A 576,716-nucleotide genomic window follows, 5' to 3' on the forward strand; every position below is an offset into this window, starting at 1 on the left:
GAGAAGATGCAAAACTTATTAAAATAAAAGTCCAAAATATATGCACCCTGCCTTATTTTCCAAAGATTTTTACGCCCCTCGGGCCTTATGTTTTACACCCCTGGTTTAAGAGTTTAGCGTTTCAGTTAAAATACACAGAAAGATCATTTGGACATGTAAGAAGTATGACGAGAGGGGAGGAAAAAAAGAAGCACTTTCACATCTTCCTGACAAACTTGGGTCAGGAAGAACAAAATATCAGCACTGTTGGTTCCAGCAGGTGGAAAGAGGCAGAAAATTAGCTGTCACACAAAGTGCTTCTCTCCCAGTGAAAGGTCACCAGCATGGCTTTATTCTGCAAAAGGACATTTCCTGTGTTTCATACCACAGTGAAATTGCAGAAGAAAGTCTATAGAACACTTGCACGAGAAAAAGCTTCACCAAGAAGCACTTAAGATTTAATTGACAGCAATAAAAAATATTTTACAGTTAACATTTTCATTCAGGTTCTGGGAGAGACTCAATTACTCAGCATCAATGACAGGACTGCCTCATTATGGCCAATATTAAAATTGCATCCAACCCCACTTAATGTGACAGTTATAATCTAGAATTTTAATACACATCATTTTGAGCTTTTATTGCGCTTTTTTCCTTCTTGGGTGATTATCTATCCATCCATATTTTTACTCATAACTTCTTTTCCTCATTTGTTAGAACTGTACTCACCACTTTATAAGCCAGCTAAAATTCAAGCCCTCCTAAGGGTCCCTTTGATTTATCAAAACGCTCAGGATTCAGGCTAGTTCATCTACTCTTGGTTCTGTGTGATCCCAAGCACAGAAGCCACACCCACCCGGTGTTCAAAACAGCCGTTTCAGAAGAAAGCTGGGTTTAAGGGTGTGTGAGGACTGAACCGTGAATCAACTAAAGCTATTCTAGCAGAGTCAAAATCAATTACTTAGTTCCTAAAAATGATGTGAAGAATTTGCTACCAGTTTGCCAGGGTTCAGGGTTTGATATAAAACTGAGAAAAACACAGATTAATCCTGCTGAGCCAAACTCAGGGTGACTTTGATGGCTGATAACAGAGGAAGCACGGATATAGAAAAACTTATTTTCACATACTTTTATTTCCACGGTTCTCCTAGCATTTTTTAACATTATTATTTTATTTTTTTACATAAGAACAGACTGTTATACACAGATATTGAAGCAGGGCAAAGGGGGTGAGGGAAAGAGACAAAAACCATACAAAATGGTGTCTACTCAAGCACAACAAAATCTATGTGTATAAAATTGTGTGGGTTGCTCCACTGTGGTGCACCAACCACTACCTCAATTATTTATCTTTTTTTAAATAGATTAATAAAAATACAATCTTTTAAATGGACCTTTAAGGTGGACTGCAAAATTAAAGATCTAGAGCCATGATGACTGGATCAATAAAGTAGGACAGTGTGGGTCAACGGAGCCACGCAGGAAGGGAGAAGTTGTGGCCAGGTTAAAGGTCCCTCCCCCACGCCAAAACAACAGCCTCTTTTTTTTTTTCTCTTAAAAATGGCACACAGCATCTAGCGCTGGCTACTTTTCACCATACACTTGTACACTCAACATGATCAACAACGGTACACACTGGGGGCGGAAAAAGAAGAAAACAGGTGTTTGTTGTGTATTTTCCGTTCACACGCCTGCCTTCGGAAATGTTTGCTCTCCGTGCTGTAGTGCTTCTTGTTAGACATGTTTTAGTGGAGAGAGCAAAGGAAAGGGAAACAGATGAAAGTTTGTTATCTGTGTGTGTTTGAGAGGTGAAGGGGGTGTAGAGAGCAGCGTTTGTGTGACAGTGGTCGTGATGGCTCCATGCTGAAACATGGGAGCTCGATCCGTTTTAACACATACAGATTTGTCTGCAGAACAAAATGTGGATCTGCAGCCTGGGGAAAAAAAGAAGAAAACAAATGAAAACAAAAACAAAACAAAAAACACTGGCTTCAACCACGGTGTCTGCTGAACTTCACCTGCAGCACCCCAGACGTCTGCTGAGGACACCGCGGCTCATAAATACTCAATCTACGGATACCTAGCTAGAACATTTTCACTCTTGCATAACACAGAGACCACATACACGCATAAAACCACCTATGTGTATCTCAGTTGATGACTTCACAGTCCACTATGACGTGCTGGTTGGCCACCCATCACCATTAGGTGGCGCTTCACCAGACTGATCATCAATCCTCCAGTTTTGAAGCAGCACAGGGAGGTAACTGGAGGGCGATGGGGGGGAGAAACGGGGATACAGGATAGCCCTGCTGGAGTCACGGAGCTCGGGAATGTCGTGTGCCTTCTATTTTCTTTTTTTGTTTGTTTTTAAAAAATAGTGTATCGTTTTCAAATCACGGATCCGTTGAATAACCTGGCTGAGGTTGAGCAGGGCTTCCCCCCCCCCCCTTTTCTTTATTTTTTCCTTTTTGAAATATTTATTGAGGAACCGTCATGGCCACCCTTTGCTCAAGTCAGGGAGGTCAGTTACCAACAGCCCCCCCACCAGCAGCACTGGTCTGCTCTGAGGACCCCGGCTGTCTGCCTGCCTAATGGCCTTCCTGCCTGGCGGCGGGTTAAGCGGTTATCTTGGACTTGAAGGATGGAGCCATGCACAGAGTGGCCTGTGGGATATGTGGAGAGAGCCTGAAGCTAGGGGTGCCTGGGACCCTGTCATCTGTTGGCTGGGAAGTAATTGGGGTCCAGGTAGTTGTAACCTGTGCTCTGCGGCAGGCAGTAGTCCCGGTCCAGGAAGGTTTCTGCCTGGTACACTGGCTCCAGGTGGTGGTTAGGCTTGTGGGTCTCAGTCTTGAACAAGCTGGAAGATAAGGAAATGATACTGTAAGAACCACATATAAGCAATTTTCCAGCAAGTACATTTACTTTGACATATTGGGTCTCACACTGGAAAATTTTCACTGAGGGCTGTTTCCCCATAGATTTATATAGAACTGGAAGCCTTTTTATAACTACACTGCCACTGTGGCAGTAGCTATTTAAAGAAATGCACGTTTAAGGCACTTCAGTACTGTCTTTCTTTTTTAGACCCACGAACTACAGCCATCTTGCGTTCCATCTACCATCTATGGTAACTACACGCCATCAGACAGGTAAATCACGTGTTGTACTGTGAGATTAACTTGTAGTGTACAAAAAGAAAAACATGCAAAGTCAATGATGACTGCAGGAACCTAAAAATGTTCTGTGGAAAACCTTAAAAAATGAAACAAAAATGGGGTTCAGTTTAAACTAGCTTTTAGTGGGGGGATGAATGTTATTTAGTGAATGGCATACCACAAACAAATGCAAAACATCCTGTGTTTTCATTTCCACCATGTTAAATGTGTTAAAATGTCAGCAATATTTTCATCATGGTGCAAAGCGACCAGCACTGTGTATGACTGTTTGGTAATAAAGGAAGTAGAGCTGACCAGTCGGAGCAGTTGGAGCAGAAGTCAACAGAGTTGTCAGGCGGACAGTCCTGACAGTGCCACCGCACACCCAGGATGGGCTCCATACCACAGACGTCACACTGCACAAAACAAACACAAACATATTCATCGTCCACAGAACACACTCCCACAAAAGTATGAACATATTAACACCTTCTCTACACTACAAACTTGTTTCTGAAGGCCTTGGAGTAATTAAAAGAATTATTATTCAACAATGCCATTAAAATGTGCACATTTCTTAAGTTCATTTTAAAGCTTTAGGCAGAACTACTTCCAATATTTCACAGCCTCCAGTAGTTCTATTGGGACCTGTTAAAATATAGTTGTTACAGTTTATTTATCGTCTTATGATAACACATTAAAAAATAAATATTTCCTCTGCCGCCAACTTGAATTTATTTCCCCCTCAGGGTGCGACTTAAATGCATAACATTTTGAGGGAACATGTATATGCAGATTCCTGATCTTAATGTCATCACGGCGCAGTCTTTACCTTATAGCCTATGTGCCGGATCTCAGTCTTATCCTCCTGGATCTCCTGGAGCTTCTGTTTTTTCAGACGTTTCAGCTGTAAAAGCTCTTTGTATTCTGGCAAACTTCTCAGCTCCACAGGTACACTCTCTTCATCCTGTTCAGACAAACAGGATGTTGTTTGACAGTCATCAGGAAAACCACGTACATAATATTTCCTCAACAACTCCAAGGATCTAATCTAGATGCTTTTTACCCTGCAGACTTATTTACAGCCCGCAGCGATCAGTCTAATTTTAGCTGGACACAAGCAACGTATCAATAAGAGAGTACATACTGTCTTTCAGCCTAAAGAACAAGAGTGAAAAACATGGTGTCCTTTACAAAGACACAGCTACCTCCAGCTATTTGTATGAAGAAAAGAATAAAGCAAACAAAATGCAGCGTTTTATTTTACAACAAAAGCATCACACTTCTATGTTTTGACAAGGAACAGCTTTGTGAGTCCAGTTAGGCTGCCGACGCACTTTCCCTCAGCAGACTTTCAATCTTCCTGCAAATGCGACCAAAATAAAAGACAAGCTGGTGAAGCGAGAAATTACTGTGACCCACGCTGGCAACACCTTTTTGACTTTACTCCATACCGGCGGTGTCAGAGGTTTCGTTAATGCGCTGATGGAGACGGTAGCCTGTGTACTCAGCAGGCTGCAGCGACCTGGTTTCACTAAAAGGTTACTGCCATCAAAGGCAAGAGAAAGAAATGTCAGCTCCTGGATAATGGCGAGCACCAGGAGTCGCGCAGTTCAAACAGAACGAAAGGAAAGTCTGGTCAGGTCCCCTGCTCTGATTTAGGCATTTTTAAACAGAACAAGCAGCCGTGATTAGAGTAAAAATCAAGAGTTAAATGCTTCCCTTCACCCAAATGTGCTAAAGTGGAGCTAAAAAGAACAGTCTCTAAAAAAGCATACGCACGAGAGCAGAAGAGGAACACAGGTGCAGTAATTTTATTTAAAACCGCTTTAAATGAACTATTCAGGTATAGAAACAAATTCCCAAAAGCCCGTAACACATGCTTTTAGCAGTCTTTATCCTACAGGTCACTGCTTACATGAGAAGGAAGAGGGTAAGACTGTAAACAGACAGAAAAGAGGAGGAGTCATGAGGTTCATTATGCAGTAAAGTGACAAATAAAATGGGAAGAATCAGTGAAAACATGATGTCACAAGAAAGAAAGAAAGACAATACACCTTTGAAAGAAGAAAACACACTGAAAGACAAAAGACTGACCGAATCATCAGCCGAAGGGTCCTGCACACTGTTGTAATATGCTGAGCGTTCATCGTCTTCATCCATGTAGACTGGAGGCTCGTAGGAGGTCAGGAAGGTGGACGGCCGGTACAGGTGTTTGTTAAGGTGATGCTGCCGCTTGCTGGATGCCTGGAGAATAAATAGGGTTCGTTAGAAGAGCGTAAACAAGGCAAATATAACAAGCAGTTAACAAATTAAGTATGTTTGTTGTCTCTAAACTACAGGGTTGTGCAATATGAATGAAATTAGCATTATACTATTATAAAACGCACCCCTGGTGGTTATAGTCTTGGTGTGGTAGTTCATTCAAAACCAGATATAATCAAATGTAATCATAATGTCCAATTTAAATGGAAAACAACAGCTGTAACACAAGACAAAGAAAAGCTTTACTAAATGGCAAAAAAAAAATGAAGACAATCTTAGTTGATACTGTCAGCACATCTACAGTGATATCAGCATACGGTGGCTGAAAAGTACAGAGGGACTGCAGCACAGAAGAGATGTTTGAGGCAAACACGAAATGGATGACATTGCATTATTTGTCCACTTGAGAGCAATAAAAAGCTTCGTTTTCAACATCACGTTTTATCACCCTGTTCATATCTTTGCCAGCAGGCACAGAGTTTAATCCAGTCTCCAGCGAGCGCCACACAAACTCCCATTCTTATCATTAAAATACCATTTAACTGAAAGCTGATATGACAACAATGAATTAGTTACCCAGCATAAACTTTAATATTCAAAGGCAAAACCATTACTTTCAATGAGATTACTTATTCAGTATGGCTATGAGAGGGGGGGTGTAGTAATTGAGTTACCTTTTTAGTGTACATGCACAGGTTGGGTGTTCTTCCAGGCACAGGGATACCAGCTTTTGTCAGTTTGATGAAGTACTTTTGAACCCTACTGGCAACCTGGAAGGTTTTAAAAGGGAGATGGTTCTGTTAATCATTTCCAACTGAGGAGCAGCTGCTTGAAGCATAGGAGCTCTCTCTCTCTCTCTCTCACACACACACACACACACACACACACACACACACACACACACACACACACTCACTCTCCAGGTACTTGTAGGGGGTGCAGTTAACATACAAGTCAGCCTGCCTTTTACCACTGACAAGCGTACACTTTTTCGATTTAACAGTTTGTTTTTTGCAATTTCAAAGTCACAACAGGACAATAAAAATAAAAGGAAAGATGCTTTTTTGAGCTTCTATGAGATCAAATCTTTTGGTGCATACATCTACAAATATTCTAAACTAAGCTGCTATAAAATGTAACTTAATTGAAGTTGATCCTCATTTTCTTCGTCACCTGTTTTGCTGTTCGATTGCCCAACTCATCAGCAATCTTCTGCCATCTTCTGGATTCGACTTCCTCAGGTGGGAATTTAACAAGAAGCTGCTCCAGTTTTCTCTATCAAAACACACAAAACATCAGGTTAAAATTATTGCTTCATTCTTTAATGTTTTTAATAAATCTAACAGGTGTTGACAAAAATCATGTTTTGTTTATTTGGTGGGGCGTTTTTCATTAGAGGGGATAAATGAAAAATACATAGAACTGATCACCTAATCATGGTAAATCTAAATTAAATCTATTCAATTCTATTTTATTTACATAGTGCCAAATCACAACAGCAGACACCTGAGGGTGCTTTATATTTTATGATGAAGTCCTACAATAATACAGAGAAAGCCCCAACAATCAAATAATCCCCTTTGAGCAAGCACTTGGCGACATAAAGTGCATAAATTAAGACGTATTAATAGCGCTGTACCAGTTTTAAACAGGTCTTAAGTATTTATTTTCTGAATTATGTTTGATTTCTATTTTACTTGCAAACATCCAGTTTTATGACGATCAACCTATAACAATCTAAACCACTCTTATGACAAATTGTTGCAGCGTGCTACAGAACATATGAGCTCTTACACTCTTGCTACCTACCTGTTCTTCCACAGTCCACAGCTGGTTAAATGTGTCGGGTTTATTTGGATGACAAATCCTCCCCCTGATCATCTGTCAAAGCACAAAAGTGGCAGCCATGTTAGAAGACTGACACAAGACAAAAAATAATGGGCACACCACCATTTGAAGAGCTCTTTACATATGAACTGCCTGGCACGCTGAGTCAGTCAGTTTGACAGAGAAAGCCTGGCTGTCAGATGTGACTTGAGATGTGTCATTGGGAGGATGCAGAAAAACACCAACTCTTTTGAGTGACAAACAAAATCCTGTTAGGATTCAGAGAGTGTAGTCTGAGAAAATGCTAATGTGTCTGCACAAAATAAACAGGGAGAGCAACAGAAATAATCAAGGAGTTGTTTTCTTAGTGCTAAGTGCTTTGCCACGTCTAATCCCAGCAATCAATTAAAAGTGAAACCTTGCTGCCGATACCATGTGGGAAAACACAAACACGCACACACAAAACAGAGGCTAAGAATAAGACTTAATCAGAGGAGTGGGGGAGAGGTGTGCTCCTCATGTTTCCATAGATACCATCCTTTGTGCTCACATGCGCTGCATGTTTAACTCTGCCAAGAAGTAAGAATATGAGGTTGGAGGAGGTGTAAAATAACGTGACGATTTGTAGGGTGACCTGCAGGAGATCAGTGACTCACCAGCTCCGGCTCTTAGAAACTGATGTCACAGAACCTGCACTAATGATATACTGGGAGATAACTGCAGCTGTGATGGCAGCACCTTGTGAGTGTTGTGCAGAATCTTTTAGTAAGGACACTGAGGTGTACCTGCGTTTGCCTGCCGTTCTCGGGCGCGTCACTTGTGGGTAGAGGGGAGTACATTGTGGAGGATTCACCTTCCTTCTTGGGCTCAACGGGACTTTTTGGTCGAAGAGGCAAACCTGGATAGGGAGAACAGATGTTTCCTTTGACAACAAGAAAGGAAAAAAAATGCACATACACTTGATAATCAATCTATTAACAGCTCAAGTCATTCACACGTGCCTTTGTCAAAGATCAACTTTAGCCGCCTGGTTTTCCGTTTCTTGTCGCAGAATTCTCTTTCAAAATCCCCGAGGCCTGAGGTGTACTGCTCCCAGGCAATGTCAGGAAGCTGGACAACATGCTGAGGACACGGCAAGCCTAGATTCACCTGAGGATCGCACAAATCAAGGGCCAAAGTCAAGTTGAATCTTTAGCCTAGTTTTACTAAAGCACATCACAACAGGAGAGGAAAAGACATCCACTATAGTCCCCCCCCCCCCAAAAAAAAAAAAACTCTACTGGGAATGCTTTATACACTTGAATCTGCTACTTTTCTGCTGTGCACTTCCAGGCTTTGTGCACAGCACTTAGCTGCACCAAAGGCATTGTTACCCGTTTTTGCAGCTGTTCCACAAAGCTGATGGGATCGGCAAGCGCCTCTCTCTGATGACGCGCCAATGTTTCAAGGTCCAGGATGGCCTGCGTGCGCTGAGCCTCGAGAACTCCAATAGTCTGCAGCAGTCTCTGATAACTGACACAGTGGGGAGCAAGGTTAGGCAAGAGTAGAAGGAAGACACTGCTTACATTATTTAACCTGACACTTGCAATGCTGCAGTGCATCAAACTTTTAGACCACACACCATGCATAATTCAACAATGTTGCTGAGAACCTAAACAGTTGCACAAAACATGACCCATTTTCAAAAAGTTCCAACCTATTCTGCAAAGAAAATATAAACGGTATTACTGACTCCATCTATGTGATTATCACCACAGTGGCTGGAGACTATGCATCTTCTTAAACCAGATGCTATAGTAAAAGCCTAACAAGTGTAGAGTTACTGATCTAATGAAGCCCATTAGGGACTCTAACTGCACATCTCTCAGATTTCAGACCAGATATCAAAACCTGTGCATGACAAACATTTGGGTTTTGAAGCACTTCAGGAGCCTTGAGTGACCTTTCCTCTCACACTCTCTGGGGCAATGGGAGAACTGCAAACTGAGCTGTCAATGACTAATTGTGCTAGTGACTCAGAGTCCTTACGGTGCGAGCAGAGCCCCAGGAATTGACAGCATCCTACACAGCTATAAAGTAATGCAGGTGCTCAGTGGAGCAGAGTGGATCAATCTCTACTAACACAACATGAATGAAAATCAATGCACAGGACACAATTTCTACGACAGAAGTCAGCTTTGTTTAAAGTTGTGTTGGGCTTCTTGGCTTGTACAGCATCCACTTGATCTATGCATCGATGAAAATTCAGTCTGTCTATGCATTAGTGGCATCAAAACTACTTTCTGTGATACTAAGCGACTGTGATTCAATGTATTAAAAAAAAGGAAAAAAAAATCTGCAAAAGAAAGCAGTGAGAAGATCCATTTTGAGGGAGACTTGGCTCTTCTTCTCACCACTCTGGACACTTGGAGAGTGTCCAGAGACAAGTCTGGTGTTCCATTGCCACCTACTGGGCCCGAGGTCCACTGACAAACATCACTGCCAAAGAAAAGCTGGCCTGTACAATATTAGTGCAATGTTAATGTCTGATAATTGAGAACAGGGATCTACTTAATATGTTTAGGACAGAGACATTCGTCAAAATCCACAAAACTGGTGCAAATATAAGATGTATGAATCAAATTTGTGCCAATTCTCCACGTTCAGCAACTCCAAAGTGCCTCGTCATGCCTTCCTAAAAATGACTCCTGGCTGCATTGATCGGAGGCTTTGAAATTCTCCTTACTCAGCACAACCAAACCTTGGCATGGCACCGAAACTTGATCAAATTATCAGGCAACACAAGAGCAGTGAAATCTTATTCTAAGCCACTATCCGAATATGAAACATTTACGGATATTAAGTGTTCAAAGACAAAAGAACCCCAGCAGATTATGTCTCAAAGTCCTCCTCTACCCCTCCTCCTGTGAAGATGTACAGCAAATCAGACGACCTGCCACAGCGCAGTTAGCAGAGCCTGACTGAGCGCGGCATGGGACATGTCCACCAACATAAACATCTCATCTTTCAGGACAAATAACAAAAAAAAAAAAAGAAAACCACAAACAAAGATCAACACTGAGAAATCCTTTCTCTAAGAAACAGCTCAACGTACCGAGAGAAGAGATGACAAGAAGCAATCAGCATAGTAATTTTACAATCTCCTCGGGCTTTGGAAGAGTGACAAGTGGCAGTTAATTCACACAATAACAGTCCCAGATTGAAGGTGGAAATTAACTGCTGAAACATGGGAAACCTAAACAATAAGGCGGGAGCTATAGTTAGACGTTCCCGCAATTACTGGTGGACATATTTAAGCATTCTGTCTGCGAGTTGGCGGTGTAAAAACCCACGAGCTTCAACAGTAATTCAGCTTGTAAGCTTGAAAGCAGACTTGTAATCTGCTTTCCAAAAAGACTGTTCAATGTTTTCTTTTCATTATATTTACAATGTATTGTTTGTTTGTTTTAAACTCTCCATTCTAACGTGTGATGCAACCAGGATCTTCACACAGACTTCTGTGGGTGTATTCATCTTTATTGCACTATAGTACAATTTCTGAGCTGTTTGTCACTGACTATGTTTGGCCCTTTTGCACTCAGAGGCTCCTCTTTGGTGTTTCCATACATTACTGCAGTACAAGATCTACTTTTGAAGGCTTATCTATACAATGTTTATATGTATTTTGTACATATCTTGTGTAAGAGTGATAAAAACCTCAAGCCAGAAATAGGTGAGATACACTGCCCTGCTATATTCTTATATATTTCATACAGACTTGAACAAGCTCCCCTATAGTTGAACAGGGCCTACATTGTGAATACTGCTGAGAATCGGGACTAGGGCTGGGCCATATCATACAGTTCATGGTAATACCGGTATAATGTTGGGCAACAATAAGGAAATGAAATATCGCAATAGAATACGAGTAAAACATGCATGCGCAGTGCCTTTGTTTTCAGACGCACATGGCGGAAAAACCATGGCGGCGACGCAGAATGAGAAGGGCGAAAGCGGATCGTTAAATGAAACGGATGAACCAGAATTGGTTTGTAAAAATGCTGCAACTTCACTGGTGTGGAACTGGTTCAGCTTTCGTCCGTCAGATACACAACAAAGCACTATTTTTGGTAGAGCATGCTAGCGGGCCGTCGTTATTACCGTGTTTTTTGGAAAATATGGCACACTTAAAATCAATCCTTTGATTTTTCTGAAAATCGACAGTGCCCCTTATAATCCCATGTGCTTTATGTATGAATTCTGTTTGTGTTTACTGACCTTGAAACGATTTTATGTACACGGCGCTCGAAAATCTGTCAAATGTTTCAGTACGACTTTGCTAAGCTACGAACCTGCACCGCTTGATGGATTGTCGGAGCACTACGGCTGTCGTAGGGAGGAGCCTCGCGGAGTGATACGTACTGTGCTTCAACATAATATTACCGTATTGTGTGTGTATAACCTCTTTTTAAGTTTTGTGGATATTATACATGGTTATGCTGAGGACATGTCGGCCAGTTTCCACTGGAAATGCCTTTTGGTTAAACTGTCAGCCAGGAATTTGCATTTGCACTGTTACGTTTTTATATAACTTTAATGCACATAAAAAACAGCTGCTTGTTTAAGTGAAAATACATTATTAGTGCAAAAAACCCCATCAAAGTTGTGGAGTTGTAAAGTATTTTGTCTAGTGTCAATTATATCGCCAGTTATATCGTTATCGCAAATTTTCAAATGTATATTGTGATAAATATTTTTGGTCATATCGCCCTGCTCTAATCGGGACCATTTTTATTCGTTTAGCCTTTTTACCTAACTGTTCTTTATTTATTTTTTTGTTTGTTTGTTTTTTGATGACTACAAAGCATATTTGTAATTTAAGATATATAGTAACCACCCTGCTCTTTTTCTGACTGTTAATTATAGGGTATAGGGTTCAGTTACATGTTCTGACTGGATCCTTTTCCTATGTGATAACACAAGTACAAGTTACCCTAGCCAGGCAAAGGTTAATTATTCATCCTTGAAGGAGAAACGAAGGGTTATTGAAATCATTAACAGAAAAGGAAGAAAAATATTGCTCTACTTGTCAAATCTTTGCCTTTTTTAAAAAAAAAACTAAATAGTGAAATTTTTACCTATTCAGACCTCAAATGTAACAAGCCAGGGGGTTAGAGGTTTTCAATAAGGAAAGGTCATAGGGTCACTTCACTTTAAAGAGTCAAAATCCAAAAACAGTTTTCATATTATTTGTATATAAACTTTAAAATGCTGAAGCATTAAAAACATTAGAATAATCTTGGAAAAGAAAAACCCTCAGTACTTCAAATGCATCGCTGGTTGATCAAAAATATATTGATAAACATTTGCAAGAGCTACATCAACAACAGATTAAGAGAGCACAATCCACAGGGGAGCTCCCACATACTCTTTGTTGTGTTTAAGAGCCAAGTGGTCCGACTCGAAGTAATACACGTCTGGCTCCTCTTCCTCCTCCTCCTCCTCCTCCTCCTCCACAGCCTGGCTTTGTGTCAACTCCTTGCTGTGTTCGGCCTCTTTCCCCTCTATAAATCCACCATCCTCACCACCTGCCCTGTCCCCAGGATCCCCAGACACCGGCTCCTCATTGGAGTGGCCAATAGAGTCTGAGGGAGCTGGCTCTTCCATCATAGGGCAGTCCTCCTCCTCCAGCCCAACCACCACCTCCCCCTCTTCCCTCAAGGGACCATTGTCTCTGGGAGGAGAGCTGGGCTTGGAGGAGCAAGCTTTTCCACTGGACACAGCCCTTCTGGGTGAAGTCCGCCGAGTGTATCTGTGTTCATAGAGCTCTGTGAAAGAGGTGGATGTGCTGGAAATAGAAGGGTTGCACTCTGGCTCTGTGGGGGAAGGGGGTGTTGTTAGTGGGGATGTGGTTTCTCCTGAGTTGCTGTTGTTGTTGTGGATTGGACTACTGTTCATATTAGTGGTGGAGAAGGAGGTGGAGGCAACAGATTCCTGCACTGGTGTCAGCAGCCGTCCATTTGTGTCGCTCTCGCTATCCATCACCTGCTCCTCATGAGCCAGACAGAACGAGTCACCTACTACGTCAACCTCCATCTCCTCCACTTCCTGCTCCTTGGCCACTATCAACTCAGGGACAGAATCATCCAGAACACCCTCAGATATTGGTGCAGATGAGGATGGCAATTCTCCTGAGCCAGAAACCTCCATATGCCCAGGGACAGAGTTTCTACAAGGCACAGCGGGATCAGGGGATGAGGGAGTCCCTGTCTGACTGCCGTTGAGCAGGGATGAGAAATTAGTATCAGGGGTAGGATTTGAACTAGACTTTTCACCAAGCGTGTTTGATTCCTCTGTGTTATTTTCTCGGAGTCCATTAGAAGCTTTGTGGGCATTTGGGAACTGAGAGGCCCCATCACACTCCACATGACCATCCTCTGCATCGTCCCCTGTGAGCCCACCTTCCTGTTTACTGAGGATAGGTGAGGCAGGAACTGTGTTAGCAAAGTTCTGGCTGGGTAATTCCTCACAACTGTTGTCCTTGCTAAGCTCTGGGACTGAGTCAGGACTTTCGGGTTTCACAAGCTCAGGGTCCTTCTCCTGTCCCTGAGACTCTCCAGAGCGAGAGCATCGCTTGGCCCTTTTAATTTGAGGAGAGGCATCCCGCGCCCCGTTCCCTCCATCACAGTTCTCTGACTTTTCAGGGCTAATGTCTTTTTCTAAACATGACTGGCCTCGCTTCCTGGAACTGGTCCATTGATCGGCCTCTACCAGAGAAGCATCAGAGTGAGTTACATTTCCCTGCAACAAGGCCTGTTGTTGGCCATCCTGCGAATAAGTGTCCGGTGTCTCATCATGCTTTGTCTCCTGTTTAGCATCCTGCTTTGACTCCTGCTTAATGTCTTGGTTTGACTCCTGTTTTGTCTCGTTTTTTGATTCCGGCTTGACGTCCTGTTTGGTGACCTGCTTCGACTCTGGCTTGACGTCCTGTTTGGCGACCTGCTTTGACTCCGGCTTGGTATCCTGTCTGGGAACCTGCTTCGACTCCGGCTTGACATCCTGTGTGACGTCCTGCTTCGACTCCGGCTTGGTGTCCTGTTTATTGTCCTGCTTCGACTCCAGCTTGACGTCCTGTGTGACGTCCTGCTTCGACTCCGGCTTTGTGTCCTGTTTGTTGTCCTGCTTCGACTCCGGCTTGGTGTCCTGTTTGTTGTCCTGCTTCGACTCCTGCTTGGCGTCATGCTTCGATTCCAGCTTGGTGTCCTGCTTGTTGTCCTGCTTCGACTCCTGCTTGGCGTCATGCTTCGACTCCGGCTTGGTGTCCTGCTTGTTGTCCTGCTTCGACTCCTGCTTGGCGTCATGCTTCGATTCCAGCTTGGTGTCCTGCTTGTTGTCCTGCTTCGACTCCTGCTTGGCGTCATGCTTCGATTCCTGCTTGGTGTCCTGCTTGTTGTCCTGCTTCTTCTTGGGCGAACGGGCCCTTGGCAGTGGAGACACTGAGGTCTCCTCTGGCTGGGCGATGCTGCGGTTCCTGAGGGTTCGACCACAAAAGTTCTCATCCAATCCATTGAGCCCCACTGATGACCTTGTGACGCGCGAGGAACGGGATGCGGCCATACTATGGCGAGTGCCTACAGTCTCCTCATCTTGGTGCTCTCTCCTCTGCAGCCAAATGCGGGCACCTGCAAGATACACATGGAGAAACTTGCACTTAAATGTCAATCTAACAACTGAAAGCTATAAACATATGCAGCTCACTGTTGCATTAACATCACAGTTTTCAGTTTGACTGGTTTCACTGGACTTGCATGCTAAAAATGAATGCATGAACAGTACCCTGTAGTGTTTCAAACAGAAGCATGTACCAGAAGGCCTTTGTTAAATACCACTCGGGTCATTGCTCACACCAGAGGGGTATTGATTTATTCTGTCATTGTAGCTAAGCAACACCTTCTGTCCATAGGCAAATCTAGATGTCTTATACCAGGTCAGTACACAGGGAATAAATTCAAAAAAGGGGGGGAGATCTTACACTCGCACAAGGAAACAATCATGTCAGATGTTCCTTTGTGCCTAAATGATCAATCAGTCTGTACACACGCCTCAAATGGCACAGCTTTGAGGCTCATTTGTATGTGACTACAGCTCAGCAAGCATTTTAAGATATGAAAAGACCACAAGCACAGAAACAAGGCGTTTAAAAAAAAAAAAATCCATCACACAGATTGTGTATGTCTGTTACAGCAAGGGAATATGTATTTCCTCCTTGCAGGCATTTCTGTTTTTTGTCACAAGTAAAATAAATGTAGTTTAAAGGTTGACTGATTTCTGACACTATAATTCTCACATCCAATTCAACAGAGATAACACTGCAGACACTGTTTTGTCATCATACACTGCAGGCCATTTATCTCTTCATAACAGGTGTGCCAACAGGCTGCTATCCTTCCAAAACTTATCACAACATACAAAAATTAAAATTCTCTGGGAACAAAAATTCTACATATAAACCATCATCTGCATATAAATGGAAAGCCATTTTGTGCCTTTTAAAAATAGAGTAAAGGGGGGATGAGATATAGGGAGAAAAGCAGAGGTCAAAGTATTAATCCCTGTGGTACCCCACATGAAACTAAAGCTGAGGATGATCTGAAATCCAAAGGACTTGCACAAAACGTTCTCTCAACCAGGTAAGACCTAAACCACTGAAAAGCAGTACCACGAATACATAGTTCATAGTACCGTCAGTAGCTAGTTATTACACATGTAATATTACACATCAGGCAAAGTGTCTTCCTAAAGTCTACCCATATTTTTTTCTCCATATACAAGAAAAAGTCTCAAATCATCTTAATATTTCTCTTCACCTCTCTCTGATGTGATCCATTTGTGTGGGTGATGGCTGACCCGCACTATATTGAAAATACAATAGCAACTCATCTGCAACTAAATGGTAAATGAGCTGGTTCTTATACAGTGCTTTTCTACTCTACTTGAGCACTCAAAGCGCTTATACACCCAATTACGCACATTTGTACAAGCACTTTTTCTACGTAAAAGTGGGTTTTTTTAATCTAACATTCAGCCCCTGATTATCTGGTGACTGCAATGAAAAAAAAATCTGTTTGCTGTCGGATTGCAAGTAGCTGCGGCAACCAACTGGTCACCCAGAGACTGAACCTCAACCTCTAGGCAATCCCTTATGGCTGCAAGTCGATTACAAAGGTAACCTATCTCCAAACAAATTGTCGTCTGACTCTCACTGACTGGAATCACTCTCAAACAGACTAAAGTGCAGACACGGAAAACTGGAGACCCGACAGCCAAGTATTCATTCCTGTAATCCTTCTTCCAAGTTCACCACCTGGTGCACATGGATAGTTTGTGCATTATAATGTAAATTACCAAATTTCACATGGACCCTAGCAGACTGTCATACAGTTCATGAATACAGACAGATTCCCAACACATTGCAATCAGCCTGAGTCAGTCTGCACTGATGGGCAAAACTTAACTGTTTGTAGTCTGATAGTATCCCTATATAAAAGCAAGACTGCCAATCACCGATATCATTTTGTAGTTAAATTGCCATCACACAGCAACTATGTCACAATTTGTAGAGGTATTTATTAACGTGTTTTAAATCTATGAGATTCTGAATGATTTTTAATGTGAATTTCTCTGTATATAGATGGCAACGGATTTGCCATTTTCACCAATTTATCACAGTGAACTGTTGTATTGTCTCAAACAGATTTCATGTAAATGCTAACTTGACCCAATTGATTCGCAAATTTATAGCAGACTTGTTGCTCTTTTATCATCATTTTGATTGAGTAAAGTTGCTTCGAAGACTGCAATCAACTGTGAGTGGTTGCAGACGTCATCATCATCTTTGAAGCAATTCCACGGCAGCAAGATCAGAAGTTCATTGCACACAGCTGCAATAATTTTAGTCATGCTGCAGTCTCCAACCACTGTTTTTTCACAGGTGATTGCAACATGAGGGAAAAGGAGAAACTAGTGCCACTATTAGGGAGTTAGGAAAATAATGGTTTAGTCGAGCCTGATGTTATATTAAACATAAAGAATGATTCCCAGCCTCTTCCTCAGGCAGGCCATCGTTTTAATTTAACACTGATATCAGCAGAGACCCAAAGCATCGCTATTAAATCAGTAATACAAAAAACTGGATCACTGCATCTCTAATAAATTCACACATATAGACAGCTAGTTCTTGTTTCTCTCAGCATTTTTTTTATGAAGCATATTGCATAAAGATCATGGAAACAAATTAATACAATTTCTCTCTCATATATCTAACAAAAGTCATGGAAGCATTGAAAAAAAACAACAACGAAGGAGCTTTCAAATTGTAATTACAAAAACAGTTTACACTAGATTATGTTGTCTTACAAAGTTATTAAAACAAAATAAGTCAATTAACTCCACAATCAACAACTTCAAAAAAACCCCAAACCAAATACATAAATACCTTACTCTAAGTACAAAGTATTAATAATCAAGTTATAATTGCCCACAGAAAAATGCAGCTAATGAAAGGGAGATTGTAAAGTTCCTGCTCCAGTTAGGAGACTTGCTGCTGACACATCCTCTGCATCATGGTCCAACTAATAAATCTAACCACAAGGACAATAAAAACAACATGTTAGAGGTCATATTAAAGTGACATTCAGCAAGGTATGATCTCACTGGATGTCCTTTTATAGATGATGGGAAACAGTAGTAGCCATATATCTTGGGGACAAATCGCATCAATTAGCGCCATGGACGAGGTGCTCATTTACATTAATTCCCAGTACATCAAACTGTGAGCCGACCTCCGTCAAAACTGATTTAAAAGCTCCTTGTCTCCCATACTCGGACAGTCCCTCCCTTTTCCCACACTGTGCTAACACAGCACCATCAAAGCCACAGAGGCTACTCCGGCTACAAATACATTTTGATAATACTCCTTCAGGGAGCTAACAATAGTCACCTGAAATGAACACTACCACATGCACATATTACTCACACTCTGCTAAAGAGCCCAGCTGAGAAAACTAATGTGATTTGTCCATGCATAAAATAAAAGAGAAAGAAAAGCAGAAAACGGGGAGCAGGAGGAGCAGGTTTTTTTCAGACAGAGCGCTCACCCTTTGACTCAACACGACAAAACTAATTAAGCCGGCTCATCTGACCTGCTCCCAAAAACTAGGAAAGCTAATCACTACATCAAAAATAATTAGTGCTACAGCTGGGCTGAATAACTTTATAAAACATTTGATCACACTTCCACCTTCCTAATAATTAACACGTTCCTGGCTTAACTCACAGGGCCTATCTTAATAGTTAATATTAAGTTCAATGTTGCATTCAGGTACCAGATTCCACAGTTATTAAATTAAAGTCGTCATTACATTGTAAATCTGACTAGCCTGCCCAACATCAGGTTCAAACTACAGTCAGACATGCCTAGCAGAAGTGCAATGACTGGAATGTTATAAAATCAGGTGACTTGCGTATTTTCCCATCCCGGCTGTTACCGAGTGGGTACAGACGAAGGCGTTCTAGAGTAACAAACATTAAACATCCTCAATGACATGACTCTCCTTGGCTGTGGAGCCTGTAGTTAGCAGGCGTTAAACTACTCGCCACAACAGTGATTTCCTAAAGTATAAACACTGTGCAAGTTAAAGTGTGTTTATTTTATTTAAAAGGGACATTAACATGAGCAAATGAGACACATTTAGACGGCTTGTTTCATTTTCATCTGCAGTACCCAGCAGGCTAACTGCATTTAGAGAGAGCAAACAAAAACAAACAGAAAAGAGCAAGAATTATTTGAATGTTAAAAGATGTTACCATATAACATATTAAACGAACGTTAAAGATCATTTACAAAACAGCACAGACAGAAAACAACACAAACATGACTACTGAACCAGAGGCGGTGTCACCGTTACAATGACACCACTTCCTATTATGACAGCATTTTTGATTATCCAGGAAACAGTGATTTATAAAAAGTATGTTAGTCAGTTCTGTGGGTATAGTATTCCAGGTATGTGCTGCTCCATAAGAGAAAACAGTCTGCCCAGAAACACTTTCTCAAAAAATACAAAAACAGTTTAGATCAGTAATTGCAAAAACTAGCAAATATAAATAGATTTATAGGAGACAGAAATTCACAGATTGTTTATGTTGCAGGGTTCAACATAACCAATGGCTCTATGGCCCAGGGCCAGTAAATATATCTGATTAGTCAGCTGCTGGTCCATTTGAGTGTTTCCATCACAGCAAAATGGATGAAGCAAACATTTGATTGTCCATCTTTTTTTTTCTTAATGTCAGTATTTTCCCCTTGTAGTCTAAAACAGTGGCTTTCAAACATTTTATGACCAAGTCACACCAAAAGGCAAGCCTTCATACCATCTGTACTATCTTCCAGTTGTCTTTTAAGTTGTATACTGTCAGATGACAGCATTCTGGATACCACATTTTCAGCATCTGCAACTACAAGACACCTACGATTTAGATCATTCCTTTTTTGTGCGAAAAGAACCATGCATCACAATATAGTTGACACAAAATCCCAAGGCACACCTGGATTTGTCTCAAGGCAAACTAATTGGGAGTAGGGCTGGGCCATATTATACCGTTCACGGTAATACCGGTATAATGTTGGGCAACAATAAGGAAATGAAATATCGCGATAGAATATGGGTAAAACATGCATGCGCAGTGCCTTTGTTTTCATACGCACATGGCGGAAAAACCATGGCGGCGACGCAGAATGAGAAGGGCGAAAGCGGATCGTTGAATAAAAACGGATGAACCAGAACTGGTTTGAAAAATGCTGCAACTTCACTGGTGTGGAACTGGTTCAGCTTTCGTCCGTCAGATACACAACAAAGCACTATTTTTGGTAGAGCATGCTAGCGGGCCGTCGTTATTACCGTGTTTTTTGGAAAATATGGCACACTTAAATTCAATCCTTTGATTTTCTGAAAATCGGCAGTGCCTCTTATAATCCTGTGTGCCTTATGTTTGAATTCTGGTTGTGTTTACTGACCTCCAAACGATTTTATGTACACGGCGCTCGAAAATTTGTAAAATGTTTTAGTACGACTTTGCTAAGCTGTGAAGCCACACCGCTTGATGGATTGTCGGAGCATTACGGCTATCGTAGGCAGGAGCCTCGCGGAGTGATACGTGCTGTACTTCAACATAATATTACCGTATTGTGTGTTTATAACCTTCTTAAGTTTTGTGGATGTTATACACGGTTGTGCTGAGGATATGTCGGCCAGTTTCCACTGGAAATGCCTTTTGGTTAAACTGTCAGCCAGGAATTTGCATTTGCACTGTTACATTTTTATATAACTTTGATGCACATAAAAAAAACAGCTGCTTGTTTAAGTGAAAATACATTGATGATTTTATTTGCACTAATAAAATTGCGGAGTTGTAAAGTATTTTGTCTCGTGACAATTATATCGTCGGTTATATCGTTATCGCAAATGTTCAAATGTATATCGTGATAAATATTTTTGGTCATATTGCCCTGCTGTAATTGGGATTCACTGATATAAAAGTGTAATACTAAAGGAAGCATATGAAGCTATTAAAAGAATGCAGAGCTTGTTAGTGCCACAGGAAAACACTGAAGGCGGCTATGACTGTGAAGCAGTCGTGAAGCTGAACCTTCACACATTTGCAACTGAAAATAGAATTGTGCACAAGCTAAAATACATTTCAAGGTTAAAATTATATAAGGTTCATTCCAACAAGTGCTTCTTTTTTCGGTAAAAAGGTTGATGAAAACAGTCATTATAACACAGGTGTAAATTATGGTGGAGCTGCAGCTTCTACACACACCCCAAGAAGCAAATGGGCAGTGTTTGCTTCCGTGGTGGAGCCTATACCTCCTAACATTTGTTTTAAAGGTTTTGTTAGCACCTACCCAAAACAGAAATCTATAAATTCTGCAATATTTTATAAATTAAGCTACTCAGCCATATATAAAAATATTAAAGCTTAAAATGTCTGTCGTTCCCCAGGGTACATCACTGTGTTAACTTTTGCTGCAGACCAAACCTGCTTGGAAGCAGTTTTTGATGGAGATTACAAATGAGCGTGTGTAAAATTGCCACATACTGACAAATAAATCCTACAGAAAATAGGATCACCACTCCTGGAAGAAACCTGAGACCGCAGGGTAAAGATAGTCTGAGGGTCTTAAGTTTTTCAAGAGCCCTGATAAGAATCAATAAGAAATATAAGTTACCAGAATCAACTTTAGTCATGCTTTTTTCCCCATTGCGACAACTGTTAAATGATTCTATTGTTCTATAAGTCTTAATTATATAATCCTTATATAGAACACCAACTTGTACTTATTAACCTTAAAATAAAATCTGAGAAGGATGAGCCTACTTTGAATTTATGTTATTTATTTTGTACTTGCTCTTAAACAATTAAACACCACAGAGGCTGCAGCTGTAAAAATAAGGCTATAACTTTCCTGCTTTCCTTAACTTTCCTTTCCTGCATGTCTAACATAAGAATTTAATGGAATATGCAGTAATCTGTCAGAATCTCATGTGTTAATGACATAGCCACAATGCTGATGTGTCTATTAACTTACACGGTTACCATTTTTCCAATTTTCCTTCCATGCTTCAATTAGGCTAGACTTTATTAATACAAAAATCAGTGGCTGTGCTGACAGCAGACCTGTCTGTGTTTGCGGCTGGTCAGACGCTGCTGCCGCCACCGTACCTTTCTAGGGAAAGGAAACTCTTTTATAGGATGCTTCGAGCTTTTATACCCACCTTTTTATACCCACTTGAAAAAAAGATTTTTTTTTTGGTGATAAACCAATCTGTGACTAAACTGCTCATAAGTCATGCCAGCATTACAGCCATTATATCAGATTAAGAGCCACAAGAAGACACTGTTTTGGTTAATTTGCATTTTCTCTCTCTAGTATATGAGAGAGTAGACTCAGCCAAGGATACATGGTTGGGATTCATGTTTGCTTCCTATATAAACATTTGACTGTGATGTATTCTTCTCCATGAAATAAGATGTATTAATCTCCTGATCTTTCTAGAAACACACCAGCCATTAAACCCACAGCTGCCAATTTACCACAGTAAGGTGTGACAGTGTTATTTACAGTACTAACACCATATTGCAATGTACAGTCACCGATCTTGACACGCCGAGATCAATTTGTACTCACAGATATCCAGAGCATAAGCAAAGATTTTGAGTGTGAAAGACATTGTATGTAATTAGAGGACCCATGTGTTACTGTACTCTCAAATCAACCCACTTCCTGCCCCTCTCTAAAACGCTTGTTTGGTTGTAGAGTTATGTTAACACGTGGTGTTTTTGCCTGCACTGTCTTGACAGATGTCTCATTTGCCATCACATAAAGAAGCACTGCTTTCACTAAGATAGCAAGCCTGTAAACTCCCAAAGCTGTGCACTAATAATAAACACGCAACTCACGAGCAAACTCAACTGTTAGCAAACCAGCTAATCTAAACGTGGGTAACAGAGTTTGGTATGATGCATGTGTTTTCCGATAAATAAACGAGCTCTGTGCCATTTTACCGTCCTGCTGGGCTCATCGTCTCCGCTGCCGACCTGAAGTTCAGCACTTCCACTGGGCCTACTGGCAACCAAACATCCGCGAAGTGGTGCTGGTGCACATTCCGATGAGAATCGCTCAAATCCCTACATCTCAGCTAAATCAACTGCCGCGAGCTCCAAGCCCACGAAGTTGGGAGGCACGAGGATGCTGTTTAAACTGACGACGAGACTGGACGGGGGCGCAGCAACAGCAGCAGCACGTGCCAGCCGGCTGAGTTGAAGACTAGTTTTTGCAGCAAAAAAAAGTTCACGATTAAAACTCACGACCACACGTCTGGACAGAAACAACCCAGTTATTTCACAGGGAGATTGCGAATTAGCTAAACGTTAGCATGCTCCAACTTCCAAGCAGACCTCAGTTGACCTAGCATGCCGTTTAGCGGGCTAACCATACAAAACTAACTTACCGTTAGCTCTCGGGGGTTAATTTAAAAAAATATATATATATATTAACACTTGAGACACCAAGCCGCAGGCTGTGGCACCAGCAAAATTAAATTATAAATTATTATACACGCTCCCTGTGACACTCAACGGACAAGTGTGCTGCAGTCTAACGGAACATTTTCCCCTCTTTCTGTTGTGCTCGACTAGTTAGCCAAGTTGGCTAACGTTACCTGTGCTAGTTCTCCCGTTAAGAGAAGAATCGTGGCGATTCCTGATGAAGCCCCTCTATTACTGACACCTAGCACATGCTAGCTAGCGCGACATCGGACAGGGGCGTTAAAGCCACAAATAAGACAGCACGTAGATGGAAGAAATCGCCGCTAACACGTTTTCGCCGAGGTTTATATGTCCAGCACTGAGAAGTAGCATGATTAGCAACCAAGCACTTGGTAACCAGCTAGCAGCCGAGGCTAGCCGCAGCAACCTGGCATTAGCTCGGCGAGCTAGCTGATTGTTCCGCGCATAACTTTGCCGATGTATTTGTGTACTGCCAGCAATGGCGGTCACACACATTTTGAGTGGGCTAATAAATTCAGGTTCTGTCGTTTGCTCCACCACAAGCAACGAACTGGAGGCACACTTCTAAACAGCTTTTGTAGCTTAAGAATTACACATACCTCACTTCCGTAAATTTGCTGCACGCTCGGCCGCAGCCATGTTTTCAATCCAGTCAACTAGTCGGGGTGTGTGAGCAGCAAGCGCTCTCTCGTCAAAATGCAACACTATCCTGTACATTTTTAGTGTGCCTCTCACTCTGCAACATTTCCTAATTTATGGCTTATTGACACTTTAAGGAGAAACAACATGCAGTTTAAGAGTGACACAATTAAAGAGTGGGCACAGCATTCAACATGTTTTCATCAAGTTTTAATAGTGTCAGCCAGCAAAAATCTGAATAGATCTTACTCATATGCAAAAACTTAGAGTACAGCATTTTGTTGACTCCCTAATCAGCCAACACATTTAAGCAACACTATGCCCATACACAAAAATAATGCCTTTAATTAATCAGATTGCTCATTATGTTGCTGATTACATTACTACAATGTGCTTTCTGCAGCTGTACAGTTTTAGTGAAGACAGATCTGGATTTGCGTGCACATATCATGAGCAGCTTTGCATTTACATGCACTTACATGTGATGTTCCACTAGGATTTTAATGTTTGGAGCATGCATTCTTAAAAAGTCTGCCTGCCACGTTTCCACAAAAAGAAAAAAAAAAAAGATAATAATAATCTATTGACATCATGTTAAATCACTCCCTTCTGTTATAAATAACCAAGTGCTGAGTCTTGACCAACATACTATTAGTACTGGTACATTCAAATACAAACCAGACATCTGTGTGAGCATGCCAATTTGTACTTCTACAGAACAGTGCAAAACACAAAATTCATTCCTGAGACTAGTCAGCAATTAGTCCCTTCATAGCCCAAGTGTCACATTTTGCTTTCCTTGTCATTTAGTGAATAATACAACAGGAAATAAAAAATATGTGGTATATCTACAGCAAGATGCATTGTGATTCATCAGTATCGGCAACACAAGACACATGGACATAGAACATGTGCTCATTTGGTCAAAGAAGAAAAAAAACAAAACAATATGGCATTCAGTGGAATTTCTTTTAGCTGCACATATTTTAAATGCTTGGTTCTGAAAACCTGAAACATGAGTACTACAGTGCTAATAGAAATTTAAGAGCTTTTTATACAGATTTGTACAACATGACGACCCTTTTCAGTTAATTCCCTCTGTCAAAGGCTGTCACGCAGGAGTAAAGATGAGGTCCTTTGCTTGGATGCTTTTGAAACAAAAAAGTCAAGTGCAAAATAAAAGGCTTTCCGTTTCTTAAACGTTTTCGATGTTGTTGTGGTGTATTGTCAAGTTCTCAATTAAACGGAGCGAGTCTCCACCTCGATCTTCTCCTCTGATTGCGACGACTCTACTTCCTGGTGGCTGATGTTCGGTCGAACCGTCAGCAGCGGACCACCGCCGTAGATGGAGTGGAGGAAGTTCCACGTTTCCTCAGAGATCTGTCCTGAATCTGCTCCTGTAGGGTCGGTGCAATCACAAATGTATACATCGTAAACGTCAGCAACAGGAAAAACAGCTCTACAGTCCACAGCATCTCTGCAAGACTTGTTTGATGCTTTTTAAAAACCCATATTAAAATATTCAGACATACATTTCCTACTAAAACAGAAGAAACAGAATTACAACTTAAAAACGTTGCTTGTACCTTGTTTGAGTGTTAAATGGCCGTTCTTGTTTACTGTTATCTTTGAATTGTCGATAGGTCCCGGTGGGTCTGGAAAAAGACGAAGAAAAGAAAATTAGTTGTGAAATTACATACATCAGTAACAGAGTTATATTCTCATATCCTAACTGTATCAAAGAGCAATGATGTTAAAATGTCAAATGCTTTTGTCACACTACAAAAAAGCAATATCTGCTCCCCATTCGCTACAGAGAGAAGACAAATATTAGAGGAGCAGAAGTCAAGACAAAGAAAAAAAAAAAGACATTTGCAGGCGTGCCAGATGCAAGCTGTTATAAATAGATGTGACAATACAAAGTAGGGGAAGCAAAGAGAAAAAAAAAATATGAGGACAAGTGGAACACCAATGAAATGCATTTTGACGCCTCATTTTGCTGGAGCAGGATAGAAACCCGACTCGGGGGACTAAAGCGAATTCTTTGAAGAAAAAAATCAAAAGAAGGAACGGGGACTCCACAGTTTCTTTTGAAAATGAGCTGTTTGTAAAAACCTGAGAATTTGGATTTTCTATAGGAAAAAAAAAAGAAAAAAAATCTATTAGCCTTTTTTTTCCCCCCATATCGACATATATATGTCGATGAAAACATATAGACTCGCAGTTTGTTCCAGAAACTCTGTCTCTCCATAGTAAATCGCATGGAAAACATTTAACCTTTTTAATCAGACATTTAAACAGGACTAGGGGGGTGGAGTAGGGTGGGGGAATGGAAAGGCAAGACCTCTGTCCAATTACCATTGTCTTTTCCTTTGACAAAGCCCTCCCACTCACGAAACCACTGCATGCTGATGCAGTATATGACCACTGGAGACTCCTCCTCCTGGAACGCCTTGTTCAGCTACAGAGGGAGCAGAAGGAGCCAGAGAAAGGGAGAGAGGAAGTGGGGGTGGAGTGAGAGGTAGAGACAAGAGGGAGGACGCAAAGGGGTGGGGAGGGGAAAGAGGAGGGGTAAGTGGGATGGGATAGGGGACAAAAAAAGGAAAAAAGTAAGGATGAAAGGATTGAGAGGAAATGGAAAACCAAATCAATTCTCTCTGCTAGTTACTCCAATTAGAAGACAGTCTTAAAACCACACTGCACCAGTTTCATCTCTCTTGGAAAAAGAACAAAAAAATGACACATTTCTTGTTCTTCCTTTTTAGCTCTGTCTTACACTTACACGCACGCACGCACGCACGCACACACACACACACCTATTCTGAGCAGGCAATAACAGCTGCATCTGTCCCAATGCATTAATGATAAGGCTTTCATCTGGCTTGCACCTCTCATCTCCTGCTGGGGTGAACAGCATCAACACATGCAGCCTATCAACTGGTTAAATAGACTGAAGAAAAAGGGGCCTATACACACCTATGAGTCCTGGCTGCACTGACACACCGTGCATTAAAACACACACATACACAAACCAGTTTTGAAACTATCTAAATAAAGCCGCTGCTTGGACGGCTTTTCAGGGGAGGTGAGGAGTGGGTGGGTGCTTACCCTGACAAACATGTCCAGCTCTTGCTTACGCCTTTTCTCCAGTTTTTCTATCTCAGTCTGGCACGTGTGGCAGACATACAGGTGGTTGACAGCCGGTCCCCCTCCGTACCTGCGGGAAACAGTACATACAAACTCACACGTTACTTCAGCCAAAGGAATCGCTGGATCTGAAGATGCTTAAAGCCTCCAGCCAGTCTGAAAGCAGCCGTGTCGACTTCGTGTACCTGCTGTAAAGGTGATCCCACACGTTCTGCGGCAGCATCACTACCAGGTCATCGATGAATGTCGCTTTGTTGGGCGGCACACCTGATGAAACGCAGTGAAACAGCAGTCAGACGCTTGCAGTGTAACATTTTATTTTACATGAAATGCAACAGCTCGCATGGTTACAGATCAGTGCTGAGCTTAAACAGGGCAAGAAGCTCAACTCTGCACAATTCTGTCAAATTCACTGCTCAAACTGTGCTACCAATATCATTAAATATTCTTCAGTTTCTCCTTTTTTCAGACCCCCAGAGCTTGTTATTAAAACTCCTTCCCAAACTGCATGTCTAAACTCCCCGCAGGGTGCGAGACTATGAAAAAGATAATTTTTTAGATCTCCACAGAAAGTTGTTTATTTTGCTCCAATTTTTGGCTTTTTCTTGAAAAACACTTCAGATGTATTTATTACAGCCTGTGAAAACCCACTGTTTAATGTCAATTATAGCTCCAGATGGAACTTTGATTTATTGTATAAATTAGGGACTAAAAGAGTTTTTGAGCTTAAGATACTAAAAGTCAGGATACGGTGGCAACTCATTCCTAAATTTCCAGATTTTTAAATCACCTCTCTCTTTTGATCCAAATATTAAACACCAAATAGGTTGAATAAGCCCGTAAGCTTTATTATTTATTACACTTACAGGTTATAGGGTCTCATTTCCTTCTCCAAGCTAGGTTACACAAATAATTTATACAGCAAAGCTGACCTGGGTTAATTAAATGTTTGTTGACTTTTAGCAAGTCTTTTTAAAACAGCAAGATCAAGAAGGAAGTGGGAGTAGGACAAAATAACAACCCTTCCATGTTGCTGCATTAAAGCTCTTTGAATTCATTTGTCAGCTTAAGTTCATCTTGACATGTGAGAAAGATATGAGCAGCAGTTTCCCCTAGACTGAAAATCTACACTGCTGCTCCCCCAACCCTCTTGAATATTTCATTGGGCCTTGTCTTATTGATTTATAATAGGCAAAATTTAATTAAGAACCTCTAATCTTAATAGGCAAACAACAAGGCTTGCAGTAGGACCCTGCAGATACTGAAGAATGTGGGGGGGAAAAAAGTGAACGTGCAAAAAAGCACTGAAATTTTGATGCAACGTGAAAGCCGAGATAAGATAATGAACCAAATAATGAAAAGTGACGTGTGAACCCTAAATAAATCTAAAATGATCTTAATTACTCAGTGTACCAGGTAATTAAAGTCTTTAAATTCGCTTCTTTAATCTAAGATACTTTGACTAAAATGAACAATTCAAAGAAAAATTAGTGTTTTTTTTATGTCTGCACCAGCACCATTTTACAGCTGTTTATTTCAAAAAGTCCTCCTGGGAAAACATGCAGCCAGAGCTTCTTGATGGAGTCTTAGTGTGTTTTTCATGGCACACTTGAACAGGAAAGTGAAAATAAGCTGTGATGTTTTCGGCTTTGCACACAAAATAAAACAACTGGCTGCACTGCCACAAAGCAATCATGGTTTCACTGCACTGATATTATCTCTGCTTATGTACCTGACTAGCCAGTTATTATGTGCTTAGGTGCTGGTGACTACCAAGCAGGAGGGAGAAAGCTGTAAGTGCTTATTTACAGTGTGTAAACACATTCTCTGTTCTGCACAAATTATTTTCAGTTACGTCACTTCCATTCGCATGAACCCTTTTAGGACTTTTTTCCCCCCTTTCTCTGCTAAAAACAGAATGAAGGATCATCTTCACAGAGAGAAGAAACCCCTCCCCCTCTTCTGAAGTTGGAAATGCCGTTGTCAGAATCAGAAATCCAGAGTGAGAACAAAAGCCAAAGCTGTGTCAAAGTCAAAGCAAAACGTTTTGCACAAAGCATTTAGACACAGGGCGAGGAAAAGGACAATCTGACCTCCGAGTGGCTTCAGCAGGAAAACTGACATTTTCATACGCACCTCCATGCAAACACAGGAAGTCATCATTGGAAATGGGCCCTGGCTCGGCAAATGTCTTGAACTTGTTAAGCCACTGGCGGGAGACGTAGAACTGCAGAAGGCTGGGCTCCATCATGTTGAATAAGCCCGACACCCTCCTACGTTCTTTCACTGCATCCTCATTGCTCTTTCTGGGACAGAAACAGATCAAATATTAATCAGTATTTTAGATGAATAAGCAAAAGTACGATCCAATTTTTAATAGCTGAGCAGCGTAGTGAATTTTAAAATGCTACAGAGATAAATGAGAGCTTGTTTTTACATTTGTTCAGGTAGGAGTTATAGAAGTACAGTGTGCCAGGCTTACTTATAAAAGAGCACGTAAGCTTCAGCATTCTGGACACAGGCTTCAGACACCTCAGTCACACTTTGGTCGTCAAATTCATACCACAGATTGTTCACATCATTCCTGCAATAGGCTATGTAGTGGCCATCTGGGAGAAGACAGGGGGATGTGTTAGAGCAGCATTCACAAATCTATCAAGTAAGTGTGAATTTTATTTCCAGGGGAATGAATGCAGGACACTCGTATGTGCCAAATGGTGGCAGCTGCCCTGGTCTCATGCAGAAAAGGGAGTGACTGCGCCCACTCACTGCTGGCAGTGCCATGATGACAGATGACTGACAGCAGGTCGTAGCTGGTGGTCTGGGCGGAGCTGTCTTTGGCCAAGAAAGGCTGCAAGTCCAGACCCTCGAGGGGGAATGACACATGGGTGCTTATCTTGGTGGAGAACATCAGTTCGTGTCTGAAGCGCTTCAAGTGAATACACAGGATCTGAAGCAGGAGAATGAAAACATTTCTCATTTCAGAAGCTTGGCATTTGAAGACATATTGGATAAATATTTGGATTTCTTCATCATATAAATATCTAGAAATGTCAGTTTACCTCTGGCAAACTTTGCATTTTACAAAATTTGACTCCATTTCGTAATCTATGAGGGGGGAGGAAAAAAAAGATCAATGAGAGGAGCAGTCATTGCAGGTGCAGTCCATTTAGATCTCATTTTAGTTAATGTGCAATAAATTACTCACTTCTTGCATTTTTCACAACTGTACATGTTATCTCCTAAGGGAAAAAATTAAAAACACAAAACAATTATTGAGACATCATTCTTGATGTTTGTACTGGCACAACATGTTTTTCCACCCACCCGCTTACCCTTTAGCTCATCTCTGGCAAAGAAAGCTGCAAGGCAGTCTTGTAGTGTAACCACTGGACCCCAGAACCAACTAACAGGAGAAACAAACACAGAAGGAGGTGAATTTTAGACAAAAACAGAAAGCAGCTACTGAGTGGTGCCTGATGTAAAAAACAAATAAATAAAAAATACAGCATATGGGTTATAGACACACCTCTTGATGTACTCCATGACAAATGCTATCCACCCCTGTGGTGCATAAGCTTCCCCGCAGGAGCCAGCTTTTACCAGGGAGGTTTGGTGGGTGGATGAGTGGAGCTTGGCCAGGTCTTCCTTCCCTGGAATGGGCAACGAGATATCCTGGAAGTTCTCCAGGGTCACAGACACCTGATGGCCACAGAAGGTAGAAGTGTAATGGGGTTGTTGTTTTTTTTGCTTTTTCATTTGTTTGTGTTTTTTTTTTTTTTTAATAAGGATTTGTCAGGAGCTGTCACTTTGCAGAATTATCCTTAAGGCGAAAATGTCACTGTGATCACAGATCATCTTTCCTCCCATCATCAGAATGGCATTTTTTCTACCTACTCCTCTGTTGCGGCTCAACATCTCAGCATTTTCATTAACATTTCAATCGGATCTAACAACAAAAAGACAACCAAAAGCACTAACCCGATCACAGGTGAGGCACTGTACTGAGCTGACAATGGTCCCGTCGAACACGTCTGAGATAATGCTGCGATATTTCTTCTGGCGCTTGTTCTTTGGCGGGGAGAATGTGGTCACTGCTGTGAGAAAGCAGACAGAGGCAGAGAAATTTGAGAATACAATACAGCATGGCTCACACAAGAGTCAGCAAGGATAGTTTTGGGATACTGTTACCTTGCTAACCTCTTTATATTTACAGTTCTTATTCTGGGTACGACTCCCTCTCATAATGGAGATGAACTCGCTGGCACTAAACAAAGTTTAATACCTTTCTTGTGTGCCGGGTTCAGACTGGGCCAGCCAGAGGCTGCTTTGGGTGGACTGCTGGACATTTTGGGAATGTGCCCCTCCATGGGGACTGGACTTTGTGGTCTTGTAGTGTTTGGCATTTGGATATCTGGAAAGCAATCTGCAAGAAAAAAAAAAGACCAAGGTTTAGAGACTCTTAAGGTCATAAATTTAGCCGTGAATATCAAAAAGTCATCCCGTGAAATATGAGCCACTATTTCTCATGTGTTTACCTGACGCTCTGCCTTGAACCTTGATGGCTCCCTGGCTGCTGATAATAGGCGTGGTCTCTGTAGTGGTATCAACATCTTTGTCGATGTCCACTCCAGTGCTTCCACCCGTAATGCCATTAGTCCCGGAGCGATACAGGTCATTAATCATGTTCTTCTCCTTCTGCCACTCCCTATTGGCCTGAATCTCATCTTGCTCGGGAATCAGCATCTCTGCTTCGTTGGTGTCATCTATCAACGCATTCCCACCCTGCACTTCATTTTCGGCCCTCTCGCTGCTACCGCAGGACTCACATGACTGGAAGTCATTGTCTGACTGGCTATGGTTGTCCTCCTCGGGACTGTCGTCCATTGTGATGCTGTGAGACTGGTCGCAGGGCTCAGGTAGCTGCTCCTTCAGCTCTTCATGAAGCTGATCCATTAAGCAGCGCAGAAACTCCTGGGAATCCTACAGTGCAGTTAAACACAAAATATTAGCAGGGCAAGATATTTATTCTACTATCTTGGTCACCATAGCATGTGGAAATCAGAGCTCCTTATAACTCACCATTTATTCCTCCAATATATTACTGAGTTTGACAGGCAAAGTGAAGCACATCTTCTTCCAAATTACATAAAACAACCACTTCACCTCCGTGTTTATCCCAATTTTGATCACAACATCTGAAACCAAATGCTCATGAACGTGTAATCAAAGTTAATGAACCTCAGACATCCAATCTCCCTCTTCAAGCCAAATGAACTCTCCTCTCACAGGAGCTGGGGAATGTTAACTTCATTCAGAGCGATGTTTAATCCAAGTCTGTGCAGCCCAGCGTGGCGTGACAAATGAATACTCTTCAGCTAAAACCTCTGAACAAACAGTGGCCAGCCAAGAGGAAACAGGCCTCTTTTATCAATTCACCATTCAGGCTTATAAATCCCTTATTTACAGACACCAGCCAAAGACACAAAGTGCCTCAATTTAACTTCTCTGAAAAAACCTTTATGTCCATAATGCACAAAACTTTGCTTTCAAGTGCCAAATGGAATCAAATCAAGCAATTTACCTTTAGACCAGGTGTGTGTGTGTGTGTGTGTGTGTGTGTGTGTGTGTGTGTATGTTAGTGACTGAAAAGGCAGAGGATTCGGTTTAGCGGAGTGAGTGCTTTGAGCTGGAAAAAAAAATGTAATTTCTGTAAAGGAATAAGAATAGAGTGATACGGAGGGAAATAAGAGAGACTATAAGATCTGGGGCATCTTAATAATCTGGGGTCAGACTGATAATAACCCCAGCTCAGCACAAAAAAAACAAAATTATCAAAAAGAAAAAGATCAATAACAGGCCTATTACATTATTATAAAAGCATATGATCTTTCATCATATTTCAGACAGATATTATTATTTCGTACAACACAGTCGTCAAAGGTTTGCATCATATCACCTGCCGACTTTATGACAAATGAAAGACTCAAATACGCTGTTTGGCTCTAGAAAAAGGCTCAAAGTGTGACAAGTGTCCCCATGTTTTTGTTTTGTTTTTTGCATTAATGAAAACATTGCACATTCATTTCATCATCTGGGATGACCCACCTGCTGAGCGTATCCTCTAAACATGGGGTTTATGGCTTTGATCCCCTGGAACAAGTTGGTTGGGACCACATAGGAAGGTCTGCAATGTGAGAAAACACAGCCTGATTTAAAGATGTAATTTTTTTTGCACGGGTCACATGTAATGTTGAGTGTGAAATTAGAAACAGCAAAACTGCTCTCATGTGAAAGACTGTATATTAAAGATGGACACAATCAGCATGATTTTATCCACTGTTTTGCAAAGTATTTAAAGTTTGAAATTTTTTTGCTGTCACCATCTCAGCTTTGACAACAACAGAGGGCTGGATCCAACTGAATGGCTTCGTGTTGGGCCTATGAGTAATTTTGCAGAATATGACTGTGTGTTGTAGCAGTGTACTGCCACCAGGGGGGCAGTGTAAAAATAGATAAAAGAAACATTGCTGCTCAAAGTCATATTAAGCAAAGAACTTCTTTGTAGTGAAGTGAAACTGAGTGTAAAAACAACAAAATGTCTATCACAGCCAACACACTAATTTTGTTCCATCATTTTACTGCGTTTCCTGTTTAAGTGAATTTTTCAACCAGTCAGCAATCATCATCAACATCAGGCTGCATGCCATCATACCAAAATCCAGAAAGAACTGAGCCTAAAGTTGAGAGACACTGCGTGCTGATATGACAGTGGCTTGTCAATCACAAGCTAGGTCTGTCTAAAAGTGCTCCAAGCCTTTTTTGTCCATTTTGACTTAAATGAGGAGAATAATTGACAATACACATATCATATTGTCCCACACGCCATCAGACTGTTTAACTCCTCCCTGGAGGGGAGAGGGAGGGGAAACAGGAGGACAAAGGAGGGGGGAACAACTAAGCTGTAGTGCCTCTTCACCTCACTGTGCAATACCTTTTGTGCAATACTTTTGTAAATAGTCAACGGTGCAATAGACCTCAATACTTGAAATGTGCAATTCACTTGTATTTTTATTCCTATTTATCCCCTTCGTATATTTTATTTATATTGTCTCTGTATTATATATATATATATATATATATATATATATATATATATATATATATATATATATATAATATTCTGTAACTCTGTAACTTCTGTCGGTGCTGTGCTTTTTTGGAAATCGAATTTCCCAGAGGAACCCACCCGAGGGATTAATAAAGTTCTATCTAATCTAATATAATCTAATCATTTTGTATTCATTAAAACTCTAAATTTGTAAGAGACCATGAATTAATGGATCAATTGGGAAGTAAGGTCATTTTTCCACACATTTTTCTTAGTGCTGTAGTGAGATTAACGCTGACAGCACAAATTCTTTTATAATCACACACAGAAATTGCCCCTGCTGGCCACTGGAAATAATCCAGGACTTCCAGGTCTGAAAAGTGACCTGCATCCATCTTTTATATACATTATTTGCGTCATTTTCTAAACATCTTACTATTCGACTGGGGTGGTAATGAAAGCGACCCTGAATTCCAACTGTGGCATGGAGGCATGTTAATATTCATTCTTCAGTCATGTAAATAACCAAATACCTGTTCTTGTGCCACAGATCTGACACCAGCTTCTGGTAGCTTTTGCAGAGAGCGGGCTTCTTGTCCGTCCTCACCAGGCCACCACATTCTACAAAAAACTGTGTCAGGGGTGGGCTGCAGAAGGAGGGGGACAAAAAAAAGAAAGGATGAATATATCACATGCAGGAATAAACGAGCCTTTACCAAATACTGTCCTTCAGCAAAACAGTTTGTCATTGGTTGTCATTACTGAAGAGTGGAGTGAAGTGTGTAATTTGAAAAAACAGAATGTAACAATCAACTTTGACACAGGAAGAAAAACAGAGCAAAGAACAATACTGCATTATTATAATATGTAGCATTTGTAAAAAGCTTTTTTGATACCTTAGTATTATCATACTACTCAAGGTTAAATGTGTGTTTTCAATTAGACTCTAAGATTAAAAAATATTATAAAGAACAGAGATCCAGAGAGGTTTCATTCTGGCACATCTACATAATGTTGCCTTCACTTTATTTTTTTATTCATTTCATTTAAATTCATACTTGAGTCATTGAGTGATATCACAAATTCCCAGAGGTTTTGTCTCATGCGAGAAACCGCCTCACACAGCTGAGAGTTGAAGGACATCAGACTGGCTGAAAAGAGAAACAGCTGAGGGGATTTTACTTGACGAATACAGAATGGACGGGAATTTGCACGAAAGAGACAAACTACAGGATGAATAAGGCATGGAGTGTTCCCTTCCCTTGGCAAGAGAAAAGTCCTTAGACTTGCATAATGACCCGAAAGTAACTGAGGAACGCTACGCTCACACAAACAGACATCAAAGCGAAGTTTCAGGAAAAGGTCCCTCCTTCTGCAGCTGCGTGAGTCAGTTCTTCCTATTTTTGGAATGTGATTTAGATTGCAAATTTTGACCCACATCTTTTCCCATTTTTACTTACATCCAGACACAGCATCATCCATTTAATTTAAACATTTACTGGCCCGTGGGTAGATGGTATTAGAAAGAAAGAAGGGCTTTGCTTTGTTGTTCCATGAAAAATAAAAGCAATAAGACAGCCTCGAGGTTTGTTGCAGAGCTCTAAGTTAAGTGACCACCGCAAATAAGCCAAACATGAGCAGTGAATCACACAGATTGGCACTTCAATAAACAATAAAAGATGAGTCAGACTGGAAGAAAAACAATAAAAGAAAGAGGTAAAGAAAGAAAGAAAGAAATGGTGGGAAAGGAGCAAGAAACACATGAGGAGAAGCAACAGAAGACTTGTGGGGGGGTAGAAGAGTTGGTGTTCATCTGTAAGAGAAGACCCTACAGGGAACTCCAAAAGGCCATTTCTGTCATCTCAAATGGTGCACTGCAGCAATTTTCACTCACTCAAATGAGCACAGCCGCGGTTGTTTCTCACAGTCAATAAGAGGCAGTCAGATGGTGTATAAAACAGCAAATGGCTATTGAATAGGCGCGTTAACAGTGTGAGAAATGAGAGGAAAGTTAGACGAAGAAAAAGCTGTCTGCACAGGAACAGTGGGATAGACAGGTAGACGCAGGGACAGAAGGTGGATAAACAGCAGTCTCACCAGTTGGACAGGGCCTGGAGGGCAGCGTTCATGTAGCAGGTGTTGCCTATATTCTTCAGTCCTGTCAGGCCTGACGGAGACAGAGCACACCGGGGAAATTAAAGTAAGCCTTTCATCAACTCCTCGTAAATTTTAATGGCAGACAGAAAGTGTCTACAGTTTCACAAGACCCGTTTCATTTCTGAGATTAATACTTTACAGCAGGGGCAGGAAAAAGTGCCTGCCTAGTGTATTTTAGACACAGCTGCTGTGGCCTGTGGTCTCCACCCCATTACACAGCTCATATTAATGGATTTTATCGCTCCTACTACAATTCAAAGTCTTATTTCTGTTTGGGGTATAATAATAATGGTCTAAGTTCTAGAACTTCATTTGCCATAATGTTTTGGGGAATGCAAGTGAGAACCTATGTTTCTATTTATTCAGAGTCCAGCCTTCATGAGTTTTGTTGCACAGCCACTGCACAAACCACATTAAACAAGGTCCCAGCATGCACTTGTCTCTTTCACCTTGTGAAACCACGGCCACAGGTGATAAAATGTAGAACAGGGATGTGCTTCATTACTCAAATGTTGCACCTATAACAGCTGATTTCTGGAGTATATACACAACAACAACACTTTTGATAAACCCACCAAAAGAACGGATTTCCACTGTTACACACCAACATTCAACATGGAAGCTTCTGGGATGACAATCCCTCCCATCCACAGGGCACAAGGCAGTCAGTGAATGGTTTAATCAGTATGAAAATTATGTCTGATGGACAGTCACCAGAACTTGACCTAATTAAACACCTCAGGAATATGTGGGTCCAGTGCCTTCATCAAAACACCAAATGAGGGAACATGCTGTGCTGAATTGTGTCCATTCCTGCTGTAGCGGTCCAGAGATGCGTTTTCCTTTTATAAATATGTCGCCCACATATACGACCAGCCTGTTCTGCAGTGCACATTAGTTTTCAAAGCGTATTCACCATGCTTCCTAATCATATGATCTGCATGTGTGACAAAAATATCTGTGAAGCAGTGCCAGTGCCTGAGCTGCACCACATGAGGCGCAACATAACATATGTCATTTGGTGGAGCCTGTGTGCAAACATTACTTCCACAGTGACTTTGGTGGGACAGAGCTGACAGGAACCCACTGAGCTGCACTGCCGCTCATAGTCCTGCTTAGCAGCATTGTGCAGTTTACCACAGTTTTTGGCACTGCACGTCATCCTAATTTACCCTCATCTGCAGATTCATAGCTGCAAGTAAATCATTGTTAGTTGATTTTGTTTGTGTTTTAAATATATGTTTCAGATGACTAAGAGGGGGGGGGGGGGGGCTAGGCAACACATTAGCTGGCTTTTCTCAGCTCTAGTTATTTGAAGACTGTTTGGTGCATCAGAGCCGTTAAAAACACTCATCTTATTGCAAAAATTTACTTCTCTGTTTAATTACATTCATAACATTCGCTTTGAACTAAACCACCTGCTGATTACCGAGCTCTTGCATTTGAGGTGTTCATCTTTAATTTCGTCAAACTTGGATTAAAGAGGCGATAAAACACAATTCAATTTTTGTCACCCCACTGACTTCAAAAGTATTTGATTTTAATAATTAAAAAGGTGTCTAAGGCAGCAGAGCTTCGACTTTTAATTAGAAGATTTGAATATAAAAATGCTTCACTTACGGCCTTTAAGCCGTTTTCACTAATGAACACAGGACACTGTCCGCAGCTGAACTCTCTCTGCAGAAAACAGGCAGAGATGCCGTCTGACTGTTTTTCAGACACATGAAAACAGTCAAACGGCACAAATGACTTCTGCTCGCTCACTGTGCAGTTGCCTGCTTCCTTCAACTGAACATTGCACAGACTTCATACTGGGGAGCTGGAACGTTGACGCATGTTCAGTGTTTGATCTGAGCGTGCGGGACATGTACCTCTCATATCTACCTTTGTTGGTTAATATTGTGAGAAACTGATTGCAAGTTTGCCAGTTTGTTGAACTTATACTTCACATTTTTGCAAAGGTCTTGACTGATTTTATTTGATTATTGTGCCACACATAAAAGCAACAATGTCAGCTCAAACAGGCTACTGGACATCTTTAACCTTTACCTAGCAGAGTGTATTCATTTTTTTGATTTGAAATATATTTGTTACCATTAATTTGTCATCTCTAATAACCTCTTTATAGTTTTTAAAGGACTTGGCCCATTGGTGCAACAAGGACAATGGGTAGTTCATGTTATGTAAATGGGCAAAAGTATTGAACGACACTTGCTAGTCTTTGCATTCAGGTGTTTTTGGTCTGATTGTCACAGATGAATAAAAATCAAGCCCCTAGCCATGCCATGTGGTTAATGCCAAAGCTATCATTAATAAATTAGCCAGGAGTAAATCAAATAAACAAGTCTGATCTCTTGGCAAAGTATGCCACAAGAAAAAAACAAAAAACAAAAACAGTATAGTTGTTTGTTTCAGTGGACACGAGTTGTGCCGTTTTTTTGTTTTCTTGGTTTTTTAAACTAACGTTTTTTTCAATAGGAAGAATATTTTGTCTCTACAGCAGGTACAGTATGCCCATGCTTTTGTTCAGGCTTCTGCAAGGATGTATCACTAAGGCAACCAAGAAAACAGAGCTTTGAAACAAGTGTCAGCCTCTGTAATTTACCTCAAACCTTTTTCTGCCTTTTTTAGTGTGGAAATCTAAACACAACGCTTTTATATCCAGACTAGTAATTTTAATGGCTAAACTTGATAATGGTAATTAATAACATATTTTAAATTAGTACCATATCCAAAATAATAACAATCTGTTATGTGGATGACTTGAACATGGATCTCTGGACCAGATTATCCTAACTACCATAAAAGTCCAGCCGTCAAATGTGGACTTTTCTTTGGGCTTTCAAAAGAGGAAAAATGTCCATTTTGTGTACACAGTCAGAAATCAGGACATGTCAGCTGAAGCAAATTTAAAAATGGTCTTCATCGACCCGAAAACCAGGGTCAACAAACACAAATCAATAGATTACAGCACATGAATATTTCATGAACTGCTGTATGACTGTGTTAAAACAAAATCTGCTTAAACTGCTGCTTAAGCTGCAGTAAACACCACCTCTCGTGGCAGATGTTATGTTTTTTGGCCGTCTGCCACAATAAATGGATGTGTTTAATATAAAATCTAAACTAGCTGTGTTGATTTGAATACTTTAATTTGAAAATGATAGTATTCATTAATAAGATCTATCAGCTAACTCTTTGTGACACTGATGTGGTAATCACTTAAACACAGCTCACCTCTGGCACGTATGTCGTCTTCCTCTTCCATCTCCATGTCTATGTCTTCACAGCCACCATTAGAGGGCACTCTCAGGGAGGTAGGACTCCCAGGGGCCTTGTTGCCATCCTGTAACAGACACACATAAACCTTATAATAAAAGATCTTGTCTAGGAAATAAATAACTACAGTTTAATTGTTACTGGTGGAATTCCTCATTCGTGAATATGTAAACCAGCCTGTTCTACAAGTAAACCGTATCTTCAAGCTGTGAGATAACAATAGAAAGGAAGCCTGGCTCATACCTGACCCACGTTCTGCGGCAAGGGGAGGGGTTTGCTGTTGCTGTGGGGTGAGTGAGGACCTAGTTTACGCTCCAGGAAAACTTCCTTGCCACAAGCGTAGCACCACACACGAAGCGTGGTCAGGTTCACCGTGAGGTTGTGTCTCGTGTCCTATCCAAAGAAATAAATTCTATTAAGACACGTGTCAGAGCTCAAAAACAAAGTTTAACAAGAACACTGTGTTAACAGGAGCAGCTGACACACACGCCCCTGCTTCATAATCTTCAGCGCAATCTAACAACCAGCATCTTGTAAAATGGGTGGTGCTGCTTTTATATATAAAAACTAAACGTCTCTCCTGGCAGCTGGACTAAAGTTATTCTGGGAACAGTCCAACTAAATCATGGGGTGAATAAACTCATGACTTTTCTTCTCAAATTAAATTAATTTGAAAGAGAGTTTGCTTATTTAGCACAATTTCAAATCCACCTAACTTCATAGAACATTAGTGCAGAACTAGTTTGAGTATATTATCCAAATTATTTTGTTCCAGGTATAATTTGTAGATCCTCCCTAAGCACGCTAATAAACTGATACTTTCATAGCACCTTTCTACTTAATTCAAGCACTCAAAGCATTTCCATACTACAAGTTTCATTCAACCGATCACAACAAACAATGATACATCACTTTTATCTATGTCTAAGTGCTTTTTAGTTAAACATTCACACTCCAATGGATGCACTGGGATTCAGTATGTCAAAGCATACGTTAACACATGGAATGGAGGAGCCGGGGATCAATCAAGGTCGTCCACTAAACCTTTTCTTTTGGTAGATGACCCACTCATCTACCAATCATACATTTACTGCTCTGAAAATAAGGATAGGATACAATCACTGAATGTCTGTGTTTCTGTTCAACATGTGGCTTGCAGAACAGGCAGATTATAGATTGTAGCTTTATTGAACCATCAAAACAACATGAGCAGGTGACAGAAGTAATTTGTCACAGGAAACAAAAGGCAATACAATAATATTTTTTCTTATTTTTTCAAATCCCTTCAAAGACCTGTTTCAAGTTAAACCTGGATTTTAGGCTAGGGTAAGAGTCTGGCAATTAGTTGTGATGGTTAGATTTCAGGGCAAGACACTTAGGAATAAATTAATATCAATGAATGTACCCCTCCATCTACACAGAGATGGTAACAGGGAAACAAACCATCTCAAACTGGGCGCAGCACTTACACTGGTCCATAGTAATACACCACCCAAATTTGAAGTAGAAACAAACAAAAAAGGATAGACTTCAGAGTATTTTAACCACAGTCAGACTAAACTGGATGTCTCAAGTCAAAGGTGGAGATCAAGGCAGAGCGAAGGCTAAAGGGGAAACGTGGCCCAGTTCTGCTGACCCACTGCTGTTGGGCGGGTTGACACGAGACCGAATAAGAGCAGCAGCACACACTGTATTATTCATCGGGCCTACATTAGCCTTCCCACAGCGGTGCAGAGCAGAGCTGGCAGAGGTGACACACTAGACTGAGCACAGCCTCGAAACACCACAATTTAAAACATTTATAAAGGGAAGCATGCCAGGTGGGGCATTCATAACAAACTGAATTCACAGAGCTTTACAGCATGTTTTACCAGCATATATAATATTTAACTGTTTAAAACAAATTCAGCTCCTTGTTAATTATGATATTGCGTGAGAAAAGGGAATAATGCAGTAAAACCTGTCCCATCACAACAACTCATGCCTCATTCTCAAGCTATTTTCAAACTAAAACTAAAAACACATTCGTGGTGTTGTGGCAGCGTTGGCCGCAATAAAACATCTGCTTTACCCTGTGATCGTCATAAGGAGGTGGTTGGATCTAGTTTTGTGTGTCAAATAATAAAAAAAAAAAACAAAAAACATTTGACTGTCAAGTCTCCTTCCTAAGCCTCTTCTGTCTTTAAGAGTGAAATAACTGAGTGCTAGGAAATGCAAGAGGCTACCATTCTTCTTCTTGTGATCCAATCAGGAACTACACTTTCAGAGTACCGGCAGCTTGAAAGTAACTGGAAAGTAGAGCAGGGCGATATGGCCAAAAATATTTATCATGATATATATTTGAAAATTTGCAATAACGATATAACCGACGATATAATTGATGCGAGACAAAATACAACTCCACAACATTACTAGCGCAAAAAGACCTTCCATTTATTTTCACTTAAGAAGCTGGTTTTTATGTACATTAAAGCTTTATAAAAATGTAACAGTGCAAATGCAAATTCCTTGCTGAAAGTTTAACCAAAAGGCATTTCCAGTAGAAATGGGCTGACATATCCTGAGCATAACCATGTATAATATCCACTGAAGTTAAAAAGAGGTGCTTTGCAACATTAAACTGCAGTGTGCAGTACGTATTTTTCGGACCATAAGGTGCACAGGATTATAAGGCACATTAAGCGAAACAAAGCAGTCAGATAAATCAAACTTTATTAAACTCATTCTTCTTGCTTCCTCCACTTCTGTACCATTGATTCATTAATGTTGAATTCTCTGGCAGCTGCTCTATTCCCATGTTGTTGCAGTATATTAATGACTAACCTCGTATTGTGGATGGATTATCTCAGTTGTTCTCCTGACTGAAGTTTGGTCCGTTTACAGCATCCTGCCATGCGATTGCATTTGTCTCTAACCATGAAGAACCTTCACGTTAACTTTTATAAGTGGAAAAGTGTTAGTGTTCGTCCTCCAGCTTCACTGTTTATGTTATGCTAACATAGCTGTGTCGCTAGCGATCACGTAGCACATCATTATATACCAGCTAGCCCAACTTCAGTAACCCTACAAACGTCACTGCTGTTTAGTTTCCTGTCTTCATTTATGTTGGAAGTGATAGCAGAGCTGTACGTTTGATTTTTTTCAGAAATCTCTCAGTCAGAACATGCAATATCATGCTTAGGTAACTAGCGAAACTAGCGAGCTAACTTCCGCTAGCTTCCTGCTAACTTCTAACTCCGTTAAATGTAATAACTTTTGTTTTCATGGATGCCTGGAAGTTAAACTTTATAGTTACACCTGGTAAAGCAGCAATGCTGATCGTTTTATTAAAGATGAAAGAATTTAGACAGTTTTTAACTCTAAGTGATGCTGCAGTGTTGTTTGACCTGAAGATACGGAGTTTAGGACCCAGATTACTCCCAGATTTAAGAGCATCTTAGTCCGACAAATACGACAATAACAACGGCCGCTTGCATGTTCTGCAAAAAATGTGCTTTGTCGTGTATCTGACGGACAAACACCAAACCAGTTCCACATCACTGAAGTTGCACCATTTTTACAAACCAATTCTGGTTCATCTGTTTCACTCAACAATCGGCCATGTGCGTATGAAAACAAAGGCACTGCGCATGCGCGTTTTACTCCCATTCTATCGCGATATTTCATTTTCCTATCGTTGCCTAACATTATACCGGTATTACCGTGAACGGTATAATATGGCCCAGCCCTACTGGAAAGCTTAAAATAATTTTCTTGAAATATGCAGGAGTTTACTTTAAACATCCATTTTTAAATGTATAGTGGAGTTTGAAATACAAACAAAAGCAAATACCTATTTAAAGCTAGACAGTGTGGTATTCATAGGAATAACTGAGTATCCTCCACTTTGAGAGACGGTGATAACTGGAATTAAAAGTGCAAAATTAAGAAGATGAGAAAGCAAGAAATGAAAGATTTTTGTTTCCCTTCCTCTTGTCACTGCTTTTGCTGGGGGGATATTTTAAATCATGTGACTGTAACTGAATGTGAGATGATACAGCAGTGCCAGAGGGATTTAATAACACAGTATGAGCGAACAAGTCCACTGAGTCATCAGTCAGTCATTATCTTCCTGATGTATGTACTGAAGCATCACATGCACCTCAGCACTGGTAGCAGGTAACGACCTTAGACCACCTTTTACAGAAATTCAGCAGAATAGTTTGATTTCAGTGCTTAAAACCTGAAATTTTTTTATTTTTAAGCTGTTTATCTGCCTGCTAATGTGCCAAATAATAAAAATGTACAGATATTGAGTTTTGGTCAGCTCTGTGATCTATAGCTTGACAAAAACATAAAAACAAAAACATTATCCCCCTTTACTACTGTGTCACATACAATCTGGCAGTAGTCTCCATCACTGCGTAGTCAAGAGATTAAAATGGTTCTGTCCCCTCAGGGCTTCTGGAGCACTAATTAAGCATGGTCCCTATTCTTGAAAGATTTAGATGGCTTCAACTGGAAAGAAAGGCGAGCACCGCAGACAAATGTCCCAGATAGAGGATCCATATTAAATTCATGAGCGATATCATTTAAAAAATGGCCAGCTAATATTAAATTTCTCCACCAGTACCCTCTGTATCCAATATCCCTCTTACAGCCTTTTCCAGATACAGACTTAACAACGGATATAGTAACAGCCAGAGCAAATTACATGTTTGCCCCTTTAGTCCTCCTGTCCCCACATGGCCCTAGCGTGCTGGAGGAAAAGCTTTAGTCAACAGTGAGAGCACCAGAGGGTGGATGAGCTGCAGGAGGGGTAGTTACTGTAGCCATGGAACCGACAGTAATAGTGAGTCTCCTGCACTTCCCAGAGGAAAGGAGATTAATAATGGATGATCCACTGCTGAAACTGAACTGGATGTATGGAGATGTGGCCAGACAGAGTTGGCTTGATGGTTTTTGAGAGCACGTGCACTTCAAAAGCTAAAAAGATGCACACTTGGGCTCTTTGACGAAGAAAAAACAATAAAAAATAAAAGTGGTGCTGGAGGTGCTTTTATTGCAAGTCATGACTCCTGGGACCTGGTATTCCTGAACTACCATCTGTTCCTCATCTGCTTCTCCTTTGGTTGCATGTAATTTCGATTAAGTTGCATGTAATTTCAAATCCTGATACAATGGAAACGCACTGGAAAGTCTGAGATGTCTCACCTGTGAGTGAACAGTGCTGTGGTCAGCATGAGATTCTCCACAACCCACGTAGGGGCATCCATTCTACGGAGAAAATTAAACAGGGGATGCAGAAAAATGAAAATGCAGTCTAATGCGGATACTTTTTCACCAAGCAAGAGCAGCATTTTCCAGCAGCAAACATCGTCTTACCTCCAAACAGGCCCATAAATTTGGTCCACCAACTTTACAGTCTTGGCACTGGCCCTAGAAAAATGTAACACCCAGGTCAGGGTTATTTCATTTAAGGTGAGAAAGTACCAAGACAATAAAACCAGGCTTGTCATGCAGTCTTTGTTATGCTGCATAGCACTTTTAATACAACAGAGGGTGGAGAGTGTCACTCACATGAGATTTTTGAATAAGTTCTTCCTTGGTGATCTCACCCACGCAGTCCAGGTGGGGGCAGTCACAGCTGGACACCGGTGGCATTGCTCACCCACTGGTCTGAGGATGTGAAAGAGAAAGAAAAACAAACCAACAACATTTAGTCCATGACTTGCAATTTGAGTTGAGTGACTCCGAGTTAAAACAACAACAAAAAAAACAAAACAAAAGAAGAACAATACAATGGAGGGTTTCTTGTCTTAAAACTGCGCTTCTCAACCGTGTAATTGATAGCTGACAGTGTAACAGAGGATATATTTAAAAGAACAACTCTGATGACAAGCAAGACAGTCAGGCTTCGAGTAACCTGACTCATCGCCTCACAAGATAAATTTTTTCCATGGCTGCATGACTGGCAAATCCCCTTATTATCAGCCACTGACATGCCAAGCAGTGGATCATGACACAGTTGTCCAGCTCATGTCGAACAAGCAGTCGCATCATAAATGACTTTAATAATGACAAGGCAGACTGCTGAGATTTATGAATGAGTTAAGACCAAGCATCAACACCCAGGGCTGAAAAATAAACCTACTCTGGAAGTGGAAAACAATGCCACTCCTCTTGAATAGCACAGACGCCATGAAAAGACAGCCAGCTTCCAGCGTGAAACATGAAGCCAGTGGTAAACAGTAAAACAAACTGGTATGCATCTAATGCTATTCTACTTTCTGAGCCACAGTCACACATATTTATATTGTGGTTTTATTCTATGGCTTTAAGAGGTTTTGTTCTGACAAGTTGGATCCATGTAGCGGTGCTGTCTTTTGTGGCCAGCAGGGGGCGACTCGCCTAGCTGCCAAAAGACTTCTGAAAATAAAATAAAAAAGAGAACACCCCTAGGCTCCCTTCCTCTACGACTTCTGTGAACACTTTCCTGATGACTTCACAGACTTAGTCGCCAGTTTCAGGTTATACTGAATAAAACATGTAGTTATTTTAAGGCGGTTATTCTAAAAGCCAGAAACAATTATCTAGGGTATATTATTGCCAAGAACCTTTGAGTGTCTGCTGTGCCTCAGTTTTACAGCAGGATCTATCACTGGTTTGTCCCATCTGATTTCAAAACACCATAATGGAGAGTACAAAAACGTGTCTCATCCATCTGTATACTGGATTTAGGGGCAAAGGTTTAAACACCCACATGTAGCTGCTTCACCTCCACTAATTAAAGTCACTGAACTCAACCTCTCACTGTGTTTGCTGATGGTGCCTTTTTTAATGGAGTTATCTGAGAAATAAACAAACACTGCTGTGTGATACAGACTGTCCAGAAAGCCTTTGCTTCAGCTGTGCTAAGTGAAATTATCATATTTTGTATGGATGTCACTTAGCATCAATTAGCAGATGCACCTGGTCATACAGCTCAAGCTAATCAAGCTTGCTTGCAAAGAAATGTCTACTGAGAAATACGCTTTGTAGAAGGGAATAAAAAAGGGTCACATTTTCACCGACAGCAACACTGAAATGAATGACACATGTCCGACTTGCATGCCTGAAAATCGTGGATTGACAATAAACACACTAAAATGAAAGTGAAAGTCACTCCAATGATCCCAGGCACAGGCTTTAGATCACACTCCATTACCATTAGTGATGATGGTCAAATGGACAAATTGACTGTGCTGCAGTCAGTTGATTGAGAGTCAGAGACGTTGACAGATTAAAGAGAAAACAACAACAAAAAACACCAAGATGTACTAATTAGCTGTGGCTACAAGCCTATTTCCTGCTCTGTCTGATGGATGTATACGACATCATGCACCTGAGACTTCTCATCAGTTTTCATTAGAGCTTATTGATAATTTAAGGTTTTCCCTGCAAATGAAAATGCTGGCATTCACCAAAGAGGTTTTGCCCAGCACCAAAGGAAAATCACCAGCAAAAACAACAGGAAAATATATAGACTTCTGCTATCTGGGGTAACGTAGCCTCTTTGTTTTAACTATAAGCAAATCAATAGTGCTTACATAGCTGATTTTGAACCAGAGGATAAACCCTTACTCATTCACAGACAATTCTGGATCCCATCTGCAACCATAACAGGTTATAATGATTGATTATTCAGCTTAGGCAATTCAAGTTTCAGTAATATAATATACATAAGATGTATCCAGCAGTGCACCATGCTGCCAAAGTCTGCCAATAAATGACAAAAGCTCTTCCAAACTTCATCAAACACATTCTTGCACGTGCTGAAAAATTATGATGCAATTATCATTTTAGTACAAATGAAGAGCAAAATCTCTGTACTTCCACTTTTCCGTGTGAAAAGAGGAAGCTCAACAAAGACATGAATCCCGTGCAGCGGGATGCTGAGAAACCGCTGGAACTTTCCATTATCGGGCTCCTCATCAAGGACGCAGTCGAATCCCCTACCCCGAAGAAACAAAACAGAAAAAAAAAGGCTCACACACTGACACAGATGGCCTTTAGGGGAGCAGGGGACGTGCCGATAAAAATGACAAGGGACGCTGGTGGCTCGGGGTCTGCCTATCCAGAGTGCTGTGTTTAAAGAAGCATTTCATCATAAAGCAAACGGCTGAGTGTGAGTGTTTGCCGGAATCATATTTCTCTTAAGTCACATATTACTCCATCAAACACTGGGCAACAACTGTAAGATATTAACACATCATATTTTATAAAAGGGGAAAATAGAAAAGGCTGCAAATGAACAGGTGAAGGTCACTCCAAAATTTCAGGGACATTTTGGAGTGATCTTCTTGCTGCCTTTGGTTCAAATCCAGCTCTTCACAGCAGACAAAGTTTCTCTCAGAACAGATGGCTTGCTTTAAAGTAGCTTCTTTAGCTTATTTGACATCTTGTTAGCCTGTGTTAACTCCTCCTGATAGTTTTTCCTCCTTATCTTTAAGTGGTTTTGCACAGTTTTGTCCACACCAGAACGTGATCAGTTTTACCTCCTCGCTGTCCTCCTCTCTATTAATTAAAAAAAATTTGATGTGTACTTTCTTTAAATTTACACTTTTATATTTCGTTTGTGCGCAGCTATATAAATAGTCACTGTTGTGGGCAAAGGAACTTGCAAAGAATAGTCACTGTTGTGGGGTTTTGTGAGCACAAAACCCCACAACAGGTTCTGGGTACCATCACTGGACGGAACAGAAGCATTAAAGAAACAGAAAACATTATTACACAGTCACACATTACACAAGTGATAACACTTTGCTGTGTTTTTCAGGAGGCACAAAAGCCAGTAATTTCACTTTTATCTGTTGTGTCCGATATGGACGACAACAGCCACTAAAAGGCTTAAAATAATAACTGCTTCTTTTTTTTTTTTAAACTGAAAATACCTCTTTAGTCTTAAAACTTGTGTCCCAGATCAATGATAGCATCATTCACCACAAAGCTCCAAAATGCAGTCGCTGGCACAGATTACAGCAGTCACATGTACTTACAGGGTGACTGAGAGTGCTTTATAAAAATATGAATGTTTTCCTTTTTATCCAGCATTGGATTTTTGTTTTCAGTTTCACTTCATTTTATTGATATACTCATGGTGTGCTTACATCTTATTTGCCTTTACTTTATGATATTTTCTCCTTTAAAACATTCTACATAGCTTATCTTTTTTTAATTACTATTCTTCTTCTTTAGTACACTGATTTCTGTCTTATCAGTCATCTCTTATGCACTTACAACTAACCATCACAAAAGGTGCTATATAAATAAAGACTTACTGATTGATGACAGCAGATTCACTCAGCAGATTTAAACCACATTAATGATGAAATGACTCATACAGAGTGCCACAGCATACACAATGTCTTTAAACCTATGATATACCGCTTTGGCTTGCCAACAAGCACAGAAGACACCTGTTAAGTGCAAACGTATCAGTAAAAAAAACAAAGAAATACACACAGGATATAGCTCCATCTATTTTAGTGCAAAGAGGAAGATGTGCATCCTCAAAACAGAGGGATGTACTACAAAGTGAGAATAATGGGTTAGTGAGGTATGTTGAGCTTAAAATCCGAACTTCCAGTGTCACAACTTCTTTTTACCTTCCTAGATCACCACTGTGACTATTGCTGCTCAAATAACCTGGTCTGGAACAGGTTAGCTTCAGAGTTTACTTTAAAATATGTGTAATTATGCACCACATTTTCACTGATTCTCTTCAACACAACCAACAGCTCCATGGCTCTGGGCCAATAAAGTGATTGCTCTACCATATCTTATTGTTCATGATAACGCCAGTAAAAATGTTTATGAGATTTAAAAACCTCATAGCAATAAATCATTGCTGTAGCAACACCATGTGTTTATGTTCCCTGGAGCATGCAACAAGACAATACCGCACGAGCACACAAGGTACATGTCAGCCTTCAGTGTTTTAGTAAAAAGGTACTTCAACAACTTCCAAAAAAGCACACTACTCTGGAAAATATGCAAGAAAAGTGTTCCCACCGCGGGTGAAAACAACAAATTTGTTTCACCACTCGAGGCAAAAACACAGTTGAGTACAATCAGGCTACAAAGGAGGAGATGCTAGCAGCTGGAGATGTGTTACCCAAAGGTACACAAATGTCTCCACCAAGTGCCGCTGGAGCACTCGCTGGTTTGAATCTGCATGACAGGAATTGCAAATGATAAGTGGAATTACTGATGCAGTTACATGCTGGAAAAGCGGGGCTTTAAGCAGCTGGTTGAAAGCTCAACTCAGGACACGAGATTCCAGTTGGAAAATATTTTTTAATTTACAAGCTTAGATTACTTTAGCCATTCTAAAACGTACGTGTTAAGAAGTTATTTAATACTTTTACTTAACTTTGTCACAGGAAAATCTCCCTAGGTTAGTATTGCGCTTACATTTGATTTATGCTGCATAATGGTGTGTCACTATTACTGCACTATAATGCCACTGACACTTTGTTTCAATAGATTTGCACTTTGAATAACAAACTGTGTCATCAATGACAGTAACTCATTAGAAAAGAGGGATAGAAAATGCTCTTCATTCGCTTACACTTATAAATGCTGCTGCCTGCGAGCATCAATAAAACGTTGCCCAGCATTTTTTCCTTGTATCATCAAAATTATTGTTATGTTATTGTTGTTTCTTGGAAGTTGACCTATATCACCTTCTTCCCTAGTTTCCACTGATTAATTTCCCTCTGAAGAAACCTTGCTAAAATGAACTCTTTTTAATGACTTGTTTATTTCTTACAGTCAGTATTTTTCCATTAAAACACCAGTAAAAGTCCTTTGTAGAACAGCCTGTCTAAATGAGAAGAGCCAGCTGTTCACCTGCCACGCCAGAACTACCTTCTCTGCTATAAATTAATCATCTAAATTATTAATCTATTAATCATTCTATATTCCGGGGGGAGGGGGGGGGGGTGTTACATTGTCCAAGGATGATATTGATCCTTTACTGGGGGAATTTGTTCTATTTACATGTAACCTATTCAGTCACAGCTTACTTACACTATCAAATGAAGGCCTGCAGTAAAGTTCATTTTTCTCCCAATCTCCTCCAAAGTTTGTTTAACACAGACAAAAACACTTTGTCACCAAAAATATTCCATTTCACTTTGATCAGTCTAAGGGATTTCTACCTCTCCATCATTAAGCTGTGGTACAGAGTCAGGCGTAAACACAACGGGTTAGTTTTAATGTTTCTACAGATCCAGTTTAAAATTTCAGAGCTCAAATGTGTAGCAGTCACGTTTTTTTAATAACTGTTGCACTGAAAGTGCACTGAGTGACAAAATAAATGACTTTCTGCAGTAATACTCTCAGCTTATTTGCAGAAAAGTCGTCTTTTTTTCATATCCTTTATAGACTTTTATCAGGAATTCCTCTGACCGAAGCAGGAGGCACTCAATCGCAGTCAAGTGAGCGTACACAGAGCCTGAAGCAGAAAACCAAGTTTAAGAGAGAAAGCTGATCATTGTGATTCCCTCCCTCTTTGATTGTTTCTTCTTTTGTTTTTTTCCATTGTACAGCCCACAGACAACAACAACAGTATGAGGGGGGGGGAAGAAACCTCAGAAGTACACACAGGACATAGCTCCATCTCATCAGTCGGTGTTTGTGGTTAATGACATGAAGCCAACTTTGTGTTTTGTTCCAAGTGCTGTTTGCACTAATATTACTCTTGGATGCAGATGAAAAAAAGATGCACATGTAAATGCATCATTACAAGCCAGGCCGGATCATCCAATAGCCATTCTGGGCACAAAATCACGGGTCGACAATGCTTGAGTTACTATCCAGGTAGCACATAAATGTTTTCTCTTCAATTTGAAGTCTTCTCGTTTCTAATCACCCAAAGAAATATATAATAAAATACTCAGCGACTAAACAATTAGCTCCAGGTCTGTCTTTGAGCAGAAGATGGTAAACATTTTGAGTTTACCTAAGTAATTAAAAGCAATCAGTTTATTTCTGACAAAATGTGATCCTCAAAACTAGAACTGCTGATTAATCCATCATCTTAGCAGTGAGAAAACAATGATAGTCCATTAAATATCTGACATTAGATATCAGATATTATAATTGACAGCAGGAAGATGGCAAATATTTCAGGGTTTTTCCTGCTCAGAGTGGACCTTTGGGGGACAATGCCCATAAACACAATTGCTCTGCATATTGTTAGGCAAAAGAATTAACAGAATTGCATGCAAAGTTGTTAACATCATGTTTATCACAGTAAAGGTGGAAAGCCAAAGGTTTATTTATGCAAAAAAACAAAAAAAAACCTGCATCTGTGTCTGGGTTTGTAGTGTCATGATCTGGTCAAGACAACAGCTTGACTGGGAGATATGAAAAGTTCATGTTCAGTCACGTGCAAGTCAATAAGCCTGCTTCCTCCCTTCAGCAAAACCGTCTCTAAGTCGAAGTTAACAATCAATGACGCCTTTGAAACTGATTTCATTTCATACCAACGCTAAATCCCTGCAAAGTGAAACAGGGCGAGGTTTCGTTCATCTTACCAGGCTCCTCGCAATTACCTGGACTTTGCGGCCATCCCTGCAAAAGCTGAAGTGACCTTAAACTCTGTAGTACACACCAGGAAAATCTGATTAGAAGCTAGTTTCACTGTCAAGCCTCGTGAGATTACGTAAAGCTGGTGATAGGAAGAGTATCTCGGCTAACAAACCTTTCTTTGCACCGTTTCACTGCCTCCGCCAGCAACGTGACAATACTACATGATATAAACTGTGCACAAAGGGGTGGCGCGGTCAGGGTGGGGCGTTAACCCGAATCTCGCACCACTAATGAAAGCAGCGATGCTGGCTGTGGCTGTAGCTGTTATCTTTAGGGAAATTTTGAAATGATAAGTAGCAACACAATAAACACCGGAAGGCGGAAAAACAACAACGCATGTAAAGCTTAACAGCTCACTTTAGCAACAGACTGTCTACAAATGGGTAGCATTGGCCACAATGTTAAAAAAAAGAAGAAAAAAACTCAGTTAAAAGGGACCATGGTTTAACTACCTTGGTTTAAAGCAGCGGGTGGTTTAGCCTCACGTAGATAAAAACAGTGAATACTACAGATGTGTGTGGCTTCGGCCTTGTCCAAAGTGAGCTGTCAAAACCAGTCGAGGCGTTGACAGCGTCACGGGCTGACTAGCACTATTTCGCTGTTAACCTTAGCATGCTAACGGCCATCCTAAGAGCATTTTATCTGACGTAATATCCACAAGGAACATATAAAAACAACAAAAGGTGAACGTATTACCCTCCAGAGAGAGTGTTTAGGTGAAATGGTTAGCCAACTTACTGGCTAACGTTAGCCTCCTGTGATCGGGGACAATCCCACAGTGACTACGGCACAGTCAGCCTTCGGCCTTACCTGCTCGGTACCAAAGGACGCCGCTTCTCAGGTGGATCCGATGGTACTCCCGGTCTGCAACATAAACTCAGTCTGTACTTAGAGAAACATATTAGAGTGCAGTCCTTTCTTCACATTAACGATAACCGTCCCTGTCGCTCAGCGTGGTTGCTAACGTTACTGCTGTCCCCGCCTCTTTTCCGGTTTAAAGAAAACATACGAGCCCTCCCCATCCTGCTGCACGTTTGATTTTTAATTCTATACAGTCTATAATTTTGTTTTTTTAACAGCATTATAGCCTCACTGTAGATTATTCAATTAGTAAGTCACATAAAAGCAAATATTAATTATCTTTTGAGCCTAGTGATCCGCTCTTATCAATATTGAGGATCGGATGTGATGGGACAGTTATGGACTATTAGAGAAAAAACTGCCAGCGTCTTTAAACTTTTTTCAGTTCACTTACATGAAGGACAAAATGGGTAGCAATAAAGGAAAAAGAATGATTTGGTGATCATTAAAGACAACATGCCCTGTAATAAACCCATCCCAAGCGCCATCTAGTGTTTTCATAGTGAAGAAATCCCCTCTGCGTGGATCCAACCACCCCAGTCACCAGTAGAAAAGCTCCACTATCAGATCGCGCTCGTGTGGCACCATCTAATGTCCCAAAATGTTCTTATAAATGGATTATAAACATTAATGAGCGATTATGTTACAGTGTGATGCTCACACAGCTGGACTGCTAAGTACTTCAACTGTATTGCTGTCCACTTCTTTTTGGCTAAGCAAATGATGAAGATTGTTATTATTATTTTACAGCTTTACAAAAATAGCAAAAAGCAAAACATGGCGATAGAAATATATGATTATACAATTGATTTAATGCAAAGATATTAACCCAAAAGGTAGAGAGTTATTATACCACCATGTTTCACACAGCATGAATGAGAACAGATTTCTTAAAAAATAAAAATAAAAAAGATTAAACACATACCAAAGAAAATAATACATAAGAATAAATTAATCAACAAGTTAAGAGACATTTGGAGAAACTAAACCAGAGCAAGGCTGCTTTTTCTGATGGCATCAGCCCCAAAGTTCTATCTATGATCCCAAGTCTGTGTGATAATAAGAACCACCTGATTATCAGTGTACAGAGAGGGTCTCACGGGTAAAGAGGAATAGAGCAAAGCCGGTAAAGATGAGCCCTTACATGATGATAGCTCCAATTTACACCACGAGGAACCAGAAGATTTTAGCCAGTAGCAAAGTTTATGGATGTGAGCGGCCCAGTAGTAGACTAAAAAATTAGGTAACGCAAGTCCTCCACTAAATCTGCATCGCTGCAGCAAAGTTTTAGAGACCCTAGGTGGCTTCCCTCCCCAAATGAAAGAACCAATAATCTTGTCCAGTGAAACAAAAAAATGTTTCGGCAAAAATAAGGGAATTGACTGAAATAAAAATAAAAATTTTGGTAAGATGTTCATTTTAACAACATTAATGTTACCGATTAAAGAAAGGGGGAGATTACCTTTGAATATCAGATGTGATCTTTGATATAAGAGGAGACAAATTTGCTGATTTAAGGCCAGCTAAAGAGCGAGTCACGTTAATCCCTAAGTACTTAAACCCAGATGGACTGAGACGAAAGGGCAGATCAGACTGTTGAAGTTGACGTGCTGCCGTATTAACAGGAAAACACTCACTTTTCCCCAAATTTAATTTATAACCTGAAAACGAACTGAAGTTCTCCAGAATACTTAAAACAGCAGGGATGGAGCATGCCGGGTCAGTCATATATAATAACAGATTACTAATTAATTTTGTTTGAACGACTTTAAAACATGAATATGGGGAAACTTTGTCCATCACGGCTTAAAATGCAGTACATTTTGTAAAGATTAAAATCACACTTTTTTTTAAATTAACGTTTGATTCTTTGTTTTCCTCTTTATTTTTCTTATTTTCTTTATTGTAAAACTTTGTCTTGATATTTCTGTTAATATTTCTGATAGATATATGTAGTAATCTGTAGTGTATACAGGCACACCGTAAGAGGGCGCAAGGAGCCCACAGTCACGTTGAGCGCGAACATGCTTTTATTATGAAAATCCAGGCTGGTGCTGGAGTCCTTCACTGTGCGGCTGCCGAGGTCAGCCCGAGGACCAAGTGAAACAGTGGAGCTGTGTCTGCGGAGGAATATTAAAAAGGTACCGCTGAATTCATGTATGCTTTCATGTTGTCCCATTCAGCTAAGAGATGAGCTCGAGTTTGTCTGTCACAGTGTTTATTTTCAGCTGGTTTAATAGATTTAGCTAACCCCGGTAGCCTTGTTAGCCGTTAGCTCTTCGGGTTGGCGTTTCTTAACCATGTGCTTATGTGATTATTATCGGTGTCAACGTTTTGCCCCAGTGAAAACACTTTAGATGCTCCTGGGGAGGTGGGGGGGATCTTATGTGTCTTGTTTACTTACTGAACTTACTGAAGAGGAAGATAAAATCCGTTAACATTTAAAATAATATCATAATGAATATAAAAATACGCAAATGATTCAGAATAGATGAGAAATAAAGCAGTAATTAATTAAAATAAAAACAAAAATCCGTAAGGACTCTTATTAATGTGGAGTCCGAAGGCTTTTTATGTTAAACCTATATAACACTAAAGAGTTTTCCTTTGCTTACCTAGACTTTTTAAAAGTTATGGGTTGTTTTTTTTTTCCAGAAAATCACAAGGGTTTTTTACCTGATGTTTAAAACTGATGTTTATTTTCTTCTGCAAATTAGCAAATCTAAATATAGTTTTAGTTGAACATGAGAAAATATTTTTTGTGATGTTATGTTCTAAGTTGAAGGCATTGTATACGTTTTTGTTGTTCAAATTTAGATGATGAGGATGTAAACCTGAGGGGGTAGGGCTAAATAAGTATATTCTTCTGCCTACTCCTTTTCAAACAACTGCATGGAAAGATTTTATGAAATGTTGGTGAATGTATATGTTTGAAATAAAAATGAACTGAACCTCTGTTATTGCAGTTTCAGGCTCTCAGACTCTCATACTTCTGACAAACATCATAACCCTTACACAAGCAAACTTTAAACATCTACGACTAACAACGAGCACTGTATGAGGCTCAGGCTTTGCTTTAAATGGCTGGATCGTCCAGCTGTGAGTGTCTTGTGCAGACTTAGACTTGGCTGTTAGATGGAAGTGTGCATATTTAATTAAGTAATACAAACATTTTTCATTTTTTACCTCAGTTCTATTAAAATTGTTACAGTCCTCAAAGTAAACGGGGTTGATTTTTTTTTAAAATCCATGAATTTAGCCCTTATAACTTATTAAGTACAAGAGCTAAACACATGAAGCTTTCTAGGCTTAGAAACACTTTCTCAGCTTTTTAAAAGCTGTAAGAGAATCAGTTTTGCACCCAGCCAAAGTGCACACTCAAAAGCCAAAATCAACTAATTATAGCTTCGGTGTCATGGGATATTTCATGGTTTCAACAGCAAAAGTACACAAATTCAACTTCTCAGTACTCCAAATTGTGACAATTTGACTCGGTGTAAACGTGATTTGGTGGTTGTTTTTAACCAAGCTTAGAAGGTGTTTTTCAACCCTGAGAATTTCATGTTTCGGTCTGTTGCACTCATGTTGTGAAGGCTCCTAACTCAGAAAATATTTATAGTATGAAGATAAAGTAATTTTCCATGGCTACATGTACAAAGAATGAGCTGATTCTGAGAGGGTCGGGATCAGATTGGACTTGTTTTGTTTTAATTAACCGACACCACTGCATCTGATACATTTTACAGGCTTTTCTTTCATGGCAATCCTCTAGTGTGTGATGTTTAAGAATGAAAGTTTGCATGTTATCAGGCTTTTTTCCCCTGACTTTTAATTATATATTATGCCGTTAAAACTGGCTGCTCACTCACTTTAAGCAAGGTATTCCTAGCAGTACATACAGAATACCAACAGCTTTGTGTATTAGTGTCATTATATCCCCTTCCTGAGCTTCCAAGGTTAAATCCCTTAATGTCATCCTCTTCAGCTTGCACAGAGCGGTGTCGAAGATAAGGGAGCTGCCAAGTCATGGGCAGAGCGTCACAATGACACATGAGACCCTCACGAGCTCACAGCTGTCCATGAGGACTGCAGCTCTGCGTATGGTTGACTTGCCACTGTCCGTCTACAGCTCCCTGACACAGGTGAGGATGCTTTTCAACGTGCTCCTAGCAGCTATCAGAATATCCACACTGCATGGTTTACAAGAATGAATTATTTATTCACTTCATATTAGACCCTTCATATTGGAACTATATATAGACTATTCACTTTCTTTTGACCTATATTGCCACTCTTTTTTTATTTTTATTTAATTTATTAGTGTAGTAAGAAATATTTCTATTAAGAGGAACACACTGTGAGAGGATATGGAACTGCCTTGTTTATCATTTTCCTTTAAAACCTGATGAGATGAGCCAGCAGCTGTATCTGTTTACATGTGAACGTCTACCACCTGTTTGAGCAGTTTAGTTGTTCAGCTAAAGGCTTCGTGTGATGGAGAGATACTGAGCAGCTCGGCCAGTTTTCTAGCAAATGCGTTTCAAAGCATGCTGGTTTTAAAGAAGCTCATGCAAACTTCTTTTCCTGAACTGAAAGTTCTTATAAAAACAATTTATGTAGAACTCCTTAAACAAGTTAAGAATGACTTCTGTTACATTTACAAAAATGTGAAGTAGTAGTTTGCACGTCAGTATTTTAGGTGTTTTTCCCCCCAGTTTCACTTTCTTTCTTGGTCCTTGTGGCTGTAGGGTGTTGAATCTCTGGTATTTCTCTTCATTTACCCACATAAACACATGTTATTGTGTTTATGCAGAAGGCGACAGTGTTTGTGTGGCCTGAGTCACGTAGCAGATCTGATATGATTAGAATATTCTGGTTGGAACATGCCTGACACGTGATGGCAGCGGTTATGAATACAGCTTGTACAAGCACTGGCAGCACTATTCAGTCATCCCAGTCCATTTAGTGACCTTTTAAAAAGTCAATATTATGGCTGTTGTCATACCTACTGAGTTGTTGAGAATTTGCAGCAGCTACGTCTGTGTGTCTAAATATAAACGGAGAGGGCTACAAACACTATCTGAAATTGATTATTTAACATTTATGTGACAGGCGGATGGCGGGTCGTCTGCGCTGCCTCATATTACCTCAGTATCCGTTAGACTTTGAGGCATGCGTCCTCAGTTAACTTTTCATCGGGCAGACAAGTGTTGCACTGAATGCAGCTCCTTCCTTTCCATCTTTCACAAGTTGTTTAATGCTACAAGATTATGGCAAAAATTATAACGCCGATTACCTTGGGCAGTACTTGGTCAGAAAAATGTACTAATCTTTGGAAACATTTTGGATTTATTTAACTTAAAAAATGGCTAACAGAGGGTTTCCTTGAACTTTCATTAAATCAAGGATGATTGAGAAAGTAGAAATGGTCAATGGATTGGTTATTTATTTAGTAGTATGTATTTGGGGGGGCTAAAAAAAAAACAGAACAAGAACAACATTGAAGATCGTTTATCTCCATTATCTTTTTTTAATCATTTCTGCAAGCCAGAGTTATAATTTCATTCAAATTATTTTTTTCTTACAGCCCTATAATATTATTGTGACTGTTGAAACGCACAAAGAAACTTGGGATCAATTTTTAGATGTTGGGATCAGTATTCCATCTTTATGTTTTATGTTTGTTGGGGTTTTTTAAGGCTGTTCAACTGTTTGGTTTGGTGTGTCTTTATGAGAATGATTAAATGGTAAATGGTCTGTATTTATATAGCGCTTTACTAGTCCCTAAGGACCCCAAAGCGCTTTACACATCCAGTCATCCACCCATTCACACACACATTCACACACTGGTGATGGGAAGCTATATTGTATCCACAGCCACCCTGGTGCGCACTGACAGAGGCAAAAAACAAAGGGGAAAAATGTATTTTCACCGCAGGCTTAGTAATGTTATCTTGATTTAATTTTGAAGAAAAACAATATACTTCATTAAAAAAAATAAACTATTCATTGTATATTCCAAAAAAACCCACTTTAAACATCGCACTGCCTTGCTTTAACTCATTCACTGCCAGCCGTTGGCAGTGAATGAGTTAAACCCATTGACTCATTCACTGCCATTGACGGCTATAGACGTCAATGGCAGTGAATGAGTTAACTGGACATGAACAGCTACATGTGGGAAGTACAGGAAAGTGGAACCGTGACATGATATCTGGACATTTGTCGTGGTTTTAGAATTGTAACACCCGTGACACACTCTGTTTTTTCTAAAGGGCAGTTTTACCTGTAGGGCGTAGTGTATGAAAGGCACCTGGTTGCTTTTGGTTTGGCATGGTGTCGTTGGGTGTGTTTTGATGTTTTTGCACGGTGTCTGTTTGTTTTATCTCGTTCTCCTGACTGATTGTCAGAAATGTTCAGCATGACTGTTAGACCTGGTCTTCTTACTGTAGAGGGGAAAATATGTTTTCACTATTATTATTTTTTTATATATATATATAATTTTGACATTTTATTGTGTATATGATACTTTAAGATAAAGTTGTCTATAACAAAATTATAACACAGTGCCATCTGCTAATAATGGGCAGGGTTGTATTCATGAAAACAAAGGAGGGAAATCTATCAGTTCAAACAGGACTAAAAATGGAGCATCCGCAGCAAACTAATCTATCCCTTGCATCATTTCATAATTATTTTGTCTATTTATTCATCTTTGTTTTTGTATTTTTCTTTGTTTATGTTCTTCTGCCTCCTGACATCTGACCCACGTTAAAATAATGGACTGAACATTAGGGCTGCCACGATTAGTCGACTAGTCACGATTACGTCGACTATCAAAATCGTCTACGACTAATTTAATAGTTGTCGTTTGAAGCTTTGTAATATCCCAAAAGATGCAGGAATAAGGAGTAGGATTTAAGAGTGTGATAACGGACTGAAACAGAAGATGGCAGCACTGCATGTACAAGGATGCCAGCTGCCGTTAAACCCCGAAGAAGAAGAAGCTGTGTCCCAGAATTCATAGCGCGGTCCATCGCGGCCCTGCTCAGTTTTCAACAATGGCAGCAGCTAGTTAGTTTTAATGTTACTCCTATTATTCTTTCTGGGTCACAAAATAAACGTTTAAAATATTTTCAGGCGGAAATGTAGCTGTGTAAACTTCAAATATCTGCTCAGTTTTAATAAGACACCAAATATTTCAAAAGCGCTCCGACGTTTTCGGAGACGTCTGTTACCCACTAGCTCGATAGCTAGCCGGGGTTCAAGGCTCACTAGAGCCCGTGAGAACACCGGACTCCCGGCAAATCGTTTTCAAACCCACCGCCATCTTTCGCTACTCAGGTTAAACATGATATATAAGTAACTTAGATAACTTAAAAATGTTATTGTTTGGCTTTTTTCAGTATTTTATTTGTTCCTGAGTAAATCAGTTTGGCTGAGATTAAAGTTATAGTTTTTACACAGCTGAATAAACGTCAAGCAGACAGCTGATTATCAGAAGTGTGAGATGCTCCAGAATATACTCCGGTGTCCTGTTATATTTTAGATAGCAAGGAGCAGACGGCTGAGTTTATTAAAATAAATTGTAACATACCCACTTTTGTACCCTCATACCTATAACAGACCCATTTCTGTAATATCTATATAAATATATTATTGCTAATATATATTTTGTAATATATCTATATCATGGCTAAAGCACTGATGGATGGATGCAAACTGCATTTCGTTGCCTTGTACTTGCGACATGTGCAATGACAATAAAGTTTAATTCTATTCTATTCTAGAAAAGGCTTTTGTCCCTGTGTTGTATATAAAGAGGTCCTCGGTATGTGTCAATTCATTTTTAATCTGTATGCTCACAAAAAAGGTTATGATTCTTTTACAAAGTACAGGATGAAAAGCTGCCGGAAAACAGACTTTAAATCATTAAAATCTGCATGTGATGCAGTGCATATATTGACAACGTACAGAATAAAAACATTTGGGGTGTATGAAAATCTGAGTTGATGCTCTTCTTCTCTTTCTTTTCCGCAGGTGAGCGTCAGCACAGACACCAAGAAACTGGTAGTTGCCACAGCCTTTGGTGCTGTCTCCCTCCTCTTCCTCGCTCGACGTTTCCAGAGGAGGAAGGGCAGAAAGAAGGTTCATCCACAGCACTGGGAGCAGGCTGGTTTAGAGTTTCACCCCCCAGCCGCAGGAGAGAATGGTAAGATCTCCTCACACTGATTTAATTCTTTCCTCTTCAACCAGCAGCTCACTGGCCTGTGATCTCCATTTAGTGTCAGCCCAGTTACTGGTGTGTGATGTAACAAGACTGACGTGCGAGGCCACTCCTGTATTACTTTGAACTTTGAAAAGGCAGGCTCTAGATAAATGGTTTAACTCATTTAATCTCCTCCAGGAAGATTAGAGTCCTAAAGAGAACTTAAAAGAAACGATGAATTAAGGGAAGTCAGCTGAGCAGTTTAAGAGAGCATTTCCTTTCTTTTTGATACAATAGATTTAGTGGGTCCATAGTGTATAGCTTTACAGCATCACCCAAGACGCTAATGATCCCGGGTTTGGTCCTGGGAGGAGGAAAACGTTTCCAAATCAAACATGCAGACTTATCTGCTGTGGCCAGCCTGTTTTGAATGAGCGAGCAGCCAAAAGTAGTTTTAGGTTTAATAAAGGGAAAATGTTTACAGAGGTTTTAACAATGACAGGAGGATCTTTTCAAACCTGATTTCATTCTGGGAACATCCGCTAACCTAACACTCGTGCTGGGTTTCTGACAGAGAAGTTGGTTGGGCTGATACATTAATTTGTGCAGTGGCACAGAAAGAATGGCGGAGCTGCTTCTGTGCTATATGAGCACAGAGAGAGGCTTCAGGGTGTTTATTCCCCATTTATAGCATGAAGTAAAATATTGTGGAAAAACTAGGATGCATTGATTTTTATTTTCTTTAGTAACTATAAGCTACCTGCTTGATTGTTTAGCAATGGGTCTGTTACCCTCAGCTCTGTTTATTGTAGCACGAAAGTTAAATTAAATGTTGGCATCTATCTGATATCTGGATTGTTGGCATTCACAGTCAGCTGAGTATTTGCTGCCACATCTATTTCTCTTGCAAAGACCTTTTGAACAGGCGTTTCTCAACGAGCTGCCTGTCTGATGCCTTTTCTCCACCTTTGTCCCCACTCGGACTTTCACTGTATCACTGTGTGTAAATCAAAGCACACCTTTGTTTGCTGTGTTTGAATCAAATTGGCAAAAAACGGCTTCAGCAAAGTTAATTATTAAAATACCATGGAGGCTTTCCAGAAAAAGTTACCCAGATGTTAAATTTGACATGTCCACTGTGTAATCCTGGTATTATAGTCGGATCTTTCTGTGAAACCTCATCTCTGAACTCTCATCTTTATCTTCTCAGATAATACGAGCCAAAACATCACGCTCTCCCTCAACTCCAAGAATGGCTACTCCTCTGATCTGGTTCTCATTGCAGGAGGTTACAGGAAGTTGTCTGGATCTGTCATGAGCCTGGCTTCGGTAAGATAAGAGCACGGAGTGTGTTTAGACTGCATTTAAAGATAAATTTTATCTGAAATGACATAACCAGGAGACATGATGCAAAAATATTTATGTGATACTACCTGGAAAGCTTTGAAATTAAAGAAGAAAACTTAACTTGTTTATGTTTTGTGTCTGACATGTTTTTGTTCATATACTCCTAAAATCCACAAACCAGAGGTGGTGAATATTTACTGCCTTTAGGACTCGTGATGATTTCTTTATTCCTTAAAAAATAACATGCAGGAGTACCAAAGCAACCACTGAAAATAAAGTTTAAGTTTATTCTTTGAGTAAGCTTCAGGATCTGACAGGCATATCATCACTCAGGATTAAATAACCCTTAGTGGGCATTAATAATAAAAGCAGAAGTTAAGTGGGGTCTGTCTTCATTTTTTCATTAACTTGGTGAAAAAACAGGAAAAAAAACTGAGTGTCGTTTGTCTCATGTTCAGAAGAACAGGGAACCTTAAATTATACGGTGAACCTTTAAGTATTAGATGCTGTAAACAGTATTTACTAATGATGTGTTCTTTTTAGGTGGTGCCTATGTAGGATCATTATCTTTGTAACCAAAAACACATTAAATTAATGTAATGTCTGTTTAATTTCATCATTTCCAGTCTTGTATTAGTAAAACTTGTTGATGTTTGTTCGACTTTGTTCTGCTTTTGTGTTTTTGTGCAGGTAAAAAGCTTGAACTCATCCAGCAGCAGTACCTGTGCAAATGACTCCACCTGTTGGGACGGAGTGGAGGATGCTGACAGTTGCAGTGTGCTCAACCTACCTGTCACCACACCTGAGAACCTGTACCTAATGGGTAAAGAAACCTCTGTGTACTATGTACCAGTATCCAGTAATACTGTTTGAATGTACTGTAATAGTTTTTGGTGGGTTGCAGTGTTTAAAATTGGAGGTGCTGAGTCATTGATTGCTTTCGGAGACTCAGTCTGTGTGTGTTTCTCTCAGGTATGGATTTATTCGAGGAGGCCCTGCGGCGGTGGGAGGAGGCGCTGACATTCAGGAGCAGGCATGCTGAGGACGATGCGAGCTGTGCCTCAGTCAAAATTGGAGCTGGAGACACCATTGCTGAGCAGAGCATGGAGGTGAGACAAACACTCCATACAAGTCTTATTGTAGACTGTAGCCAAAACAAGAGAAGCACAGTCTGAGTGCAAATGGTATCAAGATGTATGTTGTTGACATGTGTACACAACAGGTGTGGTGCAAATTACTGAGACCAAAATTTCCCCCTAATTCAGAAGAATTATTCTACTGATTACATAACTATGACTGAGTAGAAAAGAGGTCCAACCATCCATTTGGGTCCATTTCGCAGAAATCCCCCAGACCTCCCTATGAGCACAGAGGTTTTTCCCAAACCAGCTGAGAGAGACATAATCTCCTCCTTTGGCCGTGCCTTAAACGCTTCACCTAAGAAGAGTCTGAGTTAAATCCTCTTGTACCATCACTCTTCCTCACTTCTGCATCCGGCCTGCTCTCACATTGATCTTAACGAGGCCCAAGTATGCTTCAGTTTGTTTCGCCATGTCAGCTCTTTTAAGCTCCCTTGCTCTTTCTTACATGCATTTACAGCACAGCTTGAAAGGTCCTCTTGGAGAGCACAACTAGGTTCATAATTTTATGCATGCTGTGGATTAATTGGAGCATTTTTAGAAGCCCCGATCTCAATCATGCCTCATAGATTTGTTCAGAAAGACAGCAGTTTTCCATGGAGTTGAGGAAGCGTTGGAGTTGTGTGCTTGAGCGTAGTTGGTGATCATGCCATGTCATCATGTCATAGCGCAGAATGCAGCGATCAACCTAGTGGAAGGAGGTTAACTTTGATTAACCTCCATGCTCTGACACAGTACAGATCAGTTAGTGAGAGTCCAGACATCCTTTGGAAAAAGTAAACCAGTAAAATAAGTGGGCTCTTCATTTTTAAAATGACTTTTGTAGAATTGCCATAAAATACCTCTTTTGGCGCAACATGCAAATAGCTCATATGTGTTTTCTTTCTCAAAAAAGAAAACGGTTGCATAACATCTGTCTGATACCAAACAGTAGATGTATTGATTCACATCCCACCAATATTTTCTGTGCTCTGTTCTTTAATACCAGAGGAAGGTAGAGTTTTAGAGATCATGCTGCCCACAGACACAATGCAGATGAGACTACAGGTCGCTAACTACCGGAATAACCAGCACTGACAGCCCACCTGTGTGTCAGAGTTTGGATTGCATAACAGCACACTAATTGGGTCTCTAACGAGATTGGAGGGGTTTTGAATCAGTAGTTAAGCCTGCACCCAAACACAGCTCTGGCTGCAGCTTTGACTTGTGTCAAGGAAAGCCAGTACGATCGAATGCGTTTTTAAAGCTACTTAGAAATGAGGTCACATGAGATTCCCAAGAAAGAGCTGCAAATACTCTTTTAAAATAAGAAAAAATGCTATTTTCTACATTTTACATTTGGTTTACTGAACAAATTTTCAAGAATCTGATATTTTTTAAGTCTCAAACCAGCAGCTTAACCTGATGGTTTGCACAACTCTTATCTAGTGCGCCTGAGAACTCGGTTATCCCTACCGAAATTAAGACAAATCTTTACATTGTTAGGAGTCAAGTTTCTTTGATTGTTTGTGTGTTCAGGACGTCATCAGTGCAGAGTTCATCCACAGGCTGAAGGCTCTGCTGCACAGGGCTTACCGCCTCCAGGAGGAGTTTGAGGGAGTGTTGGGGATGTCAGAGCCCTCATCCCACAGCAGCAGCCAGGGTGAGTCACTGAAGCATTATGCAGTTCTTTTTGTCCAACACAGAAAAATAGGCACAGCAGTAAAAGACAGCGTGAAGCAAAGCAGGAAGCCAGTGCACATATATAATTTTGTGTGTGTGAGCAGGTGTGCTGGAGGACTCTTTTATAAAATTGTAAATATATGTGTGACGATTCCTGTTCTGTTTCCCTTACACAGTGGCAGACATTTTGTCCAGAGAAGAGTTAGATGACGCCTGTCTGAGGGACAGCATCAGCATCGCCTCCACTGACTCGTTTGTGTCTGCAGCTGAGGTAACAGAAGCACCAAATCCTCCCATTAACACCTCTGGAGTTCTTCTACAGTGCTTTTTTTGTCAGTTGTTTAGTGTAAAGGGTAAAAAAATAAATCAGTCTTGATATTTTGCTTTTGGTTGCAAGGAAAAGTATTAAAAAAAATTTAAAAATACAGCATTTAAAAAAAATTAATTTTGGTTCAGTAAAAAACAAATCTCATTTGGATTTCTTTCAAATTTACATTTCCTTCATTTTAAAGAACAAAAAAGCAGGAAGGAGTGATTCAAACATACGTTTTTGTTTATATAAATTCTGAATTGGTTTCTTTCTATTCAGAAGTTTTTCACCACCTTTGTAAAACATGAAAAACATACACGACTTGTCACAAATCAGGAGATCCTGCTTCGGTTAGTTAACCACAGCACTTTGTTCACAGCCATGTGGTTTGGGAACAAAGCACGAGGAGAGGAGGTGAAATCAGGAAAGGTCTTAAACTAAAACTGTCTGAACCTTTAAAGCTCCGACTGATTCGCAGCAGGAGTTTGACTCAGGAAGCTTTGCTCTTCCTCTGGGTTCACCACCCGGTGTTTACCAGTTCTCTGTTTATCGCCTTTACTCATTAAGTCTCAGTGGGGGCTCAAGGTGCTACTGGCGCACTTGACCCACATATCACTAAAATAAACTGGTTCTTAAGAATCACTGGTGGTGTGTTTACAGAGTGTACAAGCTAAGTTTACACACCAATGACTTTAACGTCCTCCCTGCAGAAAGATAACAATGCTTTACAAGGATTGTGTGTTAAACATCCTTTTAGAAATGGCAATTAAATTATTAGCAGCCTTTTGTTTTGTTTTTTCTGGCCTGGGCAAAGTTTATGCGTTAATATTAGTTTCTTAATAATAATTCTTAATAAAAATGATGTTTTTATTTCACCATTTCTTGTTTTTGGTTTCATGCAGACAATAAAACATTGTGAATAACAACATCTTATGTACCCTTCATTGTTCAGTCCATAATGCCTTTGCTATCTGTCTCCACCTCAGATGTCCGAGCACAGAGAGCTGAGGAGTGTGTTCACTCTGGGACATCACCCTTTGTATGAGGAGGCGCTGAAGATGGCTGAGGATGGCAGTATCTCCTGCAGAGTGCTGCGGTAATCAGACATTAACACACGTCGTATAGAAGACAGTCAGGGAAACTTGTACAGCGTTGTGATCGTCCCACTGTGAAATTTGATGGCATGACAGCATGAATTTTCTTATTTTGTTCTCCCGATCGTCTGCTGGCAGTTAAATGAGAGGTTTCTCTTGATTTTCACTCTCAGAACTGAGATGCTGGAGTGTCTCGGGGACTTGGATTTCCTGGCTAAGCTGCACTGTGTGCGGCAGGCGTGGCAGGTACGGTTCAGTAAGATGGTGCTCACCAAAGACTGTATGCTAAGATGAATGATAGTCTCCACTTCTGATGCACAACAGTAAAACTAGAATATTGTGGCTGAGTTTGCCTGATGTGGATGTTTGCTGAAGGAGGGGGGAAAAAGGGTCAGGTAGCTTTATGTTATCTGATCTGTTGTGCTTAATTCAGTTCAGTTTTATTTCACACAACAGTCGCCCCAAGGCACTTTATGTTGTAAGGTAAAGACTAGAGATGGCACGATACCACTTTTTTATGTCCGATACCGATATCATAAATTTGGATATCTGCCGATACCGATATAAATCCGATATAGTGTATTTTATAATCAATAAAATGTTTTTTTTTAAATATCTTGCTGTGTTTTGTATAAGTTCATACTCAGGTTTAAATAAAAAACTAAACTAAACTAAAGCTATTCTGTTATACCTGTATGCAAAAAATATACAAAATATTTCATAGATCAACAATACTGATCAATCTAATAAACTTAAACCTGCAGCATACTCCCTATTCCGGTGTTTTAAAGAGTACTTAGTGGATATATTAAGCAACCTAATTAATAGGGTCGCCAACTCCGAACACAAAAAAATAAATAAAAATGGGGAACCACCCTCTGCCTCGTAATGCTTAACTGACGTAATCAACTTTAATTTAATACACACGTAAAAGAAAATGCATCTATATCAAATCTATACATTTTACATCAGATGAAAACTTTGGTTGTAAGATTCAGATAATTATTTATTAAAAGCTAGACATGACAATAAGAAAGAAAAGTATTTCTTTGTGCCCCCTTTTCACTGTTAATGCCCTACCTGCCCCCCTGACAAAACTTTGCTAGACTCTCTTTTAAGAGGAAGAAATCTCCAGCAGAACCAGGCTCACACTCACAAAACGTAAAGAATATACTCACAGCTCATAAGACGTGTAATAGACCAGTGCTCTCAAACTACTGGGCAGATTATTAGGTGAAACTAAGGTGACAGGGTAACCCTGGCTTTGATCATGCAAACAGTCTTATTTAATTTCTTATGACTTTTATTATTTTTAGTGTATAGTTTACTGTTGTTATTCGGTATAGTGTTTATTTTGTATAACCTGTTGTTTAAGATGTGCTATAGAACTTTGACTTGACTTGAATTAATAGGGTAAGATAAATGCTCCTAATTAAAAATATTAAGGCATTTTTCCTGATTGCCTGTTTGGATATTTTGGCTTTATTCTCAATAGTATTTCTGTGTTGCTGTTGAATTAGCCAGAGAAACACTGCAGACCTCCTGCTCATTGAATTCCAGACCACAGTTGTAATTTTTGAACTGTAGATTATTGTTCACTATGTATTGAAAATTAAAAATAATTAAAGAATTTTGTTTTGTCTGCAGCTCATTTTGTGTGACAGGACAACTTGGACGTTTCTGGCCGACACAGGAAAGAAAATACTGTCTTCCATTATAGTCAAAGCACAAAAGGTAAAACTGAAAATACAGATAACGGATTTAGAAAATAGAAATAATAGAAAAAAAAATTTAATTGTATGAGCTGTTCTCCACCTCACATGTTGCTGTTCGGTTTTCAGAGCCCAAAGAGATTTGAGGAAGTGTTTGAAGAGATGATTTCCTTCCTGGAGCACACAGAGCACTGGGAAAACACAGAATTGGAACTCGCCGCGCGGGGGGTAAGTGTGATTCTCTGACCTGTGATCCAACACGACTTAAATCGGTCGAACAGCATTTTTCCTTTCTTCTCTTTGCTTGACATTCTTCACCAGGTGAAGCATCTAAACTTCTACGACATCGTGCTGGATTTCATTCTGATGGACTCCTTCGAGGACCTGGAGAATCCACCCATCTCCATCCAGAACGTGATCAACAACCGCTGGCTCAACAGCTCCTTCAAGGAGACAGTGAGTAAAACTACAAAATAGCACCTGCATATGTATACATACCACTGAGACACATGAAAGGCAAAGCAGTTAACACAAGTGAGTTTTCATTGAATCTGACATGTATTTGTTTCACAGGCGGTGGCATCAAGCTGTTGGTCAGTGCTGAAGCAGAAGAGGCAGCACATGAAGGTACGAGTCTGAGGTCTTTTAAAATGCACAGTAACAGGAGGGTGGCGCTGGAGGAAATATCTCTTTACCTGAAATGTGATGTAGGGTTAAAATAACTTATTTCTATAAATACAGAAATGAGCAGGTAGATCTGAACGCCTCTGTGCCGTTTGTCTCTCAGGTGTCCGACGGCTTCATCGCCCATTTCTACTCCGTGTGTGAACAGATCGGCCCTGTCCTGGCGTGGGGCTTCCTGGGGCCAAAGGGCTCCCTGCACGATTTGTGCTGCTTCTTCAAGGTTAGAACATGAGGAACATCTGCGAGTGTCCTGTTTTAAACATGGACTGTTTTGTGTCAGTGGATGAGATTTAGACTAAATTTGGAACAAAAATGAGAATTAATCTTGTTCAACCACTGCTTTTAAACGAGTTTTTGTACTTAACTAAAAGTAAATGTAGTTGAGAAAAAAGTGTAAGTTTGAGATTTGGGATGTTTGCAGGACTGGGAGTCAGCAGCCTTTTAAAACTCTTTGTATTGTAATATCTATTCTGAGATCCTTAAATCTGCCCCTGATTTTAAAAACCATATTATGATTAGGGGAAAAGGAAAAAAACTAAAGAGCTTATACAATCTGAACCTCCCAGTCTTAACTCGTTCCCCCCTGTGGACGACATTTGACGACCTTCCTGCACCCTTAATGATGAATTTTGAGTTACTCATGAGTCCTGTTTCTCCTGCAGGACCAGGTGCTGCACTTCCTGAAAGACATCTTTGATCTGGATAAAGTGCGTTACTGCTCGGTGGAGAGTTTGGCGGACGACGTGCTCCAGCTGCTCCACCGACGCTCGGAACTGCTGCTCGCCTACCTGGGAGCCGACTCGCTGCGGTACCTGAACGGGTGTAACTCACCACCGGTGCACCTGGTTCCCAGTGCCCTGCTGGAGGCACGAGTGCAGTGAGAGACACGGCCAAGTCTTTAAATATTACACAAGTCAGTCCCAGCATTCGTTCAGGGGTGAGTTCACACCAAATGTTGGACCAAAGGGAACTGTAGGTGTGAGCTCACCTGCAGTCTGTGAAATCAACTCATTATGTCTCCCATCATGCCAGTGTCATGATGTCCAAAGTCAGTGGATCCACGTAAACTGAACCAGCCGTTTGTCTTCAGGCATGCTCACGGTCTCTGGTGTGGCCTCCACTTCCTCTTCTTATTCCCCTGGCCGCTTTTCAATGTGCCATAGCAGCGCTTTTAAAAGGTTCAAAGAGAACAGCAATAATATTTATTAAATATGAACTTGTGTAGTAATAAACTGAGGCAGGCTTGGAATCTGTTGCAGTAGGTGTTATGTTATGTAAATTGAGGGAATTTTAATGCCATTAAGAGCAGTTTGTGAACGAAGAGGTAATTTATTTTATTATACAGCAGACAGGTGCAGAGCTTATTTGTAGAAATAGCGTCTGCATGCATTAATAGGTTAGTGATCGCTCTCACAGACGCGAGGACATGCTTTATGCCCAGAGCTGCTCTTCGCTGAACAAAGGGCCTCGGTTTAAGAGGTGGAAATGTGCTGAATAGGAGATAAAATGCAGCGATTCAGTTTCTTTACTTGAAAGGGGGAAAGTTTTTGTTTTGGTTTTTTTGACACTACAAGCCACAGAACTTTTATGCAATATTAAAGTTTAGCACACAAAGCTCCCAAAGCCATTATGATATTAAGTCGACACATCGCGACTGCACATCTGCCCAGCTGCTGTACAACTTGTGCCGCTCTGTTTTTCATGACGGGCAGAAACACAAAAAGCCTTATTGTAAATGCAAATATTCAAGCCTTGTGTTTGTCGCTGAATGTCAGCCCACGGTCTTCATGTTTCCAATCATCTGGGAAGTTTTTAAAAAAATACTGTAGTGTGTTAATGTCTGTCCTGCAGATCAGTTACTGTGTACAGAATATACACTGCATGCTTGAAGCTCAAGCTCCTACAGAAGTAGAAAATGTAGAGTCAAGTCTGGGGTGTCAGTCTACTGCAATCTCCAAATGTTGTCTTAAAAGTGGACATACAGAACTGTCAATGAGCACAGTATTATTCTTGCTCCCAACTGGTGTAGCTTTGCATGATTCAAAGTTCAAAATAATCCCCATTTGTCTGGTAATTCTTAGTCATTAACTATTTATAATCATTTAAAAAAAGCAATACAAGCTGAACTAAGGTGAAGATCAGCAGGATTGCATCAGCAAACATTTTGTCCTGCCTATTAAAGTCTCATTGAGCCAGCTTGGTTTCATTCCATGTCACTGCTCCACCAGCAGTCATTCCCCATCTTGGTATACTGCATTAAGCCAGATTTTATCTGATTGGCTTTCCCTCCGAGATGGGCAGGGCTGTTGTGCTCTCATCACCATGTCTCAGATGACCATGTTGAAGAGAACTGCTCTCACTGATGACACATGGAGCTCACCGGGATTAGATAGACTTCAGTAACTTTAGCCATGATTAATGCAAAATCCACCACTGTAAAAAGAGGATAGGTCCACTTTCAAGTTTTGCATTTTAGGTGTTCACATACGTAATAGATCACCGTGAGCACTTATCTCTTAAGCTGTAGACTTCTGAAATTCAAACATGCGTATAGACTGGATGGAGATTGCTTTGTTCTGATTTTTTTTTCCAGACTAAGTCCAGAAAGGTTACAAGAAACGAGTGTTTGTTGTTCAGCTGGGATCATATCATACAATGTTAAAGTGTTACCTGTTTTGACCGATTGGTGAAATAAAGTTGAATGTGTGCAAATAAAGACTGAGAATGTCCTCCTTTGAAATAAGACTCCACAATAATGGTCCAGTTTATTTGTTACAACTTTAATGAACATGGCAACATTTCAAAACCAAAAACAAGTTAAATTCAAGAAACAAACCAATAGATTATACACAGCACATGAAACCTTGATTACCTCTAAGGCATGCTCCTTGTTTAGTCTTCTACACCCCTCGAACTCTGTGTTGAAACACTGAGTGTCTCACGTGTACACAGCCCCAACAAACAGTGAGTGACCTTATTTTTACTACAGAAGTGTTTTAAACTGATAAACCCCAAAGTTCCTGTCCTCATCCAACTTTCTAAAGCACATTCCTGTCTGCTGAAAGTTACTCATGAAGGCATTCACAGCGATTAAAAACAACTTTCAGACAACTCTAAACAAACTATGGCATCATGGTTAAAAAGAGACAAGTCAAACCGGGCAGCAAAAACAAATCTAACCAACACTTTTTGCAATCAAAGAATTTAAATTTCATTGGGTTGCTGTTTTTTTTGGGTTTTTTACCTTATCACTGGAGCTCTTGAACGGTCTACGTTCAGCAGCAGGATAGACTCAAAGGATTCCTCCTTTTGTGTGTAGGGGGGGGGACAAACTACGACACGGGCCTGATTCTACGACCTAAGCCTGCAGCATCCTCCAACACTGTGAGCGAGAAGTGAAGGCGTTTCAATAGCAGATTTGCACTGCACTTGAGGGCAGATTCACACCACGACAGGAAAAAAAATTATTAAAAATCATGTATTGAACCGTTTCGTTTCTTTGACCTAGCAGTTTAGCATGCAGTTTTACACCAGTGTCAATCTAAAGCATCGACATACAGTCACTTTCAGACTTACCAGGGTGCAAATATAGAGGCTATTATCATATTAAGCAGATTCGACATTACCTCCTATGCAACAACCTTTTCACTTGTCAAAACTTCACATCATGCAGTTCATTCATGGGAAAAAAATGGGCTGTGAATTTCCTGGACATTTTCTTTTTGTTTAATGACACAGGTAAGCATTTGTTTGCATGTATGTCACTGGACAAAAACACTGGTTTTCCTTAGGTTTCGCTTACCTGTGTTATTGCAGCAGAACCTAAGGTGCAAGGTCTGGGATGACACTGCAAAGATCAGATATATATGTATGTATATATTGCACTCTTTGCCGTCAGTGAACAATGCAGTCAAAGAGATCGTTTGGACTTTAACATTAACAGCCTTTCACAGCAGTGCTCATTCATAAAAAAAAAAAATCATCATCAATACTGAGCTAATCAGCAGCACTTCCACTACTAGCATTCCACATGCTTATTATAAAGGACATATTAGAGAGAGATTATCAGCAGAAACCTAAGCATGCTACGCTGGAGTTATGCAGGAGATTTCTAAGCAAATATATTGCAATGAATGGCATTTTGTTTTTAAAAAGACATCAACTACACAATGGCAAGTTGGCAAATATTCAGAACGCAAAAAACCCCCAACATGGACATCCTTAAACAGTTCCTACCAGCAGTGTAACAGACCTCAGTTCAGAAATCCAACTACCTACACAAACAATCTACAGGAGCTGAGTAAAGAGAATCTCAGAAACATGTGGTACAAGAATCATCACATTCTGAAGCGCTAAGCCTCTCCTGAGAACATTTCATACTTACCCAAAGACAAAGGAGGGAGGGGGGGAGGGGAAAGGGCAATATTTGAGAAAAAATAAAAAAAATACTACATCGTTGGCAGTTTATAAAGCGTTCTTTCTCAAAGTCAAATCACAGGTTTTTTGTACTTACATTACAGGAGGGCTCAACTGATGGATGCCGACTGCTTAACCACCCCAGACCCTACAACATCTACCACTTTTTGTTGCATCGTTTTATACTTTTAAAAACATTCTTTTCAAAAAAAGACAAGTGTAAACATGTGAGTTCACAATTGGGCAAGACAAATGTTTCAATGCATTTTTTCTCTCCCTCTCTCCTTTTCAAAACAATTTTACCTCACTGTCCTGGAAAAAGAACAGCACAAAAGGTAGATGGATATATAACACTAAAAATATGCATCATTTCTTAGAACCGCATGTTGAGAAGGATACTTGGCTTACCGCTTTTCTAAACTTGCCTGTGGAGGAGGAAGTGACTATCAAGGGAGGCAGCAAAAAATAAAAAAAATATATATATATACAGTGCAAACTACACCTCAACAATATCAGCAACCAATGCAAAAAGTGAGAAGGAATGCCACAGCAACGCAGGTAATGCATGAGATCACGACACACAGATACCGTCGGCTTTCTCGTGACAAACATTTTTTCTACTTGCTAGAAATAATATGAAATATATATAAATAACAAGTCTGAACCACCCGGCATCACTGCACGCAAGTAATGTGACTACGAGTCTTATAGACAGTTGGAGAGAGACAGGACAGCACAATTTGGTTTTGGACAATCAGTTCAAACTACAACGCCCACCCCACCTATCCCCCCCCCCTGCTCAGCGGCCTCACGGTAAAACAAAAACAATCATACAGAAATACATCTCCACCCCAACTTACCAACACAGGAGGTTTCAGTTTGTTTTATTGCAAAAAAACACAACAGGCAAGAGCAATTTTTAAAACTGAGATGATTTTACATGGTAATGTCTACAGTTTAATAAACATGACTTCTAACCACATTTAATGTAGATACAGGGCTGGAATGACCATATGTATAATTACCTCACTAAAAACAAAGCATTTACAAGAAAAAAAGAATAACAAAATGGAAAAAAAAAAAAAGAGAGAGAAAAATCAAAGAGGACGTGTTCGCCGGGTAATCTGCCATCTATGTGAAACACTTTCAAACCAAGGAAATTTAAGATCTTCATCAAGGCGTCTGCATCCAAACATTTAACAAAGGATTTTGTTTCGACAATGTAGCATTTACTTTATGTCCACTTCACATTACTGGCCCTGTGCAGAAGAAATACATAGAAGATACATTGCATGTTAACAGCAGAAACAGTGGACTCAGCTTCCCAAAATAAAAAGCTAAAAAGCCTGTGTAGGAAGGAAGGTGGTTTTGGTTAAGTGTGTGAGGCTGCTGCGGTCACCGGAGCCCTGTGAAAACCTGAGGAGTGAAGCGGGTTACGGTGCAAAACGACTGAGTGTACGTGAATGTGGACAGCGCATTATTATCGGGGCGGGTGTACCTGGGGAGCTTGTGGCGCCGCGCCCATCGGCTGTGGGTTGGCCGTGCCGTAATAAGCGGCCTGCTGCCGGTAGTACTCCGCCCAGGCCGCGCTGTAGTCCGGCTGGCCTCCAGGTTGAGAGGCAGCCGCTGCCGCTGTGGCCTGAGGGGCCGCTTGACCTCCAGGGGATAAAAATAATAGAGAAAAAAATAAGTTTGTACAGCCAAGAAGCTCAAGGTCAAGTCTGAAGTTTTCTCACTGCACCTAAGAGACACCATGATAAAATTCATGAATGCTTTTTATAGAACTAAAATATAAGGAACAGAAAGCCAAATATGCTTCTCTGGGTTAGTTACACAAGCCAACAAGGCAGCTATTCAACTAGGGAGGCTCCTGGTGACTCATCTGCTAGACACTCAAAGAAAATAATTTTATTTTAAAAAAATAATAATAATGAGTCTTTAATATAAATTAAAAAAAAAAAAAATCAGGCCAGTTTAACATGTTTGAAGTCATTAGTTACATTCCACAGGAATCAAATTAACTTGTACGTGTCACTGAGCGTGGCACTTTGCATTTAATGGTTATGTGGTCAGTTCATGTGGGATTTGAACATTAAATCGACCTCATAAGTGTCAAGTCAACACCCTGCCGAAAGATATCTACTCGTTTGGCTGTGAATGCCCTGTTCACTACCATGGATTCCTCCTCTGCGTTTACTTTTTTTTTTTTACCAGTTTTGGAAATTAAATCAGTGAGAGAATAACAAATATACGGAATAATAATAATAATAATAATAATAATAATAATAATAATAATAATGAGGAGAAGAAGGAGAAGAATAATAATATAAAAGTAAAGAAGTAGAAGTATATAAAGCAGACCAGCCAGACAAGAGCACGACAAAGGATATTAACAACCATTAGACATAACACAGCTTTCCCAACATACATTCAGCTACTATTAAATAAATTGTAAAAGTAGAACAAAAAAAAATTCAGGCCACAGTAAATGCTTCCAATCTTGTCAGATTAGATTTATAAGAAGGGGAACGAACCCGCCACTGAGGTCTCTTGGTGGCGGGTCAGAAACCTTCTTCCTTTCTATTGGGCGGCTGCGAGAACAGCAACTCTACTAGCAAGAGGGCTGCTTGTGGAGGCAACCACCCTTTAACATCAAACACACTCATACTTAGAGCTGGAGGAGCGATGAGATGTTATTTAACTAGACAAAAGCCTAACCTATGCTGTGTTAGGAGTAGTACGCTTGTTTTCCTCCATGCTAGCATCCAAAACCACAATAAAGGGTTATTACACCAGGCTTTAGTTTCTTATACTACTATACTATATACACTAAAGCATGCTGATCTTGGTCTTACTCTCGTTGAATGAATGTAAAGTCTATGATGCAGCATGTGCAAGTAAACATTTATAACTCATCCAGCTGAAGAAACAGAAGGTGGAAATGGGGAGGAAACAAACCAGTCACATTGTTCTACAGATGTGCATGTCGGGTGGCAGTGAGAGTTACAGCGTAGGGTTTCAGACATATCTGCGGCGCGTTTTAGCACAAAACCCTGCTCGAGCACTCACCTTGTTTCTTATAATACTCCTCCCAGGCTTTCGTGTAGTCCTGAGGTTGCTGACTCTGTTGACCTGCAGAGTGAAAAGGAAGAAACACGTTAGAGCATTCAAGCATCAAATCGAACCACAAAACATAAACAATGACCCTACATTGCTTATATGCACAACCCCACAAGTCAAACACTCATCATTTAACTCCACAAAACACACACACTCAATAACAGTAAAACATTCATAGCACATGGAAGACTGTGCCATCAGTGTGGATAAAGCCCTGACTTAGTCTAGAAAATAATCTACTCTGAGCTGATAAAGGTGGATCTGTGTCCACAGCAGTCCTGCAGATAGTCAAAGTGTCCCAGTCTAAACAGCACAGCCGTCAAAAGTCAAACAAAGTGGAGGCACACTTGAAAACGCTCCACGGCAGGTTAGTAATGCTCACAAATACCCAGACCTGAAAAAGAAGCTGACTAAATGGCCGAGGGCTGTTTAGACTGTCTTGTGTTAAGAGGTGTACACTGAAACTACGTTCATATACCCATTTTCTTGTAATATTCCTCCCAGGCCTTGGTGTAATCTGCCTGTCCACTCTGACCTGCAGCCTGTGGGTCACCTGTTAAAGAAAACGGTACTTGTAATTAGTCAATCATTCTCAGCAGTTTGTCCTCCACCTGCCTGGGTTGGGCTGTCAGCCTAGGGGTGGTGGAGGAAAACTACCCTGTTCCTGGGGTATTTAAAAAAATGTTAAAAAGCTGCTCTGCAAAAGCAAAGTCATTTAAAAGTTGAAACCAAACCAATTTGTGTTTGTTAGTAACACAAATGAGACATGAGCACAGCACACTATCAGGTAAGTCTACTGAACTACACTGAGCTTGTCTGAACACTTTCCGTTTCTTCTGCTCCTCTGCTTTGCTTTAAGTGAAAAAACACTCCGGTTACCTTGGCCGTTGGCTTGACTGGTGCCGGGCGCTCCGCTGGTCGGGGTCATGGGAGCCTGCGGCTGCTGGCCGTATTGAGCGTAGTACGCTGCCCACGCTGCTGCGTTGGCATCCGCTGCTGCTTTATCTGCACGCAAGAAACAAGCTGGTAACCACACAACAGCCAGGACTCATTCTGGCAGCAGCAATGTTGTGCCTTACTGAAGACGTGCAAAGGCTAATGCTAGCCAACTGTAATAAGACACCATGTATCGTCAAATCTGCTGATGTAATCAATACTTGTGTTTTAGCACATAAATCTCAAATGCTATAATATTTTGAAAGCAAATATTTTCAAGAAAAAAAAACAAGAGTGTCAATAAAAGAGCATTTACTTCTGTAATTACTTTTTGTGCCTACAGGGGGCACTGCTTCTCCCCAGAGTGCAAATTCATAGTTAAAAAACAAAGCACCGAGCTCCTTGGCCCTGAAACTTCACCCTTTAGCGCTTTCCAACATTTATCCTTGTGGTGGGGCGTGGTTTGCGGTGCCGTGCGGACGCACCTGCACGGCATCCGCAATCACGCCGGCCGTGTTAAAACACGGGGACTCAGGGGTTGGTGTGTGTGTGTGGTGTGACGTGAATTAAATAAAGTTGGCTCTGAACGTTGCGTGGTCCCGCCGTGCCTTATTCACGCCACATTGGTGCCGAAACCCAGGAGGCAGCACGGCGGGTCCGTATCGGAGTCAGGGAATGGAGGAGCTGGCCCGGAGGGTGGCCGAAATGGCGGCCGCCCAGCGGGAGCAGGCGGCGGAGGTGCGTCGCCAGCAGGAAGAGCTGCAGGACCGGTCCGAGCGCCACCTGGAAAGGATTGGGGAGCTGGTGGCGCTGCTCTGGGCCTGGGCGCCACCCCCAAGTGTGTCCCGAGGACAGTGAAGCGGTGGAGGAGCCGTCTGGGGCACCTCGGCAGCCGGAGGTGGTGGACGAGTCACGCGGGGGTCCGAGCCTGCCGGAGGAGGAGGAGCAGCCGGGTGAAGGGCTGCTCCTGCCGGGAGCGGTGGAGGAGCCGCTCCAATCGGAGGCGGAGGACGAGGCGGGCGAGGGGCTACACCTGCCGGAGGAAGAGGAGTCGCTCCACCCAGAGGTGGACGAGGGGCTGTGCCTGCTGGAGGCGGAGGCGCAGTGCGGGGAGCCGCTCCAAACGGGAGTGGCGGAGGCGGAGCAGCCGTGCGAGGAGACGGAGGTCCCTGCTCCAGAGCAGCCTGCGCAGCCGGAGTTGGAGGCAGAGGAGCGGGATAGCCCCGCTAAGCCGGGGGTCGGCGGGCTGGCTAGTCCAGCCTCGCTGCCACCAGTCGATTCTGCGCGCCTGACGTCTGCCCAGCCGCCTGTGTACAGGAGCTCACAGCCATGCCTGTGGGGCCGTGTCCGTTTGCTACGCGGCCGACCTCCGGACCAGCTTCGCCGTTGCCGCTGGATGCGCGGGCGGCCACCAGAATGGACGCTTCCCCGTCGCTTGGGCTGGGGCGCCGATGTTTTGGGCCGAGTCTCGCCCCAGTTCGCGGGGGGGGGGAGTAGGTTCGGCCAGATTGCTCCCCGGCCTCAATCGGGCGATGGGGGTATGTGGTGGGGCGTGGTTTGCGGTGCCGTGCGGACGCACCTGCACGGCATCCGCAATCACGCCGGCCGTGTTAAAACACGGGGACTCAGGGGTTGGTGTGTGTGTGTGGTGTGACGTGAATTAAATAAAGTTGGCTCTGAACGTTGCTCCGTGGTCCCGCCGTGCCTTATTCACGCCACAATCCTGTTTGTTCCATTGTTTTTCATTTTGTTTCTGTTGGGTCGCTGTATTTTATGACTAACAGATATACTTTCTAACCTCTGAGTATGATTTCAAATATTAAAATATGGCAAAGGGCTTTTCACATCAAATGCCCCCATTAGCAAATACTCACTTGGATCAGGCTGGCCCTGCTGCCAGTGTGGGTAGCCGTTGCCCCATCCCTGAGGCTGATATGGAGCAGGAGGACCACTGAAGGAAGAAAATAAGTAACCATCATCTCTCAGTCAGCCATGTTCAGATATTCTTACTATCAAAGAGGAGGCAACTGTACTTACTGTGGTCCGGGTGGGCCCTGATTGTATGGTCCAGGATTGTATGGACCCATGGGAGCACCAGGGGGTCCGGGTGGTCCTGGAGGACCATGTGGACCTGGTCCTCCATGTGGGCCAGGAGGGCCATGTGGGCCACCCATGGGAGTGACAGGTCCCTGATCAGAGAAATGGTGCGGTCAGTATAAGAGGGGTAAATAAAAAATAAATACCGGAGTCTTCACATGGAGGCTAATTATAAAAACAGTTAACTCACCCCAATTTTCTCCTCCACTAGTTGCCGGGCGTAGTCGATCTGCTGAGGAGACCCTCTGACTGTAAACATCTTAATGTTGGGGTCAGCGTTGGGCGGAGGATTCCTCTGGAGCTCGATTCTGGCTCCCGACTGCTGGCTGATGCCCTTGATTGTCTCACCACCTGGAAGAGAAACATGGTCAGAGTTTACAGGGAGAAAAATATTTTAACCGTTTTGGTTGACCCTTTCGTCTCTCTGATCTCTCTACCTTCACCGTGTCACTCTCTATTGTGTGTTCAGGTCTCAGATTATAGGGTTGGGGTTATCCATCAGCTTGTCAGCGTGGTGCATGAGTTTTCATCACAGACCATACACATTTTAAACCATTATTTACTCCATAAGGTGATTACTAAGAGTGCACTACACTCCTAAAGTTTGTTTTAATAACTGAGCTCGAGCCCCACTGCTGTTGAGGAGCGACTTACCTTTCCCAATGATCAGACCAGTCTTCATGGTCGGGACCGTAAAGGTAAACTCTTGGAGGCCACCAGGGGGGCCCATGTTCCAGTTGCCCTGACCGCGACCGCGTCCCCTGCCACCTCCATGCCCTGGAGGTCCTCCCGCCTGGACGCTCCGCAACAGGTCGGAAATGATTTCTGCCGCGTGCTGAGCCTGGTCAGGGGGACCCATGATCTGCGCTATCCTGTCTGGTGTGGTGCCATCATCTGGAGAGAGGAAGGAGGGCGATTTGAGACAACTGAATCACAATTTCAGCTTTGATTTCTATTACTGCTGTCACATTAAACAAATATATACTTTTCTAGTATTTCCTCTAATTATGCCTCTAACCAGCGATGCACTGTGCATGTGTTCAGGTCTCAGATCATAGGGTTGGGGTTATACATCAGCTTATCAGCGTGGTGCATGAGTTTTCATCACAGACCATTTTAAACTGCTTGATTTGCTTCATGAATGTCATGTTAGATGCTCACCTGGTTTGAACTGAATCCTGACGCCTGTGTCATTCTGAATTTTCTTGATCATTTCTCCATTTCTCCCGATAACAATTCCTACTGCAAAACGTGGGACAGGAACCTGAACAATAAGAGGACAGAAAAGCAAAATTAACACGATCCAAAAACCCTGGTCAACAACGTGATGAATTAAACAAATGACAAGTACTGACATCTAAGCTGTCTCCTCCAATCCTTGAACCGTACTCGCTCCTCTGCTCCCTGAAGCCCTGATCTCTAATCAGCTCCATCACCATCTCTTTGGCTTGCTGGGGAGACAAAGTACATATTATTACAGTACAGTCTCCATGTGGAAGACTTGGAATTTAAAAAAAAAAAAAGTTTTATGACATCAAAATCCCAGCTGAAGTCTCACCTGAACTTTAAAAGGTTCTCCTGAAATGCGTAGTGGTTTGTCTGCGCCTGTGTTTTGGGGCCCATCTTGGATCATGACCATTTTCACTCCAGCTCGTTCCTGCAAATGAGAAAATAAAACAAAAGGTGAGTCAGTAGCAATCACATCTAATTATCTCTATATTTTTTTTGTCTCACTTTGACTTGAGGCTCACCTGAAGGCTTTTGATGGTTTCTCCTCCCTTGCCAATGACAAGTCCGGCTTTAGAAGCAGGTACCATAATCTCCTGAACAGTCATTCCTGGGCCGTCGTTGTGGTGGAACGCTGGGGCCGGACGCCCCTTCTCAACGATTTCTGTTAGTAGCCTCTTTGCCGTCCTTAAGGGAGAAAAAAAATTACCATTTTGTTTAGTAACGGATAGTAGGGCTGCTCGATTACAGCAAAAATTATAATGGCAACTTTTGGACTTTGGTCAAAAATACATTGCTGCCCACACCAGCTTCCACGGGAATTCTGCATATGAAACAGGGGTGACACTTACTGGATTGATTCTGGTAATCCTGTTAATGTCACCGACCGATCTGGCATCCCTCCGCTGTCTACAAGAGAGAAGACACTGTAAACACAAAACCCTCCAAAAACAGTTGGTATGCTCCGACTTCTCAGCACTGGCAGCAAATCCAAACCTACCAGGGGCAATCTGTATTTTGCACCCAGACTCCTGCTGGAGACGTGATATTTGTTCACCTCCTCTTCCAATAACTAGAACAGGCAATGACAAAAAACAAGTATAAATATCAAATTCTAAGAGCACAGAAGTTATGCTTTTTGGGGTTTTTTTTTTTTTTGGTTTTTTTTAAACAAACACTTACTGAAGCCAACCATGCCATCTGGGACCTTGAATTCTTCTGATGTTGACCTTAGGATAACGGGAGATTAATCAACATAAACTTTATAATACAATGAAGCCAAGCACAGTATGTGAACATGTTTAAATTGATAATGCCCGTTTACCTTGGGGGACCAGCCATTCCTCCAATACCTGAAAAGGCTGCAAGAAGACGACCAATTAGCCAAAAGAAGACTTAATAAAATAAAATACAATTTTGAAGAACCAAATTTCACATTCTTGCACATATTTGGCCTTTTTAAAGTAGTAAATACAACTGCACCTTCAGTTCACTTACCATCATTTGTAGCCACTTTCTTTGTCTCTGGTTGGTCTGTGAAAAAAATGACATAGCCAGTGTAAGTACCTCTCATTATTCCCATGCCACATCACATTATTAGCTCCCCCCCAATCAAAGAAAAAACAAACTGATTTTACACATCTAAAATTCATTTGTCAACACTACGTGGAATTTAAACAGTTCAGACAGCTGGATTAGACGCTCATCTGCCAGCTTCCTGCATGCATACTTGGCTTGATATCCTATCTGAAGATGTTTAGTCCTACTCAACGCTGATGCTAAATCCTCAGTTTTGTTTAACATAATTCAACAATACTCTGCAACACAGAGCTACACTGTAATGTTCTATCTGCCAGATTATTCAAGCAGCCAGAGTCCTTGCACTTATTAACTCAGTAATGAAGTCAATTCATTGGCTCCAAATTAGAAATAAATCACCATTGAAGTCCCTGTATTTGTTCAGCTCTCAAAGGTTTGTTAACCCCAGTTCTGACTTGATCAGTGCCTATAACCCGATTATACCTCAATTATACCTCTCAAGCAGGATGTCAGATTTTTCAGAAGAATACCCCCAAATTGTTTTTCCAACTCAGAAATCCTGAGATGTCCCGCTAATCCCGATTTAACAATCTTAGATGAGGGTAGAGAACATAAGCAACAGAAAAGCTGTAAAAGTCTGTAAATCATCATTGTGGATTTGCGACTCGCTAAATAAGACATGCTGAGATCAGTGACCAGCGTCTATACAGGAACATGCTGCAACTCACTTTTTAAGTGAGGAAGAAAAACCCAAAACAAAAGTAGAACAAGAACTGTGCTGCACTGCTAGTAATGCGTTAATAGCTCTGTCTTGCTGAGGAACAAAACAAATCCTGTTTTTCAGCCTTCGCTAGTGGAACGCGCTAAACTCAGGAGTGTCACTCCCAGCGCCAAGATCTGAGGCAAATACAAAGCAGCATTAAATCCAAGTGTCCTGAAGGTGCTTTCAGTTGCACATAAATCATACTTCCGTGCCAGAGCTACAACGTAATTATTGGAACTCCATTTTAACCCTACGCCCCAACCTTCTACATACAACAACTACACGTCAGGTCGGCGCATACCCCAACAACTTGAATGCTGAGGAAGTTAAGAGTTAATAACTGTGTGTGTGTTAACTGGTCTTATTTCTTTGTGAAGTACAGTTTGTTTGTTTTTTATTTTATATTAAGTTTCCAAACCCAGAGAAAGTAAATAAACCCAGATTAAGCATTATAATGTAATTAAAACCATGATTTTTCCCCCCAATCTTTTCCAGACTTTATAATCAGTACATGTGTGAACCAAGCAAACTGGAAACTGTCATGCTTTCATTTTGGACCACATTAACCACCAAAAAACATCTACTTAACCTGTTTATAGGCTAGTAAAGCTAATTACACCCACTCACGCCTTAACCAATATTTGCCCCCAGTCTGGTCCACTCAATCAAAAAAAAAAAAAAAATGATTTGACACATGAAAATATTTACAAGACATTAGAAGATAAGGTAAAACCATCACCCTAAACACATGCCATGTGCAACATACTGCTGCCTTTTAACAGGTTAGTAATAATGTACAGTGTTAGATCTAAAGGTGAAAATTCACACTGAGAGGAAAAAACGATTAAAAAAAACAAAATAACTGGGTTATGGACGTTAAAACAGAATAAATGCATTTCAGCAGCTGCTAAAAAATGAAACACAAAGGCAGGCATTAACTAGAAAGACTTGCATTGAGATCGATTTGAGCCACTGACCGATATTCAGGTTAGGCATGGGAAAATACCCACCAGCGTCCTCCAGGGGCCTTTTCTGGCCCCCGTAGCCGAACTCGTTTGTCGGGGGTGCCGCAACTCCGTCCCCGCCAATCTTTGCTGCGATCTGAAAGCAAAAAATGAAGCAACAAGAGAACACGTGAACTCCCGAGATCATGTATTTGTTGTTCGTATCTCTTAAGGTGCGTTTGGAGAGGAGAGGCGTGCTGCCTGCGGCCTACTGTCCTAGCCGGAAGTCCAACAAAGGGGAGCTTCAGGTTTCACTTTAGCAAATCGGTTAATTTTGCTACAACACAAAAACACCAGCTTGCATTTAACTTATACAATTATTATCTTATTTTTTAACCACTCTAAGCTGCGATCTGTTGTGTTTTCCCGTCTGTTTTCGTTTTCAGAGTAACGCAACGTTAGCTTAGCTCAGCTACCTTCAGAGCACAACGACAGAAAGCGCCGAAAACTCGCAATTCGTTCCCGGCCTGCGGGATATTTTTAGCCCGAGTGATTCCGTAGTCGTCTTCTCACCTGTCGTGCTCGTTGCAGAGCGTCTTTAAAAGCGTCGTTCATGCCGCCACCGGCGTTTGAGGACGGGGGAGCCACGTTGCTGTAGTCTGCCATATCTGCCTGCTGCTGCTCTTCTCCTCCTCGGCGCGATAAGATGGCGGCTCGGTCTCACAAACGGGAGGTGGTGGGAGACACGAGAAACTCGCGGGCCAGTGTTTGCTCTCGCGATAACGGCCTCACGTGTGTCACCAGAGGAGATTTGGAGCAGGAATCAGTATCAGACGACCTTTGAAATGTACTGCTGTAGAAATACTTCTTTTGAAATTTTACTTGAGTAAAAGTGCAAAAAATATGAACATAAAAGCGAAAAAATTAAACATTCTTATCGTGTTCAACAGCATGTTTCAGAAGATCACTTTTAACACTGGTTTGTAATAACTGATAGATAATTGGGGCTGATTTTAAGCTTCAGTTTAAAAAAAAAAGCAAACTGATTATATTTATTTTCTCTCTATGTCCTCCTCCTCCGCATTCACAAATCTTCTGTGTGGTCTTCCTCTTTTTCTCTTGTCTGGCAGCTCCACATTCAAAGTCCTTTGTCCAGTATATTCCCTATCCCTCCTCTGCACATGTCCAAACCATCTCAGTTTTGCCTCCCTAACTTTGTCAGAGTCCAACAATTGCACTTAAATCAGTAATAACTTTATAATAATATTTCTTTAGTAACATGCAGTGCTGTCTTTTGTTTATGAAGACAAGTTGCTTGAATCTTCATGGCATAAAATACTATTATCTAATATTCAGTAAGGTTGAGGTTCTGTGCCAGCTATAACGAAATCCCAATGAATCCCAACGAAATCTCAGAGGAGAAGCTCTTTGCACTATAAACACGGATAAAATGTCCCATGGAGTTTGTTGGTCACGTCGAAATCTTATAACCTGAGTGCGATGGATCAAAACTTCACTGTGCTCATCTTTTTTTTTGTGACATATGAAATTTTATTTTATATATTAGCATTGTTGTTGGTGAGTATATTGTTTGCTCTGTGCGGCTTTACTATTTCCCTCAATAAGGATGATCTCACAAAGAATTCACTTGGCCTATGTGACCCTTAATGACTCACACGATCAAGGCATGGATCAGCGACTCTCAACGACCACTTCAGCGTGACAACGGCACTACGGGTTAAATATTTGAGACTGACTTTTAGAGCTGAAGAGTCCTTTCAGGTAAATGTCTTCAAAACCTGAAAAAGATTTATTCCAGAAGACTTTCACTCCTAAATCTTTATTTTAAACATGACATTAAATCTGTTACTCCTGAGATTCACACACTTAAATTGAAAATGATCACTTTTGTAAATGTATAGAAATGTAGATATCTCATTATCCCCATCACTACCATCCTCCTCTGTCACACCAACCCTAAGCAGGTCCTTCACTACATCACTGAATTTTCTCTCTAGCCTTTCTCTTTTCCTCCATCCTCCTCTCTCGTTGCTTCCTAACATGCCTTCCCCATCGCCTCTTCCTTTGTCTTTTCCCAACAGTAGCACAGTTTCTATCAGCATGCTTTTGGCCAGCAGGACCAGAGGTGATCGTTGTTAACCCCAGCCCCAGTGCGACCTCCCCCATTCATCCAGGCTCAGCACTGACACTAGGGTTACAGATGAACACTATCTGATTCATGCTATGAAGTATCATTTTATTATACAGTCAACACAACAACATATTTTCTTATTTTAAAAGAGCATGTCGAGTAGCCAGCTGTTACTCTTGGTTATTACATATTTAAAGTCAGTCAGATTATGGTTCCATGCTCGTGGTCAACAGAAAATATAACAAAGCAAATCCTGCAGAGTTAACCATAACTTCGTGATTGACCTCATTTCACATCTCAGGCATTTTTTTCAGACATGTGTTTGGATAATTAACAAAAATAAAACTCACAGCTTTTGCTTTTTTTCTAATTTCCTCAAGACTCCAAGGAGGAAAAAACATTTTCAAATTTTCTAGTCAGAGTGTAGTTCATTAAGGCACACGGTATCGCCCTGACGAAGCTGGCTCCCATGCCATTATAATATCCTTTAATTCCATATCTTTCATATATCCCAATCAGTCCCGGTAATACACCCGAGGCTGGCCGTGAATCTGATCTGAAAGCTGAAGAACAAGACAAACAAACATGAGTAAAACATTCCCACATAAAAGCTTCATATGAAACTGTAAACTGTGCCGAATGAATGAGAGCCGATACCCTGCGCTTGCTGCTGAGTTCGGATCACCGCCAGCGGGTAACTGGTGATTTGTCCAGAAGCGAACGCCACAAAGCTGAAGAAAAACAGTTTGGAGTCACTGTTGTAGGCGGGATCGCTTTTTGCCCAGCTCATGATTGACTGCAATTACAAAATAAGCAATTAGCATCTTTTCAAAATAAAAGTTCACTTGATCTCTGTTGTCTTCTGGCCCACCTGATGAACAGCACACTCCACACCTGCATAGGGGATCATACAGAGGATGCTGGGCTTGAATCCTCTGTAAAAGGAAGACAAAGACTCGCTTCTATAAATGGATCGGGCACACACTGCAACACCATGGTAAGTGCCAGCCTGCTGCAGGTTCAGCCTCACCTTCAGCACCTGTAGAGAAAACAAGAGGAGAGTGAGACTGCTAAAAGAGATCCCCACTAATAAATTAAAGTGGGTCTATTAGTCTCAATTCTTGGACTCTACTAGAGCAGCTTTGAGTGATTCAACAAATTTTACATTATCATACAGTTTAGCTAATGCTGAACTTTGGTGAAGCCTGTCAGTTCATCTATTGTCTGAAACAAGACTCCTTAATTCCTCAGCCTCTAAACCAGCTTTCTTCAGGTTTGCTTTGAGTAGCAGTGGGGCTTCACAGCCACAGAGATCACAACCTTTTTTCCTCACCTAATTCTCCAGTCACATGTTTCCATTGTATAACTATTCTCCAAACACTTGTCTGGCAGTAAATTTTTGCTTTTGCTTGTTTCCTACCTCATGTTTTTTTCTTTTGGTTCCTTATGGTTGCTACGTAAAATGCATATTCCCCAACTGGCAACTGGTTGCTGGCTCAAAACCCTCGTTGTGATTGCATTGGTCATTAACAGGTTCAAATGGAACATGCAAACTTGTTTGCAGACACTGGCCACTTACTCTGTGAGTTTAAGTGGCACTTTAAAAAGTGCAGCTCAAACCAGAAACAGAGAATATTCACCATTAAAAGGAAAGCTGTGCCTTATTGCTGCAACAAACATATCTCAAAAAGCACACATTTTACATTAAAAGGGAACAGTTTCCCTTCTTAAAAAACTTCACCACTTAGAGAGTAGTTTGCAACTGTTTGGAGACAATTCAGGATCTTCTTGTGATACAAACAATTGCAAGGAGTTTTTCAGTGCAGCATTGTGTAACTGTTTGCAAACATTTACTCACTATGGATGGCTAGCAGCCTCCACTAACCACTCTCCAACGGCTGCAGAAGAAATGCTTTTTCCTAGCAACTGGTTGCTGACTGGTCTCTAGGCATGACTGGAGCCCTAACCTGCCATGTTGGTAATAATTTGGGGATTTTGGGCTTTTACATTTCTGTTAACTAGACTTCTACAGGGGAAAAAAAGTTTATGTAGCACATAGTAATTCAGAAAAGATACATGTCCTGAAATAAGAGGGGATATGAATATATACCATTTTACCCATTTGCTGTGCTATCAACTGTTTATGATTCAGAATACCTGCTGTATAATTCATCAAACTCAAGATGACCTCATGCTCAAAACACCAGAAAACCAGAAAGATTAAAATATGTAGTGAAATACAAAGAGAAAGGTTAGTAGTTAGAGGAACAGGGGTTTGCTGTCGACCGTGCATCTTTTTTGTATTTATTCACGTGCTCTGTGTGGGATGGGAGGAAGAGTTTGTGCATTTTGGTTTTATGATGCTCGTTTGTTTTTGTTTTTAATAAAAAAAAAAAATACATTTATTGTTGATAAGATGGTGTTGACATGATGTTGATATCATCAGTGGTAACATTTTTGCTTGTATTTGGGCTGCTGACTGTGGAGGGGTTATTTGAGACTTTAGTGTGACGAACGCAAACAAAGGAGAGCCTCTAAAAATATCAGAGCACGCTGGCCTCAGTACAGAATGTTAGTTTAATGTTGTTATAGCATAAAGGGGAAAAACTGAGTTGAATAACACAGTATCCTCCAGTTTCTCATAATGTAAGAAGCAAAAGCTCAGTTTTAGTATTTTCCTCACCTGTTTACTCCACATTGCCGTGGCGATTTATCAGCCTCAAAGTAATACAGAATACAGTTATTCACGGCCATGAGATTACAGATGAAGATCACTGTTTCCCAGCATCTAAAGTATTTGTGTGGTTGTTCACGCACTTCCTCATGGTGATTGTTTAATATTAATATTGGAACATGTGTTGTTCTCTTTGGAGATACTGTAGAGACTGACTCATTTGTTTATGATAATAAAAAGGCTTTATAATGAGTCTAACAATGACAGAGTAACAATTAAAACAGTCAGTGATCTGCACTTCAGGACAGAAATGTTAAAGTACTCAGATCTGCCACTGATCTGACCTCTAAGGGGTAGAAGACAGCGTGAGCCACAGCTCCAGAGATGCAGCCCAACCCGAAACGCTGCTGCACTGTCAGAGTCTGCTGGGTCCTGTTTTGGGTGTAGACCTTCATCTAAACGGAGCAGAGGACATCTGAGTGTGCTAATCAATCGGAAAAAAATAAACTGTACACCAACAGCTCAATGCTCAGCCTCACCTGGGCGTAGATAAGACACTGAAGTGTCGACTGTGGCGTTCCTTTCAGCACGTTGACAGCATTGCCTTGCCACATTGACCGCAAACCACCTCCTCTCATCTCCTGAAAACCCTGGGAGAAGGCCTTGGATCCATACACCTATTGTGGAGACAGGAAGTCATTTTCAGTGAGGTGCAGGTGTGCAGTGATGTGGAACAGTCACAACAGCAACACTTTTAGGATAAATATAGGTACATAAAGTTAAAAGCAAGATAAAAGCAACAGTTTGAATGCAGGTCATAAAAATAAGGCAGGCAAGCTGATAACAGACTGTTTTTAGAGCCAGAGATACTAATGTAAAACTAGGCCGGGCTCACAGCCAAAACGAAACATCCATCCATCGTCTTCTGCTTACCCATATCAGCGCCACAGGGGAGCTGGAACCCAAAAATTTACATTATCTTAAAATGCTAAATAGCTTTAATGTTTTTTTCTGTCTCTCTTTGTTAGCCCTGTGACAGACTGGTAACCTGTCTGTGGTGTACATCTAGGATAAGCTCCAGCTCTCCTGCAACCTTGATAAGCAGTTAAGAAAATGGATGGACAAAAGAAGCATATTTGCTTATTAATCTATACTGTGACACGATGTTAAAACATGAGTGGCTCTTTTACAAAATGATTCAAACCTTTATTTAAGCATTTCTTAGAGCCATTTCTTTGCAGCAGGAACAGCTTTGACTCTACAGGCTTTGTGCACCTGGGCTTTGGTAGTTTATCTAATTCTTCCTGACAGAATTTGCGAGTCTTCCAGGGCCACATAATAGTTACGCTGAGTGATGTAGTCAGAAACTCTGTAAAACCGCTGAGCTTGAATAATTATTACATAATTTGTGTGATGTTTCTGAAACATTTTCCTTTTCCTTTTGTCTGCAGTGCCTTGTGATAGTGGAGCTGACCTGAAGTTGTGTTTTAAGGCGGTCTATGGGTGCCGTCATGGTCCGGGACACAGCATCCGCCAGTCCTGCTGACATAACAAATGTCCTCCAAGCACTGAAGCCTGACGCTTCTTCAGGGAACTCAATGGGGATCCCGCGGCTCTCCCCGACATCAAACACCTGCAGGAGTACAAACAGGAGGACTTAACTGATCACCTTTTGAGGAGACATTTTAATCGCTGTGTAAATGTAAAGCATAATGGGAATGATCATACCAAACTGTGTTTCCATGAGGACACTAGCTCCCCGATGTTATCCACAGGGTTGAGGATGATGTGGTGCAAGAATTCATCCCAATCCACCGTCATCGAGTTGTCCTTATCCATCCTGATGTTGCCAAAGACAACGACACTTGTCAAGTTTCAGGAAATAAAGCTTTCACATCCCGTATTAACATCACATCATTTGTCCATTTTCAAAACAGCAAGCTGAGTAATAATCATTTATAATTCAGAGATACAACAAGTTCAGGTTAGCCAGGTAGTGAGTCCATACTGAGGGATCCTTTTAACCATTCGTTTAATCTGGCAACCCAAAATAATCACGATTATGCCTTAAATATATTTTATTTAATGCTAATTATGCTAATTATTTTAAACCTATATGCCAAGTATAAATGCATATATACTCAAAAACAATAATGAATCTATGAGGTAGTGGGCAAGAAAATCTTACATTTGTATAATTTTTTTTGCATTCGGCTTTGAAATGACCACTCCTAACTCCTTAAACAAACATATGATGTCCTCCTGGTCAATGAATCCTGATCAAAGAAGAAATGCACAAAATTACAAACAGATACTGCTCTTCCTCATAAGTGAAGTTTCTATATGATGTGCTATGGTCCCTGAAATGCTGCAGGTCTGTGTACCATAAACAGATCTTTTGTTTGCCTGCCAGCCAGTCGTGTCTGACCTTGAAAACACATTTCACCATCAACAAAATAAAAAAATGTATTCAGGTTATCGAGGAAAAGTCATGTTAGAACACACTTTCTGCAGAGTTATGTTCATTATGTTCTTTAAAGGACAAAAAAGCAGGAGGCGCAGATCTTAAAAACTGATTTAAGTCCTCACATACTTCATTTTGTATCATTCATTTTTTTCCTCCAGAAATGTATCACTTATAAGGCGGTAAGACTTTCAACTCACCACAATTATTCTTATCAAGGTCATGAAAGTGAATTTTCCACTTCCTCTCTCTGTCCATCATGTAGCTGAGGAACTCTTGATAATCCAGCAGGCCATCTTTGTCTCTGTCATAAGACTCGACGATACTCTACAAGAAACAAAAACAGCTCTCTCAATAGCAGGTTTAAAAAAACAATAATAATACCGATGCATATAGATGCTATTAAGAATATTTGTTACCTGGACCTTCCCATCCGCTGAGATAATACCATGCTTCCTCATTTCGTCTTGTAGCTCCGCCACAGAAACGAATCCATCCTCATTTTGGTCCAGTTTACTAAATAATCCACGAAACTGATCCATGGTTCATGCAGAAAAGCAGTAAAATTTTCCAGATGCAAACAGAAAAAACCTTTAAAACCTTTTATTCGTTGCAGGACCTTTTAAAGGAGATTTTAAAACATTCATTCATTATCACCAGAGATGATTGACCTGCAGCTCTGCAGAGGCGCTGACTCACTGGCAGAGAGAGAGCTTCTATCAGCGGTTTTTGTAAAACTCACTTCCTCTAAGGAACACCAGGGGGCGCTGTGGCTGCAGGAGAGGCCACCTTCATCTGGAATAGACACAGTGGCCTCGAACCTGTGATCTTCTGCGTGCTATTTATACAAAATGTATTATTTATTTTTTTAAAAAGGAGACACATCTTGCAGATAAAGGAAACTGCTGACATCAAGAATTCCAACCAGTGGCTAGAAAAAGCTGACCTCGAGCACAGCACAGAGGCTCTGATCACAACAGCGAGCCTCAAAGCACCAGATGCCTAAAAGCAATCGTCTGCCACACTCGATAGGACCCAAGATGCAAGCAATGCAAAGGTCCCACTGAGACAGTCCTGCACTTAGTAGCAGCATGTAAGATGCATGCTGGCACACAGAGAAGCACTGGGTTTGGATAGTACACAGAAATGTCTCCAATTCCCAGTGGAAGACAGGTCAGCAACTGCTGTCCAACCAACAACACATCCATCCAACACATTCTGTCATCCAGCTGCCAGTAAATTATTGTAAAAATTACACATTTACAGAGTCATGACAGAGAGCAGAAGACTACGGTTGTGATAGATGTGCCAGTTAAAAGGAGGAGACCAAATGCACTGAATAACTGGAGCAGATAGGAAAGGAGGAGTGGTCCCAGTGGTTACAGGAGTATTACAGGACCTGTAACCCCCAAACTGGGAGAGTGGCTCCAGCAGATTCCAGACACAATATCTGAGAGGTCTGCAGTCCAGGAAGAGCTAAGTACTAGAGGAAGACACACATACCAATCCACGGGGGGTTGGAGGCAGTCTAGCAGACTTTGGTTTCAGTGGCTCTTCTCCAGTGACTGATGGTGTAATCCATAAGATAAAAGAAGAAGAAGAAAAAAAGCCTAAACTGCTACATGTAAAAGGGAGGAAAACAACTTGAGGATAACGATGAATTGCTTGAATACGGATTTTCTGTGACTTTGGGAGTTTGAGTATTTCAGAGTTTGGTTAAATATAGTTTTGTGATTTTATTGTACCACGTGTTTATTGTCTTTATTTACATTTTTACCCGCATTCCTGGTTTGTTAAGATTAAAGAAAACGCCAAATGTTATAGGATAGTTAAGATACTGACATATAAGATATTTATTACCTGGGCCTTGTCATCTGATATACATACAACATTTTCCTCCAGATAAGCATGGGGAGTTTCAGAGTTTCCATTGCTTCCCATTGGCTGTCAGTTTTGTGCGATGACGTCATGGCTATAAACGACATCAAACACAGTGGCTGGTCTTTTTTCGCCTCTCACCTGGATGATGTGCAAAGGACCCCGGTTTGGTGAATGACGAGTATCGCCACTTACTTTCTAGAAAAAGCCGCCAGATTCCAGTCCACAGCGTCCACTTACTGCCACTCATACCGGAAAGCAGCTTTTCAAAATAAAACCAATTTATTCTCATGTAAGGCAAGTAAAAATGTTCTATAAGAAAAAAAAAGAAACTAAAATAAAAATATACACCTACAACATTCAAGGAGTTTCTTATATTTATTCTATTTCTTAATAAAATTCACCTCACATTAAACATATCTCAGTAGGTTTCTTTATGAATTTAGGTTGCTTTATGAGAAGGTGAACAGATCTGCATTTTCTCTTCTCACTGTGAGGCCTGGGGGAGGAGCTGTGGTGGCATGGAAATGTTTTGCTGCACTGTTGGGGATTTATTTAGAATTAGAGGTAACACTTAACCCACGTCAACATGCATCAATTCAGCTCAGTGGATAAAGAATCAGCATCACATAACCGGAGCTCAACAATCTGGGTCTAAACCTGGGTGAAGCTGGTTGATCTTTGTGCCTGAGAAGACCATATTAAGGGTTTCCCCTCTCTGTGACGTCATAAAGAGCCAAGAGTAGACAAAACTGTATGAAACAGAGCATTTAGAGGAGTCAGAAGTCTGAGCTTTTGGCTCATGATTGCCTGTACATAACCTCATTATTTGAAACTTTGGCCTTGTTTAATGTGAATATCCAGCATTATAGTCGTGTACATACAAGATGTTTTTAAAATGTAGAAAAACAATAAGAGTAATGAAAAACTCTACAATGAGAAGGTGTGTTTCAAATTTTGAGTGGTGCTGCATAAACAGCAGAACTGTATGCTTGGTAACACTTTCGAGATCGAATTCAAACACAATAAACATATAATAATTGATTTTCACTTCATGGGTACCGCACTGAATAGCTGTAAGAATTTACGACTTGGTTTTACAGTAAGCAGAGTGCATCTCAAAATTACAAATCGGGTATTGGTTTGACTGTAGTTTGATATTTTCGGCTTTTGGACTCCTGTCTCGTTGTTTTTGTATCAGGACAAACATTTATGTGATTCGATGCCCTATTTTTCGTAAATTGTGGAGGTATACAATTTTAATTTTTTTTAATTATTATTTTTTTAATCTCCAGTCAAAAAATAATTGTCCCACCTGTTCATCTTGAAGCGTGTTTCGCAGTTTTTGTTTTTCTTGAAAAAAAAAATTTGATACAAGAGACAAGACATTCTCTAATGCGTCATAATTTTGGAAGCTCAAGCTCAAGCGCACCGGAACCAGAATTATTTATTGCGTCTGACTTGACTTTGGCGCTGTGGATACAGGGGAGGGAGCCGTGTCTATTTAAAGAGGGTCATCCAGTCACGGATAAATAACAGAGGGTCCACGGCGTTGACTAACCCCCTCTAAATGGTCTTCATCCTCCACTGTGTGTCTGTCTGCGGATACTTATTGTTTATTAGTCAGCTGTGACAACCATCCGCCGACCCGCGTCAGGCCAGTCTACCTGCTCTGCTCCAGGAGCTCTAGCCCCCTTTTTATTTGTTAATTTATTATTTTTCTTATAGGGGGATAAGTGGGTTAAAAATGGGCAAAGATTACTATAAAACGCTGGGTATCTCTAAAGGAGCCACGGATGAGGATATAAAAAAAGCTTACAAAAAACAGGCGCTGAAATGGCATCCGGACAAAAACAAGTCTGCAGCCGCCGAGGAGAAATTTAAGGAAATCGCCGAAGCATATGAAGTCCTCAGTGATCCGAAGAAAAGGGAAATTTATGATCAGTATGGAGAGGAAGGTAACGTATTTTTTTTTTTAATTACACGCTATTGTGTGTTTCGGGTTAAAACACCGTTATGAACGCGCTGTGAAGCTGGATGGCTGCATGTAAAACACAACTGGCTTCAATTCAAGTCGCACACTGTAACCAGCACAGCAGCAGGCCCACAGCACAGCTGTTCGGCAGATCATCTGCATACATTTCTGTGCATTTTATCATGAGGCTCAGTCCATATGTGGCACGGCACTTACAGTAATAAGCTCCAATTTTAAGAGAAACCGGGGGTAATATCGATTCACACCAACAGCCATTCTGTACAAAATGTTACAGTAGCAGAGGTACATGCAGCTACATGGAGATTTTCAGTCCAGACTGCTATTTTCGGGATCTTTGGTTGGTGTGAGGAAGGAAAAATAGACCATCCATCATCTCCACAACCACATATTTAAAATTTATGGAGGCATATTATGATTTTTACAATTTTACTCACACCAAAACATTTTTCTCCTCTTAATGTAACTGGATACACGAGGAACCTTTCTCAGAAATGCACAGTTTAAGGCATGGAAAGTGTAAAGCAAGAAAATGCATGCAGGAAAAAGGTAAAATGACATCATGAGCATGGAAATTTGAACCATATGGCTTCTGTAAGAGCTCCCTCAAACCATGCAAACAATTCCCTGAGTTGGGAGTTGATCTCAATCAAAAAAAATCCGCTGATTACTAGTGGTGAGATCCATTTATAAGAGTAAAAGGGAAAACCAAACAAATTTTCCAGTTTTGTAACAGGGGACATGCTCTTATATGTGATACCTCTACCAGAAAGCGTATCCCATCATCCCATCATGTCCACAAAGGTGGCGTGGTTCAACTTTAGCAGTTGTACTCAGTTTGGCCCTGTGATGGAGATACATGAAAAACTTTTACCTGAACAGTTTGAGAAGGAAGCGATGTAAAGAAAGAATGAGCATAACATGGCTCCATCACAGAATCTAACTGCAGCATTACAATTACCCTCTACATGAGTCATCTCCTCTAATATCTCAAATATATCTTTCCTGATATTGATATTAAAAATACTTTGTAAGACTCAGAATTTGTCCATCTATGTCTGAAGTGGCTTGACTTCTCAGCATTTTATGTCATTTTCTTGCACTAATCCAATTTTCCTTCTCGTGACACCAGTACTATCCCCTCCACTCAGAGTACCAACCAGTATCAGCTGCTAGTTGAATAACAGCCACAGTCTGGTGTTGCCATGTTGGCATTTTTCCCACATCATGTTTCTCCAGTGCAACAATATTATTGTTGTGATGTCATAGCTTTGAGACTGGCGAAGGAGACTGGAAAACTTTGATAATGGAAGAATTTGTACTTCAGGACTTTCTGCCAGAAAGCCTTTGTTTGTTAACCTAACCCTGAACATGACAATGTAGAAACTGTGACTGAACTGTGACTGAAAAATAGTAATGATTTAAATTTAAAAATTTTTTAAAAAAAGGCTAAAAACAATGCTATTTACACTGACTTTTTGGTTCGGGGTAGTAAGTAGCACTGCTAGTCCTCACCATCAAAAGGAGGCAGCTGAGCTGGTTGGGGGATCTGACTAGGATGCCTCCTGGCCACCTCCCCGGTGAGGTCCTGCTGAGAGGAGGCCCAGGGGCAGATCCAGGAAATGCGCTCTCAGCTGGCTTGGGAATTTCTCACCAGAAGAACTGGAAGAGGTGTTTGAGAACAGGGAGTCTCTCTGACACTTTCCCCTCCCTCATCTGATGTCCCAAAGTTTTTCCCTTAAGGAAAACTTTCTTTACTCCCATATTTTTCTGTTTTTATTTTGGAATGATGGTTGAGGAACATCATTAATAAGATGTAGGTAATCTCTGAGGTAATGTGGCATTTTAACACTTAAAAACCACAGTACTCACTCAAGAATGATGTAAAGTGTGAAATAAAGAAACTGGGACCATCGTGGTTTGATGTTTTAGCTCTAAGATCATTCAGCAGAACTCTGATAAACTGGGCTGTACTTTGAAGTCAGAGTTTATCAGTCATGCTGTAAGTGCTCTCGCTGAGCTGAGCACTCATGTCATTAATCATTTCTGTTGCCCAAAAGGTCTCAAGGGAGGAAGTGGGCCCGCTGGTGACGGACAAGGCACCACTTTCACCTACACCTTCCATGGAGACCCTCACGCCACCTTCGCCACTTTCTTCGGAGGCTCCAACCCCTTCGAGATGTTCTTCGGACGTAAAGCGAACGGGCGAGACGACGAGGACATGGAGGTGGACGGAAACGACCCCTTCGGCTCCTTCACCAGCTTCAACCTGAACGGCTTCCCCCGTGACGGCCACGTGGGCCTCGGGGGGCAGCAGCGGCGGAAGCAGGACCCGCCCATCATCCACGAACTGAGGGTCACCCTGGAGGAGGTGTTCCACGGCTGCACCAAGAGGATGAAAATCTCCCGCAAAAGGCTAAATCCAGATGGCAGGACCATGCGCACTGAGGATAAGATTCTCACTATCGAGATTAAGCGGGGCTGGAAGGAGGGAACCAAGATCACGTTCCCCCGGGAGGGAGACGAGTCTCCAAATACTATTCCCGCTGACATTGTTTTCGTCATCAAGGACAAACCACACCCCCACTTTAGGCGGGAGGGCTCCAACATTGTGTATCCAGTGCGTGTGAGCTTACGACAGGTGAGGCCTTTTCTATTTTGGCACCTGCTTTGTCTGAGTGTAGAGGTATTAATAGAGTCTGATAGATGAATAAGTCACACACAGAACAAGTTCATATTTAGCTGTGAGTGCAGCTTTAATGCTCTGCAGCTTAAACGCTGGTCACAATCAATAAACTGTAGGTACTCTGCTTCAGCTGTTTCCCTGGAAAGCACGGGCTTAAATGAATCAGTATAGTACCAGACCAAACTCACACACACACACCTTGAATGCACACTTATGTAATCTCATCGGCGCAGAGAAGTAGGAGCTGTATCGCAGGGAGAGCGGAGAGGCGACGGCCACCCACGTGCACACGGTGCAAGATGTACTTACTTATGTGGTTCCTCCCCCTCAGCACACAGTGAGAGATATAACCTCCACATCTCTGAATTTATGACCACTACCAGCAGATCAGCTGTGCATGCTATAATTAAGCTGCCTTTCAATCAGTTTCCAATCACAATGAGACTCTTGTTAAGAAGAAAATGTGGGCAACTATGACCCAATTAAAAATAAAAAAGCACACAGACAGAATGATACCTGAAGCCATTTAGTCTTTCAACATGGAAATTATGACCACCTGTAATCACTTGATGCTGATCAAACTTCCTTCTCTTGATGAAGACTAATCCGGAGAGTTCAAGTGGTTCAGGGCTCTGAAAATAGCCTTTAAGATTGTTTTGTGGAAGCAGAATTAAACTAAATTTTAAAGTCTGTTGAAGATTAATCAGAAATCTAAAAGACAGATGTAGCTTCTATCTTGGATAATATGCTATAGTGCCTTAAACCTGCATTCTTGCTGATGACCAGCAGGGGGAGACTCCTCTAGTTGCAATGAAAGAAGTCAGGCTGTATAAAAATCTGTGGGGAAATGATCCTTCTTCTTACTTGATTCATGATCTCTTTGAACAGTTTCCTGGTAAGCTTATGTTCTCAGTTTCAAGTTGGATCTCACATTGAATGCAACATGTTGTTTGTTTTGTCAGTTATGCTCCTCGTTAGTGTCAGGAAGGAAAACCAAGCTGAGGATACTTTAGGTTTGAAAAGCTGCTGCCGGTCACACCCGGCTTCAACGCTAAGATGGCATCAGCTCGAGGCTCCAAAACAAACACTCGAAAATATTAAGTTGATATCATGTTAAAAAAATATACAGTTTAGTTAATATGGTCACATTGTACTGGTAGCAGATGTTAGACTTGAGGAGCTTTTGTTTATCAGCTCATCTCTTTTCACTCTGGGTGTATTTGCTCTTTTTGTCTGCTTTTGTGCAGCTTTGGTTGCAGAATCTCTCTCTCGATCCACCTACGCTCGTGTTTTGAGTTAGATTAGATAGAACGGTAAAGTATTTGATTAATAGCTCTAGTGTAATGTGAGATTCTACGCATGTATCGCAAAGTAAGCACGGCTTTATCTGATCAGATAAAGCTGCAGTTAAATTGCTTTTTCTTTTACTTTTTAACTTGCATAACAAAGGCATGAACACATATTTTGACATTTGTTGTGTAATTATGTTTTTCCACTGACCTATACTGTGAATATTTGCATGTATCTCATGCCTCTGGTTTAGTCTGCAGAAAAGATTCAAACACAGAGAGGAAACCATTTTGGACTTTCAGGGAATTAAGGGGAAACTGTAATTATTGCTGGCATTGATAGCAGGAAAAACATATCAGATGGGCAAATAAGATAAATCCTGAAACTGTAGAGATCCAGCCAAAGGAAACACAGGGATTAAATACACACAAGCAGGGAAGGGTAATAAGAAACGGGTGAACACAATCACACAACAAGCAGGGTGGGAAAACAACAGAGCAGAGAAGAACAAACGCACGAGGATCAAACCTGTAGAATAAAGTAAGAAGGAAACTGAAAGTGGGACAAAGGAAGAGAAAACCTTTAATAATAATAATAAAATAATGATAAAAGGAACCATAGATGATGCACCGACATAGCCGGTGAGCAGATTGCTGTGTTATTTCTGCCATTTTTGCAGTCGTCAGTGTGTGGGTTGCTGTTCTCCCGCCGATCCTCACCTTACCCTCATATTCTTGTCTTCACAGTCGCTGTGCGGATGCTCCGTCACCGTGTCGACGATAGACGGGAAGACGTGCAACATGAAGATCACGGACGTCGTCAAGCCCGGCATGAGAAAAACTGTAGCCGGACAGGGTCTCCCGTTCCCCAAAAACCCCGAGCAGAGAGGAGACCTGGTGGTGGAGTTTGATGTGAACTTTCCCGAGTCTTTGCCGACAAATGCCAGAGATGTCCTGAAACGGCATTTACCTGCTTAGGAAGAAATAAACGAGGGAGACAGAGCCACATGACACACACACACTTACACACACACATGCACAAGGACAGTTCTGACAGTTCCCAGATGGACCCCCCCTTCCCAAATGGTGAATGTGCAATTTCTATTTTTGAGCTATGTGGTGTTTTTATAAATGCCATGCATGCTGCCAAGTTGATACAAGTGCGAGCGATATCTGAACGTGCACATTTCATGTTTGTGGGCCTTTGCCACTTTTTCGTTAGTTGGAAATGTTTTGGTGTGAATGAGTCTACAGCTGCAAAAGCAAAAAACAAACTTTAGTGTCAAACAGCTCGTTGTCTTACTTTAGACTCGTCAGGCTTCACGTTTGCTTTGCCGCGAGCAGTGAACTTTGATTTGGAGGTTCTTTGGAGGTGGTCGAATGAACTCAGCAGGTGCAATGTGTGCATTTTAGAAACTTACCTGTGAAAATACCTTGACTTGAATTTTAAAATAAATATTTACACACAAACTGACTCGAGCTGTTTCAGCCACGGAGAGGCTCAGAAACGCGTCCTCCTCCGGGATATAAACAGTCATCGCTTTAAAAAGACAAAAAAAAAAAGTTAATACCGCTTAGGATTATTTATAGTCTGTGTAGCATTATTATTACACAACATGGGTTCTTTGCAGCCCAGGGGGGAATGAAATGAACCTATATTTTGATAGTCAAATGTGAATAATTTGCTGTTGTAAAAAATGTTTCTGATGTGCGAAATTAAAATTAAAAATACCTTGACTGAAGTTAATGTGTAAAGTTACTCACAGTACAAATATGAATGTGTAATTATAGCTGTCTGTTAGCTCCCCTGCTGTTGACGCATGCAGGAGAGCTGACATTTTCCCACCAGGGGACGCCACATCTTTATGACTCAGGGGCCCACAGCCAGGATGGTCTGTGTTAGCGCCAGATTTGCTGCGGTTTAGTCATTTTCACTAAATTTCCCATTTTTATTTAGTTTTACATCAGTGATTTTTATTGATTTTAACTCAGTGAGTTTAGTGTCTGTTTCAGTGCTACTTTTACTGGTTTGGGTAATATCAGGAGTTCAGAAGAGCATAACAATAAATAGACATATAAAAAAAAAAAACCCTCAAACTGGCTGTGTTGGCAGATAATAATATCCTGCTATTAAACTATAATTATCTATCTATCTACACATAGAAGCAGTGAATGATGAAGACTACGATGAACTTAGATTTTGGGGGAATGACTTACCCAGAGTGATAGGTAACAACAGTTGCTTCTCTAAAATTACTGCAGGTATCTTTCCTCCTTGGCATTGTGTTAATGCACACGTGAAAACTGCCAAAACTTCAGCTTTGTCACAGATACTGATTGAATTGATCAGATGCATTTAGTGCTAGTTACCCTCTTAATTCCTATGGAAGCAGTAAGAGGATAGTTCGTTTTGCACACACTGCTTCTGCATTTTTCCTCAGTTTTTATTAAATGATTAATGACACGGTGTAATATGTCAATGTTGTTCATCCAGGCTTGTATTCCCACAACTTTAAGCTTTGCTAAGGAACGACTGATTTTTGTCACGTTCTGACATATAAAAGATTGAATTTTGAATAAGGTTGTACTTTCTTTTTACATAACTTGATCCGTCCATCCATCTTAAATCGTCCATCAGCATGTGTAGAGATTCATGCAGATGATGCGTCACTATCATGCACAGAGAGTGGAGAGTAAACACACATGCTCTGGGTAGTGTGGGAGCTCACCAGCTGCCGATCCTCTCCCTTCAAAATCGCCGTAACTCTGACTAGAAATTGGCATTTGGATTTTTCAATCTAGTATCTGTGAGCATTATGTGAGTAAAAGTATGGCCTCTGAGTTAAAGGTCACGGTGTAAACCTGAAATGATGTCTCCTGGAGCTTTTACCAACCACAGTTTCCCATTTTATGTTGTTTAATGTTGCATTTTTATCCAAAGTGCAGTGAAAGACTCATCATTAAATATTTAAGCTATGGATTAAAATTCATAAATCAATATTTAGTCCCTTTAAGATTGCGCAGATTCGATAACTAACAAGTACGACTGATTTACAAAGGTCTTTACTTTTTCATTATCAGCATTTAAATAGATTCTTCAAAGCCTGTTTTAAAGAGGAGCATTCAAACAGCAACTTCATCCTCATAATTATTTATTCATTAAATAGTTCCCCCAGCGTCTGTACACCCGAGGAGCAGTTTAAACAGATGCGTGCTTCACGCTCAGCCTTCAAGTAACATGTTATTGATGACTTATAAGCAACACGCTGATGGCCGTGTCACACTTGCTGCAGTTTTTCTCAGCTTCTTTGGCTCAGTCCTTGGATGACAGTTGAAATTGTCAAAACAATATGTGAAATTCTTAAAATGTTTTGTTATTTGCGCACAACAAAAAGAGTATTTGTCTTTTCTTGTTGTTTGCACTTGCAAATGTATCAGGTTTAGGCAAGTGGCTAAGTGCAAATGTCCACATGAACAATTATCAGTGCTATTTGGTGTGTCTGGTCAAAATAGATGCTATGAATAACTTAAATCCCGAAACTATGTGAAGATTATTTAATTGTGTAAGTCACCAAATGCAGGATTGTTCCTCAAATAGTTAAAATGTGACAGGCCTCTGCATGGTTCAGTCATAAATGTGCGTATTGTAACATAAATATTCACAATTTTCTCAGTTTTTTTTTGCTCAGTTTACGTTTTCAAAATAATTTATGAAATCCTTTGAAGATTTCGGGTTTTTATGGACAATAGAAAGAGCACGTCTCCATCTTTGTTATCACTTGGACATATTTTAGGAAACATAGGTACAGTTTTTACAACTTGAACAGTTATTGGCTGCAACAGAGTTACACCCTGAAGGAGCTGCTTAGACAAACATTTATAGGGGCAACAGGCTGCCAGTGGAAGAGGAAAAGGAAATGTGGTGCTGCAGCAAAGGAAGGAAAACACAATACAGTGGTGTGAAAAAGTGATTTCTTTTTTCTTTTCTTTTTCTTTTTTTGCATATTTTTCACACTTACAAATGTTAATATTATACAAAGATAACCAGATCAAATGAAACATATCTAATTGATGATTTCAGTTTTCAAGATTAAACAAAGTTATCCTAACCCACGTGGCCCTGTGTGAAGAAGTAGTCCCCCCCCTACACCTGATAACCGGTTGTGCCACCCTTGGCAACAAGAACTGCAGTCTTGTGTTTGTAGTAACTGGCAAAACCTTCACGTCACTCTGGAGAAATTTCTTCTTTGCAGAATTTGTTGTAATTCAGCCACGCTGGGGGGGTTTTCAAGCATGAACAGCCTTCGAGTTTCAGATCATTGTCCTAGTGCAAGTCTGCTTGAGCTTTAGGGCACAAACTGATGGTTGGACATTCTCTTTGAGGATTTTCCAGTAGAGGGCAGCATTTGTGGTTCCATCATTTACAAGAAGTCATTCAGGTCCTGAGGCAGCAGAGCAGCCCCCGACCATCACGCTACCACCACCATGTCTGACTGTTGGTGCGATGTTCTTTGTATGAAACACTGCATTAGCATTATACCAGATGTAATGAGACCCAACGCTTCTAAAAAGTTCAGCTTTTGTCTTGTCAGTCCACAGAGTGTTTTCCCAAAAGTCTTAAGGATCATCAAGATTTTTTTTTTTTTTGGTAAATATTAGAGATGGCACGATACCGCTTTTTTATGTCCGATACCGATACCGATATCATAAATTTGGATATCTGCCGATACCGATATGAATCCGATATAGTGTTTTTTAATCAATAAAACTGTTTTTTTAATATCTTGCTGCATTTTGTATAAGTTCATACTCAAGTTTAAATAAACAACACTAACAGTAATGGACTTCTATACATTTTACATCAGATTAAAACTTTGGGTGTAAGAGTCAGATAATTATTTATTAAAAGCTAGACATTTTAAATGAGAATAAGAAAGAAAAGTATGTCTTTGTGCCCCCTTTTCCCTGTTAATGCCCTATCGGCCCCCCTGGCTAAACTTTGCTAGATCCGCCCCTGCACAGTTACCAGCTGTCAGCTATGTAGAAAAAGATCCTGGTGTAGAAAGTAATATTAAATACATTCTAACAACAGATTATCAAGCTTAAACATGCTGCTGTTGTTCAGCCGCTGGTTTCCTCTTTCTAGTGAAAAGTGGGCGATAAACAAACAAGACTCGCCACAGAAAAGCCGATCAGCTGATCATTAAGCAGTTTCATGATTGAAGTAGCAGCAGGAGAGGGAGGGGGGAGAGGCACTCGCTCCATATATCTGTTGTTAAGCTTAACGCTGGAATGCTTTACAAACATTCAGAGATGAACTTACACACTTGCTTTACTTCTCTCTGGTATCACTTCCTCGGAGATGAAATGCCGGTTTGGTAGCGAGGCTACAAATACACACAGCCGCTCTATCACGTGAGCACACTGCTCCGACATGCTACGGTTATGAGCCGAGTTATGCCATGTCGCAAGTTTTGTGAGGTGCTTTTTTGATATTTAATGGATCGATTACATTTTTTATTTCTCTCCGATATCCGATCCAGTAATTTACGTCAGTATCGGACCGATACGTAATATCGGATTGGTCCATCTCTAGTAAATATGAGACGAGCCTTTTGTGTTATCTTTGGTCAGCAGTGATTTCTGCTTTGAAACTCTTCCATGGATGCCATTTTTGCCCAGTCTCATTCTTATTGTTGTATCATGAACTCTGACCTGTAGGCAAGTGAGGCCTTCAGGTCTTCAGATGTTGTTCTGGGTTCTTTTGTGACCTCCTTGGTTTGGTGACCTTTTCCAAAATGATAGATGTCAGCATCCGTTTGTGCCCTGAAGCCAAAATGTAGGCCTTGATCAGGCTTGAAAACGCTATAATGGGGCTGAATTAAAACAATTCTGCAAAGGAGAGTTGGCCAAAATTCCTCCAGAGATGTGAAAGACTCATTATCAGTTATTGCAAACTCTTGTTTCCAGTTCTAGGTTCAGGGACAATTGCTTTTTCACACAGGGTCAGGTAGATTTGGATATCTTTTTTTCCTTTAATAAATGAAACCGTCAGTTAAAACTGTATATTCTATTGTAATATAAAAGTAAGTGCTCAGAAATTAAATAAAAAAAGAAAAATACAAATAATTAATAATAAATACTAACATAAGATAAAGAAGCAACAAATACTTATCACAGAAACAATATGCAAGAAACATAAACCTGGATTTCTCTGTAAAACGTTGTATAGAGTTTTAGTTTCTTCTCTTTAGTGTATTGTCCTGTGTTGTGTGACCACTGAAGGACATTTTTCTCCACATTACATGCAAATGTAAACACACTGTTTTGCTTCACAAAGCAGAATGTAAAACCTTCAGCTCTTAGTGTAACCACCATCTGGAGAGCATTGACCTTGGTAGCAGTGAGCTTTCCACAGAAAATAATAGTGTGGTACAGTCCGTGTCACTTTGAAACTCTAGAAGTGGATGTTCAGTGTCAGGGGCTTAAAAAAAGTCCAAAGAAACAAAGCAAAACTGAAAACGCTGCTAATACTCCAACTCGTTGCAGATGATTACATTCAGAGAAATACTTAAAATGAGCAAACATTACCTTTTTCGCTATTTAGAGAGCAAATAAAAACAAGCAGACACTTTTTAAGTCACAACAGTGTCCCTGCATCATCAGGTTAACAGTTTGAACTTTTGCTGTATTTCAGTTAGTGTCTTTTAAATCTGCATCACTGATTTGTGTCATGAAATTACCTCTGCATCTTCAACGAAAGTCTTATTAGGCTTTTACTGACAGAACAGCCTTTATGTGAGTGCACTGTAATATCATGACATCAACAACACTGGACATAAAGCCTGTTTTTATTCTATCCTGTACTGTCGTCAGTAGAAAAGTTAGGAAAATACAACATTTGAAGACAATGTCAGAAAATAATACTAAAACACGCTATTTTTCATTTCGAATTCATCCAACATAAAGACACTGGATAAACCTCCAGGAGACCTCCACTAGAGGTCAGCTTCATTGTGCCGTCAGGTAGGAGCTGTAATAATAACATGATTACTTGCTAAATTTGGCACGTTGCTTTTTTTTTGTGTATAAATATTGGCATTTTCTAAACAAGAAAAATCACGTGATTGCCCTCATGATTAAAGTAATGGTTCCCTCCTTTTTTACAGTTCCTCTGTGACAAAGTAATGCTACCTTTAAACATATTTCTCTGAGAAAATGTGACAAAAACGCACATTTAGAGCGGGGTTTCAGTCATATTTGGGCACGTTTGGAAAGTTTTAGTATTAGACTTACTGTTTTGGTTTGAGTAAAGTCTTGGTAAAGGCTGAATAATTGAAAAAAGTGACGCTCCTCCCTGTGCTGCCGTACAGGTGCACCAGGGATCCTTCCCTCCCTCTTGAGCCCTGGTTCGTCCCACTGCGCCTGCGTCCCAGGGCATGCTGATAGGCATACAGAGCAGCTATTGTTAGCCGAGGACCGAGCAGCGGCGGCAGGTTGTATCAGGGCTTATCCAACTCACCCCCCTACCTGTTGAATATTTACACGGTTTATTTGCAAGCGAGGGCCGAGTCGCTATCGAAGAACAAAGTTAAAGAAGTGGCCAGCTGAGGAGAGGAAGAGTGGTGGAAGGAATGAAGAAAGGCTTTTAGGGAAGGAGGAAGCAAATAAAGGAGAACACGAACTCAACAGGTTAGCTACTTCAATGTTATAGCAGAGGCTCGGATTTTTTCATCCCACATCGAAAAAGATAACCCGAAATAAGAAAAAAAAAATGCCGTTGGGACCATGGAAGAAGAAAAACAAGTCAACAAAGGAGCATTTGGTGGAAAACGAAGTTGTCAGCGGCGGGCACACAGGTGCGGGGAGCTTGAGTAAATCCGCGGTGAATGGAGCGGGGCTCCCGGCGCCACCTGCCAACCTGCGGCCCAAACTGGTCTTCCACACGCAGCTGGCGCACGGAAGTCCCACCGGCAGGATCGAGGGATTTGGCAATGTCAAGGAGTTGTACGCGAAGATAGCAGAGGTGTTTAATATAACTCCACCTGAGGTAAGATCTCACCTGTTGTCACAGGAAGGGTGGGGGGTGTCAGTGATTTAGCGCTGCGTTTAGGTGTTGAAGCTGGATTTTACAGGGAGTACGTGAAGTATGCTAGCACACTTGGTAGATGTTTAGGAAAACACGAATGTTTTGCCCTTTAAACCTGACAGGTAATTTAACTTAAATACTTGGGAAGGTTCAAAGGAAATCACTGATCCAATATTTCAGAAAGTTAAGAAATTAGGGGAAAAAGTACTTTTCAAATTTTTTAAAAAGTGTAGCTGAACTTTTTCAAGGTTTATGCTATGAGCCCCTGAAAATGGTTTACATATACACAACAGTAGTGTAAATGCAGGACTTTGTTGGCAGGAAGTATTTAGGAATAAATAGTACTTTGAGTTACGGAAATGATCTTTCTTCCAGCTCACGATGTCGTAAATGTGTGACAAACAAAACACACTTGACATGATTATCAGAACATATAACATTTAAAAAACAAAGAAGAAAACCAAAATAGATGGACACAAATACAGTCCCAGACATGTCAACAAGACATATAAAATCAAAATAAACCATATGAGGAATGACACAATATCAAAACCATAGAAACTTATTTCCAAACTCCTATTTCTATGTCAAGACTGACTTATTTTCTCAACTATTCACATCACCAGTGTATATAATCCAGTAGATTACTAGTTTTTTGTTGTTTTACAATTACAGTGACTTCCTCTTCAGAATAAGGACTTTCCCCTTCCACTCTTAAAGATCTCACTGCTTCTTTCAGGTTGGGCTAAACACTTTTTATAAGTGGCTTTTCTGAGAGTGTAATTGCGTTGTGGCCATTAAAAGTCTATGATTGCCTCATGTTTGTAAAGACACACCCTGCTCACTCTAGTGTACTACTCTGTACACCTTAAACCCTGTAAAACCATGGGTGCTACATGCAGTCACTGGATGCCTTACAAATGAACATGCATCTATTTTTAGATGCTGTTTTATTGCGGTAAAACACGAAAGCTCTCAAGACAAAAGTGTGTTCTACGTCCTCCTCTGAAGTTGTACAGTTTAAGCTCTGGTTTTAAAAGGAAAGCGTTAGTGGCATTTGTGTCTTTTGTTTACCTGACGGGTAAAGTGCATAACATCCATCATGTCGTTAAACCGAAATCACCTGCCAGGACGTCTTGGGTTCTGGCTTTCAGCCTGATGCTATTTGAATATGTTAACACCCAACTCGATGGGTGTAGCGTCTGAGTCTGAAAAGGGAATCCTGTGTGGAAGTGCATTAGTACCCAGCAGGGTGCGACTCAAAGACTCACGGTTCTACAGAAGTCTATGGAGAACCGTTCTTGGCTCCTTTTCCCATTGTTCTTATTAAAAAGAATTTCCCAGTGATTTTTTTTTTTTCAATCACTAGTTTTTGATATTAGGCCTTCTGGCATTGGAAATACACAGATATTTACTCCTAAAAGCCTGCAGGGCAAGGGGGAATACATCCAGAAGCTGGAATAAAAATTTCAGGAACATATTTTCAGAGCGGACCCTGAAGTCCTACGATTTTGCTCATTTTCTTCCTCTCCTGCCTCTATATAAAGGAAGTTGAAACACAGCTTCCTACAAATGGAGTAGTGACCGTTTTGATAGTGTAGGTGTCAGGTGATGGGTTTTATTACGCAGCGTGAAGCTTTTTTATATGAGGTGAAATATTGAAATACTGAAAACCTTCAGCTCAAGCTTCACAAGCCAGTCGGTGACGTAACAGTGGCTACATACATCTCTTGCAGCATCAGTGTGGCAGACCTTAAACCAGATCTGACCCACAGATCATCTCAAGCTGGGCGTCCACGTCTTAGAAGGAAAAAAAAAAAATCCTGTTCATTATTTTTGGTTCCAGTGTAATGAAAGGCTAATTTAAATATTCACTTAGCATTTGGGTGGTTTTTAGAGGTACGACTATACGATATTATCACAACACTTAACTCACGATAAGCTATTATTGCGATTTATCACCTTTTTTTGCCTGCAGATTCTGCCCATAAAGGTAAACTTTATCAGTATTCATTTTATCTAATAACAAAGTCCTCAGTCTTTCTCTCACTTCAGTCAGTTTTATTGCTGACAAACTGAACTGTTTGTATTACAGTCTAGTCCAGCTTAACTGAATACAACCATCTGGGGACAACAGTACAGTTCTAGCTATTCTGAACCATGCAATTTGTAAAAACTATGCAGCTCCTTCAGGAACTGAAGAATTTGAAACTAAACTAACTAAAAAAAAAAAAAGTTTTACGTTAAATTAAAAAGTGTTAAATTGAAATAAGATAAAACACATTGTCTTAAATTAAAATAAGTCAAATATCCTGTTGTTTGCTGCCCTAAAAAGTTTTCTTCCAGCATGAGGAGAAAGTGTGAAGCCTATATGAGCTTTGTTCAAATGTAACAATTATTGGATAAGCAATAAAGTGCTGATCAAGAAAGAACAAGTATGAGACCATAAGTCTGTTGTTTGCCTTTCCATTAAAAAAAACAAACTTTTCTTCAGGGTTGTATTTTAATAACTGGTACCTTTAAAATGGCTTCAAAATTGGCATGCAACAAGGAGTGCAAAGTAGACTGAAATTGCATTTCTTCTAGCTCAGCACAGACATAACAAACACTGCATGTCAACATTGTAGGCGGAACTTATGATATGGGAGTATATGCACATCTTTGTACTGAAGAATAGGAATTAAAGTCAAACATGGTGGAAAAAAGTTTAAAAGTGATAAACTAGTGAGTGCAAACCAACTCATTTTAAGCTCCAGTTTAAAATTCACGCTGACAGAAACGCGCTCCTTCCTCCTTCAGAGGATGATGCATGGCGACATGAAGCTGTATCGAGACAGATTACGTTACACAACAATTACAACCACCTCATTCAACAGGCGCGCAGTAACTGGAAAGGAATTTGTTTCAGTAGCATTGGTATACAGTGAATCACGTCATGTGTAGATATACTCCTGATAATGGCGTGCCGCTCCTCTGAAACTCTGACTTGATGGAATAAAACTATCTTTAATTAATCTTAATCCCTCAGTTTTTGTGTCTAAATGGCATTTGTCCCGTCACGTTCATGAATGACCCTCGGTGAGGAATCTCCTGCCTCTGTTTGAACTTGTCTCATTACAACAACTGCCTCACAGCACGTTCAGAGACTGAACTCTCACTGCGCTTAAGTACCAGCCTCAAACCTGCTCCTCTGTGACTTGTTTTATGACCACGTAAAGGGTGACGAGAGAAAACCTGCACTACAGGGATCACCGGAGATTCACATTGACGCTAGTTTATTTAGATTGCTGTCACACTGAGAGATAAAGAGTTATTTCCTGCTAATGCCTCAATGCTTGCCTAGCAGGTAGCACAGGAAAAAAAATTACTCAATGTCAACATACTAAGTTATGCCGTTAAGCAGTTATCTCACATTGATAGCAGCCATGAGTGTTTTTAAGTACTCATTAACCATTTCTCTTTTACTGTAAAAGAATATAAAGAAAGCCAGTACATTTCTTTTCTGGCTTTTTATTTACAAAATGTCTTATCAATCAGACCTGTGACATTTAAATGGAGACAGAGCGAGGGAGTTAGATGTGATAATGTTTCATGGACTCCACGGCTTTTACCACAGGAAGTCCCTCGTGTCCGGCTCAGTGGGCACAGCCTCAAATCTAAGCAGATAAATTGTCCCAGAGGACCCAGGGAAGCAGCCTCCTCCTTCCGTAAACACCACCAAACCTTGTTGCACTGCAGTCTGAACGTGGCTGGTAACAGGATCAGCAAAAGACAGCAGTAATGCTAATTTAAAGCCAAAAAAGTTTTGCTTTACAGGAGCAAAGTAAGAATGTCAGACAATATTATTCAGTATGGTTGCTGTATAATATCTTATTTTGTTGCATTTGCCCGAATTATCCATCCATTCGTTCTCTTCCGCTTATCCTTATCAGTGTTGCGGGGGGCTGGAGCCTATCCCAGCTACCATAGGGTGATAGGCGCGGTACACGCTGGCTAACACAGAGTGAAGGACAACCATCCATACTCACATTCACATCTATGGGGAATTTAGAAAAGCCCTGATTCAACTAATTTGCCCAAATTATCATTAATGTTTTTCCTTGTGACATCAAAGTGTTTTGTCTGTAAATTACCCACAAATCTCCCCCTCAACAAACAAAGATTTTAAAAAAAGGCCATTACTGCTAAAGTCTAACTGATTTTTTTTTCTCCAACGTTTCCAAGATTTAACAAAAAAAAAATCATGTATTATTTCACCTTTGTTTAGCTCTCTATTAAATTAACAGTGACATCTTTTATCTGGGAGTGTACACTCTGAATACGGCGTAATCGTAACCTTAATACATTTTATTTATATACCATGTTTAGTATTTTATTTTATGCATTTCTAAAGCACACAGCAGACAGGACGTTTTACTGTTCAATATCAGCTAGTCAGTGTTCTCTGATGGAGATCTACAAAAGGGGATGACACTTAGAGAAGTCTAAGACCGGTTTATGTAATTGTTTTCTGAAATGTAACGGAGCTTGTTGTCACCCCACCCAAATGGATGATATAACCAACAGGTTTTATGTTTTAGTCTTCAGCTTTAATTAACGTTGACCTATTGTGTTAGCTTGATATTTTATTTTCTGGACGGTGCTAGAGTAGCTTCGCATGAGTTACAGTTTACAATAAGCCCCACAGGTCCTTTAGCCATTAAAATGACAGATTTTTCAGTTTTGACAATGATCTGTATGCAATGCTTGGCTGGTTTTCTCCACTAAAATAAAGCTCTCTCAAACCTATACCTGTGACTTTTGACCAGAGAATCCAAAATATTGTAATAGAGCCGTTTATCACTGGGACTGATGATTTAACCGGGAGAGTTTTGTGCTTGAGCTTTGAGTGAATGAACATTTTCTGTGAGGAAAAATAAAATGATTTTGCAGTTTTCAGTCCAGTTTTATCTGGAAGTACTTGAAGGTAGTGGCAGCGAGGTGTATTTCTCTGCCAGAAAGAGCTGTTTCATGCCGCTTTAAGAGATGTGAGCATTTCCTGAAGAGTACATCAAGAGGCTGTGAGATTTTAGGTATTGCTAAACTGTCAAATGCAGTTGGCACTCAAAACCGACTATCAGCCGTTATTGGATGTGCCATCTGGTTTAGCTGTCATAAAGACCTTTGGATCTTTGGATTTCATATCAACATAACATTTTTTGCTTTTTTGAAAGGCGTAGTCTTATGTTTTTATAAGCCACTAAATAGTTACATGTTTGTTTTTTAAAGGTTAAAATATGAGCGAGTCAAGTCGTGTTTTCAGGTAATTTTTAGGGTAATTGTGTTGCTTAAAGTTTTGGACATCAGAATGTTTTTTGAGTTGTCACAGCTGTGCAGCTAGTTCGATTCATTTTATACTCTTTCTTTTATGTTTATTCAGTTACGTTTTGGCTAAACTGTTAAATCGAATCTATATTTTTATACTTTAAAGTCAACCATCCTTGTAAATGAAGTTATGGAGGACTAAATAATGTAAGCTGATTTATTTGGAGCTGCACAGACTGTGGTTGTTTGTAAACCAGTCGCTCTGTGAGGTTACATGAGATCTTGGCTCAACCAGATACAAATTATGTCATGAACAGTATGAACAGTGGTGTTGTCTTCCTTGTTGTGCCTATAATAGGTTACACATTTCTTTCCAAGAAACGGTTGCATTAAGGCATGTCTCAGTTCACTCTGAGCCTCTGTTGTTGTGCTTTTAATTGGAAGCTGGGTCATTTTATGGAAAATCATTCAGCGTTTCCCACCTGACCCACTCAAAATCAGCTGATTCCTCCCCCCTCTTGTACAATAACTTGACTATATGTTACAAAGCCATGCAAAATTTTGCCATCACACTTTGAATATTTGCAGTCATTTTTTTAGCCCACATGAATCGTTACATACAGGAGATGGCTACGTGAAATTTTCAGGATTGTAAAACGGATTTAAACTCTGTTAAAAACCTGCAACAAAATCAGTTTTATATCCTGTTTTCATGACATTGTGATCAAAAGCAAAAAAAAAAATCAGTTTTTGCTTTTGTAAAACTGCTTGAAACTAAACTAAACCACAACTTTGTACAACTTGAGTAAACAGAATCTCAAATTTTTCTTCAAGAGTCTTTTTTTATTATATTTTTTACCACAGTACAGACTATAAACCAAGATAAGAAAACAGTTTAAACACACATCTCAAACCTGCCCCACCCTACTCTTAAGCCGTTTTCACACCTATGTTTACTCTGGTCCAAAATTGTTTTGATGAGTTTGTAAACTTGTGCATTTTTCTCCTGGTTTGGTTTGTTTTCACGCAGAGAAAAATCTAAGTTGACTATGAGCAAACCAAAATGCATCACTACAAACCACGTGAGGATGTTCAGGCCGCTCATTGGCCAGATGATTCTGGGACGGGAGCAACAAAAGTAAATTCAGGGAGAAGGTGACGTGTTCTGGACTATTAGACAACGCTGAGAATTTACGTTCCTTTCACGGCTTGTGCAGACTTTTTAATATCTTTAGCATCTTCCTGCATTCAGAGTACAAACAATACAGGACATTTTTAGCCCAAACTTGTACCGTAAACCTGGTATTTTAGTTCGAATCGGATCACGTTCACACCAAACATGAACCACTCTGAAGTTCGTTTGGAACCACACCGAGACCACTCACTCCAAAGGGTCTCGTGTGGTTGTTTTGGTCCAAACCTGAGTGCGTTAACTGTGTTTACACCTACACGAACAAACCGCACCAAGAGGGAAAATTGATTAGTTCGATTTAATTGGAACTAGAGTACCAGATCAAAGATCTAAACGTAATGATCTATATGTTCTCTCAGTGGTAAATAAAAATAAGTGGCAATTTCGGCAATTTCGGCAATTTTCGTGGCAATTTCGTCACATACCTCTAGTACCCTAATTGGTGTTTTCTCTGGTAAATTATCAGAAACAGGATGACACATTAAGGGTACCACTGCTTGTTTCTGTTCCTCTGCATCGCAGACATGAAACTTGTGCAGTTTGGTTGTTGTACAGCTGATTCTGAGTGGGTCAGGTGACAGGCATTCACTGAACTTTCATCTATGGCTTTTGCTGAACGAAGTCATATTGTCCAAGTCACATTCACATTCATGTCTGAGGAATAACTTTGTTACTTTTTTATCTCACACTAAAGCCGAGAATCAGTAACTTGATCTAGAAAGCAAAGAGCAGAGGAAGATTAAAAAACAAACAAACTGGAATCGAAATAAAAAATGGCTAAACGCATACTAAAGCAAACGCTTTATGATGACTAAGATAAGTGTGCATGCGTGTTATGAGCCACAAATGATACACCAATATGATATTACAATCTTGACGTGCTCGTTCAGCTCAGGTCAAAGTCTGTTTATTGGACTTACACCCGCAGTGAGTTACAGCCTCAGGTGTGGCCCTGTGACGTTGCTTCTTGTCCACCTGATGAGCAGAAAGCACTCAGCCATTTGCCTGTAGTTTGAATATCTGGGCTACGGTCGTGCGAAATGGACGTATGCCTTGTTGTTTTTGTTTTCCTCCAGGTAGTTCACAGCCAGACGTTTCTTAATCTGGTGCTGCTGGTGGAGGGTAGTGGTGGTGTAGTAGGGGAATTAGGTGAAACAATCTTATTTGATTGGGCTTGAGTCTGTTGTTTGGGTTACTAGGCTCCAGCACTCACTTCCTGGAGGTCGTAAAAAACAAGCCAAGTCAGGATAAACAGCAGTTCAGGTTGCCCAGTTGTAGACTGTTTGTCCCATATTAAAATGACATGGATTAGAATGCTTAGTAGGTCTTTTATTCATGCATAAAAGTCCTTCTTCTTCTTCTTTGTTTTTTTTTTTTAATCGAATTGTGAGAAATAATGCAGACCTGTTACCTCAACAGTATGCAAACCAACCAAACCTGCATACAGGAAATGAGGAATGAGTGCTTTTTGAAGTGAACATGTTTCCCTATCAGTGCTTTTTTTTTTTTTTTAACTCTTATCTAAAATCTTTAACTTATTTCTGCCACTCAATGTTATAAATAGGGTGATCGCAGGCCCTTTACTATGAAGCAAGCTCAACATAGCCAGGTTATCTTTTCTTTATCTGTGTTCATTTACCCTGGCATTATCAGTCAGGCTGAGTACTCACACGAATGTGGTTATCAGTTCAATAAGTCAGTGATTTTTTTTTTCTTTTTTTTTTTTCCCAGCTGAATGACAGATTATTCTGAGATGATCAAACTGTAAATCATGTGAGGAGAATAAACAAAAATATGGGCTGAAAAACAACAGAGCTCGCATAAGATGAGATAAGATGAGCTTTACTGACAAACTACTACTTGAATGAAAGGGTGAGTAAAACATCAACAAAGCAGAATCAAAAAGTGACGTGTGCTTAAAGTGTTTATGTCACTAAAGACTGGATAGAGCTGCTGTACTAATAAAGTCTAACCCCAGAAAGGAAAGTCCACAAATACAATTTACCAGTATCGGAGCTCTGTCACTAAGACACAGGAGGATCGGATTAATTACAGTAAATTTGTGTTTATGTGAGTGCCAGACAGTTTGGGGCTTATTTTTAAAGGTCTGTGGGTAAAGAATCCAAATGTGGGCTTAGTTACAAGTTTATTATAAGGTCAGCTTGTTCAAATAGTTAATATTGAGGCTTATAGAATAATAACATTTAAACTTGTTGCAGAAGACAGGAAAAGTGCACAAAATATGTTGTTTTTGTTGTTGTTGTTTTTTTAAGAATCTCTATTACTTATCAATTCAGACCTTTTTACTGTCCGGAGGTCTGAGGCATTTCTCAGGAATGCTCGCGCTGTTTTCCAAAGAACTGTCTGGTAAGCAAGCAGCAGTTTTGCATGTGTTGCCCTCTTATCTCTGCACCAAGTTACTATGAAGATGTATGCTGATAAAGCAAGAGAGCGCACAGAAAGCGAATGAGATTCAACGACTTTGAGCTGCCAATGAGGACGCAGTATGCTGTTGATTGACTTATAGTAAATGCACTAGTGGGTTACCTAGGCAACCAGAGGTTTTTAACGTCAGAAAGTGGCCAGCGGTCGTCCGACTGCAATAGTAATAATCATTTATATTGTTTGATTAGCTTTAGTTTATAGAAATCAAAACAGGTGAGTCGCACAAGAAGAAATGTGCCAACACAGTGCAGTTTATGAGCAATGCCAAGATTTAGGTTGGATTTATTGGGACCAATCTTGGCATTAGACGCCACACAAATACACTCTTCGCCTCACATCTGATCCTTGTAAGTACATTGTGAAAGTACAATATTTATACAGTAGTTGGCCACTTGGATCCTGGCCATCAGATCTGCCACTTGTTTTTATGAAGCTTATAATGATCATTATTTAGCTAAGTCTTTTCAGCAGGGATTAATTTAAGGCTTTGTTTTTTTTTTATTTGGGTAACTTATTCACAGCTGGTGGGTTATTTCCCCAAAGTTTATTTTTTAACCTTCATAACGATCAATCCTCTTGAGCTGAAACTGTTATCGGGACGTCCCAGTGGGATCAGTATTATAAGAGCGACCTGGCCAAGTTAAACACCCCCAGCTTTGCTTTCTAATAACATGCATTTAAATGATCCTGCAACACGATTCCAGGGAACATGAGCTTACTGGTAATAGTGGTTCATTACACATGTGATAAGCAAATTAGCAGGAACTCTTGTCTGTGTGCTCATCGCATGCCCGCAAGAAACAAGCTAACGAGGAGTGCGACGCTGCAGAAACAGACCCCAGGTGTGTGCTCACTCTTCACTGGACCACAGCTTGTTTTTAAGCGACTTAAGTGGTTGTTTACCAGCTGTGGTGGAGTTGTTGTCACGGCAACTTCATTTTTCCATCGGCATCTCTGGAGGAACCGCGTGGAGACAAAAACAGCCACGGGTGAAAAGAAAACTAGTTTTCGTTATCATCTATGATGGGTGTGGTGGTGCACCAGAGGAGAGTTTAACCTCAGGTTGTTTAACAGCCTGAGCTCTCTGAAGCAGTGGATTAAAAAAAAAACAAAAAAAAAAAACACATCCAGGTATCTGTGGACTGTTTCTCATCAATTATTCTTCACCAATAAACCAGCTAAACTTGGCTTAATTTCAACTAATACAGCTTATTCTCAGGAAATTAGAGACACTTAAATGGAAACTTACTGTCCAGGTTTCACATCAAGCTAAGAATGTGTTTCAACATCAATGAACCGTCTTCCTCAAAGTTAATCTTTAACCTGGGAGGTAAACATGATTTATTTTCAGTGCACTTTCACACTGTATAAAAATCGAATCTGTTTTCCGTCCAGAGCAGGGCTGTCAGACGTGTTGACTGAAAGCTGGACGCTCCAAAGTGGCACACTAAGATGGTTTTATAAATGTGGAAGCTGCAGTTGGGTCACAGTAACCTGACGGTTTTCAGTAGAATGTACTAATACTCCCAGTCAGGTGATGTTAGCATTGCTACACAGATGTGAATATGAATGGAAGAATTTCTTTAAAAGCCATTTCAAGCTAGGCACCAGTTTAACTCTGCTTGAGCAGGTGATCGTATTCCCCAAGGCTGAGTTTGAGTCCAAACCCTTTGCTGCACGTCTTCCTCCCCCACTTTCCTGTCCTTCTCTATCAAATAAAGGCAGTGTTTAAGATAGCCAAGGCTGCTCATCTGTTTTGTAAATGAAATGTTCCTTAAAAGAACATTTACATCTATTTGTTTACATTAAAATAAACCTACGTTACCCGTCCATCCCCATGAACTAATGCCAGTTTAAGTATTCTAGTCAGCACATGCTTTTAAAGAGGGACCTATCCTGCTTTTCTTTATTTTCTGTCATGTGTGTGGTGTCAAAGTGGCGGATGGTTATATTTAAATTATGAGGCCAGTGTATTTAAAGTAATATCTGTGAGGCAAAACATCAGGGATCAGATTACTGTAAAAAGCAGGTCTAATATTGTGAGGTTGGCCCGACTGTTGGGACGTGGACAGCAAGGGTGAAAATAAGTTCAATTAATGTGACATATGCAGGTAAAATAAACAACTGATGTTGTGAATTGGGACAACAGAAAAAAGAGAAGTGATGATACCAAATGTTAGCTTTCCATACTTATTAGTTTGCTAATAATAATAATAATAATAATTCTCTGGAGACTTTGGTGGTTTTTCCAGCCTTTTCTCAGAAGTTATTTATTTTATTTTACTTTTTCAAATCACTTTATCTATAAAACTACTTAAGGTATGTCATCCAAAACTTAAATGGACTTCAGCAATCTGAAAAGAAAGAGTAGCTGAAGTTCAACATCGAATCCTGAGAACTTGAATTTACTTGGAAATTGAAGACCTGTAGAAAGAACTAGTTTAAAGATGGTAGAAGTAGTCGAAGTATTTTCATTCAAGTTCATTGTGGTATTTAAAAAAAACATCTTCAATTTGACTTTTCTGGAAAGATTTGGTGTTTGCTTGTAAGATATCCAAAATGTGTGATGGTGTCCAGCCTAAAGTATCCCCCAGTAGAGTGTTGTGATGGGGGATCCAAAGACCATTAATCCAAATATATGTTGAAAACAATTGAATATATGAAGCTAAGATTTCCCACACTCAATAGATATGTTCAGACTTTGTAGCATAATATTTTTATGCTAATCTGAGGCAGTTGAGCAAAAAACTGGTGCTGATTTGACTCAGAATGACCCATCTGCCCTCTCCACTCTGGACCACACGATCAGGGCTGGATTGTTTGTCAGCCGGGATCAGAAAGATCATGTTTCAGTTAATTAAAAACAGGCTTTTCATAATAAACTATGCTTTTTCTGCACCACCTTTCCAAAATCACCCCTCCCTCAGCCTTCATCCTGAAGAGTCTCACATCCGCAGTTAGGTAAATGATTACACAGGCCTAAATGCTGATGGATGTGGTTTCCTGCTGGAAAACAGCCACACCACAATACACAGAGCTTAGCTCAGCATTCCCAGTTAAGCCCTAAAAATGCAAAAAAGTAACAGCAGAAGATGGAAAGTGTAAAAAAAAAAACACAGCAGCTTATGAAGGCGTTACGTATGAGTGAGATCCCACTTTGAGCTTGATGCTTCCTCTGTAATCTTTCTGACCCTCGGCTCTGCCGTTAAAAGACTAGAGGCTAGCTGAAGAGGCTGTAAATTGGCAGCGGTTCAGTTGCCAAAGAAACAGGTTTCCTAAGCTTTGAGTCAATACTGCTTCAATGCCGGGGTATACTTCAGAGGCAGGTGCAATTAGGGGCTCTATTTTTCTAGACTTACCTTCTATATATATATTTTTAAAAGCGAGGATAATAGATCTGATTCATACAGTCTAGATGTGGAGAACAAAAGGTGGAAATTGTTATTTTCTCATTTCAGCTGCTCTCTTTCTCTGTTAATAGCCGGTTAGTCACACGTCTATTTCCATCTATATTAAAGTGGTTTTATTATGCATATTTCCATGCTTTTATTCCTGGACTCTACAAGAGTAGCTTTTGTTTTGTTTTTTTTAAACAAAAATTATAGCTTAATGATTGTTTTAAAAAAAAAAAAAGAAAAAAGAAGAGATACAAACTAGATACAGATGTCAATGGTTCAGGGTTTTAAATATGTATGAGTAGTTTGACTTTTCAGCTTCTGTGTGATTTTATGCAGACGTTGGTTGAAAATGCCTGTGGTAGGTATATGTATATATTTGTTACTCTTTATCTTTATCGGAATGTCAACAATTTAGACTTTTGAGTGCAGATAATTTATTTAAAAGCAAAAGTCAGTAGAGAAAACGAGTATATCGTATGTTATCGTATATCAACTGAAATGTTTTCTTACACAAACTACCTGCATTATATTACCACAAAGAATTGATCCGCGACACAGTTTTGTCTCTAAATTGTAACTTAAATCTGATTCGGTGAGTTTTTAATCCTCTTGTTAAGGACACATGACTAGCTTTGTCTTGGATGATGCTGAGCAGATTGCAGCGCCTCTCTTTTGACTTGCCCTTTTTCCATGTGGTTATCGGGGCTTTGGTGAGCGTGGCAAAGGCCGTGGGAGGTGTAGTATCTGTTCTTGTGAGTCAGGGCGTCAGAGTAGAGGCTGTGCGAGAGCGCGTGATGCTGCTCATCGCAAAGTAGCGACACTCGCAGCGTCAGCAGGCGGCCCAGCAGGAGGAGAGGAGTGCTGAGAGCTGCCTGCCTCTAACAGAAGCAGCTTAATGCAGGCGGCAGCCTCGGTAATCGGGCGTAGGCGTTTGCTGCCAGTCCTCCCACCCATGCGGGGGTAACACCCTGGCCTGGGCTGGGTGGGGGGGTTTAAAAAAAAAAAAAAGCTGTCAATTACAGTTTTTCTCAAATGTTAAAACACAAAAGCCAATCCTGTAACCCAAATGACCAGTAGTCTAAACACATTTACTAAATGTAGCCACCATATTCCAGTGCCATAAACACATGTCACATGAAGACACAAGTCACAAAACACAACCCTCTGTACTCATAAATCTAAACACATTTTTCCTTGCTAAAACACATGTTGCAAAACAACTCTGCTCATATTCTCAAATGAAAGCCCATGTGATGCAAAATGCTTGCCACAGTCACCAATCTTTGAACACAGGGAACACACCTGGCGTCATTCACTACACACAATGACTCAAAATTGAAGACACTTGTTGCTAATGCTGTACCCACATGTAAAAGCAAGTTCAGAGTGCACAGTATGCTGAAGATTCCAAACAAGCACAATGGATGAAGGCAGAGTCAGGGGAAGAGGCATTTGATGCAGAGGAGGGAGAAGAGCTGGCCCTGGAAGAAGAGGAGCAGGCCAATGAGGAAGAGGAGTTCAAATGAGAGGAGGAAGAGGAGCGACCAACGAGGAAGAGGAGAAGGCCAACATGGGAGAGGAGAAGGTCCAGGAGGGAGAGCAAGACAACCTCGCACCATCATTACGGACGAGATGCGAGCAACAGCTCAGCGACATGATGCCGCACAGTGATTGTGGTGTGTGTGTGGTGTGAATAACGTAAATAAAAAAACTTCACACCCTGTTCATGTTTTCAAGATTACTGTTATGTGCAATAGATTCTGTTTTTGCATTGAGTTGTGTTACAGTAGTGTACGTACATGCAGGATTTTCTATAGATTTATACTACTCATATGAAACTCACAAATCTAAATGCCTAATCCTCTGCAGAGATCTACGACGATCCGTTACTGTATAGTTTCTAAAATATGCATTGGCAGTTATGAAACAAAGAACCTTCTCACAAATTGAGCATTGTGTTTTCAATTGTTTTGCTGTAGTGTGTAATGCTGTGTATAGTGTTTACAGTTTTGACAGCTTCGAGCTGCTCTCTTGGTGTGGGAGTTTGAGTTTTGCAGTGGGAAGGTGTGGTTGTGTTTATGTAGCTTTAGAGAAGGGTGTTGTGTTTGGACATTGGGGGACCTGGTGGTAACGTTTGTGACATGTGTTTTAGCATTTGAGAAAAACTGTAAGCTACAGTACACCCATCGCCTCCCCTTCTCCTGTACTTCTACTTTTTCTCTCTGCCTTCTCCTCCACTGGCCTCCCTCCATTATAATCAAATTCTTTTATAGTCTGGTAACCCAAGGCAACCAAAAGAGGCCGCGTCAGCCAATGCGTGTGTGAATAGCACTTGTCGGTACACAGGAGGACAAAGAGGCCCAAACAAGGTCAGCCTCACTGCCAGTGACTGATTGGTGCACTAAGGTCATCCTGCAGATAAATCTGTACGAAACATTCCCGATCTGCAAGTCAGCCTCTGAATCCTGGATCATTTTCTCTTGCAAAGCTGATCCCGCAGTCGAAGAATGATGCACCACTTTAATATGAGCGCTGGTAATAAATCTGGATAAAAGCAGAACTTAGCTCCAGCTTAAATGTCTGTGTAGGTGAGTCAGAGCAGGATAAATGATTCACAAGCACTGGACTCTTCCTCCTGGGTCTCACTGTCCAGCTTCTGTCTGAAGAGGAGTTAAATCAGGCTCCTTCTGGTCTATCATGTTTCTGGTGATCGTGTTGCCCTTCTTTCTGTCCTGGTGAGGTGTGAAGCTACACAGGAGTAAAGGTCATTTCCCCCATTTGCTTCAAACACGATTTAAAATGCAGCTCGGACTATCACCGATTTCACCGTGGGGTGGCAGAGGGCATAACCGCATAACTTAGCAGCTGCTATGAACACAGAGCTCCCTGATGACTTCTGCATTTAGCACAGTGACACAGCTCAGTCATCTACACTCCAGCAACTTTGATTTTGGAGTTCAGCTCAATTTTCATGCTGTGATTAAAAACAGAAATAATTTTTTCAAATAATTTTTAATTATACGAGATGCAGACTTGGATGGACCTCATCTCACATGTGACATATTAATGATGTTCCTGCTTCTTTTCTGTCTACAGATCCTCTTCTGCACTCTCAACACACACAAGATAGACATGGATAAGCTGTTGGGGGGGCAGATCGGCCTCGAGGATTTTATCTTCGCCCACGTTAGAGGGTTAAAAAAAGAGGTAGAAGTCTATAAATCGGAAGATGCTCTGGGCCTCACAATCACAGACAACGGAGCCGGCTACGCTTTCATTAAGGTAAGAAGAAGGAGCAGAGCTCCTCACAGTGAATGCATCACAATCTACCTTTAATTTGCATTGATGTGGAGTTATGTAATGTGATTAGTTAATACAAGGCTAGAAGAACGTCATCTGTTTCCCCTACATATACAGTGTGTTTGTGCAGCTCATTTCACACTGCACAAGCTTTCTCAGTAAAATATTAAGCAGTGAAAAATAATTAAGTTTATCCTCTGCAAATATTATGTTTGCCGGGTACTTTGTGACAATAATAAATGATTAATATATTGAGGTGCTTCTTCAGTGAGTCTCTCGTCCGGCTTCACCATTTCGGACTGCAGCTGTTTGCTCTGTGCACAAGAACCAGATCTCCACCTGCTGCAGGGTCCGGTTTGAGTGAGACTCCAGCTCACAGTCGACCTCCAAAGCAGGTGGAGGACTACTGTTCCCAGCAGCAGTCCAAGATGGTGGAGTTGGAGCAGCTAATTAAGCTCAAGGACCGCTACAAGAGTAGTCACAGGAGGGGAAGTGCCAGGGCTAGCTGGTTAGCAGCTACTGAATTTTCAAAATAAGAGAAAGGAGCCTGGCATGTATGATCTTTCTCTGATGGATTTATTTGGAAAATCCAAATTTGGAAGGAGCTTTTCTCTACTAATAAAACTAGTCGTACTAATGCATGTAGGGTCGCCAACTTGTGGGATTGGGTCACACCTGACTGATTATAGCGTCGTCCTGTGTCTCAAAACGCAAAAAGAAGTGACAATGCCTTTATCCAGCTAATCCCAAATGACCACTCTGTCAAACACACCCAACCTTGTAAAAAGGCACCACAGTTTGGTCAGCAGCCTGACTAGGATTCTCAAATATAAATTTCTTCCCAGTAGCATGCTTGGACCAGTGTTATTTGGAATAATAACGGCAGACTGACGACGACCTGGTTGACAACCAGAAACCAGGATAGACGTATCTGCTTCCTCAGAAACTGATTCCAACCTGCCAGCATTACAGCAGGGCAGACTACCTGCACACACGATAGACCAGTACACACTAACCACTGATTGTATGGATTTGTTCTTTTGTTTTGTTTTTGTAACCTGCACTGGTGTATTTTCACTGTGTGATACCACGTGTACCAATACGTTGGCGGCTCTATGAACATTTATCTTGCTCATTATACTGTGAGCAAGATAAATGTTCAAAGAACGTGTGCATAAACCCTTAAATAAACATGTTGATTATTTTTGTAATGAACCTGTAAATCATCTTGGAACAGTTGATTTCCACAAAAAGAAAAAAAAAAAAACAGCACACGAACATGTGCAACCCAAACAGCAAGTATTATACTGAACAGTGATGATGACATACACGCTCTCAGCTTTACCCACTTAAATAACACACGCTCATAATATATAAAGTAAACAGTAAAGTTAAATAACCTGAGAGCTGCGTGTTCATGTCACATGGATGTAAGTGCTGACTGGCGCAGGTTCCTGCTTTGAGTCTCACTGTCCACATGCATGCTTCGTATTGTCGTCTACTCTCTTCCCACTACATGTCATGTCTTTTTTCACTCTTTGATTCAAATACATGTGAAGAAATAATCTTAAAATATAAATTATTGCTCAAAAGTTCAGGATCACCCAGAAAATTTCATGTTGCTAATATTTAAAAAAACAAAACAAAACATACTTTCACTCATCAAATGAGTTTCAAATAAGACGAGGAATGTAGTCAAGACATTGACTTTTGCTTAATGGTGATTTAGCTCATATCATTCTAACAAGCTGTGAGCAGAGTTGAGAACCGGGATGGGAATCCAATTCATAGAAGTGGATCCAAGTTGTCTGAGCTCTTGGAAACATATGCCTCCGAGCTAGCAATCCCTTTCACCAGTGCTGGCATGTTTTACTGACAAATGATGTCAAACTCAAATCAGTGGAGGTTTTTCACATCGAGGTCGTCTGCAAACCATCGTTTTTTTTCTCTGCTTCTATCCTGTGTTCACTTTTCTTATTGATTCTGAAAACCTGTGCAGACTTGACTAAAATAATTTGGACACAATCACCTGGCCTCTGCATTAAAGCCATTGGAGCTCCATTGGAGCCAGTTTCCTCCTACAACAGGGCAATGACACAAAGAACAGCTCCAGTCGAGCGGCATCCACAGTTTATGGTTTGCAAAGTTCACAGTGATAACCTTCCTTGTTAAAAAAAAATTCCCTTTTAGTACTAACCCCTCCAAATTATCATATTTTCCAGACTGAACTGACAGACCATTTAAGCACTCCTCCATCATAGTCTTTATTTACTCGGTTTTCACCTTCCTGTGTCCTTTGCCCACATGAACCATTCCTTAAAAACCAGCCAGCATGCTGGAGGCATCTCTTCCACCACTGGCGGTGACACTGATGTTTTGCAGGTACCATTTAATGAAGCTGCCAGCTGATTTATTTCTCAACCTATAGACTTGTGGATGTGCATGTCGTCTTGGTCAGTTTGGCCTCCCACTCCTGCTTCTATTCTGGTCGGAGTCAGTCGGTGCTGTACTGTGAGACCAGGAGTACATACAGAATAACATCGGTTCATTAGAACAAGAATACTCTGGGATAGATTGGTTTTTATTTGGTTCTGGGTGTGCATCAGAAATGACATCTTTATTTATTTTTACTGAGGTGTCAAAATTCATCATTAAGGGCACTAGGGAAAAGATTTATTAGGCATGACACGTTTTAATAAAATGGAAAATAAGGCTTATTAACCCTCTGAGGTTTAAGTCTTCATTGATAATGAACACTAACTGTAATCCAGTATTTATATTTTTTCCCAAAAAGTTGTTTTTCTGCAAAAAAAAAAAAAAAAAAAAAAAAAAAAAAAAATATATATATATATATATATATATATATATATATATATATATATATATATATATATATATATATATATATATATATATATATATATATATATATGCACACACACAAAAAATTAACGAGATGAAGAAAACGTAACATAAATATGCTAAATATATAAAAGTTGACTAAATGTTCTGTTAATGTGAAGCTAAGCGCATAAATAGCAACACATACATTTGAATCAGAGAGATCATATTTCGGTCTCTTGTATAATAATATCATAAAGTCTCGGCCTGCTCACATGTGCCATCATGTGATGCTGCAACAGCATTGCATCCTGATGACCTGACTGTGTTTAACACTACAGCCTGTGGGCCAGTGAGGTGATGCCGTTGTAAGTTGAGTGATCTTTAATTAAGTCGGATTTAACTTGCTGGACTTTTTCATTATTAATCTGTATGGAAATTGAATGATTTAAGCTTCTCTCGGTTTCTTATTTCACATCCTTAACGAGTTGTGATCTCTTGTGAGGATCACTTGTCTACCCCTGATGCTTGTTTTATAGCTCTGTGTGAAACGTATGGAGGGAAGAGGCTCTAAGAGTAGTTTTATGATTCTGATTCACCACCACCTGAACCCACAGCATGACCTCCTCTAAAAAAACCCTCAGACCCTGGTTATACTGACATTCAAGGATTATTCTGGATCTTACTCTTTTAATTAAAAATGGAAGAAAGTGACCTTTGTTGCTCTTCGGATTTCCACAGAAGTATGTATAATTTAAACATCCACAGGCTCACAAACAGCGGATAATACCGGTCTGATCCACATGCACTAGTGTTGCTTTCAAATAAAAAACCAAACCCTCAAACATCAGCTTTCCGTGTAGCTTTTATGCCATCCTGTAATTACATCACTTTTGTTTCCTTTTTTCTGTGCTCTCTGTATGTGGCAGCGTATCAAAGACGGCAGCGTTGCAGACAATGTGAAGGTGATCTGTGTTGGCGACCATATAGAGTGCATTAATGGGCAAAATATCGTCGGGACGCGGCACTACGAGGTCGCACGCATGCTTAAAGACCTGCCCAAAGACAAGCCGTTCACCCTGAAACTGGTCGAGCCCATGAAGGCTTTCGGTAAGTAAGAAGCAGCATCGACTCAGAAGCTTCAGCACATTAAACAACTGATACACATGGTAAAGAGACCGCGGGCCAACTTTGAGGAGTATACAAGTACACTTTCTCTCTTGGACAAGTTGTCATATGTGTTTGAGTTTAGGTTGTTTCAGTGTCATGTCACAATCCTGTCAAAACAAGGTGCGGCCTATGAAAGATCTCCTTTTACCTACGTTTTGACACCAGGCTCATGTCGCTGATAACTTCATAATGCAGTCACGTTTAAACACTGCAGCGTGGGCTCTGCATTCCTTTCAGGGAAATAAACAGTTTACAAAATCAAACCTGTTTTACCAGGTTTACAAGTTCAGAACAACACACACGCACACCGTGTCTTTTACTTAATATTGTCTTCTCTATTCACAGATATGCTTGAACCCCGGTCAAAGGGCGCCAAACCTGCCGGTGAAAATAAGATCGGCACAGGGAGGGGGACTCTGAGACTCCGCTCCAAAGGTCCGGCTACCGTAGAGGATGAGGTGCGTTTCTCTCGAGGAAATAAGTGTTTATTTTGAATTAATGTCCAAATCTGCATGAAACAAAGGCACTGTTGTCAGGTGTCCTTGTACAAGGGCTGGGTAGAGTAGTGAACGTAATACGGAGCTCGGGGATTAACGCTTTGAGTCGTGTGTTTGTGCTAGCCGACAGAATTTGAGGAGAAGGCCGTGAAGAAAGTCGATGACCTTCTGGAGAGCTACATGGGCATCAGAGACACTGAACTTGGTAAGGATTGTCTAATTTAAAGTTTTATTTTTCCCCCTACTACTACTACTCTGCTGGCCTGTCAAGAATAAAGGGTCATAAAAAAATAAATCCCCAAAATAAATGTTAAGCCGGGTATCATACTGCACCCACTGTTCGCCCTGGGTCTTTATCAGTTCATCAGTCTAAGGTCCTCATATTCTGCAAGATTATAGCAGGAAGCTGTGAAATTCCATCATACCTGTAGTTCCTTTGGGATTACAGGCCTCAATCTGATCAGCTGATGAAGGTTTTGTATTTCCAAGAGTGTAGTGCAAAGGACAATTTAAAGAAGACATACCAAAAAAAAACATCTATTTCACTTAAAAACATCAGCAAGAAAATTAGACTTGTTCTAAAGTATTAATATTTAAACAAACAAATAGTTAAAAGTTAATATCCAGCTGTGGCTGAAGTACTCAGGTTTCACTGTGTGTCCACTCTGACAGTTACTGCATGACACACAAACCCCAGAGACAAAAAACAAACAAACAACAAAACAAAGAAATTTATTGTGCTTGTTCGCCGGCTGAGGCTGAAGAAGCAGGAATGTGGGATTTAAACCGAGGCGACATTTTATTAGCAGATAGTAGAATGCATAGGGAATGCTGAGCCACCAAATCACACAGTAAGATGCTGTCCCAGATTCAGAACGTGCTGGAAAATCTTCTCACTCTCTTATTTATAAACTCCTGGACTCTTATTTACAACACTTCCCGGTACCAGATTTTTAAGAACATGCTAAGAAATATATTTCCCCTGAATGATGAGCTGGTGTTGATGTTTCTAAACAAGAAAATTCATAAATGGAGATTTGGGGTTCAACCAGTTCTCTGTTGCAGTTTTATAACTGCTGCTTTCATACAAATTTCAAGATGTCAGTCAGGCAGTTTGAATTCTTGATGGCAGAGTTGGGAACACATCTAGGGAAGCCGAATAATAATTACAGAGCATCAGCATAAATATTTGCACACGTTCGGTGTGTAAAGGCCTTAAATGCAATAGATGGATTTCATTTAAAAAAGGAAATAAAATATTTCCAGTTTGCGTAATGCCTGAATTCATCTTCTTAAGAGCTCTCGTAGAGGATTCTCAGTCTCGACGCTCATTTATCTCCTCCTCTCTCTCCAGCTGCTACGATGGTCGAGGTCGGACGCGACAAGAAAAACCCGGATGAATTCGCCATGGCGTTAGACGAGACCCTCGGAGACTTCGCCTTTCCCGACGAGTTCGTCTTTGATGTCTGGGGCGCCATAGGAGACGCCAGGGATGGAAGACTTTAAATTTGCAGCTGCCTCCTCCCTCGTCGCATATTCCACAAACACACACCCCAAAATCTTCATAATCTCCGAAGTCAACTGGACAAACTTTAAATAGCACCACCCAGGAGGGGGGGTGGATGCAGTGTCCCGCCCTCTCTTTGTTCTTAGGTGTAGCTTTGCTCTCTGCCAAGGCGTCTTTAAAAGTCAGGTTTAGCGCATCAGCACTTCTTTTGTGTAATTGTGTAACAATTACACAAAAGAAGTGGACCCACCTCCGGCCTGCTGACATTCCAGATGTTGTGTAAACCTCAGCGATAGAACAGCTGCAGTTTGAAGCTCACGATGCATTTAAGTGTCGTCCTGCAGGGGTCTGTTAAATGGTACATGCACAACCTTAAATTTTAGAGTTTGATCATGTTTTATAGTAGCTGTGTGATTTTTGAATGTTCAGATGTATTGCACAGCTTTTTATAGGCTTATTTTTATATGTGGAGGTGCTGCTGATTTTTACAGCAGCAGCATTGTGTACTTATCAGTCATAGTGATTGTAGCAATACTCCTCTCTCTCCAGAAACCTGTTAAATCGTTTAAATGATAGAAGTTGCCCTTACGACACATCTCGAGCAATACAGAGAGGACTTTTTACTTGGAACGCCTTTTGATGACGACACACATTCCTCATATTTCTTTTTCTCGTCTTCTGTTAGGTCTGTTCAGCGTTTCTTTCCCCCTGTAATTTATTTTATAATAGAAAAACCAGATGCTGTAAGACTTTCAAAGATGTGGCTCGACATGAAGGCCACGTCCAGATCAACTTCAGTCTGCAGTCTTAAATAAATGCACTTGTATTAATGTAACTGCACCGGCTGTCAAAGTGAATTTAAATACAGACTGATTACCGTCATATTCTGATGTTAACTATAAGGGATCACTTTTGTTGCATAGACAATAAAATTTTTACTGTTAATGTGACTGCTGTGTCATGAATGCATCTGGCTCCAGACTTGGTTGTGCATCTTCCTCTGAATATTTGCAGTTCATTGTAGCTGGTAATGTTTGAAAAGGCTTATTTGTATTTTGTAGGTTTTTTTTTAGTTTAGTTTCAGTTTTAGTCTTATTAGTTTAGATTTACAGGGTGTTTCTCAGGGGTAGGATTTGGGTAAAATCTGAATATTATGCTTCGTCACACAGGTAGTGTGGACAAATGTTATCAAGCTGAAAAAGGCTAAAACTTTAAGGACATTTCTCTTTTTTTTTTATATTTTAGTTTTCCACATTCAAAAACTTGTGTGGGTTAGTTTTAAGATTATTTAGTCACACCTAGTTCAGTTTATCCTTTTTTTTTTTTTTTTTAAACCAGGAGGCCGAAGCCTATCAAAGAGGAGTACAGCCTACCAAGTCCCTAGGCTATTCCTGCTCCCATTCACCTACAACCAATTTATAATCAATTAATCTAACTTGCATGCATTTGGATTGTGGTAGGAAACCACAGGGAGAGCATGCAAACTCCACCCAAGGGTGCTCCAGCTGATTCCTGTCCTGCTATGAGACTAGTTCCAGTTTTACTTAATACAATAATAAAACCTTGTGAGGCTCAGAGTGAAATGAGTCAAAGCGTTCAACCAAACAAACTTTATTTGCACACTTGGCCGTGTTCATGTATAAAATACATCAAGACACTTCACAAATGATCCCTTCCCTTAATTCAAGAGTTTAATGAGGCCCATAAAAAATGAAGAGTGGTGTCACTTTACAAGCAGCAAAACAGGAAAAACAAAAACTGTAATATAGATCATAGACTGTATAAAAGGTGGAGGCAGTTTCAGTGTCTGAAAAGTGACGCCAGAAGCACAAAGTACCTCATAACTGCTTTCTTTCTAATGATCATCAGGGGGCGATTCGAGTGGTTGCAAAAAGACCTCGGGTCCTATAGAAGTCTATGTGGAAAAGACCCTCTCCCTTGACTTTTTAAACGCTTCCTGATGAGCTGATGGTTTCAAAACCCAAAAGAAGGTGACAGCGAATAAGCTCATTGAGGCTTTAGAACAAGACTTCACTAACCAGAGCGTGGCGTCATGGTAGCTCCAGCCATCTTCCATACTGTCTATGGTTTGGATGAGTAAGTATACACAAACTGGCGGGAATAAATCAGTAATAAATCAGATGTTCAAAGCCCATGTCGTGCATGGTGAAAAGTTTCACAGACAGATAAGATACACCTACTGTAGAGGATCTCTGGAAGCACATCACTGGAGGCGTTTAAATACTTAATCGGAACTAAGGTGAAAAGTGTAGCTTCAATGCTCCTGGGTGAAAACTTTAAAGGTCTCTTTGTGTGTTTGAGAAATGAAACTTGTCTATGGCAGACGGAGCATCTTCCTAAAGTCTTGGCTTTTCAAAGGTGTGATGTTTCTAACTAACTGACAACAGATGGCAGTAAACGTGGCTAATTTGAGTTGGTTGTATCCTCTACAGACAGTAAGTACAGTATATGGCATTTAATTACATTAGGAGGAGGAGTAAAAGACAGAGAGAAATACTAAAGCACCGATTCCTATAATGGTTGGCTTCAGTCAGTGAGACAAACCCCACTGTGTGAAAAAGGATAAATATCCTAAGGGGTGGTTTGGAGGAACTTGAAAGCACAGGCTCAGGTAGAGGAAGTTTAGCCCTTACAGCCTGAAGCCCGTCGTAGCCTCCTCACAGCTCATCTCCAGTGTGACCTTGGTTGAAGGTGTCCCCTGTCAGCTTGTCCTGAGCCTCCTTCATACCGGATATAACTGAGTAGCAGAGAGGAAAGAAAGGCAGAAATAAATAAACATGAACTGCTGAAAGTTTGGAAGATATATCTGAAGTTTTGTTGTATTTGTACAGCAACAAGGCACAACCACAGTCGTCTTAAGGTGCTTTAAGATGAAGGTAAAGACCCTACAATATTATAGAAAGAGCCTTAATGATCCAGTAATGTATACCTAACTACATGGTGACAGGAGGGAAGAAGAACTCCTTTTTTAAAGGAAGAGATATTTCAGGTGATTTTACATCACATGATGGTTTAATCTTAAGTGGGCTGAACCAGTGCAACTCTGTCAGCGTGAAGAGGTCCAACTACACATTTACTCCCTGAGATGTCTTAATATGAGAAAAACTAGCTGCTGATTAATTTCTTACGTATTACTCAGTTACTTTGGTAACCATGGGGGAGGTTTTTAATCAGCAGGACAAGCTGTGAAACTTACACAAATACAGTTAAACATAAAATTTATACCCTACTTCACATTTTCTAAAGCCACCTTGTTGGGTTCATATTGGAGTCTTTGCCAGGCTGATTCTGGCCCCTGGGCCTTATGTTTGACACCCCTGCAATACAGGATAGATCCATGCTTTCTTGTTGTTTATGCCAAATTGTGACCAGACCATGGCAGTGTTGTGTAATCGAGACTCATCTGACCAGGCAACGTTTTTCCAGTCTTCTGTTGTCAGATTTTGGTGAGTGCATGCAAACTGTAGCATCAGTTTCCTGTTCCTAAATAACAGGAGTTTCACCCGGGTTGGTCTTCAGTTTCTTAAATATATCCAGTCTGGTACCAACGACCTGCCACCTTCGAAGTAAATGAAATCACCTTTTCACCTCATTCTGATGCTCAGTTGGAACTTCAGTAGGTTGTCCGTATGCTTAAATGTATTGGCTTACTGCTATGTGATTGGCTGATTAGAGATCTGTGTTAGCAAGCAGTTAAACAGGTGTACCTAAAAAAACGTGTTCAGTGTAGTCTGCAGTACAGTAAATCTCATCTCTCCTCTTCTGAAATTTGTTTTTTGTCCTGTTTTCTCTCTTTTCTACCCCTCAGTTCCAAACCAACCAGGGCATCTTCTCCCTGAGCCTGCTCTTCCTTTTAAAGGGGAGTTCTTCCTCCCCACCACCAAGTGTTTGCTCATAGAGGACAGTTTGTAGGATCTTATAATATAAAGCAACCTTAAATTGGCTGTGAAGTGAATTTAATATCCCACCAACAGAGAAATGATCATCTGAACTGTTACCGTGTTCTGCATTGCTGTAAAAGTACTTGTAGTTGGGGTTCCCATTTTTGTTGTTGATTTCAGGATGGACATGGCCGAGAGGATCTGTGAAGGAAATAAAGAGGGGAGAAAAAGAAATAGTTGAAACAAATAAAACAAAAACTGTGTTTTTCATTTAATCTAAGATGTTCTTGACGAATAATTCCTCATATGATATTCTGATGTTTATTTATGAAGCGGTGGGTTTTATTAGAAAAGTCTGGGTGGTGGTGCGGTGTGGTGTAGGGCCGGGCCGGGTAGCTCAAAGAGCAGTGATATTGAGCAGCACAGCTGTTGTAGCCATACATCTGTTAATCAGCTTCTCCTTTGATGTAGCAGCATGCTGAGACCTGCCATGCTGGGCAGTTCCCAGCACAGCGCACAGCTTTTTCTTAGTATAACGTGAGTCTGTGCGTGCAGGATAAACTAATAAAGACTGCTGGCTGTCTAAATCACCGGCTTTCAACATTTTGATGATCAAGGCACACTAAAAGGGAAAAAGACATTTTTTGCCATCCATACGTCAAAATTTCCCATCATTATGTCAAACTTTTGATGTAATTACTAAGAAAATAACTGAAAGTTCAAAACATAACTTGAAATTTGAGTTAAATTGACACTTTAAGTTGATAACTTGAAATTTATGGAGAGACATTTGCTTTAAAAGTGTTGCAAATGCATACCTTATGATCCACAAGCATAAAACTAAGATGTCCCAGTTTACACTGAGAAAGAATGCAACTTACGTCTGTGGATCTGTGCAAAGCTTTCAGTGTGAAAAATCCCAGGTGGGCCTGGGACATGATCTGTGCGTATCAGGCAATTGTGCACACGCATTTAAGGCTTTATAGTAAAAATGGTAGATGGCCTGTATTTGTATAGTGCTTTACTTAGTCCCTAAGGACCCCAAAGCGCTTAACACATTCAGTCATTCACCCATTCACACACACATTCACACACTGGTGATGGTAAGCTACATTGTAGCCACAGCCACCCTGGGGCGCACTGACAGAGGCGAGGCTGCTGGACACTGGTGCCACCGGGCCCTCTGACCACCACCAGTAGGCAACAGGTGAAGTGTCTTGCCCAAGAACACAATGACCTTGGGGCTCGAACCGGCAACCTTCCGATTACAAGACGAACTGCCAACTCTTGAGCCACGATCGGCCCAGCAAGTAAGCAAGGGATGTTGCCTGTACTTTTAGCCTTTGGATTCTTTGGATAGACGCATTTTTAAAAAAGTTTACGTGGATTGGAGTGTGCATTTGCGAGTCCTCAAAAGTTGCTCACGTTTGCAAATTTTAGTTCACGCTTCCTACCCATTTGTAACACTTTTGAGGCAAATTTCTCTCCATCTAAATTTTGACTTATGGATAGCAAAAATATTTTTGCAGTGGCTGAAACAAGCTTCCACACCTTTTACAGCCTGTCTGACCTACAACAGGGTCATGTCAACCTCTGGTTCAGATCTGATATATCTTCTCGGAAGGAATGTCTGGTCAAATTATTCTTTTTAGGGCAAATAAGTGCATAAAAAGTACAGACACAATTCATTCATAAACTTTTGAGTTTATGTGTAGAACTGCAGGAAGTTCAACCTGCCCATTAGGTCTTTTTTAAACATTTCCCAAAGAGAAGTGGATGAGACTTGTATGACAATATTGTTTAGAAACTTTTCGTTGTATTATTTATAACAATACTAACTTTGTCTTTAGTTCTAAAAACTTTCTGTTTTCTGATAATATAATGTAACCTGGACCAGAAAACTATTACTATTACCACTAACTGCACAAGGAGTCACTCCTCAAAGATGTTTACATCAAGGCTGATTACGCCCCCGCTTTCCTACCAAGGAAAAGAATCCGAGGAATGTATCCCCCATCTGGGCTGAAGGCTTCATCCTTTGGCTCCTCTTCATCCTGTTAAAATGAGCGATTAGTGGAAACAAATCCAAAAACAGCCAATGTGTCAATTCTGACTTGTAGCATGACGATAAAACAAGAAATAAAAGGGAACAAAAACTTGATAGTTTTACATCAATACACTGAAATAAACAGAAAATATAAGAAGCAGCTGCTTTAAGGTGCTTTCAATATATCCTCACCTCCAGGTTCACCATTACAAAGTTGTGTGCCAGTTCAGAGATCTCCTTGGATTCAGCAAACTTGGGCTTCAGTGCTGATTATAAAAACAACAACATAATAAAGAGGTTATTTTACACCACAATCAAATGCAAACCAACCAGAGCTTTTATATTTACAATGAAGAAGCTTAAATAATTAAAAGCCTCTGTTGTTCTTTAGTTTTAGAATTAAGACATTCCTTTAAGTACAAAAATAAAACTCAAATTTTCAGATCTGCTGAATTCTCATGTTACATTTCACTTGTTACTGAAAATAGTCACTTTTTCCAACATTTCCTGATTGCTTTGTTTGTCCCAATTTTCCACATTAGGCATCTGGCTGAGATCCAAAGACGGGCTTCCTGATTAACAACAACACTGTAGCCACGATTTGGATCATTTTAAAAAGCTGATAAAAACAGTTGATTCTGCTTTCAACAGAAATATTTTTCCATGAATATATTTTCTGTGACATTGAAATTGTTAAGCAATATCCTAAGTTAATTAAACAAATATAAAACTCAATTTCAGGCATTGTAGATCGATTTCATCTCCAACTTTTGTCATTCTTGGACTTTACAAGAGGGGCCTTGCATGACTCAGAATCATCCTTGTTTAGCTCCTTAGTTCATCTTCTGTCTGAAAGGAGCTGGTTTAGCTCATCTACCTTTAAGGCGACTTTCTTCTGATTGGCTGTTCATCATAAACAGACCCCAGGGTTTGAGCAGATGCACAGATTTAAATACCTGGGAGTCCACATACACAAACACCTGACATAAGCAACTAACATCACTGCGGTTTTAAAAAGGCCCAGCAGCATCTGTACAGCTTCAGGTGTTTAAGCATCTCTGCATTGCTACCTTACAGGTTTTCAGGAGCTTTCTGGCAGGCTGCTAAACCACTGGTAACATGCCCTGCACTAAAAAAGCAGCACTTTAGGGGCGTTTTAAAGTATCCATACAACAGCCTGTTCTCGCAGACAACACAACATGTTCATTTTTGTTCATGAGCCACAGATCTAAAGTTTAACATACTAAATTCTCAAATGTCCACATTTTAACACTTAATGAACCAGTCAATTACAAAAAAATGTGATATCTTAAGAGGTGTAAGCGTAATTTCAACACCTTGTCCTGGTTGTTCAACAAAGTGAAGCTACTATTATTACGTGTACATAAATTTACTGATCATAAAAGCTTCACGTGTACAGTATTTGATGACTCAGACAACTTGTCTAAATTTTAACCCTTTTATGTTTAAATGTTTTCTGTAAAAAAATATATATATACCGTATATTTAAGCAGGAAATATGCAACATTTCTGGCTTTGATTCTCTCTTCAAAGTAATGTCAATCGACTAAATTCAAAAATGTTCACCATGATTTTAATTACACCTAATGTGGCGTATTTTTACGTTATAGAAGAGATTTTTCGGTGGAACATTATTTTACCTTTGCAGGCTCCACACCAGCTCTTGTGGATGATGACCATGATCGGCAGCCCGCTGTTAATTTAAACACATTTAAAAGTGCATCAAAACCAAAATTAAACTCATGCTGTTCCAAACTGAAAACTCCTCACACTGCTCCATGTTTTTAAAGTCTGAAATTGCCACACATGAAAAACTACACCCGCTCGTTGACAACTTGTCAATCTGCTCCTCTAACCAGGACAAAAATAGATATATGCGTGGGGGGTTTTAACAGCTGCCTCGGGCTAATCTTTGCACAAAAGGCTCTTTGGCAGCATTTCAGGAAGTGTTTGTAATATTTTAGCTCACCTGGCTTCAGCTTCTTTCTTGGCATCTTCCAGCGTCCTCCAGTGGATGTGATCACCGAATCCTGCAGGCAGAGACAATCAATGAGCACACCCACACTGTGTATCTGGTATTGTGTTGCACACCAGGGTGTGTTTGCCCTAAATACTCAATCAATAGATAGGGGTATGAGGAAACTCTGGCAAATACTACTGAATGGCAAGTTATTTGATATTAGTCATATAAAAGTCGCTGGCTAGATAGTGCTATAGCAAACAGGGCTGAAACAAGGTACTTTATACAGCTACTTCACCAATAATAAAAGTAGTAGTAGCTTATTACTAGTAGTACTATTAATAAGCATGAAATACATTTTAGATAAACAAAAATAAAGTGGCAAATTTACTAAAGAAAAAACTATTAAAATTAAAATCTGGAAAATTTATGAGGAAAAAATGTAAGAAAAAAATGGGAAAACTGAGAATTAAAATGTGGCGAATTTATCAGAAATAAACCGGCAAAATCTGCAAGAAGAAAAAGCTGTTTGATAAAAAGACAAAAAAACATTTTATTTAACATCCTCTTTATTTTCTACTCTTTCTACTGCTACTTCTGAATAATTAAGATGGCAATCAACGGATTAATCATTTGTTTCAGTACTAAACTTTAATCGCATTCACTAGCTTGTTTCTTTTAACGCCCACTACTAATTACATTCATACTGTACAACTTTTTTTTCCAATCAAAATGAACAACATTCATGTAGGCATATTTTATTTAAGCATATATCTCATCTTCCTGTGTTCTTAGCGAAAAACATTTTAATTTGAGTGAGTATAATTATAAGTTAATACAGTAGTAATGAAGAAATCGTTAAACTAAAAGGAAAATTCAGGTCTGTAGAGGACTTAAAGCTATAAAACAACTCGGCTAAGCTGACCAGAAAAACTACAAATTATGTCTGCCCGACAGAAACACATGCTTACACCTGCTCAGTAAACCAGGACACGGATATTAGGTTTCAGGGTGAAAGACATCTGGCTCTGCTCTGCTCTGCCACTGATGACAATATCAATGAAGCTACACAAAGATCCTGCTTTAAATCAATCATTAACTCCAGATTTAGACTCACCTCTCCCGCTGGTGGCTTCCACAACCTCCTGGAAACACGATAAAGAGATTAAAAGCTGAAAAACTGAGAAAAGGCCGAAGTTCAGCAGAGAGGTTTGCATTTTGAGTGCTTTTCCTTGTCAAAATGCGGACGGGAACAGCTAATAGCAGTGACCGATAGTTAGCCAAGTGACCCGGATGTATAACAGCCGCGTTTCATAATAAAAGCTGTGCACAGGAAAACCTGGTTTTGTTTTGTTTTTTAATAAATATATGTTACAATTCTTCTTTCTTTCTTTCTTTCTTTCTTTCTTTCTTTCTTTCTTTCTTTCTTTCTTTAATAAAAGAAAATTTACAATTTTCTGTTTATTTGCCTAGATTATTTAGTTTTCCATGGTCCCTTTGAATGTTCACTTCAGTCAGAAGTTTAAATCTGCTTTTACAAATCGACGGGATTTGAACAGTTATTTTTCCAGAGTTGAATGATTGTACAACTTACATCTTTAATGACTATAGGAAATGAGAGTTGTTTGCACAATTTATTTTTGATTTCCTGTAGTCCACACAGGATCAAATGTTTACACACAGGCTAAAATATATTCATACACTCAATTAGATCTTTTAATAAGCAGAGCTCAAGGTTCTACAATGTCTTTTAACTTGACAAGGCCAAAAAGTGTTAACTTCTCCTTGGTGATCACAATTGACAACAACCGGTAATTTCTCAAAGGAGATCAGTAGAATTGTAGCTTTCCGTTGGGAAGGTGTCTTGGAGTCATTTTGAAACAACTGCAGATTTCAAGATCATAACTTTAATTACCTGTACACAACTACAAGTTTCCAGATGTATCACCACTTTTCCAAGGTCTGGAAGAAGACCCAAACTGTCACCTTTAGATCAGAGGAAACAGGTTAGGATGTTCAGAAACAACCCGGGCACAACCAAGGCTCAAGCCTGTCATGAATTAGAAACTGATGTGACACCAGTGTTACTGTCCACAGTGAAGTGAGTTTTACATCACCATGGTCTGAGAGGTGCTGCTTCAAAGTCAACACCTTCAGGCTCGACTAGTGTTTGCAGCCCTTCACATGGACAAACCAAATGGCTTCTGGAGAACAGTTGAGCTATTTGACCACAATGATGAAAAGTATGTTTGGAGTAGTAATGATGAGGCTTTTAAACCTAGGAACACTTTTCTCATTGGTCAAGCATGGTGGTGGTAGCATTACACTCTAGGACTCTTTTGCTGCCAGTGGTACTGGTACACTGCACAAAGTGGTTAGAATAATAAAGAAGGGAAGAGCACAATTGGGTGTTCGAAGAGACAATAATCCCAAATACAAATCAAAAATGGGTTAGGAATGGATAAAGCAGGCTAACATTAAGTTTCTAAAATGGCCTTCCCAAAACCCCAACTTCAACCTCTGTTGATAATTCGTGGACTATGCTTAATAGCCGGATCTGTGCCAGGAAACCAATTAAAACTTTACCAAATCTGCCAAAAAGATTGGTCAAATATCAGCGGTCGAGATGCAACTTTAACCAATCATTAATGGGATTTTGTTCATATATACCCTGTATGGGTTATAGAAAATCCAAAATAAACACAAACTTGTGCACACAGTTCTTGTTTATTTAAATTAATTAAAGGATTTTGTCCAGTCATACCAACCTGAATAAAGAAAAAATCGAAAGAAATCATGAAAAGCCCCAAATTACCATGACATTAATGTCCGTGACGAATGTATGTAAACTTCCCTAAAACTTTCATTTTTGTTATAATCATGTTGTGTTTGTGGGCGTGCACGTTTGTGCGCGCGTGTGTGTCCGCGTTTTACTATTGGCCAACGGTGATTCATTTTCCTTTTGGAGGGGCGGGTCATATGACATCACATCCACATAACCGCGTGCTCTTCGCTGCTTTGTCACAGAGTGAAGCTAGACAACGAAATTCTGATATGACACCGGAAAGTTGTGCCAAAATAAAAGTTTGAACTACATCGAAATATAGCAAATATACAATATATTTACATATGTCAGTTAATATAAGTTTAAATTTAACTTGAGATATTTTTAACATTTGCATTTATGTCCTTTTCACCTGGATAAAAGCTATATAACATCGTTTGACGGGCGTTATTTAAACCTTATAGTGAAAATCCCAACAGGAAATGTATGTAATTGCTGTTGACTTAACGATAGTTTAAGCTAAGCTGGGTGGTTAACGGCGAGACTAGTACAACTGACCGTCAGCAAATTCATTACCACAGGTAATTTGGGGGGTATTTCTCAGCAGACATCTGCGCTGGTTTGTTTCCATCGTTGGATTTGAGCTTAAATTTAGGTGTCGATACCAAAGCAGGTGCGTTCAGCTTGTTTCTTCTAGTTTGGTGCTAGCATTAGCTTAGCTGCTCAACTAGTTAGCAGCCTAACTAGCTACAGTTATCGTGGATGTAATTTAAAACGACAAAGCCCAGATATATCTCTTCATCACATTCAGTGTATAATGGTCAGCAGGTTGAGTGTAACGATTAGATTGTCAGTCAGCTCATTTCCAGTTTGTTATTTTGGGGGATTATTGTAGCTCATGCTGGGACTATTGTATTTCAGCAGCAGCATGCGGCGCTCCTCAGGCAGATGGTGGTATTAAGAGCTGAAAAAAACAAAAACTGTTTTTTTCCCCTCTTTGATAAGCATGGGAATAAAATCACGTTAAATGTGTGTTTTGTTTTTTACTTTCAAAACAGAACACTATGAATCAAGAGAAGCTCGCTAAACTTCAGGCTCAGGTCCGAATAGGTGGAAAGGTAAGAGTCTGCTGGATCTCTTCTTTTATTCTAATTATGGTAACTTAACAGATGTCACATTTTGGATTCATCTGTCATGGGTTCATTTTCCTGCTCATTTCAAGGTGTGATGGTATTCAGCTGAGGTCAGGTGTTTCCTCCTGACCTCAGCATTCCCTTTTTGGGGGAGGGCAGAGCTGTGCCCCTTCATCTGTGGCCTCTCTGGCTTTGTTCACATTTATTGTGAAGCCTTCAGTCACACACTAGGTGGCGTTATTTGTTTTTCTTGCTCTGAAATTCCTTTAACCTCACGTCGACATTCTCAACATTTTTTTTTTAAACTGGAGTGACCCTCAACAGACTCTTGTTTCTGTGTATCTATCACAATGAATTTGTGGTGCTGAAATATAGATGCATAATGTCTGGTTTAAATATTTGGGTGGGAGTAAAGCTCTTCCTTAAAATAAAAAACAAAAGGTTAGTGGACACTAGTTTAGCTCACTGGGTGGAGGAGGCAACCAATATCTCACATGGCTTAAGCACCTTTCTATGTTTTCTGTTCTTCAACCTATAGAAGCTTTCTGATAATTCAACCATCACAGAAGTTTGATTCGCTTCAATTGAGTAGTGTGGTTTGAACTTTTGGACTAACTTCCCTTTTTTGGGTGTAATATTTTGCTTACCAGTGCATCAATACTGACCATGTTTTGCTTAATATGGTCACATGGAAGGTCACATGACATACAGTAAGGTATGTCTTTTCTCTTGGTACTTAAAAAAAATCAGTTGTACTTGTCCAGTGGAGTGACCTGTGCTGTGACACTGTGAACATAAACAGGATTTCTTTACATTACACAGCTTGACAAAACCCCCAGTATCACCACCGTGGTTGGCAGCTTTCTTTCTTAATCCAGTTACATATAAGTAAAGAAAGCAGTGCTGCAGAAAATCATGTGAATTCATATATTTGTTTATGTTGTCACTTAGTACATTCTCAGTGCTACTGTTTGTTTCTCATGTGACATGGAATCTTCACATTACTCAGTGTGTCTCCCATATACCAATGAAGATGACGTGGTGTTTACCTTTGTTCCAAAGTGAAAACATTTCCTTTGATTTTGTTGCCTGTTGATAACTAGCCTTGAAATAGGCTTATGCTCTATTAGCTGTATTGCTGGCACTGTAAAACAGACTTGGTATAAAATGAACCAAGCATCAAAATGTGTTTTCTTTATCTCTAAATGAATTCAGGTACATTTCTGAGAGTGCACCAATTCTGCTTTAATTGTACTGCTCGGCTTCTTTCTGTGGGATAAATTTTCTTCTTCAGCAGTTTGAGTAACGTGCATAATCTCCTTCGGACTAGGTTATATGTTTAGCACCAGTCATGTAAAATAAGGGAACTCATTATGTCTGTCTTTATGGTACACCGCTCAGTAGGGCTGTTCAATATAACGATATATATCGGATGACGATATAAAAACATCTATAGTTTCATTTTACGCTATCATTTGTTTCGTGGTGTCGTAAAATAAACTGTTTACAGCAATATTTTTTCATCGTTTTGATGGTCACTGCAGTGGCTATATTAATTTCTTAAAGTTCTCTCTTTCTCTTATATTTAATATAATCACACTACTGACGGACAAGCACCTGTTTTTATGCATTGTCGTTAGCAACAACGTCAATGTTTATTTTCCACATAAACCTTTCACAATAAAGCTCAAGATCCTGTTAAGACTTTTCAAAATAAACTGAATCACGTGAAAGAGTGTGCGGAGTATTTACGGATGAGAAGCAAAAAAGAGCTGTTAGGTGCTAAAAAAATAAATCTTAGACTCAAACGTTAGAACAGGCTTTTCCCTGCAGCACACCGTGTAATAAATACTCACAAAGAAAACGGCGGCCGTTACAACTTATGTCTAAAAATGTATCGTTTCATGCTAAAAATGTATCGTTTCATGCATTGGTTAAAACACTCGACTCCAGTTACACGACGCCCAGCTGGAAACACTTCCCGCAAGTCGAGCTGCCCGAGATTCACAGAATTTACAGAAAATGTTACATTTTTGTGATTTATATCGTTATCGGGCGATAGATGTCTTACATCGGGATATGAGATTTATCGCACAGCCCTACCGCTCAGGTCTTCCTAACTGGACAGATGTTTAAATTTAAAGTGAAGTATGTTCCATACTTTCAGCCGCTCCCTTTAGTGATCACCATAGTAGATCACCTGCCTCCATCTCACCCTATCCCTAGCATCTTCTCTGTCATACCAACCCCCTGCATGTCTTCCTTCACTGCTTTCATGAATTCTTCACTGTGGTTTTGCTCTCTTCCTGCAGCCTGGCAGTGCCATCTTCAACATCCATTGTCCAATATATACACTACCCCTGTTCGGCACATATCCAAGCCATCTCAGCCTTGCCTCTCTAACTTGAGCTGTCCTTCTGATGTACTCATTTCTAATCCTGTCCATCCTGATCACTACCAGTGAGAATCTTAGCATTTTCAGCCCTTCCTTCTGTCCTTTTTGTCATTGCCACCACTGCTGCAGCATGACGCCACAGCATGTCGCCGCAACATGTTAATGAAAAGGTTTGGTTCTGGGTTTGCTTGTCTAACCAGTGACAAATACACAACAGTGGTTGTACACATGGCAGGTTCTTCAGTTTTCCTACTGTTTACACTCACAATGTTGGTGCATGTGGGAAGCCTAACTTCCAGCTGAAAATTCCAAGATTTCCAACTTTCCATTTCAAATGGAGCACTGTATTTTAGCTGTTTGTGGATGTACCGACGCTGCTCTGCAATTTTGACACTAAGTACTAGTGGCCAGTAGAGGCTCTCCATTTTCTATTAGTTAATCTGTTTTGTTTTGTTTTTTTCTATTTAAAATGATTGTAATGAATGAGCCAATCACAATCATTGTGGGTTGTGTAAATGCAGCTGCTTCTGGGGAAATTTGGGGTTCAAAATCTTTACCAAAGACACCGACCTTGAAAATTACCTGACTACTGCTCTGCCTCCTGAGCCACAGTATTTATAGATTAATGTAATTATCTTGAAGAATGCACTCTGAGATGGAAAGAATAAGCCACTCATTTATAATAATAATAAAAACAGGTCTTTTTCTGTGAGGGTAATTTTATGTCCGTGACAGGATGACGCGTGTGACCTTAACTATGTTTGACATTCTGGTTCACTCGGTTATCCATTTTTTCCCCTTCAGGGAACGGCCCGCAGGAAGAAAAAGGTTGTTCACAAAACGGCAACAGCTGACGACAAAAAGCTGCAGGGCTCTCTGAAGAAACTGGCAGTGAACAACATCGCAGGGATAGAAGAGGTGAGCCATCAAAGGGAAACTAATGCTACTGTCACTCTCTGTGTCTGTTCTATTTTGATTTGTTTCTTTCTGAGGATCCTGAATTTTTTATCATTATGTCATGCGGCATACGAAAGGATGAAAGATGGGGGGGGCGCCTAAGTGAAATGCAGTCATGTCATCTTCCAGTTTATTTTTAGGGAGCTTTCAGCAAATGGGCATACCATAAAGTGTCTGTGTTACATCAGAGCATAAACAAAAAAGGGACCTTTACCTGATGCACATTTGTTTTGTTTTCTTTTTTTGACTGAATATATATTTTGTCTTTACAGCATACTGTTTATATTAAGATAATTACAGCAGTTAGTTTTGTTGTTGTTTTTTTGCAGGGCCTGTACAGTGTGGTGATTTTGGGCTAGATGTATATATTTTTTTCGTTACTTTGGCATCAAGCATCAAATAATATAATATATTTTGTTTTCCATTGATGAGTTTGATTATGCTCAACCCAGCCCCTAGCTTAAATCTGTTTACCTTATATGTGGCTGTTTTAAATGTGCAAACTGTGGTGTTTAGTGCCTCAGGAAAAACATGATTCATAGACCAGTCTTAAATCCAACAGTCTCATACGTCTTTATTTTGGTTGAATCACATCACACACTTGCTCATTTGGAACCTGATACAGTCACATAGCATAATCTGTACAGTGGGTGTTTCTGGGACAGGCCCAACAAAAACTACTCAAAGGACATTAATGCATTTGTCACAGATTCTTGAAAACTGAAATGTCTTCTGTGTTTGTAGTACTTTATTTCCTCAGAGCATTAAGACGTATTTCTGTTTTTGGAATCCTCTTCCCACCAGAGTGTCTAATATACCTGGGCTGGTCTTAGTAAGCCTGACAGTGCAAAATCTTGTAGGATAAAGGCTCTAATCCAGACTGTGCGGTTTCCCTCTTTCTCTCAGGTGAATATGATAAAAGATGACGGGACGGTGATTCACTTCAACAACCCCAAAGTTCAGGCGTCTCTGTCTGCCAACACCTTCGCCATCACGGGCCACGGAGAGACCAAACAGCTGACAGAGATGCTGCCCGGCATCCTGAGCCAGCTGGGAGCCGACAGCCTCAGCAGCCTGCGCAAGCTGGCTGAGCAGTTCCCACGGCAATGTGAGCATGCACACACAAAAACACACGTTCCGTGTCACAATGTCAGAGTGCCCTCTGAGGTTGTCATGCGAATAATGGTCACGGTCACGTCAGACAGAGGTTGGTTTTTTTTGTCACACAAGAATTATTGTGGTGAGAGGAGAGACTATTGTTCAGGTCTCCCTGTTGGCAAACGCAGAGCTTAAATGACTTGGGCGTTTGCAGCTGGTCATGGCTGAACTTGCTTAAGACACTTGCTCTTACATTATTGTGCATTAATCCAGCAGTGTTTTGTTTAGAGTTACTGAGGATTAGACGTAACGTGACTGTGAGTCTGAAAGAATCAGAGCACTCAGGGAGTGATTGGTAGTTGGTAAGGGCAGGAACGCTTCCAGCACACGGTCTGAGCATCTAGATGATTCAGTCTGCAGGAGCTGGCCTTGTAGATGATGCACATGGAGATGAAAATAAACCCAGTGAAGCAAACATGGGAGACAGGACCATCTTTTTCACTTGGAAGCACAGCACAGCTAACCCTGTGCTGTGAATCTGTGCAGAGTCCAACACAGGAGCAGAAATAAAGGAAAATGTCACCGTGACGTCTTCTTAGGGGCTGTTCTGCAGCTTATGATAATGTTTTGTGGTCTTTTAGCACAGCTACTCTGATATTATGTTTGCAGCTCATCCTGCAAGTTGTGTGGCAGGTTCTGTGCCTCTCTCGTAGACTGTAAATAAAAGATGGCTGATGTAATTTGACACATTTCTTTTTGGACTCTGACTTTTAAACATCAGCATTAGTTAGCTTGAGTACAGCGTGATAGCTGTCACTTAGGTGTGTAACAGACTAAATATGAGAAATATGATAGTAAAATAAAACTGAAACACAAAGTTCCTGGATGACCTGTAGCAAACAAACATAATATTTCTCATAACTGTACTAAGGTGTTCCAAAAGGCACCACAATTCCATTTGGTGGGGGTGGTGATACACATCAGTCAGCACTACCACACCTCTAACTAAGCAATAACAAAAGTGAGTCACTATCTAGTTGTGATGAAGCGATCATTTATTTCTTCTTCGGAAAATTAGTCATTTTAACATCAGAGTCTATAACATTAGGGTTAATCATGATACTTCTAGCTTAATTTTACAGCCCTGGAGGTTGTTGTTTGGTTTTAATGGTGGGTTATATTTAGTCTGCAATAATTTCCCAGCAGAGCACCGCTTTGTACCAAGGGATCAGTGGATGTTAGCATTGTGGAAGTTGTAATGTGACCCTTAACATTTGATACATTTTTGTGTTTTCATTTTTTTTTAGCAATGGAAATGAAAGCAGTCAAGGAGGAAAACGCAGAAGAGGATGATGACGATGTCCCAGGTATTGATACAAATTATTATCCTTGAAGTAAACAAAGCTTCTTCCTCTGTAAAATCTCACTTTAGTTTTTTATATCTGGTTCTGATCTTGCTTGGGGCACATATAGTAGTTCATCAGTTATTTTGTGTGTTTAATCAGATAGTTTAAAGGTTCAGGGTATCAGGAATAATGGGGGGGGGGGTTCCCTTGAGGAGTAAATCACTGTCACTTTCAGCAGTTGTCTCTTGAATCTCTTTAACCGAACACTGTGCTCTGCTTTCAGAACAAAATCAGGTGATCTTTGTTGTTTTCTGTCTTGCAGATCTCGTGGAGAACTTTGACGAAGCCTCAAAGAATGAAGCAAACTGATTTTCCTTTTATTTTTATTTTTTTTGCCCCCTTGGTCAACCGTTTTCAGTTTTTAATTTTAATTTTTTTTAACCTCTCACAGCCTCACAAGGGGCACCTCCCTTTGTGGGGGAACGGTTGTTAAAGGTGCGGTGCATCATCTCCAGAGACGTGAACCATTTCGGGTTAGCCTGCAGCCGCAGCAGCACTACGACACACACACACACCTAAGTTCTGATTTCACTAGTCGGTGATATTGTGGACACAGTATCTGTAACTCTCAGCACCCAAAGGACTCGCAATAGTTTAGAAATAAACTTCTTATATGGTTAAATGTGGCTAGTATTTAAGAGATTATTAAATTGCAGTTAATGTGAATGAGTGATTCACTTAACATTATAGTGGTGATTATGAATTTAATAAAACATTTTTGGGCTATTAGAGTTTCTCTTCATTTACTTGACTGTTCAGATTTGTCAACCATATTTTGCTACCTATCCGCCTCGATGAGCAGCTGTAAAGTGGTCTGGTGAGGCCTTAATGTGTGAAATACTTGTTTTCATTAGTAACTGAGCTCTCATGTACTCCAGAAGTCCTAATGTCAAAGTGTAATAAATTATTGGGACAAACTCCTTCAGTCAAAGTAAAATTTTCTTTGTCGGGACACTGAGTCAGATGCTCTTTGGTTACAGTGTGTCCATGAGCTCTCGTGGAAACAGGGATAAGGAAGGGGGGCATCCAGAATCCTTTCTAGGAAAAACAATGTTGTCTTCAACACATTACTGTAATTCTATATAATTATTTAATATAGTTAAGCTTCTATAGGAAGAAAAAAAACGCTTAAGTTTTGAAGAAAAGAAATGGATCAACCTCGTAGTCTCACAGTGGTGTGATCCACCAACTTTCCCTAACATGTTTATTTTTGGAAAAGTTTTGGGTTGGGTTGAGTACTCGTTTTCACTCCAGTACAAGGAGTACAGGCAGGCTCTTCTGGCTTCCTCTGCAGCCGAAGAACATGTTGGGCAGCTATAACTGGAGCTGTTTTAATTCTCGAAATGCTGGGAAAGATGCTTTTAGTTCCCTCTTTAACAGAGAGTAGTAAAGGAAATAAGAGTGCTAACCCTTAAGTCATAGCCATAGCAATCTAATAGTTACTAAAACAACAATTGGAAAGTGACTCAGAAATGTAAATGTTAATGAGACATTTTTCCTATTATGCTACATTACATGGCCAAAACTGCTGAGCCCTTACAGATTACACCTACAGGAGCTGCTCAGCCATGAAGCTCCCGGTGTACAGTTTCTGTGCTGATGGTAATTTTGTGTGGTATGCCTCTTTGTGGCTGAGCAGCTGTGGATCCTAAACACTTTGCAGTAACACTACATGTAGTCCACCACTTGCACAGCACTTTGCTCTCAGTCTGCTGGCTTACTTGGAAGCACTTGTCACTGTTGCCAAGTCTATCCCACTACGATACACCAAATCTGCTTGCGCTTGTTTAAAAACTCATCCTATAACATCAAGACTTGAGCAGCAAAACCTGACACACAGGTTCTTATCTATATGGGATATTATGACATCATCATGTTACCTTGCTACCACCTAGCAATGGGTGAAAATGACCATTTTAGTATTCATGTGCCTACATCAACCTTATGAAAGAACTGTATAATTTTACTTTATATTTACAAAGGTTGAATTAAACATGATATATTATGGCACCATCACATTGCCTGGCAACCACCTAGCAGTCAGTGTAGCCTTTCCCTGTTAGGTGTCAAACCTAAGGCCCAGGTAACAGAATTGGCCCAGAAGACCAACTGGACAACTTCCATTCGCTTCCGCTTATCCTTTTCAGGGTCGTGGGAGCCTATCCCAGCTGTCATAGGGCGAGAGGCGGGGTACACCCTGGACAGGTCGCCAGTCTGTCGCAGGGCTAACACACAGGGACAGACAACCATTCGCACTCACATACACTCGCACATTCACACAATGGCAATTTGGATTTTCCAATTAACCTATCCCCTCAAGCTGCATGTCTTTGGACGGTGGGAGGAAGCCGGAGTACCCGGAGGGAACCCACGCAAACACGGGGAGAACATGCAAACTCCTCACAGAAAGACCCCGGCCTGATGTTGGAATTGAACTCAGGACCTTCTTGCTGTGCGGCAACAGTGCTAACCACCGTGCCACCGTGCTGCCCTGAAGGAAAATATGAAGGAAGGCATCAATTTTGTACTTTTAACTGTATTTTTATACATTTTACAGCTTTTCCTAATGAAACAAATCTCCCCATTCATACTGCACCAAAGTAAGTGATAGTGGTAGTGAAAGTAAGTGAAAGGCAAATAGAAACGTTCCTCCCCCCACTATGTACTATAGAAATTTTAGCAGTTACTAGTTCACAGTCCTACAACAGGATATTTTCTGTCATTTTTTGTTAACTGGAGTTAATAAAAACCTTAAATGTTGTAATTACATAACAGCATTGGCACTGAGCTACCAGAACTTGTTTCAGTAATTTTACACATTTATTTCTTGCTTGGTTTAATTTCTGTATTGTTTGTAATTGAATTACTTCTTTTCTTAAATGTAAGCCATATTTGGTCTCATTATGAGTAGGTTGTTGGAACTTTAAACAGCATTTCCATATCATATAAAGGAGGTTGAAAAAATATTATAATAATAACATTATATTGTAATAATATATCCAAATTTCTTAGATTTATAGTAAAATGCTGCAGTGAAGTCTATAATCTTTTAATGTTAGTATTACAGTACAGTGTAACAAAATACACAACATTTACTAGCATTACTACTTTGGATAACGTAAACAGCATTTCAGCTGTCTAAATATTATAAGAAATTAAACTCATGTTGATAATTTTTGACAAGTAGAATAATAAGAGGGGAAAAGTTAATAAAACTACTCTTCTGCATCATCAAAAACAGGTTGACTATCTAAAAATGGAAGAGGAAGTGAGCAATTGTACTCTGTCTCATTTAATTTCAGTTTTATCCTTCAGTTTTATTTAGTTGTATTATTTCTCCTATTATTATTATTATTATTATTATTATTATTATTATTATTATTATTATTACTACATTACAAACCAATAATAAAGTTATTAAGACTTTTATTAGTCTTTTATATCTGCTTGAGCACTTTACATTCTCTTTTGGTAGGTTTGCATCCATTACTATAGTCACTGTTTTTCACTTTCTCGATCAGTAATTACAGGAACTGTTTATATTGCTTTTAACACTGCGTTATTAAAACTGCAGCCGGGTCTGCGAGTACGGAGGGGTTAAAAGAGTTTGGGTGGTTTTACACATCACATCCCATTTCATTGATCACCTCTGACGGTGCTGCATCGTGCTGATCAATTCCTCCATGCCTGTCATCCTCTACGAGGGCTGGCAAGGTTATAGAGAGTGGGGATGAATGGGCCATTTTGGCTCTAGGGTGTCGTGAGCGGGATGGAGCCGAGGACCCTCCCCGGGGCTCAGCACCTCACCCTCCGCTCCGTTTGAGCCAAAATGTCCCTGCTGCTGCAGCGGTGGCGGCTGGACCACAGTGCAGGCTGGACGGAACTGAACGGTTGGAGGTTTGTCAAGTTTGACACTAAGGGTTGGTTCAACACCGGAAACTGCGTGATTGTTTGCGGGAAAGTAAGAGCTCAGAAATTAAACTTTAATAATAAGTGGGAATGGTATTAAATCATATGTTACATATACGTGATAAAAGGCTATAAAGTGCAGTCCTTTTAAGAACCTTTAATTGCTTAAGTAATTTCTAACTAAAAAAATAGTCTGTTCCTCCTTTACAAATATGTGTGGGTTTAGCCTAATATTATAGACTGTCAAATAGATTTGAACACAGCCAGACCTTTGACTATATTACTTTTAAATCTTCCTTATTTGAAAACTATTTTCTTCCTGTTTTATAAATAAGCAAATAGTCAAATCTCTCCCTAATATTTTAGGGTCTTTCCCTTACAACACCATGAGGTGACTGTGGTGTAGAAATAAAACTGAATTGAATCATATTAAAAAATGTGGATGTTTAGTATTTCTTTTCCTGTAAATTTGCTAGTTGTTCTTTTTTTCATTCATTATCTGTTGAATATATTCTTCTTCTTCTTATTTACTACTAACATGGACTGGCTTTTACTGAAAGACCCCTCCAAACATGTTTTAGGAATAAAAAAAGAAAAAAGAACTTTCCTGAAAGTTGTTTATCTAGTTATAAAATAATACAATAACAACTTACACGTAAAACGTACACACTTTGCTGTTACAGCATCAAAAAGATGGGTTGTTTTAATCGATATATTATTTGTTTTTCTTAAAGGTAAAGATAGTAATTATACTTTTGGTTGGTGTGTTTATTTTATAAAGCAGTTTGAAACAAAAAAAATAACTAAAGAAATGTAATGATGATGTCCAAATTAATTAGATCTGCATTCACAGTTTTTCTCTTGGCGTTATAATGTAACCTCTAAGGGAGATGCTTTGCGTCTTATTTTGAAAACCGGTAGTTTAGGATATCCATTTTGGCTGACTTATCGCTGCTCCTTCTTTTCCCCAGTATTAAACCTTGGGGGAGGGATCCTTGAGTGCTGCTGTCGCACAACTACGCTAGACTAGAAGCTTTACTTTCCGACTGTTTGAATCAGGCAGGCAGGCGGTGGTGGGTCTACGCGAGACGGATACTCAAAAATAGCTCTGAAAGACGATCAGGTATGGCGGATGCTAACGGAGGGGCTCCGCGGGACTTTACGTAAAGATGAGGATTCCTCCGGTGAGTAACTGGATTTGTTTTCGTGACATTTCACGGGTCTGCTGTTGCTCCAACGTTTACAAAACCGCCATTGCAACGCCAACTAGCGATGCAGCCCAAGTGAGCGTGGACGGCTGCGGTGCTATCTTTTTTGGCTTATTTGGTGGATAAACGGTGAGGAATATGGAGAAGGTGCCGTTACGGTAACACTATATCTTACGTCTATTACACAACGCGCTCTCCTTTACATTGCCAGCTGCGGATAGACAGCCAGTGAGGTTGATAGCAGTGCGACAGGAGGAAAATACTTTGGTGTGGGTGACTTAATGTGAGGAGGAAGGCTTTTATGGTTTCTATTAACCGTTATGACTGTCCGTTAGCAACGGAACCCACCGAGTCAGTGACGGCGTGAGTGTCCGCCAGAGCAGCAAGTCTCTCCCGTCACTCGGCGCACGACTGCCCGCTCAATCTTTAGGGCTTTCTCCAGTACAGCCAGCTGCTGTTAAGTGCTATTATTTGACGCCTAAAATCTCAGTTTTTGCCACACTGCTAAGACGAATGGGTCAGAATTGTTTTGGAAACTTAACTCGTGGCCTTTGTGAATTTGGTTTAATTCAGCTAGCTGGCCAGCTAATACAACTACCCAAGTTAACAAACAAATAGACAAACACTTCACCGCTGCTGTCGTGTAGCTGCACCAGTTTAACCCACCTTCTTTTAATGACACAGAGTAGCTTTCCATGTGTTTTCCCAGTCTACCTGAGAGTGATCTTCATCCAGCGAGGGTGTGTTTGGCCTGCAGGCACAGCCACAGTGCCACTTATGGTTGCATAATCCAAGCAAGTGGTCATCTATGCGCTCTCAAGGGTTGGTTTGGTGAGCTTTCCTGGTGCTACACCTTTTGTATTTGGTCTCTTTGCTTCTGTCCAGGTCTTGGATAGTCAAGAATTTCAAAATCAACTCGGAATATATTAAAAAAATGTGCAGTTCAGCTAGGATAACTTTTTTAAACGTTTTGATTAGGTAAGTTATGCTTCTCAGGTTGAACAGTGCTACTTATGATTTTATAAGCTAATCAAATGGTCGTCTACCTGCTCTGCACAAGTGCACATCTACAATAAAGACTAGGATCCTTTTTGAGTGATCTGTATCTTTTATCCTGGCAATTTCATTAAAAAAATGATATTATGCCTTATAAAATAAATTCCTTGCACTTTCTAATAGATTTTAATAATACAAGGGGTTTCCCTTTGGTGCTGGCTTGAACCTCTCTGGTGGGTGCTAGAAATTCAGGTTACCAAATAGTTGAAAACTAAATTTAAAAAGGGGTTATAATAACATTTAGACTGGATTTTGATTAATGCTCTGCTCTATGTCAAAGTCCTCTCTTATCTATCTGCTGATGATGAGCAGTTTAAACATGGTCTGGTGCAAAATATTTGCAACACAAGTCCCTTTCTTTACAGCTCCCTGAATTACTGACCTCTTATGTCAGTGAGTAGTCTCTTAAAGGGGACCCATTATGAATATCCTTTTTTTGCCACTGTTATGTGAGTGGATGTGCATATTACAAATGCTCAAAAATGGAAAAGGTGAAGTAATGAAATAATGTCAGTGTTGTATATACAAGAAACCACTGTCAGCGAAAAGCTCAGGCTTCACAATGCTCTGCATGCTCGGTTTCAGGTAGTTTTGTCTCTCTTTGATGCCAGCAGGAGCAGATATGCCTAATTTCGTCATCTCAGGCGCAAAGTGCTAGCTTTGAGAACAGAAGCTCCACCCACAGTCCGTCTGTTTGAAAGGGACAGCCAATTAGAAGAAGGTTGGCTTAAAAGAGGAAATAATACAGCTTGTCATTGAGTTGGTTTTGTATCTATGGTAGTTTAGTCCAAACAAACTTTATCAGGTTTCTTGCTGATGCGACTTTTGCATTTGCTGTCCAGACTTTAGTCCAGGCCTGGAGGTGCATTTATCCAGAAGTAGGCCTGTCCCAGGGGCACCTTGAATAGTCATCAGCAATGGCAAATTAAAAAATGAATTTGGGACCAAAGAAAAAGCCACATCACCACCACATATCTTAACGTATATTTATTAATAAAATGGTACTAGATGGTATTTGGCAATATTAATGTGAAATTATTTTTTTCCCATGAAGCATAAAGATATCCCACTTCATCTTCAGGTGGTTATAAATCCCAGTGAGGATGTGTGATTCAACTGATCCAACAGACGCCCGTGTAGAGACGGGCTCTCATGTGTGCAGAGACGTCCCAGATGTAGGTTACTGTATGCTTTCAGAAAGAATTACAAGTCTCCCCAATGGCAGACCAGCAGCCAGTCTCCCTGTGCTGATTTTTCTTTCTTTGTAGTGGTGGTTAAATGTAGATCAAACATGAGGGAGAAAGGAAGCTCGTAATAGCTTCTGACACGTTCTGTGAAGCAGAGTAGCTCTTTATAACAGGAGGACAGCTACTTTCCTCTTTCCTCCTGAAGGTAAATCTCAGGGGATTTAACTTTTTCAACCTCTCCTGTCAAAGAAATTATTTTATTTTTAAGCGAGCATGACCTTTCAGAGGATACAAACCTGTGGCATGTTTTCCTTTTATGTGTTTTTGCTTTTATCTATTTTGTCTTGAAGAGCAGGAAAAAAAAGCTTAAAGCAGTAGAAGGAGGAGGTAGGACAACTCCCAGTGTACTTCCAGCTTGGGCGTTAAGCATAGCACACATTACATAATAATGTGTCACTCAGTTTGGCGATCATGCTGGTAGAAAGTGATGTCAGTCTATTCTTAAAGAGAGGAAGCGATCACTTGAGGTTTCCTGTGTTCACCCTCAGTAGACAGCGTCTGGAACACGGCGGTGCTGGATGTGGAGCTAAAAACATTGTTTCTCAGGATGTGAGATCGTAGTCCTGGGAATTCTTATAGCATGAGAAATAATAGGAAATTCAACGCGTTTTTATTTTATTTATTTAATGATTTATAACATTTACATTTTTTTGTTTCTCCAAATCCAGAGTTGCCGGTTAATCTCACAGCTCCAGATAAATATCATTCTAACTCTTGATTCATCCATTGATTATTTTCATGATTACTTTTTAACAGTGTGAAAAGGGCAGCCTGTTTTCTTTAGTTTCTGTAAATTAAAAGTCTTGGCCAATCACCTATTGTTTGCCTAACCATAACTTTCAAAGGCAAGTAATAAAAATTACACTTCTTATTTAAAAATATAGTTGCAGATAATAATAAATAATAAATACATTCAGTGTTTTCTTTTTACAAAATGTTATGTCCTACTTGTTTGTGTCATGTACATGTTTGCTATGGAAAATTAATCCCTCCCTGAGGATGAATTTATGCTAATCTACTTATAATTTACTACTAATACTAATCTATAGTAATGTACTATACTGCTTAGAAGGAGCCTGAGTTTCAAGTGATCTTGAGCAATAATTCTCCTGTCTTTCTGAAGGTTTTTCAGAGTTTTTCTCTGAACATTGCCTGCTTTTTCACTCATTGTAGTCCAGTTCTTATATCTGACCGTTTTCAGAAGAATATTTTTGTTTGCTTGTTGGTTTGTTAAGCCACTTAACACTGACATTATTTATTCCAATGTAAAAAACACCCCTAACTCAAGAGGTGAAGCAGTGTTGTCTACACATAAGACAACTTGGCTAAGACCCAGTTTTAAATTCTATTTTTATGCAGCTTATGGGCAGCCTGTCACAAAGACACATAAGTTGTTCCATTTTCATTACTTAAATTTACAAAAAATACCCAAGAGAACACAGTTTGACTACACAAAATAGTATTTTTGACCAACAAGGTCTTTATGTCCTTAAGAAATGGGAAATCCAGCAAAGACCTGTCAGAAGACGTTAGAAATGCATCTGGCTCCTCAGTTGATCCATCTACTGCTCACTGAAGACTTCTGTAATGATCTCTGTGGACAGTATAGCAAATTAGACAGGAACTGGTCTGAAAATGGGTGAAATTATTCAGTGATGAATAAAAGTCAGATTTGGTGTTTTTGGTTCAAATCTTTGTCGGTGTGTACAAAGGAGTTGGGAAGAGAATTAGAACAACAAGTGTCTACAGAGTTATCTGTAAAGCACTGCAGAGGCTCTGTGGTGGATTGGGGCTGTATTTCTGCCAATGGTGTTGGAGATTTTGTCAAAGTTCAAGAAATTACAAATGTAAAAAAGTAACATCAGATTTTGATCCTCTATGCAAGATCATCTTTAAAACAGCTTCATTTTCAGGATGACGATGATCCCAAACACACTGCTTATGCAATAAAAGAATAGCTGGATAGAAAAACACACAATGGAACATTATCTTGTCATGGATTGGCCTTCCTAGAGAACAGAAGCACTGAAGCAGTGAGGGATCATCTTGATAGAGAACAGAACAAACAGCAGCCAGCATGCAAAGAAAGAGCTTTGGATGTCCTTCAAGAAGCCTGGAGAACTATTCCTGAAGACCACTTGAATAAATTACAAGAGAGCTTAGATTTTAAAGTTTTAAAAGAGACATTAATGTTAATTCCTAACTCTGTGTTTTTATTCTTGGACAGTAAAAATGTCTGTCAGACATTCCAATTTGTTTTTTCTAATTTAAATGTTTCATTTTGTCAGAACAACATTCCAATACCAAAAAATAAGCAAAGTTTTGGGTTTTTTTTGTATCTACATATGTACTGAAAAATTATGTCAGTATAAGACTATAATATCTTTCTTTCTGCGATGGACAAAAGGAGACAGATTTTCAATGCGAGTTATTAAATGGCCACAAATACTAGGAAAATGCACAGACTTATGTTAAGTAAGTTAATGCACACTATTTGCAGACTGATTGTGCTTATGTATGCAGTTACACCCCCCCCCCCCCCCCCCCAAAAAAAAAAGGTCAAATTTTGAACCAAGAAATAGAAAGTTTGTGCATAATTGAATGCAATTAGGACTGTAGTTTATGATTGATGATTAATATACTCTGCCTTAAACCAGTGGGAGCTGGCAAGGGCTTCATATTCAGCCAAGAAAATGATAAGGAAGAAAGAAGTTATTTAATTTTTTTTTCATTTTCTTTTGCTTATAAAGACAATTTTGTGTTTAAATCATTTACATCAATTTGCGATACTGGTCTGTGTACGCATGAATGCAGCCATCAGCGATGGCTTCTAACCGGGTTACCGTTTGCCGTCAAACTCCCTTAAATACTTAATGAGCTGTGACCAAGTCTGAACACTTAGAAACATTTATGGAGGACATTTATTTTTAATTTCACCAGGAAATCTTGGGTCATTCTCAGGGTTCAGATGGCAAAAACACCAATTTTACTCTTGAGTAACTTTTGGCTTACAGGCACAGACTTTTTTTTTTTTTTAACAGACTTGTAAGGGAAACGCGTGTGGAAATGATAACTTTAATAATGAGCAACTAATATTTAAGGAGCCCATGCCAATGAGTGACCTAAATCCTGTTGGACTTAAATGCTGTTAGTAATGGGTTCATGGTCTTTTAATTGGTGTGACATGTGAAGTGCACGTCATACCAATTAAAGGGCCTGCTCATAAAATGTGGAGAGTAGAGGACATTTATGTGCACACATTCAGGAAATAGCCACAAATGTAACACAAAATTGTTAGAAATATACTTGTAGTAACCCATGAAATATTGAAATAGTCCAAAGCTTGTGTATAACCAAAACATAAATGTCTGATTACACTAATGATTGTAGAGGATATCCACCTCATTGGCGAGGAAGCGAATGCTGCTCCCTCTCAGGAAATAACAACAGGATACAGGAGTCGTTGTTCTGATTGCGTGGACCTAATGAACTGTTTAGCATTCTGGTATGTCCGAGCTTCCTCGCTGTTTATGCCCTTGTCTTATTTAATTTGGCTGCCGTGCCAGGCAGGTCCAGTCGGGTATGGTTTATCATGTTAGTAGCCTGATGGGCCACTTCAATATTAGCATGTCTGGCTGACACTGGAGCGTGACTGTTGGAGTGAGCCTGGAGATCAGCTGCTGGTTGCTCGATTTAAAAATAGTTCCTTGTTGTGTTTGGTACGTGTGCTCGTATTGAGCTTAACCAAAGTTTCAGTTAGGGCTGGGCAGTTAATTCGACTTTTAATCTCAACTGATTTTGATGACCAGCAGTTATGAAAATGAAATAAATTGGAAGGAACGGTTACTGATTTGCATTCATGATCAATACAAAGCTGTAGTTCTTTTCCAATTAATTAAAGCTCACACCTTTCCTTTACACTTGTGCGCTTCCACCCCTCTAAAGGTTTAGATTCATTTGCTCTTTAGTTCAGTTCTAACAAAGATGACTCAAAGAGAGCCCTAAGTTAGTAACATTGATCTAGAAAATTCTCTCACTTTCAGTTGAATATGAAGGATTATTAATGGTTGCCGTCATGAAATATCACACAGTTCTTACATTTTTGGTGGGGTGTGCCAGTTGACCGTTTCCCTGTGGCTGCTGTTCACTGCCAACACTGCCTCCCGTCGCCTCAGTCTGCACTGCCGGCCTCAGACATCCTGCGGTAAAGACAGATCAGTGGTTACCCTTGAGTGATAGGCTGTTTAGGTAATAATTAAAATGATTATTCTATTTCAAATGAAATAAAATCTGTTTAAAAAGAAAACTGATTGATTGAATAAACATGTTAAATAATTAAGATTATGATACAAACCATTATTGTGCTGCCCTGCCTCCAGTCCGCTGTAAGCAATCCGTTTCAAACAGGCTCTTAAGATCTATCTATAACAGGGGTGGGCAACTCCAGGCCTCGAGGGCCGGTGTCCTGCAGTTTTTAGATATCACTCTGGGTCAATGCACCTGAATCACATGATGAGTTCATTCATTACCTCTGGAGAACTTCAAGACATGGTGAGGAGGTCATTTAGTCATTTAAATCAGCTGTGTTGGATCTAAAACCTGCAGGACACCAGCCCTTGAGGCCTGGAGTTGCCCACCCCTGGTATACAAGCAGGAAAGCTCCACCCACCTGCAGTTCAAATCTTTTGTTTACAAGGGGCAGCCAATCAGAGGAAACCTGTCTTAAAGGTAGTGAGAATGGAGCTAAAAGTGTTTGGATTGGGTTTTTTTGGTTTTGGACTTTTGTTCGGACAAAACAAGACATTTAAAAATGAACAGCACGCTGTTTAAATGAGAGAGTAAATAACATTTAAATATATTGTGTATCGAGTTTATTATTGAGGTTTATTCCAGAATAGATTAGTTTTACATTTCATGCCAGTCTGTCAAGTTATTGATGAGGCACTGATTTTAAAACCACAGATGTGCATTAGCCAAAGAAAATTTAAACACAGTGTTGTGGCCTCTCTATCAAATAAATCATTAGTGTATTGTTCACAGAGGGGTTATAATAATTATCAGCTGAGCTGTTCTATCATGCACAATCTCGATATTCTTGCTTTACTGTAGGCGGCATCACACGTTTTCTTCTTTGATGGTTTTTGATGAGTTGCAGCATGTTTGTACACAACATGTTCTTAAGAATTTGTTACTGCAGGACTGTTTTCCTCTCTGACTGACACAATTTCATGCACATATGCCTCCTCTGAAGCATCTTTCTGAGTTTACATGTCTAAAAATATGACTTGTTCATGCACTTTGACTAAAGATGCATTATTCAACGCCTCTGCAGAGTAATTAAATCTTAATCAGGGATGGGCTCCTGTCCTTATGGAGGCGTGTCTGTGTGAGTGTGTATGTGTTTACGACAGCTCCACTGGATGCTTTTATAGTGTAAGACGGTTTTAGAAGTCTTTCATTAGGAGGGAAACTTCTCACTTGGGGAAAACGATGCAGAGGTTGGCTGAGGTTAAGACTTGGTGCTTAGATGTTTCTTCAGTTCAGCGGTCAGAGCAGGAGGTATGAAGATAATTTGCTCTCCAAAGCGAATCACCTCACATGCTTTAGTTGTAATTTTTCCTTTTAAACTTCACTTTTTTTTTGTTCTTTGTCTTGCTGATGCTACTTTAGTGTCCAGCAAGATCCTCCAGCTATAGACTTTATATAAAAGATGGTGGATTATAGCGCCTGTGTCTGGTGCCTTGCATCTGCATTCTTTCTAGTAGCCAACAGGAGGTTGACTCCTTTATTTGAAGTCTGGTTGTATAAAATTTTTGACACCCCTCAACTTTGACCTCTGTCAACTTTGCTGATGTCTTATTTCATACAGAATGGTGTTCTCTTTGTAAATTACAGCGCTCAATGGAAGGACAATACAGCAGAGTGTCCTTTAAGGTTGACCTACCTTGTGATTGACAAGCTCACATGCAATACCAAAACTTCCACTATACTGGTGAACACGCACAACTCCAAGTGCTGTCACATTTGCGATATCGATAATTACAGTAAGTACTGGTTTTGGTGACATGCCTACTTAAATCATGCCTTAAATCAAACAATCAGTAAAAACATGGCACTTTTGTCTGACTAAAGTAAACAACCTCTTCACTGTGGATGTGTCCATTTCTTTTATACAGTCAATGTCTCTAGCTTTTTTTTGTTTTGCTCATTTTTGATTCAGTTATTTGAAAAACTAGTCAATATGACTTACATTAAAGAAATGCGTAATAAAAATGATTCTCAAAAAAGAAGTTGTTGAGATTATGCAGATAACAGTTTATTGACTCTCAGTATTTCTTAGGGTCTAGCAAAATTCAGTAACATATAGTAGTAGTAATAGTATGAAAATGAAATATCTAACTCTTGTTTAATCTTCTTTTTAAATCAGACAATTCCCAAACCAGTAAATAAAGCCATCGGCTATGAATTGCATGCTGTTATAATCAGTGTTGATCAAAGTCCTGCAGGCTGTTAAATTTTGTAAAAACTCAAGCACCATGTAGTACAACCTAATATTTCAGTTTGTTCACTTTTTATTCAATATTTTAACTTGCGTGGCGCTTTTCCCACAAGTATAAAATCATTTAAGTTACCTGAACGCATCATTTTCCATCAGATCAAAGAGACTTTGAGCTATTTGCCCATTTTTAACCTCTTGACTTGAAAAGGGTCCAGAGTGGATTGTTTGTATACCATTAGCTCAGAGTAACATTCGCTTTCAGGAGCTTTGTATTCCAAAGTAAAGTCCCTAAAATGTTAGAAAGTAAGCCCCCGATACTCAGTCGACTCAGCTGCACAAAAGGCATGGAATGAAGCCCTGTTCCTCTTTCTGTCAGGAAAGCTCTGGACTCGATCATGTATTAGCTTTTTGTTTGTTTTTTTTTTGTTTTTTTTGGGGGGGGGGGTTCATTTTCAAGAATTTTGGCATATGAGTTTAGAGAAAATTTTCACCGCCCTGCACCTGTGGAGTGTTTTTAAGCATGCAGTGCACAAGTTGATTGAATCATTCATCGTGTTTTAAATGTCAGTCTGACAACTTGTATTGTTCGGTTTGTTTTTACTGGCTGTGAATATTTCAGTTTTTCACCACTTTCTCAGAAAAGTAATGGAAAGCACCTCTGGTGAGCTCCAGCAGCACTACCTCAGTTTACTCCTGTTTGTAGCCGTGATAACCTCCGTCAGCCCTGTTCTTCTGAAATGGTACAATCCCACATCCATATTCCATGTTTACGCTCCTGTCCGGTGCCTTTACGGTTTTGTGCTGACGTCATGCCCCCACTTGCATCTTAAACTAAGCGGGAAATATGTTGACTCTGCTCATTTCTGCGAGGCCTTGGCCCTGTGGAATATTTGGTCTCTGGTGTAATCCGTGGTTTCGTTTGTCCTTATGAGGATGACCCTGAAGTTTAACCTGGCTGTTACTCATTTGCAGCCGCACCACATTACATCCTCGCTCCAAGGTCTCCTCGTCAGCAAGGACACATGGGGCAGGTTTACTGTACAGGCTTCAGCTGCTGTCCATTCATAGCTCTGATTACCCTGTCAGGCTTTGATGGGCAATGCGTATAATAATGTGCAGCATAGCATACATGGTGATCGGCCGTTGCTGGGTATTGTTTATTAGCTTTAGTCTAAGAGAGTAGCAGCATGAATGTGAACACTAAGCTGTCTGATGTGTAGCTTCCCTTTTTATGAGCATAATAAAGTATCCGCTTGTTAACTAATCGACCCCTTTTCAGGGTCCAACTGTTTCCTGCGTTGGATGAGGCTTTCATTTAAAAAAAGAATTAAGAGCTGCACTGACTTTTTTTCCTCCAAAATATTCAGTTGTTATTTTTGGCCTCTCCAGCTTGTTATTAGTACTGTCTATTACCCCTTGGAGCTATGTTTTTAAGAAGACATGATGTACTCTACAGCCCATAGGCTCAAATATTTAATCTTGTCAACTTGGGTAAGATTTCAGTGTGGACGTTAACTTAAATCAGCAATACAGCCAATGAATCCACCACCAGCTGGGTCCCATCTTTGTGAGAATTTGCCATAGTTAGAAATGTGAGCAAGATTGGTAGTCTGCGTGCTAGCCCTGCGATAGATTGTAAACCTGTACGCCAGCTCTTGACCCCATGACAGGGTTAAGAAACAGATGGATCTGGCTTGTTAACAGAGTGCAGCTTGGAAACAAGCTCCATTTTCACTTATTTGCCCAAACTTTGTCACACAGATTCCTGTCTCAAGACCAAAACACCGGTTACCCTTAAGTAACACGGTGTCTTTGCATCACTTGGTTCCCTGTCACTCTGTTTTTTGGAGCTGCCTGAGCCACAGGCTCATTTCAAGTGGAGCACAGAAGCATTGCAGCCAGAGATGAATTAAAACGAGTCTCTCTCTTTCTCCTTTTAATATCCTGCATTGGACTTTATTGCTTTTAAATATAGTGACAGACCTTTTCACAAGTACTAGACTATTAGCTAGCATTGCCCAGTACACCTTGATCAGTGTGCAATTTTGTAAATGTGTTGTTATTAGCTCCTTTTTTAAAAATGTTTAATGCAAACTGTGAGTGTGACGCCACAGTTCTCCAAGCACATGTTTACAGGGGAAAAACACGAGAAGTGTAACCTCAGCCCTAACCTTACTCGCTGTATAATAGTTAGACAGCATCTTTTTTTTTTTTGGCACATGAGTTGATAAGCAGCACTTTACTGAATAGTGTTTCCTCTCCTTATCTCAGGTGTGGGCGCTGGGCGCTTGCCAGACTGGGTGAGCTGAGAACTAAGACTGAAACCTGTTGAGAGAAAGGGGGGAAAAAAATATCACCTGGGACTGCTGAGGAGGACCTCTGTGCAGGTGAGGACTGACAGATGTGATGAAGATGAAGTGTTTATACAGGCTTTACTTTTCAAATGGATTTTAGGGTTTGTGATTCACAACATGTGACAGTGCAAAGCAGGTGTAAAACATGACCGATATACATTTGCATGCTTTTTTATGATTTCAGCTTAATAAGTGTAAACTGTTAGAGTAGCAGTGCAGAGAATATGAAAAAGTCCCATTAAAACAATTAAATAAAATCATAAACAAAGAAGATAAAATGCAAAATAAACCCCAACTACCTGTTTTTTTTTTTTTAATTTTATTTTTCTGCTATCATTCAAAACATTTCCCAGGCTTGTCACTTTAAAGCAGAACTCCAGTGTTACCAAGTAATATTACAACAGGCACAAGCTGTGTTTTTTGTTTTTTTTTGTTTTTGTTTTTAAATTTACCTGCACACCTAACCTGCTTAGGTATGCAGCATGAGTTACCATGGCAATGCAAAGTGAACCACCTTTGTAATACTAAAAAGCAAAGATTAAACCTGAAGATACTTCACTAAAGCCCCAAATCCTGCTTCAAAGTACAGGCCTGTGGCTTTAAATGAACAAAATATTTTGTCTGCATGACTCGCATGTTAAACGCGTTACTCTCTGGGTTAGACTCACAGCGTTTGTAACACTGAAAGCTTCATTTTGCATTATTAACAAGCTATGAGCAAATTAGAGAGTATTTCCTTGCTCTGAAGATCCTCAGATCTAAAAGACTCGGCATCCTTTCTAAAGTTGACACCTGCAACACGTTTTTTGCTAAAGTCTACCTCTATGCCCTCACCTCTCGGCACTTTTGGTACTCCAGAGTTGAAGTTTTCTGTCACAGATATCTGCAGAACAAACACTGCATGCTGCATCTGCATCTCACAGAGCTTGAAATGTGTTTACTGTGCAATATTAAAAACGCACAGTAATCAAACATGGTTTTAATGACGCAAACCTTTGGCAAACTGCAGCATTGTCACTGTGGAAACCACCTACCGTTCTTCCTGACTAATTGATGTCCAGAGTTTGGCAGTTTAAAAAAAAAAAAAGCAGACAAATGGTTGTCAGATTTATTAATTTTGAAAATAAGCTTAAGTCTTAATGTAGCAACACTGATAGGACGGGCCTGCTCTCTTTAAAAATGAGGAGAATAGACACAAGGGACATTGAAACACCTTTCCTTACATTGAAGTCAGTTTGGCTACTTCATATCCTGACTGTCAGCTTCAGTTGGGAAATTTGCTAATCAGAAAGATTTAGACCATGCCCACATGTCTCTGTCATTATCCCTGTGACCTCAGAGTAATCATTAAAGAGAGAACTGCTTGGGAAGGAAATGAGGAGAGAGAAAAGGGAGTTGGAGAGGCTGTTTTTCCTCAGTCAAATGATATTGGAGTGAGGAGAGGATATAGAAAGGAGATATGATTCTGGCCGTGCGAGGCATTTACATACGGTATGGAAATGTGACAGACTCTGGCGTTGAGGACACATTTGCTGCTGCTCTTAGGTTCACACGGCCGTCAGCAGGGTGGAGCTTCCTGACCCATGGAGAATTACTTCCAGGCCGAGGCCTTCAACCTGGACAAGGTGCTGGACGAGTTCGAGCAGAACGAAGGTGAGCTTTAATAGATGCAGACAGCAGACGAGGACAAGCGGTGAGTCATTGCGGACGAGGAAAGGCGAACAGAAAAGGAAAAGCTGCTGTCAGCGTGCCATTGCACAACCTCTGAGAGTAAATCATCAAGGTGTCAGAAAATCAGCCACCGCCCATTAAGTCTGAGTAACATTCACAGGTGGGGATTGAGGGCGGGCCACGAGGGGATAGGATTAATTGAATTTCCCATTTCCCTTAGGCTTTGAGACATCGTGTAACTGGTGCAAGACAGGAGGGTTGGCTGTTTTCATCACACTTAATGATCCCAAAAGTGTGTCGGAGCCTTTTTGGAGACTCTGTGATTTCACAGTTTATTTATGGTAATTGTGAAGTAAACACTGCATTACTGAGCTGTGTATCTGCATTCTCTCAGCATTCCAGCACAAATGCCTGTTATAGGGAAAAAAAAGGATGGCTCTTCTTCTAAATTTGTCTTCTAAAGTCCTGCAGATCCATGGGCACAAAGTAGAGTTTAATGTTACTGTGAACTTGGTGTGTATTTTGTCTGTGTGTGGTTATCTTTGACCTCTGTCAGAGATCCAGCTTGGCAGATTAAGTGTGTGTGTGTGTGTGTGTGCTGCACACTGAAACAGCTTAGCATGAACTGCAGCGGATGGAGGCGAGGGCCGACTGTGTGAGGAAGTCGGTTTAAAGAAATATTTTAAGAATTTCTACTTGTATTACACAGCAGTTATATGTCGGCTTGACTGATGGCTCCCAGGGGCGAGCGAGCCATTTTGGCCCACTTTCTCAGAATTTCCCAGTCCATCCACACACTAATTTCCCACTCCATGCCAACCTCATTTCTCAGTTCATCCCCTGCTTTGTTCCTGCCATTTATAGCTTTTTCGATCACCTGGAAGTGTGTATCTTTGTATCAGTTCTCTGTGGCTGTTCTTGTGAGGCTGTTCAAGGGTTCATGATCTCCTAACCACTTCCTCGTATTTCACATTTCATGTGTTAAGCAGAAAATTGGAAGCTGTTTGGAAAGTGTAGATAAATGGTTGTGTCCGGCAAATGCAAAGTGGAATAGGGGACTACATCAAGACAAATATTAATTTATGTCTTTATAGATATTAAATGGTGCAGACTTCATAAGACCAAGCATGAGCACCAATTTTTCTGACATGAGGATGACAATACCAGTTTATACATTAATATTTTGGTTGATTTCGTAAAAAAAAAAAAAATAGTTGTAGATATAATTTGTGAGTACATTAAAATACGTTCAAAGAGCTTCTGCTGAGATCCATACAGTCTTTCATTTTCCTTTTTTCTTTTTTCTCTGCAGATGAGACGGACACTCCCATTCTTTCAGATGCTAAGTGGACCCAGATCCTGGCCCCACCAACCCACATGCTCTCTTTGAACCCTGCGCTGGCTCACGCAGACCTCAGCCCCCGGGAGAGTCCCCTGTCATTTAAGACCCTCCCCGACTCATCCTCCACTCCTCCCTCAGGGGCTGATCTGAAAAGGCATCCTGGTCCCGAACCTCCATCCTGGGCAGAGGAGAGGCCGGCAGACGTCCACAGCCCTCCCCTCCCCCAGCCCAATATCGGCAAACTGGTGGGCACCGACGACCTCTCGCCGCCCCCTGTGACGGCCTCTGACAACGTGGAGAATGGCTGCCTGTCCAGTCCACAGCTGGATGCCCTCAGCAAAGAGATAAGTTCTCCTGCAGACATCCAGCTTGGTGATTCTGGCCAGGAGACTAAACGTGAAGAGACAGCTGCCTCATCCGGAGGAGGAGGCTCGTCTGTCAGTCACACTCGCTTCAGCTTTGAGGTTGGATTACAGGAACAAACACCCTCCACAAAAATTCTCCCAAATGTGGAACACACGGCACAAAATGGGGATGATGGCAGTTCAGCTGCCTTACAGGACTTTGGCCTAGAAACGCAAACTAGAATTTTAAAAGAGGAGCAAGGGGAAAGTCTCCTGAATGGAAGCAGGGTTGTTCAGAGTGGGTGTGAGTTGGAGGAGAACGGTGCGTCTCCTTCGGACAAGGTTGGGCTGGAGAAGGAAAGGAGATGTGGTCCAGAGGGACAAGTAGACCAGCACCACAGAATAGCAAATCTTCCAAATGGTTTGGAACAGGAGAGCGGGACTAGCTCTAAGCCTCAGGAGGTGGAAGAGAGGGTAGAGGAAGGTGTTTCCCCCTCTCCTGTCCCCTCAAAAGAGGACTCTGTAACTGAGGAGAAAGAAATGGAGGAGAGCAAGCAGGAAAGCGGCGAGGGAGGAGCAGGGGGATCGGGTTGCATCCAACCAAAACTCAACAACCGGCTGCAGCCAGTCAGCATTCCCTATGGAGGCGCCCGACCCAAACAGCCCGTCAGCCTCAAGCTCCAGATCCCACAGCCGTTGTCGGGCCAGGTGCAGAACCTGCTCAGTCCGTCTGCTGCCAACAAGAACAAGAACCTCGAAAACCAATGCCGGAAAGGCACACCCTCCGAAACGTCGCCTGGCGGGACTGACCAGAGTGCAGTCAGCGTGAATGGAGAGGGCATCATCCACTCTCCATCCCTCATACCCCCAGAGAGCCCAGACAATGATCTCCAGGCAGGGCAACAAGGTGCTCTGTGCAGGAAACCTACCAGCTCTCTGGGAGAGGTCGCCCCTGTGTGGGTGCCTGACTCCCAGGCTCCAGTCTGCATGAAATGTGACGTCAAGTTCACCTTCACCAAGAGGAGGCATCACTGCAGGGCCTGTGGCAAGGTCAGTGGTGTACTAAAACTGTGCTAATCTAACCCATAAAGAGCAGTCTAGCTATAATGACCTATTACACAACTGTGTATCTCTGTGATTATGTTGTTTTTGATGTTTAATAAATCTCGTAAGTGTGCACCAAAAGTAGGCAGTGTTTTAATATTAAGCAAAAACAGAAACGGCAAGATGGAAAAACATGTGGAAATAGCTTTGATAGATGAAGGAGGTAAATTTAATGCAGGGCTGTGATAGACGCTTTCCTCTTTAGGCATTTATTTGCTGATAGTTGGGCAGGTAGCTTTATAGCATTATGCCCACCCACACACACAAAGCAGGTTGTCTGCACTGTGCTCTAAGCTGAAGATGCAGTCGCTGACAGTGCAGTGGAAAAATCGGCGGACTGCTACTTAATTTCCCATGGTAGTAAACAAAATCACACACGCTCCTTGCCACTTGAGCAGGGGGGAGCTGGCACTGCAGTAATACTAACACCTGCACTGGGGCTGCAAACAATAGGCGCAGCGGGAACCTCGGTGCACCCTCCACCACAGTGCTAGATCCACAACTAGATTATAATGGTGCCGCGTGGCTCTGAAATTAAAAGGATCATCTACCCTCTGTCTAATTATTTAAAGTACATGATACTGGAAAATGACACGTAATGAGGTACTAATCCATTGAAAGAAAAGTGTCGTGTACGCAGCTGCAGCTCATTGAAGCGCTGGCTCAGTACATGAAATCAGTGTCCATAAAACGCTACATTTCCTGCACATTTAATGACAACTTTCTGGACGTTCTTTAATTAAAAAATAATAATAATAATAATTTTTACGTTGAAGGTGATGATGTCATGTTGGAGGTTTGGTCATTTGTAGGATTCTGGTGTGGATTATTTTTCTGTCTCTCCGTGTTGTTTTTAAGGTGTTCTGTGCGGCGTGTTGCAGTCTGAAGTGCAGGCTCACGTACATGGACAGGAAGGAGGCTCGTGTCTGTGTCACCTGTCACTCTGCTCTGACAAGTGGTGAGCATCATTGCAAGTACTGCAAGGTTTCTTCTTTGCAACTTATGAAATCAGATGTTAGAGGTGCAAATTGCTAAGTGTTTCCTCCATATCCTTTTAATGAATTTAGTATGTCCAGATAAAACCTTTGTCCAATTTTACATTTTCTTTATTTGCAGTCACACGGTAGACAGCGGTATATAAAATCATCTGTGTTTATACAACTTTCCAGTGTAATTCCGCTTAGAAGTTTGTTTGTTTCTTTTTACATAATTACAGAACACAAAAACAGACCATGGAGTATTACTTGCTTTAAGAAAGAGAGAAGAATTGGAGAAATAAAAGTGAAATAATTTATAAGAGACTAATAATAGAATAAATAACAAGATTAAACAGTAATAGGGACTTGGTAAGATGTGCTTTCTCTCTCGTGGGATCTTATGGAAAAAGCAATTTGTCTTTATTTATTAATTTTTCTCCACATTATGAAGATTGCATAAGCAACACACAAGTTCTCTAAGGCTGGGCCACCTGGCTTTAGAAATGTGAGCCGCTAAACTCGCAGGTAGTTTATTTTTGCGTTTGCAAATCCAAAAAGAAAGTCTTTCCAATTGAAAACCAAACTTGTTCTGAATAAAGTGTCTAATTTTGCATGACGTTTGCACCACAAAGTTTGAAAACTTTTGAAAAGCCTGAAATCCAGTTCAGCAAGTTGTAATCTAACAGTGCATGACATAATATACAGCAAAACAAAACAAAGCATCACAGCTTTATGCAAAAGTAATCCAGTAAATGCTTCAGAAGAAATAAAGATCGGTTCAATAAACAGAGTAAAGGAACAGGTGTATTGAAAACCTGATTTGGGGCGACAAAACAAAGCGTGTAAACGAAAAGGGTACGAAGCAGAAACACGAACGGTTTTTGACCATGCAAAGAGAAGATCAAAGAGAAGTTGATCAGAGCTTCTTAATGAATAAAAATGCGATCTGCCCAAAGGTTCAGTAGTTAGCAGCAGTTTGATTTTATCTCTAATGTGGCGCAGCTTCTGTATAGATAAATCATGTTTACAGCACACATTTTGACACATCGTGCTATGAAAGGAATGGGTTATATTAATGACTTTAATTATCAGTGCAGGTCAGTCCAGGTTCACTGATTAATGACTTAATAATGAGTTTTAATAATAATGTTGTTCGTTGGCGCCTTTCAAAGGATTCAAGGTCACCTTAAAACACAAAATGAACAAGAACAGCATTAAAAGAGATTTAAAATCCAAGAACACTATGAATGTAAAACGTATAAAACAAGATGGTTACAGCTGATATGCTAATGTAAACAGATGGGTTTTGTGCTGCGATTTAAAGAGTGTCAAAGAGTCTCGTTGATGAGCTGAGGTGAAGCACAGCTGTAGGCTGTAGCAGCTTTAAGGCTGAAGTGAAGACTTACAGGCCTCATTAGAGAAAATAGTGACACCTGTGAATTTTGTGCTATGAAGGAGTACCTGCTTACAGGAAAGTCTTCTAAATTCCCCAAGAATTCTCCTGGTGTGAAAAATGTATGTGTACTTATGTAACGCATGACGACTCCTAATGTTTACTGGTGCCATTTTCTCTCTGTCAGCTCAATCATGGGAAACGCCGGCTGCTGCGAGCAATCAAAGTCCAAACCCCAACAACCCAGCTGAGTACTGCTCCACCATCCCCCCTCTGCAGCAGGCTCAGGCCTCTGGGGTGCTCAGCTCGCCCCCTCCAACCGTCATGGTGCCCGTGGGAGTCCTGAAGCAGCCTGGCAACGAGGGTACGACCTTTACGGCGAATAAAAGTACTCTTATGCTAACATCTTTTGTAACCCTTGAAAGTGACACTTTGTCCTCTGCAGATTTTTCCTTATATGCTGATATTTCATTTTGTGTGTGTGTGTGTGTGTGTGTGTGTGTGTGTGTGTGTGTGTGTGAAATCTCAATGACAGTTTTAGCTTTTAACAGTCGATATAAATCGTAATGTAATCGATATATTGTGCTGTTTATTTCAAAATAATCATTTTTATGGCTCAGTGCACTACTTTCCCAACTGTTTACATTTCTAAATGATCACATTCACCCCACATCAGGCAGTAGTAGCTATAAAATTCATATGTCCTCCTCCTCCAAGTAAATTTTAATTAAAAATCCAAGGTAGTCCACTTAATTACATTTCTTTCTTAAAATAAATCGACTAGTAGGCAAACAATTTATTTATATAGCACTTTTCAAAGACAAGAGCAACTGTTTTGTGGAAAATAATCACACAAAAATTAAAAAGAATGTCCAGAGAATATACATTTAAATGAAGAAGACAGAAGATTATTACATTGCAAAATAATTGATCAATAATACAATAATACGTGTCTGTCTACTTTCAACAGCATACTGAAAAATTATGTATTTTAATATGCTCTAAAATCCTCTAACTTCACGTTGAAGCACCACAGATTTCCTGCTGCGAGGAAGGTGAAATCCAAGGTCACAGGAGAGGTCAAAAGCTCAAATGGAGATGACATAAGATTCAAAATTGGACAGTTGAATTTCATGCTTGATAATAAAACTGGATGAACAGTTTAGGAAAATTGGCATCAACCTACTTCAGTTGGCTCATTTCTGCCAAAATTCAGGGGTCGAAGTGCCTTTATATTTATGTTATTCCAGGTTTCAGTTAAAAACGTTTTGTCGACCAATACCCTTAAGTGTCCTTTTCAGTTTTAGCCCCACAAAATCATTTGTGTGGCTTAATTTATTTTGAAAGAATTTTGGCTGTAGCCCAGTGTAATCATATTAAATTATTGTGATCTCAGCATTGACCAAAACAATTACGATTGATGCTTTTAATTTGACAGCGTGTCTTTGACATTCAGGGTCCGTCTCACGAGAGCAGAGGAGGGTGTGGTTCGCTGATGGAGTCCTACCCAATGGTGACACAGCAGAGTCACCCAAACTGCCGACCTCCAGCTCTGCTCCTTCGCAGTCACTCGCCATCAATAAATCCTCCACTTCTGAGTCCACTGAGGTAGGCTTGGCAGCCCCAACTAATACTATTAGGTTAGCTATGTATGGCCCTATTTGCTACTCTGCATTTTGCTGATGGGAGTCACAAAGAACTCTTTATGTGGTATTGTTGGTGGTATGCTGGCTCAGTCTCAGACTGTGATAAACAGCAGTAGGTCAAAGGAAACATTCCTTGTTGCATTATGAGAATTAGAAAATCCACTTGATTGAAATGCTTAAAGCTGGAATGTGCTTTACTCTGGTCACTCAGCTTGTTTCTAAGTGGATAACAGAACAGCAAGCCGTATCCGGTTGTTTCTGTGGTTTTGGTGTATCGAGCATCAGCTGTCAGGATGATTCATGGCCTCTGAAACAAAGTGACTCCCTGTGAATCCCAGAAAGCCTTATTATGCTTTGTAGACAGAACGTGAGCTTAAAACCAGACTTTAACATGTGAAAGTCAATGTGAGAATTCAAGTCTTGGTGAATTTGATGCCAGAAATTCTTCACCAGAGAAGACGAGCCCTTTAGTTTGACCGGAGCACACGAAAGGCATCTGCTGTGCATTCATGACTGTTTTCATGGTTTGCTTCTCAAATAAAAGCGACTAACCTAAAAAGGGCAGAGTGAGAGAGGCTTTGGTTCAGGCCAGAAGAAAAAGACCCTCAATCAGTTTTTAATTTTACTTATCACAGGGAAGAGTACGATGGAGCCAGTGAAACAAGTTAGACGATGTCCTCTGCCGCTGTGGAGGAGCTTTATCAAATCTGACAAAATGACTCAAGCTGCATAAGTAATCACATTTTGGTAGATTTATAACAGACCGGTCGCAAAGTCTTTGAAAGAAGGTCGAGAGCAATTAATATAAGATGCTATTAATTTGTATTGAGCTTGTTCAAGAAACTTAATGTCGAGATAGCTGTGGTCTCTAATGTCGACCCAATATTTGTCTTTAAATAAAATTTAAAGGAACTTTATTGTGTTAGTTTTCCAGTGTGACGATTTCATTTTTGGAATCTAGTAAAGTAGCTTTGCATGATTTATAGGTCATAATAATCCTTATCTTGTAGACTGTAAATAAACGATGAGTGTAGCCACCACCAGGAGTAATGCAAGAGGCCACCAGGATATCCGGTTGTTAAGTGATGACGCGACGAATCCTACTTCCGGGTCTAAAGTAGTCTGCGTTTAATATGGCTTTTGTGTTGTTAACATGTTTAATGTTATGTATTTTCTTCTATTTGATCTCAAAAAGCTCCTAAAACAGTCAGTGATCACTGTTGACCTCCCTCGGCTTTTATTACCGCTAATCATTTATTTAAGCTCAGTTTTTAAAACCTTAGGATGTAACTACAGCCCAGCCCATGCAGCAGTATATGAATGACTAACCTCGTATTGTGGATGGATTATCTCAGTTGTTCTCCTGGCTGAAGTTTGGTCCTTTTACAGCATCCTGCCATGCGATTACATTTGTTCCTGACCACCGAGAACACTCACGTTAACTTTTATCGAGTGGAAAAAAAGTTAGCTTGTTTATATTATGCTAACATAGCTGTGTCGCTAGCGGTCAAGTAGCACATCATTATATACCAGCTAGCCAAACTTCAGTAACCCTACAAACGTCACTGCTGTTTAGTTTTCTGTCTTCATTTATGTTGGAAGTGATAACAGAGCTGTACGTTTTAATTTGTTTCCAAAACCCCGCAGTCAGGACATGCTATATTGTATTTAGATAGAAACTAGTGAGCTGACTTCCTGCTAACTGCTAACTCCGTTAAATGTCATAAATTCTGTTTTCATGGATGCCTGGATGTTAGACTCAATTGTTACACGTGGTAGAGCAGAACGATGATCATTTTATTAAAGATGAAAGACTTTAGACAGTTTTTCAACTCTCAGTAATGCCATAGTGATCGTTTGATATATGGACCTGCAGCGGAGTTTAGGCCCAGACACAGCTAGTGACGTCAGACTTTACGACCGGATAACATTAGTCTTTTGGCCACTGCTACATTATTTTTTTTTATGGACAGAAAATTTCCATATTTGGACAAGAAGGTGGAATGCTAAGTTATCAGCTAATGCTCACAATCACGGTTAGCAAGCTGCATTCATAAAGTATAGGGTTGCAATGTACAGGCACTGAGCAGTGCCAAGTAACAAACTAATAAAGTATTCCAACAGGAAGCCACAGGAATATTAGAATTCTCCAAAAGGCACCAGCAGCACAACTCTGGTCTAATTCAGTGGCACACACAGCGGTCAGCTGTAGCACCTGTCAGTCAAGGGAGCTACGGTTCCAACTTGAAGCCTTAGAAAAGTCAAACAAATAAGTAAAGTGGGGGGAAAAAAACACCATCACACACATACAATTGTAATGAAATGTCCACACCAAACAAAACATGTTTATTTATTTTTTGTTCCAGGCTGCAAACAGGTTTCTTCTGATTGGCTGCCCCTCAGTAAACAGACAGAGTGGTGTGTGGCTGGCTTCAGCTCACAGGGATTAATCATAATAGATGCCTTTTAAATCTCTCAGGCTAAATTGTTTTGGATCATTACTGAACAGTTCAATAAATGTAAAATCACATTGGCAAAAATATACAAGGTAAAGTTTAAAGAGAAGTGAATGAGTTCATAAGCAGTCGCCCGTCTACACATCCAGCGGAGCAACAATTAGTATTTTTGTGGAGTTGTTTTCTGCCCACCTGATCAGCGTGGCTCTAATTTCTACTCCTTACCCTCTAACCGGCTTTCAGCTGCTGAGTACTCCACTCTGCTTTTACTGCACAGTCACACTGCTGTGGAGTAACAGTCTTAGTGAACTAGATGGTGAAGTTATGAGATGCTGTCGAAGCTGTGTGACTCATGCTCTCCACCTGCTAATATTGATCATTGCAGCTTTAAGGATATAAGGGACCAAATGGCTGAAATGTCAGTTTTGTATTGTTTCAAGTATTTTTCTTCTTCTTGGATTATTTTAAAGAGCACTGCTGATATTTAAATCCAACGTGCTCTGTTATTAATATATAGTTACACTTAATGCTTGTTGAACCTGTTCTGCCAATCTCAGCCATAGTTCCTGAGTATTGTCTGTATTATTACATCTCACTGTGTGTTATAACCTTCAGTACATCTAACTCCACACCCCCCCACCTCTTCTCTCCACCCTCAGGCAGCCCATACCCCTGTTGCCCCAGTGGGCAGCCCCGTGGGCAGCTCTCTCAGCCTGATCCCGGAGGACGGGCTCCCTCCCATCCTCATCTCCACCGGAGTCAAAGGAGGTACGGGAGGCCACATCACAGGTGCTTGCCCTCATCCCCACCGTTCTGCTGCCTCCTCATTGCTCCGTCAGCTGCCGTTTTTGTGCTTTTCTTAAATGTTGTTTCTCTCGTGCTTATACCGTCACCGCTCATGTTTCGACCACTCATTGCTAAGAGGGGGCGGGAGGGTGGTTTTGAACACGGTAATGCTGTGGTTATAAGCGATTGCTTGGGAGAGTTTTTAGCTGCTTCCTAATTTGATTTTGTACTCATTTTACCATCTTCAACCCTCTCCTCCTCTCTCTTGACTCTCATTCCGACATCACCGTCTCTCATTCTCCGTTCCTCTCATTTATCTTAACTTTGCCTTGACTCCTCCCGCTACCTGTTTCTTCTTCTACTCCGCTCCGACCACCTGCAGATTACGCAGTGGAGGAGAGGCCGTCGGAGATCGTCCTCATGCAACAGTTGGAGGAGGGAGGCCCAGACCCACTGGTCTTCGTGCTCAACGCGAACCTGCTCGCCATGGTCAAGCTTGTCAACTGTGAGTTAAAGCACTGTTCTGGGGGGAGGAATTTTGGGGGTTTTTTAAAAGAAGAGGAGCAGCAGTGAGCGTAGAGTCAGACTTCTAAATTAATAATTTTTTGATGACAAAAGGGAAAAAGGCAAAATACATATTTGGACTATATACATTTTTTATGATGGCTGATTTTAGCTCTCTTTTTTTCTTTTCTTGTGAATTACTGAGTAGCCATGCTCAAACATGCTCAAATGCCTGAGGAGTTAGGACGTAGAATATGTACTGCCTGGTTCACTTACTGTATCTGTTAAAGTAACAGCTTTTTGTCATTCACACACACAGCTCGGTTACACAGATGTTCATTATGCATTCATTCAGACATTCCTGAAAGAGCTGCCACGCTAATGCAGTGTGTGGCGTATAAGAAGAAATGCCACAATACTACTGAATAATACTCATAAATGTGTATCACAAATCATGATTTATAAATGTTGTCTCATACCGTTTGTCTCATACATCAATACTTTGCATTATGTATGACAGTTTTAAAAATCTGGATTGCAGAGTTTCTGGGTTAAGCCAATGAGGAGCGCCTTAATAATAATAATAATAATGGATTGCATTTATATAGTGCTTTTCCACTATTCAGTCACTCTTACATTCACACACTGGTGGAGGCAAGCTACAGTTGTAGCCACAGCTGCCCTGGGGCAGACTGACAGAAGCGAGGCTGCCATATCTCGTCATCGGACCCTCTGGCCAACACCAGTAGGCGGTAGGTGAAGTGTCTTGCCCAAGGACACAACAACTAAGACAGACAGAGCAGGGGATCGAACCGGTAACGTTCCGGTTACAAGATGAGCTTCCCAACCCCCTGAACCACATTCTCTAAAATGACCAGGAGGGGGCAACACCTGTGGTGGCCCCCTACTGACAGCTTTCAAGTTAGGGTTGTGTTGTTTGTAAAACGTGTTATGAATATGTTGTTCGGCCTGTATATGGTGGTTCTTCTGATTTTTATTTATTTATTTATTTTTATTTTTTTATTTTAAATGGATTATTATTCATATAAAACATGTTAGATCACTTCCGTAAAGGGGCCTCTAATGTAACTGTGCCCTGACACGTTTTCCCTCTAACCCCACAGACGTAAACAGGAAGTGCTGGTACGTGACGACTAAAGGGATGCATGCCGTCGGCCAGGCCGAGGTCGTCATTCTCCTCCAGTGTCTGCCAGATGAGAAGACCATCCCCAAAGACATCTTCACCCACTTTGTGCAGCTCTACCAGGAGGCCCTCAGTGGTAAGAACAACATCGGCAGCTCCACCAGGATGCTCTCATTTCCACCTGCACCGTGGAGCCACTCATTAGCGGTTCTGTCTAGAGTCCACAGGTGGGGTGTCTCAGTTGGGGGCCTGCCCTGTTAAAAATGAGCAAACTCTAAATGTAGTGCACAAGAGGAAAATGTCTGAGCTCTACTTTTTGCTTCATAGAGACCACAGGTGCGCCCAGTCGAGCTCAATTTGGAATTTGGGTTACCGTCCAACACTGCTGTGTCTGGTTCATGAAAAATGGTCCAAACATTAGCGTCCTGCTGTCAGGTTGCGCCCCTCCAGGCGTGACTCCTCGCCACCGCTTTGCAGTTCGTTTTTTCTTTTCTTTTTTTAACCTCCGTATGCTGCAAAGCAAAAACTGCTAATATCAGCTGACTTTGACGGCTCGCTACCCTAAGGCTGTTTCCTTTTTCATATTCACACTGGAGCAGTTTCAAGTTTGTGGATGGGAGCCATATTGTTTGTGTCTGTCTCGATTAGGTCGGCGTCCGTCAGGCCTCGAGAAGAAGTGCTGGCTTTAGCAAGTCCTAACTGCTGAGCTTTTTCCTGCCATTAGGATTATTATGTTATGTGCCATTTAAAGGCGTGGATCTATCCCACAGATAATTAGAGACATGAACCCTTTTATGGGTAAAATTAAGTTGTAGAGTGAGCAGGCGAGCCTTTGGTGTAGAACTTAATGCAGACTAAACAAGGCTGCTTAGCCACACTGAGTAATCCCTGAGCCTTTCATATCTGTCTCCTCTTCTCAGGACCAAAGCTCTTCCCTTCTTAGCTTTTCATTTGTGCTCATTTTCTTACTTTATTTTTTTCTTCCTCTTCATCTTTTTCAATTTCCTGCTTTTTGCATTCCCTGCTTTTTATTACATTGCTCCCAAATGCCTCTTGCATTACTCCTCTATTTTCTCTTTCCTCCCTGCTGTGCTTTTCCTCTCTAATTCAATCAACCCCTCCTCTTCCACCTCCTTCCATCTCTTATATCACTAACCACTCTCATTCCCCTTATTTTTCTTCTGCTTCTTTTAAGGTAACGTGCTGAGCCACCTGAGTCACTCGTTCTTCACGCAGAGCTTCCTGGGCAGCAAGGAGCATGGCGGCTTCCTTTACATCAGCCCTTCCTTCCAGTCGTTGCAGGACCTGCTCCTGCCCAACCCGCCCTACCTCTTCGGGATCCTCATCCAGAAATGGGAGACGCCCTGGGCCAAGGTCTTCCCCATCCGCCTCATGCTGCGGCTGGGAGCAGAGTACCGATGTGAGTTGAGAAGAATACGAGGCTCCGTACTGTGCCGTCACGGTGATTAAGAAGTAATAATGATGTGATTATGTTGCTTTAATGGCACTCAGACATGTTGCTAAAGAGCTGAAGTTCCCATTTAGTTTGATATGCAAAGAAAATGAAGCTGAGCAGTTTAAAAGCACAGACAAAACAATCCCAGATGTTGGATGTGATTTACAAATCTGCCCTTACACTTTGTGCACATTTGTTTTACCACAAAACCTGTTCGTCACTATTTTTACCAGATTTTTTTTTTCTTTACGGTGTGGACAGACTTCCTCAGATGATTCATATGCACATATGATAAAGGTGCGGGCGTCTTCGGTGTCTGACGTGAAAGAACGGTGGACATATCTATGGCTTTTCCTCCAAACACTGGTCCTGTGTGGCACAGTGAGTGAGGCTCAAAGTGTAGCCAGAAACTAAGGAGGGCTGTGTCACAATATGACCCCTGCTGCCACATCTGGTCACTAACCAACCAAATACCTTGACAATTAATGCAAAAACAAACTGAATATATTGAAGCAAAAGATTCAAAACAAAAAGTTTGTTAGAAGAAGAAAATTGGGCTGTTTCGGCAGCAGGAGCTTGTTTGTAAGGATGCGTTCTCCAGCTGTTGTCTTGAACCATCCCAGGAGAATAATGGCAGCCGCACTTCAACTCAGCAGGTATCATCAACGTGCAGTCAACACACATCAAACTTTTTACCGAACTTTATTAGATCCAAGTCACACAGGCTAATGTGCTGTGAACTTATAAATCTCTTAAAATCACTGAGGTGACTTAAATGCTTTTTTGTTAACTAAAGGCAAATAAAACACTATTGTTTTAATTTTCCAAGGCATAACATTTTTTCTTGACTTCTCTCAAACATCTTCACTAGTTTCTTAATAATACACCTGTTTCCCTATTGGAGTTTCTCAATCGGCGTTATCCACACATACAACACCCGGTTGCCAGGGAAAAGTGAATTGCTCATATTACTTCCTGTTTAACAAACATTTCTGCACATTTTGTCATTTTGTAGTGTTGCTGGGTACATCACTTCAGTTATGTTTGTTTCTTTTGCTGTACTTCACAACCACAGTCACCTCAAGGTGCTTTATGTAATAAGGTAATATTAGAGAGAAAGATGATCCCTGTAAGAGCAGAACTTGGCTATGGTGGGAAGGAAGGAGTCTGTTTTAGGAGGTAGAGGCTTCAGAAATTTGAATTGTGGACTGAAGTGAAGTGGAGACGCAGCACATGTTTGTAGGATTGAGTTAAAATGAGCTGAGGTTACTCCAAAAAACGTTGCTCCTATTTCAAGCTTAGACAGCACTGAGGTCCCTGGGAACGTTAAGTGTGTGAGTATCCTGTAATGGTCTGTTGGGTCTTTATGGTAAAATATTAAGATCTAGAGAACTTAGTATGTCAGCTGACTTCATATCATGGCTTCCCACATGAAGGAGGGATTTAACGGCGACGCTGCTTTCACCAAATCTTCTTCTCTCACAGCCAGACCTGCCAGTGCCGAGCACCGCCCGCTCGGCTCTGTGAAGCGCCTTGTCTGCATCCAGCGAACACGGATAGAATACATTAACAAAGCCGCACACAGTCGAAGCTCTTAAACACAAAACAGTTGCGCAGCCATGAAATCAGCCCACCACACAAACGGCGCTCTTCTCCACGCTCTCACCTCTTACCTCCGGCGCTGACCAGCAGAAGGCCGAGAGACTCGTCAGCACGAAGTGCAGATTGAGGCTGAGCTTTATTTCTTTCTTTGCTAATGAGAGTTTATACTGAGATCTCTTTTTCCCCGGCTGTTTGCAGTGATAAGGCTAAAAATAGTCATCTAAGAAGCTTTAGTTGCTGAAGGAAAAAAGCAGCTGCTGTATTTTTTATTTATTTATTTTTTCACTTGTGGATTAGGAGTTCACTGTGTGTGATGCGTGGGGTCTCTTGTTCTGCTCATTTGCATTTATGGATGAAGAGGAGGAAAAAAAGAAGTTGTGTAACATTGAAATACCTGGAAAAAACCTACAGACCACAAAGCCCCGGAGCACTAATGAAATAAAGAAGCCGCTATTTTCTGCTGCTTGCTAATTCATAAGGAGTCGTCATAGCAGGGGAGCCACGTGTTTGATTTGGCAGCTTTTTGCACAAGATTTCTGACACAACTCCAGAGGGATTTCTGTCTTCTGTCTCCTCTGAGTTCTTTCACTTTTTAGGGGATTGTGTAATGAAATCAGCTGTGAAATTGTTTTGAAAATAGCAAAAAATATAAATCCATGAAACCAAATTTGTGGAAGAGGAAGATTCTCCTGTAATCACCAGTAATCATTGTGTTCTGCAGTTTATCCGTGCCCGCTGTTCAGCGTTCGCTTCAGAAAACCGCTCTTTGGAGAGACCGGTCACACCATCATGAACCTGCTGGCGGTAAGTGCTTTGTTTTTCTCTTCCTGAGCTCACTTTTTAATTATTTTAAAGGTTAAAGAGCCCCCCGCTATATGCTGGGTATGTAAACAGGAATGTAACCATTCAAGTGATTTGTTTGTTATGATGTTCATTTCAGTTCATTTATGTTTTGTTTTTTTTTCTTTTTCACTGTCCCAGGACTTCCGTAACTACCAGTACACGCTGCCGGTGGTCAAAGGTCTGGTTGTGGACATGGAGGTGAGGAAGACGAGCATCAAGATCCCCAGCAATCGCTACAATGAGGTGAGCGCCCATCCAGTTGTATTTATTTTCACACAATAATGATAGAGAAAATGATAAAGATTTCCACTTCATAGTGCTGCTTTTTCACTCATTCTACACACTTCAATCATGCAATGCAACCACAATGCTCTTCTTCACCAAATCTCTGTCTGTCCCTTACATGGTGCATGCATACATTTAAAAACCATCACCGTTAACAGCAGGCTGGTGAGATGCATTAGCTAACTTCACAGTTAGAATACACTGAGGAATATGGAAGCCTGTTTCTGCCAGCAGAAAAAGAAATGCAATTCATAAGCTAAAATTCCAGGTTATTATCTCAAAATTTTACATTACTACCTCAAATCTCTGAAAAAAGTTAAGAAAATAACGTGAAATTTTGACCTGCTATTTATTTATTTATTTATTTATTTATTTACTGGCAGAAACAAACTTTCATAGAGAGAAACCCTAAAGGTGATAAACGAGAAAAAGGTTCCTCTGGCCATCCAGCGTGTTAGTCTCTGCATGTGAGAAGATTAATGGTGTAAAAATTACATCTATACATTTAAAGTTAATGACCTGAAACCTTTGCTGTGTTTCAGCAGTGCTTCAAACTCAGGAACAGGGGACGTTGTTTGGGTATTTTTCTTACTTGGGATACTTTCTTCTTAATAATATAAACGTTTTAACGCTATTCATTTAGAACTGAGCGAATCACAAGCCTGGTGTTTAATTACATTGAAAGTCACATTTCAAAGGTCTCATACCTGTAGTCGCCTTGGTCATAATTCTTTGGTCCACCTACGATTGATGTTTGATTTACCACAGCTAGAAATCAACATTATATTCAGGACATGTCCTGAGATTTTATTGGAAACATTCACTGCCTCTAAGTTGCATAAACTTTGGTTGCGTCGTTTTTGTGTAATCTCTGACAGTCAGTCAGATGGACTCACAGCTGCCTGTATACATTTGTTATATGGAGTCTTTAGTTTCAGTCTTTCTCAGTGTGGTCACATTTCTTTAATCAGCATGAAAGATTTAGTGCACGTGTTTTTATTTAAAACTGGGATTTGTTCACCTGTTCTGAACTCGCTATATCCTGATAAACACCATCCAAATTATAATGAATAAAAAGACTAAAGTTGGTGGTGAAAGTAATACAATCCAAACTTAAACAAGCAAAACCTACTTAGGAAGCTGAATGAAATTAAAATAAACAGAAATTAAATAAGAATTACAAAATGAAATAAAATTACAGAAATTATAAAAGAATGTTATAACTCTGGCTTGCACCCCACCTCTGTGATGGATCTCTGTTTTTTGAGTGTTTGTCTTTATAAAATGAATAGAAAGTAAAATCCTCGCATTAAACATTAAAAACAAATTCCAGAAAATGAAGGAAAGCAGATTTTCCTCTTATATAATTCATATTTAAGCATTATTTTCAGGATCAGGCATCGTTTTTCAATCTTCCAACATGCAGACTCCCTCCATCAGACTAATGACATCAGTGAATGAGGCTGACTGTGTGTAGGTGCTGCGTGACAAACTCTCTGGAGTCCCTGCAGCTGAACATGAGGTGTGGGCTGCCCACGTGTTATAACGCTGCTGCCTCGAGGGTGTGAATGAACGGCGTACCAGAAGAAGTGATACGCGTTTGGGTGAGAAATAAAGCCGCGGCGGAGAGTGCGGTGCCGGTTGTAGCGTTTGGCTGTCGATGCGGTAACAGATGGGAACCCAGTAATGTGGAGCGGGCACTATTGCTCAACAGCTTGCAGTCGAGCTTTTTTAGCGCAGCGAGTGGTTAAAACCCTCCAGATTTTCAGTTTTATTTCTACATTTTCAAAGGATGGCTTCAAAGAGAGGCAGAGGCAGGAGAGTTAGCAGAATTAATATGGGAGATCTTTCGGCTGTTGATATCCACCCGTGACGTGTCCTTTTCCCACAGTCTGTCAGCGCCGTCCCGTTTAAACTGAGGACTTTACCCACAAGCCCACTGCAATTAGGCTTAACCAGGCAGCCTCTCTGCTCCACGCACGCACAAAGGGCTACTTAATTAGTCATGCATATTATTTGTCCTTGCAGCTGATGAAGGCCATGAACAAGTCCAACGAACACGTGCTGGCCATGGGGGCGTGTTTCAACGACCGGGCCGACTCCCACTTGGTGTGCGTCCAGAACGATGACGGGAACTATCAGACGCAGGCCATCAGCATCCATCACCAGCCGCGCAAAGGTGCCGACTCAGAAACCGGCTCGACCGTCACACTTGAAACCTCCTTTATCTGCGGCTCGTCTGGAAGGCTGCGATGCCTGAATATCCTCCCCCTGACTGTTTGTCTCATCTGTTTGCCTGAAAGTAGCTCAGCCTCTTACTTTATCTCTTTGTTTGTTTCAGTTACTGGAGCCTGCTTCTTTGTGTTCAGTGGTGCTTTGAAAGCCTCGTCTGGCTTCTTAGCCAAGACCAGCATCGTGGAAGGTGAGAACAGCGTCAGCAAAGCTACACGTTGGCTGCAGAAATGTTGAAATTAGTCAAAAGAATTGTCACTAAAGTTAAAATAAATAAATAAAGTAAATAATCATGATCCTCAGTACTGAGTAAAGCAACTGAGCAGCTTTTTTCCTCCTATAGATGGCGTCATGATTCAGATCACAGCTGAGACGATGGACTCTCTACGTCAAGCCCTGAGGGACATGAAAGATTTCACCATCACGTGCGGTAAAGCTGACCAGGAGGAGAACCAGGAGGTCGTCCACATCCAGTGGACGGAGGATGATCACAATTTCAACAAAGGGTGAGATGGGGTGGAGGGGGGAGGGAAGTCAGGAGGGGAAGGGGAGCTGGAAGAGATGCATTTATGTCACGGACAATTGAACTGATAGCTTCCTGGGCGCTGCATTTACTACTTTGCTATAAAAAGTCATTATGCACGCCGGGGGAAGCCCTGTGAGGGAGAATCTTAGCAGGGTGGAATGATGCAGTCTGACACGGCTGTGAGATCCGGACCGCTGCAATCAATTTTAGAGCAGGATGATAAAATCTGCTCATTTAAAAGCGACTCTTCACTGTTCAGTCTAGTTCAGGCCTGTCACCAGATACGATATGACTTCATTAAGAGGATATTTTCACTGCACAGAAGCTGTTTTAACCCTCAGCCACTGTCACACAATCTGAGTTGGTCTACAGTGTATATTGCGCTCTTTTCTTTCATGTTTATTCATAAAATAGAACAGCCACCAGAAGCCTTTTCCCCGCAGCACGCCGTGTAATAAATACTCACAAAGAAAACGGCGGCCGTTACAACTTATGTCTAAAAATGTATCGTTTCATACATCGGTTAAAACACTCGACTCCAGCTACATGACGCGCAGCTGGAAACACTTCCCGCAAGTTGAGCTGCCTGAGATTCACATAATTTACAGAAAATGTTAAATTTTTGTGATTTATATCGTTATCGGGATGATAGAATTCTTATATCGGGATATGAGATTTTGGTCATATCGCACAGCCTAAGCTGGAATACCCAGAAGGAACCAGTGCAAACTCCACACAGAAGGAGCCCAACCAGGGTTCAAAGTTCAAGGCACCTCAGTACCAACTGAGGAAAAACGGCCTTAAATGGAGCGTTTAGAGCAGCATGACCTTTAAAGGCGTCCACACAGTGGAATAACTTAATGATGCAAGGCAGCGAGGTCTCGTTTAGCATTTGCCCAGGAACCGTTAAAAAACAAACTGGTGTTTGCTCACACAGAGGGCAAAAAACCCTGCAATTTTAAAAATCAAAAACAACCAGCAAAAAAAATGAGCTGGCTTCGGCCTCTACTTGATGCTTTGATGTTGGTGCTTTTGCTGCTCCAGCCGAGCAACTGGCAGGTCAGCGCTTTGCTCAAGGGCAAAGGGCTCAGATGCTGCAGAAGCGGTTTATTTGGGTCTCCCACAAAGAATCAGCTTTTGCTTACTTGCGCGCTTCATTTGTAAGTTGTCTTTTGTGTGTTTGTTCAGCGTCATCAGCCCAATCGACGGGAAGTCCATGGAGTCCATACCCAGTGTCAAGATCTTCCACGGCTCCGAGTTCAGAGCAAACGGCAAAGTCATCCGCTGGACCGAGGTACAGTCTGCTCATTTTACCGAGCGCCAGTGAGGAAATCAGGCCACCACTGAAGCCTCTCAGGACAGACAGCTTAAACTGTTTTAACCTTCATCCCACGAGGCTGCAGCTCCATTAACTCGGGCTAAAGTAAACTCTGATGACACACGCCAGCACGCCATGATAATTTCTCCTCATATACAGTAGGAAGATGAGAGGATTTAACATATTGTGTTAATACAAGTTCAAAGATTGTTTTATTTAGAGAAAAAGTTGAGTGCAGCTTTAAGACCCTGTTTTTGTGCTCAGGAGGTTGGAGAAAAAAAAAAGAGGTCAGTTTATCTCAAAAAGTCTTAGTCACCTTCCTCTGCTGTTCTAACCCAATCTCCTCATTATCACATATTACAAACAACCCCAAAAAATATATGTATCTGTTTTCAAGTCTGCAGGTCTTATTATAAAGTTGTTTTTCTGTGCTGCTCTCAGGTGTTCTTCCTCCAGAGCGAAGACCAAACCAGTGTTCTGAGCGACCCGGCCGACCACAGCCGCCTCACGGAGAACGTGGCGAGAGCGTTCTGTATGGCTCTGTGTCCACACCTGAAGCTGCTGAAGGAGGACGGCATGGCCAAACTGGGACTGAGGGTCACTCTGGACTCTGACCAGGTAGGACTCTGAGAAGGTTTGTTTTATAGATGTAGACCCTGATGTGTAAACGGACCTTTGCATCAACAACGGAACGAATCCTTCCAAGGCTGAACCCTGCCACAGTCCACATTATTTTTCAAACTCTTCATAAATCTGCAGAAAACCATCAGAAATCTGCCCGATGTGCCAGTTTACACTAGATCTTTGGTATGACTTCACCCTTTCATTCTCCGCAGGTGGGTTATCTGGTCGGAAGCAACGGCCAGCCTCTCCTGCCTCAGTACCTGAGCGACCTGGACAGCGCTCTGATCCCCGTCATTCACGGCGGGGCGTGTCAACTGAGCGAGGGCCCGGTGGTCATGGAGCTGATCTTCTACATCCTGGAGATCATCTCTTAGGAACTTCAGACATCCCACCAACCTGCACCCCTTCTCACCTCCAAACTTCTTCTTCTTCTTTTTTTCTGACATCATCTCCCTTCGGCCGTTTGCACTTCAAAAGAGCCCGAAAACTGTGCCGTGCCCGGCAGGGTAGCATTCCTCAAGCCAAACCTATGCATCCACCCACGGTCTGAGGAAGCTCTGAATAGGATCACCTGTCACCTCAGTCAGGATGTCTCCACAGATCACACTGTGTCCGTCCTGATACCCACACTTTTGCTGCCTCTGAGAAGCTGCCACGCAACGAGCGTCAGGCGGCCGATATTGTGCAGTTTGTCCTCAGATAGCGAACGCATCCAGGAAGGGATGAAGGCACTAAGTAAAATTTTCTTATCTCATTCGGAGTTTAAGTAAGAAGAGTGTTTATTACAATGAAAGGGTCACAGGGTGTTTAGCCTTGTTATAAATTAGTAAACCAGTGCCATTAGAATCGTGTCTGTGAACCTAAAAGCTGAGTGTGATGAATTGTGGGATTTATTAAGCCTCTCAACTTTTCTCTTAAATGCAGCTTTAGCTTCATGGTTTTAGACAAATGAGTGAATTATGAAATGAGTAAAACCAGGGTGTGTGTGTGAATAGGATGATGAATTATTCTGTCTATTATCAGAGGAGCTGTAGAATTAACAATCTGCAGAGCTGCAGAGTTTTTAAGGAGAAAGCACTCTCTCCTTTCTACCAGACACAAACCCGTAGTGATCAGTGACGTCTTTGTAATGGCAGCCGTCCTCACAGGTCAGGACACCCTGAGCTCTCGTGCATTTTGACAAAGAGGCAGATTATTCCCTAAAGGTCGCCTTAACACTGTGAGAGTAAAGCTGAAACGGCCATGGCTGCACAAATACAAACGAATCAACCAGAAGTAGTGACTAAATTACGAGCAGAACTGTGACAGATAGGACCTCTCCTGCAGTGACACACAGCCTTCAATCAATCAAATGCTATGAGAGAATGGAGGATAATACAGCCTTTAATACCAATTGAAAGAGCCACGAGTTTTGGTTAAACCTGCTGCAATTCTGCCCTTTGGTACATAAAGCAGCACTCCAGAGCTCAAAATATCAGTTGGGGCCAAATAGTTAATTTTGGTCTCTAAACACAAAAGAAATCAAATAAACTACAACAGCGGTTCCATCTTATAATCTAACCTGCAGATATGTTTTGACCCGTTAGACTTAACACTATTTTATTAAAATCTGCTAGTTATGAGCTGGTCATCATATGTGAATCACATTGCGATGCATGACATGACACTGGTGATTGAGCACAAAAAGTCACCAGGAAGGTGTTTGCTGAGGTCGCGAAGAATGAGCCAAGAGCCAAGCAAGTTTTTTTTATTTGTTACAGCCACAGGACTCGCCCCCTAGTGGCCATTACAAAAAATGCACCTGCACAGCGATGGAAACTACATTCATGGCTCCTGCTCGGATGCTCCTTAAGTGTGGGTATTGGGACTGACCTCCTGCTTCCTGATCGCACATCACTGTGGCAGCCGGAGGTCCTGAAGCATTGAATTCTGGGTAAAACCTGCCTCTGTGTAGCACGGATGCTGGTGCAAGGGAGAGTCATATCCGTTACTGAAAAGTTTGGACTATTTCTGTTTCAAAACAGTATTAATCATCGTGGAAGGAGGTGGTGATTACTTTCCCTTTTTTTTTTTTTTTGCACCGTGGTGCTCAGTGCCTGCAGTAGTGTTTCATCAAGGGAGAAAAGGAAAATGAAAACCATTTCAGATTCACTTAAGCTTTACTCATCAGTCACCAGATGCTTTACTTCACTCGTTGTACATACTTTTGTAGGCAGGACGATTTCTCCTTGATCACACCTGAAACATCTGTAGCCTCCAGAGATCCCAGTATTATCGTTCAGACAGCTGATTTAAATAAAGGTTCTGATGCTTTATCGATAATCAATCTGTACATAAATGTGCGAAGGGGGGGAGAGTCAGGTTTTAATCTCATCAGTCATTCAGTGTTGGTTCAGCAGAGGTCGAAAAAAATCTTCACCTCATTTTTGTCTTTTTAATCATAACGAGAATAACTGATAAATATAATATTATTATATATAAATAAACTGTATTAACTTGCAGATGCAGTGCACTGGATTTAAGCCATTTACAGGAGAGTTTAAAGTGAGCATCAGGGTGTCCTGGAAGTAAGAGGTCAGTATTTGTCGAGACTTAAATGACCCGAAGCTGAATGTATCTCATCTCAAGTTGTCTGCATCCTTCCAAACCTCGAAGTCAAGACTTCTCTAAACACCCTGAACCTCTGAGGTGTTTTCTAAAATCAGGCACGTTGGAGGTTCACCGCCTGATCTGGACTCTGCTCTCCTTCAACAACCTGGACAAGAAGTCTAAGAATGTATTCCTCATGTTTCTGTTTAAATCTGTAAAATGTGCTCTTGTTTCTGACGAGACTGATCACAAAAACGAAAAAAAAAAAAAACAACCCACCCTGCTGTGTTTAAAAAGCTCTGTACAGTAACCATTCTGCATTATGCTAATTTCTCCATCGTTAATTGTGCTGATGTAAAACAATCTCGAGTGAGAATCAGACAATCAGAGGAAAATCTGCAGAAGAGCCGACGCTTGAAGTTTAAATCTGACCTGTAGCCGCTCTGCATTCATTTATTAATCAGAATCTTTTAGGAGCTACTGTAGCAAAGTAACGTTTAGTTTAAAAGGAAAAAAAAAAGGTCAAAGTTCACCACTTCTGGGTTATTTTACTGTGATCATACCAGAAGCAGTGTGGGTCAATCACTGTGTTTCTTTAAAAAAATTAAATAAATTAGCATAATGAAAAGGGGGGCACGAGGATCTATTTTTCTGACTCGCTCTTTTGTTACTGTTTAATTCTTTTTTTCCTTTTTGCATTATCTGAAGTGTGCAATATGCCCGAAATCCAAAAAAAGAAGAAAAAAAGGTGCAATTTGTTTGAAAAAGTAGCATTTGTTTTGTATTCAGTTGTAAGATGTTACTGTTTAAACCTATAACACTGCATGCAAACAGAAATGAGCCGGAAAAGGCGACTGGAGCGAGTCAACTTTGCATTTCAACAGTCAGAAAATTCTCCACAAAAATATGAACTTGTTCAGTTCTTTATTATTATTTTTTAATAAATCAGTTTGAAAAGCCAAAAAGCCTGTTCATCTTTCCCCCTCCTTTGTCAAAAATACTGTAGTATATGTAAAATAAAAACTTATAGAAAATTGAGACGAGTATTTGTTATTTACTTTTTTTTTTAATGTTTGAAAAAACTTGACAGTACACATTTAAAACAGGAATTTTTTTATTGGTTCGTTTTAGAGCAGGATCAGCAGATTCAGTCAAAAATCAAAGAACTGATTCTGTTAATTGTGAAGCATTTTAGAAACACATGATCTGTGTGAACATCTATATGGTAAAAACTAAAACATTTTAATGGCTTCCACACAGGAAGCGATGACAGGCGACATAACGGTTGGTGAGGGCAAAGTGGGCGTATCCCGAGATGAGCTTTACTCAACTTCAATCAATTTCGGCCAATAAGAGCACAAGATACCGTTAATTGACATATCACAGTGCCGTAAATGCGTTAGAGGGTTACCTAGGCAACCAGGGTCTAGAAAGTCCACTAGCGACGAACCTTTTAGCTTCAAGGCTACGCGTGATGAGTGACATCGCTTCCTGCGTGGACCCAGCTTCAGTATTTTGATCAGTGTTACTGTAAACTGAACTTTTTTCCTTTATACTAAAAATTAGGCGCAGATTTTAAAAAAAGAAAATTAGAAGAAGCGGAAACTGAAATGTGTGACCATGGTAGTAATAATAATAATAATAATAATAATAATAATAATAATAATAATGATGATGATAATAATGACGCAGACAGTCTGAGGTACACCTGCTTGAGGTGGGATTTACGTCGTTGGCTCAGTTAAACTTGTATGGCTTCTTCTGCGGTTCATTTTTTAAAGGGTTAGTTCACTCAGTACTAGTGGAAGCATTCGTTTTCTTGCCTCACTTGAATCGACATTAACCTAATGAATTTAAGGCTGTCCATTTACCCACTTATGTACTACATGCAGAGAGTTTGCTACAGCTCTTGGCACATTTCAGACACTACATGGATGTAACACAGCAACTGCACAGAAGTCTCTTTAGCTGCAAAATACTCCAAAACAAGGTTGCAAAGTAGAAACAAAGAGCTGGAAGACGCTGCAGAGTCATGTGAAACGACTCCGTTTCAGTCATTTGAGGCATTTTAAGGCAGCTGGGAAAGACTCCGCTTAGAGCTTTATCTTAACTCGAACTCACCATGGCAATTCAATCAGTCAACTGTTTCTGAATGACATGTGAAAAAGTGCTTGGCTTGACGTGGTTTGGTAATTTGAGTGAACTGACCCTTTATTAAAACACTGAGAGGTTTCACTCCCAATATTCAGTTTCTCTCACATGAGATGGTCCATAGATTTCAAAAGTAGTGACAAACATTCCTGTTGAGACTCTATGACAGCACATGAGGGCCATTTTAAATAAACAATGGAGCCAAATTTCCGACTTACTCTTTGAAACATTGCTCGACTTTGCAAGGCTGGTTTAACCTCATCGCACTGTACATAAATATGTGATTCGATTGGTGTTTGTTGAATAACAATGACGTTACAGAAACTGACATAATCTTGAAAACTAAAGTGAAAAAAAATTCCACCCCTTAAAATTTCAAAATGTATTACATTTTTCCCTGTGAACTCCAAACTTTAAAGTGGAGCTAGTGTGTTTTATCTTTTATTTCCTGTTTTATATATATGCTAGCCAAACTTTCAAATAATCAGGGCAGTATACCTAAAACACAGAAACTTGAAGCTGGTGTATGCAAGGGGCAGCCAATCAGAAGGAAACAGACTTAATAAAGGGGGAGGAGCTAAAACAGCTTGTTTCAGACAGAATCAACTGGTGGGCGACACCTAAATAAATTATTCAGGAATTATTGTGAACTGTGGATTATGAAAAACCACCCAGAATGGCCCCCATATGCTGTCAAAAGAATAAAACCAGAAGACTAGAGCTGCTTTTGCTTCAGGTTAGGTTAGCTGAGCATAATGACTGAGACGGCCAGTGGTGAGTCTTTTTAAAGGTCCTAAACTCCTTCTACAAAATGAGTGGGTAGAAATAAATATAAAATGTGTTCATCTGTGACCTTGAAAAACTAGTAGTTGTATTTTTAAACAGGATTCAATTTGCAGCCCCCTTCCAGTTTTATGCAAAGCTAGGCTAAGCTTAGAGTTTCCTGACATTTAAATCTTTCTTTCTTTCTGTTCCTTTACACGATGCTTTTTAAAGATGATCCTGTGTACTCTCCTCCTCACACGTGACATTATTCGTCTCCAGTTTTTGTGCTATTCAGTGTAAACAAGTCAAATGCACCTAAAACGGCAGGCAGGTGAGTGTGCAGTTTAGTGACCACAATTAGAGGACTTGCAGCGCATGCGAAATGTGTGGTCTCTAAAATAACGATCGTACCTTGTGTAATCTGGTGATTTCTTGGCTTACTTTCCTGTTAAATAAACATGAGGTGGCTACTGCAATATCTGCCTGACGTTTTCACACCGAAGTCTGTAACAGACTGTAACTGAGCGGAAAATGTACTGAAAACTCCCGACAGCCCAGGCTGTAATTATATAATTTAAATGTATATATCGTAACAGATTTGGCAGCTAAAGGCGGCTTTCAAATACGCAGGATTTTACAGCAACTGTGATTACTTTGGTATTAGTGCATAGGTGCAGTTCTAGATACCACAAGGACTATTTACACATTCTTTGATATATTAACTAAAAATTACGTCAGGCAGCAGGATCAGCTTAACTCGACACCGGTCCCCTTTGTCACTCGCAAAGGACACCATGCCGGACCCACACATCAGGAAACAGTTTAGGCAGCTGTGATCTTTGCCTGAGTGTTTTTCAATCTCAAAGAGAGGCCCTCATCGCCTTCCGGTGGAGGCAGACACAAGGTTCACGTCTCCATAAGGCAGCTCCGTGTCTCCTGCTGAGTGAAGGGGAGCGTGTGTGTCGTGCAAATGTGCAAAAGATACTACAAGACCCGTGTAGGTCTGAGTCCAAACTGAACAACAGACCGTCTTCAGAACTTCCCAAACCACCTTCATCATCTCCTCCTCTTCTCCCTCTGAGTGTTTTTGATTGAGTTCCTTACATCTGCAGGGCAAAGACATCTCCAGTATCAGTCAAGGAGGAATTAAACGTAGATGCACTGCAGACATTAACTTTTCTAGCCATAACCTAAAAATCTTGGATGAGTTTGAATCCTGGTGACCTTGAGCTCAAAGTCAAGATTGGAGGTCAAGTGTTCTGAAAATCTTGTAAACGCAATAATTCAATGTAATGTAGGATTCTGGGACTGATCCAGTGGCTGTGTCTACTTTGAGGCTGAGGGGTTGCCAATTTAGCTTTTTTTTGTTCCCCCCCCTTATTAGTAGCATTGAGCAACAATATTATAGGATATATCATAATTTCAGCAGCAAAACTATACAACCTAATGTCTGAGAAACATTGGTACTCTGGATGTTGGATCTTTTTCCTTCTAATTCACTGGATCAAACCTGAAAAAGTGTGTTGTACATTTTAAGGCATCCATCTGGGACAGGTGACCAAAAGAAATCAAAGCATCTAAAAAGTCTCTTCACCTACATTGTGATGGCAGGCTCATCTTCTAGCTATGATTGTGAATGTAAACCGTATAATTACCTTCTTCTTGCACTTCATCTTCAGTCTTGCAGTAACATCTAAACAAGAACCTACCAAAAAAGAAAGGACAGGTAAAGCTCTGAGAACATTTTACAAAACCACACACACCTGGCTACCAACATAACCTTGTGTGTCCATAATTTTATAAAATATGGAACAAAACAAAAAAAACCCCTTAACAACAAATTAGTAAAATTAACTAAACAAGCAGAAAAAAGGCAAATAAACTATAAAAGCAAGCAAATTAAAGAAAGCCATTCTAAGTAAAGCTGAAGTCATTGAGGGTTGATCATATTCTAATTACCGAGCTTTTTCATATCTTTATATGTTACCTGCGACTGGTCAATCATCAGCCAGCGCTCCGTGCTGGTCTGCATGTCCTGACCGCTAAGAGGCTCCCGCAGTCTGACCTTCACTTCAATGCGACCCCCTGTGGGTTTCCGTCCGTCCATCACCTGGCACACGAAACACCGTGATCACATCTTAACCCTCTCAGACAAACGGCCTCCTGATTTCTGTCTTAACGAATTAACTTAAACACCACAGATCAATTTCCTTATCCTTTCAAACTGAATGTCATTCACCTCGACAATCTCCCTGATTTCACTGTGTGACTCCAGCTTGTCCAGCTTCAGCAGGGCTGTTCCGATCGGCTTGTCGCTCCGTAAGAAACCGCTGTGAGACGACAGACACGGTTACACTGATGAGCCACAGCTAAGGACAGCGTGTGTGAAATAAAAAAAATCAAGGTTTAACCTCTAAACATCTACCAAGTCATTGGCAACCCATTCAACATCCACTGAAATAGAAAACCTCTCTATAGAAAAACTGTGATGCCAAAATAAACAAGACATCATTTAACATGTAGGATCATCTGGTTTCTGAACATCTGCTCATTCAGCATGTGTGTCATTTTTATTCTCTCTGTTAATCTGCACTTCTTCCTTCTAAAAACTACCCTGATCTTAAGCCCACACAGCAAACACCAGCAGAGCCGGCTGACACATTTATATAATTACACTGTGATAAGAAACTAAACCTGAAGACTCCCATCAGAGATTCTGGTTATTATGCGTTCCCACTTTCAGATCTTTTTTGCAGCATATTGAAACATCACCAGTAATCCCTCACAGTAAACACCCACTAGCACGACTGATTTGACTAATTTCTCACATTTATCTGAAATAAACAGGTACAATTACAGCCCTTCTTGTGTCAAAGTCCCATTGTTGTAACATGCTAATGACTAAAGAGCCAGCAGCTGCTCGAAAAGTTCTCACAGCACATTTTAAATACTCACTACGTGTCGCATGCTGTCCGACCAGCAGCTCCTGGGACTCACCCTTTGTGCAGCAGCTCTAGCTTGAGGCCTTTAGCTGTCACCACCCTCCTGAAGCCGCGATGGTTGCGGCTGATTTGAAGCTTGAAACTCTGGTTGTATTCTGACAAAAAGAGACAACAAAAAAGTCAACATCGCTCAGCTAAATGAAGCAGTTTAGAGGACAACAAATAAAGCCAACATGGAAATATTAGGGAATTCTACCCAACTCCTTAAGAGAGTTTTTAAAAAGTACCACAACTTTAAAACCAAAATGATCTCGCATGAAAATGAACCTAAAATAAGGCTCGGTTTGTTTTGAACAGCAAAAATGCTTGTGTCCTTAAAAAAAAAAAGAAAAAGAAACATTTATACACCCTGGAACTAGAAAAGAAAATCCCACAACTAAAGCACACCTGAAGCAAGAGTCATGTCTCACCTGGGGAGTTAGTGTTCTTGATGACAGCTGTTTTGAGTTTCTGTGGCTGCTCCTGGTGGCAGCAAAACAGCAGATGAAACTTAAGCAAAAACACTCACTGGTGTTAATTTTTAAAAAGGCGGATTTTCAGGCTCTTACCGTGCTGGGATAGGGGAACTCAAACTTGACGTAAGCATCCAGATCGTTTGCTTGGATTCCTGCAGGAGGAAGAAAAGCAAAAAGCATGAAACTTTTGTTTTACCCACTTTGAGGTGTGACCTTCGACTCGATTTATGGAAAATCAGTCTGAGTAACTGATTCAAGATCACTGGTTTGTTCTATGAGTTGAATTCCCCGTTTATCCCTGTTCATCCTCCTGTTTTATTGCTGATATGAATATTTTTAAATTCTGAATAAACACGTCCTTGGGGGGGGGAAAACAAAAAACAGGAAAAACTGATAAATGCAGATTTTTACCGCTAGGAGCAGGAAGATTCATCCCTTTTACGATAATAACAACCATGTCAGTGCTGCTCAGCTCTGGAAATATCCTGAAAACAACAACAGGAAAAAAAGCAGGGAGAAAGTTGAGTGATTTATTGTGTCTGCTTCAAGTGTAAACACTAAGAAAACTGCACCAGTCACTCAGTGAAATTATGTTGTATACACTTTTAGAAACATATAGAAAACTGCTTTTCTCTAAAATTTGTTTAGTGCAAGCAAAAGATGAAGGCATGTATGAAATTATTTACTGCCCCTTTAATATATGAACCGTCTATTAAAATAAATGAAAGCAGATTATTTGCTAACTTTATAACTAATGAATAACTCAGCAGGAGTAAAGAATTGATGGCAAATGTTCCCACTTGGCTATGCGAAATGACTTCTCCTCGAAATGATGTTTAGGAGGAGGCAGACCCCTCGACTGAGCCAACTTCAAGACTTCCATACTCTTCTTACAGCTTTCAGCCATTTTCTCAAACCTAAAAAAAAACATGAAAAAAAGGAATAAAACCTTTTCATGTTTCATGTCATCAACCATTCAACAATTAATTTAGAGTTTAAATGTAAATCTCTGTAGGTGACGAGGAAGCTTACTTTGTTGTTTCAGTGACGTTTCCCAGGTGTTTGAACTGCTCGGAGTAAGTTAAACATTTCTAAATAAAGGAAGAAAGCCAGGAGAAAGGGTCACAGAGGGTCACAGTTTGGAGAAATCAGAGGCAGAAAATCTGTTTCTGGCAGCAGAAATTATTCATGAACAAACATCAGAGAGCTGAAAAGTTTCTTCTGAGGGGAAATCTTGTTAATAGTTTAAAGGCATAAACACATTTATTTAAAATCACAAATAATCTGTAGAATTTGGCCGAAGAAAAATTTAATTCCGTTAAATTTCAAAAAGAACTTTTTATAAAGACTCTGCTGCGGTTTTACCTCGTGCTGCTCTTTCAGGATCTTGGCCAGCTGCGTGTAAACTTCCTCGGCTTTCTCTGAGATCTGCACGTCGCTGTGGTGAACCAGGATGAAGTCTTCGTCTTCATCACCAGGAGGCGACGGCACCTGCAGGCAGAGAGAGAGAGAGAGAGAGAGAGCATTTTTAGCCTGTGTTGCAGACACTCAACACAACACATCAGTGTGGGTGAGATTTCTCTATAGTCTCATCTCAGCAGCTTAATTTCAACCATACACTGTTCATAACACTTTACACCACATGTGTGCAGAGACACATTAATGTCACCCGACATTTCCTTTCTTTGTTTTGTTTTTTTGCCACATTTTATTTAGTAGGCCATCTTTTAAATAAAATTAATTCTTTTATTCTCTCTATATTTTACTAAGATATTTTTTTAAACAGCATGTTTAGCATCACTTGATAGCCTTGTTTTTTTATTTGGTTTATATATTTGTTTATTGACCTACTTTATTTTTGTTTATTTGAGCTCTTGAGCTATTTTTTTTCTGTTTTACTTTATTATTATTGCTTTAGTTTGTTATTAGTTGTGTTTATAATTGCTGTAACAGTAAATTTTCCAAAGGAACTTGGAAAGAAAAGCGTCTTGACATCTTTAAGTTTCCTTGAAGACGTTTCACCTCTCATCCGAGAAGCTTCTTCAGTTCTAAGAGTAACTGGTGGAGAGTCCCAGATTTTAAGCCCTATGGGAATGTCCCCCAAGAGGGTCATGGATCCCCTATTGATCCTCTACCTAATCACACGAGCCAAGCTTAAAATCTCAGACTCTCCACCAGTTGCTCTTAGAACTGAAGAAGCTTCTCGGATGAGAGGTGAAACGTCTTCAAGGAAACTTAAAGATGTCAAGACGCTTTTCTTTCCAAGCTCCTTAGTCTACAATGAACTGGATGACTGAGAACCTTCACAGACAAATTTTCCAAACTTTAGTGATAAATAACATTTCTTATTTTATCTTAAATCGGATCATTTAAACAAACTGCTGATAACCCTCTTCTCTCCTGTGCGTGCGTATAATTTAACTGTACTGGCCAAAAACTTGTTTTGGGAGTCAGATTTAAATATCTAAAGCCTGTCATATAACATGCAAGTTTTTAGAAACAAATTGTTGTCTTGTGTTTTGCAGCTTCAACCTAATTCTTACATAAAACACAATGAAATTTCAACAACAAACATCAACGTAACTCCATCAAGGCACATTCAGAACTAACTTTCTCACTTAGTCATTTTATCTAACTTTAAATTGTGTTTCTCAAAAAATAATCTGAATCAGGCTGATCTTACTGAGCACCTAAGGACCATTTTCATCACAGCTGCCGTTTTTAGATCTTTTCCTGGAAGTCAGGTTTTTTAATAGCAAAGGCAGCACTGAAGATGAAGAGCAAGACAGGAAACATGCTCTTCATTTCTTTCTCCAACTTATCAACATTGATCAGGTTTTGCACTGAGGAATGGTGCCCCAGTGTGAGACTGTCCACACAAGCAACATCCTGCGGTGTCTAAGGGGGGGTATTAGGCAGAAACATCTGGACTGTGGTGAAAGCCAGCACAGTATCACCAGATGCCAACGCAGTATTTCCTGACCACCTGCCCTTTTTATCAAATTTGCCTCCCTGCAACATCTCCAAATACGGCTCCAAAATGAAAACACAGTTGAACGATTCCAGCCCACATTTCAGTTTTTAATAAACAGAAAAACTGAGTGGACTTTCTGTGACTAGCTTCTAAAGAGCAGTAATTAACTCTGTGCTGGTTCAGAGAACCAAACTGAATGATCTTGGTTTTGGCACGCTGGGGCAGGTGCAGCGCTTATCACAGAAGGACAGACAACAGGACTTCTGCTGACAGATTTAAAACCAGCAAACATTAAAAATGTTCTAGAGGTGCACGTGAAAAAAACTTTTGGTTTTTCTGAACCTGTTCTCAGACCTTGTAATCTACAACCTGAATGAAGCCTATTTTTAACTGTAAGCAGGTTTTGGTTCATCCAAATATGAAGCGTAGATCCACTGTCTGCTCACCGTGCTGATGTCCACAGTTTTGCCGCTGCGTGCCGCCTCGATCATGGGCTCGAAGCTCTTGGCGGTGCGGAGAAAAATCTTTGCCTGCTCCATATCATTTTTCTGCTTCGCCTGCAGCGCAGCCTTCATGTATTGCTTCTTTCGACCCTCCAAGAACTCCAGCTGCTGAACAGCTGGAAAATGAAGACAGAACAGACACAAAGCGAAGTAGTTTATAGATCTGTAATGAGCCCCTAGGTTCTTCAGTCAGTCAGTACTTCTCTCCATCTACCTCGTCTAAAACTTTTTCAGTACGAGTTGAGAGGATGTTCTGTTAAAGAGTTTCTCAGGAGCCAAAGGAGTCTCTGGGTTTTCAGAGGATGTCTTATATCCTTCAGACTTAAACTCTTGTGTCTTACCTGTTTGTGAGAGTCCTTCTCCGATGGTTGTCCTGTCAGGTGAAGCTGACGGAGTCCTCTTCTGTTCGTGACCTGCTGTGGGAATGTCTAAAGTGGGCTTCTTTGGCTCTTCAGGAGCAGCAGGCTTTGCCTACACAGACAAAACACTACAGTCAATTTTTCCACAGGAACCAAATATTTAATTACCTTGTAATTCTGTGATCCTACCAATTCTTCCTTTGCCTCATCCTCTTCCTCATCTGCAACTTCAGCAGCATCACTAGAGGCAAGCTTATTAGCTGCCTCCAGAGCAGCAACAATCCCCTGCTCAGCTCCCACTGCCTTCTGGCCAGGGATCGGAGGAAAGCCTGTAAGAAAAGGTGTTCACTGACCTTTTTAGCTTAGCAGAAAAAAGAAATGTCCATGTATTTGTGCTGCAGCAATAATAAAAGTATACAAAGTAATCCTGCACTACAGAACTGAGCACATAAATATAATTGGGCTTTATAGAGTTAAATTTCACTTGGAAAAATAAAAAACATGTATCTCACCAGGGGGAACCGGCAGCTCGTCAAAGTTGACTGCTTTTCCTGCTTTGTGAGCGCGGATGGCGCTCTGGTATTGCTGCAGGAGGCAGGAGTTTAAAAATATGTTAGCAGCAGAGCCAATCCTCTCATCGGGGGGTAAACGTAGAAGTTTGCCGATGCTAAGTGCTGGGAGACTATGCCTTTATTATTATTATTATGTCTGTCACTTTAATTTATTGCCTCGTTTTATTTACTCATACCCACATAATTATTCGAGATTTTAAAGTCTTAGACACAAACAAATCCAAGCTTCAACAAAAAAGGGAAAGAGGATGGTCTGTCTCACATTTTGGAGCGGGCCCGTTTTCACTCATCCAGTACAATCCTGAACATTTCCAGAACTTTTTACCCGACAGAGGAGCACGTAAGAACACAAATGTCCTTCGCAGCTGGATCACATATAAATGTCTTTGTATTTAGCTTAATTAGCTTAGTATGCTGCCTCCAGTGCTTTCTTTTCAGGCATTCGCCTCATCTACAAACAAACAATACTTCAAGTAATCCAAGTCTTGCTCTGTGCTCGATGTGAAGAAGAATAATTGTGGAACAAATCCCGTTCTGATTCTGTTCAAAGTGTGCAGTTCATGTGTGGAAACGACCCAAGACTGCATGAAAAATAAAACGCTGTGTCTATGTCAGAGAGGACGAATGTGACAAAGCTTTAGTAACAGAGCACTTTGACTGTAAGGACAGACTTCAGAAGTTTCTCCTGTTACCTTGGCAATACGGTCGTGCATTCGGGCCTTGCGGTCGTCTCCGCTGGCCTTGGCCTGTGCAGACGCCTCCGTGTACTTGGCTCGTCTCTGCTCGAGAGCCTCCAGCACATCTTTAGGAGCTGAAGGGGCTGAAAGAAAGAAAAAAAAAATCAACCAGAACTACCCACTGTAGCGACCCCGTGAACGAGGCAGTAGCTTTATCTGATTGAGTACAGAGGCAATATGGACGTGTCAAAGATGCAAATGTCTCTCGGTTGGTGCAGGAAAAATTATCAGATATAAAATAGAGTTATTATTTTGATTCGTAGCAATGATGAAAAAATAAATAAATAAATAAATAAATAAATAAATAAATAATAATAATAATAATAATAATAATAATCTGGAAGAAAAAATTACTTTTCCACACTCCTTTTTGCTACAAAGCTCTTGTTTTACAAGTTAGGCACACCTGTTTCCTTTATAGTGGTGCATCTGCATCCTCCTAAAAACTCATGACAGTTCAGTTCAGCTTGAGCCAAGATGGAGAGAGAGAGAGCCTTTGGTCGACAGATCAAAGGACCATTACAAAACCTGCTGCAGCTCCTTTTGTCTCCATATCTCTGAGGGACCTGGTGTCATTCGTTTATCAGCTGCAGCTCTCTGCTGCGCTCCTGGCTACCATCTAGGTTCAAAGGGCCCAAGTAAACTGTCACCCCAACCTGTTGCTGTCCCCATTTTCACCCTCACAGCGGCTAATTGCCCTTATGAGATGCCTTTCCACTCAAAAATATCTAGCAATATGAGCTTTACTCCTTACCAGACAACCCAGTGTCCCCCACCACCTCCAAATCATATATTTGTGGTTTTTCCATCTTTTGAATTACTATATTGAAAAGTACAAGTAAGTGCCTGTTAAAAGCACAATTCACGTATAATGTTTGTTCAGTTAATTAATAACTCATACATACATACATATACTATACATTTTTTCACAACACAGGCTCATTGATTTCACTATGAATGAACCATGGGTGCTTATAAGGACTGTAAATCTCATCTCATCAGCCATGTGACATTTTGTGAATGTTTACTTTTTAATGCAAACAGCTGAATGTTTATCAGAGCTGTCATGTTTGGGGTCACTTCCTGCTACTCATCTTTATGTAAATTAATACAACGCTGTCACAAAACAAACAGCATGTTTTCTTCTGATATAATTTGCTGTATTTTAAGAGAAATAAGCTGAAAGCAGAACTACGTGACTGTTAAAATGATTCCTACCTGGAGCTGCTGCAGCCAGCGGGGTCGGCTGTGTGCTTTGACCAGCGGGAGCTGCAGCCACCGGAGCGGAGCTTCCTCCTGGACATTCAACACAAAAACACAAATTCAACTGAAACAAACAGAAAACAAGTTTGTGGAAGATCTGTGTGATCTCTATTGAGTTTCTAGAATAAAGTCCTTTTTTAAAAAACGACTTTTGTTATTAGTAGTTTACTGCATTTTAGATGCATAATTAATGTGACTACATACATACCCCAGTTTAGTGTGTTATAGCTTAAAGTTGAACTATGGTGCTGGTGTACATAGAGGTGTACACCCCTTAGAATTCATGGTAATGTGTTATTACCCATTTGTGTAGGTATTTAGCTACACAAAGTAAAGGATGCATTTTTTGTCTGGAGTCATCCCTTTGCGGGAAAAGGAGTGACAGGAGAGTTAACCAGGAGGGGGAGACGTGAAAGAAAACAATCAGTGTTCAAAAAAGTGACATGCCAAGCACAGGTGATGGCCATGACAGACGGTTTTCATTGTTTTGAAAAGTACATTTTAACTTTGGTTCTACCCCTTTGGCTGGTTGAAGGACCAGAAACAGCACATGCATGAGTACTCCACAGACCAGTTGTTCCACATATTTTTGACATTGCCCCCTGGTGATGGTAAACATGTAGATGATGGCCTATGAAGCAGTACACCAAAGAAATGACTGAAACTGAATGTCAGGTCTGAGCTTTTGTCTCAGGTTGATTATTTGTGCATACTCTGACCTCATTATTTACATTTTCTGTCATGTTTAATGTGGACATTAAACATGACAACCCCTGCAACAGCACACACACACAGAATATCAGATGAAAAAGATACTTTTTCAATCATTTGTAATGCTGACACAAAACACTTAAGGTAAGTACTAAACAGAAAAGTTTATTACTGCCTGTGCCAAACAAATATTCACCATACTGACGTGGAAAATAAAGCTTAGAGGGAGATGCAGTTTAGCCTTGGATGTTACATTTTTGAATAATCTCACCAAAACATCCCAGCTGAACAAGCCCCGCCCATCTGCTGTTCAGGCCTTCTGTTTGCAACGGGCAGCCAATGAGAAGAAAGTTGGCTTAAAAGGAGAGGAGTTATAACTGAGGTTCTGGCTCAGAAGGCCCAGTATAAGATAAACAATGGCCTATAATAACCCTAACCCTAACGTAACAGGATAGCAGATTTCTAACCAATTAAGACAACACAGACTGATTGCTTTTACTGTACTTGAACATGTGTTCATCATGTTAGGGTTAGGGTTAAATTTGACGCTAGTGTTTCTCACCCTGTCCTGGAGGTGAAGGAAGGCCACTCAGATCCACTGACTGTCCTTTTTCCAACGCCTCGATCACTGCATCGAAACTCTGGATCAAATTTAAAAGAAAAAAAAGGTCAAACATAATGATGGTCTTTGTGAGGATCCGCATTTTTGGCATGTTTCACATTCTTCAGAGAGAAACCCTGCCAACAGACTGTGCAGCAACACAGTGTGGGGATAACAACGTGCAGTACTATGCTACTATTTTAACTCTAGATTCAAATAAATGTTTTCTAAATCTTACAGCACTGGAAATCAAATCAGACACGAGCGATGAATGTACAGAGGATAACAGAATGCTTTTTCTTTTTTTACCGTGTTTGTTAACTCTACAAGATTTGATGCATGCTCAATAATTCTGGTGAGGCAATCCCAGAAAGTTTGTATGGATGCAGTGTTTTCGGGAGAAGAAACATTTCATCAGTCATCACAGTAATCAAAGAAATTAAATGTTTCTTCCCCTGAAAATGCTGCGTACAGATAAACAGAATGAACTTTCTGAGATACTCCAGGGGTGTATCAGGAAGGAAATAAAGCTAATGTTCAGAAAAATATAATTACTGTATAATAAAATGACCAAGCATTAGTGGACATCAGTTTGTTTAAGGCTGAAAACTTTAGATGACTCAAATTTCCCACTAAAAAGAAGAACATACAGCAAAGGACACACAAAGTGAATCTAGACAGTTGTTGGTGGTAAACCACAACGTTTTTGTTCTGAATTCTTAGCTGTGGATGTTACTTTTCGTTCTATTTTGGTTTGTAGCATTTAAAGTAAATCAACATATTCTTGAAAATGGTGCCACCCTGCTGTAGTACAATCTTTAGGTGGCACCTGGAAGTAAAAGTTAGAGAACAGCTGTCCTGAAACACCCACCTCACCAGAAGCCATAATCACGCCCCCTAATCACCTTAATCATGGCAGCATACACGACCAAACAGTGACTATACTTCACTGCCTGTTATTTCTCAAAGGTCTATTTAAACACATCAACTGACTTTCAAAAGAGTTTCAGTAAACTTGACCTCTGAGCTTTCCCTTGTTGTCACCGAATGTACAAGGCCACCAAAATTTGAAAGGTCCAAGATTTTTAGCATTTACATCTATGATATCTATCGATTTGAAAAGTTATGTTCACTCGAAATCATTTAATCTGATCATGTCTGATAACAAAAAAAAAAAACAGCTGGTGATACAAGTTTAAAGAGCAAAACAAAGAGAACAAGAGCAGTGTGAGGATACGCGCCTCATGAAGGCTCTGATTTCAAAAAGATATCTGGATTAATTAATCAAATTCTTCATATTTTTTGAGGAAAAAAAACATTTATTTGAGAAGAATTTAATTCCAGTTTTGCTCCCCCATCTCAAAATGTTCCCAGATCCAAATAGACACCAAAAGTTAATAACAGAAAAAAATAAAAAGGAACCAATTCCTGCTTGGTAAAGGTAAGTATTAGATTTTTCTTAAAAATAATCCTGTGAGACATCATGTTGAAAACAGACACACGGTATCTATTATCAAAAATGCAGCTTTTACAACATTCCTACAGAAGAAACTTCCTCTGCTCAGAAACATTGCTGCACTTCTCATCGGAAAAAGGCTTCATTCTGTGTATACACACAGACACAAACACGCTAAACAGGAAACAGAAACACCGTTTTGAATTACACTGTTGAAGGCCAGAAAATACACAATTTCTTACAAAGACGTGACAAATGGCTACATGTTTCTGTCTGAAATCCTTTTATCTGATTTAATATAAAAACATCACATTGAAAATGTTTTTAAACCATCTACAACAGACCTGTCAGACCACAATTCAGTCTGCTGGTTATCTGTCACTTCATTTTGAACACATCACTCATAGCTGCTGGTCTCTGACTCACCTTGCTGGTCTTGAAGTAAAGCTTAGCTTGCTCCACGTCTCCTTGCTTCTTGGCTCTCAGCGCTGCCATCTTGTACTCTTGCTGTCTCTCCAAAAGCATCTTCTTGGTGGCCTTGTTGGCTGAGGGTTCACCGGACAAATCAGATGTCAATTCCCACAGTGAAAGGCCTCATTCATCGCAATAATGAGGAGGGAGAAGACGACAGATTCGCCTCAGCTATATCAGTCATCAGCTTCCCTCCGATCCAAACTCAAATGTGTGCAAACCATTACCAGTTACACATGATCAAATGCATCATAGCGTGCTAAAATACAGAAAAAAATATAATCTAAACCTAAAATGTGTTGGTGGTCACTTTATATAGCCTGTTTAAGAGTTGAGAGGTCTTTACATAATACATAAATAATAAAAATATAATAATAAATTTTGATGAAGACGGGGTTTTCTTCATCGATTGGAAGATTAAAAACATCTACTTGTCACTGTTCTCTGGTCAGTTTAATCTGACTCGTTTTGATAATCAGCGTCAAGCGTAACAGATATTCTAACACAGACAGATTGCTTTTACTGTGCAGCTCAATTATGCCTATAGCTGTAGTCTCCATGCCAATTCTGAGCAAAGAAAAACACGGTCTAATGTGCAACTCAAGAGAAACTGACCATCTGATTGTGAAACGTCAGCAGCTTCCTCATCGGTTTGCTCCTGAGGAGATGGGAGGCTGCTCAGAGTGGATAGAGCAGCAGAAGACGATTGCTCCTCCTCGCTGCTGGGTGTGATGACATCGGGCGCGGCAGGTGACTGTGGTGATGTGGCCTCCGACTCCCGTGACTGAGAGGGCTGAGGTGGCGATGGTACAGGGGGAGCAGGCCTCGCAGGCACAGCTGGTCGCGGGGCAGCGCTCGGGGCTCCGATGGCAACAGGCGGCGGGATCTCTGCCTCATTTACAGGCCTTCCTTTTTTCACAGCACCCAACATTGACTCCAACGTCTGTGAGAGAAACCATAAATTCATAAAGTCAACAAAGACGCCATCATGTGTAATAAAAAGGGTTCATCGCAGAACTCTAATCACTTAAGACTCACAAGTGTAAACAATGACCAAGAGGTTTTATGGGCAGGAGTAAGAAAGAGATGAAAATCTTTTACATAAGGTGTTTTAAGAAATGCAAACCAAAATTGCATCTTCTGACTGTGACATAACGAACAGCTTGGTGTAAATTCATGCCCTCTGCATGTCGTACCTTCAGACCACGATCATATCTCCTGGCTTTTGAGGACTCCCCTGCTGTCTTGGCGTTCTGCAGGGCTGTCTTGTACATTGCCAACCTCTCCTCCAGGGTGTGTTGGAGGCTGCCGGGGGCTGCCGCAGAGACTTTTACTTCCTCCTACGAGTGTGAGACCAAAACAACCTAAGAAGCAGCTGGAAACATCTGGTTAAAGGAAGAAATGACTCACTGTGCAAAACATGTTGACATAAACAACATATTTTTCAGTTTCTGTCCATCTACATCTTAACCTTAATCATATGCTTAAAATTCGAGGCACGTTAAGCATCCAAAGTTTTTAAAAGACACTAAAATGCAGATGTGAGGAAATTCATCACCAGGAATGAAGTCAGACTTACTAGAAGGAATGAAAATAATTTACCTCAACTGCATCTAGTCAACAGAAGCTGATCACGTGCCAGTTGAACAACTGTTTTTTGTGTAAAAGTTTAAAACATCTTTGATTTCATATTAAAAAAAAAATAGGCATCAAGTTTTATAAAACCTCAACAGGTAGGATGTTTCCTTTCCCTTTCTTTTCAGTTACTGGCAACAGGTAAAAAAATCTCCCATTTGACAAACATGTTGATGGTGTCAGTTTCAAGTTTGGCAGAAGCAGCGTGTATTGTACCTGTGCCGCTGGGGACTCTGGTGTTTCACCCTTAGAAGATTCAGCAGGGGCAGAGGATGTGGAGGAAACATCCTCAGCTTCCTCCTCACCCACCACTTCCTGTAGCTCTGCCTGATAGAGGGGGGAGAAAAAAAATGCAACCGATCAACAGTAAGCTTTCTCTGTGCACACACAGAGCTGGATTTCAGAAGCAGCGAGTGGGAGTCACGCTTCCCATCTGTTGTTTGATAAATGGAAATACTGCGAAGCAGAAAGTGCAGAACATAAAAAAAAACAAACCAACTGTAATTTACAGCTTAAGAACACCATGATTACTGTGTGAGCTATAAAACTGACGGGCACAGAGAGGCCAGAGTGAATTTATTTATTGGTTTTTATTGGTTTTAGTTCATGGAGTCAGTTGATAGTGACTGTGAGTTAATATCAGTAAAATGCTGTTCTGTTCCAGTTTTTCAGGGTTAACAAGATGAGCAGTGACTTAGAAAAAGCACACATTTGCCAAAGGAACGTCATCTTTTTGGCTACAGATCACTTTCTGACTACTATACACTCAACGGACACTTCATTAAGTACACCTAGTTCCAGGTTGACCCTCTTTTGTCTGAAGAAATGCTTTAATTCTTAGTTACTTAGATTCAACAAAGTGCTGGAAACATTCCTCAGAAATTCTCAGCCCATACTGAGATGACAGCATGGAACAGTTACTGTAGATATGCAGGAAGCACATCCATGTGAATCTCCCTTTCCGCCACAACCCAAAGGCGGTCTATTGGATGGGATCCGCTGACTGTGGAGGCAATTTGAGAACAGTGAACTTGCTGTCATACTCAGGAAACCAGTTTGAGCTCATTTGAGTTTTTGTGATAGGGGATAATATCCTGCTGGAAGCAGCCATCAGAAGCTACACTGTGGTCATAAAGACGGTCAGAAATTACCAGCAACAACATTTAGGTAGGCTGTGGCATTCAAGCAGTGCACCATGGACACTAAGGACCCCAAAGTGAACTGCCACTAGCTGGAGAGTTTCTCTTTTTCAAACCATTCTCTGTAAAGCCCAGAGATGATTGCATGAGGAAAATCCCAATGGAGCAGTTTCTAAAGTCACTTAAATCACCTTTCTTCTTCATTCTGATGCTCATGCTTGAACTTCAGCAAGTTTTGCTGACCATGTCAACATGCCTAAATGCACTGAGTTGAGGCATGTGATTGGCTGATTAAATATTTGTATTAAAGAGCGGTGGAACAGGTTTAGCCGCGAAAGTGGCCAGTTGGTGTAATTGTGCATTTGTTAAAACACCGCTACAAGAAACTGGAAACCATGACTCCTAAGGAATCTAACACGAAGCACGATTATTGGGTTAGTGAGCCACATCATTCTGAAAGGATGGAATAAAGTGACCTAAAACTTAAACCAGACTGGTCAATGTATTTGTAGACTTTTGATCACCAACAATATCCAAGCTCGCTTTGATTAGGCCGGAAAGTCATTTCCACGTCTCTGCCATGTATGGGACTTTATCACTGCACTCAGTAGCCTTTCATCTTTAAATCTATGCAGTTTACAGTTTTAAAGCTCTGGTGTGCACTGAAAACATACCAAGTTATAAAATAAACACATCAGCCTAGATTTCTGATTGCTTGCTGGCCTTGCCTAAAGTTTGGGAATGGATCAAACAGAGCAGGTTATTTAAACACTAACCAACAGGTCTTCATCGTCTTCTACATTGTCGTCATCATCATCATCCAGGTCCTTCATACACTCGTCTGCCATTCTTGCGATATCTTCCATGGGTAGGGGACCTACAACACAATCAAGGTGTCATGAATTCACATTATAAGCAGAACAAATGAAGCAATGCAGTGTGGATGACATCTTCTAAAACAAAGAATTCACAAAGAGTGATTGTCCGGGGAATAATTATCACACATTCACTAGACTCAGCCAACAGTCAAAGTCTCCAAATGAACGAGAGCATTCTCACAAAAAAGTTTTATAAACCTAAAACTTGAAGATCATCTTTTCTCTGTCAGTGCGCCCCAGGGCAGCTGTGGCTACAATGTAGCTTGCCATCACCAGTGTCTGAATGTGTGTGTAAATGGGTGAATGACAGGTTGTGTAAAGCGCTTTGGGGTCCTTAGGGACTAGAAAAGTGCTATACAAATACAGGCCATTTACCATTTATGAGGTACTATTCAGCTGTTAAAGTTAAATCGAGTTCACACTCTTGACTTAAACCTCTAAAATACACTTAGAAGTGAAAGACTCGGTCGTGTTCGGGGAGAGCACAGCAAAGATTGTTGAAACTGTTTCAGTGGTTTCGCTGATATTTTTACATTTAGCTGTGATAGGCTAAATAATTCACTGTTGTACATAAACAATCCTCTCCCACTGGTATAGTCTGTTTCTTTCTACCACTATCTTCAAGTGGGAATACACTCTCTGGTGTGTTGTTGTTTTTTTGCACTTTATGGACTGTGAAGTACAGCTGCTTAATTCCGGTATAATCCTAATTATTTAATAAAATCAGGAGTGACACAATTACTCACAGACTTTGAGAAAAAAACTGGTTGACTCATTAAACTTTAGAAAAAAACATATTTCATTTTATTTCTTTTACCATTAATTATATTTAGATGAACTAAACCTGCTGCAGTCTGTTAAGGAGGTGAAGTTAGACACTTATGGAGGAAAGGGATGTACTAATTGTTGGAAATAAAAATGTGGCACAATAATTGTTATATCTCAAGTATCTGGTTTTAATAATTGTCGGAAGTCAAAACTCAAACTTAAATTAAAATTCTACTTCTAGCACATCCCAACTATGGACAGTACTTGTGTTGTCTTAACGAGGTCTAAGTCAAATTATTTATATACACATTTGTGGTGGCTAAGGTGGCAACCTCCAGGGCCCTATTTCAGGAAGCCGGTTTAGTGCAAACTCTGAGTAAGTAAACCCTGGGTTAACGGAAACTCTGGGTTTTCGGTTTCACAAAGCGAGTTTAGATTAATTCTGAGCGAGTTACTATGACGACACACTCCGTGAAGCTAACCTGCCCCCTAGCAGGTTAGCTTCAACTAACCCTAACTTTCTCCGCCTCTTTGTCGGAAACCTGACTGTAGGAAGTGTCAGACATGGCGTGCTCCTTCCTTGAAGAGCCAGTAGATGTTGAAGCCCAAATTCTCTGCAGAGCTCTCCGCCGGGAGAGAGTGATTAGAGCGCGTTCGGACATTTTATCATTTCCTGATGATTTTCTGTGTGAACGTTACCGTTTTTCAGCACAATCTATAATTTATTTGAATAACATCCTCAGGCCTAATATTGCTCATGTGACACATCGCGGACATTCTCTCAGTTCTGTACATATTATTTGTATTGCACTTCGGTTTTTTGCAAACGGGAGCTTTCTGTATAATATTGGTGACGCTGAGCACGTTTCCAAGGCTACCGTCTGTCGGGCAGTCAGGAATGTTACAGTTGCACTGAAACGTCTCCTGTACTCGTTTGTGGTGTTCCCCGGTCATAGACCCACAAGATTTATCAAAGAGGGATTCCACAAAATTGCAGGTATCAGGATGAACGAAACTTAATTCATGATGTGGTGATACTTGAACTACTACTTAAATTTTACATTTATTCTCACGGTTCCCAGGCGTGATTGGCTGTATAGATGGCACTCACATTCCAATCATTGCTCCTTCAGTAAATGAAGGAGACTATGTGAACAGGAAGTCTTTCCACAGCATTAATGTACAGGTACATAGTTCCCTGTAGCATTTCAAACTAACAAATTATTTCATTATAGTAATGGATGCTAATTTGTGTTCTCTGCACTGTGAAGATCATATATGATGCTGCCAACATTATCACAAATGTGGAAGCCAACTGCTCAGCCTCTGTGAGTGGTGGTGGTGGAGGACCCCCACCTGTTTTTCGGGCCTCCGCTTTTTTTCTGTTGGCTATAACGGGTCACATTTGAGCATACAGAGTAAGCAAATATGTACTTGTAATGTGCTCAGATAATTTCAATAAGTGCTTACAGAAAGAAAATTAATGTAGCCTCTAACTGCAATTGATTTATATAGGACAAACAGACCAAGCACTATGGCTCATAATACAATTACACCTTACCTGTTTGGACTATATTTTTATATTTCATTTTTACTTGCTGCCAGGAACGTTTGGGGCCTGTTGGGTTGCACCTGCCCTCAAATCACATCACAAAATAAAATGTATGAAAGAAAAAATAAAATAAAATATAATAAAATAACGTGTTAAATGGGTGGAAATCCCTAGATCAATGTTTAAATTAACACTCACGCATTGACTCTGTCGGCTATGTTTTGCCATGCATGCTCCCTTTCTTTTGCAGCTGAGGCTGTGTTGCTTTTTTCCGCGGAATTTGCATGTTATCGGCATATGCTGCCATCAGGATTTCGGCCTCAAGCGCTGTAAAATACATTGACCGCGCCTTCTTTCCCTCCGTCTCCATGGTGACTCGCTTAATCTGTGCTCCACTAATCAGGGCTTTATGTATCCTCGTGCGCGCGCTTAACTTGGGGTTAAAGCAACTCCGCGTTGACTGAACTAATTGTTATCAGCCTTTCTGAAACCGAATATTCCGAGTTGGACAGTTCGGGGTTACTCAACCCTGAGTATCGTTTTTCACTCTGAGTTTTCTAAACCGGCTTCCTGAAATAGGGCCCAGAACTAAAAAATGATGCTGAAGTGCTACAAACTGCAGTTTCTGGAGGCATGTAAATCCCCAGATTTCTACTTAAAATGTTCACATTTACTGCATTAAAAAGTTTTCTTATAGCCTGGTACAAAAAACAGTCTTGGCTTCTATGAATAGTTACTACTGAGTAGCTTTTTTTTGGCCTACATTCATCTTTACACTATCTATGGTGTTGACCATATTCAGGACAACTCGGGACATCAACTCAGGAGATCTAAACCCCGACTTTAGAAGCTTTGAGTTTTTGTTGCAAAAAGAGAGCTAACTTACACGCTGAGTGAGCTTCCAGACTAACAAAGTCTGTGCCCCTAACATGCTCACTGACAGTTTTTCTTCAACAAACTCTGATTTTATCTCTGAGTACTGCGTTCCTGCTATACCTTTATTCTTTATTCATTCATTAAGAGTCCCATCAGGGGTAAAAGATCAAATATGAACAAGAAATATGAAAAACAAACACACGTATCAACAAATTACCCGGTGACAGTGTGTGTGACAGTGGGCAAGAGAGGGAACTTTTACTATATCTTTCTTCCCTGATTCTGTCTAACAAGCCACAAAAATGAATTCACTTTGCAATGCCTCCATATGACAACACACTGCTGGTCCAAGCAAAGAAATCTCCGATCATACTTTTGGTACCTAATGGTCTTCCTGCATAGCAAATCTGCACAAATAATCAAATTATATTAGCAATAACAATGTCCGCTTCCGCTCAAAACCCACTTCCTGCTGGGCTGCAGCATGCTTTCAGGTAATTTATTTTTAATATTTGGGATGGCTGTGGCACTGGAGTTAGATTTAACTAATTGGTAGATTGGTGGCTATCCTTTGGAAAGACACTGAACATCCATCAGAGTGTGACTGGATGAATGAGGGTTGTAGTAAGAAAACATTACAGAGTACAAAGGAATCCACTGTTAAAATCAGTTCACTAAATATACAAAATTACAAAGGCTGTGAGTGATCTCAATACTGACCACAATAACAGCCATAATTAAGCATCTCTACCAACCAACAAACCCTCTGCTTCCTGTTTACACTGACACATAAAGTGTAGTTGCATGATCTTGCGAATCATGTCTAAAGGAAAATTAGTAAATTCGGAGGTTATGTTCGAAACTGCTAAAACACACACCTGGATGGTGACTGCATTTGTGTGGCTGTAGCCTGAGACTGTGAGTGCAGCGCTTAAATGACAGCAAATGTTAGCTGTACCTACCACATGTGTAGAAGGGTGCGTGTGGAAGTGGGGTTTTCAGAACTTTAAGTTATAACTACTGCACTTACTTTTCCCCTTCTGCCTGGCTTTTCCTCCTGCAGCAGCCTTTTTTCCAGTAATAGCAGCAAGTTCCGCCTCCAAATCCGGATCGTCCAGGTTTCCGTCCATGCCCATCATCATCTCCTCGGGGTTCAGGTCTACAAACAGACCCATCTAAAAGCAGGAAGTAAGGGGATAAACGTCTCCACGCTGACATATTTCTGAAGAGAAAACCTCCTGTTTGCAACCTTATGTTTACTGGAGTTGTTACCTGCTTGGCAGCAGCGGCGCCCTGGCCTTTGGGCTGCGGTGCTCTCTTCTTCTTACCAAACATGTTTGTTTTGGTTTCTTGTTGTAGAAATATCCCCTCGGAGACACCCCGGTGGTCCAAACCTCACCTACACGAACGCACGTACACTTTAAGAAAATATGTCGGTGTTGTAATCAATGTCGGTTGCAGTAGTTGTTGAAATCATGTGAGCGGTTGTCAGGTGGCTCCCGAACAAGCTGCGAAAACGAGCTGCCAAACAACGGTGACGTTAGCCCAGCTAGCTGCTAGCCAACCATGTCTGTCGGCTCTTAAGTCTAAAAGTTAATTTATAAACAAGATGGAAACTACTTCTGTATCTGCCGCGAGGGCTTCAGAGAGATTATCATACCGCGAAAAGACCGTTTACATTTACCTGTTCGTTCACAACTTCATCAGGTAGTTTTCAGAGGAACAGTTTCATTTCTATGCTTTGACATAATGGATTTCTTTGAACGCGCATGCGCTAAGCCTGGGAGCACCCTAGCGCTGCTTGAAAGTTGAATCCCTGAGTCATGTCTGCCAGGCAACGAGAATGTCCCCACTGACTAAAGAAGCAAAAATACAAGCCACGTTTATTGAGTAAGTCAGGTTTTCCTGCGTGTAAAACATTTGGTAACGAGGTTTTTCATAAATGTATTGGCTTACTTCTCTAAGTAGTAACGCAAACATAAATACACTAACTTCAAACAAACATAATACATGATAGTGACGCAGATCCTTAAAAATGCTTTTCTACAGAAAACAGATAAAAGAGAAAACACAGAGAACAAAATGTTCAAATTCAACAAATATTTCAAGTGACATACTGTCAGAAACTGTCAGATCTAAATCTGTCACACAATTCAAAGACGGTTCAGAGATTTTTACAGATGCTTTTATTTGGTTCATAGTACACATCTTGCTCTTTGCAGTGAAACTTTGAAATAGTCTGTTTATCTACTGCTCAATATTTATTTTATTTTTTCCCCAGGACAGTAGATCATTCTTTTTTTACGTTTTATTTATTTCCCAAAAGCCACTTCTCAAACTGTTTTGATCTTTCTACACTGCCAAATAACAATCTTCTGTATTTAGTTTCAGTCTCTTTTAAAGACTTACTGTTTTTGGGCTAAAACATTCTTATATACATAAAGACAGCCTTTAAAAAAGACTACTTATTCAAAGATGTGGCTTGGTTTTTATACTTCTCAGGCTCAAATAACGGCAAGTAGCCGTGAAAATGGTCAAATCCACATGTTTATCACACATGTTTGTATGTATTCATACTTTGTTTTTTGTTTTTAAATTTCTTAAAATGGAGATCTAGTTTCTGAAAAATTACCACTTTCATTTACACGCTGTACTAAGACTTAAAATATTAGGGCTATTTTTTCCTAACACAGAATACAAATACAAACATTTTGTTAACAAAACACTTTTTATTTTGTCTGTAACAGTTCATATGACAAAAATGTGTTCAATAACCGGTATATACTTCTCATGTTTAGTGCAAAGAGAACTTGATCCAGGTTTATGTTAGGGTTATACTGGGTTATACTGCACTGAAATAAGGTTTCGATTTAAACAAAAACATTTGCAAACTCTCGGCTGGTGTAAAGTTACAGATCCCTGTTGTTGCTGCTGAGCAGTTTGGGATAGGACGTGCCGATGGATTGCCCGTGCCGACAGACGACCAGCTCCAGCACGTACTCGTCCACTTTCACCACCACAGACGTCATCTTCTCAGTCGACATGAGGAAGATGATGGTGAAGAGAGCGACCTCAAACTCTGGACTGACACCAATGAAGGAGCCACCGACGGGCTTCACCAAGCCTTTCCAACTGAACTGCAGGTTCAGGACGTGGTCGTCCTCATCAGGCTTTAAAAACAGTAAATGCAATTCAGCGACATGTGCGGCTATTTACTTTTCAATCAGTGCTTTTACAGTAACGAGCTGCTGTATCAGTTTCTTACTGTGTCTTTGTTATCTCTTGCTTTGTAGCCTTTATAGTCCACATGGTCGTGCTTTTCCTGAAGGTAGAACTGCACCCAGTTGTGAAGACCCATGATCTCCTTTCCATATTTGGCTTCTCCCACAAACACATGTTCAAATCCACAGGAATCCTCACTGTAATGAAAATAAAACCAACCAGCACACCCAGAGATACTTAAGTTCAGTCTCTCAGTGCTGTATGACCTCATTCATATCAAGACGCCTTATCTACAATGTTAACATTGGAAGGATAACAGCACAGATGGCAGCAGAGCCGGTGACTCACTTTTAACCCTCAAGTAACCAAGCCTCATTAACGACTAATTTATGAATGACTCCATTATATTTTATACAGGAAAACCTTTCTAATGGCTGTGTGTGATTATCATACCTATGCTGTTTTATTGTAATTAAAAAGATAAGTTAAAAAGCACAAACTGTAGGAAGAGACAAACTGTCACATCTTATAAAACAAATTTTCTTTGTTTCAGTGTAACTAGAAAAATAATACATTTTAAATATTAAACTAAACAAAGATTATAACCTCTGCACATTTGTACTCAACACTTCTCCTCCTAGTCACCTGTCATTGATCCAGGTGTTCAGAACTTTCAAAATTAAAAATTCAAGTAAAAAAATTAAAGAGTGTGTTATGTATTACAGTGTGTTAACATCATTTTAACACCCAAATGTAGATAATCTAGTGACTCTGATCAAGAAATTAGAATTAAGTTATCACACTCTGTTGTTCATCCTGTGGAACTGTGAAAATGAGATGAAAAAAAATAAAGATGACAATAATAACAAAGGCTATAATGTTACTGTATAATGTTAAATATCAGTCTTTTCATTGTGCTTGCTACATTGGGGCTAATTTCTGGAAGCATTTTTTATTTATGATTAAAAGTGTCACAAAAACAGATGTAAGTATTTGGCTGGAGTTACAAGGTTAACCTCAGGAAGATTTAAATACATGTAGTTTATTGTCAGCCTTTTCAGACAAAAGCAGCTGTTAATTAACACAGAAAAAAACAAAAAATAAACCCAAAACACATTCAGGGAACACTGTGTTTTATTTTTAGATTCTTCACTGATTCTTGAGTTGTGTTCTGCTCCAGACCTGGATCTCATTTAAGTTTGCCTTTAACCAATCATTCAAACCGGTCCCTTCCTTCTCTTTTAAACATTGCAGCAGCGCCCCCTGTTGTTACAGTTACTCACCCTCCGCTCCTGTCCCTGTGGTACAGGCGGAACCAGATGTCATACAGCTGTCTCTTGAACTGCCCAAGGTCTGATGGTGACTTCCCCTTCTTGACCAGATACTGGTGAGCACACTAAGAATAAAAACACAGTAACATACTTTGAAATTTCAGACATCCGAGTAAAAGATGTGACCTATCAATAGTATCGGAATAAACCATCGTTACATTAGAAAATTAATTCTTAGCCTTGAAAAAAAAAAAAAAAGAGCAAAAAAACCCAAAAAACAGATCAATGCCTGGAATGAAAATTTGAGCCGGCATAGATCAAAAGATCAAAAGTGCCTGGAAAATAAAAAATACCCCCCCCCCCCTCCCCCCAACGCAAACTTAAACACAACACTGAAGTTAAAGTAATGAGTCACAGGAAAATCTAATCTTATTATAATAAACTAATCTCTATTTGAACTCCTACACAATCTGGAGATGATAAACTAAACTTGACACACAGGTTCATCTTTGGCCCCAGAAGGTTCTTATCTATATCAGATATTCTAATGTCATTGTGTTGCCTGGCAACCACCGACCGACAGACTAAAATGACTCATCATTTATGTACCTATATAACATCTTATGAAATCATAGTATGGCATCATTTTTGTTTCATTACACAGTATCTGTTTTTTTATATACTCAGTGTTACATTACATCATTTGGGACATTAATTTATGAAGTCAAATTTCCTGTATTTAGAGACTACATTTAAAGTTTACTCTTGGATACATAACTTTATAAATGGTATCAAAAAGTGGCATTTCAATCCATGTGAATTAGTTAAGCCTACAAAAAAAAAAAACAGTTCATGCATTCTTGTCAGCTGTATATTATTGACATGCACATAAGGCATGTAAACTACAATGAAAATTATAAATCTTTTTTTTAATAAATGTGTGTCAAGCGAACAAAATTTTGCAGTTATAGTTAACAATTGTACAGTTTTCATTATACACTTAAAGTGTACTAACAGTGTCTGGCTGATGAGTGCAGAAGTTCATTTATTTTTTAGATAATTGTTCGTTGATGTGGTCCCTTGACTGTAAATTCATTATTCTGTATATAAGCATAAAACGACTTCCATATTGGTCTGCTGTTTATTTGTTTTTAACATCTACCACACCTCTTTTTTACTTTTCTCTAACCAATCAGTAAACAACAGCTTAAATTATTTCTGAGCTCATGCCCTCCTATGAATCCGCTGTACCTTCATGACATCTGTCTCCACGATGGCATCGATAAAGAGCTTGTTCTCTTTGAGCTCTTCTGAGGTGACCGTCTCTGACACACCTGTAGACATCTCATAGTTGTCCAGCAAGCTGATGAAATCTGAATAAAAAGGTGTAACCTCATTAAACTGTTTAATCGCTGTTGTTCCAAATAAACATAATAAAGAAAACCTTTATAGGCCTGACTCATACTCACATTCATATGTCTTAATACTCTTCAGTTTGTCTTCATTCACATATGTGAAGAGTGGAGCTTTGGCCTGGTCTCTGGCAACATTACTGCCCTGAGCCACATAACCCGCCTTCCCCTAAATATAAAAACACAAACATTCAGCAACATGTTAAAACTGAACAAACAAATATGAGGATTCATAAATAATTGACATGTAAGCAGCTCATAAAAGCATCACCCAGTTTCAATGCTAAATACACTTAAGCAGCTGCTTGATGACGCCAACTTCACTAAACACACACACACAGCAACCTATAACTGAAAACACACACAATGGACAAAAACAAACAAATGGCCGACTGTACCCTCATACACACAATAATAACATGGACTGAACCACCACTCCACACCATTAGCACTTTATATAACCACTGTAGAAATTAGCCACACTGATCTAAACTGCACGACTGTAAATGCTGTATAGACAAGCATTCTGTACAATACAATAATTATAGTTCTACAACTGTTTACAACTGTATATAACTTGTATAGTTCACATTTCATATTTCTGTATAGTTTTCATATTTATATCCTGTTCATAGCTTGTACACTCACTACAGCCTGTACATACTTATAGTTATAGCATATTCATAACATACCTTCATACCTTGTACATTGTAACATACCCATAATAGACATATTTTTCACCCTCATTCCTCTAATAGACCCATTTTTATATAATATATCTATATTATTGCTAAAGCACTTTCTGGATGGATGCAAGCTGCATTTTGTTGCCTTGTACTTGTGACATGTGCAATGACAATAAAGTTGAATTCTATTCTATTTTATTCAACCACTTGAAACACTGAAGGAAAAGAATTAAGATAAAATTTACCAGTGGGCTGTGAGGCAACAGTGCTAAACACCATGACTCATCCTTCATTTCTTGCTTTAGCTTTTTCTGGCACTACCCAGTACATATGGGCCTAAAGTGAAGGCACAAACTAGAACAACATCTCCCCACACCTGGCACTGTGTGACGGGGAAAATGTGCAACAAATCAGAAATGAGCCGGGCTTAACTTTTAACAGCACTCAGTGTGATGGTGCACTCAAACCAACCATTGCAAAGTTAATCTTACTAGTTATCTCCAAAAGTTTATTTCTGTTCATGTGGATGTAGCGTTTTCAGAGGGAGAAAGTGCTGAGACTGAAGAAGTCACTTGGATGAGTGACGAAACGTTTCTCCCACTGACAACCCAACTTTTGGAGATTCACTTACCTGGATGATTGAGAATGCATCAAGACGTCTTACTAGTTATTATGTTATGACTAAGTGTTATGTGTTGTGACTCCAGTAATCTGCACTGACAGCTAACTGATGGAATAGGAATCCTGTGTGGGCATGATGGTTTGACTGGACTTAACAATGACAGCATGTTCATCATTGTGTGAATTCTATCTGCTGTCTTTAGTGTTTTGTAGCATAATTTCATTGGGGATTATTAAAGTATTCTGATTGTGATTCTAATTATGATTTAGCTTTAAAATGTCTAAAATTAAATTAGCTTTGTCACAGAACTCCAAACATTCTGATTTATTTACTGCAAAGCGTTTCAATCTGTTCAGTTTCATTATAAAACAGATTAAAAAACAAAACTTTTTTGTCAAATAACATTCAGAAGTACTTGTCACTGAGCAACAACGCTCACAGAACGTCACCACTGTAAATGTTTGAATATACATTAAAACACCTACACTCCAGAACCCCCATCAGGCTTCCAGTCCACACAAAGGTTTGCATTTATTGCATGCATCAGTGACTGCCTGCTTTGCATTGCAGAAAAGCTGCGATGCCCTTTTAGCACTGACCTGGAGGGAAATCCTGTAATCGGTCCCAGGTCTCAGGCGGTTTTTATCCAGGTGCCAGAGCTGGTTGAGTACCTTGGTGAGGTCCTGATCGGCCTTTTGACTGTTAAATAAAAATTAATAAATTTAAAAAAAAAACACACAGGCAGACAAACATGGTGAATTATTAAGCAGGCCTAAAAACTGCCGTGTATGTGTGAATGGAAACATGGACATGGAAAAGGAAGAGACGCAGAGGGTTGACGTGACAGAGAGGACGCTCGGTACAGGTTGCGAGGCAGATGACCTGTTTTGCCGACCCCTTAAAGAAGAAGACAACGAAGAAGACAAAGAAAAGAAGAAGAAAGAAATGACTAACCGGGGTGTAATGTTCACATGTTTTTGCTATTTCTTCTGTCCTCAAGTAGAGTTTTACAGACAAACACACTAAAATAACTTCTCTCAGTATATACTTGCTCCCACTATTCAGATTAAAAGAGAAGTGACTTCTCACGCTGTCTATGCACTGAGAGGAACTGGAGTGAATGGGCAGTCTGTTTACTTTGTTGTTTTTCATAGCTACCATGCAGTTTGGGATAGTCCTCCTTTTTGTTTCAAACTACTGGTGATGAAATCTGCCGTGACAATTTTGTTTTCCCCACTCATGTGACTAATTCTTTCTGCGGAAAGCAGTTAACAGGAAGTTAACTGCTCTTCTTAGAATGAATTAGTAAGGTATACAAAACGAAAACGGCGTTTCCAAAACAAACATACATTACTCCTGTGCCTCAGTCGAAAGCAGCTTGTACATCTGTTTCAGGATGTGTGTCGTTTTTTCTTTTTTTTTTAAAAATTCTCAGTTACTTAGGTTTAAAACATAAGGCGCCTGTGATACAGTTAAGGACCTATTTATCTAAATCATAAAAACAGTTTCCCACATAGTAACAGCAGTGCTTAGCTGTGTAAATGACTCACATATCTATACAGCCATGCACAATGACTCTCCATTAAAACCCAGGTTGTCCGACACAGGTGATCTAAATAATGTTTTAATTAAGTGAAGACTGTTGACTTCAACACAAGCAGCAGCTGAAGGCTTTGTGTTGTCTCCTATCACATGTTATGCTGTAAGTCTTCTCCTTTGTTAGATAGCACAATGGCGCCAGATGAAAGCTAAAAAGCCAGCGGGGAAAACTTCAGCTTCAGCTCTAAATAATGATCCCACCTCCATCATTAAGTTACAGCTGCATGGATCAGTGAATGTGGGAGGGCTGTAATGTGAAACCTACAGATACCACTAAAACTATAACATCTCTGCCTTAGTTTTCTTCAATTACATCAATAAATGCTAAAACAATTGCACTGAGGCGGACTAACAACCACACCCTATGTCTGACACGTTACAATACGTTGAGCGAGAAGCAGATGACAGGATGGAGCACATACTGAGGCAGAAGGTCCTCTGTGTTTAGCCTGAGTACAGGAGGGAGCGACTACAGTTTTATTACAGCAGAGGAGGCTCTCCATGAAGTTCTCCATGTCCTGTTTGTTGTATAATTCAACCCACTAATCATTCCCAGACCCCGCTGCAGGCTCCTCTTACGCACATGACGTCCACGCAGCAGATGCACAGAGCGCAGTCTGCATTGAGGAACAGCTGTCAGGGAAACAAACCCGGACTTTATCGTGACAAAACTATCGAGGAGAACCATCAAAGGTGTGACGTTACACTGTAACTACATGTTTACATCAAACATGTCTTCGTTAGACGGAAACAAACGCGTTGAAACGGCCGAAAAGTGGCTGAAAACGACAACACGCAAATTTAAATTTCTCTGAAAGTTGAGAAGACGCCAAGTCATCCTTCTGCGCGTGCGTTTTTTTAAATCCCAAACTCACCTTCTCGACATGATTTTGTTGAGAGGAAAAACTCACTGAGACTTTTCTTATGCTCTCTGAAACAAACTACCGGAATCCGCAGACGGTTAACTCAGCCGTCAATCATGACGTCACCAAGGGAGCCAGCCAATTACAAGACAGCAGAGTAAACGCTGCTCTCCACCCCCTCCCCTCGCTCGTCAGACGTGGGATAAATTACAGTAATTTTGTTCTCTATCCCCATAAACTCAACTCAAACTTTTCATTGTCAAAGTAAACTCGTTATGGATGTCAATCCTGCAGTTCCGTGTGAGAAAAGGTGTAATCCTCTGAAACAGGAAAAATAAGTAACATGTGATAAAGGTGGAGGTTTTAGGGTCATAACAATACTTTTTAGCCTCACTTGGAATTCACACGCACTTGCAATCCCTTTTAAAGGTAAATGTTTTCACAATCAAATGCATTCAATTAATTATTATAATCATCAACTACTATTATCAGTAAGTGTGAGCTCAAATATCAAGGTAGAAGTTTGGGGAGTTTTATGATCATTTCGGCTTAATTTGGAGGCAAAGGCATTTGGGCAGCTTGCTGTCACTAAGTCGACCGAGAACCCCTCTGTATACCAAAATATTCTAGAGTCATATGTGAGGCATAACTGCCTGACAACTAAAACCTGGGTGAAATCGTGTCAATGAACAGTGAACAGCACGAGCAGCCGCAAATCTACAAAAGAATGGCAGAAAAAGAAAAGAATGAAATGAAAAGACCCAGCCAAAGTCCAGATCTCATCCTGATTAAAATGGTGCTGTGCACAAATAAATGCTGGCAAACCTCAATGAACTGAAGCAACACTGTAAAGAGAAGTGGGGCAAAATCCTGCCACGATAATGTGAGAAACTGGTAAAGTCCTACAGAAAACACAAGTACTTCAACTTATTGGTATTAAAGGTGGTTCAACAGGCTCCTTCTGTATTTTGTCTTAGTTTGTATTAAATAAATAGCAACACTGTGTAATGTTTTATATGTTGCTGTTCAGCTGAGCTTGTACTGGTAGCAAGGAACAAATGATTTTTTTTATTATGTCCTGATACATAAAACCTTATTTCTTTTGTTTTCTTTTTTTTACCATGACTCAAAATTACAAAATTATAGAAAATCAGGCAAAGATTAGTCTTAGTTTCTCCTGTGGTCCCTCGGAATAATTAAATTTCCCACCAGTCTTTTAGAGTCTGAAAATCAATGTAAAAAAAACATAACTGAACGATGACGACTTTTATTTTGAAAAAGTCTTAACGACAAATGGTAAAAAAGTGCGTCTGCGCATGCGCAGTCACTCCACATGTTATTTTGGGGCTGAACGTGTGTTTAGCTAAAAAGAGTTACCTTTTTCGCGTGCGAGCATTCGCACCACGCTTTTTACTGTCCTTGCCTTTCTCTTGTTGGTGTTCTATTACTGTTTTAGCAGCTGTTACACAAACTGCTCGAGGAAATCTGCTCAGAAAATCGGCAAATTTTAAGGAAAGCTAATTAGCCGGCTAGCTGAGCTCACTGTAGTCCAGCAGCATGGCAGCTGTGTTGGAGCTGGTCGCTGGCAGTTATGAACAGATCACCTTCGGTTATCAAGTAAAAACTGACGAAAAGGTAAGCTGGAGTCTCACAAAGCAACGACCTGTGTGTCACATAAAGGGTGTGAAGTTGTAATAATAACAAGCTCAAGTGTTTGTTGGTTGGATGATGAACATGATTTGTATGCAATGCAGTATTTATTTGATTATGAAGCACATTCATTGCCCAGTATATGAAAGGAGTGTAATGTAAGAAGTTTCGTGACTCATGAGTCTTTTTCTCTAACAGTCTGCGGATTAATTTATATGCAAATAAATTGTTTTGTTATAAAAAGTTTTCTTTAAAAATAATTGTCATGCAGGAGTGGACAGCCAAAGCAGAATTCACACATCACGCTCACACAGCTTCAGTATCCGCAGTGGCTGCCAGTGAGAGGTTTGTCGTGACGGGGAGCAAAGATGAGACCATCCAAGTGTACAACATGAAGAAAAGGATCGAGCACGGTGCTTTGCTGCATCATGACGGTGAGTTTGTAAATTGTAATTAGTCTGTTTGATTTCTTCAGTTAAACATCAAAAACACCTAATATAGAAGTGACCTGTTGAATAATTCAAAGTGCGCTGACTTGATATTTTGTTTAAACTCAGTTTATTTCAAATTATTTTCTCAGCAATTTGAATTAACCTGAGGTTTAGATTGTTTTTGGTTTTTTTTGGTGGTGGAAACTCAAAGCAGTAACGTAAACGTCTGCCTGGTTTCTGCTTGTGGTGCTGACTGACTTCCTGCACAGGTACCATCACTTGCCTCGAGTTTTACGGGACGTCTCACTTACTGAGTGGAGGAGAGGACGGACTCCTGTGTGTGTGGAGCACGAAGAAGTGGGAGTGTCTGAAATCCATCAAAGCTCACAAGTAAGCGCACAGAAAGACGGCACAGACACACAGAGAGGGTTGTTTCTTTATGTTTGGTAGCGTCGTCAGTGTTGCTTTGTGCTGTGATGTCTTTCAGAGGTCATGTGACATCGCTGTCCATCCATCCGTCTGGGAAGCTTGCGCTCTCAGTTGGGACCGATAAGACACTGAGGTAAATTTCACAGCTCTCTTTAATGGTAGATGATTCAGATGATCCGTTTGCACTGATAAACAATGTTGGCCGTTGTGTCTTTGTATCCATGCAGAACCTGGAATCTCATTAATGGAAGATCAGCGTTCATCAAAAACATAAAACAGAGTAAGCTCCCCTTTAACCTTTTGGGCGGTGAGGAAATTGTTGACGCATTTATGATTCAAACCTGTGTTCTTTGCACACCTGACAGATGCACACATTGTTAGGTGGTCACCAGACGGGGACAGATACGTGGTTGTGATGGACGACAAAGTGAACATTTACGAGCTGGAGACAGCCACTGTGACGGGAACGGTCGCAAACCCCAAAAGGATCGCTTCTGTCAATTTTTTAAACGTGAGCTCGCTGACCATGACATATTATCCAAAAGCCAGATTTTGACTACAGTTCTGACACAAAGTAAATGCCACATTTTCAGAGGTAGAATCACACAGACACAACATTAAGTGTTGTTGTCAATTTTCAAGAAGTGGATCCCCTCAAGATGAGGCATTTTCATATGAAGGATAAGCATATCTATAAAAACAACCACCGCTTATCTTTCAGAACTCCATCCTGGCCGTTGCAGGAGACGATGAAACTGTGAGGTTGTGTGATGTGGAGAAAGCAAAATGGGTGTGTGATTTCAAGGCTCACGAAACCAGGTGAATTCATTTATTCATTGTTTTCCCACCAATCATGCGTAGATCATACTGTCAATATTCTGATACGCGTGGTGATGGGGGAAGAAGTCAGCTTATCTTTGTGTCCGTTTGTGATGTCAGAGTGAAGACGGTCGACAGTGTGAACGTGGATGATTACTCTGTGGTGGTGACTGCTTCAAATGATGGTTTCATCAAAATGTGGAAAATTCATCTTAAAGAGGTACGCTGCGTCCTGATATTAGCTTTCTGGAGAACATGCATTCTTTGTTAATGTGGAAATGGACTTGTTGTAGACTACAAGCCACTGAGACCCACACACACATTCATACGTCACCTTTATTCTGGGCTTTTGTGCACTTTTTGCCTGTTATACTGACAAATTTGGGGTTAAGTATTGAGTTAAGTATTAAGTATGCACAAGGACACTAAGAAGCTGGGTCCTCCGGGTTTCTCTCCTGGAGCATTTTTTTTAGTCGACTAAAAGAGATCATAGATGCTGATTTTTCTTTTTTTAATTTATTAATTTATGTATTTATTTTTGCATTAACTTTGCTGACAATATTAGTAATACAATAAGATAAAATATCTTGATGGGTTCCTTTTAACAAGAACAAACTCAAACTTAAGTTTGTTTAAAATAAATATGGTATATTTATGATTATCCCGGTGAGCTAATACTTCTGCTGACCATCAGGAGCTGGAACCTCCCACACTCCTTGGGGAAGTGAACACATCAGCCAGACTGACATGCCTTGCTGTGAGGAGAACTTCACCGATGCAGCAGGAGATCACTGAGGAAGAAGCACCCCAAGCAACAACATCTGAAGGTGAGGTTGTGGAAACACTTCAGCTGCTTCATGATGATGATCGGTGAGGGGACACTCAGCTCGCCTGAATGTGCGACCCGCTCATCGGATCATTGAGTCATTACCTCACATTCTGATCTGTTCTTCTCTACTTCATATCACTTCCTACGGGCAAGGGAATGTAAACCTGAGCTAACACCCTGCTCTGTGTTTATCCGTAGAACTACTTCCCGAACTTCTAAGGACAAAGAGAGTCCGAATTGCCACAGAAGAAGTCGTCCTGGAAGACGAGAGCAAGCCCAAGAAGAAGAAGAAAAAGAACAGTGGAAAATAGAATAAAATGTTTTATTACCCATACACATGTGGATTTTTGTTCTGACGACCTGCAGTGTTCTACATCAAATGTGAACTTATCGCTGATGAAAGAAAAGCAGAACAAGATGGATGATATAATATTTCATAACATTCAAAAGACTGGCAGTTCTTGTAGAATCAAACTGAAAGTTACACGTCAAACAAAAGGAAAGTGGACTATAATAAGACCCATGTTCGTGAGTTTCCCCAGGCTGCACACAGACAACTACTCTATATAAAAGTAGACATCATAGCACAAACACTGTGGCAAATGCAAAAAAGTGCCTGGAGTCTGAAGCTACCAATGATGTAATGTAACAAAGATTTATTATTTTTCTTCACAGCTCAGAACCTTTCTTAAAACAGCTTAGGCTGGACGTCTGCCAGCATCTTGGTATGTTGTACACATTTTGTTATAGGTGAGATAAAGCACAACTGCTGAGTGTATTTTTTTTAAATAAAAACATTTTCTGTCCTCGTGAGTCATCTCTTTTCCTCCTGTAGGGGAGTCAGGAATTTAGACGTTCTTTTAATTTGAAAGCGCATGCAAAAGCCACCGGAAGTGAAAGACTTAACTCTCCATTCGGGAAGTTTCTAAGTGACAATCAGTGGAAACGACTGTTTCAAACTTTTAGTGTCTTTTAATCGGCTGTGTTTGGCTTCACTTTACAGTTAGGAGTTAAAGTAACCAGTTAAAACGACCTGTGGTCACCGTGTTAATTAAACTCGCTGTAGGTTTATCGCAGTAGAAGCTGCTGCTTTATGCTCATGGCTGTCGACTGGATTGGGTTCAGCTATGCTGCTCTGGTGTCGGCAGGAGGGGTCGTAGGTTATGTGAAAGCAGGTAGGCGAAAGCCTTTTAGAATAGACACATTTACATGACATGAACCCTGTTAAAGCGGACTTTAGACACAGATAACCACCTTTGCCCTGCCACTTTATTAAGTACATCAAACGTCATTTTACACAAGAGGCATGCCGCCAATGTATCCACACATATATTTTTGTCCAGCTGACTAAACGCTTCCTGTCTGACCATCTCCAGGCTGATTAATCACATTTTTTTAAAGAGAAAAACTGCCGGATTTTTAGCTCTTTACTATTATTAGTTTGCTCACAAACAAATATTTCTGTGGTGAAGTCAAAGGCATTTCAAACTTTTTCTATGGAGACGTTTTCAAATACCTAAATCTACTTAAGATAGGTCAATTAATTTTTTTTTAAACCAACCATTTGCTCCTATGTCCTCAGGAATACAGAATGGCAAAGGTGTGGCTGAGGGTCAACATAAAATCCTGAGAGCTTGAATTTCCTTGAAAAAAAACATCAGCACAGCCTACAGTATCATATCTGAAGGAAATTTAATATTTTTGGTCACAGGCAGCATCCAAACACTCAGAGTGTATATTCCAGTACTTGGAAAACTGATTTTGTGAGAGAACTTAAATTTCACAAGTTTGTCACATATTGGCAAAATAAAATAGGAATGAACTATGACTCCAGGGCTACAAAGTAATCAAGTGTGAAAAATGATGAAAAATCATATTAAATTTGGTAAATCAACACATGTATTTAACCTCTAGTGGAGCTGTTACCTTGTAGAGTTACTAAGGTTACAAGGTGTGAGTTGGGTTTCAGTCGCCTCAAGATTGGGTGTTGTCGTCACCCTGCTGGGTGGGTGGGCGACCTGGGTTTTCAAATTGATAACATAGATGCATCTATTAGGAGTCTGAGGGGTAGAACTGGCAGCCACCAGTATTTTTAGGCTTTGCATGCATTTTTGTTTTTATATCAACCTACTTGTATCTTGGATATGCATTTTTATTTAATAGCATATTTATTATTATAGTGGCTCCATAGCATAGTGGTTTACATATCTGTCCAACAAGTAACAGATCCCAGGTTCAGTGCTGTGAGGAGAGACAAACCCCTTTGAAGTTTGTCAGGAAGGGTGTGGTAGGGAACAAAATTTCCCAAATCAAACATGTGGAATTAGTCACTGTGAACAAGGGAAGAACCGAAATTAGCTTTTTATTATTGTTTGTACCTGCCAAGGGACAACAAATGAAAATATACTAGAGGCTAAATCAGCACAAGGTGTCTTTTTTCACGCAAGCTCAGTGTGTTTGTGGTTAATCCCTGATAAATAAATGTCTTTCAAATGTAAGCTTTGCAGATAAAATCTAGAAACTCATCGTAACACAAGCATTCAGTCTCTAAAGTAGATTTTAAAATAAAACTTTGATGGAAAAACAAAATCACCATTAAAGCCTTCATGAAGAGCGCAGTTGCTGAATTATGGCTAGCTGTGCATTTGTAGTGCAGCTCCGAGTGCACACTTAGCTGCACTTAGCGGCATTCTGGTAAATGTAGGTCAGTGTTCAACATTAAGGGGGGTGTTTCGATGACAGCTAACAACGTCTCCTCCACAGGCAGTGTCACCTCTCTGGTCGCAGGGCTGCTGTTTGGCGTGCTGGCTGCGGTCGGCGCTTATCTGACATCTAAAAACCCCAGGAATGTGTGGCTTTCAGCCGGTGAGTGAGTTCAGGTGTTAAACAGCTTAAACGAGTTCAGTTTCCCGAACTTAGCAAATCTTTGCTCTTCCTTGAATGCAGGCACTGCAGGAACTCTCTGTGTGGTGATGGGACTGAGATTTCTCGGCTCCTGGAAGTTCATGCCAGCTGGTTTGATGACTTTATTGAGGTAAAAGCACAGTTTCTGTCAAACTGTACCTGCTCACTGATAATATATTTTAATATTCTGCATCATGTAGGCTGTTTTCAGACATTCAGTGATATACATTTGTTATGTTTTCAGTTTGCTGGTATTGATGAAGACCTTCGCCAGAATGGGAAAGACACAATCACACAAATCTTGAGCCAAAATAAGCGTTTTTAGTGAGTCTGTGAATACATAAAAGATCAAACTTACAGCATTCCTCACCATTTATTTTCTTACTGCAGTCATACTTTTGTTAAAAATGTGATCATATAGAAAGGGCTTCCTGGAGCCTGTCCTGCCTCAGATCACACAGTTGTGTTATCAATTATTTTTTCTTTATTGTATGAAAAACATTTTTAAATAAAGTTTTTGGCTGTGCTTAAATGTAATTTTTCGACCCATACAAAAAAAATACCATGATACTAATATTCACTCACTTAAATAATTACTTTATTAAACTTCCTGTTATTTAACATAACGAAGATAAAAGTGTCGACTGACTCATACAACACTGAATGATATTTTATAGCAGCGGCAGACACACTTCCTACTCTGGGAACCTTTCACAGGACTCCGCTGGAAAGCCGAGAGACTGCTGCGCTACCGGCGGCCGCTGTATTTGGCGGTCCAGTCTACTCGTCCAGTCACTGGCTGAGAGTTTGAGCTCCTGGAGAGGCTGGTCTTCGCTGGAGTGCTGGTGATGAATCCAAAGACCTGAGAATTCAGTTTCCTGCTTTTCCATCCTTCATACTCTGAAATCAACACAAAAAACACAAGATAATGTCAAATAGCTTACACCGTTTTTTATTCACAGTGTGTGCCGCTCTTTTTGTCTTACCTTCATTTGAGGGTGCCAGCTTGTTTAAGGTTTTGCTTTTCAATGGTTTGGTTTGCAGCTCCACTCTCAGATCAGCAGCAGACGACAGATCGACTGAAAGATTCGAAAAAAAGCTGAGTTTAGAGGACGGATACGCCGCCTTTTCCACTGATGCGCCAGTGCCTTATAATAAAATTCCAAATTTCTTCACGTTTAGGAAGATAACCTCTGGTTGAGAAACAATTTACACAACAGGCATGACTGTATTGCATATTATTGTGCAAAAGTCTTGAGCCACCCTTCATTCCTTTATATTTGGCTCGGAAAATATGAACTAAGTGCAACGATTTAATGGAACGTGCAGATGTAAAGGCAACAGCAATTACAGCAAAAACAAAAACTGGTTAGTGAAAAATTAGATTTTATGCATGTCAAACTGTGTTATCATTTTTTGTAGACTCAACTAAAGAAGTGTGTTTTTGCAACAGGCCGCTAGCAACAAAGCACCTGAAAATGCTCAGCTGTCTGTTATGTGTAGATGCAACATTGGTTCAAGCAGCCAGTGACCAAAGCAAAACTATGAGAGACCTTCATGCCTGGAGAAGTATTGCTCAAGACCACTTTAAAAATTACAAGAAAGTCTGGCTCCTTGGTAGCAATGTATAAAGAAAAGAGTGGTGACTCAACACTTGCACAGTACTGTACATGCCTGTGAGCCGGATGCAATAAATTCCCCTTCACAGTTGAGTAAAAACACTTAAACTTGCAGTTGAATTAATCAAAACAAGTGTAATGACTACAAATGTTTTGACCAAGAATAACTGACGCTAACTGAAAATCAAAGTTCACATCCTTGGTTGTCAGCATTGCCTGCCCGCCCACCTGGCAGGCTGATGACAGTACCCCATCAGCCTTGTTTGGCCGAGGGGTAAAAACCGATTGTTGACCAAGAACAACTGATGTTAACTTTAAATGAAAACTAAAATTTAAAACTAAAAAAATATAACTCTGCTCATGGCTGTTTCTAAATCTAGGGGGTACTAAGCTAAAGTTTGGTTAAGGAGGGAATTAATGGCATTTTTAAAGGTGTTTGTGCCTCAGAACATGAAGGATCTGAAGAAAGAAGCCATGGAGTTAGAAAAGCTTCTCAACCATCGGGACATTTTTAGTACCGTGTGATTCGTGCCAGTAGATGCTCAACTAATAAAAACTGCAGAAACAGAGAAGAGTAATGAAAGGCTCTCACCAGCAGAGGCGTCTCCTATGGGTGCCAGTATAACCCTCTGTCGGGCTGCTCCTGTTTCGGTTTTTTGTAAAGGTGTCATGAACGTCTTGGTGTTGGAGCTGCTCACAAAGGAATCTGAAGAAGAAACCCCATCACAAGTTACAGTTAACCTCTTTAAGGCATTAGAAAAAATACAATTGAAGCCCTAACACACTTTTAAGCGATACCTTTCAAAAGATCAAGATCCTCTGAGGTCTTTTCTTTTAGAGGCGTCTTATCTGGTATTTTAGGAAGACCAACATCTAAAACCACGTGAGAGGAAACCAAAAGTAAGAGTAAGCAGAGGAGAAAGAGTCTTAACGCAAGCTGAAGAAGTCTTAGGTGGATGTATAATTAAGCTCATTGCTTAACAAATTTGCATCACATAAACTTTCACTTGACCTTTATTGACCTGGGAGCACCAGGTTGGGCTGGGTTGAGTTTGATCAAATCAGATTAGAAAATTTAGGCCTGCGATTGAAATCAAAGCATCCCCTAAAAGCATTAAACATTTGATTAAACTGTGAGTATATTCAACAGTACAGAGAAGGGCAGGCAGGGAAATGTGTGTCTTTCAACGGTGTAATGATAAAACTTCTAATATGCATCCATGAAGTTGTCTTGCCTCTCCTGAGAGGGATCTCCAGGCCGTGTCCTCTGGATAAACACGAGGACACTCCCAGCTTTCTGCTGGACACTTGGCCTCTTACTGAGGAGGTGCTTTTTGGATTTATGCCTGAAACAACAATGAAACAAACCCAGCTCAGGGTGAAATTTTGTACATTTGTACAGTCTGCACATTAAGAAACCAGACACCTTAACGTAATAGCAAGCTGCAATCAGGCCAAGCTAAGGTTTATTTTGTGACATATTTCCTGTGTCCTTTTATAAGTTTTGTTGTTTTCTTTCTAATATTGTAGGCTCCTTGTAGTACAATATAAAGTTCCTGTTGTCATGAATTGGTGATATATATATAAAACTGAACGGAATTGAATATATATTTTAACTTTATTGTTTAATGAAATTTAGGGCAGGTGGGATTTTTGTTTTTGGATTATGTTCACCTACCTTTGGTTCTTTTCATTGTGGCGTTTATGTGTAAACATGGTTAATTATTATTGCTATTATTATTACTATGTTTTCCTCACCAGGCATATATCTGGACTGGTGGAGGTAGTGCTGCTTGGCTGACATGGTGTTGGAGTCATCTCGGCTCAGTCCGTTGTTGCTTGGCAGTTTTGATCCTCTGTTGTTCTTTGACTCTGAAAATCTGCATTATAACGTTATTTTTTAACGTTTCCTGAAACTCTGATGACGACATTTCACCTGATGATGAGGGTCTCTCACCGACAGCTGTTCCTCAGAGAAGTGATGGTGGGTTTTTTGGAGATGGAAACGCCGGTGTCTTTATCGTCACTGTCGTCCCAACTGTCCACCGACCTGAAAGATGTTTGGCCCCACCGCCGTCGTGCAGGCCGGGCATGTCTATTCTCGGCTCCTCGCTGATTTAACGCAAGGCAAATGTTAAACGAGAAATGAGTATTAAATTATTATTTTTGTTATTCTTTATATTTAAATAAAGCTGTATCCAGTGTGGAAGCGTAAATAAAGAAGATAAAAGTTTAGCTCCCTCAAAAATCCAAGCCTTATACTAATCATCCTGCCATGATTGGGTTCACTGTTTAATGCTGCAAGCCTTCACCTCAGTGATGTTTACAGGCTGACAGTGCTCTGGTGGTCTTCTTTTCATCAGACTGAGAGGCTCCTGCTGCCCCTCTGTCAGTGTGCTGGGACACACTGGTTGAAGTGTGCTCTTCTCTATATCCTCCTGAGGAAGAGGAATCTGCTGGATAGGCTGATGGAGAGACTGGCTGCAGGTCTGAGGCTCAGCGTGGGTCGTGACAAGCTCGCAGGGGTCCAGATGAGGCTTACAGAGGGACAGAGGCTTCAGATCTGCAGCTGTCTCAGAAATCTTCTTCTGGGCCTGCTGTTCTGAGTGCTTTAGTGGGGCACCAAGTGTCTGTCCTACATAGAAGTATGGATACCTCAAAGCCTGGAAAACAGTCAATGGAAAAAAGTACAACATCAGAAATTGCTACTAAAAATTGTATTTTATAAAGATTTTTACTAACTGAACTGCTTTCTTTTGTAAATTGTTATGTTATTAAATATTCTGTTTTGTTACATCCCAATTTATTTTTCTCAAGTTACTTGTGGCATGGGTGTGGTCTCTGGCAGGCTGCAGAGGAAGGGTGACGCAGCGAGCTCCCGGGGCGGCGCAGGGGCGGGGTGAACAGGTGTGCTGGGATGTGAATGTGATTGTGACTCTTTATATGTTCACAGTGACAGTTGGAGAGCGGACGTGACAGCGGAGCGGGAGTGTCTGTGTCCCATTGTAAAACCACAGTAAAACCGAATGTCAAAATAAAGAAGTGCTATCACCACGTCCGTGTCTTGTACGTGTGTAAAGGGTCCAACTTCACACTACTCTATTCTACTCAAGCTGTTTTGTAACAAGTTGTGTTTCATTCTTTGACCCATATAACAGGATTACCTTATTTTTCTATCTATACATACACATCTACCTCTACATATAAGCACATATGTGACGGCCTTTTAAATATATATGAATTCCAAAACTAAAAAAACCTTATTTCCACACAATACTACATATAGGTTCACTGTGTGCTGCTTTTATTGCGCTGTAAAGCCTGTGATTCAGAACACTATAGTTATTAACTGTTTTATCTTACTATTATAGCTAATATTAGCTTCTTAACATTTCAAGGTGCTAAAGTAATTATCCAAAATGTGAAATTCATCCAGCTAAAAGCTGAAGTTTCAGGCCTGGTTTGGATATTGTGTAGACTGTTTTCTGAAAGAGCACCTAATTAATTCTTCATATTTTTAGCTTCGATTTCGGCGTCATGCATTGAGTTACGCTGGTGGATGTTCACTCCCTCAGCACATCCAAATGTCAAGTTAAGTATTACATTAACTCTCAAGATAAGCTGATTGATTCCCACTTGGATCATATTTCTAAAATTAGAAGCACTCAAGGTACTCAAAGGTGCTCAGGATAAAAGCATTTGGACGACTCGGGTGACTTTGCAGCTCAACATTAATGAGTCGTCCTCACTTCTGTCTATTTGTTTGTTTTTCAGACAATCTATGCTGGAGTTTATCAGGATCAGAAGTGGGCTTATTATGCTTTCACTTATTTTACCATATATTTAAAAATGTTTTTTGGGGTGACAGCCAGATTTGCCTTAAAAAATACAAAGACACAGTGGATGATAAAACTATACTAACCACTCTAAGGTTTCCATTACTTCCAATCCCACAGCCGACAAAATCCAACACACACACAAAATAAATAATTTAACCTGAGAAACTGATGAACTTAAAAAGAGCTGGTAATTAGCAGAATAAGTTCCCTTTAAATGTACCTGAGAAGCACTCGGTCTTTTCTCAGGGTCCCACTGCAGCATGTCTTTCATCAGCGTGATCGCGTCATCACTGGCGTTGGGAATCAGGGACCTGAGGCTGGTGGGAGCGCACTTCGGGAAGCGGAAGTTCATTGAGGCTGCGAGGTTGAAGCCCTCAGGCCAGTCCAACTGACGGGGGGTATCATTGCAAAAGAGATGCTATTAAAGTTGGTCAGTTTTGGGATAGTCATGAATATTTATCACTAATGTGTCTGGTTCCAGTGAGTGCAGGAGGCAAGAAGCTCTACAATCCATAATCTACCAGACTTTATACTAGGGAGCGGCCAGGCTGAATACTGACTCTTTTAAAAACAACCACATCAGATGTTTGTGTTCTCAAATACACCTCCGTCGAGTGATGTGTAGAAAAATTCAGGTCTGTAGGGCATGTGTGAAAACAGCTGTATAGTAACAAAGTAATACAGATGTATTTTGATGGTTCCTCACCTTCTTCAGCGTTCCCAGCACCTGACAGATTTTTAAGATCTCGTCCACCTCGCTGTTTCCTGGGAACAAAGGTGTCAGGGTGTACAGCTCTGCCATGATGCAGCCCACTGCCCAGATGTCGATGGGAGAGCTGTAAGAGTTGGACCTGAGCAGAACCTCAGGGGCCCGGTACCTGAAATAACAGCCCAGGGGAATATATAAAGAGGGCTTTTTAAAAAAATATAAATATAAAATGTGACCCCCTCAAAGAGGATGCTTTGATTACGACCATTTTTATTTTTATATGATAGATCAGAGATGAAGAGTAGATAAGGAAGAGGGGAGCGAGAGCGGGGAGACAGGCAGCAATAATTACTTCAGACCCTTTGGAGTTACTTCATTTTTTTGTATATTCAAGAAAAAAAAAGAAACTCTCACCATCTTGTGGACACATAATCTGTGTAAGGTGGTTGCGAGCGGATTTCTCTTGCTAGGCCAAAATCTGCGATCTTCACGAGCTCCGGGCCCATGCACAGTATGTTCTCCGGCTTCAGATCACGATGGAAATACCCTAAAAAGCCAAGAAGCATTCAAATTAACCCCTGCTGATATTCATCTGTGTAGAGATTTGCATTACTTTCTATATTAGCTTCTACAACTATAACCACGACGTGACGTAACCCCCTAATGAAGCAGGTCACAGATTTTAAACAGAGCTCGCACAAAAAAAGGATACCTTAACCATACAGCGGGAAAATAATAATAATAATGTAAAGAAAAGACAGGAGAAGTCTCTTACCGTGCTTATGCACAAATGCTAAGCCAGATAATACCTGGAACAAAATGTTCCTTATCTCATTTTCTGAAAACATCTGATCTTCTCTGGCAGCAGCAAAGTGGGAAAGGACAAAAGAAAGAAGGGATAAAGAAGAAAGAACAACATGCAAGCTTTTATGACATTAACACCAACAAATAGTAAAAACTGAGCTTTTGTTTGTTTGTTTCTGCTGAATTAAGCTTTGTTACAAGTCACACCTCCTCTTCTCACAGAAGAAGCGAGTCATTTTTGCTTGGACAAAGTCTGGTGATGGCCTACCAACAGTCCAGCATGCATCTACTTACCAGGTTTAATATCATTTCCATAATTCTTATCTTATGTATTCCAAGCCACTACTCACAGCATTTTATTTCTTATTTATTTAGTTGTGCATGAGTTGTTAGGGAGTTATTTTTATTTTACCTTTATTAAAATACCTCTGTGAAGTCACATACGTCTGTGAATAAATGACAGTCCCTGTAATATCTGAAATGTCACGTTTTTGATGATTGACTCAGGGAACGGCTTGTTTCTGTAAAAACCGAGCCCGACACACGATGACTCAAATAAAACCCAAATAATTCTCACATTCACAGCGGTGATTAAAAACACACAGAAATAGCTAGGAGGCTAACGCATCACACATGCTGCGATTTTGCTTTCACAGAAATTCACAATTCTGATTTTCTTACCGTTCTTTCATGAGCTGATAGAGGTTTTCTTTCATATACTCAAAGACAAAGTAGAGGTAGTCATTTTCTCTGATGACTTCCTTCAGTTTCACCACATTGGCATGGTTCAGCTTCTTCAGTGACTATTTGGGAAACACATGTGGGAGCAACCTCAGCTGATTTTCAAAGAGGATCAGTGTGAATTAGACTGCAAAACTACTACAAGTGTAGTTCAAGCTGCTAAATAAGTTATCTAGCTCATAGGCTCAGGTAGCATTTATATAAAGCTAGCTCATTCATGTATGCCAAGTTATACTACAATTAAAAAGGTCATGAGAACAATTTAAAGGTGACATCTAACTCTTTTAGAGAAATAAAATGAACGCTCATTTACAACTTACCTCTACTGTGGATTTTGTAAATAGATTTTATTTAAGCACGTAAATTAGATTCTTACCTTCACTTCTCTTAGGTTTAAGCATTCGTCCCAGGAATAAAACTTCCTCTTCATCCTGTTGGAGTGGAATAAATCAGATTTCTATCTTAAATCAGCTTTGCTTGCTAGGAGAGCATGGAGAAATATTGATCTATCCGCATGATCAACTAATGCTAAGCCCAAATGAATCCAAATCTGTTAAGACTTTGAGACAAATTCTGGATAATTTTCTGTGTTTAAGGGGTGCCTGGCTCTCAGAAAACACCTGTATCTCAACCTCAAACACCTCCATATCAGTTTAATGGTAATTCTATGCTACAGTAAACAAGTCGATGCTCCCCTCTTATCTCTGTCTCACCGTGTCATAGAGAGCAGCAAAACACTCTCAATGACCCAAAACCTTACAGGTATTGCCTTAAAACCCGCTGATGGCACAGACATTTGGAAACTTTAACTGAAAGATCTTGGTGCTCCATCAGCAATCCACCCAGAAGACCAAGGTGATTAGGACAGATTTCAAGAAGAAAAGAGATGACCTGAAATCTGTGACCATAAAAGGCAAGGCTGTGGAAACAGTGCCTTGATTTTCCAGGTCTGCATACACACAGCAAAATACAACAATGCCTCCACTTTCAGAGAAGAAGAACAACAACTACGGGAGGTCTACCAATTGGAAAGTCGGTGGCTCAATTCACCAGCAGTTCCAGTCTAAATGTTTAAGTATCCTTTATGCGTCCATTGAAATGTTTGCAAAGTGCTTTGAGTGCTCAGTTAGAGCAGAAAAGTGCTATATAAGTACCAGTCTATTCACTTAAAACATAACCACTTTGTTGTGGACCAGAGGGCTTTGCAGGGACTGTGGAGGACATGACTGGAGCACAGCTGGAGCTGCCTGCAGCTGAGGACATGTACTTGTCTAGATGTCTGAGCAGGATCTCGAAGACTTAAGGAGACCCAACTTACGCTGCTCAACACCTCTTTGAACTGTTTCCCTCTGGCAGAGGTTACAGGACTTTCCACTCACACACCACAAGGATGAAAAACAGCTTCTGCTAATGCTGACATCTACTACTGCTTGTATTAATTCTTGTATTCCCGTTTATTACACAACTCTATACACTTGTAGCAGCCACTTGGGCTTTAATCAGCTTAACCTTCTGAGACTAAACAACACAGTGAATCCCTGACACGTTTACTGGTGCTCCACGCACTCACCTCTTTATGGCCACCAGCTCACCAGTCTCATTGCTCTTGCCCAGGAGCACACTGCCATACGTGCCGTCCCCGAGCTGCTTGAGTGTGGTGTAGCGGTTAATCATCCACACAGAGCCCTGGCTCTCCTTCAGTGAGGAACCCTGACAATCCCAGACGCTGGTCATTTTGAGCCCATAAACAATCGTCCACAGGTCAACAACTGATAGGCTGATGTGTCCTGCTACTGTGAGGCTGCCCTAAAGCTTTCACTGCAGAAACACAGGCATGAAACATCCATTCATCCTTTATGTTCCTCTCTGCAGACGGGTGATGTAGGGTAAGGCTTACCTTAAGAGGAAGACTGGAAAAGCCCTGCCCACTCAACTCTGCCTCACCTATCCTCCAGCTAAGTCTTTCATGGTGGTAGAGGAAGGGCGAGAGGAAATGGATTAAAGTTTTCATGGGATTAAGAAAGTCTGACACAAAGCAGACTAACAGGGGAAGCCTGCTTCGAGTCTGAGGAGTGTGAAAGTGGGGCACATTTGGTGTAGAATCTTCAAGTAAACAGCAAAATCAAACACCAGTATAATTTAATCTTTTTCAAAAAACTGTTAGCACACAGGCTCATTATGTTTAATTTGGTAGGCTTCCTTAACTTTTTCAGCAAAATGAATTCATGATTTGTTGCTAAAAAACACACTGGAAGGCATTGTAGCCCAACAACAACAAATCATCTACCATGTGGAGCACACCTTCAACTCCAGAGCCCCGGGTTTCATTTGAAACCCAATTAACCTACATTCACAGTGGGTAGAAGCAGGATGTTGGTCATTATTTAACAAATTAAGGTCAGTGTGTTTTTTTAACTGACATAAGATGTGATTAAATGAGGGCCTGTAGTAATTATAGCCCCATGATTAAATACGGTATCATCCATCCATGGCTTCATGAACCTTGCTTTGTGCACTGGTGCATAGCCTTGTTGGAACGGGGAGGGGCCATCCTCGAATTTTTCCGACAGATTTGGGAGCATGAAATTGTCCAAAATGTGTTGGTACTCTGAAGTATTAGAAGTTGGGAACTCGGGGGCCAAGCCCAACTCCTGAAAAACAACCCATAATCCCCCTCCACCAAAGTCTGGTGGAGGGGGATTATGAGGTGTTTTGAGATGTTCAGAGATAGTCATTTGTTGAAGACTTAACTTGAGACAGAAAGGCCCACAAACAAACAGCAGCTGAAAGCCGCTGCAGTGCAGGCCCAGCAGAGCATTAAAGAGGAGGAAACCCAACATCTGGTGATGCCCATGACTTCAAGATGCAAAGGGTTTTCAACCAAGTATTAGAAATAAACATTTTATTTTCAGTTATTCAGTTAGTCCAATTACTTTTGAGTCCCTGAATTGAAGGGATTTTGTTAAAAATGCTTTAGTTCCTCACATTTTTATGCAGTATTTTTGTTCAGCCCACTGACTTAAAGCTGACAGTCTGCACTTCAACTGCATCTGAGTTGTTTCATTTAAAATTCATTATGGTAATGGTACAAAACCAAAATTAGAACAATATACAGACCAAACTGTTTTTCTTTTGCTCCCCTTATAAATTGTAAATAAACTTATATTGCTTGCTATTTATTGCTCATATTTGGTTACGGTATTTTGTTTTATAATCATTTTACTGTTATCACAATTTTATATATGACTTTATTATTTAGTGAGTTGTCTAGGCGTGCCTTGAACCTTGAACTTTAAATCAGCTAATCAAGTATAGCGTTTTATTTTTATCGACCTGTTCTCAGAACTTTTTGATTACATCATGTATTTTCCACCAATGTCACAGTGTTGAATTTATAATTAAATGTTACATAACAGCATAATTCCAGTGGAAATTTAGCTTTGACTTTTCTCTGTGTTTGTGGTAAAAGACTGGGATTAAAACAGGACAAGAGTTTGTGCCTTAAAATAATACCTGTTAACTTTATAGCGTAATTATTCTCCTTCATTTAGCAACCTTTTCAAATACCTCTAAAAACTATTTTTGTACAGCTGCCTTTTTGATATGTTTTTCACGTGTATTCTCGAAGTTCATAAAAAAATACAGGAGAAAACAAACGATACTGAAGAAAATGTGAGCTCTGTTTCGAACTTTACACCACTTAAACCATTAATATTATCGTCTAAAAATCTTACCATTATATTTCAGATACTATTGGCACAGGTTTGTAACAGAGTTAGCTAGCTAGCTAGAAAGCATGTCTAGCTACAAATTTCAACTCTATCATAAAAAAATATATATCACATAATAAATAAAAAATGGACATTTTATTTATTAATTATTCTGCGTTGCATAACTTGAGTATCAGTAAGATTAAAGTGTAGCTACCTCAGGAGTCATTTCACTGCTGGAGATAACACAGAGATGCTAGCTTTCAGCAGCTAGCTGTCGCTTAGGCAACAAGACTTCCAAAATAAAAGTCAAGAGAACTCGGATATGGGCAGACCTATGATTAGGCTTGTATTAGAAGTATATCCAATATAATTAAATTAATGTGTAATAAAAACTTTTTTTTGTTAGTTCAGTTTTATTTTTCTTCACATTTTTCGTCACAATCTTATTTAAATTTCTACGATACTTTATTGTATATATGTATTTATGTATGTATGTATTTATTTATTATATATTTACTTTTTATTAAGATATCTAAATTTTATTTTACTGAGCAACAGGCTAGTCTACTTATACTTATTTTGTTATATACTTGTGTCTAATTGCAATAATTAAAGGAGTTTCCAGCTCTGAGATAAATTTAAAAGAAATCCATCTTACTTCACAAATGCTGTGATGTCATGTCAATATTTAAACAGAAAACCAAAAGGAACAAGATAATGCTGTTAACAATCGGCAAGATTTAAATCTGAATATTTTTGATTATTTATTGAGATTTGCAATAAATATTTTTGTTTTATTTTGTTTTTTTGAGTTTGACAAAACAACCTAATAACTTTTAGTTCACTCACATGACATCATCTTTATCAGCACATGGCACACACAAGTTTATATTTCCATTACCCAGATCCTTGCATAATCTGACCCCTCACATTTACATATGATCAATATTTCAATATTTAATGGTATTTAATATCAATATTTCACATGTAGTAAAACCAGAAAAAGAAGATCACACACAGGAAAAATACACAGACACTATATGACAAAGGGAAGGCAGGACTATTTATATACAGAAGGCTAATTGGCAAAGTAGAAACAGGAGGGGAAAGAGGTGAACATAATCAAGACAAACACAGGACACTAACTGTCAAACGAAAACAATAAATAACAAGAAAATTAAACACAGTGACAAGAAAAGTCACAATGAACAAGATACAAAAGCACATGAGGGAAACTCAGAAAAAAAAAAGAAAACTGGTACACGAAATAATGAAACCAAGGTAAGGACTCAAAATAAAACCACACAACAACACAACCCCCCAAAAACATCAAGAATAGACTCTTCAGATGCCCAAACTCAGATATGTTAACTCTGGGCAAACTCAAAAATGTGATGCGTCCCACGCACCATGTCACTTTGCTGACCCTTCCATCCCTCCCACACAATAAATGCACTTGAGACTATCCCAGAACCTATACAATGTAAAAGGACATTGTTAAGTCAAAACAACAGCATGGAACCTACAAGGTTCATAATGTAAAAACATACTGGTGCTTGTCTTTTGGGGTTCAATTGTGGCTCAGAGTAGAGGGTTTCAAACTATGCTACAGATCTTCTTTACTAATGCACATCATGCTGTTGCAGAAACAGCCTCCCAGAGGAAGAAGCACTTCTATCACTGGCTTACTGTTTCACAAGTGCTCCATCTAGTGGTCCAATTTGCTCTCTGCACCTGTTTGTGTAGTCAGAATGTTTTCTGATCCGATTATTCAAGTCACAAAGCTCCCCAGTTATCAGACACTTAATTCAAGTGCCCCACACTGACTCTAGTGCTGTTCATGAAGCCTTCATACGATGAAGGTAAAAGTTAGACAGCCTCGAAGTGCCAATGGTGCTAAATATTTGGCACTTTTTAAATCATCACATTTCAAAAGTGCAACAAGGTCAATTTTACAGCCATTCTCAGTGCCAGAATCAAATTGATATGTCATAGTTTTAATAGTAAAACCGTACTGATTTAATGTCTATGTCAGAGTAACAGGAAGAAGCATTTGTAGCCTGGATGTTTTTAAGTTAAGGTTCTCGTAATTTAAAAACTTAAAAACGTGGATTTCTGAGTACAATTTAAAGGATTGCATCACTGTGTGGGACAGAAGGCTGTTCAAAACAAGTTATAAAGGTCTGATTAAATATATAAATACATTTTGATACAAGACTCATCTTCTTGCTGTGGTTTCTCCTGTGAGTCCTATTTTAACTGAAAAATGTTGGAAAATTCAGAAAATCATCATAGCATGAAGGTCATATTTTGCATGGCTTAAATATGTTATAGTTTTTATATTATATGGAACTCCCCCAAATTATGTTGTTTAGACTCACAATACAAAAAACTGTTTATGAGAAAATAAAGGAAGCATTAAAAAACATTATTCATGTTGTGATAATGTGATGAACCATGAGAAAGAGGAACCAGTGCAGGAGCAAACAGGTCATACACTGTCATGCACGTATAATAAAAATCCAGGACATTTTGCCAAAAGGTAAAATTCACAAACACATTAAATCTGTTTGTGAATTTTGTTATGCACAAGGTTATCAATCATAAACACAAGGAAAAACAGGAAAAACGCTAAACGCAGGAGAAAAATGGCTAGCATTCAAAACTGTTTGTACTGTTCAAACAACATTATTTGATCTGGGAATACTCAAAAAACTGAAAAATTTAAAGTACTTATATTTTTTATCGGTGGATTTAATTCTTAATGCACTGGCATCCACATATACATTTAATGTTGCTGCTGGTAAGAGTGGAGTTCATTTTCAGAACTTTATACACGGTTTATAAATAACAGTCTCATTTTTACCTGGTATAATGGGCCTTAATTTATTATACATATATAATTGATACAAATTGTGTATGTAGTTATATTTTCTACAGGTAAACAGTTTTTTAGCACCAGCTGAGGTGACAGAGAGGGGACTGTGCCACCACATCCTCTCCCTTGTTGACACGCCCCTGCTTAAGACACTAGCTCCCACTGTTAAAACATACAGTAGTGCCTAATATATATTTTTTAAATCATAGAAACAATGTTAAGAGTTAAAGTGCCATTTTGGTAATATCTTTCTAATATCCTTGTGTGCGCCACAGATCGTGTCAGAGGAATGTTTGCAGGGCCAAATAAAGAAACGCTTTGGTGCCGTGTCTTAAAATAGAGATTACGGTCTAGAGAGCAGGAGCCACCAACTGATTTAGAGATACAAGCATGAAATGTGAGGAATGAAAACCATGACCAGCATTCTCGAAATGGCCATACTGTAGTAATGTGACGTGCCGTGCATTGCACCTAACAACTGTGCAGTGAGATTGTTGCCTGTCTGTGAGGCGCATAGACGCGTTTTTTTCCAAGGTTGTGCTTTTGGTTACTTACGGTAAGGTGGACCCGCAGTGTCCACTAAAGGATCAGGTGATCCACTAACTACGAAGCGAAGGCTGACTGGGGAAAATGCAAAATGACATATAGCAAATGTCGGAGCATAATTCATTCACGTTTTCGGCTCAAATTCGGACCTGAATCGCATCGCTGGAGCTCCAATGTGACGATGGCTCGTTAGGGCTCGTGGCACAACGGCGATTTTTTTTGATATTTTAATTTATGAAAAATCACATTCACAGACACATATTGGTTTCAACATGGGGCTGTGCTACAGTCTGCGTCCCCGGCTCTTCGGGGACCTGAGCGGCTCTATCTCCAACGCTACCTCGGACTCGGACCAACCTCCGGATGCCGCCGTGCCGACACGCGCCGGGGGAGCTCGCCAGGAGGACACCGGGGGATGCGGGGAGACTTCGTCGCTACGCGGCGGCCTGGTGCGCCCCGGGGACCCTGCCAGGCTCCCGGCCGGGGAGCACCGCCGTGGAGACACCGGTACCGACGGTGTGCTCATACAGAACGGAGGCGGCGGAGGTGGAGGCAGCGGTAAAGGGACGGGGAAGGACCGCGGCCGCCGCTTACAGCTGCTGCAAAAAACAAGCACCCAAAAGCAGAAAAACTGTGACAAACTGCTGGTGGAGGAGAAGGAGGCCGAGAAGGAGGCGAAGAAAGTCAGTAAGAATATAGACAGGGTGCTCAAGGAGCTCAAACGGGAGTACAAACAGACGCATCGGCTGCTGCTGCTCGGTAGGTTGTGTACCTCTGTTTTATTATTAGAAACCAAAAAACGCACTGGCCTTTCCAGAAATTATGTCACTGCTCTAGCGAGGCCTGTTGCCACATCTGTTGGCTTGACTGTGAAGACTAAACTCCCTGCGGCTGTCAATGACAAGTGATGAAGATGGACGTTTAGACTACCGGATCCTTGCTGTCACAGTTACATTCAGGGTTATGGGGATTTTTGAATAGCCAATTAAGCGAAATGTCGACTGTTAATCAGGGACAAACATAAACATTACATGGGCACACAGACACTTCTTAGCTGGAGGCTATACTGGGCCGTATTTGCCTTGTGTAGTAGCCTCTATCATAGTATGAGTGTGGCATATGTCCAAGGCGACAGAAAACAAATATTTCTTTTATTAGCTGGCACATTTGGACTCTGGAGTGTCCTATAAGTGCAGCTGACTTTCTCTGTAAAGATAATCTAAAGATGCTTTAGCTTTGGCTGTTTGGTTATTCCCACTCAGCACTTATGTGGAGGAGCTGGGGCACTTTTTAAAGTCATACCCACCAACAAATATACTGTAATACAGGCTGCTTTAGTAATGCTCTAGTGTCTATTAAATTAGATGTTATACCTAAAACAAGTGGTTTTCACACATTTTTGTACCCAAGGCACCCCAAGATTTCAAGGCGTACGTCAGTTTGTATTTGCAGAAAAAAGCCCACATGTTGAAATGTTGTTAATTCTTCTTTAAATTCTGAAGACGCTTTGGATCACAGATGTGCAGCATCTGCACTTAAATGACACCTACAGTTTAGATCGTTGTAGTTTGGCCCACAAAGGGAAGCAATTCATCAATCGGACTGCTTGTTCACTAATACACTGCATTTACATCTCATTTATTGCTTTTTGTGCTACGGGAATAATATTGTAAGTTTGGGACAAAATCACAAGGCACACAATGTGACAACCACTCCTGTAATTATATAACCGGAGACAACAGGTACATCTAGTTACAGTAGTCTTTTTTCCCCTCCCTCCAGTAAATGAATCCATAAAGTGTGTAAGGTGACCTTAGTGTACAAATATGTACTGCATAGAGATCATTTAGCTTCTTGCTGCTGTGCCTTGTTCAAGTACAGTTTAGTGTACACACAGAATATAGCTCGCTGGTTTGCTCAATAAATGTTGGGACTCATGTGGTGCAGTATAGTAAAGCGTTCCACTCTGCAATATAGTGACTAGAATTGGCTTCTTGTGATAGACTATAATATGCAAATATGGTTCATAACAATTAGAGTCTGTCTGATATGGGAGCCACAGCAGGCAGAGATTTATATTATATATTTTAAAGATATATCGACCATTTTAAAGTTATCCCAAACTTATTTTTCTACCTCTATATTCTGTTTTTTAAATGTTAATTGGACGACACAGCATATCTGTGATTAAGTGACCAATATATCAGTTCGGTTCTTATAAAAAGACTACTTAGCTTTTGGTTATAGGACCATGTTTGCTCTAGCAATCATGTATGAGAGAGTATTTTATAATATTATTTGTTAAAAATGGACTTTTGGCTAAACTGTTACATGTTTACAGTAAGGGGGTTTCAATAACTATGTTATTTTGCTTTAATAAACAGCGGAGGAGTGTATAGGAGCCTGTGGTGTAGAGTGAGCTCACTTTAGGGATTTCCAATAAAATAGCTCGATTAACACTGACAAATGGTGTAATTGTGAAAGATGAATCGAGATAAGGTGATTTGCATCAGGCACTGCATGCTAAATTTGGCTCCTGTGATTCTTTAAAGTTTTATTTTTAAGTGCGTTATCTGCCCAGAGACACCAAAAATAGTCTGTCTTTGAAAAAAAAAAGTTAACCAATTGAATAAATGGTTCAAATAATATTTTAAAGCATATTATGGTGACTTGTAGTATTAGATCATATTTACTCTGGAGTTCTCTATATGTGTATAATATAATAAAAAATGACCTTTTTGCTAACTGTTGCACATTTAGAGTCTGCATTTTAAATAACCAAACAAATATGATAAAATGATCCACTCAGAGTACAAACTTACAGACTGATCCCAGTTCTGACCTTCGGTTTGATGGTTACACCTTCATTTATGAAGAATTTACAAGTTCACATAGATTTGTCAGCCTTTGTAAGTGATCAGTTTAATAAATAATTGGGGGTTATGGCCCTTTGTATACAGTAAATTATTATAGTGTGGAAAAAAAACCCCATAACCAGCAAATTCATATTTAAATAAGTATGTGGGACACGTATTGATTTTAAACGTGTTTATATAAACCACAGGACTTGTATACTTAACCAGACCATCACTGGGTCCCATAGATGGATTGTTTATATGATTTCCAGTCTTATGCTCAGAATGATGGCGATTTTGGGCTGGACCTCTTCACCAGCGGAAATGGCTTAGAGCTCATTTCGACCACCTCGCAGAGCATTCAGCGCAGAAACGAAAATGTAACACCCATCTTTGAATTCAGCCCTCCAGCTGCTTTTGAGATTACACTTTAATTAATACTGTCATATTTTATATAGATGTATCTTGTAATTTGTGTTATTTCACCCCTCTACTGTAAAAGAAAACTTGCACAGCACTTGATTTTTTTTTTTCAAGAGAGAAAATCTTGACCAGGAGCAGAAGCTTAAAGGTGGCCAGGGCTAACCTGATTATAAAAGACTTAGATGTCGACACATTTACAATAAAAACAGAACTGATGCTCTTTTGTTTTTCGCAGTTTCATGCCAGGCTTGATGCTGTATCGCATGCATTTCCTCTACTTCGAAAAGTGCACTGCTTCTTTCCTCGATTATTATAAATGGCTGCCAGTTTAATTTCCTGAGTAAACAGCTCCCACTAATTACACACAGGAAGAAATGGCTCATCCTAATGAAGCCGCACAGGCCACTGTCATACATTCTTCCATGGAAGCTTACAGCATGTTTGACCTGTGTTACTTCAGCGTGATCTGCCTCCATAGGATCACAGTTATTTTTGGGAGCTGGCTGACTCTCCTGGTACACCCAGCAGCCCTTGCGGGCCACCTCTGGCTTCTCCCGAGAGGCCTCTGGGGCTTTATATCCTGCCAGTCTCCAGCAGGACTCCTGTTGCAGTGGACTGAGGTGGTTTGTGTTCCTCTGAAAGTGGACACCTTTCAAATAGTGTTACATTTCAACGCAACGTATGGTGCCTAATCTGGGTCACTTTATCTGTTTGTATTTGCTGCAGTAATTTAGTGAAATAACAATGATTAAGAGGAACGAATGCGGACCATAAATGGGCTGCCGTGCTAGGCTTTGAGCACGCTTTGGTAATATTTATACAATCAGGTAAATGTTCGGATGCTGTGTTAGGCTTTTTCTTCATATGGTAACAGCTGATGAGTAATATTTTAATTCAGCACTAACTTGGAAAATATGATGTTAACCTGCTGAAGTGAAGCTGAAACAGTTTCTTTTCCTAAAAGTAAATAATTTTTCTTCATTTTCCAAGATTTTATGTTCGAATACAGAAATAAAGATAATTTCTTGTGGAGCTGAGACATTTCATCATTTAAAAAAAAAGTATTTTAGCAAAACTTCACACGTTCAAGCTTTTTTTAAATACAGATATTTGTGAGATTCATTCATTGGTCTTCTGTGATAGCAGGTTGACTTTCTTTATGTTCTTTAGATCGTTGACAAGTGGAAAAATGTGACTCATAATGACGGATAATGGAAATAGAAGTGATTCATATTTGTTTATGTATATAGTAGGGATGTTGCATGCACTATATTTAAATAAAATATATATGTAGTCATAATTGTAGGACTTCTAGCCACAAATAATTTGCAAATTAGGTGTAAAATAAACATAAAGAAATAATAAAATGGAACAGATTTAAAAAAAAAAAAACAGTCCCTGAGAAGAGTGATCACAGATTTGCCTTAGTTTTTCCTCGGTGTTAAAAGTTGTAAAATCAGTCATGTCTTTATTTCTTATGGCAGGGTTTTCCAGCTCTCTGGACCTTTTAACCTCGAAAGGGGACTGATCAAATTTTCTTTTATTTAACCAGGAAGTCCCATCGAGAGCAAACCTTTTACAGGAAAGGCCACCATCAAGGAAGCATACAAAGTCAGATCGTTAAAAACTGCGTAATAGTGCAAAATGTACAAATACCCTCAACATAAAAGACAAAACAACCACTTTCTTTATAGTGCCTTTGGATGCAACAAAAAGTATATATGAGTGTTTAAGTGTAGATCTTTCTGCAAAGCATCAATAGTGGAATTTTAAAATCAATTTTATGGAGCAGATCTGTGACTAGTTTGTTCAGACATTTAAAAATTGCAATTTGACAAAATAAGTCAGCCTGTGAAGGTAAATCACTTCTGATCCAATATTTTTGACCTCCTGAGACCCGAGTTCCTGTTTGGGATCTATTTGGGATTAGTTGGATACCTGATAAGAATAAAAACTAAGCTTTCATCCTTGAACAGGAAGTTGTAACTTTGTTACATAACTGTTACATACTAAAAAAGTTTTTCCTCATATGGGAAGTTTTCTTTAAATAGCATAGCAAAGTTTAAGGCACTGCCGGTTTTCAGGAGGTTAAAGCTTGCTTGTGTAGTTTACTGACGACGTTACACAGAAATATAAATGAAATATTTAATGATAGCTTCTCTAATGAAGATGCATCCCTTTATTAAATGTTATGAGATTGCCACATGCTCTGCAACTTTAACATATCCGATGTGTTTGAATTGCAAAGCAAGATGGCTCATTTTAGTCAAAAATAGGCCTTTTCATTTATCTGTTTAGACACAGAAAGTCACGGATCTGTGTGTAATTATTATTATCTGGACTTCTCACAGCACAGTAATGTTATATTTTCTTCAAACCTACAGTAAAAACATTCTTTATTAGGCGTGTTCAAATAAAAGACACTTCAGAAAATGTGAAGTAGTGCATTTTTTACTTGCAGTGCAGGAATACAGGGATGGGAACTGGAAGGAAAGTTCCTATGATTTCTTGGAGAGGAAGTTACTTTATTGTTTGGCCTCTTGGCTCAGATTCTCCACAGTCCTCTGATAATATCTGTTACAGCTTTCTTAGATGTCCTTAACTGGCTGTTTCATATCTCAGCCTTATCGCCTTCATAAGCCTGAACAACAGGCTGCTAACAATGTGGTACTTCTGACCGAAACGATCACTGAAACGAGGTAGGCTGGCTAAATGCGGATTTCGTTGGAAGTCCCTACGAGATGTGCTTTTTAGTTTTGTTTTTGTTTGCCTTTTGAGTCCCTATCCTCCATGTGAAAACATGCACACTTTGGAAAAGCTTACTCATTCACACAGGCCCCACCCCCAGCCCTTTCGAATACAAGCAGAGGCAACTGAACTTTGCTTCTGTCTAAATGGGTTTTATCATTGACCACTCCTGAACTTTGCTACTCATTGCTTAGAGTTCCCAGTTAATGTAATGAGCAACAGCAGGTACTGGAGTATGAATTACAGTCGTGTTTATGATACTGATAGCAAGGTCGCAGTGTGAGTTGTCTTGATAGTTGTGATTGCTTCATCAGAGTGAACCACGCCACATTCGAAGGACATTGGACCGTGGTTGTTCTTCACGTTGTGCTTACAGTATAATTTATGCTTTATCAAGAGCCTCTGTCCCCACAGAGAGTGCTGTAAAGTTCTTTCCAGCCTCAGAAAAAATTTCAAGGAGGCTAATTTTAGCTGCATATCATTTGGACGCGTGCCTTGTTTGTACAATACATGCTTCAATTATAGCCGGGCCAGTAAATAAGTGTAGAAGATTTATGTGGAGAAAAGAACTCTTTCAAGTGTCAGTTATTATTAGGTCTGCCGTTACAGCCCACTGGCAGTTATAATCTTTTCCCAGCCAGAAAGCCTTATATTTGACTATATTAAATGTAAAGTGCAATAGTTTTGGTAAAGCCTGTGTTTTACTTGCACAGTGCAACTGTGCAGCATTTGCAGCTGTGTTTAAGGGGCTTTAAGCGGGTATGGGAAATAAACCCGAGTCACTCGAGGTGTGGATACATGTAAGAGTGAAAATGGAGGGGAGAACTATTAATGTCAGACAAAAAACAGATTTACTTGTAATACTGATCTGAGAGCTGCTTCCAAGGCTGCACATGTGAATACACTGACACAGACCTTAATTGGCAAGTATGTCTTCTACTATATAAAATCAACAGGCCAAATCTGAAAAATGTTCCCACCTCACCCTGTCAGAATTGGCTAATTTAATAACCTTACTCTATTTAATGAAAGCATGCAAACTTTGGTCCTCACGTTTTATATTTTAAAAGCCCTAAAACACTCAAAATAAGACTGTTAGAGAATCTTTTTGACACAGTATAAAAGATGGTATCAAAATGGGGCTTTTCATATTCTTTAACTTGTTTTAAAGAGCCATGATGATATAACCTTTTATTGTTTTATTGTGGGAATGATCAGAAAACAGATAGCACATCCAGGTAACATTTATTACTCACTACTCATTAAAGTAATGAGGTCTCAAAACTGCTGGAAAAATAATATATATAAAAAAAGGTCCTGAATTTCAACCCATCCTTTGTACTTTAGGGCTCAGAGTCAGGTGGGAGGCACTGATTGATTTTTCATAGTGACCTTTACAGATGTCACACTGATAGATTAAAACTCTTTCACACATTCAAAAGTTTAACTGCTAGACAGAAGGCCTCGTACCTCACTCAAAAGCCAGTTCTCAGTACCACCTTCAAAGCCCTCTGATCGCCTATTTTGATTGTTATCCTGAAGTTTTATGAAAATTAACTTTAACTTCAGTGGACCCAAAAATCATATGTATAGACTTGCCTGTCAAATCTGACAAAAATTGCTTACGTTTGCTGATTTTTTTTCTTTGCTCCAAAATAAGATATAAAGACGGTTTGTTGTTTTTGTTTTTTACCCCCCGGATGTAATTCTTCTACCATCACCCCTGTTTGTGTAGAGTTTTCCCTGCGATTTCAAGTCGGGATTCTTTAAGCCCCATCTCTCTTTATCTTTTTCTCATGTCTCCACAGGATACAAATCATGCATCTGCTAAAAGTTGCATGTTTTTGCACATGATATCAAAAGCTAGTTCTGCTGTTCATGCAGATACAGATTGAATTTAGGTGGAACATTGAGAAACCTTTCTCCTTCACTAGATGTGACTCGTGTCAAATCCTGGACAAAGATGGCAGAAAAAAAGGACTTCAAGTGAAGTACAGATAAATGAGAGCAATCTTTGTTTGGAGAGGGACTTAAAAGAAAAATGAGTATTGGCACACACTTTTAGTCTAGTTAAGAGGAAGCAGCGGCAAGCTAAATATAAATATCAGACGGTACTTCCTAAAAAGGACAATAATTTATGCAGCAAAACCTACTTCTGCATCATTCATGGGGAGCTCGACAGCCTGCGTGCAATTCTGCGCGTAGCCACTAGAGGGTGGTGTGGGCCAGCCACTTGTTTTGACCTTGCTTTCTCAGGCCGGCAGCCGGATTTTTCCCTCTTTTGGTGATGGAGTATTTATGGTGGTAGTGAGAGTTCAAGAGTGGTTTTGCATGCTGGGTAACTTTGTTCTACTAATTTCACTACAGGAAACTGGTATTTGCATTTCGGACAGAATAATCGCAGATTCCTTGGTATATGTTTCAAAAATAACCTCGTTGTTCAGTGACGCGTTTAGTGATGGTATTAATATGTACAGTACATTTTGCGGCTAGTTTTTAAAACCTGAATGCAGCAGACTGGTACTGATAGTTTGTGTTTTAACACAGGAAGGCGGGACTAGCGAGAGCTATGAGACGTTGTGATGACGTGAATAAAATGAGTTTGTTTCGTAAATACTGCTTTGACAAATAACGCAATGCTGTTCTAAATTTAAAACTAAATTTAAATGTAACCGTAAATGCCAACTTTAAAAAGAAAGAAAGAAAGAAAGAAAGAAAGAAAGAAAGAAAGAAAGAAAGAAAAGCCATCACAAGCAAACTTTATCAAATGCCTTTAATTGATCTTAATTGAGGGCCGTTCATGTGGTTGTAGCTCTACTGCAGGTCTAAGCTCTGGCAAAACTGTCAGATGGATGGTCTCTGGGATAAATCCTTCATTCTGTGGTGGTCCATGGTTTACGGTTGGTTTATTGGTTTAGCCTCTGGCAGGTAAACATTTATGAGTAAGGAAGACGTGGCACTAAGCACTTATTTAACATCCTAAACATCTCTTTAGTGAGCCCGCCACACGGCACGGCGGGCAGGCGTGTAAACTGTGTCGGTGGCAAACATGGCTTTAATGTGTGCTGAGCATTGAGTTTCACAAAGGATGAAACTCAGAAGAAAGGCATTTCTTTTATCTTTGCTTAACGTATAATTAAAATACTCCTGTGCTCCGTCATTTGGACTTTGCAGTTTGAGATCAGGTTGAGGATAACATTATGCTTATTTAATAGAACTAAACAACATTTTATCTCTTGTTAGTATCACTGCAATTTTACAGCAGAGCGATTGACTAGATGTAACTTATCACGTTGCTAGATCTTGTTTTATGGAGTGTCTCAAATTGCTCAGAAATTTCAGTATATACATGCTTGTGGCCACTTTATTAGGTACACCTTGCTAGTGTTGTGTTGGACTCCCTTTTGCATTCAGAGCTGCTTTCAGCACAGATTTTGGTCCATATTGACATCATAGCGTCGCACAGTTACTGCTGATTCATCAGTTGCACATGCATGACGCGAATCTCTCCTTTCACCAAATCCCAAAGATGATGTATTGGATTGAGATCTGGCGACTGTGGAGGCCATTTGAGTGCAGTGAACTCATGTTTCAGAAACCATTTTCAGATGATTTGAGCTTTGTAACAATGTTCAGGTAGGCTGTAGTGTTTTAAATGATGCTCAGCTGGTACGAAGAGGCCCAAAGTTTGCCTAGAAAATATCCCAAACACCATTAGGCCACTATCATTCTCTTAAAACCCTAGAGATGATGGTTTGGGGAATCTGTGCAGTTTCTAAAATACTCAGAGCAGCATGTCTGATACCAACAACCACACCACATTCAAAGTAACTTAAATCACCTTTCCTCTCTATTTTTAATCTCAGCTTGAACTACAGCTTTCTTGACCTACATGCATACATGGTGTCTTTGCTTGCTGTCATGTGATTGGCTGATTTAAATATGTGTGTTAATAAGCAACTGAAAAGACATACCTAACAACAGTTAAAGTTGTCCAGGAATCAAAACTAAAATGGGAAGAATCAGACAAAATTCTGGAAAAAATCAGGTTTTCTCAAATTTATCTCTTGAGGTTCTCGGATGCTTTACTTAAGTAAATGCTGCAATGCCACAGTTAAAACTACTTAAACATGCAACATTTTATTTTTCACCAGCAAAATGATTACATCAAAGCTAAAAATGCTCAATGTTTATCCCAAAATCCCTGTCAGGTTTCTCTTAAATGAGAAAGATAATGTGTTTATGTTCAATTTCCTGCCAGCACTACATCTCAGTCAAAAACTGAGACAGTTCCGTGTGGTATCACCATTTCCTAGGAACCAAGGAGTTCCCAGGAAAGTTTTCAAGGCTTGATAAGTGACTGTTCAACAATGGGGATTCATTTGTCTCATTTTCTTCTTCATAATATGCGAAGTGATTTCAGTGGGTGACAGATCTGGACTCGAGGCACATCGGTTTAGCACCTGGACTCTCTCACTGTTACAGTGCTGGAAATGTTGGCATTGTATTTCTGAAATAAGCAAAGGCCTTCCCTGAAAACGTCATCACTTCTCTTTAGCCTAGAATATGCAGCATCCATGAAAGTAATTTCAAATTTTCATTTGTCAGATCACAGAACAGTTTTCAACCTCGTCTCAGCCTGTCTTAATGAATCTTGAGCCAAGAGAAGGCTGTGGCATTTCTGACTCATTTTTCCATCATTCAAGTTGAGTTTTTCTTTAGTTTTATGTGGTAAAGCTTTTATCTCGTAGCACTGAACTCTGCTCAGTGACAGTTGTTTTCAGAGTTGTTGCTAAACAAATGCAATGATATAAACTACAAAATTATTTTGATTTTTATGCACTGATGCCTAAAGGTCTGCAGAGGTCATTAGTGTTGGTTTGTATATTTTACTGTAGAACATGCAATCCCAGTATTTCTTTCTACATATTTATACTGTGAAACATTATTTTTTAAAAAGTACTTTGAGTTTTGCTTGTGAGAGAGTCAAACATATGGGAGGCTCTTCCTATGATATTCCTTCAGATATATATATATATATATATATATATATATATATATATAAATAAATATTTTTTTTCTTCAATAAGTAAATTAACTAGCAGAACCTAAAAATAGAAATCTACTTATAAATGACTTATTATTGTTATTATTATTATAGATAGCGACATACAGCAATAGTTATATAGTTAAAATCATCTGTAGCTGCAAAATGAATGTGATGTGCACAATTATGCATTAAAGTGGGGCCCATACCTATTCAGAGAAACGGCTATGTTGGAAATTTAAAAACTGAAAACTACATTTTTTTTAAACAAAAAAAAAAAAAAAAAAAAAAACACACAGAAAATTTCTATATTTGAACTAGAGATCTTTCAGTATTTATTATTATTATTATTATTATTATTATTATTATTATTATTATTATTTCCCACAATCATTGACTTCTGTTCTAGTTTAAAAAAACAAACAAAAAACAAACAAACATGAAAAACAAAATTAAAGATGATCCATTAATCAATAATTAACTATTCTGGTTAATGAGCATTTTACTTTCTAAAATTTTAGTGTACTGGCATGCTAAAACTTCTCTATAAATACTGAATTAGGATTATAGTAATAGTATATTAGTAAACACTGTGCTTTGTGCCCCATTTCTCTACATATGTATTTTCTTTTATCAAACAGTCTAACTTCCGGTGGGGCCTGTCGTGTGACATCGGCCCTACAAATCGTAGAAACGCCCCTGCCCGCGACCGCTGTGATGTGTTGCCAGACCTGTAGTCTATTGTAAAAACCTCAGCCAGGTAAAAGCCCATTGCGCACGCAGACAGTCGCTGTAACTGGGTTGCCAGTTTAGGGTCAGGGCTGTCTCACTGACTGAAAGCCAACGAGAAGAGACCCAGCCCCTCTGCAAAAGCAGTCGAGAGAGAGAGTCGCGTCCGGGTTTCCACTTTCTTTCGATTACTTTGATAGCGGGACAGCAAACGGACTAAATCTGGAATGGCTCGTCGTATTTTGGCACACACGTTCTAAAATGCTCTATGAGTGCGGGTTGTTAATGTTACAGTTTAACGCAGGTTTGTTTTCCACCTCCACGGTGCACGGCTACTTCCTGGTGCTACAGAGAGAGGCAGTGCTGAGTTAAAGAGACAGAAATACTGATAGAAATTCAGATAGAAAAAAAAATACTGAGAGAAGAGAGGGGTTGGAAACGCGATAGGAACAGTTGACTGGATTCCCAGAAACTGAATCCCCCCTCTCTCTTCTTATTTATGTCTATTTTTTTTTAGATTTCTCCGTTGAAGCGAGTCGTTATTCTTCGTTTGGTTTGTAAACTAGCAAACGGTTTGGATGACGGTTGGCTGCGGCTAAAGCGGAATTGTAACGGGGAACATATTCCTCCCTCCGACGGAGAAGCCTCGCTGTGATTTTTTTTTAACCTTTTTTATTTCACACCAGACTCCTTCTTGTGTCATTTCAACCCGCAATATCATCCCAGGTTTCATTTTTAAAAAGAATATATATATATTTTTTAACGATTCCACAAGGAAGGGTTAGGGCGACGGAAGATGGGTTGTTTGGGCAACAGCAAGACTGAAGATCAACGCATCGACGAAAAGGCACAACGAGAGGCTAATAAAAAGATAGAAAAACAGTTGCAAAAGGAAAGACAAGCGTACAAAGCCACACACAGGCTCTTATTACTGGGTAAGGCTGCTTTCTGTGGTGATGGCTGTCTGAAATGTGAGCTAACCGTAATCCCTTTCGTTTACCGAACACGTAGCCCCATTTGACAGCGCTTGCAATAATATGTCATGGGGGTGGATATTGATGGAAGCGAAGCTCCGGAGCCTACAATTAACTGGCTTCATTTCCAGATTTTGTTGGGTTTTTTCTTCTTTCTTTCTTTTGCGGTGCTGTGGAAGGGGTTCACGCTAATCAGGATGTCCGTGTTTGTGGTCATTTTGTGATGTGTTTGTGTGTATTTTCGAAGGTGCGGGAGAGTCCGGAAAAAGCACCATTGTGAAGCAGATGAGGATTCTACACGTCAACGGCTTCAACGCAGAGTGAGTGCTGCTCAGTACGCCTGTTAAACGCCAACATGAAAAAAAAATCGCATTAATGATTATTTTTATGGCTCCCCTCTTAATGAATAACATTGTCGAGGCCAGAAGATAGCCTGTGAATGGATTTTCCCCAGGCACTGCAGCGCCTGTTGGGCCCAGTTTCCCATGCAAACCAGCTAATATCGTCCTCCCCCCTCCTTCTCTCCCTCTCTCTCTCTATACACACACACACACACACACCCTCTTCTTTTCGTGCACAGTTATCATACATATGTGAGGATGTCAGTGTTACACAGATGGCAAATAATTTGCCGTTTCCTGTTTTATGTGAGAGGGTGAAAGGTTGTGATCGACACAGGCCTATTATTGATGATTTGTTTTGCTGCAAGGCCTTGCATGGCATTGATCTTAACAGTGGGCTATTTTAAACAGGCCCACTTTATGTCAGAGTCATGTAACTATATGAAAACCCTGTTTTTGTGTGCTTTTAATTTATTTCCCTGACTGAGGGAGGCATGATCTTGCAGTTTCAAGATCTGGGGAAGAGGAGGGTGGGATTGTCATATACAGGGTCCCCCACCACCTAACATGTACAAATAATTGGTGCCCACCGAAGAGGATTTCAGGGGGGTTTAATTTACTTGAGCTTTAAATACATCTTTATTTCTCAAATGGCCGAAAATAATAGTGGTTTAGCAAGGTGGCAAACTCATTGCTTACATGCACATTTTAACTTGGGAGGAACCCTGCGTCTTAATAAAGGATTTTTTTTAGAAACTCTAAGTACAGCCCTGCTGCTCTGAAGTTTGACAAAATGTGGTAAATTGTGCAGGAAAAATATGCTATATGTAGGAAGAAATCATGCACATGTTTTTGCCAGTGCTGGGACGTATACTGAGACACAGCACATGGCCTGTATGTTTAATTTGTTACTCTGTGTTACTCGTCTAATGTGGTGGGATGTCTCTGTTCTGTCTTCCCCACACAGGGAAAAGAAACAGAAAATCCAAGATATTCGGAAAAACGTGAAGGATGCCATAGTGGTGAGTTTCATCTGCATCACCTCCCAAATGTGCTCAATGTCTCTGTTGATACACAGAATCCCTCTGCAATCCCATTTTACTGATTATTATACAGGCTTACAATCAGATTCCCCCCACCCCCTTGTGTTCATCCTGCTTAATGCTTGTTTTTTTTTTTTTCCTTAGACTATAGTGTCTGCAATGAGCACTTTAATACCCCCAGTCCCGCTAGCCAACCCAGAGGACCAATTCAGAATTGACTACATCAAAAGCATAGCACCCCTCTCTGACTTTGACTATTCACAGGTAAGACCTTTGGACGTGTGTGAGTATGTGTGAGAGCAGGTGCTGCTTTTGTCTTGTGTGGTTGATGGCATGTGAAGGTATACATTTGCTGTCTCTCCAACTGTGCATATCAAAGTTGTCACACCTAATCATGTATTTCTTCAGTGATTTCTTGTTCCTTATGACAATATGACCCCCCCCCCCCCCCCCCCCCCCACACACACACACACACACACACACACACACACACACACACCTTCATAACTACCCTATGGGTAAGGGCATAGTGTTTACTATGCAGGATATGAACTTAAGTATGGAAATGATAACTAGTCGGAGCACATCTTTTCAGTGTGCGATCAGCCATTCGATAACACGAGGTCATGTGTTGGAAATGTAGATAATGTTTTACATAATTCTCAAAGTGTTCCTTGTTTGACACTGGGTGTGCAGTGCCACAGAACAGGAATAACAAACTGATACAGAGCTACAGATACACAGAGGGACGTTTTGAATTTTATTATTGTTAATTCAGGTTAACAGGAGCGAGAAAGCACTGACATGCTATTTCAGGGGAATCGAGTGCAGTTTATGTTTCAGCTGCTCAGCTTTGTGTTTTAACCAGTGGTGTGAAATTTCAGGAACCACAGTTCCAGAGGGTCTTTAGGAATTTTTAAAGATTTTTAAAAAGAAAAGTAAGGTCATGAAATGTCTTAAAGTTTTATATTTACTTGTCAGAGGTTTTCAGTTTACATATGTCCTAACTGTGGATGCCCTGATCCAACTTTCTATACTTCCACTTCCGATTTGATACCTTGGCTTTGAGTATCTGCCGATATAAGTCGGATATAAGCTGTGATCCTCACTTTAAGGAAGAATTTGGGAATCGTAAGGCAAAATCAGGCTACACAACATTTTCTAATTTAACCTTTATTTAAACAGGAAGTCCCTTAAAGATTAAAATCTATTTTTCCATGGAGGCCTGACCGAGAACGCATACCATTACAAGGTTTCTAATGTTTCTAAAATAAAATAGAACAGACGTGGGAAAATTTTAAAGCAAATTGGAAACGAATTACATAATAGAAAGCCAAGTTAGGGAACCTTTATTAGAGGTTTAAACTCTAAAAGTTTACTTACTCTGTGTGCTGCTCTTCCAAATTCTGAAAAAAAACCCTGGATACTCTGGGGTGGAAGGATGTAGAGGAGCTGCAGATGCATTCAGGAATTGAAATATACTGCATTGGTATGTATTAGTGAAATAATAAATAACATGACTGAGATAAACACAGTGAAACATTAATAAATGTGTAGCTGTTAGCCGTCCTTTGCTGTATCCTGATTTCAGCTCAAAGTTAGATTCAAGCAAAATCATGCTAGTTTCTCCCTTTCCTGTGTATTTGGGGAGCTTACAGGAAACTGCTTAAGTGAAATAATGCTATTCAAATTGAGCAAAGTTGACTTTAAGCTCTGTCAAAAGCTTCCCAAAAGGTTTTGAACTACACCAGTCCTTGGAACTGGCACGGCGTGTCACCTGATTCACATTTCTCTAATCAGAATTTTTTTTTCTTTTCTTTTCTTTTCTTTTCTTTAAATTATCTTGCATTGACAAACAATGAGAGGAGGAGAAGAAGAAGCTAGACAGACGAGGAAATGTAGAAATAGTAAAAGAATATGGCTCCAATTTTTGAGTTTTGAAATGGTTTCAAGATGTGCTCAGAAACTTTAACTTTAGACGACGGGATTTAAGACAATCAAGTTCCAGATAATGACTAGAAGAGTATCAACCCTCAGCTGATATTTGGAAAACTTTGTTGCCAGTAGAGTCTTTTATCTTTGCAGTTCCTTCTGGTCCAAAGACTAGTGACACTGGGCATGATGAACCACCCACAGTGTTATTGTTAAGAATAAGTTAAGGCAACTCTTCACGCGATAGACGGTCAGTTGTTATACAAAGAGATAAAACTACATCACACCGCTAGAGTTGGTATTGTTCTCCTGTGGAACTGGTATCCATTTGTCCTTATTAAGAAGTCTTAAAATTGATTCCTATTTCTGTATGCATTCCTGTATCTTTAGACCCAAGTGGCGCTGTTAATTTTAGGAGTAAACAAATTGCTCACTTCGAGCTTCTCCCCTGTAAACTTTTACTGCTGTTCTCGATCCTTGTACAGTTTCAGCTTCTAAAAATGTTGCCAGTTATATGGAGAAATAAGACAAGATGGACATAAGTTTATTTGTGGGTTTGATCTCTCTTGGCTGTGTGTTTTTACAATGAATTTCTGATAAGGTTTCATTGCTAATGTTGAAGCTATCTGGAATAAGATGCTCTTTTTTTGGATCTTGCAACTGTGCTAAGCTCAGACATTACAAGAATAACCATTAAAGGCATTTGGGGCCCACAGTGAGAGTGCCTGCAGTAGTCTTGGTGTTGTGTTGTGTGAGGGCCGGGGCCGTGGGGAGAGTCGGCGTTGAGTTCCCAGGCCCGGCCAGGCCAAAGGGAACAACATGGCTCTGTTTGGAGTGTCTGTGCTTGTCATCGGTCTCAGGCTTCACTTGTGCCGTCAGTGTCACCACTACATTGTCACTTAGTGCCACTAGGCGTGATATCTAATACAGCAGTGCAGGAACACGGCCAATCGGCAACCTGTGGCTTTCATCTGTTGGCGCCGGTTTGAAACGTGGAAGCATATTTTTGGACAGATGATGTCATGTTTTGTGTTGTGGAGAAGTGGTACACAATAACCTTTGACTTCTTACATTTCTCTTAATTAATAAGTAAAGCTGTGATGGCTAAAAAAAAATAACATGCACCAAATGATGTCCCCTTCCCTGTAAACTACTTTAATTCCCATTAACCTGAAAATGTGCTTATTTCAAACTTAGTTTTCTCCAGATCGTTTAATCTTTTCCAACTTCCTCTCTGTTATTTGGGAATCTCAGACCTGCTGACATGCTGGTAAAAAGCGACCCGTTTCCAATTTGTGTTGTGCACTGTAAACCAAAATGCCACCAAAATTCCATTTGTCTTTTAATCATTGACACTTGACACCATGGGCTGGGTCCCTATGACTTTTTTGTTGTTGTTTTGGTTTGTTTATCAAGTAATACAGTTAAATTAACTGGGTTTTATGTATTGATATCATTGTCAGGGCGTAGACGGAAGATTTTCGCAGTTGCGACTGTATTAGGCGACAAGCCTCAGAGCTGTGGTCGCATTGTGTCACGATCTGTTGAACGTATTGCTGGTGGAAATTTTGACGTTGCTTCTGTTAACCAATGGATATCATCCTGTATGGTTTTTGCATGTTGATGTAAAACTGAGAGACATTTTTATTTATGCCATATTTCAGTGGACATGCTCAGCTCTCGTGCCCTTTACTCTTAATAATCAAAGCAGGAGGGAAAACTTTTTCCCACTGTAGCCCTGGATAACAGTAGACCCATGGAAAGGAAAGCACGGATACAAACGGTCATCTATGCAAATGGAAACAAATGTCACTGCGGTGGCAACGTTAGCCATTTGACAGTGTCTGTCAGCTGAAGTGAAGCAAATTCAAATGAGCCCCGGTCTCTATTTAGCACTGTGTAGTTTTATTTCTGTTAGACATATTTGAAATATATTAATGTTACTTATTTACACCCTGATGGATCAAGCCTCCAAAATGCTACTTTATATCTTGCAGTCTGTTCTTAAAGGTGAACCTTATTGTTCTTTAAGCTGGAGCAGAGTTACTGTACGGATGCACGGTTCATATCTTTTGCCTCGGTTCAACTTGTGGAACACTGTCAGTGAGTGTGTAACATGATTTAATATCATCTTATATCGGTTTACAGGCCAAACCTGTGATTATTCCTCCTGTAAGTAATTGGAACTGCTTTGTGCTTAACTTTTTCCCCATTACAGACATCAAGGGCAGTTTCCGTTGTAGTTATCTTTATAGTGGAACATGGGAAGTCCTTGAAGTTTTTCCAGTTCATCACTTGAGGATCCTTACAGAGAGGCAAAAGGTGGCCTGGAGGCCTTCTCTTATGTTTTTTTCATCTTATATAAATAACAATAAAAAACTTTATTTACATAGCTACTGTTTTAGGACGTCATGTTATTAAGTTCCTCACAGGACCAGCAAAACAAAGCAAACTCTGCTCAGTTGTAATAGTTACTAATTGGAAACCTATAATAACAGAATTTGCAAAATTTAGGGAATAAAACAAAGTGCAAAAGGGAAATTAAAAGTCAAGTTGAGAAGAGGTATCAGATAAAAGCATGGGTTAAGATATGACTTAAAGGAGGTGACTGACTCCAACAACCTGATTTCCTTGGGTAGGTTGTTACAGAACCTTTGGGCCGGGACTGCAAACGCTCTATATATCATTTAGTTTAGAGCCGGGCCCTGGAAAATGAAGAACAGTCTTGAACAGTTGTTCACTCTTTTTTTTTTTTTTTTTTTTTGGCTAAATTTGTCTGCACTCAACCCATCAAAGTCAGGCCTCTCTGAGCACAGTTATCTAACACTGATATACCAAGATTCAATAAATGTGGTGACAATGGCTGACTGAGGAGCCAACTGGTTGTCTGGCTGGCTATGTATGGAAGGATTTGAGGTTATTAGGCTTTTGACCTGTAATGGCTATCTATAAAGTAACCCAAATGAATTTAAGTGTTCGACGGAAGATGCAAGCCATTTGCTTTACAACTTTATTTTGATGAGTTAAGTGAAATGTAGGCCATTTTGTTCTTGGTCTTCCTGACCTGTATGACAGATTACATCACAAAAACTTTATTAACATTGAGAGGCTGAGAAATGATCAGTATCTTGAGGCTGGCGATAGAGTGGGGGGGTGGAAATGGCGTGGGAGGAAGAGCATAGGAAAGGGTTAAAAAACTTGTGTTTTAGCAGATTCCCTCCTGGTCTCTTTCTGTGTTATCAGTTCCTCTGTAGGGCACTGTAGCACACACTGCATTTATTCAAAGACCCAGTGTCACACGCCTCTGTGGAAAAGAGCCCTAAGGACCATATTTTATTTTCTTTTCTCCTTTCCTTCTTATTGCCCCTTCCACCCCTCATCCTCCCTCCATCAAGCTTCAGCACTCACCAGCCTTTTTGAGCCTTTCTTTAGGGTCTCAGACCCCTTAATGTTTCTTCTATGAGACCTGTACCAGCACTAGTGTTGTCTTACTGATACTGGTTCAGTTGGGGGTTGAATTTCGACTGAAACCGAGGTGAACGCAAACACAGACCAGAAAGCAAATATGGCTGCTTTTTTTTTTTTTTTGTTCAAGAGGTAAACTGTGTGCTGCAGGAAGCAGATCCACAGTTGTGCAATGTGTTATGTTGCATATTTTGATAGAACAGCTAACAGCTTGGCATGAAAAGTCTATCAAAGGCACAAGTGAGGAAAAACCTTAAATGTAAGGCCATATATAACAAAAGGACTGGATCAGTCTTTTTTTTTTCTTTTTTTTTTCCCCTCCCACTCCATGTTTAACTGAATCACCGGATCTGCCGAGAGGAGATCTCCCGGAGCATGTGATCATTTATCAGCCTCCCTTCTCCCTTTCTCTCTCCCCCTCTCTCTCTGGTTTGGGGCTACTTTAACCCTCTCTCCAGTCACAGCGAAGAGCCAGTGCTGAGCGCAGAGAGTCATGTGGTGCCTCCATGCTAGAGTAGGAGCCCATTTCAAAGACATGTGGACAAGCAGCGAATAGGAATATTAGCCGAATCACCTCTGTCTAGATTGAACAGAGACTCCTGGAAAGTGTCTTAAAGTCATTGATGAGTTTCTCTCATTAGCTGAAGTACTGAAACTACGCATTTACAGCATAGATGGATGGATTTCATTCACCAGAAGTGCAGGTTATATTTATGTACTTTAGAGGATCTACACTAAGTTTTTAGAAATTCCTGGATAAACATGGATCAAGGAATTGAATGGGAAAGCAAAATTGCGTACATGCAAGACGTATGTTCTCATGTTGCTTTTAGATTTAGATTGGCGGGAGGACATAGATAACGTCAGACAGACTTAATGAAATGGAGAGAGACATAACAGTTAAGTTCACTCTGACCCTCTCTTCTCTTTAAACGTCATCTTGTAGTTTTGTAATTTAAACATGAAAACTTAAGATACCACAGCAGTCCTTACAGAGTGACAGTAGGGGCTGAACTGTATAGTCTCTATTGTGACAGTGAGTGTAAACCCCCCCCGCCAATATAACATCTAATCTCTTAATTGACTAATACAGATGGTGTTTGTTAGCATTTTAGTTTACAACTTTGTCCTTTCTGTTGCAACAGGTTGTAAAATGGAACATAAAGCTAGGGATTTTCTTGGCTTACAACAGACTTTCGGGGGGGTGCATGTGCTCAAAGACTCTTACCTTACTTTTCATTTTTATAGCCATTTTTCAAACTAAATCATTTATATATATATATATATATATATATATACATACATATATACACACACACACACACACACACACACAGGGTGGAAAAGAGAAAACCAAACCTGGAAGCATGGATATGAATATATGGTGCATATCTTTGTATAGGTGTGATTCAGATCTAACAAACTAGGAGACCTGCTGTTTTCATCATGTCCAGTAGTTATGTAGGAAATGTTGTTGAGTGAGAAATTCTTTTCTGCTCCTGCATTTTGAGGTAACTGTCTCCAGCTATGGAAGAAAAGTATTTGGTCTGGGTGAAGTGTGTGTGTGTACTGTGTATATGTAACTTTCAGTTTAGTGATTTGTGTGATTTAGTATGTTTTTCTTGATAGATGTTTATACAAAGTGGTTATTTTAAAGGAAAAAAGTTTTTTGTTTTTTGTTTTCATGCCAAAAAGTGTCTGCAGTGTCCTGCTTTAAATTTCCAGGTGTAATGTCATGCGTCATGTCATTGAAGCCCTGACTTTGAATGCAAAGTGCAATAACATTGGAAGACACGATGATCAGTGAATACACTTAGCCAGCAGCATCCCCGCTCTCATTGCGCAGAATTAGCTTGATGGCTACGTGAAAGCTTCTCCAGGAAGTCGTATTGTTTTGTTGGTGGTGCCAAGTGGAATGAAATGAACTCTCACACCTCAAATATGCAGCTGGAGTCAGATGGTGTGGGTTTTTAACAGTTAATTAATACCAATGAAATGGTAATGAAATGATTTACAGTAAATGATTGCATCAATCCAATATTATTTCAATTTTAATTCTACCCTCCAATGTCATAAATTGTCACTTCATGCCCCTACAGTGACACAGCAGTGTTCGGACTAGATTGGACTTCCAATATCTGAATCATCATTCTTCTTTTTTTTTCTTCTTTTTATTAAATTGTTCTCTCAGGTCTTGTCCATTAGGGGAGAACTAAAACATATCAGAAGGTATTTAGATGACCTACTTACCTTACATTACCTTACAGCACCAAAGTGAAAAGGGTTAAAGATAGGGTTGGGCTTTTGCTACGTGTAGCAGTAGAAACCGATTCTAAGAAATCTGTTTTTGGCGCAAAGCTAAAGGTCGTGAATGTATTTGTTGTTAGTGGACACGGAGAGCTGTGGACACCCGCAACGTGTTGTTGTTGTTGTTCTTATGTGCTTTCATGTTTGCTGAGAGAATGTTGTTCTTGCAAACTGGAGGTTACGCAAAGGTATCCCAACAGGTATCCCAAAGCTAGGCTAAATACGTTTCAAGTCAGGAAATAACATGCTTGGGTTGTAGCATGACTAGAAAAAGTTGTATTTTCAGAAATAACATGAGAACGTTTGGAAAATGTCATAATACACAGGATAGAATTGCAACCTCTTTCTATTTTTTTTATATAAAGAAAGAGAAAAATGTATGTGTCAGGACATGATATACAAATAAAAAACTTATTTGGTCCTTTACAAGTTCTAAAATTATTTAAACAAAACCTCAGGTAAACAATGACACATAATATATTAAACTGTCTTATTATTTATTTAACTGAGCAAAAATGCAGAAACCATGAGTGAAAAACTAAGTCCGCCCCATGATTCAATTACTCGTTGAACCACCTTTATTAGCAATTAACTTTTTTCATAATTTTCCACGTGATGCTACTACTAGATGCTACTTTTGGATTTGAGTCAGGTTAAGTTTTAGACTTCAGGCCATTGCGACGCTTTGATTCTTGTTTTGTGGGCAATTTGGATCATTATCCTGTTGCATGGTGCAGTTTTAGCCCAGCTTTAGCTCCAGCTGTCAGATGGATCGTCACTGTTTCACTCAATCACTATAAGGTGACCAGGTCCTGCAGCTGAAAAAAACAGCCTCAAATCATCACTCCCCCGCCACTGTGGTTGACAACTGGTATGAGGTGTTAGTGTTGATATTCTGTTTGGTTTTCGCTGTGCACTACGGCCAAGGCTCTCCACTTCGGTCTCATCGGTTCTTTGGTTTGTTCAGATGCAAATTTACAAACCTAGGCCACGGTGCCATGTTCTTTTTAGAGAGAAGAGGCTTTCACCAGGTATCCTTTCCAAACAAGCTATACTTGTTCAGTCTTTTTCTAATTCTACTGTCATGAACTTTAACATTTAACATGCTGCTTTCTGGGACGTCCACTCCTGGGGAGATTGGCAACTTGTGCGTAATCTTTCTCCCTGGGAAGGATTATATTTTTGAAAATGGACTTGCAACCCTTCCTGGATTGCTGGGCAGCATCCTTAAATGCTTGAGACCACGAAAAAGCCAAAACGTTTGCTTGTGTTTGTTTGTTGCTCACAATTAATAGTCATAAGTTAATCAAGTGCATTTGATTAGCAGCACCTGGCTGCTACTCACTCTCTTAATTCCTATAGACACAGTGAGGGTGCACGTAGTTTTTTCAACACTGCTTTTTCATTTATGTCTTGGTTTTTATTAAATGAATAATATTTAATATGTCATGTTTTGTACCTATTTATAAGACTTGTTGAAGACCAGATGAACTAAAAGAGATTGTACTTTCTTTTTCATATGACTGTACATGTACTTGTATATAAATGTTTTTCTTGATGTGTTTTTGTTGCTTTTAAAACTTTTTTTTTAATCCCTCTCAGGAGTTCTTTGATCACGCAAAGAAGCTGTGGGACGACGAAGGAGTGAAAGCATGCTTTGAGAGGTCCAATGAATACCAGCTCATCGACTGTGCACAATAGTGAGTTCAAACCTTCATAATACATTTTACGGAGTTCACTTCATGAACACATGCTTTTATGTACTTGGTGGTTTGTGCTGCTATAAATGGGAAGGATAAAGGACCTGGTTTGTTTTTCATCCTGCAAATTATAATCTCTGCTTCATCTACCCCCTTGGTTTTTTGGGCTGTTTTTTTTTTTTTTTTTTTTTCTCCCCCCTGTCGCCTTTGAGGTGAAAGCTCTGCAGTGTCTGTTGGTGTCATGTCGTATATGAATGTGGCTAAGATATGTTTACTCTGGGTGTGGCAAATTGAGCAAGAGCTGTAGCTGTCCATTGGAAAATTTAGCATATCTCTCCTCATATCAGTGTTTGGCTTTTCTCCATGGCAATATGCAAAGCCTGGTCTGACCTGTATTAAAATGCCCCAGTGTTAAATTTATTGAAGCTGTTCTATTGAAAACTGTAATTAGGTAATGATGGTGTAATCTTGCAGTTCGGGGGTGTCAAACTCAGTTTAGCACATAAACCACATAAAGTTAAATTTGGTCTTGGCTAGACGGCTGTTTCCTGCAATCTATAACTGATTAAATGCCTCTAAATCAGTTCTTTCTTTTTGGTATTAAGTAGCGTAGCTGAAACTTTCTGAGGGTCTTCTGTTTTCATTGCTATCGTTGTTGTTATTGTGGTGGTGATTGTTGTTATTGTTGCAAAACTGATGTACAGCCTGAGATGTGCAGTTTTGAGAAACATAATCGTAAAGAAATACTTATGTAGAAAATCAAAGAAACCTGTTGGTGGGTTTTGGCTTAACTGTGCTCTAAGAAACATATTAGTTGGCAGCTCTTTCACATAATTAAAAAAAGGTGAGAATTTCTCTTAACTTGGGGAAAAAACAAAGTAAAAAAAACAAACAGGAATTTTGTTATTGAATGGAATAATAACAGTAAAAAAAATGCCTAATTTTTTTTCATTCCTTGGTTTTGTATGGCTGGCTATCTATAATGTCAGTGATGTAGACATGAAAGGAACAGTTTGGGCTCTCATGAAGTGATCCTCCAAATACTGTCCAGCATATAGGTCTTGTTTAATAGCAACTTTTACAATTTGCCAATCCATTAGATGGGCCAGATTAGTCCCTTTGTTAGGCCACTATCCCTGCTCTAGTTAAAGCTAGTATTTTTCAACTGTTTAAGTAAGACAAACATCTACCTTCGGGTTGGTTCACTAAATAACAGTGTAAAGTGTAGCAGCTACGATCTTAGTCCAGCTGAACTGTAGATGTAGTAAGTACTGATACTGCAGTGTGCAGGGTGCTGAAACTGATGTCACTTTGAGGAGAGTCCCGGATTGTTTTTACGGCTCCTAAAGCACTTTGGGCCACCATAGGGAGCTGGTTGTACACTAGGAAGGGCCCCTCTGTTCCCTGTAAAAGGAAGTTTGGATATGCAAAAGGATTCACTGATTACAGTGCTCTCTTTCTGCTTCTCCTCTGACTCACCTCTGGAGTCACATGTAAATATGAGGATATGTACATGCTGTGGGCTCAGGAGTCCCCTCCCATCCCAAAGGTTGGCTCCCTTTATCTCTGAGGGTTCGATCAAAGCGAGGTCATTATAGTAAACTAAAGTAAAACTGCAAACTAAATCTAGGTGTGGTAAAACATTGGCAGTTAACTGACACCCCCCCCCCCCCAAAAAAAAACAAAAAAACAAACCAAACAAACAAAAAGCAAACAAACAAAAAAAACCTAGACTTGGGGGGGAAAAAATAAATAAATAGATAAATGAACTTACAAAGTGAATTAATATAAAATGTAGAGGAAGTGTTCTTAGGATGTCTTTACAGTGGTGTGGTAATGTCACATCTATTACAATTTTCTTAAATACCTGTCCCTTAAAATATATATTTATAATTGAAAAGACTAAAACTAACAAAAACTGGAAGAAGCAAGCCCACTCTGGAAACTAACTGAAGCCAAACTGAATTCAAAGCTAAAACGCATTAGAAGATACAAAACTAATAACTCGAGGTCACAAGCAGGCTACATCAGTGACTGGTGTGTTCATATGTTTGGAGTGTAGAGAGAGTTTTTAATTTTCCCCTAAATATCTTCTGTTCCTCGAACATTAATGTAACTTTTGTTGTTGTTCCCCTGCCTGTGAGGAGCGTCCATAGAAAGAAGAGAAAAAGTCAGGTGATGGTTAGAGAGTCACATGAATCTGTAAGGTGGAGCTGTTACAGTCCACACGGCCTGTGTTTGTCTTTGCTGCTCTGAGTCAGTCTGCGTGTTGTAGGGCAGCGCAAAAAAGAAAGAAAGAAAAGAGCATGTTGTGTTTATTTTAGTCCATATCCCAGTGTCATGGTGACATCATTTAATATCGTGGTACCATAAACATTTCAGATCTTTGTTAGTTCCTCGTCACAAATGCTGCAAATGCTTCTGAATGTTGAAATCTCCAGGAATATTGTCATAGCTGAAACCACTGAGGCTTGCAGCTAGCCCGAGTGCTGATAATACAGCTGTCCTGTGACATGAGCAAACATTAACACAGTAAAATGAAGACAATGAAAAGCATACAGTGTTTCAGTGCTTCATGTGTGACTTCTCTGTTGTGTGTATTGATTTTGAACTTGGTTGCTATGCCTTTTTCTGTCCTACATCTACTGTTTTGAATGAGGGGGGGGGGGGGAAATACTGCCAAATGATTGAAGTCAGATTTTTTTTTCCCTCTCTATTTTCATCCTCCTCCTCCACAAAAATATCATTCATTCTTTCTGCTCTCCTCTGCCTGTCATTTTATCCTCCTATCTCTGCCTCTCTGCTCCTGTTTGGGCAGTTATACAATAATGTTTGGTCAAGGAATCATCATCGGGGCACCCCTCTAGCACGTGCCCCATGTACCGAAGGCTGCAGCGGCATGGGTTTGAGTACGCCCCAGGCCAATTTGCTGTGTTATATTCCCCATCTCTCGCCCCCGCTTTACTTTTTTTTTTTTTCTCTATCACAAAATAAAATCTTTAGAATAAACATTACCTTATTTGTTAAACTTAAAGCTTTGTGACTTTTCATCTCAGAATGTTTTTTCTTTGAAAGATAAAGTTGTGTAATAATCTAACTGTGGTGCTGTAAATTTATTTGACATAAACAGAAATATTAAATCTTGAAAAAAAATGAATGGTCTAACCATTTTGATAACTGCTAGGCTTTTTGCACCATGTTCCTAAATCTTGCTTTTCAGCAGAAACTTCACAGTATCCCTGTGTTGCCTGAGCCGTGTGTTTTGATTGAAGGCTGGAAATTGTCAGACTCCACAGCCTCTCGCTTACTTCCTCTCGGTTCTAACCTCTGTATGAACTCTCATAGATACTCTGTCCTACATGGCAACAGACATGTATGTGTAAAGGTCCACACATATACACATGCACACCTATTGTTGTTATGACCACGAACTGTTCTGAGTAACCATCCTGGAAGTTGTGGCAGACTGCTTCAGCTGCCAACTGGGTTAAAAGAAAGGGAGCATAGGTCCTTCTGTTGGAGACTGGGTGTATTAAATCAAATGTTTGTGTTTTGATATCAGTATTTTTTTTATTTTTTTGTGAATGTCTCTTGTTGTTTAGGCTTTGCTTTTTAAAGGTCCCATAATCTACCACTTTATTGTGGTAGATTATGGGACATTATTGTTAGCCTCATATTTTCCCACTATAGATATCTGAACTTTGAGGGTAGCTTTGAATTGAACTGGAATGGCTGCTGGCCCCGCCCCTAGGAAGAGGAATAAGTGACAAAGAAATAGCCAATTTAATTAGTGCAGCGCATTATACAGAGCTGAGACACTTTGGTTTATGTGTAAATACAGTTTCATTCTCAGAACAGGGTTAGATTTTTGCCAGACTGCATCGAGATCACGAAATCCGGATTTCAGCGGTGTAGAGCAGCGGCCTGGTAAATGGCTTGCCTCGGTTCGCTCTGTGGTCAAAATATTGGTGGAAATATTGACTCTGATGGCTGCATTAAAGTCAATATTTCACCTTGTTTTGTTGCCTGACACTAGGAAAAGAAAACTATGTGAGAAGAGATTTAATGTGATTTTTGGCTGTGTTAAAATGGAGCGTAGAGTAGAAGTGACACAAACAGATGTAATGGATTAACAGAAACGGAGCGAATTAAGCTGCACTGAAGCACATACACTGGTATGAACACAGAGTGACACACATGCACTCGGTATATAAAGAAAGCTATTTTCTCTTGCGCCCTTGTAACAAGTGGTTGATAGATATGAGAGTTATATGCTGGACGCCCTTCCTGATCAAACCACAAAGTTTCCACAGTTCATGAGGCATACATGGTATCAACCAAAGCTAACAATCATGCTAGCTTCATTAGCCCTGCTCGAATACAACAGGGTTGTCCTGGTGTATCTGATTTCTCTGTGCTGGTGTTGTTCCTGCATCATCATGTTGTTGTGATGTCATAAGTTTGGAATATGCTGGGAAAAGGAAAAAAAGCTCTCTCCTGGAACAGATGGTAACCATTTAAAGTATTTACTTTATTAATCAATTCAATATAACAGGTATATATTCAGGTTAACTTTGCTGTTAGTTAAATTTGGGTTATTTATGTTGTTGTTTTTAACAGTATTAGCTAACTTCTCAGGTAATGCTAACTGGAATCTGAGATAATGTAATTGGTTGGTTGTGGTGTTGATCCTGGACCAACACTGTTGTGATGATGTGGGAACAACTTCGCCACAGGGATATCAGATCATGCGAGTTGTCCTACGATTGTGGGGACATTGCCGTCTAAAGTAATTCACTTGAGTTTTCAGTTCCTCAGATGGCGGGAGAATCTAAACTTGTTTGGTTATTTGCAGGTTTTTCTGCTCATGGTTATTACCTCTGATGTTAGCAGTATACTAAGATTCTCCCTGGAAAACGTCAGCACAAGTTGTATTACAAGCTTGTAACACTCACATAGTATAAAACCGCATTGTCATGACTTTTATTTCAGTTTTATTTCATATCTTACTCTCTTTTTATTTATATTTAAACACCATGCTGATTAGTGGGGCTGTGCTGGTGACTCCTTGATCTTGATAGCAATTAGTTTTGCTAATCAGTCACTATGCAGGTTTAGCAAAAAGGAAATAACCTATATGTAGCTCACTTTTTGCGATTTGTGGTTTTGCAACAATGCCACCAGAACACATTTTGGTTAGATTTAGCTAGATGTCATATTTAGATTTTACAAGGGCGGATTATATACTTCTTCTGTTTCATTTGTGTTGTCCTTCACAGACCTTGCACCACTGGCAGATATATTTTTTCCAGCCAGCCTAACGCTGGATGGCCCATCGGACAGAGGCACAGGAAATAAGTACGGGCCGATGGCAGGCGCTTGTTATGCCAAAGAGCATGTCCATATCGATGTTTTTGGAATCCTGTCACCCATCGATCTGGCCTCTGCATTGCACATTTATACGTTTTAAGAGCACAGATATGTGTCTGCCAGCTGATTGATTATAAGCTATTTTCAGCTGCGGCAGGCTGGTTCCATCGCAATGCCTTGGATGTGTCAACGGCAAAATCAAACACTTTTTCACACGCAAATCTGAACTCCCAGGCCTGCTGCTGTGGTGAATGTTCCCACAGCAAATATGACACAAAACATGGCACAAATAATATGTTGAGATTCATCATCATACCAGTGCTAGATGCTGTTTAGGCTGGTATGAAACTCTCTTGTGTTAGTGTGCTTGATGATGATGGCTAGGATGTTGGGCTGCAGCAGCCAAACAGGATTGGGCCAGAGGAGAGCTACACTGGATGGTGGTGGTACTGAGTAAATTGGCTGTGAACAAGTTGGGGCTTATTCCTGCAATGAGGATGAGGCCTGAGATGCCTTAGAGGTTTTTTTTTTGTTTGTTTTTTTAATAAATGTACCACAAACTCAGAGCAGCCAACCATGTACTTCCTCTGGTGACTTTGTCTCAACAGGAACACAATAATTTAATGCTAAGATTTGTGTGTATATTATAGTTCACAAATTGAGTTGGGTTTTTGTAATGTCTTATTGTTTCATAGTTTTGTGTTTTTGTTTTGTTTTTTTCTCTCTGTTTTCATTTCAGTTTTTTTTGTTTTTTTTTTGTTTGTTTTTTTATTAGTCTGTCTATTTTTTTTAGTCTTTTAAATGATCATAATATAATTTTTAGGGGCATGATTTAAGAGATTTAGCGTATGGATTATGAAACAAACAACAGGCAAATGTTCTTTGATCAAATGAAAAGGAATCTGAATCTTTTTTAGATGGTTTAACAGCAACAAAAGATGTAGTTCATAAAGAGGTGGTTTGATATAGGTATAGTTAAGATTTTATGCTTTTTTTTTTTTTTTTTTTTTTTTTGCTATTTCCGAATTTTAAAATAATACATAGACACTCACCTTTATATTTGTAAACATATGTAAGCATAGTGCATGTTATTCTGTAAATGGAAAATGATGGAGTCACCTTTTGATAATACACCCTGACTTTGTACCACAGTCTGTGAGATAGATAGATATATATATATATAGATATATATATATATAGATATATATATATATATATATATATATATATATATATATATATATATATATATATATATATATATATATATATATATATATATATATATATATATATATATATATATATATATTATATATTATATATATTATATATTATATATATTATATATTATATATATATATATATATATAGATATATATATATAGATATAGATAGATATAGATATATATAGATAGAGATAGATAGAGATAGATAGATAGATAGATAGATATATATATATATATATATATATATATATATATATATATATATATATATATATATATATATATATATATATATATAGAGATAGATATATAGAGATAGATATATAGAGATAGATATATCAGCTTGTTTTTAAGGTCATTAGTGTTTCTTAAACTGAAACAGTTCAGTTGTTATTCATCAAGTACAAAAACAGGAAACAAAAATCCAAATTAGTTGCTAATATAATTGCTAATTAGTTATTGTTATGTGAAAACGCCTGCTTTGACTAAGAATTTTTTATTTATTTATTTTTAATTTAAGCAAGTTTCAAAACTCAACTTCGGGTTCTTAGGTTTAAAACTGGGATTTGAGTTTGTGACTGACATGTGGTGCATGTTTAATCAGGTTAGGATGTTATGTTGTGAAAATGGCCACAGCAGAGGCACACCTAGGATGGGCCAGGTATCCAACTGTCCTGCAGAGTCCCGGAGATCGGGCTTGACTGTGGGTGGATAAGTCTAAGGCTTGACTAGGCTGGGGCTGGGGTTTAGTGCTGGTCACGGGACTCTGCCACCAGCCTGGGGGCCACTGACACAGTCATCTGGGGCTGTAAAGTGCTAAGAATGGTTGGCATTGTCAGCCAGCCCCAGCCCCTGAAGGCCCTACAGAAACAGAGGGGCTAGGCTTCACAAACAGTGGCTCTCCTCAATAAGGAGCCTCTTCTGTTCATGGAAGAGCCAGAGAGAGCGATATTTATACACTGGCTGCATGTCACTGCTGCTTTTTTGTGTCACCAATAAGTTGCTTGAATTCTTAATGTTTTAGTTGATCTGATGTACCGCCTATAATGATGAGCCTGAATGACTCTACTTGTGTTTATGTTTCAGTGTAAGAACTTTTATTCTGATCAGTTGTTTTTATCACATAAGAAATATTTGTCCCCCTGGAAGCTGTTAAACCTTCATGGACTCTGTTGATTTGTATGGATTGCTGCTTGCATAAATTATATTCGGGTTACTTTCACAGTTTAAATTTATGCATCATCTAAGTGGTATGACACTGACACTATGAAGATTTTCTTTCACACGGGATGAAAGCTACGTTACTGATCTCTGTCAGTCAACACAGTCCATGAGGTTTGTGAGTCTGATGATGGCTGTAAGAACATGTCATGCTAAAGGTGCAGCGGTATTTTCTACTTCCGGTCATATGGATTGATGTCAGCCTATCACCAAAAGAGACAACTGTTGGTTTATCTGTGCTGTTGCATCAATTTTGACTTGTATTTTACTTGTAATGTCTGAATTTCTGGCTGAGATGAGTGTTTCTAAAACCTTTTTGCTGATCCAGATACATGTTCCAGGCTTTATTTGTTTTGTGTGTTTTTATATTTTCTTCATTTTTTTTTCTAGAGGAATCATCTTTACAAACAATGTAGTAGACTTGTTTTGAGGTTTTTAAGCTTTTCTTTGCACAATCCCACTGATGATGGGTTGGCCATTGCCAATATTAGTCTGATATATTATTGGAGCTCTTCTTTTGACTTGGCTTCAGGAGTTTTGGGCGTTATTAACCTGTCCCGTCATTCAGCGGAGTGGTTTGGGACCTTTGTCAGTGCTGATGACAAACCTAGATAAGCTGGCTGTGTGAGGATTTACAGAACTTCCAGAAACACCAACAGTCTAAAGATTTAAAATCCACATAGTTATGATTACTTTAACAACAGCCAATGAGAGACGCAAGTCTGAAAGAAATGAAAGTTTGAAACGGCAGCCTTGAAACAACAAGCTACTACAACTGTCAGTTGGGCTGTTGAGAAGAGGATTTGTGATATGTGCCAACAACACAACTTCACATACACCGCTAGTCCTGGATTAGCAGTGTTGTTAGGCAGTGGTAAATATTTTTGCCTTTGAGGCTAACGTCAGCTAACGTACTGCTGCTGACAAATATTACTGCGAGTTAACCTCCACCATCCACATTTTTTTCGATTCAGCTTTCTGCCTTTCTTCTCACTGCACAGTGTGGCTAAAGTACAAGAAACTGGATGCATCACAGTTTAAAGTTTTGCTGCCTTTGTGTTTTCAAACTCGTAGCGTGTGCATGTTTCAGATTTGAGACAACTGTAAACTTCTTGTGTGCATGATGCACACTGATATTAATATTTGGTGGGATTTTAAAACCCATGTACTTTAAGTCAGACAGAAATATGAAAATTTTTAAACATATAAACAAACATCAACTATTGGCCTGACTTTAATTTCAAGTACAGTATCAGGCCAGAATTAGACAGAGTTGAATCCCAATGGCACAGTAGTTTTTATTTTGATGGAAAAATAGAGAAGCATTTGTTGGCAGGTAGGAAGTGGACTGGAGGAAGAAATGAATGAGGAAGAGGAACATTTTGGTAGCTTTATGGTGAGAGTTTTTTCTTTTCTTTTTATTTCCCAGCTCTAAAGTTGTAAACAACCAAACAAATGTTCCTCATTATGTTAGATTCAACCACCAAACAGGCCATAGAAACAGCACACCTTGTTGTTTGGGTAAGAACATTTTAAAGGCATTAAAAAAATTACGGCTTTATCTCTTTTTTTTTTTTTTTAAGGCATGAATGCTTGGTAAACAAATTTTAAATGGTTTCAAACAAATTAAAACTCTTCTAGCTCTGTTTTTCATTTACATTATCGCTACATTACTAATTAAAAAAATTAAATACTTTGTACATAAAATGAGTCATGTAAAACCATAATCCAGATTAACAAAAACCTTTGTGTCGCTTGTTAAAATCAGATGACCCTCCTGTCAGCTGACTGAGGAATAATCAAAGGACGCACTATGGAACTGTGTGTGTTTGTGTTTGGCTGTATCTGTGAGTTGAGGGAAAGGAAGGAGTGGTTTTGCACTGAAATGTAGGATCAGATCTGCTGCAACCTCAGTGGGACACCATCTACACAAACCACTGTCCTTAAGGTTGTTAGAGCCCCCTGTGGGACCGAGCCGTTCTCTCTTTTCAGTCGTCTCTTGAGGCCAGAAAGCGATAGCAGAGAGGATGTTGCGGAGCACATGAGAACACATGCCAAGCCTTTTCCCTGAGAGAGAGTGTGTGTATGTGTGTCTGTGTGTTAACCGCTTTTTACTTGAAGATGTTTTAAGTGATGCCCTATGTGTGCCTGAGATTTTAGTTTTCCTCTAACTTAATTGTTTTGTCTATTCGTTGAGTTATAGATTCAAACAGCCAGCCTGGGTGGACATTTGAAAGCGGTTAAGAAAGCCTAAAGCTGCCCTGTGTTGCATGCTACATGCCACAAGATTGGCTACACTGCCAATGTGTTTTTATTTTGTTTCTAGAGACCAGAGGCTCTGACAGCTTCTTTTAGCCTGAGGAGAATCACATTAGAAACACCACTCATTTCCATAGCACCTGATATACATTTTGGCTAAAGTGTCTAACATGTAAATCTGTGTCGTAATGTACAGTATGAAAAAAGTAAATCATCACTATGGCGGTTTTAAGCTCAGTGTAAGCAGTGCTGCAGAGGACGATGAGAACTTATGCTCCACTTAAAGATTTGGGGGGTGGGGAGGCTATAAATAGATTTTTTATTTTTGGGTTAAAATGCACGTCCAGCAGAGAGACAGAGCGAGCCTCGTGAATGGTGGATATCTGTGAGTCTGTTACTGTGTGCGCCGACCACACACATACACAAATACCTTTCTCTCTCTCTCTCTCACACACACACGCACACACACACCCCCTGCTGTTGACCAGGAGTGTAAAGGCATAGTCTGCTGGAGGACAGCAGTGGCGCTGCAGGTTCCCTGCTCAGAGATTGTGGAATGGTTGTCCATAGATCCCATCCCCTCCCTCCCTCCCTCCTCCCCCTTTTTTACTCCTCCTCTCTCCCCCTCGCTCTCTATCGCTCTCTCTTTACTGAGACTCCCCCTCCTCTCTCTCCCCCTATGTCGCTCCCTTTTCTCCCCCCACCCCCCTTAGAGCTTATGTAAACTAGCTGTGGAGCCAGGGCAAGCTGAGGCTATTTTTAGCAGCAGCACTGCAGAGCAGAAACTGGCTAGGGTCACGTGTGCGAAGCCGAATCAAAGGGAGTATCCCGGCAATGCGCTGTAAACAAAGGGAAGGTCAGTAGCAGAAGGTGAGACACAAAACGCCTCTGTGTTGGTTTTGTGTGTTTCTGTATATGCGTGCGTGTGTGCGTGCGTGTGAGAGGGAGACTATACACTTCCTGACTATACTTTCTCTTAATGCCCTGACATAAAACAAATCATTGTAAGTGTATGAATGCACTCATATGCTTCCCTGCTTTCTCTGTCTCCCCCTGCCCCACACACACGCACACACCCACACAGCTCAACCATTTCTTTCACTGCTGAGACAGACAGAGGGGAAGCTGAATGGATCAAAGTGAGGTTTGACACGCGAGGATACATTTTGCTGCCTAATCATGACCAGGCCTCCTCATTGGCTCCACACTCTCTCCCAGGCCTAGCAGAGTGAGCTACACACAGACTCTGAGCCATGCAGAATCTACGAGGGGGCACATGACTATGTGTGTTTAGCATGTTTTGTCACACATGGGGATTTCAAACCCTCAGAGCACCACTTCAAGGTTGGCCTCAATGCGTTCAGTAGCATGCAGGGCCAGTTATCAGCAAGTCCAGAGGATAGTTGTGTCCAGCCACACCCAGGCAAAAGGTCTCCCTCCACCTCAGCCACTAGTCAAACAAGCCTCACCTTTCACCTCCTGTGGAACGTGGTCAGAATGGGACACAATGCTATTAATAGAAACCTTTTTATATAGATATTTTTTTTTGGTGTCACAGCGGTTTGTTGACAGTTTGAGCTGTAGGGTGTTTTGTCAGGCTGAGCTAAAAGAGGTAGCTTGGAGGCTAACTTAAGTAAACACTTGGTTGGGTGATTTATTGTTGCAGGCATTTGTAACCTGAGATTTTACAGCTTTATTATACTGAAAGTAACCACGTAGACATGGCTATCCCCCCCCCCCCCCCCCCCCCCCACCCAAGTCTAAGAGGGTCATGAAAAGAGAATATGCTACACCAGCGAACATCCGGTTCTTCCTCTTCTTCTTTTCCTGTTGTGGTTTTTCAGTGACTGATACTCTCCACTAAAGCAATATTTATTCAGAAATGTAATTCTTCTGCTGATGTGCTTTCACAGCTGCTACAGGTTACAGATGTACTTACATGTGCATGTTATGAAATAGTCTCCATGTGTGAATACTGGAATATAATGCCCGTACAAAGTAATCAGTTGATTTACATTTCCTTGTTTCATTTTCTCAGTCGTGTGGGTTTTAAGATTCGACTATATATATTTCAGTATTTGGGTGTATTATTAAATATTAGACGTTACTAAAAATTGTTACATTTAAACTTGGTTTAATATTTTCTACTTTACACCTGTATTTGTTATAAAAATGCATCTGGTGCCATTTTACCAGACATGATACATTCACAGAAGATTACTACTAGTAGTTGTAGTGCTGCTGCTTCTGCTGCTGTTGCTGTGACTGAAATGGATGTAGGATTTGTTGACAGAGCTGCAGTTGAGATGTTTTTTTTTTTTTAAAGAACCATTTCAGATATATTGGTGTCACTGATTTTTATGACTGGTGTTTATTTTCAAATTCACGACTTTGATTAGGTAGACATATTTCAAATATGTTGGCCTAATGAAAAGCAAAGGAGACTTATTGTGCTCTCATCTCATAGAACCCAAGGTGTGCCCAGTGTTTTGTTTTTTTTCTAGGTAGAAAGTTCTGTCTGCCTTGTGGCAGGTATTCACAATTTTATTAAATAGTACATTGAGTAAGGTTTTTTTTCCCCCGCTACTACAATAATCTGTGATACCTGTTTGAGTCCTCTGACCCTGTTTTGCACTTGTTAACTGGGAAAATAATGACACGATGCACTCATCCCACTAATCACAAACACATCAAATCATGTCTCTTCCATTTCCCCTGATCTGCTTGCATCACAGGAATGTGAGGGAACTAATTTGTACGAGGGATGTTCCTGGTGACTAATTTACTAGTCAAAGAACATTAACCAAAATTAAGAAAGTAATCCACAAAAAGATAAAAGTTGAGTGCAGGCTAAACTTTGTCCGCACAATATTTGAGAGTTGTGTGAGACTGCTGAATCACATTTTATTCAGTATTCACTTCAGTCGTTTTCATTGCTGCTGAAATGTGTGGTTAATTGTGGCAAGCTTGGCACACACAGGTGACAGCAGTAGACTTTCTTACCTTGCATGTTGATGTCCACACATCTGTTGGGTTTTATGGAAGTTTTTCTCTGACACAGTCCAGAGACATACTAGATTAAAAAAACCAATAGTAATAATAAAAAACTGCAGAACTGTGCTGGGTTTTGTGGTTCTCTATGCGAGACAGAGGGAGTACTAATGAAATAATGAAATATGAGCTTGTTTTACATGCTAGCATTTCAGCTGCCAACTAGCAAAGGCAGAAACTATTAACCATTCAGGTGAATGATTTAATCTAAAACAATAGCTGGACTAAACTGCTGCGTTTTAAGGTGGTTTGAATTTTTGATTGTGTGAGATGTGTTTATCCCTGTGTATAGCTTAAACAAGGCTGCCTCGGTTTCACCAGTGGTTTGCATTTACCACTTGGTTGTAAAGCATCATTTTCATTTTGATGTGTGTCACCTGGGCCACACCTGTTTCAGTTATTCTTGTGGGTTAATGCCCTGTTGTTGTTGTTGTTGTTTTTTTGTTTTTGTATTTTAAACTTTGCCACAACCAACACTTTGTCTCTGAAGTTCTGCCTGACTTGGTGTGTTCTTTGCATGCATCACACAACATTTTACGTAGCTCCCATTCACTTAAATTGTGGCTGTTGATTTTGGTTGAATGGTTCAAGAAGTTACTTAATACTTTTATCTTGACCTTGATAGAAAATGTCAGGAGATCAAGGAAAGAATTAATAAGGACATGGGAAGAGAGAGCTGCGGTGTGCAGGGAGTCCAACTGCACTCAAAAAGCTTCTTTAATAATGTGATGGTTGATGCCAGTGACATGGTTCTGCAGTATGGTGGTGTACCTCTGAAGATGGACTACAAAAAGTGAATATTTTAAGTTTCAAAGTCCTTCCACTTTGTTTTGTCCACTTTTTAAAAATGTAAATCTACGGCCTGCACACAGCGCAAAATCCTGATAACCACATTTTATTGCTGCAGTATAATATCCATCATTCACAAAACACATCAGCAGGTTATGACATGAAATGGAAAACACACTGTTAACATTTACATGATCTGTGTCTCTTGTCAGCTATGTTGATCGTTTGTTTCTAATGACGGTTGCGAAGTGGGTTGCTATGAATTATGGGATAGCATTAGCTTCTTTCCTTTCATAAAGGATGCTCCAGTGTATCCTCTCCTAAAGCGGGAAATAAATGAAGCATTGAAGGACCTTCCCGGAGTATCTAGAGAATTCGATCCAGCTCTTATTAAGGCTGCCACGCAGATACTTCCTGGTCACTTCACTCTGTAAGCAGATTTGACCATTCATCCAGAACTTGTGGTTGTATTTTACTCGTGAGCATGAGAAGGTGGATTTGGAAAATAATCTAAGCCGTGAGCTCGTGGTGGTCTCCCACCAAACATACAGATGCAGTAAACAGTGACACAAATACAGTAATAGAAAGCCAGCGCAGGCCACGGTTCTGCTGTGTGTTGATGTATGAGCGCGTCTGGGAATGGAAGGATACAAGTGCAGCCTGGCTTAGGAAGAGAGGGAGAGAGAGGAGTGGTATGGACTGTCTGGGGTTGCCATGGGAACCCAGCTGCTAAAACCAGGCAGGGTCAGTGTGGAAGAGAGGCTGCATGCAGCGTGAGAGAAGGGATGCCACCCGGAGGCCTGTTTGCAAACTACACAAACATCATACGCACTGAAGTTCAGGCTGAATTCATCTTTAAATAGTAAGAAAGGAAAAAGAATATTAGCTCTGTTTAGTGCAGAGTTTTCTTTCATCCTCTGTCATTATGGATTATTTCCTATCACCCGGTTGTTCAGGCCTGTAGAGCTTAGTTCAGGCTTATGCAATCTGCACTGATACTGTAGACGCCCCTGTCTAATATTAGTCATTGGTTATTGACTTTTGATTAGGGGAAAAGAGGAAAAGCTCATTTTCACTGGGTCACTGGTTTACTTCCAAGCGGAACAACTAATTTGACATAGAGGCTGCTGTTGTTTACAGGCAAGAGATTTGAAACCTGCTCGATAATGTTGATTTAGACTATTTTTACTAGGTTTTCTATTTCTGGCACAGACTCATTCAGTAGCTTACTGACAGCGCATCGATGTCGGGCTTCAATATTATTTAGAGAAACCCATAAGTCAATGGCACAGTGAGAACTGTATTTGGGAGCTCCACATGGGACACAGTTCACTCCCAATGTTCCCACTGTAGCTCCAATTCAGAGGCTGAGACTATTTTAAACAGAGGTAATGTAATGGTCCACACAGACACTAAGCAGAGACAAAAGGGCATTACAGGCTATTTTACATTTTTATACAACACCTTTCAAAACCATGACTTGATGCCGGCCTGGAAGGCGAAATGGAGGCCTTGAGATAAAGCAGGCTCTTTTGTTTACACAAGATTTGGTTTGACTTTCAGGAGTGTCTCCGTTCTTGCTCCTATATTTAGGAAGTACCCACTGAGCCGTTGATGGATTTGTCTAGTTTCAGATCCATCTCCCAAACTGCACAGTGTTCCTGTTTGGATGGATGAGCTGAACCCCCCGGGCTTGGATCTTTCCAGCAGGTGACCGGGATCCTGCACAGCTCCACCTTCGCTGTGTCCCACCGCACGTGGCCCTGCGTGCTGTACCAGCTCAATACATCGGACAGGCCGTGTTATGTGACGAGCTGTGCAGCGCTGCCAGTTTTGTTAGGATACTGGGCGTGTTTTGTAAGAGAAGACAGATGAAGTGTTGAGTGGAAGTTCTTCTTTAAGTTTACAGTTGGTGTGTAGATACTAGTTTAGGTTAGACTTTTTGAAATGAGTACAAGTACAGCTGAAAACATTAGTCTGCTGATATAAATATAATCAACTCTTTGGTCATTTTTTAAAAAGAAATCTGCATTACTAAAGTGTTTTCAGCAACAATAACAGAATACGCTGCTTTTTGTTTTTATGAAATTTTTGTAAATTCATGGCATTATGTTTTTGCAAAAAGTCTCTGTCGCCTTATTTGACATAAGTTTATGCATTTTCCTGTTATTTCTAACCATTTCATAAACATGGCTATTATGCTAAAGTAAATTCCGGTAGTTTTCCTTTCCTTTCGGGGGCACACCAAAAATTCCTCAAAGCAGGAAAAACCCCAGCACTGCTAGCTTGAGAAAAAGTAGACACCTGAATTTGTTATCTTTGGCTGTTGGAAATTGTAATCATCTTCTGACATTTTATAGCCGCAGTTGTTAATAGAAGTGGGAAAGTCCTCAGAGAAAGTGGTAATTCATTTAAACACAGTTAAAATGGGAAATACTGAACTGTGAAAAGAGGTTTGAATATTTGATTTTAAAGCAGTAAATGCAAAGACAGTTTGTACTTTGCATGCAAATGGCTGTTTTCAAAGGGCTTAATTACCCATAATGCTCTTGGAAATCAATGCAATGAAAAAAGATGCTGACTACTCATGTTAAGGGGCAAGATTTGCCTAGTTTTAATGTATGAAAGCATGTTTGTTTTTTTTGTTTTTTTTTTTTGTTTTTTTTTTTTTTGTTGCTCAAAACAGACTAAATTGTATGTGGTGACCACAACTAGTCTGCATATAATTCAATTTGTGTTCTCTTAACTGTAAAATTCACAGACTTCTGTTATTTTCAGCCACTTTCTAAGCAACAAACGTATTGAAGCTTGATTAAATTAAGCCCAGCTTAAGAAAAACTGCCTTTCACATTTATTCAGAAAAATATTTGGGGACTTGGATCTATACAACTTGTACACAATACAAAACTGAATTAAATGCACATTACAGATAAAAATACGCACAGTTCAAACAGAAAACATTTAAATGGAGGGTTACCAGTTAGAAACAGTGCAGTGGGTCTGTTGTGTCCAGCAGTGTGTTTTCAGGCGCTGTCACCAGCCAGTTGGAGACTAAAGTGAGAGTCCATTATACTGGCCCGAGCGCTCAAAATATGGAAACTATTGATCGGATCCTCTGAACTGCTAATTAAAGATGGTCCGCTATTTGTAAAAAGTCAACCCAATTATCAAATGAGCACATGAGTCTGGGTTGCTGTGGGTCGGTATGAAGGTTTCCAGTGTGTTGGAGGGGATTTATTATTTTTTTTTTTCAGTATTTATTCCTGTCTTTTGATGTCTTCAATTTTGTTTTGCTTTGGACACGTGCTTTTTTTTTTTTTTTTTTTTTTTTTTCATGCACATAATTAGATTTTAGCACAAATTTAAAAGTGATCTGTTCTATTTTGGTCGTCTCCTCCAGATATCTGGTTTATTTTGGTTGTTTCCTTGTTGTGCCTGTTGCAAGGCAAACATGTACCCGAAGAAGGTGCTGTGGAGCTGGGTGGCCAGTGACTCTGAGCTCTTGGTGGAAACATACCCACCATGAAAATCTTCCCCCTGCACCCTTTTCTGCTCATTGAGCAGCAACATGTTGCCCGGGGCACTTTGCATTAACTGTCCCTCAACATATCGGAGTGCTTGAGTGAAGCTCAGCCTGCGTATGTGCAATAATGCTTGTGTATGTGTTTCATGGAAAGACTAGACAAATGGCATAGAAGAACTAGAGGGGGTGCACTGCTAAGTGAAATGAACGGCTTAGCTATTTAGCGCCATAAAGGGGCTTTTTTTTTTTTTTTTAACCTGACGATAGCACTGTGAAAGCTCATCTCAAGCAGGGACGTGTGATGATGTTGTTTGTGCCGTGGTTTAAGTAGAGTTTTGGGAATTGTTACATCCTCGCTTTAGAAAGTAAACAAAAACGGTAAAGAAAGCTAAAAATTGTTACGATGCCTCTCATTGGTGGGGTCTGACTATATTGAACTTGCTGTGTAGTATATTTCTTATGTCAATCCATATGATTCTGCCCACAACAAAGTTTATACATAGCACACAGGCTGGCCCACAGCACCAGCTCAACACAAAAAGAATAAGAGGGGGACTGTTAGAGCAGATTGTTGGTATTTTTTCTTTTTAACTTTAAATATATATACAGAGAACAAACTGTCATGAAACAGTAAAAAGCCTTCTTTATAAGAGCGCTACTGTGCCAGGCTAAAAACAAATGAGAAATTACATCTCATTTAATGTGGTTTGATGGTTGTGAACAAATTTTAAAGTCATAAAACTAATTCATAAATGCCAAGCATAGTTTTCTGTGTATATATTGTACACATGCTAAAAACAAAGTGGCAAAATGGCGGCCTGCTATCCCTCCAAAGCCACAAATATGACAAAATGACCACATCACACAAAGATCTCCAACGCCAGCGTTGAGCAGTTCTTGGAGGAAACTGAAGAAACGGAGCACAAACCACAGATTTCTCTGGACCTTAAACCCGTCTATTTGTAGCACTCAACCAGAACAGCTGTAGTCACTGTAAACTGCACTGAAACCTTTTGATAAGGCATTATCTGGTCGGCCACTTGATGATCAATGTTATCTTTTTCGGCCTTTTTTCCTGGATCCAGTACTCTTGTTTTTTTCTCTTTCTTTTTCTTTTTCTAGCCTCTTGCCTGGTACAGAGACTATATTTGGATCTCCAGTGCTCTACCAATAGTACTTCTGTCACATGGCAGTCACAAAGCACTCAGTAATTATAACCTAGCTGGGTTTCTGCAAGGAAGGCTGACTAAAAATACTCTCATATTGTTGCAGCAATGGGGCAAAAAAGCTGGAGAATTTTAAAAGGCTTTGCCTGTATTTTTGCGTGTCTGTGTGTGAGGGAGGAACACTTTAACATATACTGCGCCGTCTCAAATAACGGTGCAGTGCAGTGGGGTTTACTGGTTGTGTTTCTCGTCTCCAGAGAAGCGCTAATTGGTAAATAATATAATTAATTGTGTAATATGATGGGTGTGCTTCATGTTGTATGACTTCAGAGCCAGGACAAAAAGTAAACGCTGTGCTCTAAACCACAGATTCGTGTTTTCTCTCTCTCAGCGCTTATTTTTATTTATCCGTCACATCTTTGTGTTTATTTAAAATCATGTTTTGTCTGTTATTGTACTCAAAGTGAACTTGATTATTTTCTTGATCACTAACCTGGCGTTATTTTGGTAATTGAGTATTTCTGAATGTGTGAATTGGATAATTTATAGTTGACAGGTGAAATTGTTTAAAATATTGAATAAATGATAAGTGATATGTACTTAAATGCATAATATATTGTGTAACACGCGCAAACACGTCAACCGAAAAGGTGACAGACTTATGGAAAACATGAGTATTCTGGTTTTAGATGATAAAGCATGTTTGAATGATGCTTTTGAAGGAGCTTAAAATGTAAGAAATATTGAAGAGGAATTGACGAGAGCCTTTAAATTCACAACTTGTAACATTAATCACAGTTATAAAATAAAGCAAAAAAACCTCGATGCAAGTCAGCTTCATACTTTTTATCAGCTATTTGAGTTTGAATATTTTGAGATTTATTTTTTATTTTTTTTATCACAAATCTTTGTTACATCGTCTCAGGTTCTAGGACTTTGATTCATCACCATATTCTGACATTTCATAGAGGAAACAATTAATGCAGCAGACTAACCACTAAGAAAAGTGTGAGTCTGAGACCTGATCTCATGAAATGTTCACGCTGAATTGGCTTCCTACCTGATGAAACATTTTCAGAAGCCCACATTGTTTACAGAGTCTGGTTGGGGTTTTTTTTGTGTGTGTTTTGCTGCCCATTTGTCTGTAATTGCCTATGTGCATCATTGACCTCTATACTCGTCAGAAATAACTTAAAATTAAATTCTCATTGCTACGACCCCAGCTCCCCAGGGGAAGGGAAACATTAACAACCACTTGAAAATGGGTTTGGGGAAAATTATCATCTTTTACTGAGTTGAAGTCTACAGAAATAATATAGCTAAGCGGAAAATAAAAATAGGACAAGCTAAAGGCAGCAAGAGCTGCTAAAAATAATCCTAACCAAAAGAGACTCTTACCTTAGGTTATTTTCAGCTTCCTGCTAAAACCATATAACAAAATAAACAAAAACACTAGTTTTACTTGTCTTCACAAACTCCTCAAACTGAACACAAGATGATGTGGATTTTATTGTTTACTTGTTTTGTTTTTTTCCTTTCCTGGGAAACGCTGGCCAGTTTTGTTTATTCAGGACTCAAACCACTAACATTATACACATAATAGAATTATAGACAAAGAGATGGTAGATGCAGGGAGACACGTAACCATACAAGATGTAAGATGTAAGATAGAAAATCCCACATGGATTGTGACGTTTCGTTACAAAGCAAACCATGTCCATAAACGTCTCTGGTGTATGTGTCAGGTCTGTAAAGATGATTTTCAGGCTGAATTGAATGTCTAAAACGTGTATTCACGGTTCACCTTCAAAGGTCAGGTTGTAAATCAAAGACATTAAAGAATTGTGGGAATTTTACATGCTGGATTAGAGTGTTGATCCAATGGAGAGGAAGGGTAGTAAAATAATAAAAGGACAATTTTTAAATCCCAACTCAGGCTATGGTAATGTGTCCTGAGCACTTCATCTGTTACTTACTTAAATATTGCATAATTAAAACGGCACAAAAAGAAATTATATTACATACATGTATTTTGGACGTCAAATGCGATGTATAACCGGCTGATTTTGGACAGCATTTTTATTTTTATTTTTTTTAAATAATGATGGCGTATTTGGTTTCCAAGTGAACTGCTAGAGTTCATTTCAGATGTGACCTTCCTTTTCTCTGTACTGCATATGTTAAACGTAATCATCCTGCAAGCGTATTTACTGTTCATGTATATGTATTTACTGTGAGAAAGTGGAGTGCTCTTTCAAAAATAGCCTTACTTCTCCTTTTTTGTGGGCAGAAACAGTTGGTGTGATGAAAACATTGTTGTCGGAGCACATGAGCAGCGTCTCTGTTATCTAATGGTTCATAATAGAGCATTCATTCTCGGTTATTTAATTCTCATTGGGTGTGTTAGGTGTGCTACTTGTAGGGCTGAAGTGAAAATGAACTGACTACAAAAACTCTAAACCTGAACGCGGATCTTCTGACGCTTTGGGTTTCCTGTGCACCGCAGCCGTGTTGGCTGTCTTGTGATAATGTGAAGCTGGCGAGCGTTTGGGTAGAAAATGAAGGATGTGAGGGGGAGCCTGTTTGGTCCACATCTGTGTCCTACTTACTAGAATCACTCACCAGCTTCAGATGTAGATGAGGAAACTTTGTAAGATGTACACACTTTTATCCCCTCTGCTCTGACAGACACTTTGTACCATTCTTTCTATAAAATGTGCCTGCCATATGGCATGGCTGTGACCTGGAGCACTTTGGATTTAATTTGAAATAAAGCAGGGTGATGGAGATTCAGATGTTCTCTTCCTGATGGAGTAATCAATCAGGTGATGGGATAATGTATATGCTTTTTGGGAAAGTGACATTTTCAGTTGTTTAAATTGTTTAACCCATAGTCCTCCAAAATAATAATAGAAATATTATAGTTTGCTGCCCCTCCCTGAACCTGGTTCTGCTGGAGGTTTCTTCCTGTTACAAGAGAGTTTTTCCTTTACACTGTCTCCAAGAGTGTGCTCACAGGGGGTCATCTGATTGCTGGTGTTTTTCCTCTCTAATATTGTTGGATCTTTACATTACCATACAAGTGCCTTTAGGCGACTGTTGTATTTGGCGCTACATAAATAAAAGTAAATTGAAATTGAATTTTTCACATCTTCAGTGTTTTGCTTTTTTTGGTTTTTGTTTTTCACAAAGAAAAAAAAAAGGGGGGGAAAAACTTTTTAAATTGTTGTCACTTTACTTTAGGAAAGTAAATAATCATTAAATCATATAAACTGTGTGCGAGAGAGCGCAGTTTATAGCTTTTTTTTTTTTTTTGCAAGTAACATGAATTTTGTGCAGTAAGCACATTTGTATTGTAAAAAGCATTTTTGCTTTGTGCCCTGTTGTTGGTTAATTTCTTACCCTGTCATTCAGTGTTGCTTAATAGTAAAGCTGTTAACAACAGCAAGCTAGATATCAGTGAATCCGTGTTAAAAAGAATAATGTTGAAATATTAACAGCTGATCTATACATTTGGCTCGTGGACTTATTCTTAATAACATTGCGCCTTGTCTTTTCAAATACCCGTGGTGTATTTTAAATGTATCATGGCCCTTGGACCGGCCTTGCTGGAGTCTTTTCATGATGTGATCCAGATGATCCAGGGGCCTGCGTGACCATGTGTCCCCAGCCTCGGTGTCCTCATCCTGCCTGCTGTGCTGCAGAGAGGCCCAGCTGCTGCTGCTACCGCTGCACATGCTCTCTCAGTAGTGAAGAGATGGCAACAGCAAGCTGTCTAACCTCCACAGTAACCGCCTTATGTAATCACTCTGGCTAGAGACAGACCAAAATAGCCCAGACTGAGCAGGCCTGCCCTCTTGTGGCATACAGCTGCCTTAACACCGGCCTAGCAGGCCTAAAACAGGAGTCAGACATGGCAGCCGTTTCCTGCAGCATTCAGTGTAGTATGTAAATATTTTAATGTACTGCACAGATATAGCAAAATGCATTATGTGCCATTTGTAGTTTCCAGCTGATCAGATCTGGAGTTATATTTTTGGGTTAGTTCAGTGAAGACGACGTATTTATGAAAACAATGGTCAATTATTTTATAGTTTTACAGTTTAGTGACTTTACATTTTCTATGTTGATGACTCTTTCCGCAGCACATACAAAATGGTTGGAAGACAAACAAACTTTAACTACTCTTCTGTTCCCTCCTTTGCAGTTTCCTGGACAGAATTGATTCTGTAAGACAGAGTGACTACACGCCAACAGACCAGGTCAGTTCTCCTGCCAGTGTACTCGGTATTAAATGTATAAATCACCAGCAAAACCCTGCCTGCTGTTTTTCTTTCTTTTTTCCCCCTCCTTTCCCTGAACTGCATGTTTTGTTTCTTTGTGTTCACTACGTGTAGGACCTGCTACGCTGCCGAGTGTTAACTTCAGGGATTTTCGAGACGAGGTTCCAAGTAGATAAAGTGAACTTTCAGTAAGTCTCTGCTTAACTTTAACAAGGACATAAACACACACATTGAAGACATGTTTGTCCCCATTTATTGCTTGCCAACTTTTGTAAACCCTGTTAGCAGCTTGTGTAGCCAGGAGGTAATAAGGCTACTTTGAAGAAAAAAAAAAAGTCCAATTTGACATGGAAATTAAATAAAATAGTTGGGAACAGGGTTAAAATGGGACCTTTGGGGTTGACTGCACAAAGCTGATCCAAAAATCTGTGTTTCTAGATATTTGTCTATTTGATAAACAAAATGTATTTTATCTGTGAGTCAATGGAAAAAGGAAAGGTTTTATTTATTTATTTAAGTTTTCCTTTGGGTGAAGAGCCAAACTTTTTTGGGTGGGGCAAAATGTTTTGTATATAAGAAGAAAAAAGTCAGATTTTTAGGCAGAAAAACATGAAGCATGCCCGAACTAGTTGTGTAAACAGTACGGTCTTCCAGAAATGTTTCATCAGCTAAGAAACTATAGCCACATCCTACCGAACTAACTGAACAGCACACCAGGATTCAACATAACCATAACCATCTGATGGCCCGTTAAAAAGTAGGCTGGGAAGTTGATCAGCAGTTGCCAGCAGTATTTTCACATTAGTTGGTTTAAATGTGAAGGAAAGCTGTTTTTTGGGGTGGGGGGGGGATTACACACTGATGCACACATAGCTCAGCTAACTTTAACTTTGAGTGTCGACAGCAACCACACCCCTCTACTGGGCCAAGCCTACAAAGGGACAAACGATTTACACTAATTATTTTCAGATTTGAATTATTATTATAAAATATAAATCTACTAGTAGATGATGCTATATTATCATAGATTATGGCAGCTGTAATCAGAGGAATTAAAGTGCGCTACTGAAAATGTGTTCTGCCGGCTCTGGATATTGGTCTGGTTTTGTAACACAGATCTGGCAACCCTGACGTGTACATATAAATACCAGAAGGTCTCAGTTTTCATTGCCACATTCCTCTTTGTTTGTTGTTTGTTGGTTTTTGATGAGACGCCATTATAAAGTACTTATGGGAAGGATCAGTATTATCATTGTGTTTCCAGCTCATTCCATTATTTACACCCCTATGAACAAAATAATCACGAGCCCCGTATTCCTTCTAAAATTGGTTTATCTAATATTGCCTTTTATGCAGCAACTTTTCCGAACTTCACAGAATTGTGAAAATGAGCCCATCTAGGTGTTTTCCGGATTTCCAGTAATTTTCTTTTTTTTAAAAACATTGGACTGTGCCTCCTTGTTGGATCACTGCCCTCTTGGGTGTTATTGCTATATTTACTCTGGCCTCGTGTTAAGAGCCTCAAATGTCATAAGTTTGTTCCTTTGAACAAAACCCTGAGCCCACAACCTGCTCGGCAGCTGGAAGATGAGGTAGAAATGCACGTCATAGAGGTGACTAAAATGCAAAATGATTCCCCTGCGGTCGACCAGTGTGATTTCTGAGCCTGTTGCAAGTTATTTACTGTTGGTTACAGTTATTAGAGCAGCCGATAAAGGTTAGAGTAAATGTTTTGTAACAGCTTTGATGATGTCAGATGAGGTGACCCATTTCCGCAGTCGCAGACACAACAGTCTTATTCTACCATCTGAAATGGGCCTTTGTATCACATTATATCATCCTAAACGACTGGCTAAAAAAAGGTCTGGGTCATGACTTCCCTTTGGGTGTGCGTTTGTCATTATTCGGCTTTGATGACTCCCAAACATCCAGCCAGGGACACACAGACATTACAAATAATTTCGCCCTTCGTAACATTTATTAATTAATGGATTATTTATGCGTCCACAGCCGTTCCGTAAGTGTCAAGGATCTCTTTTTGCAAACCAGAAGCACATGTAATACGAGACAGAAACACGTCTTTTGTGAAGATTTTTAATTTTATTTTGAGTCTTTATCAGGACAATCTGTGAAACAAAACTGGTGTGTCAGTGCCGTACAGTATGTACCTGATGCCCCCCAGTCCTGAGTGATATGAGCTCTTTGATCAGAAGAGGGCAGCAGCGAGTATCTGACCCATTACTGTCTCTTCCACAGCATGTTTGATGTTGGGGGCCAGAGAGATGAAAGGAGAAAATGGATTCAGTGCTTTAACGGTGAGACTTTTCCTCCTTGTTTTCCTTCAAATAGCCACACTGTACATCCTCGACCTGCAGCTCATTCTCCTCCCATTACATCCTGCCCGTCTTAAGGCATTTTCTCTCAGCTCCAGCATCCCGTCAGTTGCACAAGGACCAGTCCAAATCTTAAACTGGTATTGAAGAGCCTAGTCTTTTGACTTGTTTATAGTCAAATCTGAGCTGTCTCGTTTTTTGTTTTCCTTGACACAAAGTGCTCTTTTAGTCAGTTGTTTCTATTTTTAAATTTTCTCCTGGTTTTGGTTTGCATATTACTATAAATTTTGCTTTCCTTCTCACTGCGCTATTGTGTGTTTTTTAAACCTTGAATGTTAATACATTTCCCTTAACTGGAAAGCACTTTGTGTCCACTCCCGTAGTTTTGAATGCCATATAAATAAAGGTGATTTGACACGACTTGAATATACTCCTTAAGACCAGTGACGTCAAAATCTATCTCATGTTTTCTTCCAGACGTCACTGCGATCATCTTCGTGGTGGCCAGCAGCAGCTACAACATGGTAATAAGGGAAGACAATAACACCAACAGGCTACGGGAAGCTCTGGACCTCTTCCGCAGTATTTGGAACAACAGGTGAGTCCCTATTTGTTGTGGGGTTTTTTTGTTTTTTTAACTCAAAATGTTAGAAAATGCTCACTTTCCTTTCGCAATGAGAGAGAAGGCCCACATAAGGCTTAAAAAGTAGTAAATATAAGTAAATAAAACCTGCTTCTGTCTCACCTTTATCGTGATGTGTGTAAATGACTGTCAGCTTTATCTTTGAAAATCCCAAAATTTCCACAACTGAAGGGTGAAGCTTGTGCAGTTTCTTTAATGGTGTTTTTTTCTTTTGTTTGTTTTCAGATGGTTACGCACTATATCCGTCATATTATTCCTGAACAAGCAGGACATGCTGGCTGAGAAAGTACTAGCTGGAAAATCCAAAATTGAAGACTACTTCCCTGAATATGCTCGCTACACCATACCAAATGAAGGTTTGTTCCTTTCCTAGTGCACCTGGCTCGTCTATGTTCAGACAGACTTTTGAATTCCTTGTATCGTCTGTATTAACGTTAAATTTCTTTTTTTTTTTTTTTTTTTTTTTTTTTTTTAGCAACTCCTGAACCCGGTGAAGACCCGAGAGTGACGAGAGCCAAGTTCTTCATCCGAGACGAGTTTCTTGTAAGTGTATCAGCGTATGTCTGAAGTGAGCTGAAGTCAATCGGTGTCCATCCACGAATACACTTGTCCTGTTAATTCATAACTTAGTATTTTACACACGTACCTCTAATCCCAGCTGGGCCTGTTATGTTGCTTTGAACCTGATGAACCTTTTCTGGTGGTCCGACCTCCTTGTGGGGACAAGTTGTCCGCAGATGCGCAATGCTGATTTCAGCAGGTACTACTGCTGCTACGAGTCCTGCCGCTGATCGCGAAACACCTTCTGTAGGGTTAAAAATTAAATTCGGTTGCATTTGTTTTTACTATAAATGGCTGTAACGAAGCTGTTTTTGCATGGCCTTTTTTGTATACACTCTGTAGTCACAAATAATCTTTAAGACACAGATAACATTATTAAACAGATTATAACTTTACTAGTAGGACTTAATGCTGCAGCAATAACTTGAAGCATTTAGTTGAGGAAGTGAAGGGGTTACATCTGTTCTTGGTGTTTGAATGTGAGCTGTTCTGTGGCTGAATTTATTTCTTTCATATCAAAATAGTGACTCCAGCGTTTCAGTTTAATAGTGACCAATGTTGTTCTTATTTAGTGGGTAGAACAAATATGGGTCTAGTGTGGTTATCTGGCCAGTGTTTAACACGCTAGACACACTTATGGTCATGTAAGCTGTATTTAGGGACTGATTGCTCTAAAATTACTTGCCTCAGTTTCTAGTAATGACAGCGAGCTTGAAAGCTGTGAATTTCCCAGAAATAAATGCGTTATGATAGTATTCCTGTTACCTGGGACAGATACCTGGGAATATGTGTGACGGGAATCACGTACTCCAAATGTAGTGCACTTTTATGAAGAAGTATGCAAATTACAGACTTCCTCGTGTCACAACTATGTTTTGGTGCACATTGGTGAAAGATGTCATTTTTACAGATGCAAACTTTTTACAAAAATGAAGACGAAACAAGCGCGGCACAGTGTAACTGCACATAACTACTGAGCCACTTTGTCGTCAGGTAGAATAATATTTTAAGTGTGAATTGTTAGGGGAACCCCCTGCCCCCAGAGTGTTTTCATCAGCGTCTGATACACACATCAGTCAGAATTAAACTGTGGCAATCTATTCATGCCTGTGATGTGATATCTAACCCATAGAGGGCGCTAAAAATAAGAAGTTGAGAGGCCTTTATGTGTCAAAGTACTGAAAGTGCACAGAAAACTTAGAATAGCATTGGCTTTAGCATATTAATCTTAAATATGCTGAGCAATATTCAAGGTAAGAAGCAGGAAAAGCTAAATGCTTCAGCTGAATTGAATAATTTAAATAATATATAGTAAGGCGTGTGCTTTATTCAAAGATGAAATAAAACTATTTATCATCACATTTACAAACAAAAAGAAAACTGATGTGTGAAATTAAGAATGGTTAAAGGCCTGCTAAAGTCAGTCAAACCCAGTGGTGTTCAGAACAGATGTGATCCAGATATTTTGAGTAAAATGACAGTGAAGTGCTCAGATGAGTCACAGTTTAAGCTGCAGAGGCAGGAAGTAGTGTGATTTTTAGGTGGGGATGGTGCTGTAAGAACTTTTAGCTGTAAAGAAAAATCAAATAATGAAGGGAAGAAACGAGAGCAGCAGATCTGAGAAACTGAGGGAACATCAGGGAGGCTAAACGTGTGCTCGTGGCGTGGAGGATGTGACGTGTCATGTCTGTGTCCTCCTCCTCAGCGGATCAGCACTGCGAGCGGCGACGGCAGACACTACTGCTACCCACACTTCACCTGTGCCGTTGACACAGAGAATATCCGGCGGGTGTTCAACGACTGCCGGGACATCATCCAGAGAATGCACCTGCGGCAGTACGAACTCTTGTGATGGGAGACCGACTCCGTCAGCCTTCTGTGTTTTTTTTTTTTGTTTGTTTTTTTTTCTCCACCATTCTGCAACCTTGACGAACCTTTCCTCCTGCTCCTCCCTGACTCTTCACCCCACATCCCCAGAAGAAACCCACCCCGACCGCCCCTCCTGTCGAGGACTACGAAGTACTACTGAAGTGTGTCAAATCCTCTTCCTCTTTTTAACTTCTTAGCTTTTTGTACTACTTTTTGTTTTCTCTCTCCGAGATTTCGTCCCCATTTCACAGATGTAAAAGGAAAGCTGGGGAACAAAGTTGATGTGTGCCGCTTCTTTTTTTTTTTCTTCTTCTTCTTCTTTTAATCCTTCCTTTTTGAATGCCTTGATTTTTGTCATTCCACTAAGCCTTGGGCTACCTCCTTTTATTTTATTTTTTGCCCCTTTGTGTCCACTTTTTTTTGGGCTTTGTCTTTGGACTTGGACTGGTGGGCGAGGACACATAAAACACACCTGGAGGACCTCAGTGCAGAGGCAGTATGTGTGTGTAATGAAGAGAGGGAGGAATGCCATGTGAACGAGTGTGTGTTTAACCGCCATGACCCCTCACCACCTCTTGTAATAATTTTTATTTTTTTTGGCCTGTCACCCCGCCCTCAGCCTCTCTGACCGCCTTCTTCTCCCCGCGTTGAAGACGGCTGGACGGAGAGGGAACCGAATGGATGAAGAGATAAATGCACTTTGCATCAGGTTCCTTAATAACTTTTGTTTTTTTTTGTTGTTGTCGGTGTTTTTTTGTTTTTGTTTTTTTTTTCCAGAGGAAGCATACACACAATGTAGCATCACAATATTTATTATCCTGTCGCCCTGCTTGCCGAGCTGCAGGGCGGACCGAGCAGCCGAGAAGACGTGTGGAGCGAGAGATTAAAGATGGGAGGGGGGCAGAAATTACGGCGACTAGAAGACGGCTTTTAATGAAGGAAAAGGGACTGAGCTCTCTGCACCTTAGCCCTGTTGCCTCCACGGACTCGGACCTGCCTCCTTTTTCCACACAAACCATCCTTTTAGCTTAGAGATACTGATGGGGAGGAGGGTGGGTGGGACGGGAGAGAAAAAAAAATGTATTGTTTTGTTTTTGGTTTTTTGGGGGGGTTTTTGTTAACTTGTACACTGTGCAAGGTTGAATTATCCTGTACAGACTGTAAAATGTAATATTATTTTGTACAACTTAATTGAAAGAAAAACAAATCTACTTGTAGATCTTTGTGCCTTGATTATGGCTGTACCTGTAAATGAGCTCAGATGTAAGTATGTTTTCAACTGCGCTGTACAGCTTGATGTCAAACTCTATCGGCAGCGAAAGACTGCAGGTAGGGGACTTTCTCTGTAGAGTTTAGTTTTTTCTGGTTTATAAAAAAAAAAAGAAAAAAAAAGGAAATGCTGTTTAGTAAGAAATAAAAAAATAGGGGAAAAATCCTAAAAACCTGTATACATTATGCAAATTAACCACTTACCTGCAGTGAAGACCAGATGTTGCAGCGCCATGCCTTTTTTTTTTCTTTTCGTTCTTTTATTTTTTTCGTTTTGTTTTCCCTCCTTTTATTATATATATTTTTTGAATTTCACAGCTTTAAACAAACATTTGAATTCCATTGAAAGTGTCCAAATTGCAACCTGGTGTTGTTTTAATAGGAACCAACGTTTTTTCGATATGAAGTGCGTGTGCGTACGCGCGCGTATGTGTGAGCGATCCGTACTGATGTGCGTGCCTGTGCGCATGTGTACATAAAACAAACATAGACTCACAGATGCATTGTGTGAGTGTGTGTGTGTGTGTGTGTGTGTGTGTGTGTTGGAGAGCAAGTGTGTATGTGTGTATAAAATTTTATAAATGTATGTACATGTAAATTTATAGGTCTATATAAATATATATGTACAATTATACATGTTTAATTATGTGTGTGCCTAGGTGTACATACCTATGTATGTATACGGTAAATATGTATACATACACACATAGGAAAGCATGTTTAGAATGGAGATGAATAAATGAGAGTGTGCAATATTAGTAATTCTTTGGTCCTTTGGAGCCATACCCGATGGCACAGGCACTATGAATGTGTGAGCAGCACCCAACAAGACGAGCTCTTCTCCTTGTACAAACAGCATCAGCCTTTTCTTCTGCTACAGTACACGTCTATCCCCAACAGAGAGTGAACTGACTGGAGGTGCAAAAACCTTGTTTGGCCTGGGAGGATGATTAAATGACATTTTTATTTTCTTTAAATAAAGAGGCACATTAGAGGACTTTGCTTTATTTCCATCTTGGTGTCCAGTTGTGTCCGGATTTTCTTTATTCATTCATTCATTCAAAAAAATAAAAATAAAAATGTGGGAGACCGAAATGACCAAAACAAACAAAAACAAAAAATGATTAGATAAGTAAATCAATATGCCATTAAATGCACCAAATATTGGGCGAGCATTTATAAAATGTGAAACTAATAAATACTTAATACTTGGTATAAATCTCTAACATTAAAATGGTATAAATGGTGATGGTCAGTATTTAATACTGCATCAAGTAAGTTTTAATTTGATTCTTTAAATGTTTACACGTGTGTCACTTTTCCACTTTATCTAATTTCCCATTGAATTTTGACTTTATACCCAATTTATTACTTTTAATATAATTTCTCATTTTCCTCACCCACAAATAGTTTTTCTATAGGTTATTATTTGTAATACAAAAGCAAATAAAGCAGAAATATTACTCGTCACATTCTACAAATTAATTTATATTTGATGCATTTTGGCCATGTTAATTTTAATTCCTTAGACAATAATTAATGAATTGATAAATATGCAAATTAATGCATCAGAAATAATAGTTATAAGTTATGCATAATTGTGTTTTCATGTGGTTCTGTTAGTTTTTTACAATTACATCGCCTTAACAATATTTTACTTTCTCGCATTAGTTATTAGTTTCAAAATCTGTTTACTTCTGTATTTTCTTCTGTATTGTTCATGCGTTTCAAAGTATAAATACAAAAGCAAATTAACCTAAATATCGATTTATGCCAATTGTTATGGATTTGTTAATACCTACATTTTTCATATTTCTTTCATGCATCTAAAGGCATGTAAGGGTTATTTAATTACTATATTTGTTATTTTTGCTGTTTTGTTAGTAATATTTGAAACTATTGTGAGGAGAGTGAAGCTGGGTACTTTCGGTATCTTTTTGTTTTTAACTTTGAGATGATCATGATAAACAGTTTTACCAGATTTTACAGTTCTGGTTGATTAAACTTCACAGAAGGCAGGTTCAGCTAATAAAGTTAATAATGGCTGGCTGTGTGTGCTAGGAATGCATAGAATTGGACAACAATATTGTGCTAGTTCTGAGTTTTCATGTGACATTTTTAAAAATGTATTGTTACCATAAAACTGAAATCACACATTCAAAACCTGAAATGATTGATGATAAAAACTCGATCCACTTACTATGAGATAAGAACAAAGTGTTGAGAGAAGAGATGATTGAAATTTTAAATACTGATTTAAATCCGTGACATTAGTTGCCAAACTGTAAGTAAGAGATAAGAAGATGGTAAATATAAAGTTTTCTGTACTTAAGTTTTAAAGTTACTAATAAACCAGACATTCCTTCTTTTATGCTAATTAACAAATTCATAAAAAAACTACAACAATTCCTCAGCTGACTCCAAAGCCCTATAGCTATAGGTGGGCTGGGGCAGTTAGGTTTCACAGCTTTGACCCGGTAATGGTAATTACCCATGCCTTTTTTTCACACCTTGGCTCGTGGGGGAGTCACATGATTAATAGTGGGCCAACGACCTTCAGCATGACTTAAACAAAGGAGCAGACCCCACCAAGGTGTTAAATACCAGGTGAGGCAAAACTTCTTCACAAATTAAAGAAGTCCAGGTGACTTCTTTTCAAGCTCTCAAGACTATCATATCCATGACTGAGAGCCTACACAGTCACACAACCATTTAAAAACAATTTGATCAGTCAGTAAGCTTATACACAAGTGGAAAACGTATAACAGCTCTCAATCTTCCTAGGAGTGGACATTCCAGCAAACTCACCCCAACCTCAGACGGTGCAATGACTCTCAGACTCTACAGGCATCATTTAGCAAGTTAAATGTTAAAGTTCATGACAGTACAATTAGAGTATGGCTCGTTTGGAGAGGATGCCAGGAGAAAGCCTGGCAGCATGGCTGAGGTTTGCAAATGTGCATCTGACCAAACCACAGGATTTCTAGAACAATGTCCTGTCAACAGATGAAATCAAAGTGGACATTTGGCCATAAAGTACAGCGCCACGTCTGGCAGAAATAAAGCACAGCATAGTAGTACAAAGATCTCATTCAAGTGTAATGAAAAGCATCATGATGATGATTTCAGGCTTGTTTTGAAGCTACGGGACCCGGGCACCAGCAGTCATTAGGCTGACCAAGTCTGTATACCAAAGTATTCTAGAGTCAAAACCATCTTTTTAACCACAGCTAAAAAGATGAAACTGGGTCAGAGTTAAGGTCTGTTCTATAGAATTTATAATCCAATCAATCAATAAATAGTGAATAATTTAATATAAAATAAACATAGTGGATTAATCCTGCACATTATTAAAGTAAAAAATGAAGGTACTTTGTTATACTGTTGCTAAAAGCTGTTTTCTTAGTTATAAAATGACTAAAATAAAAAACAACCAAGCAAACCAAATGCAAAAAACCCCAAATGAAAACAAATTTTGAACCGATTTTCTTATATTTTATTTCACATGAATCTGCAAACATAAAATATTTGTACCTATATATTAAGGATTTCGTCTGTCGCGTGTGATAACATCCTCCCTCGTCCACCAGAAAACTGTGAAACAGGCTTTAAGATTCTGATTATTTATTATGTACAGTTCATCAGAAACGTTCCAACGATTTGGCAAAAAACCTTCACAAACATTTGGCACAGAAAATCAGCAACAATATCTTTTTGTTTTTTCTCTGATATGCGTCATAAAAACAATGAGGAACCCGGATGGACTATCTGACATCGACGACAGAAACGAAGAGTGTTCAGAGTTGAGTGAGATGATCAGTGTGCGTTCACATCGGCTCACAGGTAACATCAGAGAGAAGAGACTTAAAGCACCTTCACCACCTTAAACCAGACCAGGGACAGTTAGTATTTACATATTTACTCCTTTGATTTGTGCTACCCGTGCCACGCATGCGTACTTTCTCACTCAGCGGTGAAGTCAGTGACGGTTACTTTTCCTCCGAGGAAGTTAAAACTGATGATTTGTAAGAACAATTGGGCCTCCGTCACAGGCTCTAACATCACCATCGCCATCATCAGTACCAGTAGTGATTAACTCTGAGTCCTTTAAAAACATTTAAAAATCATATAATGTCCTTCACAGTGCCTTTAAACACCCGGACAAACAAATCAAGGTTGTGCAGACAGATTTTTTTTTTCTTGTCGTTGTTTTTGGTCCACACAGAGCATCCTCACATCAACTTACACCAAATTACCAGCTTATGGCTCTGTCCCGGTGGGCTGTGGCTAATGTAGTTCACAGAGACTTGTGTTTCCCCAGCAGGCAGAGGCTGAGGCACTGCAGCAGGCCTTTCATCCACAGACAGTGAGCGAGGAACAGCAGCAGCAGGCAGGCGCCGGCCGAGCAGTAAACGCTGATCACCGTGCTCTCCTCCGGCAGGAAACACTTGGACAGCGTGTAACTGCTCGGTGACACCGTCGCCTGGGAGAAGAAAGGGGGGAGAAGTGAGAAATAACGTGAGTTAGAGGTGATGAGTAATGTTTATACTGGCAGAGGTGGCTGCTTAGAGCTCTTCGTCCACCAGAGGGCCTCCGAAGATTAAAAATAGGAGCTCATTTTGAGTTCCTTTCTTCCTATTTTTTTTTTTATCTGAATGAATCAGTTTTTTTTTATAGCCTGTAAACAAAGGAACAACAGATTCAACAGAATCTCACCTCAGCAGATTGTTTACTATATAATTAAACACTTTATTAAGAAACTATTTGTATGAAAGAAAAACATCAAATTTAGGCCACCTGATTCTAGCTCACTATTAAGTACTGCTGCCTGACATAAGGTGGTTTCGGGGAGTTTGCGTGTCCTCATTGTTCTGAATGTTTCTCTGTCACAGATATTGGACAAAATCATGTTAGTTTAATGCTATCTTTGTTTTCCTCTTAACTTTATTTTAAGAGTTTCTGCTTAAATCAAGTTCAAACAAAAGCCTCCAGAGCAGCAAAGGACAGAGCACATAGTCAGGGACATATTCTCACCTGGAATCAGGATTTTGTAGCTTCTGGGATTTTGAGTTTTTAAAAAGAAGAAACAGGATAATTTCTTTCTCAAATATGTTGGAACAATAACTCAAACCTGAACTTTGAGGTGCTGGTTTGGTTTAATATGCCATTTGTCAGCTCAGGACACTCTCACAAAAAAGATTCAAAATCTTCACCTCCTTCCTTGGTGGAAGTGAAATTGATGCAAACGTGGTTGTGGATCACGGATCCGCGGCTGACAAATCTCCAGTAACTTTGTCATGCTGTCGTGTCAATTCGGATTGAAACCTCTGAAGAGTTTTTCCAGCACCTTGTTGAATCTAAACCATGAAGGCAGCCATGGAGTCAAAAGGGGGTTCAAATCACCACTGCCCTAAGCAATCATTCATGCTCACATACACGCCTACAGCCCATTTAGATTCGAAACAGTGGCTGGATGTTGGGAGCTGAGGGTCATTTTGACTTGCAATGAATTAGAGCTGCATTTGATGAGCGTAACAACCTGTCCAGGGTGTACCCCACCTCTCGCCCCATGACAGCTGGGATAGGTCCAGCCCCCACAACAACTCTGAATAGTATAAGTAGAAGACAATGGATGGATGGATTTTCTATAGACATCTATAGTTGATATATGTATATTTCTTACCTCTATAACTGTGAAGTAAAACCTCATATTGTGCCAGATGTAGTTTGTAACCAACTGCTCAATCCCTATTGATTCTCCTGAGGGAAACATCTGGCACAGCTGCTAAATTCTCTGATGTGTTCATCAGCTAGTTGCTTACAGTGTTTGCATGCTCAGCAGTGGCTTTCAAAGTATATCTGCTGGGGCCAAAAACTACTGTACGCCACTGAGACTGAACCATAACAGTAAGGTTGTGCACTGGGCAGCTAAACAGAGAGAAAAGGCAATCCACACAGAAACAGCCCAGCCATCCGGCAACCTTAATAATCTCTCTCTATAATACAGATTAATTCGATTATTTTTCATCTATTGCTGTTTGAAAAATGCCGACTTTAATTCGCACACTGTAAAAAGTTCACGATTTTGCTTTCACTCACAAGGATGAAGCTGGGGTTGTTTCTGTTCCTCCAGCTGAAGGATGGCACGCTGATTTCTGGGTACTTGTTGTCATGGAGAACCTCACATCCGCTGTGGGTGTGTCCGCTGAGGATGAGGCGGGGCTTAAACCACTGCAGCAGCTGAGGAGAGAAACCCATAACCGCTTCAGAGGCTGGTTGCTGCTCCCTTACATCACCAGTTTCATCATCACCATCATCATCACCATCGTCGGCTGTTTCTATACGAGACTATTTCTGACGGCGGGCTGTTGTTTGCCGTTTTAATTGGATGAAAACACTTCAGAACAGATCTGCGCTTTGAGAGAAAAGGAAAGAAAAAAAAAGACAGACAGCGGAGGCGGTGTGGTGAGACTGCAGAGTACTCACTCTCTGTGAGGCCTCCTTCGACAGCACGTCGTACTTCTCTCTGAACAGCAGGTGTCGCTCTTCAGGCGGCGCGGCGTCCTGTCCTGTGCAGCCAGCGTCACTCACTCTGTACAGAGGATAGTGCTGCAGAACGGAGCACACAGTCAGGGAAACGTGCATGGATTCGGATTTTTCATGGAAGAACAGGAAACAGGCTGAGGGGCAGCTCAGTAACAGCATTTCTGGTGTCAAGTTTTTCACCCAGCCACGTAATTCCCCTATCAAACAGTTCATAAATACATCTGCAGTGATCCACGTGTCTAAACAGCCCTTTGCACAGGGAACATGGAGAATAACCACGTTCCCCAAAGTTTCACGATGCCAGACATGGTTCTCCTGCCACTCTGCGTTTCACTGGACTTGAACGTGTAATTCTTCCAGATAGAGCGGGCAATCCGTCAAAGTCGCTGTCACAGAGAGAGTACTGAATCGTAACACTCAACACACCATGACACTCATGACACCTTCTGGACTGAATGATGATTTTAGTTGAAAGGGCTTCCTCTGAAGGAAGTTTATATAAAGCATGGATCCCAGAGTGTGCGGCGTAACCTCGGTCAGAAGTTTCAACCTGTGTCATGTGACTAATTAAACCAATCACCTGCTAAAATCTTGTATATAAATTACAGGACGCTTTTCTCATTTATCTACTTAGTGCCTCTTTATTTCCTCTATCCTCTCTATCCCGCCTGTGACTCAGGAATCAATCTCAGCACACAATGATGAAGGATGTCTCTGTCCCTAAAATGCATTGGAGAGCCAGAGGAGGCTTGCTGGAGGAGCTATAATCCTTGGATGCACACGCGGAAGTGTTTCTTTGCCTGTTGTGTATAAAAGATTCATGCACGCGCTTGGAATATACTGCAAAAAGAAAGGCTCTTTAAACAGCTATCCTCTTTATATGCAGTTTCAGTTATTTAAGTACATCAAACCTTCCTGTGTGCGATTAAGAAAAGCGTCTAATATCTTGTCACACTGGTGCACTGTTACATTTACGATCATAAAATACAGCAGCAGTCGGCTAAATAAAAGGAATTTATGATGTGGTTGTGCCAACATCAGATTTAATTGGCATCACTTTAAAATGAACCACAGAGGCGAGGATGTCTCATTTTGTCAAATGACTGCTGCCTCGACTCCTCTCTTCTCGTGTCTCCCTATCGCCTCCTCCGATCTCTGTTGGGAGGGACTATGAAGCGAGGAGAGGAATCAAGGATGTATCAACTGAGAGATGTAAATGGGAGGTTTTTTAATCATGCTCTCCTTTGTTCGTTGAAATAGCCAAAAAAAACGAGACTTGTAAAGTTTCTCAGGTGTTACCTTCTTACCTGTTCAACTTTGGAGCTACAAAACTTTGGTTTAGCACTACAGATGACCATAATAGGATAGTGCATTGAACTAGACTGAGAGACGCACAATATTGCTAAAAGTTTTCACTCATCTGTCTTCACATACATATAAACTTGAGTGACATCACATCCATAGGGTTTAATATGATGTCGGACCCTTTGCAGCTTAAACATGAGGTTTAGGGGTGAGTTCATTGGAATTTTTGATCATTCTTCTAGAAGCACATTTGTGAGGTCAGACAGCCATACAGACAGGTGTTCTATGGGGTTGAGTTCTTCCACACCAAACTCGCTCATCCATGTCTTTATGGACCTTTGTGCAATGATGCGCAGTCGTGTTGGAACAGGAAGGAGCCGTCCCCAAGCACAAAACTGTCCAAAATGTGTTGGTATGCTGAAGCATTAAGAGTTTTTTAAGAGCCCCACACCATAATTCCCCCTCCACCAAACTTTACACTTGGCACAGTGCAGTCAGACAAGTACCGTTCCCCTGGCAACCACCAAACCCAGGCTCATCCATCGGATTGCCAGATGAAGAAGCGTGAATAGTCACTATGCTCTATATCACTGCATGATGTAAGGCTTGGATGCAGCTGCTCAGCCACGGAAACCCATTCCATGAAGCTCTACACACTGTTCTTAGGAAATCTAACATCCACATGGAAGTCTGTAGCGACCAGTGTTGGTCAAGTTACTTGAAAAAAGTAATCAGTAACTAATTACTGATTACTTCCCCCAAAAAGTAATCCGGTTACTTTACTGATTACTTATTTTCAAAAGTAATTAATTACTTAGTTACTTAGTTACTTTTTAAAAACACGATTTACAACCTGAAGAGGTGATAAAGCGATAGATCTTTCAGCCCAATTCTACTTTTTCTACATAATCCATCATACAAAATGTAATCAAATGGAAAAGTCTCTTTTTTTAACTTGTTTTATCAGTTTTAATCTTTTAACTTTATGCATCAAGCAAAAATTTTATTATATGCAACATTCTCTGACTTGAATAAATTAGTTTAACATTTAAACCTATTTTCTACACATTCCAGCACATAAAATAAAATATTTTTTGTGTTTACACTCACTCTTTCAAATAGATGCAAGTAAAACACAGCAGAAAATCAATAAAGTCAAAGACTCAGCAGTCCTGTTGCTCTATTTTCACCTGTAAAGCAGGACTGGGGTAGGCAGAGGTTTACCCCGGTGCAGGTGTGCCGCGGTCAGTTGAAGAATCCGCGAGTTTCAAAGTAAGGTCAGTACTTCCACGCTTTAAACGCTGCACGCTCATACTCTCTCCCACAATCGATGTGATCCATTGTTGATCTGCACACAGCTGTTGTCACTAACGGCGCACTCGCTTATGTCACTGTTGTGAGACATTCTGGCAAAAAATCACAGTTTTAGTAACGCAGTAACGCAGCGTTCCTATGGGAAAGTAACGGTAATCTAATTACCGTTTTTGCAATAGTAATCCCTTACTTTACTCGTTACTTGAAAAAAGTAATCAGATTACAGTAACGCGTTACTGCCCATCTCTGGTAGCGACTGCCTCTGCAGATAGTTGTCACCTCTGCACAGTATGCACCTTAGCATCCACTGACCCCATTATGTGATTTTAGGTGGTCTCGTTGTTGTTCACTTCCACTTTGTTATTGTTATTATTAAATTTCATAACTGGACTGCACAGTTGGCATCAGAGATGGGCATAACGCGTTACTGTAATCTGATTACTTTTTTCAAGTAACGAGTAAAGTAAGGGATTACTATTGCAAAAACGGTAATTAGATTACCGTTACTTTCCCGTAGGAACGCTGCGTTACTGCGTTACTAAAACTGTGATTTTTTTGCAAGAATGTCTCACGACAGTGACGTAAGCGAGTGCGCCGTTAGTGACAACAGCTGTGTGCAGATCAACAATGGATCACATCGATTGTGGGAGAGAGTATGAGCGTGCAGCGTTTAAAGCGTGGAAGTACTGACCTTACTTTGAGTTTGATTCCATAAAAAGTGACAAAAACATTAGTGTCCATCGTGCGTGGGAAGAAAACTTCTTTTTACAGCGAAAAAAACCCCTAAACTTCCGAGCAAGCACCGAGTGCGCAACGACGTAATGAGAAATTCACAGAGAAACTCGCGGATTCTTCAACTGACCGCGGCACACCTGCACCAGAGTAAACCTCCGCCTACCCCAGTCCTGCTTTACAGGTGAAAATAGAGCAACAGGACCGCTGAGTCTTTGACTTTATTGATTTTCTGCTGTGTTTTACTTGCATCTATTTGAAAGACTGAGTGTAAACACAAAAAATATTTTATTTTATGTGCTGGAATGTGTAGAAAATAGGTTTAAATGTTAAACTAATTTATTCAAGTCAGAGAATGTTGCATATAATTAAATTTTTGCTTGATGCATAAAGTTAAAAGATTAAAACTGATAAAACAAGTTAAAAAAAGAGACTTTTCCATTTGATTACATTTTGTATGATGGATTATGTAGAAAAAGTAGAATTGGGCTGAAAGATCTATCGCTTTATCACCTCTTCAGGTTGTAAATCGCCTCCTGAGAGTGACCCATTCTTTCACAAGAAGCAGTCTGCATGTCTAGGTGCTTGATTTTATACACGTGTGGTCATGGAAGTGATTGGAACACCTGAAATCAATGACTTGGATGGATGAGTGAATACTTTTGACAATGTGGTGTGTCTCTCTCAAACATTCAAAACTGAGCTTTGCCACAAAAAGGAGCACATATTGTCCTTTTCAGATCTGCACACACAAGCAGCCCGCCATCCTCAAAAAATAAAGTTAATAAAGGCAGTGTCATAGGCAAATGACAGTTAATCTCTATTGCTATTTAATGCAATTTCAAGGGCGCTTCACTTAAAGGCACAACTGTTTTCTGCGATCAACTAAAACATAAAACACCTGACCTTTGTGCTGCATATTTTACCATCAGATGCCATAATTTGATGGGTTTGGAGAGAGAGGTGACTGCCACAGTTTTATAACACAGGATAGTGTTATTATGAATTACTGCCTTCATAAGACAGACAATATGTTCACAAATAGTAAATATTCCCTAATTTTCTGCAGGTCTGTACTACGATGGAATTAAAGTTTGAGTTTTCAAAACAGGTAATTAGAGAGTCGAACATTTTTGAACCTCATTTCATTTTCTGTTAAATCGTATATTTGTAAAATAGATAATTAATTCTCTTATGCAGACACGTCTCCTAAATGTAAAAAAAGCTGACAGAGCATTTAAGTAGATTGTTCGATGTCAGCTTCAAACACAGTTGCAGACCTGTTGTAAAGCAGCGTGTAATGGTCATTTCATAGAGTTGAACTTACAGCTTAACCCAACATCCCTGCAAACCACACAGCAATCAGTGGACGCTGTTTTCAGGGTCTTGTCGATCAATCGCTAACCTTTAAAAAACATCACCTTTATCTCTAAATTTGGTTGAAAACTAGGACGGGTAAAGTCGTATTTTAAGGCTGATGCAAACATTTAAATTCAGCCTCGTTTCAGTCATTCATTGTTACTCCGCTGAGATATTTTCTGCTGATTGGAGGCCTAAAAGCTCTAAATGATGTGCAGCTGTTGAGCCTAAATTGTTGTTAAATTAGTTTCAAACGTGAACGTTTGGTACACGTCTGGATCACAAATACTGTTCAAAAAATGCAAACATATATATATATATATATATATATATATATATATATTTTTTTTTTATATAACATTTGGCTGAAATTTTATTTGGTTGTTTTACACCATTTATTTCAATATATAATAAAAAAACTGTAGTTTTTTGTCAGTGTCTGTACAATGATTGATAACCTTTTTTAAGATTCCCAGTTTCAAATATTGAGATCAGTGTATGAATAAGTGATCCCTGTGAGCCAAGAGCTCCATCTTCACGCAGTTTTGTTTTTTCTGTTATTGGCTTAATGTGATATTATTGTGGTATTCTTAGACAACTCTGGCTGTGACCACTGAAACCTTCATTGCCTCCTGCTGAAAGCTTCTGCTTGTGAGGGGCAGCCAATTAGAAGAAAGCGAGGTTAAGTGAGAGAAACAGTTTGAACTGGGGGCCAATTTTTTGAAATTATTTGCAACTGTGGTATGTGGAAAGCAAAAGTAGAAATATGGAGATGGAAAAGCGCATGATAGGTCCCTGTTAAGTATAAAATGTTGAACGTCAACCGTGTGTTTCCAAAATCAGTAATTAAGTATGAAGTTCTAAATATATTAATTGATTACAGGGTCAGCTGAGAGGAAGACCCAAATGCAGATAGAAAGGCTGGATGAAAAAAAACTGACAAAGATCTTTAATTAAAAGTCTGATTAACCATCGTCCAAAGAGGAAAACATCAAAGTCACAAAAGCGAAACTAACCAGGAATGCCAGGAGGCACAGAGGATGAAGGCAAGAAGCTCAGGAGGGAAAACTGACAGTCCAGCAAAGACAGAAAGAAAGACACAGCTAGATATACACAGAGTGCTGATTAAATAGGTCAAAAACAGGAAGTAAAACCACAACAAGACGCACAGAGAACCAAACTCAAAGGTAAACGCGAACACAGACACAGGAAGGAAACGGAGAAAATAGAAACGGAAGAAAAAAAGCAGATGCACACCAAAGAACACAAAATGATTTTTTTGTACATTGAAAAACAGATTGGGTACCGGAAGCGATACCTTCCCAGCATGACTCAAGTTTGACAGACATGCACCGCTCTGCACAGCAGAGAAGAGATTATTATTATTATCATAGCTGAAGCTGATGTGAAGACTTCAGCATTCTAAATGAAACCATGAGGATATTTTCCAGAAATACTACTTTGTAGAAAGAAATTTTGTGAAGGTCTTTGTGTTGTTTTTCTTCTGCTGGAGCGCAGCAAGAAGATTCTGCCCTTAGGAAAACAAAAAGAGAGACGTAGACAAAAAAAAAAGACTACAACTTTGGAAAAGAACTTTTTTTCCCTCCCTTCTTTTGTATCCAGCACAGGCAGCTGAATTTTGCACAAAATGAGGTGTTTGGATTTTGTTTCGTCCACAGCGTAGAGCTGGGACGCCACTCGGGGGCCATAACAGAGACCGATAACGCATTCAGTGTACGCTCGGGTACGCGAGTGTTGAAAAGGCTAATCACGTCTTCCGCTGCTAAATGTTATCAGCTTCTGATGAAGTCTGAGTGGAGTCATGCAGTTTACCTGTAACATGATGGGGGGTGTGGGAGGGTAGAGCTGCGAGCCTTCACAGCCGTCCATCACTCCGCTCCCTGACTGCGCGCTCTGCAGAGGAGAAAACATAAAGAATTCATCAGCTGTCTTGTCCACAACCTCACAAAGCATCCTCAAGCATCAGGTAACATTTTTATTTCATATCGCTACACTGCCTCTGGTTCTGGTGCTGTGTGCAGAAAAAAACCCCCCTAAAAACTAAAAACACAAACCAGGCGCCACTTCTAATGTGCTTTTATAAACACTGGATGTGTAAGAAGATCAAAACACCTGCTCCGGGTACGTCTTAATTTTCTGTGCGTGCATCTCGAGTGCCAGTGGCAGAGTGCATTCGAGGCGCTGACAGTGTAAAAATGTGCGAAAGACTCCTAGAAATTTTCCTCCCACCTGAAGAGAACAGTTGAGGTCCCTGGAGAGTTTGATCAGCTCTTTTTCCACCGACTGGCAGATGGGACAGCCGTCGCCGTGCAGGGCCACGCTGTTCACCAGCAGAAAACTGACGAGAGAAGGAGATTCTCAGTTAGTCTGGCAGGAAATGTAGGAAAAGCATCGTTATCAACAAAACAACATCCCAGTATCATTGGCTTTTAAGTAGATGGCGAACCTGTTAGAAAACAGTTGCAGTTCTCAAAGCCGCATCTGAATTCGTTTGGAGTTGCGTTTCTGGCCACCTGACAAATCTAAGTCCAATATTCACTCTCTGTTTTTTACCAACTCCAGAGGGAAATATCTGGCTCTGTGTTCGCCAGCTTGCGGATAACTGTGTGCGTCTGCTGTCTGGTGAGCTGAAAACGTGTGATGAGAGTAAACCAGAAGAGTAAAACAATGAGCCGGGCCCGTAAAGGCGAGGGCGAGCTGCGGATCCAGAGCATTAATCTCTGTGTATGTGTGGCCCTCCTTTTTTTTCGCATTGCCACAATGTTTTCACGTCACCTTTGATACATTATTATAAAATTATTGCTTACAGCTGCTTTAAATAGATCCTAAAACTAGAGCTCACATGGAGGACAAACACTGCTGCACTGTGGGCGTTTTACATCAGCGCCGCTAAAAAAAAAAAAGGGAGAAGCACATAACCATTCTCTGGGCTTTTTGTTTAGATCCTTTTATAATATATTACAACACAACAAAAGGCCTGTTCTCATGTAAATGTAACGCAACAAATGCAAATATGTTACAGCACTGCTGCAGGGAGCACAAGCATTTACTGGATGTTTTAACCCTAAAGTGACCAGTCGAGAGTTTCAAGGATCATTTATGACCTTATTATATTTCATACAAGAACACTGCACATTATCACTATCTATGAGAGACGTTCTAATGTGTTCTAATGCAATTAATTGGCGTTTTTTCAGGTGTTTCAGGTGATTTTTGCTGGAATAAAATCAAGCCCCCAGCCTTGTTGTCTGTCTTTAAACACATTTGTGAAAGAATAGGAAAGCTGCTCCTTTATCACAGCAGGTACTTCTGCATGTTTTGATTTAGCAGTTTTACACCAGATGGCCTTCTGACACAATCCTGAGTGGGGGGATACACATTTGTGAAAGAATGGGTTGTTCTAAAAAGCTCACTGAATTCCAACTTGGTGCTGTAATAGGATGCCGACCGGGAGCTTCATGGCTGAGAAGCTCCTGTAGGTGGAACGTGTAGTTGGCACAGTCACAAGTCATCACAATCTTTTATTACTTCCACGCTTCTGTTTTAAATAAAATCTAAACACACATCCTGTTACTAGTTTGTCTGAAATCTTTTGTGCAGAAACATTTTAAACCCAGGTTTCTGCAGCACTGCTCTAATTCTGTTAGCCACGGTTCACTGTCAGCATCATTAAGTGGTGATAAGAATTGTAAAAATCTAAAGCCTAAAAATTATTTTTAGAAGTATACTGGAGTCATTAAGCTCCGTTTTATCTCTACAAATGAAAATACTAAATGACACATGATGACCGATGACAATTATAAACGAACGTGGACAAGAGAACGTGTGACATCGAGGCACAAAGAAACCAGAATGCCAGTGACGTAGTAGCTCATCTAGCTCTCGATCCACCACAAATCACAGGTTTTGTAATGTGTGAAGTACAAAAAGAAAGTGATACGTTTTGTTCTCATAGGTTGGCTGAATTGCACAAACTAATGACAAATAAAAATCCTCAGTTTGTTTCAGTAAAATCTGACCAGTTCTTGAGGAAATGGAAAAATCTCATGGTCTGTGAGTTTCGTAGATATTTTGGAGAGTTTTCATTATTATTTAGTCTTTTCCGTGACTATTCTTGAATTTTAGTTTTTTGAATTGCTTGGCTAGTTTAGCTGTCCTAGTGTTTTTAGACTTCTTAATAGATATTTGATTCTTTACGTTATTCTTGCCTCCCTAATGTCTTCTTGCATTTTGTCGTCTCTGTTATGTGAGTCCCCATTTAGTTACTTCCTGTTTTATTTTGTAAGTCTGCTCTCTCTGGTGCCTTGTTGCTAGTTCTACTTCTTGTGTTATTGTCTTAATTAGTGTGCATTGTTAGGCTGGTGTTTCCACTCTCCCTGGTTAGCCTCACGTGTCTATTTACAGCCTCAGCTCCTATCTGTTTAAGTCATACTGTATCACCGTCTGTCTTTCCTTGTGTTTGACTTAATACCCTGCATTTGTTTCCCTTTCCTGCGAATACCTGACAGAACAGTACCTGTAAAATGGCAAATATGACCGTGACCTTCAGCACAATTCTGGTAAATATGCATTCAGCGATCACTTAGTTGGCTTTTGAATTTTTGTGAGTTCATGATTCATTTTGGTTTTAGAATAATCTATGTGGGAGTTTTGTTCCTAGTTTCTTTTGTATTATATGTTATCTTGTTTATATTCCTCACTATCTCCCTGGGTGAGCCTTTTATCTTATCAGTTGGTTCTTAGTTTTTCTATTTATAGAGGAGTTGCTTTAATTTAGCCCCCCCTCCCTCCTTCTAGAAGTAAAAAGGGCCTTGTTTGTTCTTATGGTTCAAGTTTTAGTTGTATTTAGTTGGATGCCTTCAGTGTTCTATTCTAGGCTGTGTTGTGTGTAGGGCTGCCACAAACGATTATTTTGATAGTCGACTAGTCACCGATTATTTTTGCGATTAGTCGACTAATCAGATCATCATCCATTGGATGTAAAACGTTCAGCTTATTGCACCAGCAGCATCTGCTCTTATATAACTATCATTAGCTTACAGCTTTAAGTGTTTAAGGTATGTGCTAACTAAAAATAAAGACAAGATGATAGTTTATTACATTTTAATGAAATTTGCAGATTGTTTCGGTGAAGTTTAATAAACTCCTTGCTATCTAAAATATAACAGGACACTGGAGAATATTCTTGAGCATCTCACACTTCTGATAATCAGCTGTCTGCTTGACGTTTATTCAGCTGTGTAAAAACTATAACTTTAATCTCAGCCAAACGGATTTACTTAGGAACAAATAAAATACAATAACATTTTTAAGTTATCTAAGTGACTCATATATATTTAACCTGAGCAGCGAAAGACAGCGGTGTGTTTGAAAACGATCTGCCAGGAGTCCAGTGTTCTCACTGTCCCTGTTCTCCCTGCTTGTAGATATGTGTGTATGTAGGTGTGTGGGTGCAGGTGTTTACAGGCACCTTCAGGCCTGGTGGGTGTGGCCCTGGCAGGTGATTGGCCACACCTGAAGACCATGACACACCTGCAGCTGATCAGGCCTCATCGGAGGAGCTACTTGAGAGTGTGGTGGAGCGCTCTCCGACACTGGACAATTGCGTGGCTTCACGTTAGTCTCTCGACCGGTTTCCTAGTTTAGTCTGCTGCATTATGGTGTGTCTGACGGCTGCCTCTGTTATTTTCCCAGGAGTAGCGTGGAGATGAGAGGGCAGCGAACACTCCAGCGTATGATGTAGGATTCATATTTGAATGACCGCAAGCTGCCCATTTCCTAAGGCACTGAAGGGGCCACAAACCATAACGTTTCAGAGCTGGTATGATCCTCTCCTGGAGGCTGTCTCTGCTCTGTGCCAAACATGCATCCTAACTCTGAGCATGTCGCACATTTTTTCCACAGGTCTGCTCTTTGTCTGCGTATTCACACACACAAACCGTTGTTTGTGGACAGCAAAGGCTCTTCTCCTGGCATGCTTTGCATACAGGTCCAATTTTCTGACTGCAGAAGCAACTCTGTTACCTGCAGATTTCTTCCTGACATTTGTGTTCCTTCAGTTTTCTTTTTGAATTTTCTGGGCCTGGCAGTCCTGCACAGTTTGGGAGTCACTTTGAATTCTCCGCCACTTGTACATAATTTTCCTTGCAGTCTAATGATTTATTTCAAATTATTACAGACTTCAGTCTTTTTCCTGAAGACTCTAAGGGGTTCTTTAGATCTTGGCCTAATGGCGCACCATATTTCAGTGGCAAAAAAGACCAACAAGAAGTTTAAAATAAGATGTCTGCTACTCCCACAGGCAGCTCTGATAATCAGCAAACCTAACAAATATATGTAACCCAATATAAGCCATACTTTTTCCATGTGACTGCTTCATTTATGCCATAAATTACCATGTTAACTAATAAATGTCCATTTATCGACTCATTTGTTTTATCACCATTATTAACAGGCACTGTTTCAAATATGTTTAAATGACTGATTAGACTGCCGGAGGAAATCATTCCCACATGTTATAATTTTACAATTATTAATATTTAATAGGGCTTTTTTTTTTTTTCTTTTCCTTTTCCTAAAAGAAACCTTGCAGCATGGCTTAGGTTTACATCTGAACAAACCTCTTCTGGAACAATGTCCTGTGGACAGATGAAACCAAAGTGGACATTTGGTCATAAAGCAGCACCCCTGGCAAAACCCACACACAGCATATCAACAGAAACGCCTCGCACTGATTGCCACACACAGCAATCGAAGAGTCACGATTTGCGGTTGTTTTTCAGCCACAGGACCAGGGCAACTTACTATCATTGAGTTGACTGTGAACTTCACCATAAACCGAAAAAAAGCAACATGCCATAGGTTGCTGTTCATGTGAGGTTGTATTTATGTCATTTTAAGACGTGCTAATATGTCCTGATGGGTAAACCCTACAAACAAGACTGTATCTAATTTTCCTGAGCGTTTCTCCTTTTATTTAAGCTGTCCTGTAACAAGTTGTGTTTAAAGCTGAACACAAGAATTTCACAGTAGTTGAATATTAAAGGGTCTCATCTTCATCCTATCTTATAATCCATCATATTATGGAGGGTACTTTGTTTTTAAAACTGAGCGCAATCTCCCGACACACAATTAAGACCTCGGGAACAGTTGCCTGGCTCGTCTAAAAGCACCTCTGTGGCACAGGCCGACTCAGGGGATTAAACCGTCGACCTTCCCGCATGCTGAGTCACATGTTTGTCCTGCAGGCGTGTCACCAGTTTTTATGTTTACATTTATGTTTCACCCTCCCGTCACTCACTTGACGCCCTTTTTGGTGACGATCCTGGTGGAGGAAGCGTTGAAGACCTTCTCAAACCGCTGCAGCTTGAACCAGTCCATCCTGCAGGGAGACACAATACGCTCATCACACAGCACAAAAACCTGCTGCTCAGTCTGCCGTGTCTGCCTGTCTATCACGCACCGTTACATAACAGCTGTGCCAGCATGCTTCCCGCTGCTCGGCTAGAATCAAACCACATAGGAGCATGTCTACAAAAGCTCACATTTCTGAGTCACACATGTCAAATACCAAGCATTTAAAAAAAAAAAAAAGCATGACATTGTGTTTTCTTCCCCTGAGAAATTAAGAAAAGAGTCTCCTATAAGAAGGCTGTTACATGCTGGACACAATGAACACAACTTTTCTGCAATTTAATGCAATCCATCACAAAAAATGTAGTTTAAAGAAATTACCAGAAAGACAATAAAACCTCAGTGAAACCACCTTATTAAAAATAAAAGCTAAAATCTTTTTCCTTTATGACTTTTCTATGGGAATTCTTAACAAAGGCAGTGACGAAATAAATAAATCTCTTCATCGCTCATCTTCTGCTTTCTTTTTTTAATAATTTCTTTTTAGATTTCTTCTTAATTTTGCTCCGAATATCACCACAATCTTACAAAATCTTATCAGGGTTTTTTTAACAAATAAATCTCCTTCCTGAAAACGTTGGGCCAACCAACAAAACAAAAAAAGCACATATTAACATAATTTCTTAATGGCCTTTGAAATCAGTGGGCTCTGTCATAACTGGCCACAGCTGAATATGAAGGGTTGCAAGATGATTAGCCATTAAGGAGGGAAAAAAAGAAAAGAAAATTACCTTTAATTTTAAGGCCATTTAACTCTCCTTTTGTCTTGTAAAATATTTGACATTTTCTCATCATCGGGGTGATAAAAATGACGCTTAAAGAAGGTAAAACTTGGCTTTCAAGTGCTAACAGGAATGTGTCACCTCTGATGAAGGGCTGCGAGTTGCCATTTTTTCCCTGCTTGAATGGGTCACAACATAAAAAAGTGGGGCGTGTGAACGCCATTTCAAAGCCTTTTCCATGACTTGGACTTGAGACAGCTTGATGTCCAGAGTTTTGTCTTTGAACACTCTCAAACATGCCGCGTATAGGAGGAGAAGCCGTGCTTGTCAGAAACTTCCATTAGAGCATAAAGAAAAGAAAAACTACCGTGTCATAACTGCACTGAAGGGAGGATGTGGCGACAGTTGATCAATTAGATCAAATGATCTGTTCAATAGTTTAAAAAGCATGCTGAGAAAACATGTCAAAGGTTTGCACACTATTTGGCTCCAATTTAACGATGCTTGAACAAAGTATCTTCTTTGGATTTGTGTTGCTTTCCTTTCGGTGTATCTCGCACCTAAAAGATGTTGTATAGATTTGTGTAGGTCTGAAGGAATATTGTAAGATGACCAGGAAATTCGATGAGGGGCACATTGTGATTTATTTAGTGTGTCTATTTTGTTCTACAGTTATCCAATCCAATCCAATTTTATTTATAAAGCACTTTAAAGCACAGGAACATAGTGCTGTACAGAAAATAAGTTAAAACAATAGAATAACAGAAAACAGCAAAATAAATAAATAAAACACATAAAACATAAAATTAAAACAGCCCTATATTAAAACAAAAACAAGATAAAACAGCATCGAATCACCTAAAAACAACTGAAATAAAAATAAAAACCAACATCTCACGTGGTGTCAAAGGCCAGGGTAAAGAGGTGGGTTTTCAAGAGTGACTTAAAAACAGATAAAGAAGAGGCCTGTCTAATCTCTAAAGGAAGCTCGTTCCACAGTTTTGGAGCTGCTACAGCAAAAGCACGACCTCCTCTAAGTTTACGCCCAGTCCTGGGTATCTTCAGGAGCAGCTGATCAGCTGACCTGAGAGAGCGGGTGGGTGTATAAGGCTGTAGCAGCTCAGAGAGATAAGATGGGGCTAGGCCATGGAGAGCTTTAAAAGTAAATAAAAGAATTTTAAAATGAATCCTAAAAGAAATGGGCAGCCAGTGAAGTGAAGCTAAAACAGGGGAAATGTGCGCAAACTTTCGAGTGCCTGTTAAAAGACGAGCTGCGGCATTTTGCATTTTGTAGATGACTAATATATGATGCGCTGACCCCAATATAAAGTGCATTACAGTAATCCAGCCGAGTGCTAACAAAGGCGTGGATCACTGTCTCAAAGTGCTGCCGTGAAAGAATTGGCTTTATTTTTGCCAGCTGCCTGAGGTGAAAGAAGCTAGATTTTACCACTGCCTTAATTTGATTATTAAACTTCAGATCACAGTCCACTTTGACCCCCAGGTTTGTGACAGTTGGCTTAACATACTGGGTCAGGGAATCTACATACACATTGGGGGTCTCGGTGGGGCTACCAAAAACCATCACCTCTGTCTTTTTATCATTGAATTTTAAAAAGTTAACAGACATCCAAGCCTTAATGTCATCGAGACACTGAAGTAATGGCTGTGTAAGGTATCTGCCTTTTTTCTTTAGAGGGACATAGATCTGACAGTCATCAGCATAAAAGTGGAAAGCAATGCCGTGCTTTCTCAGTACAGAACCAAGAGGAAGCAGATATAAAGAGAAGAGGAGGGGGCCTAGAACTGAGCCCTGTGGGACACCACACAAGAGGGGAGCGGAGGACGACACATAGTCACCGAGACTGACACAAAAAGTTCGCCCCGCCAAGTAGGACCTGAACCACTCCAGTGCTGTGCCCCTAATGCCCACCAGTGCTCCAAACGAGAGAATAAAATGGCATAATCCACGGTATCAAACGCAGCTTTTAAATCTAAAAGCACAAGAACAACACAGTCCCCAGCGTCAGTAGCTAAAAATATGTCATTAAAAACTTTTAAAATGGCTGATTCAGTGCTATGAAAGGGTTTAAAACCAGATTGGAAAACCTCTGAGACATTTTGCTTTTCCAGGAAGGCCATTATTCGGCTGTAAACTACCTTTTCAAGAATTTTGGAAAGAAAAGGTAGTTTGGAGATAGGCCTGTAATTTGCAAGAACCGTAGGATCAAGAGCAGGTTTTTTAATCAGGGGTTTGACTACTGCATGTTTAAAATCTTTAGTTAGAGCAAGATCAGGTGAACTTGAGCCATCCATAAGTTATGCATGGAAGACTTCCCATGATACACTGAACACTTCTTCTTCACTCCATATGGAGTTGGTTTATATGCTGCTATTATATTATCTAATTATTATGAATAATGTCATAAACGTTTTTTCTTCCCTCTGCTGTGGCGTGAGTTTTGTCCTGTTTGCTGTTTGTGGTCTCTGTGTGTTGTACCTTTGTTTTCCCCTCATTCCCTAACCGGTCATCAGGACTTCTTCCTCCCTGATGTTCTTTGCTTATAAGGAATTGCTGGTTTTCCTTTCTCTAATACTGCATGCACTTGATCTCACAAAGAACCTAGAAGATGCAGATTGTTTTTCTTTATAGTCTCTGAAATAACTTGTCGTTAAAGATAAGACTTATAGAATCAAGATCTTCTGTGCAGCCGTTAGCAACATCTCCTCACAGCAAGAAGGCTGAACCTTCCCAAGGCCGTTCTGTGTGGAGTCTGCATGATCTCGCTGTGCCCAGCGACATGCACGTTAGAATAACTGGTGAGTCTAAAGCAGCCGTGGATGTGAGGTAGATTAAGCGCTTAAAGTATAAAAAATAAAAGTGCTGTTTGGGTAAATGTTCTTGGTCAGCACTACATAACTGCAGTTCCACTTCAATGAGACGTGGCGTCTCCTTCCTTCTTTTTATCCAACCTGCTATCAATATAATCATGTAATCTTTTTACTGATTTTATTTATTTTTAACACTTATTTTTACAGACACTTTGTGTTTTGCATAATGTATCTGAAAATGCATTCTGCTTCGGTTTATCAGACATTGAATTTTCTGTTGTTTTGCCGTTGGTGTTAACATCCATCAGATCTCCAGTGAACCGCAGAGGGTTGGGGTTAAGTTGCATTTTAGCCAGAAGCCAAAAGAGACTATTTTCAAAAAGTAGACGATGCTGCCTGTTATTCCTCCATAGTTCTTCTCTTGTAATATTTCTATTTGGTCGTGCAGATGGAATTACTATACAAATGGGTTGATGTGAACCTAACCCTAAACGAACAATACCAGCAGTTCATTAGTCTGTCAATATTTAACATGTAGCACAAACCTCCCTCTTTACAGCTCAGTACTGTCTTGAAACAGCTGGGCACAGCTGTAGCTTCCAGCAAACAATACTCAAGCAGTGTATTTGTTGCTGAATATTTTCATCTGTGGATTAATACACGCTTGCTGTATTACCAAGCTGCATGACGGAAATGTGAGACTGCCTCCAATAAAAACACTACCTTTAACACCGATATTAGTAAATCTCTTAGTTTTTAATGTGACTTGTTAATATATACTACGGTGAAAGCACCACATTACTGCTACAGCAACAAGACAAAGCAAAGACCCTCCAGCGATGGCTTCAGACCTGACTGCATGTGATGCATCCAGCCACTGCTTTGTCTTATTAAAACTGCCTCATGGAAATATTCAATCGCCTCCTTGCAGTTTATGTAATGTAGACAAAGTCCTCTTGCTGTGCGGTGTAGTAGTAGGAAAGACAGTTATTGACTTTTTTGGGTGCCACATTTAATGTTTCTCTTGCTTTAAAAACTTTTCAAGGAGGCAGGTATTTCTGTAACTAGGGCAACAAAGAATAGCGCTGAAAATCGTTCATACTGAGTCAGAGGTAAAACCTGTGCTTAATAGAGAAGTCCCTCAGGCAAAGGCCAAGTAAAACCAGATCAACCGGTCGCAGAGTAAAGGTTATGTAATGAAAACTGAAAAACAATAGCATACAGAATGTGCTTACTCGTAATGGAAACCGATGTCATGATTTCCAACCAGTACAACCAGTTCCGTGTCAGTGGAGTGTCTGAACATCCTGTGGAAGCGACGCACGTCGTCCTCCCAGTGCTGCGGAGAGAACGACACGAACACAGCTGAAGTTTCAGGCCTCAAACAAGAAAAACTCCCCGAAGAAGCTCACAAGCGTTAATGGGATCTCTGAGGGTCGCCCAGCAGCCCTCACGGGCGGCTGAGATGAGTTGCTTTCATTCAGATTCAGTTTTGCTTCTGCGGGACTGAAACTGCACACAGAAACAGCCTTTAATTGCATCAGTGCTGTGGGTTTCATACGTCGTGTCTCTTATTTATAGAATTTATAGGATGTGGGAATTTGGAGCAGTTTTCATCTCTGATTTGGCCACATTTTCAAACTAAATGTAACTATTTATTAATCAGTTAGGTGATTTAGAGGATTAATGAGTGTGTGGGAAAGTATGTGGATTAAAAAAGCAGAAGATTTGATTCTTTTTAGTAATTTTTAGTTAAACAATATTTGGTTGTCTGACTGTCGGATAAACAAAGCCGGCAGTTTTTCCGAACATTTACAGAAGAAAGAGTGAAGGAAGATGCCTCAAACAAATCGTAAATCAAGCACATAACACCAAATATCATCGTTTTCAAGTTCTTCTATTTCACGATAAGCTGGTTTTCTTCATTTTTTAACACCATATGTTCAATATCTTTTGGTTTTTGGTCAATTTCTGAGGCTTGAGGCAAAATAAACACTTGGTAGATTTGCAGAATGAGCAAATAGGAGACTATTTCACTAACAGAGTGATCTTTAAAGTCAGTTGTAAGGCGAATACGACACCCTCGCCTTGATTTTCATTCAAAACAGTGAGACTGTCGACAGAAAAGAAACCAAACATATTTGAGCGCAGCTTCACATTTTTAGACGTTCTTGCTCTGCAAATTTAAAACTGGTGAATGATATTTGAGAACACGCTTCTTTTTGCTTACACTGAATAGCTTTTCTTTGTGGGACAATTTTTGAGGCTACAACCAAAACGATGAAGTATTTGATCAGTTAGGTTGCTCGCAGAATGAATGGTTATGGAACTGCTGGTCATTCATCAAGCAAACATCCAACACGGCTCCTGAATTTGGGGTCTGAAATGTGCCAATTTGTTTCTATATTACTCTTTATACTGATTTAATTTAAATAAGTAGGGTTTTGGACTGTTAGCAGAGCAAAATGGGGACAATTTTGCACCATTTATTACTCTTAGCATATTTTATTCTGTGTGCAAGCTCTAAATCCTTCAAGTGGAAGCCAGTCACGTCGTGAATCAACCACAAATGCTAAAATCATCATGCTTTTCTTTCTTTCATACCACTGTACGTTGAACACCTTTGCCCTTGTGGCCAGTTCTCTAACCACAATAACTAATTTCAAGATGTCCTCTTAAGCTGCAGGAGGAACTCCTCAGACACAAATGAGGCAAATGATTAGCCAGCAAAAGAAATAAATGACAGACTGATCTATTCACCTGCTGCAGATCAAGTCTCAGTACTCTCAGCGTGAATTCAAACACGCAGGCCCTTCCTGTTTTAACACAATACAAATTAAAAGAGTTGCCATTCAAAGAGTGAAAATGAGGAGGAATCAGCGAGTGGGTGGGTGGAGGGAAAAGTAGATTAGAGGAGATTTTACTGTCTGAGGCTTTGTGTTGTGTTCCTCTCGCTCCACTTGCTTCTATCTGTCTTGACAGATTCCATTTTATAACCCAGTAATAGATTTCTGAGCATTCCCAGAAGCTCCCCCCCAACACACCAGGATGGATGTACCATGGAGGGGTAAGAGGATAACTGGTGCAGCTGTTTTCCTCAAAAACCTGCAGCCTCTGGGGCCCGGATGGTAATAAGATTAGGATTATTATGACCAGAGAACACAGAGCTTCTGCTCTGCATCTACATACTCGAACACCATCATAATTATCATAATGGGGGGGGGTGCAGAGCAATGCAAGAAGAAAAACAGGGAGCTCTACATTACCTTCTGCGAGCTCCACTTGCCTTCGTCGAAGATGTCCCCGAGAATAAAGACTATCTCGGGCCTGAGCAGCCACAGAGCGGTCTGGAAAGCCCTCTCCATCTGCCATTCCCTGCGCGTTTGGACACAAGTCAGCGTTATTGGATGTTGTTGTTTACAAATCACTCCTGCAGAGCCCCGGGCACAGACGGACGGATGGAGGGCAAATATATATGAGAATACATGCAAATGAATTATTACCTCCTCAGCTTGTCAAACCAGTGTCCTCCGACGGCTCCGAGGAGGTGCGTGTCCGACAGCACCATAGCGCGGACCGCAGAGTCCACCGAGTGGCCGTCGATGCCCTCTCCGCCGCGAGCATGGCTGATCTTCGGCCAGGCGCACTTGAGGATGGTCGGAAAGTAGATGAGATACTCGCAGAAGAAGAAGGCGCCGCCGACCACCCCAATCAGCACCACCGCAACCACCCATTTGACGCTAAACCTCGGCATTTCTTTGTTATTCGGCGTTCGGGATGCCCTGAACTGGCGCACTGGCGGTGATGGAGCGGTCCATGAGGCATCTTCACCTCGTCCAGACCCCACGGTTTAGGTCTCCAGCCGCGTGATGCTCATGGCAAGCTCATCTGGATAAAAACAGGCTTCGCGTGGAGTCCGGTTGATTCCGAAAATAAGAGAAAGAAAAACAAAGTTTTAAAATGCGCCTTGATTTCAAGGGGAAAGCAGTGAGAGAGAGAGAGCAGCCGCCAGCCGCTGTTTCTAAGTCGTAGGCTCTCATGCGTTAAGCTGGAAACAACACATCCGGTGTGCGTTTTCAAAATAAAACGGGTGACACGATATCTAGGGGACACAAAAACTCCATGCTTTCTGTAGTACAGTATATAGCAGAGGTGGGACCAAGTCATTGTTTTGCAAGTCTCAAGTAAGTCTCAAGTCTTTATCCTCAAGTCTCAAGTCAAGTCTCAAGTAATGTCAAGCAAGTCAGAGTCGAGTCTCAAGTCATTGGTGTAAAAGTCCGAGTCAAGTCACAAGTCTGAAACTTTGAATTTCAAGTCCTTTCGAGTCTTTAAAAAAAAACAAACGAAAAAATAATGTTGCAGTTATGCTAAATGTAAATATTAGACCATGTAATTTTAAAATCTGTGTTTTTCTCAACACATACAAAATAGTGAACTTAGAAAATATACACAAATTGTGAAATTGCACCTCTTTAAAATGCAGCTCAATTAAACTTAGCTCCAAGAATAATTTTCACCGACAGTTCTGAGATACGCTGCATGTTATTCTTGGATGCGGTTGTAGGACCAGCTTTAAAATCGCATGACAAAAATATCATACACATTAAAAAAAACTGTATCACCAACGTAGCCTGGAAAACATTTGCTAGTTAGATGAAGTCAGCTATCTCATCTTAGCATATTTATATGCATATTTATAATCATACGGTTGTTGGAGTGAGCGCATACACTCATGAAGTTTAGTAACTTCCGGTCACTGCAACAAGCCCAGGTACAGTTTACCGCCGGATGGCTACAGGACCTTGAAATGCACCGTGTAGAACGAAAGACCATCGTACGTATCATAAGTTTACCAGTCTCACAAATCGTCTTCATAAATACACATTCGTTAACCGTTTATTAATAGGACCTTTGAGCTCAACGGTAATTAATTAGTAGTGGAAATAATTTCTGGTACCCATCACAGAAATGTAGCAGTGACAATAATATTGTATGCTGTAATCGTACTGGACAATTAGTGATACAAAAAACCTGTTTTATCCTGTGAATAAAAGTATGTGTTTTTGTCAATGTACCATAATAACAGAAGCAAAACGCAATATTGTGTCAGGACAATTCACTATTTATGCACAATAAACAAAGGAGCATAGCGCGACAATTTCTGTTCAGCGCCAGACTTGCCTTTAACCTATATCACTAATTATGTTAAGAAAAATGACGCATTAACTACAACAGCAGACTGACCTTTGTGGAAATGCTTGGAGCAGACTAACCTGTGAGCTGGAGTGTTCTGGGACGTTATATTTGATCTTTGAATGGCTGCAATCCAGTCGCCTCTTTGTTACTTTGGAAACATGGCTCGAACAATTTCTCTTCAACGACGTAATCCGATAACAACCGATCTCTTTACCCGTCGGCTTCCCGTGGCTGTCATGCGACCGGCTATTGCAGTTAATAATACAACGGCTTCTTGACATTTTTGTGTTTCTTTTTATCGCTGTGTGACTGATTTTAATTGAAAGCCTGCGTGCGCTAGTACCGCTTGCCACGAGTTCCCAGAATCCTTTGCGGTTCTACCCGTGAATGACGTCACATTTTCAATCTCCATATAATATGCATGTTAAATTTTATATTTGGGGTAAAATATCAAGTCTTTTCAAGTAAACCGGTTCAAGTCCAATTCAAGTCCCAAGTCATTGGTGTAAAAGTCCAAGTCAAGTCACAAGTCTTAGAACATTTTTTCAAGTCAAGTCTAAAGTCATAAAATTAATGACTCGAGTCTGACTCGAGTCCAAGTCATGTGACTCGAGTCCACACCTCTGGTATATAGTATATATTTAGGCTTTCTTAAGGTTCAGAAAGTTTCTAAAACTTAAATTATTTTGGAACTAATTTAAATACCTCTGGATTCAGGCTCCACACTGGGTCAAGCCTTTATATATATATGCCTGTAGTCCAAAGACTGTAGGCTCATTGGTGATAATAAACTGACCATAGGAGTACCATAAACATTAATGATAAACCAACTTTAACTTGTCTTTCAGCTAATGAATTTATCAGAGTATTATTTCATAAACCACCAGCTTGCCCTGTGCCATTGAAAACAAAAAGAAAGATGTCACATATGATCATAGAGTACCAGAGGTGGCAAAATAACATCAAACTTATAAATACGTTCTTTACTTAAGTAAAGAAAACCAGTGTTAAAAAAAATACTCCACTAAAAGTTGAATTACTGAAGCAATTTCTTTACTCAAGTATAAATGAAAAAGTACAGACTCTTAAATGTACTCAATAAGAAAATAAAAAGTATCTCCATTAAGGACAATATTCATGCAAAGGTAACTAAACATTGATATTAATAACATAATATAATAGTACTGTATTAATAAAATAATAAAGCAATTTTAGTACACGAGAATACAAATGTTATTCCAATTTAAAGTCTAATTCTCACTTCGAATCTATTATGTAAGCCATAAGGAGTGAAAGAGAATTTTACAAACAGGAGGTGACTTTGCTTCTAAGCTTAAACAGAAAAATTAGGACTGTCAAGGGTTAAACTGAGATTTGGCAGTTTTTTGTTTTGTTTTTTGTTTTTTTTTTGGGCGGGGGGATTTACAAAATCCACAAAAAACAATGGGCTGGGAGGTCAGTTCCTGTATTATGACGAAGGAACCATTGTTCCTTCAGTTGTGGTGGTTTCAGTCATTATGCAAATGTACTGTTTATAAGATTGAGGAAACCTGCAGTCAGCTGAGACAGAAGAAGTCACTTGGATGAGTGACGAAACGTTACTCCCACTGAAAACGCTACGTCCAGATGAACAGAATCAACTTTTGGAGAATAGAAGTACGGATATTAACATTTCAACCACACACAACATCCACAAAGGTAAATGCATTATTAATAACACAAGTTAGCATTCATGCATTAATAATAATGAAGTAGGTCAACATTTTTGATAATTTTCAGCCCTGCCATCCTTTGGTGACCTGTCCAAGGTGTGCCTGCCTTCAGTTCCTCCTCTCCTGTGGGGTCAACTAGTTTGGTTTCAGTAGAGACATCATTTGTAGTCATCTACTTTTATGATTGGGATTGAAACTTTAAATCTGATAGTCAGGAATTCTTTCCTTTTTTTTTGTAGCTCCAGTCATGTTTTAGTTTTTTGTTTTTTAACTTGTCACTGCTTATTAGTTGTGTAAGAAAAATATCAAAATTTCACATGAAACCACCCAAAATTACAGGACATCAATGATTTTTAACAATATGTGAGGCTTAACTGAGGTTAACTGATCAAATGCATCAATCAGATTATTAATTAAAAGCGATTTTCTTATATGAAAACACTCTGGATTGAAGACTTTAGTTGGGGGTTTTCCATTTTGTTATAATTTATTATTAACTTCCATGAAAGTATTTTTGGTAAGATAAAGCAACATTTTGCATTTACACCAAGGCAAGCTGCCACAGCCAGCGATGGGAGCTGATACTGAGATGGAGTTAAAGTAGCCAAACTGCATAAAACTAATAAGGCGTTAATGAAAGTCTAGCAGTCAAATTGTTTGGCAAGGATGGCATCAGAGAAATGTATCAAATATCAAAAAATTATTCTACTCCTACGACACTGCAGCCTGCTTCTATTAACATTAACATGCACATTGTAACTATCCAGTGCGGCTGTTCTTTGTGAGTTTGTGCTGATTTTAAAGAAAATTTAAACCGCTGGCTTGTCCTTTTATTTTGAAAATACTAGTAATTTCCTACAGTTTTCTTCCTCCTACCAACTGCGATCTTGACTAATGTGTATTCATGAGAGAGAGAGAGAGAGAGAGAGAGAGAGAGAGAGAGAGACATATGAACAAAAAGTAATTTAAAAAACAGAGACCTCCATCTGGAAACAATAAAACTATTGAGTTGATAAATTCTAATCTGATCAGTGATCAGTAAAGCTTGACAAACAGATAAATGGAAATGAGCCAACTACTATGGGACAAATGAGATTAAGTGATTATGTGCAGAAATCTAATCAGCAGGAGACTGCTTATGTGTGCAGCTCCAGGTCAACCCTGAAACTCGAAGCAGCGAGGAGTTTATTTCACACAGGAAAAAGCTCCAACAAAGCTGCTCCAGTTACGCCACCGAACTGCTGTTACCTGCTCAACTAGTTGGTTTGGAGGAGCCCTGTGCCACTGCTCACACGTACAATGAAAAGGATTTACACCCTTCACTTCCCCCCATCCCGTCTTGACCCTCCAGCATAGATTCAGCGCAAGATCTGACTTGTGAGGGAGCAGTGAGGAAGTGGAGCAAAGGCAAACTGAGTAATGATAGTGTGACTCAGAGGAAGTCCTTCTCAGTTTTCAGACTTGTGATTGGTGCGTGATGGTGAATGAGTATTTTTGTCTCTAGACACCAACTGGGTGGGGACTCCAAACTCTGCTTCCCTACAGATGTGCAGCTTCTGGAGAGTGTCTCAAACCGCTCTCAAGTTGCACAGCTTTGTTTAAATTCTGAGGCTGGTAAATCAGTCTTGTGTCTTACTCATCTCAGTCTCAAGGAGAAAGTATTGAATTCACTCTTCTTGCTATTCACACATACCTACCACTGGCTGGTGTTTCAAATATCATGTGTAGCTGTGAAACAGAGTAAAAAGCCTTATTTTCAGAGTAAGAACAAAATCTGATACATTTCATATCATTTACCCCAATATTTAGTTGATCATAGAGCGAAAACAACAGAAAAGTCATGTGATGCTGAAAGAACAACCTGCCAAACTGTCTTTTCCATCAAGTGACTTTGTCAACAGGCTGGTAAAACGATGATAAAAAGAGAAAGCTAGTATGGGCAAATACCTCAGCAGTTTCAAAATTCATTTTCTTGATGTAAAAACTGCAAAGAATTTAAAGCTTTGCGTCCTCTCCAGCGCCTCGGGCACTGCCGCATTAAAAATAGTCAGAGAAAAAACAGAGTCTCACAACTTGGCTGTCAGACTTTTGGAGAAAATGCTTCAAAAATAATTGGACCTCCTCCTTTTCCCCCTTCTGGCTCCTCCATGGTTATCAACCTACCAGCGTCAGCATAACATCAGAGGAGATGCCGTGCTTTGTGTGCGCAATGTGTGTGAGTACGTGTGTCTGTGTGATACGTGGGGAACTAAATTTACCACAAAAAAGAGGGTGTGGGAACATAAACAGGTTCTAGATATATCCTCTCCTGGGAGCCAGGTTTATGTTGCCAGTTCACAACATCTCAAAGACAAAGTACCTACAATACAGTATTTGAGAGAGTATCGAAACGATTCCTCTCCCACAAGCAAGCATTTGGTGATAGTGGGGAGGAAGAACTCCCTTACAACAGGAAGAGCTCCCCAGTAGAATCGGGCTTAGGAAGAAAACTGGTTTGGAGATGAGATGAAAAAGAAGCGTTAGAAGAGGAGCACCCGCAATTACCAAACAGAAAAAAAACTGCATAAGAAATAACTGCATAAGAGCATATGTGCTTTACTATAATTACTACGATTCAGGAGGTTCATGCATAGACAGTATAAAAGATGGATGTAGTTTCCAGGTTTGAAACCTGCATTTTTTTTAACAGGGGTGCAGCATCAGCTGAAAAATGTCCAGTTTTATAGAAATTTATAGGGAAAGGGCTCTCAGCTGCCTCACTCTGTGACCTCAGTAAACACTTCACAGGTAAGTTTACAGCATCAGTCTTTAGTTTGAGGTCACTTAACCCTTGTGTGGTGTTCGTATTTTTGTTACTCAGCCAGTGTTCATGGGTCTGGTGGACCCGCTAGAGTTTTGGCTTTCCAAATTAACACTATCAAACAATTTTATGTTAAATTACTCAACAGATGTTTACTTCATCCCAATTACAAGACATATGAACAGCAAACATGGTTAATTTTTTCCCTTTACCTTTGTTAGATCACATTTATGAATTAATGTGCTTCTCGTTTTTCTTTTATATAAAATGTTATAAATAAATCAGTTATAATCAAGTGGAGTGAGTGGAAAGACACAACACATTTACACGTGAAAAAATAATTAATTGTTTAATTTTTCTTTTGAAAAAAACTGAACACGGGTCTCACAGACCCGAACACCATACAAGGGTTAAATAGTAAAAGATGAACTTCACAAAGTTCACTCCTCCCTAGTCTCATCCACTTTCAAAACATCAAGATGCTCAGCTTGAGGCTTCTTAACACGGTCTCACTAAGCAGTGGGTGGCATGAAGGTGCTTGCATCAATCTTTTAAGCTGTCTGTGGATCCATTAGATATTGTAGAGAAAACAAAACCATCAAATCTATTCAGCAGAGGTTGAGCTATCCTGACTTATATTCTCTGGACTGCTCACTAGTAACAGATGAAATCAGCAGGTTATTTTTAAAAACTGGACACGTTCCTCCAGACTTCCAGAGAACATTATAAAACTGTGCTAACAGGCTGAGTTTTTACCATCCTTGTTATTGTTAAGCCTGTATACTGGGTGTCAGCCTGGTGCTATATTTATTGGGAAAATAAACAAGTTTAAAAAGTTCAAAACCCCTGAAATCAAAATACTGTGCTTCTAAATACATTTGTGCTTTGGTATCAACACAGAGGCTTTTCATTCCCAGGACAAAAAATTCATTGTTTTCACACCCTAACTAAGTGGCTCTATTAATTAATTTAGCATTTAATTTACATTTCTTTTTGTCTGGCAGTTGCTGAATTTAAAGATGCTGAGTTCAAGCCTCTGCAAAGGACCTAGAAAACATCCTGTTGTTCTTTTTGTAGTAATCCAAGTTGTTAAAAACCCCTAAATCCCCCCAAAACAGAGAACAATAATGGTAATGGCCCCGTTTACTTCACAGACCTGCACTAAAACACACCCTCCATTAGCTTAACAAATGAAGGCAGCAAGGACCATTTCCATGTGAATCACATTCATGTGGAAAATAAAAAGTGGCACAATTGCTCAACAGGATGCAGTTACAGTACTGTGACCAATCAGATTTGATTCATGTTAGTCTGGCTGGTCAGGCTCCAGACACTAATTAGAAGCCATTTATGCAGATGTTAGGTGGTGTATCAGAGGAAAAAATGTAATTGTAAACTAACCTCTCCACAGACCTGCCAATTCAGCTTCACTAAAAGTGAATTTAAATGTGAGTGACTCACCTCGCTTGCTGTTTGAGGGAATAAATAATTTCCTTAGAAATGTATGATAATATTTCTAAAGTGTAAAAAAAACAACCCACCAGCTTTTTGCAGCCTGAGATGTTTCAAGCTGACTTCGGGAGAAGGTCATCTGTCTAGGATAAAACTATTCAATTTATTTAATTGAAAAGGTCTGAATGCGGTTAAGCTCAAAGGTCACGATATGCAAACTGTACCACATATCGACTTAAATGTCTACAGTGAAAAGGTTTTACATTAAGCTTTCTCTAAAATGTGAAAAACGAATGAATAAAAGGAACAATAATGAGCTGAGTTAGATTAAAAGACTGATAGCATTGCATGGTAACAAAATCCAACAACCAGTGCGCGCGCGCGCGCACACACACACACACACACACACACACACACACACACACACAAATGTAAGTACTCTCCAATATGACAATGCCAGCTCTCAGAAAGGAGACTGTGTAACATGTTAATAAAAACTGAATGCAAATCTCCTAAACCCACATTTTATTCATAATAGAACATGGAAAACATGTCAAATGTTTAAACACAGTCATTTTACAATTTCATGAAAAATGTCGGATCATTTTGAAACTGATGACAGAATCAATGTTTGGGTCAGGACAGCAAAAGGCTGGAAAAGTAAGTGGTACTAAACAGAAGCAGCTGACTGAACATTTTGCAACTAGCAGGTCAGTAACATGATCGGGTGTAAAAAGGTTATCTTAGTGAGGCGGAGTTTCTCAGAAGTAAAGATGGGCAGAGGTTCACCAATCTGCAAAAATCTACCGTTGCAGAATAATGTTCCTCAACGTAAACTTGCAAAGACTTTGAATATCTATCATTAACAGTGCATAATATCAACAAATGATTCAGAGAATCTGGAGAAACCATCATGAGAACCACATGTGAACATGTGAATACTGCCATGTTCACTGAATCAAAGCTTTTTTTAAAAAGTGGACTGAGACAAGGTGGAAAACTGTTCTGTGGTCAGATGGATCAACTATTAGCAAGCACATTGTCATCAGTGGGGAGGAAGAGCCTCCTTTCAACAGGAAGTGATCTCCAGCAGAAGCAGGCTCAGTTTAGGGCAGCTTGGTGGCCCTATCAAGAGTGAAAGGAGGGGAGCTCCTTAAAGTAACACCAAAAGCTACACATTTAAATCACACACTGATCCTGCTCATGTCATAATGTAGCTCAGTAGTGTGTATAGTCCCCATGATCCTGTATGCTAACATCTGGGCATGCTCCTGATGCAGGTGGATGCTGTTTTGAAGGATCTCCTCCCAAACCTGGATCAGTGAACTTCTGGACAGTCTGTGGTGCTATTTGGTTGCATCAGATGTATAGATACCTAACATCAGGTTCTCAACTGGATTTAGGTCTGGGGAAGGCAAGTCAACGGCATCAGTGCCTTTATCCGAGATCTGCATACTCTGACCACACAGACAGGGTACAGTTCTGCACCAGTGTAACGTCTGGACCTGGAACGCAACAGCACCTGCCTGGAAAGCACTTTGGCTCAACTTCTGTTGTTGTAAAATTTGCTGTACAAATAAAAGTGACTCGACTTGATAATGACTGATGGTACTGCTAGCAAAGACATTTTACAATTTTGTTGAGTTTTCCTATGCTATTATCAGCCCATTTGGGCATTTTAAGAAGTAGACCACAAATTTGGTTCTATAAGAAAGAGTCCATCTTTAACTTTGAACTTTCTTCCAATCCCCTCACAATTTAAATATGTTTGAGGAGGTCCGAAGCAATCAGCGTCGACCACTTTACCACTCAGATTTTTGGCCCATTTATTTGCAAAGATCTGTGAATCTTTGATCAAACAGCTTAAATAAAATGTGCCAATGTTTAATGATACACTTTGTCATTTTTTTTAATGGAAACATGTTTAAGAGATTTTCAAGTCTCTCTAAGAGGGAAGCTTAGGGGTTAATAAGTGATTCCTTTATATGTTTTTAGCTGTATCTAAACCATCGACAAATATCTTGTTGCTACCGACCGTGTCTGAACTTGATCCTCAGACAACCTGTAAAGGCTGAAAATCCTAAATGGAAGACTTTCTTTAAGCTGGTAGTGCTGATGACAGATAAGAGCTCAAAATGCGTTCTTCCTGCTCTTAAATAAACACTAAGAAGTATACTTAGTGAGAGCCGGTAGTGTCTGTACATGTTTAAGATTCTGAGCTGAGTGCACTGCGACTTTGTAATACTGTTTATTTTATGCAGAAACCAAAGTGCATAAATAACATGTTGTGATTGAGGTTTTTTTACAGGAAGATGTTACCAAACAATTTCTTGGATTGAACTAGCTTCAGGACATTACTGCTTTCAGCCAAGAAGCACTTTCAAAAAATAAACCCACATTAAACAGCAAATTGTTGTTTGCACATGTTGATTTTAGTACACAGAAGGAAAGCGTTCCCTAAAGTTTCCAAACTATCCACAGTTATTTCAGTAAGATTGATCACCTTAATTAAGCACCTATGTTACAATAGGGTCTCCATATGCACAGTTTTTCTCAATACCCAGGTTGAACCAGTTGCCTTTTCCTCCTTTAAATGCACTGGTGACAATTCTCGCCCAGCCGTGTTCTCCCTAAAAGGAAGAAAACAAAACAGCATTATTTACTCTGACTGCAAGTCTGAGAAATTAAAAAGTCTTAAAAAAATCAAACAAACATTTTCTGCTTCAGCTCAGCCAAAACAAAATTAATAAGAACTTGTGAATTTAGTTTACAGAGCTCATTAAGCTCGGAGTAAGCACAAGCTGTCGTGAAATACCAACCCAGAACTCTCCCCAGGAGTTCCTGACGATCCAGTACTCGATCCCATCTTCGCCCACGCCCCACCCAGCCACAGACACGATGTGATTTGGCAGAGAGAGAGGGTGAAACTCGGAGAAAATCCCTCCGGAGTATCGCTCCAGGCCTTCAGTCGCCATCAATGCACAGCTGAAAGACAAGAATTCATGCCTTTTATGTTGCCATTTTCTTTCATTACTGAAATGTAATGCTAAATCTTAGATGGAACCGTTACGTGGGCTCAAATTACGGTCATTTTTAGCTATGCGTCGGCTTTTAAAGCGGGCTCAAAATTTGTACTTGCATCTTAAGTGTGTATTATGCATTGTGAGAACTTTAAGTGCAAAGTTTTGTTCGCAGTCTTCTGCTTTGAATCTGCAGTCAAATGTTAATAAATACAGTTTTTCTCGATGGACCTTTCCTTGCATAGATATTATTACATCCTTTGACACATTAAAGGTGAGACATTATGCTTATTTTCAGCTCCATATTTTTCCTTGTTGCAGCTCCCCAGGTCATGCACTGTTTGAAATAAACACTTTTTGCGGCATTTGAGTTTTGGATTTTTGTTTTCATTTCATTTCATTTGTTGTCATCTTGACCTTCAGCTCTTGGATTTTTGAATTTTAGCTCCTGTCTGGATTTCAATGCTTTTCTAGTTTTGACTCGTGTGTGTGTGTGTGAGTTTTTGGGTTCCTGTTTCGACTTTTTTCTGATACTACTGTATTTCAGTTCTTCCCCTTATTTTATTCTTATTCTGTGTTCCTCTAGTTTTATTTATGTGCTGTGCTTTCTGTGTATCCCTGACTTTGTGTTTATTGGCTATCATTCATGTCTGGTTGTTCGTTGCCTTCGATTATTGCCTGTTTTCCTGTGAAGTCTAGTTTTCCGTGGTGTATAGTTTTACTTCATGCCTTTTCTCTCCTTTGTGATGGTCTACTCTGCTCCGGTTACTTTCACCTGCAGTTAATTGGGCTTTATTTACTAATATGTGTTTGGGAACGTTCTCAGCCTCTGCAAAAAATCAAGAGTGTATGCAAAATTACAGCTGGATTAGTAAAACATGCACACTGACGTATTTTGTTGTTAACACCATGCATTCATTTTCAAATATATATATATATTTATATTTGCATATATTTACATTAATGTATATTTGCATATATAAAATTTAACTCGTCTTCTTCTACTTTTAGTTGCTGATTTGTAAGTTAAGTTTAAGTTATTCACGAAAATTTAAATCACACTGTATCTAATTCTGACATTACACATGAGCCTTAGTTTAACTGATTTATAATTTCCTTCTTTGTTTTCTAACCCTGGTTTCTGGAAAGCACTTTGTAAAGCTGGTTTTGAAAAGTGCTACACCTAATTGTTATTATATGAAAGATTTGCTTCTACTTGTTTGTACAGAGAAACATGTTTACTTCCAAGTGAAGCAGAAAATGTTGGTGATGTCAGAGCGTATCCTGCACCGCTAAAGCAAGAAAGCAGGAAAAAGCCTGAGTAATAATGTCTGAGTAGTTAGAAATGGCACAGCTTTCCAAAATGTTTCCACCAGAGTTATGACACTATAAAAAAATGCGAGGACTGTCCGAAATAACGGACGTTGAGAATATCATCTATATTCTCCAGAATTCTCTGGAATATGTGGGACAGTGCCAAGAAATTAGACTGTATTTTGGGGTTTACTGTGTTTAACTGTATATAATAATAAGTAATTATTTAAATAACTAAATAATGACCAAAAAATTGTAGTATTCAATTCAAATTATAGACATGTGTTACATTTTATAAGACAGCCAGGCCTTCATCATTTATTCATTTGCTTGGTCAGAGGGACTTTTAAATTTGCTCACGGAGTACGAACAAATTCAGGCCCTAAAATATTAATGACTAGCATCCACACACTGTGTGAATAAGGCACAATGTTTCCTCCTGCGTGCTGCACACACCTGTGTGCTATTGTTCAGTTATTTCTGTGCGCATATATAGACACTTAATGGTCACTTAATTAGGTACACTTTGCGAGTGCTGGCTTGGATCCCCTTTTGCCTTCAGGACTGCTTTAATTCTCTGAGGCACAGATTCAACAACATTTCTCAGTGATTTTGGTTCATATTGACGTAATAGCATCACACTGTTATTGCAGATTTGTTGGCTCCACATTCATTACATAATCTCTTCTGGGATTAAAGTATTCTGATTCTGATGATGTGACTCTCTCTTTCCATCACATCCCAAATGTGCTCTTTTGCATTGAGATCTGGTGACTGTGGAGATCATTTGAATACAAATGTTACGTCATGTTCAAGAAACCAGTTTGAGATGATTTCATGGCTTGTTATCCTGCTGGACACAGTCATCTTCAGTGTTTCTAAATACCACAGCCTTCAGCAGGTCATCTTGACCATGTCAGTGTCCCTAAATGGATTGAGCGGCTGATTAGATATTGCGGCCTAAAGTAATCCTACTGTTGATCTGTATATTCTAGCTTTTAAAATTTTTGCTTCAGTTTGACTTTTTCCCCCAATGTTCCAACATGTCCTGTTCCTTTGGGTTGTATCCATATCACCACTCACAACAGTAAAAAGCACATTCATAATTTTAACAGTATATGCATGACATAAAATAAAGAAAGGCATAATAAGTCTCCTTTAATTAACTTGAAATTCTCTTGCAATGTTTTCACAGTTTTCCCAGCCCCTGTAGTTTAATCATTTGAGCCTTTTCATCATATGCAGATCCAACTGCGCCTGTGATTCAAGTACCAATCACCCTGCTGTCTTAATGGACAGGCGCCCAGTCTGGATGACCATTTAGCAAACGCACCTTGTTGCTGTCACCTTATTTAAATGCAGTATAGATGCTACTCAGTGCTTTTAATATGAGCAGTCTGCCTCTTGGATCACAGTTGTAAGCCAGTACTTTTAATTTGAAATTATTTTAACAGCCTTAAGCAAGTACTGTTTGTTCTGAGGCACTTGTTCTGGTTCCTGGAAACTTTGCCAGGCGTCGCTTACCCCGCTGCTCACTCACACCCCCACAGTTAGTTAAGTTATTCTGTTAAGACACAGGGTACTATTTGGACGGGGAGCACAGTTCGTTAGCTGTTAGCAGCAGTCAGCAGAGATACTCAGACCTCCAGTCATAGGCTCCAACTCATTCAGGGGAGACATAATCTCTCCAAATTATGCCTCAAGATCTCCTCCCAGTCCTGCTGTGACACTTGAACCAGAAGACATCCTAGCTAGATTTCCATGTTAGATTATTTGATGACTCTAAACTAAGTCCTGTACGTCTACATGAATGGGTAGATGGGTAAAAGACCTGTATGAATCCATTTACATATTAACTTGTTACTGTAACCATTTTGCTGGTTAATAAATACCTTTACTGAACTTCACACTCTTTGCCTTAGCTGAGCAGGGACGTGACAGTGATACACACCTACATGCCCAAAATCTTGTTTTAATTTTATTAAGGCTCTTAGGTATCAACTATTTAAAAAAAACGTTGAATAGTTCTTATCTGCAGATATTACAACAGCACAATGGAAACTCTTAAAGACCCTGTTAATACTGCATGATTTAATTTAAAGATAATGTAAAGCTGTCAGAGCCAAACCACTAAAAGACTAACAGCTGATGTAAGATGTAAACTCTAAAGGGACACAAAACGCTCAGCTGAGTTTATCAAAGTGGATTCAAGGTGAAATTTAATATACTGTATATATACACATACAGGTCTGATTTTTTTTCAATACTTAATGGCATTCAATTTGACTTTAAGATTTCTCTGAGTGTAAAAAAGAATGACACTCGTTGCTGTTATCTTTCTCCAAGGTTTTAAGAATCATTAAATAGTCATTCACTGAAAAAAAAACTTCCCTAAGAGAACAGCTTCTCTGTGAAAATCTCAGGCAGTGTATCCTCCCTCATACAGGAGAAGTAGGTGGATGAAAAGTGAGAAATGACTTTGAGGATGACTTACTCTACCTGATGGGTCCGCCGGTGAAAATTTCAGCTTTCATCTCATCTCTTCCAGAAACTTCTCCGTAGTCTCCGACTTTCCACGCGGTGTAGTTCTTCACAACAGCGCACGACTCAAAGAAGGAGCACGTGCCGCACTGGTTAAACAGCTCGCACTCTACAACAAATGAAGAAGATGATTTAAAGTTCAGTGAGCGCTCAGTTTGCTCCTGATTCAACTGCTTGTTAATGCTACTGTCTAATCAGCCGGTCACATAGCAGCAACTCAATGCATTTAGGCGTGTAGACATGGTCAAAACGACCTGCTAAATGCCAAACTGACCATTACAAAAAGGTGATTTAAGTGACTCTGAATGTGGCGTGGCTTCGATGCCAGACTGCTGATCTCTAATTTTACTAAGTTGAGAATTATGTCAGTTACATTTTTCCTCAAAACAGCGAACATGTCAAGACTTACCATGTTAAAACTAGTGATTTAAAATATGCTAGGACTTCACTAGAATTGCATCTCAAAACTAGACAGATAGCTACTCTAAAGGCCCAGAATTGTGGACACCAAGCTGTTGCATTCATATATGAAAGCAGAATATCTCCTTACAATAATCTGCTGCTTTAATCGCCTCCACTCTCTCTCTCTCTCCATATTTTGGAGTCTGGTTGTACAGATTTTTGTTCCTGTTCAGCTACAAGAGCATCAGTAAGATCGGCCACGCACAGTAAGCTGGCAGTAAGAATTGGCTCCCAGTCCGTATTACAGTGAAGAGCCCATCTCGCTTTCTTCATCACTGATTGCTTTCCATCTTTGTCACTTCTTGTCTTCCCGACCGAGTTCACCTGATCGTGCCGTCTGCTCCCCGCCATGTGGCAGCAGTTCCAGAAAGAGGAGTTTATGCTTCTTTTTCACAGGAACTTTACTCATCCTCATCGCTTTATGATGGAAAACTGAAACTAACATCACTTGTTGAGATGTAATCTTGCTTTTGCTGTTTCGCAGCGCTGTTTAAAATCTCTATTACAATACCACCACTAAAAAAAAAATAGTGCACTGAAACTGTATACTACATCCACTGACTGAGAACACGGCGAACTGGCCTGTCAATGTATTATCATAAGGAGTCGTTAGACTTTGAGCTAATGTGAATTTCTTTAAGAGTTACGGTACTGCTGGTGAGCATAACGCCTCTGAGATGTCTCTCCATGCAGTGGCTGCTCAAGCTGCAGGACTTACCACCAGAATCACATACGTGTCTAACTATAGTATTACAGAGAATGGTCGCAATACCATGGCAGCAATACTCTAAGTAGCTCAATATTTTAAGATGAGCTTTTAACACAATGGGGCAGCTGTTTTAAAAACATTTGTATATGATATCATAGTTTCAGTGTAAAACAGAATATGTCCTGTGTGTACAATGCACAAAAATAGGCACTGAGGTTTCCAAACCCTCAAACATGGGGATGATGTTCTGCTGTGCATTAAGACATAATTGTGAATACTGCTACATAATTATGTGCTGGGTAACACATCTATGCAGTGTCCAAAATGTACCAGCAGTTTGGGGGGATGGTACTAGTTTAATGGTTTCATTAATTCTCTGTGTTCCTGAATAAATGCCCAGCATGCCAGTCAACCTTTTCCTCTGAACCGTTTATTTAAGAGGCTTCATGTCAGAGCGCCGTGCAGGCGGGTCAGGACAAGCATTTCTTCAGAGGCACAGGTGCAGCACCATTGTGCTTGAACAACAAAGAGAGAGTGAGATCATTTCAACAGGCCCTTTAAGGACACAGAGGTGGGTCGAAGCTTTGCACTTTTTCCATTTGCCTCTTTTTTCCCAGTATTTTTGAACCCTCATAACGTCAAGAATAAAGACAATTTCAGGGCTGACACCTCATATTTAAGCTCTGTTATAAACTGCAACCAACTCAATTTTACACCCAATCCAAACGATCCAAACTCCAAACCATCAATATCATGATATATGTCACAGTCACAGTTTCTGGAGAAAGCTACCAAAGCTGAATTCTGGGTAAACTTTCAAAGTCACACTTACAAATCAACACGTGGGATATTTTGTGTCAGTCAGGTAAGCTGGCATGGTCACAGAGAAAAGAATTTACTTTGCTCAAGTACTTGCTTTATTCTGTGGCAGTGTGATGGGTCTCTTATCAACTGCTTCATATTTTGTAGAGCCACCTGCGAGCTAATTTTAGCCCAGCGATGGTGATGAGGCCAGTTGCTGGAGCTCAGAAAGGTTTTCTGCTGGTTTTGCAGTGCAGTGTTGAGCTTCTACTTTCTCCATTTCCTCCTGCCTCTGCCTCCTGTTGCTCTTTCTCTGCAGTCACGTTAGCATCACTCTTTACCTCTCAGAGATAGTTATTGTCTTTTGTTACTTTCAGCTTAACTTTGAAGTTTATTTTGGCATGTGTCTTGTTTTAGTTTTGCTTCCTGTTCCTTTGTGATTGTCTGCTCTGCCCTCATCACCTTCACCTGTGTCTAGCCACCACTCATCCCTCTGTGAATGCTGTCAACGCCCTCCTTTGTCAGCACTTCTTCAGTCTGTAGGTTTCTTTTTGTTTTTACAATAGCTTAACAACAGCTTTTTTTATTTATTTACCTGCTTCTGCATCATGAATTTGGAAGCTCCTCTCTAATGTGTTGCTGACAACAGAGAGCATGTAAATTGGACAAAGCCATCACTCAAAGGGGAATTTAACACGTTTGTTCCCGGTCATGTGGTGGAAAACATTTTATCACTGTCAACTAGCTATGCAAAAAATTCAGGGGACTCCTAATATACAGTAGGCTACAGACCAACATCATGAGGCTTTGTTGAGATGGGTCTGGAACCTACGCTCAGATTTTAGATATCACCCTGGGTCAACACACCTGAATCAAATGATTAGTTCATTACCAGGTTTCTGGAGAACTTCAAGACATGTTGATGAGGTCATTTAGTCATTTAAATCAGTTATGTTGGATCAAGAACACATCTAAAACCTGCAGGAAACCGGCCCTTGAGGCCTGGAGTTCGACACCTGTGCTCTAGCCCCACCCCCACAACCCTGAATTTAATAAGTTGATCAGATCTAGCTGACATTGAGTGAAAGGTGGGTTATGACCAGGTTAGATTGCCAGTCTATCACAGCGTAACACAGAGAGACAACTGCAGCCTCACCTAAAGTGTAATTTACAATCAGACCTCAGCAGTTAATGCAATAATAGATTACTTTTAAATGCCAGTAATCTTAAGTAACATCATCCAATTCTGATTGGAGCTAATCAAAAGGAAATATGGCCTTTGATGAAAAACAAACAAACAAACAAACAAACAAAATATAACTCAGTATTTCTTTACTTTGGTTTTTGGCTTGGTAGTTGTTGCAGGTTTCATCAGGAATGCCACTTTCGTGCGCGTAGGCGTAGACTCTCAGGTGATCGCCTCCGTAACAGGAACCTGCCCTCCCGCAGTCTATCACGTTCTGCACGGAGAGGTACGCCGATGGCCACGCTCCTCCACGCTTGACGTTGATGCGGTCTTAGACAAAAAGAACGACACACATTAGCAGGAGCCGGTGGATGCTTCTCCACTTACCACTAAATTTAGTCATTTTCATTTCACATGACAATATGCCCTCTAGCCGTATCGCTATTATCATTTTCCTCCATCCCGCTGTTGTCATGGTTACCAGCTAGCGCACTGGTGGCTCCCATGGCCCAGCAGGAGCCACAGTACTGGGGGATGTGTTGGTTCCTCGTGACGCTCACATAATTCTTCCCATCGATGTTCCTCCAGTCCCATGACGGAGGAAGCTTCAACACCTCTACATGCGGCCGGGCCTGCGTCCTAAACAAAGGGGAGTGATGAGCAGCTGTAATTATTGTTATTAAAGCGAGCACAGATGTTTTCACTTGTCTGACTAATATCATCCCCTCTCGGGAGTGTGTGGGTAGTGTAACTGCTGTGACTGACTGACATTTCCTGTGGGTGCTAATAGCCGGACAGGACATTTGCATGTCTGTGCGGTGATATCCGTCCCTGCTGAGCACAAAGTTCAGCAAGCATGTTATCTCACTTCAGATGATTTTGCACCAGTTGTCAAATTTTGTGCAATTACAGATAATCAGACGTGGCTTTGTATTATCCATCCATCCATCCATTCGCTTCCGCTTATCCTTTTCAGGGTCGCGGGGGGCGCTGGAGCCTATCCCAGCTGTCATAGGGCGAGAGGAGGGGTACACCCTGGACAGGTCGCCAGTCTGTCGCAGGGCTAACACATAGGGACAGACAACCATTCACGCTGACATTCACTCGCACATTCACACCTAGTGACAATTTAGATTAATCAATTAACCTATCCCCACAAGCTGCATGTCTTTGGACGGTGGGAGGAAGCCGGAGTACCCGGAGAGAACCCACGCAAACACGGGGAGAACATGCAAACTCCACACAGAAAGACCCCGGCCTGATGGAGGAATTGAACTCAGGACCTTCTTGCTGTGCGGCAACAGTGCTAACCACCGTGCCACCGTGCTGCCCCTTTGTATTAATTTAATGGAATTTTATGTTTTTTTGACCAAAAAAATGTTAGTTTGTTCCCTCTGCATATCAAGAAATGTATTTGAACTCTCAATGATACTTCTCAGTTTGCAAAGTTGTGGTTTTTTTTTTTTTTATCAAGCCCTGCTGTTTAATGGAGAACTTAATGGAAATGGGTATCTCACTGCTACTTTGTTTATTATAATAAAGCCTGTGGTGAAAAGTACTAAAGTGCAGTTTTAAGGTGCAATTTTAACTGTTTATACTGGCAAAGGAAGTATTGTACATCTCCTATTATGTCTCAAATTAAACCTTGACATAATACTCTAGTAAAACAAGAAATTGGTAAAGAGTAAACGTTCTATTCATTTTTGCTTGCACACTCCCTAAAAATTTGCTTCTGTTTTTTTAATAACTATGTGAAGTTAATTAAGTTACCATTTTTTCCATGTAACGACACACAAAGCTCCACATTTATCAGCTACAGCAGTAAAGTAAATCTCTAAATGATGCAACAACATTGTAAGAAATGTCTCATAACATTTCCAATCATAAGATTTCAATTCTTCTTCTTCTGCTGCTGTCTTTAGGAGTCAGCACAGCAGATCACCGGCCTCTGTCTCACCCTATCTGTAACACCCTCCTCTGTGGCACCAACCCTCTGTATGTCCTCCTTCACTACATTCATGAATCTTCTCTGCGGTCTTCTTGTCCACCTGCCTGGAAGATCCCTTTTCAACATCCTTTAAACAATTCATAACTCTTCTGCACACGTTCAAACCATCTCAGCCTTGTACTCATGTCTAATCCTGCCCATTCTGGTCACTCACAGTGAAACTCATAACATTTTCCATTCCTCCACCTTGAGATTTTTTGACAGTGACATGCGAATTGTGTATGTATTTTAAATTAAAAATTAAACACATGCAATCTGTGTAGATTACAGGTGTCGGACTGATCATGTGAGGACCAAACAGGACTTAGTTACACTTTCCCATCTCCCTCATTAGGTAAAGATTGTTTCACAGTCTTGTAATAGTCACTATTCTTTGCATGTGTGTATTCCCTTTTTCTGCTGTAACAACTCTTCAAACCTTTAGCCTTTGTTCACCTGCTGTTCTGCATATTTGTAGTGATGAATCCTTCGATCATCTTTTTGAGGTTTCTTGTGAGCGTATGTTGAGTTAACCAGACACTGGTGGCCCAGTTTTAATTTCTGTGTGATTTGGTAATAAAAAAAACACAGAAACTGGAACACAGGCCACCCCTGTTATGATTTATGATTTAACTACATTTAACTACAAATAGTTTTATATTTTCTAATTAGCTTTTTTATGACTGGGTTCAGAGTGTTTGTTTCAGTGTTGCAGTCTTTATTATGTGGAGTGTATTTGTTAGAAGAATAAATCCATAATAGGAACCACAACACTTTGTGGAAGCAGCCATTCAGACATCCCAGCTCTCGACACATTCACAGACGCCTCGTCAGGCAGGTTGTGCTGATAAATCCAACCAAATGAACAAAAAATACTAAATAATTTCCCCCAAAAAAACTACATTTAAAATGTTATGTTAGTTGTGAAATTTTTCCGAAGTCTACTCCTATTTCTACTTTAGTGACTAAAGTGGTTTTTTTTAAACATATACCTTTTAGTGTAGCTTTAGTGATAATATTGCTATATCTAAATATATAAGCTTAGTTTCAAGGAAAACCCTAGTACTGTACACGTAAAACAATACACGTCATTGGGAGAAAACATATTTTTGAGATTGCACCAAAGTACTGAAGTACAGAAAAGTATCCCGGAACTCACTTTGATACTCATGTTAATACGTTTTTATTTAATTAATACGTTAACGTTATATTACTACACTAAGGACACTAAGACGAGTAATTACCATATTAAGAGACGCTGCAGCCAACTTTTAGGATAAGGAAGGCTGCCAGAGTTCCTATTTCTGAGCTAGTTTAGCTCCTCTCTGAGCTCACGTGAGTACCTGTGTGACTGCTGGAGGTCGAAATCTTCACCTACCTGACAAAGTCCGGCCTGTGGTCTCTAATGGGTTTATAACACGGTTCGGTGAGAAGCCTGGAGGCGCTAAACTGCTGTGAAAAAGATGCTAAACAAAACAGCAGACATGCAAAATTTGTAGCCGCCATGTTGGCCCCGCCCCTTTCCTCTGACGCAGTGACGCGATCACAGACAGCCCCCTGTCGGCTCGAGAGAGCACTGTTCACTCCCTGTGAACACAATAGATGGATATATACATATAATATATATACATATACACATACACATATTATATATATATATATATATATATATATATATATATATATATATATACACATATAATATAAAAATGTACATATATTGTGTCATTGTTGCATTTTAGAAGACATGTTTGTGTAAGGGGCGATCGTGGCTCAAGAGTAATCGGAGTAATCGCCTTGTAATCGGAAGGTTGCCGGTTCGAGCCCCAGCTTGGACAGTCTCGGTCGTTGTGTCCTTGGGCAAGACACTTCACCCGTTGCCTACTGGTGGTGGTCAGAGGGCCTGGTGGCGCCAGTGTCCGGCAGCCTCGCCTCTGTCAGTGCGCCCCAGGGTGGCTGTGGCTACAATGTAGCTTGCTATCACCAGTGTGTGAATGGGTGGATGACTGGATATGTAAAGCGCTTTGGGGTCCTTAGGGACTAGAAAAGCGCTATATAAATACAGGCCATTTACCATAACTGACTTTTAACTGTATGGTTATCAGTCAGTTCTTTTCTTAAGACATGTGACAACACACTGAAGCAGGCTTTTAAGTGGCTCACTACCTAACAAAAATCACAAATGACTGCTCTCTTTTCAGGCAATAACAATAAACCAACAAGCATTTCTGCAGTGGCATAATTAGCATCCTTAAGCTATTATAGGGACCTGTTCTGTTCATTTCAGCACCACTTCTTTATTCTTTGACACCACAGAGTAGCTTGTTTTAACAGTTCACTACTCTTTTTCAGGTTAAAGTGAGCCTTGGGTGCAGTCCTCTTAATCTGTCCTCCATCAAAAACAAAGCTGCTCTCCCTTCTTCTGATAGATTTCCAGCAGAAGTCTAAATCAAACTCAACAGTATAACAGAAAATAAAGGCAACAATAATGGGTTTAATACTGTTAATTTTTATACTATAATAAATAGAACCAAGTATTGGGGGACAGTGTGGATTTTTTATGATCAACTGGAAACTTTTAAATAACACACTCAGCTCCCACTTACACTTACATTACACCTAATGGAGTGCAGAGGACTGGTTGGGGAATATGAACCTCTTAACAAACATATTATGCTACAGGATGATGCTGAAATTCAGTGATGTCTCATTCTGTGAGATGTCAGCAGTTGTTTGCACGTGATTAAAGAATATATGTGCATTAGGCCATAATTCAGTCAAGAATTCAGTCTGTTTGCTGCATGATCCATTTTCGGCTCACGTGATAGGTGCTCAGGCTAACTTGCAGTGTTAAAAGTAGGAGATGGGCTCTAGAAATGAGTTACATAATTGCTGTTGGGTCCCAACCAAGGTTGGACTGATATAAAGGCAAACATCAAAGAGGGAAATCAGATTGGGAATATGCTTTCACATCTCTGTTTACAGAGCGGTTCCCTGCTACATGATTTAGGTTACATTTTCTGCTTTAATTTCATTTCTGGATGATGTGTTCCCTGATGTTTTATTTATTATCCAAATATTTGATTGAAAAAAGATAGAAGTGCACATTGACAGAATGACATATACAATGTTCCCGTAATTGACACCAATCTGTCCAAAGTGTTGCGCGTCACTGCTGTCACAGAGCCCCATCTTGATTCTAAATCTAAAAACTCTTAAGAAAATGGAGGGATGGATGATGATGCTCATGGCAGCTGACCCATATAATATTGCCATGGAGACCGATAGGTCCTCCCTGTTTTTAAATACTGAAGAGTTAATGTCTTTAGCCCTATAACTTCTAACTTTTTGTCTGCTTAAAGTTATATGTCCTGGTACAAAACGTTAAATGGTTAAATGATATTACTCGTGATTATCAGGCAAGAATGACAAAAGGTGGAAAAAGAAAATTTCTTGGTGTTTCCTCAACACTGTGAAAAAATTCTCAACTATTTTGTTTATAAGACTGTAGAGCAAACATCTCGTCTCCTTCCTCCTTCAGTATTTTTCAGAGGAAGATGTGATTCTTAAGGTGTTCCAGTCTGGCTTTAAACCACTTCACAGCACAGAATCTGCTCTTTTAAGGTTTTTTAAGGATCTTTTATTACCTGGTGACTCTGGAGACTCAGTTATTTTAATGCTTTTAGATCTTACAGCAGTTTGCCAGCCATCAACAGTTTCAGAGTAATTTAGATCGTACTTGTCAGAGAGAAGTTTTAGGGACAGTTTTGGAGGCTCAACAGCTCCCTCTGGACCGCTCCTACGTGGAGTTCCGCAAGGTTCTGTTCTGGGGCCATTTTCTTTTGTATTCACTCCCTCTAACATCAATTATGAAAAGATATAGCATCTCCTTCCACTTCTGTGCTGATTATTCCCAGATCTAGCTGTGGGTTTGACAGGAAACAATGGCAGCTTGTTATTAGAATGTTACAGCAACATCAAAACCTGGATGACCATAATATCTTTAAAAATCAGTGAGAGCAAGATTGAGGTCAAGATACTCAGACCCATGAGTTCAAGTGGAGCTCTAATATTAGACACGGAGTCACTAGATCCTTACATTAAGCCCTTTGTAAATAATCTTGGCATGAAAATGAAAATTTTGCCTTAAAATTGGATTACCAGATTCATTCTGTTTATCCAGCTAATTCATGTTTTCAATTTAAGGTTGCGGGACTGTAGCATTCACAGGGTGAGAAGCAGGGTCCCCCTTGGAAGTTTGCCAGTTTGTTACAGATGTGGATGTAAATTTCACATTCTGTCAGTTAAACTGCTTTTCTACTGCAGACACCTAGGCTTCACTTTAAATACTTTAACATAAATTATTCCTAAAAATAATGTGTTAGCTGGCGAGCCAGACTACGCTGTATTTTGGACCCAACTTGTCCAACATCAGTAGTTGTCCAATTGCTTCTGTTGTCACATACAGTAAAACTTACAGCTGTTTCGAGGGAAGCTGAGAACATTACTTTTTTGAATCCGATTGTAAACTTTGTTTAATTATAAATCCTAGAAAAAGGAAGAGAAAACTTTTTTATGTTTCTTCCTTCTTAGCAGCTGGATTTCAGTCACCAGGAAGTTTATTGACAACATTAAAATATGAACAAAATCCATATTGGAGTTACCATTCCTGAAGAGACTATCCACAGCTACCACAGAAATATGGTAAAAAGCCCACTTAAGCTGAGCCACCTTTAAAGTGCCTGCAAAGTGCCTTCGTGTAAATATTGAACTTGTTCACAGTTTGGATTTCACATATTGAAGCAATCTGGACTTTAATCTTATTTCCCTTTGTCTTGTCTTCTTGGCAAATGGTGCTATAAACTGGCAGTGGGGAATCTCCAGTGAAATCAAAAGATATGAGGATTTAGATGGATTTCCTCGTGAATATTTTTTTACTGTGTGGGATTTCTATGTAATTACATTTTAGAAAAGGTAATTGACTCTCTGTTTATCCACGCAATTCTCTATTTTCACACACATCCTTCTGAAATACTGAGCTAAATTGTATTGTTTTTGGATGTAAAATAGTTGCATTTGACCACTTTCATTTCATTTCCCTCATTTTGAAGACACAAAGTCAACATAAATACAAATTTGCTGACAGTTTCTGAACATTTAAACAGGAGACGTGGACAGCTGAAAACTGTCTTGAAATAAAGGACTCTAGTGATTGTATAGTGTTTCACATACTTCTGGCTTTATGTTTATGTATCCCAAAGCTTTCCCCTTAAAATGAACCCCTATACACTGCAATTTTGTCATATTTTACATTCAGACATTCATTGATGCTCCATCAGTCGGGGCCTTTGGTTTGAAAACAACAGCAACATTCTGTAATTGGCAAAACATTAATACACTGGGGTAAAAAATTCTAGTAGCAAAACATCAGCTGAAGAAGATTTGCCATCTGTGTCATCCTTTTCCCTCATCTGACGTTGAGTTGCAATTTTGAGTTGGACAACTTTAAAACTATTGGATGCATAAAACTGCCATAAAACTTTTAAACAGCAGTTTTTGGTTCCCAGAGGATGAACTAGTCCCTTTAATTTTACTTTGTAACACAAATGATTTAGTGTCAAGTTACTTGAAACTACTGGATGGATCAAATCCTGCTGATGTTAATGTCTCTCTTAAGCTAAATTATATTACCAAAACAACATTTTATTATAAGACTAACATTCGCCATTATAAGTTTTACTGTATACACTGCAAACTACATACAAAACTAAGATAGTGAATATGATAAACATTACAGCTGCTAAGCATTATATTCAAATCATCAGCATGTTGAAGTGCAGCTTTGTAGAATTATGAGAATGGCTGGAAGTGTTTCATTTTTAGTCTAGCTGAAGAGAATTATCTCACATTCACTGCCTTTAAGCTAAATGGTGCCAATTTAGAGGTCTCAAAAGCTCAGGGCTCCTGTGTAAGGCAACAGAACAATCTTGACCTAAAAATTGAGGTGAGTGACTCAAGAACAACTTGACCCAGAGCGCCACAGCGTAAAACTGTTGAATCCATTTTAACCAAGAGTTTATCAATAAGTCGCTCTCAAGAATCCGGTAAATAATGGATCAAAGACAAATGTTGCTTAAGATTCACATCCATCTGAGGGATTAGATCAGCAGGTCCAGACTTCAAACGGCAGAAAGAAATCAAGGGCTCGCTGACATGTTTTGAGGTTGGTTATTGATTGTTGCTGGCTGCAGCTTAGGGGCATCGTGGGTCACTGTCTGCAGACCTTCCAGCCGCTCTGGATCTCCAGTGAAAAGTGGAGCTTCTGGGCAGCTTTTCCCTCAGCAGTGCTCAGCTGTTTGTTTTTCTCATTTTCATAAACCGAATTTATTTTGGTTATCAGGCCAAATGATGATTCATCACATCATAAGCAGAAAAGCTACTTTTTTTAAGTGCTCTGCTTTTTCCAGGTGGAGGGCCACTTGGTTCAGAAACGACTCCCATCATACCTTGCTCTTCTCCTGCATAATGCACTTCAGGGGGAACAGCAGCATTAAGCATTTGTCTTGTTAATAGTGGCATTAAATTTAAAGTCATAGTAAAAAGAAAACTTATTCGAGCGTAATATCAGAACCTATAAAAAAATTAGCAGGTTCTAAAATTATTTAAATACAACCTAATGCAAACAACAGCACAATGACATATTACGCCATGTTAATATTAATTTAAGAACAACTGAGGGAAAACGCAGAAGCAGACAAGTGAAAACTTCTAAAGGACATAAAGGGTAAGTAGCAGAACCTGGCTTCTTGATTAACTGACCATTAGTAATTATGAATGCCTCTAAAAAGTAGGTGTTTTTGCACTTAGCTGAGTTGGAGCATTTGGCTGTGTGTTGACACAATACCTAAAAGAAAGGACATCAGCAATGATCTTAGAGAAGCAACTGTAGCTGCCGGACGATCTGATATCCTCGTGTTGGTGTTGTTCCCTCGTCATCAAGGATATCAGATCATCCGTAGCGGCCCATCAATCTGGGGAAGGTTATAAGGCCATTTATGAACAATCCATCATTCTACAGTGAGAAAGATTATGTGAAAAACATCCAAGACAGCTGCCAATCTTCTGGCAGTGGATGTCCCAGCAAATTCATCTGGGACACTCCTAGCCCCACTCCTGCAGTTTGAGTTAACATGTGCTAGACTGCATGTTAATGTTTAACATGCAGTCTGAGCACAGCACAAGCCAGTCTATGCAGTGCTGAGAGAAACTGCAAAAAACCTTAGAGCTACTCCACAAGCTTCATTTAGCTTGTTAAATGTTGAAGTTCATAGCATTACAATTGAACTTTTTTTTTTTTGTCTTTAATCTCCAACGTGGAGATGTTTGGCACAGCACAATGTTTTGCAAAAAAAACAAAAAAACAAGCAGCATATCAACACAAGTACCTCATACCAACTGTCAAACACAACAGTAGTGAGGTGGTGATTTGGGCTTGTTTTGCACCTTGCCGGACAGCTAAAGCTTGACTGAAACTGGGTATGCTACAGGACAGCGTATCAATGTTCCAGTTAAAGTCCAGACCTCAACCCAACTTAAATACTGTGGCAGGATCTTAAGAGAGCTGTGGATAAAGGAATGCCTGCAAATGTCAATGAACTGAAACATTTACAACACTGTTTTGTTGTAAGGATCAGTGGCCCAACATTCCTCCATGCAAGGGACTGATAAAGTCATAAAGAAAGTTATAATTCCAAGCTATTTTTATTATTGTTTCATTATTTTCAGTCTAAATTAGTACTTTTCACAGTATTCAGGGCTATCAAACCATTTCTCATTTGTATTTGGAATATATTTGTTCCACAGCTATAGCATTTTGGAAGCGAGAAGATTCATTTGTGTTTCAGTAGAAAAATTATTACACAAAATTTGTCTGTGGTGTCATGCTAACAAATAGCTCTAACATCAAAGATCAGAGTCTCAGAAATTTCCCAGTATGCTGGTGCAAAATTCTAGCTTTTATTTTAAAATTATGTTCAAGAAAATGAGTCAACACCAGCTTTCAGTACACCGTGCTCAGAGTGCTGGAGAAGCTCCAGGCAGCTTTCTTAATGACATTTTGCCATCCATGGAGATTTTATGACTCACTTAAAACCGAATAAATGAATGGAGAAACATGATGAATGCAGGTATCTCCATTAAAAACACATTAAATCGAATGAACATGTTTTCCAAACATGATGACAACATTTAGGGAGCCGATAAAGGATTTCAGCCTGGATAGGAGTCCTCCATGACGACAGTGTCCACATCTACAGGATGGTTCACCAAGTGACTGCAGGAGTGGGGCTAGGAGTGTCCCAGATGAATTTGCTGGGACATCCACTGCCAGAAGATTGGCAGCTGTCTTGGATGTTTTTCACATAATCTTTCTCACTGTAGAATGATGGATTGTTCATAAATGGCCTTATAACCTTCCCCAAGTGAACTGTTGCCCTCAGGCAGACGGTACAGGGCAATCAGAGCAAGGACTAATAGACTCAAACACAGCTGTTATCCAACTGCAATAACACATCTGAATACTTCAAAAAAATGTCCATCACGCCACTCTTGTGTTAATCTATGCACGGTCTGAAGCATGTGTGTGGGAATGTATGTGAATGTTTTACTGTTATATCTTATTAGTATTTTAAGTATTCTATCTATTTTATTTATTGAATTTTATTGTTTTATTTATATTTTGATATTGCTAGGGATGATGCAATGATCGGGGACCATTCTTAATTTCGTTGTTCTCATGACAATGACAATAAAGTTTCTGATTCTGATTCTGATTCTGATTTGACAACACAGACATATGGCCAACAGACTCCTGGAAAAGTAACATTTTGTTTCTTCTATGTCATTCCTGCTGACTGTTACTTTATCTGTGCAAAAATTGTGATTCTTAGCGACAACACTAAATGGCCTTGTACAGATCTTCTTGCAATATGTACATATGGCAGTAATCTTTTCATAAAAATTCATTTATAATCTGTGAAAAATGTTGTCATAATGATATCTGGTTACTATAAAGTGAACAGATGCAACTACAATGATTGTTAAATAAATAAATAACCAATATCTCTTGTCTTAGAAGACTGGTTTTCATCTTTTTCAGCACAGATTTTCCTCTAAACTGTTCTATTTTCTTTGTTAAATTTTTACCACTCTTGTGTCTGTGTGGTATAGATGAAGAAGGACCTTAAATATTGGAAACCAGCCAAATGTGTTAATTAGTTAGAATATTACAAAATCTCTTCAGTTGAATGGGATTCATGTTTTCAAAATGTTAATACTATGTATAAAGAAACAGGCAGTAGATTTATTCAACTTAAGATATTCCATAGGTGGCATCCATCACCGCAACAATAGTATAAATGGAACCTGGCCTCTACGGACGAATGTTGGAGATGTGATGGTCAAAATGCTTTGATTTTACATATCTTATGGAGCTGTTCGGCACTTTGGGATTGGTGGGAAAATATAATGGAGGTAATTTTCAGTGTTTTAAAAAGGAGATTTGGTATCTCACCAAAACTGTCCATACTTGGTATAACCACAGAACTTTCTGATGGAGATTTTTCCAGTTATACAAAACGATGGATTATTTTGGCTCTTACTACGGCCCAAGGGTCCTGCTAAGACATTGGCGGAAAAAGAACCCCCCTCCCTATGAAGAGTGGCTAAAGACAATGGCTAAGTTGGCGTCTTACGAAAAAGTGACTTATGGTTTATTAGACAAATTGCATCAATATGATTGTATTTGGTCCCCCTTTACAAGCTGGCTTTCTGTAACTTGAAGACAAGAGGAGTAATGACAGGGTGGTGGTGTGGGTGGTGTGCGAAGAAAGAATAGGATAACTTCTCTTTGTTTGGGTTTTTGTTTTTTTGTTGTTATTGTTGTGTTGTGTTTTTGTTTTTTTTGTTGTTTGTTTGTTTTTTAAACTATTTATTTATGTATTTATCCTTAAGTTCTGTTATTGAAGTTTAAAATGAAATAAATAAAAATTGTTGATGATAAAAAAGAATATTACAAAATCTGCTAACGAATTACCACAGTTATTTATTCTGCACACAAACAGAAATGTTAAATGTCAGAGCATTTTTCCTGATGAACAACAGTTTATCCATCTGCGTATCCTCCCACACTGAATCACTGAGAGAAGTCTGACTTTCAACATTTCGGTTTCTGCACATATTTAAGAAATGAGATATAAAAAGTTAATTCCTGACCTTTGGAGATGCTGACAAATGGTGAATTTTAGGCTGAATGTTTCCCTGAAAATAAACAAGTGTTTCCACAAATGACAAAAGAAATAAAAAAATATAAAAGTAATTTTTATATGTCAAATTACTCAACATTCAGTTACAATTTAAATTTCAAACAGTGTATTAAAATAATAACTCTATGACCAAAAACAAAAATTTAAGTTGACCAGTTCGCCAGTGTAAAAATATAAAAAAGACTCCATGTGTTTTCCTCCTTTATAAAAAGGTAACATTTATTATGTTTTGACGGGGTAATTCTGACCCGTTGTAACAGTCCACTTCATGCACATTGACCAGTACGCTTTTCATCATCCTCTACTGAGCAACCTCTGAACCATGAAGAAACTTTCCTTAACTTTAATGAATGATCAGTGGCATTTTTGTTTGAATATTTGGAAATTTAAAAAAGCATCCTGGGGCTCTGAACTGAGCTGTAGATCATGTTTGTTTACCTGCTCAACAATTAAATTACGTGTTACTAGAGAAGATGTTTTCTTACATTGTTTAGAATTTGCCCGAGAACTGAAAACATTTTGGCAAAATTAATTTTCCTGCAAGCACAAACAGCGCAGGCCTGTTTTTGTGGTTAACTGGATTAGACTGGAGTGGTTATACTGCACCGGTAGGCGTCGCTGTTTCTCTCTGATATAGCTGTACCAAAAGGTATCAGGTCATAAGGAAAAGTCTCCTCTTGAAATTCATAAAATCTTCGTCTTGGGGGTCCTGCTTGTTTGGTGTTTATAAATTTGATGATGGTGATTAAATAGCAAACTATACAATTATACAATTATAAGATTAAAGCAGCTGTTTATATTGCACGCCCCACGTTTTGCTTCCAATTATCGCAGGAAGCTGGCTCAGCAACCAGTCGCACTTCTGATTGGCTGAATCCGAAGTCAATCCCAGGCTTGTCCTGGAGCCTCCTGTTGGCGACCAGTCAGTCAAATGTAACCAAAAGAATAGAGGGACTTCAGGCCTCAACCCCCCTTGCTTGCTTTTAACGAAACTCAAAAACTGCAATGAGACCATGTAATAACCTAGTTATAGTTCCTCGTTAATGTGGTTTAGTATTGAAAGTGGGTTTAATTGGACTTGAGGACTTGTTGGCTCCTTTGTCCGGTTTTTTTACGCTCCGTGCCAGCGCAGCTGTTTGCGCATCTGAGTCGCGCTCAGCTTGTGCAGGGTCAACATGATTTTACAGCATCTGAGCCACTAAACTACCATGGTGATACTGTTTTCTGGCGATGGAGCTGGTGGGGCGAACCTTGGTGAATGCGCAGTGTCCCACTGTGGAATAATCGGAGTCCAGGTGTCACCAGCGGAGAGCCGATGTGTCTGTCTGGAGCAGCCAGCTGGGAGCGCATGAGTTTGGGATGCAACAGAACCCTTAGAGAGACAGTTCTCGGTGTCTTTTACCTGGATTCATCACGGCCTGCCCAGACCCATGGCCTCTGAAGTGGTGTGCGGGCTGGTCTTCTGGTTACTGCAGCTGGTGAGTTTTCCCTCTAATACCCACTTTTTTTTTTTTACATCTTTGTTGGCCTTTTGTGTTATTGACAGTGCGCAAAGTAAGAGTGGGTAATTAATATGTATAAATGTTTATACATATTATTATCAATCCCATCTTGTTCTGTCCTTGTACTTTAAATGTGATTTTAAATAATAACTGTACTCTCGTTTGTGTTTTCCCGCCTTCCTACACTGATAAATAAGCTGTGACATTAATTCAAAGCCTCATATATATTAGAGCGCAGTTCCAGTATATTTGTTCAGGACATTAAGAGCAGCTTTCATATTTATTAACAGAGCCGTCAGCGCTGTCCTCCACCTGTCAGCGTTTATTGGAGTTAATGAAGGAAACACAGCCGGCAGCAGTGACTGCAGAGTCACACCAAAGGCATGGTGTCTGTGTTTCAGGTACAAACGTCTGATGGTGAAAATGAACTGGTATGTACTTCTTATTTTTAGTTATTTGTAATTACAGACAGAACAACAAACTTAGAGTTTACTATTTTCCTAGTAATCCCTTTATTCTGAATTAAACATTTATGGCTTTCATTAACTGTGCTATAGCAGCTTTCACAGTATTGGTTGTTAGTTTTCATACTCAGTGGCTATTAATGAATCATCAGTGTTGTTATTGAACTGTTCGGCTTCTGACAGTGTGATTGTTATTCATTATCATTTACATTACAATGACATTGTTTGAGCTGCACGTCTTCAGCTGTTTCACTGCTCTGTGTTGCAGTCAGCTGTGTTTTGGTCTGTTTACTGAATTTGTTACTCTGTTAACAAAAGTCGTTCTGTGAGAAGGAAGAATCTGTTGGTCTCTTATTAGAAGTTAGTGCTTGATTTACTTCTTTCTCGTGCAGATTATAATTTAAAATACTAAATGAAAATCCTCTAGAACCTGTGGATTTCATCTGATGCTACATGCAGCTCCAGTTGCTTCTTGTTTGTTGGTCGCTTTGCCTTCAGCTTTGTCTCCTGTAACTAAAGTGCTTGCTCTGTTGAGCTTGTGGAGCAGGGAAATTATTTTACTGCTATTGCTAAATAATTGTCATCATTACCATTGCATTAATAATATAATCTGGAGTTTATATTGCATTCAGGGGTTGAACAATGTGTCTTTCAGAAAGGCTAAAAGTAACAGGACAGGAAACAGGCTTGGAGAGTTTTGCAGAAGTGGAAGTTATTTTGAGCCGCAGGCTAAGACGAGGCTTTAACAATGTAACAGATAGCTTTAAGAAGGCCTTAAGCAGTTATGACTATTTTATACACAATGCATATCTGTGCTTATTAAAGAGTTGGAGCTCGGTCAATTAATTGGGGGTCGGAAGCTTTGTTCGGCGCGATGTTCGGACAATCTATTGTGCAAGTGACTTGGAGCCATAGAAGGAATTGCAATACATGCTTACAAAACACTTATATATCAGATCATTTTATATTAAGGTTTTAGTAGAGGTTCTTGGTTAAAACATTTATTTAGTAGAAGACATACACATAGTCTCAGTGAGCCTCTGACCTTTCACCAGGACAGAGGCTCACTGAGACTATGTGTATGTCTTCTACTAAATAAATGTTTTAACCAAGAACCTCTACTAAAACCTTAATATAAAATGATCTGATATATAAGTGTTTTGTAAGCATGTATTGCAATTCCTTCTATGGCTCCAAGTCACTTGCACAATAGATTGTCCGAACATCGCGCCGAACAAAGCTTCTGACCCCCAATTAATTGACCGAGCTCCAACTCTTTAATAAGCACAGATATGCATTGTGTATAAAATAGTCATAACTGCTTAAGGCCTTCTTAAAGCTATCTGTTACATTGTTAAAGCCTCGTCTTAGCCTGCGGCTCAAAATAACTTCCACTTCTGCAAAACTCTCCAAGCCTGTTTCCTGTCCTGTTACTTTTAGCCTTTCTGAAAGACACACTGTTCAACCCCTGAATGCAATATAAACTCCAGATTATATTATTAATGCAATGGTAATGATGACAATTATTTAGCAATAGCAGTAAAATAATTTCCCTGCTCCACAAGCTGAAATCAATTGACTGATCTTGCTATTGAAGAATGACCAATTTCTTTGACTTCAGAAACTTGCTTTTCCAGCTTTGCTAAGAGCAGGCTTTTAATCAATAGGCCTCATTCAGTAATACTATAATGGATCATCTGACAGCACAGACCCCTTTAATTTCTCACAGCAGTTGTGAGTCTATGCATTTTGTCCATTAATTTGTGGGAAGACATTTTAACAGTATGAATTAATAATACAATTCAGAGAATAAAATTAAATGCTTCAAGGTTCAATGTGTTGCACATTGAGCATTTCTTTTTCAAAGTGCAGCTGAGCGTTCACTACAGCTGCACACACGAGTAACTGTCAAAATGGAAGAAATGTAACGTAGAAAGAAGGGAACATGCATTCAGTGGGCACGTTATTAGGTACACCTTGCTAGTAAAGGGTTGGAGTCTTCAGAGCTGCTTTAATCCTTAATTGCACAGATTCAACAAGGTGCTGGAAACATTTCTCAGAGATTTTGGTTAATATTGACATGATCGTGTCACACAGCTGCTGCACGTTTTGTTGGCTGCACATCCATGATGTGAGTCATGCTCATTGGCTGCATTGAGAACTGACTGTGGAGATCATTTGAGAACAGTGAATTAATTTCCATGTTCAAGAAACCAGTTTGAAATTATTCGATTTTGTGGCATGACGTATTATCCTGCTGAAGGCAACATTCTTAAGGTGTGTACACTGTGGTCATGATGGATGGACAGGATCAGCTTCAATTACCTTTTTAGAAAAGTTTATGAAATGATGACATCACACATTCCTTATAGCTGATAGCTGCAGGAAGGAAAAGAAAGGCTCTGTGTGGTATAGTCAATAAATAGACCTAGTAGACACAAGGTTGGTTCCAAAATTAATATGGTTTATCTTCGAAATTTGCTGTCAGGATCTGCGGCTGCATATCGTGTGTGGCAAGACAAGGACCCAAGCGCAGACGGCACAGGAAAACAGATACTTAATTACAAAAGGCGAGCCATTTATTTTGGCTGAACACAAATGTACAAAAAAAGGAGAAACCAACAAGTAACCTAAACTGGGAAAATACAAAATAACCATGAAACCTGGAAGACATAAGGAAAGGTGAGCAGAGACTGGGACAAGGGGCAACTGAGTGATAAGGAAACTGGAAACACACGGGAGCACAGCAGGCACAAATTAAACATGATGAGACAGGGGAAACAAACTGAACAGAATGCACATGAGACAAGGGATCATCAAAATGAAACAGGAAGTGGCACGCAGACTGAGACCCAAACAAGGACATGTAAACTTGTACAGTAGAACAGAAGAAAGACAGACAGAGAGCAAGGGACATGGCTGGGGAGACAGACTGACAAAACAACATGAAGACGAGACTGACTAAACTGGAAGACCCTGAGGAAAGTGCACAGAGATGAAAGAAGGACATAAAAGAAGACCATATAGCAAACAAGACAACCTAAACTAGAAATACCAGCAAATGACTCAACAAACAAGGCAGGATGGTAACAGGTCTCACACCAACAATGACACCGCCACGTTCATATTCACTTAAATCACCTTTCTTCCTCATTCTGATCCTCAGTTTAAACTTAGGCAGATCGCCTTGACCACGTCTCCATGTCTAAACGCAGTGACCGGCTGCAATGTGATTGGTTGATTTGCATTAGCAAAGCAATTGAACAAGTGTACCTAAAACGTGTAGAATCAGCATCACGGATGACACATGCAATGCATGTAATCAAATGCAAAATATCACGATGCTGTGCCGTATAGATTGTCACTTTTGTTGTGTTGTAGTAAAAGAGTTTTTCTGTTGTTTTAACTGGAAGAGGCAGAAGCTGGATTCAACCATGTATGTGCACTTTTGCAGTAACTGTATTAAAACAAGACCAGTTTATTTTTATTCCCTGTCTAAACTTCTTCAGATGGTGGGTCATACAGCAAAGACAAAGGATCAGGAAGACTAGCAGTATGAACATCACAGATCAATACATCAATTAATGGATTTTGGAAGTATATACATATATATAGCAGCTGCATAGTTTTGTAAAAAGTTCTACTTTTAAAAATGAGTCCATTAATTATCACTAGTTGTCCATTATTACTGTTAAAACACTAAGTGAATTGAAACTAAGAAACTATTTTAAATGTCTTTATTTTACTGCCACACTGAACTGAAGAAAACTGAGTCCAATTCTTTCCTTTGACTCATTTAATTCTAGTAAAAGATGCATGAAACAAAATTGCAATTGCAACTGCAACAATGTCAGGAAGTTTTCTCTGTCTTTTCTCTTTCATCTCCTACAGTAACTTTCCTTTGCTCTCAGGTGGAGGTGGAGGTGGAGGTCCGAGGTCCCGCCTTGGACTGTTTGTCAGCGGAGCCACGTGTTCCTCATCGGTCCATTACCTGCAAATACTTAAGGACCAAGTTGGTCTGTTCCTGGGAAATGTGATTTTGCTTTCTTGTGAGTAAATTCAGTGGCGTTACCATCTTTGCTCCCTGCTTTGTAAGGAAATCCAAGTAAGAATCCTAAGATAACATTAACTCACAAATCTCCAATTTGACACTGGTAACATCGGCTAATCTATTTCTCCTCCTTCACAGAAGCCCATCGCAGCTCAGTGAACTGAAACTCATGTGTGGATCTCTCTGTTGCAAATTCCTTTGCTTAGACCGGTGCACTTGTACAAAATAAACATTGGAAAGTTGCATGTTTTGCATGCCTTAGAAAACTCAGAATTCATCGTCTTCTGTGGTTGTGATAATTAAACTTTATTTTAATGCTTATTTTTAAGGGCATCTGGCTCTTGCACTGCTGCATTCAGTGATTTTTTTGTGGCATTTCATTCTAAAAATGATGATATTTTATAATCCCTGAAAATTTTTTAGGTTCTTGCAAAAATGAAATCTGCACTTGTGATCTAAAACTATGCTTAGTGAGGTATTTTACAGCATGCACGCAGATATAACCGCAGGCTGTCCCTTTTAACATCCGAGGACTATCAGGTCTTTACTGTTCTTCAAAACAAAAGCCGGTTCATTGAATGATTTTAGCACCGGCTGTTTTAGTGATGCGGGCCAGATGAACAGATAATGAGGTTTGTGAGTTTGAAGTTTAGTTAGAGTAATGTTTGATGTTTTACTACTATGAGCCAGCAGGAACATTTAAATGAAAGAAACTAGAAAGAGAGCAAATTATTTGCCCATACTGACTTCATTGGCTCACTGTTAAATCCATAATCAAGTTTAAAATCCTTTTAATCACATACAAGGTCTTGAATAATCAGGTCTCACCTTTTCATCCTACCTCATAGTCCTGTATCACTGTGTGGTAAGACTTGACCTAATCGGCCAAAGAATGGCAGGAGACAGATGCTGTCCAGTGTAGCGAGTGATTTAATCACCATCTTTGGTGAAACAATATTTACAAAAATAAATAAGAAACAACTCCATAGTTAACTCAGTTCAAATAAACATAACTGAATTTAAATCAACAGAAATTAAGGTCACATCGACACACCGCTACACTGACCTGGTCCTTTCTCTTCAAACACCTGCATCCTTCTGCTTAAATCGTCCACTTAACCAAACAATCTCACCCCTGGACTATTCCATTATGTAGGTAAAACAAACATTTCCCTACGCAATCCTATACTGTTACTCTTTCCTAGCAATAAAAACTCTAAACATACTCTAAAATCAACTTTATTCAATTACAAAGATTTTCCCCCTTCTTCAGCTGGTCTCTTGCTGTGACCTCAGACTAACCAGGTAACTATAAATACAGGAAGTGAAGCGACATTTCCCCTTTTTTTTATCCTGGAACACAGGTAGGTGAGGTGAGTTCAAACTACACAAATTAACATGTGAAATAAATAACATGTTAACTTAACAAACTTGTCAGAATTGATTTAAACCAAGATGTTACATTACATAGTCTGTGAAAGTGCAAAACATAAACAAACCTGGGATAGTACATGTTTGCCTATTACAGAATACATATGAGATATGGCTAAATCAAAACAAGAATGTTAACTAAGAATATGGACAAATGGTGTTCTCACCCACTTTGTCACACACTGCGTTAGAGCACTTTGAGCTAAGACTGCTGGTTTACTTGTGGTTCATAGGATATTTAAAAGAAGAAGCAGAGCCTGCAGCTTTTTGGCCCTTCTTCTTTGGAACCAGCCCCCAGTTTGGAGTCAGGAAACAGACACCCACTCTACTTTTAAGATTAGGTTTATGTATATATATATTTTACTCCTGCACAGTTGGCATGGAGCATATAATTCCATTGCACATGTACATTGACAATAAAGGGCTATTCTGTTCTATTCTAAAACTGCCCTTTTTGATCAAGCATATAGTAAGTGCTGGATCAGGTTAGGCTGCTGGGGGATTCCCATGATGCACTGAATGTTTCTTTTTCACTCACCTTTTTTCACCCTCTGTGTGTTTATACACCTCTCTCCATTTAATCATTAGTTAATAATCTCTGTCATTTTTCACAGCATGTCTTTGGTCCTGTCTTCCTCCCCTCCCTGCTTTTCTTCTACCTCATCCATCTCCTGCTGATCCCACTCTTCCCAGAGCCTACAAGCACAACAGTGCAAGGTAAACTCTACAATCCCATTCTGTTTGAAGCTGTGCACTTTCATTGGTTTTGTGCATTTCCTTGCAGATATTGACTGTTTCCCAAAAGCCTCCAGTTTGAACTGCATTGTTCTCTGTAAAACAAACCACCCCTTCTGCAGGAGAGCTGAGTTTCCTTGAGATTAACGTGGATTTGGAACATCTGTCTTTAGAAGATTTTTGTTTACTCCACTCATCTTCTGCTAGAAGCCTACAAGCTAAAACATAAACCTGATAAATCCCCCAGAATATAAAATATTTATGTGAACTTATGTAAGAAGGCTGAAAGACTCCCCTAAGGAACCGATTCAGTCAGTACTGATTTAAGAATGCAGCACGTACTGTTAGTATGCTTGTTGGTCTTATGAGAGCAACAGCTTAGATTTTGTTCACCTCCACTGATACTACAGTTACGACATCTGAAAGTAAAAAAAACAAGTTGTCTCTGAGCGCATGAATGCTCGGGTGCTGCTCTGCAGCTTTTTAAAGCAAAACACACCGTATGAATTATTCATGTCAAACATTTGTGTTAAATTAACATCACAGATTTAATGGAGCGCTGCAACAGACTGCGGCCTGTCCAGAGTCTTTTGCCCTGTTGTAGCTGAGATAAGGTTCATCCTTTCCCCTCGCCCTGGGATCCTGAATTAGACGAGTAGTAAAGCTAATGAATGGATTTAACTGCTGCAGAAAAAATGAGAAAGAAAGACAAAAAGATAAAAATGAAACAAACCATCACAACAAAGCAGGGGATTTATGTCGATTGCCTTCTAAATCTATCCCGAATAATTTTAAAAGAGTAGCATTTGTGAGTTTTATTCATAAAATACTTACAATGTGTTGTAAGTCTAATATCTACAGTAAGATTGAAAAAGAAATACTTTAGAGGAATGTTTTGCTGACTGCAGCGAATGACAAAGTATTCAGCTGGTTGTAAGAAAATGAATTATCAGTGTTTAAGTTCAATGAGGTGATGAGAGTCTGTAACCATAATTATAAAAAAGTATCCAAAAAAACAAAAACAGTTTTTACAATATGGTCATGTATCCATTATTGATAGAATATTAATGTATTCATTATAAATATTCTGTTCATCATTATACCTGATGTATGACTCTTGAAGTCAGCAGCTATCAGCTTCATGAGCGTTCAGCTTTACTAGAAGTCTCTTTAAGTATTGATGAGACTGTAAGTGGTCCACTTTCTCCTCTCTTTCTCTTCCTCCTTTACTTTGTTAATGCTATTTCAGCTGGAGACGAGCAGAGACGAATCTCGGACTGGACGTCGCTCCCTCAGACAAAATAGGTTTATGTATTATTAAACACTACATGTGGTCTCCTGCAGAAGCCTGTATTATTAGAGGTCTGGGAGGTGTGCTGTTTAGTGTTTTGTGGTGGATGAAGTGCATAAAAGCAAGGCTTAAATCCCACATTCATCACCCGTAAGGAGAACAGTCACCTCAGTCACTCCTCATAAACCGCAGAGGTCCACCGTGATTCATATTTCTTCAGAGGATGAATGGATTCTAAATAGCTGTCAAAAAATGATAGTTAAGCTCTTTTCTAAACCAAAACAGCAGAAAGGTTAAAGGTCACCTCCACCTTCAAATTGGATGGATTAATGAATAGCAAAGACGCACACAGATTGTTGTATTATGGCCTGGAAAGAGCAACTTTCTCACTTTCCCTTTCAGCAAGGTAATAGTTAGCTGTTATCAAAAATGGTCCTTTTTTCTCTCTTGTCTATGTGTTATGGTTTGACCGGGTTAGCTTTGGAGCCTGTATGGAGTGAAACCAGCTGCAATGTCCCACGCCGAGCCTCAGTACCAGTGTGGATCTAGAACTGGCTAAATTCATGCCATTCTGGGAAATCGGCACACATCATTTATACTTCAGCATTTATTAAGGCCATTGTGTTGTGGTGTTGCACACATTTGATACAATTAGCTCTCAGCGACCTGAGGCCAGGATATTACCCCACTGTAGTAAAACTGTTGTGATTAAATTTAATGAGATGGAGATGTTGCCCAGTGAAGAACCAAACTGTGCAGATAAGTAAAACTATTTGTTAAAACATTACAGTAAGACATTGCTGTTGTTTATTAATCAAAGAACCAGAGCCGGATCCCGCTTCATTCACCTTCCCTTGAGGATGAAAATTTTCATTTTCATAATTAGTGGGAAACCTGCTGCTGAGAATTTTGACCATAACAGCTCCTGAAATTATCTCAAATACCTGTAGGTGCACCATAAAGTGGCCATGTGTTGAACAGCTGTGGCAGCTCCCCTGCCCGATCTCTTCCATCCTCCCAGGATCAGTCATCCACTGACAGCTGTATTCTTCACAGTCAACGCCTTCATGTCCATGGCCTCCAACAGCCAAGTCCTTAACTGTGAACACCAACAGACACTGAAGCTGAAGAACAGAATCAGGTTCAGAAACTTAGACGATAAGTTAAAGACTTGGAGGTCTTGTGGTCCACCAGAATGTTTATTTGACCTGTCAGTGAAAATTTGCTTTGCTCAATAGAAATGTTACCAGCTCTTGGCCAGGATATGTATTGTGATCCACTGAAAATCGTCTTTAGGTGCTGTCCCAGTCACCCTCACTTTCTTTAATAATTACAATGGCAGAAAGAACTTGTGGGAATCCGTAAGCTGAATGATGTTGAAGTCACTGTAGCTCCTCTTCTGTTTGAGGCCACACAGGGTGTTTACTGCTGTCCTTCTTCCTGCTTCACAACACCTATCAGATTACTTCCACATCCACAGCTTTGTGGCCACGAACTTTAACTGTGAACATGTTGTAGCCCTGATTATACTTTCTGTGTCTGTGAATCTGCTAGAGTCCATGTGATGTTAATTTTATCATCAGACACAGGGAGTGTGAGGATTTGTTAGGACATCTGCGTGCCTGCCTGTTTCATTGTGACCACCCTGAGTCATCCACTGAGAATTTACATCATGCACCAAAGACACATTTACACCAGCCCAGCAGACATGCCCTCTTGGGGCCCATGTGAGGTACACCCATACAGTCCAGACAACCTCCAAAAAATGTATGCCTTCTCCCAAGCTCGAACCAGGAATCTTTGTCTTAGTAATCAAACATGTAAACAAAACTACAAACTTAGTCATACTGAGAAAATGGAATATGTCCTTGCACATTTTGACTTCTCTTGCAGTGTATCAATAAAATCCAATTTAGTTTAGAATCAGTCGTCTTATTCCAGGCTCATATTTCAGACGATGTAATAAAACATTTTCTATGATTTCATCTTCTCTGTAATAGTTCACTGTACGGTGTGCCAACAAATATACCCATGCGTGCCCACAGCAGGTACGTGTGGGTGAATCGTGGAGTGGTTCTGTTCTGGCAAAGCAAACACACACCTATCCCATGTGAGCCCCAGGTGGGTGTGCTTGGGCAGGGATGGGCCCCATATCAGTTTTTGAGCCAATCAGATGTGGGCAGTGCTATTTGTTTAACCAGCTGCTGTTTGTTTTTTAAAGACTATGACACAATTATTATTATTGAAGGTCAATTTTGTTGCCAAATAATATCTGTTTCTGTACAGCTCTCTAATGGGAGAAATTAATAACAACTCTGCATATATATAAGATAAACAATAATGATACCGTGGGCCGTTATATTTTGACAACACGTTCAACGTTTGGCAACCTCAGTGATCTTCATGAGTCACAGTTCTCTGGTTGCTTCTAAATGACCTCTCCCCCGATGATCAAGTACGGATTTTATGTAACCCAGATTTTGCTTTCCAGTTTTGGTGAATCAGATGCTTTTGGCTGGTGAAATGAAGGTTTTTGAATATGAAAGCTTAGACATGTGCACATCGTCTAAAGTGCAAAAACACATTTAGATAGATGTTTACTTAAATTTTCAGTTAAACATAATAAAGTGGCTGGTATGTACAATGCTTATAACTGTATTTTACTGCCTTTATTGATCATAAGTCAGGTATACAGGAGTCAAAAGAGGTTTTGTAAGACTTTTCACTCAGACTGCTCCTTCACTTTAGTCAGGGCTGACCTTTGCAAGCTGTTTACAAATACCAAAGATTTATATGTGGGCATATTTGCTGTGGTCTGTATTCATGGTTTTTCACTGATTCTGCATGACTGAACCACAGAATGGCCAGTGTGTTGTGTTTGTTTTAAACTGTGTAATTACACATAGAGCCCAGCATGAAGTGTGCAACACTTTAGTGACTAAACTCATATAAAAAAGGTTGGATGATTTTTTTAAGAAGTTTTTTTTTAAGGTTTTAATGAAAAACAAAGGTTTGTAGACCACAAATGGACTAATGTGATGTGTTTATTAAATGTCAGGTGAATTTTTAACAGACCTCACAAAATCGGAACAATGTCTTCTTTTATTTGTTTACTTTTTAAACTAGATGGAAGAGGAGAAATGGGGCTAATTGTGCCACCTCGTTAGAAACAAAGGATGCAATTTTGAAGGAGTAAACATGTTTTTCAGAGTTTAGTTAAAAACAGAAAACAACACTGCCTCTCTTGTGGCCTTTATAGTGGAATATAATTTAACTCCCTTGCTATCAGCAATATGTTTAAAGCCTCAGTTTATTAGAGAGGGTGTTGCTGCTCATACAAGCTGAATACATAAACAAACTGGTTGCAATAATTGCTGCCGTGATTTCTGTTCTCATACAGTTTCAGTCTTCTTGAACAAACATCAGACAATTTGTGTGTTTACCCACATTTTCTCTCCAAAAGTCAGAGATAATGAGGGACCTGTGAGCATCAACCACAGGACAGGACCTTCATTTACGGGCCAAAGTAACTCTAACAAGTCCCTCGATTCCTCAGAAAAAACTGTTTCCTATTAGACTTCATTGTTATTAGTCTCATCCCAATTTCAATCATTTGGTTGTGATACTACCCTCCAAGATTGCTCCAAATCACAGTTTTGGCATTTATTTCTATTTTGTGGAACCAGGCGTCTGCTTTCTATCAACATGTCGGTCCTCTTTTCTTTTTCTTTTTTCTCCTCCAGACTGAGTGAGTGCATATGCAGGAAATGGCATCCCAGAGATCTTCATGTTTGTTGTCTATTTGGCCATCTGTTGCGGTCTGGTCCAGAAGAGGGCGCCATTTATTTTTTGTTTGTGTGTTTGTTTGGGGTTTTTCCATCTTTAAATGCAGCCCCCCTTTTTCAGAGGCTCAAAACTTTACAATATGGTGATATATCCATTATTGACAGGATATATGACAATATAACTTTAAATATAAGTTTTTAATTCTTGGAAATCATTTCTAGTAAAAGACTAACTGAAATCTAAAAATCTTGGAAACATCACCAAATGCTGTGTTTATTCCCCTGAGATCTGAGCTCCACTCGGCCTGGAGCCAAGATGTCTCTCGACTATAAAGGTGGAAAATGATTCTCCTGTGTTGGTTTGATGTTCAGAAACAGTTTTTGTCAACCATGGAAATAATTCTGTCATCCACATTTTTGTTTGAGGTCTTTCAGGCCTTTAAGTGTTTGGACAAGACATCCTGTCCATCCTTGTCCTGAGTTGGACAAGACATTTATTCTTTTCAGGGATGAACCAGAGTGTTGATTCGGTCCCTCCTAATGTTCTTTGCTGCCTCTGTTAGATTTATCTTGTTTTGCTCAGACTAGTGATGGCTTTCCTTATGCATAGATTTAAAGTAACACTAAAGTTAATATACGTCAGTTACTTTTCAGTAGCTCCATTAACTTATAATAACAATAATGCAGTTTTCCAGACCGATTGTGTAACACTGCAGAGCCCTTGGCGTTGGCCCCATCATTTGTGATCATCATCAAGCTCTGTGTTCTCTCGCATGTAAACTCCACACAGAAATGGCCCCAGACTGGATTCAAACCCAGAAAGCAGCATTGTTTGAATAGTTACTTTAAAATAAACTTAACGGCTCTTTTACATACAGACAACTTTAATGCGATTAAGTTGATGTGTTATGCCTTCAAATTTACACATTGCTAACCCTACATCTCATCTGTTTCTTTGGGTGTGTTGTAGCCTTGAATGATAGAAACTGGCATATAAAAAGGCAGTCTGTTTCCATTTTGTCTTAAATCAAATATAATTTAATCTAAAATTTGGAAATAACTGTTTTATTTTTTTTTTTTACTTGTGCTATTCCTGCTGTCCAAACATTTTCCAGGCTATTGTTTATGTTTATTCTTCATTAGTCACTCATCCCCAGCAGAGCTGCAGCATTTTTTTTTAACATTTCGTCACATACATCAGTTGGCTAATGTTCATCTTACTCATCTGGTCCTGCCTGCTGTGCCTGAAGCTAGACCGGAGACCGGCTGCCTTGTGGCCTATGGCAGCACACTGATAGTTCTGGACTACATGTGGAGTTTGGACATGAACATGAACACGTTCATCTAATTTTTGGGAGCTAAAATTCATAGCCAAATACTTTGAAACTTTCCAACTAAATATCAAAGCAGTCACTAAACCTGATATTTAGCTTGGCAACCTGCAATCTGAAAACACAGCGTGGTTTAAATACGTGCAAGGCTATTTAATAAAATAAGACTGTAGTTATCCATTGTGCTCCTGAAGATGGTCAAGTTTTAGTGTTTTGACATGTGTTGGAATAACTCTGAGGCTTTCATGTTTCCAGTTTCTCAATTATGTCTCACAAACCTGAAACTGCCTGAAAATGGTTCTTTTTCTTTTGGTTCACCTAGATTTCTGCTTCCCCCCAAATGGTTTATATGTGTTTATTAATTTTAGGAATATAGATGCAACTGTATTTTACACCTTTGTTAAACTTTTTTATGTTTATTTGATGGCCAGATAAATGCAATACATGTACACAAGTATGGGTAATTAGTTAAGCAATAATTTGACAAACTCAATTCTCATTTCCTACGTATAAAGAATATCTCCTCATATTATTCTGACCATCAGCATTTTGCTTCCACAGAGTTAAAGTAAACTATGTCTCATCTCTTTTTAAACATATTTATTGTGCGTAGGTCCTTTGCATGAGGGCCTTCTGGTTACTGCTGAGACAGACGCTTACAGAGAGACAGAAGAAAAACAAAAGGAGACAGCACTGGTCTCTCAGACGTTCATGTGAAGCCAGGCTGGACCACATACAACCCACTTTGATCTTGGGTGTGCCAGACCAGTGAAACTTCTCTTTCTGTCCATGTAAAGAAGTTTAACTACACATTTAATCTCTGAGGTATCTTTAAATGAGAAAAAAAAGTGCATATTCAACAGTACGTCTCAGTTTTTCTACATGATAAAGAAAACGAGTAAATTAGAGAATTCTGTAGACACAGCTCTTTGGGTTTAAATTGTAAGAAATGAATGTGCAAAACAATAGAAAGATTCTGCTAGCTCACTGTCCAGACTGTCCTGTAATTATAAAACAGAAATCTTCTGTTTGTTTGTTTTAATAATGTGGATCTACTTAATCTACTTAAAAACAAAACAAAGCAATTTTTACAGAACAAAAAAATGTCATCTGATGTCTTTATTAGAAGAAAAAACTATAAAAGTCCAAAATGTATTTTCCAAAGCTGCCCAGTGGACCAGATTGTCATCTATGGTGTGCTGATTGTGGTCCCCGGGCCTTATATTTGTCACCCCTGATGTAGAGGATCAGAAGAAGGAGCAGGGTAAGCCCTGTGCTCTTTTTTTTAAACTTACAATAAGATATAAACTGTTCAATATGGGTTACAGGCAAAGTTAATAAACTAATTATGTTAAAGACAATGAAAGATATGGACAAATATTATATTACATGCAGGTATCAGAACTAGAACATAATGGGGCTGAAAGATTTACTCCATCTATTTATTTTATTTGTGTCTGATCATAACAGGACAGGCTGTGCTTTCCAAAACAAAAAGAAAAAGGGGATGAAAAAGAGATAAAAAGTAAATGAGTAAAAACGAATCCACTGAGATCTTCTACGTGATGATGTCCCTGTTTTGTGTGGTACCAGGTATCAAAAATACCGGACAATGATCAGACTTTCTTTGTTTTTTTTGGATTTAGCATATGCACCAAAAACCCAGCAGACCTTGAATGTGACACAACTCATCCCATTTTTGTCACACCCTGTTAACTGCCTCTTTTGATCGTCTGTTCTCAACGGTGATTGCGTGCTGTATTGTTCAGCTGTGTGTCATAACATCCTCACTTCACAGTCTGTGGCATGGGCCTTTTAACTTTACTATTGTTTTTGTGGATTCCCCGTTGTTCTGCTGCCACTTGCCCAGCTCAACTTCCTGTTGCTTCTCACTGTGAGCTGTTGCCGTCTTTCCTCTATCATCTGTTTCATTCACGGTAAATTGATTCATGGGTTCTATTTAATCGTTGGGTATCTGCTCGCTTTCTGTGCCATGCACCATCCCAGTTCATCTCTGAATTTCAGCGTCTTCCTCCTTTACCTCCCACTCTGACTTGTTCCTGATGCTTTGTTTTTGGTGGTGCTTTACATTAAGAATATAACTAACCTTGCTTCTAAAGTTCAGGTATTCTGCATGGCAAGTTCGTTTTGTCTTTCTTTTTGTTTTGCCCGTAGCCAAATTCTTACCCTCTTTTAATCCTTTTTCAAATAAAATCTCTCTACTTCTGACAGACAACCTCTTTCTCATGCATGTTTGGAATCTGCAAGAATTTCTTCAACCAGTGGCTTTCTGATGATCCACACCCTGATCTGTCCACTGAACCCCAGAAAATTACCCCCTTCCTGAAAAAGCTCCCTTCCCCCAAAACCACTGGAGTCCTGCAGCCAGTTTGTGTGGATCTTGACAAATCTCCATGGATCTATTCTAGTTTCTCTCCTCACTGTGTATAATGACTTCTGTGTAACTATACTGGCCTGAGAAGCATCAAAGGGAAAAAAAATTCCACTCAAATAAGTAAGTGTGACCACAAAATGGCAAAATGTTCGCCTTGACATGCAGCCAGTGCGTGCAGCCAAGCCTGAACTTTGACATGGCTCCATTATTGCCTGAGAACACATTAAAGTTTTAATGTCTTAATGCGATTATTTATCTGCTGCTCAAAGATCAGACACCATGAAATCAACACAGATTGTTTTAAGGAATGCAGCAGAAACGATTACAGCTTTTTGTTCAAAATGTTGGGTGAAACGCTGCTCTGCTGATGATTCCCACTCTGCATTGGAGTCATTGATACTACATATGAACGTGTGTAGCATTTATGTACTTATGAGGACAGAATACCTGTAGGAAATTTACTGAAAATATACATTAAACACAGTACGAAAAAGTTAAAAAGCCTGCCAAATGTTAGAAAGTTACTCAGAATTATATTGGCTTAAGTCAGGCTTACGTGATCCAGTGACTCCAGCCCTCGAGGGTCGGTGTCCACGTGTCCCTGCTGCTACTTTATATTTTCTAACATAAAGTCAGAAAGGCAAGAACCAAAATTAAACACAAAAAAAGAAAATCAGCATCTATCTATCCATCCATCTATCCATGTTATGTCTATCCAGATAGACATAACATTAGACAACAATATAATGTATTAAAGTATGAAACAACATGAATGCTAAAAGTGTCACTTTATTGAACCATTTTAGGTGAAATAAAGAGTACAGGGCTCTTTGGTCTTCAGTTTTTTGTGTGAATTGTTTTGCTTTTCCCTTCTTTTTTGTCTGTTTGTGTCTGGATTGCTTGGATTTGTGAAGTGTTCAACAATTTAGTAGACCACCTGTCGTAAAACAAGAAAGCACAAACATTTCTAATTCTTTTACTTGTTTAAAACTAAAACAAATTATATTGTTGTTATTGTGTATTAGGCAAATAATAAACTGATTCACATTTTTATTCCCAAATTTGACTTCTGGAGAAGTCTGAAATTAATCAAGCACAACATTCAACCACTGAAACATCTTTTTTTCTGTTCAGGGATGTAACATGTAGTGTAATTTGAAATCTTAATCAAAAAATAATAACGGGCTCTACTCGTTTTTTCTGTTTTTCATAACAACAATAATAATAATATTTTAGCTTTAAGATTATAATTTTAGTGAAAGAGCGCATACTGGTGGATTAACCACGACAGAAACAAAAACAATGACTTTGGTAATTACCAGTACTGTTAATTAAATGTTTCTTGAGTAATAATAAAAAAAATAATTATGGGGGAAAACGGAAAAAAGTTGCCAGCTCCAGTAGGCCTATATATATATTCTTAAATACTGTAATGACAAAGTTGCCAAAAGTTACAGAATTTCAGTGTGGTACTGGGTGAAAAACGCAACCACTACATAACATTTCATAAGCAACGCATAAACCAGAAGAAGAAGGACAAATTACATCAACACTCTGCTGATCAGCAGCACCGGGGGCGATTATTAACCTGGTCACAGAGCCTCGATCTTGATGATCTTCATGTTGGATTTGACGTCAGATCTTCGCTGTTGTAATTTGGGACGCGCTCTCCTTTAGTCTGCGTGACAAGAATAAAGGATTGACCCCGACGTGATTTGAACACGCAACCTTCTGATCTGGAGTCAGACGCGCTACCGTTGCGCCACGAGGTCGTCCGTTCTGACTGTCCCCCCACCAAACAACAACAACGGGAAATTTTTTTAAAAAAAAAAGTGTGTGCGTGCGTGTGACGAACGTGATCATTTATAGAAGTTCACCACAGATCTGTCTGCTTTCCTGAGGAACGTTAGTCCTTAGCTCAACACAGAGCCCACGTGGAGCTCTGCAGCTGAAGCAACAAGAAGTGTCATAAAAACAACAATCGTGAAAGAGAACAGTCCAAAGACTGTCCGTGGTTCTAAATTTCTCATATTGTGAATGTGAGTATGAGTGGGTCTCTGTTAGTCCACTGGCCCTATTGAAGGTGGGATAACTGGGATCTGCTAAAGAACTGCAAGGTGCAGGTGGCCGCCACTCCCTGAGCCTGGCTCTGCTGGAAGTTTCTTCCTGTTAAAAGGGAGGGTTGTTTTCTTCCCACTGTCGCCAATTTGCTTGCTCATAGGGTGGTCATATGATTGTTGGAGTTTTTTCTGCTTTCTTTTTATTATTGCAGGACCTTGTGTCAGGGTCCTGGGACTGGGCGACCCAGGACCCCTGGGCAGTCATGGGTCCTCCTTTCCCACATTCCCCCACGGTCTGCCGTCGCAGCCCGTGACACCTTGACCTTATAATAGAAAGCATCTTGAGGCAACTGTTGTTATAATTTGGCATCAGAAAAATCAAATGGAATTGCACTGAATTGAAGCGTGTAGGTGAGTGGACTCGAAACTCTACTTTCCTTGTTTATTTATTTACATTTCCTGTACAGCATGGTGAGATATTCTATTCAGTCTTATCAAAAACAATCTAAATTAAAAGCCCTGTTTGGATTTCATTGTTTGCTGCTTGTTGTTATATTGAACCCTAAAATGTTTGAGTGTGCGATGAATACAGCTTTGCTTTATTGATATAAAAAGCACATAAAGTTGTGCCACCTTAAATCACAGGACAAGTAAAGTTGTTCAGCAGCATTTTGGAGGCCTTCTTTTCCAGAGTACAAATCTAATGTTGTGAGTTAAAATAATTTTATTATGTTAATATATAATGAAATATAGAAAAGGGGATTCCTATGTTGGTCAAGTATTAAAATCCTTTCATCAGTTTTCTGCTTTCATTATAAAATTCTTTGTTTTACTTTTAACTCAGTCGTCAACAATTGAACATCTTTGAAATAGAAACCAGTACTGGGGCCAGTGTGCATTTTGTATGCTCAGCAGGAAACTTTTAAATAACACACTCAGCTCCCAGTTACAATTACATTACACTTAATGGAGTGCAGATGATTGGTTGGGTTATATTGGAGAATATGAAGCTCTCAACAAGATTATTATGTTACAGGATGATGCTGAACTTCAGTGAGATCTATTTTTTTGTGTGGGGAATGGGTGTACACAATTGTTTGTACTTTAAATGATTAAAGATTGGATGTGCATTAGGCACCTGATAAACTCTGAACAGGAAGTCTATAATTCAGCATGCTATTTGCCACATGATCCATCTTTAGATTGTGGTTGTTCTGATTATGCTGAGCAGCTCATGTTCAGCAGTAAGAGTAGAAAGAGGCACTTGTGGTGTTAAATATAGGAGATGGGTTCTAGAAATTACTTTCATAATTGCTGCTGGATCCCAACCGTGGCTGGAGTGATATAAACGCAAACATCAAAGCGGAATATCAAAATGAGAATAAGACTCTGTTTACAGAAAAATTTACTTCTATGTGTTTCAAATGGCAATTTCCAAATTAAGTATGCATCTGGGTCAACTGTTATTTTTATTTTATTTTATTTTTTGAAAAAGATATAAATATACAGTGATAAGCTTCTAATGTAGATTCTTCCTGCGCTGGACTGAGGACCTGTTCAGAATGAATCCTAATCAATCACAGAAATAAAGAATAAGTGAATAAAAATATATTAAAAGTAAAAAAAATAAAACGTGATCCCTAGAAAACATTTATATAATAAATAGGGGAAATGTGCACCGGGAGCTTCGTGGCGGGGGTCCAAAATCTCCTGTAGATGTTATATTTGTTTATGATAGCCATACCTATGACTTACATCACATGCAGTTTCATGGAACAATTAAGTTAGCCCTTTACCCTGATGCATGAGCCATTCTGATCCCAGAATTGAAAGACAAAAATGTTTTCAATCATTTCAGCAGCATCGCACTGATTAGCATGAACTCTTCTAATGGACCCAAATTTGACAGTAAACTGGCGACACATCGTGACACGGTCTGGGGTTATGATACACCTAGGAAACAGATTTAACAAGTATAAAACTACTGTATCTGTAGGGGTCAAGTTTCAGGGATCCCTGGTTTAACATACACAAATAAATAAATACGTTTGCTAAAAGAAAAAAAAAAATGTTCAAAAAAAAGAATGACAGCCAAAGGAAAATATTCTACTTACACTCCACTAAATTGGTTTCAGAACTGGTCTATAGGTGTTTTTTAATGAAGTTTACATATTAAGATTTTACATGATCAGTTTAGAAAACACAGAGATGATGGTCACATGCATATCAATTAAAAATTTATGCTAAAAACAGTAATGTACAATCTGACTATGGGACAAATTAAAAAACTGTAATATTTATCAAATATAATGATTAATCATGAAAATGCCCATTAAGACATTAAGGAAGTGGGTGGTAGGACATCTGGGAACATATGGCAGACCTGCTATGGCTGCCAGATTATAAGATAAGGCCTTTTTAAATAAATACTTCTTACTTAGCAGATCTCAAGGATGCTCCACTGAACTGAGATCTGGTGACTTACTTACTTACTCGAATATTTAAGGAAATACGTAAATGTTTTTATTGATTCTTGGAAATGGGGGCAAACACTAAACGTCTTTGAGAGAGGCTAGGATAGAGCTGGTAACATACAACTGTAAACAGCACTTTATCACTAACTCCTGACTCTGTGTGCACACGTGACCGTCGGCACAGGAAGGTTGTGTGTTGCTAGAAGGAGTCACTGACCTCAAGTGAGTTACTGCTGCGGGTTTGAAGGTTGTGAAACATCCACCAAATCATTTAACTTTGGTCGTTAGACGCAAAGTAAACTAATCAAATCAGTCAGAACTACACATCTCCCACTTTTCCTAATACTATCGAGCATTGAAGGAGTAAAGCCAGCCACACACTCACAGTTGTAGTAGAGAAATTTCCCTTTATTTGAAGTAAATAGAAAGAGATGCTCTTGGCCTGGTATCACAGATGCACTGCTAATTACACACAAGCACTTTTATGTAGTGTGACTGTACTCTACCACACAGTGCTTGGTGCAAGGTTCTAATTTTATATTCTTTTGGTCTTTTTTTCTGATATATTTGTTGTCCGGAGTGATTTGTGACAGAAGGACAGCAGCAACTTCACTACCAATAATTCTAGATGCTTTGAGTTGCTGACATGTGAAAGGCTGATCAGATATTTGGATTAATAAGCAGTTGAACAGTGCACCTAATAAAGTGACCAGTGTATACAGTCATTGGTGCTATGTTCTCAGATTGTATACATGTTCTTTGCTTGTTTCTGACACACACTGCACAGTTTCAAAAGTATCATATTACTTTTCACCATTTCAGCTTTTGTAAAGTCTCAAATAAATCCATCACGTCACAAAGTTGCAGTGAGTGGAAAAAAACATTTTGATTGTTTTAGTGTCTTTTGCACAGGCGAGTCTGTATAGTGAAAAATGCCCTAGCTTTTTTGAGAACAGAATGACATTCCTGCTGTGAGAATTGCATCAAAGCAATTGAGAAAAACTGTAAAAGCAGGCACATTCAGCACTCCTCCTCCTCATGAAGCAACTTTCTCCATGTTTTTCAGACACTCCACCCTTCCAAAGAAGTCCATTGTGTTACGAAACACAGACACTGTTGTGTGCAGCAGGGCCAGAGGAATGAAGTCCCAGTGACCTTCGACCTCTTAGGTCATGGTTGTTAAAAGCTGAACTCTTCCCCGCTTTGGGATTCCTGTAAAAGCACACACAGTCCTCAATAATGCATAGCCTTACAGCATATCTTTCATCATGCCACTTGCTGTTTCAGTGTGAAGGATGTAAATATTTCAGGATGTAAAGTGATGTTCGGTCAACACGTAAGTTCTTTCCAATGACTCCGACATCCTGTGTATGTGCATTAACACGAGCATCTTCCTGCTTTCAAATGCTGAGGCCATAGAAGCTTTATTACACACAAAACAGGCCTGCAATCGCCCGTTAATGAATGCCATTACCCTGAGTCAATTCGCACTAATAACATGGATAAAGAGTCGGTCTCCTACACTACAGACAAATGGGAACATAGTCAGGGAGTTAAATAACGTTAGATCTTCCGATTTGCCTTGTCAGGTGCCGCATCTGTAATTAAGACAGTTTAATAATGAAATCAGAAGCTTGACTTTTCAGAAGGATGCTCTGCTGCTCTGTCCTTCAGTTAAATCAACTTGATTTCCAAGCTATCTATAGATACTTGCAGCTAAATTGGCAGATTACGACATATTTTAATATAAAATACTGCAAAAGGTATGAAATGTGATGCTTACTGTCGTAACCCCGAAGGTTTTGTGCATTAAAGCCTGCTCTGAGGGAGAACAACACCCCACCTATCCCTGAATCACTGGATGAGCTCAGATGGCCTCAGTCTGATACAAGGGCAACCAGTGACTCCTAACCAAAGATGGCGCCTCTTCTCAATCACTGGGGCTCCAGCTGATTTTCTCCAAGTCTTTGTCCCTTGTGCCAGTTCCTCCAGAGACTGTTTTCAGTGCCTACACCACCTCACAGAGTGCCTGTTTTATGTGCCAGATCGGACACCGAGGTACATGAGTCTACCTGTTTTTCCTTATCAGCCTCCAGACAAGTCAAGTGGCTCCTCCACTTCTGTCGTTGGCTTCCTGCACAGCTTCTAATGAGATTTTGTCTCCATGAGTGACCACATGTTCAATCTTCAGAGATCCCTCCGCTCTGTTTTGACTCTGTGCTGTTCCTCTCCACTCTTGGGTGACCCCCCCCAAACACACCACCTATATTTTATCTGACCTCAAATTGCAGTTTTTGTTCTGTGACTGTTCTAATCGTCTTTACCGGACATGCCTCCATGTGTTTATCCACCTTTGTCTTTGTCTCATTCCCCAGTCAGCCTTACTTGACAATCAAATCCATAGAAAAGTAAAGACCTTCCCAGCAGAATGAGTTATAGTTTGCTTTTACTTTCAGAATGGCTGTAAACTTGATTTTATTACATAACCACAGACAAAGAAAATCACATGTATTAAACATATTTTTCATCTTTAAATTTAGCAGCCTGATTACAATGATTGTCAAATCATCAGGAAATTAACTGACAGCATTAAAATATGGACAGAATCCAAACTGGACTTATCTGGTTTTCATATGAGTCTTAATTCCCGAAGAGACTATCTGCCCTCAGCCACCACAGAAAGACAGTGAAAAGCCCACTTAAGCTGGGGCACCTTTAAAGTGCATGGAAAGTGCATCCATGTAAATATTGAACATGCTCACAGTTTGAATTTCACTGGTGGATCAATACTGAAGCAATCTGGGCCCTAATTTCATTTTCACTTGTGTTTTCGTCTTGGCAAATGCTGCTGCAGACTGGCAATAAAATCCAAAGATATTCAGGATTTAGAACAGTGCGGTGGCTTTCTGTGTTCTTAGATTTTACTTCTGATAATCGATATTTGTCCATCTAATTCTATGCTCATGCAGGCATTTTTCTGAAAGGCTGACCTGAAAGGACCATTTTTGGTTGTGAAACTGTTAAAATCTGCAAACTAAAATCTGCATATTCTCCTTTTTCTGGCTTAACCTACTTCAGAATTAAAAAAAGAATAATTTTTTTGGTTTGTTTCTTTTACTTAAACCTTGAAATTACAATGATTAAAATTAAAGTTATTTAAATAGAGGTGAAAATGTCATCAAGAATCTCATCTTTAATTTAACTACAAAAATCTTTCACTCCCTATGTTTCCCACCTGTTGTAGCCCCACGTCCCACCAGTCAGCACTGTTTTAGAGCAACATTTTGAAATCGACTATCTTCTCTATTTTATTCCTAGAAGTAGATCATCTCCTGGACATGTACAAATATAGAGGAATGCGGGAGGAAAAGGATAAATATAAATTCTCCAGTTTCAAATACCAGGAGCTCAAATACTCAGTGTTGAGATCTAAATTTGACCAGAGGGCTGTACAATACTTTTCCCCCTTTTTTTTGTCAGACTCATGTATAAATCTCGCTGTTATCTGAGGAACTCTGTCTGTCAGACAACTAAAAATCAGTGCAGCGATACAAAAACAGGAATGTTTCAGTATCTTACCCTGACATCAGGCTCAGACCAGAGGAGGGCTGCTTCTCATGAGCTAAACTGAAATATATGGACAAAATTGTAAAAGACTGTTTTAATGTTGAGGTCAGCCAGTTTAGGACAGATAAGCTAGATGAAGAAATGCTGGCTTCACTGTCCTCATTGTCATTCATGCTTCTTTGTTTTACTTTTACTTTTTTTCTTGTATTTTTCAGCCTCGGGCTTCTTTCTGTGCTTTGTTTATCTTCTTGGTTTTTGTAACCTTGAACCCACATTTTGTGAGTAAAGCTCAAGTTTTAGCTTTTTAAAATCTGCCTTCTCAGTCACTGTCTTGGCTCAGCTTGTCTAAATAAATAAAGCAAATAAAACCTTACATTAACATGTCTCTGATATGAAAATAATCCATATTTACATTTTTTTTAACTTATTCTGACTTGCATTCATTGTATTCCTGACCTTTAATTTGGAAACAGTCTTATTTACTTTGGTTTATTTGAGAATTTTTAGTGTACATTCGATGTTGATTTAGTGACTGTTGCATATAATGTATATTTTGTTACACCTGTAAAACACTTTGGTCAGCTGAGGTTGTTTTAAATATGCTGTAGCCATAACATTTGACTCTACTTGTCATTTTTATGTTTATATGTTTGTTATTTCTGAATCCTCATATGTCAGTGTTTTGCCATGTGGTGACATTTTATGTCCCATGAAGAGGGCGAACGATGTGATGCAGAGATGAAGTCATTTTGCACAAAAAAGTGCAAAATTGGCTCCGAGCAAAACTAAGATGACAATATATTTAAAGCATCACTGTGCTAAAGTGCAGTCTTGTAGGACTGCTAGAACTGCCATAAGTGTTTAGTTTTTAGTCTAGACTAAAAAATATTCTGGATTTGAGACTCACTTTCACTGTCTTTAAGCTAAACGGTGCCCATTTAGAGGTCTCATGAGCTCCAGGCTCCTGATAAACAAAAATTATCCCTGTTGCTCTTGAAACAATCTTGACCTAAAAATTGAGGTGAGTGACTCAAGAACAACTTGACCCAGAGCGCCACAGCGTAAAACTGTTGAGTCCATTTTAACCAAGAGTTTATCAATAAGTCCCTCTCAAGAATCCGGTAAATAATGGATCAAAGACAAATGTTACTTAAGATTCGCATCCATCTGAGGGATTAGATCAGCAGGTCCAGACTTCAAACGGCAGAAACAAATCAAGGGCTCGCTGACATGTTTTGAGGTTGGTTATTGATTGTTGATGGCTGCAGCTTAGGGGCATCGTGGGTCACTCTGACTGCAGACCTTCCAGCCGCTCTGGATCTCCAGTGAAAAGTGAAGCTTCTGGGCAGAGGTTGGCAGCGAGCAGCTTTTCCCTCAGCAGTGCTCAGCTGTTTGTTTTTCTTATTTTCATAAACCGAATCCATTTCGGTTATTAGGCCAAACGACGATTCATCACATCATAAGCAGAAACTTTGCTTCTTTAATTGCTCTGCCTTTTCCAGGTAAAGGGTCAGTTGGCTCAGCATTGACTCCCATCATACCTTGCTCTCATTCTGTATAATGCACTTCAGGGGGAACAGCATCGTTTATCATTTCCTTGTCAATAAAGTTGTTAAACATATCAAAGCATGCTTTATTGATTGGTTTTATTCTTAAGTTAATGCACTTCAGAGTTTAAACTTGGATGCTCTTCCCTGTTTAACACACAGGTAAACATTATGTCAGCACTCTTTGCCTTAAAGGCCTTTGCTTTACTGTGGTGATAAGTAACCATAAATGAATTTTGATATCTTTCAAATGAAGGAAAAACCAATACAAGAAACAGTTTCCTACATGTTTTTTTTTTAATTATTGTTATTTTTAGTCCACATTAGTGCTTTTCACAGTGTCCAGGTCTATCAAACCAGTTCTAATTGGTCTTTTGAGTATATTTGTTCCACAGTTACAGTGTCCTCTAATATTAAACATCTGACTCAGAAAATTATGTTCAAGCAAATGAGTCAACACCAGCTTTCAGTGCATCATGTTCAGAGTGCTGGAGAAGCTCCAGGCAGCTTTCCTAATGACATTTTGCCATCCATGGAGATTTGATGACTCATTAATGACTTAAACCTGAATAAATGAATGGAGAATCATGATGAATGCAGGTATCTCCATTAAAAACACATTAAACCAAAAAAACTTGTTTTGTGAGCTGGCAGAGAACATTTAGGGGGCTGATGAAACATTTCAGCCTGGATAGGAGTCCTCCATGATGACAGTGCCCACATCTACACCATGGGTTACTGACTGATTTGACAGCACTAACAGTTAGCGGATATCAACCCAATGGATGAAAGTTCAGTCAGGAAAACAGCTTTCTGTTTCTTTTCGGGCTCTTTCAGCTGACTGGGAAGTTAGAAATGGCATCCCGTCACCTGCAAACTTTTAAAAATGCTTCTTTTCTTTCTCCTGCGAACTGTCAATTCAGTGTCACATCAATGCACACCATTCACTTTACCATCATTTTAATCAGAAGCAGCATCCATGTGGTTTTCAGTTGAACTCACCAGAACTCAAACTCTACATCACATCCATATAGATCAGCTTTTCACACTTTTCCCAAAACCAGTCTAGTAAAATGCCTTTACGGCCTTTGTAGTGAGTGTCCCAGCAATGAATGCTGTCACAACAACATCACTTGTGGAGGATCCTTGGTGGGACACTTTATTATTATTTTTCTTTCATTAGTCACTTGTGTAATTAGAAAATATTCTCAGTTGCACGCTTTCTTTTGATTAGATGACGCCACGCTTTTGCCTCTGTGTTATAAATTAAGATAGAACTTAAATACTGGAGACTAAACAGACACTGTAGCTTGGCTCTTTTCTGGGTTAAAACATCTGTTAACACCTCTCGCAAATGTATTCTGTCTACAAACAGAAACTTTAATGGAAGAAGTGTATTTTGTGCATCTTCCTACACTCACTCACACTTTTTAGTTTCTGTACAGATGCAACAAATGACACACAAAAAGCAAATTCTTGGATTTAGTTTCCAGTCTATGTGCCATTTTAACTTCACTTCACGGGTCTTTGTATTTCAAAAGTAAATTAAAAATAAATTTCCTCAAATTATTAGGCCTTTGTTTAAAATGTTTAGTTTAATCTTTAAAAATTGTGCCATAAAATGTATTTTAAGATGATGAGTTTAGGTGAAGAACAGGGGTCACCCATCTGACAGGGTGACGTCTGCAGCTGCCTCTGCACAAAATCCTATTTAAACAGCAAATATGTTTCCAACCTTTTGTTTGAATATTTGGAAATTCAAAAAAGCATCCTGAGGCTTCAAACTGAGCTTTAAATCATGTTTGTTTACCCGCTCAGCAATTAAATTACGTGTTACTAGAGAAGATGTTTTCTTACATTGTTTAGAATTTGTCCGAGAACTGAAAACATTTCGGTAAAATTAATTTTCCTGCCTGCAAGCACAAACAGCGCAGGCCTGTTTTTGTGGTTAACTGGATTAGACTGGAGTGGTTATACTGCACCGGTAGGCGTCGCTGTTTCTCTCCGATAAACAGTTGGACCTGAAGAGATCAGGTCATAATGAAAAGTCTCCCCCCTGAAATTCATAAAATCTTCCTCGACGTGGCCGTGGTTATCTGGTGTTTATTACTTTAAAAATGGTGATTAAATAGCAAAATATGCACTAATATAATTAAATTATAGAATTAATAAAAGGCTGCGTGTGTTTCACGTTATCGTTTCATTCTTGTGGTATTTTCATCCATCTCCGCGTCCCACCTCTTGCTTCCAATTATCGCAGGGGGCTGGATCAGCTACCAATGGCGCACTTCTGATTGGCTGAACACGACGCCAATCTCAGGCTTGTCCCGTAGCCTCCTGTTGGCGAACACAATCCGGACCAGAAGTCAGAAAGTCAAATTTCACCACGGGGGCTAAGGAAGAAGGGTAGCGTTATCCGGTTATACTTTGGTCTTCTTTCATTCTATGTAATCCGTTAAGGATTAAAGTGGTTTAGCATTGAAAGGGGTTTAATTGGACTTGAGGACTTGTTGGCTCCTTTGTCCGGCTTTTTTACGCGCCGTGCCAGCGCAGCTGTTTGCGCACCTGAGTCCGCTGCTCAGCTTGTGCAGCGTCAACATGACTTTACAGCATTTGAGCCACTAAACTATCATGGTGATACTATTTTCTGGCGACGGAGCTGATGAGGCGAACCTTGGTGAATGCGCAGTGTTTCACTGTGGAATAACCAGAGTCCAGGTGTCACCAGGGGAGAGCCGATGTGGCCGTCTGGAGCAGCCAGCTGGGATTTGACAGAGCGCAGGAGTTTGGGATGCAAGAGAACCCTTAGAGAGACAGTTCTCGGCTTCTTTTACCTGGATTCAACACGGCCTGCCCCGAGCCATGGCCTCTGAAGTAGTGTGCGGGTTGGTCTTCAGGTTACTGCTCCCAGTATGTCTTGCAGCTGGTGAGTTTTCTCTCTAATACCCAATTTTTACATCTTTGTTGGCCTTTTGTGTTATTGGCTATGGTAAGTAAGGATGTGTAATTAAACTAATAATATCTATAAAGCTTATTTACTGATCCCACCCTGTGCTGTGCTTGTACCTTTAAATTTAATGTTAATTAATAACTGTACTCTAGTCTGCGTTGTCTCGGCTTCCTACACTGATATAAATCAGTTGTGACATTAATTCAAAGCCTCATATATATTAGAGCGCAGTTCCAGTATATTTGTTCAGGACATTGAGAGCAGCTTTCATATTTATGTTTGTGGGAAAATGTCATTGATTTTTTTTATATGATTTGTGATTGACCTCACAGTGATGGAGGTCACAGATCACCTTTCATCACTGCCGAGGTCTTTTCCTCTAAAAGTGAATCCAAACGAAAAACGACAGACTGCACAGAGTCATGCACCAGCTATTAAACACAGATTACAAAGCAGAGCCGTCATTTACCAGCAATGTCCTCCACCTGTCACCTTTTATTGGAGGTAATGAAGGAAACACAGCCGGCAGCAGTGACTGCAGAGTCACACCAAAGGCATGGTGTCTGTGTTTTAGGTACAAAAGTCTGATGGTGAAAATGAACTGATGTGAATTAAATGGTGTATGTTTATTTATATCTAAAAACAGAATCACAGCATCAAAGTTTTAGTTTATTATTTCCTTTCAATCGGATTTTTTTCGTGTCTGGAAATGAAACATGTATTGCAACACTAAATACACAGACTTTGCATTATTGGTAATTCGTATCTTTGGTTTTCACTGTGGTTTCGGAGTTTTCCTTTAATATTAGTGAATCATCAGTGTTGTAATTGAACTGTTTGGCGGCTGACAGTGTGATTGTTATTCATTATCATTTACATTTCGATGACAGTGTTTGAGCTGCACGTCTTCAGCTGTTCCACATTCCTCAGAGTTGTAGTCAGCTGTGCTTCCTCGTTTTGTTGTTTACTGAATTTGTTACTTTGTTGAGAAAAGTGTTCTGTTCCAAGGAAGAAGCTGTGGCCGTGTTGATTCACTCCTTTGCTATGCAGATGTGGACGATGATTCATGCCGTCAAACTTTGGAGTTTTTTATTTTGTGACTTTTTGCAGGACTAATCTGCCTAGAAAAGCTGATGAATTTCACTGAAGGTGACACATTGTTCGATGGTTATTTGCATTTTGTGGAGAAGATTTGGAGGCATAGTCTCACCTTGGATGCAGACTCCTTGAATTAAATGCACTTTACTTTGCGTTTTCAGTTGTAATCCTGTGGTAGGCCACAAGCGAAAAGTGATTAGTGTCTAACTGCCTTTGAGGTTCCAATGTGGTGTCTGTGTAAGACTTATGAGGGCGGGGTACTTTTAAAGCTAACAGCATGCTTTCTATAGATAAGCCCCACTCAGTACCACTATAATGCATCATTTGACAGCCTGATGCCCCTTTTATTTCCAAAAGCAATCGTGAGTCCATGCATTGTCTCCATTAATTCGTGGAAAGTCGTTTTAACAGTATGAATTAATAATGCGGTTCTGAGGGAGAGAATATTTGCCTTCCCTTTTATCGTAAACATACCTTTAATATTTTATGTTTTTTCAAAGTGCAAATGAGCGTTCGCTACGCCTGTACACATCATTAACTGTCAGGATGGAGGAAATGTAAAGTGGAAAGAAGGGAACATATAGAAACAGACAGCATCAGCGATGACAGATGCTGTTTTTGGTCATCAGAGTCACCTGATCAGCTGATTTTCTTTCCTTTTTGAGAACTAAAGCCCTTGCCATAAATAAGCCATGAAACCAAATGCTATCAGCAGACAGACAGTATTGGTTTTTGTCTTTGGGATATAAAATATAAAAGTAAATTTTCTGGCTTCTCACTGCCAAATAAACTGAGAGGAAGTGAACTGCACCGCAGCAGATGTTATCTTACCCCAAACACCTACATAACAGTCGCACTATATGTTTAGTTGTGCGTTATATGCAGAGACTGATACTTTTCTCATGTCCTAGTGAAAGACTTGCCTACTGACGTTGAATAGTCTGTGTTTCCTGTTGGCCATCTGACAGCACCTCTATTGAATCCGGCAGAACTGCTGGGCCCATGTGTACACAATCCCCTAAACCACCACCACCACCACACACACACACACGCACACACACACACACACACACACACACACACACACACACACACACACACACACACACACACACATACACAAACAAACACACACATCTGCACACAGCTCGAGTTTTGCTGATCAAACAGGCTGCTGTTTATGTGTTTACTGGCAGAGTTTGGAGTGCGGACTTAATTGTGAGCACGCACTTTTCCAAATGTCTGATCTGATATCGAACCTGCGGTGTGACCGTAAAGAGGGAGCAGCTAGTCAGCTGGGTTGTGCAGTTTGCAGATGCTGCAGTGGCCATCGCTAGAACACAATGCTTTAGGTGGTATTTTGATATGAAGATGCTCTGCTGTTTCATCAGATATGTTGACTAAGAATCTTTGACAAGGTGGCAAAAAGTGTTCTGTTTAGGCTAAACATCAATTTCAAAACTATAATATTCTTAAAAATAAAATGTTTAGTTAGAAGATTGCCCAAATAAGGTCAAATCCCAGATACAGAGCAAATTCTTTGTGGAAAGCAAAGACAGATTAATGCTTTCTCTCATGGGTAAAAACAGGCTGGAGAGAATTAAGCAATAATTTTATTATTATCAGAAACCATTAAAGAGAAAGGAATCAGACATCAGGCAAATTCTTCTGCAATTGAACTCTGCACGATAGTTCAGTGTAAGAATGTTTGAGTTTAAAATAGTTTTTAAATTGATCACCCAAATAAAAAATATCAGATGTGATAGAAAAAAAAGCTGACTGCATGAAGTTCAGATGTTCTTGGTGCTTTGCTCAAAGTCTGAAGCAGTTAAATTTATATTAAAAGAGGGCAGCAATACGCAGGTAAAACTCTAACATTGCAGCAACCTGTGTGTTTGTGTTCGTCCAGTCACTTAAATCATTTTTAAATGACAAAACCTTCTCTGCTTCTCATATGAGAATATCTGACACTAAACTAAACAGATGATATCCTTATTTTCTCTGATAGTAAATGGAACATATTTGGGTTTGAGCTGAGAAAAAAAGAATCCATCTACAGTAAAGTTATCACTTTAAACTGTTAAAGCTTTGACCCATCACAATTTGCCAACAGGTCAAACAAATAGTGAAGGAAATAAAATGTTGTTTAATAATAAAGATCGCTGTTAGTTTGAAGCCCAGATTAATCGTTTGTTCTCTGAACATATTTTATCTGGAAAGTAGTACAAGGACATTGTGGATATCTTTCATGGTATCATAATAGACACAAGTTCTTAGTTTCATGCTCAGATGAAAACAGCTGATGTGGTATCTCGTTCATGACTTTCTTCTGAACGGTTTCATTTTACTCCTTTATCTCCCAGTGCTTGGCTTCGCTTGGCACTGCGCAGTCTTATCTCCTGCCACATTTCATCATTTATGAGGCCTAAAACTGTGAAATTAGTTGGTTGCAAAATTCTGGTTTGGCTCGCCTGTGTCTAGGCTTTGTGTGTTTGTAATAGTAGGTTTAACTGGAAGAGACAAAAGCCCGATTCAACCGTGAATGGGGATTTTTGCAGTAACCGGTTTATCTTAAAAGAAGGGCAGTTTATTTTCATTCCCTGTGTTAAAATCTTCTGATGGTGAGTCATGCAGCAAAGGCAAATGGTCAGGAAGGCTGCGGTCAAGTGTCTGCAGGCTAGCAGTGGGAGCAGAGCCATATAGATACATTTGGATTATCTGTACATCAAATATGGTTAGAGACCAATTTAGACTTAAAGCTCAGAGCAGACGATTAATGGGGTTAGCATGAAAATTTGCAGGTTTAGAAAGTGTTTAATGCCACATTTAATGTGGATAAAAATTCAAGTGGGTGGATTAAAACAGTGTAAGATGAAAAATGATAGATTGTGAGTCATTCCCTCCTCAGTCACCTGAGAGGCTTAGGCTGAAAAACCCTCGCCTACTTGCTAAAAAGCTTTGAAAAAGAAAAGAAAAAAGATCAATAATGATAGTGCTCTATTTATGTCATTATATTTGTGATTTTGGCATGTGGCAGGCCAAGCATTCATGCGTACTTGAAACTAATCCCAGATGTTTGCAATTTGCCCAAAGATGACAGCCCCAACAACTTTTATTAACTTTTGTTAGTTTTCGCTGGTCTGCATCTGAGAACTGAGAAAACCTGAAGGTGCTCTTACTTCACAGCTTCAGCAAGGGAAAAGTCAGAGCCAAGTCAAATGTCGATGAATGGGTCCATTGAGCGTGCAAAGATAAATAAAAGCACCATTTTCAGCATTTAAATGTAATTTTTCAGTAGTTCAAGAGCAGTAGCTGCCGATGTCTGTGACTGAGACGATAACTCGTGCGGCCGACCAGGTTGTAAACTCTGAGCTTGTTGATATAACCGCAATGAGAAACTTAGGAGGTCAGACTGTGTGTCCACATTTTATACTAAGTCACTGTGTACTTTCTTCCCTGACTCCCTTCCCCTGACCTAAAAAGGTTCAACAAAATATAAGCAGCTATGCAGTTTATTACATTCGTTTTGCACAAACTAAGAAAAACTTGAAATATTAAGCAGATGTCACAGAGCAGAGTAACCGAGCAGCGAGTATACACATCTGGGAGTGTGAGTCACTTTATTTAGACAGCAGAGCTGCTTAAATAGTTAAAAAATGAACTTGTCAGTGCAGATGGTCAGCCTGCTTCAGGAAATGAGGAGCATCATGGATCAATACATCAATTAATGGTTTTTGGAAGTCATGTTTGCACTCAAGCTTTTTAAGACATCATGAAACCAAAAGGACCTTCTTCATGTGCCTGGATGGGGCGTGAGTATGTGTTTGTGTGTGTAATGCTGGGAAGGTGTTACATAAGCCAGTGTCATGTGTGGTTTTACATCCTAAATACTGAAACAGTGTTCTGAGGTTTGACTAAATTCATAGTGGAAGCGTGACTGCAGGTTGTATTTTTTATCGTAAATTAATTCATATTATTGTGAAAGGGAAAATGTGTAAGCCAGTGATAAACACCTTATTTCTTTGGTAGGTGAAAAATGGGGGAAAGCTGAATATTTGAGAAACTGCAACCAGTGAACGTTTCGCCAAAACAGTCGATTCATTTTCAGTAGTTGCCAAGTAATTACTGTTGAAGCGCTAAAGGGCTAAAAAGTAGCTAACAGCTTCACATTTATTTGTTTTACTGACACAATAAACTGAACAAAAGCCAGCCCTGGTCTTTCATTCTGTCCTGATGTAAACTTTTGTTAAAAGATAAATGACATGAAATTGGAGCTGGAATAAAAAAAAAAAACTGTAATAATTTTACAGCAGAATTAATTAACCTTCATTTTGTGTTTTGGTTAAAAATCAAACACTGTACTTTCAGACTTTTGTCATGGGATTACACACTCTTCATGCTCCAGCCACATGGCTGTGATTCATTTAAAGTTTTGGCAACCAGACGTTATTTTCCTGTTTTGAAATCTCTGAGGTACATCGAGTATTTTAAGGGCATCTGGTGCATGACGCTCGCCGCACTGCTGCAAAACATTCAAAGATTTCATTTTGTAGAGTTTAATCCTAAAAAATGATCTGGTTTCAATAACGTCCCTGCAAAACTCTGAAATCTGCACATGTGATATGAAGCTGCGCTTAGTGAGGCATTTTACGGCATGGAGGCAGATATAACCGCAGGCTGCTCAGTCAGCTAATTGTCCCTCTTCACATCCGAGGACTATCAGGTCTTTACTGTTCTTCAAAACAAACGGCAGTTCATTGACTGACTTAAGCACAGGCTGGTTTAGTGATGCGGGCCAGATGAACAGATAATGAGGTTTGTGAGTGTGAAGTTTAGTTAGAGGAATGTTTGATGTTTTACTACTTTGAGCCAGCAGGAACATTTTAATGATTTTCACCACATGTTTGTCTCAAGTATCTGTTCAGTGACGATCTGACTGCTGCCAGTGTCTGCACGTTATTTACTCCTACACATTATGTAATGCAAACGAAGCTGTAAACACATTACTGAGCTGGTCAATTTTCTGTCTTTGTCTCTGCAGCTTGCCTGTTCAGGTACAATGTCCTGTCCTTCGTCTACCTCATCTATCTCCTGCTTATTCCACTCTTCCCAGAGCCTACAAGCACAACAATGCAAGGTAAGCTCTACAGTGCCCCTCTGAAGCTGTGTAGTTTCAGTGGCTTTGCCATCACCCTAAGAATCTTGACTGTTTCCCAGAGTTTGAATTGACTTGTTGTTCTCTATAATACAAACCAGCCCTTCTGCAGGAGAGTTGAATTTCCTTAAGATGAGCATGGATTTGGCACATAGCTCAGTCCATGAAAGGTAATATTGGTTAGCGCAGGCATGAGTCCATCTGTAATAATAAAAATGATCTGCAACCGGCCAGCTCTGAGATAGAAAGATGTGATCCATTAGGACCACATCTAAGGAGCTCTTCATGAAAATTGCCATTTTAGGCTCAGGTTTAGTTTATTTGCTCATATAATACCCATATAAATGATACAAAACTAAATACATGAGTTGTTCTGTCGAGAAGACAAACACAAAAGAGCTTGTAAAATATCTCTTAGAGAAGAAAAGAAAAAGAAACTTGGGATGAGGACTGGTTTTGACAATGGCTAACCATTTTATTTGAAGAACAGAAACTGAGAAGTTTCTCTCCCCAGGCCATAACATCACGATCTGCGTGCGTCTGTGATGTTCATTAATTCATCCGATTTGAAGGTGGAGGTGACCTTTAACCTTTCTGGTGTTTTGGTTTAGATAAAAATGCAGGAAGTTTACAGCCGGTAAACAAGCTTCCATATGACAGCTGACAGCTATTTAGAATCCATTCATCCTCTGAAGAAATATGAATCACGGTGGACCTCTGCGGTTTATGAGAAGTGACTGAGGTGACTGTTCTCCTTACGGGTGATGAATGTGGGATTTAAGCCTCGCTTTTATGCACTTCATCCACCACAAAACACTAAACAGCACACCTCCCAGACCTCTAATAATATAGGCTTCTGCAGGAGACCACATGTAGTGTTTAATAATACATAAACCTATTTTGTCTGAGGGAGCGACGTCCAGTCCGAGATTCGTCTCTGCTCGTCTCCAGCTGAAATAACAATCAGGAAGTAAAGGAGGAAGAGAAAGAGAGGAGGTGCGGGAGAGGAGAAAGTGGACCACTTACAGTCTCATCAATAGTTAAAGAGACTTCTAGTAAAGCTGAACGCTCATGAAGCTGATAGCTGCTGATTTCAAGAGTCGTTCAACAGTCATGACAGGATATACATTAAGGATAATAATAATGATATTTAAAAAATAATATATCGATAATGTGTCAACAATACTCACAATAATGCTGTTACTATTTGTGTAACTGATTTTTTTTGTCTAGCTTTTGCAAACACTGGCCAAAGTAAAATTGCCCCCAAAAATCACATAAACACTGTTATAGGTGAATTAGACTGACGGACATTATTGTTGTTACGTTTTTATTTTCCTGCCTTAATGGGTGTTTTAATATCTATATTCTATATAAATATTCTTAAACTGCATGCTTCAAAAAACAAAAAAATATACAAAGTATTCCTGTTCCTAATAAGGCTGAAATTAAGATTTAATTTTACATCTGATTATTCACATTTAATGTCTAAACAACTCACTTTTGTCAAAAGTACCAAACCCAAAAGACTAATCTTCACCCAGGTAATTTCCCAATTGAGGGATGGAACTGGCCAGTTCATTAGGTACAACTCACCAAGTGCTCATTAACACAAATCTGATTAGCCAGTCACATGGCAGCAACCCGGAGAGGATGCATTTCGCACGTGCTCACCAAAATTATACAATAAAAGCTTGGAAAACTGTTGCCTTGTCTGATGAGTCAGTCTTTCTGCTTCGGCCGTCAGAATTTGGTGTGAACACCATTAAAGCGTTGCTCCACCCTGCCTCGTATCAGCAGTTCAGGCTGCTGCTGGTGGTGTAATGGTGCGGGGAGTATTTTCTTGGCGCGCAGTACCAACTGAGGATCATTTAAGCTGTAGGATTGTTGCTGCCATTGGTTAACTTCTCAAATTCAGATTTTATGAACTTCAGAACATATTCAACAGGTTTAGAGTGCAAACAACTTCACTCTGGTATAAAAAAAAATACTAATAATAAGCACTGAAAAAGAAATAAATACTAGAATAAATGTAAATGTATTTTATTGTTGTTTGATTTGATTATTAACAATAATTGGTATGTTTTCTTTTCTTATAATCAATCAATGTTAATTATTTCTGCAGTCCTGAGCAGTAAGTTCGAGTTTCCCTAGAGAGGCATTTCCAGGCATAATTACCAGCTGCTAAAAAATCTGTCGCTTATAAAAAGCTCTTATATAACTTAAAATAAAAAAGTCTTCAGACCCATTGAAACAATTCAGTTTTTCTTACTTTGTAGTAGAAATTTTTTGTAGCTGCAAACTAAAAGAACCAATCCACAAAAACGTATAGATGTCACAACGTCACACCTATGTGACAAGGGGCGATGACGTGCTGATTAAAAGGTCATTCAAACTACTATTAAAAAATGTTGGTAGGCCGCCACCCTGACAAAATGCCAGTTCTTTTGTTTACCCTTAAAGGAAAGTGGATTAAATTTTTAGTAGCTTATGTTTATGTGACCTTTCACCGCGCATTGTCAGAGTATCCAAAACAGGAGAGGAGTGAAGTCATCGGCGTCAGAAAGTAGGAGATATCCTTCCAGTGCAACCTGCCAGGACATGCGTCCCATCTGTCTGCCTCAGCTGTCTGTCATCAGGGAGGGGGCTGCAGGCTGACAGGCTCACTATGAGGAAGTTATGGCAGGAGGACTTTAATAACAGGATAATATACAGTGTACAAAACAGCTGGAACAATTACGATGTTGTCATTGCACAAACAGCTGATTGTAGGTAGATATTGTTTAGAGAGTTGAAGGGGAGAGGCGTCTCATATTTCTACCATGTACAGTCCAATTCAGTACCTTTAAGATGCACATTGGCTTAAAATAATCACCATGGAAACACTGAATCAAATTCATTTGATCTCTGTTTATATTGTTACCAGATAATCCTAATTTCTAGTAACATTCCTGTTAATTCATATGTTAAAAATCAGCTTTTGACACTAAGCGCCAATTAGACACAGGCAGCTCAAACTTATAAAAACCATCTTATTTTGCAGTAAAGACTCACATGTTCAAAATCATTTTAGAGGGAATTAGGTAAATAGATTGAGCTAAATTCACTGCTTTGTTTTGATGGTCTGTTTCATTCAGTCTTTTCATCTTCGAGGACATGCAGCAGTTAAATCTGTTAAGTTAATTTAAAACGAATGTTTGACATGAATAATTCATTAGGTGCGTTTTGCTTTGAAAAGCTGCAGCGCGGCTGTGTGCCCGCGGATACGTGAGCACAGAGACAATATTTTATGCAACTTGTTGTTGTTGTTTTTGTGTTTTACTCTCTAATGCCATAATTGCAGTATTTAGCTCAATGTACCTTTGAAGGCATTCCCAGTGGAGGTGAACAAAATCTAAGCTGTTGCTTTTAAAAGAGCAACAAGCATTGCGAGAGCTTTAGCAGTAGGTGTTACAAGCTTTGTGAAATCTGTAGTCTTTTAGCCGTCTTACATGACTTCACATAAATATTTGATGTTATGGGTTATATGGTTATCAGGTTTATGTTTTAGCTTGCAGACTTCTAATTTGGCTTTTTTTCTTTTTAGTCTTTGTCATGCTTTCATGCTTTTTAACGACCTGAGATGCTTTTTCTCTTATTGTTAAGTCGGACAGCAGGCTTCCCCATAAATTGAACTGGTCTTTAAAAGACTTAATTAGGCTTTTCTGAAACTGTGATTTGGCAGGACAGCGTGTTTTGTCAGGTCTTAACGCTGTCAGATGGATGAAGTTCTTTGACTGTTTAGGAAAAAGAAGGAACCGTTAAAACCAAACAATGGCCTCTGTTTTGAAAGGGGGGGGAAAAGTGCTCTTGGGACAGAATTTTGAAACTGAAAAAGTGACGCAGATTACTTTTTCAAGATGAGCATTGGCAAACAAGTCAGATGGCCGTCAGGCAGCAAAAATGTTCTATTACAAATAGGAAAAACAGGGGGTAAAGCCAAACAAGTTGCAATGTCCCGAGCCTTAGTACCAGTTTGGATGCAGAAGCTCGCAAAAACTCCTCATACCTCGCATTTACAAGCATTCTTTTCCCCCATTGTGAAAGCATTGGGAATTGCAAAGGGAAATTAACACAAATTGTTTTTACTTCAACATTTACTGCAAGAAGTCCAACGTGATGTGTTGTTGCACACGTTTGATAAGGTTAGCCCTCAGCGGCCCGAGGCTCAGCAGTAGCGCCTCACCTCAGCCAGGATATTACCCCACTGTAGTAAAACTGCTGTGCATTCCCCCACAAGGATGCAGTAAATTTAATGAGATGGGGATGTTGCCCAGTGAAGAACCAAACTGTGCAGATAAGCAAAACTATTTAATAAAACATTGTTGATAGCCCAGCACAAGACATTACTGTTATTTATTAATCAAAGAACGAGAGCCTGATCCAGCTTCATTTGCCTTCTCTCGATCAAGATTTTCATTTTCATAATTAGTGGGAAACCTGCTGCTGAGAATTTTGACCATAACAGCTCCTGAAATTATCCCAAATACCTGTAGGTGCACCATAAAGTGGCCATGTGTTGAACAGCTGTGGCAGCTCCCCTGCCCCATCTCTTCCACCCTCCCAGGATCAGTCATCCACTGACAGCTGTATTCTTCACAGTCAACACCTTCATGTTCATGGCCTCCAACAGCCAAGTCCTTAACTGTGAACACCAACAGACACTGAAGCTGAAGAGCAGAATTAAGTTCAAAATCTTATAGACGGTAACTTATCGACTTAGAGGTCCTGTGGTCCACCAAAACGTTTATTTGACTTGTCAGTAGAAATCAGCTTTGCTCAATAGTAACGTTACCAGCTCTTGACCAGGATATGTATTGTGATCCACTGAAAATCCCTCCTGGGTGCTGTCCCAATCACCCTCACCTTCTTTACCAATTTATTCAAAACAGCTCCAGACTCCAGGCACTGACTTTTTCTATGAGAAACAGCTGTCTGTTTTCAAATCCATTCAGTCCTAAACTGAAGTCCTAAGAAAACTACACGAAATGGCACTTTTTAAATATGTCACTCAAACTCAAAAAGAAGCAAAATTTCACTTTTGTGTTTGATAAAGTTCTCAGTATCTACACAAGCAAACCAGCGCATAGACTTTTCTGTGTTTCAGTGGATGAATGAACATGTGGGAATCTTTAAACTGAGCCGTGTTGAACTCACTGTAGCTGTTCTCCTCTGTTAGGCCACACAGGGCGTCTCCTCCAGTCGCTCTGCTTCACCAGTATGTCCTTCCTGCTACTCCACATCATCTATCAGATTACCATCCACAGCCTCGTGGCCGGGAACTCCATCGCCTCCAACTTCAACTGTGAGTACACTGCAGCCATTGTAGTAAACGCTCTAAGAGTAGCGACGTTTGTTCTGTATACAGAAATAAAATAAAATCCCTCACGGGTCAAGAATCCAAGAAGCAGGAATGGAGTTTATTGATTGAGTGGTCTTCTGTTGTTCTTGCCTTCTGGAAACATTTAAAAAAGACATGCAGGAAGCACCTTATTCGTTTTTAGAAAAGGGGATAGACTAATAAAGATGAATTAAACCCTTTAAAATCATTTTCTGCCAAAGTGTGAGTCAAGGCAGAGGTATGTGACCGTTGCAGTTTGTTTCTTTGCACGATTACATGAAAACTAGCAAGGTGGAGTTTATGAAACTTGGTAGAGCGGTGGAGTATGGGTAAAAGTAGAGCTCATTAATTTCTGGTGTAGATCTGGATAGGGCAGAGGTCGGCAGCTTACCTCTGGGTTAAGACGTTGGCACTGGCAGAGCATTTAAGGGTATTTTTCTATAAAATCATATTTTTATTGGATCAAATGTCTTTTGCAGGGAACTTATTGCTTTGGTTGTATTCACTGGGAAATCAAATATGGTAAACAAAAACACCATCTTTTTCTAACCTGTAAGAGCTTAACCCTGGTTTACACTTGTGTGGGTAACCTAATGGTAGATTTGGCTTAATTTGGTCATGTTGCACTTTGATTATTTACCCTGTAAATATTTCTTTTCTGAGAAAATACCGTGTTTTAAATCATGCGCGTTGAAAAAATGTCCAGCCTGCTTTAAAAATGCAAATTACCTGCATTACTTTCAAATAATTTGAATTTAATAAGCCTAAGATGTCAAGTTGAATCAAATGTTTGTATCTGAAGAGTTTTTAGGGCCTCAGTCGCAGGCCTAGAGAACATAAAGCCGTTCTCTCTGATCAATCATAGACTTTTTTCATTCCCACATAGCCAAAATAGCTCCAGTGTCTGATTACACCTTTTAAAGAGGTGTACACATACGAGCTGTGATGTAGCCTCTGTGCTCCTGCAGCTGCACGTAGCTGCTGGAGTTATTGCGTACAGCAGAAATATAAATGAGGCTAAACCTGACTGTAAAGACATTAACCATGATTTACTTGCACAGAACGGATGTTTTTTGGGGGGTGGGAAAGACCAGATAAGGCGGATTCTCTTCCTGTTCATGACCGACTACGTGCACACGTGTGTCCCATCAGTCTCACGTGCCCTTGTATACCTGCACTCTGACCAGCCCCTGATGCAAGGTCACAAAGTTGTATATCGCCAGAGAAAGTTGTAGCTTTTTCACAGCCTGAGGCAAGGTTTCCATCCAAAACACTAAGTGAAGACATGCACCATTTGCAGGAGAGAACACACTTCGCTCTGAATAGTAATTCAGGTTTGTTTTTTTTTAGATACCTTCATTCTTATTGCATTTTGTCACATCATGAAGATTTATGGATCCGACACATTCCTCAGTGTAATTAGCTTCTTTGTGCCATATGGCAATGCAGAGAAAAAGGATACTTGGTGCCAGTAAAGCAAACATTGTAAGTTCCTGACTCAGTGTTGGGAAGGTGTTAATAGCTGGCTTTGGGTTTCTCATGAAACTCTGTATCAAACTGTAAAATATGAACGTGTCTAGACGGGACAGACCCTGACCTTATGTTATAATGACTTGTTCTCTCTAATGGAAGCGGCTCGGTTTTCTCCGCAGAGAAACGGCCAACTCACAAGGTAGAACGAACCTTATCGCCTCAGGCAAAAACACACGACACCTCTCAGAGAGGGTAGACTAAATATTCTGTCAAGGAAGTCCTTATTCCTAAAGTCTCCGGGGCTCCAGTTTTTTGGCAGATCAAACCCTGGAGTGACACCATAAATTCTGTCCAGTTATTTTATATAAATTTGTATTTTTCATTCAGTGGAAGCACTTTGAAACGCATGCTTTGAAAGTGCTATACAAATAAACTTTCATTATTATTATTTTGTGTAAAAAATGAAACAATCCAGTAAAAACAGTGAAAACAGCAACTTTCTCTCTAGCCAGAGCAAGTTGTGTGACAGTAAATGTCAAGGATTTGCTGTGTAAAAGGCAGATTGTGTGCTAGGACTTGAGAAACAGGAGTGAACTTAAAAATCAGCTTTAATGCTGTTAGCTCACAATAATACAAAAGTCCAAACATCTGCATAGCAGAAGCTGGGTATCTGAATGCCAGGGATCTTTAGGAAAACAGGCTAGGGAGACACACAGCCATGAGGGACGACAATACAAAGGACAAGAGAAAACTCAGACGATATATGCATACAACAGATAATGTGGGGAGAGATAACAGGTGGGAGGACAGCTGTAACTAATCCAGAACCTGAGACAAAGGAAGTAAAACATCACACAAGACACAGAGAAAAACAATAACTAAAATAAAACAGGAAGAGATAACGGCAACAGAGATTAAGCATGACACGGAAATAGAAGGGAGGCGGGAATACCAGGAAATTCAAGAACAACCTAAATTTGAAACTGAAATCTGAGAATATGAATAAACAGACACCAACCAGGAAATGTTGTTATAAGAAAAATACAAAACTCAAAACACATGATTCGTATCTCCAAAAGAATCAAGAACCCATAAACCCAAAACCCTGCGGCCAAGACCCAGAGTCCATGATACAAAAAACTGTAGCGTAACCAGCCAGATGTTAAAGTTTCTGTAGCCCAAACCTTCTGCTGTAGGGCAAGAAATACAGATTATTGCAGTAAAGAACACAAATAAATGACTTTTTAGAAATCAGCTGCATTTTAACTGACAACCTATTCACTCACATAAGCAGATTAACTCAAGACAAATCAGATACACTTTAGCTTTGACATCCAGAGTTAGCGTGACTAAAATCTGGAAGAGATGTATGAATCACAAGAGAAAGAAAAGAGTCCAGTGAAAAACATTTTACTGAATGAATATCAAATTGGTAGCACGATGTAAAAACCCACAGATATGTAACATGCAGAAAAGCACAATGACCAGCTTTAAATAATAAGTCTGTTTATATTTTTTTTTATATATTTTTGATTATAATAAATCAAGTCAAAGTGAACTTCCGTCGATTTATTAATTTAATTCCGCTTATCCAGCTCGGATTCACGGGATCTTGAGTCTGTCCCAGCTTCTAAAAAAGGACACGAGGCTGGGTATCCCCTAGACAGGTCGCCAATCTGTCGTAGGGCCAACAGAGAGACAGAAAACCATTCACGTTTTAGCCAGTTAACCTAACGTGATAGTTTTTGTGGGAGGAAGCTGGAGTACCCGGAGAGACGGGCAAATTACACAGATAGACCTCAGCCGACCCACGACCTTCTTGGTGGTTAGTTGAACTGGTTCTGCTATCATAAATTGTGTGTGCAGCTTAGCATGTTCTAGTTTTTATCTGTTTGCTAGCCCATTGTTACTCAGACACTATTAATAACACATTAGTGAAACACTGCTATTCTAGTTGACATGTTCCTTAATGAGTGCTCGGACTGATTTATTCTGACTCGGTCCATATCCTGTCTCTAAATGCTCGTGCGTTGCCGTCGGACATTGTGGAGCCTTTTTAAAAAAGAAATTAAAATAAATATTTGTCAGTGGGTTTTAAGAATCCTGCTTTCAGAAGTAGTGGATGTTGACACACTGAGGAAGTCAGAAAGTGCTTGGACTGGGCAGCACATTGTTTGTTTTGTAGATCTTGAGATTAGCTGAAAGTAAGAAAGTAAAGTATATCAGACTTAATTGTTAAGACTGATTTAAATCAATAGAGGCTGTCAATTCAAATAGATACCCTTGATAATTGTTTGAGCAGGAACAGTAAATATATTAAAACAAAAAGCCCCCCCCCCCCCCCCGTTTTGTTCCTCCAGCAGTGCAAAAAATAATAAAAGATAAATAAATAATTTGGTGTACATGACTTACTGTCCTCCCTTGAATGCACACCACTCCTGGTATTTTAAACATGCTTAGTATGGATTCTTGCTATCTAAAGTCAGGCTATTTATGCTTTGCCTTATCTCACACTGGAATTTCAGTAAAAACCACACTGAGTAGATCAAAAACATCCTTGTATCGTGTCAAAACAACATTTCGCAGCACACTTCTTTTAAACAATCTGCACCCAATCTTGCACAATATGCAAACCGATGATTTTGATTCACTGTGATGATTTGTATACATGTTGTTGGCTTTTCCACTTCCTGAAGTTAATGTCAGCCTGTTGATATTGATATTTTAATGTTATTTCTATACAACAGGAAGTTAGGCATTACTCTTTGTCTTCTCATTCTGCCGCCTGAGAAATAGCCTTATCTCAGATTTTCTATATCTGGCATTTAGCCTCCTTGACACCCTTTTCCTTTTGGCAGTCGAGTATAAACAAGGAGTCCTCCTTCGCAGTTAGGTGGTTATCCTCTCCCCGGATAACTTCATATAATTTCCTCCGTTCACCGCAGCCAAATACGCCATTAGAGCAGTAAGCTGAGTATGAGTATGAATGAGAAAACCTTTCCAAAAAAGCTGACACCTCCAGCTGTTGGAGCAGGTCAGCGACTGGTCACCAGATGAGTCCGGGGACGCCTTCCTTTGGAGTCATCCGTCATTCTTGCATGCTGACTCGACATTGCATTTACAAACAGTTGAAAACATTTGTATTCCAGATGGGTGGAGTTCAATACATTGCAGATCTAAATTGCCAGTTTGTGACTAAAAAAAACAAGCTCCACTCACTTCCATATACTTTCCTTTGATTGTTTAAACTTTATGGTAGTTTTTAGCAGCAATCTGGTCACTAAGGAGCTTTTTTAAGTATAATAAAGGATTTGTGCATTCAATTTGTCTGATGGCAGTAGACATTTGTCCAGTCTGTAAGGGCTAAGCAGCCTAAAAAAACACGGCTGTGCAGCGGTGGTCTTTGTAAAGCCCCATTGTTATTCCCTTTTGTATCCACACATGTCTTTCCTGCTGTTTCCTTAATGTGCAACACTTACTAAACTCTCAGATTGTCTGATATAATTATGATGTGCTGAAATGTCGATTGTGCTTATCACCATCCTCTGTGGAAAAGGGGCAGCTGGCATTAGGTCCCAGAGATAGAAGCGAGAGTGCAAAGAAATGCAGCACTGAGAGGTTAACAGCCCAGCAAGTACAAAGGGTGTTTTATGGTGTTCGCATAAAGTGTGAGGACAGGTATTTTTGGTGCCCAGCTGGGGTGAAATGTGGCCTCGCCTCGGCAGGCAGAAAGTCTCTCTTCTAGAAGTCTCCGTGCTGAGTTCAGTCTGCACTAGAAAGTATTCCTAAGACATCCTATGCATCAGACTGGCCTTGCTTTACCTCTGACATTCCTCGAGCATGATCTCACACACAGGATGGATTTCCTCTTACATCTGTAGGTTTGGTTTTGGGGGTGGGTTGAAGTTGCATGTTGCAAACTGACTGCATTTGCTTAATGCATCACTGGGTTTTTATTTTAAGATTTAAACAGGGCATTAAGTAATCTATGAACTCTATCAAGCTCTGTGGGTGATTTTTAGGAATTAGGACAACATGAGTGGAGCTTATCTCCTACTGTGCAAGTTTCTGGCACTCCCCTCTTTCCTGACCACTTAAGCTACTTGTAAATGACACAAACAGCAAAGCAGCGAGCAAAAGCAAAAGAACAAAAGGTGCATAGAAGAGCTGGTGCTAGAGATGTTTTAATATTCACTGAAACTGCTGCTCAAAATCTCTAAAGTCTAATTTTGCTTATGTCATTTTGATTGGAGTTTTCACTGTTGTTTAATCTCATGATTAAAGCTGGCGTGAGTAATTTTGGACCTTTGGAGGAAAAAAAAGATTCCAAAGGAAAACACAGCCACGATAAACCGTTGGCTTGTAGGTTTGTTATGGTTACTAACAAATCCAGTGGACACAGACCAACAAGTTGTTGGATTCATGTTTCAGGTCAGTGGAATTTGCAGATTTTAAACTCAGGTTTGGTGCTTTTACTCCAAATAAAGACATGTGTGTCTTTAGCTTTTAACGTTGATGTTTGGCTCTCTGCTTTCTGCTCTTCTGAGCTTGTGTGGCACAGTTTTATGCAAGTTACTGAGAATCAGAGCCGTACTGCTGTGTGGAAACGTGGCTGAAAGCTGATGAGAGCTACACAGAATCTTTTTTTACATCAAATTGAACAAATACTATGTTTAGCTTTGCTCTCAGCGTGCAAATAGATTGTTTGGTGTTTCAATTCTCTGCTCCACACATGATAAAATGGTTGCTAGTCACTGGTAAATTGCAGTGTTGCTTAGTACCACAGAGACAATAATTACTAATTTCCTTTTGTTCTTTAGGGTGTTTAGCTATTACTGAATGAGTCATTCACACAACCTAGTTTGTTTCCTCCATCAGTGAGCTCTTTTAGATGGGAGTAACTGAGTGGAAGTGGACTGATGAGTCTCAAACAGCGTTTGATGTCAGGGTATGTCATGTAGCCCCCTCCTTTCACAGATGTGTGTATGTTTGTTTTCTTTCTTTCCTTTTTACTTTGTAAAATTCTTAATAACTGTGGTGATTTTTTTTTGATTAACAGGAAGACATTTTATTTAAAGAAAAATATATATTTATATATGCCTCTCGCCCTAAGACAACTGGGATAGGCTACAGCCCAGTTTGATCACTGATGAAAGATAATTGTACTTACTTGTTTTGCTCAATGTAGTAAATGTGTAACAAGAATTGCTGTGAAAAAATGTCTGTTTTCAGTTTTTTTAGCTTGACAAGCTGGCAGTAGCTGGCTTGCACAGCGGAGACACGGCAGATAAGATGAAGATGAAGTGTTTTATCTGCTTTATCTGTGTTGAGCTAAATTCAGTTCAGCATATAATTACTACCAATAGACAAAACAGATGGACTACTGATACGTCATTTAGTTGAGTCACACTGACGTTGTGTTTTCTGTGGCAGTAGAACAAAGGCCGAATGAGTGCTGTTCTTTCGTTCTCCCGAGCTCATGAATTGAATACCTGGAAATCTCCTTGTGGGTGTTGGAGTGATGGTCAGGAACACTTCAACCAATGCAAAGTGTGGAAACGAGGCTTTGGTTTTTATTTTCTCGTTTATACATGAAGGTTACACGAGCACCGCGAACGATCCTCTGTATGAAATTAAAAGATGAGCTGATGCTATCACTGGATACATTAATAGAAATGGTTTCTTTCTAATTATTCAGTTTTATTTTTGTTTAATTTGTTTCTTGATCAACCAACTTCCTAATTGTTTCTAATGACTGTGATCTAACAATTATTAACTTTAAAGGTGCTTTTCTTTGCCAGACCTTACCCTGTACTCACTAAATTACTTCATATATTTGTGTGCAGGTTCCTCATGGGAGAAATCCATAAGACAAATTGGCTTTGAAAGGTAAGATAAGATTTAAACTAATAATGAGTTATAAATAATAATGATGCTAATAATAATAATAATTCCACTCATCGGTTCTGCCTGCACTTGTGCTACAAAATGATTTCAGTTCATGTGCTGAAGGTGGAAAACAGTGGCACAGTCTACAGAGTGGATATGGATACTTTATTTATATTTTATAGCACAAAAACACGAGTGAGCGAGAGCGAAAATCAAAATTAATGTAAAGAGTAGTGTAACAAATTACTTTCTCTGGGAGTAATTAAGTAGCGCACTGCATTACTTTTAAGAAAAGTGTTCTGTGTTCTATGTGTAATAATTACTGAATTACTTACTAAAATTATTTATGTAGCAAATAAAAAATAACAATAAAGAGAGAAACAAGACAAAACCAAGGTGCTGTCCACATTATGTGGCTGACAAAATTAAAAATATTTATGAAAAAGTCAGGATAACAGAATGTTAATGTATGATCAGTTAGTTTGGACATGCAGGGACGTAAAGCAGAGTCGAGTCTGAGCAGGGAATCAAGCAGTCTGCACCAACTAAAGATGAGACACTATGGACTGAGCGGTCTGCAGACACAGTGTGTGCAGTCAAAACTTTATAATTTTGTGTGGAAAAAAATTAGGTGAAATAAGTTTTTTTAAAAAGTAGAATTTAGAAAATAAACTATTGTATAATGTGATAAACTAAATAACAAAATATACCTTATAAAATAACTATACAAAAAAAGGGGTCACCTGAAAATCATTAAAAACAAACTAAAACTAAATATTTGTACGAAATGAAAACAAAATCAAAATAAACTAATTCAGTTTTGAAATTGAAACCCTGCTGAGCGATGATAACACATAAATAGTACAACTGGGGTTGCAATAATAATGCAGTTTTAAGGAAATATCTTTAAAAATAAATTATTTTAAAATTCACATTTTCGCTTCACCTTTTTGTATCACCGCTCTGTTTGCAGGAGGTGGCACCGACCGTGCAAAGTGTCTTAAATATAGCAGCCCCACAATAACATTAAACATCACTTATTACTGTAGCTGCAGTGGCTCGTCATGTGCCCAGCTTCATAAAAGCTCCAAACCTGTCCCTGTGTGGATTCTTGTTGAACGCTAAACCCACTTATGTTTGACAGTGGGTTGACAGGCCTATTTTTCAAAGCTTTTGCTGTTGTGTCTGCCTCCCCCCCACACACACATGATCATATTAGATGTGGTTTCCTGAGTACGGGAATGTCCTAACTCAGCCACGTCCTTTTTTCCAGTACTCAACATCCTTCATACTGTAAGTGGCGGAAGTAGAGCCATAAACATTTCATCCCATATGCATTTACCTGTTTGTGTCGAGGGTCATATACAGTATATGAGCAGTGATTACAGTTGGCTTTGGTGCATTTTAATGCCTAAATGGACCTGAGCTCAGATATATCCAAGCCTGAAAACGATTCACAGCTGTTGTGTGACTTTTTCAGTCATGCTGAGTGTTCAGTTTACTCAGGATTGACCTTTGCAGATCCTTCATAAATACCAAATATTTATATACAGGGCATATTTTATTTGGTCTATATTTAAAGTTTTTCACTGAGGTGGCGTGACTAATTCCAGCTGTAGCTTGGACCAGTGAGGACAGGTCCGAACACTACTGATGTTTTTGTGATTCCCTCATACGATAACTATGGGAAAAGTGGGAGTCACTGAAGTTACTGGCTCAGCCCCGTTTGGCTCTGATGGTTTCCATCTCTTTCATCCATGTGAGGATGCGCGAAGCTTCACAACAATGAAGCAAATGGAAACAGGCGTCCTTGAGCAGATTAAACTCCACAACAGAAGCCAGAGGCGCATCTATTTATCGGTGTGTGCGTTTTTCCATCAAGATGATTAGCACTCTGGTTTCAACTTGTTAACTTTTATAAGCTTTATATAAGCTCAAGACCAGAATCCAGAATGACACTGGCTGTTTTTTTTCTCTTTTTTTTAAAATTACAAGTATTTGGTCTGCTTTTTCTCTGCAGCCTGAGCCGCAGAATCACCAGTATGGTGTGTTTATTGTAAACTGTTTAATTACTCTTGGAGCCCAGCATGAAATGTAAAGAAAACACTTTAGTGGCCAAAGACAGGATGGAGCGCTATTGCTGTAAAACCAAAATAGAAATTGGTTTGGATGATAAAAGAGAGTTTTAAAGCTTTTGAAACCTGTTAGCCATTTCAGGGACAATTTTTATTTGATTTAATAGAACATGCAATCATGACACCTCATAAAATGCGTCCTCGGGCAGCATAAATGCATCTCTCTGGATTATTTGAAGTCTGAGATTACTGCAGCAGTCATGGCAACTGTCCGCCACCAGTGTTTAGCTTCCTGTTTGAACAAACCTTTTTGTATTTAATTAGACGTGAGCGGACTAATCAAATAACAAATGTTGCAAAGGCAGTGTTTGTTCACAGCGCTATAACTACAAGAGTTTAAACAGCGTCATGTTTTAATATATCAGTAATAAAAACCCAGAGCTGTCTTCATGTAAATATGATTTGTTTATTAAGTGTTGTCAAGAGAATTCAGACAGATGGACAAACATCTCAAAATGATCCTTTTATTTAGTCCTTACTTTTCTTACTCCATGCAGATGAAAGAGAAAAGAAATAGGGCTAATTATGCCAGCTGCCTCCGTACGAACAAAGGATGCAGTTTTTAGGGAAGTAAACATGTTTTTCACAGTTTAGTTAAAAACAGAAAATAACGCTCTCCCTCTCTCATGGCCTTTTTGTTTGAATGGAATTTAACTCGTTAACAGCAATATGTTTAAAGCCCGATTTCATTAAAGAGGGTGGTACTGCATATAAAATCTGAGCACAACACATATTAAAAGAGCACTTGAGTAAGGGAAAAATACAGATTCCCATGCGTTCATGTGAACAGGTGGTGTTTTGCTTCAGTAATACCTGTTCTCGTGATTCTCAGTGCAGCTCCTGTCTGCCTGAAACGGATTAGAATGAATTAATAACTTTTCTTTATTTTAGTTTTAAAAAGTCAGAGATACAGAGGGACATGTGACGTGAACTCAGCCAGGTTCAAACACAGGGCAGCACCTGTTTATGGGCCAAAGTAAACTAAACAATCGACCAGGAGTCCCTGGATTTCTCAGAAAAACTGCTTCATATTAGACCTCATTGTCCACGGGCAGTTAAGCCTGTTTTATCTTGTCCCAATTTCAATCCTTTATGTGTTATTGGCCTGCAAGATTCCTCCAAATCACGATTTTTGGGATTCATCTGCACTTTGAGGAACCGAGCGTCTGCTTTCTGTCAGCGTCTGTGTCCCATCTTTTGTCTGTTTGTCCCCAGCGTGAGAGGTGCAGATGCGGGGAATGGCATCCGAGTGTTCATCCCCGATATCGGCATGTTTATGGTCGGCTTGGGCATCTGGCTGCTGTGTCGCAGTCTGGTCCAGAAGAGGCCGCCTGAGGACATGGCACAGTACAATGAAGACTTCCAATCAGAGGAACAGGTAGGTTTCATTTGAGCTGAAATGAAGTCCGTCTGTCTGGATGGTTTGAAAAGTTCTTTTAATTTTGTTGTTGTTCATTGTAATATTTTCTTACTCCATGAAAACTCCACACAATTAAGATATTCACGGTGGGTGGAAGTATTGGTCGGTTTCACGCAGAAAGAGAAAGGAATGGAGAGCAGTCTACTAATTGACTTATTGTTTCCTTTCCTGTTTGAAATAAAAAGTGAAGGGAGGTGTGGGTTAAAGTGTGGATTTCATAAAAAAACAATAAATCATTTAGGAAGCTGAGTACAAGCAGATTTTTGTGCCTAAAACAAAGAATAAAAGTGTCTTGAAGAGAATAATGTCTCAGTCTAGTCAGAGGAACTTTCAGTTGGCCGTAAACTCCTATGTAAACAATTTCACACAAACTGATTACAGACTTCAGCGCTGAGGAAAGAAAAAGTTGTTCATTGTATGCTGTCAAAATTATTGCTATAAGTATATGAAAGGAGACTAAAAAGTTCACAAATCTGTTCATTATAAATACAAAAACCTGAGCTTGTTTAAATCGCACAGCTACTGGCATCCCCTCTCTGAAAACCTGTGTGCGCATTCGTGATTTCACCATGGACCTCCAACTCATACAGAGAGCAAATCTCAAATTCAAAGTGACCTGACATTTATGTTGAGAAACATAGCTGCTGAAGAGAACTGCATCTTTTCTAGACCTTAAAAAAAGAACCACATTTAAAACAAAATAATAATAAAATATTTGTGTTTTTAATGACCGTGTAAACTAAATTCACCTTGTTACAAACAATCTAATTCAATTTCACTTCAGTTCAGTTTTATTTATGTGGCACCAAATTAAAATGATAGTTCCTTGAAGGCGCTAAAATAGCCTCTTGTATAGGGCTCTTCAAGTCCTAACCTGAGCTCTATAAGCTGTAAGCAGCAGAACTCAAGTAAACTTCCCCGTGAGCGTTGGTGACTTGGACAACATCCCCCGTCTCCTGGCAAGTCCTCCCTTCTCTTTATGACTTGTGTTAATTAAATCCACATTCACTTTCACTTCCACTGTGCTGCTCTGGTTGGCACAGATGGCATGGCCGCTTTATTACTGAGAAACACCAGAATTAATCTACAGCGCCTGTATTGCGTTCTGTTATAAGAGGATTTTCCGCCTGCTTCTTTCTTTGCCTAGCACTTTATGTGTTGAAGTGAGTGGCCTGCTTGCTATGATGTTTCTCTTTTACAGAGTCTTAGGGAAGTCAGGGACACATAATTACTTAGATTCAGCAGCCAAGAAAGATCTGACTGGATTAGATGTCAAGCCAACATGTAGTTCCAGAGGAAAACATCTGCTAAGGCTTTCAAGCATATATGCTCTGATATGTTGTGTTACATGCTAACCGTGCTGACAGACCCTCGCAGGAACACACGTGACACACTTTACTTTTTTAGTATTAGTAGAGATTACCTGTAAGAAAATGTTTTCAGCACCATGGAGAGCTCTGACCTCCGAGCTGCACCCGTATGTGCACCTTAAATGTGTCGCTGTTATCTCCTCCCAAGGAGGAAGACGAGAAGCTAAGCCTGGAGGACAACGTCCTGTTGGAGGAAGACTATGAAGCAGGGTACGAGGCTGAGGAGGACGAGGAAGATGATGTGCTGGAGGATGAAGAGGAGGAGGAAGAGGAGGAGGAAGAGGAAGCAAAAGAGAGCACAAAGATGAAGATTCTGCGGATGGTGGCAGAAGTTGCTTCCAAAGTGAAGGAGATCATCGGGAATTTGATAACCACTGCAGGAAAAGTGGTGATCACCATCTTGTTGTGCGTAACAGGTGAGGAAATCTTTTCTGTTTGTGGGGCAAATAAATAGTTTCAGATTATCATGAAACATACAGTCTGTTTGCTTATGTGTTCAAGTTGGGCACCTTACATTAACTTGAATGATGTTTGCTTTACAATTTCACCAGTTTTTGCTCCTCCAGCTAAGAGCAGCCGGGGTTTTTGAACACTTTTGAGTTTAAAACATTTTTCTGTTTAAACTTGTCTCAGTGGCTTTTAATCAGGGCCGCTTTATAGACATTTAAATGGGGGGATTTGTGACAATCAGAAAATTCTACTCTGATTTTTTTAATGATTTTGACTGTAAACACCAGTCTTTTTTGTGGAGGAGATGCAGTTCCCAAGCTGTGAAGAAAACTGTATGAGATATATCAGAGGGAGTCAGTTTTTTTCTATAAGTAGCATAAGATCTCCCAGCGCATATACTCTGATTTAATCTTAAGTAGTTATGTTTACAGTGATTGAGGATTGCCAGGAAAGGGGGGGGGGGTTCTTAATCTGTCCTAATATACTGAAAACAGATTTTCAATGATGATTTATAATTATTTTTTTTGTTCTGTTGAAGTATGAGGGGTAGGTGCTGAAAAATATCTTAATGAGAAAGAAAGAAAGAAATGACCTACTTCCAGTCATCGTATTAGCAACGTGTATTTAGCGTGAGTCTGCTGGCTTTAATTTCAGACCGGTGCTCATAAAACCTGTTTTTCCACAGTTTCCCATGTGTTGTTGAACTCACCTTGAATAAAGTGTTTTTAAAACAGTAACTACATAGCTATGACGTTGTGATAACGAAAACAAGTGTGGTGCAAGGAATTTAGAGGATTTAGATTTAAAATCTCATAATCCCTGAAAAAACAAGGCAGAAAAACCCCTCACCTTCATTCAAGACTTTAGAGAAAAGAAAACACTGAATAAATGATTCATTAATTCTCATATAAAAGAAATATTGCGACTCTAGACCACTTTAACTACTGCTCAGTCATGCCTAATTTAAAATCACTAGTTAACCTGACATACATGTCTCTGGACTGTGAGAGGAAGTTGGAGGAAGCCCACACGTGTACAGGGAGGATATCCAAACTCCACACACAAAGGCCCCAGCTGAGGCTCAAACCAAGAACCTTCTTGCCAACAATGCTAGCCACTGCACTGCACTTTATCACTATTCAGATTTATCTGGTGACAGTATATAATATAAAGTGTATTTGAACTGTAGTTTGACAGCCAAGACGTAAAACTGCATGAATAACTATGTTAAACCATATTTGGAATTATTTCTCAGTCAATATTTAACAGCATTAATGATGTGAAAGTTTTGCCACATTCAACATATTAAAACATTATAAAATTACGGGAACACAATCTGAGGCTCCATGTGGGTTAAGAAAAGGCTTGTATTTATATACCACTCTGGCAGATGTCTGACTGGTTTTCACTGGTTTTATGTTTGCAGGAATCACGCTGCCCTCGCTGACCTCAGCTGTTTACTTCTTCACCTTCCTCTTCCTGTGCACCTGGTGGTCCCTGCGCCGGACCTTGAGCACGCTGATGTTCAGCTGCATGTGTGTTCTGATGGCCATCTTCAGCGCCGGACATCTGATCGTCCTCTACCTCTACCAGTTCCAGTTCTTTCAGGAGTCCGTCTTGACCAATGACGGCTACATCAGGTCAGAAATGTGAAGCTCAGAATTCAGACATTATACTGCTTTAAATGTTTGGCTTTACATCAGACAAACAAGACTTTATATTATTATTGTTTTATTATTTTCCACAATTTAACTCTGTTGGGCAAAACGGATCGCGGATCATTACAAATAATATGCTAACTCTATGTTGTTTGTATTTGTCATTCTCAAAAAATCAACAAAAACCAACAGGCTTTAAAAACTTTTTAAAAAGTCTTTTTTTATTCTCAGATAGGTTAACGAAAGCAGAGTAATCAGACCTCAGAGGGTTAAACTTGGTCGGTGCACTTGACTTTCACTCGGCACACAAAAGGAAAGGAAACCAACTCAGGAACAAACACAAACTGTTGTCCCAACGACACAGTGAAAGTCAAACTGTGGCATTACAATTTGTCTCTCTCCTGTCATTTTGATGAATTGCTGAAATGTATTTCCATAGTTAAAAACATCACAATCTGATACTAACGCTCTTTTATCATGTGAATATAAATGACGTGTTGACAGGGCTCAGGAGCCAGAGCTCCTTCGACTCAACAAGATTTATTGCGCCCGAGGCAAGTTTGTTTAAACAACAAATATTTACTGTTGTTTCAACCTAGAAAGCAATGAAAAGAAAAACTTAGCTGGAGGGTAGCTTCATCAGACTCCTACTCATAGCACATCAGTGTCAAATGCAGAGCTTTTAAGCTCTTCACTACAACCAGTGCTGTTTTATTATGCATGAAAAAGGAGGCAATCAGCTGTCTGTGGCTGCTGCGGTGAAGCGCTGTGGTTGGACTAAAGCCACACTGTTGAACGTCTTGCCAATATATGTTAGTCACAGTTGTTCAGTGAGCTGACTTCATAGCAGGCAGTCTGTCAGCTCATTGTTTCTATTCTGACAGCTTGGGATAAGAATGATGCTGTTTATTTAATAACAAATGTAGACTTTTAAAATATCTGCTATAATTCTCTCTAAACATGTCCTCTATCGACTTCTGCTATTAATTTGACTTTGTTTTCTTCACTGGTTTTAATCAGTCATCTGATTTTAATTGTTTAATTTGGCTAACGAAGACATTCCCTGCTTCTGTTCACTTATCACGGACATTGGAGTTGGGGGTGAAGTTAGGCTCAAAGTGGAGGAGTTTAAGTATCTCTGGATCTTGGAACGGAGAAAGAAAGATTGACAGATGAACCGGTGCAGATGCTGAACCAATCAATCTGAGATGGTTGAGCCATCTGATTAGGATGCATCCTGGATACCTCCTCAGTGAGATGTTTTGGACATGTACAACCGGGAGGAGGCCCCTGGACAGATCCGGGACATGTGGGAGAGATAATCTTTCTCAGATGGCTTTGAAATACACCAACATCCTCTCAGAAGAGCTGGAGGAGGTGACTACGCCTTAGAATGCTAACTGGACCTCGAGAAGCGAGGGTGGATGAATGGATGCCAATATCATTTTAGTGGAGTAGTGCAGCTCAAAAAAAAAACTGGAATATCAAAAAAAGTGAATGATTTTACAGTTTGATTTAAAAGCTTTCTTATTTAATACACATGAAGAGAAATATTTCAAACTAATCTTTGGTTTAATTTTGATGAATGATGATTAGAGAATTATGTACAACATTAATTTTGTATTAAAGATAAAAACAATTGGAGTCCAGCAGCCACAGTAAAGGTAATTTATCACACTAAACTAAAACTAAAACAATGCAAATATGATGCTTAAATTCACTAGTAACTCAGAAAGATCAATTAAAAAATGGCTTTGAATGTAAACTAGAAAAACTCTCTAAAGTTGATGTACGCCCACTGCTGCACAGCAGGTCCTTTAACTTATAGTAATGATGCGGTGTCTCACCAGTAGCACTGCAGCTGTCTCTGTGTAGCTGATATCTCAGTGCCCTTGGTGTTGCTGTGTTTTATTGATCTCAGACTTTCTCATTTGAAAGCTGTGCTGCTGTTACAGCTATGTATAGCTGAAACTGCCTCGATAAAGCCCGTGTCCTCTCCGTCCCGCTCCGGCCTCAGATGGCAGATAAGGAAGCGATTACAGTGTCCCACTGACAGGTTTTTCATTAGGAAACAAAGTCATTAGAATGAATGAACCGCTCACCCTCACACCATCTACACAGGGTAATCTCTTTAAATCGTCCAGCTTTAGTGACCGCGCAGTCTGAGTGTGTGATAAATTTGAGGGGTCATCACATCCCTCTACTATGCTTTAGTTTACCTTTACTTCTTAGGTTGTCTAAAAATCCTTAAATTTAAGAGAATACTTGTTGTTATTGGTCCCCTGAAATACTTAATTAAATGCTGGATATTGGAAAGTAAAATACTCAAAGGTGAGTGTAGGCTCTCGCCTCCAGAAATCTTTTAAATGAGACATAAAAGGAAAAGAATCACTGCCGTTAACACGTCACTGAGGAAGTAATGTTGTGAAGGCCAAAATTAGACACACATTTTAAGGGTGATTGGCATAAAACTGTGGAGAACTCGATGCCCTATGTACAAAGCATAAAAAAGCACTCTTTACTTTATAAATCCCCTATTTTATATTTAGTTAGTGTTTTATGGGGGGAGGGTTCCCAAACTGTGGTCTTCTCATTTCGGAAATAAAGAAGGACCTAATTTGTCTGTCTGAGGGCCAGCATTTGGAAAGGTTGTCACTTTTCCGATTCTTATTTCACAAACAGACTGTCTGTTTCATCATTTGCCGTCTACTCACACGTTCATGTTGACTTTCCACATCACTGAAGTATTTCTGTCTGCTGCTGTGTAAAAACTGAGGCATGATCTCCTCTGCTCTGGCCTGTTTAGTTCGCACTTCAGGTCGTCAGAGGGAAACTATTGGCCCATATATACGTGTAGCCTCGATTTGACAATAGGCCACCTCAGTGCCTGTCCTAATTGTCCCTGCTGACAATGACTCGGCCTTGCTGTGGACCTGGTGCTGAGTGAGACTGTTGAGAGTCCTGGCTTCCACTTCACTTCCTGCCTCACCGCCTTAAAGTGGAAGTCCCCTGTCATGTGACTAACCGGCCTTCCCCAGTTGTAACAAGAAACTGTTCAGGAAATGTGCTGGATTCTGGGGGTCGTTTGCTCCTCGACATGGCATGAAAGACAAGACTCTGGAGGCTTCTAAATCTGAGTGTTTGTCACTGGAATACGTCAGTGCAGTTCCTGAGTAGATGACCTTTATTCTGCTCAGAAGGAAAAGGAGTGAAACATATGACATCCTTTGTTTTATGAACACATTTTTAGCCTGGCTGCATTGTACAGAATCCAGGGTTAGAGAGTTTCTTGCCAAAATGACCACTAGAAGAGAGTTGCTACCAAAATCAGAAAGTATATTTAGTTTTTTAAAGTTCATTACAGAAGTCGACTGGAAGAAACTGTAACACTGGTTTTATTAAAGTGGATTTATGATGATGTTACAGTGGCCACTTCATCCACTGTCAGAAACAAACTCCTTTAACTCCTCTCCCTTAATCCCACTTTCTTCTGATTGGCTGCTTTTCATCAAAATGTTTGGACAGTGTGTGCGTTTGGCTTCCGTGCTCATAGTGAAACCTGTATACCTGAAGTGAGGAGCAATATTTGCCTTCTGTGAGATCACCATAAGTTAGTTTGATCATCATTGTTTATGTAGTGTCAAATCACAAAAAAACTTGCATAAACCATAAATAACTTGCAGTGTTATAGAAACCCCAACAATCCAGAAATCCCCTGTGAGCAACTTAAAGTGACTGTGAGGAGAGAAAAAACAACAGGCAGCAACAGGCTCAGGAAGGGAGCCCTCTGCCGCAGCAAGTTGGGGGTTGAGGGGAAACAGATGACAGAAAAGGCGATGAACAGGATCAGGATGATCAACAAACAGGATAAATCACTACCTATGGAAGGGCTTGGACGCAGGTTAATAACAAGCAGTAGAGGGAAATAAATGCACTGAGAGTCACAGAGAGAAAGAGAGCATAGAGGAGAAGAGCTCGGTGCATCATTTTACAAGTCCCCCAACAGCCCCAGTCTATGGCAGCATAACTAAGGGCTGTTTCAGGGTCGACTGATCCAGCTCTAAGAACAAGCTTTCAAGTTTTTAGCTTGCGTCTGTCTCCCTGACTCAAACTGAGAGCAGTTTTGACAGTAGTCAGACAGTAGATGAAGGCCCTGCCATAAGTAAGCCTGCACAGAGCGAAATGCTCTGCTGCGATCACATGGCACCATTTATTTTAAATTTCTTTCTGTACTGCCATTCTCCATAATTACCAAGCCTCCAATTAGATTTACCCTAAATACTGTTCCTTTAAATCATTAAACTCTCAACACTGAACTGAACTGGATTTACTCGGAGCATCTGAGCAAAACAGTCCAGACATCCGTCTCCCCAGCAACACATTCCCACACCTTGCGGGAAATCTCCAGGTGAAGCCCGATGAGTTACATAGTCTCTCTCATGTGTTCTGTGCAGTCATCAGAAGATTTAAGCTGTTAAGACCTTTCGTACATTTTTGCTCTCCAGGATACGACTAAAGGAAGCCAGTATACTGTTTGATTTGAATTTGTTTAGTAAAATGTTTCTTTTCATGTATAAACTAAAGAAATTTACAAAGTAAAACATTAGGAGACAAAAAAGCATTATAAAATCTTATTTGTCTGCTGTTTTTACTGCTTAAAAACCCTTTTTTCCATCCTCATAAACCTTTCTGTCTCTTCTCAGTGTGTTTGGCATCTCCCCCATTGTCCAGAGCAACTGCTCCTGCACGTGGAAGCTCACTGTGCACCCGCGGCGTAAGTGGTACCACTTTGTCAGTCCCATCATGCTGCTGATCCTCTATTACACCCTGGCTACTCTCATCCGCCTCTGGCTGCAGGAGCCCATCGACCAGCTGATGGTGAGGACAGAGAGAGCGCACACACGCCTTTTTTTTTTTAGTCAAAACGTTGTGACATGTTTTGTAAAGCACATCAATAATTTATTGATTTTCATTTATATCGGGTGTTTTTGATTTGAAAGCAGCTCCACAATTGTATTTATGATCTGGCTAAATTTAGATGTTGTGGATCAGATTTAGTAACAGTCTCCATCAGTCTTCTGTTCTTGAAACTGTACTGCAGGATTTACTAAATCACACTGCCTGTATGACATGTACATTTGTATGAGTTTAATATAATAATCCAAATCGCCAAGACAGCATATCTGCTGTTACAGACAGAGCTGAGTTTAGGTTTTAGTCACGTTCATATACAGAGATTCATGCATGAAAAAAAATTTCAGGGAACATAGAAGCTGCTGCATGTCGTTTCTCAAGACTGTGCACACACAGAACTCTGCAACATCACAACTCAGCTTTCACAGAGTTTGATCCTTTTCCTGTTTCTGTAGCGTTGGATCTGTTACATAAATATTTCAAACAGCTTTTAATGGAACTGAGACAGATGTTCAGTTTTGAATCTTAGCTTTGCAGAACAATATGAGCTACCTGTGCGTTTACTCACTTGTACAGTAACAGTAACTTCATTAGCACATGTTTGGGGCAGAATTTGGCGATCAATAATAAACAGATTTTAGGTTTATATGGCAGGGTGTTTGTGATAAAGCTGCCCCTCTCTGAGTAAACCCTACATCAAATCCTACTACCTGCAGATCGATTTTTTTCAGCTACATCTCATTGATCTGAATTGCTGTGGGGTTTAAGGAGACACGTGTGTCAAAGAGATCCTCATACTGAGATTTTTTTGGTTAATAGATGACTCACTCCCTGTTTTGGTATGCTCACTTTTGACCTGCTAATTTGGGTCAGTTTGTTGCTGTTGCTCTGCAGTACTCGAATTAAACTGGTGGACAATATCGAAAAAAATCATTATTTCACCAAAAAGCCATCATCAGTGTGATTTTATGTGAAATAACAATCACAGTACATGAAAGTTAGATGAGATTTCTGTACTAATCAAATAAAAGACATCTGCAGCCAAAAATTACTTTTTCAAGAATTGTATCATCACATTACCACTATACACAAATACACATGGGATATGGGAGGGTCAGTGTTAAAACTTGAACTTTCCTTAATGTTTAAAGGGGCACTGTGGGTTCTTTCTTCTGTTTCCTCTGTGTCTGGAAATCACAATTTTTTTTTAAATTACTTTTTCATTTTTACCTACTAGCTCACAAGGGCATTTCAACAACTGGAGCACAAATTTGGTTATACAAGAAAATTTGTTTTTAATTTCTCATTTTTGACAAAAGAAAAATTATGCATTTTGGCTTTACATTGTGACACTTTAAATTTGTTGATTTTTTTTTTTTTTTTTGCTTTATCAGAGCGTAAATGTGTTTTTCAAGCTCCCTGACAATTTCGACTGACTAGTTCCTGTATTTGAAGTTATGAGGGATAAACTAAAAAAAACAAAAAACATAAAAAGAACCCAATTTCCAACCACCTCAGTTTGAAAGCCGGTGACAGTTATTAGGTATAATGTTGCATGGATTAGGTTAATTTGCAAAAGATTTGGTTCTGAAGGATTCAGCAATGAACTTTTCTCAGATGTGACTGCTTTTGAGTAAACACAGCGAGAGAAATACACTGGGTTACAGAGACCAGCTCAATAGAAAGGTTACTTTTTAAAAACGCCTGATGACATTTAGCTATGACTGCCTGATTTCACTCTGTCCAATCAATCCAATATCACGCAAAGCTTGATGTATGAACTCAGTTCATACAATTCTTGACTTCTAGCAACTTCACACAAACTCATAAATCTGTGACTATTAACACAAAGTTAGACCTAATAAATTATATCTAACTGAACAATAACAGTGTAGAGAAGAAACCTTGGTGGACAAACAGCATGTGCATATTTATGCTGCCCAATTTAAATTAGCTCCTCCTTTGGAAAGTGTGGATTCTGGATTAAAAGCAGATGCAAAAACTGGGTGGGTGTCAGAGACACGGTTTGAATGCAGTACACACAGCCTCCATGACAGCTCCACAGTAAATTCCAGACAGTGAACTGAAATAGATCCAGATTGAATTAAATGGGCAACCAGGTGGCCTTGTGATCAGAGAAACCGTACTGATGGAAGATTTCAGGGCAATCGATCACTGGTGGAATCTGTACACAGCTTAGGTGTTATCTGAGACACTGCTGGTCTAATTTTGACAAAGCATAAAGGGAGGACCGGTTTTGGCGCTACGTTCCTGTTTTACAGAGCTCTGTACAAGAGAAAAATGCAGCTCTTACATAATAACAGAATCCACTGCTCCAAAAATGTTGAATGAATGAAAGATCAGTGTTAAAATCTTTTCTATAGAGTCTGTAATTTCACACTTTTTCTCTTTATCAAGTTTATTCCTCACCTCTGTGAAATTATTTAGTATATTTTAAATGATTGCTTTGGGTTTTTATTGCTAATAATATTTTACAATTTTGTTTCTAACGTCTGGCCACAATAAGCAGCTCTTTAAAACACAAAAGTATCAAATGCACCCAGCACTTAGGTGTCACAGATTTGTTTTTAAGTGTAATCTTTGATTGCGTTGTGAGTTTCACTGCCACTGTACTATCCACTGTACTAGTGGGGAGACAAATCACAGATATGGAAGGAAAAAAGGAAAGGAAGGAAGGAAAAACCCACACTTCACTGACGGAGTATTTTATTTTAACAGTTTTGGTGAACTGGCCCTGACTGTATTTTTGCTCTGCTCCCACCGCTGAGTTGAAACTAAAGTCCTGAGTGAAATGTTGTGCAATCATATTCAAGAAGACCGCCCCTCCTGAATTCATCCTGCCTTCCTTAACCTCAGAGCTCGAGCTCAGCTCCGTTGTCCTGTAATGGAGTTATAGATGAGTGTTTTTATAGAGAGATCAATACCAGCCTGTAAACTGGTGGGGCTGTATGCATTATTGATCGCTTCATAGAGCGGTTTGTGTGTGTGTGTTTACGTGTACGCGTGCGTGGGTCTGTGTGTTTTCACCCACTCTTACACTTTAGATAATAAAAAAATGATTGTGGCTTAAATCAGCAGCGGACAGGTTTGTTCGATGGTGGAGATGCCAGATTATGATGGACTTCATGTTTGCCAGAAAAATAAGGCGGATTATAAATCACTTTACAGGTTGATTTATAGTTTGTCATCTGTGTTTATTCAGCAGCAGTTCATCAAATTCTGAAAGCAGAGTAATGATCCAAAGAAGTGAGACATAAGGAATCTGCTTCAGATGAATTTATAAGGTTTCACACTTAAAAAAAATATCTTTAAGATCTGTATGATGTCAGACACAAAGTTCAATACACATTGTTTTCTGAGGGGCAGCCAATCAGAAGAAAGTTGTGTTAAAATGAGAGAAGCTAAAACAGCTTGTTCCGGGGAGCAGGAAAGGACCCAGATGCAAGACTTATAAACTTAAAAAATAACAAAACAAGCCATTTATTAAGGTCAAAAGCAAATAGTGTCAAAATTCAAACAGCTAAAGCCAAAAGCACACAGGACAATAAGCAAAAACACACAAGGATGAAGTAAACAGAAAAAGAACATGATGAAATACACAAAAGAGGTAATTAGAAATTAGAGACACCTTGAGAACTAGACACATGTAAAACCAGTTAAGCTAAGAAGAAACAAAGAAAGAAAAATGGCTACCAAAATAAGGGATTAACATGACAGGGATAAACTGAAACTCAAGGAATTAAATATAATCTATGATCCTAACTACAAACAAAAACTACATTTCAAAGGTAGAATAAACTATGACTGGGACTATTATCATAAAGAAGCCAGCCAGTAAATATCTGCTACATAAAAAAACTTAAACAGAAGTCCAACACCATAAACACAAAGTCACGTGATGACTCGCCTGATCAGTAGTGGGCTAAGGACCTTTAGGACCACCTCCAGAGGGGACAGCCCTCCTAGCCTAGTGGGCTAGGCGTGTCTTACCTAAGACTCTGCCAGTTGCTTTAGAACTAATGAGTCCTTTTGGATAAGATTAAAACGCTTCAAAAACAATTTAAAAAGTGCAGTTGCCTTTTTTTTCATCATTTAAGACTAACCTGGATGACTGAGAATCCGCACAGACAATTAAGTCTCTTATTTTACCAGCAGTCTTAATAAACTTGGATCTCACTTTCTAGACCTGCTTACAAAACCCCAATGCATCAACACCTACAGAGAGATAATAGAAAGAAATGCATGAAACGTTTTCAGAATTAAAAAGTCAAGTGCAAGAATGAATGTTGTTACATAAATATAACAATTTAAAATGTTTCAGTAACAAAATGTAGCTCCTTAAATTTGTATACTGCAAACTAACTGAATAAAGTAACTGGTAATATATAAATGAACATCACGCAGTACTGCTTCCTCGTGATGCAGTAAATGATGAGTGGAGAAATAATCAGCTGTGCAAGACAAAATCAAGTCCAGACAAAAAAATATAGACTGTACAATAGTCTTACCTTCTTTATTATTGATTTATTACAAAAATGCAATTGATTTTTGTCTTTAGTGTTCATGGTAGGTGCTGAAAATGAGCTTAACAGCTCCTCTTTAAATAACTTCTTGTGCATTTTTACTTCGTGGTGACACTCTCGTCAGGGACGCTAACTCGGTTCATCCAAGTCCTCCTCAGTTTCTTCCCTCACAGACCGTAAAACAGTGTTTTCTAGAAGCAGATTGAAACCATAACTCTTGAGAGTATCATCTCCGTTGCACAACAGCGGAAAGATTCACATCAAACACGAAACTTCTCTATCTGTGTTTTTTCAGGATGACAAGGACGATGATGTGTGCGAGGAGGAGGAGCTGGGCAAATCATTTATCTCAGCCAACAGGAAGCGGCTGCTGTGGTGGGGATCACGCCAGGGCACAGACGAGAAAAACGTACGTCAGGGTTAAGACACACGCGGACACAAGCCACTCAAAGTATTGATTATTATCATTATTTTTCTACGATGCCGTCCTTTTAAAACAAACCGGATAAAGGTTCAGAAACAGAGAAAAAATAATAATATTTTTTTAACTTTGTAAGCGAGAAAAAAACACTTGTTTCTTTTTAACGTTGTCAGAACTGATAACAAATGTTGTCCTGAAACACTTTGATTCAGTTTTACGATTCAACAATAACAGGCAGTCTTAATAAAGCAGAATGGAACAAATCAGTAATATTAAAGTTTCAAATAACAATAAAAACAACTCTATTAAACTCTAACGTCAAGCTGCAGCTGTTGATTGTTTCCTTAAACTTCCATTTGCTTCATCTTCATGATAATCGACTCATCCCTGGAAAGATTTCAGACCAAGACACTTTGCCTCTCTTGCACACGCACGCTTATTGTGACCTTGTTCCTACATCAAGGCCCGTACGCTGTCTCCACCGTTGACCTCCTGAGGTTTAAAAGCTTTCAGGGTGTGCAGACGCAGATGAGTGATGGTCTCGATTTACAGATTAGCAGCACTCGGCTTTGTTCTTGCTTATCAACCACTATAAAGAACACGGAGGCCTTTGACTTCAGCAACTCATCGATAACACACCTTGCCTTGTATGCTCTTTTTCTCCTCTTAGCTCCTCTCCACCCAGGATGGAATCAGTACAACAGAGGTGCGGGTTGTTCTGGATGTGTCTTAAATCTGTGCATTTTCACCCCTTTTAGTCTTGCTGCAAGAAAGGAAATCGCTGCAAAGTGCTTTTCACACTGCATCCTCATTGAACGGGGTTCCTATAATTTTTACATCCTGATTGGTTCTGTTAATCGAGGGCTTAAGTAAACATTATATATACATATGTTGGTAACCTGATCTACCTTTATCTTCTCAGTTGAAAAGCTGTGCAAGTATTTCTTATTTGGAAATGTTGGAAGAGGGAGTACCTGTACAGCTTTTACAATACAAAAGTCACAGGAATTATATCTGATGAATATTGATGATATTTAAAGGTTTGGTTCTTATTTTTAGACTCTCTTGAACACCCATTGGTTAAAATTTAGATTGAGGGTACTATTGCCTCCACTTTGAACTGTCCTCCTGTTCATATCAACATTGAATAAACATCTCTCAAATCTTTCAGCATTTATAACAGTGGAACATGAATTAAATTTTGAAAGTCAGAGTGCAAGCGAGTACATTAACAATTATAAATAACAAATGTTTTATGTTGCGTGGTTTGTTTTGTTATATTAGTATCAGTATTGGTCTAAATCTGTTCAAGGTTGAAGACGTCTTAGTACAAAAATGACTTCTTTATGTGCAACATTTGAGCAAGAGAAACATTGTTTGCAGGAGCACAGAAAAGTCATTTTGCACCAAACTCTCAACTTACAGCATTGTCAGTCTGCTGAGGCCTCACATTGTTTTAGGTAGTGATTTTTTTAGACATTGTTTCTGCACAGGAAAAACTTACAGCTAGTATTATGAGGGGAAATTATTACACTAGTACATACGTGCATTTGGCTATTTTTTAAAGAATTTACAGGCCTGTCTGTAGAAAGCACAATTTCTCAGATAGAGGACTGATGTTTTGTTTCTAGCTTCTCATATACAGAGGACATAATAACATTTTAAACTTAACAGTAGGCACCTGAAATTTTTGCCTAATTCTATTTAAGAAGTTTTTCTTTCCCATGAAACCTTTTTCAGGCAGATCTGTGATTGTCGGATGGGAATTTTTTTGTTTGTTTGTTTTTTAATTTTAATAAAAGGCCTACAGCCCACATTGTATTTCAAAAACTACAAATGAGTAGAGATCAAACTAATGACATCACAATGTGAGAATGCTGTCACCTATCCACCACCAGCACACCTTCTAGGATATCACAGCTCTATTTTCTCTTGATAACTACTTTAGTGCGGCAACAGCTTATTTAAACAATGTATAGCTAACAAAAATTGAGTTAATGAAGTTTAACAAATAAAAATAAATGGATTTTAATGTATATCACATCAAATTTGACATTCTACAGATACAAATATAATATGGATGTTATTCATATATTTTGATGAGGATAATCATCCATTGAAAAAATATGAAAGCCCTCGATCAAAGTAATTTTAATTTGATTTCATTTCATTACATTTTTTTTTTTTAGAAAAGGGGTTGTATCGACTTCAAAAACCATGCAGTGTGAAAAGTAGAAATCGTGCCTCTATTGCCCAACAAAGCCAAAGTGTGGTAACTAAATGGCTAAAGTTTCCTGTGGAAAAAAACAGTGTCCAGTATCAAACAACATTAGTTACTCCTCTTTGCCTTTGTGAGGCATGCTAAACTGTTGTGTGAGCTCATAACAAAAAAAAAAAGTTCGGCATCTACTGAAGTTTATTTGTTATTTATTTAAAAATGATCTGCAGGCTGTGCCCACTTCAAACGGGACCTCCTTTGAGTTTGCCGTGACTGAGAATGGACCAGTCTGTCGGGACTTGTACTCAACCCCTCAGTACAAAATGGACCAGCCCAGTGATGGCACAGGTGAGCTGTTTATTCATTCTATTATGAACATTTCTAGTCTGCAGTGAATCTGTAAAATAGTGCTGCTACCACATAAAACATTCAAAATTGTCATTTTGATATTAATCATAAACACCTCTATTCAAAACTGCATGTTTTATTTAAATTTGTTTGATCATGTGAAACGTTTCAGTGTGACAAAGATATAGAAAAGGAGAAATCAGGAAGGTGGTTGAATTCCACATTTGTTTGTAAGGGTTTAATTAAGTTTCATATGCTTAGTTACAAACGCTAAATAAAATATAGAGTGTAACAGTAAATATTTTTTCTGATTAAATTAACTTTTTTAGGTTTAAAAGTTTTTTAAGTTAACTGTGTGAGGAATAAATTGTCATAATCATAAAGTGATTGGAAGTAATTAAGTACCTTTGATGAAGTTTTTACCAAATATGGTAAAAACTTATGTATGGTGTATTTCCACCATAACTTTTACAAATAGACGATACATGTTATGCAGTGAATTCAAATGTGCACAGTTAACAGTACATAAAAGCAGCAAAGATGGCTTCAAGATAAAGTAAATTATCTTTCACATTAAGTGTTAAATACATCTGCTACTTCACCCTTCCCGCCTTCATTTTGGTTTTATGTTTCACTTATTTGCAGCCGAGTTCACTGGATTGTTTCAAAGGTTTCCTTCACTTATTTTAGTTAATATAGTAGTTATGAGGTGAGATACTTAATAGCCTGTGAATATGGTTGATTAATGTACTGAGGAACTTGTAAAGTCTTAAAAAACTTTTCAAGGGACATGAAAAGGAAAGATAGGGAAAGTCTTATTTGGGTTTCTGCAGAGTTACTTTAATGTGTAAAATCTGAGGTGTTTAGAGCTTTTTGCAAACTAAGAATCGAAAGTCAGAATCTGTCTTCTGTGCTTTGTGAAGTTAAACTCTCACAGTTGCCCCCAACTTTATGGAAGTGCAGTAATAGATCCACACAGTTCCACAGTAGAAGTGTTGTAATGAGCTGTTTGTTTGTCCAAACAGAGAAGAAAGAAGAGTGTGTGTATGAAGTGTGTTTGCCCCCGGAGGAGTCATCTGTGAAGGAGACCGAGAGTGAAGAGAATATAATAAAGAAAAAAGGAGTCGGTGCGATGGTCAAAATCTTCCACTTCATCATGAAACAAAGCTACATCGGTGCTCTCATATCCATGATGGTGAGCAATGTTGAAAGTCAGTGCTTAGTTTTGCTTAATAATATGAATGAAATTTTAAAAATATACATCTTACTTACTTTGTCGTTCCTACTTGTTCTCTTAAAATGCGCTTGCTGTTTATATGAACAGATTAATTTGACATTCAAGTTTTATATCCAGAGAGTAACAGGCCCAAACCCACAAACCTGGTGGAAAAATGTCGTTTGCAAAACACTCCTGCCTGCTCGATCAACATCAATGCCCTTGAGCAAGGCACTGAACCTCTTTCTGCTCCAGTGGAACTACTGGCTGGCTAGCAGTAGGAAACTGTGGCTTTACTGGGCAGCGTCTATGGTTGCATGTGTGGCAGAATGCAACCAAAAATGAGCATCTGTTCTCAGTTTAGACATTCCTGGAGTAATTTTTTTTTTTTCTTTTACAGAAATACAAGTAGCGCTACTGTTTGTTAAATTGTTGTCATGTCACGACAGCATATGTTGCTCCAAAATATCAACGTACCTCTCAGAGCTAATGGCGCCTTCACAGAACTGCAAGTTAGCGTTCCCAAAGGCACTGACGCAACTCCAAACGTTGCTGGTAACAATCTGTCCTTTGCTCTGGAGTGCACAGCCTGATTTTACTAAAAGAGACCAGAAATATTGATTTGTCTAACCACACTGAAAGTTACCACTATGTGACAGTCCATCGCACCGAGCCTGAGAAGCGGACAGCTGTGTTTTGCACGATGACATTTGCAAATTTTAGCCTAACTGGCACTGGCACTTCTGTTATATCGCCTATAGATAAAGATTTGTGATGAGAAATGAAGAGTGGGTGGACAGTCAATCGGAAAGCGGCTGAATGTAATCTGGACAAGATCAGCATTAGCCAAATAATACCACCATGGATATGTGGTGGTAAATCTACTACACCACTGTCCCCTGATGCTATAGTAGATTCAACACTATTGGACAAAAAGTTTAATTCCAAACTCACAGACAGGCATATATTGATCAGTATTACGGTTATGTCAAAATCTATATAGATGCATCTACTAACACAGCCAACCACAGCGGGATAGTATCAAAGCAAGGAAAAGGCTCAGTGATGGATTATCAGTTTACAGTAGAGTAGAATACGGCAGACAATTGAAGAAAGGTGGCAAAAGCAACGGGAGGAAGAGAGGAAAGGGCGATGGTTTTACAAAATCCAAAGCAAAACAGGAGAAATGAGAAGCGCAGAAAGGAACAGGAGAGAGGAGACAGACATGTTATTTTTAACAGGAAAAAAAACATGAAAATATATGAAAATCTGGCTGCAATAGAGAAGATGAAACCATAGAAAATGTTTTAGTGCATTGTCAGAAATATGATGCTGAAAATGAATCGCTGATTCAAAAGCTCAGAGATATGAAAGTGAGACTGGACTTGGTTGATTTATTTCACAAGAACTCGAAAATTGAAAGTTATCCAGCCATATTTTGTTTTTTAGGACAGATTCATTTGTTTGGGAGGATATTTTTTTGTATTTCAGTCCACACCAGTTGTTGGTGGTAATGCACCATTTCTCTGTTTGCCAACTCCCAATAAATAATAAAAAGGAAACACAAGAAGAAAAAAAAAAAAAAAGATTTGTGATGTAGCACAGACAGATTGTGTCTTTGATCTCTATGTAAATAAATTCCTTCAGAATCCTGAATTCCTGAAATCATTGAATTATGTTTTTCACTACGAAAAATTAATTATTCAAAAGTCTTCCTACTTTTCTTTGAAGAATATTGTTTAAAAACCTTTTTCTCATCCATTCATGGGAAAATGTCAGTGCTGAAAGGACTAAATGCTGCTTTTATAACAAATCATAGTTACCATCTTCTAAATACATCAGCAGTCTCAAGTTGCATAGTTACCATACTTTTTGTTTTGTTGCCATTACTGTTTTTTTTAATTTGCGTTATTTATTTTAATCAGTTAGTTTAGCAATAAATTTGTTGAAATACCTGTTAAATAATTTAAATGTTACTGTTTTTATTGTTATTTAACAGTAAGTTAACAATCTGTAATTCCAAACTTGACACATGCTGATACACCAGTGCAAATCTCAATTTTTGGGAAGCCATAGACAAGATCGTTGCAAAATTTTTACCAAAATGTTTGAGCATTAAATTGAAAATTAAAAAAGTTATTGATGCTGTTGCTTCATTACTTTGTCATGTTATGCATTATAACAAACGTACACATTTTTAGTCATCTGTGTTTGGATCTCAGTCGTCTTTGCGGGTCTGAATAGTAGAAACTGATTTATATTTAAAAATAAAATTAAGCCAAAGTAACGAATCATTGTTGTATTAATTCTGTCAGAAGTGAAAAACGGTTTGATGATCATCTGGAAATCTGCTTCTCTTTGTGTTTGTGTATATATGTGTGTTTGTGCGTGTGGTTTCTGCGCCAACGCACTATTTCCGAGCAGTAGTCATATTTGGCCTTCCTTAGTCATTCATGACTGCAGCATTTGTTGTAAATTTTTCTCTCCAATTTGTTTGTCTCCAGGCGTGGAGCATCACATACGTCAGCTGGCTGACGTTCGTCTTCCTCATCTGGTCCTGCTTGCTGTGGATGGTCCGTGATCGGAGGCGCTACGCCATGCTGTCGTCTCCCTTCATGGTGGCCTACGGCAACCTGCTGATAGTTCTGCAGTACATTTGGACTTTTCCGGACATGGATTACAGCAAAGTCAAAGGCTTCTTTGTTGAGAAGAAAAACCCATTCCACTCACTTTCATCTAAGGTTTGGGAGTTCACATTAGCCAAACAACTAAACCTGACATTTAGCTTGACAGCCTGCAATCTTGACCACGTAATATGGTTTAATATGTGCAGGGATTTAACATGTACTCTGCATATGCTGCACCAAGCTTTATTTTTTAAGATTCTGAAACAATCTCGCTAACAAATTGTGTCTCTCCACTACTCGGTTAATAATATAAGACAGTGTAGTTATGCAATGTGCTCCTGAAGAAGGTCAGGTTATAGTGTTTTGACATGTGTTGGAATAACTCTAAGGCGTTCAGGTTTCCAGCTACTGTACTTGACCTGATTATGTCTGGAATGAGATTTTATGATTTTATGCAACACACAAACTTGGAATTACCGTAACGTATTTTTTAAATTACTCACATTTCTGTTGTAGTGCAGAGCGTATGTGTTTATTAATTTAAAGAGTGAAGATGCATTGCACTGTATTTCACACCTGGGTGAAAAATGATGGCTAATGATGTTTATTTAAAGAGTTGATGCAGACAAATTTAGACAATCCAAGTATAGTTTACAAACTCATGTCTGATTTACTACATGCAGTATACAGAATATCCTCTTGTGTTATTTTGACCATCAGTATTTTTGGTCCCACACAGTTAAAGTAAACTCTGTGTGATTTGTTGTTTCATCTTTTTGTTTTTTTTGCTCCTCGTCTTTTTTAAAAAGGTCCTTTGTATGCTGACCTTCTGGTTACTGCTGAGACAGACGCTTACAGAGAGACAAGAAAAACAAAAGGAAGACAGCACTGGTCTCTTAGACGTTCATGTAGAGGATCAGAAGAAGCAGGGTAAGCTCTATGCTATTATTTTGTTGTCTTACAGTAGTATATACGTAAAGAGTTTATAAACTCTTTACGTATGTTACAATAAACTTAAACTTATTTTAAAAAATGCTTAGGAAATATACAAACTTTGTTAACAACAATGAAAAACATGAACAAATATCTCTTACAAGTATTAGAATTAGCACATAATGGCATTGGAAAACTTATGATAGAGACTTTTAACACTGATCAGCAATGTCACTGGAGATCTTGGGTGGGCCCAAAGAATTTTAAAGAAGAAGAAAATATGCCTTTATTCATTCATTAGAAATGAAAATCCAGAAACAAATATGGTCTACTAGACTGAAAAATGCAAAACTGCTTTTACAGAGGAAGAGGAGTCTGAGGAGGGAGGGGAACAGGACCTCATGCACGTCCTTGGTAACATGGTGATGGCTCTGATGGTCAAATATTGGATCTACATCTGCGGTAGCATGTTCTTCATCGTCACCTTTGAGGGACGTATCGTCATGTACAAGATCATCTACATGATGATGTTCCTCTCCTGTGTGGCGCTATACCAGGTACGCACCGAAAGGACGCCAAGTGATTGACAATAAACATGCTGACGTTTCTATTTGAGATGTACAAGTGCATCCCAAAAAAATGGAATATTGTGATACATTTATTTATTTTTTGTTTTTTGTAATTTAATTCAAAAGGTGAACAATGACAGTGTGTATTCATAGCACGTAAGGTGAAATATTTCAAGCCTTTAATATTAAAATTTTTATGATTACGGCTTTAAAAATCAGAAATTCAGTATCTTAAATTATTAAATACGAAATTTCAAGTTTGAGTAAATGACTATCCAAAAAGTTAATATCTTAGTCTACTACGGTAGAGGCAGCCTAGATCATGTGGAAGCTAACTTGACAGTTTTCCATATGGGTCTTCGACACCCTTCTTAATGGAAAGTTGACTGGAAGATAAAGGTGCGACAAGAAAAGGTGCTCAAGGCGCAAGGATGTTTGTGCAGACATCAGAAGCATCTTACTTGGGTTAAGGAGAGGAAGAAATGGACTGGTCGTCTGGTTACTTTCAGATGAAAGTACATTTCTCATCATGTTTTCAATTTCCACTCTTCCCCTACTCGTAAACAAAACTCTGAGACACTTAAACTCCTCCATCTTCAAGGTCACAGCAGCTTTGACAAAACATCAGTATTTTGGGAATAAGGATCAGTAATGACTTTTAAATGTTTTTGGCATTTATTAAACAACCATGAGACACATAATTCACAACAAAGGATTAATATAAACTGTAAAGTGAAATGTATTGTCATTGTATTTGATGGAAATGATGCAGTTTAACATTCTTCCAATTTAGGGAATGTAATTGATTTTCATTCTGCTAAAAGGTCAATGGACTAAAGATATAAAACCATAATACATATGCATTTAACAGGGGGGAAATATACAAGGCTAAGCATACTAACAGTGCTTATTATAAAGAATTGCCTTCTGTTTATGTGTATAAACACATATTTATTATTAACATTTGGGGAATATGTGGGATGTTTAAAATCGTGATCTGTATAATTGTTTTCGAAGCCTTCCAAATGTGGCGACCTGTGAAATAAGGATATTTAATGTTTTGTTATAATTTTTGGAGTATATATTTGAAGTGTAGATATGAATATGATGCCATAAACGTCCCAAATTCAATTTCCCAAACACAGAATTTGCTGTCATTTGTTAAGTGAGTTCATAAAGTATGTGCTTTCCAGGTTCGTAGCACATTTTGTATTCCTAACTCCCAGCAACAGCCAGAGGCAGACTGAGAAGTCACATAAATCCAGATGTCCTCTTCTAATTCTTGTCATGAAGGTGCACTACGAGTGGTGGCGAAGGATCCTGAAGTACTTCTGGATGTCGGTGGTTATGTACACCATGCTGGTTCTTACAGTTGTCTACACCTTCCAGTTTCCAGAGTCAATACACACCTGGGGTAACATGACAGGCCTGGATAAAAAAGGGTGAGCGCCACTGAGCAACTGCCGGTCTGAGCGGCAGGATACAGATTCACTGCCTACGTTTCCCAGAGAGGCACAGCTTATGGCTTAGTCATCAAACCAACTGTTTGTCTTGAGCTTTTTTGTTTTGTTTTGTTTATTTTAGTAGCTTTGCCCTGCTAGCGTAGCAAAGCATATGTATAGTGGCTTTAGTTGGGGATGGAGGAGAATTTTAGAACTGAATTCACAGATGTCTTATTTTCTTTGATTTCTTTTAAGTAGATATATAGGTAGATATTCATGATGTTACCTAAAAAATCTATTACAAATTGTAGTAGTTCAGTTCTAGTAAAACTACTTTAGTATGTATCTGTTCTTCCAATTTATAGAGCATAGTTGCCTCACAGCTCTTGAAGATGAACCTGCATATTTTAGTAATGAAAAAAGCTACAGGAAAGACTGAAACTATTGTTTCTTGTTTAAAGAAATATACCTACACACTACCTCAAGTAGTATACTTAATTATGTTAATATACTCAGCCATACAAATATAATCAACTATAGTTGATATGTGGTTGTTAAAAGCCAATAAACAGAAAATGATATTGTTACAGTGTGCCTGATTAGTCGTGACAGCTGTGTCCAGGGGCACTATGATATTAAACTGTTTTTCTGTAACATACCATTTTAGTGGTTATATATATATATATATTTATTTATTTATTTATTTATTTATTTATTTATTTATTTATTTATTTTCATTTTTATTTTGAGTTTGGTTTGAGTAAGTTCAGATTTAGTTTTCAGACCTCCCAGTCTCAAACATAGGTGCCAGTGCCTCGTCACGCTTGCTGTGTTGGCAAATTTGACTAAATTACCTTAAGTACTTTAACTATAATTACAGTGATTTAAAGGGTAAGGGTCACATTTATGTGAGAATTTCTTTACATTTTCACGTAAACGGAATAAAGTCTTTTGGTTTAAGGTCATACTGTAGATTGCTATGATGTCACAATAAATCCCCAACATATAATTATTACAAAATGTTATATAAACACCTGGTAGTATTAGATGATGAATAGATTAGATTTTATCTACAGAGTCAATATTCAGCTTCGCTGTGCTCAGTCTTCCAAACTTCAGCAGTTCTTCACACAGTAACCTTGGGAGTGATTTAAGCTTAATCTCACAGTTTTCTGTTTCCTTTGAAATGTTTGTGAATGCAGTCTGGAAGCCCTGGGCTTGAAGCAGTTCGAGCTGGGCGAGCTGTTCATCAGGATTTTCATTCCCACGTCCTTCTTGCTGGCGTGTATTCTCCACCTGCACTATTTCCATGACCGCTTTCTCCAGCTCACTGACCTCCAGGCTGTAGTGGCTAAAGAAGAGAGCACTATCTACAGGTGAGACACATGCTGCTTTTTTTCAATTCATACTTATAACAACAGTAAAGTGATGGGAAGTTGTTTAGATATAGAAATGGTAGAAAATTTGGTTTTATGGGGTTATCGTGATTCAGAATCATTGTAAGTACATTTTCTTTGCTTTGAAACTAAGTGTCTTTTCTCCTTGTAACTTGGAAGCTTTTGGTTTGCTGTAGAGCCCGACCGACACCAATACCGATATTTGGTGATCTAAAAATCCGAAATATCGGTCAGTATTTTGCTTTGTTTCATGCACACAAACAGATTTCCCTAACATTTATTATGTGTAGTTTTTTACAATTTCATACCAAGATAGTGCAGAATAAAAATAAACTTGTTTTATTGTGGATTAATTGTGGAGAATAGTGCCCTCTGTTGCACTCATAACATCGCTGAAGGGTGTTTCCCCTTTTTCCTCTTTGCTTTTTTAAATTTTCATTTATCAGCCAGTAAATGAAAATGATATGCCTGATATATCGGAAAATATTGGCCCATGCGGTCATGCAGTAATGCAGTATATTGGTCATCTGATATATCAGTCAGTCTTTAGTTTGCTGTGCCGCCCCACCCCGACTTCTGCTTGTTACATTTTGTACTTCACAACTCCAGTGCAAATTGATTAGTAGATAATTATTGCAATAAATTTCCACTACTCACGAAGTATGCATGTAAAACCCAGTTCATCCGCTTTTATGTCACACCTTGTTATACGGCCGCTGTAACCTCATCGGTCATTGCGTGCTGTGTCGTGCAGCTGTGTGTCATAACATGCACATTTCACAGTCTGCGGCATGGGTCATTTAACTTTAGCGTTGTTTTTGTGGATTTTGTTGTTCTGCTACCACTTGCTCAGCTCTTCTTCCCTCTGCTTCTCTCCGTCACCTGCTGCTTTCTATCTTCTCCGCCTGTTTCACTCACAGCCACGCCAAAGTCAATGGGCGTGTCTATTTAATCATGAATAGGTGGGTATTTGCTCGCTTTCTGTAGCATCAATCACCATCCCATGTCACCTCTGAATCTTAGCGTTTTCTTCCTTTTGCAATACATCCTCAGCACCCACAGTGACTTACCCCTCTTACCTTGTTTTTGATGGTATTTTATTGAGAATCTGAAATATCTTGCACCTGAAGATCAGGTATTTTTCATGACATGACTGGTTTTCTTTTTTGGGGTTTCTTTATTTTGCCTGTAGCCTCCTCTTATTTGGATTTTCTATGTTTTGTTTTTTAATAAAAAATGTTCTACTTCTGACAGGCAACAAACTTACTCATGCATGTTTAAAACTGCAAAAAGTTCTTGCTCCCCTCCACTAGCTTTACACTGATCCACACCCTGATCTATGCACTGAACCCCAGAAAATTACCCCCTTCCTATAAAAGCTCGCCTCCCCCAAACCACTGGAGTCCTGCAGCCAGTTTTCGTGCATTTTAAAATGACGTTTCAGCCTGTTTTTGTGTCAGTTTCTCTTCTCACTGTTTATGATGACTTCTGTGTAACTATATTGTTCTGAGCAGCATCAAAGAAAAAATTCCCACTCCACAGAGCAAGTAAGTGTGACTACCAAACACCAAAATGCTCGTCTTGACATGCAGCCAGTCCGTGCAAGCCAAACCTGAACCTTGACATGGCTCCATTATTGCCTGAAAAGACATTGAAGGATTAAAGCCTCCCCTTAGTTGTTTATCTGCTGCTCAAAGATCAGACACCATGAATACAACACGGATTATTTTAAAGAATGCAGCAGGAATGTGCACTGCTTTTAGTTTGAAATGCCTGATGAAACACTGCTCTGTTGTTCAGTTAGCAGAACGAGCAGATTCCCATCCTGCATCGGAGTCATTTGACAGTCATCTTGACCTTGTGTATAATTTTTCAAGTATTTATATACTTATGAGGACAGAATACCTTAGAAAATAATAAAAGAGATTTCTTTTTTTGTTTGTTTTTAGGGATTTGGTTTTTGTTCACTGTGCTGATGTCTTGGTCGAGTTTAAGATCAGATGCAGATAAATTTATGGAATATTAGGACGAAAAACTTACGAGGAACACCTCTTCTTATCTTACAATATTGATCGTAGCATATCCTTGTAGATATGTCTGTATGTATCCCATCGCCTCCTTTTTAAACAGTTATCATAACTATTTATTAATAATCTTCAAATGTACATATATGACCCAATGGTCACCAAAATTTGTATCCACTAAATACCAACTATGAAGATTTTTATCACAAGAAATGCTGGTTGGATTGTATCGATAAAGGATTGAGAATTAAATATATTTTTTTTATATCTCTACTACCAAACAGTTTCTAGTCTTTTTTTTGTGTATAATTTTGTTTATTTTTATATATTTCGTTTTGGGTTTTATATGTCTTCACTTCCCATTTGTCCTTTACCTAAAGGAAATATGGGTACAAACATTATCAAATCTAGGAGCGTATTCATGCTCGAACCAATAATGCCTTTATTGGAAGTTTTGAATTTAGTTGCCACATGATCCACAATTACAATTTACAACATATAATTTGACGTTTTTTAATGGATTATTTGGACATAAAAACAGAACAGCAACAGCAGTGAGTGCTGGCATGAAGATAGCAAGTGGAAATAAAAACAAAAAAAGACACATTAGTCCTGAACCTGTACAAACACAACCATTACTGCTGTCCTGTCAGGTTCACACCATTCACACTCTATGGTTAACACACAAAATATGGAAATTGTACAGTTCCATAACAACATGATAAATAATAAAATGTTTAACAACAACAGGAGCAATCATATTTAAAATCCGTAAGTCACAGAAGGTCCTCATATGTATATTAATACAGATCTGTGCCCAGGGTTGCGTGTTCGTGTGTGTTTTTGTGTAATAACTTCTGCCGTGTCTTCAGACTGGTGGACCCGGATGGCAGCCTGCCAGACCTCAGCATGCTCAGTGCCAGCTCGGTGGACGCGATGCTTCTCAGAGAGGAATGTGAAACACATGTAAAGCAGAACATGCAGGAGGGTTGGGATATGGAGAAAGAGAAGGAGCAGGCCCTGGTGGTGGTGATGGATGACACTGACATGACTAATGAGAAGCCCAGGAGCTTGTCTGACCCACGGCAGTCCAGCACAGAGGAGAGCCAACAGTGCAGTGCGAAGACCGAGCCGGAGCCGAGCACAGAGCAGAGCTCAGGTACCGAGCAGCACGGCGGGTCCATGACCTTAAATGTGATTTCAAAAATACTGTGAAATATTTCACTTGATCTAATTCATTTTTGTCTAATCAAGCATAACATTCAACTACTAAAATATTTTTTTCTGTATAGAAACACTAATAAACATTTAGAATTTATTGTCTTAAAAAATTTTCTATGTAAAACGATTAATTTAGAAGTTCATGGTTAACGACAACAATTATGCTTTAGTATTAAAAATACAATTTTGATTAAAGAGCAAATTCATATTGGTGGATTAACCATTACAGAAAACAAAAATGATTTTTAGTAATCACCAATCCTGTTAAATTAGGGCATCTTACATTGGCTGGTGGTCTAATAAACTATTGCATTGTGGGTGAAAGCTTTAAAGTTTTTGGAAATATCTAAGTCAGACATTAATCAAGTGTAAACATTAAGCCACTGAAACAAATTTTTCTATTCAAGAATGAAAGTAAATAATTTTAATTTCACATCTTAATCAAAATAACACTCTGTTTGTATGTCAGTAAATTAGAAATTTGATTTAAAACTGCAATAATTATGTTTTAGCATTAGTTTCCACATAAACTTTAATGTCAAAACTGTGTTTGTGACGGAACATTTCTGTCAAAGCAGCATGTTTCTTTTTTTATAAAAGGAAATGGCACATTAATATCATGCTGATTGCAAGTAGCTGTCATAGACATACGTGCGATGGTAATAAAAACCTAGCCAGCGCACGAGTCATGCATCATGCATTTAGTGCTAAGCCTCTAGTTTTTCAGTTTGCTCTCAAGTTCATTGTGGTCTTTAAAGGTCAAAGCTCTGTGCTGCCGCCCTGGTATCTTCTGCCTGCGCTCACACCAGCCAGCCACTGCTGCAGAATTTGTAAAAGCGGTTGTACTGCAGGTTTTTTGTTTTCAGCCGATTTATCTTGCATTACGACACAGCACATAGCTCAAGCGCCTGCTTTTACCCTCCTGCTAAGGCCGACCAAAGCTGCATTACTAGCATATTTACACAGACAGTCTTGAATGAAAATGTTGTTTGCATGCACAGAAAATAAAATGGGTGATAAAACACAACCCTGCGGCCCTGCAGGGCCTCTTAGTTTATAATGAGTTGTGGGCTGTACGAGGTATATTCTCTCAGAGTTTCTTAGCCAAACAATGGGGCCTCTATTAAAGCCTGAGATAATATGGATTTTGTAAACGTATACACGCTCTACCACAATATAGTGGTTTTTATGGGAATATGAAACAAATTATAAAGTCCTGTTTCTCAGCTAAATAAAACAGCAGTTTGGAATTTGCTTGTTAATACATTTTTTAAGCTCATTCTCATCAAACTTCAAAACTTTAATATTGGAAAAAATGATGTTAACAATCCTGTAGCAGCTTCAGAATTAATATGAAACACGTGTTTGCTACCATAAAGTAACCAAAAAATTGAAATTACATTTCTTGAATTTAGTTTCTAATAGTTTACTCTTCGTCTGTAAACAGACTAATGAAGTGGAGGAGTAATTGTTTTAGGCTTAATTAAATATTTACAGCAAGGTATTAGTGAGTAAAAGCTCTATTTTCTTTACTTTTTTACTTTGATATCAAACATTCTTTAAATTTGTTAGATTAATATGCATTATTAGCTTCATATTAATCTAACATGAATCTGTATTGATTGATTTATTTTTAATCAATAGAGGGGTTGACTCTAAAAATACCACGGCTGCATCAATTACATATATATATATAAAGGGCTATAAAGAAGGAACTGTATATCTGCCTTTCATTTCTGAATGAACTGTAGAAAATTACAAACATGTGGAATGGCAGCTAACGTTGTCCTGAAGTGAAGCTTGTGCAATCTCCCAGCTTAAGTTGACAAACTTGCAGGTGAAAAATAGAAGTAACAGGGATATTCGTTTTTAAACACTTTCCGTTTGCACCTCTTCAGTCTTGTCACTTTCCCATTTAAACGTGTCTGGTTTTTGTCTCTTTTTCCTCAGACCTGAAGAATAAATGGCACCTTGTGGTTGACCGTCTGACAGTGCTCTTCCTCAAGTTCCTGGAGTATTTCCACAAACTGCAGTTGTTCATTTGGTGGTTACTGGAGATCCATATCATCAAGATCGTTTCCTGCTACGTTGTCATGGTTGCTATCAAAGAGGTATGAAAGCTGAAGAATTGACTTACTTTTGTACCTGCAGCAAGACAAACTTAAACCTGCCTGAAAGTCATATTTTATTTTATTTGGTCAGCTTTCATATCAAACACCACAGGTGGTAATGTGTTTCCCTTCCTGTTGGTGCTAAAACTGAGTACTGTTTATAACTGCTTTTACTTGGGTCCCATCTTCTCTTTCCTGCCTTTGTTAGCACTCCGCAGTATATCCTGGAGAGGCGCTGCTATTTTAGTGTGATTACTTCTCAGATACACAAATAAAGCTGATGTCGTTCAGCACTAATCTAAATTGAACTGTTTACTATATCGCATACAAGCCAAATAATAGTGTGGGGGATTCTGGAGAATTGTAACAGCTTCTACACTTTGGAGATGTAAAGAAGAGTCTGAGATTTTTTGAGTTTACACATGAACCATACCAGTCTTATGAAAACTCATTTGACAGTCTTTACAGTCATAGTAAAAAGATAAGCTAAAAAATAGTGTCATTATTAATTTAACAAAAGTTAATCCAAAATAAAAAACCGTGTATTAAAACAGTACACCCCATTATTCGGTAGCTTAGAGAGCCTCCTGAATAACTTAAAGTACAGTAATCATTTTCTATCTGGCTTCATCAGCTTCCCACGTCATTGTGGAGGAATTTTAGCCCACTCATAGGAATTCATGTAGGTCAGGTTTTTACTGGGTCACTGCTTTTTAGATTAGTTTTTGATAAATAAATGATGACACAGTATAGTGTCAGTGTCAGGACTGGGTATCGATCGGTTTCTTTTATCGATTCGATTCCAATTCCCAAGGTCCCAATTTTGACTGAGACAGTCAGAAATATTATAATTCTGATAAATTATCAGTACATATGCTTATTTTTATATCTATGTATACAAAGCTGACACTTGTGAGACTTAATAAGAGGTGGGAGCATCACAGCAGATGTCTTTGTGTCGAAGTAACTGAAAAATATGAAGGAGATTTTCCTGGCCTGACTTTTTATATCAAATAAATTATTCTGCAGTAGATCAAAAACGGAAGAAAACCATGAATCAACATATGAACATTACCTGATGCTGCTGAAGTGAAACAGAGCAATGTTAAAGAGGTTTTATTGGAGACACAGCTAAGCGTTTTGCAATTTGTCATACTTTTAAAAAGTTTGCATTTCTTCGGTATTGAACAGCAGAAATGAGCCTTTCTTGTCGGAGGCGAAACAGCGAGCGACAACGCTGTGCACAATTGTGTTGGCAGCAAAAGTAAGAGGGAATTAATGACGATGTTTATCAAACATGAAGCGTAGTTTTGATCTTCTTTTGCTGCTGGTTCAGTGAATTTTTCAATCATCACTGATTTACACCTGTTTTCTTTTCAGTGTACAATGTGTGTGTGTGTGTGTGTGTGTGTGTATTGTTAAAAATTTATAGCCGTAGCTGTGGAAAAGAGGTATGAATGACAAAGTTTTTTTGTCCTCATCACATCTATTGTCTTTTGTCCAGGTGTCTTTGTTCAACTATGTGTTCCTTGCATCCTGGGCGTTTGCACTGCCGTACAGCCAGTACCGGCCCCTTGCCTCTAGTGTTTGCACTGTCTGGACGTGTGTCATCATTGTATGTAAAATGTTGTACCAGCTGGACTTAATAGATCCCAGCAAGTACTCCAAGAACTGCACTTTGGTAAATATTAATGCTTCTCAACCAAAGTTTTATAGAATACATGCTGTTCTTTAGCATTGTCCCTATTATCCTTAATTAAAGCCAGATTTTTTGTAGATTCTCTTGATTTTGATTGATGTGCGCCTGCTTTATGTCATGATTTTTGTTGGCGTTGGGCATAAAAACTCTGGAATAAAATGTTTGCATTCCAAAAGAGACAAAAAGCCTTACTGCTAGTTTCCAAGATTTGAATTAAAGTACTATGGTTCTTTGAAGCTCCATATTTTTTATTCTTGGATTCTTCTAGTAAAGCTTTGGATGATTTACAGATCAAATAAGCCTTGTTTATCGTATACTCACCTTAGATGAGCTACTAACTTCATCCATTCCAGGAGATCTGAAACAACAAGTTGTTTTAGATCCTCTGCCTTTGAGCTAGGTGTCTTCCCATTGTCTGACCCTTATAAAAAGAAAGTTTAAATTACAGGTTGGTGGGACTTCTATGGTTACAACCAAAGCAGTGTGTCTGAAATGACCAAAATAGGCTATATCTGCTCTCTCTGACATCATTCAGAGCCAAGGGTAGAAAAAGTCTTTCTTAAAATTAGCGTTTAGAGCAGCCTGAAATTTTGCCTCATAGCGACTTACTCTTACAGAACTCGATATTTGAAACTTTGACCATGTTTGATGAAAACATAATTCCTACTTTAGGCCTAGTTTTTAATTCTACTAGACTGGAAAACTGACCCATTGTGTTTTTGTCCACAGTTATGCAGAAACTCAACAAATAAGAGTTTAATGTTACCAGAATCTTTGTTGTATGACGGAAGAGTGGATCCAGCCAACTGGGTGGGCCTCAGGAAGTATGACGACCTGCTGGGCTACCTGAGGGTAAGGTCGAAATGAACCACAGTTCTTTTATCGTTGTTATACACTGCCTATTAGACTCTTTATTCTTTATTATTTATAGAGCAATTATGAATTTAGAACTACCGTGTTTACAGGAAAATTGTAATGCGTTTTTTTTTTTTAATTATTATTAACTTTTATGTCAGCAGTAATCTCTATTTCATGTTTAATTCATGCAGATTTGGGTAATTCAGTCAAATATGAGATGTTTAACACATCACCGACCTAGTGCTATTTGGCTGTTTAAAGTCAGTATTTAATTTGAAATAATATCAAAATTCCACAAAATGCAGTCAACTGAAAAAAGAACAAATAAATATTCCACTGCAATACATTCCTAAGAAAACAGACTGTGTAATTATTTTTCTTTACTTTCCTGTGTCACCTGCCGAGTGTCACTCTGTTTCACCCACACCTCCAAATCTCTGTACAGGGAAGGAGGTGATCTGTGTTTTATTCAGTGAGATGAACACAAGATTTTTGGATTTTTAAAATAAACAAAATGTATAAAAAATGTATTTAAAAAAAGCTAATATTGAGTGATAACAGTTCATAGCAAAGGTTTTCAACTACAGGCTGCCACAGACAGCAGGCCTGGTGCTTAACTGTAATTCAACGGGTTGTAGAGCTCACCTTTGTACGGAAGTCTTATGTAGATGATGAGTTATATGTTTGACAGTTAGGAGGAATATTTGTAAGATTCTTTTGTGAGTATCTTTCCCCATCCCCTGGACCTTTTAGGGGAACTTAATACTTGTGAGATCTCAGACTCTGAATACTTAGAATTTCTATTTTATTTAGTTAGCAGTGGTTTTCATATTGAAACATCTCATTATGTGTTTGTTGGCATAATGAAAAGCCAGACTGGGATTCAGATCATCCCTCTGTGTGGTTTCATCTCCACTGTCTAAGAGCAAAAGGGAATTTCTTATTAGATTTTCTTTGTAATTGTTTCAATGTGCAAATCACATCTTGATTGCAGTCTTGTAAGTCGGGTTTGTGTTTTTGTTTTCTTCACACTTTTAGTAGTTTAATGTAATTCACTTGACCTTGTGAAAATATGAAGTGCCAATCAAATGTTGCCAATAACTGGGACTATTCTGCAGTTTTTGTCCTTTAAATGAGTAAAACCAGCAATGTTAAAGTTGCTCTCTGGATACTCCCCAACCCGTCGTAATCCTCAGCCCATTTAATCACATTTAAATATTTTTTAAAACTATATTATAAAAACACAGTTTATAAAAACTAATCATTTTGGGGAATTTTCTCTTCTGACCATCTGAGCAGAACAACTTCTGGATGCTGGCTCTGTTAGCATTGGAGGTAACCATCTACCGCCATCAGAAATACTTCAGACTGAGGAACAAATTGTCACCTCCCGCTGCCAGGATTATCTTTCATGACATCACACGACAGCACCTGGACATCAACATTGTCTACTTCATCAAATACTTCATCAACTATTTCTTCTACAAGTTTGGACTTGAGGTAGGTGGCATAATGAAGTAGAAATAGTTAAATTGGGGCGATCGTGGCTCAAGAGTTGGCAGTTCGTCTTGTAATCGGAAGGTTGCCGGTTCGAGCTCCAGCTTGGACAGTCTCGGTCGTTGTGTCCTTGGGCAAGACACTTCACCCACCACCTACTGGTGATGGCCAGAGGGGCCAATGGCGCGATATAGCAGCCTCACTTCTGTCAGTCTGCCCCAGGGCAGCTCTGGCTACAACTGTAGCTTGCCTCCACCAGTGTGTGAATGTGAGAGTGAATGAATAATGGAATTGTACAGCGCCTTAAGGTTCTCGAAAAGCGCTCTATAAATGCAACCCATTATTAAAATGTGTACTGTGCTACACTGCTTCATGTACACTCCTCTTGTGTTTCCCTTAGACTTGCCTGCTGTTGGTCGTCAACGTCATAGGGCAGCGTATGGACTTCTATGCCATGCTTCATGCTTTTGCCTTAATAGCGGTGCTGTACAGACGTAGAAGGAAAGCCATTGCTGAGATTTGGCCCAAGTACTGCTGCTTTCTGGCATGCATGCTTACTGTTCAGTACTTCGTCTGCATCGGGATCCCACCTGCAGCCTGTAAAGGTTTGTGTAATCAAATGTGCCAGATTGCTCTGAGAATTACTGCTGTTTGTGGATTTAGGAATCCAACTGAACTCAACAAGAATAAACAAACTTTACATGAGCTATAAAGCTTAAAAACTGTATAAAGATCGTATAAAGTTTATACGCTGATGAGTGAATCTAATCAGGATCATCAGCTTATTTTAAATTGATACACTAAACCTAATGTAACCTAGCACTGACAATGAGCACCACAGTGTAATGCAGTTACCCTGCATTAAACTGTAAAAATGTCTATTATTTTCATGCAAACTGTAAAACAAAACCATAGCGAGTTGGGATATTTTTATTTTATTACTGAGTAAGTCTCTCCATCCCATCAGCTGGAAGCAATGCCAGGCTGCAGCACAAAAAGAAATAAATAAATAAACAAAATCACTCTGTAGAATAAAGCGTTACCATCGGATTTAATTACTCATTAAATGAAGGGTATGTAATGATTTAAATAATGTAAGTTAAAAGTCAGTTCATTATTGTTTCAGAGATAAATTAAGGCTGTTTTTCATGTAATTACAAAAACTGTCCACACGTAAAAGGTGTTCTCTTCATGTTTATGATGCACTTTTTTTTTCTTTTTTTAATCCGTTAACACGTCATGGCTCCATTCTTTTGCGGTTCTTCAAAGCGAAGCGTGATATTTTTATGATGTTCTTACATATGTCTGATGATAATGTTTTCTTTTCAGGTTATCCCTGGACAGAAAATGACAATGTGGTCAAGTGGCTCTATATTCCAGATTTCCGCAGCAGGCCCAATCCTTTATTCCTCATCTGTGAGTTTTATAGTTAAAGAGAAAATTTCTTTGAAGAATAAATGGAAATCCTTCATTAGAAGTTAGAAACATGCATGTAAATCTTCATGCGATTAATCATATTAGTGGATTATTCTTACTAATATATTAGTATATCAGAAGCATTTTGTTATTACAATAGTTCGTGGTTTAAACTCCAACATGACATAATTTTGTGTTAAAATTATAATGTATAAAGTAACTAGTAAATAAAGCACTCAAACACATCTAGTGGTGTTTAAAAAAGTGCAAACAAACTTTCGACTTCGACCGTCTGTCTGCAGTCTCTAAATAACTAAGCTAACTTTTAAAATTTGAGAGTTGAATACAGTAAAGCAAATGTACCGTCACAGGCAAAATCAAATAATTGTTTTATCTTATGAAGATTTAACACTGATTCCACAAATAGAAACGCTTTCATCTCCTCTTCTCTTTTAGATGACTTCATGTTGCTCCTCTGCGCCTCCCTCCAGAGGCAGGTCTTTGACGATGAGAACAAGGCAGCTGTCCGCCTCATGGCCGGTGACAATGTAGAGATCTGCAGAGACCTGGATGCAGCTTCCTTCAGCGTCCACAACCCTGTGCCCGACTTTATCCACTGCAGGTACCACAGATAACACTCCAAATTAGATATACTTTCATTTTGCTTTCAGTAAGAACTGCTGCAGTAGTACTTACTGAAAGTAGTATGCCTTAAAATGTTCTGTACATGTAGCTGAGGCAGAGAATTGTGGCCAGAAAACATGCTGTATTGTATACTACAAAATGCAGCTAAGTGCTGGTGCAACTCTTAGTATTGTTTTGATACATTTATTTCAACATACTGTGTATTAGGACATTTTTTTGCCATGTGAGTTAGTGTGGCAGCACTGGTGCTGGATCCTTGATTCAAAGCTTTGTTCACTACAGTGGTTGGCCTTGTGGCCTTGTGTATTTCTATTAGTCCTACATGGATAAAGTGTATTGCTGTATGTACCTTTTTAAATGATTTCCAGTTTCTGAAATATATTTTACATTAGATTCTCTTTTCATCATTTTGTGGCTATTGCATGGCTCAGCCGCCATTAAGACAGAGGTCAACATGCTGAAATGGAAAGGAAGTGAAGTAGCCAGTCTAATTGATGCTTAATGATGTTGGGTGCCTATCTATGATGTCAGATACAAAACTGAAATGTGCTCCACACAAGTGGAGCTGTTAAAAGCTAAGTATATGTATTTAAAGCTTTTTGAAAGTATTTTACAGTCAAAAATTGGTTTTAGAAATGTATAACAGGCTTCAACATTAAAGAAAAACCCATTTGGTTATTTTAGTATCCATAATTTATTTCTACTCAGGACCTTCTGTCTTTGTCCCTAATTTCCTTTCTGTCTCCCTGTTGTCTCTATCTTTATAAAGCCTAATATATATCTCTCAGCTAAACATTAAACTCAAATTGCTTGTAGTGAATAGTCCAGCACAACACATGTGTACTTGCAGTTATGTATGTACATGTGTGTGATTGACGGATTAATTGTAATTATTTCTTTAATGCATTTTCAGTGTTTTTTTTCCATGTCTCCAATTCTCTTTGCTTTTTTGTGTGTGACCCACTCTCGTGACATCTCCAGTTGGTTCTTGTTTTACTTTGTTACCTTGTTTGTCTCACTCTGCAATTATTGCCCCAGAAGTATATGACTTGAGACAACTTTGGAATTACTAAATTATGGATACTAAACAATCCGCAGATTGAAGTTTTCACATTCCCATTGCAATAACACAATTGCATCTCTTACAGCACTGGTTTTCAGACTTTTTCTGGCATGTCCTGCTTCACAAGCTGACAAAATAGATCAACAAACAGGCTGAACACCCCCCTTTTCCTCCATTTGCGTTGTCAGAGGTGTGCTCTGAAGAAAACTGTTGTTGTGCTTGGCTGCAAACTGTGTAACTGCAGAAATCTTAAGTGGGATGGTGCTGAATAAGAACATTCTCAGTCAGCAAATACTTTATCCCAGAAAAATAAAGGTAAGAAAAAAATGACAGCTGACAGTAGCTCACGTCAGAGGTTTAGTGAGGGATGTTATTAAATACATGCTGTATACATAATTTAGAAACTCGCCTGATCTGGATACTGACTTTGCACATAAAGAGTGAACGCAGGATGTTGAGGGGAAGAGGGCGCGAGTTAAAAAGACAGCAAGAGCATCCTGACCTGTCCACACTCATTGATTATGTGCTCTTCAGATTCCACTGTTTTGGTGTGCAAAGTGGACAAGTCTTTTATTAACGCACTCTGTGTCCATCAACAAGCACTAGTAGTGCAAGAGAGAGAGCTGTACAGCCCGTCTGTCCATGCCACAGCAGCTCTGCACTTATTCCATCGTTTCCCTCCAGAATCGAATTACGGATACGGGGTGGGGGGAGAAATCCATAATCCACAAAAACACTCTGTCCGTCACTCCCCGACTCAGACGCTTTTTCCTTGTACTCTAACTCAATAAATAGCTTTTAAGTATGGAAAAGGTATTTTCTCCCCCTGATGAAGAAGGACACTCACTCAGCTGTTCCGGCCCTTCAACGCATCGTCCCATCCAAACCCACTTCATCAGAGCTGCTTTCTAAAGAGTTGAAGCTGTTACTGTGGCCCCATGTATCTGAAATTAATGCACGCTACATCTCATGTTTCCACTCTGCGCATCATATCGTCAGCCTTTCACATGGAGCCATAGACATGCGCCTAGCATGTTAGAGACGCGCAAGACATGCAGCAGTGTACCTGTGCTGAGCGAAAGGATCGGGTTACAGCTCTCATTCCTATTCATTGATCAGATTCTAAGTGACATTAAGTGATACCCTAATTGTGAATGATGAGCAGATAATTCTCTTTTGACTTTTGCTATGTGGTAAACATGTACCCTAACCTGTAATAGCAGCTAGCTGGGGTCCATGGGGATTAAAATCAGCTCATCAACTACATCCACCTCCCTCATTGCTTTTTCATGACAGCAACAGGCCTTGTGTAAATATACGTCTTACTCTATGGATTTATTTGAGAATTAAAGTGCTCAAATAAGTCCACACAAGATGACATTTTGAGACATGATTGAAAATTGTTGAAAAACGCTAGTTGTTGAACACAGAGTAACGACTGTTTTGCTAATTACATTTAATTGCCCAGGATTTTATTTTTTTAACTTTTTTTCCAAGCAGAATTCTAATGATTTCAGAATATAAATAAAAGCAGTCCAAGACTTTATACGCCCACCTGCACTGAAAATGAGTTCCAAAACAACTATGAATCGAGTCCCTGGATCTAGAAAAATATATGTAACTAGATTAATTTGGGAGGTTCAATATTATGTCACTCAATCTCAAAGGGAGAGACCAGCTACTCTTTGGAGAAAGCTCATTTCTGCTGTTTGTATCTATGACAGCTTCACTCTTTGTGCTCATCATCAGCAAGTAGTGTGATCCCCTCTAAAGCTGGAGCAAGATGGGACCCACTACCTCAGTCTAGCAATCCAGAGGCATCACCCCAGGTCTCTATGCGACGTTGCAGAGGCATGTCAACCAAGACGGCTGTTTTTGGGGTCATTGTTCACATGCTCGACCCAATTTCAGCCAACCTTTAGCTGGTGGACAGAGTCAGTTTTCTAATTATAATGTTATAAACATTTAACATGCTAAAGCTCTTGTTATATAAATAATAATGACACTGTGATATGTCATGTGTTGCTGTTCATTTGAGGTTGTATTTGCCTAATGTTAGAACCTGATAGTCACCAGATGAAAGAGGATGCACTTTCATTTTCACATGACTCCATGTTGGGATGTCATATTTGATCTCTCTGTTTATTTATTTGTTTTTGCGGAGGTTAGGAATTTTCATTCACATTTGGAGCTGCCACTGTGCTGCTTTTGAAAGGATCCTTATTCTCAAAACTACCAGACACTTGTTTGTCTTTTCATTTACAAAAACTGTTTTTCTCTATTTCTAGGTCCTACCTGGACATGCTAAAAGTTATCATGTTCAGCTACCTTTTCTGGTTTGTCCTCACTATCATCTTCATCACTGGAACCACACGTATCAGCGTCTTCTGTATGGGTTACTTGGTGGCCTGCTTCTACTTCCTGCTCTTTGGTGGAGACCTGTTGCTGAAGCCAATCAGAAAGATCCTCCACTACTGGGACTTCCTGATTGCCTACAACATCTTTGTGATTACTATGAAAAACATTTTATCTGTAAGTAATCTATGACAAACTGATTATAATACCATTATCATCATCTATATATTCAACATAAAAAGCGATAAACCGCTGAGATTTGAAAACATTATCTGCATAGTATTTACAAAGCAATACAAATGTGAAGTTTTAACTGATATGTTGACAGTTAAAATGCAATATTTATAGTGTGTAATAAAGCAACATTGTTTTTAGATCCTGGCTTGTGGGTACATCAACCAACTGCTACAGGACCACTGCTGGTTAATCCAGGTGTTCAGTCTGGCATGCACCATCAAGGGCTACGACATAAATACAAGTAAGCAGAGGGTGAATTGACTCAAATTTCATTCCTTTAACTTTCATGAACAACTTGCAGGTATAATCCTATAACTTAGTTAATAATAATTTAAAAACCCAAGTCCCATCCAAGCCTCCACGGATGGCACTTGTTTGTCCAACACATCCCAAAAATACTGTATTGGATTGAGATGTGGGAATTTTGGAAGCCAAGTCAAAACCTTAAACTTGTTGTGCTCATCAATCCATTCCTGAACCATTTTTTGCTTCATGGTAGGGTGAATTATCCTGCTGAAACAGGTTTCCATGAAAGGGTGTACACTGTCTGCATTTTTCCCACTTCTAACAAATTAACTTTGATGTCACTTGCTCCCTGATGTAGCTCACCCACTAACAGGTGCCATGACGAGGAGATAATCAGTGTTAATCACGCCACCTGTCAGTTGTTGTAATGTTGTGCCTGATTAATAAATATGGCTGTGTTGTATGTGAATTCCAGATGCTAAGGATATTTGTGAGGTGCCAAGCAATGAGGCCGGCATCATCTGGGACAGTATCTGCTTTGCTTTCCTGCTCTTGCAGAGACGAGTCTTCATGAGTTACTACTTTCTACATGTGGTGGCAGATATCAGAGCATCACAGATCCTCGCTTCCAGGTATTTAACTGAGTGAGACAGCTACATGGAGTCAATTTAATTAGAAATACAGGTTTGATTTATTCAAGACCAGTGCTCGTGTATTAAAATTTCTTCTCAAAGCATTAACTTTTCTACCTGACAAATACAGGTGTACCAAACAAAATGTTTTCCTAATGTCTTTCTGTGTTTTTCAGAGGTGCAGAGCTTTTCCAAGCAACTATAGTGAAGGCAGTGAGAGCCAGACTGGAGGAGGAGCGCAAGTCCGTGGAGCAGCTGAAGAGACAGTGAGACTCCAAACATTTAACCTTCCTCTGATGAAATGATGTGTCTGTGATGTCACTGTCTTTTGAGCCAACGCTGAATGGAAAAGTGATTATTTTCCTAAGACACGTAACTGCTCTGCAGTTGTCTGCACAAGAAAAAAGCAAAACCAGTGACAAGTGAAGGATTTTTTTTTTAATCATGAAATTTAATTTTCTTTTAATTTTCTTTAAATTAAATCAGAATTTCTACCCAGTAGTTGCTATAATTAGCTGCTTTTCTTTCCTCTTATCTGAAATCTATCCTTACATTCCTTGAAAAAAAATTTAATTTTACTACTTCCTGCCTTGCTTCATCGTGGCACTTGGGTGCAAATATATACCCACTGGTCATTTTACTAGATACACCTGTTCGTTAACTCAACAGTAACTGAATTACTCCACATTATAATTAAGGTATGCAGAAGAACATCTCAGAATGCATAACAGGTCAAATCTTGAAGCGACTTGGTTACAGAAGGCCAAATGTGGTGCCACTTTGGGAAGCTAAGAACAGGAAACTGAGGTTATAATTTGCCCAGGCTCACCAAAATTGGATAACAGAAGGTTGGAGAAACATCTTCACTTCTGCTGTGATGAATTGTCTCAGGGGCCTCTATGCACAGCTTGCACCTGGGGTCTTCTCTGGTGTGATAGATCCCATTCTCTAATGAACTTGTACCTAGAGCTTGTTCCTGTGTTTCCATGATTTGTGCCTTTATGCTGTCTTTCTGTCGGGCTTTTTCCAGCCATTGGTGGGATTTTTCTATATCAGTTACTTCTTCTATCTGTTGGTGGTACATGCGTTTTCTGGTTTCTGCTGACTGACGTATTCACCAAGCACATGATGAGTTGTGGCCATCTCCCTGAAGTACTCATGGATCTGTGTTGTTTCATCCTGGATAGTAGTTCTGACACTCACTAGTCTTCAGCCGTCTTCCTTCCACTTAGCGTCCAGTCTCAGGATGCTGGTCTTTGGGTGAAACCCTCTATGCATGGTAAGGAGCTTCCTTGACTTGATGTCAGTAGCTTCTATCTCCTCCTTTGACTAGCTTATTAACCCAGCAGGGTATCTGACAACCGGCAGGCCGTAGGTGTTGATTGCCCGGATCTTGCTCTTCCCATTCAGCTGACTCCTCGGGACTTGCCTTACTCTGTGCAGGTATTAAGTGGTTGCAGTTTTTCTTGTGAGCGCTTCTTGGTTCCCATTTGCCTGTGGGATTCCAAGGTACTTGTAGCTGTCTTTGATGCCTTCAATCAGAATCAGAATCTTACTTTGTGGTAGTACAATCCCCTGAGTTCTAGCTCCCTTCCCTCTCTTTGTTACTTGTTAACCATCTGGCTCAGCAGGTTCAGGCCTATGAACCCCCTCAGAAGCTCAGATTCCATTGGACTTCCACATACAGATGGACAAACTGGTGATAGCTAACCAACCGGACATAGATGAAGAAGGTTGCAGTGATATATGTAGCTACACCAAATGATAGCAACATCAGAAAGAAGGAACACAAAAAGCTTGAGAAATATCAAGAGCTGAGAGAGGAGGCAGAGTAGATGTGGAAGGTGAGGGTGTCAGTCGGAGCACTCAGGGTAATGATGAAAAGCGTGTCTTGCAGTGCAACATAGCGACTCAAATATGTGTGTTTAATTCGTTTTATATGAGAATTAAGTTTAGTTGAGTGACTTTAGCGGCACCAGGTCTTTTATTGTTTTTGCCGACAATACATAAATGCAAAATATCACTAAACACTGAGTTAAACTAAAACACAGTTATGTCTGTTTCATGATTTTGAGCGTCTTTTATTAGGCCCCCTCTAATTTATCTCACACCAAGGTAAACATGATGCAGAAAAACTTGACTCAAAGTGTCTCCTGGCTCAGTTTCATCATTGTTTCCCAGAAACCTGCTCTACTTCATCAAGCCAATGTATTTCCACCACTCATAGTAACTCAGGGGTTACTCACAAGCTCTGATGATGTCCACTCGCCCTCTCTAATGAGCACTCCATTGTTACGTAACGTACAGTAATTTCCACATGAAGCCCGGAGGTGTTTATGGTCAGTCTGTTACGCTGTTCCTCTGTGTCGATTCTTTGTGTCTCGTCACCTTCTCTTTGATCTAATCAGGATGGAGCGCATTAAGTTGAGGCAGCAAAAGTTTAAGCGGGGCAAGGAGAAGATGCTGAGCCTGGCTCAACATTCTGGAGATGGACAGACGATAGTCCCGCCCGAAGAGGATGATGATGATGGTATGACAAAGCCTGCTGGGTGTAGAAATACTATGAGTTTTGGTATTACTCAAGGAGGGTGGGCGTTCATGATCGTTTATAAGAAGAACAGAATGTCTATAATAGTGTCATTTCTATTAGCATTGGAACTAAATAAAAAGCTTCACATACTAGATTTGTGTCTTGAAGTTTACAGAACTGAATTTCTTATTAAATGTTGCACTGATGTATTTGTGAAATTTTAGGAGCACAGCCAACGAAAGCCAAGACCAAAAAAAAGCAGTGGTGGAGGCCGTGGGTTGACCATGCTTCCAGTAGGTTGACCCCCCCAAAACCTCTTTTTTCTCTTCCTCCACTCTGATTGGCCCTTGTGTCCTTGACCAGAACGCTGAGGATTCCCATACTGCCCATGGGCTCTAAAGGCAACATCATATAGTATCTGCCTTCTCCCTCCGGACTTTAATCTTTTTCTGTCTCTATTTAAGGATCCCCGTTACCTGTAGCTCTTGCGTAACTTTACAAAGCAAGTGTGGCGAGACTCTTAGGTTTATAAAAGCGTAACAGTCTCAGCAAGAGTGCAGCACAGGGTTGCCTTAAATAGAAGCAATGAAGAAAGGGAAAATGACTAACGTCTGGAGGTTTTATACTTGACGTTGTTTAAAACATAAACTTCATCGCTGGTCTCACCTAAAGAGCCTACAGTAGAGAATCACTCCATTGCAAAATATTTTCAAGCAAAGAAATGAAGCTGACAAGCCTTCATTCTCAGTACTGGAATAAAGGCTGAAGGTTTAGTTCATTCTTTGCCTGCAGACATGATCACCAAACAGGCATTACCTAGGAGAAAATAGAACAGCAATCAGACCAGTGATTAAATGTGTAAAATTATGGCTTTTACAGTCGGTTTGTGGTAAATAAAAAAAAAAAAATGCCAGCATTTCCCTGAGTCAATACAGCGGTTGCCTGTTTGTTTTGAACTCATGTCTCATATCATACTCCACCCCCACATGACATTTTCAAATTATTTCTCCATTTTATCTCTTTGTCATTTGATGTTTCATCTCCATTTCCCAGCATCCTCCCCTCATCTCCTGCCCACTGCGGTTCTGTTCAAGGACATAAGTCAGCCTTGTCTATCCCATTGCTTCTAACACTTAACTACTGTAGACTGGAGTCACTCCAGGGCGACTGAAATATGAGAATAACAGACATTCCTCATTGTGTTTTCTGCTCATACTTTCGTTAATTTTACTAACGTGTGGTTTCATCCTCTTAAAAGTGCGTCTATATCATAACGAGCCATAGATATATGCAAATGTTTGATAGAGAAATATGTAGAGTTTAATGTGGTTGTGTTTCTTCCTTACAGCAAGAGAACCTTCTGTTGCTTTTTTTTTAATGTCATAAAAGCAATAAATGACTTCAGCCTGTGTTTGAGTGAATGTAACAGTGCTTTGCGCTCTGCCCCTCAGTGGTTAGAAGTGGAGACTACTACTTGTTTGAAACTGACAGTGAAGAAGAAGCAGAGGAGGAAGAAGAGAAAAAAGATGACGATCCACCAAAGAAGTCAGCATTTCAGGTGGTTATATTTTGGCTTCAGAGTGGGAAATGCTGTGATTCTCCCAAAGAGATTTTAAGGAGAAGAACATGGTTATGGATGTCCTTTTTTACAAAATAGTTTTTAATTGGCTTCTCTAAGCTATTACTTTTCTTTACAACTATAGTAAACTATATGTAAAAGGTGGACGTTGCCTTGGATCGTAAAAGCAAAGCGAATGCAGGTTGCATTGTTTCAAATGGCCAGTAGGGGGCAGCTCCTCGCATTGTAAAAACAAATCTGATTATACAGAAGTCTATGGGAAAATTACCCTATTTCTCCCATGATTTATAGACACAGTAACACTTTCCTAAAGAGTTTATGATGTCAGTCACTATTTTCAAAGTCTTGCTGAATACAATGTGATGCTCTTTTTAAAAATTTATAAATTAGATGATAAACCAGCGTATACTTTCTGATTGACAACTTGTTACTCCATGAGTTTGCAGGTTCCTCGGTTTCTCAAGCACATCCACCCATCACTTCTGATGTTTGCTTTTTAAAAAAACAGAATAGCAACATCCAAAATAGTGAATGATGTCATATTGGCTCATTTACTATGTTTAAAGCAGAAGTGGAGAAGCAAATGAAGTTTAAAACACAAAGGTGTCATTCTGGAAAGAGGAAATACAGCAGTATTTGTAGTACTGCGTACCTCTGTGTATGAGTGAGCAATGTTTTTTTTCTGTCCTCACATCCACAGGTAGACATAACACTTCATAACATTTCATTTGTGTATACAATGTAACACAATGGAAGACTACTTCATCATGTTGTAACCACAACTATAGCCTGTTTTTCTGGCCTCTTTCTCAACTCATGTCTGTAACCCTCCCACTATCACAAACACACCAACTGATGAATGAAAATTAAGTATATAAAGTATAAGTATATATAATATAATAAGTATATATAAAGATATCACCTAGAAAGAGTTTTACACTTACAGTACTGTTCATTCCTGTTTTCCTGGGTTAAATGTAGAAGTTGGGATGTATGATACTGTGCAAAAGTCTTAAGCCACCCTTTATTTCTTTATATTTTGTTTCCAAGCAGCCAGAGCTGTCATTTTTAAAGTGGATTTGAACAATAAGTGCCCAGGCTTTCTGAAGGTTTCCCAAAGGTTTTCTTCGGACATTGACTTCTTTTTCGCTCATTTTCAGTCCAGTCTGTCTACCTGACTATTTTTATTAGAGGAATGCTTTTTCATTTGTTAAACCACTTAACACTGGCCTATGAGTCATCCAACCATTAAAAGGCTCCTAACTTAAGGGGTGAACAAGTATAGAACCAGTGTCTATACATTTTTGTACAGAAGAAAAACACCATCTACTGTAGATGAACAGTATCTTAAAGTCATGTCCTTGAGAAACAGGGCACTGGTGTACAAGGTACATCAAATTAACAAACACAAGAACTGGAATAAAAATTTTAAATTTTTGGTTCAAATTCTCATCAGGTCAAGAAGAGATGAGTGCAGTCATCTGTAAAACACGGTGTAGTTTCTGTTACGGTTTGGGACTGCATGTCAGCTAGCAATGGAAAGCATCTTATTGAGAGCAGCTTCATTTAACAGCTTGACAATGATCCCAAACCTTTACTGCCAATGCAGTAAAAGTGTACCTGGATAGAAAAACCATACAGTGAGACACTGACAGTGATGGATTGGTCTCCCCAGAGCCTGCACATCAACATCATTGAAGCAGTATGGGATCATCTTGATAGAGAACAGACCAAAAGACCACCAACATACAAAGTAGAGCTTTGAATGTCCTTCAAAAAGCCTGGAGAACTATTCCTGAAGACTGCTCAGGCTGTGTTTAAGAATAATGGTGATAATACCAAATATTGACTGTCAAGCTCATTAAATTTTAAACTCTGTACTGTACATACTGTACACTTTCCATGCATGTTTGCACATGTTTAAATAAATAACTGGACCTATAGCCCATTTTCTTAGAAAAATATAAAGAAGAGTTTTGCGCAGTACAATATGTGATTTGTGATACAGTAGGCACTAACCTTTCAATAAACACCTATAATTTTGCTTTGAAGTCCTCCTCTTGTTTACTGCCTCCTAACATAATTAACCTCTGTTGTTTCTAACAGTATGAAATTGTTTTCTACTAACCCTCTCCCCACTCTGTTTCCTCTCTTCAGAGAGCTATTGGGAAGTTTGTCTCCGCTCTTCTGGCTTTACCCAAATCTGTCATTAAGCTGCCTAAAACTGTGCTGCAGTATGTAGTGAAGGCAGGCAAGGTATTCACCCTCATCTAACACAGCTGGCTCTCTCTGTGAACATCTGCCAGTTCAAATAACAACTAACACCACAGACAACTGCCTTTCCAGCTCGTGTTTGGTGAACATGCTGTAAATTAATAGATGTGTTTATTCACCCAGTTCCAAAACACTAAACTTACATAGATCACCAAATTCGACTTGGAATGAGAATGTTTTTGTACCATGTATTGTTACTGTCTGACTGATTGGTGTTTGCATGTGTGTCATGGCCATTTTATGTGGCCCGCTGCTCTGACGATCTATCACATATGTAACGTACAACATAATTCAAATTTGATCTGTGGTCCCTATTCCTGGTAAAGATTTTTTTTGGGTGTAAAATAGATATTATAGGTTGTTACACAAGTTTTAGAAATCAAAGTCAGAGTTAAAAAACTGTTTTGAAAATTATCTCCCTCGCTTTTCTTTCCTTTTTTGTAAAGATTTGGTGTAAAGTAAGGTGATGGTGGTCTTGCATTAAAGAAATCTCAAGCATATTTTGTTTAAAAGGCAAATAAAAGATGTAATTGGTATTTTAATCATATGAACGTTCACTATGATGAATTGTTGATTTTATTTCTAGGCTAGTTTTAAGAAATACTAAAATAGAGCAGCATAACATTTACATGACTTTTAATGATTATATATAAACTTTGTAATATTTTTTTTTCTGTTGTGGCTTTGGCATAATTCCCCTCAGCGACGTTCATTAAAACTTAACTGCTACCCTCCTTTCTCCAGTATATGTATCAAACCTGGATCACAGACCCCAAAGCTGCTCTCAGGGCGCGAGGCAAAGCGAAGCGCAAATTTTGGAAGAGATACACGAAAGGAGTTAGACACAGAAAAAGCAAGAAAGATGGTAAGTCAGCTCTAGAAAGGAAATTTTTTCCTGACTTGAAACAGACTTTAAATTTATACTAAACTATCTGTACTGTACATCAGCAGGTCGTGTGACCATCGACCTTGGCGAGCTGTCTGATGGGCAAGAAAAAGACGATGAGAACAAGAAATCTGGTGGCCCAGGTTGGTTTTATGACACTCAGTTTTACAAATTACAGCTCTCCAATTTACACTGACCAAATTCTCCATCATGAGAAAAACTGGTATACATATTAAAATGTATTTTTGAGTGGGAATCTTTATGCTATCATTATTTTCAGTGATTAAATCAGATTAATATTTATTAGATTGCTGGTTCATGAACCTGCTGTTTCAGCAAATAAAACAACCAGAAATAATGTCATACTTTTTGGACTTGATACTGTAATTGATTAACGTGTATGTGTTTAGAAAACGGTGCAACTTTTGTAAATCCCCTGTAAAACCAAACAGATTTATGGGTGCAATAACCTTAGTTCAATAAGGAGCGATAATTAGTAGGAATTAAATGTGATATATTAATATAAAAAATCAATCTAGCTATTTGGCGATTAGACTCCCATGGACAATCACAGCAAATCAGGATCCCAACGATGATAGGAACTAAGGCAGGAATTACTGAAATCATTATTTCAAGGAATTTTACTGGCATTCGGACATACAACACTGTCAATTATTTAATGAAAAGGTTTATTTAAGTATGAGTTTTTAATTCGACCACGTTTAATGCATTTTCTGTTGTGTGCTCTTCCTCAGATAACATCATCAAACGAGTGTTCAACATCATCAAGGTCACTTGGATGCTCTTCCAGACGACGGTGGAAAGCTTCACTAAATGGATGAATGAAATGTGCAGAGAGTACATTGACATCTCCACTGTGCTGCGTTTAGAGCGCTGCATGCTGACTCGAGAGGTCAAGAAGGTATGCAGCTCTCTGCAGTGACCTTAAACATGTAGAAGTAGGGTTAGTTTAAATGTGCTTTCACTGAATCATTTATAAAATCACTCAGTGGAATACGTATGATCAGATCTCTTCTCCTCCCACCAGGGTAACGTGCCATCCAGAGAGAGCATCCATGTTTATTACCACAAGGCCATGAGGCTTAACATGTCCAGACAGGCAAGCATGGATGTGCTGAGCGAGGACGACTCAGTCTCGGGCTCCATCGGGGTCCGCAGAAGGCGAGGAGGTTACCGGATGGAGAGCCAGGAGTCCACGGCCTCCAGAGAGAGCATGTCCAGGTAGATTAGCAGTGCAATGTGAAGACTAAACGAGATGCCATCATGAACGGTTTCAGGTTGTCTTTATGTGCAGTATTGTGCAAATGTGAATGTAAAAACCTGTATACGTTTACTGCTTCAATGCATTAAAAACAAACAAGAAAAAAACTTCCTACTTATCATAGTTTTCTATCAGCACATTATCATCACACTGAGCCATTTCACCAAAATGCTTTACTGTATCTTTGTGTTAATCATCACATGATCTATGATCTTTACAGATGCTTTTTATTTGCAGAATATCATCTCTTTTGTTTAACATAACATAGATTTCATGTCATCCTTCTTACCACTGATCATCCCATTTGTCACTCTCACAACCTATCAGTGGCTGCACTGACGCCACCACACTGTTTTCTCGTCAATCCACCTTGGAAGACTTGGATGCAATGCCAGAGTGCATTCCCAAAACCAGTGAGCGTGCCAGGCCCAAACTTAAAAGATCACCTAGGCTGGATATGTCCAGCTCATCAGTGGACAGCGGCAGCAGCTTCATATCCAGGTGCTGGGCCTTTGCATGTACACACAGAAAATATCATTGCATCTCTTCTGTCTTTTTTGTGTTTTCATCAGTCTTGCATTGATTATTAACGTCTGCTGAATCACTGCATGATTTCTATTTCAAACTTTTTTACTTTTGTATTTCATTCTGTCACAAATCCATTTTTAACCTTAAACACAAGTTGTTGTTCAGTAATAGTATTGTTACAAGAAGGGGTTTTGTAAATTGTGACCTGCTTCTTTTAAACAACTGCCTCTTTCTTTTTTTGGGTTGGACCGAACAGTAGTTTTACTTTGACAGGGAGAGTTCCTTTCTAATGGTTTGCTGTTCCAACTGTCCCAAATGATGTCTGCTTGATTTCTTTCATGGTCACAAGATGAACTTTAACAGCATATTTGTTAAAGTGCATCTTAGCCTTCTGCGCTAACCAGCTATTATTCTTCTGTTATGGTTATCATTATACTGAAAAGGCAGAAGGACCATTATTTGGAATTGTGATTGTCCAGAGGCTCTGCCAGTCATGCAACACTGAGATGATCAATCCAGAATGTGATACATACAGCAGTGTGAAATAGTGTTTGACCCCTTCCTGATTTCCTATTTTTTTTCACTCCATAGTCTTCATTTTTGTTTTCTAAAGCCATTCAGAGTTGGACTTGCTGGTGCGTTGTGGATCGTTGTCCTGCTGCAGAACCAATGTGTGTTTCAGCTTGAGGTCAGGAACTGATGGCTGGACATTCTCCTATAGGATGTTTTGCTAGACAACAGAATTCCTGGTTCCATTTATCACAGCAAATCTTCCTGGTCCTGAGTCAACAAAACAGCCCCAGACCATCACACTACCACCACCATATTTTATTCTTGGTATGAGGTTCCTTTTGTGAAATGCTGTTTTACTTTTACGCCAGATGTAACACGACTAAAATCTTGAGAGTTCAGCCTTTGTTTGCCGGTCCCCAGAGTATTTTCCCCAAAGTCTTGAGGATCATCCAGATGTTTCTTGGCAAATGTAAGACAGACCTTTGTGTTCTTTTTGGTCAGCACTGGTTTTCCCCTTGAACTCTCCCATGGATGACTTTTCCCCCCAGTCTCTTTCTTATTGTTGAATCATGATCTCTGACCTTAACTGAGACATGTGAAGCCTGTGGTTCTTTAATGTTGTTCTGGGGTCTTTTGTTACCTCCTGGATGAGTCATCAGTGTACTCTTGGAGTAGTTTTGGCTGGCCCGTCACTCCTGGGAAGCTTCACCATTGTTCCAAGTTTTCTCCATTTGTATATAATGGCTCTCATCGTGGTTCAATGGAGTCCCAAAACCTTGGAAATGGTTTTGTAAGCTTTTCCAGATGAAAGATGTCAGTGTCTTTGTTTCTCAGGTGTTTCATTAGATCGTGACATGATGTGTTGCTTTTTGAGAACTTTTTGCCTGCTTCTCAGACAGATTCTATTTAAGTGATTTCTTGATTCAACAGGTCTGCCAGGCGTGAGTGTGTTTAGTCAAACTGAACTCAATTTTCCAAAAAATGTGGTTAATCACCGTTAATTCATGATTTAACAAAAGGGGCAATTACTTTTTCACACAGGACCAGGTAGGCTTGGATAACTTTTCTCCCTTAATCAATAAAAACATTATTTAAAAACTGCATTTTGTATTTACTCGGGTTTGATGGTCTGAAACATGTAAATGTGACAAATATGCAAGACACTAGGAAATCAGGATGGGGGCAAACACTTTTTTTGAAGCACTGTAAAAAAACAACTCCTGTTGTGTTAACCCATAATTTGTGAATAACTTGCCAATAAGTTAAAACAGGCTAAACAGGTGGATTAAAGTAATATATTTTTTAATGCAGAAATTTGCCCTTAAACATTTTTAGGTCCTGTCAGTGCTTACAAGTAAAACTCCATAATACGGGTTAATGTAGTCTAAAAATGTATTAGTGTGTCTACACGCTTGCTTTCTGCTTGATGCCAGTTTTTTATTTATTCCAGATATAGTGAGAACCCAAATCAATATTTAGAAAGTACAAATAAATTGATACATCTGACACAATCCCTGTTTTGTTTTGTCTTCTCGTTCACAGTGAGCCAACCCAGTGTGTCATAATTTACTCTAGACAGGGAACTACTGATACCATAGAAGAAGTGGAGGATGAGCACGATCAAGTGGAAGACAAGCAGCAAGTTCCCTGGGAATCTCAACAGTTTGATGAGATTGGGGAGGCTGAGGGTGTGGCATTGAGTGATGGAGAGCCCAGGGAGAAAGAAAAAAAAGAAGAGGAAGAAGAGGTGGTCGAGGAAGGGCAGAAGGGATTAGAGGGTGAAGAAGGACTACAGGAACAGCAGGACCAGGAGAGAGAGGAGGCTCCCTGGGAGTCTTTTGGTCCAGATGAGGGCCCCTCCTTAAGAGTGGAAGAGTTACACGCTTCTCCTTCTGCCCAGGAGAAAGAGTTCATCACTGAGAGTGAAGATGGTGCAGGACAGCAGGACCTCATGCCTACGGAGGGTCAAACAGAGCTGCTCTACACTCCAGATACAGATGCCTCTAAAACATCTGATGCGGATGTGCCTCCCAGCTACAGCAAGGCAGTCAGCTTTGACCGCTTGGAAGTTAGTGACGATGAGAGTGACACAGATAGGAAGAGGTGCATGGTCATGACCTCAGACAGCCGCTCAGACAGCAGGTCGGACATCATGTTGCCCTCTATGACTACTGAACTGACGGCCAGTGAACTGTTGCTCAACAAGTAAGTTAAAAAAAATATATTGATTAAAGTTTTAGACCTTAAAGCAGGGATGTCAAACTCATTTTACATGCTGAGCCACACATAGAGCTCACTATGATCTTAAGTAGGGCAGAGCAGTGAAATCATGTGACAAATGTGTAAAATGTCTGCAAAAGTTATGGGAATTCATTAAGCAGAGTGTCCTGTAATTATAAGATATGAAGGTTTTGTTCATTTACCGTGGAAAAACAGGAACTTTCCTGTTATTTAATTGTTTTTCTGTTAATTACTTTGGTCTATTATGAACGGCAGCCCTTATAAATAGAAAAAGCTGTAAAACCTATGATATTACAGTTAAGAGTTCAAATCTATTCACTCCTTGACATTTTCTAAAGCTGTCTAATGGGCCCGATTCAATTCCTTGCTGTGACAATATTGGCCCCCAGGCCTTATGTTTGATACCCCCGACTTAAAGCCTTCTGAGAGTAAACTATCTGTCTCTAGAGTCATTCAGTTGTGATATAATTTCTGTCTTTAAAAAAAAAAATCAAACACAAATAGTTTTTCACTGTTACAACCTCCATTAATGCCTCCTCTGTCTGTCCAGGATGTTTTATGACGAGGAGCTGGAGCAGTCAGATAAATTCTACCAAAACCAGCCTCTGTTCCTCCAGCTTTGCTACGCCCTCTACAACATGCTGGTGGCTCACTCAGAGTTGGTGTGCTACCTGGTCATCATCATAAACCACTTGGTGTCAGCCTCTTGTGTTACGCTGGTCCTTCCCATTACCATCTTTCTCTGGGCAATGTTGTCTGTTCCACGGCCCAGCAAGCGCTACTGGATGACTGTCATCATCTATACTGAGGTGCAGACAAACATGATGATGATGTTGCAAAATAAATAACTAAGATTTTCAAGAAATTGTTAAGTAACTGTGTGTTTCTATCATTAATTTTCAAATTTCAGATGTCTTTTTTGGGGGGAAATGAAGTAGATAAAGGATCTAAACATAAAGGAAAAGATTGTTGGTTTTGTCCACAGTGAATACTACAAAGTTAAGATGAAAAAAAGGCAACAGGGAACATAACAGCATTTAGTCTAGCAGATAATCATCAGGTTCCAGAGTAAAAGTCGGACTTGGTGTGTATTTCAAATTGATTGATGATGTTTTCCTTCCAGGTCACCATCGTCATCAAATACTTCTTCCAGTTTGGCTTCTTCCCGTTCCACTCGAGCGTAGACAAGAACAAACCTCTTCACCCTCCCAACATCATTGGTGTGGAGAAGAAAGACGGTTACGTCCACTACGACCTGGTCCAGTTACTGGCTCTCTTCTTTCACAGGTCCATCCTGAAGGTGTGGGCAAACACAGAAATATATAGACGTCTCCCTCACATGAAAACAAAGACCATAAAAAACTATCGCCGCATACTGTTTTTAGAGTTGATTCTCCTGAAGTACACTCGTTATATGTGTCTTGTTATTCATGACATCACTGACTTGATATTTCATCATGAATTAATTTTCAGAGAGACAGAAAATATATTTCAAATATCTGCAGACAAAATAAAATTCCTTTGCACATTTTATGGACTGATTTATGCATCTGAGAAGGCCAGTATTAATAAGTACCAGCTTTTGGCAGCACAGGCTGGCTGATACACAAAACTGAATGAAAAGCCAGTATTTGAGCAATTTAGATGTCCCTGCTGGATTGTTCTGCACAGTTTATTATCAACAAATGAAACAAAAGCAGTTTAAGACTGCATATCTCCAAAGCTGTAAACATGAAATGAGATATCCTTCTGGATACACAATGACACTTGGAGCTAGCTAGTCTGTGATATTTTCTTAAAAATGAAGATAGTGTCTTTTAGAATCAGACTTAGATTTATTGACCAAGTATGTGTGCACTGACAAGGAATTGGGCTCGAGATCATTCTTTGCTCTCAGTGTAGAGAAAAGAGTAAACGACAGACAATACTATCAACATGACACAGACATACATAGCATATTATGGTGCAATGGTACACATGATGGACTAAAATTATCGAATAAATAAGGGATGGATGACTAGTTACTGTATATACTATAGGTGAGGACACTATAAATTTACAGTACAGAGCAAAACAGTACAGCAGCAGGTATGATAGTATAATGTTTAAGTACAGAGAGTGCTGAGTATTCATGAGAGTGACGCCCTATGGAAAGAAACTGTGCAGATGTCTGCTTTTTTTGGCATATTGGCACATTTTGTAATGGTTTAAATTGATTTGGATTTGTGAAAATATGTCCAATGTTGCCTCCTAATTCTAGTCTAAGGATCTTTGCCAAAAATTCCAAACCCCACCTCTTGTATCATTTTCTCCCAAATCCATCCAGAACAAACTAATCCCTTCTGTTAGTGAGGGGGGAAAGCAAAATATGAAGAGTCAATGTTAGGCCTCTTCTGAGAGAGTTTTTCTCCCATGTGGTTTGATTTTTCTTTTCCACTTATTCCCTATAGTTTACTTTAAAATATTTACTGTATTAAAGGAAAAAAATTAAATTTCTTAGTATTTCTGTGTGAAACAAGGACTGTATTACACCCTGATATCCAAAAATGTTGTGATTCTGTGTAAAATGTAAAGGATTTGCAAATCTCATAAGCCCATATATTCGCATCAGGTCATAGAAAACACATCAGATGTTTAAACTGAGACATTTTACTATTTCATGAAGAATGGCAGTGTTGGTCAAGTTACTTGAAAAAAGTAATCAGTAACTAATTACTGAAAAAAGTAATCCCGTTACTTTACTGATTACTTATTTTCAAGAGCAATTAATTACTTATTTACTTGGTTACTTAGTTACTTTTTAAAAACACAATTTACAACCTGAATAGGTGATAAAGTGATAGATCTTTCAGCCCAATTCTACTTTTTCTGCATAATCCATCATACACAATGTAATCAAATGAAAAAGTCTCTTTTTAAAACTTGTTTTATTAGTTTTAATCTTTTAACTTTATGCATGAAGCAAAAATCTAATTATATGCAACATTCTCTGACTGGAAGAAATTTGTTTAATATTTAAACCTATTTTCTGCACATTCCAGCACATAAAATATTTTTTTGTGTTTACACTCACTCTTTCAAATAGATGCAAGTAAAACACAGCAGAAAATAAATAAAGTCAAAGACTCAGCGGTCCTGTTCCTGTTTTTTCACCTGTAAAGCAGGAGTAGGGTAGGCGGAGGTTTGCCCTGGTGCAGGTGTGCCGCAGCGGTCAGTGGAAGAATCCGCGAGTTTCTCTGTGAATTTCTCATTACGTCGTTGCGCACTCGGGTGCTTGCTTGGAAGTTTAGGGGTTTTTTTTCGCTGTAAAAAGACGTTTTCTTCCCACGCACAGCGGAAACTAATGTTTTTGTCACTTTTTATGGAATCAAACCCAAAGTAAGGTCAGTACTTCCACGCTTTAAACGCTGCATGCTCATGCTCTTTCCGTACTCGATATATGATCCACTGTTGATCTGCACACAGCTGTTGTCACGAACGTCGCACTCGCTTACGTCACTGTCATGAGACAGTCTCGCAAAAAAATCACGGTTTTAGTAACGCAGTAACGCAGCGTTCCTACGGGAAAGTAACGGTAATCTAATTACCGTTTTTGCAATAGTAATCCCTTACTTTACTTGTTACTTGAAAAAAGTAATCGGATTACAGTAACACGTTACTTGTAACTATGTTTACCACTGTGTAGGAGCCCCTCTTCTTTTAACAACAGTCTGTAAACATGTAGCAACTAATGAAACCAGTTGTTGGACTTTTGAGAGAGGAATGTTGTCCATTCTTGTCTGATATAAGATTTAAGAACAAGGCAACAAAGGATTTTTTAAATTGATACCACATGTGTATCTACTAGGCTGAGGCTGAGGGGTTACGCTAGTTGCTGCCAATATTTTTATGTCATATAATGACTAAAATGCGGGTTGTCATTGCTATCTGATATTTTCCTTTTTTTTTCTTTTTCTTTTTTTTTTTTACAGAAGACCAGCTTTTTTATGAAGCCTTGCATTTGATTTTTTGGTCACTTATACTTAGTTTACAGATTATACTGCATAGAATCAACCCATATAACTATAACAACAACAACAATAATAATAATAATAATAATAATAATAATAATAATAATAATAGCAAAACTGCTCAATTAAATATTACAAAAAAGAGCCAAATAAAAGTTCCATTATGCTCGATGCGTCACTTTCGTTGTGGGTGTCACATAGCGATTTTAACGTTGTATTGTCAGCTGGTCGTGCACCTCTCAATATTTGAAAGGCCGATTACTGTGATCACTCTCATCTTCTATTTCTAATGAGTCCTGTTATAAAACCTAATGATCAGTCACATTTACTCCCTAAACCGTTATGGGAAAAAATGTTATTTTCAGTGTAGCAGAGATAATATAAACTTAGGTTTTTTTTTATTTTACCTGTAGAAATTGTAAAAGGAACCAAAGAAGATGTATTTATGTTGTTGGGAATTTGAAGTATTTGAAGTAACGCTGAGATAAAAATTAAAGATTTGTTACCACGATGAGGGTTTGTGGCTTCATTGGTTACATGTATCAGGGATTTTAGTGATATTTTTATGTTTTTCTTTTCTTTTTGGAGGGTAGGACAGCTTTATGACTGGGGAAAAAAACCTGTTCACTTTCATCTTATTTGGATATGGAAATAACAGTCCTTCCACCTTTCATTACCAGTGCCATGGTCTATGGGATGAGGATGACCCCAAGGTAAAGAAAGAGGCACCTTGTCAGTCTGAAGAAGTCAGAAGTCAGTCTGAGTCTGAAGACGAGAGAAAAGACGAGGAGAGTGAGAAGGAGTCGGAACCGGGCTTGTCACTAAACAGTGAAAGGAGAGGCTCCAATCAGACCCTGAGGTCCATAAACTTCGGGACCTCCATAGATTCAGGACACGTTCAGGTGCCCTACTCGCAGCAGCAGCAGACCTACCAGCGGCGCAAGAGCTCCAGTGGAGGCTCACACATTTCTCATCCATCTCTTCACTCTTCTGCAAGATCTAAGAGAGGTGAAGGCTTTTTTTCCCTTTTGGCTATTTCCTGCTACTAAATTGTTGTTGGATGGTGGATTTAAGAAATCCCCTGCTGCAGTATTTCTGTAAAACAAACACCTGGAAGAAATATGATATTTTGTGGTAACCGTAAACTTTGTTCTTTACAGTAAAAATAACGATAAATAGAAAGTCTTGCATTGGTATTGCGTTTGTCAGTAACTCAGAGCTTTGACACGGGTCATTTAAAACTGAAAATGTAAATTGTTTCCACAGGAAGTACAGCTTCTCGCAACAGCAGCCGCAAGAGCGGCAGCGAGGCCAGCGTCCATCAGAAGACCCGCAAACAGATGATCATAGAGAAACTGAGGGAGCAGCTCTTCAAAGCAAAAGCTTTCATCATAAAGCGGTAGCACAAAACATAGCTGCTTTGTAAAAGTTGAAGTGGCTGTGTTTCTTTTTTCTCTCTCTTTAATTCCACCCACAGCTTCTTACTGACTATAAAGTGTGCTTGTAATGTTTTGAGAGCATTGCTGAGAAGTGTGCTCAGCAAGTATTCTTGATGAATGATGTAAGATGCACTGTGGAAAACCACCGTGGTGATACAGCAGCTTAAACCTTTCAAAGGTCTAAATTTGGATCTTTAATTACAGCATTCCCGTTAGACCGTTCACTGTCATTTTTGTAAGTGCTGCAACAGACACTCCAAACATGTTATTGTTCTAAATTTAATTGCAATGCAATGAGCGGTTTCCCAGATATAATGTGTAAGACAGTAACCGAAACCCAATGTTTTGCTCAAAATAAGTTCAGCTCTTCATATGAAATAAGTGCTGTTATATAGACTTGTTTGAAGTGATTTTGTTTGAACGCACAGAAAAAAACCTATAAGCGGTTTTTAAATGTAAAGCAGATTTACTATCTTTATTTCCAACTACATATTTTTATTCTTGGACTTAGAGTAGCTTTGTATGATTAATGGTTAAAAACAATCCCAGTTTATCTTATCCTTTTGTAAGACCCCCAGTTCATCATTAAACTAAGTTAAACTGCACAGGACACTTTAAGCTCTTGTTCTTCTGATTGGCTTCCCTCAACAAACTGAGGGTTTGATTAGCAGGCAGATGCTCACACAGGAGGCTGTAGATGCAATATCAGATTCTCACTGACATCATTAAAACCCAACAACTGAAAAATTCCTCCATCCTAGTGTTTAGAGTAGTCTGAAGGCTGATTATTCTCTTCTGCGCAGACCTCAGTATGTGAAACTTTGTAAAAGATTCCTTACAAAATGACACAGTCTCAGAAAGGTCACAAACACAAAAAGCTTCAGGCGTCTGTTTGATCGCTTTCTAATAACACTGATTCTGCTCCCTGTAGGGTTTTGGGTATCTATCTTCCCATCAGGCAGTTTTTCTATAACTTGATTCATCCAGAGTACAGCGCAGTCACCGACGTCTATGTGCTGATGTTCCTCGCTGACACGGTTGACTTCATCATCATTGTGTTTGGATTCTGGGCATTTGGTGTAAGTTTTGAATTTATCTGCAGAAGAAAATGACAGTGTTCACCTCAAGTGACAACAACAATTAGAATTTTGTTACGTGACTTAATAAAACTGACTTTTATGTTTACCTTTTCCTTGTAGAAACACTCAGCGGCGGACATCACATCATCGCTGTCAGAGGATCAGGTCCCGGGAGCTTTTCTCGTCATGGTGTTGATCCAGTTTGGCACCATGGTGGTGGACCGGGCCCTCTACCTCCGAAAGTCTGTTATGGGCAAGGTTATCTTCCAGGTCATTCTGGTCTTTGGTATCCACTTCTGGATGTTCTTCATCCTGCCAAAGGTCACAGACAAGTAAGCGCTTCATCTTAGCTCACGTGAGAGCTGAGATGAATCATCCTAATTAATTTAAATGATAAAATACATCTGACAGCATGGCGTCCAATATATTTGTGCATTTTTTTTTTTATTTTGCTCTTCAAAGTTAGAAAACCAGCTGCATTCTTTTTTCAGTTCAACAGCTGTCTTTGTTTTCTTCCTTTCATAGACGTTTCAGTGAGAACACAGTCGCTCAGATGTGGTATTTTGTCAAGTGCATCTACTTTGGGCTGTCAGCCTATCAGATCCGCTGTGGTTATCCCACCCGTGTTCTGGGAAACTTCCTCACAAAGAGCTACAATTATGTCAACCTCTTCCTGTTCCAGGGGTGAGTTATGCAGAGAGAGTTTCATTTCTTCCAGCTGGACAAACATGTCCAAGGCCCTGCTAGCTGCTGCTGCTGGTGCTGGTGAAGCAGAATTGCAAGGAGAATTGTATAGAAACATAAGCATTGGTTTTCGCTCTAGTTATGTTATATTTGATCAGTTTAGCATTTAGAATTTAATTCATTAATGCAGCTGAAACGGTAAGCACTAACATTAAATTTATAATAGATTCATAACAGATCTCTAAAATATGCTGTTTGGATACTTCGATTTATGAGCTTATTACTATATGCATTATTATTACTTATTTGACTGCACAGCTAGATCCAAAGATGTATTAGCTTGTGTTTTAGACTGACCTATTGCTAGCTGGTACTTTCAGCTGCTTCTGTATTTCATCGTCTCTCACCCTTCTGCTTTTTCTTTATTTATCTGATCAATGTGTCTAACATTACATGGTTCACACTGCCTGCCTTGCTGACAGAAACAGAGAGAGGGAGAGAGTTTGCATGTGGAGCCTGCGTGCATGGAAGCTGCAGAGAGAAAGAGAGAGAGCTTGCATATGAGAAAGTTGTGCCTGATGTGTAGATTTTGCACAGCTCTGTTTGCTGATTGAGTTCACCGTTTACCAGCAACAAGAAAATCACCATCAGGCCACTGGGAAGGCCTCCAGATCATGTGTGAACTAAAAAATATGAAAGTCAAGCTATGCATAAAAGGGTGTGAAATTAATAAACACAATACTTTTTCTACCTAATCTATATCCACTTTTCCGCACATCTATAATTGATAACAAAAAATTCATTATTTTTTGGCTAAACTGAATGAAAGAGGAATCTTTGGTGTTATTTCTTCATCATAAAAAAGCCACAAAAATGGGTTTTATTCACTTAATAGCAATTTAATGTGTGTTTTAAAATACATGGCGGGTTACCAGCAAAGAGAAGGGATGTCTCGAAGGAGAGGATGAGCCCAGCAGTGTGAAAACAAATACAGTGCACTGCTGTTTCTTGTATGGTCATGCCGACTTTAATACAAAGGACTGAAACCACACAAAACTATGACTACTATTTAAAATAAAAAATGTATTTAAAATTACAAAAAAATATTTCTAAATCTTTGCATATTGTTTAAAAGTAAGTTATTTAGTGAATTGAAGCAACAGTTGTTGTAATTTGATGCTATATAAATAAAATTGAATTAAATTAAATTGAGTAGTTCCAAAATACTCTACATGTGAAGGCTATGCGCTATGGTTTAAATTCAGGAAGCTAAATAAGTTTGGCATGTATGCTGTAGACTAAAGGAGTATCTTGTTATATAGGCAATAATATCATGAGCTTTCACATTATGCCAGATTAATAAAGAAGATATGTGGTTTTCAGTTTCCGTCTAGTACCTTTCCTGACGGAGCTCCGAGCCGTGATGGACTGGGTTTGGACCGACACTTCGCTGTCTCTGTCCAGCTGGATCTGTGTGGAGGACATCTACGCTCACATCTTTATCCTGAAATGCTGGAGAGAGTCAGAGAAGGTGTTTATCATCGTGGCACTAGTGTAGTGTAAAAAAATCTGTTTCAGGGCCAGTGTCTGTCATGTTGGAATTTAAACTGAAATTTACTTTTGTGATTTATGGAGGTAAATCTTATATATATATATATATATATGTATATGTATATATATATATATATATATATATATATATATATATATATATATATATATATATATATATAGTGAAAAATTTGTGCAGAGAGAAAGAGAGAGAGAGAGAGAGCTTGCATATGAGAAAGTTGTGCCTGATGTGTAGATTTTGCACAGCTCTCTGCATTTGTAATAACAAAAGTGAAAATATCTTTATTCACTGCTCTCTCGTAGTTGTTACCCAGTCAGTCTGAAATATATCCCTCCATGAAACTTTTTGCACATTTTTACTTTTACAAATTTGTCAAAAAAAATTGCGTTGACTTTGTTGTTAAAGCAAAGGATCAGGGGGAATTCTGTGTTACGTTCTCCATCTAATACCAGTAACTTATTTCAGTGTCCTCTCTGTCATCCTTCTGCAGAGGTATCCCCAGCCACGAGGCCAGAAGAAGAAGAAAGTGGTGAAGTATGGGATGGGAGGAATGATTGTGGTGCTGCTGATCTGTATAGTATGGTTTCCGCTGCTCTTCATGTCCCTCGTGAAATCTGTGGCTGGAGTCGTCAACACTCCGCTGGATGTCTCGTTTGAAATCACACTGGCAGGCTTTCAGGTGTGGACACAATTTCTTATATAAAATCATTGGCACCTCTTTTCACAGGTCCTTTGTCAAATGTCTAGAGGTAACATTTATGGTTATGTGGTACCTGTGGACTGAGGGAGATATTTTAGTGTATTTAGGGTGGAGGATTTAATGTAGTGTGTTTGTATGTGTGTATCAGGCATAGTTTCACAACAGTTACTGCACATTAATCTGTATGAATAAATTAAGTTCACCAGAAACAAGTGCTTGGTTTAAAATCATTAGAGGTGTATTCACCTTTAACTAGACTTTTTTCAAAACGTTGTCTTTCCACAGCCCATCTTCACCATGAGCGCGCAGCAAAAGCAACTGTGGCATGTGACGGAAAAGGAATTTCGCAACTTTGTAGAATATTATAAGAAGAAAGATGTAAGTATACGAAATCAAATACAAATAGAAGATCATAATTTACAAACCATAATGTGTTTTCAATTTGAGAAATAAATACTTTTTTATCTCTGATGTAAAGTAGTTCCCATATAATGCGAGTAGTTCTTTCTCTACTAAAGTACCATAGACAGTAAAAAGGATCGACGTAACAACGATGATGTCATCAACTGGTTTTGGAAGCTTATTTTACGTATTGACTGAGAAGGTCAAGGCTAGCAAATTTGGTTAGCAAGATCCATCCATACCCTTAAATCAGGGGATAAATTTTTCCTGAAGGAAACAAAAAGATATGTACTAATATTCAGTGGAAGATTATAGTTAGATAGTTGAATTATAGTTGAATCTGAAACAGTTTTAACAATCAACAGTCCATTTGTGTATGTGTGCATGTTGACCTTAATTTAAACTTGCTTAGCTGACAGATTATTGGTTTAGTGCGACTGAATTATATTTATTCCAATTGTTTGATTTTGTGTTTGGATTAGGACGCCATGCAGTGGCTGGAGAGCTACATTAATGAGGACCTGATCATTGCTCAATTGAAAGGCAGCTCCAACTCTCTGTGGACCATCAGTCCGCCCAGCAGAGCTAGCTTGATAGAGATGTTGAACTCTACTGAGGATTTCTCCATCACTGTGTCCTGGTCTGTGCAAAGGTACGCAGGGACAAATGTGTTTCCAGATAGCTAAAACTTTATAATAACTGTTAGTAAAGGGTTAATTAATAAGTAATAAAATTTAAGTTATTTATTTTATCATCATGAAACAAAAAAGATAATTATTAAAGAGCATCGACATCACATTACAAGTAGTGTATGACCAAAGACGTAAGATCAATGACATTCTGGCAAAAGTGCAATAATCACCTCAACTGGTGCCTATCAATGTGGAAGAGTAGCTGCTCTACTCGGAGTCCCTTCCAAAATACTACAGTCCTCACCCCATCTCTAAGGGAAAGGCCAGCCTTCAGAGCACATGTTCCCCTATAGAACTGCCGGGCTTTTACCTGACACCTTTCACCTCAGAGGAGCAACCTTGTGTCCAGTCTATGCTCTGTCTGTTTATATGGACAGAACCCAGGGTGACCAGCTTTTTGTGTGCTGGGCTAAAGCACAAACTGTGCCTCTCCCACTGGATAGTAGGAGCAATTGCCGTGGCCTATACTAACAGGGGTCTTCAGCCTCCTGCTGGCCTGGGGCACGTTAGGGGTCCCCACTACAACCTCATGGGCTCTTTTTAAATCAATTTCCATCCAGGAGGTGTGTTCAGCTGGATGCTGGCCCTCACCTCACACATCTGCACATCTGTTTTACAAGCTAGATGTGACAGCACTTAACCTGGTGCATTCAGCCCTCAGTGTAGGTTCTTCCCAGGTGGGAGCGTCTCCTCTGTGAAATGTTATTGGGGGACAGTTGTCTTCTTAACAGGCATGTCTCGGAATCAGGGAGTCAGTATTTCTCCCACAGTGAGAGATGAAATAAATGCTGTGAAAGAGAACATAAGGTTATGCTCATGCTACTCAAGAGAACCGGGGACCACCCTCCTTGCTATGGAAGTGAGGAAGAAGTGGACTTGTTTTGAATAACATATGACAATGTCAGCCTATTATATAGGGAGGGCCAAGCCACTCCTGACACTGGAGTCACTCAGCCATACATACACATTCATCATACCTTGTTGTCAAAGTTTTTGACCCATAGACATCAGCAAGGGCTAGTTAAATTGTCCCTCATTCACAAGACTTCTCCTCAGTCTACCAGCTTTGTTGCAAATCTGCTTTTTCATAATAACCCCAATTGCCTTGCTTCGCATCGAACAACATTTTAATTTTAAATGTAAAGATACAAATTCCTTAAGCATAATTTAAGTATGTTTTTTCTCCTTTAGAAACGCCAGCCTGGGAGCCAAGGCAGAAACAGCATCTGGAAAAAAAACAAGGTTGCTTACAACCAAAGACGAAAACATAAAACAGGACCTTATAGATCTGTTAAAAGATGAACGTAACATAACAGAAGTGTGAGTATAGTATCAGCCACACATTTTCTCTTTACTCTTTGCCAGTTTGTGTTCTCTAGTAACCAGGAGCTGCTAAATGTTCCCCCTCAGCTAAATAATTTTCCCTCTTATTTTCGAAAGTGCCAATTAAAATTTTATGGCTGTACATAAATTAAGTATGGAGAGTATTAGTAAAGCAAGTCCACAGTGACATGTGAAGACAGGTGTCACTTATATGCATTTATTTAACATAATGACTGGAAACAGGGGCAAAACTAACCTAGCAAACAATAAAACCTAACAGCACTTAGTGGTAGCATATTTTTCAACTGACTGGTGTGTTTTGGAGCGAGACAAGGTCTTTTTAAATATAACATAATCTGTATATAAAAGATGGACGAAGCCATGCTGACATCATCCGTTGGTTGTGAAGCATCAATGGATGTTTGTTTTTGTCAGAAAATGTATTAAAATGTGCAAAAAGACAACTTCTTTAATCGATAAACAGTTTGGTGTGATTTGGTTATAAGTGACGAATTCTGGGAAAAATATGTGAATATGTGATGTTTGCTTTGTTAGACTGAAGTGGATTTACAAATCTGTTAAAAAGTAAACATTTTTACAATTAGTAAGGCACGCCTCTATAACATACAAAACCATAATATAATATAATCATTAGAATTGTTATAATATTTATAAAATATTAACTTGCAAGCACTTACAGCTTTTCTTTTCCTGCAGGACACTAACAAATGTTTTCCCTCGCTATGTTCGAGCACCCAGCGATGTGGAGTCCAAACCCGTTGAAAGCCTTTACAGAGGTGACCGAGTATTTGTCACTGTGTACAGAGTGTTAGAGTGATGTGAATTTTTCATCCTTGTTATTTGATTTGGTAACAGTAAAGAAAAAAAATAGTAAAGATGCTCCATCTCAATAGGAGATGTAGTAGATTAGAATTTCTGACTATTAAATATCAAAACATATTCATGCTTTTCAAAAAGTACATAAGCCATTTTATTTAATGGGTGAGTAAATTTCTTTAACATCAATTTATATACTTACTTTTGATGGACAAAGCTTTTGTATATTTTTTTCCAAAATAAATCTGATTTAAATTTTCTGACAAAACTTCTTTATTTCTTTATCGTAGAAACGGACGGTCGCCCAGAATATTATGACATTAAGGTGAAATTGAAGAGAGCTAATGACAGCAATGATAAAGAATGGTGGATCGTCCATCAGACAGAGCCTAGCAAGACCAATCTAACCAATCTAAAGTCTGCAGGCCTGGAACTGTTCGTATTCAGCGACCAAGTCAGCCCGCCCAGTTTGGGCTTTCTAGCTGGATATGGGTACGTGGTTTGTGATATTCTGTTGTGTATTTCAGTGAAATGTTTGTGTTTATATGTAAAAAATTATATTATGAAAGTTACTGAAAATTGTACAGCCAGTGGGTTAATAGCAGTTATAGCAGAAATAAAGAATAATGAGAGGAGTCACAAGATAAGTAAGGATAGGAACTGATGCTTACTGATTGAAACTAATCTGACTGATTAATTTCATTTCATATCAGACTATTTTAATGTATTTAAAACCAGTTTGAATGTTTAGTTAAAGACACTGACACAGAATAGGCAGACTGTGTTGGTGGACTATATTTGCTTCACTGAGCTTTTGTTACCAAATTGTCACATTTCCCTTTTTTCATGCGAGACACACCCTTATCAGCAATAAATGAAATATTACATGTTTTACATTCATTTCTACTATGCGAGATTTGTGAATGTTACTTTGACATGTATAAAATACCTAATGTTGTTCATAACTGGAGGCGGTCTCTTATTCGAAAGTGAAAAACATTTTTTAAAGATATCTAACAAAAAGGTAACTAGAATTGTTCTTGGTTCGTTTGATTTCTCATCCAAGAACCTTCTTGAGTGAAGTTGAAGCAGTGCATCATGGGAAGCCCCCAGCAGCCTAGGCTTATTGCAGCATAACTAAGGGAGGATTCGCCTGAGTTCTTTTTTATGTGTATATGATACAAAATCAAAATGTAAAGACAAATGACCAAAAATGGGGTTACGGCTGGATGCTGATGAGACAGCGTGGGATCGATTCATATACTTTTTCTTCACAAAAATTAACCGAATCCTTTGGCAGTTGGGATACAGAACAATCAAATTATTTTCTTAGAATATCATAGAGAAGTACAGCGTTCACAGCTTTTGTCAAATATCATATGTTTTACCTTTTTGATACATTATATTTGGATTTCTAGTCAGGGAAATAAGAATTTAAAAGAATCCAAAATCTGAATGTTTTCTTCTTCTCCTTCCTGTTTAGTATCATGGGCCTGTACGCCTCTGTGGTTTTGGTCATCGGCAAGTTTGTGCGCGAGTTCTTCAGTGGCATTTCCCACACCATCATGTTCGAGGAGCTGCCCAACGTGGACCGCATCCTCAAGCTGTGCACCGATATCTTCCTGGTGCGAGAGACGGGGGAGCTGGACCTGGAGGAGGACATGTACTCTAAACTCATCTTCCTTTACCGCTCGCCAGAGACTATGATCAAGTGGACTCGGGAGAAAACTCAGTGAGGGAAACTTTAATGAATGAAGTTGAATCAGATCTTTTCAGAGACACTGGATAGTCGCTCTGTTGGTGTGAGCAGCTATTTTAGCCTCCAAAGCAAATGAAGGCCAACTTTATCCTCGTCAGCTGAGCTCGGGCGGCAGTGATACAGTGTTAGCTCCAAAGGGAAACACCTTTTTATTTGGACTTATAAACTGGGGTATTTTTTACTCATTAATGACAACCTTGACTGTCACAATTAATAAATTTGAGCACAGATTTCCAGGTGCTGTATTTATCTTGCAAAGGTTTTGCCTCCAGTGGATAAAATAAGCAGGCGGTTTTCAGTTCGAGGTGTTTAGGCGCAATTTTCCTGAAATTAAAAGACAAAAAGTCCCTAATTTCTCTTCACATCTGTCCCTAATATTTTCAAAATCGCATGGTAGGTGGAGAGAAACAGTAACTGGCTGCAGCATTACTCTTTAAGGGCTTCCCACTGACAAATAAGTGGACAACAACGACCACACAAGCACAATCACATATTTTACCAACTGGAACGTTTGGATTTTGAGACTGTGCAATGCTGAGCTGCCGTTCCTATAAGATTTTTAAGAATGTGGAGCAAGGGAAATTTGACTTTCAGACATCACGATTACTTTTTTTTTGTTTTTTTAAAGAAATGTCAGAGGCCACTCTGGAAACAAAATGCAAAACAAAAGATTACCAGACAATCTTTACTTGCCTTATTTTGTTTGTATGAGAAGAACTGAAACTCTTACGAACTACATACCTTTCTCAGGAAGAGCTGTTTTCACAGATAATCATTGTATGTTACGGTAATATGTAGGCTTTTGTGGATCTTAAAAAACATGATATTGTAGAAAAGACGAGAACTATTTAAATGGCATGAAATAAAATGTGGAAACTGTTCGGAGTTTTACTGCACAGTGACACAGTTAAAAGCTGTATTAAAGAAGGACTTTTTTCCTGCAGAGATTGACATTTTTTTGTCATTCATCAACATTTTGAATCATCTGCAAGCCGGTTTGAGTCGAGAGCAGCAGAGGTCTGGTTTTCTACATCAGGGTAATGTGCTTCGGGCGGTAGACTCTTTGACTTGTGGACCTCGCTGGCACCCACAGCTGTGCATCCAGTCATCAAAGAAGAAACACACAAAGGGCTGAGACTTGGAGCCCTTTGGTCCAAACTATGCATTAGAGGACATTTAGCATGAGTGAAAACCTTAATTATTGCCATGACTAATTTGCAATACTTGTACATAGGGGTTACATTAAAGGGAAAGGTCGCAGGGGAATGAAATGTGAAAATTGAACTTGTATGTTAAGGCAATGTCCAAAAATCTTCAAATAAAACATGTGGAAAGGTGTGGCGTTTTTTGCACTCGGCTGTTGTGTGTGTGTGAAGATGGTCTGTAAGTCTGGGGGTCACATTAGTGGGTTTTAACAGGATTGTGATGGAAAAGAGCTGCAACATGCGTGGCTTGGACCCCCCCCCCCTTAAATTGTAGCTTCTCTTGCTTAATTTCATTTTAGCATATCAGTTTCTCTCTTTTGATTTGTGATAATTTATTTTTTTATTGTGTGTCATGACAATTCTCCAAAGTTACAGTCCTGTAGTTCATGGTAAAAATGGGTAGTGGAAGATAAAAGAAAAGAGATAATAATGGGACAGATGACTAAATAATAGGATATTTTATGAAACGTGTGTTAGAGGTAAGTATACAGTGCACTCACGATGTTTGAAACAAAGACAATTTTTTGTAGTGTAATTTTGCAACTGGAGGCCGCAGTTAAGGTGTAGCAAAGCAACTCCAGGGTGGAGACTTCTGGCAGATATCGGCTGTAAAGAGTTTGTTTTCAAACATTAAAAAATACTCTTTAAATTTATGTTAGTTTGTCCCATTATTTTAATGGGAAAAAGTGTGTAAAAATGACTGCAATTCTTAAACAGCTCGTGCAAAATTGTTGTATAATCCCTTGAATTAGAGCTGGAAGTCTCCACTTTAATCATATTGATTGATTTACAATTAACTGTAATGGTGGGCAAAGGCAAAACTGCAAAAGGGCACTGTACATGTGTTCTGTATCTATGCACACTGTCCTGCAGAGTTACAGTGAGAAGATATGGAGATACAGAGAAGAGTTAGTCCTTCTCCTGATTTCCTTTTTGTGTGTGTATGTGTTTATCGCAGTTAAATTTTTCAGATCATCAAACAAATGTAAATATTAGAGAAAGACAACACAAGTCTTGCCTACTGCACCCCCAGTTAGAGATACACCAGAGTTCATTTCTGCTCTAACCACACCCAGGCCTGATTACTGCCACACCTGTGCTCAATCAAAAAATCAAATGGAGCAGACTCAAAAGCCAGAAATCACGCTGCATTCCAAAGAAAACTCAGGAACTGAGAATGAGAAACAACATAATTAAGATCTTTCAGTCGTAAAATGTTATAAAGCCATTTCTAAAGCTGTGGGACTCTAGTGAACCTCAGTGAGCGCCATTATCCACAAATGGCGAAAAAACTGAACAGTGGTGATGCTTCGCGGGAGTGGCCGGCCGACCAAAGTTAACCCAATAGTATAGCGAAGACTCATCCAAGAGTTCACAAAAGACCCCAGAACAACATCCAAAGAACTGCAGGCCTCACTAGCCTCAGTTAAGGTCAGAGTTTATGACTCCACCATAAGAAAGACACTGGATGAAAATGACCTGCATGGCAGAGCTCCAAGACAAAACCCCCCACTGCTGAGCAAAAGGAACATAAACCTCGTCTCAGTTTTCCCAGAAAACATCTCGATGATCCGCAAGACTGAAGGGATCTTCCGAAGCTGAACTCTTTTGAAGATTTGAGTCCCGTTACGTCTGGCGTAAAACTAACACAGCATTCAAAAAAGAAACATCATGCCAACAGTAAAATACGGTGGAGGTAGCGTGATGGTGTGGGGCTGTTTTGATGTCTCAGGACCTGGAAGACTTGCTGTGGTAAATGGAACCATGAATTCTGCTGTCTACTAAAACATCCTGAAGGAGAATGTCCAGCCATCTGTCCATGACCTCAATCTGGAGTGCATTTAAGTTCTTCCGACATCCACTCTCAGTAAACACAACTTGTTGCTGAATCCAAGAATGCTAGCTACAGCTCTGTGAAGAAACCTATATATAAACAAGATTGAGAAACACTGCTTACTTCTCAGGGTCATGAATGTTGCAATGACGTCGTCTGACCACACACGGCATACAGCAGGCACAGGGGGAGAGGAGCCATCCAGCTTGTTATCAGCAGACAGTTGCTAGGGAAACGGCATTCATGATTTGGGGTACATTAGTGTACACTATGAGTAATTAGAACATCTGTTAATGATATAAACAGGTTATGGAGTAACATATACTGCCTTTCAGGAAAACGTTTCTCACTAAACAAGACAATGCCAAACTACATTCTGCACGTTCTACATTAGGACAACAGTAGAGCTCCATAGTAAGAGTCTGGATGCTAAACCCCTCAGACTTGTCACTCATTGAAAGCAGTTGGCATATTGTGGAATGAAAACAAGAACTAAACACAGATGAAATCTGATATCAAGAATGCAAAAAATATTTTATACTGAAACCATGGGGAACAGTTCCTGAAAAGTTAACGCGATTCTTTGGTTGAACCTCTTGAATTAAAGCTGAAAGTTCATATTTCAGTTGCATATTGATTGTTTATGCTTGTATGCACATTCTATGCATGTGGTGCTGTGCAGAGAAAAACAGAAGTTTGATGAGGAGAAAAACAAAATCTAGCTAATAGAAAATGTGTCATGCGTAAGTGGTTTGAGTGTGGAAATATTAGGTTTGCATTTGTGGGAAGATTCCTTGAGTCTCTTATCTTTTTAAATTTGAAGTTTTGCTTCATCATGTTTTAACACCTGTAGAATCCATAATTTGGGGGAAGGAGGGTGAATGCGATTGAAAATATAAAGACCTAGAAACTAAAAAGGACTAAGCCCTAGAAAAAAAGATTTGTCAGCGGTATTTAATTATTAAATTGGGAATCTGTATATCAGCTCAAAACTAAGTCATATCGTGATGAAAGTTCAATTTAATTAAGAATATTTTTCAAGTCCGATGCACAAGACTCTGTTCTAATAACCCACACATGAAACAACTTCTTATTTTTGTCTGCTAATTTGTTTTCCACTCAAGTCCAGCTTTGATCCACCTAATGCACAGATGCACTGGAGTCATTCAGTATGAGAGGCATCACAAAAAGAGCATGAATGGGTATACATTAAATATCGCTTAACAGAGAGAAAGCATTAGCCTCATCAAAGATAAATAGGTCTTAGGAAGCTACACAGTCATTACATGTCTGTGAGCCATTTTGGTGCAGACATCTGCAGCCGCTGTTAGACTCGCTGATATGGAAAATCTGTTTGCTAACTCATTTAAGAAAATGTACAGAGACCATAAAATGCCACACAACGGAAATGTTTATTGATGCATGTGCAAAGTTTGAAGATATGACTTTGAGGAATATACAATAAGTCAGCAACAACACAAATTTAAAAAATGTAAACAATCCCTTTAGTAGTGATATTGTTTTATATTATTGGCATTTAGGTGATATTGTACTTATTGTGGGCTTTTCACATTTACAGCCCTGAAATCTTCACTGAATGGTCCCCTTTTTATTAGTATACTATCTTTAATTTTAGAGGAAATTAAGAAATAAAGACACAGCCATGACTATTTTATTATAAGGTAACACAGAGCTGGAGGTAGACAGGAAAACAGTCTACAGCTGGCTACAAGCTGCATTATGTCTTATTTTTAAAATACTCACAAAAAAGTAGAGAGAGCTGATGCTGAAGATGACAGCGTGACCCATTCTTAAGCTTTAATATCGACAGATTTATCATAGATTTTATTTTATTTAATCGTTCCGTTATTGCAAACATGCATTATAACAATCTGATTGCATATTGCTCCAGTAACATTTTCAGGCTATAGTCATGAATACTGAATAAATTAACTCTGTACAAATAAACACCTATACACTGATCAAGTCTTTGTGTGATTTGAATATACCTATAGTAATTTTACACTCTACCCGCAAACAATAACAGCAAAATTTACAGCTTCACAAGAGACGAGAAATAATAGAACATGTACATACAACAGGCTGAGGATCCACCTCGAGAGATTACACAAAATAAAAGGCTGTTCAAACTCAGGTTGACGCCAACACCTACTGAACTGTTTGGGGTTTTAAAATTTATTTTTTTCTTATTCTTTTTTTTTTTTGCACATTTAAGATCAGAAAGCCACCCATCAGGATATCAGAGCTCAGAGGTTGTTTAACTCATACAGAGAGGGTGTACTGGTGGCAGCAGATGGTAGAGTCGGTGCTCTGGAGGCTGAAGGCTAACACAGCCCGCCTTCATAGTCATCCTCCTCTTCCTCTGGAGCTGGTGCCCCACTAGCACCACCCTGTGGAGCAGCAGCAGCCTTCTTCTTCTTTCCTCCTCCTCCTCCAGGTACCCTCAGGGAAATAGCCAGTTTGGCATACTGTGAGGGGGAGGGGGAGTGTCATTAGCCGTCAGATTTAAAGCCCCTCAATATTTATGCTTTAATCAACTATTTTAAAACGAATAACAAAACCCATAAACACATTTCCTCCTTTGGCAGTGTTGAAATATGGCATCGTTTAAATCAAAATCTAATGACAGCTGTTAATCTAATCCATCCAAAACAAATCAACACAGTCCTAATGAAGTTGTCAGTATATAACATCTAAGTCCACACAGGATTTATTTTCATCTTTCATCTTAGGTGATTTTAACATCACCTAAGACAGATAATAATGTCAATCCCACCTGGACCATGACAGCTGTTCCTGCTGCATCTTTAATCTTCTAAAATACAGAAGTTTAATTAGAAATATTTCAGACCTGTTCAGATTTGAGTAGAAAGGTTCATTAAAAGTAAGAGATGGATGGTTAGAATGTAGAAACAGACTACATTTCAAACAGATAGCTAACAATCAAAAAAGGTGAATAACCGAATACTTTAAACAACTAAACTAAAGCCTAACATACTACAAAGACAGCTAAAATGTCTGCCTTACAGAATGAGTGGAAATATATCTTGAAACACTGAGTAGCTGTTGGAGTATGAAGGAGCAACCAAAAGTATTGGACTAAAGGTAACAGCAGTGAGCTAGAAGTTGGTTTGAAGTTGTTAATTAAAGCTGATAAAGTATTAAGTGTGTTAAATGAAGCATTAATATAATCAACTCCTCCAAGGAGGTGAGAGCATTTATACTTGTGTGCTGCTTGGCTCCCCTATTCTGCAATTTCACCACCAAAACACCACCTGGTGGCGGGGTTTCTCTCTTCTTGCTGATTCAAACAATGGCAGCTGAAGTAGCTTGAATCATTCAAACTGAGTGGTTCAATCACAGCTGCTGCAGTCTGCGTTGATCCAGTGTGTAGTTACAGTACATTTCAAGGGAGGTGCACTTCCAGTCATGGCATAGGTTTTCAGAAAGATTTGGGGGTAACCCTGTATCTACAGAGTAGATGAGACACAGTAGTAATAGCCCTGGATCTGGTAGAAGGAATTATTTGAAGCACCCGTCACAGTAGCACATAGGTCAAAATTTGACATTTTGTGTCATCTTTTCAAAAAAACATGTTAAATTGAAATAAGAAAAACTGGACACCATCTTGATGTTCTCAAAGAAACTTTCTCCAACTCATCTGGAACCAGGGCACCAACTCATGTGTGGTGTGGGGGAAATTTTCAGCCTTAAGACAGGTATTAAGCCTCGGATTGCTTTACAGATGGTTAAAACACTGTGTGGAACAGTGATAGCTGAGGACATTCATTATTTTCCACCTTACTCTGTAAAGGCTATTAATTATATATCTAAGGTAACAGAGAAAAACCTGCAATCATGAATACAATGGCTAAAATTCATTTTTATTGTTTGGATTATCTTGACGTTATTTTGGCATTCAGCAAAAAAAATAAAAAAATAAAAAAAATTAAATAAAATATATAGACAGACAGGCGGACGGACGGACGAATGAAACTTAGCTAACACGTCAGACGTCGCTGCATTATCACAACGGGGCCAGAAGTCTACCATAATCACAAACCACAACAATGAAACCTTAGTACTCACATCATTGTCCATGTACTTCAGCAGAGGTGAGTTACACACGCGATAGACCTGGTCCTCATCCTGCTCATCATAGCCCTGAAGTAACGTCTCCATGGCAACACAATCTTCGCTTCCACTATAGCCAGGCAGGCTGGAGGAGATCAAGCAGTACATCATGTAACCATCTTTAAAGTAAGTGGCAGCAGCGTTACACCATGAATGTGACATCAAGGGTCAAACAAAGTAAGAAGCGAGCCGGTTCTTTCTCTGGTCTTTGATGTTTTGATGAGGATGCGGAATATTTTCCTGCCAGGCTGGCTCGAGGAGACTTTAGTCTCTTCTAACTTCATAATACAGATGGCAATGAAGTGTAGGTGAATTGGCTTACCTGTAACTTTCTCTGACACATTTATCAGCTGCTACGTAGTCGCCTCTGTGAAGATGAACCAGTACTTGAGCAGTTGTTTTCTAAGGAAGAAAAAAAAAAACATGATTTAAATGATATGAAAAAATTAAAAAAGGAAATCTCTTATATGATCGTTTCAGGTGCACAGTGCTGGCTATGAGCATGGCTGTCCCACCCGCCTGCTCTTCAAACCACTGCTTTATGAGGAGCAGACAATGAAAAGAAAGTTGTCTTAAAAACGTGATTGACTTAAAGGCAGAGAAGATAAACCAGATTAAGAGAAACACCACAACATTGCCTACAATGGAAACCTGATTGTTGCACTGCTGATAAACTGTGCAAAAAAGATGTACATGATATAAAAACAAACAGCTGAGCCACCTTGAAGCACATCGGGAAGTTCTCGATCTCTTTGTACATATTCTTTTCTTTCTGCAGGGCGACTGCCGCTTCGTCCAGCCTGGTTAGAAAGGCCAGAAAAAGGCTGATGAGGAGCAGGTTTACAAACACATCACTGACATGAAATATATCAAACAGGCAAGAAGAGAAATCAAAGGAAATTCATTTACCAAGCCCAGCCTTCAAGGTTACCATATCTGATCCTTGGTAATATATATGTGTAAAACCAAAGATGAGTGTTAACATCCCATCCACCATTATTTCCCTTTACCTTTTTAACCTGACCAGAAGTCTGGAGGCTTTTCCCAGCAGTTCTACTGCCTGACGTAGGCGATCCTCATTCTACAAAACACAAAAAAAGGATAAAACAGCTGACTGAACCCCCCCCAAAAAAGCTAAATTATTAAATCTTTGTTGATATCCATACCTCAAATACACCTGCTGCCTTCTGATACAAGTCCACAGCTTTCTCCAGGTTTATAGGCTCTATCAGTCTGAGGAGGAAAAATGTGTTTTAGGAAACACTCTTTTTCAGTCGGAGTATTTTTTGTTAGAATTGAAAGTCAGTTTCTGAGAATAAAAAGTTAACGTAAGTATAATAAACAGCACGTAAATATGCATAATGGCAGTAACAATGCAAGCATTAATTCTCATCACAATAAAGCGATCAGACTTGTGCCATAACCAGCAGCTGGCAGCTTATAATGTTAATAGTTAAAATGATCTTCAGTATGTGAGGTGAGGTGACAAAATGGATCGAATAAAAAAATTAAAATTCTGCATATTAGCTATACCAGTGATTCCCAAAATGTGGGTCGTAGCTCCCAGGTGGGCTGCAAAGGAGCTGCAGGTGGGCCATGAAGTGATTTACAAGAAATCGGTTTTATATTATTTACTTTAAAACTGCCATTAGATATTTAGAAATCATTTTTAAAAAGATATAGAATGAATAAATCAATGTTGTGAAATTTCAAAATTAGATGATTAATTTTCTGATCTATTTTGATCCTGAAAAATCAATAGTAGAAAAAACTAACATGAAGATGGTGCCAGAAATAAAGCTGCTAATGCAGAAGCTCAAATTAATAATTTAAAACACACACAAAAAAACCCTTTAAATTCTTGTGTTAGCCTTGTGTGATGTGATAGTGTGTTTAAAGGTTTGGGAGATCCATAGAAAACGTTCATATTTTAAAATGGTAAGGCTCTGTCTTAAGTCTGGGGACGGCTGCACTACAGAATTAGAATTAAGAGTTTCCTTAAATTTCTGCAGCACTTTATCACAGTCAAAATTTAGCTTTTAGTTAGCTGTGGGCATAAATATAATGCTACAATTATCCTGTTCTTAATTATATTCTCATTGCATCTTTTTAATTACTAAAGAACCCAACAAACCTATTCATCCAATAGCTAAAACACTTGTACTTTGGCAGTGAATGTATGGTGCATATAAATTAAGATGAACTTTCTCATTAATCAGTTATCAGGCAGACTTCTGAAAGGTGTTTATCAAATACATTCATATCGCCATTCCAATGAAAAAAATATGCTTAACTGGTCAGCACTGATCAGCAGAGTAAATTAAGGTATTATTTTTACTTTCCAGCCCGGTCCAGAGCCATGGCAGCAGTGTCCGGTGTCCCGTTCTCCATGTACATCATGCAGGCTTTCTCTATGTACTGGATGGCCTCTGGCATTTTCTTTTGTTCCTGATGCAGTGCAAACACAGCAGAGTTACAATTGTGCTACTGAATCATTATCTCCATCTGTTTTATTATGACTTCACTGTGTGGTTTTAGAGTGGTTACACTCACCTTCATCATCATACCAGCCTGTTCAATAGCCCTGAGGAAATAAGAGTTTGAATCAAACAGGTGTTTCCAAGTTTGCAGCTGCTTCAATATTACAGGTTATTAAGCATTATACTTACTTTGCAGCATGAAAAAGCCTGAAGGACAAGCTAAGGAAATAGCCAAACAAGAGTGAAACTGTGTCATGCTAACAAATATATGGCTTAAAATAAATCAGATTACATTCTCTATTAATAAAATGTTAAACCCCTGATACAAACTTCCCACAGTCTAAAGTGACTTTAACTCTTCTTAGCAAAAATCAACAAGTTGCTAGAAATCTTCCTCAGAGGTTTGGGTCCTTGAAGACACAGCAGGATTACAGTTGTTACAAATTTCTGGGCAGCACCTTACAAATGCAATTCTACTGTTCAAACTTTGTCCCAGAGGTGCTCTGTTGGATTAAGACCTCCTTCGATTTTTGACACAAGGCAAAATGAATCCATGTCAACGTATAAAGTGCTCATGAAATGAAAACCCATCAGAATGAGGGGTGTAACAATTCTTCGAAGCCAGATTTGTTTTACCAGGGTTTGATGGCAGGGTTTTAGCTCAAATCTTAGTTTTCCTTGAGAGGTTGAATAACAAAATACATATGGGAAAATAATCAGTTTGCCACAAATCTTGTCACTTAATTATTTCATTATAAACTGATGACATTTCAATATTTCTACGCAATATCTCCACGTGGGTCTCACAGTATGGAATGACAGAATTATAATATATTGTGTATATTTTTGCCAGAGTTTTGCTGGTCTTGGTTTTAGAGTTGTTACACCCCTAGTGAGAATAACTATGGTACGCTGTTAAATCTGCGATAAGCAGGCACCCTGAACCCAGCTAAAACAGGACCCAGGGTGCAGGGTTAAAAACGGTTACACCCTACACTGCCTGCACGCTTTGTGTTTCTGTTGTCTGAGCCGCTAACAAAGTGGCTAGCGATTGCACAGAATATATGCAGACTTGTGCCTTTCCTTTGATCAGGAAAGGATACGTTTTGTTTTCTGTGTGGTACTCAGCTTCCTTCAGATAAGCATCCTTTGCTTGTTCATACTGCTTGGCATTCTTGAAGCACACAGCTAGAAACAAAGCACAGAGGTTAGCTCACTGTGAAATTATATATTTGTAATATAATGATAAGAAAAAACACTCCAGTTTTAAGCAATAGTGTCGTTTCGTGTTTTACCTGCTTTGGCGTATTCTGATGCAGCACTGTCAAAGTCAGGCTTCCACTTTGTCAGACTCGTTTTTAAGCTGTAAACACACCACGAGGAACAAATAATACAATTATAATTCGATGGATAAATAACCATAAAGTCACTTTATGTCGCATAACCTTTCAACAGAAAATACACAGTGGCCTTACAGCTAGCTAACGTGAGTAGTAAAACTACAGAGCAGGAAATAATCGTTTTTGTCCTGGCTCACCATTTCTCCGCTTTGGCTATGTGCTCGTGCGCTTCGTTTATCTTCTGAGCAGCCATTATGTTGATCGATCAACTCGGTTATGAGGAATATGTTATTGATAAACGACTATGGATGTCGCTTCGTCGATGTTTGGATTACCAGGAACTCCTCCTCGGCCGCAACGTCACTGTCGCAGGTTACGGATGCCGCATTGGACCAAAAAACAGCAACAACAGGGAATGCGAAAATCTGGCTCTAGTACTGTAATGCAGCTAGAAAATTTGCTTTTTGTTTTTTTTTAATGAAAAACTATACAATCAGATCCACAATAGCACATTTTTGGGGGGCAATATCCCCTCTGTTCACCACCACAGTGGATTTTTAAATGTAATTTCCACGCCCTCGCTTTAAAACCAAGTCATTTATAAGTATTAAAACAACAATAGCCTTTGCTCAAAGTCTGGATTATGAATTTGGAAGCAATTACAAGAAAGTCTGGTGACGTGGGAGCCTACAGTGTGGTTTCAAATTCCAGGAGTTTCACAAAGCTTCAGTCCAATGTTTGCTGATAATATGTTTTGTAAATATAAAGAAAAATAGAGTGCTAAATTAATGCAGGATTAAAAGGGCCTTAACTTAACCCTCCATGACTAACAGGTCTAACAGAACACCATGACACTACCAGTGTTTGGTAAGGTTGCAGGCACAACAAAAGAACCATCCACAGATAATTCTTTAACTTTCCATCAGGGAGCGAATAGGCACTGTTAAGTCAGGGCATTGGCCCATTGATTATCTTCAGTTCGCAGTGTATTTATTTAAGTCTCTTGTTTTCATTCAGAAATTTCCAATCACATACTGGTTCTGTACTTTTTTTTTTTGTTATTTTTTCGTAGCTGAGGACAAGTGAAGGCGCAGGAGGCTATAGCAACTTGACATAGTGGGCCTCTTTAACATTTTCCAGATGTGTGCGGAGTGAATGTATGGAACCCATACATGTTAATACCATTGGCAAAGCACCAGATAGTCAGTCTGCCATGCTTATGAGAACTACGTCAAACTTTATAGGACAGTGCTCCTTTGTTCTCTTTGTCAAACTGCACTTTCCCTTGTGGTCTTTACATTTTTTTCCTTGCCAAACATTAAATGAAATATACTTGAACAGAATTCCTGAGAGTTTTATATCACTCTGAGAAAACAGAACATCTTGCATTGATTCTCCACACTTACATTGGATATTCACAGTCCTGTTTGTTGGACTGCAACCTCAGGTCAAATAAAACTTGTACATATCACAAATTTACCTAAAGGGGCTTTAAAAGGGATCAAGAATCTCAGTTGTGATACAAAAAGAAAACGTTTTTTTTTCATGGTGAAAAGAAAGTATATCCGCCCCCTTTTCTAAGGTTTTACATCTCAGGATATTGCAAAAAAGCAATTAGTCATTTGTAGGTCTTAAATTTAAATTAATACAGCTTGATTCCATGTTTTGGCACTGATCACCACCTGCACTCATGTATATATCTTTCTACGTAGCACTTTTAATTCTTATTCTCATGTATATATCTCATGTATATCTCATGCATATATCTTTCTACGTAGCACTTTTAATTCTTATTCTTACTTTTATTTTTTCATGTCTATTTAAGCGCAATTTATGACAGCATGTTTGCACTGAAGCACCGCAGCAATTTCCTAATGTTGTAAACCTGCTCAACATTTGGCAATAAAACCCATTCTGATTCTGATTCTGATTCTGATTGAATTGAACAACAAAACATGATGTATTACATTGTGCCATTATTTAAGTAAATGTAGAAACTGTGTGTGAAAAACTGAATGCACCCCATGATTCAGTAGCACCTTTTATAGGGATAGTTTGAAGCAATAATAAAGGTTTGCGGGGCATCATTTTATTCACAGCTCTCTTAAGGTCTCATTGGAAAACTGTGATCAGATTGAATTCCAGACTTTGACTGTGACATTGCAACACCTTTATTATTTTCTTTTGTCAGCCATTGTGTTATATGTTGGGCTCACTCTCCAGTTGTATGACCAATTTCAGTCAGACAGATGGCTTCACAATTGACTTCAGAAAACTTTGGTATACAGAGTTCATGATCAACTCAATGACTGCAAGGAGTCCAGATCCTGTGGTTATGAAACAAGCCCAATCTGCAGCCGTGGTAACATTTGGTGTGAGGTGTTTGTGCTGATATGCTGTGTTTGGTTCTGCCAGACATGCCACAAGACGTCTGGTGGTTTATTCTGAGGCAGTTTTCCAAACCAATGCCGTGCTGTCTTCCTTTTAGAGAAAAGATGCTTTTTCCTGGCAAACTTTCCAAACAAGCCATACTGGTTCACTCTGTTTCTAATTGTACTGTCATGAACTTTTAACATTTAACATGCTTACTGAGGTCTGTGGAATTTGTAGTTCTTGTTTTTTTCCCTGAGAGTCCCTGAGCCTGTGCTTAATTTGCTTAATTTGCTTAGACATCCACTCTGGATACAAACTGACAGCTGATATCAATGTTTTCCACTTGTTAATAATCTTTCTCGGTGTAGAATGATGGAATTCAGTGAAATTCATATGGACTTAGAACCTTTTCAAGACTGATGGGAAGCAACAATTGTTTCTGTAAGATCAGTGTTGATGTATTTCCTTCTTGGCATTGTGTTAACACACACCCGAATGCTCCAGACTAGCAAACTGCCAAAACGTCTGCTTTTATAGAAATCCTCAAAGTTGCTGGTGATTAAATAATCAAGGGCATTCAATTATCAGGATCTGACCTCTACTTACCCTCTTAATTCTTTTGGGAGAAGGGAGGGTGTACTTATTTTTACCATGTAACCTCTACATTTTGACTTAATTTTTGTTAAATAAATAATTACATGGTATAATATGTCATGTTTTGTAATTCTTCTGAGGCTGTATTTACCCAATTGTAAGACCTAATAAGGACCAGATTATGCACTGAAATCTTATAATTGATATAACTGACATCCTCTTATAATTGACATTATCAATTATAAGAGGATGTCTCTCTACATGCAGGCCTAATATTTGGTGCCTTTTTAATGAAAACGTTTAATAAATCAAAATAACATGTAAAAGTAATACAGTCTGATTACAAGTGATTAAGCGGTCTCTGGTTATAATTTTATAAAATTTATAAAAATAGAAATCATAGCCACCGGAAGCGGAAATGACATCACGATGGCCCCGGTCTCTAATGGCTGAACAACAACAACTGTCGGCGACTGACAAACTTTCGCAAACTTCATCAGAGACAAAAGAAAGTTGGAGATATCGGCTTGTGTTGTTTCTGTAACCGGTTAGGGTTATTTGTCTGTTCGTCTTATAGTCACAAATGTGGGATTACTGATGGATCCGAGGTATGATATTCCACGGAGGGCCGCCGGCGGTGGCGGCGGGGGCTCCGCGAACTCGTCCCCCGCTCTGGGGGCTCAGTCACGCCGCAGGAAGATGCCTCCCAGACCCGCTGATTTCAAACTTCAGATTATCATTATTGGCTCTCGTGGTGTTGGTAAAACAAGTCTCATGGAAAGATTTACCGACGACACTTTCTGCGAAGCTTGCAAGTCAACCGTAGGTGAGGACAGAAGGCATTAAAAGATTTAGTTTTTTCGACTACTTTTCATTTAATCAGCTACAACATGTAGAAGGGCTCTGGCTAAATACTCGAGGAGAAATGCGTAAACTACTGTGGGGTGCGCCCAGTGACCATAAATCCTCCAAGTTCACTTGCATAGCGACTAAACTTTATTTCCAATGCTAGCTGTAGCTCGCTAGGTATGTTGATAACAGTATCTTAGCCAGTTGACTATGGTGACTGAAGTAACAATAGCATTTCCTTTGACTTCAATCACATGAACTAGGCTTCCTTAAGCTTTTTTAACGTTTGCATGTAGAGATTTTAGACTTCTGCTAAAGGACAGCGTTTTTATTAATTAAATACAAATGAATAATTGTACTTTATTACTGTTCTGATAATATTTGCAGAATATTATATTATAGGTATTATGGGTCTGAATTACTGTTTACTTCTAGTAACCCTGTTTTGGTTATGTTAACCAGGAAGTAGTCTTATCCAATACCACCTTGATTTTACTGATATATCTCTACACAGAGAACTAAGATGTTGCATATTTCTACATAAAAACACATTCTTTAATTATTTGATTATTTGACCCCTGGTATGTTTACTTACTAAACACGAGATTGCCATGTGACAAATTGCCAGTCATGTTTGCAGATTAAAAATACACATGAGATCTGTTTATACATACAGCTGGGTAAACAGTCCTATGACCAGTCCGGCAGCCAGCCATAGTGTCCAGTCCCAAAATAGTCTAAAAGAAGCAGCTGCTAAAGCAGAGCTCCATTTTGTGCCCTGTCACTCCCTGACACAGCTCATAAGTTGTGTGAGATGTGTCACTAATAACATGCTTCTTTGATTAGGTACCACAGAGGGAATAGTTTTACAGTCTCCCAGCCTGTCTGAAAAAGTTGCCTCAGACGAGCTGGGTGATGCAATGTGGCTTGTATTGTTTTGTGGATGGCTCAGTGAGTGCTCCACATCTATTAAATCTACTAACACTAGAACTTATGGGCAAAGTCTTGAACTTGTGCCTTTGTTCACATGTTTTGGTTCCCTCATAGGAGTTGACTTCAAAATCAAGACGGTTGAGCTGAGAGGGAAGAAGATTAGACTACAGATATGGTAAGTGAGGAGTTCCTTTACTTTCCTGCCTGTTGCATGTCCTCTGTCTCTCTGTCCGTCCTATCAGCATGCAGGCTTCACTAACAAAAGCTGCTGTTTGGCTTACTGGGTGTATTCCAGCTGTGTTTCTTGCATGTTTCTCCATGTCAACATGTTTTTGTACAGATTCCCAGTGTCTCCTGTGGGAATCTCACTAGTAAACATCATCATGCAAACCACATCATCATTGCTCACCATGTTGTCTGAGGTTTCAGATTGCTTGTTTATATCAGGTACTGCTGTTGTTACTAGGAATATCTCGTCACTATTTCTTTACTGATATCTTGAGTATCTGCAGGTGCTGGTGTGCTCTTTTCGCCTAACAACTAAGCTGTTACTACTAGATTTGTGTGAATGCATTTGACCTACCTCGGCTGTCTAAAAACATAAATGGTTCTACTTTCCTAAAGGTTGTACCTATGAGCTGTGAAATTATGTAGTCAAGACTCGGTGGATTCGTGTCTGAATCTGTCAGATCTGACCTAGGAGAACTGAGAGACCATGTGAGAATAAAGCAGGAAATTGTCTTGTGAAGTTACACTGAGTGGGTGTCATTTGTCAAAGCTCCTGCATGATCTGTTCCTGCACTCCCCCACAAAACAACCAGCCATGCATCCCTGTTTTAACTTATCCTGTTTAGAGGGTTAGAGCCTATACCAGCTATCATAGGGTGAGAGGCGGGGTACACCGGTTGGACAGGTTGGAAATCCATCAACAGAAACAAATAAAGTATTTTCCAGTACCGACAATCTTCTTTTCTCAAGTTATTTCAGTTTTATTTATGTAGCACCAACTAAGAACCACAGTTGTTTCAATGTTATATAGTAAGGTAGTGAGACTATCTTTTAAATGATCCCCTATTAACCAAGCACTTGTTGATGGTGGGAGGGAAAAACCTCCCTTTTAACAGGAGCTCAGAGTCATCTACTATCACCAATCTAGGGGTAAAGGGTAAAAGAAGGCAAAAAAAAGGAAAGCAAAGAAAGAGCATGCACAATAGTTAATGACATGCACTAGTGGCCTATAAACACATGGGGGGTGAAAAAATGCTTAGAACCTTAGTACCCCGACCTCCTCCTAATTAAAATATTATAATAGTTGTGTGGTTAAAATGGTAAAACCAAAACAGAGAAAATGCTATTCTTAGCATAGTAGTGATTCTATCCAGACCCCATCAGTGGGTTGCAATGAGTGTACTTTATTATCAGTGGTTGAGAGTGACGTCAGTGAAGTCTCACCTTGGCCAGTCCACCAGCAGCTCTTTGTGGTTAGTAAGGACAGCATGACCTAATGTGTTCAAAATATTTTCTGATGAAGGTCCTTGGTGGCATGCCCAGATTGAAATAGTTATATCCACAGATCCTGGTACTAATAAATATAAGAAATGTAATGCAGACTACACTTCATTAGGTTTTTCTAATAGTTGGGCTTACTGTAGCAGAAGACTTTATTTTCCTCACGTAATGCAAATGCCTGCAAAATTGTATCGTACCCTAACACAGGCAATCCACCAGGGTTGTTATCAACTTGACAAGTCAGCTCTGGGTTTTCCAGTCAAACTGACTGTATTCACAAGGAAAAAACAAATTTGGCTTCACATGGCCAACCCAGAGAATGAGAGTAATACTATATTCCAATGTATTTAAAAAAAACAAACAGAAGACCAAGTCATATTAGGGGAAAATGCAAATTGCATGTAAAGTTAATATTAGGCTTCAGGCTTATAAGAAAGGTAAATGGAAGCAAGCAAACGAGCGAGGACTAAAAGTGTCTGTAAGGATCTGTGTGTTCTGAATAAAAACTGTAGATCCTCTTAGTATCTGCACACTGAGGTGCAAGGGCTTTTCCAGACAATTGCTTGGTCGCTAGGTCTTATGCTGACCTTTTGTCTTGGACGTGATCTACTATGGCGCAGGTTACGTGTGCGTACGTGTATTAGTTACCATGGCGATGTAAAACTGGAAACCCAGGGTTAAGCCTGAAGTCACTTAAGCACCAAATCCTGCTTCGTGGTGGAGTTCTGAGGTTGGTGGTTATTCCAGCTTTTTGTTGTTTATCTGCTCTAAAGGAAAACTGAAGCATGAACCAAAACTATAGATTTGGAGGTTTGTTACATCCCTGTTTGTTAATAAAATAATTAGTAATAGCATTATCAGTCAGTTAATGGTACATATTAGACTGTGTTTAGTGTCATTGAGTAATTAGCGTTAACCATACAGTGACTTTACAAACATTACATACTGTGCTGTTGCAGCTTAATACTCGCACTAAATAGCTAAATGTAATGTGCTCTTTGCAGAAATCACAGATGTATGCAGTGAAATCTTAAATCAGTCTCATATTGTCTCATATCTCAGTCAATTAGTGACAAGATGTTATTTGATACTGTTATCCTGTTGCCGTCTTGTGATCTCAGTTAGGCTCTGATTTCATTTTGAAAACATTTGGTGTCCAACAACTGAAGAGCTGCTTCAGCTACAGACTTATTACATGCAAGTGTGTGACGATGCTTGGTTAAAATGTGGGAGCGCTATCTCTTATTTCCATACATATCTGTCTTGCTCCCATCCACCATCACCGCAGCACATCCTCCCTTCACACCTCTGCCTGTCCTCCACCTGTCAGACGAGGAGTATCACTGTGTGTATGTTTCTCATGTTGCACTGCTCACATCAAGCTCCAACACTGCCGCGCCCAACCTTACCTAACCCTGCCATTGTGCTGCTGTCTCTGTCTGCTCTTCTGCTCATAAGCCTGACTGTGACTCACAGGGGGAAAGGGAGAGACTATCTGGCTGGAGGTACAGTAACACTGCACTGTGAGTGTGGCTCAAACTGCTTGTCATGCTGCCAGTCCAGACTCGGATGATCAGCCGAGTGTGGTCATATTTCAAATTAAATATGAAACTGAAGAGTTACCTTCCGAAAATGCAACATTATAAAGTGCATGCGTATTTAATAACCCGTAATAGCTAATATTGCTACAGTTATATTGCTAATATCGACTTTATCTCGTCTTCTTTCAAAGTCTAAAAGTGACATTTTGGAACAAAACTCTTCAGTGGTGTGTTTTTCTGTTTAGTTTTAATAGATGACGATGTGAAGCTTTAGACAGTGATTCAGTGTTTTAAAACCAATAGCATGTCTACTATCTCAATAAATGACAAATTCTTACACTAATTTATGATGTAACATTTCTGCTAAATTACCACAGAAATTACATGTTCATACACTTTTATGTATTGTCTTTAAAAACCAGTTACCTATTAATCAAATTTAATTAATGGAAAACACAATCAAAAAACTATGGGTTAATCTGTTCTCACATGATTGAGTTTTTATAATGTGTGATCTCTTTCAGGGACACCGCAGGCCAGGAGAGGTTCAACAGCATCACATCAGCATACTACAGAGGAGCCAAGGGAATTGTGCTTGTGTATGATATCACAAAACAGGAGACCTTTGAGGACCTTCCCAAGTGGATGAAAATGATTGACAAGGTAAACTAAAGTCCAGCGTGTCAGAGAGTGTGTATTATGTTTTTGTTTCTTTTTATTACAACTCCTCCCTTTTCTCTTATAAAATGAAACATGAATTTAGTTTATCTATTTATTCCATGATATTTATCCTACAGTTCTGCCTTTTTCTATAAAGGGGACCAATTCCAACTGGGACTGATCAAAAACTAGACCTTGGTGTTGCCCCTCAGTTCAAATGATTTGTGCTGAATAATACTATAAGTATTTGAAAATCCATGTGTGGGAATATGTGTCTTTTTACTGTAGATTTTCCTGTCTGTGATATGATATGATGAAGATTTAACTGCAGTAATCTGATTTGACTTTTGTGAGACGGTAGGCCGGTGATTTCCTGACTTGTGTCTGCTGTGGTCTGTTTTCCATCAGTACGCCTCAGAGGAAGCAGAGCTTCTGCTGGTCGGGAACAAGCTGGACTGTGAGACTGATCGCATCATCTCCAGGCAACAAGGAGAGAGGGTGGGTTCAACAGCAAAGTCCTTCACCGTCTTATTACTGCACCGCACCTTCAGGTTTTACCTGTCAGCCGCAAAAGGTTAATGGGGTTGCTGCCATTGTCCAGCCGGGCAGGCAGGCTGGACACACAAATTTGTGAGTCCAATAACTTGAGAAAAAGATGACATAAGATTTTGAAATTGATACCATTGGTGGAACTACCAGGACGCTGAGGGGTTGTACTGGCAGCCACCAGTATTTTACAAATCTGAATAATCTAAACATCTAAGATTAGATAAAACAGGCCAAACAGTAGATTATTTGACAGCAAAAAACCCAAACAAAAAAATCTGTAATGCAAATAGTTTGACAGGTATGTACTTCATACTAAAAACTGAGTTAATAATATGCCAGTGAATCAACTGTGCACTTGAAGAGTGTTTGGAGCTTTCTTCAATTTAATTTGTGCTCCTGAGGATTGAGTTTGGGTTTCCATGCCGACTCTAACCCCGAGCTCGTTTTGTTTCACTTGTTTTATAGTTTGCCTCTCGAATAAGTGGAATGCGCTTCTGCGAAGCTAGTGCGAAGGATAATTTTAATGTGGATGAAATCTTCCTGAAGCTTGTGGACGACATTCTTAGCAAGGTGAGGTTAAGTGCGCCTGAAATACATTTTACACAATGTTTGGTTCATTTTGGTTCACTTTGAGTTTTTATGAATGAAAGTAGACGGGTAAACATGAAGTCATGTAGATCAACACATAAAACATTTACTATACATTTTTGGTGATGTCATCGTATAGCGCAACCAAACTCATGTAGAGGGGCTCAGATTCTAGTGACTGATAGCAATAAATACTTATTTCTTTTCTATCATATAGAAGTAATTTATCAGCTGAGTCAAGTAGTGTAAAAATGATACATATATTTTGATGGTGAAGTGATTAACTCACTATCTTGACAGTGGACATCATCACACTGATTTTATTGTTTTTCAGCTCTTCCATTCATACTAATATTATATCTGATTTGTCAGTTGTGCATTAATACACCAAAAAGGCTACACTGGAGTGTGCTTGGAACCAAAGTGCATGGAACACATCCGAAATTTGTTTGATCTGAACCAAACCGACTGTTTTCACACATGAACTCCAGATAGTGTCCATAAAATCATGCCTTCATGTCTTAATGTTTGCAAAGGTGCCCTTTTTCAATTGTAGCACACAGCAGGAGATGATTTGCTTCAAATGCGATCTCTCTGCTGGAAGTATTCTTTGAGGTTCAGGAGAGGATGCTGCCTGGGTAGAAAGTGCAGGAGTCATTACATGTGACGTCCACTCCAAACCACCGGTTTATTATCTGTGCTGTTCTCATTATTGATTCAACTGGGCATCATGTAGACTTTGTATTGGGATACGGGAACGTTGAAGACTGACTGCGCTTGATATATGTGTTCTCATTTTTATGCGGGTGTGATATTTTCCACTTATGTACATATGTGGGAGTCCACTCGGGTCCAAATTACAAAATCAGATCCAGGCTCTGCACACATCTGCATGTCTGCCAGTTTTTTTTGTTTTGTTTTTTTTGTAACACACTACATATACTCTGCTGCAGAGATGCTACAAAGCACCAAATATGCATTTGCATATTACCTCTACTTCAGAGAACTGTAACATGAGTGATCACTTGTCTGTGTTTGCAGCTGTTCAGTGTCCATTAAAGCTCGGTGCTGCAGGACATGTGTGGGAATGACTTGTGTAAACGCACCATTCATTTAGTGGCCTATTAAATTTGAATTGACATTTGTCTTGTCATGTGTTTGCTTTTTGCCTTGTTTCGCTTACTTAGATGATGGAAGAGCTATTTAAAAACTTGCCTAATACACTCACAGGAAAATTGTTAAAGGAATCTGATTCTTTTCCATCATATTGTTTTATTACTTTAGTCTTTTGTTTGTTTGTTTTAATCTATCTGTCGATGGTGTTGCTTGTCACACTCTGTTTGGCGGCTGCTGATGTCACTTTGTCTGTGATCCAACAGATGCCTCTGGAAGTTCCCAACAAGGAGCTTTCCAACAGTGTCCTGTCTCTGCAGCCTGAACCGGAAGTGCCACCGGAGTTGCCCCCTCCTCGCATGCGCTGTTGCTGAGAGTCGGAGTGGTCCCCCACCCTACCTATGCGCGCACACACAAACATACACACACACACACACACACACACAGCTCACACATGCAGAGTACCAATCTGGCCACTGGGGGGCAGCACACAGCAGCACTTTGGAATCAGTGACTGCTGAAATGCATGGACTCTTTAAACAAGCAGTGTTATCTTCCATTGATTATTCTCCTGTTTTGTAACTGTACACTATGACCTGCTTCACACTAACACTTAGGCCTGAATCACCCACTTCCTTCCACCTTTTTGTCAACACTTGACCCAGACTACCTCATTGCTCAGACGGTTAGGCTAGTTGTGCCCCGCAGGTGCCTTCCAGGTAGAGAGTCCTCTGGTAGCAGTTGCGCTTTTTTTTTTTTTTGCTTTGTTTTTGAGGAGGGCGATTACTGAGGGCCTTACAACTTGTTTGCTTCCGGTAGTCCTTTATCATCACGCCAAGTTTAACATTGGGTCTGTTATCTCTGCATTTACTAGCTCACAGAAAAGGGATGACAACATCTCACGGCTTCCCTGCTTAGTTTAAACTCTTGAGGCTGCAGGTACATAGTTTTAGTGTACTTTTGTGTGCTCGTTAATATGTATGATTTCAAAGGGGCTCAAGGTAAACAAAAGCACACGGTGTAAATATAGTGTGTTTCTGTAATGACTGGACATGGTGCAGGTGGTTGTGGCCAGCAGCAGGGGTTGTGTGGTGGTGATATCATATCAGTTTATATTGCTTTGCCTTAATAGTATTAAAATGGCTGCTTGTTTCAAATGTGTATAAATTGTAATGTTTTGCACTACAATCCATCTTCGCTAGTTAAGCTGACATGCAGAAAAGGAAAGTACACGACTTGTAGCTTAGCACTAATAAAGATGGATCTGGCCTCGGCACTGCTGCTCAGAACGCTTCCACACCCGATCGGGCTGCAAGGAGAGATGGGTAGTGTAGTCTTTGAGGGATTTGTCTTTGTACAAGGGAATTCTCCCTGTGTTTGTGGCGGGTATATCAGAGCAGATAGTACACTGGCATATGTGGGTCAGCCTTTGTTGTGTTTTTGTTACTAATATTTGTGCTTTGTCTTTTCCTTTGAATTCAGATACAGGTTAGAGACAAAAACATGTGTTTCCCTTTTGGAGGGAAAAATGCAGGAAGGTTTGATTAGTATTTCAATGACTCAGGAATCTTTGGTCGGTTCCTATCTGTTGTGCTAGTGGCTCGATTGGCTTTGAGTTCTTTAAAAAAATGCTTAAAATGGTCATTTGCATTTTTTTTCTTTTGATTTTTATTTGGCAGTTTGTTACGGACCAGTGTGTGGATTATCTGTTACGTTCACATTTTCAGAAATACTAGGCAGTGCATATAATCTAAGCCTTCCTGTATATGATTAAATCCTTTAAAGGGGACCTATTATGCTTTCATGTTTGTATTCTTGGATTCTACTAGAGTAGCTTTGCATGATTCACTTATACTGGGCTTCAGTGAAGACCCTCGGTTAATCCATCGTCTGAAACAAGTCGTTTAAGCTCCCATACCCCTCACTTTGAGCCCGGGATGTCAAACTAATTTTACATGGTGGGCCACATACTGCCCAAATTGGTTTGAAGTGTGCCTGACCAGCAAAACTCCCCTCTCAATCAGTGTGAAGATGTTTAACTACACCTTTAATCCCATTTAATCTAAGAAAAACAAGTGTCAACAGTACATCACAGAGTTTCTACACGATGAAGACATTTTGCAGTAAGTGAATGAAATCTGTCAGCATAAATAAATAAATATGTAAAATTACAGAATAAACATATTTTATTCATTCAAATCATACAAACCTTTATAGGAACCTTAAGATGTTCCAAAGCCGTCCATTGGGCTGGATGGAAGTCTTTGCCTGGCCAATTCTGGGCCTCAGGCTTCATGTTTGACACCCCTGCTTTAATCCAAAAATATTCTGATTGGTTGCCCATCACATTCACAACACTTGAATGGCAGATGGGTGAAGTTTCTGTGTAATATCTCAAAAACAAGATATTGCACTTCATTGGTCCGGTCACATTCAGATCTCAGCAATAAAACCGTGTTTTTTTTGTTTGTTTTTTTAAACGGTCTGAAAGTGAATATTCAGAGCAGTCTGAAGCCTAAACTTGACTCATTGCACATACACTGATTTAAAATTTTGAGTCAGTTCAATTTCTGAGCAAGCATCACCACAATGTGACTGGTTGAGATGTGGAGAAGCATAATAGGTCCACTTTAATTCTTCCGTCTTTGTTTCCTTATATGACTTCAAGTGTAGCGCTGTGTTTGTGTTTCGTTAGATGTTGCAGTAAAAGCTCGAGTCTGAGGGTGAGGAAAACTGCTCAAATGAACCGATTCAAAAGGAATGACTTTAGTTAATATTTTCTTGCTTTGTTGTTGTTTTTAGATTGAATTTTTATGTTAAAGTCGAGCTATTGTGGTAATAAAATGGCACATTATGTATTCTAACAAATGAAAACGTTCATCCCAAAACGGAGATGTTGAAAATGCGATGCCGTCTCCGTCATCCAAGCACATCTCGCAATAAGACCATCAGCCAGCAAAACAACCTTTGAATACAAATTATCAGAAAATTTGGGGTTTTAAAGGTTGTGTTTTGAAATGTTAGCTGAGGATTTCTTGAGTTTTTTGGAAGGAAACATTTGATTTGTCCCTCTTCCTTTGACTTTTTGCATTTCGCACTAACCCTGTGGTCTCTGTTTTAATAGCCCAAGCCTTACTTTACTACTCAGTGTTTAAAATATACATTAAAAAAGTGCTTTTGTTTGAAATATGTATCTTTTAAGATGGAAGACTGTACTTTGTATTAAACCTGTTTTTGAGAGGTTTTGGCATGTTTAAAGCAGATTTATGGTATTTATAACTTGTGGCATTCTTGAACTAATGAAATACAATTAAAGATGTCTATATTTATTACCAGATTATGGTCTTGATTTATTTGACTGTCTCTGTTCTGTTAAATTTTGGGTCTGGGAACTTCCAAATGTCGTCCAAGATGCTATAAAAAGTGATGTTTTACTTAATACTAAGGATTATAAACGTGGAGACTTATTGGTCATCTTTGCTCCTCGCGTGAAGGTGTTCAATAGCCAATAGTGTGCGTGCCATTAGGACATGCGCACCAGAGCGTGTCAGACCTGGTCCCGCCTGGTCCCGGAGAAAACAAGGGGTGTGCTTGGGTGCTTGTGAAGCAGCAGCAGCGGCGCATGCGCCCAGGAGAAAATCACGGGCGTCGTGCCTCGCCGCAGCGATTGCAGATTTTTGATGTCAGATTGGAAGGAGTGAGAAGGGGTGAGAGACACTGGGGTCTAACATACCGAGCCCGGTGGAAAAGAGGAGTGGAAACCCGGAGTGTGTAAGAAGAGAAGAGGCGTGTGTGACTCCGACTTAATCCTTTCTTTCCAACTTGAGTCTTACAAGCCTGTCTGCAGATGCAACCTGTCTGTCATCCCATCCGTCCCAGTAATCCCTGTTTATTGCAGCGTTTCCTCCAAAGGGGACTACAATGACACCCTGGTGAACACGCTCAGGATGGAGTAATCATACAAGCACCCAGCGCAGCGCAGGATGCGCATCTCCAACCCGACGACGGAGAAGAAGAAGGTAGAGAAACCTGGCTGTTATTCTGCTTTCACATGTCAGAGATTTTCCGCGGCGCTGTGGATTGATCGTTTCCGTCATCAGCCTTCTGCTGCCGGTGTCGGTGTATAATGGAGAGCTCCAATGGCTCTGGCAGCGACACCAAACCGCAGAACCACCAGTTGGAGAAGAAGCGACTGAACCGAGCGCCTTCACCGGCCAGACCTTTCCTCAAAGACGTGCACACCCGCGGTGCCAAACCACCTGCCATCGTACCGAAATCCCCCAAACTAAGCAAGCAGCAGCAGTCTGCCACAGTGCCCTTAGCCCACCTGAACCGCAGCTCCAGACGCACCCCGGCCGGAGCCAAGGAGAAAGCAGCCACGGCAAAAAGTAACACCAAGTCTGCCGTCGCGAAAAAACCCACCAAGGTGCCACAGCATGCCGCAGCTGAGCCCAAACCCGCCAGCATCAAGCCGGACTGCACCAGCAGTCCGATCTTCGCCAAAGGCAAGAAGGGAAAACTAGCCTCCGGTTCTCCGGGCCCTCTCAGCCATGGATCCCCGATCCGGGTACCGACCGGAGCGCCTCTCGGCCGAGTCAGCCAGACCGACAGCAGTTCAGACCTGTCAGACTGCCCGTCCGAGCCGCTATCGGATGAGCAGAGGCTGGCACCAGCCGCTAGTAGCGACGCCGAGTCTGGTACCGGCTCCAGTGACCGGGATCAGCTGGGAGCAGAAGCTACCGCATCCACAGCTGCTGCCCCGCCGCGCACAACCGAGGCTTCCGCCGCCAAGGGAAGCAAGTCTCAGGCTCAGCTCGCTCCGGGCTCGCACGGAGAGAAACACAAGCAGGAGAAACCCTCCGCAAGCGCACAATCCAAACTGCCAAGCACCAAGCAAGCAACCGAGGAGGACCTGCAACGGGAAATTGAGGACTTGAGATCGGAAAACGACTACCTCAAGGTATGACAGCCTGATTTCAACAAGTTACAGAAAAATCACTGTTTTTGTGTGTGCATTTTTCCACATTCCATCCAGAGCAGCTATCCAATCAAAATCGGTCCCGTCACAGGACATCTATGGGTTCTTTTTAAGTGTCCTTGAACTTCCACCTGCTCACTAATTGGAAGCATAATTACAATCCTAAGACATTTCCCCATGATGCACAGCTGTCATCCCCACGAAATCCCCGCTCTCCATTCATCATGTCATCACTCGTATTTTTTTAACCTTCCCGGGATTCCCTGCTGGTTTGACCTTTATCAATAGGATTACATTGATAGTGGTTTTTATCCTAGTATGCCCTTTAAAATTTAGGTGTTTCATATTGTTGCTGTCAAATCACCAAAGTCTGTTTTGACAGAAAGTCTCAACATCCATTTTCCACTCTGTTGCATTTGGGGCATACATAAGTACATCTGTGTGTGCGCGTAATGATGCGAACACACTGTAATCAGATGCGGTGCAGATCTTATTTCTGCTATTTCTTAACTTTTTGGAGTTGTGTTCAGAACATAAGTGGATGACAAACGAATGCATGTGTCTGCGGATCTAACCAAGAGTTAGATCTCAGAAACCTCTGTTTTTAAGAGGGTGTACGTATATAATGCTTTGTTTGCAGCTTCAGTGGACCTGATTATACGCAGAATCCCCCCCCCTTAAGTAGGTTATCCACATAATTTGGGGAGGGGGAGGCAAACAGTTAATGCGGCATACACTCTTGCAGCCTTTTTTTTTTTTTTTAATTCAATGTTTATTTGCATGTTACTGATGAGAGTATTATTTCAAAGTTGATCACGCATGTCTGCGTCTCTCTCTGGCTCGGTGGAGACACAAGAGAGTTAATCAGCTTTACTGGCTCCCGCTGTAATGGCTTTATCCCACAGGACTTGATAACAGTCAGATGTCCCATGTGTGCAGGGTTCAAACACCCTCCTGCTTGGCTGTCAGCCTGCCAGCTGGGTCTCTGAGGTCCTTTACCACGCCCCAGCCCCCATGGCCCAAAAATGTATGGGAGCCCTCATCTCTGCTGCATCTTATCCTCATGGAAAAAATGTTCAACATATTTATTTTTCTTGGGAATTTATTATTTCTGATGGTTTGGCAGTTTTGATTGGGGTGAAGGGAGACAGGGGAGATATAGGGGAGCGATATTTGATAAAAATCTGTCTGTTTATACGGTATTTATATACATGACAACATTACATTACTACCAAAAGACAAAAGAGTTTTGTTTTTTTAATTAGAGCTGCAGTGATTAATTGTTAATTAAGAGCAAATTAATCAGCGAGCGATCTGATTGTTGTTTTTCAAGCATAAATGTGGCGGTTTGCTGTTTTTCTACCCCGTTCAATATTATTTGATTTTGGAAAGTTGACAAGATTAAAAAAAATGTTTTTTAAAACCTTTTTATGAGCTTTTTAAAAAAATAAAAATAAATTCAAAGTTAATTATAAAATATATCTGTTTGAGAAGAAGAATAGCTGGAACCTTTTACAGATTATCTTATTATTATTATTTAATTATCTGACTGACACTTCCGGAAAGATTACTTGTTTGGTCTGTTATTAGTCTATCAAAATTACTTTCAGCCCCATCCATAAGTATTTCAAATGTTTATAAGCATATAAAATGTACCTTTTTATATAGTATAAAAATATAGTTATTTTACTTTAAAAATGTACTAAAATTTCAACTTTAAGATCATGAAAAATCAGTGTTGTTGCTGTTTGTTTGGTCTGTCAATCAGTTGGTTGTCTTATTGTTTTAGTTCCACTGGCTTTTTAAAACTTATAGAATGAAATTATATATTCATTAATGATCATAAAATTTTCCATCTATTTCGCTTCATGTTAACTTTTATGTAAATCGATAACATTAGTGTTCTGGATTACTGATTTGACAAAGCATGCTAAAAATGATGGTAGTCAATGTTTAAATATGTCTCCAGCTTTCTGGATTGAACAATAAATCAATTACAAATAAAATAACTGTCAGGTAAACTGATACGTAAAATCATCTGTTCCAGGTCTTCACTGATCGTGAATACAAGTCCAAACAAACATCTCCAGCTTTCTTAAAGCAGCTGGTAATTCAAAATATCCACCCTTCCAAGAGAGGAAGAAGTAGTGCCGGTGACCCAGCATGCACACCCTTCATAAACATCAGCGATTATACACATGCTCCCAGGATGTTGCCTTGCCTCTGACTCTTTTAACCTGGCCATCGATTGGCTCGACCCCGTACGAGGTCATTAGCTGCTTCCTCCGGGGCCCTCCTCGTATAACAATGGACTGTGTGCTTTTCCAATCCAAATGAGGATAGATTTAGTTTTCATTAATTGACATACTCATCCCCTCCCTCTCTTTTTTTCTCCGTCCAATTGTCTTTTCATCTAGTGGCGCTTAAGTCCTAGGACGAATCGTCTCGGGGGAAATCTACAGAACAAACTGATTCGTCGAGATGGGAGGCAAACTCAGTGGTCACCAAACAAACCTCAGTAGTGCCTCGGTACTGCAGATAAATCTCCCTTTTTCCAGACTGCGATGTTACGTTGATAGGAGCTGGAGAATATGAATGCATCCAATCCGAAGATAAGATGCTTAGAACCAACTAGTAATGTTACATCATCAGCCCTAATAGTACCTGCATTACTGGAACTCATGTAATCATATAAAAGTATTAGTGTAATCTACCACCGTATATTACCGCAGACTGTATCGCCTTTCTTATATTTTTGTATCACACACCATTTAAAATTGATAGTTTAGGACTAAAATACGTGTAGCTGTAAAACGTCATCTTTTTTAGAGTAATGAGAAGAACCAACAATTTCCGTTTTCATTGATGGTTTTGTCAAGTGTTCCACTTACGTTTTTATTACTCCGAGACTCTGGTCAACAGAAAAATAAACCAAACTATTTTCTGTGACTATTTTCTAATTGGATATTTCAGCTGTCTTGTCTGAACTTTCTTTTTTTTTTTTTTTTTAAGTCCAAGAAGATGAAATCTCTTATTTTGTTCTGAGATGCTGTCTGAGGGAAAAATGACTTATTATTAAAATCTAGCTTAAAGTATGCTTTGAAATTTAATAGTATTTTCTTGCTCATCTGAGGCTGAATATTTTGCAATTTTCTTACATGTTGGTGGTTAATTTATAGTCAACAAAAACACAATATTTTGAGACGATTAAAAAAATAATCCCCCATAGTCTTCTGTTTGCCACTGTGTAGGATAAATCTTAAACTCTAGTCCCTCCTCTGGATAATACAATACTGTCAGCATATTGCAGGTTTAATGTGTGTTATATAATGTAGAGGAGCTTAGATCTGTAGTTTTACATTTCAGCGTCATAACTTGTGCCAGATTTATGTATTTATTGCTGTATCGCAGATGTACTCCTATTGGCGTGCATGTTGTCTGGTACTGGTTTAACAAAATGATGCAGGAAAAGAGTTTTAGGTTGGTTTCGAAAGGGTTTGATCATATTGTTTGTCTGCTGGAGTCGCTCTAACTGGTTTTCTTGGCACTGTCTGCAGCACATGTAGCAGAGCAGCATCACAGCTGATCAGACAGTCATGCAGAGTCAAGCTGGGTCTTTACAGCAGGCTGCTCACATGCATGCTAAACTGGAAGTTATTGTGTTCCTTGCATCATGGAAATCCTGGGTCCATACACATCTTTTAGGTGAGGACTTTGTATGTTCTCACTCTGCCTGTGTGGGCTCTCTCCAGCTTCTTCCCAAAGACATGCATGCTAGGTTCAGCTAATTAGTTATTCTAAAGTGGTCGTATTTGTGAATATGAGTGCAAATCGTTGTCTGTCTTGATGTGTTAGTCTTGCAATACAATGACAATCTGTCCAGGAGCCCCATCACAGGTGGGATAGCTCCACTCCGACCCTGAATAGGATAAGTGATTAAGAAAATAATGGATACAATTTGGAATCAGTGTAAGAGGATTTTTGAGGAATTGGAATTATCTGCAAAAACGTTTTCACCAATAAAAACATCGATATAACTGTAGAACATCTGAAACAGATTATTTTGTCTGTCAGAATTTTTTTTTTTTTTTTTTAGAAACTCAGGAGTACGTCTAACTTTCCAATTCAGCATTGCAGTTGTGCTGGAGCCTGTTCCAGCTGTCACAGGGTGTGAGATGGGCTACACCCTGGATACATCACCAGCCTGTACGCATAGAGACAAACAAACATTCACATGCATGGCCAATTTAGAATCACCATGCATGTCTTTGGATTGTGGGAGGAAGTGGGAGTACCCAGGGAGAACATGCATGCTCCACACAAGAAGCCCCAGCTGGCCTGAGCTGGATCCTAACTCAGGACCTTCTTGCTGTGAGGTGTTGGTGCTAGCCACCAAACCACCATGCCAGTCCCATAACAAACCATGAGAGGCATTTTTGTTTTTGTTTTTTTCTCTTAAGTAACCAGATTATAATTTCTGGAAAGAAACAGCAAGGCTATTTTTTTTCTTTCAAAGTGATTTTTGGTGCTTTTTGGCATTTTAATTCAGTAAAAGCAAGCATCTGGTAAATGGTGAATGGATCGGTATTCATATAGCGTTTTTCTGCTTTTGTACTCTAAATGAACACTCAAATCATATCAGTATTATTAATGTGCATTATTAACATAGTCGGCCTCTGTTTTCCGTCTTTCTCAGGATGAAGTGGACGAGCTGCGGGCTGAGATGGAGGAGGTGCGCGACAGCTATCTGGAGGAGGAGGTTTACCAGGTACAGGAGCTGCGGAGGGAACTGGACCGCTCTAATAAAAACTGCCGAATCCTGCAATACCGCCTGCGAAAGGCAGAGCAGAAGAGCCTACGGGTTGCTCAGACCGGACACGTGGACGGAGAGCTGCTGCGTAGTCTGGAGCAGGATCTGAAGGTCTGCGAGCTTGTCTGTGTATTTGTCAGTGACCGCAGTAACACCTGTCATCACTCAACACTTTTACACTGACATTTTGTCATGCCAAAGTATTGCATGTGTTCACACATAACGCCAAAGTTATGAAGAAGGATTTTTATCTTTAGGATAATTAATAATCTGAGCTGTAAGTTTATTCACAGCATCTTTTCAGTGTGGCAACATTATGACTCTAAGCCAGTCTTTCTTTTTCTGGCATTTTAAAATTTGGGAAACTGAAAAAAAGTTCAATCCTCAAGCTCTATATTTTTAATCAATCAATAGCAATAAAAAAGCACAACATTTAATTTTACTTAAAGGTCAGTGTTTGCTTTACCAAAAAACCCCATATACCTTAGCTTAGCTTCCCTTCATTATTTTCACAGTGGACCTGCACCTCCCTAGAGGGTGAGATTTAAGTCCAAGAAGTCCAAGTGGAAACTGAAATAGTTCAATGACTGATAGTGTCACAAGATTGATTTAAGAGAGAAACTAATAATCATTGTCATTATCAACTAATCTGTCAGTTTAATAGTAGTAATGATAAAGAAAGTTTTTCCTATAGGGCAGCAAATTATATAATAAAACGTGTGTGGATGTGTTAGGATGTAAGTCAGTAGAGGAGTACCTTAATCAACATATTAACACGTGCATTATGTTTGAACCTTTTGGGACCGTGTGACCTTAGGTGGCCAAAGATGTATCGGTACGTTTGCACAACGAGCTGGAGATCGTGGAGGACAAACGCAGCAGAGCTGAGGACGAGAACGAGCTGCTCAGACAAAAGATCATCGAGGTGGAGATCGCCAAACAGGCACTGGCCAACGAGCTGGAGAGGACCAAAGAGGTCAGAGAATAACAATGCAGTAGTTGAGAGTTTAGTTTGTGGCTTTGCTGTAAATGAACAGCCTGTAAATATGGATTTCCACATATAAACAAGGAGGAATTTTGGTTAATGTGACCATGTTTCAGATGAATGGTGATCACTGACCTGATCAGCAGGAGGGTCACTGCAGTCAAATTTTGCCTTTAAGTGCAGCATCTTTTCTCAAACACTCGCATCAGGATGTGTGAACACGTTACTTTCACTGTATTATTCAAAAATAAGGCCAAAAAACCCCTCCCACTCACAGCTCAGGTGTGTGAACAAGTTGTTCCCCATAAATGTGCGTTAGGAAAGAGGTTCAGCAACTTCTTTTAGCCAACATTCATAACAATAAACAATGAAAGAGCTCGTCAAAACCAGATGTCTTGCTTCTCGTGCTTCTCTTAGTTTAGACATTTTGACCTCGATGGCATTTCCCACTACACGGTTTGGCACATAATGAATGGCTACATCCCAAGAAGCAGTACATAACATTTTGTTCTAGATGTTATGAGCTTCAGACTAACTAAACTGAAGGTATGTGATAGCTACGAAGTCAGAGAGGAAATTCCAAGTAATGTCTGAGCTCTATTTTTCTAGTTTAGTGGTGAATCTGAATCATGGAAAGTCATGCTTCTTTAGGTGCTAGGAAGGACACTCCCACTTTAACTGCAGTGTACCCACACTCCCAATTTACCCATGTTCTTTAAATATTTTAATTTTGTGTTTTTGCTGCTGTATCAGTATAATTTAGGCTTTTGTTATACTTCAATATCACTGTTTACTGCATCTGTGAAGTAAGGCCGTCTCACAGGTAACGAGATGAGCAGAAGCTATTCTCAGTGCTGCTCAGCTTCAGTTGCTTAGACTAATCGATTCTGACAACGGGAGGTAACATGCCATCTGCCAACAAAGAAAAAACTAGGCTAATACCAGACCGGTCAGTCTGGAGATGTGGCTTTCTTTTGGCAGCAGGATGACACTGTTACTCGTTTCCTGTCGTTATGTGCACTGCTGAAGATGCTTTGATTTTAAGCTCATGCCACATTGTCTCCGTGAGACTTTGCATGCTTCTGCGTACCCTTCAGAAAGGTCTACCACTGGTTCAGAATCTATATTCTAAAGATGTTTCTGACCTTAACTGTCAGTGCTCGCAACATCGCTGTTTTCAAAGACAGCTTATCAGGAACTGACTGAGAGGCAGAATTCATGTCTACTATGGATGTGCTAATGCAGTCAACGCAACTCTTGTTGCTGTAATCCTGATAACCTTTTAAAAGAAAGTTATTGGGAAAGAGCGAGAGTGCAGTGTGAGGAAGCTGCACATTGTTCTTTTGACATTTTTCAGATATCTGTAATGCGGGGCGTGCTGTGTAACTCTGTAACTGTGGCTCGGTGCAGTTTTATGCAGCTCGGTGGTGGTGGGACGATGCATACATTTATGAGCATAAGATGACACAGACTGTCTTGTTCAAAGAGGAGGAGTGGAGGGAGTAGTAAGTAGAAAGGCTGAGACAGCGGCTGCTCCAAATGATTTTTTTGTGTTTTCCTCCGAGCTTTGTCCCAGAAAAACATAAACCGTCTCTGGCTCTTTTATAATACAGCACCCCCAAATGTGTTCAGAGTTGGTCCACATTTCTTTTTCCGTGGGCTCGCATAAAGTCTTTTGATTGCTTTAAAATTCAGGATAACCATTTCAGGAAATTATTAGAGTGTTTACACGCAATTTATTTGGCGATCAGCTTCAGCAACTGAATCTAAGAAACTGCCCTTTGCTCTCAGAGCTGCTCAGTCACAGAGATAACATCAGTCATAGACAGGAAAGGAGCAACACACTTACTGATAAGAATGCAGCTCAACTGGATTGAGGAGTACTTCATTTCCTTTTCAAATTTAATTACACCTCGTAAACCATGACTCAGGTGTACCGTGACGCAATTTACAGAAGAAAAGGGAAGCACATAATCCAGCACTGCTTTGAGTTTTGTTCTAGTTTGTATGAGTCAGCCCCATTACTTTTCTTAGGATATCTTTTCAGCTCCTTTATCACTAGTGTTGAATGCTAACATACACTTTAAATGCAGACGAGCACCACTGCATGAACAAAGCACCTTAACGTGGGCTTCTCAAATAAAATCATACTGTCGATCAAAAAACCCCCAGTTCAGCTCAAGTTCATTATAACCATCTATTCAAAAGAACTCTTCAGAAATAAAGAATTAGATTAAAAATTTTATACACATAAAATTTACTTTAAATAAGAGCAGAGATGGCTAATCCAAAGAGCATTGGTTGGATCCCTGCCTCCTCCAGCCTGTGTATTTAAGTATCCTTGGTAAAGATAGTGAACCGCAAGTTGCCTCTGATGTGTCCATTGGTGTGTGAGTCTGTGTGAATGTTATATAAGTACCGGTCCCTTTACCGTTTCTATCAATACATTGATCTGTTACATTAAGCATCTTTTAGTAACCATACAAGTATTTATGAAAGCAGGAGTTGCTGCACTGATCCTAAAACACCAAAGTTACACAATAGTACAAACAAACCAACCAGTTGAGACTAACAACTACCATTTTTTGTGGGACCTACAAAATCAAATCGCATTTTATATTAATTGATCTACTTTAATTAAAGTTTTTGTGCTTGCGTAAAAGATACTGAGATGTATTGTGTAATCTGAGAGTAAACATCTTTGTCTCTGTACCTGAATTTGGCTTTTATACAAGGCGATCTAAAGAGCCGTGCTACAAACCTCATGTTTGACACGTTTCCCTAAAAACCTCTAGTGAAACACAAACATTGATATAATATTCTGTGTGTAAAAAACAAAATCAACTGTTTTCTTCCTCATTCTGTGTGTGTACATTTAACAGCTTAAAATCCAGCCATCAGTAAATGTTGTCGTATTTGCCAATAGTTATTCTGATGTTGGGCATATGTTATATTTATACACATTAATCCTCAATTTGTTTTGAAAAAGTATTATGAAAAAAAAATCAGTTTGAATTTTTTCACTGCATTGCTAAAGGTCGGCTAATCTCCAACAGTTTGTGCATCTCTGCCCTTTAAAACCCAAGTCCTCATGTCCCTGCGCCTGTTCTTGGCTATTGGAGGCTGCACAATGTGACGCTGGCCCAGAGATTGGCACCCCAGCATGGATTAATCCAACAAGAAGGGCTGTTATAAAACAGCCTGGCGTTTTTCCGTACGCTCAGATGGGAGGGGAGAGCGAGGGAGAAAAAGACAGAGAGGTATGGGATGGCTGTAAGCAGACGGCCATAGGCCACGTGTGCGTGCGCTATAACAACAGCTTTCGGCCCTGATATCAAACAGTTTAGCAGAGCTGCCTGACGGGATCTTCTTCACTTTAAATTATGGTCTCGTTGCTGGTCAGCACGAAGGCAAACTGTGATCAGTTGGGAGATTTTTCATTCTGACATTTGAAGAAAGGCCCACTGATGTGTGTAATGAACTGGAACTAATGAAATGCCAACACGCAGAACACGAGCATCAGGTGATTTATCTGCAGTTCCTGCTTCGCTGTGATAAACTCATCTTTCATTAGGCCAAAGGATAATCCTTTGTGCGGTGGTTTCCCCCTCAGTGACTCCCAGGTATGTTGCACGTCAGATATTTTCATATTGAAGCATTAACTTGACATCAGATGTCATGAAAGCAGTGATCAATAAAGTCTCATTGAGGGTTATGCTGGTAAGATGAGGCTTCTTTTGGAGTAGGCAGAGAGCATTTAAGTGTGATTTTGTAGCGTTTGTTCTGCTGAAGGAGTTCTAATAAAAGCCGTTCACAGCAGTATCTGTGGATTATTCATCTTCTTAATGAATTTGAGTGGAGGACATATCTAAAAAGGAAGGTGACCAAATAAAGGCACTATTAGTGGGTCCTACTATATTCATTTTGATTTAATCGAGTCATAGCGAAGCCCTAAAAAAGAGAATATATCTGGAACTAAGAATCTCTAATCACTTGATCCCAGACCCTGATGTGATGTTTCAAGAAAGCCTTTCTGGTCTGTCAGACAGCCCAAATTAATTTCACACTGGCCACTTTCTTTTCAAATCAAATCACTTTTTATTGTCACATCACATGTGCAGGTACACTGGTACAGTACATGTGAGTGAAATTCCTGTGTGCGAGCTTCACAAGCAACAGAGTTGTGCAAAAATACAATAACGTAAAACAAGCAAAATATAAGAATGGCTAAATCTGAGACTAATAAATATATGTACAATATATAATAGTATATGCATTACTGGATGTGTATACTAATATGTTTTTCTATATATGTGTGTGTGTATACATATTTTACAAATTAAATAGATTAAACAATAAAATAAAATATATAAAAAATATACAGAGTTGGTTGAGACATGTGCAAAACAGTGGCATTAATGTACAGTATGTAGTGCATAATGGGGTTTTTTTTTCAGTCTAATTGATTATTAAATAAATAAAGAAAAACATCTGCTGAGGATCATTTGAGATTGAAAGCTGCCATTTTTGGGAAGTGGAAAAGGGTATGTCACCTGAAATATACATTAAAATGAAGAGCATGTGCACGCAGAATGTATTCAAGTGAAATTGTTTACACGATGCAATCTGTTCGATAAGGGTTGTATTCCAAAGGCTGATTTGCTTCAAGTGCTTGTGGATGCATAGAGTCGTCACCTGTGCTCATTAGCAAGCTTCTGTTTTGTGTGTTTTTGGGGGGTTTGTTTAATCTTTGCAAAGCGATGGTGTGTTTTTCCTTTTATTGCCTTGTTTCATGTGCAGGTTGCAGTGGAGACGAATCAAAAATTTGCAAATGATGAACTGATTTGATGTGCATTATCAGTTTAACTACTAACTAAATGCAACACAACTCTGCTGGTTTTTAACTATGAAAGAGCCACAATAACTGGGTTCACTTATGCAGAACCAAAAATAAAGACTGAAGGTGTCTACAAGAGAAGTTCCAACCTTTCAGTTGTTTTGTTGCTGTGTTTTCCCCACTACAAAGATTTCAGAGGGAAATGCCTGCATTCTTAATAAGTCACCTCAACCGTATCTGAGCGAGAGTCACCACAGACATTTGTTTCATGTCAGAGCTGCTGCATCGTTCCCCCCCTTCCTTGGCGGAAAAAGCGTTGGCTTTGAAGAAGCATCTCCTGATCCTTCTGTTCTCCTTGCTTCTCCACACCTCTCTCTTTCACATCTTCCCCCTCTCCTCTCCTCTGCTGTGGTTCCCCTGTTGGAGGAGTGTAAAGGAATCTCATTGACCTAGTTAGTATCTTGTGTCTGACTCCACCAATAGGAAGGAGAACAGGCGTGAGGAGAGGAGCAGCGTAGGGACTCAAAATTTGCTGCAGTGACACACATCCATATAAAGCTTATCATCGCGCAGCCACTGTGCAGTTTGCTCAATGTGCAGAAATTCTTCGTAGACGTGATTGAGAGGAGGACGCCATTACTTGCACATTTCTGCTGTTTTCAGGTGGAAACCACATCTTCAGCTCCGATTTAATGAGAACGGCATTAGAATAACACCATAAACGCACGTCTGAAATCAAGGCTGTGCTTGACACATAGCTTTTTATTTTACAACAGTAATGTGTATCATGAATGCCTAAACTGTGGAGTGGTAAATCATTTTAGAGGAGACAATATTGTTACCCTATAGGCAAGCTATCGGAGACCCAAAGCAAGTAATGGAAAATCGACAAGTGCATGAAACCCTGGAGTCATGCGTTACAACTCTGAGGCATTTGGCCTTTGAAGTTAAAACCCTTGCAAGATGGAATTTCTCCTTTTCTATTTATTTATTTATTTTCCATGCACGCCGTCGTGTTGCTCAAACGTTTCAATTTGCAGTCGTATCCAAGCCGTCGTTTTATAATCAGAAAACATCCCGAAGCATTCGCCGTTCCAGCATGAAAGTGTGTCTTTAAATGTCTTCAGACACATGAAGGGGCATTTGAAAGAAATTCAAAAACATATTTGTCGCCATCCTAAGTGCAGTCTTCAGAAATCGTGAGCCTTGGCATGTAGTTCACATCTGATTTGCATTTAAAGTGCTCTTACAGGCATCAAAGCTGGTAAAATACTTTATCTAAAACAGTTGATATTTGATGATGAAATTAAACTAAATGTATCCTGAGTTTTTCGTAATGTCTATAAAATTAAATCTGTATTTATGGAAGCTACCTGGCAACTAGCCATGGCTGGTTGAAAATTCAGATGTTTCCACCTTTTTTGGGTGCCATCATTTGATGTTTATAGTTGAAAATGGGGAAAAATCTCTATAAAGGCAAAGCTAATCTTGCATCTGTGCTTTGAGCGTGTAATGCAAAGTGGGTCACTGGTAACTAAATTCAGACATTTTCGTACTAAGTTTGACTCTTGTAATCCTGTAAGGATCATGTGAGAACGTTTTAACTTTGTTTTGATTCTGCAAACAATTCTCCCACCCACAGCCTGAATAAAACAATAAATACAACTGTAGTGTATCACAAGCCTATTTCATGTATAAATAAAAAATTATCCCTCGACACCCATCTGCCGTTTTCTAACAGCTCTGTTGTCTGGAAGAGCAAACGGGTAAATTTCTTCTGGTGCGTAGTGACCAAAACAATGAGCTAATGCAGCTTAAAGTTATATGGAGAAGAGCTAATATTCTTACTAGGTCTAAAAATTTCCAGATGTTTGAGCTTGAGAGCAGAAAAAGGCATATAGAGTGATCCTGATGAAGCAGGAACTCTTGCCATAAGGCATTACAAGGAGATGATCTATGGTGGCCCAGTGTTACATCTTATCAGGATGCTTACAGCAACTCTGTGCTGGCCAGTTTCCATTTCTTTTACTCCAAAAATAAGCCCAGTTACATGTTCCGTGCACACCTGCAGTCCTACTGTCAAAAGCTGCTTGTAGCCATGTTTATAGATCAGGCTACAGGGACTTTGTGGTGTCAGTGAGCTTCGCTGTAGTCTAAAAAAGTTCATTTGATGAGGCAGCGGTCAGAGATCGCCTGAGTCACAGAGCGCTGTCACCATGTCCTCACCGACAGCAGCAACAGGGCGAGACAAGGCTGCATCAACATAAATGTAAACTACAAGAGACTAAAGTGACTCATGGGAGGATTGTGCAGCCCTCCTGCTGCAGAAGAACACGTCTACTGTCAGGGAAAAGACGAGTATATTATTTAGCACGACTCTTGTGCAAGACATTAAGCTCTGTTCTGGCCTTTAACTAGAATCTGTTTCCAGAATGAGTACAAAGGCACATAGAGATGCAATCATATCCAAAAAAATGTTTTCCTTATTTTCCTTGTTGTTATATAACATGTAACATTTCGAAGAATGTGTTGGCTTTTAACATTTCCAGTAAAGCCAGAGAAGCATTATCACTCATTAGGAGTCCTATTTCTGGCACTGGATGAATATAAGTTCAATAATAACACATCTTTTAACTTGTCCAGGTCTCTGTAAACTCCTTGGGGAAATACCTGGCTGAAATATCTAGTTGATAAATGCTTCAATATGTACTTTATACAGTGAGTCTTTCATAGTGTTTTTCACAGAAAACAGCTGCCTGCCACAGCTGAGTGCACTGAAAGTGACCAGAACAGTAAAGCTAGGAGTTTTATAACTAACATGATCATTTAAGGTTCCTGATTATTCTGTGTGCTCATCACTCCCTGCAAAATCTTAATTATTCTACATGAAAGGCTTAGTGTTTTTAAAAAAAAATATGGCACTATGAATATTAAAAATGCAACTCAGGATATTGCATATGCACAGAAAATATACGGCTACTTTCATAAATAGAATAGCTTGTTTCTTTCCAAAAAGAGTTCGATGCACATTTTGATGTACACATTTTTCATCAAGATGGACTCCAATAGAATCACAAAGCTGTTTATGTTTTTACAGTCCAGGAGTGTATAACCTTCCTGAGAAAATAAAGAGCTGTGCCTGGTCAAGCTTGCAGTATCCAAGTGAGTTCTCTATCATATTTAAAGTGGTCTATTTCAGGCAATGTATTAGTCTGGGGGGGACTGTGTGGTCTCTCACTTGAAGTAGATGGGGCTGCATGTGTCTGAGAACTGTGGGAGCCTATAGATCTGTTTGTGCTTTAATCCACAGTGCTTGTTACAGAAGAAACTATGAGACTGGGAAAGAAAACAGAGGCTGTCACTGCTTCCTCTCCGAGGTTATATGTTGCACGCAAACAGTCATAAGCAAATAATGACTTCGGTGATATGGACAGAGACCTGCTGCATAGCTTGTTAAGACTGAGGGAGACTAAATCAGAAAGCTGTGAAATCTTGGTGACTTATCCCTCCTTTAATTACCTCTTCTATTTGCTTTCAATCCCCTCTTTGTTAAGTACCTAGGGGGTTTTAGTGTAGCTTCCTCGCCCTCCTTTGCTGGCCTTGAATTTCGCTGCACTAATGATGACCTGGAGAAGAACATCATCACCGTTTGACTATACCAACACATAACGAAGGTCGAGGTATTGTAGTTTCTAGAGAGCTACTGCAAGCCTGTCGTTTCCATGTCATGCTGTGATATTCAGTACTAGATGAAGTTGTTTTTTTTTGTTTTTTTTTGAAGCTTCAAACTGCTCTTTAAGCTATCAGCAGTTCACATGATAATGCACATTGCCTGTGAACAACCATCTGAGATAGAGCCATTCTTTTTATGCTTAATTAAGTGTGATTCAGACATAGATGTTTATAGTGATAGGAACGGATATACTGACCGCTAGGCTTTTAATTTTAAGTGAACTTTAAAATACCAATTTTAGGGAGTTTGTACTGTGTTGATGCTTAGATAACATGGATAACATTAGTTTTGTGAGACTTAAAGTTAGACATATACCCCAATTACCAATATATCTCCAATAACCTAATATTGGCTGATGAATTAGCTGGCTCACGTGGTTGGTTTTAAAATACAGCCCTGGAGTTGCAAAATGTTACAGGTTATGAGTGTAAACTACAGTGTTTAGAAATCAAACACTGGTTAACCTTTAATTAAATAAGCGTATCAATGCCTTAGACCCCCTCTAAGGAAACTGAGAAAAGGCAAAGCTCCAGCCCAGCTGAGGGAGGAAGGCGGTCATCCCAGAAGAATCAGTTAAAAGCTCCACTTCAGGAGCTGTGACATGACACAAACAAACACTACCCCCCGACTTAAGCCATCATCTGGGCTAATAACAAGTCCGGGTAACAACTCTGTAGATTACTGCACTCCTTGGCCGCCACCTGAGCTCAGACTTCGTTATCTTGTACAACGTCCTGTGGCAGCTTGGTAGTCTGCTGGGATTTCATAATAGTTCAGTATTTCACCTCTCACTTTGCTCCTTTATTGGTTCCCCTCCTAACATTTTCTGGCCACGAAGCTCCCATGTGTGCAGAGGCGAAAGCCCCTCCTTCTTATTACCAACCTTTTGTGAACCTTTTGATGCACACAAGGGCACAGTGAAGTGCTGGGTGGTGGAAAAGTGGCGCGGGGGTGAGGCCGACCTCATTATCAGCCAGCTGGACACTCGTACGCATCGTTTTGACCCTCATCCCCCCCTAACCTACATCCCCCTCCAACTGTGCGCTCATTCAGGCTCCTTCCATAGATTATAATAGTGCTCTGTTGTATGCTGTGTGTATGGTTCCTATTAGTGAGCAGAGGAGACATGGCTGATGCCTGAGGGAAAGCTCCAGATAAACAGACACAAGTTTATGATCATGGGGTTGTAAGGTTTTTATTTATCCTTGCTTTGTTACCATAGACACATGCTTGATGGTAACAGAACGAGGAGTCAGAGTCTTGAAAAATAACTTGGTTCCTGCTAATTATGAATTGCAGATGATGTGAGAAGAGGCTGCCGTTCCTAACTACATGATAATCATGGGCTAAAGGATAATAAGCCGCTGATAAGGGCTTAATTGGGCCTGGAAGCTATCTTGAGAAGTCTGTTTACAGAAACAATCAGATGCACCAAAGTCTAAATGGGCTTATTTCTTTTTGCACTGTTGCATTGGAGTAAGATTTGAGGGAAGTATCTGATCTTTTGATTGCACCAAATCTCAAAGAAAGGGATTTTTAGTAACAGGAAATTATATATCGACTGATCTTTTAAAATGCCAATTTAAAAGATTTTTTTGTTTTTACTGGTTTTTGAGACTTAACGTTAGACATATATCCCAATACCAATATGTCTCCAATACTCTAATATTGGCTGATGAATTGGCTTGGCTTGGTTGGTTGATTTTACAGGACAGCTGTAACTGGAACAAAGTTTAAATGTCCATCACACAATATCATTGCTGCTATAGCCTAAGTTTGGAAACCCATTGACTAGTCTGCTGGCAAAGTCTCTGAAGACAAGGAGCAATTTTTCAGGGCTCCTGATAGAGCTGATGCGTGTCTGAGCAATGACTTCCTGTTGTATTCAGTGATAGTTGTTTCCAAATACTCAGTTTTGGGCACAACTTTTTTTCTATGCTAAATAGTCAATGTTTTCAAGATTGCATTTCAGCAAATACTCCCCCAGTCTCTCCTTGCTCTTTACACAGAGTGTTTACCTGCACACAATCAAAGGTTGCTTAAATGTGTTTGGTCAGCAGAACTCAAGCTGACTGCATAATGACACCAGAAAACCTTTGCCTGCAGGTTCTACATATTCATAGGCAGATATCTGTTTATGGAGATTACTGTGACCTACTTCCACCATTGTAACCAACCCATTAGGAATGCAGCATGAACTGGTGTGATGATCAGCAAGACACTGGTGGCATTGTGGAAAAACAAAGCAAGCCTGAATGTTTGGACTTTTAACAAAGAGGAAAAACCAGTTCCTTGTTTCTATGATGTTTCCTCAAACTGTGACCTCACTAAGGAGGATGGCCATAAACAAAACCAGTACACGAGTTGTAGCTGTACATTATATTCAATGAGTTAGTAGTTATTAGTAGGTATCTACATAAGTCAACCTTGAAGTTGTGTCCAAGTGTGTTAGAGCTACCTCTCACGATGAAGTAAACGTAATCCTCATCTCCCTCAGAGATTTTGGTTCATGTTGACACAATAGCCTCACACAGTTGGTGCAGAATTGGGCAAAAAATGTGCCAAGAAAATGTCCCTCACCCCACTATATCCCCAGCCTGAGTGGTTGGTTTTATGCTCTCTTGTTGTTCAGTTCTGACCCTACCATCTGAATGTTGGAGAAGAAATTGTGACTCATCAGACCAGGCAATGTGTTTCCAGTCTTTGATGAGCCTGTATGAATTGTAGCTTCAGTTTCCTGTTTCTGGTTGACAGGAGTGGCAGCCAGTCTGAAGATGTTCTTCTGCATACCTTGGCTGTAATGAGTGTTTATTTGAGTTACTGTCTTCCTGTCACATTGAAGCAATCCAACCATTCTCTTCAGACCTCTGATGTCAACAAGGCATTTTTAGTCAGAGAGCTGCCGCTCGTTGGATATTTCTCTTTTTTTTTGGACCATTCTCTACAAACCTTAGAGCTGGTTGTGTGGAAAATCACAGTAGATCAGCAGTTTCTAAAATACTCAGACTAGACCATCTGGCACCATTTCACTACATTGGTGGACCATGTAGTGGAAAGGGATGACTCAGAGATTCTGTTCCCACTAAATGTATGCTGTATGCATGTACACATGAGTAAACTGCACAAGTGAGCAGGTCGTGGATGACTTCAGTTCTGAGATGCTAGAGTTGGGAAGTTGTGAGTGATCTCCAGAGTAGTTCTTTACTTTTCAAGAGTTTTGATGTATTTTTTTTATGTCAGTACAACTTTCTGTTTTTCTCTGTTTTCCATTAAGAAAGACAACAATGACCCAGTTTGTTAATTTATCAACATAAAACACCCACTAATGATATTCAGACAAGTGAAGACTTCCTACTTTTTCTTCTTTTTATATATTCGATCAAAGGAATCCCCCTCTCTGTTCGGCTTGCGTGGGAGTGGGAATGTAATTTTGAGCGGCATCCGTCTAGGTCACGCGTATAATCACTTTTGACTCAAGTAAAGGAGATTTACATGCCAAATTGAAGCAAAGGTTTGGAATCAATGTAATGAATGGTGCTGAAGTGGGTCAGCTATGAGAAATACTGCAACGGGCTACATTTGTTTGAGTTTTTGGTCTTTTCATCATATTTGTTGATAATAACAGAGATTCATCTGTGCGCTGCTTTGGACAAAAGCATCTGCCAAATACATATGAAGGTAAAATATCACCAGCTTTATCCCTTATCCTCCCTTCAAAGATGAATTCTTAATCTCAGCTGCACCAACTGGTTCAAGATGGGTTGCACAAAAAAATAAGAGAGGATCTTTGTGTTCTGCATGTCTGTGCTGGAGAAATTTGTTCTGGCAGGAACAGCATGGGAAATGGAGTATCTCTTTCCATTTCTGATTTGTCAGCATTAATTTGCCCGAGGGCGGGGTCGCCTCCGGTTGAGTGTAACTCGCTGATCTTATCCGTCTTCTCTGTATATCTTGATGAGTGCAGAGCGACATTCGCCTCCCTTGCCTTCTCCACATGGCTCGCTTTCTTTGTACTGCACACTGCACAGCACTGGCACGCAGCCAGTCTGCTTTCCCAGAATACTCGCTGGACCTGCTGAAGAGTTTGGAGGCAGCTGACATGGCAGCTCTTCCCTCCTCCTGGCCTGTCTGAGCCACAGTGTCACTAATAGCTGTTAGTGGGTTGACTCCTAGTGACGCTTTAAATTATTATTTTATATATGTATCCATACAGTAGCTTCACTTAGACTCTGGGATGTTTGGGAGTTCAGGCTTTTTAGGCTGGATGTGCACTGGATGACCTCCAGACAGAGCAGTAGTATGCAGCGCCAATGCCTTTCAGGTGTATTGTGTATTTTTCACTTGTCTCTAGGGAAGAGTTTTGCTGTGTCTGCAGGCTTTTTAAAGCACTGTCCTGCAGCTCATTTTAAGTTACACACATTCCCACCTGGGAGCTGCCCTGTACAGTCTCATGACTTCACCGAGGGCTTTGTTATAAAGGGGTACAAGGGTGTCCATTCATTTTTCTTTGATTCACAGGTGATCTCAAACAAACAGTCATCTAATATTTGTGGGATTGCTGCTGTTGTCCTCAAGCTTTTGTAGACTTCGGCAGTAAGACCTCACAGCAAGAAAGTTGTGGGTTCGAATCTGGACTGGGGCCTTCTTTGCATGTTCTCCCCGTGTCTGTACGGGCTTCTCTATGGTTTCCTCTCACAGTCCAAAGAGATGTATGGGGATGGTTTAAGTGGTGGTTCTAAAGTAGCTGTTGGTGTGAATGTGAGTGTAAATATCTGTCTCTGTGCATTAGCCAAAAACCACAGCATGTCTTTTATCCTGCCGTCCTTCTCTCACACGTGGTCGTGGCAGATGGCCCCGCCCCTCCCTGAGCCTGGTTCTGCCGGAGGTTTCTTCCTGTTAAAAGGGAGTTTTTCCTTCTCACTGTCAAAATAAACTATCATAGCTATGCAGATGACACACAAATATATATCACAATGTCACCAGGAGACCGAGGCCCTGTACAGGCTCTTGGTAAATGCATTGAGGAAACTAATGACTGGTTGTGCCACAATTTAATAGTCTTTGGCGCCAAAGAAAAACGATTACAGGTCACCAGAGAACTTCAATCTATACACCTAAAAACCACAAACCAGGCGAGAAATTTGGGTGTAGTGATGGATGCAGACCTAAACTTAGAAAAACACATTAAGACAATAACAAAATCAGCTTACTATCACCTCAAGAATATTTCAAGGATAAAAGATCTGATGTCTCAACAGGACCTGGAAAAACTAGTCCATGCATTCATCTTTAGTAGGCTTGATTACTGTAACAGCATCTTTACAGGTCTACCTAAAAAATCAGTCAGACAACTACAGCTCATTCAGAACTCTGCTGCTCGAGTCCTCACTAAGACCAAAAAAGTGGACCACATCAGTCCAGCTCTGAGGTCTTTACACTGGCTGCCTGTCCATCAGAGGATAGACTTTAAAGTTCTGATGCTGGTCTATAAAGCTCTGAATGGTTTAGGACCAAAATACATCAGTGACCTCCTGACCCAGTATGAACCTTCCAGATCCCTCAGGTCATCTGGATCCGGTCTTTTATCAGTTCTCAGAGTCAGAACCAGACACGGAGAAGCTGCATTCAGCTTTTATGCTCCTTATATCTGGAACAAACTCCCAGAAAGCCTCAGATCAGCTGAAACACTCAGTTTATTTAAATCCAGGTTGAAGACTCACCTGTTCTCAGCTGCATTTGAATAAAGCACCAAATCCAAACTTTTAAGCTTAAATTTCAAAACTAACATTTTAACTACTGATTTTATCTGTGTTGATTTTATATACTGTTTTGTTTGTTTGTTAATTAGTTTGTTTGCTTGTTTTAATCAATTTTAAATCATGCTTTGTATTGGTTTTTGTTTCTAATGTCTCTGTAAAGCACTTTGAATCACCTTGTTGTTGAATTGTGCTATACAAATAAACTTGCCTTGCCTTGCCTTACCAATGTGCTTGCTCATAAGGGGTCATATGATCCTGTATGTATTATTGCAGGATCTACCTTACAATATAAAGCGCCTTGAGGTGACTGTTGTTGTGATTTGGCGCTGTATAAATAGATTGAATTGAAACAGATTGGCGATCCATCATGGGGTGCCCAGCCTTAGAGTCACAGGGCAGAAGAAAATAGATGGATGCCCACACTGCACAGTTTAGTTTAGTTTAGTTTTTTGTTTTGTTTTGTTTAGCTGAAAGTTCAGAATAATGACGAATAAAGACGAGTGATGAGTTATGCAGTTAGAGCTAGGAGGCGATTAGGTGCATTTTAAATGTTACTGTAAGGTTATAGAGAATTTTCAAGAGTGTTTATTTTGTTATCTGGTTAATTCATGCTGACATTTCATTGAATGCTAATCATTTTTGTAAATAGACACTTTAAAAGATACTAATTCAGTGCAGGGCAGCCTGTGGTATCTACAGTTACTGTTAAGTTAGGTCAAGGATAGCTACCCATACGGAAAAGAAATAGTAAAAACTTATATGTGATTACTCATGAAAGTGGCCACTTTCTCATTACTTTCATATATTGTTTTAGTAAGTATCCAAAACATACAAGTTTCATTATATAATTTTTCAAGGGATCTTATATCTGTTTTCACTCTTATATGCTTTTCATACAAGTTTCACACAAGACAGATACAAACTTTATAAGATTTATATATATCTTTTCCATATGGGTAGCATTGGTTTGAAATTAAGCTCATGATGCTCTTTAGCACCATTTGCCAAAATGCATTTTTATGACTTTATGGGGACTGGACATCAGCCATGGCAGCATAATAGTTCACATCACATCTGCATATATAACGCATTAGACTCAGAGCTGCAGCAGAGCAGGTTAAGTTGATCATATTAGGAAGTTCATAGTGAGTCATTAATGTTTCTCCACCTGCCTAATCCTGTCATGTAACATGTCAGTTGTACCATCATAGTGTCAGCACAAACAAGGACATTAAATAATTTCTAAATTATAAAATCAGGTATTAGGCTTGGTAGCTGAGTCTTACAGCAAACAAATGCAGCTACAGCTATGTAGTTTTAGTTCAGATCATTTGTACCTTACTCAAAATGCAGTGTTGACATAGTCAGGCAAACTATAAGAAGCCCTACCTTTGCAGCAGACTTTACAAGAAAGAAAATAACGAGTTGTTTGGACTTGGCACTCCTCTCCAGGCTGGAAATGTGTTCAGAACAAAATTCACTTGTTCTCTGAAGCTGGTTCACTTTGCCAGACTGTGTGCCTTTCATAGCAGAAATATCAATCACCACTTCCCTCCTCTCGCCTTTAGCGGTCGGGTGCAGTCTCCCCGTTCGACTCCACCACCAGCTCTCTCACCGAGCCACAGGGGGAGGTTGCCAGTTCTGCACTTGTCATCCTTCCATAGCAGCGAGGGGGCTAAATCAGGCCCGCAGTCGCTCAGAGTTTATCATTAGTTGGATCCAGTCTGTCAGCTCGCTCTTTTAGAGTCGCAGTGTTTGATGAAATTTTAAGGCAACTCACAGATACAAATTTTGTGGGACAGCGTGATGCACTCTGTCAAAAAAATGTATTTACCAAAAAATAAACTCAGATTCTTTAGAGCGCTCGTGGCAAAATAAATAAGTAAAACAAAACTTGGCTTATTTAAGATGTCCTTTGCAAATATGTTGGTTTTAAAATGTATGAAAATATTCATATTTACCTAACTAACGTACCTTCTTATACCACACTAACTATGAACATTTTTCCATGAGATATAACAAAGAACTACAAATCATGGCACCAAGAGCTTTACAAATAGAGCCAAAAGTGACAGAATGGGAGCAATATCGCTTGAAGTTTTTACACTGAGCCCCTCTGCTTGTGAGAAATACTGTTCGAATAGCAATGTTTAAAACAATATTTTAGATTTGGATAGTTCATTGCTGGAGGAGATGTCTATGGGGTTTTTGTTTTGTGTGTATAATATTATTTTTTTTCTTTTATGTTGATTTTCTTTTGTGCCAGTGATGATATTCATTGTTGATGTCCTACTACTTAATTTGTGTGTTTCTCAAACTCATGTTTTATATCACAGTAAAATTAACAGATAAACCAGAACATTTCATTCACTAAATGTACCTATTAATGTGTCAGTCATTCATGCACAGACTAGTTTTTTGTGGATAGACTCTTATCCACCCCAGATGTTTAAGTCTGATGGCAGTGCGGCTTCACCTGTGGACCCTTTTTTATTACTTGTTTACTTCATTTCAAAAGTAGAGAAGTTTATAATAGTTATAATAAACAACAAAAAACTAAATAAAAGTTAATGCACATGCTCACTCTATGGGATGGTATTTATGTCAATATGTACGCGCGAGCAAAAACATAACCTGAGCAAATAGTTTCATTTCATGGGTGGAATTAAATTCCTCGCACATAAATGCAACATCCACGCCCAGAACTCGGCAGCAGCGTGCACAAATACGCCATCCCACACGCCAGAGCGTCTTCTTTTCACATGCCGCTGCTGTTTCACAACTCTCTACGCTCGGACATAAATTCTGCTCGCGCGAATCGACTCACTTTTGACGTGTGACTGGTCGCTTTGATGGACTCTTCAGGTTACTGCATTAAATCGAGTTACAATGTGGCAGCAACAGAAGCCACTGTGTTTTTTCAAAAGTATTTCTTTACAAAAGCAACCCTGTATCCACAGCTACCAGATAACGATAAGCGGAAGCGAACGGATGGATGGATATTTGAACTTCAGCCTCCACACGGAGTCTCTTCAGCATACATTAGAACTTCTTACTTTACCACCAACCTTAAAAAAAAGCTTCATCGCGTAGAGTTTCCTTTTAATGTTCCACTCAGCCACTGATCTGTTTAGAGACTAAACTGAAGATGTGCTTAATAAGGTGGATGGAAAAGTGCTCACGGAGATAAAACAATAACACAAAACTGCGCTTCTTTTTAAAAGCGCACATTATCGGTTGAAAAACACCTGATCAGAACATTGAGAGCAGGTGCTGTTAGTGTAATTATAACATCCGTCTGTGTTCAGAAGCTCCCGCTCCTTGTCTCACTTCTTCTATTTCCAGGTCAGATTTTTCGATTTGGCTGTCTAGAGCTATCCGTTACCGTGGCAACCAGTGATGGATAGCACAGCCAGCCACGGGTCATTAATTACTGTGAGAAGATTTTCTTGCTTTACTAGCTACTGTTCACAGGGCAACCAGGCGGTGTGTCCTTTGACTGTGAGCCAGCTGAGACATCTTTACCGTGAGTTAGTGGAAGCATTTTTGTTTGATGCTTTGAGGACTTGAATTCTACATTTCCTTATTATCTGCTTAGTATTATGATGATGGATGCTCTTATTACAAATGGTCAAAGCTTCAGACAGTGAGTTCAGTTATGTGCCATTAGTGTGTGAAGATCGAGCCTCAGACTGTTTCAGGCGCTGTTTCTTTTTTCTTCATACTCTTGAACGTGTAAATCAGAGGCCATCTTAGACACAGAGCTCTGAATATGAGATCATAGAGGCTCCGCTGACCTGCTGTTTGACCCTACCAAGGGGCAGCCAGTTAGGAGAAAGCTCTCTTAAAGCTGGTGGTCTTAAAGACAGAGGAGCTACTGTGTCTAGTGTCAGACAGCTGATGATGCTAAGGCTCAAAATTAGATAATCAGGTGATATTTTGAACTGTGAAACATGCAAAGCTACTTTAGTAAAGTCAAGGAATAGAAAATGTGGAGGTGAAAATGAGGAAAATTCGCCCACTTTGAGGAAAAAGTAAAAAATAATGTAAATATTCAATAATCTCAATGTCAACCGCCTCATGTAGATCCGCTAGTTCCTGACCTGGAGATCTGGATCCCATCACTTGGCCACAAGATAAACCAGAGTGTCTCAAACTTTTCATCGCATTTCTAATTGTTACTGAGATGTTTGTTGAATTTGTAATCCTTCAACATTTCCCATTTTAAAGAATGTGTCATGTCTGACGTTGGACATCTTTATGTTATTACCTCAAACTTCCAAAGCTCATGACACAGCAGGTTTTTTTAATCCTTAGAGTAAAATACTAAACAGTTGGTAGACAACGTGATCTCTTTGGTAACTTGACCATTTTGAAGCTGAATTTACACTGAAATTAAACATCAGTGTCTACAGAAGCAGCTACTTGTCCCGCTTCTGGTTTCATTATCAGTCTCATCAGTTATGTGTACATGCTGCAGACTCCTCGAGGTTGACAATAAGGAGACTACCTTCCTTTTCTCACTCTTATCTTTCTTTACCTGCTCTTATATCCTCATGACAAAGATAACAGGGGATCATTGCTGCCTGTCTTTGCTATATTAAATATCTTTTCCCCTACTATACTGCTTATAAATCAGCATTGTGCAACACAGTACTCTTCTGCGCCCTATAAGTTTTCATGCTTGGTCTCTGAAGCTTAATAAAGTACTCAAATGAATGTGGCCTGTCTGTGTTTCATGATGGCACCTTGAGGTGAAGCTGATTGTAATTATACGTTTGAGAGAAGCTTCTGATGCTAATGGGAGCACTCACTGAAGTGAAGCCTCTCCTCTCTCTTGTTTCCTCTTACCGTGGGATCTGCAGTGTCAGCACTGCACCTCAGCCATTCGAGAGCCAGCGTGCATGTTAATGTATGACACGTGCAACACAAATGCACACACATAATGACTAATGCATGTCTTACATTGCGAAATCTGATCTGCTTGAGGAAAACCCTCTCTTGCACAGTTATTTTGTTTTGCTAAATAGTTTCAGCACTCGCGCAGTGATTGACATAATTTGGTAATTATTAGCAGTTAATTGCAGTTTTCTGTTGATTTATTTTGAAGCAGCATGAAATGACAACACTCCTCTGTTCTGTAAAAGAGATTAGCAGGAGTGTTTCTGCTAAACTTCTGCCGAATTTCTTAATGCCCCCGTAGGTTGTGTCGAACTTGTGTCTTTGGATCGTGCCAGCTGGCAGAGTGGCATCGTGTTTTCCACGAGCAGCATGCCAGGCCGTCGGGTTGTTCAGGGAGATTTGTAAAGCGTGAGCGAGAGCGGTAGTGACATGCCCCATAAAAGCTCTTTTGTGCTTCTCTTTATTGCATGTTGGGTCTCAGACAGAGGTCAGGGACGGCTTAGTGGAGAGCAATATGGGAGTGACCCTTCGCTGCTCACGCGCGACCTCCTGCAGACACTCATCCACAAACATTTACTCACACACACACTCAGGTAGGCATATTGTATTCCTGCTGCCTTGCAGGATTTTGCAGGATATATATATATATATATATATATATATATATATATATATATATATATATATATATATATATATATATATATATATATATATATATAAGCTCAGCGATTCTCTGCGCGATCAACCTCTCACATGTTTAAGCTGCGGGAGATTTCACTTGTCATGTTTGCATAGTAAGCTAACGATTAATAAGACGATGTCAGAGGAATTGGTGCACAAATTATCATCACTCACAGATCAGTGCTGTCGCTCTCTATACACAGTTCGCACGATTGCAAAGTGAAAGCAAAAAAACAAGCGCAAATTCAAACGCGACTTCAATATGTCACATATTGACAGTGGCTCACCGATGCCAATGACATAATTACCCAGCTACATTTCTGAAAGAATGCAAAAGCATTGACATATATTTTTCCTACAATAGCCCGACGGGCAGGGCAGAGATAGATTTTGGTAGCCCGACTGAAAAAATCGCTAGCTCCGGGACATCGGGCTAGCGATATTGCAAGCCCTGTATCTGATTGAGGAATCACTCATCTTTGGAAAAGAGAGTTTATTACAGAGAAATGGCTCTTTCCAAAATAAAAGCTATACTATCCGCTTCTTCTGGGCTATATTCTCAGCAGCATAAGGAGAATCATGTGCTAACAGCTGTCTAAATGACTCGGCTAAAGTTAGTAGCATGCTTGCTTTTTTTTATCTGCTTCCACTTGTCTTTGCACTAGGATGATGTTGGCGTAAATGTGCAGTCATATTCGTTGTGTTCCCACTAGTGCTTTCAGGTTAATCTCGTTGAAATGACCTTAACGCCACAACACGGCAAATCTCTGTTAACGAGCTACCGCCGATCGCTCCGTGCATGGGGCTAGACGGCCAACACGTTAACGAGCTAACTGCGCTAACACACTAGTTCACACACATGTAATTGAGCATTGCATGGCACATCCAACATACTGTTTTACTTTAGTCCATGACTAGGTCTATGTTGCAAGGAGAGCTTAACTTCTGTCTTGCTAGCTTGCCCTGCGCTCTTCCTTCTGACTATGCTGTCTGTGTTGAGCGCTCAGTGGATCTGCGCAGGACAGTGCAGCCTAGGCGGAGTAGTCGAACACAGATTCACTGAGCGCTCAACACAGACAGCATCGTCAGAAGGAAAATTGATAAAATAAATTACAAATGTTGTATTGTTCGATACATATGCGTACCGAACCGAAAGCACTGTATCGAACGGTTCAATATCGATACGAATATCGTTGCACCCCTAATATATATATATATATATATATATATATATATATATATATATATATATACTCTGCAAGTCAGCATAGGTTGCTACAGCTACCGGTGGTTACTCCTTTGAGAATTCCTGGCCTGTTCTTTCTTTTCCCGTCTACATGCTGCTGTAGGACCTGGAAATCTCTGGTGGGCATCCAGGAATAGCAGCACTGTTGATGCTTCATGCAGATTGCCTGATCTTTTCTTTTTTATATATTTTAATTTGTCTGCAACATTGAAAGTCCTGTGTTTTTGCTGGAACATGCATCAGAGAATTCCAGTCATTTTAATGGTCTATCCATCCAAATTCTTCCACTTGTCTAATTCAGGGTCGCAGGGGGGCAGGAGCCTATTCCAGCTGCCATAGGGTGCAGGGTACACCCTACAGAGGTTTCATCTCCATCCCAGGGCTAACACATTCACAGTTGCAGGGGTTTGAACCTAGGACCTTCTTGTCATAGTGCTAACCACTACACCACTGTGTCCCCCCCCAGGTTACTGTTACTAAAAAATTGATTTCTAGTTTGTAAAATGAACCACAATAGAAATATTTTTAATTCCTTCTGTAGGTGTTCTATTTGGTGTTTTTGTTGGGTGTTGGAATCTATTAACTTCTCTAAATATATAACTTTACATACTGTGTAAAGCAAACAAACCAACATCCTGACAAAGATTGGAAATACTCTGAACACTTTGCCACTGAAAAATATTAGAAAAAGACGACCGAAATCACACAGAGCTGGTTTCAAGTGTTTTGAGCTGAAGAAGATTGGGTAATGCTGCAAAATAAAATAATAATGTGTGTGTGTGTGTGGGGGGGGGGGGGGGTCATTAAGACTCGGATACAATGAGTCTATCATATTTCTTATAGAAAGAATAAATAGAAATGAATATATGTCGTAAGTTTGCAACAAAAATAAAAATTCTGTACAAAAATCACACAAGAGGGACGTGATGGTAACAACAAGTCAGAGGAAGAAGCTGTTCGTTCTCCTTTTACCTCTCTCTCAAAGAAAACATCTGACTGTACCTGTGAAAAGCGAGAGTGCATTCACCAGAAATGCTGCCTATTTTTTTTGTCTGGTTTGTTTGATAATGGGCAAGTTACAGTTTATCAGCGTTTTGACTGAAAACATCTGTGTCTGTGGCCAAACATGGTACTGAGTAAAGAACAAACCAAACAGTAAGATGCAAAACCTGAACGTTAAGCCTCCAAAATGCTAAAAAGCTTTGCAGGGCTGAGGGGACCCATATGGAAAAGAAATAGTAAAAACTTATATGTGATTACTCATGAAAGTGGCCACTTTCTCATTACTTTCATACATTGTTTTAGTAAGTATCCAAAACATACAAGTTTCATTATATAATTTTTCAAGGGATCTTATATCTGTTTTCACTCTTATATGCTTTTCATACAAGTTTCACACAAGACAGATACAAACTTTATAAGATTTATATATATCTTTTCCATATGGGGAACCGCAGGGTTTGATGATACTTTTCAGTGAATTTGTCACCGTGAAGTGGCAACCTCTGAGGATGCAACAATAAAGGCAACACAGAAGGTGGCATTAACTGGCAGCTCCCCGAATGGCAGTTTGCTTGAAAAATGAGTCAGTGCCCACAGACTTCTCCAAATTTAGAGCAGAAATTTCAAAACTAGCTTGTTCTCTGCAGATAATTTCGTCCTTTGTGACAATTGTACATGGGGTGAATTTTTATATGACTCACCCATTTAAAGCATTTGAAATTATACATGATTACGGATTTAATGCTTTGAGAGACAAGTGGATGGTGTCACTGCAGCTTACCAGAGCATTGCCAGGTCTCAGCTAACCTGAGTCACTGAACTGGACCTCTGCACTGTGTTTGTAGTTTTGGCACCTTCTGGAGAAATGTTCATCATTTAATAGTCCCAAAAATGGCTAACCAAGTTAGCCTATAACTTGGCACACCACCCTGAAACTCAAGGTTCACTCTTGCTACACCTGTTTCGTATAGTCAATCTAGTTCACTACAAGCAATTACTTTAATAACACACAAATAAATTTGTTTCATTGCTTTAAAAAGCATCACTGAGTACAGTTTTAAAGTCTTAGCTGATGGTTTTACTTACACCAGCGCCATCCTTTGGCCCAAAACATGCCCACTTGGAATTTTACCAGCTTTATAACGGCAGTTGTGTGCATTTTCTTCCACCTGCCTCTCCTAAGCTCTGCTCCTGCATTCAGGCTATAAAGACCTCTGAGGTGGATCAAAATCTCTGGACAGCTACTGATGTTAAGACAAAGGGGAGATGGAGATGCTTGAAGCTGTTTACAAGATCACATCCGCTGGGGGTGCCCTGACATTGGAACGACCTCAGAGTGCTGCATGAAGCCTGTCTTACTGCCGATTATACGGACAGACCAGCAACCGCCACAAACGCAGTCGCAGCCACAGACGCACCAGGATGCCCAGACAAAAAGCACAAAAACAGGCACCCACACAATAACACGCTGTATGGATGTCTCGACAACGCATGCGTGTGCAGACGAGCACACACGTGCATCATATTGGAAGCCCACTCTGCTAGATTGCTTTAATTCATTTAGCTTTGATTGGTGAAAGGTTTTTTTTTTTTTTCCTCAAAATATCACCGCTGCTCCTGTTTGCAGCAACTTCACTGTAGCCTCGAGGAGGAATGGGTGGCGGTGCACCATTTTCAGCAGCAAATTGAATTTCAGTGGGTTGCATGGTGCGTATTTGGCTGATGGAGCATATCTAGAAGCTGTATATTTAGACTAATGCAGGTGCTGCAAGTCACAGATTGATTACCGGTTTAAAAATAAAACAGCTGTGTGCATCATGAAGTAGCAGGAGCAGCAACAGAAAACACTTGTGCATCAGAATAATGTCCTTGGATGGGGTGAAAAAAATTAAATCAAGTGACAAAAAGAGAGGGCGTCTGACACTTAAATATATTCAGACAAGTGTGTGTGCGTGTGCTGTATTAATTAATTTATCGAAACGGATTACAGTCCAGATTGAGGGCTCATTCATCCAGATCTCCGTAATATAATCTGCCTCTAAACATTTCATAGCGACTTATCTCTCTGAGCTCTCCCGCCGGGTGAGCGATATTTATTCTGTTGTGTCGGAGTCTTAGCTGCCTCTGTCAGGGCTGAGAAGGGGTTTATCTGCATCCAGCGGCAGTCGCAACTGCGTTTGTGCTCCGTTACCACCCCCTTCCCTGCCAGCCCCTCCATCCCGCCCCCCTCTTTCGCTGGTCACACCACACTTCCTGTTAAATCCCATTACCAGAGCCAGACGCCCCTCTCTGCAATGTGTTACGGTCTTTGAGCTAAATCATAAATAGGCCAAGCTGTTGAGTACAGATGCTGCTGAAAATACTCTCGCTGTGTTCCCATTTTTACTCATCCTCCACCCCCAAAATGTTTTTCTGTTTTTTTTCCCCCTTCCCACATTGGGATGTTTGGGGTGATGTCACTGTGTATGTCAGTCTGCACTTGTTCCAAAAATGCCCGAGTGTATTACGCAAACAGGCGTGTCAGAATACTCCATATTGTTGTGCTCCAACACTTGTTCCAAGACTGTAGTGAGACTGCAGCAGCAACATGAAAAATGAAATTTTCTCAGGGAAATTGAGTTGTCAGGATTTTGCCCCACATCTAAAAAAAAAAAAAAAAAAAAGATATCGCCAACTTGTGATGCATTTTTAATTCTAAACAAATGCTATAAACACTTGTTGAACATAAACACTGTCGCACACAACTTCTGGGATACAACACAGACGGTAGCAGTTGATCGTTTCTTTATTTTCGAGGGTTATCATTAGTTCCCAGTGTGATACCATTTTTCATTTTTAATGAGAGAGGAGCATAGACTGTGTAAAAGAATTGCCTTAGCCACAGTGATGCAACTCATTGGTTTTCAGCCTCTTGACCCTCAGCTGAAGAAAGTTTAGTAAACTGTAGGCATTAACTATACATTCAAGGACACAAATAAATGTGAGATACAAGTAAAACACCAGGATTTCACTCATTAAAACTGAAAATACAACTTCTTGGATGGTCTGTACCACACAACAAGCTAAAATATTCATATTACACCGATGATTTGACATGTTAGTTTGGAGCCAGCTCTATGTAAGCATTCGCTAATTGTGAAACCAGTTAGAACGAGTGGTTGTTGTTAAATTTGCAAGTTCAAAGTTGTGGAAGCCTGTTTCTCCACCTGCAAAAAACCAGGGGTCAGTCCTGGGAGGATATTTATGGAATAACTTCAACACTATTCTTATAATGTTAATGCCAGACATCATCTGGCTAATAAGAATTTGGTGAAATGTGAACATACTAACCCGTCCAACCACCAATTTAACATATCAAACTGAAACACTCAAACCCTACATAACTGTTTATCATAGTTTTATTTATTTTTTTATACTGTTTTAATTTGGTTGTACCTACATGGGCATTGTAAAGCACCGTGTGTACTTTGTTCTCGAAAAACACTATATTAATGAACCTTACTTAGTTACTTAATCCAGCAGACTAGTGCGCTGTCTCAGCTGGGGCTATCAAAAAAGCCACAGATAAAGATGGCTGCATCCCAAGACGACTCTATTCACCAATCAAAACATTCCAGAGCAAATTCTGATGATGGGAATTTTTAGAATTTGTCGACTAAAATTTAAAGAAATGTCTCGGGACTTGCTGGATTGTACAGTCCAGTGTACCGACTCACTGAGGGTTTATAAGAGTGGAGATGTTATTTTTCAAAAATCAGCTTTTTGTGTCTTCTCTTTTTAAGAACCTGTCGCCCAAACTCCTCCCTGACATCCTTAAAGTGTCACCTCTAAATTCCTGCCCCTCATATCTTGTGCTAAACCTTATCCTAACTCTGTCATCTTCAAATAAATCAAATCAAAGTTTTATCTGACCTCAAACTGCCAAAACAAATCCTAAATCTCATCTTAGTGCTCATTTATAATCCTTACCCAAGTGAAGCCTTTAAAAGAGATTGAGAGGCTACATTGACCTCACTTTGATGATCTAAACTCAAGGTGCTTCTCAAAGATAGAACGGCCCACTATGAGCACACACATATATAACTTTAGTTGCCACATACATTTCAGATGTCGTTCAGGGGTGATTTATGTGGAGCTGGAGTAAAGTAAGGAAATGTGGAAGAAAGAAAGAAGCAAGAAGGGAGTAAAACGGGATTAGGGAGTCCAGGAGGGAGGTACATGAGAAGGCCAGTGAAATACAGACTGGCAGTCAGTCAGTCAGGGCCTGCAGCGACTGCTTCACTCGGTCCCACCAGAGTAATGACTGTGTAACTACAATCTGCTAATCCTGCAGGCTGGCAGAGGTCCAAGTAAAAACCAGCAGCACCAGTAATGCAGCCAGTTCTCACACCAGCTGGATCTGCCTGCCAGACTGCATGCTGCTCCTGCGTGACTGCATGACTGACTCTCACTAACCCGAGCTAACCGGCTGTTCAGAGCACCAGACGTGGATGATGATGATGTTGATGATGGGGGAACCTGTGTGCATGTTTGTGCTTTTGAGCGTGCAGGAGGACGAATGTGTGTTGAAGTGGAAGAAAAGCAATCACACAGAGGATGTGAAAATGTGGCAGAGCTTTCAGGAGGCACAATTAATCTCAGTGGTTGAATCAAATTTTAAAAAGTAGAGCAACAGTCATTCACACTATCAGGGAGCAGTAAAAGGTCTTTTAGAGGTGCAGATAATTATTTCCATTATGGAATAACGTGGTGATTATTGGAGCTAAATATTTGGTCTTTGCCGGTCCACGTATCCCACACCAGGTGGGGAATGATTACTGCCTCAGGTGGAGGAGTTTAACTATCTTGGAGAAGTATTGTTGTTCATTTCATGTTATTGATCCTTAATAACTGGAAAATTTCAGCAGGGAACTTTGAGTTAGCGTGATGCTGTAGTGTGGTCGGGATATTGTCTGGTGACGGGTTGTGATTAAAGTTTGAAATCAGCAGGTGTGGAGAAAGAAGTGTTTGCCAGATCTCCGCAGCTTGAAGCTTTATTAGTGATTATTTGCATAACACACCTGAATCTCAGTTCAAAAGGTCTCCACACACCATAAAATTGCCCTGTCCACGTACAGATCTGTGATATGAGTTTTAACACGATTTTTATTTTTATTTTTTAACACAAAGTTTTTGCACGCTCGAATTTTAAAGTGACTACAAAAACATATCAATAGCTGCACTGGCGTTATTTTGAGGATTTGGTAATTTCAGAAGAAGCAACATCAATTTGTCAATTGTAGCGTCGGATTTATGGAACCATGAGTGGAGTGCCAAGTTATCAGTTAAAGTTAGAAATGGGATTGAAAATGGCCTTCATTTATAGGACACTTGGTTAACAAACTGCTCCTATAAACTATACAGGTGCAATGCATTGATACTGATACCTGCTGATGGCTTTGAAGCAACATATAAATAAAATATTACAATTTAATTCACCAAACTTCTGTGTCTATGAGCATGGCTCGCAGTGTCAGATAACTACAATAAAACAACAGTTATAGCCAAGAGGTCAGCTACCTGCCTAGTGGGAACCTACTTGCCAGTAAAAACAGCCATGCCTTTAATAATTCAAAATTTAAGCTGTAATAAAATTCAAATGGGTATTTTATTAGAAGGAAATCAACCTTTATAGTTTTCATGAAGGAAAGAATTAACGAAAAATGTTTATTTATGCTCTAAAGTTGTACTTCAGTGTTGTCTTCTTTCAGCCCTGAAGTTTCCCGCTTCTATGACCCACTTGAAGCCAAAAAACTAACAGCTCAAAAAAAACCAAACCCTGTTACTTCAGTTTTCGTCATTAGATTAGAAGAATAACAATGCCATACAGATATCTGACGTTTAAATGACTACTCACTGTTAATGTATGTAATATAAGGTCTGTTTGTGCAGTTATATTTGCAAGCGAATCGCAGATGAGTGTCTTTGAGTTACTTGATCACGTTGTTGTTTCTCTGACTCTCACATTGGCTTGTGTGTAGAATAAACGGGGATCCCTGACAATGGCAGTCTGAGGAGCTTTGTACAAGATGCTGTCTAATCCGCTGTCTCCCCAGAGAGATTAGCCCCGTCACCAGGGTGGGGAATTAAACCACGGCTGGTGTTGGAGAGACCCTGAAAACAAAGCTGAAGTGAGACCCGAGGGGCTGTGGGGGTGCAGATGCACAATTTTGATGCAGCTGATCAATAAATAAAGTAAACTATGAATCTGTCAGTAATTGTTGTATTTAAAGAAAATGGATTTCTGAGAAACATTGAGGTCTGGTTGTAGGGAAAGATCAGAAGAGGTGTAGTTTCCTTCAAGGGCAAACTGTCATCTTCAGTCATTTTGACATTTAGCTTTTTCCAGTGTCTAAAAAAATCAGTTTGACAAATTAAATTTAGGGACATATTTAAGAAATCTGTCTTTTTTCCGAGGGAAACCCAGACAGTTGGTGCCACAGTTCGATCAAACAATCAGATCTTGTAAAGGCAGCAGGCCAAGGTTACTCAGCCTATAGAGAAAATGTTTTTTTTTTTTGGAGAACAGCAGCTCGGAGGTCAAAATGGACTGAGACTGTGGAGAGAGCAACGGGAGCAGATAAAGAAACATGTTGATAAAGGGAATCGTACAGCAGTTAGGAAATGAAACAAAACTATAAAGCTCTTTTGAGCAGCAACAGAGAAATGTGTCTCATCTGTGCCCTGCTTGAACTTCTCTGCACGCAAACCTTATAAAATAAAATGAAGTTTCAAATCAAAACAGTATTTTCATTCAAATTTGTCACAGAAAGCAGCAGACACAGACGTCTCTCTGTAACCGTTGCCGCCTGCAGTTTGGTTATGCTCATTTTTGCGCCACCGTTTCTAAGCGGGCGCTCCCTTCCTGTCGCCGAGCCAGCGACTGAGTCAAGGTCCGTTCTTGCTCTGGGCAAAACAGGTTCTCCCTCACACTTTCCATCCGTCTGGCCATGAATGATTCACACTGTCCTTCTGGTCTGTTTAGGATGGCAACAGAGCTTCTGCAGGGAAGAATCTGCTGTATGCCAAGTGAAATGAGAGTGAGTGAGTGTGTGCTGAAAGAGGAGTAGCCAACACTGATTCTGCTCATTGAGCTATTGCACATCTTTGGTGGGCAGGACAAAAAAATCAGTTTCGTTCAATTCAAATGACATGTTCATCCCACCAGTGAACATCCCTCGTGCACCTTTCAATCTCTGCTACGTGATTCGACATGAATATGCGATTGGTTAATTTTAGGTTAATGCAATGGTTTGCAAGCTTTGGTGCTTCAAACCACTAAAGGTTGGATTTTGATCAGCAGTGGATGAGTGGAGCTAACAGACCATCTCACTCAAGCTTGCAATCAGAGTAAAGCAAAAACAGTTTTCCCAAAAAATGAATAAGAGGAAGCAATATGCTTAAAAACTCTTGTTGCAGTCGACTGCAGTGAGTGACTGTGCTGCTGCTTAGCTCGATCCCAGTGCAGTATTTTTCATCAGTGACCTGTAGTGGTTTATATCAGACAATTGGCACTATATAATGTATATATACAATATGTGCCTTTCTGAAGACTAAGGAGTATTAAAATTGTTGTGACAACATGTCACATTTACAGTTGTGGTCAAAAGGTCAAAAATCTGGAGCATGACTATCGTGGGCTTTAATCGTCTTTTAAACACCTTTAATTACTTTAAAATTAAAGATGTTTAGCACTTCAGCACTTTGCGAGACACTTGATGTCTTTTAAATGTGCTAAATAAAGATGACTTGACTTGAAAACAAGATACGGGTGCACAACTTTTGAATTTATTTTGGATTTTCTCTAATCCGCACACGGTTAAACGTATACATACAGGCTCAAATATACACATACGTACACCTCCGCTGACACAATAGTCCTGGAACATATTCGAAATATGTAATAATCTATTTGATGAGAGACTTTAAGATGCTCGAGTTGGTTTAAAAAAACCCATGAAGACGTTTCACCTCTCATCCGAGAAATCGCTTTCTTTCCGAGCTCCTTAGACTACCATGACCTGGATGACAAGAACCTACACAGAGATGTGTGATTATGACTGTGACATCAGAAATATTAATATCAAGTTATGCTTCCTAGAAAGGAAGCCATCCGTAGCCCAACTGATCATCAAACCTTTAAATAACCCTGCCGGGGCAGCAGTCTGCTCCTGGAAAAGGCTCTGCATTTATAGACGGGGATTTCTTCCTCCCTTTCTCTCTCTCGCTTCTCCTCCTCCTCTCCCTTTCCCCCTCTCTGTGATAATTTATCTTGCCCCAGTCTGATAGAGCTGTAGCTGATGTAAGAAAGTGACTTGATAAAAAATGAATGATTTTATTAGTCAGTAAGACTAAGCTGGCGTGTAGAAGGCCCTGTTTTATCCAGGCTTTGCGTGCGATGCCTACTGTTGTATTAGCTACAGGACAGATTTCCCCACTGGACGGGCAGATGCTTTCCCCTCCGAGCGTCGTGGATGCACCATGTGTCACTGAATCTGAGCCGGGATAAGACGTCTGTCACACTGAGCTATGAATGCGATCTAAAGCACCCTGGTGCATCATACATGACAGACATTAAACCGCCTTTATCTGAATTCTCAAGTTTTCTGAGTTGAATAAAAAGCAGAATCGTCTCAAGGGGCATTTTAGTTTATTCATATAAATCATATATATTGTCTGTTCAATCTGCCGCTCCATTCAACCACAGAAAGAGTGACATGCTAGCCAGATGTTAGCCTTGGATGCAGGCTATTACCAGGACAGTCTCTGACAGTAATTATGTCATGATGTGCAATGTGATCTAAAGTAAACACTTCCTTATTAGATCTAGCTTTGACCTGATGATGCCAATGTTATATAACACATGCAGATAGATTAATGCGCTTCTTTTTTCCAGAGTCTTCTTCACATTAGGGAGTTGGCATACACATTAGCAAACACCATCATCATGATTGTCTATATAAACACTGGCATCGTGATTTATGGAAATATCAGTAGAGCTGCAGAGATCCTCCCTAATAGCCTTCTTATGTCTTTATCACTCTGCTTTAATGTTGGCATGTTTTAAAAATTTCTTTCCTTTTGTGCAGCAGTGAAGAAGTTTGTTTCTGATGAGGCGTTTCTTCTGTTTTGCTCTTTTACAGACTGCACTGAGGCGACGAGGTAGCAGGGAAACATTTAAAGACAAAAAATCCACAAGTCAGGTAAATAAGAAAAAGATGTCAGTGTTACTCACTCTGCAGAAAGAGAATAAGGCACTTTTTTCAACCCTTTACAGGCGTGGATTAGCAGATTTAAAGAGAAAAGCAGCTTTGATAAAATTAAAGAAAAAAACACATCCTGAAGGTGGAAACAAAGAAATCACAACAAGAGGAAAGAAAATAGAAAAATAAGTGTGAAGTCAAAAGTTTAAAATGAGAAACCGTAAGTGAAGATAACAGGAAAACAACCAGGCTGCAACATTTAAGCTGAGCCTTCGGCAGAACATTTACTGTAGCCCACTTACTGCTTTTATCCAGTTCAATAAATGTACTGTTGCCTTCTGGGCTAAATTATGTATCGCAGTGATTTCCAACCTTTTTTTCAGTCTGTGTTTAGTCATTTTGGTACATTTTGTAGTCATACGTCCATTTGAAGGCAGTAAAAGTTACGAAAACCGCAATAGAATAGAATAAGATAAAATAGAATAACATACTATACAACACGAATAAAAATAAAATGCTCTGTTATAGTAGGAAAAAATTGCTCTTGGACTGGATTGGAACTTTTATTGGATGTTTTTAGACAATAACAAAAGTATGAGACGACAGCAGCTTTACTGTCATTTTTATTTCATTAGGAGGACAGTGCGGACCTCAGGTGCCAGCTGCAGTTTGCCAAAGAGGAGTCCGGCCTCATGAGGAAAAAGATGGCCAAGCTCGGCCGTGAAAAGGATGAACTTGAGCAGGAGCTGCAAAAGTACAAATCAGTTTACGGGGACGTGGACAGTCCCCTTCCCCTGGCGGAGTGCTCTGGCGGCGGCCCTCACACCACTCGAGAAGCCGAGCTACGATTGCGTCTCAAGCTGGTGGAGGAGGAGGCTAACATTCTGGGCAGAAAGATTGTGGAGCTGGAGGTGGAGAACCGCAGCTTAAGAGCGGAGAATGAAGACATTCGCTGTCAGTATGAAAGAGACTGCTTTGGGCGCGAGCCTTTCTCCAGCATGCCCTCGTCTCCATATGGCGGCGATGCGCTGGAGTCGGCCAGTGAGCTTCGTCGCCATCTCCAGTTTGTCGAGGAGGAGGCTGAGCTGTTGCGCCGCTCCATCTCAGAGATTGAGGACCACAATAGGCAGCTTACGTCTGAACTCAATCGCTTCAAATTTGGTCCAAGCAGCACCTCTGGGGCCATTGGTGAAGAAGGCAGTGAGGGGGTACTGTTTAAACCCGGGAACGGGGGCACGGGTAATGGCTCCAGTAGTGGGATGTTGATGGAGGAGCTTAAATCAGCCAGGATGCAGATCAACGAGCTGAGCGGAAAGGTGATGAAGCTGCAATATGAGAACCGTGTCCTCATGTCTAATGTCCAGCGCTGTGACCTGGCTGCACACTTGGGCCTGCGAACCGGCAGCCCTCGAGACAGCGATGCGGAGAGTGATGCGGGCCGGCGAGAAGCTGCGGAGGATGAGGAAGCAGGGCGACTTCTCCTCCTCCAACCGAAGAGAGAAGGACCTATTGGAGGTGAGAGTGACTCTGAAGATCTGTTTGAGAAAACAGCGACCACCTCGGGGTTTGGAAGCATCAAACCATCAGATGGCAGCGAGCTCAGTGCCACTGAACTGGCCAATCGTAGAAGGGAAGAGCGGGAGTCATTCGCTAATGTGAAGCGAGAGGCAGAAAGGCTCGGGAAGACAGTGGACCGTTTGATCACGGACACTGACAGCCTGATCTTTGAGGGCAGGCTCCTGGTGACGACAGGAGAGAGCCTCGAAGGCGGGGCAGCCTCTGGATCCAAACCAGACACTCAAGTCCTGGACACCATTAACACCCGCATGAAGGCTTTCCGCACTGAGCTGCACATCTTTATGGAGAAGCTGGACCACATAGGGGAGGGGCTGAGAGAAAGGACAGATGATCTGTCACCCATGCCAAACCTCACAGAGTCCAGCAGCTTCCTGTCCACCGTCACCTCCATGTCTCGTGACTCTCCCATTGGCACGTTTGGCAGAGACCTGGTGACCGACTTCCAGGTAAGTTCAATGGATAGCCTTCTTCTGACCTTTTCAATGCCTTTCTGTACTGTAAGGTGACATGTTTTGGTACACAGAGATGTTCTTTTCACTTTTGTTTGTCCAAAAAGAAAAATGTCTCGTGTTCTATAAAAATTGTGAATAAGAACATCAATTAGCATTAATTCTCCTGATTATTCCAGACAATCTTAAGCTTATGAGAAGCAGATATCAAGGTTTCGTTAACTTGAAAAGCAGTAGGAAACATTAAATTGTCCAAAAAATGACTTTAACTAGCAGGCAAAATTAAGATGGGTACGAGTATACCCAGTGGTATATTGTAAATGTGAGAATTCATTTAGGTTTGAGTTAAATGTCCCTAAGTGTGCATTCATTAGTACACATTTATGGCCAAAATAAACTAAATGAGAGTCCAAGTCAGCAGAAAAAGCATCTCTAATTAAAGGTGCAGCTCTAATTGGCGGCTCATCTTTAGCAGGACACACACTGCACAGCCGTGCCTGTCAAAAGGAATCTCATTAAAGAAAAACGGCGTGAAGGATGGGTTCGGACTTTTTCATTGTCTATCTTCATATAATGCTCGTATGTTGAGTTATGAGAGTGAAGGCCCAATATAATCTTTCAACTCCAATATAAGAAATGAGGGGTAAAATGTAGGAAAAGTTTCTGTTCTGTGTAAAAATCTGCTTATGAAACTGCGCATGAAAACTTTGGGGAGTTCTGCTGCCGCTGTGGCTGCTTCATATTCTCGGCTCAAGGCTAAATGAGCTGCCACCAGCGTACCACACAGGATGGGTCGTAGAGAAGACACTTTTACATTCACTATCTTGGGTGCATAAGTATGTTCATACTGACAAGTGAGACTGCATGAAGTGCTCTAAAAGTACGTGGCTAGTACTCATGACCGGCATAAAGCTTTGTGTGGAACTCTCGCGTTGGTCGCCACGGTTGCATATTTGGAAAAAGAGAGAATCTTCAAATATTTATCAGACAAACCGAGGACATGTGGGGTTTCAGAAAGGAGATGACAGTGCCAGCTAGTCATTGTTTAATATTTGTGTGTCAAATTGTTTCCTTCACCATAGAAGAATTTAATATTAATTCTTATGTGAAGCTCGACAAGTTGCAAACATTCACAAGACATGACGCTAGACGACAGTTGTGGTCAGAGTTCTCTCTTGTCATTTCCAGTAAGTGCAGAACTTTGTTAAACCCTGTCAACATTCATACAGTGCATCACGTGTCTGCCTAGTAAACTATGCACAGTGTATATATAGTTTATATACTAACTAGGGGAACTATAGTGTCCAATTTGGGGAAACAGTGTCTCTCTCTAATTGCATTAAAGTACTATTTGAGTACTTTTAACTGGTTGAAAAAATGTCTTACGAAGACCCAGTACAGACTAAATTTGATAACGTTGATTCCTGAAGCTTTTTGCATAGAGTGAGTAATGGATGTTATATTTTTGTAGTGTGGTTTGGGTTAGTGCAGGTTTAAAATGGTAGTAAACGGGAGGTAGGGAAAGCAAAAGCCTTCATCTGCTATCTTTGGGTATTTATCTTGTTGATTTTCAGTATCATTGAATCCTCCGGCCTGTTTACATTTAGTTTTGAAATATGTCTTGGAAGGTCAGATCATAAGTGGGCAGTGGTTAGTACCAGTGTAGATGTAGATGAGACGCTTTGTGATATGATAGCTTTTGTGTTTTGGCTAGGCCACAAATCTATTGGCGTATTAATTCTAATGCGTCCTTCAACATTTTCCAAGGTTCCCCGCTAATTTCAATAGTTGGAACAGTTCGTTTAGCATTTTATTTTCTATGCTAGGACTTGCAACACAAATTGGGCACCTGATTGGTGTACAGGGACCTTTAACCTCTAGTGCCAGTATTCACAAAGTGTAGGCCAATGACAGCCTTTGCTTGGTGCATCAAGATAGGAAATAATGAGCTTCGTGTCATACTACACCAATTCAAAACAAGATTAAGAGAATTTGAACTGTTCTGTTTTATATGTCATAGCACTCTAATCCTTGGTACCTGAATACAGTTGATGTAAATAAATGCCATAGGTAATGAATAAAAAATATAAAACTGTAAAAGAATTGTAATTACAACCATAAACCACCACTCTGGAATGATTTGTTACAAGTAGAGTGAGGGGAGTTTTCGCAAATGTTAGGCAAATATGTAAACCACTACACTGCAGCTCTTGGCTCCCTAAATTGGACCTCCGTCCTTGACAACCTGTTTATGACTTGGACAGTAATAAAACACCTGAGAGGCACATGATAAACAAATGCCCAAGATGGATTTTAAAACAAAGTGTAAACAGGCTCTCTGATTCTTTAGATTAAACACGAGATATCAAAAGTTACCTAAGAGACAATGAGCTTGTTGCAGACAGACGTTTGGCAGTTAAATGCTTTGAAGCATCTCAACTGGTCAACCAGCAACAAGGAAACTGAGCTAAGGGTTAGATAAACTGGAAAAGATCCGAACCGTAAGCTTTAAAGGAAGATTGAGATTGAGGGCCTTAATAAACCTCCAGGGCTTTAGTAACACACAGCGTCAGGCCCCACACTCACCCCAGCTCGACCACACTGGCACCACCGCCACCCCTCCCCAGACCCACTGCCACCACCATTGCTTCCTGCTGCTGCTGTTGCTGCTGCTTTCACATCTGCATCTTCATGCACATCCTCATAGCCAGAAGCCCTGCCTGCCTGCCTGCCTCCCTCTCCATGCACTCACTGTCTGCAGCTGCCCTGCTTTCAGTCAGCCAAGGCCAAAGGAGAGTGGCTGGCTTAAGAGGGTGCTTGAAAGGGTGCTTGGTGTGAATGGAGTAAGTACTAAAGGAGTTTAGCAGCTTCTTCCACTTGGCCCGACTTTCTTGACACTACAAATTGCCGCATGAAGTTCAGTTGGTATTTTTCTCTTTATAGCTCCGCTGCACGATACTATCATTACTGTGACTCATTATGACACAAAAATGGTGTAGCTGTTATGTTTGCACAACATATCATCACGCATACACAGACACACGTGGGATTGGATACTCCATGGTGTTGTCAAGGAGACGAACCATAAAAATGTGTGCACTCACTAAAATAACCTGTGCTAGACCAAAAAAAGAGTCTGAAACGTTGTTGCATGGCAGTGTGAGTTGCCTGTGGAAGAACCTCGCTGGCTGGCATCCTGCTTTCTGTCCTTGTTTTATCGCGTCCTTGTTTTATAGTGTAAATCAACATGTCAACATACAGTGTACTCTACCAAAGCAGGTTCATTATTCCTGTGCTGCATGATCAGGCCGACATCTTGGATGTCATTTCTAATTAGCCAGACTGTCGTATGGAATAAAACAATCAGCTCTTTAAACATCTCTCCCTTGAAGAACCCAGTGTGCTTTGTAGAGATAATAGAGTGAAGCTGCCTCCATACTCATTCTGTCCAAGGACTTGTTTCTGCTTTGCTCCTCTGCCTGTAGGATTCACTTGTTAGTCTGGGTGAAGCTGGGTGGGTTAGTTAAAGCTAACCGCTGAACTAACAACCTTGACTTGTTCCAAAAAAAGAAAAGAAAAAAGCCTTCAAGCACTGAGAGCTGCTGAAGGTGGATTAAGCTTGAGAATGTAATTAATGTAGTTAATGTGTGTGTAATAAATTTAAATATGAAGCTCTTTATAAAAGTGCATTCAGAAAGGAGTAAAAATAGGCATTTTCATGTAATTATTTTGTAATTTTTTTGTAATTCTACCTGAAAATTATCATTAAAACGTCTCTTTATGACTAAGTATGTTGTGTCAATAAGAAGCATATTTAATGAATTATACAATTTAAGACGTGTTCTCAATTAAAACATTCATATGTATAAATTCACCCTTAAAAACACTGATTTTTTTTCCTACATTTAAACTAACCATCTCGGTATTTTCTCATTCTCAGATTTCTCTCAGTTATAATTATGACAATTTATCTATTTGAAAATATTTTTATCAACGTGATTTCCAAATTCCAAAAATGGCTCGGCAGTACTGAAATTTTGTAATAACATTGTGATAATGAAACCTCAATTATATTGAGAGCAAAACACTTAAAATGAAAAATGCAGGTTTTGTGATTATGGGAGTTTTATGATATTAAAATGTTATAATAAAAACAACAGCTTAGTTTGAATATATTCTTGTAATAATGACAAAAACCTCATATACTTATTTATGAGGCTCTGAAGAAGTTGTTCTTAACTTAGAAGATAGTTTCTGAATGATTCTCAAACACTCATGGAAAATATTGTCAACATTGCAAGATATAGAAAGAAAAACTATAAGAAATTAGAGCACATCCTGCATTAGGATTGCAACAGCTGTAACACCAATTATATCTCACACTGCAGCCATTTAAAATATTAAATGTTAAATATTCTCTAAACTTATTTGATATATAGAATAAAATGCATTAAAAGAGAGAGACTCTGTGACAGAGGCGTAAAGAGGGAAAAGGACCATGGGCCCCCTGGTGCCCCTTATTCAGTAATCATAAGATGGATCCCATCTATCTTTTGACCCCAGCTACCTATTTATTAAACTTTTGGGAACAACAATTTACAATGTTGCTGCATTTTTGCATTGACAAAACCCAAACAGACAAACACACATGACAAAATTCCCAAAGCTGCATTCGGGGGATTTCCTGCTAAAGTTTCGTTGGCAACGCTAAATTTTCGAAAGACGACACAGACTCACAAGGTGGAAACAATAAAAGTCGCTCTGTTGTAGCATATAAACTTACCATTGTTTTTTTTTCTTTGATAAATACCTTACCTCTTTGGTATGATGACTTAACTGCTTGCTAGTAGCAATATTACACTCAAAGAAATGTGTGAGCACTGCTACAAAGGAGGCAACTAGCATGTTGCTTCAAAAGCTTGACCGAAGCCTCCAATGACTTCAGTGTATTTTCAATGCTGTACTGTCTGAAAACAATGTGCATCATACAGGCTCAAGATGCAACTTCCCTTTAGTTTACTGCTTCTACGACACACACGGCTGTGCACGGGCATGTGTTGAAAACCTTTAGCGTGCTAGCTCTGCAGTTTGGCGCGGTATCTCTCAGCTGTTGGTTTGGACTCATGTATCCCTCATTGCATGCGCTTCATAACAAGTGTTTTGCATTCTTTTCCTCCCCGATTCCCTCTCTTTGTTCCTCTTTGTGTTCCCGCCAGATGTTTCAGCCCATGATTTTGTTCATCCTCATTCTCGTTCTCTTCTCATCTCTCTCATACGCCGTCATCTTTAAGTTGGTCTTCCTCTTTGCGCTCTTCTTCGTACTGTAGTCCGTTTGTTCTTCTCCACATCGTGTAGTCTGTTAGTTGATTATTACCCCCCCCCCTCGGCTTATCTTCTTTACCCATTTTCTGTTTTTGTTTTTCTCTGCCCGCTTTCTCGTCCCCCTCACACTGTTTGGTGTCTTCTGTCTTTGTTGTCCACAACCCACCTCACACATCTTTCCCTCTCCAATACCACCATCACCACCACCACCTGCACCCCGTATCCCGCACCTGTCACCCATCTCCCTAATCCCTTACACCCACCATCCACACTACCCCCCCACCCCCTTTCCCCTCCCTTCCCTCTCCTTCCCTCTCCCCACCCCACGACACTCACAGTCCGGTCAGAGGGATGAGCTGGAGTGGCGTCTAGGACAGGAGCGAGGCGTGGAGCCCCAGAGCCAGGGTGGGGGCCAGGCCCAGAGCAGGGGAGCCACTGGACTCACTAGGTACCACAGGCCCCTGGCTTTAAAAGTAGAGGTCAGTGCCTCCTCCATCTCCCTTCTGCTAAGTCTGAACCATAAATCTGGACAGTTTTTCTTTTTCTTTTTTTTTTTGACCTGAACACTGTTTTTATATTACTCCATTGCCAACTGATTCAAATGCTCCGCAGGGTGAATAACTGTCAAGTGCAGCTCTGCAGGATGAATGTAAACTCCAAACAGCAACTCCAAAACTAACTCAAACATTTAGATCTCAACATATTGATATGTGCAAAGCTTTGAGACATCCTATTTACATATTTTATTTCCTCTCCTGAGAGTTGCAGCTCTCTATCTCCAGATTTTTCTAGCGCTAACCTGACACAGGTATTTAAGATACAATGAGTGCGGAGCTTACCTTTGAAATGGAAGTGATCTGTGCATGCCAGCTGATGATATCTGTTCTGTTACACCTGTGACATTGTTTGGTGATAGTCAGGGGTTTACAGTTTGGAGTTGATTTTTGGAGTTGACTCAAGTTGAACACTTGTACAGGTACAGGTCAAATGTAACGTTCGATTTCACAGATTACTTATAAATTAAAGAAAAAAAGCATAAGTTATGTTGATCCCTAACAAAGGCATCTTACATTACATCCAAATACACTCCAAATTTGGCTGATTGTAAATGACAGTGGGTTAAATTTGAACTGTCCAGAAGGCCTCTAAGTCCAGCATGTCTAGTGACACTCCAGCCACGGTCACTTCTTGATGAACACGATGTCACTTCATCCACTCGCTCTACTTCCACACTAAAATCCACTCCCACGGCTACTGATGTTCAATTTATTTTATTTCTCCTTTGGTTTCACATTTTCGTCTTTCTTTGAAAATTTGTATCACCCCTGGAAGTAGGTTTGATTACCGATAAAAGTTCAAAGGAGCTTGAAAACATTTTGCTCATTCATTGCAGCAGATTTGCTGATCCTGTATGCATCTGCGGGTGGGCGGGCAGTTTGTTGCTCTTTTAAACAGCAGCCGTGTACAACTGCAGTACATTAGGATGACTTGTTAGGCCTGTGTGTGTATTTAGTGTATTATAGCTGAATCTGCAGGCAGTGCACTCTGCAACGATGCCCTCTGGCTCTGGTTCATCACTACCAGTATTACTTTCGTGATTCAGCATATTTAATGTATGTAAAAGTGCAGCTGACACAGGGGAACCACAATACCCACACCCCTCCCCTCACACACACAGAAGATCAAAGACCTGAGCGCTACCAGCACACATCATCTCAGATCTGGTAGCTCGTTCGGTGACTCGGCTGATTAATAAACTGGCTGTGTAATCGCAGGACACCGTGATTCATAATCGCTGCCTCATGTTTGTGCTCATAGAGAAATTGCCGGTTGTTATGTAATGCAGAGCACTGGCAGCAGCGACAGCGATGTGACACACAACTATTACAGTTACAGTTATAGCACATTCGTGTGGATTTCTTTTTATCCCCGCGCTCTCTGCTGCAGTATAATCTGCGAGGTGCAGTGAATGAATGGGGAAAGCAGCTTGGATATGGCAGGATTAGCAGTGCACTGTTGGCCTGTGTGATTTGCATTTGACATTGGGCTGACAAGGAGGCGATCCAGGGTCAGTACACGCTGAACAGCTCAACTCGCTGTTGGAGGGTACAGTATAGTCCCAGCAAAGGATAGAGAAGAGAAATCGCATTATAAATTGCTGGAATTTCCAAATTGTCAGTCTGCAGTTTGGGGTATTTTTAGAGGGAAAGATGCGGATGTCTTATGAAAGAGCTGAAGACCGAAGACAAATCATCACATTCAAAACCATAAACATGGACATATCATTTCCCTAAGAGCATTTTTATCTCACTTGTAGTTAAACAAATTTTGCCAATTCCTTTTGCAGTTGGCATGTAATATTTTAGCTTTAATTTTTTTAGCACCACATTTTTTTTCCAGCATTTTAATTATTTTAATGCACTTTATCACTTGGTAATTTTTGCAAGTTAGTTAATATTTAATTGGATATTAACTCATTTTCATATTTAAAGATGCGCTTTCAGAAAACTTTTACACAAAAGAATCAGTTCAACTGCAAATTCTCCATTTATTAGTGCATTAACAATTTTCGCATGTTTAGAAAGATTTATTTTGGAGATAGAAATCATTCTACACCTGCCCGATTAGACGTGAAGCAACTCTTTGGTAATTCACAAAAAAATGAAAAAGTCCAGTGCTTGAAATTTGATCATAAAGCTTTGATGCTGCTAAATAAAGAAACAGTCCAGCCTGAAATGAGCAGCATTAAATCCTAATCATTTCTCGAGATGCTGCTGAAGAAGCTTTAATGGGGTTTTTGCTTGCACAAAACTCGGATCTCATTTGAGGGTTTTTTTTTCCCCCCTCATCTTCCTTGGCGAGTTTTTATTTTGCAGTGGATTGAAAATTATAAATATGATCAAGTAGAATAATCTCGCCCACAAATCCCTGTTTGACTTTCAATTATAGCTTCAAGACCGATCGTGAGACATCGGTATGTGTGTAAATTTATCCAGGGATATGGTTAAATAATTGTTTGCTGTGCTGTTGTGGGTTCAGCTCCGGGACACGCCTGCTTCTGACATCCAGTTTCGTCTGGATCACGAGCGAAGGATGAGGGCGACAACGGAGGAACGGGAGGCCGTCGCTTCTCTGCCTCAGGTACGGTTATTCAGTCTGAACGCCTTCAGAGAATGAGCGCAGGAGCAGCGGCATCACTCTTTGCTGGGTTTTCTATCTTTGCTGGCTGAGCAGAATTTTAAGTGCACGACACCATCTGATGGGAAAGAAAGTTTCAGTATTTTTATTGATTGATTGAATAGTTTTAGACCAACACTGATGTGATACAGTCTTCAGTATGCGTTATCAATGAAACTGCTCTTCATTTGATTCAAGTTTGAGTTTAATTCTACTTAGCTTTGCAACAAAATTTGTTTTTGTTCATAACTGTGTCTTTTTTTCCCTTATGTTTTGTATTCTTGGTACTTTATGATTCATCCCCAACTGTCTCTTGGGTAATTTGATTCCAAATCATCAAATTTCTGACCATTTTCTGCTCAACTGTCACCAATTTACATATAAACTTCATGGTCCAGAGTTTGATGATATGTACTGATTGGTGTGAAATTTTGGCTTTATATATCAGATACTTTTTAAGATATAGTTTTTGAAAAATTTCCAACACACACACACAGATCTCAAAAACTATTGAACATAAAAACTTGAAGTTTTCACTGGCCTCTTTATTACCATCAAAATGAATCAGGATCCATAATCTGGCACATAATACATTTTCTTTTAAAAACAAGTTTGTGGATTGGCTGGTTAAAATGTGAAAGATTATTCCGATTTTTCAGTGCTGTAAAGCATTCTTGCAAAGCCTCATATTTGACGACACACTAAAGAAAAACTTCACACTGGAAAAGACGACTAGTGACAGTTTCTCAGGTGTATTTTACAATACCATAAAATAAAACATACGTTTTAGCATGCTGGAGTACAAAAACAAAGATATTAGTGGAAGGTCGAATCCAAATAAACAAAGATTTTATATGTATGTATGTATTTGATCTGTTTTGTTTATTTCACTATATGAATGGAGGTTTTTTTGCAGCAGGATGATGAGCGTTTACGTCTGGAGGCCCAGCGTGAGGGTCTGGAGCTGCAGGGCCTTCAGACTCACGAGGTGCCCTGGGCTCAGGAGAGAGCCATGCTGCAACAAGAGGTCCGCCTCTATAGACGCAACATCATCATCATCTACATGAAGCTCAGGTGGATCCTTATGCACTGGAGGCTCGGACGCAAGGAAGACTCTGGAGACGACGCGGTGCACCCAGAGGTGAGTCCGACAGGGGTTTTGTGGACTTACTTTTTACTTAAGCTTTTATCGATGAAATGATTCTCTTCATTTTTTGAGCGCTTTGACTCTTCATTGCACCAGAAACCAGACACAAGTGATGATGAAGCAAAGAAATAATTGTTAAAAAAAATAATAATTAGGGAATGAAAGGGAAAGGATCAAAGAGTTAAAGCAGTTAAAAAGAAGAAAAAGTTTTTCTTCTTTTTTTTAACTTTTGCCCCGCAGCCAGCTGAGTCTGATGAATTTTTCAGTATTTTTCGCTTCACTCTCTTGTGGGGGACTTTGCACAGAATCCAGAAACAGTTGTTGGTTTTACCTTTTGCATCATCCATGAAGATGATCTGGTGCACAGAAGTCAGCATTTTGGATTCATTCCATTACTCTCATCATCCAGTGAGAATTAAAGGTAACCGTGGATATACTGAATAATAAATAAAGTTCCAGGAAGCTGTAGTTCAGTGCAGATATGCTGTCGGAGTAACCCAAATCTCTTAAAAATGCTGCAGATAAGGTGGGTTGTGGTTTAAGTCAATCATTAGGAACAACACGAGGAAAACGACAACAAACAAGTGACTCATCCTGATTCACTTCCAGCCCCGTGCCTCTTACTGGTGTGTACGTCCCACCTGCGATGGTTAATTGGTTGGCCGGCTGATTGAGCGACTCCATTAGTTGCTCACCTTGTTGATTCAGCGGTCGATGTTTTCCTTGTTATCTTCTCCTGCCCCTGGTTGATTAAACTCCTAATTTATAAGATTCATGTGTTTAGTTTTGTTTTTCTTAGATGAATACACTCACTGGATTACTCTATGCACCGCAGCCAGCAGCGATAACTTCTTTTCCTTTAATTTTCTCCTGATGGACAATTTATTTTCTTTCTTCGAATGAGCTGTTTTTGCATAATTCTGTGCTGCTGTTTCTAAATCCCTCGTTTTTTCTATCCTGACTCATCGAAGCCTAATTTGTGTACAGATGGTGGAGCAGCGAGTTACCAGCAGGTTTCTTTCTGTGTGTTTACATCATCCTTATCTTACCTTGACCTTAAATCTTAATTAAACTTGATTTTTTTTATATCCTTTAATCATCATAATACCCTCAAAGAGCTTTACAGTCCTTAGATTCAGAAACCGTAAAGCAAATTGATGCTTCTCACCTTTAAAAAACAAAAAAAGGTTGAAAAAAGAAAGAGCTGCTGAACTTATTTTGGTGTTTAGTCTGCAAAGGCTCAAGGCTGCTGAGACCATGTGTTTGAGATTGCGCTGGCTTTGTTGTTAGAATAACTTCAGTTTATTGACGCTAAACATGATCGGAGAGGAAAACTCTCCAATCACGTGGAGAGAATAATTAATCTACTCAAATTCAAGTAACTTCATTTATTCACAATTCTGTATTGAGAACATCTCATTTGCACATTGTCCTGTGTCAGGACACTTGAAACAAAAGCCATCCTAGTAAGAATAATAAATACACTCAAATTTACACCACCAATAGAAGATGGTGTAGTTGTGAATAAGTTTACTTTACTTTGAGCAAGTTTTACACAACTGTAAATCCTGGATGGGGTCAGCCTTCAATCAGAACATCCACCTGCAGGCTGGATAAGCCAAGGAATGAGTGTCCTCTAGCAAGACGGTGAACCTCAGATTGCCCTGATTGGTGAATGCAGGGTGTAGTGTGAACCATAAAAGGTTTAAATAGCATTAAAGAGCATTAAATATAATTTAAAAAGCATTAATATGGTATAAGTATAACACATGAAGAAATCAAATGAGTCAGCTTCAGTTGCTTCTGCTGTGTTTTTTCTGTCAGAGTGTCGAGAAACATTTGAAATATTTTGGATTTCTTTTGCTTGTTTCTTTTGGGTTTTTTGAGGATCTTCTGATTGATGCACTCCATAGACCTCAATGAATGATTTTTGCCTCTAGGCTGTTTCCCTGGAACAGAAAGCATAAAGAGCACTGAGCTCCTCTAACTGACAGGGAAGGCCATACTACACTTCTGTACAAGTCACACTGAGAAGGCTGTGATATGTAACGTCTAAAGCACAAAGCAGCAAGCACTCTATCCGCCTCTTAATCGTGCAGGGGCATTGTCATTTTAAGTGTGTACAGTCCAATGCCTCAAATACGGAAAGATCTGTAAGTGCACGCTGTTCCTTCTGCAAATGTTCTCCATGATTCCCTTCACTGCTGACCTCGGTCAGACGTATGTCTTTGCTGACATGCATGCAACGATATAGGACGAGCATTACACCACGCTCGATCATTTGTTTTGCTTTCTATCTGTTGCATCAAATTTATTAGAGTTACAGCCGAGACTTTTTGGAACAAGTTCAATAACATCGGTATCTGCGGCGTTACAAAGCTCCCATTTATTAAAAATGCCTTTTTTCCTTTTTTCGTTGGAGTTTTGCCTCACTGTCACCTGGTGATAAGGAGACGGCGACTTATTGTGTTTCAAAATTCTCCCAAGTGTCTCTTATCCTTGGAGCCCAGAGATTTTCATTTGAGGGCTTAGAGTTGTGGAGCTTTGACTGACTGAATTTCGAGGATGTTTTTCAGGTGGAAAATTAAGGAATTAAATGGGTGAAGGAGCAGATTATCCAGCTGTCAAAAAAGGGAAAAAATAATAATAATTTTTGCATAACTTAAGTGTGAGTTCATTTCCTCCAAAATAACCCAGACTGAATACGTGTGTGGTTTAAACTCACGGGTATGGATTTTGAGCAGGACTTGTTGTTCGTATTAGATAGCTCAGATGTGTTGGTGAAAGACTTGGGTGTGTCACTAGCTTCTGTCTGTTGCATGCTGGGAAAGGCTCAGCGATTGTGAGCCTGAAACAGAATGTGTTGGTACACAACAAAAAAACCCACAAACTAAGCGCACGAATGAAAACATGGCTTTTTGTTGCTCTATCATCTGTTCCAGTTTGAGAAGTTGGAGGGCTTCCCAGAGTTGGGAGTGATCATGGAGCAGGCGGAGGGGGAGTCAGACCGAGACGACAGACTGTGTTTACCACAGACTCCAGGGGACGTCCCCGACACCACACCCATCATCCCTCTGCCGTCACCTGACCGTCACCTGCAGCATCAAAGACAGGTACAGCGCCTCTTACAGCAGCTCCACTGTCACACACGCTTTATGAAATGTAAAAAGGCAAACACCGTTTTAGAGACACCTGTTCAGCTGCTCATTAACACGATTAGTTGATTAGCCAATCATATGGCAGCGACTTGGTCTTTCGTGTCATGTAGGCATGGTCAAGACAACCTGGTTTAGAAATCGACGAGTCTCGACTTCTGCTGCAACATTCAGATGGTGGAGTCAGAATTTACTGTAAACATGATGAAACCATCCTGGCTTGTATGAATAGATCAGGTTGCAAGTAGGGCTGTAAGGGTGTGGGGAATTTCTTTTGGCACACTTTGGACCCCAAAGTACCAACTGACCGTCATTTACCTGCCAGAGTTGACCTGAGTATCATGTCCATCCCTTCATGACCACAGTGTGCCCTGATCTCTATCCAGTTAGAGCCTCTTCCCATCTTGAATCCGACACTCATTGCAAATTCTCCCAAACTGAGCCCCAATAATGTTTTAATTTATTGCCATTTTAATCCGTGTGGATAAGATCGTCTTTTTCTGTTGCACGTTTAGGGCAAAGATCTGAAATTGAGTCATTCGTCTGGTGGAGTCTTTCTGGGCACTTTAAAGAGCAAAAGCTTGTTAATGCTCCCTCACATAATGACTCTCACTTACTGTGTTCAAAAGCATGAATTTGGCAACCTTATGAGTATAATATGAGCACAGCGTGCGTCAGAAATGTAATAAACTTGGATAGGATGTCAAGTTTGAGGCACGATGACTGTACGATGGTATTACTGAATGAAAAAAGGGCTTTGGCTGCAGTTCTACTACTATTTGTTTCAAGCTCCATCATCCTTAGTGCAGTTATGATAACACGGTTTCTTTGTTCTTTCTTCAGCACAGTTTTCTGGATGAATGAATTTATATTTTCAGAATGACCGTGAGCTCTAACACAAACAAAAAGGTTCAAAGCTGTGTTTAGTAAAACAGAGTGGAATACAGTAAGATGTAATGGAGACTTCAGTAACTGTAAAAAGAAAACACATCAAAAGTTATACCCTTTTTTTTTTACTCTTTCATTGTGTGCAAATGAGTGTTTGGCAGATATTCATTGGAGCTGCTTGGCACAGTATGCAGATGGGAATTTTGACCTACATAACTGGTTAGAGACGGTAATTATTTTGGGTAAACCCAGTTTTATGCTTCTTGTTTATGCAAACATCAGGAGACAAAAGGAGCTTCCTTTTTTTGAGTTTCTAGATCTTTCATGTGATGAAATCTCCTTTCAGTACCTCAGCTGACCCCCCTTAAAGTAAAGAAAGCAGCTAGACATTTTGGGTCGAATGCATTATTAAGCAGCACTAAGTGCTCTACTTTGTCGTGTTTTGATTTTTCCCAGCATCTCAAAAATGGTGTGTACAATGATCTGACATTGTAGCTTCAGTATATGAACAAGCGTGCATAGTAGGTTAACGTGAGGGCAGAAATGCAGACTTGATATAGTAAGCATTTGCACACGTGCAGCAGAACAAGCACAGATCATAGGTCCTGCAGCCAGAGTGAGATATTAGTGACATAAGATTATTTTAAGATGTGAAAGGGTCATTCTCAGTTCTCAGTGACAACCGGAGAAGAAAGTAGGCAGATTGGTGATGAAGAAATCCTTCATTCCTTCGGGTACTGCAGTTGGCTGATATGATTGAAGTGCTTAAGCATATATGAATAGCCTACATACGGCAGATAAGTTCTGCAGTCGTTGTGAACTTTCATCACATTTCTGGTAGGGAGAGCTCCTCCTTTAATTAGACTAAGCAGTCTGTGAACGTGGTGTTTTTCCAGCAGCTGAATGTTGACGTCTAACCGTTGACTTCACAGCACTCAGATACTGACGTCACCGGTTTTGGCAACGACGTTTGAACCAGATTGTGGTTTTTGTGTTGCTGCTTAAACATGGGCAGGATCTTCCATTCACTCCACTTTCCTCAGTCATTCATACGAGGTTTAATCGCTGTTTCTGGTTGTTGATGCTGAGATTGATGCTAGAAATTCACTGCTGTTGCTAGCATAATACTAGCTTTAAATCACAATGGTAGATGATGTTGTAAAGTGGCTCATTGTGCTGTGACAACCTACATATTTAAGGGAAAGTAAAGAAATGCTTCATAGGAGCCGATTCATTTCTTTAAAACTTGGCCTGTGGTCCTCATTCTTTATATTAAACTCACTTGTAGAATTTGTTGTGTTTTATAGCGACTTCTGAGTGAAGGTGATTGCTCACTCTTGTAGTTATAGAAATGTGAGACCTGTGAAACCTTGATTGTTTTTATCCTGTGGCCTTACAAGCACAACAGGAGGCAGGCTGTAAAGGCAGAAAGGGAGTTTTACTTCAATAGTACAGGTTCAAGGTTACAAAAACAGGCAGACGGGGAGCACAGGGAGGATCAGGCTGAGGCAGAACCCAAAGTATGAGGAAAGGTTAAGAAAACAGAATGCTTGAAAGGTCAGGCATCAAGATAATCTACCAAAGGTGGAGGTGTATGTACTGAGGACTGGTGGGAGTGGCTGGTCTGAAGAAGCATAGGAGCAGGTCATAAGAAAACAAAACCCAGGCTGAATGATTTTTGCGACTGTGACGTCTGCTAGATATGAGCTCTTCTGGTGAAAGTGATATAAATGGTCAAATGGCCCCTTTGTTTTTAATCTTGTACGGGTGAAAATGTACTACTATGAAAACTGTAACAGCTGTGAAGGATATGAACACACAGGGAGTTAAAAGAGGGGAATAGAAAATAAATGATCGATGAATCTGAATCACAGGAAATCCACCAGCAGGCTAAGCCAATAGCAGCATAACTAAAAGCTGATCAGCCTTGATTAAATCAGACTCAGAATCAGTTCCAGGACTAACTTTACGTGTTATCAGAAAGGAAACTTTTATGTCTCATCCTAAAAGTAGAGAGGGATATCTGTGTCCTAAATCCAAACTGGGAGTTTGTTCCTGATAGCTGAAGGCTCTTCCTCCCATTCTACTTTTAGAAACTCCAGAAACCACAAGTAAGCCTGCAGTCTGAGAGGGAAGAGCCCTATTGGGAAAATATGATACTAGTAAGTCTTAACAATATGATGGAGTCGAGATCAAGATTTTAAATTCAGTTCTGGGGCTAATATGGGAAAAACATGTCAGGTTCTTTTCTCAGATCATTCATCATGTACTTCGTAGATGGGTTCTTCATTAAATTTGAACATTTTTTATTGTTTTACACTAAAAGCAACGGGAAAATTATGAGTTTACTGTGCAAGAAATTCTCTGACATGGCCCACTTAGGATCATATTGGGCTGCCTGTGGCTCATTAATTAAAATGAGTTTGACTTCTGTTATATAGAGTATGCTAGAAAGGTAAAAGCACAGCTATTTATATTCCTTTTATAATGAGAGCCTCAGTCTTTGGATACTTTTTTCCTCTTATCTTTGTTTTGGTATTATTTACCCTAAAAACATAAATAAAAAAATGAACTATAGAAGACTCAAGCAAACAATAGTTTGCAACTATTGCGCTCATGTTATGTTCTCAGATCTGGCAGCGCTGTATTGACACCTCAAGGTGATCAGACTCTTTTTGTGATTCACTGCCTCTCCACAGCAGGACCACCAGAGGCAAACAGCTCTGCAAACACCTCTCTGAGCAGACAGCTCAGGCAAGCACCGCTGTTCGTTTCCATACGAATCCGAATCCAGATCCTGGATGACGAAAGTTTTTGTTGCAGCCATAATTAGCGCATTGCTCAGAAGTTCTGAAGGAATTTTAAACAGTTTTTTATTCTCACCCAGCTTTCAGCTCTTTACTCGACGAGGTCAAGAAAAGGACAAGGATAGAAAAAAATAGAGTAGAATAGACAAGAAGAAAAGTAAAAATGATTTTATAAAACGCTCACAAAGCAGGTTCATCCCGAGGTGATTCAGAGAAAAAAGGACGCGGGTTGAACGAATCACAGTTTAGATAAGGATTCTGAGTGTGTTCGTTCACAGTTTGCCCAATGTGTGTTTCTGATGATTGTTTTGTCTACATCCTGTTCGTGCAGTTCGGCGAGACACGTCGAGTGCTGCAGGTCTTGCGGACGCTGCTGGAGGAGTTTCGAGAGGAGCTGCGGGAGGAGGAGGCGCGGCGATGCCAACTGCAGCAATCCTACGCCAATGACAAAGCCGCCTGGGAGGTCAAGTGGGCAGAGATGAAGTGCCATGTCGCCCAGGTACAGATGGCGTCTCAGCACCCACCTTTAAAGGGACAGGACACAATCTGCTTTTTTTTTTTTTGCCTTTTTGCACTCAGAGAAAACCTGTTTTGTTTTCCCTTTTTTCTACCTGTAAGCTCACTGCTCCTCTTTGGCCAGTTTTCTGATTTGAAAGTAAAGCGCTGGAATGAATAATAACTCTAAATAGTGTCTTAAACCATATCAAATCTGACAAACAAACGAACATTCATAATCTCTCCTCACCGATTAAATTTAAAAAAAGAACCGCATCCAAGGAAATAATGATGAATCACACTCTTGGCACTGCACAATGGATATAATCTGTCTTTGCGCCTAATTGTTCAGTGTGACTCTGTGCACATCTTACAGAACTGAAAACAGCTGTTAAAGCACTCATTCATATTCCTAATGAGATAGAAGTGCTTTGTACTTTGAAAGTATACCATCCTCATCTAAAAATGACATGGCTGTGTGTAACCTGATGTTTGTGTTGGTGTCATAAATGCTGAAGTCTACTGATATAACAAACACATCTAGTTTTATTTGCTAAAGCATGCTTTCCTGCATCAACTATTAACTATTAAAAAGACCAGTTTTAGTAACGGATCGACGTATCTGATTAGTTTTGGCTAATCAAATGGCTCAAAAAAGAAAACTGTTGTTGGCAAAGCCCTGTGTGATAGCATGGCTGCTGTCTGGCAGAGCAATAAATAAAATGATGAGGAAGCCGTTTACACAGTGCTGTATGCTGTCTGAAACCGACTGTCTGACAATTTTAATGCCAGATTGTGGTGGATTAGCGAATCTGTAAGTGTAAATCTAGTGTGGATTATAGCAAAGACGCATGTGGCTCAGGTCTGCTAATGTCACAAGCCTCCTCAGTCTGCATGTCGGAGTACCTTGGCCCGAGATATTGAAGGGATCGTGTGTGTTAGCGTGTGAATGGGTGGATAAGGCTCGTAGTAAGAAAGCACTTGGACTGCTTTCTCACAAACTAATTGAGTAGAAAAGCATCATGTCAGTACCAGTCCATTTATCATTTTATATTTGCTGAATAATGAGACATCCCAATAGAAAATAAAATCTGCACCTCGCTAATAAAGTAATAAATAATTCTTCCAAAATTAAATTAGATTGTTTCCAGAAGTTAATCTTCGATAAAAGTCTTTGTAAATCTGTCTGTTAGGAGGATTATAGATGGTTAACACTCCTGGTTTAGCTCGAGGGCTAGAATCTGCCCAGCAACAACTCCAAATTTGGCCCATTGGACAGCTTTAAAAAACGTATGGAGTGCATAGATTTTGAACTTTTAACTGTATTTTCATATTTTTTTAACAGCTTTTTGCATTAGTAAAGACCCCCATCTTATAGTGGAATCCATACTACCCAAAAATACAAGGACATTTTCTGTTACCTTTACACGTTTATCATGTAGCTTCACTGATATGACCCACTTCACATCAAAGTGGCCCGTATGTAGCCCACGATGTAAAACGAGTTTGGCAACCCTGATCTAAACCAGTCACTTCCTTAGAGGAGGTAATTAGTGTTTTATAAAAATGTAAAGGTTTGTTATAAAAGCACTTTTAAAACCAGCTGATTGGTGAGCCACATATTTTCTTTATGACTTGGTGGAGGGCAGAAGCTAAAAGAGCGAGTAATGGACCTACCCCTCTAAAGCAGGGGTCCCCAATCCCAGTCCACGGGGGCCGGTGCCCCTGCAGGTTTTAGATCTCACCCTGGGTCAACACACCTGAATCACATGATTAGTTCATTACCAGGCCTCTGGAGAACTTCAAGACATGTTAAGAAGGTTATTTATCCATTGACATCAGCTGTGGTGGGACAAGGACACATCTAAAACCTGCAGGGACACCGGCCCTCGTGGACTGGGATTGGGGACCCCTGCTCTAAAGCCACGAGTATCGTTTTAATCTGTGTGTTTTTGTGAGGTTTTGAGACCCCTATAGCATCAGTGTCATTTTCTTTTCCTTGGAAAACCTGAACAAATTGCACAACAAATTTTTAAGCAATAAATTACACAAAACTGCTGGCTGTAGCAAAAAAAGATCTAAATTAAAACTCATATTTGCAAACTGATATTTTTTTTCTTTTTCATTTGTCAGAAGATTCAGTAAAAACTCAAGTTTCAAGAAATTATAATTTTTTGGGTATTATTTCATGGTTCAAACTTTATAGGGTTTAAAAAGGGAAACGTTTGAGGTATACGTATCTAGATCGATGGCTTACTCTTCTGATGTCATTTTTCAAAACTCCCCTCACAGTCTGGCGGTCTAATTAAGATACCTGTTGTTTGATTCCCTCCCAGCTCCCATCTGTAGGCTCAGAGGAGATAATTAGTCATCAATCACTCCTAAATTTTGTTGTAACAGATTCAAAGGAAGCGGGGAACTCTGCTGCAACAAATCTGTCATTTTGAAAAGCAGTTCTCTGACTGAAGTGTCGGGATTGTGTTCACTGCAGCTTTGGGAACCAATTAAGAGGCTCGAGTCAAAGGAGGAAGATTATCTTTTTAACTCTTGTGCTTTTAATCTGTAAATCTCTTACACGGTTCAATCCTTCCACAGAGGAGAGGTCGCTGAAGGCCACAGTGGGAACTAATGTACTTATTTGCTCTGATAACTGTGCAGAGTTCTTTACTTGCTTCACTTATTAGGACTTTAGAAATATACTTCTCATTCAGGATTATTATACAGCCCAGTAGACCAGAGTCGAATTGGAAATTGCTCTCACCTGTGGACATAACCAGTGATTATGTTATTGCTTACGCTGCCTCCTGTTACGCTGCCTCCTGTTTCATGCTCTGGTCTGGCCACCTGCTCACCCCTACAGAGCTGCCTGTATTAATAATACCGCAGAGTCTGACTTATAGAATTCATTCAGCAGCTCTAAGTGTACTCATCGTCTCCTCCGGTGTCAAATTAGGCAGGTTTAAAACAGATAAAAAGCCTACAAGGCAAATATTTGTGAATGAGAGAACGGAAGCTCGTGTTTGAGGAGGTCCGTGTGCACGACTCTCCTGCTGCAGACTCTACTTTGTACCATTATGTCTTGGAATGAAAGCATGTCTGAAGACTACAAAGCTCCGCTCTGCAGAAAGAGAAGCTTCCCTCTCGTTGTTCTGCAGCTTTGAAGAATCTGCAGAATGCCTGATTCCCTTCTTCTTCCTCCCCCCCTCCCCGCTATTGTGTGGTTAGACATATAAATTCAGGTTTGAACTGTCTCTGCCTGCTGCAGAATAACCGCTTCGTCATCCTCTCTTGTCATTTCTCTGTGTACAGCAGAGATTCAATTCATTTTAATTAATTTGAACTGGTTTTAAGTTGGGAAAAAGTCACCTAGCAGCAAGAAGGTCCTTGGTTCAGATCCAGGTGTGGTGTTTGCTTGTTCCACCTTGTTCCTATGTGGGTTTTCTCCGGCTACTTTAGGTTAGATAGCAATTCTAAATTGAAATTAAGTGTGAAGGTGAGAGTGACTGATTGATTGGACCCCCCTCAGACCTGTGACCTGTCCGGGGGATACCCCCACCTCTCGATCCGTGACAGCTGGGTTAGGCTCCAGCCTCACCTGGGCAATAAAGTGGATGGTTTTTATCGCTTATCGTGCCATTTTACCCTTTTATTTGGCCCTTAAGTTATAAAAGAAGATCATTCTCACCTGCATGTCTGCACAGTAATTGTGTAACGATAAAGAGTTCAGCGTGAAAAGTGGGAAGAGTTGGACCGGCACAAGAACCGTGCTGCTTTGTTGTGTTGATTAGGTGAGTGAGCAGCAATGCTTTGGAGAAGGACCCAGAGCCGCAGTGCAGTGAGAGAAAAGTGAAAAGCCTTCTGCTACTTTTAATTTTCTCTCTGCCTCGTCCTTTTTTTAACTTCTGTGTTTGGTAACTTTCACCCTCAGTTCAGCAGAACTTTGATAACAGGCTGTTGAATACTGCTACAGCCCGAGTAAACGGACAAAACACAAGGAATATAAAGTTAGAGAAGACTGTCGTCAGTTTTTTTTGATACATACAAGAGTAAAATGTTTCTAGGAAGCACTGAAAATATGATAATATAGTTGTTTTGTTTAATTTTATTTATTTTTGTCCTGTAGGAAGATGTGGTAAAGAGTTCTTAATTAGCTTTTGTTTCGTTTTTTTTTTTTTCCAATTTGAAATGCACTGAGCTCTGAGCTCTCAGGATCAACCTACATTCCCTATCTTTTCAGTTTTATTCTAAGCTAAGCAAACCGTCTTCTGGCTACAAGTATGTATAATAGAAGCCTGAAAGTGATATTGATTCTCTTAAATTTCCCAAAGGTTTTTATCGACTACTCTTTTATTTCTTCAAGCTGCTCTTTGAACCAACGTCATGCCTAAAATCTTCCTTTGTTGATTAGGATTCAAACAAAAATTTGCATTGTAAAAGTTTTCTCTTACTTATTAAAGACTACAGCGTCTGTTTACATCTTCATCTAACACGTATGCTGCTGCTGGCATAACACTGTGATTTTCAGCATTGCAAAATGACACCGATCAGTCCCAGTGAGCCGTTTAATTGTTGGCTCGTCCGCACGTGTCGATCATTCGTAGTGTGAGAGTGAGCGTTTGTTTCAGCCAACGCCTTTTCATTCGTTTTTCTGTTCTGTTTTGACATTGATTTATTATTTTGTGGTTTGGTGACCTGCTTGGCTGCACTCACGTTTGTATGTTACTGAACTGACAGAAAGTTTGGAAGAAGATCTTTTAATTGTCTGAAAACTTTCTATTTACAAATGTTGTGCTCTAAAATTAAAGCAGTCTTTCACAGAAATTACAAAACAGTAGGATGGTTTTGTAATAAGTGTTTTGCCTTCATGTTAATAACGTTAAAGCCAAATTAAACAGAAATGCTATCAAAAATTTAACAGCAAACTGCCACTGCAGAGACTTTTACTATTCTCTGGTATTTTCTCTTTTTCTGTGTTTTTTATTTATCGTCTCTTTTCAATATTTGTGTCTCATCTTCGACCAGCTGGAGGAGGAGGAGCAAGGTAAGGTGCGAGGTGAAGCGCAGGGAGGCGAAGGGGAGCCAGCTGCAGACACCGAGTGGGCCCTGAAGCTGGAGCGCGAGGAGCATCGTCGTCTGCTTGCCGAGAGCCACAACACGTCGCTGGATCTGCGCTGGAAGCTGCAGCACGGAGAGAAGAGGTGGAACCGGGAGAGGGTCGATCTCCTGGAGCACTTCGACAGGGAGCGGCAGGAGTGGGACAGCAGTATGCGGGAGCTCCACCGGAAGATGGAGAGGGTGAGAGAAGGGCGGGAGTAAAAACAGACAGAATAGTAGTGGTAATAATGGCAAAGAAGGAAAGATTTGACTCAATCTGAGGTCTTTGCTGTAATGTAATCATTGGAATCATCTGTTTACAAGGTTTGAAATTAACTTTAAACTGGACTACAATTTCCCAAAATAAATGTGAAGATTTACAGCTCCATGACAACTTCAGCAGCTCCTCCTGCTGAACGTTATCAAGAAACAACAGTAGAAGTTGCAGGTTTCATTCTGGGATCGAACTTTCCTGATAACTGATCAGCAGTTCAGTTTATTGACCAGTAAGTAAGTTAAAAGAAAACTCAGACATTTCAATTCTTAACTCTTACAAATAGCCAAAACATTTTTCACAGTTAATGCCATTTTATAGACGTGTTTTCTCTTGTTCACAGGCAAAAAAACAAAATATTCCTTTTATACATTGATATAAAACAGAGAAAAGCTTTAAATCTTCATATTTGAGAGACAGTCTTGTATCATTTTTTTTGTAGCACGTCGTCACGTTACTGCTTTCTGTGCTTTGACATAGAAAACATGAAGCAATTTTTTTTTTTTATAATTTTGCCATATTTTTATATTATGATCATTGCATTCATCCAAGTCCTGGCATTTCTGCTAGACAGAAGTTCTTAAAGTTTATCTGAGTTGCCTAATATCCCTCTTTTGTGAGGGAGACTAGGCAAAGATGGCAGCGTATAATCTTTATTTAATCTCTGTGAGCTCTGAATGTCTTTTGCATGAGTCTTAGACCTGAGACATCGGAGATAAAGAGGGAAAAACTAAAGCTATTTAAAACTTTTTAGAAATAAAGTTTTAAGGGGAGACAATCAACAAAATTATAGCTAATAGATTTTTTTTATGCATTTCTTTTGCTGCATCAGTGTTTTAATAAAGGAATGAGAGAAAGAAACCCAGACAAAGGACTCAGGGCGATTATAGTAGATGCAATAATTGAGCATAACTGAATAATTTATGTCCTTTGTGCGATTTAATTAGACGAGCTGTAGCATTGCACTTTTTGCGTTTTGATGTTCAGGGCAGGAAGTAGAACTACACACTGATTAATATGATGTGTGTGTGAGCGTATTATCATTCAGACCAGGGGACAGGAATACACCTCTCTGAATATAGTTTACGCTTTCCAGCTCAGAGAGGGGGAAAAAACTGCTGATGCACCTCTGAATGGAGATGCAGAGCAGGAGGTGGAAATGCATTATTTAGCAATGTTGCAGGAAACTATAAAGCACAGGTCATCCACTGAACTGCTCAGACTGGCAGGCTGAAAGTGAATGAGTAATGTGGCTGTTCTTCCTTAAACTTCAAGCCAGGAACAAGGTGCTTAACCTCAAGTGCTGCAGGTGGATTACTGTGCGAGTGACATTGGAGTAACAGAGCACAAGAATATAGCGCGTGTGTGGTAAAAGCCTCCTCTGCTTAACAGAAATGGATAATAAAAAAAAAAAAAGAGAGAGGTGGAGATATGTTCTGGAAAGAAGAGGAGTGATCAGAGAATACATGGTTGTGAATGAGAAGAACAGATGGAGATGTACATGTGCAAGGAGCAGAGGTAGTGAAGGCGGTAAGGAGCGTTGGTGTGACAGAGGGATGCTAGGGACAGGGTGAGAGGGAGGTGACCCCTAAAAGGAGCAGAAGAAGCTAAATTAAAGGATAGATACACTTTAATGGGAATTCCCATTTTGGAGCCTCGATTTAGGCATCATAGCATCACCAGGTTGGCTTATTTCTGTTTTTTATTTTTTTTTGTTTTGTTTTGTTTTTTGAGCTAGATTTAATGAGAGAGTTGAGTGCTGTGTACTATCAACTAATAATGACAGACAAGCTGCATCCATGTACAGATGTAGCCTTTCGGATGAAACCCTCCCTTGTATCCAGGCACGGGTCCAGCACTCCGAGTGCACTAACATGTGATCGGACAACTTTCTGCACTAAAGTTGTGCATTTTAAAATGGAAGCTTTTTTGCACACTTCCCTTGACTGCAGGACCACATGAGAGGTTTTGCATGCTTTATAGTGCTAAACCTGTGAAGGAGCCAGTAGGGTGAATGGATGAGCTTGGTTAAAACCATGCAGTGGCAATGTTTCATGTCTCAGAGAGGTGTGTCTAAAGATCACTCTTCAAAATTAATTTTAAGGGAACTTGACGTCAAATAAAAATCTGTTTGCTGCTCATGAAAAGAAAAAAACTTGTATATTATCTGATATAAAGCTGTAGAGCTTTTAAAATTCTTTTTTTTTTTTTTTTTTTTCTTTTTTTTTTTTTGGCCTGTCCCGTTTGGCTCTTTTGCCATCAGAATTGTTGTCTAAAGGCAAAGAAAGATGCCCAACGGATTTACTTTACCAAACTGACCATCCCAGCCTTGCCGTAATGGTCCATTTGATTCACCTTTTATTGTTTATTTTATTTTCACTTACTGAATACGGGACAGACTTGACTGGGGGAAAGAAGGGGAGAAAGAAAGAGGGAAAGAGAAACAGCTGAGAAGAGGGACGGGGGAGAAGGGCAAAAGACAAAAACCAACAGAACGGGCAAAGAAAAAAAAATGCATATATCAATCACCTGGATCACCTGCTGAGAAAGAAAAAAGAAAGCAAGCAGAAGAGAACAAGAGTAATAGAATAAACAACATCACAATGATATATGGGAATATGACAGTAAATACTAAATGTTAAACATTATTGTGCAGCACATAAGATCAACAGAACACAGTGTGCTTTGAGGTAGGAGCCAAAAAGGGTGTAGTTTGTGGGTGTGATCACCCGTGTGTACACCTGTGAGCATGGACGCGCTTGTTTTTTGTTTTTTTAAAAGGTTCCTTCATGTAATAATCTGCTAGAGGGTGTGGGGGGGCCACAGCCCCGTCCTCCAGGGTGTGAAGCAGGTGTGGAGGAGATCAAAACTCCAGACATCCAGAGGCCCCCAGAACACAAGAGACCAAGGAAGACCAACAGAGGGGCAGCTGCGCCACTGTCCCGGAAAGAGCTGACGAGAGTCCCAGATGAGGGCTCACTCAGCAGCCGCGGAGCAGAAGCCAGGGGGAGTTGCAGTGACGCGCCCGTGAGCTCCGCCGGCAGCCAGCTGCGCCTGAGTGACCGAGCCCCAGGCCGAGAGGCCGGGGGCACCCCACCTCCGAAGTGGCCCGAGCGAGCCCCAGGCTCCAGGCCCCGATAAGCGGCCGCCAAGGAGTGAGCCGGTGTGTACCTGGACGCCCATCCCCGGACACAAAGAACCACCAACGCACCGATGTCTGAGGGGGTCCGCCACTGGCAGGGGAAGTGGTGGTAGGGGGAGATAGGCCTCCAAACCTTGGAGGGCCTGAGATGTCCCCAGAGAGGTGGCGCCTGACACCCAACCTGACATATAGACACAGACATACAGGCACACACAGATACAAACATCCATTCCCACCCTCATGCTCTCATATGCACTTACTCCACACTCAACCAACGTGGAGACAGACATAAAGAGACGTTGTACACACGATCACACTCCCCAAGCGTACTCTACAAACCGGGTCTAGGTGCCCTCGCCCCTGGAGGGGGGAACTGCACCCAGACCCAGGTGGTGTTTCCCTTTTCCCTGCGGTGGGGGGAGGCAGACCGCCCCGACTCCGCAGCAGCAGGAAGGCTCCACACTCCAGACCGCAGTCGGACGGCCAACTCCTCCTCCTAGCCCCCCTGCTCCAGCAGGTCGCAGAGAATGGGGGTGAGAGAAGACTCCAAACCTCCCTCCACCCGCTCATTGTAATGTTGATGCATGTGTGTTCTAAGGTGCATTTAAAACCCAGGAGGGCATGGAGGGCATGGGCTTTTAAAATTCTTAATCATCGACCTCAAGATTCATTATGGCAAATGTGCCACTTTCACTAGCAGCTGATTAGCTTAGCATACATAGAGTAAAAAGTCAGATTGCTTTTTTTATACCTTTGTACAAACTTAGGCCGGCTGGTCTCTGTGGTTCTGCCAGTCTGTGTTACTGTTTGGCACCTCAGTTGGTTTAAACTTGGCATGCACACATGAGATCTGTGTCATTCTTCATTGAACACTCAGCACATGCCAGTGTTTTCCAAAATATCAAGCTGTTCTTTTAGTTTAGCTTCTTAATTGGATTTTATTATCCCATAAATAAAATATGTCACGTGGTAAAAATTTAATTTTTGCATAAAAAAAGAAAATAAAAATTAATGAGATCAGCACATCATGAATATACGCTTAACACTGTGCGTCTGAAAAAGGAGCATCAGGAAAGAGACACAACTCAAACCTTTTTCGCATATTTATTCCGCTTATATTTGTTTAAAATTGTCCTGACACATTTAGTAATTACAGTTTTATTATGTTTGATGACTGCGCTCGCTGCATTTACAGGTAATAAGCTCCCAGACTCTTATCCAGCACATGTGTCGTACTTCATGCAGATGCAGAGGGAACTTAACTCTCGGCGAGGTGAGGGCTCTGACGTTAAAGATGGCAGCACATCCTACAGAGGCATGTTTTCACCTCAGGACAGTCCCTGCCAGGCTCCCCGGTCGCCTCACACCCCCCGCTCCCCCTGTACGGCTACACCTGTCCTGATGCCCCCCACACGTTCCCACTCTGACTCCGAGGCCATTCTGGAGGAGCAGGGGGCTGCGATGGGGCTCAAAGGCTCAGCAGACAACCTGTTCCTGGACGCACTGTCTCTGGACCCCATGAGTGGACCGGAGGTCCCTCCACCCTCCAGACTGGAGAGTGAGAAGAGGTTTCCCTGTATGAAGGAGGTAACGCACATCTGTATGAGTTCAATATGACCTTTGAAGAGACAAAGGAAAATTTGTGCATGTGTGTGATAGCTACACTATGTGAAAAAACATCTTCCTTAGATTTTGAGCTGTTACTAATGAAAATTCATCTTAATGTAAATTTGAATCTAAAATAAAGGTAAAAACAAGTTATGTTATGTTTTCATTTTAGTTGATAGCGTAATCTTCATTAATACGTGTGTTTCATTTCTTCTTTCATTGTTTTATATTTATTAGTTCATTTAGCTATGAAGTGTGAAACATTATTCACAAACACCAGTTTAGATTTTAAGAGGTTATATTTAAAAGTATATTAAAATCTAAGAAGCACAAATTTATCATTCAGTGTCTGTTTCCAGGAGAAGATGCACTTACTTCTCTAAACTGTGTTGCACAAGTGAGCCAAAATTCCACAATATTTAGATTAAATAGGGTTATGCACTGAACCCCCTTCCCTCAACATGTTTTAACTGTTGTGTCTGTTGCCTTTCAGGCCCTAAATGAGATTTCGGAGAGAGAAGATGCTGCTGCTTACTCAGAAGACAAGATGAGGGAGGGTGGGAGTCTGCTCAGGTAACCACCAGAGACAGAATTATGTTAAACTGAGTTCAAAAAGCTGGAGTATTGTAAAGTCTGCTGTAAATTTTTAACCAATAACTAACTGGCTGCAGATTATCCGGCCTCCTGCAGTACTTTCTTGCTCGTACGTACTGATCGGCCCTGCTGATTCTGTTAAGTGTGACTTGTAGTGACGGGGAGACTGGTGATTGTTCTTTTATGGCAGCGATGAGATCCAGCTCACTACGCTGTTAAATAATTCACAAAGTTTTAAAACACAGACCGAGTTCCTTTGTTAAAAAAAAAAAAAAAAAAAAAAGCAGCCACAGATTTTTGGGGGTTTTTTGTGGGAAAATAAAGGAGATGTTATGAAGATCAGTTTGAGACATTTGACTTTAGCTGTAGTTAATGATCTCTGTGTGTGTGTGTGTGTGTGTGTGCGTGTGCGTGTGTGTGTGCGCGCGTGTGTCCAGAGCCAAGTCGGTGTGCTCCATGAGCGACTTCCAGCGGTTAATGGACAGCTCACCGTTCCTCCCTGACAAGACGCGTCATGGCGATCAGGGCCAAGACGACGTCACCCCGCCTCTGTCTCCAGATGATCTCAAGTACATCGAGGAGTTCAACAATAAGGGCTGGGACTTCCCGTCAGCCACCTCTGGTCCGGGACTGTTGCGGGAAGTGTGGACAGACAAATCAACAGAGGCCCGGGAAGGAGAGGCCGTTCCTGGTCCATTCCAACCCGCTTCCTGGTTCCTCACCACCAGCGCCACCCTGACCACCAGCACCCTGAGCAGCCCTGAGCACTGCCACAAGTCCCCACTGAGAGGCAATGGAGCAGCAGCAGCAGGGGTGGGAGTGGAGCACTACGGGGTGCACATCCTCCACAGCCCCACCAGACCCGGGGCAGCTGAGCACACCACTGCCCAGGATCCCGATTTCCTGTATGCAAAGGGGACCAAAGCAAGGGGAGGAGTGGAGGCTGGGGTGGGTGCCAGTGGGCCGGATGAAGTGTTCAGCAGTGCAAGGTGGCCTTGCCTTCTGGAGGGTGGAGGACTACGGACTTCTCCTAGTCAGTCTCCTATCTGCCCCACAGTGGGCTATGCATCCTCTCTGGATCTTCAGCTCTCCAGAAACATGAGTGACGACATGAAGGAGGTGGCCATCTCTGTGAGGAACGCCATCCGCTCTCCACCGGGGCCTGTTGTCCGGGACACCGCCTGCCAGACCAACGGATTCACCACAAGAGGGACTCAGACCACCCAAACCATCAGCGTGGGTCTGCAGACAGACCTGCTGAGGAACCTGACCAGCAGCCCCCACCGCTGCCTCACCCCGAAAGGTGGCAACACGCCCATCTCGTCCCCATCACGCAACACAAGGAAAGTTCAGTACTCTCCTGTGGTCCAGAGCAAGTTCGAGCGACCCTGCTGCTCCCCAAAGTACGGCTCACCGAAACTTCAGCGCAAACCATCCATGTCCAGTAAAACCGAGCTACCCAATAACAGCCGCGCCCCCATGCCCACAACGCCCCAGAAAGGGAACAACGAGTCGGCATGGGCCCGCTCCACCACCACTCGCGACAGCCCTGTGCACACTACCATCAACGATGGGCTGTCCAGCCTCTTCAACATAATCGACCACACCCCTGTGGTCTATGACACCATTCAGAAATTGAATAAGTCCCCAAGTCGCTCCCGCCCCACGCCACCCTCCACCACTGAGCCGAGCCCCGCTCACGGGCCTCTGTCTGCAGACCCCAGGAACGCGCAGGAATGCCTGCGGCCTGCTCGCGGGCGCTCACCAAGCCCTGTGCAGCTAATAGTGGAGACGCAGGGCGACAAGAACCCAGAGGTGGTGAGCATTCGGCAGGATCTATCGGCCCCGCCGGGCTACACGCTGGCTGAAAACGCAGCCCGCATCCTCAACAAGAAGCTGCAGGAGCAGAACTTTAGGGAGGAGAGGAGGCTGCAGGCGGGAGGACCGAGCAGCCACGGCAGAGACAACAGCAGGCAGACCGAGTCAGACAGAGGACAGTCAGGATGCATGGAGGTAAATACACAGATGCACTGGATTCATCGCTTCATCATTCATGTGATGTGGGGCCCATGTTTTATGACACGGTGATACTTATGGTACCGCCTTGGAGTTCCCGTGTAATGTCTGAAGACATCTGTGTTTAATCAGACAAACGATGATCAAGAATTCACCTTTAAAATGTGCACAATCACTAAAATGTTCATGCTCTTTCCTCAGATCAAAAGCACTGACTGATGCAATGGTAATGTTATAAAACATTTAACCCTCCTCTGCAACACACTGAACTTTCTCTTATCGCTGCATGTAGAAACTCTTGAAGGTTTCTTCTTCTGTACTTTCATCTCTGCTGCAGTGGCTTCCTTGTAGTGTGGCTTTTACCTCTGTGCTTAAACCATCACTGAGGCCCGACTGAAGTCTGATTTATGTCTCTGATAAGTGGAGAAGTGAAATAAATGGTCTAACAACTGCGATCTGAGTGGGATCACTATTACACAGTTCCTTAATTAATCATTAGCAGCGCCTTCCAATCAAGTGTTCAAGCAGAATTTTAAGTGGCTCCGGTTTTTAAAGGAGTTGGATCCCCGCCCCCGCGTACCAAAATAAACCTGGGAAAGCGCTAACTTCACTCGATGAAATCAGTTCAGGCTGTTTTCACCACCCATTTCTCTGACCCGTGCAAAAAATGTGACAGACTTTTAATTAATTAATATATGTCCTGAATGAAATAATTACTGTATCTGCCGGCACGCCTCATATTTGACTCTCCATAAACCGATTAAAACCTATGAAAAGCAGGTCATGCTGCATTACAGCTGTAAAAAAAAATCTGTGTTCCCCAGACCAGTTGTATATTTGAAATTGTGTACATATACAGGGAGCAATATAATCGCACATATGCTGGTTAATAACATCAAGAGTTCACCTGCTGCTGTTCACTGATGTGCAGGAGCAAGATTACAGTCTGATATGTGACTTTATGAATGGCACTGGAGCGTGCGATCATTCATGAAACAAAACTGTGACTCTGTGGATAATGATTACAGCATGATAATAGCACGAAAGTAATGGATTGCGATGGCGCGTAACCACGCGTTATGTCAATTTTTTAGAAGAGGTATGAATGTGGATTTCGTTTTGGTGTCTCTGTTTGCTTTGTAAGAACAAACTCACAGAAAATACTTTTTATTTCTTGAAGTGGCAGGCAGTATGGAGCAAACCTCGTCTTAATGCAGCCTTTGTCTTATAATTCAGAAATTAATAAAAGGTAGCAGTAAATAAGCTGATATGAATGAGCTGCTGGTGACTGTTGCACAAATGTGGCCATTTCGATCAATTACCTGAGGAGCTTATGAGTTTGAAAGGGACCTTTTATGCTTTTCCTTATTTTCAGCCATGTACTGGTAGATGCTCATATTAATTATACCCAAAGTTTTAACTGTTAAGGACAGTTTGGAAGTAATCCAGGCTGCTCTTTAATGCTCAATTTCACACATTTCTTTTCTATTCCTCTTTCTTTATTTTGAATAAATATATTTTGTGAGTTTTTTTTAAAGATGTAAGCTTTTAATATCTATTCTAGTCACAGTTAGCAATAAAACTGACTCTCTGGGCTGCGAGTGGTGAAGCTGGACCGTAACCATGACATTGCCAAACTAACAAGGTGCTCCCAGCCTAAATGTTGCCGTGCATTCTTGTGCTTTCCAGATTTGCTGCTTGCAGTAGGTAGGTTAAACTGGTCACAAAGAGGGTGCCGCACCAAAAACCTTGTGATTCCTTTGCTTGTCAGATTGCCATGACTCACCCACAATGTGCACTAAGGACACCAACTTGCTAGGTAACCATCAAGTTTCAATGAACCCTGAAAAGTTGTGGAGACCTTTCACCTTCAAAGTAAAACTTGTGCCTCGCTGCTGAAAAAGGTGCAACCTTTACTTTGAAAGTAAATGGTCTCAGTTTCTAGTTCTAACTTTGCACTCTTGCTTTGATGTTCACTCTTCATGAGCACTTAGTGAGTAGTTTGTGAGTGGGGAAACGAGGTTTTTGATGTATACCACTTTGCAACCGACTTCACCTAACAACAGCAGGCAACCACTCCCTAGCAACCAGTGGTTGCCAGGTGGTTGCCAACCAGTCTCTAGGCCTGCCCCCCTCCTCCCCTTTCAGAAGTTCCAGGTTTTAAGTGAAGCTGTGTGCGTGTGTTTATTGGGTGGTCCGCCTTATTTCTGCCTTCTGCCTTCGACATACCTGACTTTTCTTTGATCTCTTCCCCTTTGCTTGATTTTTACCAATTAACATTTCCCGCTCTATCTTTCCTCCTTCTCCTCCCCTCCCTCTTTCCTCCCCTCTGGGCTTTATCTCCTCCTCCCTGTCCTCTGTGCTCTGATCCAGAACCACACTGTCATACTAACAACTCCTTGGGGACTCTAAATCTGCTAGTCTCCGTGATGTAAGTTCCTCTTCCTCCTCCTACTTTGCCTCTATGACCTTTGGCGGTGGGTTCACCAACCACAGGAACCTCACGCCCCGCAGACCTCAGCCCCCCCCCACCTCCTCCCTCTTCATTAATGCATGCTTCACAGGATAGCACAGTGACAGTGTGTGAAGCCATTGGAGTGGTGTCAAAAGTCGTGCGACGGCCATGCATCTGTTTCTCCCAGTTAATGAGTGCATGCTCATATTTTTTGGTGGATCATCAGTTTTTTGTAAAGGGCCATGCCGGTGTTTTTGCATGCTGCAGAACATTACCCATGATTCCCATCCACTATTGTAACTAACACCATACTATATGTTCTTGGCTTATCAAAATTTTAATAAAAATGTCTCTTTGTACTGTAAAAAAAAAAACACGTTTAAGTGACTTGCATAAAGTGAGAGATGGGGTTTATTAAGCAGCACAAATCAGTGAGTTCCACTGCAGCAAAAGCAGCCAGAGCAGCAACTTCATACAAGTGACCTTACAGGTTCTTACCTGTATATTTAGCACTTAAAGAATAATCTTTTGCAGAGAATGAAATCACACTCCTTCTGTGTGTTTATAATCTGTGTGTCTTCTTTTTATGTTTTGGTAGCCATTCGGGCAGTTTGTGCATTTTGGTACACATAACTTCCTCAGTTTGAAACTATTAGCCCTCCCGTTTTGTTTATAAAGACAATTTCAGACATACACTACAGCCCTAAACTTTTCTAGACACTATTCGGTTGAGGTGCATGTGAGAAAATGCATTTCTGATGCATTTGAATCGGACATTAGTTGGGAGGTTGGATTACACAGTAATGTCCAATTGAGCCCATGTCTGAAAAGCACAGCTAATAGTCCTGGAGTAATTTTCATGCCCATTTTTGCCTCAGAATAGTAAAGAATCCTTCCAGAAAAACTTCCTGGATCAACACAGGTGTAAAAATGAGTGCTTGCAAATCTATTCATTACCTTTTGAGTAATCCTGCTGTAAACACATTTCATAAAACCTTTGCAGACATAAAAATGAGATTAGATTTATTACACAGTTTCTGCTCTCTGTGCTGGATTTTTACTGCAGTATGTATCTAAAGAAAAATTCAAGCTTCAGCGAGTAGCTCGTCACACTTAAATATAAAAGCTAAATAGTTTTGTGGTAACATAAAATATCTGCTATTTGCCACTGATTGGGGGGAAAAGAAGTCATGCAAAAACACTGGTATGGTCCTTAAATTCATGTAACCCAAAGAGTCTTCGGTCTTGATCACTGGTGGATTTTAATATTTCTGCCAAAGTGTTTGCCAGTGAACATGACATAAAAGACGACTCTTGGACATTTCACACATTCACAGGTCGATTGTTGTCTGTTCGGGCTTCATAAGGCATTGCTGGATTATTCTAACACTGTGTTTCTACCAGGTCCTCCTTTTTACGTGCACCGCTAGACGGACTGTGATGTTTTCTTGTAATATTGTACTTTTTTTCTCACGTGTTTGTCCACACAGCGCTTTCTTACGTCTTCTTACCATTTCCTCTCAGACTAACAAAGATTAACCAATGAAGACGGGCTGCTAACACTCGCCATTTCCTCTGCACTGTCTTGGTTTTGTGTCATTTCTGGTAGAAATGAACTAAATATTCTGGTACACTGTGCATGCTTAAGGAAAAAATCCACTGTTAGAAACTGCAGGGAAGTGTGTCTATTCTCACCATGTCATATTGGTCATTTCAGATGTCGTGTTGGAACGAAGTGTTAGCAGGTCGTAACTTCTGATATTTCTCAAATGCTTTTGAAAGAACAGTGGCCATCGGTAAGCCTGGCTTATAGTCACTGCGTTCGTTGTGACAACCGCCGCTTATATCGCCACTTGAGGGTACATCAGACTCACTACAGTCCTGTCACCACTCGTATAGGAACAGAAGAGGTGAAAAATACCTTCAGAAGTTTCCAAATCAACATTCTTAAAAAGACAAATAAACTAATGATCACAGAATTCTTTCCGTGGTGAAAAATCTCCTTCACAACATCCAACAAAGTGGAGAACACTCTGAGTGATGTCGGTGAACAAGATGCCTTCATGGATATAAATACAGATCCTTTACAGCAGGCCTGGCACAAAGGGAGGAAATGCAGCATTTGGTTAAATTTAGAGGGGTGTTAAGACATTTCTCCATTTCTCAGTAAGAATAACAAATAATCATCATATTTTTACACAAGTCCCAACAGCTGATATCATCAGTGACAAATGTATACGAACCTTTGTGGGCTCCCAGACTGCTGTATTGCTCCTTGAGTAATACCGTTGGTCGGCCTCTCCTGTGGAGGGAAACGATGCTCCTCACATTCCTCCATTTGTACACAATCTGTCTGAATAACTTCAAAATCCTTAGAGATGTTGAGCAGCAAAAACTTTTCTAAAGTCCTCAGGAATCTTTTGCTCGTACCACGATTCTCGTCCACAAATGAGTTGTAAAAACCAGATTCCTTAGATAACACAGGATGTGAGTACCTGATTACGGTAGTATTCCACTGAGCTTTAACTACTGATTATTTTCAAGGTTGACATAATTTTCCCCCTCACATATATTAAATACTTGACTGTTTTCCTCAGTAAATAAATGACAGACTTTAAGATTTTTATTTAATTGTTTTATCTGGGCTCTTTTTTTATCAACTTGTGTGAAAATCTGATGATATTTTAGGTCATACTGTAACTTCAGGCTAATTAATGGACATACATTTGATCTAAAACGGATTTTTATTTATTCTTGCACTAGAGGGTTTTAAGGTGGATCTTTTTTTAAGGTCAAAAACTTAGAAGCTGTGGTCCATGTACAGGTGTTGACTTTGCTGTTTTTTAATATCCGCTCGTGTATACTGACTTCCTGTATACAGGTGCCTGACTTGTGGGATTGTTTGATCTGATGCTTTGGCGTCACATGGGAAATCTTGCACAAGCAGTATCGTCTGTATTCCCATCAGCTGTATTCATAAACTAATGATTTATTGATGGTTTGGCGCAGACGCCTCCTGTCAAACTCTGCGACCTGTTTTTCTGCAGGACTTGCTGCAGATTGTGTAGCACATCTGTCCATCCTCCATCCACGTGTCCATCCATCCGGTTATTTTTCCTCCAGTTCATCTTCTCACACCACCGCAGCCTGACTGTCATGTATTTTTAGCCGAACTAGATTGTTGCTTTTTGGTCTTCTTGTCCTCCATCCTTCAAGTGAAATCTAACGCCTGGAGATGAGCTATTAATATTTTAGGCCAGTGGTGTGATCGTTCACTCGATTCATGCTCTGACTTCACTCGAAGGAGGGAAAACAAACTCACTCATAGTTTTAGTTTTTTGTGGCCTTTTTTTCTACACTTTCTGTTTTCATCCAGGGGACAGATGCATAAAGCTTTGTTGCCAATTAAGCACTTAACAGGTTTAAATATTTAGACGTTACAATCAATGCAAAATTGCACAAATGGACTGCATGTATTTATGGACTTCTATCACCTGATGCCTGCAGTGACCTCTGATAGCAGATTTGTGGCACGCAAGTGATTCATCTGCAGTTTAGGACTTCTTTAAACACTGAGATGACTTCAGAGTCAGGGTTTAAAATTCTGAATTAAATCTAATAAACTTCTAATTGTGGTCTAATTATGCCACAGTCATACTCAGGAAAACAGTGGTCTGAGCAGTGCCACCGTAACATTGCCAGCTCTGTGGAATGAACTTGTGTGATCTTGTTCCCTTTGAAATGGTTGCTTTGAAGATTGGGACCAGGTATCCAACCACTCGCAGTCAGCTGCCATTTTCAAAGCAGTTTTTGTATGTCAAGATGAAAGAAGATTATAAGTTTCTGTTTTTTTTAATGTGGAAAATGATAAATCTTTTGCCATCTGTTGGACAATCCAGTGATTTAATGCTCTGATTATATTATAGGAATATGACCAGAACACAACCAGTTGGCAACCAGCTGAGTTCCTCATGAGACCTGTCACAGAATTAGAGTGACTGCAATATGTTGGCAATCTGTCTACATTTATAAATTAGACAGCAATTATTTGCTAACCTTTGCTAAGTCTGTGAGCGACTATAGTCAGTCCAAGTAGGATTATTTGGACAAATGTATTATTTGAAGACAGCTTGCCTCCTACCAGGCAACCTGTGTGCAGTTACCTCGTAACTGAAAGTGGTCACCTACAAGAATTGTCAACCTCTAGGTAACCAGTTGGTTTTGTTTTCTTGTTTTTTTCCACGTGGAGGTTGGCATCTGATTTTTACTCTAGTGTACCTGAGACATTTCTTTGAACCGTGGATTTGGCTTTGTCAGTGTTTCTGTATATGTTTTCTGCATTATAAAGCCTGTCAGTCTTAAGCCTGTATTCTCTCTAATGGTCAGCAGGGGGTGGCTTCTCCAGTTGCAAAAAGTAGTTACATTGAATAGGAGTCTATGGGAAAATAGACCTTCACTTCCTGTACTCTAAGACCCCAGTAAATGCTTCTCTGATAAGTTTAGATTTGCTGGTTTTAAGTTTTACTGAATATAATATAATGTTCAGTTTGGAAAGTAAAGCCCTCATTAGACTGGAAATAGACTGGGCAGTAAGGTGGCCTTACTTTCCCCTTAATGAGTCTCTACCGTACTGTGTCTGTCAGTTTCTCAGTCGGTTTTTAAAACACCAAGAGACTCAAACGTTATGATGCTTGATTGCGGAGAATTCTTAAATTATATCTGTCATACCATTTGTGTTTTGCCAGTGTACCAGCCAAATATAACAAATCACTGAACAGAAGCTTCTTTAAAATGTGTCAAATGAAGTGATGTTAGGCGCTTGCACTGCTCGCTCAACCAGTGATGGTGGTAGCAGGTGTGGGTCATTAGCTGCTGTGTCCCCTGAGTAACTGAGTGCTATTAAGTGGCAGAGGGAAGGTTGAAACAGCTGCTCAAATTGACTCTTGTCTGCTTCCGTAGCTAAATGTCTGCAGTAACTATGTAACTTTTTTTTCTTTCTTGGTTTGTTTGCCTTTTTCACCAGATTGCACATTCCTGTTAGGTGAGAAGGTTAAACGTCTGTCACTTATTTAAGTTATTTAAAGGCTGACCTGCTGGTTTTTGCTCCAGCTTCAAGCAAACAAAATGAGTTTTAAGTTAAATCCTTTCAGATAAGGCAGGCAGAACAGGTCAGACTAAAAACTGCATTAGGAGCAGTATGTTAGGGGTTGAAGTTCTTATATCCACTGAAAGAAAACTGCAACAAGAATAAAGTAAGAAACAAGTGAAAACATAAAAGTTCCTCATGAAATGGCTTTCATTTAAAATTCTTTCATTACATTGCTCCTTATTTTTGTTTCATGTGCACGTCACTTCTACATCAGCACCTTTGCTCGCTTTCTTTCACTCGCTCCCCTTCATCTTTCTGTATGAATCTCCTCACTTCCTGTTTTCCTCGGTGGCAAATGGCTGCAGGCGCCCCGTTGCTCCTCTCTGACAGCTCCTTGTCGTTGGCAGGACCTGCCTCGCTCTCCGGTGGCTCCGCCTCTGGATTCCTGCTTCCTGAGACCGGCGCGCCCGGCCAACCGCCGACCCCCCTCGCGCTGGGCCGCACGCTCCCCCTCCTCCTCCCCAAAGTGGAGCGAGGGCTCGAAGAGGAGGTTCACCTTCCCGCCGCCGGGACACCGGAAGACCATCCTGGAGGGTGAGGAGCCGCCGTAAAGCCGTCCTCTACCTCCTCCTCCACCTCTGCCTAAACAGACCCAGTACCTCAGAAAACCCCCTCCAAACATATGGACTCCCTCTAGAGGAGCCTGAGAGAGGGGTTGGGATCTAACCAGTAGCACCAGCTGACCATCAAGGAACCAGAACCTTTTTTTTTTTAAGAACCTGGAATGTACTGTATTTAAAGACAACATACAGAAAAATAGGTTTCCATAAGAGGTGCCTGTATACTTGAGTTAACCATCACCCACGTGTGTGCGTGTGCGTGTGTGTGTGTGTGTGTGTGTGTGTGTGTGTGTGTGAACCTATTTTTCAGGTAAAAACTCCTCCTGTGTTTACATTTTTATTTTTCTTCATCGCTGTCCCATAAACATTCATGCAAACTTTTTTTAAATCCTTTTTTTATTTATTTTTATTTTGCCAGCCTTTAAAGCTTCACTTTACTTTTCTGTTTACCTTCAAGGAGAGGAAAGACAACAAAAACAAGGAAGCAAACAAACAAACAAACAAAAAAACAACTTCTGCTTCACCGGGTCTGAAGCGGAGACACATGATGTCATTTCTGATGCTCGTGTCCGTCTTTATTTTTACGTTGAGATGAATGTTTGACTCTGTAGACATGTAGAAGATGGGTGACAACAAACATAATAACCTTATGCATATTTGGAAGGCAGTTGTATAAATATGGGTCAAATATTTGCATGCCTTTTGAATACTAGCACTTTAGTGCATGTACATAAAGAGCTATAGTCATTTGTGATTGCTCAGCTCAGCTGTTTGGGGGAGGGGACTGTTTTGTTGTCACATGATTTGCATTGATGAAAATAAGATGTTTTTAAGTAAATTATTGTACTTATCAGGCTGGCTTTGTACAGTTGTTACTATTGGATAGGAAAAACCTTTTCTTTTGACAAGAAAAAGGGATTGTGGAAAACATGAATGTTTTAAATGAAAAGTCTATGTCAAAAAAAGTCTTAACGAGCTATAGTCCTATGTAAATACTAAATGGTAATAAATATGAATGTGTATTTCCAAGACCGCCTCTTTTCTTGTATCTCTCCATGACATACGTTAGCTGTAGCACATGATGGATTGTGCGCTGTTTCGTTAGACCCAAGTTTGCGTTCTTGGCAAACACGCCATCCTGAACCGTGTGCGTGTGGATTACGGTGCAGACCACAGGGTTACAGCGGGTCGGGGTGGGACGCACACAAGAGAGAATGCGAATAAGAAGATTGTGTCCTCCCAGAAGTCAAATCCTCTTGCATCACGTTGTGCCATCTTACTCTTGTTTCCCAGGTTATTGTGCAAGTCAGAGACCATTACTACTACCCCCACTAGTTTATTTAAAGGTCTGCAGGACCGAATCTGCTGTTTTACCTACCCCTGGCAGAGTCAGTCACTGTAAAGAGATTATTTTTTGGACATTTTGCCCTTATTTAGATAGAACAGTAAAGGTCAAGCTCACTGGAGTCACACTGGGGATTCAAGCTGCTACACACCATATCTGACCCAAGTGGTGACCTCAAGAACTTGAAAAAAAGAAGAAGAAAAACAATAACAACAACACCAGCGTACCAGTTTCTTGTATGAATACTTCAGACTGACTGCAAAAGGGAGTTTCCGGCAGGACAGGATTAGAAGAGTGTTTCAGAAGGACGGCTCAGGTTGATTAGTTTGGAGACTAAGTTAAAGAGGCAAGGCTAAGATGGTTTAGACATGTGCAGAGCAGGGATTGCGGTAATATTGGACAAACAATGATGAAGGTGGACCTTCCAGGCAGGAGGAAAAGAAGCCCACAAAGAAGATTCATGGAAGTAGTGAAGGGGGGCATTGAGAGGGTCGGTGTGGCAGAGGAGGATGCTAGGGATAGGGTGAGATTGAGGCAGATGATTTACTCTGGTGAGTCGGAAAGGAAGGAGCTGAGAGAAGAAGAAGAAGACTAAGAGCAGTTCAGGCCTTAAGATAGTTTCCTTGTGTGTGTGTAACCCATCCTTATGGGCAAAAAACTCAAGTCAGGGGTGTAGACACTCTGAGGGAGAGGAGTGCCAGCAGAGGCCACTAGTATTTAGCACTAGTTTACAGATATGTGTTTCTACACCATTATAACTTATGGATGTAATTGACTCATCAGGTTAGTTAGAGTTAGCAGACAGCAGTAGCTTCAGGTTTAAACAAAGCATGAGGCTGAATTCACCAACCTATAGCCTGTATTATTAAAGCAGGAGTTCACCAACACACCGACCCCTCTGAAAGCAGCTGACTTCCTTTTATGCTCTACCTGCCTCAGGTGAGTATCTGGATAACCAAATGAGAAACTAAATATCTACATTAACCAGGTCCAACTAAAAAATAAAGAATAAACACAAAGAACTGATATTTACATATATTTCTAAAAAGAATTGAGCAGCACATATGGTTACTAGAAATACCCTGACTAAACTCACCTAACCTGTAAATTCAGTTTTGCTAAAGGGGCTCTTAAGTAATTTATTTTGCTCCACATCCTGCTATGGAAGCAAACAGGAAGCCAGGATAACAATTATATTAAAACACAAGCAGAATTTATGTTGTGAACAGTCCTAATTAAGGTTTTCTTTTCAACACAGGCCTGTGCTTTTCCCTCACATTCCATAGACGGGATGGATAATACTCCCAAAATTCTCTCGATGTAACATCCCTAAATAATAAATGTACGTTTTTTCATTAAGTGTCCAGTATCACCTATTCATAAACTGGTGAAATGTTGGTAGATGTAAGGGGGAGCTCTGGTTTCTCATTATATTTATATACTCCACATCCAAATATGCTGACCTCCGGGTCCGGTCCACATTTGTCTGGGGCATCCATTTACAGTTTAAACAAGCAGAACCAAAGCGCAAATGACCTAAATGAGAGTGAGAAGGAAGAAAATGTTTGTGTTAATTGAACTGAATACTCAGTTTTCTCAGTTTTGAT

General features: G+C 39.9%; 23 protein-coding genes and 1 long non-coding RNA gene across 59 annotated transcripts; 12 read left to right on the forward strand and 12 right to left on the reverse strand.

Moving 5' to 3' along the window:
- Positions 1–1,093: 1,093 nt before the first annotated feature.
- zzz3 (zinc finger, ZZ-type containing 3) lies at positions 1,094–24,119 on the reverse strand. Of its 5 annotated transcripts, XM_082512335.1 has the most exons (13): positions 23,282–23,459; positions 22,836–23,097; positions 12,637–14,890; positions 8,603–8,741; positions 8,231–8,378; positions 8,015–8,127; positions 7,212–7,283; positions 6,576–6,677; positions 6,077–6,172; positions 5,235–5,384; positions 3,970–4,104; positions 3,453–3,553; positions 1,094–2,839 (listed from the first exon to the last, which is right to left on the reverse strand). In XM_082512335.1, exons 3-13 carry the CDS (start codon positions 14,823–14,825, stop codon positions 2,695–2,697), a joined length of 3,390 nt encoding a protein of 1,129 aa, XP_082368461.1. In that variant the 5' UTR covers positions 14,826–14,890; positions 22,836–23,097; positions 23,282–23,459; the 3' UTR covers positions 1,094–2,694. The 5 variants fall into 5 exon arrangements, with proteins under 5 accessions (XP_082368461.1, XP_082368459.1, XP_082368462.1 ...); XM_082512333.1 differs by lacking the exons at positions 22,836–23,097; positions 23,282–23,459 and adding an exon at positions 23,939–24,119; XM_082512336.1 differs by lacking the exons at positions 22,836–23,097; positions 23,282–23,459 and adding an exon at positions 23,492–23,884.
- Positions 24,120–24,173: 54 nt separating this feature from the next.
- usp33 (ubiquitin specific peptidase 33) lies at positions 24,174–53,288 on the reverse strand. 3 transcript variants are annotated; one of them, XM_082512338.1, is made up of 24 exons: positions 53,101–53,288; positions 45,232–45,330; positions 45,037–45,090; positions 44,866–44,928; positions 39,916–40,065; positions 39,631–39,739; positions 36,334–36,403; positions 34,770–34,883; positions 33,234–33,312; positions 31,664–32,108; positions 31,411–31,551; positions 31,107–31,222; positions 30,655–30,827; positions 30,461–30,531; positions 30,334–30,367; positions 30,188–30,233; positions 29,895–30,075; positions 29,608–29,734; positions 29,262–29,431; positions 27,311–27,392; positions 27,087–27,195; positions 26,337–26,439; positions 25,565–25,633; positions 24,174–25,375 (listed from the first exon to the last, which is right to left on the reverse strand). In XM_082512338.1, the coding sequence occupies exons 2-24, from the start codon at positions 45,313–45,315 to the stop codon at positions 25,218–25,220; spliced, it is 2,748 nt and encodes a 915-aa protein (XP_082368464.1). In that variant the 5' UTR covers positions 45,316–45,330; positions 53,101–53,288; the 3' UTR covers positions 24,174–25,217. The 3 variants fall into 3 exon arrangements, with proteins under 3 accessions (XP_082368464.1, XP_082368465.1, XP_082368466.1); XM_082512339.1 differs by lacking the exon at positions 53,101–53,288 and adding an exon at positions 52,403–52,490; XM_082512340.1 differs by lacking the exon at positions 26,337–26,439 and having other exon boundaries at positions 25,264–25,375.
- A 1,893-nt stretch (positions 53,289–55,181) lies between these two features.
- miga1 (mitoguardin 1) lies at positions 55,182–70,744 on the forward strand. The gene is made up of 16 exons (XM_082513267.1): positions 55,182–55,292; positions 57,137–57,293; positions 61,192–61,363; positions 62,571–62,689; positions 63,398–63,530; positions 63,680–63,816; positions 65,365–65,488; positions 65,685–65,779; positions 66,805–66,914; positions 67,086–67,158; positions 68,560–68,646; positions 68,754–68,852; positions 68,946–69,080; positions 69,198–69,251; positions 69,412–69,528; positions 69,971–70,744. The coding sequence occupies exons 2-16, from the start codon at positions 57,195–57,197 to the stop codon at positions 70,187–70,189; spliced, it is 1,773 nt and encodes a 590-aa protein (XP_082369393.1). The 5' UTR covers positions 55,182–55,292; positions 57,137–57,194; the 3' UTR covers positions 70,190–70,744.
- A 1,323-nt stretch (positions 70,745–72,067) lies between these two features.
- fubp1 (far upstream element (FUSE) binding protein 1) lies at positions 72,068–85,101 on the reverse strand. Of its 4 annotated transcripts, none has more exons than XM_082513261.1 (19): positions 84,924–85,101; positions 84,417–84,507; positions 82,602–82,637; positions 82,429–82,465; positions 82,287–82,333; positions 82,105–82,176; positions 81,956–82,013; positions 81,629–81,791; positions 81,436–81,534; positions 81,233–81,328; positions 81,039–81,141; positions 80,532–80,771; positions 80,068–80,228; positions 79,818–79,969; positions 79,655–79,731; positions 77,724–77,849; positions 77,323–77,397; positions 76,794–76,856; positions 72,068–75,380 (listed from the first exon to the last, which is right to left on the reverse strand). In XM_082513261.1, exons 1-19 carry the CDS (start codon positions 85,014–85,016, stop codon positions 75,205–75,207), a joined length of 1,965 nt encoding a protein of 654 aa, XP_082369387.1. In that variant the 5' UTR covers positions 85,017–85,101; the 3' UTR covers positions 72,068–75,204. The 4 variants fall into 4 exon arrangements, with proteins under 4 accessions (XP_082369387.1, XP_082369386.1, XP_082369388.1 ...); XM_082513260.1 differs by having other exon boundaries at positions 84,384–84,507; XM_082513262.1 differs by lacking the exon at positions 77,323–77,397 and having other exon boundaries at positions 84,384–84,507.
- A 1,351-nt stretch (positions 85,102–86,452) lies between these two features.
- On the reverse strand, positions 86,453–93,767 carry slc25a24l (solute carrier family 25 member 24, like). Of its 3 annotated transcripts, none has more exons than XM_082513694.1 (12): positions 93,501–93,767; positions 93,144–93,205; positions 92,060–92,435; positions 91,841–91,967; positions 91,365–91,452; positions 90,905–91,016; positions 90,651–90,809; positions 89,716–89,853; positions 89,521–89,631; positions 87,374–87,541; positions 87,160–87,298; positions 86,453–87,065 (listed from the first exon to the last, which is right to left on the reverse strand). In XM_082513694.1, the coding sequence occupies exons 3-12, from the start codon at positions 92,180–92,182 to the stop codon at positions 86,878–86,880; spliced, it is 1,353 nt and encodes a 450-aa protein (XP_082369820.1). In that variant the 5' UTR covers positions 92,183–92,435; positions 93,144–93,205; positions 93,501–93,767; the 3' UTR covers positions 86,453–86,877. The 3 variants fall into 3 exon arrangements, with proteins under 3 accessions (XP_082369820.1, XP_082369822.1, XP_082369821.1); XM_082513696.1 differs by having other exon boundaries at positions 92,060–92,173; positions 92,312–92,435; positions 93,144–93,767; XM_082513695.1 differs by lacking the exon at positions 93,144–93,205 and having other exon boundaries at positions 93,714–93,758.
- A 1,217-nt stretch (positions 93,768–94,984) lies between these two features.
- On the forward strand, positions 94,985–101,228 carry dnajb4 (DnaJ heat shock protein family (Hsp40) member B4). Its single transcript, XM_082513697.1, has 3 exons — positions 94,985–95,476; positions 97,572–98,152; positions 100,234–101,228. The coding sequence occupies exons 1-3, from the start codon at positions 95,266–95,268 to the stop codon at positions 100,462–100,464; spliced, it is 1,023 nt and encodes a 340-aa protein (XP_082369823.1). The 5' UTR covers positions 94,985–95,265; the 3' UTR covers positions 100,465–101,228.
- A 5,649-nt stretch (positions 101,229–106,877) lies between these two features.
- On the forward strand, positions 106,878–130,174 carry gipc2 (GIPC PDZ domain containing family, member 2). Its single transcript, XM_082513852.1, has 6 exons — positions 106,878–107,536; positions 123,011–123,196; positions 126,985–127,165; positions 127,571–127,683; positions 127,846–127,927; positions 129,077–130,174. The coding sequence occupies exons 1-6, from the start codon at positions 107,261–107,263 to the stop codon at positions 129,226–129,228; spliced, it is 990 nt and encodes a 329-aa protein (XP_082369978.1). The 5' UTR covers positions 106,878–107,260; the 3' UTR covers positions 129,229–130,174.
- Positions 130,175–130,824: 650 nt separating this feature from the next.
- txndc12 (thioredoxin domain containing 12 (endoplasmic reticulum)) lies at positions 130,825–138,459 on the reverse strand. Its single transcript, XM_082512721.1, has 7 exons — positions 138,277–138,459; positions 137,169–137,229; positions 136,840–136,892; positions 135,371–135,444; positions 135,116–135,185; positions 133,249–133,332; positions 130,825–131,987 (listed from the first exon to the last, which is right to left on the reverse strand). The coding sequence occupies exons 1-7, from the start codon at positions 138,374–138,376 to the stop codon at positions 131,908–131,910; spliced, it is 522 nt and encodes a 173-aa protein (XP_082368847.1). The 5' UTR covers positions 138,377–138,459; the 3' UTR covers positions 130,825–131,907.
- Positions 138,460–140,416: 1,957 nt separating this feature from the next.
- LOC309693757 (transcription factor BTF3 homolog 4-like) lies at positions 140,417–147,662 on the forward strand. Of its 2 annotated transcripts, none has more exons than XM_082513273.1 (6): positions 140,417–140,525; positions 141,003–141,062; positions 144,277–144,390; positions 145,336–145,537; positions 146,835–146,894; positions 147,196–147,662. In XM_082513273.1, the coding sequence occupies exons 2-6, from the start codon at positions 141,009–141,011 to the stop codon at positions 147,240–147,242; spliced, it is 477 nt and encodes a 158-aa protein (XP_082369399.1). In that variant the 5' UTR covers positions 140,417–140,525; positions 141,003–141,008; the 3' UTR covers positions 147,243–147,662. The 2 variants fall into 2 exon arrangements, with proteins under 2 accessions (XP_082369399.1, XP_082369400.1); XM_082513274.1 differs by having other exon boundaries at positions 140,489–140,617.
- A 4,111-nt stretch (positions 147,663–151,773) lies between these two features.
- zfyve9a (zinc finger, FYVE domain containing 9a) lies at positions 151,774–189,086 on the forward strand. Of its 4 annotated transcripts, XM_082513269.1 has the most exons (20): positions 151,774–152,026; positions 152,760–152,872; positions 163,124–163,239; positions 164,752–164,859; positions 166,190–167,613; positions 168,526–168,625; positions 170,225–170,401; positions 171,494–171,645; positions 174,799–174,928; positions 175,308–175,430; positions 176,554–176,709; positions 177,769–177,993; positions 180,353–180,435; positions 180,613–180,717; positions 182,788–182,938; positions 183,101–183,181; positions 183,335–183,497; positions 184,706–184,811; positions 185,277–185,453; positions 185,672–189,086. In XM_082513269.1, the coding sequence occupies exons 4-20, from the start codon at positions 164,790–164,792 to the stop codon at positions 185,831–185,833; spliced, it is 3,585 nt and encodes a 1,194-aa protein (XP_082369395.1). In that variant the 5' UTR covers positions 151,774–152,026; positions 152,760–152,872; positions 163,124–163,239; positions 164,752–164,789; the 3' UTR covers positions 185,834–189,086. The 4 variants fall into 4 exon arrangements, with proteins under 4 accessions (XP_082369395.1, XP_082369394.1, XP_082369397.1 ...); XM_082513268.1 differs by lacking the exon at positions 152,760–152,872; XM_082513271.1 differs by lacking the exon at positions 152,760–152,872 and having other exon boundaries at positions 174,799–174,907.
- LOC309693758 lies at positions 155,654–158,949 on the reverse strand. Its single transcript, XR_014272700.1, has 3 exons — positions 158,708–158,949; positions 158,452–158,552; positions 155,654–155,947 (listed from the first exon to the last, which is right to left on the reverse strand). It is a non-coding gene; the product is annotated as an uncharacterized lncRNA (long non-coding RNA).
- A 58-nt stretch (positions 189,087–189,144) lies between the features above and the next one.
- Positions 189,145–212,712, reverse strand: cc2d1b (coiled-coil and C2 domain containing 1B). The gene is made up of 26 exons (XM_082513272.1): positions 212,601–212,712; positions 212,189–212,315; positions 211,947–212,091; positions 207,619–207,719; positions 205,920–206,030; positions 205,265–205,408; positions 204,684–205,011; positions 204,024–204,142; positions 202,103–202,181; positions 200,785–200,862; positions 199,522–199,649; positions 198,770–198,842; positions 198,447–198,586; positions 198,240–198,369; positions 197,842–198,014; positions 195,787–195,912; positions 195,454–195,512; positions 195,222–195,338; positions 194,833–194,906; positions 194,515–194,573; positions 194,377–194,428; positions 193,962–194,061; positions 193,204–193,294; positions 192,952–193,074; positions 192,620–192,669; positions 189,145–192,070 (listed from the first exon to the last, which is right to left on the reverse strand). Exons 2-25 carry the CDS (start codon positions 212,249–212,251, stop codon positions 192,658–192,660), a joined length of 2,625 nt encoding a protein of 874 aa, XP_082369398.1. The 5' UTR covers positions 212,252–212,315; positions 212,601–212,712; the 3' UTR covers positions 189,145–192,070; positions 192,620–192,657.
- Positions 212,713–213,625: 913 nt separating this feature from the next.
- Positions 213,626–220,736, reverse strand: LOC309693836 (uridylate-specific endoribonuclease C-like). The gene is made up of 7 exons (XM_082513410.1): positions 220,604–220,736; positions 218,729–218,828; positions 216,879–216,990; positions 216,661–216,782; positions 215,422–215,534; positions 214,182–214,335; positions 213,626–214,086 (listed from the first exon to the last, which is right to left on the reverse strand). The coding sequence occupies exons 1-7, from the start codon at positions 220,612–220,614 to the stop codon at positions 213,826–213,828; spliced, it is 873 nt and encodes a 290-aa protein (XP_082369536.1). The 5' UTR covers positions 220,615–220,736; the 3' UTR covers positions 213,626–213,825.
- A 1,159-nt stretch (positions 220,737–221,895) lies between these two features.
- pak1ip1 (PAK1 interacting protein 1) lies at positions 221,896–225,555 on the forward strand. Its single transcript, XM_082514320.1, has 10 exons — positions 221,896–222,226; positions 222,513–222,675; positions 222,942–223,062; positions 223,160–223,234; positions 223,329–223,381; positions 223,467–223,612; positions 223,823–223,920; positions 224,041–224,140; positions 224,615–224,747; positions 224,948–225,555. The coding sequence occupies exons 1-10, from the start codon at positions 222,149–222,151 to the stop codon at positions 225,058–225,060; spliced, it is 1,080 nt and encodes a 359-aa protein (XP_082370446.1). The 5' UTR covers positions 221,896–222,148; the 3' UTR covers positions 225,061–225,555.
- A 77-nt stretch (positions 225,556–225,632) lies between these two features.
- Positions 225,633–228,179, forward strand: LOC309694321 (transmembrane protein 14C-like). Its single transcript, XM_082514321.1, has 4 exons — positions 225,633–225,924; positions 227,513–227,614; positions 227,696–227,783; positions 227,898–228,179. Exons 1-4 carry the CDS (start codon positions 225,843–225,845, stop codon positions 227,956–227,958), a joined length of 333 nt encoding a protein of 110 aa, XP_082370447.1. The 5' UTR covers positions 225,633–225,842; the 3' UTR covers positions 227,959–228,179.
- Positions 228,180–228,229: 50 nt separating this feature from the next.
- Positions 228,230–239,380, reverse strand: LOC309694319 (serine/threonine-protein kinase MAK-like). 2 transcript variants are annotated; one of them, XM_082514318.1, is made up of 17 exons: positions 239,293–239,380; positions 237,263–237,326; positions 236,936–237,183; positions 235,742–235,796; positions 235,306–235,427; positions 234,596–234,678; positions 234,235–234,367; positions 233,818–233,989; positions 233,332–233,499; positions 231,585–231,935; positions 231,230–231,384; positions 231,031–231,152; positions 230,508–230,618; positions 230,071–230,145; positions 229,865–229,978; positions 228,640–228,732; positions 228,230–228,553 (listed from the first exon to the last, which is right to left on the reverse strand). In XM_082514318.1, exons 3-17 carry the CDS (start codon positions 237,097–237,099, stop codon positions 228,402–228,404), a joined length of 2,070 nt encoding a protein of 689 aa, XP_082370444.1. In that variant the 5' UTR covers positions 237,100–237,183; positions 237,263–237,326; positions 239,293–239,380; the 3' UTR covers positions 228,230–228,401. The 2 variants fall into 2 exon arrangements, with proteins under 2 accessions (XP_082370444.1, XP_082370445.1); XM_082514319.1 differs by lacking the exons at positions 230,508–230,618; positions 237,263–237,326; positions 239,293–239,380 and having other exon boundaries at positions 236,936–237,256.
- A 2,929-nt stretch (positions 239,381–242,309) lies between these two features.
- Positions 242,310–296,629, forward strand: gnal2 (guanine nucleotide binding protein (G protein), alpha activating activity polypeptide, olfactory type 2). 4 transcript variants are annotated; one of them, XM_082514322.1, is made up of 12 exons: positions 242,310–243,261; positions 255,526–255,598; positions 256,587–256,641; positions 256,807–256,926; positions 265,969–266,066; positions 288,882–288,936; positions 289,072–289,145; positions 291,214–291,272; positions 291,768–291,888; positions 292,159–292,289; positions 292,409–292,476; positions 294,200–296,629. In XM_082514322.1, the coding sequence occupies exons 1-12, from the start codon at positions 242,775–242,777 to the stop codon at positions 294,344–294,346; spliced, it is 1,488 nt and encodes a 495-aa protein (XP_082370448.1). In that variant the 5' UTR covers positions 242,310–242,774; the 3' UTR covers positions 294,347–296,629. The 4 variants fall into 4 exon arrangements, with proteins under 4 accessions (XP_082370448.1, XP_082370450.1, XP_082370451.1 ...); XM_082514324.1 differs by lacking the exon at positions 242,310–243,261 and adding an exon at positions 250,785–250,866; XM_082514325.1 differs by lacking the exon at positions 242,310–243,261 and adding an exon at positions 254,294–254,335.
- Positions 296,630–299,105: 2,476 nt separating this feature from the next.
- Positions 299,106–321,934, reverse strand: mppe1 (metallophosphoesterase 1). Its single transcript, XM_082514122.1, has 9 exons — positions 321,380–321,934; positions 321,143–321,251; positions 319,112–319,215; positions 314,210–314,290; positions 309,139–309,247; positions 308,722–308,802; positions 302,119–302,241; positions 301,732–301,872; positions 299,106–300,115 (listed from the first exon to the last, which is right to left on the reverse strand). The coding sequence occupies exons 1-9, from the start codon at positions 321,628–321,630 to the stop codon at positions 299,930–299,932; spliced, it is 1,185 nt and encodes a 394-aa protein (XP_082370248.1). The 5' UTR covers positions 321,631–321,934; the 3' UTR covers positions 299,106–299,929.
- Positions 321,935–329,544: 7,610 nt separating this feature from the next.
- LOC309693533 (cathepsin Z) lies at positions 329,545–342,598 on the reverse strand. The gene is made up of 6 exons (XM_082512844.1): positions 342,435–342,598; positions 339,551–339,708; positions 339,220–339,399; positions 335,870–336,020; positions 331,856–332,021; positions 329,545–331,666 (listed from the first exon to the last, which is right to left on the reverse strand). The coding sequence occupies exons 1-6, from the start codon at positions 342,560–342,562 to the stop codon at positions 331,553–331,555; spliced, it is 897 nt and encodes a 298-aa protein (XP_082368970.1). The 5' UTR covers positions 342,563–342,598; the 3' UTR covers positions 329,545–331,552.
- Positions 342,599–352,290: 9,692 nt separating this feature from the next.
- LOC309694099 (uncharacterized protein) lies at positions 352,291–365,622 on the forward strand. Of its 8 annotated transcripts, none has more exons than XR_014272797.1 (5): positions 352,291–352,856; positions 353,171–353,311; positions 357,256–357,393; positions 359,441–359,543; positions 364,596–365,622. XR_014272797.1 is itself a non-coding variant. In XM_082513853.1 (5 exons), the coding sequence occupies exons 2-5, from the start codon at positions 353,295–353,297 to the stop codon at positions 361,888–361,890; spliced, it is 366 nt and encodes a 121-aa protein (XP_082369979.1). In that variant the 5' UTR covers positions 352,291–352,856; positions 353,171–353,294; the 3' UTR covers positions 361,891–362,805. The 8 variants fall into 8 exon arrangements, 4 of the variants coding, with proteins under 4 accessions (XP_082369979.1, XP_082369981.1, XP_082369982.1 ...); XR_014272798.1 differs by lacking the exons at positions 359,441–359,543; positions 364,596–365,622 and adding an exon at positions 357,534–359,051 and having other exon boundaries at positions 353,171–353,194; positions 353,282–353,311; positions 357,256–357,449; XM_082513853.1 differs by lacking the exon at positions 364,596–365,622 and adding an exon at positions 361,803–362,805 and having other exon boundaries at positions 357,236–357,393.
- A 13,688-nt stretch (positions 365,623–379,310) lies between these two features.
- On the forward strand, positions 379,311–471,291 carry piezo2b (piezo-type mechanosensitive ion channel component 2b). 6 transcript variants are annotated; one of them, XM_082512929.1, is made up of 54 exons: positions 379,313–380,937; positions 387,101–387,196; positions 392,433–392,558; positions 399,914–399,956; positions 403,307–403,469; positions 405,030–405,297; positions 406,758–406,971; positions 411,693–411,867; positions 416,743–416,856; positions 417,539–417,574; positions 419,317–419,434; positions 420,460–420,629; positions 423,155–423,391; positions 424,087–424,207; positions 424,574–424,767; positions 426,073–426,221; positions 427,424–427,597; positions 430,515–430,801; positions 432,814–432,974; positions 434,479–434,655; positions 435,403–435,525; positions 436,831–437,031; positions 437,429–437,633; positions 438,358–438,444; positions 438,901–439,066; positions 442,441–442,684; positions 442,883–442,985; positions 443,466–443,622; positions 443,799–443,888; positions 446,031–446,152; positions 446,377–446,445; positions 447,604–447,710; positions 449,889–449,987; positions 450,750–450,870; positions 450,957–451,034; positions 451,647–451,813; positions 451,940–452,133; positions 452,501–452,674; positions 454,757–455,419; positions 456,006–456,264; positions 456,579–456,755; positions 460,146–460,473; positions 460,732–460,864; positions 461,836–461,983; positions 462,104–462,315; positions 462,509–462,667; positions 464,051–464,198; positions 464,731–464,919; positions 465,226–465,318; positions 465,825–465,994; positions 467,226–467,354; positions 468,075–468,154; positions 468,485–468,686; positions 469,678–471,291. In XM_082512929.1, the coding sequence occupies exons 1-54, from the start codon at positions 380,874–380,876 to the stop codon at positions 469,928–469,930; spliced, it is 8,937 nt and encodes a 2,978-aa protein (XP_082369055.1). In that variant the 5' UTR covers positions 379,313–380,873; the 3' UTR covers positions 469,931–471,291. The 6 variants fall into 6 exon arrangements, with proteins under 6 accessions (XP_082369059.1, XP_082369055.1, XP_082369054.1 ...); XM_082512928.1 differs by having other exon boundaries at positions 379,650–380,937; positions 450,954–451,034; XM_082512933.1 differs by lacking the exon at positions 452,501–452,674 and having other exon boundaries at positions 379,311–380,937; positions 450,954–451,034.
- A 3,094-nt stretch (positions 471,292–474,385) lies between these two features.
- On the reverse strand, positions 474,386–481,347 carry napgb (N-ethylmaleimide-sensitive factor attachment protein, gamma b). Its single transcript, XM_082513411.1, has 12 exons — positions 481,165–481,347; positions 480,923–480,990; positions 480,731–480,815; positions 479,817–479,834; positions 479,701–479,731; positions 479,486–479,595; positions 478,314–478,380; positions 478,158–478,228; positions 477,869–477,947; positions 477,470–477,549; positions 477,103–477,232; positions 474,386–475,481 (listed from the first exon to the last, which is right to left on the reverse strand). Exons 1-12 carry the CDS (start codon positions 481,218–481,220, stop codon positions 475,338–475,340), a joined length of 939 nt encoding a protein of 312 aa, XP_082369537.1. The 5' UTR covers positions 481,221–481,347; the 3' UTR covers positions 474,386–475,337.
- A 3,015-nt stretch (positions 481,348–484,362) lies between these two features.
- On the forward strand, positions 484,363–495,014 carry rab12 (RAB12, member RAS oncogene family). The gene is made up of 6 exons (XM_082512351.1): positions 484,363–484,760; positions 485,831–485,891; positions 489,291–489,429; positions 489,835–489,924; positions 490,441–490,545; positions 491,943–495,014. The coding sequence occupies exons 1-6, from the start codon at positions 484,532–484,534 to the stop codon at positions 492,048–492,050; spliced, it is 732 nt and encodes a 243-aa protein (XP_082368477.1). The 5' UTR covers positions 484,363–484,531; the 3' UTR covers positions 492,051–495,014.
- Positions 495,015–495,262: 248 nt separating this feature from the next.
- mtcl1 (microtubule crosslinking factor 1) lies at positions 495,263–574,782 on the forward strand. Of its 5 annotated transcripts, none has more exons than XM_082512346.1 (16): positions 495,263–496,636; positions 501,351–501,575; positions 502,282–502,440; positions 533,795–533,854; positions 534,490–535,878; positions 541,542–541,682; positions 544,243–544,344; positions 545,297–545,521; positions 548,470–548,640; positions 552,709–552,876; positions 557,895–558,167; positions 562,628–562,969; positions 563,484–563,563; positions 564,022–565,597; positions 565,802–565,826; positions 573,552–573,656. In XM_082512346.1, exons 1-15 carry the CDS (start codon positions 495,803–495,805, stop codon positions 565,817–565,819), a joined length of 5,763 nt encoding a protein of 1,920 aa, XP_082368472.1. In that variant the 5' UTR covers positions 495,263–495,802; the 3' UTR covers positions 565,820–565,826; positions 573,552–573,656. The 5 variants fall into 5 exon arrangements, with proteins under 5 accessions (XP_082368472.1, XP_082368471.1, XP_082368468.1 ...); XM_082512345.1 differs by lacking the exon at positions 565,802–565,826 and adding an exon at positions 567,974–568,031 and having other exon boundaries at positions 573,552–573,575; XM_082512342.1 differs by lacking the exon at positions 565,802–565,826 and having other exon boundaries at positions 573,552–574,782.
- The last annotated feature ends 1,934 nt before the right edge of the window (positions 574,783–576,716 follow it).

This window comes from Aulonocara stuartgranti, assembly GCF_965226115.1.
Source record: "Aulonocara stuartgranti genome assembly, chromosome: 18".
In the NCBI taxonomy this organism is placed as follows: domain Eukaryota; kingdom Metazoa; phylum Chordata; class Actinopteri; order Cichliformes; family Cichlidae; genus Aulonocara; species Aulonocara stuartgranti.

What these genes read in the sequence shown, in the direction of transcription:
- mtcl1 (XM_082512342.1), top strand. Translation starts at nt 495,803, where the DNA reads ATGGAGAGCTCCAATGGCTCTGGCAGCGACACCAAACCGCAGAACCAC. An exon ending in ACGACGCGGTGCACCCAGAG is followed by an intron (nt 545,522 to 548,469) that starts GTGAGTCCGACA and finishes CATCTGTTCCAG; the next exon opens with TTTGAGAAGTTGGAGGGCTT. An exon ending in ACCTGCAGCATCAAAGACAG is followed by an intron (nt 548,641 to 552,708) that starts GTACAGCGCCTC and finishes CTGTTCGTGCAG; the next exon opens with TTCGGCGAGACACGTCGAGT.
- rab12 (XM_082512351.1), top strand. Translation starts at nt 484,532, where the DNA reads ATGGATCCGAGGTATGATATTCCACGGAGGGCCGCCGGCGGTGGCGGC. An exon ending in AGCTTGCAAGTCAACCGTAG is followed by an intron (nt 484,761 to 485,830) that starts GTGAGGACAGAA and finishes GTTCCCTCATAG; the next exon opens with GAGTTGACTTCAAAATCAAG. An exon ending in TGGACGACATTCTTAGCAAG is followed by an intron (nt 490,546 to 491,942) that starts GTGAGGTTAAGT and finishes GTGATCCAACAG; the next exon opens with ATGCCTCTGGAAGTTCCCAA.
- gipc2 (XM_082513852.1), top strand. Translation starts at nt 107,261, where the DNA reads ATGCCGTTGGGACCATGGAAGAAGAAAAACAAGTCAACAAAGGAGCAT. An exon ending in CGGCTACCGTAGAGGATGAG is followed by an intron (nt 127,684 to 127,845) that starts GTGCGTTTCTCT and finishes TGTTTGTGCTAG; the next exon opens with CCGACAGAATTTGAGGAGAA. An exon ending in CATCAGAGACACTGAACTTG is followed by an intron (nt 127,928 to 129,076) that starts GTAAGGATTGTC and finishes CTCTCTCTCCAG; the next exon opens with CTGCTACGATGGTCGAGGTC.
- napgb (XM_082513411.1), bottom strand. Translation starts at nt 481,220, where the DNA reads ATGGCTGCTCAGAAGATAAACGAAGCGCACGAGCACATAGCCAAAGCG. An exon ending in ATCAGAATACGCCAAAGCAG is followed by an intron (nt 480,816 to 480,922) that starts GTAAAACACGAA and finishes CTTTGTTTCTAG; the next exon opens with CTGTGTGCTTCAAGAATGCC. An exon ending in CTTCTGGTCAGGTTAAAAAG is followed by an intron (nt 477,948 to 478,157) that starts GTAAAGGGAAAT and finishes CTTTCTAACCAG; the next exon opens with GCTGGACGAAGCGGCAGTCG.
- miga1 (XM_082513267.1), top strand. Translation starts at nt 57,195, where the DNA reads ATGACACATGAGACCCTCACGAGCTCACAGCTGTCCATGAGGACTGCA. An exon ending in ATCCCACAGCAGCAGCCAGG is followed by an intron (nt 65,489 to 65,684) that starts GTGAGTCACTGA and finishes TCCCTTACACAG; the next exon opens with TGGCAGACATTTTGTCCAGA. An exon ending in GTGTGCGGCAGGCGTGGCAG is followed by an intron (nt 67,159 to 68,559) that starts GTACGGTTCAGT and finishes TTTTGTCTGCAG; the next exon opens with CTCATTTTGTGTGACAGGAC.
- LOC309694319 (XM_082514318.1), bottom strand. Translation starts at nt 237,099, where the DNA reads ATGACCAGCGTCTGGGATTGTCAGGGTTCCTCACTGAAGGAGAGCCAG. An exon ending in TAAACCTAAGAGAAGTGAAG is followed by an intron (nt 235,428 to 235,741) that starts GTAAGAATCTAA and finishes TTTCCCAAATAG; the next exon opens with TCACTGAAGAAGCTGAACCA. An exon ending in GGAGATCCCTCTCAGGAGAG is followed by an intron (nt 230,146 to 230,507) that starts GCAAGACAACTT and finishes ACGTGGTTTTAG; the next exon opens with ATGTTGGTCTTCCTAAAATA.
- LOC309693533 (XM_082512844.1), bottom strand. Translation starts at nt 342,562, where the DNA reads ATGGCGGCTACAAATTTTGCATGTCTGCTGTTTTGTTTAGCATCTTTT. An exon ending in AGCCACCAGTGCGCTAGCTG is followed by an intron (nt 339,400 to 339,550) that starts GTAACCATGACA and finishes TTTTTGTCTAAG; the next exon opens with ACCGCATCAACGTCAAGCGT. An exon ending in CTACCAAGCCAAAAACCAAA is followed by an intron (nt 336,021 to 339,219) that starts GTAAAGAAATAC and finishes CATTTGTTGTAG; the next exon opens with AGTGCGAGCTGTTTAACCAG.
- dnajb4 (XM_082513697.1), top strand. Translation starts at nt 95,266, where the DNA reads ATGGGCAAAGATTACTATAAAACGCTGGGTATCTCTAAAGGAGCCACG. An exon ending in TGATCAGTATGGAGAGGAAG is followed by an intron (nt 95,477 to 97,571) that starts GTAACGTATTTT and finishes GTTGCCCAAAAG; the next exon opens with GTCTCAAGGGAGGAAGTGGG. An exon ending in TGCGTGTGAGCTTACGACAG is followed by an intron (nt 98,153 to 100,233) that starts GTGAGGCCTTTT and finishes TTGTCTTCACAG; the next exon opens with TCGCTGTGCGGATGCTCCGT.
- slc25a24l (XM_082513694.1), bottom strand. Translation starts at nt 92,182, where the DNA reads ATGGATCAGTTTCGTGGATTATTTAGTAAACTGGACCAAAATGAGGAT. An exon ending in AGTGTCTTATCTACGCCCAG is followed by an intron (nt 89,632 to 89,715) that starts GTGAGGCTGAGC and finishes TGCTCCGTTTAG; the next exon opens with ATGAAGGTCTACACCCAAAA. An exon ending in TGGAGTGTGCTGTTCATCAG is followed by an intron (nt 87,299 to 87,373) that starts GTGGGCCAGAAG and finishes TTGTAATTGCAG; the next exon opens with TCAATCATGAGCTGGGCAAA.
- LOC309693757 (XM_082513273.1), top strand. Translation starts at nt 141,009, where the DNA reads ATGAATCAAGAGAAGCTCGCTAAACTTCAGGCTCAGGTCCGAATAGGT. An exon ending in ACATCGCAGGGATAGAAGAG is followed by an intron (nt 144,391 to 145,335) that starts GTGAGCCATCAA and finishes TCTTTCTCTCAG; the next exon opens with GTGAATATGATAAAAGATGA. An exon ending in GGATGATGACGATGTCCCAG is followed by an intron (nt 146,895 to 147,195) that starts GTATTGATACAA and finishes TCTGTCTTGCAG; the next exon opens with ATCTCGTGGAGAACTTTGAC.
- LOC309694321 (XM_082514321.1), top strand. Translation starts at nt 225,843, where the DNA reads ATGCTCATGGCTGTCGACTGGATTGGGTTCAGCTATGCTGCTCTGGTG. An exon ending in CGTAGGTTATGTGAAAGCAG is followed by an intron (nt 225,925 to 227,512) that starts GTAGGCGAAAGC and finishes TCTCCTCCACAG; the next exon opens with GCAGTGTCACCTCTCTGGTC. An exon ending in GAATGTGTGGCTTTCAGCCG is followed by an intron (nt 227,615 to 227,695) that starts GTGAGTGAGTTC and finishes CCTTGAATGCAG; the next exon opens with GCACTGCAGGAACTCTCTGT.
- fubp1 (XM_082513260.1), bottom strand. Translation starts at nt 85,016, where the DNA reads ATGGCAGACTACAGCAACGTGGCTCCCCCGTCCTCAAACGCCGGTGGC. An exon ending in CTCTGCAACGAGCACGACAG is followed by an intron (nt 84,508 to 84,923) that starts GTGAGAAGACGA and finishes TTTTGCTTTCAG; the next exon opens with ATCGCAGCAAAGATTGGCGG. An exon ending in GGAGTATTATAAGAAACAAG is followed by an intron (nt 75,381 to 76,793) that starts GTGAGTGCTCGA and finishes TATCCCCTGGAG; the next exon opens with GTCAAGCGGCCCCTCAGGCC.
- piezo2b (XM_082512928.1), top strand. Translation starts at nt 380,874, where the DNA reads ATGGCCTCTGAAGTAGTGTGCGGGTTGGTCTTCAGGTTACTGCTCCCA. An exon ending in TCATGGTTGCTATCAAAGAG is followed by an intron (nt 432,975 to 434,478) that starts GTATGAAAGCTG and finishes TCTTTTGTCCAG; the next exon opens with GTGTCTTTGTTCAACTATGT. An exon ending in CAAGAAATCTGGTGGCCCAG is followed by an intron (nt 451,035 to 451,646) that starts GTTGGTTTTATG and finishes GCTCTTCCTCAG; the next exon opens with ATAACATCATCAAACGAGTG.
- gnal2 (XM_082514322.1), top strand. Translation starts at nt 242,775, where the DNA reads ATGGGGCTGTGCTACAGTCTGCGTCCCCGGCTCTTCGGGGACCTGAGC. An exon ending in GTAGATAAAGTGAACTTTCA is followed by an intron (nt 289,146 to 291,213) that starts GTAAGTCTCTGC and finishes TCTCTTCCACAG; the next exon opens with CATGTTTGATGTTGGGGGCC. An exon ending in CTACACCATACCAAATGAAG is followed by an intron (nt 292,290 to 292,408) that starts GTTTGTTCCTTT and finishes TTTTTTTTTTAG; the next exon opens with CAACTCCTGAACCCGGTGAA.
- LOC309694099 (XM_082513853.1), top strand. An exon ending in AAATGTGATTTTGCTTTCTT is followed by an intron (nt 357,394 to 359,440) that starts GTGAGTAAATTC and finishes CATTTTTCACAG; the next exon opens with CATGTCTTTGGTCCTGTCTT. An exon ending in TACAAGCACAACAGTGCAAG is followed by an intron (nt 359,544 to 361,802) that starts GTAAACTCTACA and finishes AAATACCTGTAG; the next exon opens with GTGCACCATAAAGTGGCCAT.
- txndc12 (XM_082512721.1), bottom strand. Translation starts at nt 138,376, where the DNA reads ATGCAAACCTCTCTGCTGAACTTCGGCCTTTTCTCAGTTTTTCAGCTT. An exon ending in GGAAGCCACCAGCGGGAGAG is followed by an intron (nt 137,230 to 138,276) that starts GTGAGTCTAAAT and finishes CTCTGCCTGCAG; the next exon opens with GATTCGGTGATCACATCCAC. An exon ending in TTGTAATGGTGAACCTGGAG is followed by an intron (nt 135,186 to 135,370) that starts GTGAGGATATAT and finishes TCATTTTAACAG; the next exon opens with GATGAAGAGGAGCCAAAGGA.
- mppe1 (XM_082514122.1), bottom strand. Translation starts at nt 321,630, where the DNA reads ATGCCGAGGTTTAGCGTCAAATGGGTGGTTGCGGTGGTGCTGATTGGG. An exon ending in GCAAGTGGAGCTCGCAGAAG is followed by an intron (nt 319,216 to 321,142) that starts GTAATGTAGAGC and finishes TTCTCTCCGCAG; the next exon opens with CACTGGGAGGACGACGTGCG. An exon ending in CGAAGGAGGCCTCACAGAGA is followed by an intron (nt 301,873 to 302,118) that starts GTGAGTACTCTG and finishes TTCTCTCCTCAG; the next exon opens with CTGCTGCAGTGGTTTAAGCC.
- zfyve9a (XM_082513269.1), top strand. Translation starts at nt 164,790, where the DNA reads ATGGAGAATTACTTCCAGGCCGAGGCCTTCAACCTGGACAAGGTGCTG. An exon ending in TACGGGAGGCCACATCACAG is followed by an intron (nt 174,929 to 175,307) that starts GTGCTTGCCCTC and finishes GACCACCTGCAG; the next exon opens with ATTACGCAGTGGAGGAGAGG. An exon ending in GCTGGGAGCAGAGTACCGAT is followed by an intron (nt 177,994 to 180,352) that starts GTGAGTTGAGAA and finishes TGTGTTCTGCAG; the next exon opens with TTTATCCGTGCCCGCTGTTC.
- usp33 (XM_082512338.1), bottom strand. Translation starts at nt 45,315, where the DNA reads ATGCCACCGGTGTCCAGCTGTGACTGCCCCCACCTGGACTGCGTGGGT. An exon ending in GATCTGTGGCACAAGAACAG is followed by an intron (nt 33,313 to 34,769) that starts GTATTTGGTTAT and finishes CTCACATTGCAG; the next exon opens with ACCTTCCTATGTGGTCCCAA. An exon ending in AGTGCCTCACCTGTGATCGG is followed by an intron (nt 30,828 to 31,106) that starts GTTAGTGCTTTT and finishes TGTGGCCATCAG; the next exon opens with GTGTCTGTGACCCTGGAGAA.
- cc2d1b (XM_082513272.1), bottom strand. Translation starts at nt 212,251, where the DNA reads ATGTTTGGTAAGAAGAAGAGAGCACCGCAGCCCAAAGGCCAGGGCGCC. An exon ending in AGCCAGGCAGAAGGGGAAAA is followed by an intron (nt 207,720 to 211,946) that starts GTAAGTGCAGTA and finishes ATTGTGTTGTAG; the next exon opens with GTCCCCTACCCATGGAAGAT. An exon ending in TGCACGACCGTATTGCCAAG is followed by an intron (nt 198,843 to 199,521) that starts GTAACAGGAGAA and finishes TGCCTCCTGCAG; the next exon opens with CAATACCAGAGCGCCATCCG.
- LOC309693836 (XM_082513410.1), bottom strand. An exon ending in GAGTATTAAGACATATGAAT is followed by an intron (nt 216,783 to 216,878) that starts GTGAGTATGAGT and finishes CTTTTTATTCAG; the next exon opens with ATTTCATCAGCTTGCTGGAC. An exon ending in CAAGAGATAACAAAGACACA is followed by an intron (nt 214,087 to 214,181) that starts GTAAGAAACTGA and finishes CTGTTTTTAAAG; the next exon opens with CCTGATGAGGACGACCACGT.
- pak1ip1 (XM_082514320.1), top strand. Translation starts at nt 222,149, where the DNA reads ATGGCAGCTGTGTTGGAGCTGGTCGCTGGCAGTTATGAACAGATCACC. An exon ending in AAGTAAAAACTGACGAAAAG is followed by an intron (nt 222,227 to 222,512) that starts GTAAGCTGGAGT and finishes ATTGTCATGCAG; the next exon opens with GAGTGGACAGCCAAAGCAGA. An exon ending in CTTCTGTCAATTTTTTAAAC is followed by an intron (nt 223,613 to 223,822) that starts GTGAGCTCGCTG and finishes CTTATCTTTCAG; the next exon opens with AACTCCATCCTGGCCGTTGC.
- zzz3 (XM_082512333.1), bottom strand. Translation starts at nt 14,825, where the DNA reads ATGGCCGCATCCCGTTCCTCGCGCGTCACAAGGTCATCAGTGGGGCTC. An exon ending in GCTCTTAAACACAACAAAGA is followed by an intron (nt 8,742 to 12,636) that starts GTATGTGGGAGC and finishes CCACTGTGTCAG; the next exon opens with TTATCAGAGACTGCTGCAGA. An exon ending in AAAGTTGATCTTTGACAAAG is followed by an intron (nt 8,128 to 8,230) that starts GCACGTGTGAAT and finishes CTCCCTATCCAG; the next exon opens with GTTTGCCTCTTCGACCAAAA.